This window comes from Salminus brasiliensis, chromosome 20, assembly GCF_030463535.1.
Source record: "Salminus brasiliensis chromosome 20, fSalBra1.hap2, whole genome shotgun sequence".
In the NCBI taxonomy this organism is placed as follows: domain Eukaryota; kingdom Metazoa; phylum Chordata; class Actinopteri; order Characiformes; family Bryconidae; genus Salminus; species Salminus brasiliensis.
The window spans coordinates 22,860,806-23,437,521 of NC_132897.1; the positions used below are offsets into that span (position 1 = coordinate 22,860,806).

Genomic DNA, 576,716 nt, shown 5'->3' on the forward strand with positions numbered 1-576,716 from the left:
GCGTTAGTGAGGTCAGGATGTTGGATGATCACCACCCCACCACCTCAACTATTAGATGGAGCACCACCATAATTCAGCTCAATGCTGGGTGGTTTTATACCCCTCTAACCCACGCCTGACATCAGGCATGGCGCAAGAAGGTTCATGTTTACTATCTGCTCCATAAAAAGAGCAACTTAACTGGTATCTGTCTGGCTGTCATCAGCTCACAAACAGTAGCTTCCACAGAGAACTGCTGTATGTGTGAACAGCCACTGTGGGTGAGCTGCTGCAATCACAATGTGGCCTGTGTGAATGTTGTACCAGTTTACAGCTACTGATACCAGTTCCTCTTCTTTTCCAGTGAATTTGCTGCAGCCCAACATCTCCTTCAGTGCTTCACCAGTGTTTCACTGGTGGCTTGAAGGGCCTGAAGTGACCAGGAGCTACAGCTCCATCATCTGCTCCGTTCAACCGCAGTATCCAGGAGGCTCCTTCCACCTGGAGTTCAGTGGTGAATCCAGCATCACCAAAACTCAGTCAGCTGTTAACCACTCCACCACCTTCTCCTTCCCTGAGGCTGATTATGTCCACCAGGGAAACTACAGCTGTGTTTATGAAGTAACTGTGTCTTCACGCTCTTTTAGATCCTCCAACACTGAACTCTTGGCCGTCACTGTGAAAGTTACAGTAATAAGATGAGCTCATCGTTTTTCTGGACTAGTTCTCCTGAAGTGTAAATGTTCTGACAGTTTTGGTTCCCATCATCAGTTTTTCAGCAGCAGCAGAAGGACTGTTACTCGTATCAGTGCCGATCATTGTTTTCCTCAAAGGGAGAAATAAGCAAAAACTGCAGAAAGCTGAGAAGACGTTTCGTAGACACAGTGAGTACTTTCTGTTCAGAGGACAGTTTACTGAGGTACATTGAAACTCACAGAAGGTAAACAGAGAGTAGATACATATGTCCAAATGTTTGTGGACACCTGCTCATTCATTATTTCTTCTGAAATCAAGGTATTAAAAAGTATCTTATTTTCTTCTCTGCAGAACGAGCATGGATGTGAGGATTACCACCCCACCTCATCCCAAACTCCCCAACTCATCCCAAAACTAATGGATGAAGCATCATCCATTATATTTTGAATACATTTTACAAAATCTATAAGAAATCACAAAAAGAAACATTCTTCTTGCAGACTACTTTGTTGAGTTGTTGTGGGTCTCTATATTGAGAAGAAACAATGAGCATGAGCAGGTGTCCCAATACTTTTGTCCATATAGTGTACCTAGGTACTGTGTAGAATGCCTTTTGGTAAAAATATACTGAAAAACTATAAAAAAAAAATAAAAAAAAAATAAAATAAAATAAAATAAATAAATAAATAAAAAAATTTAACCAGGCAAGGAACCATGTAAAATGGTGTCATGGTTTTATAAAGAGGCCTTTAAGAAAACCCTTGTTTAAAGTGTAGAGAAATGTGCTGCTGTAAAAGATGGTTAACCACTGAAAAGATGTATTTATTTATTTATTAATTTATCTCTCCACACAATTCTTCAGGTGCCAGAGCCCCGGCGGAAAATGAGGCGACTGAGGGGGAGGAGGATGATGATTATGAAAAAGCAGAAATCGCTCTTCAACAAAGAGAGGACTCTAATCTGGTGCATCCTGTTACACTTAGTAGTCTAATGCCTCTCTGGTTCGTCAGACTGGAATCTGATTGCTTAGTGGGACGAAATCTGCTAATTCACTCTTTTCCCAGTAAAGGGAGGGGATTTGGTTCTACTGGGAGGGACTTTGGATGTACGGAGAGGAGTTACGCTTGTACTGGTGGTGGTTTTGTTTGTACTCGCAAGACTTTTAATTGTACTGGGTACAGTTCTGATTGTACTGGAAGGAATTCTGGTTGTCCTGGGAGGAGTTTGGGTTGTACTGGGAGGAATTCTGGTTGTACTGGGAGGAGTTGGGGTTGTACTGAACCAGGTGTAAGAGAATTAAAGAACTCTGGAATTAGAGAAGGGTGGAATTCTGGTGGCTTTTGCTTTGTGGGAGAAGACCAGACCATCCTCTGAAAAGTGAAGCTAGGACTGAGAGATGTGGCAGAGTTTAAGGAAAGTGACGGGGTGGTAGTGGGTTGTGGAAACTGTCATGAACATGTAAATAATAGGGAGATGCCATTCTCCCAACATTATGCTGAAGCTGCTGTTTTAAGGTAGAATTGCTACATAAGGTGGTTTTAAGCTTTTTCATATTTCTCATATTTTAACTGTATTGTGATTCAATTATTCTGTAGGAGAACAAACACAGGATCAGGATCACCTGTTTGAGGAAGAAGATGGAGGTGAAGATGAAGTTGATAATAATGAAAGTGGAGAAACAATTCTTCCAGAGCAGGTGTCCCAATACTTTTGTACCTAGTTACATAGTGTACCTAGGTACTGTGTAGAATGCCTTTTGGTAAAAATGTACTGATATTAAAAAAAATTTAATTTAACCAGGCAAGGAACCATGTAAAATTCAGTAGTTCTTTGATGTGTCATGGTTTTATAAAGAGGCCTTTAAGAACCCCCTTGTTTAAAGTGTAGAGAAATGTGCTGCTGTAAAAGATGGTTAACCACTAAAAAGATGTATTTATTTATTTATTAATTTATCTATCCACACAATTCTTCAGGTGCCAGAGCCCCGGCGGGAAATGAAGAGACTGAGGGGGAGGAGGATGATGATTATGAAAAAGCAGAAATCGCTCTTCAACAAAGAGAGGACTCTAATCTGGTGCATCCTGTTACACTTAGTAGTCTAATGCCTCTCTGGTTCGTCAGACTGGAATCTGATTGCTTAGTGGGATGGAATCTGCTAATTCACTTATTTCCCAGTAAAGGGAGGGGATTTGGTTCTACTGGGAGGGACTTTGGATGTACTGAGAGGAGTTAAGGTGGTACTGGGAGGAGTTACGCTTGTACTGGTGGTGATTTTGTTTGTACTTGCAAGACTTTTAGTTGTACTGGGAAGAGTTCTGGTTGTACTGGAAGGAATTCTGGTTGCCCTGGGAGGAGTTTGGGTTGTACTGGGAGGAGTTGGGGTTGTATTGAACCAGGTGTAAGAGAATTAAAGAACTCTGGAATTAGAGAAGGGTGGAATTCTGGTGGCTTTTGCTTTGTGGGAGAAGACCAGACCCTCCTCTGAAAAGTGAAGCTAGGACTGAGAGATGTGGCAGAGTTAAGTTTTAACTGTATTGTGACTCAGTTATTCTGTAGGGGGAAAACACAGGATCAGGATCACCTGTTTGAGGAAGAAGATGGAGGATGAAGATGATAATGATGAAAGTGGAGAAACAGTTCTTCCAGAGAAAGAAGATTAGGTGACTCTGAAGATGACTACATCAATGTAGATGCTGATGTGGGAAAACCAGCATTGGAAAATCAGCAGCAGGTGAATGTTTATGTAAGCTGTGTAGATCATAGTCATTTGAGTCAGTACTGGTTATAATATTGGAAATGGACTTATTTTCCCATCTTTCAGGTTCCTGCCCACTTTGTAGTTCACATAACATTGACATTTTGTGGCTAAAATTGTGCCGTAAACCAGTTTTTCATTTGTGTGTTCTTATATGATCATCCTGTAGATGCCAAACACACACACACACGACTGCCCATGTGGAGATTGAGATGGATGATGAAGATTATTATGAGAACTCAGATGATTCAGAGTTCTCTGATGAGGACTACATTAATGTAAACTAGATAGTGGTGATGACGTACTCTGACCAGAAAAGTCAGGAGGCCTTCATACACATTCAGCCACTAAGCTCAGAGGAGCAGCAGAGTTGATTAGACCCTCTTCCTGTCCCTCTCCGGCTGAGTGCAGAAACCTTGAATGTTGCTGCTTCTTCCTACCCATCCAGCTCCTCTCCTGGAGACTGCTTTTATGACGCTATCTTTCTGGCTGTCCCAAAACCATCTCAACCAAAGGTGTTCCCCTGGATTCAGGTCTTGTGACGGGGAAGAACCAGTAGTGAAGAACAGAGAACCCATTGTCATGAAACCAATTTGAGAGACGTCTTGCTGGAGGTAGCCTTTAGAAGATGGGAAACTGTGGTCATGAAGGGATGCACATGGTCAACATGGGGATGCAACAACACATTCAAGAGAATATTGATTGGTATGAACGGCCCAAAGTCAACCAAAAAAACCTTCTCCACACCATTACACCTCCTCCACCAGCCTAGAATGTTCACACAAGGTAGGTTGGGTCTATGGATTCATCCTGTTTGTGCTAAATTCTGACCCTCCTATCTGTAGTGTTCCTCAGCAGAATTCCAGACTCCTCAGACTAGGCTACGTTACTCCAGTGGTGCAGTGTTGGTGAGCCTGTGCTGAGCCACTGCAGCCTCAGCTTTCTGTTCTTGGCTGACAGAAGAGGAACCTGACGTAATCTTCTGCTGTAGCTCCTCCAGCCACCTCACCTGAGACGCTGTTCTGCTCTCCACAGCTGTACAGAGTGATTCTCTGAGTCACTGTAGCCTTTCTGTCAGCTCCAACCAGTCTGACCATCCTCTGTTGACCCTCTCCTAGTAACAACGTGTTTCCGTCTGCTGAACTGGATGTGTTTTCTTTATTAAATCTCTGACTGTCTCAATTCCAGAAGAGGTGAGGAAAGCTTCTTCAAGCACCTGCTGAAACACTTTCTAGTGACAGATGTGAGTAACTAGGGCAGCGTCACTGCTCACACATTCAGACAGGGGGGACAGTGTGGAGGAGGCCGGCTGTGGTTTTCCTTCTGAGCTTTGTATGTGCTGCTATGTTGTTGATGCTCGGTGTAAAACATTAAGGAAAGGCCACACAAATACAAATCAGCTAACCCTCCAGTTGGCTACCTGGAGAACTAGGGGCATGTCTGCAAGTGATTGCTGTGATTGTCTGAGTTTATCAACAGTCAAAATCAGTTCTGATCTGAATCAGCTCCAATATCCCTGTTCAGTGCTTGTTCAGTCTTGTCCTCTCCTTCTCACCTCCACTATAGAAAGGAAGCAGTAGGAAGGAAGGGTGAGAACAGGAGCAGCGAGTGGGTAAAATAAGAGTTTTTAAAGTCGGCACAGACAGCAGTTTAACCTTAAGGCCACTATGTATTACTAATGCTGAGAGAATGGCAGTGGACACTAGTAATCTGTTTATTACGAGTGTCCACTGTAATACACTGTAATACACACACTCACGCCTAGGGGACACCATGGCCAATTTAGCATAGCCAATTCACTTACCATGTATTTTGGGAGGTGGGAGGAAACCAGAGCAACCGGAGGAAAACCACACAGAGATGGGGAGAACACACCAAATCCTCACAGAGACCAGAGCAGGAAAAGGTTCTACAGGGAGGTTCTATGGGGATGTTCTATAAGGTTCTATGGGGTGAGTTCTATAAGGTTTTAAGGGGAGGATCTATGGGGTAAGTTCTATGGGGAGGTTCTATGGAGTAAGTTCTATGGGGAGGTTCTATAAGGGGAGGTTCTATGGGGTAAGTCATCTCTTCGAATGTCCTCAATGTTAAGGGCATAAAAAAGGAATGAATGGCGGAATGTTCAGAGATGATGTCACAATGGGCAGCTCTCCCACACACAGCTGAGAGAACGGGAGCGGTGCCCTTTATCTCCACTGCTCTCCAGTCCTGTAGGTGCATGGAGGAGCTTCTGGACCAAGCATCAAGTGGACAAAAGTTTGTGGACAGAGATCTATTAGCCAGACATTTTGAATGAGCTAATGTACCAACTATATGCCATAGCAACACCTTAGCAACAAACACAGCAACATTACTGAGCCACAATCACTCTCTAATTAACGATGAATAAATGTATTGATGGTAAACACTGTATATTATAATTAGCTTAACGATGATCTTAATTACACATGTTGATCAATAGTGTTGTGTTTATGAGCTCTGAGCTCCACTCACATCTTTCTCCTTCTTCTCCTCCATTTCCAGTCTAACTGAAGAGGTGACGTCTGTCTCTCACGCTCTCCACGCTGAAAAAAGCACTGGAACATAGTGATGTCACAGTCAACCTGCCCCGCCCCTTAGTTACCATTGCTAACCAGCTCCATCAGAATTCTTTATTCGCCAAGGACCAGTGCAAGGAATTTCAAGTAATGAATAAAGGACATCATTATTATTACTGTTGTTGTTGTTCATTTATAATTAACAATAATGGCAATATAAATATATTCAAATATTTAAAACTGTAAACATAACCGTTATTATTAATAGTAAAATAAATGATATAAATAAATTAATACAGTGTAATACCTGTAACTGTCAGGCCCTTGGCACGCGCTCAGCAGCCGGCTTCCCTCATTAAGCCGATCAAGGTCAGCTGGGACTGGAGCTTCTTAAGCCGTGGCTTTGTTTTCTCTCGTTGTCGTGAATCAGCTCTGTTACAGCCTCTGTAGCACTGCGCTCTACGCTCTGCTCAAAGAGGAAGTGGACCGATCCTGTCGTTGCCTGTTTGGTCTTATGTCTGTTATCCTTGTTGCTCTGTCTGCTCTGCTGATCTAAGCCCTGATGCCTCCCTGTTTCACTGAAGTCTTTCTTCTCTGTTTTTCCTTCATTATTTTGGTTTGTTGGTTTTTCTGCTTCCAGGTTTCTGTTCATTGTTTTTTCAACACCTCACTTGTGTTCTTTCTCCTGGCCCGAGCTCCGTCTAGTGTTCTGCTTTTGGTTGATGTGTTTCTCGTTTTCCTGAATACTGCTCAGCTTCCTCCCAGTCCCAGCTGTGTTACTGTGTCCAGTTTGAGTTGTGAGGTTTTGATTTTGTTTCTGGTTCTGTGCATTAGATTGCTGTTCCCCCGGTTGTGCTTTGCTTTGTTGTATCTGTTTACTTTTGCCCAGGTTACATTAAAGTCCTGCATCGTCCATCCCTGCAAGTGTTTCCTTGTGTTCACTGCCACGTCTGACCAGGTATGACAGTAACTAATAAATTATTTATTATCATTATTATTTATTTATTATTATTATTGAAAACAACTGTATCATGAAAACATCACATCTGTAATACATAAAGGAAGTTATTATTGTGGTTGTCATTATTTATTAACAATAATAACAATGGTAATATTTACATATTTAATGTGCTGAAATGCCTTAAGATGAGACGATTAGCCTCGTTAATAAGTGAGGAAATGATCGTTGGCTTCTTCTTCTCAGTCTATGACTGGAGCTGCTGCTGCAGATATGATATCTGACCTGTAGGTGGCGCTACTGTGTCGCTTTTCATCCTGAATCAGTGTAATCTCTGTGAAACTGGACTGAATTGTCTTCTTATGTCTCTTTACCCTGAACTGTCTCCGTTTTGTTGTGCTAATAACCACAGTCTGAGGAGGCCTGGAAAAAATGACCTTAACGTGGTTTCAGACTGACCTTAAGTTCCATAATGAGTGTAAACAGTCCTTATTTCCCAACATGAACCCAGACCCAGATTCATTTTAGAAACTATGAACTGAAACTCCATGGCAGCATTTGAAAACCATTAATATGCAACATTATGGGCTGTTTAATTTAGACGTCTAATAGACTGTAGTGTCTAAACGATTAACTCTGGCATATATTAAATATAACAGCAGTTTATTAGTTCTTATCTCCTGCTCTCCGGGACCCTCACCTCACTTGGCCTTGGAGAGGCAATCTCCCCGCACCCTCCCACAAGCCTTTGCAAGGTCTAGGCCACAGAGACCAGCTACAGTTTGTTTCTTTAGTTCCAGTGCATTTAATCATTCAGTTCAAGTGAGGATTCTACAGATTTATCCATTCTTCTGTTTACAGACCGTCACTCTCCCTTTTCATGACGGTCATGAACTGAACTACATCCAGTTTTTTCACATATTTTTTTATTTTAAGATACGATTCTTCTCATCCCACCTACCACCTGGGAGTCCATGTTCAAGTATTTTCCAAGTATCGGTCGATAGATGCTCTAAATTCAGTTTAGGATGAGAAGATTACAGAGAGGACGTAATGTACACGAGATAAGGGGTAAAGATAAATTTACCATAACAGTGAAAGTAAATGTGTGTTCCCCTTTTACTCGCATACTGAATTTACATATATATATGGTCACCTGAAGTAATTCATAATTAATATACTGGCCTTTGGCCCGAGTAAGCTCTTCCTGACGTGAGTATTCAATCAGAAACCTCTAATCAGCATTAGTGAACAGTTCAGTTGTTTTTTGTATTGACTTTTACTGTTTTGACTTCTACATAGCCTGGTATACATAGAGACTAAATCTATAACCACTAGACTACTATAATAACACACAAAGTAAAGTAACAGCAAATGTTACATGTATTATGATTATTATTATTAGTAAAAAATAAGGGATTAAAGACTGCACACACTGCTTTCAGAATATAGAAGAGTATATATGATATACAAGCTGACAGCCCTAGTTTCTCTAAAGCAGGAAAGTACGAGCAGTTGGCGTCATCACTCGACTATATGTTCAAAGTGTCAACAAGTAATAAATAATAGGAAAAGGGAGTGGTATTGAAACATTGGCAAAAAACAAAATAGATAAAAGGGGAAAAGCCTTTTAAAATCAATTCAAGTTTATTTATAAAACAACGAATGTCATCACAAAGCATTTAACAGAGATCTGGGTATAAATACCTAGAATAAAACCCAGGAATAAAAACAATAAATCAATACTGAATTAAGAGAATATGGAAATGCGCCATCAAGCCATAAAAGATGAAAACGTGAGTGAAATGTTGAAGTCCAGGCAGGTATGCATGGTCATGCAGTGAGGTGAGGATGAATCAACACGAGGCGCTAGATCAGGACAGTGGGCTGTAGGATAGTCGAGAGCCAGGTCTGGTGGTACATGGATGGAATAGCTGGAACTGGGCATCTCAATACATGGTAGAGAGAGAGAGAGAGAGAGAGAGAGAGAGAGAGAGAGAGAGAGAGAGAAAAAACAGAAAGGAGGGGGAAAACAAGGGGTTAGGACATCCAATAGGTAGGGTGGGAGTCAGATCACGGCAAGCTTAAAACATCAACAACAACAAAAAAAAAAAAAACAAAAAAAAAAATAGTAAAGGTTTCAAGCACATCTTAGATAAAACAAGGCCTTGATTCACAGGGAAAGTCCTAACTACATAAACATACTCAAAGGATTGGATACAATAAAAATGTCCTTCCCTAAACTCAGGCCTCTTTTGCCACAGGACTTACTGTACAAATGACACGGGTAGAATTGATCAAGGTCATAACAGTAGAGACAGAATTGTGGCCAAAATACATTTGCAAAGAAACAGACATATCTACCACTCCGAGAAAAAGGACTTGAATGAACAGGATAATACAGCAGTCTCGAGCACAAGCACTGCAATCCATATGATCAGCTGAGTCCATAAACATTTTCCATTTACCAAACATGGATTTCTATCATCCCGTAAGACTGGTGTCCTCACCCCCTTATTTCAGTCCTGAAGCACTGTGGCTGTAAAAGCTACATAGGACAACCACATGCGGTCATTTCCTAAAGTAGTGTTGGTAAGAGTCTCAAACGCGAGAACAGCTCAGCCAGTTTGGATGAAACACTTTGTTTTGAACACAGAAACTCACAAGAGACATCGGTATGATTGACTAACTAAACATTAGGTGGTGCATTGTCCTTGTGTGTGAAAAAGGATAGGAACCAGATTCCTGGGGGCCTGAAAGGAGGTCAAGGGTGCACAATGTTCTGGGCCATTTTCAAGAAGAAAATTAAGAAAGGGATTTAGGAGTATGAGTAGACTGGTGTACGACCTGTAAACGTAGATTAGAAAGACAATAATAATCAGAACCTGTAATCAGATCAGGACAGAACAGTGTTAGTATGAAAACAGGCTACAGCAGCATGATTAGAATACCCCCAGAGTTGCTTCTTCTGAAGTGGGAAACTGATAGTAGTCCGGACACAGTTGCAGACAGTCAGAGTTGGAACCAGAGTCTAAACAGAATGAACTGCAGATTTATAACCAGAGAGGTATAGATTGACAGACAGACAGAGATGCAGAAGGACCGAAAGCCAAGGGACATACATACAGTCAAACAGAGTTGCAGATGCATAGTCGGAAAAACAGCCAGCCAGCCAGCCAGCCAGAACTGCAAATTGAAAGAAAATTAGCCACTAAATTGCCACACAGTTGCAGATAGACACAACCAGCCAGAGATGCAGATAGTCAGACAGTTTCACGTGGATACAGCGTTTCATATGGATAAACACAGCCAGAGTTGCTGCTAGAGCCTTAGCAGGATGAATTGCAGAGTTTTAGATGGAGACAGACAGAGATGCAGAACGGTAAGCAGCCAGCGAGCCAGCCAGAGTTGCACAAGGACAGCCAGTCCAGCCACAGAATCACACATGGAAAGAAAGCCAGCCAGCCACAAAGTTGCACATGGACATGCAAACGGCGCCACACACAGTTGCAGACAGACACAGTTTAAAATGGACAGCCACCCAGTTGTAGATGGACAAACAGCGAGAGTTGCGGAGCGAAATACACACTGCCAAACAGTCAGAAACAGTCACACAGTCAGAAAGACAGCCATCCATTGAACTGCACATGGATAGACAGCCAGCCATCAGAGTTTAAACAGAGCGCAACAAAATTGCAGATTCATAGACAGCCAAAGAGTGTTGATGGACATTCACACAGCCAAATATAGTTACAGACACACAGTCAGAAAGACAGCCAGCCAGAGTTGCACATGGATAAACAGTCAAAGCAGCACACAACAACAGAGACGCAGACACATAGTCAGAAAGAAAGCCATCACTGCACCTGACAGCCAGCCAAACAAAGTTGCAGAGGGATTATCATACATTTGCAGACGGATAGGGAGTTTCACATGCATAGACAGCCAGTCAGAGTAGCTGCCAGAATCTAAACAGAATGAACTGCAGCTTTATAGACAGTCAGAGAGAGGTGTAGATGGACAAAGGAACATACAGTCAAACATGGTTGCAAATGCATAGTCAGAAAGACTGCCAGAGTTGCACATTGACAGACAGACACTGAATTGCAAACAAATGGCCAAGCAGACAGCCACACAGGTGTAAATGAAAAGGCAACCAGAGTTTTAAATGGAGAGACAGCTTGAGATGCTAAAGAACAGGCAGCCAACCAGAGATACACATGAATAGCCAGGCAGCAAGCGTTGCACATGGACATGCAGACAGCCATACAGTTGCAGATGGAGTGACAGCCAACCAGCCTGCCAGAGTTGCAGATCCTAAGGGAATGAGGGCGCTGGTGAGTGGGTCTTCTAGGAGCCACAGTTAACCTATAAGGGGGGGGGGGGAGAAACACACCAATAGCATTAGGATAAAGCAATTAATTACATCTAGCTTAGCTTACCAGTATACATCAACAAGGCCATGTAAACAAGACATGTAAATAATGTCGTATTGTCATTTTAGGATGTGATGACCACCCCTATAGCAAGCACTTGGTTCACTCCAGGCTAAGCAAAGAACGAGCGCCTTATGTAAAGAGTGTGCGACTTGTCTCTTTTATGTTCCGTTTTGACTTTGTCTATACTTTCCATTGACTTTTTTGCACAAATTCAATAAACAATCACTGGATGTATTCAGCTGTGTACTTCTGGTAAAGCCACACTACCACAACACAGAGACAGCCAGCCAGAGCTGCAGATGGACAGACAGCAAGCTATCGTCTTGTAGACAGATAAAACAGAACAAGTTGCAGATGGACTGAAGAACAAATACAGAGCTACAGATTTATAGACAGACAGTTGCAGACTGAGAAGAGGGACATACATACAGTCAAACAGAGTTGCAGATGCATAGTCAGAAAAACAGCCAGCCAACCAGAACTGCACATTGAAAGAAAGTTAGCCACTGAATTGCCACACAGTTGCAGATGGATACAACCAGCCAGAGATGCAGATAGTCAGACAGTTTCATATGGATAGACACAGCCAGAGTTGCTGCCAGAGCCTTAGCAGGATGAATTGCAGAGTTTTAGATGGAGACAGACAGAGATGCAGAATGGTAAGCAGCCAGCGAGCCAGCCAGAGCTGCACACAGACAGCCAGTCCAGCCACAGAATCACATATGGAAAGAAAGCCAGCCAGCCAGCCACAAAGTTGCACATGGACATGCAAACAGCACCACACACAGTTGCAGACAGACACAGTTTAAAATGGACAGCCACCCAGTCAACCTGTTGCAGTTGGATATACAGCCAGTCAGAGTTGTAGCCAGAGTCTAAACAGAACCAATTGCAGATTTATAAACAGCCAGAGAGTTGTAGATGGACAAACAGCCAGAGTTGTGGATCGAAATACACACTGCCAAACAGTCAGAAACCGTCACACAGTCAGAAAGACAGCCAGCCATAGAGTTGCACATTGTTAGACAGCAAGCCATTGAACTGCACATGGACTGACAGCCAGCCATCAGAGTTTAAACAGAACGCAACAAAATTGCAGATTCATAGACAGAGCCAGAGAGTGCTGATGGACAGACAAGCCAGAAAGTGTTGATGGACATTCACACAGCCAAATATAGTTACAGACGCACAGTCAGGAAGACAGCCAGTCACAGAGTTGCACATGAATAGACAGACAGAGCCTAGGCAAAACCAGTTTTAAAAACTGTGATGGAACTATGCTAAACAAGTCCATTTCAGTAACTGAAGCAGGTCTGCTTTGGAGCTGGTGCACCATTTATTAACACAAAAAGCTGTGGTTAGAGAGTGATGTGCAGGCTAGATCATCTGTTACATGAATCAGATCTTTACGGTGAGTCGGTAGGGAGATTATATGCCTTATATGTAAAGTTGCAGATGGATGGACAACCAGCCAGAGTTACAGATGGACAAAGAGATAAAGATATACAGACAGTCACACACTGTTGCAGATGGAATAGATAAAAAGACTTAGCTTTTTATCATAAATATGCTGCCACGACCAGACCTGTAAAGAAAACTGTAATAGTTAAAACCTGGGGGAGTGGATTCATTCAGGGCCATGTATTCATTAGACATGGTGAACTAAGGTGGTTATCCCTAATAAAGTCATTGATAATGTTTGGTTACAATGTGTGGGACCAACACAGGTTAGATACTGCAGGGTTTGTCAGAAATATGAGCTAGAGGCAATTTTTAACACAAGCAGAGCAATGGCAGAATTAATGATTGGAATAAAGTAAATCATGTAAATCACTGGCCCTACCCAGTCACACCAGTCAGGTAAGTCAGTCCTAGCATAGTACCTTCTTGATGTTCCCGGAGAGATCAACAAACCCCAGGGAGCACAGATGAAGCCTTTCTTTGCAGAAGGGGACCGGACGTCAAACCTGCAGCCAGTGGTGGAGCATGAAGAGTTGGCTGAACGGCTTGCTCTCTCATCAGTAGATGGGCATGGGGCTAGAAATGACGATCCTGGCAGCGGTCTTCTTCCATATGTTGTCTGGGAGCCTGCAGTAGTGGTCCTCCAGGACACTGGCACCTTGGAGTTACCCTTTGGTCTGGTCACGCTGACTCTCCCAGGGCCTCTCCACCGCCACCGTATTCCTTGAGTAAACACAGGGGTTAGTAAGTTAGTAAAGCAAAATAATAAAGTAACACACTAGATAACACAAGGATTAAAACTGGCTAAGAAACAAGCCAATGCTAATATTAAAGAAAATAAAGAAATGCCTAGGAGTAACAAGCAACATGAGAGGTCTTGTGGACAAAATTGTGTGCTGCTCACTAGCACTTGGAGGGGGGTTAAATTGTCTGCAATCACTCCTTTATTTACATGTAGACCTATATGTAGACCATGGCTTTGTAGCTCATCCTCAGGTAAAAGAGAAAGAGTGAGAAGAGAACAATCCACTAAAAGTTATTTGGTTTACTACACCACAAACCCCCAAACCCAATCAAAAACCCTAACATTCAAACAAACACACAGTCATTACACCAATACACACTTTGACGCAGATGACAGCCAAGTACGACCTTCGGCTCCAGCAGATGGACGTTACAACAGCCTCCTTGAATGTTTTAATTAATTGTGAGATCTGTAAGAAGCAACCAGAGAGATTTAAGCGAAAATCAAACATGGTGAAAAGGTTTTCTGTAAAATGATTAAGTCATTGTATGCTCTCAAACAGTCTGGAAGGACCTAGGGGGTGCATTATTATCTAGATGAAAATGGCTTTACACAGAACCTAGATGAAACATTGAGTGACACTGATATTATTTTTTCTGCTTGTATCAAAAAGTAATATCGCACACACACACACACACACACACACACACACACACACACACACACCTGCCAACTGTCCAAATCACCAAGAATGAACGACGGACCCCAGTCGGCCTCTTCGATCCTTGAGTGTCTTTTTCGGAAAGGTGTCCAGAAGTGTGCGGCAGTGCTCCTTCAGGGCCTCGCTGAATCAGGTGGAGAACAGTGGAGAAAGATGATGCTGAAGGTGTCACACTGCCGAAGCACCAATGGAAGCCTGTTCAGGACACAGGCACCTAGAAAACAGGAGACAGCGGCATTACTCTTTGGGCCCAAAATTTAAGTGTTTCACAGTGGAATCTCCAACAATGAGAACACGACGACTCTCCCAGGCTGCCTCCGGCCTAGTCTTCCATCTGTGGAGTTTGGTCTGTCTTTACAACAGCAACTAGATCTGCGGTTTAAGCAGGACGAGCTCCATGAAGAGCGTCTGTTCCTCCGCGGTCGCCATGTTCCTCGAGTGTAAACACAAAGACAGAAATGCAAAAGTCAGTTAGTGAGAAAAAGTACTGTACAGTAACACAGGTAGCAGATAGCACAGGGATTACAAGATAAATAAGACAAAGCCAATATTAAGGCTATAAAGTAGGGATAGTTGCTCGACTCAGAGCCCAATTACGTCACAAGCTTTCAAAGCAGGACCGCATCGAAACAGCAATTTGGAGTCTTGCTCAAAATACTAGCTGGTCCTATAGATCCAGTGTGCAAAAGAGGGTTATAGATACACTCTGATGAGAGCTATCCAACTACTGTTTTTGGGTTGTTCCAATAGACAAAGTATAAAAGAACCATTAAAAGAACTGGTGGATGTTTGTATGTTTTGTTGTGTTTTCAGTGGGTTTGTGGTGCAGTAAGCAAAAAAAACACTTAGTGGATGGTTCGCTCTGCATTTTTTTCTTATTAGTTTGAAGACAACTTACAAAGCCGCAACCATTACAACATGTACAAGACCTGATCCAAGTTGGACAGTCACTAAATTGTCACAGTTCATTTGGGTCAGACAAGAACACTGGACTGCAGTCAAGCATGTAAGGAGGTACTTAAAGGCTCCAACTAATCATGGACTGTGTTACCAGAAGAGAGGAGAGAAACTGAAGCTTGAGGCACACAGTGATGCAGATTTGGCTTCAAATACAAAAGACAGGCGAAGCACAACAGACTCCGGTTTTAGTCCAACTAAAGATGGTCCTCTTACTCTCTGCTCGGTCTACATGTGAAGGAGAATATATGGCACTCGCTGTTACCATTCAGGAAAGCTTGTACCTCACACAGCTACTAAGTGCCATGAACAGTGATCACCAATATGCACCTGTGAAAATACCTGAAGACAATCAAGAAGCAATCACTCTTTCCATGAACCCTGTATGGTGACAAAGATGAAGACACGACCACATTAGACACCACTTCATTCGATCAGTGCTCCATGAGTGTTAAATAACTGAACACTGTCCCACAGCAGATATGGTTATGAAAAAGCCAAACCTTTTAAAGAGGAGAGTATTTGGATCAGTATACAACACTTACAAACATGACAGATAGAAGCTAGAGTCAAAATGAGAAAGGGAATCTTTGTAGGGTACAACAAGAACAGTCCATCATACCTAGTCTACTATCCAGACACAGGGAAAGTCCTCAAACACAGACTGGTGAAATTTCTTACAGTGTGTGTTACTGAACACCAAACCCAGACTGACCAGTCAATAGCAGATGACTTCCATGGGGAGAGATGTGTACCCCCATGCCAACAGCCAACCGTGTTCAGACTCCAGAAGAGGTAAAAGGGTTTCAAACTGACGCTTAAGATGGCGTTTAAACAAAGATTGACATAACAAACACTATTCAAAGAGAGACAGGAAAGCACCTCAGTATTTAAGCTGACTGTGTGTCAGATATTAAAGACCAGATACTGACCAATACTGACTACTGTTACAGGGTCTGTAATGTACCACAGAGCTTCAAAGAGGTGTTCAACAAAATCACAGTTTGAGTTGATGCAGATGACCTTGAGCTCCACCAGGTGGACATTACAACATCCTACTTGTATGCACAGATTGATGGAGAGATGTGTATGGAGCAACCAGAGGGATTTAAAGGAAAGACAAATACAGGTGAAAAGGTTTTCTGTAAACTGAATAAGTCACTGTATGCTCTCAAACCATCTGGAAGAACCTGAAACATGATTATTAAGATGAAAATGGCTTTACACAGAACCTAGATGACCATCGTGTCTTCAACAAACACCCTGAAAACAGCAGGATGATACTGATAATCTGGGTTGAGGATCTCATCATTGCTGCCAGAAACAATGACTTACTCATGGAGGTGAAAAAGAGATCAACAACATTCAAGATGAAGGAAAACTGAACTATTTTCTAGGTACTGATTTGGATCAAAGTCAAGGAGCAGTAAAGAGGAGTCAAAAGAAGTACACATCAAAAGTACTAGAACAATTTGGTATGTCTGCTAAGGTCAACCCCATGTAGACAAAAGTCACAGTGTAACAAGTAGTGATTCTGTTGATCCTACAAGATCTCACAAAGCAGCAGGTAGATTGATGTATGTGAAGAGCCAAAGGTGTGGGGGGGTATTAGGCAGCAAGGAAGCTTAGTAATGTGGACAAATTCAGGCCTCACTGTATTGAAGACCCTTATTTAAGGAACATAAGGTTCTAATACTCATTGCAAGTTTTTACATGGTTCCATTTTTTATATATTCATGTTGTGTGTAGGTTTTACTCCTTACAATTAACTTGCTCCCCATATGGCTATTGGGATAAACATTACACAGAGGACTCTGTGGGACAACGGCAGCATTCCTGAATGGAATCACAGAAACTCAAACCAAGGACTTCCCTGGTTTAGACTTTCCTTTCATAAGGAAACACCCAGGATTTATAAACTGTCTTCAGAGAGAAGGACATCTGAAGTAAAAAACACCTCGGTGAGAGCTACTGTTTTCAATTGTTCCAATGGACACCAAGTATGAAAGAACGGTTAAAAAAAAACTGGTGGATGTTTGTGTGTTTTGTGTTTTTACTGGGTTTGTGGTACAGAAAAAAAAAATACAAACACTTGGTGGATTCTTTTCTTTTTAATCTAAAGACGACTTAAAGCTGCAACAGTTACAATGTGTACAAGATCTGATCCAAGTTGGACCGTCAGTAAATTGTCGTAGTACGTGTCTGAGCCAAATGAACAACACTGGACTGCAGTCAAGCATGTATAAGGGAGGGTGGGGAGAAACTGACACTTGAGGCACACAGTGATGCAGATTCAGCATCAAATACAGAAGACAGACGAAGCACAACAGACTCCGGTTTTAGTCCAACTAAAGACAGTCCTCTTACTCTCTGTTCTCTACATGTGAAGGAGAATATATGGCACTGTCTGCAACCACTAAGGAAAGCTTGTACCTCACAGCTACTAAATGCCATGAACATGTGATCACCAATATGCACCTGTGAAAATATTGGAAGACAACCAAGAAGCAATCGCTCTTTCCATGAACCCTGTATGTTGATAAAGATGGAAAGATGTATGTAGACATTAGACGCCAGTATTTGATCAGTATACAACCATTACAAACGTGACAGATAGAAGTTAGACTCAAAATGTTAAAGGGAATCTTTGTTAGGTAGGACAAGAACAGTCCATCATACCTAGTCTACTATCCAGACACAGGGAAAGTCCTCAAACACAGGCTTGTGACATTTTTTTACAGAGTGTGTTACAGAACCCCAAACCCAGACTGACCAAGTAATAGCAGCTGATTATTTCCATGGGGAGAGATGCGTACCCCAATGCCAACAGCTAACCGTGTTCAGACTCCAGAAGAGGTAATGCCAACAGCTACCCATGTTAACCCACCCCAGAAGAGGTTCAAGCGTTTCAACCTCATGCTCAGGGATGGCGCTTAAATAGAAGGAGACAGACATAGTGCACGCCATCTAAAAAGAGAGAGGAAAGCACCTCAGTATTCAGCTGACTGTGTCAGATATTAAAGACCAGATCATCACAGATACTGACTTCTGTTACAGGGTCTGTTTTGGGTTCATGCAGATGACAGCACAGTATGACCCTCAGCTCCACCAGATGGACATTACAACAGCCACTTGCACAGACTGATTGTGAAATGCATATGGAGCAACCAGAGGAATTTGAAGGAAAATCAAGAGGTGAAAAGGTTTTCTGTAAACTGAATAAATCATTGTATGCTCTCTTGCCAGTGACTTCTTTAGAGTCTATAGATCATATATTTAACAGCCCACATTCAGTGTGGGAGCTGCTTGTACTCTGAAAGCCAAACCTTTTAAAGATGAGAGTATTTGGATCAGCAAACAACACTTACAAACATGACAGATAGAAGCGAGACTCAAAATGAGAAAGGGAATGATTATTTCCATGGGGAGAGATGTGTACCCCCTTGCAAACAGCTAACCGTGGTGATCAGATTCCTGAAGAAGTTCAAGAGTCTCAAACTGATGCTAAAGACATGGTACACACTATTCAAAGAGAGACAGGACAGCACCTCAGTATTTAGCTGACTGTGGGTCAGATATTAAAGACCAGATACTGACCAATACTGACTACTGTTACAGGGTCTGTAATATACCACAGATCTTCAAAGAGGTGTTCAACAAAATCACAGTATTGGGTTGAAGCAGATGACCTTGAGCTCCACCAGATGGACGTTACAACAGCCTACTAGCATGCACAGATTGATGGAGATGTATATGGAGCAAACAGAGGGAACACACATTTAAAGGAAACACAAATACAGGTGAAAAGGTTTTCTGTAAACTGAATAAGTCACTGAATGCTCTCAAACCATCTGGAGAAACCTGAAACAACATGACCATTTACACAGAACCCAGCTGACCATCGTGTCTACAACACACACCCTGAAAACAGGAGGATGATACTGATAATCTGGGTTGAGGATTTCATCATTGCTGCCAGAGACAATGACTTACTCATGGAGGTGAAAAAGAGATCAACAACATTCAAGATGAAGGATCTAGGAAATCAGAACCATTTTCTAGGTACTGATTTGGATCAAAGTCAAGGAGCAGTAAAGAGGAGTCAAAAGAAGTACACATCAAAAGTACTAGAACAATTTGGTATGTCTGCTAAGGTCAACCCCATGTGGACAAAAGTCACAGTGTAACAAGTAGTGATTCTGTTGATCCTACAAGATCTCACAAAGCAGCAGGTAGACTGACTTATGTGAAGAGACAAAAGGGGGGGGGTATTAGGTCATTAGGACATCTGAAGTATAAACACCTCAGTGAGAGCTATCTAACTCCTGTTTTTGGATTATTCCAATAGACAAAGTATGAAAGAACCATTAAAAGAACTGGTGGATGTTTGTATGTTTTGTTGTGTTTTCAGTGGGTTTTTGGTGCAGTAAACAAAATAACACTTAGTGGATGGTTCTCTCTGCATTTTTTTATTTTTGATTTCAAGACGACTTACAAAGCCGTAACCGTTACAACGTGTACAAGACCTGATCCAAGTTGGACCGTCAGTAAATTGTCGCTGTTCATTTGGCTCAGAAAAGAACAACACTGGACTGCAGTCAAGCATGAAAGGAGGTACTTATAGCCTTCAACTGATCATGGACTGTGTTACCAGAAGAGAGGAGAGGAACTGAAGCTTGAGGCACACAGTGATGCAGATTTGGCTTCAAATACAGAAGACAGGCGAAGCACAACAGACTCCAGCACTAAAGACGGTCCTCTAACTCTCTGCTCGGTCTACATGTGAAGGAGAATATATGGCACTCGCTGTTCCAACTTAGGAAAGCTTGTACCTCACAGCTACTAAATGCCGTGAACAGTGATCACCAAGATACATCTCTGATAATACCTGAAGACAACCAAGACGCAATTGCTCTTTCCATGAACCCTGTATGGTGACAAAGATGAAGACACGTCCACATTAGACACCACTTCATTAGATCAGCGCTTCATGAATGTAAAATAACTGAACCCTGTCCCACAGCAGATATGGTGGCAGATGTTATGACAATACCTGCAACTAAGCTGAAGCTGGAGTTAGTTAAGAGCTTTGTGTTTGGGATGTAAACAGGCAAGTGTTGTGCTGTGGAATGCCATGTACAGTGTGAGAGCAAGTGAGGCTCGAATCAACTGATGGGTTACACACTAACCATTTTACACAGCAATTTACCTAAAGAACTCTTCACAACAGGAGCTTAAACAGCAGTTTGAAACCACCTCCATACAACATGGTGACAGGGAGAAAGCCTAACCTAGACTCAAAGTGTTAAAGGGAATCTTTGTAGGGTAAGAACAGCCCATCATACCTAGTCTACTATCCAGACACAGAGAAAGTCCATAAACACAGACTGGTGAAATTTCTTACAGAGTGTGTTACTGAACACCAAACCCAGACTGACCAGTCAATAGCAGATGATTATTTTCATGGAGAGAGATGTGTAGCCCCTTGAAAACAGCTAACTGTGGTGATCAGATTCCTGAAGAGGTTCAAGAGTCTCAAACTGATGCTAAAGACAGACACACTATTCAAAGAGAGACAGGACTCAGTATTCAGCTGACCGTGTGTCAGATATTAAAGACCAGATACTGACCAATACTGACCACTGTTACAGGGTCTGTAATGTACCACAGAGCTTCAAAGAGGTGTTCAACAAAATCACAGTTTTGGGTTGATGCAGATGACCTTCAGCTCCACCAGGTTGACGCTACAACATCCTACTTCAATGCTTTAATTAATTGTGAGATGTATTTGGAGCAACCAGAGGAAAATACAGGTGAAAAGGTCTGCTGTATGCTGAAATAAGTCACTGAATAAGTCACTGTATGCTCTCAAACAGTCTGGAAGAACCTGTAACAACATGTCTGATTATCCAGATGAAAATAACTTTACACAGAAGCTAGATGATCACTGGGTCTACAACAAACCCCTGAACACAGGGTTAGATGTTCATCATGAAGTACAGTAAGCTAGCTGTGATGCTGTTGGTTATCATGATCACAGGAGTGTATTTATTGTCTCAGGAACAGACTGGCTCCTTTACGAGTGTGTTGCTACAGTATCTGTACATAAAGGCTCTATATAACATGACATTGAGGTCAGAAGTCCATCATGAACGCTAAAAGCCTCCACAAACTTCCAGAGGGGCTGATTCTATGTCCCCCACCAATGTGAAAACCACTCCTAGGCCTTGATTCAGAGCTCTGTATTCACTAGGTTTTGATCAAGGTTCACAGAGACATCGTGAACTAAGGAGCTGATCAGTCAGAACTTCACTGACCGTGACTTCTTTAGGGGCTAGAGATCGTATATTTAACAGCCCAGATTCAATACAGGAGCTGCTTGTACTCGGAAAGCTGAATGAATCTGGATCAATTCTAATAAAGTTGATAAAGACGATTTTCTGACGTTACGATTATAAATCATGCGGGGACACAGACACAGTCTCCATACTGCAGGGTTTGTCTGAAACACTATGAGTGACACTGATATATTACTTTTAATACAAGCAGATAAATCACAGAATTAATGCTGATAAAATCGAGGAAATCCTCTTAAACTAACCTGACTGGTGGGACTGGGAAGGGCCAGAAGCCGCGACGCTGCCGCTGAGGGAAGCCGCCTGCCGACATCCAGAACACGGACACCTGGAGAACAGGAGACCGTGGCGCTGCTCTTTGGGCTCCGATACTCTGAGGAGTTTTACAGTAGAGTCTCCAGCAATGAGAGCACCGCCCTGAGGAGCTGTACTCGGAGCCGGAGCAGGTGAAGGAGAAGTCGAAGAGCTGGTGGTGGAGGAGCCCTCGACTTTTTCGACCACGCCGACGCCCCCAGACCCTCTCCGGTGCGGGAGTGGATGTGACGATCCTCGGGGTCTTCCGCTCCGGTAGCGCTGGAACTGAGACCGCCGCGTTGGAGACGTCGCGGGCTGCCTCTGGCCTCGTCTTCCGTCGGTGGAACTCGGACTGCCGGTCCAGCTGGACGAGCTCCAAGCTGAGCGTCTGGAGAGCTCGTTCCTCCGCGGTCTCCATGTTCCTCCACAGTAAACAGACAGAAACACAGACGGTCAGCGAGACAGAGGACTGTACAGTAACACAGCCAGCTGCTGTAATCCTCGAGCTCTCTGCTCCCTAAGATCAGTAAGACAGAGCTGAGAGTAAAGACTATAAAGGAGAGTCGGTCGCTCGACGCTCTGAGTCGACTCACGTCTCGAACAGCGGTTCAGAGTCTCGCTCAAAATACCGGAAATCACGTGATCGCTGGAAGCGAAGCTTCGTTACGTCACTGAAACAAATCACGTGCCAACGCGCGTCTGAAATGTGTACTTAAATAAAATATAAATGTATAAAATTAATGAATTTGGTTGACTTTCATTTTAAGAGAAATATTTGAACATCAGGTGTTGTTTCCAAACCGACAAAAGAAATAAAAGTCCTTGACAAACCTCCGTATTCGAGGGTTTTAACTGGAGACGATGTGAAATAATAATAAATAATAAAACATCAAAAGGAACAATAAGGACTAAATGACAGCAATCGTTTAAAATGTCTACCGCAATCCAATTTCCAAACACTGGAGAGAGGGGTCTGCCCCGCCCCCTCAACCCCAGACCCGCAGCTCGAGCGGGTTGCCAGGTTGAGGACACTGAACCTGCAGGAACGAGCGCGAGACGAGTTCAATAACTTTTACAATGACAAGCGACGACGAGTCATATTCTGTAAGATGATCAGTAAATATACTCGCTTGATCTGTTTTTATTGTCTGTTCATTATAAACCAGCTCATGAGGATTTTATATAACTCTGTCAACTGTTAGCGAGCTGGATGCAGCGCTGCCGGCTTTATCCAGAGCCAAGCTCGTTCTCCTGAACACAAAAGCCCACTGCTCCTAAAATACACTCTGGAGCTGGAGTTACTAATTTACACATCCTGACAACATACTGCTCAGTTTAACAGATAATATACACACTTTTCTCCGAGTAGTAGCTGCTGTAGACCTCAGTTATGAAGGGCCCTCACTGGAGCTTCACCACACAAACCTTCTGGACGCAGGAAGATCATCAGGGCTTCCAGCTCTTCAGCTTTCATTCATCACCAGCTCCCTCCATTTCATGTAGTTACTGTTACACATCAGTTTATTTCAGACTGTCTTTACCCTGATTTACACTTCTAACATTGTTGTTTGTTGTTAAAATAAAGTCTAATTATTAATGAACAATGCTGTTGTAACAAAGTATGACTTATGAGTTGATGAAAAAGACAAGATGAAAATGAACAACTTTATTAAACAGTTCTATACATTATCTATTTACAGAGTAATAAGGGTTTATAAGGGTAAGTACGTAACAAAATGGTAATCACATTGTTTAAAATGGTTATGATGAACATGATTTACAGTATTGAAAAGTGAAAATTTCATAGTATATCATTAATAAAACCAGAAATGCTCAGATCAGTATACAAACTCCAATCAGTGCAACGACCCTATTGTAAAAATAATGCAAAACAAGGTATAGCAACAGATATGAATAAATATAATACAGAAAAATATGTAAAATAGACTTTAAAGGGACTTGAGAGATGTGCAGCTCTTCCTCCAGTGGGAACTGCTGCTCATTAGTCTGTCTGGAACGCTGCACTGTGGAGAATAACTGAAGTTATTACACAAAAATGTAGTTATTGTTTTGTGGGCTAGTTCTTCAGCACAGTGTGATGTAGAAAAGAAAGGATAGTTTATAGCTGTGGAGCATACGATCAAGCCTGGGTTTGCCTGAGTTCCTCTATGCTTGGTGCCGGGACGGGTAGAAGCAGGCCAAACCTTCTGGGGTCATCAGGGTGAAGCTACCTCAGTCTGGGTCTTCCCCTGCCAGTCATGAAGCAGCAGCTGTAAGAATCAAATTCTAACAAACTGTTTACAAAGACGAGGAACATATTCCTCATCTGGGCTGTCATCACCTTTTCCTTTTCTCCCTGATCATCTGTTCCCCAATCAAAACTGTCAAATGTGAGATGAGTAAATACTAGGAATCATACTACAAGTACATTTACTTCTACATTACTACTCAAAACAATAATCACAACTTCCTGAGGTCACTGATCTCATGTTCATTCATGTTCAGGTTTTCGTTGTCTTGGACTCTCCTATTCTGAAGACAATATGATAAAGAATTACACACTGTCAGCATAGGTGTGGACTGCAGCTACTATTTTCTCTGTGTCATGTTCAGTAATAAACTATAGTTACCTCTTCTCCAAAGCTTCAGAGACATCCACTTTAATTAAGGCTATTTTGCATTCTGCATGACTATGATGCCATTCAAGCCGTAGAGACTATGCGTATGGTCATTATACCAAGGCGCTAGCTTTTTCTCCATAATTAGTTTGATCTTAATTGGCACAACATTGTCAAGATTAGAGCGGAGCACGGACAGCAGATCATCTGTTTCATGCTCAAGATCTATATGATGAGATGGGCTGGAGATGGTTAAATCTGGAAGGTTATTAATAAATACACTAGCTGTAGACATTGTTACGGTACGTTTTTGCTCATAAAGCGAGGCGGCAGGCGGATATCCTGGTTTAAGACTACATGATTAGGTAATGGTCAGAAATGGAGTCAGGCTGAGAAGTGCTTACTAAATGTTCTGTTTCAATACCCAGGGTCAGAACTAGGTCTAGTGTATGGTTGGACCTATATTTATGAGTTGGACCTATAACATTTTAAATAAATCCCAAAGCATCAAGATTAATTTTAAACCCAGTTCTAAGGGGGTCCTGAGTCTTTTTTTTAAAGTGAATATTGAAATCTCCAACAATCAAAGCCTCATCAGTAGAGACAGCTACTTCTGAAAAGAAGTCAGCAATTTCACTAAGAAAATCTGTATACGGTCCAGGAGGACGATAGACTGTAATAAGCAGAACACAGTGCTGCTTTCTAGAAGCCGGAGAAAAGCCTCCCACTTTAAGAATAAGCACTTCAAGTGATTTAGCTTCATAACCTGAGTTTTGGATTAGGCCTAGAACTGAATCATAGATTGAGGCTACGCCGCCGCTACGACCTGACCTTAGTGGATAACTGCAGTAGTTAAAGCCTGGGGGAGTCGATTCATTCAGAGCAATAATTCATTAGGTTTAACCCACATTTCACAAAGACACAGTGAACTGAGGGGGTTTACAGTAATAATTTCATTGACAATGACTACTTTACATGCTAGAGAACGTATGTTTAACAGCCCAAACTTAATGTGGGAGTTGCTAGTACTCGGAAATCACGAAGCGCTAACGTTGATTCTAATCAGGTTGTTAAAATTGATTTTTGAACGTCTACAATTGCGGACTATATGAGGGACAGACACAGTCTCAATACTGCAGGGTTTATCTGATAAGCAATATGAGAGTGATACTGGTAAATTACTATTTTCCTCGGCCTGCTTCTCCAAAAGCCACTGGATCTTCTGGTCCAGCAGAGCAAGCTCCTTGCTGAGCGTCCGAAGAGCACGATCCTCTGCGGTCGCCATGTTCCTTGAGGTAAACAAACACACAGAAGCGCAATCGACAGATGGTAAGACAAAGTAACGTTAAGTAAGAGGTCGCAGTTGGCACAAAGATTACAATACCAACCAGCTGAAAAAAATAAGCAAATCAAAACAAGTCATTTTTCAAGTAATAAGAGAGCAAACAAACAAACAGCAGGTGAGCGAGCGTACGACCTGTCCACCGGAACCGCAAACATCTGCAGAGTTCATAGCTTTATGATGGGAGAGTCATATGTCTGCTGTAACTGGTGGGTCATCATTTTTCTATCTGTGGGGCTCTGGTAGGAATCTGCACCTAACATGTTGCACAGCTGGACTGTAATACCTTTATGTGTGTATTGGAGAATGTGGGGATGGGTCATTTATGCTTGATTTAAATATTAGAAATGTAAGAATAAATCACAGGTAATAACTTTTGACTGTGGTTCTACAGTTTATAGAAACATGAATTTCACTTACTGAAGAATTCAGTCTTTAAATGAATCAAATGCATCAATAAAGTCAAAGTTCAAATCTGTTCAAATATCATTTATACCGTCTCATAAAGTAGACAATCTTTGCTCACATATTTTCTAGCAGTTCTTATTTTTTAAATGCATTATTGACAGTATTTGATGTATTTGGCAGAGATATATCAGCATAACTAAAGTCTTTTTGTTAAATTGCAGAAGATTCTGCTATTTTTGTCAGTAAAGATTACTTTATTTTACAGGTAGTTTTGTTAAAAAGCCTCAACAGATTAAAAGCTGTTAAAACAGATTTTTTATGTATTCCATTTATTCAGATTTTGTCAATATGTGCTATCTATTTATAACTCTTGCAGTTTATCAGTTTGACCACACAGTGACATCCAAGCTCCATCCATGAGGTCAATTCCAAAGGGATTCCTTCTCACTATATAGAAGTGCACTCTTCTATTGGAGTGAACGGCTTCTGTGTCCTTAATAGTGAGTGATCGGAGGCTGAATATTAAAGACACTGTATTAGACTCTCGAGTGCAGAAGTCGTTGTGTGTTTTTGCTTTATAAAAGTGAACTCCATAAAGAGGGAGTGTCCTTTCCTTCACATTACTTCATGAACTAAACTAAAGTCCATCAGAACCCTAAACTACTGCCAATTTTCACAACAATAAACTAGCTTTATCTTATTATTTCATATTTTAATATTTAAAAAAAAAAACATATTGAACTTTAGCATTAACTGAAAGAGCAACAGAAATAGAAAAAAAAAATTAACAATGTTTATGGAGATTAAATTGAAAGAAATTGCACTCCATACCATTACAATATGGCATTAACAAGACAATGAAACTAAGTAAAAAGGTTTTATTAAACCAGCTAAAAAATCTTATTTTATCCTGACATGGCAAAATGTACATAATGTAGGTTTCACTTATATAAGAGAATATCAGCCTTATTAAAAAGACACCCACCAGAAACCACAAGCAACATTTTACCACACAGAACCCACACAGTGTCTATGTTTTTTATATACGTGACTTTCCAAAACAATGGAATCACTTCAGTATGCAGACGGCCCGTCACACCAACATCATCAAGGGAATACTTACATAATTCTCCCTCTGAGAGCATCACTGAATTTAAGAGTCTTCTGTAGGTCTGCTGGTGGAGATGAAAATGGTGTGCTTACACTTTTGCTAAGCATCTCTTGAAGATGACCTGGGAGTCCTTTAGAGGTAAACTTGCAGCCCTGTTTCAGCTAAAGCGGTGACAAATGTTCCTCATCACAGGATGGACGGCATCAACATCATCATACACTGTAAGACAAAAGCAGAAAATACACAAAAGCTTCATTATGATGTTGCAATAAAGTGTAGTGATGAAGGCAGTAGTGCAGAGTAAAAACCTAGAACAGTCATAAATTAAGTGCTTTGAGAGACTGGTTCTACAGCACTCAGTCTCCCACTCAGCTTTGACACACATCAGTTTGCCTATAAGGCAAACAGGTCCACTGAGGATGCCATCGCCACTGCCCTTCACACAGCACTCACACACCTGGATCACCAGGGGAGTTATGTGAGGATGCTGTTCATAGTCTTTAGCTCTGCCTTTAACACGGTCATCCCCAGCAGACTGGTGACCAAACTCACAGACCTTGGACTTTCCCAACCCACCTGCATCTGGATTAAGGACTTTTTAACAGACCACACCCAGTCTGTTAGATTTGGCCGCCGTCACTCCTCTAGGGTAACACTCAACACTGGAGTTTCACAAGGTTGCGTGCTGAGTCCTCTTCTCTACGCACTCTACACCCACAACTCCACCCCCACCCACTCCAGCAACACGTTTGCGGACGACACGACCGTGGTGGGACTCATATCTGGTGGAGACGAGACCGCCTACAGGGATGAAGTCCAGGGACTGGCTGAGTGGTGCGCAGAGAACAACTTGAACTCCTCTAAAACAAAGGAACTGGTTACAGACTTACGGAGGAGATGCATCGATCCCACACCACTCTTCATAAATGGGGACTGTGTGGAAAGAGTGCCTTCCTTCAGATTTCTGGGTACGCACATCTCTGAAGATCTCTCCTGGAACACCAACACCACAGCTGCGGTCAGGATGGCACAGCAGAGACTATTTCCTGAGAATTCTCAGGAAAAATAACCTCCATGAGAAGCTGCTGGTGTCCTACTACCGCTGTGCCATTGAGAGTGTGTTGACCTACTGCATCTCAACATGGTACGTCAGCTGCTCAGCGGCAGGAAGGAGAGCACTGCAGAGAGTGATCAACTCAGCCCAGAAGATCACCGGCTGTCCACTGCCCAGTCTGGAGGACCTGTTCAGCTCCCGCTGCCTCAGCAGGGCAGCCAACATCCTGAAGGACTCCTCCCACCCTGGACATCATCTGTTCCAACAGCTGCCTTCTGGAAAATGCTTCAGGTCCATCACATCCAGGACAAAAGACTGAAAAACAGTTTTTACCCCAGCGCTGTACGGGAACTGAACACAGCAAAACACACATACATTCACAGAGCACTACCAAGGAACTGAAAACTGAAAAGTAAAAAAAAGAAAAAAACAAAACAACAACAACAACACTGATAGCTGCACTTTCACCAGCCATGCGCACTTTCACTTTTCCATATTTATTTTGAAAAAATCTCTAAACTACTCAGGACTTGTGCAATAATCTGTTAATTATATTGTATATATTTTCATCATCCACTGTGTAAATTTGTGTGTCTATTTTTGTTTTTAGTCATGTTAATTATTGTATGCTTAAGCACCTTAAGGATTGCTGCTCAGTTTCGTTGTAAATTGTGCAATGACAATAAAAGTATCTTATCTTATCTTAAATATCTTATAATCGCCTCTAAAAGACACAATTATTCATATGAAGTTGGTTCATCACATTACATTTGATGGCTATACTGTTTCACCTCCCATTACTTTATTCCACTTACCCCTGAGAATCTTCCAAGAGTCTTCTTCTTTTGTTTTCTAAGTAAAAATAATGAAATATCCTCCACAGAGAAAATTCTGTATGATTTCATGCAAATGACTTTCTATTTACTGTGTATTTCTTTCTTTAGTTATTTGTGTTTCCAATAATAAAAATGCTGACCTTTCACTGAACACATGGTAGTTAGCTAGCTAATGATCAGGATTTGTCTCCAGATATTAAAGAAACACACAGGTTTCAGCTCCAGCGTTTCTTGACCGCAGTGCTTCTAGCTGTATGGTGGTCTTTGAGGGGTCAGGTACGGAGCGGATCTCTGGTTGTGCTGTAGCTTCCTATCCCGCCCAATATAAACAATAATATAATAATAAAATGAGGCCGATGTTTTTCTTGGGAGTTTAGACACATATTCCTTAAATAAACCCAGACTAATTCATTTCAGAAGGAACGTGGTTCTAGTTTAAGGAAAAGGAAAAGGAAGCTCAGTGGTGAATTGATTTGGTGGATTTAAGCAATCTTTCAGTACAATGATGAAAAAAAAATATTCTCACGTGTATAGACATTTTTTCTAAAAACTCCTGGGTAAAATAAATGAGCACGAATCGTGACTAGGGCTTATAAAATATTTTTGGAAGGCAGACGACCCGTCACTCTACAATCCGACAAAGGTAAGGAGTTTTTAAACAAATCTTTTTAAAACCCTTTGAAAAGATATAACATTAGAAATTTCACTACGGCTAGAGAACTGAAGGCCTCGTGGTGGAGCGTTTCAACAAAACTCTCACGGGTCGTATGTTTAGGTATTTTACGGGGTTAAACACTTACAGGTATTTAGATGTGTTGAAAGATCTGGTGCATTCATACAATCGTACGTTTCACAGATCTATCAGAATGAAACCCGTTGAGGTGACGCGCAGTAATCAAGTTCAAGTTTATCATTTATAAGGTAAACGGGTTGGTGGTTAAAATATCTGGCTCTCTACATTTAAAGTGAACGACGTGGTTCACATTTCCAAAGAAGGCAGGGCGTTCACCAAAGGTTACCGGCAAACATTTTCAGACGAATATTTCAGAAAGCGGGTCGAAGATTTACGGACAGTAAAGAGGGCACAGGTCTGTCCGCGCTCAGTCGAGTGCACATGCGCCCTCCGGGGCAACGCGTGTGTAATAAGATCATATTATATCAAAATATGTAATAAGATCTCGCAGGTACTCAGGAGTGAGGCCATGTAGGGCTTTGTATGTTAATAGAAGAATTTAATAATCAGTACAGAATTTATCTGGGAGTCAGTGCAGTGCTGATAGAACTGGACTGATATGGTCAAATGTTCTAGTTTTAGTAAGGACCCTGGCTACAGCATTTTAAACTAGTCGAAGTTTATTGAGGTTCCTGCTGGAACAACCTGATAAAAGTGCATTACAGTAATCTAGTCTTAAGGTAGACAGTGGCAGGGGACAAATGAACATTCTGAAATTGTACAATAGTACAGCTCATTTACACTCAGCTAAACGTCTCGCCATAGACGCTCTATTCTTAATGGGAAAGAAGGAGAGGAACAGTAGCATTAGCATAGCATTTACCCTGAACAGCTGATAAAGAGAACCTTTATGTTAAAAAAGTGACAAATTCCAGCAGATTTTAAAAGTATTGAGAAAAGAAGTTATTCAGTGAATCAAGAAGTGTGTCCACTATTCTTAAAAGGTCATGTATAGACCTTGGTGGTCAGGCATAGTTTTGAACTGCTTTAAGAGAAAATGCAGGAGCAGCGCTTGAGCAGTTCTCTACAAGCTACATGATCTATATACAAACAGAACTGCAGCAGAATCCACTCTGTGCATGAACTTGATGAGACTCCACTGAACTCTGCGTGCAAGACACCTTTTACCACCCTGTATCCTGTCATTATTTTAAATGTATTTTTTTGTTTAACATTTTTGATAATGTAATAGCAGTGATGTGTGAAGATTAAGACGCACCTAGGGCTGGGCCTAAATGTCCAAATATTATGTTAAAGGACCATAAACTCCATTTTTCCTCTTTTCTCTTCAGTCGTACTTAGTGTTTGTGGAGTATCGTGAACCAAAAATCTCGCTTTATCCCTTACAATTAAAACCGGCTGTTTTTGTTTATTACAGTGCCTTTAAGATATATGTAAATGATCTTTGTTTTGATTAGCTGTGTTTCTCTGAAGTTCAAGCTCTCAATATGGAGTGAATCATTTGTCAAGTTCTAGCAGATGTATGAAGTGGAGAATTTAGCATTTCATTTCAGGTCATTTCACCTGTGTGGGGTGAAACTTTTGGCGTTCTCGGTCAGGTACTTAAACTACAGGATGTGGGAAAATTAAAATTTTATTTTAGGTCTTTTCAACTGTGTGAAATTCTGTTTCAGGTACTTTAACCTAGATACAGTGGGGTATGAAATGTTTTATTTCTGATATTTACAGTATTTTTAGGATTACATTTCAGGGGGTGAATCATGTTATCTGAAAAATGGGCTACGCTAACCCTCTAATAGAATCCATAGGGGGCGCTCCAAGCTCTGTGTTGAATGTGAAGCGCAACACTGTATCCCGTATTCAGAGCTATGCTACTGAATTCTGTATGAAAAGTAGCAGAACTTTCCTACAGACCACAGTAACAGAACACTGTTCTACCAGAATAGAGTAGCGTAACGATGTCTTACAGAACACAGTAGCCTGAAACTGTTCATTCACAACAGAGTAGCATAACGCTTTCATTCAGAAGACATTAGAATAATTATTTTGATATAGAATACAGTACCAGTTCTCTTTCAACCAGAATACGGTAGCATAACACTACCCAACCAGCATAGAGGAGAATAACTCATACAGAATACAGGATTCAATTCAAATAAATTTTATTTATACAGCGCTTTCACAACAAATGTGGTCACAGCAGCTTTACAGAGATCCGGGTCAAAGCCTCTTTTGAGCAAGCCAGTGGCAACAGTGGCAAGGAAAAACTCCCTCAGATCGAGAGGAAGAAACCTTGAGAGGAACCAAGACTCAAAATGGGAACCCATCCTCCTCTGGTCGACACCGGATAGCACAATGAAAAGCAAAACAGCAATAAAACACGGAATTAAGGGAATATGGCCAATGTGCCGTCAAGATAAAAACAGGAGTGAAATGTTAAAGTCCATGCAGGTACACTGTCACAAGCACAGCCATGCAGTGAGGGGAGGATGACTCCATTAGAGGACCCAGAACCGGACTGCGGGCAGGAGAGTGGAGGAGAGAGCCAGGTCTGCCGATGGAATAGTTGAAACTGGGCATCTCAACACATGGGAAAGAGAGAAAAAACACAAAGGGTTAGGAAGGGGGGGGGCAAGACTTTTTAGAAGGGTTACAGCAGGACAGGGTAGGCAAGAGCAGCCAAACACAAATGCACTCGTGCCAGCAGACAGGAGGGGGCAACTCAGCACATGAGGGAGAGCGAAGAAATGAAGGAAAAAATAAAAATAATAATACTAATGAAGAAAAGGTTTAGGTTTATATATGAATATGAACAGCATTGTAACACCATGTAAGCACAACAAAGCAGCAAAACAAATGTATACAGAACACAGCAGCATAACCATTTTCATGCAAAACAAGTAAGGAACAAGGAAGTGGCACAGCAGCGAAATATCGTTCAAGCAGAACACAGCAGCAAAATTAATATACAGAACAAGGTTAAGTGACACTGTTCAAGCAGAACGGTCATGCAAAACACAAGCAGGATACAGCAGCCCAACAAGCAGGACACAAAAAAAAAGTGGCACAGCATCATAATTTTGATGCAGGACACAGCAGCAAAATTATTATTATACAGAACAAGGTTAAGTGACCCTGTTCAAGCAGGACACAGCAGCATAATTAAACAATTTTTAGGCAAAACACAAGCAGGACACAGCAGCCCAACACAGTTCAAGCAGGAAACCGCAGCGAAATACAAATTAAGGAGGACACAGCAGCGTAATTAAACAGGACACAGCAGCGTAACAATTTTCAGGCAGGACACAGCAGCCCAACACCCATCAAGCAGGACACAGCAGCATAATTATTATTATGAACAAGGTTAAGGGACACTGTTCAAGAAGGACACAGCAGCATAATTAAACAATTTTTAGGCAAAACACAAGCAGGACACAGCAGCCCAACACGGTTCAAGCAGAACACAAGCAAGTGGCACAGCTGCAGCCACCTTTAGCACTGTGCTTGCAAGGCAATTGGAGACTGTGGGTGCAAAAGCTTTACCGGTTTCTTACAGAGTGAGATTGTTGACGAGTCTGAAAAGTCCAATGCGCCATATTCTGGCCACTGCATGTCACCGTTGGGAAAGCTACCACTCACCTGTGAACACAAAAGCCAAAAATGCTAAACTGAATTTAACATATTGTTGATGGTGATGTACCAGCAATACTAGGACGTGAGACATGGGAGATGTAGGGTAGGAAAGAGCAGCCAAACACAAATGCACTCGCACCAGCAGACAGCAGCTCAGCACATGGGGGAGAGAGAAGAAATGAAGGAAAAAATAAAAATAATGAAGAAAAGGTTTAGGTTTATATATGAATATGAACAGCACCGTAACACCGCTCAAGCACAACAAAAACACAGCAGCATAATTTTCCATGCAGAACACAGCAGCTCAACATGGTTCAAGCAGGACACAGCAGCATAACCATTTTCATGCAAAACACAAGCAGGAAAGAGCAGCCCAGCACCGTTCAAGCAGGGCACAGCAGCATAACGTTGATGAAAAAACACAAGCAGGACAGCAGCGAAATTATTATATAGAACAAGTGACACTGTTCAAGCAGAACACAGCAGCGTAATTAAACAGAACACAGCAGCGTAACAAGTTTGATGCAAAATACAAGCAGGACACAGCAGCCCAATACGGTCCAAGCAGAACACAAGCAAGTGGCACAGCTGCAGCCACCTTCAGCACTGTGCTTCTCGTCAAAAATTGGATTTCCTTTCCGCACATCACTGGGGAAGATGCAGTGAAGGTCTACAACATGTTACAATTCAGTGAGGAAGAAACTGAAACAAGAAATGCGCTGAAAAACAAGTTCAGGGATTACTGAGAGTCAAGAAAGAACCTACCCCTATGTTTGCCATTTGCTCTTCATGAGAGCTCAGGGTCCAGCTGAAAGCATTGAGGCGTACGGGAGGAATTTGGGGACCAGAAACTGCAGAATTCAGCAAAGTACTCACATATTCTGGCCACCGCATGTCACCGTTGGGAAAGCTACCACTCACCTGTGAACACAAAAGCCAAAAATTCTAAATGAATTTCACATTATTGACAGTGAAATGACAGTGAAAGGTTGTTCAAGCGGAACACAGCAGTGAAATACCAATAAAGCAGAATACAAGCAAGTGGCACAGCAGCGTAACAATTTTGATGCAGAACACAAGCAGGACACAGCAGCCCAACACGGTTCAAGCAGAACACAGTAGTGAAATATCATTCAAGCAGGGCACAGCAGCATAACAATTTTTATGCAGAACACAAGCAGGACACAGCAGCCCAATCACAGCAAAAACTTTTTAGAGTGGTTACAGCAGGACAGGGCAGGCAAGAGCAGCCAAACGCACCCTCAGACAGCAGGGGGCAGCTCAGCACACGGGGAAGAGAGAACAAATTAAGAAAAAAATAATAATAATGATAATGAAGAAAAGGTTTAGGTTTATATACGAATATGAACAGCATTGTTACACCGCTCAAGCACAACAAAGCAGTCAAACAATTTATACAAAACACAGCAGTGTAACCACTCATGCAGAACACAAGCAGGAGAGAGCAGCAAAACACCGTTCAAGCAAAACACAAGCAAGTGCCACAGCAGCGAAATATTGTTCAAGCACAAGACAGCAGCGAAACAATTTTGATGCCGGACACAGCATCCCCACATGGTAAAAGCAGAACACAGTGGTGAAAGGTTGTTCAAGCAGAACACAGCAGTGAAATACCAATCAAGCAGAATACAAGCAAGTGGCACAGCAGCGAAATATCATTCAAGCAGGGCACAGCAGCGTAACAATTTTGATGCAGAACACAAGCAGGACACAGCAGCCCAACACGGTTCAAGCAGAACACAGTAGTGAAATATCATTCAAGCAGGGCACAGCAGCATAACGTTGATGAAAATCACAAGCAGGACAGCAGCGAAATTATTATACAGAACAAGTGACACTGTTCAAGCAGAACACAGCAGAGTAACAAATTTGATGCAAAACACAAGAAGGATACAGCAGCCCAACACGGTCGAAGCAGCACACAAGCAAGTGGCACAGCTGCAGCCACCTTTAGCACTGTGCTTGCAAGGCAATCTAATCAAAAATTGGATTTTTAAGTGCAAAAGTTTTACCTGTTTCTTACCGAGAGTGGGATTGTTGAGGAGTCTGAAATGGTACAATGCGCCACCTTTCCGCACGTCACAGGGAAAGATGCAGTGATGGTCTACAACATGTTACAATTCAGAGAGAAAGAAACTGAAACAAGAAATGTGCTGAAAAACAAGTTCAGGGATTACTGAGAGTCAAGAAAGAACCTACCCTATGTTCACCATTTGTTCTTCACGAGAGCTCAGGATCCAGCTGAAAGCGTACAGGAAGAATTCGGGGACCAAAAACTGCAGAATTCAGCACAGTACTCACATATTCTGGCCACTGCATGTCACCGTTGGGAAACACAAAAGCCAAAAATGCTAAACTGAATTTCACATATTGTTGACGGTGATGTACCAGCAATACTAGGACGTGAGACATGGGAGATGTTAGGTGTGGTTGAAAGAGTGCATGGAATCACAAAATAAAATGACATTCTGATAGACATTGATCTGTTCACTGTTCTTGGATTCCTACCAGGACATCACCACATTCAAGTAGATCCCATGGTCTCACCAGTGATACATCCACCAAGAAAAGTCCCGATTGCCCTGAAAGACAACAATCATTGATGAGCTACACAAAATGGAGAAAAGGGGTGTAATCACCAAACAGCATGAACCGAACGACTGGATAAGTAGCATGGTCACAGTGGTGAGGATTTTGGCAGATCAAACTTCATGATGAAAGTTCCAAGCTCTGCACACTGAACATACCCATTGAAAGAAACAGATTCCTTTCTTTGACTTTCTTTTGGAGTGTCCTCAGCTTCAGATGTATTCCAAAGGTCAATTGCAGACTATTAAAGGCCTGGAAGGTGTCGTCAACGTTACGAATGATATCTTACTCTGGGGTGAAACGGTCAAGGAAACATGACGGCAGACTCATCCAAGTGCTGAAAAGGGAAAGACAGTGGAACCTGAAACTCAACAAAAAGTGCAAGATCAGATCATCCCAAATGTGGTACATTGGCCATATGCTCGCTGCAGAAGGTCTCAATCCAGATCAAGATAAAGTGAGAACTGTAACACACATGCCTACACCAGAAAACTAACAGGCACTCATGAGATTAAGGGGCATGATTCAGTACCTTTCCAAGTTTATTCCCAACCTGTCTGAAGTCGGTGCACCTCTCAGAAAACTGCTCGAGCATGACACTCCGTGACAAGTCGAGCACAAAGCTATGAAAAACTGAAATCTCTGGTACTGGTAACACCATGGTACTGGTACACCATCTGTAGATGCAAGCTCAGAAGGCTTCGGAGCCGCAGTTCTGCAGGAGGGAAAGCCAGTGGCTAAATTACATTACGAAAGGCAACAGCAAATGATTCAGAGATGCAGCTACTACACACAAGGACCATGGAAGGATGGCCCAATGAGGAAAAATCCAAACATACTTGACATTCAAAGAAGAAAAGCAAAATGCAAATTTAAGATAAGCTGTAGAGAAAACAACAAGTAGAACAGCTATTATGACAGACAGAAAGAGCTCACCAAGCATATACATGTGGGACAAGGTGAAAATTCAGAGAGGGCAACCTGCTATCATGATCAGCCACGATTCTTCACAGTCCAGACGCCAGATGGAAGAACCTATAGAAGAAACAGAAAACAGAACACACATTCACAGGACACAGTTCAAGTTCCTGTTCTTCTCCAGATGTGGTTATGAACATAGACACATTTTTGGTAAAGTGATTTTGCTGTTACAGGATTTGCACACTTGTCCATAAGCAGGACATTGTTTCTGTTTAACAAAACAAATCAGAACAGAATGGCGGGGAAAAAAAAAATCATGCAGTTGAACAAAAAGGCAGAGCAGGCAGATTTCTTTATTGGAACAGTTGAAATAAGAAAAAAAAACAGGAGTATTAGATAAACATCAACACCGTAACAACAAAAGTCAATAGAATAACTGCCCTGAAAATAAAACAAGAACTTTGCATTCAGCACCAGTGTCCAACTTGAAGACAAATGTCATCGCAGCACAGATCTACAAATCAGGTTTGAAACAAAACTCAAATCAAAAATGCAAGATTGAATTTCACATTGTTGACAGAGATGTACCAGCAATACTAGGATGTGAGACGTTAGGTGTGGTTTAAAGATGGAAGAACCTATAGGAGAAACAGAAAACACCTCAGGACGACTGAAAAACAGTTCACATCAGCATCACCCAATGTTGTTGCAGATTCCTGTGTCGAGCCACAGGTCAGTGAATCCGGTCCATCTGCAGAAGCCGGTCAGACAATCAGACTTACCTGAGTCACATCCGAGAGAGGCATACAGAGAGGCTTCTTCCACAGATCTGAAAGAGGCGAAAGACCATGAATTCAGTGACTTGTTAATCAGAGACAGGACTGTTTGTGGTATTAGGAAAGACCTATTGTGGGCAAGGTTGCTGAGAGAAACAGATTGGACATAGACAAAGAATATCTGCTGTGCAAATGAAGGGACATCAAGTGAAGTGAAAAAAAAAAAAGAGCAGAATGAGGAAAAAAAAAAAAAAATCATGCAGTTGAACAAAAGACAGAGCAGGAAGATTTCTTCATTGGAAAATTGAAATCAGAAAAACTCAATACATCAGAAAAACATTGACAGTCACAACAAAAGTGAAAATAACAGAACTGAAAATCAAAATAAAAACAACAACTTTGTCTTCAGATTGGACACTGGTGCTGAATGCAATGTCATCACAGCACAGATCTACAAATCAGCTTTGAAACAAAATCCAGAATTCAGCTTGAAAACCGCTCCCATATTCTAGACACTGCAGGTCACCGCTGGGAAAGCTAACGCTCACCTGTGAACACAAAAGCCAAAAATGCAAGATTAAATTTCACATTGTTGACAGTGATGTACAAGCAACACTAGGACGTGAGACATGATGGAAGAACCTATAGGAGAAACAGAAAACACCTCCTCAGGATGGCTGAAAGAGTTTCCATCAGAATCACCTAATGTTGTTGCTGATTCCTGTTTCGAGCAGCAGGTCAGTGATTCCGGTCCACCTGCAGAAACTGGTACTGCAAAACAATCTGACTTACCTGAGTCACATCAGAGAGAGGCATACAGAGAGGCTTCTTCCACAGACCTGAAAAAGGCGAAAGACCATGAATTTGGTGAGTTACATGACTCGTTAATCAGAGACAGGAGTGTTTGTGGTATTAGGGAAGACTAATTGTGGGCAAGGTTGCTGAGAGAAACAGGTCGGACATAGACAAAGGCCATGAATACCTGCTGTGCAAATGAAGGGACATCAAGTGAAGTGAAAAAAGTGCTCAATGAAATACAAAACAGAACGACAGAAACAAAACAAACAGTTGGGTTTGAACAGAAGAGCAAATCCAAACAACTAAAACTGAACAAGCAACAGAAGCAAGCTGCTCCAGATGTGGTTATGAACATAAACAGAAACAATGTCCTGCCTATAGCCAAGTGTGTAAATCCTGCAACAGAAAAATCACTTTACCAAAAATGTGTAAAACAAAACAAATCAAAGCAAAATGAGGAAAAAAAATATCATGCAGTTGAACAAAAAGGCAGAGCAGGAAGATTTCTTCATTGGAACAGTTGAAATCAGAAAAACAGAATATTAGACAAACATCAACACTGTCACAACAAAAGTGAAAAGAATAACTGGACTGAAAATCTTTAAACAACAAGAACATTGTTTTCAAGTTGGACACTGGTGCTGAATGCAAGGTCATCTCAGGAAATGTCTACAAGTCACTCAGATTTAAAACAAAACTCCAGATTTCAGCTTGAAAACCGCTCACATATTCTAGACACTGCATGTCACCATTGGAAAAGCTAACGCTCACCTGTGAACACAAAAGCCACAAATGCAAGATTAAATTTCACATTGTTGACAGTGATGTACCAGCAATACCAGGACGTGAGACATGATGGAAGAACCTATAGGAGAAACAGAAAACACCTCAGGACGACTGAAAGAGTTCCCATCAGCATCACCCAATGTTGTTGCAGATTCCTGTGTCAAGCCGCAGGTCAGTGAATCTGGTCCACCTGCAGAAACTGAATCTGACTTACGTGAGACACATCCGAGAGAGACATTCTTCACAAGGTCAGGAAGACAAGTGAAAACACCAGCAAGATACAAGGACTGAATCTGGAACACACATACAGTACACATTTACAATATTCACACACACATTCAGAGGACACGGTTCAAGCTCCTGTCCATCTGCTGACTAAATTTAAAGTTACTGTCATTTATTGCATCTTAGATTTGTTTAGGTTATTCTGCAACGTCAAGCTATTCTAATAAATATGGTGTCAAATGTACAGTTCATGTAGTTCAGTTCAGAGACTTCATCTCATTTCCCTTGAGTTTTAAAGCATTATGGTCCGACAGAGTTTGTATGAACGTTGTTGAGAGTCCTGCACAGCCCAAATCATCCTCATTTATAGTTCTATTCATATTAAGAGAAACAAAAATATATGAATTCAAGTGTGGAGATTTCACATGTTCTGTAGCTAAGAGGCAGCCCTAGCTAAGAATCACGCAGCTCACCCAAAAGTAATAAAGTGTAAGTGTAGCACAGAGTCGTCCTTCCTCCATACTTTACACTGAGGAACTGAACCGGTTAGCAGAGGGAAAAACGGCCGTGGTGGTCGAGGAGCTCCTCGGCTTTTCCGGGGTCACGCAGACGCCGCCAGTCCCTCTCCGGTGCGGGAGTGGAGACGACGACTCTCGGTGTCCGTCGCGCCGGTAGTGCTGGAGCTCAGACGCCGCGTTGGAGGAGTCACGGGTCAAGCTGGACGACTTCCTTGCAGAGCGGCTGGAAAGCTCGTTTTTCCGCGGTCGCCATGTTTCTCGAGGGTAAAGGGAAAAACGCAAAGCGCGGTTAGTGAGACAGAGGACTGTACAGTAACACAGACAGCACAAGGATTCCAACAAGTGTCTAAGATGAAGAAGACAAAGCTCACATTACGGACTATAAAGTAGGATGGCCGGTCGAAGCTCTGTGCGGAATCACGGCTCGAGCTTTGAAAGCAGGGCCGCATCGAAACAGCAGCTCAGAGTCTCCTGAAAATACCTACGATCACGTGATCGCCGGAAACTAAGCTTCGTTACGTCACTGGAACGCAATCGCGGGTCAATGCGCGTGAGTTTCCGGTCCCGCTGTAGACGAGCTGCATATAATCTGAAATATGTACTTAAATAAAACGGAAATACAGAACATGTGTGAATTTGCTTCACTTTCATGATAAAATTATTGACATTCCTCAGCATTCAAGGGTTTTTACTGGAGACGATGTGAAATGACCTTGAATAAAAACATTTTACAGCTCTATTTCTGTGTTCAACAGATGTACAGTCTACATGCACATTCAACAGTGGTGTTTTTCCCTTAATCTAATAGTGTCAAACATGGCTGTTGTGTTTAGGAGGAGAGTAAAGGAATTACACACTCAGATGAAATTCATTCAGTTAAAGGAAGAAACGCAGTCCGACATCGCTGTATGGAGCAGTTTGGACAAAGCTTATGAACACAAGTGAATCAGGCAGTGGTGGTGTAGTATTGTATTTGTACAACAGGTGGCGCAGTAGAGCTGTGAAGCTGAGCAGCATCCAACCACTTTTCCCTCATTTCTGCATGAAAGGGTTGATTGATTACAGACTCATTTTTGTGATAAAGGATCTGCCCTGTTTTTAGACTTTTATAAAGCCTCAGTTCAGCAGAGCTTTATTTTATTAAGTAATTATTAGATATTTTCTTTATATTATCTGACGGTAACACACTAAATGTCCAAATGTTTTTGAACACCATTTTTTAATCAACGCATTCAGCAATCAGTTGCACCCATTGCTGACACTGTCCCTGTAATGCAGTATTGCCAATAGAATAGGACTCTCTGGAACAGATAAACACGAACCTATCGGCTCCATGCCTAATGCCAATCGTGGGCTAGAGAGGTATAAAGGAATGATAAACCTCTGGAATGATGGTGCTCATGATGCCCTTTACTTCTAGGGTGAGCTGGGGAAACTTTTAACTTTGAGTTGGAGATGAGGTTGGGTGATTATCCAATATTCTGACCTCACCAATGCTCTTCTTGCTAAATGCATTTCTCACAGCAATGCTCCAAAATCTAGCAGAAAGTCTTTCATGGCAGTAGAAACAGTTACTCCAACAAAAGCAGGCTAAACTCCTTTTTAATACTCTTGAGTTTAAAAGAAATAACAAATAAGCAGGTGTCCAAATACTTTTGTCATATAGTGTTTTTCTTAGAAATGCTGAATTATTTTGTTGAAGAGACTCTGGTCAGTTCAGAGAGCAGCAGGTCTAAACTTAAACCTGGACTAAATACAGAGAGAAGTTTTAAATTTTACTTTGAGTAGAAACAAATAAACATCCAGAACACATCAGTAATGCAGAACAGCTCTTCATTTAGGCTCTTTTCCTGAATGATATTAATAATATAAACTTTACAGCTGTTTGGAAAAGATGAAGCATTAAGGAGGAGTAGAAAGTGTAGAAATGAAGACGCTGCTCAGCACTGATGTGTGTATTAATGATAAACTGATTAGTCGTGTGCTTCTCTGTGGACGAGTTGTGATGAAAAGGAGGATCTCAGCCCGTTCTCTTCCTACAATGGAAAACACACACACACACACACACACACACACACACACGTTAAACACTGCATACACTTCCATCTCCAACTATGAGGGTTTATTTAGGGTGTATTCTACACACTGTACACTAACATGTTTCTATAAAACAACAATGGGGCAGAAATGAAAGTATTGCAGCACTGATATTAAAAAGTACCACAAGTGTTTGAGCAGCATGAGTGTAGAGCTTTTGCACTGACTGCATTTTAAACTGAAGGTCACACTGATGGTCAATAAGAGGAAATATCTCACATACTTTAAAAATGAATCTTAGTCTAGATACAGGAGAGGAAACCCTTAAAAACTGTATGTTGAGGAGTTTAGTCAGTTGTGGATAAATGCTGCATCAGCATGTTCAGAAACTTCAAACAGCAGGTTAGCGTGAGGGTTGTTGTGAAAAAGGTTTCTTGGATCTCAGGCTCTGATCGCTGTGGCCTCCCAGAGATCAAACTCCCTCTCTCTCAATGACAGTAGGCTATTAGCCCACTTCTTGTTCTGTGCACACCCTGCTATGGTGTTGTGCTCTTCCTTTGCCTAGAGAGGTGTAATGTAGAGCACAAAGACTCCTTTAGGGGGAGCTGCGAGGCGTCATACAGCCTCATGTCCTGTGTCTTCTCGCTCTCGAGAGAATATGCTTCCTGAAACACTCGGGGATTGAAAGGACGTGAGACGAATATGCAGCATGGCATCTCTCGACTCCAGCAGCACTGGACAGCTCCCTCTGGACAGCTCCCTCTGGGAGAGCAGAGGAGAAGGCTTGTTGAGTGTCTCCATCTAGTGGCTGAAGCCGGAAGTAGAAGAGGCTCTGGTGGACAGTGTTAGGTTAGGTGGAAGTGGTGTGTTCTGGTTTGGTGTCGGGTTTCTGTTATGGGGAAGACTGCTGTTTACCTTGTGTGGTTGTACTGGAAAGGATGAATGATCAACAATAACAGTCAAAAGTTTGGACACACCTGGTCGAATGTGTGCTGATCATTAACTGAAACGTTTGATGCTAGGATGACCGTATTTTTCTTTTTAAAAAAGAGGACACTTGGGACAAATGAGTACCCACCGCAGGACGCAATCAACCAGCTGTCTCTAAACTTTTGACTGGTACTTCGTTTAAGTTTAAGTTTAAGTACTTCTGTTTCTAATTTCTAATAAAGTACTTTGCTTGGTTCCTCCAGCATATTGTAGTTGTACTGTAAATATACAGTATAATGAGGTATGTCTCAACAGTCAGGGTTCCACAAAGATGTTCTAGCTAATCCAGATCAGTTTTATTTAAAAAAGCAAGCAGGAAATGTCTGATGAGCTGAGGGAATTAAGACTTCGCCGTACTGTGTGAGGTAAGATACAGTGTGTGAATGTGGTGGAGAGAGTTGAGGAGTGGTCCGATGACGTGGACAGATTTTTTAACTCTGCGCTGTCCTCTTTCTTCTGTACCACATAATGTGGGGGGTCTCTCTCTCTCTCTCTCTCTCTCTCTCTCTCTCTCTCTATTTATATCTCCTTTGCCTTCATTACCCTCCACCTCTCCTTCTCTGCCCTGTGGTAACGGATGAATGGGACTATGTTGTAGGTAAAGGCCCAGAGACCATCTTTGCGGGCCAGAACCTGAATGATAATGAATGAGCGATTAGACAGTGTTGTGTTGCTGCATATTTTCTAACTGAACTGACGGTTAGAATCAGTGTAGGTACCGAACCCAAGCACAGATTTTTACCTTTGAAGATTTTCTATTCTAAAATGATGAATCCTCCTGGGGTGGTGAAGCTGATCAACAACACATTTAGTTCTTATAAATGTCAGTAGGGGGATTTCTCTGAAGACTGTTCTCTGATGAGGGCTGGTAGCTGAATTGGTTCTTGAGAGGACCTGATGCTCCCTGAAACTGAAGTTCAAAATGGAAAGTTGTGTATTAGACATCTCTCCTGTTGTGAAAGACATTTGTGTCACGTAGAAGACATGAACCTTCTTAGGGCCTTTATTCCTTCACCTCTTAAACTCCCAGACTTTGACATTCTAAGGATTATTATTCAGCAAGGACATGGAATACAGCACACACTGCCCAAATCCTTCTAAAGGTAGAGGAGTGAGGAATGAGTTCCTGTGGAGTTTCAGAGGTTAAAAGGGTTCATGATGTTCACCACAGTTTAAACAAACACTGAAAGTTACCTGGAATCGTACTGGACATCTCTAACTGGCTACAAGAGGTATAGTGTTCCTTGTCTTCAGGATCTGCTTGAGAGACAACATGACAGATTATCTAGAACATGTCAAGTGATGTGGATAACATCAAATACCTCAGAGTTTGATGCTAGTTAATAATAATAATAATAATAATAATAATAATCTGAAGGGGAGTTGAAGCCTCGGTCTCCTGGTTTCCTGCATCACTGTGGGAGCAACGGTTCTAGCTCAACAACGACCCACGAAGCAGGACTTTCCTAATTGAACCCAGCCAGTAGGTCAACACTTAGATCCATGCTTGAGGGCTACAAGGGGTGTACCCTTGTTGACTTTGTCAGGATCTGTGGGAGGGACACAATAAAAAAAAAGATTAAACAACAAATATATTTATTTACTCACCACTCAGCTCACATACCTTAAACTTTAGCCTCCTGGTTCTTTGCTTCATGGTGGACTGTGTGAGTACAGCTTCTGCCTCCACCACTGCCCCACAGAGCACATCCTCACAAGCCTGCTGGGAACACGAAGAAGCAGAAACTTCTGCAGAGGAAGCAGAATGATGAGCATCCTGCTGGGAAAAAGAGAAGGTGTTGTGCACCACAGAGTTTGTCCTGAAAAACGTCTTCAGCTTTCTTCCAAGTGTCCTGGAGGCTCGGTTCTACAACATAATCCTTAGCTGCCCTTTCAACTGTAGCACAAAGTGGACATTACATGAAATGTATAAAAATATTTAGTTTAGTAACAATCTTTGATATTTAATATGCTGTAACTATAGTAATGGAGGACTTTGAGCTCACTGTGTGTACATCTGTTTTAAAGTTATAACAATGTTTTATAGGAATAATTGATTCTGTATTATTACCAAAACTGAAGTTTGACCTGGTCATCAGCAGTCAGCAGTACATTTTCACTTTTGTGGTCACGAGTGAGAAAGTCCTGCTGGTGCAGATAGATTGTGGCACTGAGGAGCTGGAAGAACCCGGTTTTGGCTGGTTGATGAGGATATTGAAATGTCATGGATGTGAATGATGTGAGAGAGGATCCCTACTAGAGAATATCAAGTTCCCGGGGCAGGAAATCAGAATCCTCATCCGAGTTCATCACCATATGCAATATTTTTAGAGTCACTTGGTTGGGGTACTGTTTGGACCACGTTTTGGCATCCATGGGGATGATGTGGCTGAGACGACATCAGCCTTGGACAGCCAAGCACCACGGCCAGACAGTTTAATCAAGGCGATGGCGTGGTCCACAGTGGCATAGCTGAGACGGAAATCCGACTCAGAAAGCGGGTTGTTTACCTCCTAAGGAGGAGAGATACAGCGTTAAAAAAATTCAGCCTTGGGAGCAGAGTGAGTGAAGGAGACCCTACGGTCTTGGAGAACCTTCTGGAGCTTGACAACGGTCTAATCCAAGATGCGAGGGGAACTGGACTTCAAAGAAGAGGCGCGTGGAAGCACCAGAGGCACGGGAGAAGCCGGCGTGGGTGCAGTACGTCTGGGATGCAGAGAGCAGCCGCGTGCAGTTGGGGAGGACGGCGAAGATCCGAGGCAACGCTGGGAACCAGAATGAGGGAGACGAGAGCGGCCGCATCAGGAAGAGCCGGATGAGACCCACTAGCAGGAGTGGCTAGAACAGAAACGAATCGACCTGAGCCGCAGAGCGGAATGAGGAGGGGCAGGAGAGAGACAACGCCGGTCGAGAGAGAAGAGTTGGTCATCCGAGGTAATGTCGAGATCCATGTCGGGAAAGGCGAAGGTGAGTGAGAAGGGAGAGGAACGGTTTTATAGTGTGAAGAAATGGAGGGGAGAAGTTTGGGCGTGGTCCTTCTCCCGAACTTCAGTTATTACATAACTCCATTTGTGGAGATCACATTCCCATTAGATCCGTTGCGGCAGACTCAATCACGATGAACACCTGCCCGTCTCGTTCAAGATTTCATGGACGTGAACAATGTGAGGGTGGTTCACTATTCTGAGAACGTCCACTTCCCGGCGCAGGAAATCAGGGCTGTTGTCTATTATTTTTACAGCCACTTAGTTGGGGTAACTTTTAAATGTGGCCACGACCTTGAAGCCCAAACCTCTCAGGACAAAACTGAAGAGTCTTCAACTGAACCTTAATGTTTACCAGTCCTTCAAATGTTGAAATGAACAGAATAACTGTACAAATCAAGAGAGACTCCCACATCAAGGATCCTATGAATCATTCCAGTTGTTGTGAGTGTCCGTTTACATCTGTCACAAGTGGAATTCAGTACTACTTCTTTACTTTTGGTTTTAGGTATATGAACTTGATACACAATCATAAACTGGATCAATCCATGTCTGCTACAAGGAGGGGAGACATGGAAAGAATCACTTTCCATACTTTACTTGAGAAAGAGGAGCTTGAGTACACTTATTAGGGTGGGAACAAACTAAGTGTCAAATTTCTAAACCAAATGTAGCCACTGAAAGGTGGAGCTCAAAGTAGGAGGGCGATGATTGGCAGTCAACAATCTTGTCCTTAGAATGACTGAAGTCCCAGAAATGTCCTAAAAAGCATGTAGATTTATTACTGCTGGCTGGAAGCTTCTGCTGATTATATGGACAAAGCATGTAGATACAAGAGGGAATTCATTAAGTGGTTGGTTGGTATAAACAGAGGTCTGATAAAAATAGTAAATAAACATACTTGCTGTAGACACTGGAAATGGCTCAGGTTTAGAAGTCTCACGTGGGAGACCTCCTACAGCACAGCTAGAAGTAAGGTTAAGGTTAAACCAAATGGTTTTAGTCAGAGAGGAAAACATGCTAATTAACTACATCAATTCAGAGTCTCTGCAAATACATTTCAGGATCTAATAAAACCCACAAATTCATTTTACCTTGTGTTGCCAAAGTATGAGCAGGACTACCAGGTTTAGCCCCTGCCTCCCAATATCTAGACAAACAGCAGCTTCTGGAGCTGTTTAATTCTGCTACTTAGAAGGAGGACTACTTTCAGATACTGTAAAGCAATCAGTACTTTTTCATTACGCTTCAGAGCTAAAATGTGACCCTGGAAGTTTTCAATTCACACTTAAATAAGAACTAATGAAATATGTGAGGTAAAGTTGAGTTAAACAGAGCTAATGCAGCTCAGCATCAGCTATTAACTCTAACTAATATTCCTACTGGAGGAAACAACAAGATTAGCTAAAACAGCTAACGGCAGAAAGCCTGTGTTGTCGGATGAAACAATATATAAAAGTTAGTCCGTTTTTATCAGGACCTTTTCCATCCAACAACGTGGAAAATAAGACCCCTCTTTTAGAAAGGTTAGAGCTCCCGAAGTTTCTAAGTTAACGCCGAACATCAGCAGCGCTAGCAAGTTATCTCCTACAGTCGTACAGCTAAAGTACAAACACACACGACACCAGAAAACCAAGCTTTCAAATATTCGCTGTACGTTTATGGTCACATATAAGGTAAAAGATCAGCTTAAAAGCAGCTAGTTCACATGAACTCACCTGCCTCTATCGGGAACGTCTGTCCTGGGTGCCTCCTTGAAGTAGACTGACAGACTGGAAGGGGCGATACCGGTGACTGCGCCTCGTCCCAACACAACTGGACTACAGCTTCATTTGGGCAAAGCTGGAGCGACGATGAGGATTGCAGATGGAAAATCTTCCATAAACTCAAAACTGCTAAAGCTCCTCATTTAGATAACGCTTTAAACACTGTACACTCATATGCAATTGTACACACACTGTTTAATTAGCATATTTGATTTCATTTAGAAAGTCCAGAATATGCTGCCATAGCATTTCTATGTTGTTTATTTGATGAACAATCCACATTTAGTACATCATACATATTTATAGTACTAAACTGTAAATCATACAGATTTAAACATTTGATATATTTTGTTATTTTATTAAATAGGTTAATTCTCAGCGTCTTTAAAGCTTGCAGATGAAAACACTGAGAGACAGAAAGTGTAAACTTCAGTACTGGAAATCATGATGTAATTGAATTTATTAAAAAATAAATGAAGTGAAATGAAAACTTTAACACTGTAGAAGAAATCTGTCTCTACTGGACAGACACGTCACTTCCGGCTGACAGGTCCAGCGCTTGCTCTCCTGCTGCCTTTTTCTCCCAGTCATATCTTTGTATTAGGGATGAGCAGAACGAGGCTTTTTAACCATTTGAAGCCGAAGTGGTTCATTTGAAGCTCTACTGCGCCACCTGTTGTACAAATACAATACTACACCACCACTGCCTGATTCACTTGTGTTCATAAGCTTTGTCCAAACTGCTCCATACAGCGATGTCGGACTGCGTTTCTTCCTTTAACTGAATGAATTTCATCTGAGTGTGTAATTCCTTTACTCTCCTCCTAAACAAAACAGCCATGTTTGACACTATTAGATTAAGGGAAAAACACCACTGTTGAATGTGCATGTAGACTGTACATCTGTTGAACACAGAAATAGAGCTGTAAAATGTTTTTATTCAAGGTCATTTCACATCGTCTCCAGTAAAAACCCTTGAATGCTGAGGAATGTCAATAATTTTATCATGAAAGTGAAGCAAATTCACACATGTTCTGTATTTCCGTTTTATTTAAGTACATATTTCAGATTATATGCAGCTCGTCTACAGCGGGACCGGAAACTCACGCGCATTGACCCGCGATTGCGTTCCAGTGACGTAAGGAAGCTTCGTTTCCGGCGGTCACGTGATCGTAGGTATTTTCAGGAGACTCTGAGCTGCTGTTTCGATGCGGCCCTGCTTTCAAAGCTCGAGCCGTGATTCCACACAGAGCTTCGACCGGCCATCCTACTTTATAGTCCGTAATGTGAGCTTTGTCTTCTTCATCTTAGGCACTTGTTGGAATCCTTGTGCTGTCTGTGTTACTGTACAGTCCTCTGTCTCACTAACCGCGCTTTGCGTTTTTCTCTTTACCCTCGAGAAACATGGCGACCGCGGAAAAACCAGCTTTCCAGCCGCTCTGCAAGGAAGTCGTCCAGCTTGACCCGTGACTCCTCCAACGCGGCGTCTGAGCTCCAGCACTACCGGCGCGACGGACACCGAGAGTCGTCGTCTCCACTCCCGCACCGGAGAGGGACTGGCGGCGTCTGCGTGACCCCGGAAAAGCCGAGGAGCTCCTCGACCACCACGGCCGTTTTTCCCTCTGCTAACCGGTTCAGTTCCTCAGTGGAAAGTATGGAGGAAGGACGACTCTGTGCTACACTTACACTTTATTACTTTTGGGTGAGCTGCGTGATTCTTAGCTAGGGCTGCCTCTTAGCTACAGAACATGTGAAATCTCCACACTTTAATTTATATATTTTTGTTTCTCTTAATATGAATAGAACTATAAATGAGGATGATTTGGGCTGTGCAGGACTCTCAACAACGTTCATACAAACACTGTCGAACCATAATGCTTTAAAACTCAAGGGAAATGAGATGAAGTCTCTGAACTGAACTACATGAACTGTACATTTGACACCATATTTATGAGAATAGCTTGATGTTGCAGAATAACCTAAACAAATCTAAGATGCAGTAAATGACAGTAACTTTAAATTCAGTCAGCAGATGGACAGGAGCTTGAACCGTGTCCTCTGAATGTGTGTGTGAATATTGTAAATGTGTACTGTATGTGTGTTCCAGATTCAGTCCTTGTGTTTTCTTGTCTTCCTGACCTTGTGAAGAATGTCTCTCTCGGATGTTTCTCAGGTAAGTCAGATTGTTTTGCAGTACCAGTTTCTGCAGGTGGACCAGATTCACTGACCTGCTGCTCGACACAGGAATCAGCAACAACATTGGGTGATGCTGATGGGAACTGTTTCAGTCGTCCTGAGGTGTTTTCTGTTTCTATAGGTTCTTCCATCTTTAAACCACACCTAATGTCTCACATGTCTCACGTCCTAGTGTTGCTGGTACATCACTGTCAACAACGTGAAATTCAATCTTGCATTTGTGGCCTTTGTGTTCACAGGTGAGCGTTAGCTTTCCCAACGGTGACATGCAGTGTCTAGAATATGTGAGCGGTTTTCAAGCTGAATTCTGTAGTTTTGTTTCAAATCTCAGTGACTTGTAGACATTTCCTGAGATGACCTTGCATTCAGCACCAGTGTCCAACTTGAAAACAATGTTCTTGTTTTATTTTCAGTGCAGTTATTCTATTGACTTTTGTTGTTACAGTGTTGATGTTTATCTAATACTCCTGTTTTTGTTTTTTATTTCAACTGTTCCAATGAAGAAATCTTCCTGCTCTGCCTTTTTGTTCAACTGCATGATTTTTTTTCCCCCGTCATTCTGTTCTGATTTGTTTTGTTAGACACATTTTTGGTGAAGTGATTTTGCTGTTACAGGATTTGCACACTTGTCCATAAGCAGGACATTGTGAACCACATGTGAAGAAGAACAGGAACTTGAACTGTGTCCTGTGAATGTGTGTTCTGTTTTCTGTTTCTTCTATAGGTTTCTCCATCTGGCGTCTGGACTGTGAAGAATCGTGGCTGATCATGATAGCAGGTTGCCCTCTCTGAATTCTCACCTTGTTCCACATGTATATGTTTGGGGGGCTCTTTGTCTGTCTGTCATAATAGCTGTTCTACTTGAGTTGTCTTCTCTACAGCTTGTCTTAAATCTGCATTTTGCTTTTTCTTCTTTGAATGTCCAGTATGTTTTGGATTTTTCCTCATTGGGCCATCCTTCCATGGTCCTTGTGTGTAGTAGCTGCATCTCTGGATCATTTGCTGTTGCCTTTCGGAATGTAATTTAGCCACTGGCTTTCCCTCCTGCAGAACTGCTGCTCCGAAGCCTTCTGAGCTTGCATCTACAGATGGTGTACCAGTACCATGGTGTTACCAGTACCAGAGATTTCAGTTTTTCATAGCTTTGTGCTCGACTTGCCACGGAGTGTCATGCTTGAGCAGTTTTCTGAGAGGTGCACCGACTTCAGACAGGTTGGGAATAAACTTGGTACTGAATCATGCCCATTAATCTCATGAGTGCCTGTTTGTTTTCTGGTGCAGGCATGTGTGTTACAGCTCTCACTTGATCTGGATTGAGACCTTCTGCAGCGAGCATATGGCCATGTACCGCATTTGTGATGATCTGATCTTGCACTTGTTTTTGTTGAGTTTCAGGTTCCACTGTCTTTCCGTTTTCAGCACTTGGATGAGCCTGCCCTCATGTTTCCTTAACCGTTTCACCCCAGACTAAGATATCGTTCGGAACGTTGACGACACCTTCCAGGCCTTTAATAGTCTGCAATTGACCTTTGGAATACCTCTGAAGCTGAGGACACTCCAAAAGAAAGTCAGAGGAATCTGTGTCTTTCAATGGGTATGTTCAGTGTTCAGAGCTTGGAACTTTCATCATGAAGGTTGATCTGCCTAAATCCTCACCACTGTGACCATGCTGTTTACCCAGTTATTCAGCTCATGCTGTTTGGTGATTACACCCCCTTTTCTCCATTTTGTGTAGCTCATCAATGATTGTTGTCTTTCAGGGCAATCGGGACTTTTCTTGGTGGATGAATCACTGGTGAGACCATGGGATCTACTTGAATGTGGTGATGTCCTGGTAGGAATCAAATAACAGTGAACAGATCAATGCCTTTCAGAATGTAATTTTAAGTTGGGATTCCATGCACTCTTTCAACCACACCTAACATCTCCCATGTTTCACGTCCTAGTATTGCTGGTACATCACCGTCAACAATATGTGAAATTCAGTTTAGCGTTTTTGGCTCTTGTGTTCACAGGTGAGTGGTAGCTTTCCCAACGGTGACATGCGGTGGCTAGAATATGTGAGTACTGTGCTGAATTCTGCAGTTTTTGGTCCCCGAATTCTTCCCGTACGCTTTCAGCTGGATCCTGAGCTCTCGTGAAGAACAAATGGTGAACATAGGGTAGGTTCTTTCTTGACTCACAGTAATCGCTGAACTTGTTTTTCAGCGCATTTCTTGTTTCAGTTTCTTTCTCTCTGAATTGTAATATGTTGTAGACAATCACTGCATCTTTTCCTGCGACGTGTGGAAAGGTGGCACATTGGACTTTTTCAGACTCCTCAACAATCCCACTCTCGGTAAGAAACAGGTAAAACTTTTGCACCTAAAAATCCAATTTTTGATGAGATTAGCACTGTGCTTGCAAGGCAAAGGTGGCTGCAGCTGTGCCACTTGCTTGTGTGCTGCTTCGACCGTGTTGGGCTGCTGTGTCCTGCTTGTGTTTTGCATCAAATTTGTTATGCTGCTGTGCCCTGCTTAAACGATATTTCGCTACTGTGTTCTGCTTGAACCATGTTGGGCTGCTGTGTCCTGCTTGTGTTCTGCATAAAAATTGTTACGCTGCTGTGTCCTGTTTGTTTTGCATGAAAATGATGATGCTGTGTTCTGTATAATTTGTTTTGTTGCTTTGTTGTGCTTGAGTGGTGTTACAGTGCTGTTCATATTCATACATAAACCTAAACCTTTTTTTCATTTTATTTTTTCCTTCATTTCTTCTCTCTCCCCCATGTGCTGAGCTGCCCCCTGCTGTCTGCTTGTGCGAGTGCATTTGTGTTTGGCTGCTCTTTACTACCCTGTCCTGCTGTAACATCTCCCATGTCTCACGCTCTAGTACTGCTGGTACATCACCATCAACAATATGTGAAATTCATTTTTGCATTTTTGGCTTTTGTGTTCACAGGTGAGCTGTAGCTTTCCCAGCAGTGACATGCGGTGGCCAGAATATGTGAGTACTCTGCAGTTTCTGGTCCCCAAATTCCTCCCGTATGCCTCAGTGCTTTCAGCTGGACCCTGAGCTCTCGTGAAGAACAAATGGTGAACATAGGGTAGGTTCTTTCTTGACTCTGCAATCCCTGAACTTGTTTTTCAGCACATTTCTTGTTTCAGTTTCTTCCTCACTGAATTGTAACATGTTGTAGACCTTCACTGCATCTTCCCCAGCGAAGTGCGGAAAGGTGGCGCATTCGACTTCTTCAGACTCCTCAACAATCCCAATTCTTTACAAGATTGCCTTGCAAGCACAGTGCTAAAGGTGGCTGCAGCTGTGCAACTTGCTTGTGTTCTGCTTGAACCGTGTTGGGCTGCTGTGTCCTGCTTGTGTTCTGCATCAAAATTGTTACGCTGCTGTGTCCTGCTTGATTGGTATTTCACTGCTGTGTTCTGCTTTTACCATGTGGGGCTGCTGTGTCCTGCATCAAAATTGTTACGCTGCTGTCTTGTGCTTGAACGATATTTCGCTGCTGTGCCACTTGCTTGAACGGTGTTGGGCTGCTCTGTCCTGCTTCTGTTCTGCATGAGAATGGTTACACTGCTGTGTTCTGTATAAATTGTTTGACTGCTTTGTGCTTGAGCGGTGTTACAATGCTGTTCATTTTCATATATAAATATAATCCTTCTTCATTATTATTGTTTATTATTATTTTTTTTTTCTTCATTTCTTCTCTCTTTTCCGTGTGCTGAGCTGCCCCCTGCTGTCTGCGGGTGCGAATGCGTTTGGCTGCTCTTGCCTACCCTGTCCTGCTGTAACCCTTCTAAAAAGTTTTTGCTATGGTTTTTGCCTTGTTCATCTGCATGATTTTATTTTATTTTTTATTTATTTATTTTTTTTCTTCTCCCCTCATTCTGCTCTGATTTTGTTTTTCACATTTTTGGTAAAGTGATTTCTGTTGCAGGATTTACACACTTGGCCATAGGCAGGACATGTTTTTGTTTGTGTTCATAACCACATTTGGAGCAGCTTGCTTCTGTTGCTTGTTCATTTTTCGCTAGTTTGGATTTGCTTTTGTGTTCAAACCCACTGGTGCTGAATGCAAAGTTATTGTTTTATTTTCAGTCCAGTTATTCTTTTCACTTTTGTTGTGACAGTGTTGAGGTTTCTCTAATATTCTGTTTTTCTGATTTCAACTGTTCCAATGAAGAAATCTTCCTGCTCTGCCTGTTGTTCAACTGCATGCTTTGTTTCTGTTTATGTTCATAACCACATCTGGAGCAGCTTGCTTCTGTTGCTTGTTCATTTTTAGCTATTTTGGATTTGCTCTTGTGTTCAAACCCAACTGTTTGTTTTGTTTCTGTCGTTCTGTTTTGTATGTCATTGAGCACTTTTTTTTCACTTTACTTGATGTTCCTTCATTTGTACAGCAGATATTCATGGCCTTTGTCCGTGTCCGATCTGTTTTTCTCAGCAACCTTGCCCACAATTAGTCTTCCCCAATACCATAAACAGTCCTGTCTCTGATTAACAAGTCATGCAACTCACTAAATTTGTGGTCTTTTGCCTTCTTCAGGTCTGTGGTGTACGCGTCAGTGCTTTCAATGGGCCCGAGAAAAGCTGAGGGCTCCTCGAACACCACTGCCGGTTTTCCCCTCTGCTTGTTTTCCTCTCTTCTTACCGGTTCCTCAGTGTAAAGTATGGACTAAGGACGACTCGGTGATATACTTTGTGTTTGGTTGCCTCTGGTACATAACATAGGTGACATCCCCACTTTTTTTTTTTTTTTGTTTATTTGTTTTTATTCATATATGAGAATAGCTTGACATTGCAGAATAACCTAAACAAATCTAAGATGCAATAAATGTCAGTAACTTTAAATTCAGTCAGCAGATGGACAGGAGCTTGAACAGTGTCCTCTGAATGTGTTTGTAAATATTCTAAATGTGCACTGTATGTGTGTTCCAGATTCAGTCCTTGTGTTTTCTTGTCTTCCTGACCTTGTGAAGAATGCCTCTCTCGGATGTGTCTCAGGTAAGTCTGGTTTGTTTTGCAATACCAGTTTCTGCAGGTGGACCGGATTCACTGACCTGCGGCTCGAAACGGGAATCGGCAACAACATTAGGTGATTCTGATGGAAACTCTCTTTCAGTCGTCCTGAGGATGTGTTTTCTGTTTCTCCTTTAGGTTCTTTCATCTTTAAACCACACCTAACATCTCGCATGTCTCACGTCCTAGTATTGCACTGTCAACAATGTAAAATTCAATCTTGCATTTTTGATTTGTAGATCTGTGCTGCGATGACATTGTTTTCAAGTTGGACACTGGTGCTGAATGCAAAGTTCTTGTAGTTTTATTTACAGTCCAGTTATTCTGTTCAATTTTGTTGTGACAGTGTTGATGTTTTTCTGATTTCAGCTTTTCCAATGAGTAAACCTCTGCATTTTGTTCAACTGCATGATTTCTTTTCTCCTTCTGCTTTGATTTGTTTTGTTAGACACATTTTTGGTAAAGTGACACACTTGTTCATAAGCAGGACATTTGTTTCTGTTTCTGTTCATAACCATATCTGGAGAAGGACAGGAACTTGAACTGTGTCCTGTGAATGTGTGTTCTGTTTTCTGTTTCTCCTATAGGTTCTTCCATCTGGCGTCTGGACTGTTAAGAATCGTGGCTGATCATGATAGCAGGTTGCACTCTCTGAATTCTCACCTTGTTCCACATGTATATGCTTGGTGGGCTCTTTTTCTGTCTGTCATAATAACTTTTCTGCTTGAGTTGTCTTCTCTGCAGCATGTCTTGAATCTGTATTTTGCTTTTCTGCTTTGAATGTCCAGTATGTTTGGATTTTTCTCATTGGGCCATCCTTCCATGGTCCTTGTGTGTAGTAGCTGCATCTCTGGATCAGTGCGCTGACTTCAGACGGGCTGGGAATAAACTTGGAAAGGTAATGAATCATGACCATGAATCTCATGAGTGCCTGCTTGTTTTCTGGTGTAGGCATGTGTGTTACAGCTCTCACTTTCTCTCGATCTAGATTGAGACCTTCTGCAGAGAGCACATGGCCATGTACCGGATTTGTGATGTGATCTGAAGGTGGATCTGCCAAAATCCTCACCACTGTGACCATGCTGCTTACCCAGTTGTTCGGTTCATGCTGTTTGGTGATTTACACCCCTTAATTTTGTGTAGCTCATCAATGATTGTTGTCTTTCAGGGCAATCAGGACTTTTCTTGGTGGATGAATCACTGGTGGGACCATGGGATCTACTGAATGTGGTGATGTCCTGGTAGGAATCCAAGAATAGTGAACAGATGACTGTCTATCAGAATGTCATTTTACGTTGTGATTCCATGCACTCTTTCAACCACACCTAACATCTCCCATGTCTCACGTCCTAGTATTGCTGGTACATCACAGTCAACAATATGTGAAATTCAATTTAACATTTTTGGCTTTTGTGTTCACAGGTGAGTGGTAGCTTTCCCAACAGTGACATGCGGTGGCTAGAATATGTGAGTACTGTGCTGAATTCTGCAGTTTTTGGTCCCCGAATTCTTCCCGTACGCTTTCACCTGGATCCTGAGCTCTCGTGAAGAACAAATGGCAAACATAGGGTAGGTTCTTTCTGAAACCTGAACTTGTTTTTCAGCGCATTTCTTGTTTCAGCTTCTTTCTCTCTGAATTGTAACATGTTGTAGACAATCACTGCATCTTCCCCAGCGACGTGCGGAAAGGTGGGGGCATTGGACTTTTTCAAACTCCTTAACAATCCCACTCTGTAACAAACAGGTAAACCTTTTGCACCCACAGTCTCCAATTTTCCAAGAGATTGCCTTGCCAGCACAGTGCTAAAGGTGGCTGCAGCTGTGCCACTTGCTTGTGTTCTGCTTGAACCATGTTGGGCTGCTGTGTCCTGCTTGTGTTTTGCATGATCGTTGGTACGCTGCTGTGTTCTGCTTGAATGATATTTTACTGCTGTGCCACTTGCTTGTGTTCTGCTTGAACGATGTCAATTAACTGTGTTGTGTATAATAATTTTGCTGCTGTGTTCTGCTTGATCCATGTTGCGTTGCTGTGTCCTGCTTGTGTTTTGCATAAAAATTATTCTGCTGCTGTGTCCTGCTTGAATAATATTTCCCTACCATTTCCTGCTTGAACGGTGTTGGGCATCTGTGTCTTGCTTGTGTTTTGCATGTAAATTGTTTTGCTGCTTTGTTGTGCTTGGACGGTGTTACAGTGCTGTTCATATTCATATATAAACCTAAATCTTTTCTTCGTTATTTTTATTTATTTATTTATTTATTTATTTTCCTCACTGAATTGTAACATGTTGTAGACCTTTACTGCATCTTCCCCAGCGACGTGCAGAAAGGTAGCGCATTGTACTTTTCCGACTCCTCAACAATCCCACTCGCCGTAAGAAACAAGTAAAAGTTTTGCACCCACAGTCTCCAATTGTTTTACAAGATTGCTTTGCCAGCACAGTGCTAAATGTGGCTGCAGCTGTGCCACTTGCTTGTGTTCTGCTTGATTGGTATTTCACTGCTGTGTTTTGCTTGAACAACATTTCACTAGTGTTCTGCTTTTACCATGAGGGGCTGCTGTGTCCTGCATCAAAATTGTTTCGCTGCTGTCTTGTGCTTGAACGATATTTCGCTGCTGTGCCCCTTGCTTGTGTTTTGCATGAAAATTACACTGCTGTGTTCTGTATAAATTGGTTTGCTGCTTTGTTGTGCTTGAGCGGTGTTAGTGCTGTTCATATTCATATATAAACCTAAACCTTTTCTTTCTCTCCCCCCCATGTGCTGAGTTGCCCCCTGCTGGTGCGAGTGCATTTGTGTTTGGCTGCTCTTGCCTACCCTGTCCTGCTGTAACCCTTCTAAAAAGTTTTTGCTGTGATACCCCCCTCCCTTCCCCTCCTAACCCTTTGTGTTTTCTCTCTCTTTCCCATGTGTTGAGATGCCCAGTTTCAACTGTTCCATCAGCAGACCTGGCTCTCTCCACCACCCTCCTGCCCGCTGTCCGGTTCTGGGGCCTCTAATGGAGTCATCCTCCCCTCACTGCATGGCTGTGCTTGTGACAGTGTACCTGCATGGACTTTAACATTTCACTCCTGTTCATCTTTTTATGGCTTGACGGCACCTTGGCCATATTCCCTTAATTCTGTGTTTTATTCCTGTTTTGCTTTTCATTGTGCTATCCGGTGTCGACCAGAGGAGGATGGGTTCCTCTTTTTCCTTGCCGCTGGCTTGCTCAAACGATCTCTGTAAAGCTGCTGTGTGACCACATTTGTTGTGAAAGCGCTGTATAAATAAAATGTATTTAAATTGAATACTGTATTCTGTATGAGTTATGCTCCTCTATGCTGGTTGTGTAGTGTTATGCTACCGTATTCTGGTTGAAAGAGTACTGGTACTGTATTCTATATCAAAATAATTATTCTAATGTTTTCTGTATGAAAGCATTATGCTACTCTGTGAATGAACAGTTTCAGGCTACTGTGTTCTGTAAGACATCGTTACGCTACTCTATTCTTGTAGAACAGTGTTCTGTTACTGTGGTCTGTAGGAAAGTTCTGCTACTTTTCATACAGAATTCAGTAGCATAGCTCTGAATACGGGATACAGTGTTGCTCTTCACATTCAACACAGAGCTTGTAGCGCCCCCTATGGATTCTATAAGAGGGTTAGCGTAGCCCATTTTTCAGATAACATGATTCACCCCCCTGAAATGTAATCCTAAAAATACTGTAAATATCAGAAATCAAACATTTCATACCCCACTGTATCTAGGTTAAAGTACCTGAAACAGAATTTCACACAGTTGAAAAGACCTAAAATAAAATGTTCATTTTCCCACATCCTGCAGTTTAAAGTACCTGACCGAGAACGGCAAAAGTTTCACCCCACACAGGTGAAATGAGTTGAAATGAAATGCTAAATTCTCCACTTCATACATCTGATAGAACAATCAGAACAAATCAAACTCTGCAGACTAAAAGACTGTGGGCTATGCTGCATGAAAGTAAGGCAGCACCCTCCCGCGTGGGGTGGACTCCACCATCCCTGCCTATAAAACCAGGCTTGTCCTCATACTTTATCCAATTGTCTATGAAGCCCACATGATTTTCTGAACACCACTTGGACATCCAGCAGTTTAGCGCTGTGAGTCTGCTGTAAGCCTGAGGGCAAGCAGCAGAGCATATTACGACATCGCCTGGGCCAGTGTAGTCTCCTCTTGAATATTATCCTTAGTCACTTTAGATATCCACAGGCCAATATTACTGGCCCCTACATGAATGACTATCTTTGACTATCCTTAATATATTAAATATCACACTGATAATAAAAATATTTATTACTTTTTTAAATATATCTACCAAATGTCATTCATTTATTATTAGAATAAACAAATGAAGCCATTTGTTCCTTAAAATGCGTAATTTTTCCAACACAAAGCCACAATGTGATTCTGAACAGTGACTGAAGAAAAGTATCAGGACCTCGTCTAATTTGAGCGGGAGAGATGGAACAAAGTGGGCAGGTAATTGGAGGGGAAGATCATGGGCAGAGGTAGGTTGGATCATGTTTGCTTCAAATGATTTAAACATAAACATGAGTAAATCTGTCTCACCCTTACTCTCATTTTATTGGTTGCCTCCTTAACAATGAGCGTCATGTTTAGCTGGAGTTGCAACATTTTTAAACATGGAGTGGAGACTTTCGTAATTGTGTTGCGTTGAATGATGGGTGTCTTTAGGAAAGGGCAGTAACTTCAGCCATTGCTAACCAAGAAGGACAAATTTGGGACATATCTTTTATGGGTATGTCCTTTATGTATACAGTGCCCTCCATAATTATTGACACCCCTGGTTAAGATGTGTTCTTTAGCTTCTAATAAATTGAGTTTTTTTCTAAATAATATAGGACCACAATGGAAAAAAGAGTAAAATCCAACCTTTAAAAATCCCACATTAAGAAATAATTGTTTAACATCAAATCATGTGTGCCACAATTATTGGTACCCCTGATGTTTATACTTTGTACAACCAATGTTTCACAAGATGGGAGAATACAGATAGAGGGATCTTTGACCATTCCTCTTTGCACAATCTCTCTAAGTCATCCAGCGACCTGGTTCCTCTCCTCTGCACTCTCCTCTTCAGCTTACCCCACAGGTTTTCAATGGGGTTGAGGTCTGGGGACTGAGATGGCCATGGGAGAAGCTTGATTCTGTGTGTGGTGAACCATTTCTGTGTAGATTTGGCCATATGTTTTGGGTCATTATCTTGCTGAAAAACCCAGTGACGACCCATCTTCAGCTTTTGGGCAGAAGCCACCAGATTTTGTTTTAAAATGTCCTGGTATTTCAAAGCATTCATGATGCCATGCACCCTAACAAGGTTCCCAGGGCCTTTGGAAGAGAAACAGGCCCACAGCATCACTGATCCTCCCCCATATTTCACAGTGGGCATGAGGTGCTTTTCTGCATACTCAGCTCTTGTGTTACGCCAGACCCACTTAGAGCATTTGTTGCCAAAAAGCTCTATCTTAGTTTCATCCGACCAAAGCACACGGTCCCAGTTGAAGTTCCAGTACTGCTTAGCAAACTCCAAACGTTTGCGTTTATGATTGTGAGTGAGAAAAGGTTTTTTCCGTGCATGCCTCCCAAACAGCTTCTTGGCATGCAGATAGCGCCTGATGGTTGTTTTGGAGACTTTGTGACCCCAAGAAGCTACCATTTGTTGCAATTCTGTAACAGTGAGCTTTGGAGACCTTTTTATTTCTCTTATCATCCTCCTCACTGTGCGTGGTGGCAAAATAAACTTGCGTCCTCGTCCAGGCTTGTTTACCACTGTTCCAGTTGTTTTAAACTTCTTAATAATTCCTCTGAAAGTAGATATGGACAGGTGTAGGTGAGTGGCTATTTTCTTGTAGCCATTGCCTGACTTGTGGAGGTCAACACACATCTGCCTTACTTAAATGGTATGTTCCTTTGTCTTTCCCATGTTGAAGAGAAATGGCCTCTGTGTCACGTCATATTTATACCCCAGGGAAACAGGAAGTTGTGAATTATAAATAAATGTTCCTACATACTCTGATCAACTTCGTAAACTACTGTAGAATTGACAGAAATACTTTAATTACATTTATTTCCTAAGAAATGTTAGGGGTGCCAATAATTGTGGAACAGGTGATTTTATGAGTTAAAGGTTGGATTTTACTATTTTTTCCATCGTGGTCCTATATTATTTAGAAAAAAACTCAATTTATTAGAAGCTAAAGAACACATCTTAACCAGGGGTGCCAATAATTATGGAGGACACTGTATATGCATTTGTAATGTATTTATCCTTTGTTCTGTATTCAAATATGAACAATGCAGAGACTGCCCAGGAGACCTACTAGAACCTTTGCTGTATGTGTAAAACATTTTAATTTGCCGTTTGATTTATAACACACACACACACACATAACTTTCAATATACTTTACATTTTTTTTCTTTTTACTGTATTTGTGTTTATTCTGCATTTAATAAAAATACATGTTTTTACTCTATTTGTGTTTGCAGTTATTCTTAAAGATTTGTTTTTTACTATATTTGTGTTTATTTTGCATTCTAATACAGCTTTTTTATTTTATTTGAAACATTTAAGGGATGTGTACATCTTCACATGTACATTAAACATGAATACACTGAATTTATACCCTTTTATGTCTTCATTTATTGAATGCAGGGATGTTCCCAGCATTTCACCTTCAACCAGGATCTAATTCTGACCACAGCTGTAGTCACTTAGACCCTTTTTACTCCTGGTCACTTCATGGGACTTGTATCTGGACTGTATTCCAAAATCGGATCTCTGTGTGGGACGCAATATGCAGATTCGCATATTTCAGCTCTTCGTCTTCGCCGTCACCTGCTCCGGCACCGCGGATGTCTCCTCAGCGCGGTGTTCTCATTGTTGGATATTCTACTCTAAAACACTTCAAAGTCCACTTGGGTCCCAAAGAGTAACACCACATAAGACTGCTGCCTGTACAGAGAGTTAGAAAACTAACAGTTCTAGTTACACAAGCATACATGATCATCACTGATTAAAAGAAATTAATAATGCCCTCTTACTGATTATGAATCACTTTAATAAACAAGTTCCATTACAACCTCCCCCTTTGATTCTAATCAATCATGTTTACAGATTACTTTCATCAAACAAAAGCCCCAGCCCCAGTTCTTTGTCTAATTCTTCAAGTTCAGGATCCTTCATAATCTGCAAGAGCTGATATCTCACCTGAACTCAGTGAAACAAAGTTTCAGTGATACAATTACACAGTAATGGTCCACAGCAAAGCAGAAGCACCAATAACATGAGAATGGGCAAGATCACGAAGAATACACTGCGTAAGCCAGCTAGAATAGATCCCCAACCCCAAGACCATGAATCAACCCCTCGTTCTGAGTTGGGCAGCTACAGTGCGCATTTGGCGCAAAACCATGCTGATGTTACCCTCCTGAGCATCAATGGGGGAATATAAGTACAGCAGTGTTTACCAAGCATGCTACAGACTCCCCCTTTCTTGGCTAAGAGCAAATCAAGGGCCATGCAGTTTTGGATGGTCATTAGTCGCAGTGCTGTCAACTCAGACCTTAAGCAAATCGTTCTCCTTCAGTGGTTAATTTGTGCTCGTTGGGTACAGATAAGGTCTTTAGTGCATTACGGCGAGTATGAGGATAAGGATGCATGGAATACAGGGTTATATGTGCACTCAGATGCACCAAGGCGCAGTGGCCCCTTTCCCTTTAAGGAACTGGTAGGTCTCAGTTGCACTCACATAGGTATGGTTAAGCCAAGTGCTATTCACTGTCTCGTATGAGTCTGGATGTATTTCAAAAACAAATGGATCAACTGAGGCGTGTGGCATTAAGAGTATTATTAAAAGTATTATTTACACCTGATGTATGGACTGTGAAATTAACACACTGCCAAAAGTCATTCTTCCCTGGGTGCCTGAAGTAAACTTCATCAGAGCCATCGGAATCATGTTTAGCAGTTAGGATATACAGTGTCCCTATAATGACCATCTCGGCTGGTTCCACCTTCATCTGCGGAGGTCCCGTATCAGCACCCGATCACCTGGCTTGTGGTCGTCAAAGGGCTGGTCAGCTGGTTGCGGCAGCACTGCTTTCACCTGCTTAGACACAGACGCAATACATCATGAGAGAGTGGTCAAGTAACTGGTTATCCAGTGATGGTGGACCTAATCCCGTATTGGGAGGCCTGCCAAACAAGGCGATCTCAATCTCAAAGGCACTGAGACCAGTTCTTTTTTGTGGCCTGGTTCTGCTTTGCCAGAGAACCACGGGGAGGCACTTAACCCACTTATCCCAGGCCTGTTTGTTGTGTAATTTTTGCATGCAAAATTCTCTCAACAAGCATATTTCGAAAGGGTACAGCTTCACTAAGTTGCCTAGTTAAGTAAATAAATAAAGTATTACATTCACTAAATGAATAACTGTGCTCGAATATCTCGTTTGATAGTCACTTAAGGTTGCTGCTAATGTCCGTTGCTCTGGCCTAGCTATCTAGCTACACTACAGGCCAAAAGTTTGGACACACCTTCTCATTCAATGCGTTTTGTGTATTTTCATGACTATTTACATTGTAGATTCTCACTGAAGGCATCAAAACTATGAATGAACACATGTGGAGTTATGTACTTAACAAAAAAAAGGTGAAATAACTGAAAACGTTTTATATTCTAGTGTCTTCAAAATAGCCACCCTTTGCTCTGATTACTGCTTTGCACACTCTTGGCATTCTCTCAATGAGCTTCAAGAGGTAGTAACCTGAAATGGTTTTCAGGTGTGCCTTATCAGGGCTAATTAGTGGAATTTCTTGCTTTATCAATGGGGTTGGGACCATCAGTTGTGTTGTGCAGAAGTCAGGTTACTACACAGTCAACAGCCCTGTTGAACAACTGTTAAAATTCATATTATGGCAAGAACCAATCAGCTAACTAAAGAAAAACGAGTGGCCATCATTACTTTAAGAAATAAAGGTCAGTCAGTCCGGAAAATTGCAAAAACTTTAAATGTGTCCCCAAGTGGAGTCAAAAAAACCATCAAGCGCTACAGCGAAACTGGCACACACGAGGACCGACCCAGGAAAGGAAGACCAAGAGTCACCTCTGCTTCTCAGGACAAGTTCATCCGAGTCACCAGCCTCAGAAATCGCAAGTTAACAGCAGCTCAGATCACAGACCAGTTGAATGCCACACAGAGTTCTAGCAGCAGACCCATCTCTAGAACAACTGTTAAGAGGAGTCAGGCCTTCATGGTCAAATAGCTGCTAGGAAAACACTGCTAAGGAGAGGCAACAAGCAGAAGAGATTTGTTTGGGCCAAAAAACACAAGGAATGGACATTAGACCAGTGGAAATCTGTGCTTTGGTCTGATGAGTCCAAATTTGAGATCTTTGGTTCCAACCGCCGTGTCTTTGTGAGACGCAGAAAAGGTGAACGGATGGATTCCACATACCTGGTTCCCACTGTGAAGCATGGAGGAGGAGCTGTCATGGTGTGGGGGTGTTTTGCTGGTGACACTGTTGGGGATTTATTCAAAATTGAAGGCACACTGCACCAGCATGGCTACCCCAGCATCCTGCAGTGACATGCCATCCCATCCCCCTGTTTAGTTGGACCATCATTTTTCAACAGGACAATGACCCCAAACACACCTCCAGGCTGTGTAAGGTGGGGGGGGGGGTGGCTGGGTTTGCTAGCTCTCCCTAAGGCATCCAGGGCTGCTACCAGTGACTCTTGCTCTCTATCCTTTAGTAAACCCATGATGCACACCTCTAACTGGTCTACTTTTTCCAAAGGATATAGCCTGTACATGCCACACTTCATACACTCAAAAAGCCCAGCAACAGCCATAATAAAGCAGGGACCTTACGCTTGCAATTGATTTGGGCACTGGTTGTTGTAGAGGTCAACTCAGAGCAGAACAGACCAGACCAGACCAAAACATTGTTGGAACAATCCATTTTCAGAACAGACGACTGTTATGACAGTTCAGTGTTAGAACAAACCAGTTTAAGAACCAGTGAGAACTGAGCAGTGTTGTGATCTCTGTGTTATGGAACTTTAAAGTGTTGGTTAGATCTGTATTATAATCACAGTCTATTTCTGTTCCTGCACTGGCCGTACCGGTTTCATCATTATTACAGGTCTGATCATTTTTACAGATCTCATCAATATTACATGTCTGATCAATATTACTGGTCTGTTTATTACACACCAGAGTAAAAACAGATCAGTACCAGAACTAACCAGTTTGAATAGACCAATGCTTTGACAGCATGGTCAAAACCATAGGCTATCACAGGTGTCCTGTCACACCAGAAAAGAAACTGGGTTTACTTGTAACTTGACAGAGTCATTACACAAAGCTCACTCTCGGGGATGCCACTGCACAAGTTCTATCTCGACTCTCCTGTACATTAACTGAAAAAATGGTAAATGTGACATCAAGCCATGAAAGATGAAAACGTAAGTGAGGTGATAAAGTCCTGCATTTTTAATGGTCCCATTAACCCTTTCGACTGCCCCAGCGCTCGCGGGGTGATAGTTACAATGTTTTCTCATGTCTATCCCTAAGTACTAGGTTAGACCGGTTAGGCCTGTGTGTACAAATGGTGTGCCATTGTCACTTGAGATGCATTGTGGCAGACCCCATCTGGGGATTATTTCTCTGAGGAATGTTTTTTGCCACTGCTTTCCCATCCTGAGTACCTGTGGGGAACGTTTCAACCCATTTACTGAACATACATACACAGACCAGGAGAAACCGTTTCCCTTCTGCCGGTGTTAATTCCACAAAGTCGATCTGCCAGTGCTGAAATGGCTCTGTCACTAGGGGGTGACCCACAGGCTGTTGTGACAGAGGTTGTGTGTGTCTGTGTGTGTTTTGTGCACATGTGAGACAGTTAGAACAAACATTTTGGGTGAGTGTGGAGAGTCCGGGTGCGTACCAGTGTCTTGCTATCATATCCATTATCCCCCCTTTGCTCATGTGACTCCTCCCATGAGCAATAGCAATTAACCCTTTAATGGATGCATTTGGGATACATGGTCTATTTGTTGCAATGTGTATTCACACATTGTTTTGTTTGACACACCCTGATTTGGTCCACTGAGCTTTTTCTGCTGCAGTGGCAGTAGATTGAATTTCTTGCAGGGTGGGTTTCTCTTGGTCCGTTACAGGAAGTTGAGCGGCGGCAACAGGTGCTGCATGAGCTGTGCATTTGGCCACATGGTCTGCAAAGGCGTTTCCCTTGATGACAGGATCATCTGCTGAGGTGTGCGCTGCGCATTTAACAACTGCAATCTGAGAAGGTACACCGAAGGATGCATTCGCTAAATCTACCACTGTGTAATGGGTGTGGTCTGTAGGAATTTGAGATAAGATAGTATGGGGTTTGGTACTTCAGGTACTTGAGCCTGAGCCGCAGCATTTACTGCCTGCAGGTCCTGAACAAACCTCCACTCATCCAGGCCGGGTTTGGTGTCCTAACTGGCGAATCTGGACATGGCACTATGACCCCTGCCTCAAGCAAAGCTTGAAACACGGGTCTAATACCATCAACTGCTTCAGGTTTCAAGGGGTACTGAGCTTGTCTGGGCCTATATGTGGATTTTGGTGTAATGGATACTGGTTCACAATCTTTAATCAATCCCACAGCTGAGGGGGAAGTGAAACAAGCTCCAGTTCCTACCCTTCTGTGAGTGTGGCAGCCTGAATCAGTGGAGGTTAGCCAAACAGCTACACTGTTTGCTCTGCTCTCAGCCTGTACTGAAGAGGACACTTCCACATTTTTGTGGAATATACACATTGGGGCGCTCGGCCCAATCATTAGCCCTGGCCACCCTCAAGGCCCATGGCCCAATATCTCGCCACGGGAGGGTGTGTTTAAATCTGGCCAGGGAGATGTGGGGGTAAGAATTTCCTATGAACAACGCCTCATGCTGTTTTGTTAGTGAGACTAGAGCAGCTGCCATCTTACCATTCCATATCAGTGCTGTGGTTTACAAAGGCTCTGTTCCTGATGTGAATTTGTTTTTCATAATCATTATCAGAGCCTTGGCTAATATGTGAAGTGCAATGTAAATCACTCTTCTTCCACTACAAAGGATTAGACACCACCCTCTCTGCCTCTGATAGAAAGTGTCTGACAATCTCCCCCTGCTCATCAACACTGCACCACATATAAGCATACCCCAGAACCCCTGACGCTACCTGTACCATGCATGGTTGTTCTGAAAAATCTACAGCTAATCCCCCCGGGGAGCTAATTAGAGTACACCCTAGTTTACACATCAAATCTCTGGCCAGTAAATTCACAGGACAAACAGAAGACATCAGGAAACAATGCGGAAAAGTTTTCCCATCTAGGGAACATTGGAAGGGCACAGACATCTTTTCTCTGACCACTTCTCCCTCTACCCCTATTAATGCTTGGGGTTTTCACAATGAAGCTCATTAGTCCTAATCACTGAGTGGCCCACCCCGCTATCCTCCCTTCTACAATCAAAGTAAATTTTGGCATACTTAATGAGCATGTTGTAAGCTGTTGCACTAATGAAAGATAGGGAGAAGAAGAAGGCACTTCCCTTTTTGCTGTGTCAGTTGCTGTGTCAGTCCCGTTCCACCGTCCTGCCCCTCCACCGCCCGTCACTGCTCCCAATGCGTTGCTGCTGGTTTTCCCTCCTCCTGGACATACTGCTCGAAACCCTGGTAAAATGTCCATACTGGCCACAATTATAGCATCGATTCACTCATGATTCACCCTGATCCGCATTTGGTTGGTTTGGCTGGAAAGCTGGCCCATTGCCTGCAAATCCTCTTCCTATGCCCCTGCCTCATCCTCGACCCCTCTGCCTCCCTTGTCCTCTTCCTCGGCCTCCCCCGCATGGAGCGTTAGAGGGGAGGGCTGCAACTTGCTGTACCATCATCAACATGGCTTGATCCAATGTGTCTGTCTGTTTTTTCTCTTTCTTCTTTGACTGAGCATTGAGAAGGTTCTCGTGATGCTTGGCATGGTCCTCTATGATGGCGATGGGCTGTCTGGTATACCCCATGCAATGCTGCTTGATAGCGTTGGAGAGGTCAGATCTCAGACCCATCAGGAAGTTGTTGCGCAGATGTGCTTCCCATGGGGTAACATCTTCTGGATTGTTTGCTCTCGCCGCAGGTACTTCCAGTCTGCTAAAGTCTGTGTGAACTCTCGTCAAGCGAACTAGATAATCTTGAACAGTCTCACCATCTTCCTGCTTGCATGCTGCTATTTTCCCTGTGTTCACATATAGGGGAAAGGCAGCTTCCAATCGAGTTCTCAAGTCTCTTATCATGTTTCGATAAGAAGCATTGGGGTCCGGATGAACGTTAGCTCCGGGGTTGTAGGTGGGATCAGCCAGGCGTACATCTCCATCCGGCCAGCCTCGATCAACCTTGCAGTAGCTGGAGCCCAATTTTCAGAACAGAATGCGTTTTATCTCATTCGAGGTCAGACGACATGATATAACAAAGTCCTCGAATTCTCCTCCAAACTTGCTTCATCCTACTTGTCGGGGGTCAGACAGGCCAGAGGCAGCTTCCATCATGTCCTTTTCAATCCAGTATCGATGTACTAAGAGGGGACCCTCTGGTCCAGCCACCCCTACCATAGGAAAAGAGCTGCAGTGCAGTGAAGACTTCCCCTGGTCAGGAAGTTAAGTCCTTTTCCTGTGTCATGGCTTCGGGTATGGGAAGCTACTGGCGATGCGAGTGGGCTGGCCTTCCCGTGTCTGGCGTCTAGTTCCTCAAGCGCCTGTTGCGCTGCGGCATAGGGACCTGCGATGCCGGGTCTGGTGGTAGGCCATATGGTGGAGGAGGTTGTTCCACTGCCGCTTGATCGGGTGCTGCTCCAGCCTAGTTCTGGTGTTCCTGCTGCTGCTGGTCTTCCTGCAGGTCAGGATCGGCAGCAACTGAGACACACTGAGACACTGGTTTAGTTTTACCCCCGCCCCTCTTTCCTCTCTCTGTCTGCCTGCGCTCTGCTTCTTCTATCCAAAACCCAATCGCCCATAACATACTTGCTTTATGTTTCGCACAATGTTTAAACACTGCTTGTGGGCACCCCACCGGTGCTTGTCCCACTCTATCCTTAAACTTATGCAGATATTTCACACTGTGAAATATGGCTCCCAGTAGTCGGGAATCCGAAATATTTTATCCACAATGGGACATACATTACACTATCAGTACCATAATCCTAGCTCATCTGACTTAAGAGAGCTGCAGTGTTAACCTTTGGGTTAAAACGTAATTCCTTAGCTAACTGGGATCCCATCTTGTTCTCTCACTTGATTTAGTGACTCAATTAGTAATTTAGCCCCAACAACCACGTCTCACCTCCCTTTGCCTACTTATTTTTATATTTGGTACCCTGTACCAAAACTATTAGCACTCTTTCCCACGGTCTGGACCTATTGCTCTAGTGATATGTCTATCAATAGAGGCCTCGCTATGATCAGGCTAGTCTTCACTTGTTACACCGTCATATAACTAAACTTCATTCAGGAGGAATGCTCAAGGAAAGGTGGAGGGGAATTAAATTTTCAGAAGTAATTATTCTGTCACTCACCACCACCAATGTTCGTAGATGAGGCTTGGATTGCAAGCGGAGGGATCAGTCACACTCACCCCACGGTACTTCTCCCTTGCTCTGTGGGATTTTCCCCTGCTTTTGGGTCCAGCCTCTGCCAGAGAGCATCCTCTGTGTGCGTGTTCACTTCTCTCCCCTCCGCTGCACTCCGTTGCTCATCCTGTTCGTGATGCCAGATTGTGATGAAAAACCGTGACAGAAATGAAAAGCTGAGTCTCTGAGTCAGGATCAAAGTGAGTAACAAATTTATTGGAGTAAGACAATGCAATGCATAAAATCTTCCTCAGTGCAGAACAGCTTCTCAGAGTCTTTATACCCTCAGCCCCACCTTGGTTATGCTACAATTATCAGTTCATTCCCTTATGTAGCTAGAAGCAAAATCATCACTGTATAACATTTACTCTTTTGCTACCTGTTAGCAGTGTTCGGGCACATTCCGTCCCCAGTGCACCCCCTTCACACCGGCCTTGACCGATTTTGGCCAGCATAAGTACCCAACTATGGTACAACTGTGTCCCCTTTCCAAAATGTGCTTTAAGAGGTACTATCCCAGTGACAAGCCATTCTTGGCCCTAATAGCCATTCTTGTACCTTGTACCTGAAATATCCACACATGTTCACAATGTCTTTCTATGCTGTTTATTTAGTGGTAAACATACACTCAACTTTAGCATTAATTGAAAGAGCTTTAGAAACAGAACTTTTTTATGGAGGTGAAAATATAAAAGACAAAAAACAAAAAAACAAACAAAAACAATTTGACTCAATAGCATTAAAATGTGGCTTTAACAGCAAACAAAACAATGAAATAAAGCAAAACATTATTTATTATACCAGCTTTTATTCTAACATGGCCAAATGTATGCCATACTCAAAGAATCCATATCAAAAGGTTACATTTATTCCTTTTGATCAGCCTTATTAAAAAGACAGATCCACAGAGTTTCTATGTTTAGGAAGTAAGATTTTCCAAAACAATGGAATCACTTTACTATGCAGATGGCCCATTACACAAACACCAAGAAAATACTAAACATCATTGTGTGCAATATTAGATACACACTGAAGCACCTTTTCTTGAAACTGTATACATCTGAGAGTATCAATGAATTTAAGAGTATTCTGTAGGTCTGCTGGTAGAGACAAAAATGGCATGCTTACACATGGCGAGCATCTCTTGAAGAGTACCTAGGAGTCCTTTAGTGGAAAACTCCCAGCATTGTTTCAGCTGAAGCAGTGACAAACATACATCATTAGGGAATGGATGGCATCGATCTCATCATACAACTGTAAGATAAAAGCAGAAAATACACACTCATTGTGATGTTGTAATAAAGTGCAGTGATGAAGGCAGTAGCAAAGAGTAAAAAACCTAGAACAGCCATAAATATCTTATAATAGACTATTAAAGACACAATTGACACATTTGATGGCTAACCTCCAGCAGAAGGTTTTTAATGGCCATTCCCTCAGCTAGTTCTCCATGCTGCCAATGCAAAGGTCTTCTTCATGTGGTCATTCACGATCATTAAATCAGGTTGTGTCGTCCTGTACTTTTCATGCAACACCTTAATGTGGGCCTCAGACGTAGCATCCTCTCCAACAATGCATGATTCCTTCAGCAAAGTTATCAGTCTCAAACAAAAAAGAGAAATTACGCAAATCTCTCCACCAATATTACACCAACTACTCTTCTGTGATCAACAATAATAAATTTATTCTAAAAAAAACAAACTTACATAACCGTCCTCCTTAACATCCCTCAGGAAACGGCTCTTCACAATTAATGCATCGTCAACCTGAACATACTCTGCATTGGTGGGATACCTGCATGCCAAGAGTAACAAAATGAATCAAATGTGTCAGTAATTCTGTTCATCTAACAAATCAGTTGAATCCTATGTAAACATGTAGCCACTCCTGGGGGTCATTTCACAAAGCAGGATTTCTCAGTTTAGTAACCTAAAGTAGGCCCAAAGTCAAGCCTATCCAGTAGGTAAGGATCTGAGGCACGTTTTGAAAGGGGGTTCAGTTCCTAATCAGCATCTGGCACTAGGAAGTGGCACTGCACCGTCCGAAAGTCAAGTTTGGTGGACATATGCCAAAAAGGGGAAGAGTAACTGTTTCACAGAGACCATAAATCCATACATCCTACAATTTTACATGCTTTACATGCTTAGCCTATTCTACAGTGAAAAGAAAAAGTATGTGAACCCTTTGCAATTCTATGGTTTTCTGCATTAATTTGTCATAAAATGAGATCTAATCCAGGTCAAGCGTATTAACATAATGTGCCTAAAATAAGAACAAAAAAATTCTGAATCTCAAAGAAAGCTAACTGGAGTCAGGTGTTCTCATACCTGAAGTCTTCTCTACTCTTCTGAGTTTCGCTCCACACAGGATGAATATGCATATGTGAGCCATGCCTCACCAAAAAGAGCTTTCAGAGGATCTACAGTCAAAATGACCCCAAGAGCAGAACGGAGACTCACCATTGAGGTAAAGAAACAGCTCTGAGTGAGAGCCAACGACCTGAAGACCAACCAACTCCAGAAAAGGCTGAAACTCTCGCAGCTCAACAGAACCGCTCAACAGTAAGTAGGTTGTAAATAAATTAAATAATAAAACCAGTCTCTCCTTTCTTTGGCTATGTTTCCTTTCGAGTTCAATCCACTTGAAAAGTCTAACTTTCTTTATTTTCCTCCCACACTGCTGAGTGTAGTCCCCCCAGAGAAGAAGAAAGGTCCGTCCACTGCTTCTGAACTCTCCAAGCTGTTCCTCTAGACGAGGGCTTGGTTCACCATCAAGTGTTCACGCAGGTGCAGCCAAACTGCAGAGAAGAGTCACAGAAGAGTCAGAAAATAACTGTCCTGTTAACAAAATACAAATAAATGTACAAAGTAAAGCTTTTTTTTCTTCCCTCTTTTCAATAATATTTCACATATGTTATATTTAGGGATGCACCAACCTTTTTCAGTTCCTAGACCAATGCATACACTTAACGATATATACGCAATACTGATCTGAAACCATTGTTAAATAAATAAACCGTATACCTCACCATGTGGGAGAGACTTAAAGCATCAGGATTGATGTAAATTTGACCTCACTAACTTTGTCAAATAAAATACAACAAATTAACACACAGATGTAAATGCATTAAATTACTATTTATTTGTCACTAAAATAAGAAACAATTGTGCAGGACCTTGGCCTGTTGGGCCTGTTGTGCTGATTCTTTGTCTCATTGGGCTTTAAGCCACTTGCCTATTGTCTGTTTTCTATATTGGCATAAAAGTCCTACAACTCAGGCCTCCTTAAAGCCATAGCTGACCTATGTGACTCCAGTGTTGTGATAGAGGGCAAGTTTTTTTTCATGGTTATTCCTACTCCATCCACTATGTGGCACTATAATGGAAGTAGGCCAGGTTACAAGCCAAAAGGAGAGACCATGCTGCAGCAAAAAGGTTTACATGTGGCTAACTTCAGGCCTTACTGTAATGAAGATCCTGTTCTGCTTTGACAGAAAGCTTCTCTTTTTCTTATTTGTTTATTTCTTTTGTTTACACTTCCTACAACTAACTTACTCTTAATATGGATATTTGAATACCTACACACAGAGGACAAAGGTAGGATAAAGGTATCACTCCTGAATCTACTCTCAGCAACTCCAACCAAGGACCAAGGTCCAGATACGGTTCAGGATAATAAAATTCCACAAAAATATGTGGAAGTAGTAACACCAGTAAAAGTGGTGAGATTGGGTATGGGGGTGAGATTAGGCATAGCCATGTTAACAGAGTTTAGTAAGTTTCTGTGGGTTGCTTTCCTTTCTGTTCCTTTAAAAAGCTCTCTCTCCATCCATCCACAATGCTCTTTCTGTCTGTTTATCTATCCTGGATGATAGGTCTTCATTTGCCTACTCGCTGTTTGCTAGTTCTCATGTTGTTTGTTACTCCAGAATAGTTTTTTTTAGCTGAAAATGCAGTAATTTTGATGATTAGTTGTGTGTATTTATTTGGAACTCATGTGTTCATCAGTGTTGCCTGGCTTTTATTCTGAAATATGAAGTCAGTGAGACCAAACATTGCATTGTTAATATCGGGATCAATATCCGATCGTAATATCTGAAAGATGCATCCCTAGTCTCATTGGGTTCTTTATGTCTCATTGGGCCTGCTTTGCTGGTTCTTTATGTCTCATTGGGCCTGCTTTGTTGGTTCTTTATGTCTCATTGGGCCTGTTTTGCCTGGTTCTTTATATCTCATTGGGCCTGTTGTGGTTGGGCCTTTAAGCCACTTGCCTATTGTCTATTTTTCTGTACTGGCATAAAAAAAATCCTACAACTTGGGCCTACTTGAAGCCATAGCTGACACCCATGTGACTCCAGTGTTGGGATAGATGGCATGTTTTGTTCATGCTTATTCCTACTTCATCCACTATGTGGCAGTATAATGGACGTATGCCAGGTTACAAGCCAAAAGAAGGAAACCATGCTGTAGCAAAGAGGTATACATCTGGCCAACTTCAGGCCTCACTGTAATGAAGATTGTTATTGGTGGAACTATAGGTTCTAATACTTACTGTAAGTTTTTTTAGCTGAAAATGCAGTAATTTTGATGATTAGTTGTGTGTATTTATTTGGAACTCATGTGTTCATCAGTGATGCCTGGATTTTATTCTGAAATATGAAGTCAGTGAGACCAAACATTGCATTGTTAATATCGGGATCAATATCCGATCGTAATATCTGAAAGATGCATCCCTAGTCTCATTGGGCCTGTTTTGCTGGTTGTTTATGTCTCATTTGGCCTGCTTTGCTGGTTCTTTATGTCTCATTGGGCCTGTTTTGCTGGTTCTTTATCTCATTGGGTCTGTTTTGCTGGTTCTTTATGTCTCATTGGGTCTGTTCTGCTGGTTCTTTATGTCTCATTGGGTCTGTTTTGCCTGGTTTTTTATGTCTCATTGGGCCTGCTTTGCCTGGTTCTTTATGTCTCATTGGGCCTGCTTTGCTGGTTCTTTATGTCTCATTGGGCCTGCTTTGCCTGGTTCTTTATGTCTCATTGGGCCTGCTTTGCCTGGTTCTTTATGTCTCATTGGGCCTGCTTTGCCTGGTTCTTTATGTCTCATTGGGCCTGTTGTGGTTGGGCATTTAAGCCACTTGCCAATTGTCTATTTTTCTATATTGGCATAAAAAAAAAAATCCTACAACTTGGGCCTACTTGAAGCCATAGCTGACACCCATGTGACTCCAGTGTTTGGATAGATGGCATGTTTTTTTTTTTCATGGTTATTCCTACTCCATCCACTATGTGGCACTATAATGGAAGTAGGCCAGGTTACAAGCCAAAAGGAGAGACCATGCTGTAGCAAAGATGTTTACATGTGGCTAATTTCAGGCCTCACTGTAATGAAGATCCTGTTCTGCTTTGACAAAGCTTCTCTTTTTTCTTATTTGTTTATTTCTTTTGTTTACACTTCCTACAACTAACTTACTCTTCATATGGATATTTGAATACCTACACACAGAGGACAAAGGTAGGATAAAGGTATCACTCCTGAATTGACTCTCAGCAACTCCAACCAAGGACCAAGGTTCAGATACGGTTCAGGATTATAAAATTCCACAAAAATATGTGGAAATAGTACCACCAGTGAAAGTGGTGAGATTGGGTATGGAGGGTGAGATTAGGCATAGCCCTGTTAATGGAGTTTAGTAAGTTTCTGTGGGTTGCTTTCTGTTCCTTTAAAAAGCTCTTCTCTCTCCATCCATCCACAATGCTCTTTCTGTCTGTTTATCTATCCTGGATGATAGGTCTTCAGTTGCCTACTCGCTGTTTGCTAGTTCTCATGTTGCTTGTTACTCCAGAACAGTGTTTTTTAGCTGAAATGCAGTAATTTTGATGATTGGTTGTGTTTTTTTTGGAACTCATGTGTTCATCAGTGTTGCCTGGCTTTTATTCTGAAATATGAAGTCAGTGAGACCAAACATTGCATTGTTAATATCGGGATCAATATCCGATCATAATATCTGAAAGATGCATCCCTAGTCTCATTGGGCCTGTTTTGCTGGTTGTTTATGTCTCATTGGGCCTGCTTTGCTGGTTCTTTGTCTCATTGGGCCTGTTTTGCTGGTTCTTTATGTCTCATCGGGCCTGTTTTGCTGGTTCTTTGTCTCATTGGGCCTGTTTTGCCTGGTTCTTTATGTCTCATTGGGCCTGTTGTGGTTGGGCCTTTAAGCCACTTGCCTATTGTCTGTTTTTCTATATTGGCATAAATTCCTACAACTTGGGCCTACTTGAAGCCATAGCTGACACCCATGTGACTCCAGTGTTGGGATAGATGGCATGTTTTTTTTCATGGTTATTCCTACTCCATCCACTATGTGACAGTATAATGGAAGTACGCCAGGTTACAAGCCAAAAGAAGGGACCCATGCTGTAGCAAAGAGGTTTACATGTGGCTAACTTGAGGTCTCACTGTAATGAAGATTGTTATTGGTGGAACTATAGGTTCTTTTACTCATTGTAAGTTTAATTATTTATATTTTAAGCCAAGCCTTGTGATTTCATGCAAAAAAAGTCTTAATAAAACTCTCCATCCTGTTTCACTTTAGCGTTTCTCTCTTTTTTTCTGATCCACAGCACATCTCTAGCAGAGGAGCTGAGGTAACACCCCCCTGAACGCTGATTGGCCGACTCTGACGCAGACCAGACCTTGGCAACAAGCTATTGGCTGTCATTTTAGGCTCGATTTATTTACTTTACTTATCAGTAAGTAATTTTCTATCTGCTTTAATGGCTGTTATATTATTTTAAAACAGAAATGATTGTTTTTATTCATTTATTATTTTTTGCTTTACCTTACATTCTACATATTGAAGTGCTTTATTGACAGTATTTGATGTGTTTGACAGTGATATATTGACAGTTTTTTTAAGATTCTGCTATTTTTTTTTCAATGTGTCAATATTATGTGAAATATTACAACATAAACAACACTGACAATCTCATCTCATTGGTCTCCTCCTGGACTAGATTAATTTATTAGAAAGTGCTTCCAGCAGTAAAACTACAGGTAGGATAATCTGATAGACTAGTTTAATTTATCAGAAAGCCGATTGCTTTGCTGTTGCAGCATGTGGTGTAAATGTCCATTAGTCTATTCTATAATATTGTCTGTCCAGAGGACTTGATATAAACATTCACCAATTAGGGTGAAAGATATAGGGATTTATCAATGTAGGCATATTCTGTTAACTAGTGAAGTCAAAAACGCACCACAACAGTGCTGTGATCTTCTGTTTCCTATATGTTATATTTAGGGATGCACCAACCTTTTATAGTTCCTAGACCAATGCATACACTTAATAATAGATACGCAATACTGATCTGAAACCATTGATAAATAAACTGTATACCTCACCATGTGGGAGAGACTTAAAGCATCAGGAATGATGTAAATTTGACCTCACTAACTTTGTCAAATAAAATACAACAAATTAACACCGATGTAAATGCATTAAATTACTGTTTATTTGTCACTAAAATATAGTGCCATCCACTATGTGGCACTATAATGGAAGTAGGCCAGGTTACAAGCCAAAAGGAGAGACCATGCTGCAGCAAAGAGGTTTACATGTGGCTAACTTCAGGCCTCACTGTAATGAAGATCCTGTTCTGTTTTGACAAAAAGCTTCTCTTTTTTCTTATTTGTTTATTTCTTTTGTTTACACTTCCTACAACTAACTTACTCTTCATGTAGATATTTGAATACCTACACACAGAGGACAAAGGTAGGATAAAGGTATCACTCCTGAATTGACTCTCAGCAACTCCAACCAAGGCCCAAGGTTCAGATAAGGTTCAGGATTATAAAATTTCACAAAAATATGTGGAAATAGTACCACCAGTGAAAGTGGTGAGATTGGGTATGGAGGGTGAGATTAGGCATAGCCATGTTAACAGAGTTTAGTAAGTTTCTGTGGGTTGCATTCCTTTCTGTTCCTTTAAAAAGCTCTTCTCTCTCCATCCATCCACAATGCTCTTTCTGTCTGTTTATCTATCCTGGATGATAGGTCTTCAGTTGCCTATTCGCTGTTTGCTAGTTCTCATGTTGTTAATTACTCCAGAATAGTGTGTTTTAGCTGAAAATGCAGTAATTGTGATGTTTAGTTGTGTGTATTTATTTGGAACTCATGTGCCCATCAGTGTTGCCTGGCTTTTATTCTGAAATATGAAGTCAGTGAGACCAAACATTGCATTGTTAATATCGGGATCAATATCCGACCCTAATATCTGAAAGATGCATCCCTAGTCTCATTGGGCCTGTTTTGCTGGTTCTTTGTCTCATTGGGCCTGTTTTGCTGGTTGTTTGTCTCATTGGGCCTGTTGTGGTTGGACTTTAAGCCACTTGCCTATTGTCTATTTTCTATGTTGGCATAAAAAAATTTCTACAACTTAGGCCTACTTGAAGCCATAGCTGACACCTATGTGACTCCAGTGTTGGGATAGATAGCATGTTTTTTTTTCATGGTTATTCCTACTCCATCCACTATGTGGCAGTATAATGGAAGTACGCCAGGTTACAAGCCAAAAGAAGGGAACCATGCTGTAGCAAAGAGGTTTACATGTGGCTAATTTCAGGCCTCACTGTAATGAATTGGTGGAACTATAGGTCCTAATACTCATTGTAAGTTTAATTCTTTATATATTCAGCCAAGCCTTGTGTGTTTTATTTGAGATTTTGAGCTGTTCTGCTTTTGCAGAAACCTTCTCTTTTTCTTGTTTGTTTGTTTCTTTGTTTGCATTGTGGACTGGTAATAAGAGGGTGAGTGCAGACCAAATTTTACCCCCCTTCAAGCACTAGTGAGTCAGTCCACATTATTTTGTCTTTCCTTCACTCTGATATAGGTTAATCTTAGTCTCATCTGTCTGCAAGACCTTTCTCCAGAATTCTGCTGGATCTCTTAAGTACTTGTTTGCAAATTGTCTATTCTAAGAGTAGTAATATATTTATCAGATGTTTCTCTGTATACTACAGCTGATTTTGGATTTGTATTTGATATGGATGTTTCACTGGAACAATATTACGTAAAACATGTTAAAATAGGCATATATTATGACTGTGTCAAAATAGTGATTTATTTGTTATAAAAATGCCCTACATGCATGTTTAGATTGTCTAAAGTGAGGAAGTTCATTACATCTCAGGTTAGAGGTTTGAAATACAGGTTTGATTGTCTTTATAACTAACCCCAGCAGCTCCTTATCTCTGTGAGAGTTGTAGGCTTCTGCACTTTTACCATGTACAGCACCTGCTGCATGAATTCAGTCTATTTTCATTAAATATCCTTGTTAAAATTAAAACTGGAAATGTTGAGGAAATTAGGTGATTGTAGTTTCTCTATTGTTTAAAAAGAAAGTCACGTCTGAGATTTTAGGACATTGTGAGTGAGAGGAGGGGTGAAGTAAATATCAGCAGATCCAACATCAAACTAACTTGACTGAGCTCCCCAAACTCCAGTGAAAATGTGCTTCAGTATACAAGCGAAGAACTGTTTTTTTTTTTTTTTTGGCTCCTTAGTAAGACAGCATGATTCACTCTGTTAAAGTCTGAATGACTAGCGTTTCTGAGGAGACCCTTAAAGCTGGTTGCAATGACCTGTACATGGGTTACTGTCATGGTCTTCTTTGGAGGACTTCTTTTGGAAAGGAGACTCGTGACCACAGTCTTTCAGTTGTAACAATGAAACATTTTATTCCAGTCAAAAGTACAGTGTGGAGAGAGTCTGCCAATTCAGGGTGCCCCTCTGCTCTCACTCCCAGACAAAGGAACACATTGTGTTTTATTCTCTACTACACGTCATATGTTGTTGTACTGTTCCCATATGCAGGATGTCTGCATTTCATCCAGGAATATTCATTAGCCCCCAAAATTACTTATGTGGTCTATGTGCTGCAGACACAGCTGGACCTTTTAACATCTCTGTCACGTAAATCCGAAAGTATGTCTAATCTAAACATTTTATGTTCGTTCTGTTCATGTTCAGTTTATCAAATTTGGTCTGGGAGCAGATCCCAATCTCCTTTCCCAAGTGTAACCCATGGGCCTCACTATATTATTTCTCAACTCCATACCATTCCTTTAGGCCTATGAACATCTGCATAGCCAATAAATATACTACATTATACTGTAATATGTGGTCTCTTGAATGATCTTTGTTCCTTTAAATGTGCAGTAGCAAGGAGGTTCAGTTCTGACTAATGTCAGGCTTCACTGTAATATAGATCCTTATTGGTGGAACTATAAGTTCTAATACTCATTGTAAGTTTAATTCTTTATATATTCAGCCAAGCCTTGTGCTGTTCTGCTATTGTAGAAAGCTTCTCATTTTTCTTGTTTATTTCTTTCTTTATTTGCATTCCTAACAACTAACTTGCTCTTCATATGGACTTTGGAATAGACTTACACACAGAGGACTCCGTAGGATAAAGGTATCACTCCTAAATTGACTCTCAGCAACTCAAACCAAGGACGTGCATGGTTGAGGCATGGATCAGGATTATAAAATGTCTTCAGAAAGAAGGATGTCCGAAGTACAAAGACCATTGTGAGAGCTTTTCAACTCCTATGTTTTGAATTGTTCTTAAGAACTCAAAGTATGTACTGTTAATTAGAGGGTGAGTGCAGACCAAGCACTTCAAGCACTATTGAGGCAGTCCACATTTTTTCTTTCCTTCAGTCTCATATAGGTTAATCTTAGTCTCATCTGTCCACAAGACCTTTCTGCAGACTTACATAAAAAAATGTTAAAATAGGCATATATTATGACAGTGTCAATATAGTGATTTATTCATTATTAAAAATGTGATACATGCATGATATGATTGACTGGCTTTAAATTAATCTGCAGATGATTAATGGGTAACTGAACATTCGGTTTCTATATGCATATTGACTTTCTTTTTTGTCTTTCTTATTTTCAAGATCTCATGACCCACCTGACATACCTTTTTATCTGAAAGTGGACCTGGCCAAAAAGGGGCAATCCATCTTCAGCTACGAGTGGTTGTCTGCATCTGGAACGGTGTCTGGCTGGCTTGCAATTGATCTGCAACTGTGTAACAGGTACGTGTTATTTCGGTTTTTATACACATATTGATTTTCTTTTTTTTTGTCACACAGGATCCCATCACGCACCTTTTTACCTGAAAGTGGATCCGGCCAACAAGGGGCTATCCATGTCCAGCTGTGAGAGGTTGCCTGCATCTGGAATGGTGTCTGACTGGCTTTCTTTTCACCTGCAACTGAGTTACAGGTAAGTGAACATTCAGTTTCTATACTTATATTGACTTTCTTTTTTGTCTTTCTTATTTTCAGGATGTCATGACCCACCTGACGCATCTTTTTACCTATCTTGCAATTAATCTGCAACTGTGTAACAGGTACGTGTTAATTTGCTTTTTATTCATATATTGATTTTCTTTTTTCTTGTCACACAGGATCCCATCACGCACCTTTTTACCTAAACGTGGATCTGGCCAACAAGGTGCATTCCATCTTCAGCTGTGATAGGTTGTCTGCATCTGGAACAGTGTCTGGCTGGCTTGCAATTAATCTGCAACTGTGTTGACTTTCTTTTTTGTTTTTCTTATTTAAAGGATCTCAAGACCCACCTGACGCATCTTTTTACCTGAAAGTGGATCTTACAATTATCCATCTTCAGCTGCGAGTGGTTGTATGCATCTGGAACGGTGTCTGGCTGGCTTGCAATTATTCTGCAACTGTGTAACAGGTACGTGTTAAATAAATTTTTATACATTTATTGATTTTCTTTTTTCTTGTCACACAGGATCTGATGATGCACCTTTTTACCTGTAAGTGGACCTGGCCAACTAGGGGCAATCCATCTTCAGCTACGAGTGGTTGTCTGCATCTGGAACGGTGTCTGGCTGGCTTGCAATTGATCTGCAACTGTGTAACAGGTACGTGTTAATTCGGTTTTTATACACATATTGATTTTCTTTTTTTTTTTCTCACACAGGATCCCATCACGCACCTTTTTACCTGAAAGTGGATCCGGCCAACAAGGTGCTATCCATGTCCAGCTGTGAGAGGTTGCCTGCATCTGGAATGATGTCTGACTGGCTTTCTTTTCATCTGCCACTGAGTTATAGGTAAGTGAATATTCAGTTTCTATACTTATATTGACTTTGTTTTTTGTCTTTCTAATTTTCAGGATGTCATGACCCACCTGACGCACCTTTTTACCTGAAAGTGGATCTGGCCAACAAGTGGCAATACATCTTCAGCTGTGAGTGGTTGTCTGCATCTGGAACGGTCTCTGGCTGGCTTGCAGTTAATCTGCAACTGTGTAAAAGATACGTGTTATTTCGTTTTATATACATATTGATTGATTTTTTCTGGATCAGTGTCTGGCTGGCTTGCAATTAATCTGCAACTGTGTTGACTTTCTTTTTTGTCTTTCTTATTTTCAGGATCTCATGACCCACCTGATGCATCTTTTTACCTGAAAGTGGATCTTGCAAATAATCTGCAACTGTGTAACAGGTACGTGTTAATTCGGTTTTTATACATATATTGATTTTCTTTTTTCTTGTCACACTGGATCTCATGACGCACCTTTTTACCTGAAAGTTGATCTGGCCAACAAGGGGCAATCCATCTCCAGCTGTGACAGGTTGTCTGCATCTGGAACGGTGTCTGGCTGTCTTGCAATTAATCTGCAACTGTGTAAAAGATACGTGTTATTTCGTTTTATATACATATTGATTGATTTTTTCTGGATCAGTGTCTGGCTGGCTTGCAATTAATCTGCAACTGTGTTGACTTTCTTTTTTGTCTTTCTTATTTTCAGGATCTCATGACCCACCTGACTCATCTTTTTACTTTAAAGTGGATCTTGCAATTAAACTGCAACTGTGTAACAGGTACGTGTTAATTCGGTTTTTATACATATATTGATTTTCTTTTTTCATGTCACAGAGGATGTCATGACGCACCTTTTTACCTGAAAGTGGATCCGGCCAACAAGGGGCTATCCATGTCCAGCTGTGAGAGGTTGCCTGCATCTTGAATGGTGTCTGACTGACTTTCTTTTCAACTGCAACTGAGTTACAAGTAAGTGAACATTCAGTTTCTATACCTATATTGAATTTCTTTTTTGTCTTTCTTATTTTCAGGATGTCATGACCCACCTGATGCACCTTTTTACCTGAAAGTGGATCTGGCCAACAAGGGGCAATCCATCTTTAGCTGTGAGTGGTTGTCTGCATCAGGAACGGTGTCTGGCTGGCTTGCAATTAATCTGCAACTGTGTAAAAGATACTTGTTAATTAGTTTTTTATACATTTTGGCTTCTTTTTTCTGGATCAGTGTCTGCCTGGCTTGCAATTAATCTGCAACTGTGTAACAGGTACGAGTTAATTCGGTTTTTATACATATATTGATTTTCTTTTTTCTTCTCACACAGGATCTCATGACGCACCTTTTTACCTGAAAGTGGATCTGGCCAACAAGGGGCAATCCATCTTCAGCTACGAGTGGTTGTCTGCATCTGGAACGGTGTCTGGCTGGCTTGCAATTAATCTGCAACTGTGTAAAAGATACGTGTTAATTCGGTTTTTATACATATATTGATTTTCTTTTTTCTTGTCACACAGGATCTCATGACGCACCTTTTCACGTGAAAGTGGATCTGGCCAACAAGGGGCATTCCTTCTTCAGCTGCGATTGGTTGTCTGCATCTGGAACGGTGTCTGGCTGGCTTGCAATTAATCTGCAACTGTGTAACAGGTACGTGTTAATTCGGTTTTTATACATATATTGATTTTCTTTTTTCTTGTCACACAGGATCTCATGACGCACCTTTTTACCTGAAAGTGGATCTGGCCAACAAGGGGCATTCCTTCTTCAGCTGCGAGTGGTTGTCTGCATCTGGAACGGTGTCTGGCTGGTTTGCAATTAATCTGCAACTTTGTAACAGGTACGTGTTAATTTGTTTTTTATACATATATTGATTTTCTTTTTTTTTTGTCACACAGGATCCCATCACGCACTTTTTTACATGAAAGTGGATCCGGCCAACAAGGGACTATCCATGTCCAGCTGTGAGAGGTTGCCTGCATCTGGAATGGTGTTTGACTGGCTTTCTTTTCATCTGCAACTGAGTTACAGGTAAGTGAACATTCAGTTTCTATACTTTTATTGACTTTCTTTTTTGTCTTTCTTATTTTCAGGATGTCATGACCCACCTGATGCACCTTTTTACCTGAAAGTGGATATGGCCAACAAGGGGCAAATCCATCTTCAGCTCTGAGTGGTTGTCTGCATCTGGAGCGTTGTCTGGCTGGCTTACAATTAATCTGCAACTGTGTAAAAGATACGTGTTAATTTGTTTTTTATACATATTGATTTCTTTTTTCTGGATCAGTGTCTGGCTGGCTTGCAATTAATCGGCAACTGTGTTGACTTTCTTTTTTGTTTTTCTTATTTTCAGGATCTCATGACCCACCTGACGCACTTTTTCCCTGAAAGTGGATCTTGCAATTAATCTGCAACTGTGTAAAAGGTATGTGTTAATTCGGTTTTTATACATATATTGATTTTCTATTTTCTTGTCACACAGGATCTCATGACACACCTTTTTTACCTGAAAGTGGATCTGGCCAACAAGGGGCAATCCATCTTCAGCTGTGATAGGTTGTCTGCATCTGGAACGGTGTCTGGCTGGCTTGCAATTATTCTGCAACTGTGTAACAGGTACGTGTTAATTTGGTTTTTATACATATATTGATTTTCATTTTTCTTGTCACACAGGATCTCATGATGCACCTTTTTACCTGAAAGTGGATCTTGCAATTAATCTGCAACTGTGTAACAGGTACGTGTTAATTCGGTTTTTATACATATATTGATTTTCTTTTTTGTCTTTCTTATTTTCAGGATCTCATGACCCACCTGACGCATCTTTTTACCTGAAAGTGGATCTTGCAATTAATCTGCAACTGTGTAACAGGTACGTGTTAATTCGGTTTTTATACATATATTGATTTTCTTTTTTGTCTTTCTTATTTTCAGGATCTCATGACCCACCTGACTCATCTTTTTACCTGAAAGTGGATCTTGCAATTAATCTGCAACTGTGTAACAGGTACGTGTTAATTCGGTTTTTATACATATATTGATTTTCTTTTTTGTCTTTCTTATTTTCAGGATGTCATGACCCACCTGATTCACCTTTTTACCTGAAAGTGGATCTTGCAATTAATCTGCAACTGTGTAATAGGTACGTGTTAATTCCTTTTTTATACATATATTGATTTTCTTTTTTTTTATCACACAGGATCCCATCACGCACCTCTTTACCTGAAAGTTGATCCGGCCAACAAGGGGCTATCCATGTCCAGCTGTGAGAGGTTGCCTGCATCTGATATGGTGTCTGACTGGCTTTCTTTTCATCTGCAACTGAGTTACAGGTAAGTGAACATTCAGTTTCTATACTTATATTGACTTTCTTTTTTGTCTTTCTTATTTTCAGAATGTCATGACCCACGTTACGCACCTTTTTACCTGAAAGTGGATCTGGCCAACAAGGGGCAATCCATCTTCAGCTGTGAGTGGTTGTCTGCATCTGGAACGGTGTCTGGCTGGCTTGCAATTAATCTGCAACTGTGTAAAAGATACGTGTTAATTCGTTTTTTATATATATTGATTTCTTTTTTCTGGATCAGTGTCTGGCTGGCTTGCAATTAATCTGCAACTGTGTTGACTTTCTTTTTTGTCTCTTATTTTCAGGATCTCATGACCCACCTGACGCATCTTTTGACCTGAAAGTGGATCTTGCAATTAATCTGCAACTGTGTAACAGGTACGTGTTAATTCGTTTTTTATACATATATTGATTTTCTTTTTTCTTGTCACACAGGATCTCATGACGCACCTTTTTACCTGAAAGTGGATCTGGCCAACAAGGGGCGATCCATCTTAAGCTGCGAGTGGTTGTCTGCATCTGGAACGGTGTCTGGCTGGCTTGCAATTAATCTGCAACTGTGTAAATGATACGTGTTAATTCGGTTTTTATACATATATTGATTTTCTTTTTTCTTGTCACACAGGATCTCATAACGCACCTTTTTACCTGAAAGTGGATCTGGCCAACAAGGGGCATTCCTTCTTCAGCTGCGATTGGTTGTCTACATCTGGAACAGTGTCTGGCTGGCTTGCAATTAATCTGCAACTGTGGTGACTTTCTTTTTTGTCTTTCTTATTTTCAGGATCTCATGACCCACCTGACACACCTTTTTACCTGAAAGTGGATCTTGCAATTAATCTGCAACTGTGTAACAGGTACGTGTTACTTCAGATTTTATACATATATTGATTATCTTTTTTCTTGTCACACAGGATCTCATGATGCACCTTTTTACCTGAAAGTGGACCTGGCCAAAAAGGGGCAATCCATCTTCAGCTACGAGTGGTTGTCTGCATCTGGAACGGTGTCTGGCTGGCTTGCAATTATTCTGCAACTGTGTAACAGGTACGTGTTAATTTGGTTTTTATACATATATTGATTTTCATTTTTCTTGTCACACAGGATCTCATGACGCACCTTTTTACCTGAAAGTGGATCTTGCAATTAATCTGCAACTCTGTAACAGGTATGTTTTAATTCGGTTTTTATACACATATTGATTTTCTTTTTTTTTGTCACACAGGATCCAATCACGCACCTTTTTACCTGAAAGTGGATCTGGCCAACAAGGGGATATCTATGTCCAGCTGTGAGAGGTTGAGTGCATCTGGAATGGTGTCTGACTGGCTTTCTTTTCATCTGCAACTGAGTTACAGGTAAGTGAACATTCAGTTTCTATACTTATATTGACTTTCTTTTTTGTCTTTCTTATTTTCAGGATGTCATGACCCACCTGACGCACCTTTTTACCTGAAAGTGGATCTGGCCAACAAGGGGCAATCCATCTTCAGCTGTGAGTGGTTGTCTGCATCTGGAACGGTGTCTGGCTGGCTTGCAATTAATCTGCAACTGTGTAAAAGATACATGTTAATTCGTTTTTAATACATATTGATTTCTTTTTTTCTGGATCAGTGTCTGGCTGGCTTGCAATTAATCTGCAACTGTGTTGACTTTCTTTTTTGTCTTGCTTATTTTCAGGATCTCATGACCCACCTGACGCATCTTTTTATCTGAAAGTGGATCTTGCAATTAATCTGCAACTGTGTAACAGGTACGTGTTAATTCGGTTTTTATACATATGTTGATTTTCTTTTTTGTCTTTCTTATTTTCAGGATGTCATGACCCACCTGACTCACCTTTTTACCTGAAAGTGGATCTTGCAATTAATCTGCAACTGTGTAACAGGTACGTGTTAATTCGTTTTTTATACATATATTGATTTTCTTTTTTCTTGTCACACAGGATCTCATGACGCACCTTTTTACCTGAAAGTGGATCTGGCCAACAAGGGGCAATCCATCTTCAGCTACGAGTGGTTGTCTGCATCTGGAACGGTGTCTGGCTGGCTTGCAATTAATCTGCAACTGTGTAAAAGATACGTGTTTATTCGGTTTTTATACATATATTGATTTTCTTTTTTCTTGTCACACAGGATCTCATGACGCACCTTTTTATCTGAAAGTGGACCTGGCCAAAAAGGGGCAATCCATCTTCAGCTACGAGTGGTTGTCTGCATCTGGAACGGTGTCTGGCTGTCTTGCAATTAATCTGCATCTGTGTAACAGGTACGTGTTAATTTGTTTTTTATACATATATTGATTTTCTTTTTTTTGTCACACAGGATCCCATCACGCACTTTTTTACATGAAAGTGGATCTGGCCAACAAAGGGCTATCCATGTCCAGCTGTGAGAGGCTGCCTGCATCTGGAATGGTGTCTGACTGGCTTTCGTTTCATCTGCAACTGAGTTACAGGTAAGTGAAAATTCAGTTTCTATACTTATATTGACTTTCTTTTTTGTTTTTCTTATTTTCAGGATGTCATGACCCACCTGATGCACCTTTTTACCTGAAAGTGGATCTGGCCAACAAGGGGCAATCCATCTTCAGCTGTGAGTGGTTGTCTGCATCTGGAACGGTGTCTGGCTGGCTTGCAATTAATCTGCAACTGTGTAAAAGATACATGTTAATTCGTTTTTAATACATATTGATTTCTTTTTTTCTGGATCAGTGTCTGGCTGGCTTGCAATTAATCTGCAACTGTGTTGACTTTCTTTTTTGTCTTGCTTATTTTCAGGATCTCATGACCCACCTGACGCATCTTTTTACCTGAAAGTGGATCTTGCAATTAATCTGCAACTGTGTAACAGGTACGTGTTAATTCGGTTTTTATACATATATTGATTTTCTTTTTTGTCTTTCTTATTTTCAGGATGTCATGACCCACCTGACTCACCTTTTGACCTGAAAGTGGATCTTGCAATTAATCTGCAACTGTGTAACAGGTACGTGTTAATTCGGTTTTTATACATATATTGATTTTCTTCTTTCTTGTCACACAGGATCTCATGACGCACCTTTTTACCTTAAAGTGGATCTGGCCAACAAGGGGCAATCCATCTTCAGCTACGAGTGGTTGTCTGCATCTGGAACGGTGTCTGGCTGGCTTGCAATTAATCTGCAACTGTGTAAAAGATACGTGTTTATTCGGTTTTTATACATATATTGATTTTCTTTTTTCTTGTCACACAGGATCTCATGACGCACCTTTTTACCTGAAAGTGGATCTGGCCAACAAGGGGCATTCCTTCTTCAGCTGCGATTGGTTGTCTGCATCTGGAACGGTGTCTGGCTGGCTTGCAATTAATCTGCAACTGTGTAACAGGTACGTGTTAATTCGGTTTTTATACATATATTGATTTTCTTTTTTCTTGTCACACAGGATCTCATGACGCACCTTTTTACCTGAAAGTGGATCTGGCCAACAAGGGGCATTCCTTCTTCAGCTGCGAGTGGTTGTCTGCATCTGGAACGGTGTCTGGCTGGCTTGCAATTAATCTGCAACATTGTAACAGATACGTGTTAATTTGTTTTTTATACATATATTGATTTTCTTTTTTTTTTATCACACAGGATCCCATCACGCACCTTTTTACCTGAAAGTGAATCCTGCCAACAAGGGGCTATCCATGTCCAGCTGTGAGAGGTTGCCTGCATCTGATATGTTGTCTGACTGGCTTTCTTTTCATCTGCAACTGAGTTACAGGTAAGTGAACATTCAGTTTCTATACTTATATTGACTTTCTTTTTTGTCTTTCTTATTTTCAGAATGTCATGACCCACGTGACTTACCTTTTTACCTGAAAGTGGATCTGGCCAACAAGGGGCAATCCATCTTCAGCTGTGAGTGGTTGTCTGCATCTGGAACACTGTCTGGCTGGCTTGCAATTAATCTGCAACTGTGTAAAAGATACGTGTTAATTCGTTTTTTATACATATTGATTTATTTTTTCTGGATCAGTGTCTGGCTGGCTTGCAATTAATCTGCAACTGTGTTGACTTTCTTTTTTGTCTTTCTTATTTTCAGGATCTCATGACCCACCTGACGCACCTTTTTCCCTGAAAGTGGACCTGGCCAAAAAGGGGCAATCCATCTTCAGCTACGAGTGGTTGTCTGCATCTGGAACGGTGTCTGGCTGGCTTGCAATTATTCTGCAACTGTGTAACAGCTACGTGTTAATTCGGTTTTTATACATATATTGATTTTCTTTTTTCTTGTCACACAGGATCTTATGACGCACCTTTTTACCTGAAAGTGGACCTGGCCAACAAGGGGCAATCCATCTTCAGCTATGAGTGGTTGTCTGCATCTTGAACGGTGTTTGGCTGGCTTGCAATTAATCTGCAACTGTGTAACAGGTACGTGTTAATTTGGTTTTTATACATATATTGATTTTCATTTTTCTTGTCACACAGGATCTCATGATGCACCTTTTTACCTGAAAGTGGATCTTGCAATTAATCTGCAACTCTGTAACAGGTATGTGTTAATTCGGTTTTTATACACATATTGATTTTCTTTTTTTTTGTCTCACAGGATCCAATCACGCACCTTTTTACCTGAAAGTGGATCTGGCCAACAAGGGGATATCCATGTCCAGCTGTGAGAGGTTGAGTGCATCTGGAATGGTGTCTGACTGGCTTTCTTTTCATCTGCAACTGAGTTACAGGTAAGTGAACATTCAGTTTCTATACTTATATTGACTTTCTTTTTTGTCTTTCTTATTTTCAGGATGTCATGACCCACCTGACGCACCTTTTTAACTGAAAGTGGATCTGGCCAACAAGGGGCAATCCATCTTCAGCTGTGAGTGGTTGTCTGCATCTGGAACGGTGTCTGGCTGGCTTGCAATTAATCTGCAACTGTGTAAAAGATACATGTTAATTCGTTTTTAATACATATTGATTTCTTTTTTTCTGGATCAGTGTCTGGCTGGCTTGCAATTAATCTGCAACTGTGTTGACTTTCTTTTTTGTCTTTCTTATTTTCAGGATCTCATGACCCACCTGACGCACCTTTTTACCTGAAAATGGATCTTGCAATTAATCTGCAACTATGTAACAGGTACGTGTTAATTCGGTTTTTATACATATATTGATTTTCTTTTTTCTTGTCACACAGGATCTCATGACGCACCTTTTTATCTGAAAGTGGACCTGGCCAAAAAGGGGCAATCCATCTTCAGCTACGAGTGGTTGTCTGCATCTGGAACGGTGTCTGGCTGTCTTGCAATTAATCTGCAACTGTGTAACAGGTACGTGTTAATTTGTTTTTTATACATATATTGATTTTCTTTTTTTTGTCACACAGGATCCCATCACGCACTTTTTTACCTGAAAGTGGATCTGGCCAACAAGGGGCATTCCTTCTTCAGCTGCGAGTCGTTGTCTGCATCTAGAACGGTGTCTGGCTGGCTTGCAATTAATCTGCAACTGTGTAAAAGATAAGTGTTAATTTCTTTTTTTATACATATTGATTTCTTTTTTCTGGATCAGTGTCTGGCTGGCTTGCAATTAATCTGCAACTGTTTTGACTTTCTTTTTTGTCTTTCTTATTTTTAGGATCTCATGACCCACCTGACGCACCTTTTTCCCTGAAAGTGGATCTTTCAATTAATCTGCAACTGTGTAACAGATACGTGTTAATTCGGTTTTTATACATATATTGATTTTCTTTTTTGTTGTCACACAGGATCTCATGACGCACCTTTTTACCTGAAAGTGGATCTGGCCAACAAGGGGCAATCCATCTTCAGCTGCGAGTGGTTGTCTGCATCTGGAACGGTGTCTGGCTGGCTTGCAATTAATCTGCAACTGTGTAACAGGTACGTGTTAATTCGGTTTTTATACATATATTGATTTTCTTTTTTCTTATCACACAGGATCTCATGACGCACCTTTTTACCTGAAAGTGGACCTGGCCAACAAGGGGCAATCCATCTTCAGCTATGAGTGGTTGTCTGCATCTGGAACGGTGTCTGGCTGGCTTGCAATTATTCTGCAACTGTGTAACAGGTACGTGTTAATTCGGTTTTTATACATATATTGATTTTCATTTTTCTTGTCACACAGGATCTCATGACGCACCTTTTTACCTGAAAGTGGATCTTGCAATTAATCTGCAACTCTGTAACAGGTACGTGTTAATTCGGTTTTTATACACATATTGATTTTCTTTCTTTTTTGTCACACAGGATCCCATCACGCACATTTTAACCTGAAAGTGGATCCGGCCAACAAGGGGATATCCATGTCCAGCTGTGAGAGGTTGCCTGCATCTGGAATGGTGTCTGACTGGCTTTCTTTTCATCTGCAACTGAGTTACAGGTAAGTGAAAATTCAGTTTCTATACTTATATTGACTTTCTTTTTTGTCTTTCTTATTTTCAGGATGTCATGACCCACCTGATGCACCTTTTTACCTAAAAGTGGATATGGCCAACAAGGGGCAAATCCATCTTCAGCTGTGAGTGGTTGTCTGCATCTGGAACGGTGTCTGGTTGGCTTGCAATTAATCTGCAACTGTGTAAAAGATACTTGTTAATTTGTTTTTTATACATATTGATTTCTTTTTTCTGGATCAGTGTCTGGCTGGCTTGCAATTAATCTGCAACTGTGTTGACTTTCTTTTTTGTTTTTCTTATTTTTAGGATGTCATGACCCACCTGACGCACCTTTTTACCTTAAAGTGGATTTGGCCAACAAGGGGCAGTCCATCTTCAGCTGTGAGTGGTTGTCTGCATCTGGAACAGTATCTGGCTGGCTTGCAATTAATCTGCAACTGTGTAAAAGATAAGTGTTAATTCGGTTTTTATACATATATTGATTTTCTTTTTTCTTGTCACACAGGATCTCATGACGCACCTTTTTACCTGAAAGTGGATATGGCCAATAAGGGGCAAATCCATCTTCAGCTCTGAGTGGTTGTCTGCATCTGGAACGGTGTCTGGCTGGCTTGCAATTAATCTGCAACTGTGTAAAAGATACGTGTTGATTTGTTTTTTATACATATTGATTTCTTTTTTCTGGATCAGTGTCTGGCTGGCTTGCAATTAATCTACAACTGTGTTGACTTTCTTTTTTGTCTTTCTTATTTTCAGGATCTCATGACCCACCTGACGCACCTTTTTCCCTGAAAGTGGATCTTGCAATTACTCTGCAACTGTGTAACAGGTACATGTTAATTCGGTTTTTATACATATATTGATTTTATTTTTTCTTGTCACACATGATCTCATGACGCACCTTTTTACCTGAAAGTGGATCTGGCCAACAAGGGGCAATCCATCTTCAGCTGCGAGTGGTTGTCTGCATCTGGAACGGTGTCTGGCTGTCTTGCAATTAATCTGCAACTGTGTAACAGGTAAGTGTTAATTTGTTTTTTATACATATATTGATTTTCTTTTTTTTTGTCACACAGGATCCCATCACGCACCTTTTTACCTGAAAGTGGATCTGGCCAACAAGGGGCAATCCATCTTCAGCTGCGAGTGGTTGTCTGCATCTGGAACGGTGTCTGGCTGGCTTGCAATTAATCTGCAACTGTGTAACAGGTACGTGTTAATTTGGTTTTTATACATATATTGATTTTCTTTTTTTTGTCACACAGGATCCCATCACGCACTTTTTTACATGAAAGTGGATCCGGCCAACAAGGGGCTATCCATGTACAGCTGTGAGAGGTTGCCTGCATCTGGAATGGTGTCTGACTGGCTTTCTTTTTATTTGCAACTGAGTTACAGGAATGTGAAAATTCAGTTTCTATACTTATATTGACTTTCTTTTTTGTTTTTCTTATTTTCAGGATGTCATGACCCACCTGACGCATCTTTTTACCTTAAAGTGGATTTGGCCAACAAGGGGCAGTCCATCTTCAGGTGTGAGTGGTTGTCTGCGTCTGGAACAGTATCTGGCTGGCTTGCAATTAAGCTGCAACTGTGTAAAAGATAAGTGTTAATTCGTTTTTTATACATATTGATTTCTTTTTTCTGGATCAGTGTCTGGCTGGCTTGCAATTAATCTGCAACTGTGTTGACTTTCTTTTTTGTCTTTCTTATTTTCAGGATCTCATGACCCACCTGACGCACCTTTTTCCCTGAAAGTGGATCTTGCAATTACTCTGCAACTGTGTAACAGGTACGTGTTAATTCGGTTTTTATACATATATTGATTTTCTTTTTTCTTGTCACACAGGATCTCATGACGCACCTTTTTACCTGAAAGTGGATCTGGCCAACAAGAGGCAATCCATATTCAGCTGTGAGTGGTTGTCTGCATCTGGAACGGTGCCTGGCTGGCTTGCAATTAATCTGCAACTGTGTAACAGGTACGTGTTAATTTGGTTTTTATACATATATTGATTTTCTGTTTTTTGTCACACAGGTTCCCATCACGCACTTTTTTACATGAAAGTGGATCTGGCCACCAAGGGGCTATCCATGTCCAGCTGTGAGAGGTTGCCTGCATCTGGAATGGTGTCTGACTGGCTTTCGTTTCATCTGCAACTGAGTTACAGGTAAGTGAAAATTCAGTTTCTATACTTATATTGACTTTCTTTTTTGTTTTTCTTATTTTCAGGATGTCATGACCCACCTGACGCACCTTTTTACCTTAAAGTGGATCTGGCCAACAAGGGGCAATCCATCTTCAGCTGTGAGTGGTTGTCTGCATCTGGAACAGTATCTGGCTGGCTAGCAAATAATCTGCAACTGTGTAAAAGATACGTGTTAATTCGTTTTTTTATACATATTGATTTCTTTTTTCAGGACAAGTGTCTGGCTGGCTTGACCTGAAAGTGGATCTTGCAATTAATCTGCAACCATGTAACAGGTACGTGTTAATTCGGTTTTTATACATATATTGATTTTCTTTTTTCTTGTCACACAGGATCTCATGACGCACCTTTTTACCTGAAAGTGGATCTGGCCAACAAGGGGCAATCCATCTTCAGCTGTGAGTGGTTGTCTGCATCTGGAACGGTGTCTGGCTGGCTTGCAATTAATCTGCAACTGTGTAACAGGTACGTGTTAATTTGGTTTTTATACATATATTGATTTTCATTTTTCTTGTCACACAGGATCTCATGACGCACCTTTTTACCTGAAAGTGGATCTTGCAATTAATCTGCAACTCTGTAACAGGTACGTGTTAATTCGGTTTTTATACACATATTGATTTTCTTTTTTTTTGTCACACAGGATCCCATCACGCACCTTTTTACATGAAAGTGGATCCGGCCAACAAGGGGATATCCATGTCCAGCTGTGAGAGGTTGCCTGCATCTGGAATGGTGTCTGACTGGCTTTCGTTTCATCTGCAACTGAGTTACAGGTAAGTGAAAATTCAGTTTCTATACTTATATTGACTTTCTTTTTTGTTTTTCTTATTTTCAGGATGTCATGACCCACTTGACGCACCTTTTTACCTTAAAGTGGATCTGGCCAACAAGGGGCAATCCATCTTCAGCTGCGAGTGGTTGTCTGCATCTGGAACGGTGTCTGGCTGGCTTGCAATTAATCTGCAACTGTGTAACAGGTACGTGTTAATTCGGTTTTTATACATATATTGATTTTCATTTTTCTTGTCACACAGGATCTCATGACGCACCTTTTTACCTGAAAGTGGATCTTGCAATTAATCTGCAACTCTGTAACAGGTACGTGTTAATTCGGTTTTTATACACATATTGATTTTCTTTTTTTTTGTCACACAGGATCCCATCACGCACCTTTTTACATGAAAGTGGATCCGGTCAACAAGGGGATATCCATGTCCAGCTGTGAGAGGTTGCCTGCATCTGGAATGGTGTCTGACTGGCTTTCGTTTCATCTGCAACTGAGTTACAGGTAAGTGAAAATTCAGTTTCTATACTTATATTGACTTTCTTTTTTGTTTTTCTTATTTTCAGGATGTCATGACCCACCTGACGCACCTTTTTACCTTAAAGTGGATCTGGCCAACAAGGGGCAATCCATCTTCAGCTGTGAGTGGTTGTCTGCATCTGGAACAGTATCTGGCTTGCTTGCAATTAATCTGCAACTGTGTAAAAGATACGTGTTAATTCGTTTTTTTATACATATTGATTTCTTTTTTCAGGACAAGTGTCTGGCTGGCTTGCAATTAATCTGCAACTGTGTTGACTTTCTTTTTTGTCTTTCTTATTTTCAGGATCTCATGACCCACCTGACGCACCTTTTTACCTGAAAGTGGATCTTGCAATTAATCTGCAACTATGTAACAGGTACGTGTTAATTCGGTTTTTATGCATATATTGATTTTCTTTTTTCTTGTCACACAGGATCTCATGACGCAACTTTTTACCTGAAAGTGGATCTGGCCAACAAGGGGCAATCCATCTTCAGCTGCGAGTGGTTGTCTGCATCTGGAACAGTGTCTGGCTGGCTTGCAATTATCTGCAACTGTGTAAAAGATACGTGTTAATTCGTTTTTCATACATATTGATTTTTTTTTTCTGGATCAGTGTCTGGTTGGCTTGCAATTAATCTGCAACTGTGTAGACTTTCTTTTTTGTCTTTCTTATTTTCAGGATCTCATGACCCACCTGACGCACCTTTTCCCCTGAAAGTAGATCTCGCAATTAATCTGCAACTGTGTAACAGGTACGTGTTAATACGGTTTTTATACATATATTGATTTTCTTTTTTCTTGTCACACAGGATCTCATGACGCACCTTTTTACCTGAAAGTGGATCTGGCCAACAAGGGGCAATCCATCTTCAGCTGCGAGTGGTTGTCTGCATCTGGAACGGTGTCTGGCTGGCTTGCAATTAATCTGCAGCTGTGTAACCGGTACGTGTTAATTCGGTTTTTATACATATATTGATTTTCTTTTTTCTTGTCACACAGGATCTCATGACGCACCTTTTTACCTGAAAGTGGATCTGGCCAACAAGGGGCATTCCTTCTTCAGCTGCGAGTCATTGTCTGCATCTAGAACGGTGTCTGGCTGGCTTGCAATTAATCTGCAACTGTGTAACAGGTACGTGTTAATTCGGTTGTTATACATATATTGATTTTCTTTTCTCTTATCACACAGGATCTCATGACGCACCTTTTTACCTGAAAGTGGACCTGGCCAACAAGGGGCAATCCATCTTCAGCTATGAGTGGTTGTTTGCATCTGGAACGGTGTCTGGCTGGCTTGCAATTAATCTGCAACTGTGTAAAAGATACGTGTTAATTTGTTTTTTATACATATTGATTTCTTTTTTCTGGATCAGTTTCTGGCTGGCTTGCAATTAATCTGCAACTGTGTTGACTTTCTTTTTTGTTTTTCTTATTTTCAGGATGTCATGACCCACCTGACGCACCTTTTTACCTTAAAGTGGATTTGGCCAACAAGGGGCAGTCCATCTTCAGCTGTGAGTGGTTTTCTGCATCTGGAACAGTATCTGGCTGGCTTGCAATTAATCTGCAACTGTGTAAAAGATAAGTGTTAATTCGGTTTTTATACATATATTGATTTTCTTTTTTCTTGTCACACAGGATCTCATGACGCACCTTTTTACCTGAAAGTGGATCTAGCCAACAAGGGGCAATCCATCTTCAGCTGCGAGTGGTTGTCTGCATCTGGAACGGTGTCTGGCTGGCTTGCAATTAATCTGCAACTGTGTAACAGGTACGTGTTAATTTGGTTTTTATACATATATTGATTTTCTTTTTTCTTGTCACACAGGATCTCATGACGCACCTTTTTACCTGAACGTGGATCTAGCCAACAAGGGGCAATCCATCTTCAGCTGCGAGTGGTTGTCTGCATCTGGAACGGTGTCTGGCTGGCTTGCAAATAATCTGCAACTGTGTAACAGGTACGTGTTAATTTGGTTTTTGTACATATATTGATTTTCTTTTTTTTTGTCACACAGGATCCCATAATGCACTTTTTTACATGAAAGTGGATCCGGCCAACAAGGGGCTATCCATGTCCAGCTGTGAGAGGTTGCCTGCATCTGGAATGGTGTCTGACTGGCTTTCTTTTCATCTGCAACTGAGTTACAGGTAAGTGAAAATTCAGTTTCTATACTTATATTGACTTTCTATTTTGTCTTTCTTATTTTCAGGATGTCATGACCCACCTGATGCACCTTTTTACCTGAAAGTTGTTATGGCCAATAAGGGGCAAATCCATCTTCAGCTCTGAGTGGTTGTCTGCATCTGGAACGGTGTCTGGCTGGCTTGCAATTAATCTGCAACTGTGTAAAAGATACGTGTTGATTTGTTTTTTATACATATTGATTTCTTTTTTCTGGATCAGTGTCTGGCTGGCTTGCAATTAATCTACAACTGTGTTGACTTTCTTTTTTGTCTTTCTTATTTTCAGGATCTCATGACTCACCTGACGCACCTTTTTCCCTGAAAGTGGATCTTGCAATTACTCTGCAACTGTGTAACAGGTACGTGTTAATTCGGTTTTTATACATATATTGATTTTCTTTTTTCTTGTCACACATGATCTCATGACGCACCTTTTTACCTGAAAGTGGATCTGGCCAACAAGGGGCAATCCATCTTCAGCTGCGAGTGGTTGTCTGCATCTGGAACGGTGTCTGGCTGTCTTGCAATTAATCTGCAACTGTGTAACAGGTACGTGTTAATTTGTTTTTTATACATATATTGATTTTCTTTTTTTTTGTCACACAGGATCCCATCACGCACCTTTTTACCTGAAAGTGGATCTGGCCAAAAAGGGGCAATCCATCTTCAGCTGCGAGTGGTTGTCTGCATCTGGAACGGTGTCTGGCTGGCTTGCAATTAATCTGCAACTGTGTAACAGGTACGTGTTAATTCGGATTTTATACATATATTGATTTTCTTTTTTCTTATCACACAGGATCTCATGACGCACCTTTTTACCTGAAAGTTGACCTGGCCAACAAAAGACAATCCATCTTCAGCTATGAGTGGTTGTCTGCATCTGGATCAGTGTCTGGCTGGTTTGCAATTAATCTGCAACTGTGTTGACTTTCTTTTTTGTTTTTCTTATTTTCAGGATGTCATGACCCACCTGACGCACCTTCTTCCCTGAAAGTGGATCTTGCAATTACTCTGCAACTGTGTAACAGGTACGTGTTAATTCGGTTTTTATACATATATTGATTTTCTTTTTTCTTGTCACACAGGATCTCATGACGCACCTTTTTACCTGAAAGTGGATCTGGCCAACAAGGGGCAATCCATCTTCAGCTGCGAGTGGTTGTCTGCATCTGGAACGGTGTCTGGCTGGCTTGCAATTAATCTGCAACTGTGTAACAGGTACGTGTTAATTTGGTTTTTATACATATATTGATTTTCTTTTTTTTGTCACACAGGATCCCATCACGCACTTTTTTACATGAAAGTGGATCCGGCCAACAAGGGGCTATCCATGTACAGAAGTGAGAGGTTGCCTGCATCTGGAATGGTGTCTGACTGGCTTTCTTTTCATTTGCAACTGAGTTACAGGAATGTGAAAATTCAGTTTCTATACTTATATTGACTTTCTTTTTTGTTTTTATTATTTTCAGGATGTCATGTCCCACCTGACGCACCTTTTTACCTTAAAGTGGATTTGGCCAACAAGGGGCAGTCCATCTTCAGCTGTGAGTGGTTGTCTGCGTCTGGAACAGTATCTGGCTGGCTTGCAATTAAGCTGCAACTGTGTAAAAGATAAGTGTTAATTCGTTTTTTATACATATTGATTTCTTTTTTCTGGATCAGTGTCTGGCTGGCTTGCAATTAATCTGCAACTGTGTTGACTTTCTTTTTTGTCTTTCTTATTTTCAGGATCTCATGACCCACCTGACGCACCTTTTTCCCTGAAAGTGGATCTTGCAATTACTCTGCAACTGTTTAACAGGTACGTGTTAATTCGGTTTTTATACATATATTGATTTTCTTTTTTCTTGTCACACAGGATCTCATGACGCACCTTTTTACCTGAAAGTGGATCTAGCCAACAAGGGGCAATCCATCTTCAGCTGCGAGTGGTTGTCTGCATCTGGAACGGTGTCTGGCTGGCTTGCAATTAATCTGCAACTGTGTAACAGGTACGTGTTAATTTGGTTTTTATACAAATATTGATTTTCTGTTTTTTGTCACACAGGATCCCATCACGCACTTTTTTACATGAAAGTGGATCTGGCCACCAAGGGGCTATCCATGTCCAGCTGTGAGAGGTTGCCTGCATCTGGAATGGTGTCTGACTGGCTTTCGTTTCATCTGCAACTGAGTTACAGGTAAGTGAAAATTCAGTTTCTATACTTATATTGACTTTCTTTTTTGTTTTTCTTATTTTCAGGATGTCATGACCCACCTGACGCACCTTTTTACCTGAAAGTGGATCTGGCCAACAAGGGGCAATCCATCTTCAGCTGTGAGTGGATGTCTGCATCTGGAACAGTATCTGGCTGGCTAGCAAATAATCTGCAACTGTGTAAAAGATACGTGTTAATTCGTTTTTTTATACATATTGATTTCTTTTTTCAGGACAAGTGTCTGGCTGGCTTGACCTGAAAGTGGATCTTGCAATTAATCTGCAACTATGTAACAGGTACGTGTTAATTCGGTTTTTATACATATATTGATTTTCTTTTTTCTTGTCACACAGGATCTCATGACGCACCTTTTTACCTGAAAGTGGATCTGGCCAACAAGGGGCAATCCATCTTCAGCTGCGAGTGGTTGTCTGCATCTGGAACGGTGTCTGGCTGGCTTGCAATTATTCTGCAACTGTGTAACAGGTACGTGTTAATTCGGTTTTTATACAAATATTGATTTTCATTTTTCTTGTCACACAGGATCTCATGACGCACCTTTTTACCTGAAAGTGGATCTTGCAATTAATCTGCAACTCTGTAACAGGTACGTGTTAATTCCGTTTTTATACACATATTGATTTTCTTTTTTTTTGTCACACAGGATCCCATCACGCACCTTTTTACCTGAAAGTGGATCCGGCCAACAAGGGGATATCCATGTCCAGCTGTGAGAGGTTGCCTGCATCTGGAATGGTGTCTGACTGGCTTTCTTTTCATCTGCAACTGAGTTACAGGTAAGTGAAAATTCAGTTTCTATACTTATATTGACTTTCTTTTTTGTCTTTCTTATTTTCAGGATGTCATGACCCACCTGATGCAACTTTTTACCTGAAAGTGGATATGGCCAACAAGGGGCAAATCCATCTTCAGCTGTGAGTGGTTGTCTGCATCTGGAACGGTGTCTGGTTGGCTTGCAATTAATCTGCAACTGTGTAAAAGATACGTGTTAATTTGTTTTTTATACATATTGATTTCTTTTTTCTGGATCAGTGTCTGGCTGGCTTGCAATTAGTCTGCAAGTGTGTTGACTTTCTTTTTTGTTTTTCTTATTTTCAGGACGTCATGACCCACCTGACGCACCTTTTTACCTTAAAGTGGATTTGGCCAACAAGGGGCAGTCCATCTTCAGCTGTGAGTGGTTGTCTGCATCTGGAACAGTATCTGGCTGGCTTGCAATTAATCTGCAACTGTGTAAAAGATAAGTGTTAATTCGTTTTTTATACATATTGATTTCTTTTTTCTGGATCAGTGTCTGGCTGGCTTGCAATTAATCTGCAACTGTGTTGACTTTCTTTTTTGTCTTTCTAATTTTCAGGATCTCATGACCCACCTGACGCACCTTTTTCCCTGAAAGTGGATCTTGCAATTACTCTGCAACTGTGTAACAGGTACGTGTTAATTCGGTTTTCATACATATATTGATTTTCTTTTCTCTTGTCACACAGGATCTCATGACGCACCTTTTTACCTGAAAGTGGATCTAGCCAACAAGGGGCAATCCATCTTCAGCTGCGAGTGGTTGTCTGCATCTGGAACGGTGTCTGGCTGGCTTGCAATTAATCTGCAACTGTGTAACAGGTACGTGTTAATTTGGTTTTTATACATATATTGATTTTCTTTTTTTTTGTCACACAGGATCCCATAATGCACTTTTTTACATGAAAGTGGATCCGGCCAACAAGGGGCTATCCATGTCCAGCTGTGAGAGGTTGCCTGCATCTGGAATGGTGTCTGACTGGCTTTCTTTTCATCTGCAACTGAGTAACAGGTAAGTGAACATTCAGTTTCTATACTTATATTGACTTTCTTTTTTGTCTTTCTTATTTTCAGGATGTCATGACCCACCTGATGCACCTTTTTACCTGAAAGTGGATATGGCCAACAAGGGGCAAATCCATCTTCAGCTCTGAGTGGTTGTCTGCATCTGGAACGGTGTCTGGCTGGCTTGCAATTAATCTGCAACTGTGTAAAAGATACGTGTTGATTTGTTTTTTATACATATTGATTTCTTTTTTCTGGATCAGTGTCTGGCTGGCTTGCAATTAATCTGCAACTGTGTTGACTTTCTTTTTTGTCTTTCTTATTTTCAGGATCTCATGACCCACCTGACGCACCTTTTTCCCTGAAAGTGGATCTTGCAATTACTCTGCAACTGTGTAACAGGTACGTGTTAATTCGGTTTTTATACATATATTGATTTTCTTTTTTCTTGTCACACATGATCTCATGACGCACCTTTTTACCTGAAAGTGGATCTGGCCAACAAGGGGCAATCCATCTTCAGCTGCGAGTGGTTGTCTGCATCTGGAACGGTGTCTGGCTGTCTTGCAATTAATCTGCAACTGTGTAACAGGTACGTGTTAATTTGTTTTTTATACATATATTGATTTTCTTTTTTTTTGTCACACAGGATCCCATCACGCACCTTTTTACCTGAAAGTGGATCTGGCCAAAAAGGGGCAATCCATCTTCAGCTGCGAGTGGTTGTCTGCATCTGGAACGGTGTCTGGCTGGCTTGCAATTAATCTGCAACTGTGTAACAGGTACGTGTTAATTCGGATTTTATACATATATTGATTTTCTTTTTTCTTATCACACAGGATCTCATGACGCACCTTTTTACCTGAAAGTTGACCTGGCCAACAAGAGGCAATCCATCTTCAGCTATGAGTGGTTGTCTGCATCTGGATCAGTGTCTGGCTGGCTTGCAATTAATCTGCAACTGTGTTGACTTTCTTTTTTGTTTTTCTTATTTTCAGGATGTCATGACCCACCTGACGCACCTTTTTCCCTGAAAGTGGATCTTGCAATTACTCTGCAACTGTGTAACAGGTACGTGTTAATTCAGTTTTTATACATACATTGATTTTCTTTTTTCTTGTCACACAGGATCTCATGACGCACCTTTTTACCTGAAAGTGGATCTGGCCAACAAGGGGCAATCCATCTTCAGCTGCGAGTGGTTGTCTGCATCTGGAACGGTGTCTGGCTGGCTTGCAATTAATTTGCAACTGTGTAACAGGTACGTGTTAATTTGGTTTTTATACATATATTGATTTTCTTTTTTTTTGTCACACAGGATCCCATCACGCACTATTTTACATGAAAGTGGATCCGGCCAACAAGGGGCTATCCATCTCCAGCTGTGAGAGGTTGTCTGCATCTGGAATGGTGTCTGACTGGCTTTCTTTTCATCTGCAACTGAGTTACAGGTAAGTGAAAATTCAGTTTCTATACTTATATTGACTTTCTTTTTTGTTTTTCTTATTTTCAGGATGTCATGACCCACCTGACGCACCTTTTTACCTTAAAGTGGATTTGGCCAACAAGGGGCAGTCCATCTTCAGTTGTGAGTGGTTGTCTGCATCTGGAACAGTATCTGGCTGGCTTGCAATTAATCTGCAACTGTGTAAAAGATAAGTGTTAATTCGTTTTTTAAACATATTGATTTCTTTTTTCTGGATCAGTGTCTGGCTGGCTTGCAATTAATCGGCAACTGTGTTGACTTTCTTTTTTGTTTTTCTTATTTTCAGGATCTCATGACCCACCTGACGCACCTTTTTCCCTGAAAGTGGATCTTGCAATTAATCTGCAACTGTGTAACAGATACGTGTTAATTCGGTTTTTATACATTTATTGATTTTCTTTTTTCTTGTCACACAGGAGCTCATGACGCACCTTTTTACCTGAAAGTGGATCTAGCCAACAAGGGGCAATCCATCTTCAGCTGCGAGTGGTTGTCTGCATCTGGAACGGTGTCTGGCTGGCTTGCAATTAATCTGCAACTGTGTAAAAGGTACGTGTTAATTCGGTTTTTATACATATATTGATTTTCATTTTTCTTGTCACACAGGATCTCATGACGCACCTTTTTACCTGAAAGTGGATCTTGCAATTAATCTGCAACTCTGTAACAGGTACGTGTTAATTCGGTTTTTATACACATATTGATTTTCTTTTTTTTTGTTACACAGGATCCCATCACGCACCTTTTTACCTGAAAGTGGATATGGCCAACAAGGGGATATCCATGTCCAGCTGTGAGAGTTTGCCTGCATCTGGAATGGTGTCTGACTGGCTTTCTTTTCATCTGCAACTGAGTTACAGGTAAGTGAAAATTCAGTTTCTATACTTATATTGACTTTCTTTTTTGTTTTTCTTATTTTCAGGATGTCATGACCCACCTGACGCACCTTTTTACCTTAAAGTGGATTTGGCCAACAAGGGGCAGTCCATCTTCAGCTGTGAGTGGTTGTCTGCATCTGGAACAGTATCTGGCTGGCTTGCAATTAATCTGCAACTGTGTAAAAGATAAGTGTTAATTCGTTTTTTAAACATATTGATTTATTTTTTCTGGATCAGTGTCTGGCTGGCTTGCAATTAATCGGCAACTGTGTTGACTTTCTTTTTTGTTTTTCTTATTTTCAGGATCTCATGACCCACCTGACGCACCTTTTTCCCTGAAAGTGGATCTTGCAATTAATCTGCAACTGTGTAACAGATACGTGTTAATTCGGTTTTTATACATTTATTGATTTTCTTTTTTCTTGTCACACAGGAGCTCATGACGCACCTTTTTACCTGAAAGTGGATCTAGCCAACAAGGGGCAATCCATCTTCAGCTGCGAGTGGTTGTCTGCATCTGGAACGGTGTCTGGCTGGCTTGCAATTAATCTGCAACTGTGTAACAGGTACTTGTTAATTCGGTTTTTAAACATATATTGATTTTCTTTTTTCTTATCACACAGGATCTCATGACGCACCTTTTTACCTGAAAGTGGACCTGGCCAACAAGGGGCAATCCATCTTCAGCTATGAGTGGTTGTCTGCATCTGGAACGGTGTCTGGCTGGCTTGCAATTATTCTGCAACTGTGTAACAGGTACGTGTTAATTCGGTTTTTATACATATATTGATTTTCATTTTTCTTGTCACACAGGATCTCATGATGCACCTTTTTACCTGAAAGTGGATCTTGCAATTAATCTGCAAATCTGTAACAGGTACGTGTTAATTCGGTTTTTATACACATATTGATTTTCTTTTTTTTTGTTACACAGGATCCCATCACTCACCTTTTTACCTGAAAGTGGATCCGGCCAACAAGGGGATATCCATGTCCAGCTGTGAGAGGTTGCCTGCATCTGGAATGGTGTCTGACTGGCTTTCTTTTCATCTGCAACTGAGTTACAGGTAAGTGAAAATTCAGTTTCTATACTTATATTGACTTTCTTTTTTGTTTTTCTTATTTTCAGGATGTCATGACCCACCTGACGCACCTTTTTACCTTAAAGTGGATTTGGCCAACAAGGGGCAGTCCATCTTCAGCTGTGAGTGGTTGTCTGCATCTGGAACAGTATCTGGCTGGCTTGCAATTAATCTGCAACTGTGTAAAAGATAAGTGTTAATTCGTTTTTTAAACATATTGATTTCTTTTTTCTGGATCAGTGTCTGGCTGGCTTGCAATTAATCTGCAACTGTGTTGACTTTCTTTTTTGTTTTTCTTATTTTCAGGATCTCATGACCCACCTGACGCACCTTTTTCCCTGAAAGTGGATCTTGCAATTAATCTGCAACTGTGTTACAGATACGTGTTAATTCGGTTTTTATACATATATTGATTTTCTTTTTTCTTGTCACACAGGATCTCATGACGCACCTTTTTACCTGAAAGTGGATCTGGCCAACAAGGGGCAATCCATCTTCAGCTGCGAGTGGTTGTCTGCATCTGGAACGGTGTCTGGCTGGCTTGCAATTAATCTGCAACTGTGTAACAGGTACGTGTTAATTCGGTTTTTATACATATATTGATTTTCTTTTTTCTTATCACACAGGATCTCATGACGCACCTTTTTACCTGAAAGTGGACCTGGCCAACAAGGGGCAATCCATCTTCAGCTACGAGTGGTTGTCTGCATCTGGAACGGTGTCTGGCTGGCTTGCAATTATTCTGCAACTGTGTAACAGGTACGTGTTAATTCGGTTTTTATACATATATTGATTTTCATTTTTCTTGTCACACAGGTTCTCATGACGCACCTTTTTACCTGAAACTGGATCTTGCAATTAATCTGCAACTGTGTAACAGATTCGTGTTAATTCGTTTTTTATACATATATTGATTTTCTTTTTTTTTTTGTCACACGGGATCCCATCACGCACCTTTTTACCTGAAAGTGGATCTGTCCAACAAGGGGCAATCCATCTTCAGCTATGAGTGGTTGTCTGCATCTGGAACGGTGTCTGGCTGTCTTGCAATTATTCTGCAACTGTGTAACAGGTACGTGTTAATTTGGTTTTTATACATTTATTGATTTTCATTTTTCTTGTCACACAGGATCTCATGACGCACCTTTTTACCTGAAAGTGGATCTTGCAATTAATCTGCAACTGTGTAACAGATACGTGTTAATTCGTTTTTTATACATATATTGATTTTCTTTTTTTATTTTGTCACACAGGATCCCATCACGCACCTTTTTACCTGAAAGTGGATCTAGCCAACAAGGGGCAATCCATCTTCAGCTGCGAGTGGTTGTCTGCATCTGGAACGGTGTCTGGCTGGCTTGCAATTAATCTGCAACTGTGTAATAGGTACGTGTTAATTTGGTTTTTATACATATATTGACTTTCTTTTTTTTTGTCACACAGGAACCCATCACGCACTTTTTTACATGAAAGTGGATCCGGCCAACAAGGGGCTATCCATGTCCAGCTGTGAGAGGTTGCCTACATCTGGAATGGTGTCTGACTGGCTTTCTTTTCATCTGCAACTGAATTACAGGTAAGTGAAAATTCAGTTTCTATACTTATATTGACTTTCTTTTTTGTTTTTCTTATTTTCAGGATGTCATGACCCACCTGACGCACCTTTTTACCTGAAAGAGGATCTGGCCAACAAGGGGCAATCCATCTTCAGCTGTGAGTGGTTGTCTGCATCTGGAACAGTATCTGGCTGGCTTGCAATTAATCTGCAACTGTGTAAAAGATACGTGTTAATTCATTTTTTATATATATTGATTTCTTTTTTCTGGATCAGTTTCTGGCTGGCTTGCAATTAATCTGCAACTGTGTTGACTTTCTTTTTTGTCTTTCTTATTTTCAGGATCTCATGACCCACCTGACGCACCTTTTTACCTGAAAGTGGATCTTGCAATTAATCTGCAACTATGTAACAGGTACGTGTTTATTCGGTTTTTATACATATATTGATTTTCTTTTTTCTTGTCACACAGGATCTCATGACACACCTTTTTACCTGAAAGTGGATCTGGCCAACAAGGGGCAATCCATCTTCAGCTGCGAGTGGTTGTCTGCATCTGGAACGGTGTCTGGCTGGCTTGCAATTATCTGCAACTGTGTATAAGATACGTGTTAATTCGTTTTTCATACATATTGATTTCTTTTTTCTGGATCAGAGTCTGGCTGGCTTGCAATTAATCTGCAACTGTGTAACAGGTACGTGTTAATTTGGTTTTTATACATATATTGATTTTCTTTTTTCTTGTCACACAGGATCTCATGACGCACCTTTTTACCTGAAAGTGGATCTGGCCAACAAGGGGCAATCCATCTTCAGCTGCGAGTGGTTGTCTGCATCTGGAACGGTGTCTGGCTGGCTTGCAATTATCTGCAACTGTGTAACAGATACGTGTTAATTCGTTTTTCATACATATTGATTTCTTTTTTCTGGATCAGTGTCTGGTTGGCTTGCAATTAATCTGCAACTGTGTTGACTTTCTTTTTTGTCTTTCTTATTTTCAGGATCTCATGACCCACCTGACGCACCTTTTTCCCTGAAAGTAGATCTTGCAATTAATCTGCAACTGTGTAACAGGTACGTGTTAATTCGGTTTTTATACATATATTGATTTTCTTTTTTCTTGTCACACAGGATCTCATGACGCACCTTTTTACCTGAAAGTGGATCTGGCCAACAAGGGGCAATCCATCTTCAGCTGCGAGTGGTTGTCTGCATCTGGAATGGTGTCTGGCTGGCTTGCAATTAATCTGCAACTGTGTAACAGGTACGTGTTAATTCGGTTTTTATACATATATTGATTTTCTTTTTTCTTGTCACACAGGATCTCATGACGCACCTTTTTACCTGAAAGTGGATCCGGCCAACAAGGGGATATCCATGTCCAGCTGTGAGAGGTTGCCTGCATGTGAAATGGTGTCTGACTGGCTTTCTTTTCATCTGCAACTGAGTTACAGGTAAGTGAAAATTCAGTTTCTATACTTATATTGACTTTCTTTTTTGTCTTTCTCATTTTCAGGATGTCATGACCCACCTGATGCACCTTTTTACCTGAAAGTGGATATGGCCTACAAGGGGCAAATCCATCTTCAGCTGTGAGTGGTTGTCTGCATCTGGAACGGTGTCTGGCTGGCTTGCAATTAATCTGCAACTGTGTAAAAGATACGTGTTAATTTGTTTTTTATACATATTTATTTCTTTTTTCTGGATCAGTGTCTGGCTGGCTTGCAATTAATCTGCAACTGTGTTGACTTTCTTTTTTGTTTTTCTTATTTTCAGGATGTCATGACCTACCTGACGCACCTTTTTCCCTGAAAGTGGATCTTGCAATTACTCTGCAACTGTGTAACAGGTACGTGTTAATTCGGTTTTTATACATATATTGATTTTCTTTTTTCTTGTCACACAGGATCTCATGACGCACCTTTTTACCTGAAAGTGGATCTGGCCAAAAAGGGGCAATCCATCTTCAGCTGCGAGTGGTTGTCTGCATCTGGAACGGTGTCTGGCTGGCTTGCAATTATCTGCAACTGTGTAAAAGATACGTGTTAATTCGTTTTTCATACATATTGATTTCTTTTTTCTGGATCAGTGTCTGGCTGGCTTGCAATTAATCTGCAACTGTGTAACAGGTACGTGTTAATTTGGTTTTTATACATATATTGATTTTCTTTTTTCTTGTCACACAGGATCTCATGACGCACCTTTTTACCTGAAAGTGGATCTGGCCAACAAGGGGCAATCCATCTTCAGCTGCGAGTGGTTGTCTGCATCTGGAACGGTGTCTGGCTGACTTGCAATTAATCTGCAACTGTGTAACAGGTACGTGTTAATTCGGTTTTTATACATATATTGATTTTCTTTTTTCTTTTCACACAGGATCTCATGACGCACCTTTTTACCTGAAAGTGGATCTGGCCAACAAGGGGCATTCCTTCTTCAGCTGCGAGTGGTTGACTGCATCTGGAACAGTGTCTGGCTGGCTTGCAGTTAATCTGCAACTGTGTAACAGGTACGTGTTAATTCGTTTTTTATACATATATTGATTTTATTTTTTTTTGTCACACAGGATCCCATCACGCACTTTTTTACATGAAAGTGGATCCGGCCAACAAGGGGCTATCCATGTCCAGCTTTGAGAGGTTGCCTGCATCTGGAATGGTGTCTGACTGGCTTTCTTTTCATCTGCAACTGAGTTACAGGTAAGTGAACATTCAGTTTCTATACTTATATTGACTTTCTTTTTTGTTTTTCTTATTTTCAGGATGTCATGACACACCTGACGCACCTTTTTACCTGAAAGTGGATCTGGCCAACAAGGGGCAGTGCATCTTCAGCTGTGAGTGGTTGTCTGCATCTGGAACAGTATCTGGCTGGCTTGCAATTAATCTGCAACTGTGTAAAAGATAAGTGTTAATTCGTTTTTTATACATATTGATTTCTTTTTTCTGGATCAGTGTCTGGCTGGCTTGCAATTAATCTGCAACCTTGTTGACTTTCTTTTTTGTCTTTCTTATTTTCAGGATCTCATGACCCACTTGACGCACCTTTTTTTCCTGAAAGTGGATCTTGCAATTAATCTGCAACTGTGTAACAGGTATGTGTTAATTCGGTTTTTATACATATATTGATTTTCTTTTTTCTTGTCACACAGGATCTCATGATGCACCTTTTTACCTGAAAGTGGATCTGGCCAACAAGGGGCAATCCATCTTCAGCTGCAATTGGTTGTCTGCTTCTGGAACGGTGTCTGGCTGGCTTGCAATTAATCTGCAACTGTGTAACAGGTACGTGTTAATTCGGTTTTTATACATATATTGATTTTCTTTTTTCTTATCACACAGCATCTCATGACGCACCTCTTTACCTGAAAGTGGATCTGGCCAACAAGGGGCATTCTTTCTTCAGCTGCGAGTGGTTGTCTGCATCTGGAACGGTGTCTGGCTGTCTTGCAATTAATCTGCAACTGTGTAACAGGTACGTGTTAATTTGTTTTTTATACATATATTGATTTTCTTTTTTTTTGTCACACAGGATCCCATCACGCACTTTTTTACATGAAAGTGGATCCGGCCAACAAGGGGCTATCCATGTCCAGCTGTGAGACGTTGCCTGCATCTGGAATGGTGTCTGACTGGCTTTCTTATCATCTGCAACTGGGTTACAGGTTAGTGAACATTAAGTTTCTATACTTATATTGACTTTCTTTTTTGTCTTTCTTATTTTCAGGATGTCATGACCCACCTGATGCACCTTTTTACCTGAAAGTGGATATGGCTAATAAGGGGCAAATCCATCTTCAGCTCTGAGTGGTTGTCTGCATCTGGAACGGTGTCTGGCTGGCTTGCAATTAATCTGCAACTGTGTAAAAGATACGTGTTAATTTGTTTTTTATACATATTGATTTATTTTTTCTGGATCAGTGTCTGGCTGGCTTGCAATTACTCTGCAACTGTGTAACAGGTACGTGTTAATTTGGTTTTTATACATATATTGATTTTCTTTTTTCTTGTCACACAGGATCTCATGACGCACCTTTTTACCTGAAAGTGGATCTGGCCAACAAGGGGCAATCCATCTTCAGCTGCGAGTGGTTCTCTGCATCTGGAACGGTGTCTGGCTGTCTTGCAATTAATCTGCAACTGTGTAACAGGTACGTGTTAATTTGGTTTTTATACATATATTGATTTTCTTTTTTTTTGTCACACAGGATCCCATCACGCACTTTTTTACATGAAAGTGGATCCGGCCAACAAGGGGCTATCCATGTACAGCTGTGAGAGGTTGCCTGCATGTGAAATGGTGTCTGACTGGCTTTCTTTTCATTTGCAACTGAGTTACAGGTAAGTGAAAATTCAGTTTCTATACTTATATTGACTTTCTTTTTTGTTTTTCTTATTTTCAGGATGTCATGACCCACCTGATGCACCTTTTTACCTGAAAGTGGATCTGGCCAACAAGGGGCAGTCCATCTTCAGCTGTGAGTGGTTGTCTGCATCTGGAACAGTATCTGGCTGGCTTGCAATTAATCTGCAACTGTGTAAAAGATACGTGTTAATTCGTTTTTCATACATATTGATTTCTTTTTTCTGGATCAGTGTCTGGTTGGTTTGCAATTAATCTGCAACTGTGTTGACTTTCTTTTTTGTCTTTCTTATTTTCAGGATCTCATGACCCACCTGATGCACCTTTTTACCTGAAAGTGGATCTTGCAATTAATCTGCAACTATGTAACAGGTACGTGTTTATTCGGTTTTTATACATATATTGATTTTCTTTTTTCTTGTCACACAGGATCTCATGACGCACCTTTTTACCTGAAAGTGGATCTGGCCAACAAGGGGCAATCCATCTTCAGCTGCGAGTGGTTGTCTGCATCTGGAACGGTGTCTGGCTGGCTTGCAATTATCTGCAACTGTGTAAAAGATACGTGTTAATTCGTTTTTCATACATATTGATTTCTTTTTTCTGGATCAGTGTCTGGTTGGTTTGCAATTAATCTGCAACTGTGTTGACTTTCTTTTTTGTCTTTCTTATTTTCAGGATCTCATGACCCACCTGATGCACCTTTTTACCTGAAAGTGGATCTTGCAATTAATCTGCAACTGTGTAACAGGTACGTGTTAATTCGGTTTTTATACATATATTGATTTTCTTTTTTCTTATCACACAGGATCTCATGACGCACCTTTTTACCTGAAAGTGGATCTGGCCAACAAGGGGCAATCCATCTTCAGCTGCGAGTGGTTGTCTGCATCTGGAACGGTGTCTGGCTGGCTTGCAATTAATCTGCAACTGTGTAACAGGTACGTGTTAATTCGTTTTTTATACATATATTGATTTTCTTTTTTTTTTGTCACACAGGATCCCATCACGCACCTTTTTACCTGAAAGTGGATCTTGCAATTAATCTGCAACTCTGTAACAGGTACGTGTTAATTCGGTTTTTATACACATATTGATTTTCTTTTTTTTTGTCACACAGGATCCCATCACGCACCTTTTTACCTGAAAGTGGATCCGGCCAACAAGGGGATATCCATGTCCAGCTGTGAGAGGTTGCCTGCATCTGGAATGGTGTCTGACTGGCTTTCTTTTCATCTGCAACTGAGTTAGAGGTAAGTGAAAATTCAGTTTCTATATTTATATTGACTTTATTTTTTGTCTTTCTTATTTTCAGGATGTCATGACCCACCTGGTGCACCTTTTTACCTGAAAGTGGATAATGCCAAAAAGGGGCAAATCCATATTCAGCTGTGAGTGGTTGTCTGCATCTGGAACGGTGTCTGGCTGGCTTGCAATTAATCTGCAACTGTGTAAAAGATAAGTGTTAATTCGGTTTTTATATATATTGATTTCTTTTTTTCTGGACCAGTGTCTGGCTGGCTTGCAATTAATCTGCAACTGTGTTGACTTTCTTTTTTGTCTTTCTTATTTTCAGGATCTCATGACCCACCTGACGCACCTTTTTACCTAAAAGTGGATCTTGCAATTAATCTGCAACTATGTAACAGGTACGTGTTTATTCGGTTTTTATACATATATTGATTTTCTTTTTTCTTGTCACACAGGATCTCATGACGCACCTTTTTACCTGAAAGTGGATCTGGCCAACAAGGGGCAATCCATCTTCAGCTGCGAGTGGTTGTCTGCATCTGGAACGGTGTCTGGCTGGCTTGCAATTATCTGCAACTGTGTAAAAGATACGTGTTAATTCGTTTTTCATACATATTGATTTCTTTTTTCTGGATCAGTGTCTGGCTGGCTTGCAGTTAATCTGCAACTGTGTAACAGGTACGTGTTAATTCGTTTTTTATACATATATTGATTTTATTTTTTTTTGTCACACAGGATCCCATCACGCACTTTTTTACATGAAAGTGGATCCGGCCAACAAGGGGCTATCCATGTCCAGCTTTGAGAGGTTGCCTGCATCTGGAATGGTGTCTGACTGGCTTTCTTTTCATCTGCAACTGAGTTACAGGTAAGTGAACATTCAGTTTCTATACTTATATTGACTTTCTTTTTTGTTTTTCTTATTTTCAGGATGTCATGACACACCTGACGCACCTTTTTACCTGAAAGTGGATCTGGCCAACAAGGGGCAGTGGATCTTCAGCTGTGAGTGATTGTCTGCATCTGGAACAGTATCTGGCTGGCTTGCAATTAATCTGCAACTGTGTAAAAGATAAGTGTTAATTCGTTTTTTATACATATTGATTTCTTTTTTCTGGATCAGTGTCTGGCTGGCTTGCAATTAATCTGCAACCTTGTTGACTTTCTTTTTTGTCTTTCTTATTTTCAGGCTCTCATGACCCACTTGACGCACCTTTTTTTCCTGAAAGTGGATCTTGCAATTAATCTGCAACTGTGTAACAGGTACGTGTTTATTCGGTTTTTATACATATATTGATTTTCTTTTTTCTTGTCACACAGGATCTCATGACGCACCTTTTTACCTGAAAGTGGATCTGGCCAACAAGGGGCAATCCATCTTCAGCTGCGAGTGGTTGTCTGCATCTGGAACGGTGTCTGGCTGGCTTGCAATTATCTGCAACTGTGTAAAAGATACGTGTTAATTCGTTTTTCATACATATTGATTTCTTTTTTCTGGATCAGTGTCTGGTTGGTTTGCAATTAATCTGCAACTGTGTTGACTTTCTTTTTTGTCTTTCTTATTTTCAGGATCTCATGACCCACCTGATGCACCTTTTTACCTGAAAGTGGATCTTGCAATTAATCTGCAACTGTGTAACAGGTACGTGTTAATTCGGTTTTTATACATATATTGATTTTCTTTTTTCTTATCACACAGGATCTCATGACGCACCTTTTTACCTGAAAGTGGATCTGGCCAACAAGGGGCAATCCATCTTCAGCTGCGAGTGGTTGCCTGCATCTGGAACGGTGTCTGGCTGGCTTGCAATTAATCTGCAACTGTGTAACAGGTACGTGTTAATTCGTTTTTTATACATATATTGATTTTCTTTTTTTTTTGTCACACAGGATCCCATCACGCACCTTTTTACCTGAAAGTGGATCTGGCCAACAAGGGGCAATCCATCTTCAGCTGCCAGTGGTTGTCTGCATCTGGAACGGTGTCTGGCTGTCTTGCAATTAATCTGCAACTGTGTAACAGGTACGTGTTAATTTGGTTTTTATACATATATTGATTTTCTTTTTTTTTGTCACACAGGATCCCATCACGCACTTTTTTACATGAAAGTGGATCCGGCCAACAAGGGGCTATCCATGTCCAGCTGTGAGAGGTTGCCTGCATCTGGAATGGTGTCTGACTGGCTTTCTTTTCATCTGCAACTGAGTTACAGGTAAGTGAAAATTCAGTTTCTATACTTATATTGACTTTCTTTTTTGTTTTTCTTATTTTCAGGATGTCATGACCCACCTGACGCACCTTTTTACCTGAAACTGGATCTGGCCAACAAGGGGCAATCCATCTTCAGCTGTGAGTGGTTGTCTGCATCTGGAACAGTATCTGGCTGGCTTGCAATTAATCTGCAACTGTGCAAAAGATACGTGTTAATTCGGTTTTTATATATATTGATTTCTTTTTTCTGGATCAGTGTCTGGCTGGCTTGCAATTAATCTGCAACTGTGTTGACTTTCTTTTTTGTCTTTCTTATTTTCAGGATCTCATGACCCACCTGACGCACCTTTTTACCTGAAAGTGGATCTTGCAATTAATCTGCATCTATGTAACAGGTACGTGTTTATTCGGTTTTTTTACATATATTGATTTTCTTTTTTCTTGTCACACAGGATCTCATGACGCACCTTTTTACCTGAAAGTGGATCTTGCAATTAATCTGCAACTCTGTAACAGGTACGTGTTAATTCTGTTTTTATACACATATTGATTTTCTTTTTTTTTGTCACACAGGATCCCATCACGCACCTTTTTACCTGAAAGTGGATCCGGCCAACAAGGGGATATCCATGTCCAGCTGTGAGAGGTTGCCTGCATCTGGAATGGTGTCTGACTGGCTTTCTTTTCATCTGCAACTGAGTTACAGGTAAGTGAAAATTCAGTTTCTATATTTATATTGACTTTATTTTTTGTCTTTCTTATTTTCAGGATGTCATGACCCACCTGGTGCACCTTTTTACCTGAAAGTGGATAATGCCAAAAAGGGGCAAATCCATCTTCAGCTGTGAGTGGTTGTCTGCATCTGGAACGGTGTCTGGCTGGCTTGCAATTAATCTGCAACTGTGTAAAAGATACGTGTTAATTTGTTTTTTATACATATTGATTTCTTTTTTCTGGATCAGTGTCTGGCTGTCTTGCAATTAATCTGCAACTGTGTAACAGGTACGTGTTAATTTGGTTTTTATACATATATTGATTTTCTTTTTTTTTGTCACACAGGATCCCATCACACACTTTTTTACATGAAAGTGGATCCGGCCAACAAGGGGCTATCCATGTACAGCTGTGAGAGGTTGCCTGCATCTGGAATGGTGTCTGACTGGCTTTCTTTTCATTTGCAACTGAGTTACAGGTAAGTGAAAATTCAGTTTCTATACTTATATTGACTTTCTTTTTTGTTTTTCTTATTTTCAGGATGTCATGACCCACCTGACGCACCTTTTTACGTTGAAGTGGATTTGGCCAACAAGGGGCAGTCCATCTTCAGCTGCGAGTGGTTGTCTGCATCTGGAACGGTGTCTGGCTGTCTCGCAATTAATCTGCAACTGTGTAAAAGAGAAGTGTTAATTCGTTTTTTATACATGTTGATTTCTTTTTTCTGGATCAGTGTCTGGCTGGCTTGCAATTAATCTGCAACTGTGTTGACTTTCTGTTTTGTCTTTCTTATTTTCAGGATCTCATGACCCACCTGACGCACCTTTTTACCTGAAAGTGGATCTTGCAATTAATCTGCAACTGTGTAACAGGTACGTGTTAATTTGTTTTTTATACGTATATTGATTTTCTTTTTTTTTTGTCACACAGGATCCCATGACGCACCTTTTTACCTGAAAGTTGACCTGGCCAACAAGGGGCAATCCATCTTCAGCTATGAGTGGTTGTCTGCATCTGGATCAGTGTCTGGCTGGCTTGCAATTAATCTGCAACTGTGTTGACTTTCTTTTTTGTTTTTCTTATTTTCAGGATGTCATGACCCACCTGACGCACCTTCTTCCCTGAAAGTGGATCTTGCAATTACTCTGCAACTGTGTAACAGGTACGTGTTAATTCGGTTTTTATACATATATTGATTTTCTTTTTTCTTGTCACACAGGATCTCATGACGCACCTTTTTACATGAAAGTGGATCTGGCCAACAAGGGGCATTCCATCTTCAGCTGCGAGTGGTTGTCTGCATCTGGAACGGTGTCTGGCTGGCTTGCAATTAATCTGCAACTGTGTAACAGGTACGTGTTAATTCGTTTTTTATACATATATTGATTTTCTTTTTTTTTTTGACACAGGATCCCATCACGCACCTTTTTACCTGAAAGTGGATCTGGCCAACAAGGGGCAATCCATCTTCAGCTGCGAATGGTTGTCTGCATCTGGAACGGTGTCTGGCTGTCTTGCAATTAATCTGCAACTGTGTAACAGGTACGTGTTAATTTGGTTTTTATACATATATTGATTTTCTTTTTTTTTGTCACACAGGATCCCATCACGCACTTTTTTACATGAAAGTGGATCCGGCCAACAAGGGGCTATCCATGTCCAGCTGTGAGAGGTTGCCTGCATCTGGAATGGTGTCTGACTGGCTTTCTTTTCATCTGCAACTGAGTTACAGGTAAGTGAAAATTCAGTTTCTATACTTATATTGACTTTTTTTTTTGTTTTTCTTATTTTCAGGATGTCATGACCCACCTGACGCACCTTTTTACCTGAAAGTGGATCTGGCCAACAAGGGACAATCCATCTTCAGCTTTGAGTGGTTGTCTGCATCTGGAACAGTATCTGGCTGGCTTGCAATTAATCTGCAACTGTGTAAAAGATACGTGTTAATTCGTTTTTTATATATATTGATTTATTTTTTCTGGATCAGTGTCTGGCTGGCTTGCAATTAATCTGCAACTGTGTTGACTTTGTTTTTTGTCTTTCTTATTTTCAGGATCTCATGACCCACCTGACGCACCTTTTTACCTGAAAGTGGATTTTGCAATTAATCTGCAACTATGTAACAGGTACGTGTTTATTCGGTTTTTATACATATATTGATTTTCTTTTTTCTCGTCACACAGGATCTCATGACGCACCTTTTTACCTGAAAGTGGATCTGGCCAACAAGGGGCAATCCATCTTCAGCTGCGAGTGGTTGTCTGCATCTGGAACGGTGTCTGGCTGGCTTGCAATTATCTGCAACTGTGTAAAAGATACGTGTTAATTCGTTTTTCATACATATTGATTTCTTTTTTCTGGATCAGTGTCTGGTTGGCTTGCAATTAATCTGCAACTGTGTTGACTTTCTTTTTTGTCTTTCTTAATTTCAGGATCTCATGACCCACCTGACGCACCTTTTTCCCTGAAAGTGGATCTTGCAATTAATCTGCAACTGCGTAACAGGTACGTATTTATTCGTTTTTTATACATATATTGATTTTCTTTTTTTATTTTGTCACACAGGATCCCATCACGCACCTTTTTACCTGAAAGTGGATCTAGCCAACAAGGGGCAATCCATCTTCAGCTGCGAGTGGTTGTCTGCATCTGGAACGGTGTCTGGCTGGCTTGCAATTAATCTGCAACTGTGTAATAGGTACGTGTTAATTTGGTTTTTATACATATATTGACTTTCTTTTTTTTTGTCACACAGGAACCCATCACGCACTTTTTTACATGAAAGTGGATCCGGCCAACAAGGGGCTATCCATGTCCAGCTGTGAGAGGTTGCCTGCATCTGGAATGGTGTCTGACTGGCTTTCTTTTCATCTGCAACTGAATTACAGGTAAGTGAAAATTCAGTTTCTATACTTATATTGACTTTCTTTTTTGTTTTTCTTATTTTCAGGATGTCATGACCCACCTGACGCACCTTTTTACCTGAAAGAGGATCTGGCCAACAAGGGGCAATCCATCTTCAGCTGTGAGTGGTTGTCTGCATCTGGAACAGTATCTGGCTGGCTTGCAATTAATCTGCAACTGTGTAAAAGATACGTGTTAATTCATTTTTTATATATATTGATTTCTTTTTTCTGGATCAGTTTCTGGCTGGCTTGCAATTAATCTGCAACTGTGTTGACTTTCTTTTTTGTCTTTCTTATTTTCAGGATCTCATGACCCACCTGACGCACCTTTTTACCTGAAAGTGGATCTTGCAATTAATCTGCAACTATGTAACAGGTACGTGTTTATTCGGTTTTTATACATATATTGATTTTCTTTTTTCTTGTCACACAGGATCTCATGACACACCTTTTTACCTGAAAGTGGATCTGGCCAACAAGGGGCAATCCATCTTCAGCTGCGAGTGGTTGTCTGCATCTGGAACGGTGTCTGGCTGGCTTGCAATTATCTGCAACTGTGTATAAGATACGTGTTAATTCGTTTTTCATACATATTGATTTCTTTTTTCTGGATCAGAGTCTGGCTGGCTTGCAATTAATCTGCAACTGTGTAACAGGTACGTGTTAATTTGGTTTTTATACATATATTGATTTTCTTTTTTCTTGTCACACAGGATCTCATGACGCACCTTTTTACCTGAAAGTGGATCTGGCCAACAAGGGGCAATCCATCTTCAGCTGCGAGTGGTTGTCTGCATCTGGAACGGTGTCTGGCTGGCTTGCAATTATCTGCAACTGTGTAACAGATACGTGTTAATTCGTTTTTCATACATATTGATTTCTTTTTTCTGGATCAGTGTCTGGTTGGCTTGCAATTAATCTGCAACTGTGTTGACTTTCTTTTTTGTCTTTCTTATTTTCAGGATCTCATGACCCACCTGACGCACCTTTTTCCCTGAAAGTAGATCTTGCAATTAATCTGCAACTGTGTAACAGGTACGTGTTAATTCGGTTTTTATACATATATTGATTTTCTTTTTTCTTGTCACACAGGATCTCATGACGCACCTTTTTACCTGAAAGTGGATCCGGCCAACAAGGGGATATCCATGTCCAGCTGTGAGAGGTTGCCTGCATGTGAAATGGTGTCTGACTGGCTTTCTTTTCATCTGCAACTGAGTTACAGGTAAGTGAAAATTCAGTTTCTATACTTATATTGACTTTCTTTTTTGTCTTTCTCATTTTCAGGATGTCATGACCCACCTGATGCACCTTTTTACCTGAAAGTGGATATGGCCTACAAGGGGCAAATCCATCTTCAGCTGTGAGTGGTTGTCTGCATCTGGAACGGTGTCTGGCTGGCTTGCAATTAATCTGCAACTGTGTAAAAGATACGTGTTAATTTGTTTTTTATACATATTTATTTCTTTTTTCTGGATCAGTGTCTGGCTGGCTTGCAATTAATCTGCAACTGTGTTGACTTTCTTTTTTGTTTTTCTTATTTTCAGGATGTCATGACCTACCTGACGCACCTTTTTCCCTGAAAGTGGATCTTGCAATTACTCTGCAACTGTGTAACAGGTACGTGTTAATTCGGTTTTTATACATATATTGATTTTCTTTTTTCTTGTCACACAGGATCTCATGACGCACCTTTTTACCTGAAAGTGGATCTGGCCAAAAAGGGGCAATCCATCTTCAGCTGCGAGTGGTTGTCTGCATCTGGAACGGTGTCTGGCTGGCTTGCAATTATCTGCAACTGTGTAAAAGATACGTGTTAATTCGTTTTTCATACATATTGATTTCTTTTTTCTGGATCAGTGTCTGGCTGGCTTGCAATTAATCTGCAACTGTGTAACAGGTACGTGTTAATTTGGTTTTTATACATATATTGATTTTCTTTTTTCTTGTCACACAGGATCTCATGACGCACCTTTTTACCTGAAAGTGGATCTGGCCAACAAGGGGCAATCCATCTTCAGCTGCGAGTGGTTGTCTGCATCTGGAACGGTGTCTGGCTGACTTGCAATTAATCTGCAACTGTGTAACAGGTACGTGTTAATTCGGTTTTTATACATATATTGATTTTCTTTTTTCTTTTCACACAGGATCTCATGACGCACCTTTTTACCTGAAAGTGGATCTGGCCAACAAGGGGCATTCCTTCTTCAGCTGCGAGTGGTTGTCTGCATCTGGAACAGTGTCTGGCTGGCTTGCAGTTAATCTGCAACTGTGTAACAGGTACGTGTTAATTCGTTTTTTATACATATATTGATTTTATTTTTTTTTGTCACACAGGATCCCATCACGCACTTTTTTACATGAAAGTGGATCCGGCCAACAAGGGGCTATCCATGTCCAGCTTTGAGAGGTTGCCTGCATCTGGAATGGTGTCTGACTGGCTTTCTTTTCATCTGCAACTGAGTTACAGGTAAGTGAACATTCAGTTTCTATACTTATATTGACTTTCTTTTTTGTTTTTCTTATTTTCAGGATGTCATGACACACCTGACGCACCTTTTTACCTGAAAGTGGATCTGGCCAACAAGGGGCAGTGCATCTTCAGCTGTGAGTGGTTGTCTGCATCTGGAACAGTATCTGGCTGGCTTGCAATTAATCTGCAACTGTGTAAAAGATAAGTGTTAATTCGTTTTTTATACATATTGATTTCTTTTTTCTGGATCAGTGTCTGGCTGGCTTGCAATTAATCTGCAACCTTGTTGACTTTCTTTTTTGTCTTTCTTATTTTCAGGATCTCATGACCCACTTGACGCACCTTTTTTTCCTGAAAGTGGATCTTGCAATTAATCTGCAACTGTGTAACAGGTATGTGTTAATTCGGTTTTTATACATATATTGATTTTCTTTTTTCTTGTCACACAGGATCTCATGATGCACCTTTTTACCTGAAAGTGGATCTGGCCAACAAGGGGCAATCCATCTTCAGCTGCAATTGGTTGTCTGCTTCTGGAACGGTGTCTGGCTGGCTTGCAATTAATCTGCAACTGTGTAACAGGTACGTGTTAATTCGGTTTTTATACATATATTGATTTTCTTTTTTCTTATCACACAGGATCTCATGACGCACCTCTTTACCTGAAAGTGGATCTGGCCAACAAGGGGCATTCTTTCTTCAGCTGCGAGTGGTTGTCTGCATCTGGAACGGTGTCTGGCTGTCTTGCAATTAATCTGCAACTGTGTAACAGGTACGTGTTAATTTGTTTTTTATACATATATTGATTTTCTTTTTTTTTGTCACACAGGATCCCATCACGCACTTTTTTACATGAAAGTGGATCCGGCCAACAAGGGGCTATCCATGTCCAGCTGTGAGACGTTGCCTGCATCAGGAATGGTGTCTGACTGGCTTTCTTATCATCTGCAACTGGGTTACAGGTTAGTGAACATTAAGTTTCTATACTTATATTGACTTTCTTTTTTGTCTTTCTTATTTTCAGGATGTCATGACCCACCTGATGCACCTTTTTACCTGAAAGTGGATATGGCTAATAAGGGGCAAATCCATCTTCAGCTCTGAGTGGTTGTCTGCATCTGGAACGGTGTCTGGCTGGCTTGCAATTAATCTGCAACTGTGTAAAAGATACGTGTTAATTTGTTTTTTATACATATTGATTTATTTTTTCTGGATCAGTGTCTGGCTGGCTTGCAATTACTCTGCAACTGTGTAACAGGTACGTGTTAATTTGGTTTTTATACATATATTGATTTTCTTTTTTCTTGTCACACAGGATCTCATGACGCACCTTTTTACCTGAAAGTGGATCTGGCCAACAAGGGGCAATCCATCTTCAGCTGCGAGTGGTTCTCTGCATCTGGAACGGTGTCTGGCTGTCTTGCAATTAATCTGCAACTGTGTAACAGGTACGTGTTAATTTGGTTTTTATACATATATTGATTTTCTTTTTTTTTGTCACACAGGATCCCATCACGCACTTTTTTACATGAAAGTGGATCCGGCCAACAAGGGGCTATCCATGTACAGCTGTGAGAGGTTGCCTGCATGTGAAATGGTGTCTGACTGGCTTTCTTTTCATTTGCAACTGAGTTACAGGTAAGTGAAAATTCAGTTTCTATACTTATATTGACTTTCTTTTTTGTTTTTCTTATTTTCAGGATGTCATGACCCACCTGATGCACCTTTTTACCTGAAAGTGGATCTGGCCAACAAGGGGCAGTCCATCTTCAGCTGTGAGTGGTTGTCTGCATCTGGAACAGTATCTGGCTGGCTTGCAATTAATCTGCAACTGTGTAAAAGATACGTGTTAATTCGTTTTTTATATATATTGATTTCTTTTTTCTGGACCAGTGTCTGGCTGGCTTGCAATTAATCTGCAACTGTGTTGACTTTCTTTTTTGTCTTTCTTATTTTCAGGATCTCATGACCCACCTGACGCACCTTTTTACCTGAAAGTGGATCTTGCAATTAATCTGCAACTATGTAACAGGTACGTGTTTATTCGGTTTTTATACATATATTGATTTTCTTTTTTCTTGTCACACAGGATCTCATGACGCACCTTTTTACCTGAAAGTGGATCTGGCCAACAAGGGGCAATCCATCTTCAGCTGCGAGTGGTTGTCTGCATCTGGAACGGTGTCTGGCTGGCTTGCAATTATCTGCAACTGTGTAAAAGATACGTGTTAATTCGTTTTTCATACATATTGATTTCTTTTTTCTGGATCAGTGTCTGGTTGGTTTGCAATTAATCTGCAACTGTGTTGACTTTCTTTTTTGTCTTTCTTATTTTCAGGATCTCATGACCCACCTGATGCACCTTTTTACCTGAAAGTGGATCTTGCAATTAATCTGCAACTGTGTAACAGGTACGTGTTAATTCGGTTTTTATACATATATTGATTTTCTTTTTTCTTATCACACAGGATCTCATGACGCACCTTTTTACCTGAAAGTGGATCTGGCCAACAAGGGGCAATCCATCTTCAGCTGCGAGTGGTTGTCTGCATCTGGAACGGTGTCTGGCTGGCTTGCAATTAATCTGCAACTGTGTAACAGGTACGTGTTAATTCGTTTTTTATACATATATTGATTTTCTTTTTTTTTTGTCACACAGGATCCCATCACGCACCTTTTTACCTGAAAGTGGATCTTGCAATTAATCTGCAACTCTGTAACAGGTACGTGTTAATTCGGTTTTTATACACATATTGATTTTCTTTTTTTTTGTCACACAGGATCCCATCACGCACCTTTTTACCTGAAAGTGGATCCGGCCAACAAGGGGATATCCATGTCCAGCTGTGAGAGGTTGCCTGCATCTGGAATGGTGTCTGACTGGCTTTCTTTTCATCTGCAACTGAGTTAGAGGTAAGTGAAAATTCAGTTTCTATATTTATATTGACTTTATTTTTTGTCTTTCTTATTTTCAGGATGTCATGACCCACCTGGTGCACCTTTTTACCTGAAAGTGGATAATGCCAAAAAGGGGCAAATCCATATTCAGCTGTGAGTGGTTGTCTGCATCTGGAACGGTGTCTGGCTGGCTTGCAATTAATCTGCAACTGTGTAAAAGATAAGTGTTAATTCGGTTTTTATATATATTGATTTCTTTTTTCTGGACCAGTGTCTGGCTGGCTTGCAATTAATCTGCAACTGTGTTGACTTTCTTTTTTGTCTTTCTTATTTTCAGGATCTCATGACCCACCTGACGCACCTTTTTACCTAAAAGTGGATCTTGCAATTAATCTGCAACTATGTAACAGGTACGTGTTTATTCGGTTTTTATACATATATTGATTTTCTTTTTTCTTGTCACACAGGATCTCATGACGCACCTTTTTACCTGAAAGTGGATCTGGCCAACAAGGGGCAATCCATCTTCAGCTGCGAGTGGTTGTCTGCATCTGGAACGGTGTCTGGCTGGCTTGCAATTATCTGCAACTGTGTAAAAGATACGTGTTAATTCGTTTTTCATACATATTGATTTCTTTTTTCTGGATCAGTGTCTGGCTGGCTTGCAGTTAATCTGCAACTGTGTAACAGGTACGTGTTAATTCGTTTTTTATACATATATTGATTTTATTTTTTTTTGTCACACAGGATCCCATCACGCACTTTTTTACATGAAAGTAGATCCGGCCAACAAGGGGCTATCCATGTCCAGCTTTGAGAGGTTGCCTGCATCTGGAATGGTGTCTGACTGGCTTTCTTTTCATCTGCAACTGAGTTACAGGTAAGTGAACATTCAGTTTCTATACTTATATTGACTTTCTTTTTTGTTTTTCTTATTTTCAGGATGTCATGACACACCTGACGCACCTTTTTACCTGAAAGTGGATCTGGCCAACAAGGGGCAGTGCATCTTCAGCTGTGAGTGATTGTCTGCATCTGGAACAGTATCTGGCTGGCTTGCAATTAATCTGCAACTGTGTAAAAGATAAGTGTTAATTCATTTTTTATACATATTGATTTCTTTTTTCTGGATCAGTGTCTGGCTGGCTTGCAATTAATCTGCAACCTTGTTGACTTTCTTTTTTGTCTTTCTTATTTTCAGGCTCTCATGACCCACTTGACGCACCTTTTTTTCCTGAAAGTGGATCTTGCAATTAATCTGCAACTGTGTAACAGGTATGTGTTAATTCGGTTTTTATACATATATTGATTTTCTTTTTTCTTGTCACACAGGATCTCATGATGCACCTTTTTACCTGAAAGTGGATCTGGCCAACAAGGGGCAATCCATCTTCAGCTGCAATTGGTTGTCTGCTTCTGGAACGGTGTCTGGCTGGCTTGCAATTAATCTGCAACTGTGTAACAGGTACGTGTTAATTCGGTTTTTATACATATATTGATTTTCTTTTTTCTTATCACACAGGATCTCATGACGCACCTCTTTACCTGAAAGTGGATCTGGCCAACAAGGGGCATTCCTTCTTCAGCTGCGAGTGGTTGTCTGCATCTGGAACGGTGTCTGGCTGTCTTGCAATTAATCTGCAACTGTGTAACAGGTACGTGTTAATTTGTTTTTTATACATATATTGATTTTCTTTTTTTTTGTCACACAGGATCCCATCACGCACTTTTTTACATGAAAGTGGATCCGGCCAAAAAGGGGCTATCCATGTCCAGCTGTGAGACGTTGCCTGCATCTGGAATGGTGTCTGACTGGCTTTCTTTTCATCTGCAACTGGGTTACAGGTAAGTGAACATTAAGTTTCTATACTTATATTGACTTTCTTTTTTGTCTTTCTTATTTTCAGGATGTCATGACCCACCTGATGCACCTTTTTACCTGAAAGTGGATATGGCTAATAAGGGGCAAATCCATCTTCAGCTCTGAGTGGTTGTCTGCATCTGGAACGGTGTCTGGCTGGCTTGCAATTAATCTGCAACTGTGTAAAAGATACGTGTTAATTTGTTTTTTATACATATTGATTTATTTTTTCTGGATCAGTGTCTGGCTGGCTTGCAATTACTCTGCAACTGTGTAACAGGTACGTGTTAATTTGGTTTTTATACATATATTGATTTTCTTTTTTCTTGTCACACAGGATCTCATGACGCACCTTTTTACCTGAAAGTGGATCTGGCCAACAAGGGGCAATCCATCTTCAGCTGCGAGTGGTTCTCTGCATCTGGAACGGTGTCTGGCTGTCTTGCAATTAATCTGCAACTGTGTAACAGGTACGTGTTAATTTGGTTTTTATACATATATTGATTTTCTTTTTTTTTGTCACACAGGATCCCATCACGCACTTTTTTACATGAAAGTGGATCCGGCCAACAAGGGGCTATCCATGTACAGCTGTGAGAGGTTGCCTGCATGTGAAATGGTGTCTGACTGGCTTTCTTTTCATTTGCAACTGAGTTACAGGTAAGTGAAAATTCAGTTTCTATACTTATATTGACTTTCTTTTTTGTTTTTCTTATTTTCAGGATGTCATGACCCACCTGACGCACCTTTTTACCTGAAAGTGGATCTGGCCAACAAGGGGCAGTCCATCTTCAGCTGTGAGTGGTTGTCTGCATCTGGAACAGTATCTGGCTGGCTTGCAATTAATCTGCAACTGTGTAAAAGATACGTGTTAATTCGTTTTTTATATATATTGATTTCTTTTTTCTGGACCAGTGTCTGGCTGGCTTGCAATTAATCTGCAACTGTGTTGACTTTCTTTTTTGTCTTTCTTATTTTCAGGATCTCATGACCCACCTGACGCACCTTTTTACCTGAAAGTGGATCTTGCAATTAATCTGCAACTATGTAACAGGTACGTGTTTATTCGGTTTTTATACATATATTGATTTTCTTTTTTCTTGTCACACAGGATCTCATGACGCACCTTTTTACCTGAAAGTGGATCTGGCCAACAAGGGGCAATCCATCTTCAGCTGCGAGTGGTTGTCTGCATCTGGAACGGTGTCTGGCTGGCTTGCAATTATCTGCAACTGTGTAAAAGATACGTGTTAATTCGTTTTTCATACATATTGATTTCTTTTTTCTGGATCAGTGTCTGGTTGGTTTGCAATTAATCTGCAACTGTGTTGACTTTCTTTTTTGTCTTTCTTATTTTCAGGATCTCATGACCCACCTGATGCACCTTTTTACCTGAAAGTGGATCTTGCAATTAATCTGCAACTGTGTAACAGGTACGTGTTAATTCGGTTTTTATACATATATTGATTTTCTTTTTTCTTATCACACAGGATCTCATGACGCACCTTTTTACCTGAAAGTGGATCTGGCCAACAAGGGGCAATCCATCTTCAGCTGCGAGTGGTTGTCTGCATCTGGAACGGTGTCTGGCTGGCTTGCAATTAATCTGCAACTGTGTAACAGGTACGTGTTAATTCGTTTTTTATACATATATTGATTTTCTTTTTTTTTTGTCACACAGGATCCCATCACGCACCTTTTTACCTGAAAGTGGATCTGGCCAACAAGGGGCAATCCATCTTCAGCTGCCAGTGGTTGTCTGCATCTGGAACGGTGTCTGGCTGTCTTGCAATTAATCTGCAACTGTGTAACAGGTACGTGTTAATTTGGTTTTTATACATATATTGATTTTCTTTTTTTTTGTCACACAGGATCCCATCACGCACTTTTTTACATGAAAGTGGATCCGGCCAACAAAGGGCTATCCATGTCCAGCTGTGAGAGGTTGCCTGCATCTGGAATGGTGTCTGACTGGCTTTCTTTTCATCTGCAACTGAGTTACAGGTAAGTGAAAATTCAGTTTCTATACTTATATTGACTTTCTTTTTTGTTTTTCTTATTTTCAGGATGTCATGACCCACCTGACGCACCTTTTTACCTGAAACTGGATCTGGCCAACAAGGGGCAATCCATCTTCAGCTGTGAGTGGTTGTCTGCATCTGGAACAGTATCTGGCTGGCTTGCAATTAATCTGCAACTGTGCAAAAGATACGTGTTAATTCGTTTTTTATATATATTGATTTCTTTTTTCTGGATCAGTGTCTGGCTGGCTTGCAATTAATCTGCAACTGTGTTGACTTTCTTTTTTGTCTTTCTTATTTTCAGGATCTCATGACCCACCTGACGCACCTTTTTACCTGAAAGTGGATCTTGCAATTAATCTGCATCTATGTAACAGGTACGTGTTTATTCGGTTTTTTTACATATATTGATTTTCTTTTTTCTTGTCACACAGGATCTCATGACGCACCTTTTTACCTGAAAGTGGATCTTGCAATTAATCTGCAACTCTGTAACAGGTACGTGTTAATTCTGTTTTTATACACATATTGATTTTCTTTTTTTTTGTCACACAGGATCCCATCACGCACCTTTTTACCTGAAAGTGGATCCGGCCAACAAGGGGATATCCATGTCCAGCTGTGAGAGGTTGCCTGCATCTGGAATGGTGTCTGACTGGCTTTCTTTTCATCTGCAACTGAGTTACAGGTAAGTGAAAATTCAGTTTCTATATTTATATTGACTTTATTTTTTGTCTTTCTTATTTTCAGGATGTCATGACCCACCTGGTGCACCTTTTTACCTGAAAGTGGATAATGCCAAAAAGGGGCAAATCCATCTTCAGCTGTGAGTGGTTGTCTGCATCTGGAACGGTGTCTGGCTGGCTTGCAATTAATCTGCAACTGTGTAAAAGATACGTGTTAATTTGTTTTTTATACATATTGATTTCTTTTTTCTGGATCAGTGTCTGGCTGTCTTGCAATTAATCTGCAACTGTGTAACAGGTACGTGTTAATTTGGTTTTTATACATATATTGATTTTCTTTTTTTTTGTCACACAGGATCCCATCACACACTTTTTTACATGAAAGTGGATCCGGCCAACAAGGGGCTATCCATGTACAGCTGTGAGAGGTTGCCTGCATCTGGAATGGTGTCTGACTGGCTTTCTTTTCATTTGCAACTGAGTTACAGGTAAGTGAAAATTCAGTTTCTATACTTATATTGACTTTCTTTTTTGTTTTTCTTATTTTCAGGATGTCATGACCCACCTGACGCACCTTTTTACGTTGAAGTGGATTTGGCCAACAAGGGGCAGTCCATCTTCAGCTGCGAGTGGTTGTCTGCATCTGGAACGGTGTCTGGCTGTCTCGCAATTAATCTGCAACTGTGTAAAAGAGAAGTGTTAATTCGTTTTTTATACATGTTGATTTCTTTTTTCTGGATCAGTGTCTGGCTGGCTTGCAATTAATCTGCAACTGTGTTGACTTTCTGTTTTGTCTTTCTTATTTTCAGGATCTCATGACCCACCTGACGCACCTTTTTACCTGAAAGTGGATCTTGCAATTAATCTGCAACTGTGTAACAGGTACGTGTTAATTTGTTTTTTATACGTATATTGATTTTCTTTTTTTTTTGTCACACAGGATCCCATGACGCACCTTTTTACCTGAAAGTTGACCTGGCCAACAAGGGGCAATCCATCTTCAGCTATGAGTGGTTGTCTGCATCTGGATCAGTGTCTGGCTGGCTTGCAATTAATCTGCAACTGTGTTGACTTTCTTTTTTGTTTTTCTTATTTTCAGGATGTCATGACCCACCTGACGCACCTTCTTCCCTGAAAGTGGATCTTGCAATTACTCTGCAACTGTGTAACAGGTACGTGTTAATTCGGTTTTTATACATATATTGATTTTCTTTTTTCTTGTCACACAGGATCTCATGACGCACCTTTTTACATGAAAGTGGATCTGGCCAACAAGGGGCATTCCATCTTCAGCTGCGAGTGGTTGTCTGCATCTGGAACGGTGTCTGGCTGGCTTGCAATTAATCTGCAACTGTGTAACAGGTACGTGTTAATTCGTTTTTTATACATATATTGATTTTCTTTTTTTTTTTGACACAGGATCCCATCACGCACCTTTTTACCTGAAAGTGGATCTGGCCAACAAGGGGCAATCCATCTTCAGCTGCGAATGGTTGTCTGCATCTGGAACGGTGTCTGGCTGTCTTGCAATTAATCTGCAACTGTGTAACAGGTACGTGTTAATTTGGTTTTTATACATATATTGATTTTCTTTTTTTTTGTCACACAGGATCCCATCACGCACTTTTTTACATGAAAGTGGATCCGGCCAACAAGGGGCTATCCATGTCCAGCTGTGAGAGGTTGCCTGCATCTGGAATGGTGTCTGACTGGCTTTCTTTTCATCTGCAACTGAGTTACAGGTAAGTGAAAATTCAGTTTCTATACTTATATTGACTTTTTTTTTTGTTTTTCTTATTTTCAGGATGTCATGACCCACCTGACGCACCTTTTTACCTGAAAGTGGATCTGGCCAACAAGGGACAATCCATCTTCAGCTTTGAGTGGTTGTCTGCATCTGGAACAGTATCTGGCTGGCTTGCAATTAATCTGCAACTGTGTAAAAGATACTTGTTAATTCGTTTTTTATATATATTGATTTATTTTTTCTGGATCAGTGTCTGGCTGGCTTGCAATTAATCTGCAACTGTGTTGACTTTGTTTTTTGTCTTTCTTATTTTCAGGATCTCATGACCCACCTGACGCACCTTTTTACCTGAAAGTGGATTTTGCAATTAATCTGCAACTATGTAACAGGTACGTGTTTATTCGGTTTTTATACATATATTGATTTTCTTTTTTCTCGTCACACAGGATCTCATGACGCACCTTTTTACCTGAAAGTGGATCTGGCCAACAAGGGGCAATCCATCTTCAGCTGCGAGTGGTTGTCTGCATCTGGAACGGTGTCTGGCTGGCTTGCAATTATCTGCAACTGTGTAAAAGATACGTGTTAATTCGTTTTTCATACATATTGATTTCTTTTTTCTGGATCAGTGTCTGGTTGGCTTGCAATTAATCTGCAACTGTGTTGACTTTCTTTTTTGTCTTTCTTATTTTCAGGATCTCATGACCCACCTGACGCACCTTTTTCCCTGAAAGTGGATCTTGCAATTAATCTGCAACTGCGTAACAGGTACGTATTTATTCGTTTTTTGTACGTATATTGATTTTCTTTTTTCTTGTCACACAGGATCTCATGACGCACCTTTTTACCTGAAAGTGGATCTGGCCAAAAGGGGCAATCCTTCCTCAGCTGCGAGTGGTTGTCTGCATCTGGAACGGTGTATGGCTGTCTTGCAATTAATCTGCAACTGTGTAACAGGTACGTGTTAATTTGGTTTTCAGACATATATTGATTTTCTTTTTTTTTGTCACACAGGATCCCATCACGCACCTTTTTACCTGAAAGTGGATCTGGCCAACAAGGGGCTATCCATGTCCAGCTGTGAGAGGTTGCCTGCATCTGGAATGGTGTCTGACTGGCTTTCTTTTCATCTGCAACTGAGTTACAGGTAAGTGAAAATTCAGTTTCTATACTTATATTGACTTTCTTTTTTGTTTTTCTTATTTTCAGGATGTCATGACCCACCTGACGCACCTTTTTACCTGAAAGTAGATCTGGCCAACAAGGGGCAATCCATCTTCAGCTGCGAGTGGTTGACTGCATCTGGAATGGTGTCTGGCTGGCTTGCAATTAATCTGCAACTGTGTAACAGGTACGTGTTAATTCGGTTTTTATACATATATTGATTTTCTTTTTTCTTGTCACACAGGATCTCATGACGCACCTTTTTACCTGAAAGTGGACCTGGCCAACAAGGGGCAATCCATCTTCAGCTATGAGTGGTTGTCTGCATCTGGAACGGTGTCTGGCTGGCTTGCAATTATTCTGCAACTGTGTAACAGGTACGTGTTAATTCGGTTTTTATACATATATTGATTTTCATTTTTCTTGTCACACAGGATCTCATGACGCACCTTTTTACCTGAAAGTGGATCTTGCAATTAATCTGCAACTGTGTAACAGGTACGTGTTAATTTGGTTTTTATACATATATTGATTTTCTTTTTTTTTGTCACACAGGATCCCATCACGCACTTTTTTACATGAAAGTGGATTCGGCCAACAAGAGGCTATCCATGTCCAGCTGTGAGAGGTTGCCTGCATCTGGAATGGTGTCTGACTGGCTTTCTTTTCATCTGCAACTGAGTTACAGGTAAGTGAAAATTCAGTTTCTATACTTATATTGACTTTCTTTTTTGTTTTTCTTATTTTCAGGATGTCATGACCCACCTGACGCACCTTTTTACCTTAAAGTGGATTTGGCCAACAAGGGGCAGTCCATCTTCAGCTGTGAGTGGTTGTCTGCATCTGGAACAGTATCTGGCTTGCTTGCAATTAATCTGCAACTGTGTAAAAGATAAGTGTTAATTAGTTTTTTATACATATTGATTTCTTTTTTTTGGATCAGTGTCTGGCTGGCTTGCAATTAATCTGCAACTGTGTTGACTTTCTTTTTTGTCTTTCTTATTTTCAGGATCTCATGACCCACCTGACGCACCTTTTTCCCTGAAAGTGGATCTTGCAATTAATCTGCAACTGTGTAACAGGTACGTGTTAAGTTGGTTTTTATACATATATTGATTTTCTTTTTTTTTGTCACACAGGATCCCATCACGCACTTTTTTACATGAAAGTGGATCCGGCCAACAAGGGGCTATCCATGTCCAGCTGTGAGAGGTTGCCTGCATCTGGAATGGTGTCTGACTGGCTTTCTTTTCATCTGCAACTGAGTTACAGGTAAGTGAACATTCAGTTTCTATACTTATATTGACTTTCTTTTTTGTCTTTCTTATTTTCAGGATGTCATGACCCACCTGATGCACCTTTTTACCTGAAAGTGGATATGGCCAACAAGGGGCAAATCCATCTTCAGCTCTGAGTGGTTGTCTGCATCTGGAACGGTGTCTGGCTGGCTTGCAATTAATCTGCAACTGTGTAAACGATACGTGTTAATTTGTTTTTTATACATATTGATTTCTTTTTTCTGGATCAGTGTCTGGCTGGCTTGCAATTAATCTGCAACTGTGTTGACTTTCTTTTTTGTCTTTCTTATTTTCAGGATCTCATGACCCACCTGATGCAAATTTTTACCTGAAAGTGGATCTTGCAATTAATCTGCAAATGTGTAACAGGTACGTGTTAATTCGTTTTTTGTACATATATTGATTTTCTTTTTTCTTGTCACACAGGATCTCATGACGCACCTTTTTACCTGAAAGTGGATCTGGCCAACAAGGGGCAATCCATCTTCAGCTGTGATAGGTTGTCTGCATCAGGAACAGTGTCTGGCTGACTTGCAATTAATCTACAACTGTGTTGACTTTCTTTTTTGTCTTTCTTATTTTCAGGATCTCATGACCCACCTGATGCACCTTTTTACATGAAAGTGGTTCTTGCAATTAATCTGCAACTGTGTAACAGGTACGTGTTAATTCGGTTTTTATACATATATTGATTTTTTTTTTCTTATCACACAGTATTTCATGACGCACCTTTTTACCTGAAAGTGGATCTGGCCAACAAGTGGCATTCCATCTTCAGCTGCGAGTGGTTGTCTGCATCTGAAATGATGTCTGGCTGGCTTGCAATTAATCTGCCACTGTGTTGACTTTCTTTTTTGTCTTTCTTTTCAGCATGTCATGACCCACCTGATGCACCTTTTTACCTGAAAGTGTATCTGGCCAACAAGTGCCTATCCATCTCCAGCTGAGAGAGGTTGTCTGCATCTGGAAGTCTGTCTGCCTGGCTTTCTTATTTGCAACTGAGTAACAGGTAAGTGAACATTCGGTTTCTATACAAATATTGACTTTCTTATTTTTCTTTCTTATTTTCAGGATCTCATGACCCAGCTTTTAACCTGAAAGTGGATTTGGCCAACAAGGGGCAATCCATCTTCAGCTGTGAGTGGTTGTCTGCATCTGGAACGGTGTCTGGCTGGCTTGCAATTAATCTGCAACTGTGTAACAGGAACGTGTTAATTCGGTTATTATACATATATTGATTTTCTTTTTACTGGAACAGTGTCTGGCTGGCTTGCAATTAATCTGCAACTGTGTTAACTTTCTTTTTTGTCTTTCTAATTTTCAGGATCTGATGACCCACCTGATGCACCTTTTTACTTGAAAGTGGATCTTGAGATTAATCTCCAACTGTGTAACAGGTACGTGTAAATTCGGTTTTACACATATTTTGATTTTCTTTTTTCTTGTCACACAGGATCCCATGAAGCACCTTTTTACCTGAAAGTGGATCCAGCCAACAAGGGGCTATCCATCTCCAGCTGTGAGAGGTTGTCTGCATCTGGAACGGTGTCTGACTGGCTTTCTTTTCATCTGCAACTGAGTAACAGGTAAGTGAACATTCGGTTTCTATACTTATAGACTTTCTTTTTTGTCTTTCTTATTTTCAGGATCTCATTACCCACCCGACGCACCTTTTTACCTGAAAGTGGATCTTGCAATTAATCTGCAACTGTGTAACAGGTACGTGTTAATTATTTTTTATACATATATTGATTTTCTTTTTTCTTGTCACACAGGATCCCATGACGCACCTTTTTACCTGAAAATGGATCCGGCCAACAAGGGGCTATCCATCTCCAGCTGTGAGAGGTTGTCTGCATCTGGAACGGTGTCTGACTGGCTTTCTTCTCATCTGCAACTGAGTAACAGGTAAGTGAACATTCAGTTTCTATACTTATATTGACTTTCTTTTTTGTCTTTCTTAGTTTCAGGATGTCATGACCCACCTGACGCACCTTTTTACCTGAAAGTGGATCTGGCCAACAAGTGCCTATCCATCTCCAGCTGAGAGGTTGTCTGCATCTGGAAGTCTGTCTGCCTGACTTTCTTATTTGCAACTGAGTAACAGGTAAGTGAACATTCGGTTTCTATACATATATTGACTATTTATCTTTCTTATTTTCAGGATCTAATGACCCAGCTTTTTACCTGAAAGTTGATCTGGCCAACAAGGGGCAATCCATCTTAAGCTGTGACTGGATGTCTGCATCTGGAACAGTGTCTGGCTGGCTTGCAATTAATCTGCAACTGTGTAACATGTATGTGTTAATTCGGTTTTTATACATATATTGATTTTCTTTTTTCTTGTCACACAGGATCCCATGATGCACCTTTTTACCTGAAAGTGGATCCGGCCAACAAGGGGCTATCCATCTCCAGCTGTGAGTTTGTCTGCATCTGGAACGGTGTCTGACTGACTTTCTTTTCATCTGAAACTGAGTAACAGGTAAGTGAACATTCAAGTTGTATACATATATTGACTTTATTTGTCTTTCTTATTTTCAGGATCTCATGACCCAGCTTTTTACCTGAAAGTGGATCTGGCCAACAAGGGGCTATCCATCTTCAGCTGTGAGTTGTTGTCTGCATCTGGAACAGTGTCTGGCTGGCTTGCAATTAATCTGCAACTGAGTAACAGGTAAGTGAACATTCGGTTTCTATACATATATTGACTTTCTTATTCGTATTTCTTATTTTCAGGATCTCATGACCCAGCTGTTTACCTGAAAGTGGTTCTGGCCAACAAGGGGCAATCCATCTTCAGCTGTGAGTGGTTGTCTGCATCTGGAATGGTGTCTGACTGGCTTGCCATTAATCTGCAACTGTGTAACAGGTACGTGTTAATTCAGTTTTTATACATATATTGATTTTCTTTTTTGTCACACAGGATCCCATGACCCACCTTTTTGCCTCAAGGTTGTTCCTATGCAGTTGCTAGGTAGTTGCTATGGTGTTCCAGGTTGTTACCATGGATTTTGTAGGTGGTTGCTATGGAGTTGCTACATGGTTGCTATGGTGTCACAGGTGATTGCTACGGTGTCAGAAGTGGTTGCTATGTTTTTGCTAGATGGTTTCTAAGATGTTGCCAGGCGGTTGCTAGGATGTCACAAGCAGTTTCTATTATGTCACTAGGTGGTTGCTATAGTGTCCCTAAGTGGTTGCTAGGTGGTTGCTATAGTGTTGCTAGGTGCTTGCTATGGTGTCCCAGGTGGTTGCTATGGATTTTGTTTGTGGTTGCTATGGTGTTGCAAGTGGTTGCAATGGTTTCCCTAAGTGATTGCAAGGTGGTTGCTACGCTGGCATTGGCTGGTTGCTATGGTGTCGCCAGATGGTTGATAGGGTGTTGCTAGGTGGTTGCAATGGTGTTGCTCTGGAGTCACTAGGTGGTTGCCTGGCCGGGACCCAGGCCGAAGCCTGGAACCAAGCCAGGACCCAGACCGAAGCCTGGAACCAAGCTGGGACCCAGACCGAAGCCTGGAACCAAGCCTTGACACAGGATGAAGTTAGGAACCAGGCAGGGACCCAAGCCGAAGCCAGGAACCAAGCCAGGACCGAAACAGAAGCCGGGACTGTGGGAAGAGCCGTGGAAGGGGCCGGGGCAGTGAGGCTGAAGCAATACAGCTCCGTGAACCAGGCAGATGCACCAGAGAAACCCACCTGCAACCGTGGTTCTGGGCAAAATTGTTGAGTAGTGCTTTGACCCCTTAAAATTGCACTGCTTCCCAAAATCTCGACGGTACAGCTGAGTATGAGTACAGCTCAGCTACAGCTCTGTTTACAGAAGACTCAGAGTCTCAGGTTAAGCTACTAAGAATAAGAGGAAGGTAGAAGAGACCACTGAAAAGGAATCGAGAGACAACTGTAAGGCAGACAGCAGTTCTCACCCTCTTGTTCATGAACAATTTCTGATGCTCAGCCAGCAGAGTTTTCCTCACTCCAAAGGTCATACTGCTCTCATACAGGGTCTGACAGCCAGCTTCAGTCAGACTCTCATCTCGCACTCGTAGAAGCAGCATCCCCCTCTCAGCACAGCTGACAGTGACCTGCCTGATCAGCTCATCTAAGAGAAAGACAATCAATGTGTAAGTGAGCAGTGTGTTCACATTGTATCTTACCAGGAGAATTCACCACTTATTTCAACATTTCTTTATTTCTGCACTTCAGTGGATTGATCAACTAAATCTGCTTTCAGTGAGCAGTGAGCTGGACTTCACTACAGGAAACACTAAAGCTCAGCTCACTGGAGTCACTCAATCATTTAACCTTTTCATTTCTAACCACCTCCACTCTGCCTGAATCTGATTTACAGGATTTTCATTAATAAAAATTTTAGTTCTTTATTATACAATATTCATTTATTTATTGGTCTTTATTGTTATTATAATTTTAGTGACATGTGTATGACTTTAATTATTATTATTGTTTAATATTTTTGTATATATATTAAAGTTACTTCAGTTAGTCTAGCTTAATGAAGGTTGATTGACTGACTGATCAATCACAGTTATTCACATTAGAAAGATGTTTCCTGCATTAGGTTCATGCTTTTAGCCTGTTTACATTCAGTTTAAACTAGATCAGTAAAAGCTTTTTTTAACCTGTTCATGGAGGAGAGGTGTATTCAGGGTGTTATCTGGCAGAACAATGACTAAAGAAAGCCGTTGTAGCATTATCAGTATTACATGTTCATAAAAGAAAAGATGGAGATGGTAACACTGGTAATTTCAGTAGCAGCTAAAACTGCTACATGGTGAGCAGGTGAGGAAGGTCATACCTTGGTGGCAGAATGGCATTAAGGATCTCCTGGGTTTCTCCTAAAGGTAGACTGTGGTTTCAGTGAAGGTGGGACGAGGCACTGCTGAGAATTTTAATATGAACACTTTTTAGATAAATTTCTGATTAGCACTACTGAGAAATTTTATAATAACACTGCTGAGGTAATTTTAATATTAACACTATTGAGATAAAAATATGATTAGCATTGCTGAGAAATTTAATATTAACACTGCTGAGGTAAATTTATGATTAGCACTGCTGAGATGCATTTCTTATTTACACTGCTGAATTTTTTTTTAGGATTAACACTGCTAAGGTACATTTAAGATTAGCACTGGTGAGAATTGTAATATTAACACTGCTGAGATACATTTATGATTAGCACTGCTGAGATACATTTAAGATTAGCACTGCTGAGATAAATGTAATATTAACACTGCTGAGATGAAAGCGATATCAACACTGCTGTGGTTAATGTATGATTAACACTGCTGAGAAAGTTATGATTATCACTGCTGACATAAAATTAAGATTAGCACTGCTATGGTACATGTATGAACATCACTGCTAAGATACATTTAATATTAACACTGCTTAAATAAATGTAATATTTTATAAATATTAACATTCATGATTAGCACTGCCGAGATAAATGTTAAATTAACATTGCTGAGATAAATTTAATACTAACACTGCTGAGAAATTTAAAACTAACGCTGCTGGGAAATTTAATATTAACAGAGATAAAATTAGGATTATCACTGATGAGATAAATTAAAAATTAACACTGCTTAAATAAATGTAATATTAACATTGATGAGATAAATTTATGATTAGCACTGCAAAGATGCATTTAATATTAACATTGCTGAAATACATTTGAGACCAACACTTCTGAGAAAAATGTAGGATTAGCACTGCTGAGGTAAATTTAATATTAACACTTGTGGTAAATGTATCATTAACACTGCTGAGATAAATGTAATATTAACACTGCTGAGATGAAAGCGATATCAACACTGCTGTGGTTAATGTATGATTAACACTGCTGAGAAAGTTATGATTATCACTGCTGACATAAAATTAAGATTAGCACTGCTATGGTACATGTATGAACATCACTGCTAAGTTAAATTTAAGATTAACACTGCTTAAATAAATTTAATATTTTATAAATATTAACATTCATGATTAGCACTGCTGAGATAAATGTTATATTAACATTGCTGAGATAAATTTAATACTAACACTGCTGAGAAATTTAATACTAACGCTGCTGAGAAATTTAATATTAACACTGCAGAGATAAATTTAGGATTATCACTGATGAGATAAATTTAAAATTAACACTGCTTAAATAAATGTAATATTAACATTGATGAGAAATTTAAAATGCACTTAAATGCATTTAATAACATTGCTGAAATACATTTAGGATGAACACTGCTGAGAAAAATTTTGGATTAGCACTGCTCAGATGAACTTAATATTAACACTGCTGAGAAATGTAATATTAACACTGTTGAGATTAATTTATGATTAGCACTGATGAGATGAATGTAATATTAACACTACTTAGAAATGTATAATTAACACTGCTAAGATAAATGTATTTTTATTAACACTATTGAGATAAAATTATGATTAGCATTGCTGAGAAAATTAATATGAACACTGCTGACAAATTTAAGATTAGGACTGCTGCGGTTAATGTATGATTTTTAAAATGTAATTTTCTGATGAACACTGCTGAGATTAATTTAATAATAACACTGCTGAGATTCATTTATGACTAACCCTGCTGAGACAAATTTAATATTAACACTGCTTAAATAAATGTCATATTAACATTGCTAAGATAAAATTAAGATTAGCTCTGCTTAAGTGAATTTCTGATTAGCACTGCTGAGATGAATTTAATATTAACACTGCTTAAATAAATGTAAGATTAATACCACTAAGGTACATTTAAGATTAGCACTGCTGAGATACATTTAATATTAACATTGCTGAGATACATTTCTTATTTACACTGCTGAGAAAGATTTAGGATTAACACTGCTGAGGTAAATTTATTTCTAACACTGCTTAAATAAATGTAATATTAACATTGCTGAGATAAATTCCAGATTAGTATTGCTGAGATAAATGTAATACTAACATTGCGGAGATAAATTTAAGATTAACTTCTGAGAAATTTATGATTGGCACCGCGGAGATAAATTTATGATTGGCACTGCTGAAATAAATTTAATTTTAGCACTGCTGAAGTAAATGTAAGATTAGCACTGATGAGATAAATGTATGATTAGCACTGCTGAGGTAAATTTAAGAGTAATACCGCTAAGGTAAATTTAAGATTAGCACTGGTGAGATAAATGTAATATTAACACTTTTGAAATAAATTTAATATTTAACACTGCTGAGATAAATTTAATAACACTGCTGAGATAAATTTCAGATTAATATCGCTAAGGTATATTTAAGATTAGCGCTGGTGAGAATTGCAATATTAACTCTTCTGAGATAAATTTATGATTAGCACTGCTGAGATAAATTTCTGATCAACATCGTTGAGATAAATTTATGATTAACACTGCTGAGAAATTCTGGATTATCACTGCTGACATAAATTTAATATTAACACTGCTGACATAAGTTTAGGATTAACTTCTGAGATAAATTTAAGATTAGCACTGCTGAGAAAATTATGATCACTGCTCAGATGAATTTATGATTAACACTGCTGAGATTAATTTATGATTAACATTGCTGAGATTAATTTATGATTAACATTGCTGAGATTAATTTATGATTAGCACTGCTGAGATCAATTTGATTAGCACTGCTGAGATCAATTTATGATTAGCACTGCTGAGATCTATTTATGATTAGCACCATTGAGATAAATTTAACATTAACACTACTGAGAATTTATGATTTACACTGCTGAGATAAATTTAGGATTAGCACTGCTGAGAAATTTAATATTAACACTGCTAAGAAATTTATTATTAACACTGCTGACAAAGTTATGATTATCACTTCTGAGATAAATTTAATAGCACTGCTTAAATAAATGTAATATTAACATTGCTGAGATACATTTAAGATTAACACTGCTCAGATAAATTTCTGATTAGCACTGTTGAGAGTAAATTTGGATTGGCACTGCTAAGAAAAATGTAATTAACACTGCTGAGGTAAACTTATGATTAGCACTGCTAAGATAAATTTAATATTAACACTGCTGAGAAATTTATGATTAGGGCTATTGAGATACATTTATTATTTGAACTGCTGAGATAAATTTAATATAAACATTGCTGAGATAAACTTATGATTAGCACTGCTGAGGTACATTTATGATCACTGCTTAGATTAATTTTATATTAACACTGCTGAGATAAATTTAGGATTATGATTAGCACTATTGAGACATTTATTATTTGAACTGCTGAGATAAAGTTATGAACACTGCTCAGATAAATGTAATATTAACACTGTTGAGATTAATTTAATATTAACACTGCTTAAATAAATGTCATATTAACATTGCTGAGATAAAATTATGATTAGCATTGCTGAGATAGATTTATGATTAGCACTGCTGAGATAAATTTAAGATTAACACTGCTGTGGTAAATGTATGATTAGCACTGCTGAGATAAATTTCATATTAATACTGCTTAAATAAATGTAAAATTAATACTGCTAAGGTACTTTTAAGATTAGCACTGGTGAGATAATTGTAATATTAAGTCTTCTGAGATAAATTTATGATAAGAACTGCTGAGATACATTTAATATTAACATTGCTGAGATAAATTTAAGATTAACACTGCTGAGAAAGATTTAGGATTAACACTGCTGAGGTAAATTTATTTCTAACATTGCTGAGATAAATTTCAGATTAGCACTGCTGAGGTAAATTTAAGATTAGCACTATTGAAATAAATGTAATATATAGCACTGCTGAGAAATTTATGATTAGCACTGCTGAGATAAATTTATGATTAGCACTGCTGAGATAAATTTATTATTAACACTGCTGAGATAAATTTAGGATTATGATTAGCACTATTGAGACATTTATTATTTGAACTGCTGAGATGGATTTAATATTAACACTGCTGAGATAAATGTAAGGTTAACACTGCTGTGGTAAATGTATGATTATCACTGCTGACATGAATTTAATATTAACACTGCTGAGAAATTTAATTTTAACACTCTTAAGAAATTTATGAGTGGCACTGCTGAGAAATTTTATATTAATACTGCTGAGGTAAATTTATGATCACTGCTGAGATAAATGTCATATTAACACTGTTGAGATTAATTTAATATTAACATTGCTTAAATAAATGTCATATTAACATTGCTGAGATAAAATTAAGATTAGTTCTGCTGAGGTGAATTTCTGATTAGCACTGCTGAGAGAAATTTAGGATTAGCGCTGCTGAGAAAGTTATGATCACTGCTCAGATAAATGTAATATTAACACTGTTGAGATTAATTTAATATTAACACTGCTTAAATAAATGTCATTAACATTGCTGAGATAAAATTATGATTAGCATTGCTGAGATAAATTTATGATTAGCATTGCTGAGATAAATTTATGATTAGCACTGCTGAGATAAATTTCATATTAATACTGCTTAAATAAATGTAAAATTAATACCTCTAAGGTACTTTTAAGATTAGCACTGGTGAGATAATTGTAATATTAAGTCTTCTGAGATAAATTTATGATAAAGAACTGCTGAGATACATTTAATATTAACATTGCTGAGATAAATTTAAGATTAACACTGCTGAGAAAGATTTAGGATTAACACTGCTGAGGTAAATTATTTCTAAAATTATAGAAATAATTTAAAGTAAATTATTTCTAAATTTAAGATTAGCACTATTGAAATAAATGTAATATATAGCACTGCTGAGATAAATTTATGATTAGCACTGCTGAGATGCATTTAATTTTAACACTGCTGAGGTAAATGTATGATTAGCACTGCTGAGGTAAATGTAAGATTAGCACTGCTGAGATAAATTTAAGATTAGCACTGCTGAGGTAAATGTAAGATTAGCACTGCAGAGATCATTTTATTATTAACACTGCTGAGGTAAATGTAAGATTAACACTGCTGAGGTAAATTTAACATTAACATTGCTGAGATAAATTTAAGATTAATCCTGCTGAGGTAAATTTAAGATTAACACTGCTGAGTGGAGGGTGGAAAAGGGGTAAATTTAAGATTAGCACTGCTGAGATTTATTTAATATTAACACTGCTTAAATAAATGTCATATTAACATTGCTGAGATAAAATTAAGATTAGCTCTGCTGAGGTGAATTTCTGATTAGCACTGCTGAGGTGAATTTAATATTAACACTGCTTAAATAAATGTAAGATTAATACCGCTAAGGTACATTTAAGATGGTGAGATGCATTTAATATTAACATTGCTGTGATAAATTTATGATTAGCACTGCTGAGAAAGTTATGATCACTGCTCAGATAAATTTAATATTAACACTGCTGAGATTAATTTATGATTAGCACTGCTAAGGTAAACTTATGATTAGCACTGCTGAGGTAAATTTATGATCACTGCTGAGATGAATTTAATATTAACACTGCTGAGATAAATTTCTGATTAGCACTGCTGAGATGAATTTATTTTTATTAACACTATTGAGATAAAATTATGATTAGCATTGCTGAGAAAATTAATAATTAAATTAATATTAACATGGCTGAGAAATTTCAGATAAATTTAGGATTAGCACTGCTGAGGTAAATTTCTGATCAACACTGCTGAGATAAATATAAGATTAGCGCTGCTGAGAAAGTTATGATCACTGCTCAGATGAATTTAATATTAACACTGATTAGATTAATTTCAGATTAGCACTGCTGGGATAAATTTAATATGAACACTGCTGAGATAATTTAATATTTAGCACTATTGAGAAATTTAACATTAACACTGCTGAGATAAATGCATGATTAGCACTTCTGAGAAATGTAATAATACTGCTGAGACAAATTTATTATTAACACTGCTGAGATCAATTTCTCAGCAGTGCTAATCCTACATTTCTCTCAGCAGTTCAAATAATAAATGTATCTCAATAGTGCTAATCATAATCCTAAAGGTATCTCAGCAGTGTTAATATTAAATTGATCTCAGCAGTGCTAATCCTAAATTTCTCAGCAGTGTTAATAATAAATTTCTCATAAGTTCAAATAATAAACGTATCTCAATAGTGCTAATCATAATCATAAATTTAGGATTAGCACTATTGAGATAAATTTATTATTTGAACTGCTGAGATTAATGTAAAATCAACACTGCTGAGATTAATGTAAGATTATTAACACTGCTGAGATTAATGTAAGATTATTAACACTGCTGGGTCAGGACTGGTTAGGACAATGACGAGTGAACACTCGCGGTGCGATGCAAGACTTTATTAAACCAAACAGGGGAAACAAGAATGCAGCAATAACAAGAAAGAATGAATAAACCGAACAAACGAGACAAACTAACATGAGCTAAACCTGAAAGCCACCTGAGGCTGGTTGGGAGTCAGGGTGTCAGGCGAGATAGTGAGATGTGTATATAATATAAAAGTCCTGGACCTTGAAGCCTGTGGACCTGACAAAGCACTGCTGAGATATATTTAATATTAATACTGCTGAGATAAATGTAATATTAACACAACTGAGATAAATTTAATATTAATATTGCTGAGATATATTTAATATTAACACTGCTGAGATAAAATTAATATTAACACTACTGAGATATATTTAATATTAACACTGCTGAGATAAATGTAATATTAACACTGCTGAGATAAATGTAATATTAAATGTAATATTAACACTGCTGAGATAATTTTAATATTAACACTGCTGAGATAAACGTAAGATTAAAGTCATTTTTCTGGAACGATCTTCTCCAGGAGGTCTATGAACTGATTAGCTTCCAGCAGATGGAGATGATGCTCCAGCAAGCGGAACTGAATTTCCGGTCTGAAGCAGACAGGACTTATTTAGTGAAGGTAAAGGGAGCAGGGGTAGACAGTGGGTGTAGAAGTTCTGATTTACAGCTCTGTAGTTTTTAAAGCGGGTTTTTTTCTGCTTCAGTGTTTAATCATCTCATTTTAGCTCCACTTTTTAGCTCTTCACCTCTCTCCTTCTCTTGAGTTTGTGTGAATTATTGTTTATTATTGTAAGTCCATTGTTAATCCTCCTCCTTCTACTAATAATAACAATAATAATAAAAGTGGAAATAAATAAGTATGAATTGCAGTTTGAAATCTAGAGGTGAAACATTAAGATGAAATATAATATAATATTTTTAATATAATAAAGTGCTGCTACTACTTTTTTGCTATAATTTTTACAGGGATAAGGACAGATATTTGAAAGAGATTTACATTGTAAACAGGTCTGTATGTGTTATGATCTATATTTATAATATATTTTATTTGAGATTTCAGAATCTTAAATTTTGGAGCATCACTGTAAAGATTTGATTGCATTTATCAACAAGGGCATTGGTGCGGTCAGAATATTGGATGATCATCACCCAACCAAGTTTCCCCAGCTCATCCCAGAAGTAATGGGCACCGTTTACCATTCACTGGCCACTGAATGTTATTAGTTGCACTTGTTTCTGAACCCATTTTCCATGTTTTCAACTCACACTAATCGTACAGGATACTTTACATAATAAAGTATGCAGAGAAACAGGAGGACTACAATCTGTAATTCTAGAACTACAAAGTTCTCCTACAGTGGGGAAAAAAAGTATTTAGTCAGTCACCAATTGTGCAAGTTCTCCCACTTAAAAAAAATGAGAGAGGCCTGTAATTGACATCATAGGTAGACCTCAACTATGAGAGACAAAATGAGAAAAAAAATTCTGAAAATCACATCACATAAAGAATTTATTAGACCCAGGGAATTGAAGTACACTGAGATGCTGGAGCTGTCGTCTCGCAGCTTACACGCGATCACTCAGGTTTGTTGACGGTGGAGCAGATGGGTGCTCCCGTGTCCGTGTTACCTTCTGGCTCTCTCCTTTTAATTAGGCTGTAATAGTCAGACCTGCCAGAGTCGTCAGACACAATCTGATACTGACCAACATTCTCTGCTCTCTGAATTAACCCTCTCTCTTTACCCTCTCCGAGTAAATGGCCACCCGGCCCGACCTGCTGGAAGATTGCCCGTTAAGGTCCCCTCTACCTTCGTCAAACCAGCTGCCACCTACCGGTCCAACCAGCAGGCCCCCGTCCCACCACCACCCATAGCAGACCAGCGGCTCACACGCCTACCACTGCTACCTGTTTAGCGACCATGTTAAAAACATTTTTAACTATCTGTTGTATCTGGTTTGGAAATTTTATTATTAATGTTTAAATAGTTCTGGCCAGAGGAGGATGGGTCCCCCTTGTGAGTCTTGGTTCCTCCCAAGGTTTCTTCCTCCAGCTCTGAGGGAGTTTTTCCTTGCCACTGTCGCCGTTGGCTTGCTCATTGGGGGTCTTTGATTCGTTATTTCTTCTTTGTCTCTCTTTTATTAATCACTATTTATGTAAAGCTGCTTTGTGACGACAACAGTTGTAAAAAGCGCAATACAAATAAATCTGACTTGACTCTTCTGCATTTTCTCTTTCATTAGTCCAACCAAGCCCGATTTTCCTCTACACATTGCAGGTGCGGCGTCTATGGTTAATCCAACCAATTTTTGCCAGGGCAATGCATTTTTACTTAAGGACTTCTCCACCGCATCAAAAATGTCCCGTACTGTTGTGGTCCCATGCATGGCAGCTATATCCAACAGCTCTTCAGTGACAGAGAGGTCCGACTTCACGCCTCTAATGAAAATGGATAGCTGCGCTGTATCCGTGCTGTCTGTGCTTTCATCAAGCGCTAATGAAAAGGTGATGTAGTTGCGCGTCTCTGCGGCCAGCTGTGTTGCCAGGTTTCCTGCAAGTTTCCTAATTCTCTGGTCGGGACACAGCTGCTCACAGACCTTCAGCATACACTGCTTCAAAAATGCAAATGAAAAAGACTTAGATGCGCGAGCGATTTCTTCAGCTACAAAAAAGCCAGCTTTCACAGCTGCGTTGTTTTGGGCCGTAGCTCTTGTGAACATATTCTGCTGCGATCGCAGTTTGCCTTTTAATTCTTGTACAATTTGTTGCTTTTCTTGAAGGCTAACTTTGGCATACTTAGCTCCGTGTTTGGGATCAAAGTGCAGACGTAAATTGTACTCCTTGACAACTGCCACCGCCTCATAACACAAAAGACATACCGGTTTTTTTCTCCTTGAAGCACAAACATGTATTCGCCTTCCCATCTCTCTTGAAACTGTCTTCCATCTGCATCAATTTTTCTTTTCCTGGACATTTTGGGATCAATATTTGTAGCTATTTCTTAATTCCACTTGTTGAAAAAAATCACATCAAAAAGGATACACTGTAATCTAGTGGTGGAATGCTGTCACTTGGCGGGCAACAGAGGAAAACAATTATAGGACTTCAGTGGTTAAAAATGTTTGAATGTTGTTTTCTGGTCTTTCAGGCAGGAATAATCTTTAATTAGCAGAAGAAATTGTTACATAAATGAATATGATGTATTGTGTCGAGAATGATGCACAATCAGGATTGTGGTGTGAATCTGAAGTGCTGCTTCAAAAATGGCACTTCCAAGATTTGGCTTTCCCTTTTTGGCGAAATTGATACACGGATTGGACCATGTATCAAAAGGGCCGATGGTAGCAACAGCGAACAAACACTGGTTGGCGCCAGGTTTTTCAACATTTGCAGAAAAGTTTTGCAAATCCTGAGTCATTTGTATGAACATAACATAGGGAAAATGACACGACAGCTCAATCGGCATATCCTACTCCAAATTTTTCCAATTGAACACATTATGATTGACTTCATTGAGCTAACACCATGCCAAAATTACTGGTATTGTCTGATAATCATTGACATGTTCAGCAAATGTCCAGAGTGCTTTCCATGTAGAAAACAAGACACACTCGCAGTAGCAAAATGCTTGCTTAGGGAAGTAATTACTAGAGTACTTCCTTTGGAGTTCCAGTAAAAATTTCATCAGACAATGGCAAGCACTTTTAGAACAAACTGATCCAACATCTTTCTGGTGCTTTGAAAATTGATTTGAAAACACATTGCGCTTATCATCCGCAGTCGGTTGGTGCATGGGAACGTCTAAACCAGACCATCAAATAATTCAAACCGCCAAACAGGACTGAGCCCAATGGAAGTATTCTGTGGTTTTCCTAACCTTTCTCTTTACAGGCCAGTTGAATGCTCTCTACAGCAGGTCGATGATCACATGATTGATTATATGAGTGCACTGTGCAAAACTCTTCAGTCTATTCATTCACAGGTGAAAGAGGTGTTGCCAGTGAGTGCTGAGGGTCCTCTACACTCTGTGAAAGTCGGTGACGGGGTGGTAGTGAAAGCCTATCGAAGGAAGGCTCATGGATCCACTGCTCACATTGCAAGAGAGAGACTGTTCCAGACAGCTTTGTGTCTAAAACTGAAGATCCAGGTGATCAGATGACGTGCTAGTAACCTCTCACTGTTATGCCCAACGTCTCCTATGTAGTGCAAAACTCCACTAGGCAGAAGACGGTTGTTTCCATGCCATGGAAACCAACGCTGGCCCGGAGTAGTGGCCCAGAAGCAGATGCTTGTCGACAAGTTTGCTGTTGTTTCCACTGTTTTCCGTCTAGTGTGTTAAAATTTTCTTTAGGGAAACAGACAGGACTTTGACCTTTGTGTTACACTTGTTCTTACTTATACTTCGTGCTCTCCTATCTTAATGAACAATTGTATTAGATTTTATGACATGTAGAGGTAATTGGAATCGTGGACATAGATCTAAATTCAAACTAATTCTGAACAGTTAGAATCTTTGTTTGACATTTTATGTTTAAAGGGAGGAAATGTGGTTTTGAGATCATAGTAGTACATAGTCAGATGATTATTATCTCTCACATATACCATATGTATTTCATTTCATCATCATTCTCTTAGTAAATTATATCCAGGCTAACATACTACTAGACTTACGCACTTAATCAAAACTTTCGGGTGGACTTTTACTGCTCCATATGAAGGAGACCACAAATCAGTTACTCCCCTTCAGCCGGAGTGGAACAAACTAGCTACTCCTCCGATCCCAAGTGTAGACCTTATCTGTTTTCTCTATGCTGGCCACAGTGAGTTATTGTTCAAGTGACCTCGAAGTTGCATACCAACTCGTTTGGGTATCTCCAGGTGTGAGGGTCTTCTAAAAAACATATTTGAGCTTCCTTCCTCTTCATTAATTATGCACGTATGTTAACGCCCTTATGTTTATTCATATCACAGTTAGGTGTAACCAATGCGCTTCAATAACTTCTTTGTCTTCTGTGAATCAGTGGAAAGTGACAACACCCCTTTGGGAAGATATATATGACCTTTTGTAACTTGGTCAACCTTCAGAGATCTCGGAGTATTTGCCAGGAGCTTCTCCCCGGCCGAAAGCTTTTCAATAAATATATTACTTTGGAGCATTTATAGTGATTTCTGCTTATTTAAAAAATGTCCACCATGGCTTAGTGTCAGTTTTAGGTTCAGCTGAGGTTTAGGCTGGATTTAAAGTTAGGCTTGACATCAGTTTTAGGTTCAGCTGAGGTTTAGAGTTGATTTAAAGTTAGGCTTAGTGTCAGTTTTAGATTCAGCTGAGGTTTAGGCTATTTTAAGCAGACCTTTGTAAGAAGATAAAGTAATGGGAGGTAAAATACTGGACAGATCAGGTGGTTGTAGGAGAAGACTTTATTGTAGTTCCAGACGACTCAGTTGACCATCTTCCCTCTAGAGGGCAGCAGCATCTTTTTGATTATATTTTCAATAACTTAGTCTCCAATACTAATCTGACAAACTGTTGGAGGACAAGAAACCCCAATTCCAGACAGTACACCTGGTTTAATGCTTATAATAATGCTTAGTGTTCAAGGCTACACTACTGGTTAATCTCTCACAATAAGATAAGATAGTCCTTTATTAGTCCCGCAGTGGGGAAATTCACAGTGTGACAGCAGAAAGGGATAGCAAGACACTCAGTTACAAAAATTTAGATAAATAATTTACACTATATACACAATATAAATAAGAATTAAAAAGCAATAAACAATATTATTTACAGCAAAAGACTCTTAATTGCACATGGGGGGGGGGGGGTATTGCACATAGTATCCCCTGAACATGAACATGTGTGTGTAGTTAAGTGTGTGTGTATGTGGTCCGCTGGGAGCAGTGCTGGTTGTGCAGTCTGACGGCAGCAGGAAGGAAGGACCTGCGATACCGCTCCTTCACACACTTGGGGTGAAGCAGCCTGTCGCTAAAGGAGCTGCCCAGTGATGCCAGAGTCTCATGCATGGGATGGGAGCTGTTCTCCAGCATGGATGCCAGCTTGGTTGTCATCCTCCTGTCTCCCACCACCTGCACTGGGTCTAAGAAGCACCCCAGGACAGAGTCGGCCCTCTTTATGAGTTTGTCCAGTCTCTTCTTATCTGCCATCGAGATGCTACTGCCCCAGCAGACCACTCCATAGAAGATGGCAGATGCCACCACTGTGTCGAAGAACGTCCTCAGGAGCGCTCCCTGCACTCCAAAGGACCTCAATCTCCTCAGCAGGTAGAGTCTGCTCTGGCCTTTCTTGTAGAGTGCAGCAGTGTTGACTGACCAGTCCAGTTTGTTGTTCAGATGAACACCCAGGTATTTATAAGAGTCCACACTCTCGATGTTCATACCCTGGATGTTCACTGATGGAGGGGGGTGTCTGCACCTGCGGAAATCCACTACCAGTTCTTTGGTTTTTCCAGCATTTATCTGCAGATGGTTCTGCAGACACCAGTCCACAAAGTCCTGAATAAGTTCTCTGTACTCGCTGTCCTCCTCATTGGATATGAGGCCGACGATCGCTGAGTCATCAGAGAACTTCTGGAGGTGACAGGTCGGTGAGCTGTACATGAAGTCAGCAGTGTACAGGGTGAAGAGGAACGGTGCCAAGACCGTTCCTTGAGGGGCTCCTGTGCTGCTGACCACCAAGTCAGAGACACAGTCCCGTGCCCTCACATACTGTGGTCGGTTGGTGAGGTAGTCCAGTATCCAGTTTGACAGGTGACTGTCCACTCCACAATGTCCCAACTTGTCCTTTAGAAGCTCTGGCTGTATGGTGTTAAAAGCACTGGAGAAATCGAAGAAGGTGATCCTCACAGTGCTGCCGGGCTTCTCCAGGTGAGAAAGAGCTCTGTGTAGAAGATAGATAGATGATATGACGAAAAGTATTTAAACTCCTTTAACTGATCACTGTTCAGTTCCCTTCTTCCTCTCTTTGAACAAATGTAAATCACCTTTGAATTCAATTAGGAAATTTAATAGTAACCTTTTGCTTAATTGAAGATATTTCACTACTGGAAATTTCACCTTTGAACAAATGGGAGTGGTTTAAATGCAATGTTGGAGCAGCAGCAATTAGGACAGTATGCTTCTAAACAGATGAGGGTCCAACACTCACAACAGACACACACAGATTCGTTCAGCATTGATTAGGAAGTGAATATGGGTTGAATGCAGTGTATTAAGCTTAGCCTGTAGCTCAGCTAGTCTGTGCTGCAGCATGACTGAGGAGACAGAGGCTGCTTCTCTTTAGTGAACTGCATCTCTTCATTTCATTTAGACGGGCTGGAGCACGGTCGAAGAGAAGAACCAGGCTGAACCAGGTTCTCTGTGCAGCTGGACACAACGCAGAGTCGTGGACGGGTATCCCGGATGTAAAGAGGACCGGCTACATTTATACACTGATCCATTAATAAAGACTTTTATCTTAGATTTTGTCTGAATAACTTAATACTTTTGTCTCAGTCCCTCTGACGCCTACTTTCCAGAATGTGTGAAAGTGTGTAAAAAAGAAAGAAGAGAGAGACATTTTTAGGTCAAATAAAGTTAATTTTATTATTTTTTTCGGTGGTTAATAAGAATGAGAATTATATCAGTTCAGTGGTATATTAATTTAATTTTGAAAATATCAAATTGACATTTGCGTTGTATGAAAGGTGTAGTTGTATTAGACAGAAACAGTCATTGTAGGAGATTAAACTAGACGCTAGGTGGCAGCATGGAGTCAGGAGTCAAATGCTTCAACAGCACTGAACTGTGTTAATACTCTGAAAAGCTTCTCAGTGAGCATCTCTGTACCAAAGCTGCTCAAGTACATCGCTGCGCTAATGGCGCCCCCTGTGGAGAGTCTTAAGCTCGCGGGAGCCATTACAGCACAGTGTGTAATAAAAACTGAATCCAAATTTCTATAGAATTTCATTTTTAAAGCATAAAGGAAAATGATGTCACTCTCCAGTGTAAATTAGACCTTCCAGCAGTAAATATTCACTCAGCTTCTAGTTAAAGAAATATTTGAAGGAAACAGTGGCGTAGGGTTCAGTTAAACTGCTCACACCACCCAACCTAACCCCTCATATGAGTCGTGTTTTATGTTAAATTAAATATAGGAAATGTTACACAAGGAACGACAACAAATATTTACCATCTCACCCTTAATGTCACGAGAAGCGCCGGGAAGCGAGTCTTTATACAAGGAAGCTGTTACTGACATATAATGATCGCTAGATGCCGATTCTTCCACGCATCATTCAGTTGGGTGTAGAGACTCTCGATATGCCCGGTGAGTTTAAACTGTTCACTGGATGTTCAAAAATAAAGTTGTTATAATTAAAAATATATTAAATAATCATATACATAAGAATAATCAGTGTAATTACAAATTACAAAAGTATATTTAAGTATTAAATAATTGTTTACCGTTGTCTGCAGAATATTGGTTCTGAAAGATGCCAATGCCCCCTACTGTTACCATAAAGCTATAACTGTCAAGCCCTCGTTATCGTGCCCTCCCCCGGGCCGCTGCCCACAGGCCCAAATAGGGACTTCCTGATCGTGTCTGTTTATTTGTGTTGATTTATTGTTCATGTGTTTCACCTGGGACTGGGAGTAAGGAGAAAGGAGTGTAGTTCCCTTTGCCGTGAATTGACTCGACTGGAATCCCTGTGACGCTCTGGGATTCATCACGCGTTACTGGCGTGTTCAGCTCAGCTCTAGTTTTGCGGTCCATGTTTAGGAGAGATTCTCCGTCTGACTCGGAGGCAAGCGAGGTACATTCGCTTCCTGCTCAGGTTCCAAGGCGACCTACATTTTAGGCAGTACTCTGCAGGTTCAGGTTAGGTCTGCCCTGCTTTCTAGTCTGGCAGCTGGCTCTCCAGCTACCCCTGTGTGTTTACGATACCATAGTCTGTTTCGAGAGGCAAGCGTGTTACATTCGCTTCCTGCTCAGGTTCCAAGGCGACCTACGTTTTAGTACTCTGCAGGTTCAGGTTAGGTTGGCCTTGCTCGCTGGTCTAGCGGCTAGTTCCCCAGCTACCTTCGTTTGTACACAGAGTTCAGCTCTGTCCTTAGTTTTGTATCTCCCCTCTCTGCCCAAGCGAGGCTTGTGGCTTTGTGTTTATCTCCCCTTCAGTTCTCCCCTCGTTTCACTCTCCCTGCTCCTCCCAGTCCCGGGTTTGTTTTGTTCGCCATCTGATTTGTGGTGTTTTGGTTCTGTTCATGGTTTTGCCCATGTTGCTGCACTTTGCTGTTCATATCTCTTTGTTTTGTATTTGGTTAATAAAGTACCATGCTTTGATTTCCATCTCTGCGAGTGTTCATCCCTTCAGGTCTGGCCGTACACGCCATGATAATAACATTAACAGGTGAACGTCATTCTTTTTTGAGGTTAATTTATTTAGATTTTCATTTGTTGTATTTAATAATCATTTAAGAAAGAGGAGAGAGGTCTGTAATTTTCATCATAGGTACACTTCAACTATAATCCAGGAAATGACATTGTAGGATTTGTAAAGAATTTATTTGTAAATTTTGGTGGAAAATAAGTATTTGGTCAATAACAAAAGTTCAACTCAAAACTTTGTAACATAACCTTTGTTGGCAATGACAGGTCAAACGTTTCCTGTCTTCACCAGGTTTGCACACACTGTAGCTGGTATATTAAGCATGATTAAAAAACCACATGTATCCAGGATGTACCTGGATGTCATGCAAGCTAGCAGACCAAGAAGCATTCTGGTCAATAAGACAAACAGATCTTCCATTAACTTCTGTTATTAGACTGTACTATTACACTGCATAGTGTTAGAAGGGTGAGCTGAACTGTATTGATTACTTAAGTGCTGATTTAACACTGGGAACTTTACTGTGCATGTAGTCTTTATAAGTCAGAAGTCAGAGGTTTCTTAATAACAAAAACTAACTGGCACCATTAATGATCAGAGACTAATCACATTCCTTCAACAGACGCCCTGGAGAGCCCAAAGCTCACCCTAAACACCTCAAACTCGTCTCACCTGGGGAAGCAGTCCAGTACAGCTGTGACCACTGTAACATCTTATACAAATCAGACAGGAGCAACTCCATCAGCATCACTGTGGGTAAGAGAACAGAGAATGACTTTATAATAAGCTCATCTGACTGCAGTAGTAGTAGCAGCATTCTGTAATCATATGTGAGCAGCACGGATTGCTACTGGCTGTCTAAAAACGTCCATAAAAAAAGTGTGCCACTACCGGATTCACACCCGGCCAGTTTTGTGCTTAGCATGTGCTGCTCTGTTTAGAGAACAGGTATGGACTATAAGAAGTTATAAGAACCAATGAAAATTAAAGAGAATATTATATTATACTAATTAGCGCTAAATCAAGAATTCTGTGATTTACACTATATGGACAAAAGTATTTGGACACCTGCTCATTCATTGTTTCTTCAAAATGAAGGATATAAAAAAAGTATTTATCCTGCTTTTGTTGGAGTAACTGTCTCTACTGTTCAGGGAAGAAGGCTTTCTACTAGAGTTTGGAGGAGCATTGCTGTGAGGATTTTATTGCATTCAGTGACAAGAGCGTTAGTGAGGTCAGGATGTTGGATGATCACCACCCCACCAACTCAACTATTAGATGGAGCACCACCATAATTCAGCTCAATGCTGGGTGGTTTTATACCCCTCTAACCCACGCCTGACATCAGGCATGGCGCAAGCAGGTTCATGTTTACTATCTGCTCCATAAAAAGTGTCCTATTCTAATGGCAGTACTTTTCTACAAGCACTAGACAAGCTGCGTGCTGTTTGCACATCTGTGTCAGAAATAGGTGCACCTTAAAGATGCTGAATTCAGTCCATTATCTATTTTTAGTAGAGCAACTTAACTGATTGGTATCTGTCTGGCTGTCATCAGCTCACAAACAGTAGCTGCCTTCCCCACAGAGAACTGCTGTATGTGTGAACAGCCACTGTGGGTGAGCTGCTGCAATCACAATGTGGCCTGTGTGAATGTTGTACCAGTTTACAGCTACTGATACCAGTTCCTCTTCTTTTCCAGTGAATTTGCTGCAGCCCAACATCTCCTTCAGTGCTTCACCAGTGTTTCACTGGTGGCTTGAAGGGCCTGAAGTGACCAGGAGCTACAGCTCCATCATCTGCTCCGTTCAACCGCAGTATCCAGGAGGCTCCTTCCACCTGGAGTTCAGTGGTGAATCCAGCATCACCAAAACTCAGTCAGCTGTTAACCACTCAACCACCTTCTCCTTCCCTGAGGCTGATTATGTCCACCAGGGAAACTACAGTTGTGTTTAGGAAGTAACTGTGTCTTCACACTCTATTAGATTCTCCAACACGGAATTCTTGGCCGTCACTGTGAAAGTTACAGTAATAAGATGAGCTCATCGTTTTTCTGGACTAGTTCTCCTGAAGTGTAAATGTTCTGACAGTTTTGGTTCCCATCATCAGTTTTTCAGCAGCAGCAGCAGGACTGTTACTCGTATCAGTGCCGATCATTGTTTTCCTCAAAGGGAGAAATAAGCAAAAACTGCAGAAAGCTGAGAAGACGTATCGTAGACACTGTGAGTACTTTCTGTTCAGAGGACAGTTTACTGAGGTACACTGAAACTCACAGAAGGTAGACAGAGAGTAGATACACATGTCCAAATGTTTGTGGACACCTGCTCATTCATTTCTTCTGAAATCAAGGGTATTAAAAAGTATCTTATTTTCTTCTCTGCAGAACGAACATGGATGTGAGGATTTCCACCCCACCTCATCCCAAACTCCCCAACTCATCCCAAAACTAATGGATGAAGCATCATCCATTATATTTTGAAGACATTTTATAAAATCTATAAGAAATCCCAAAAAGAAACATTCTTCTTGCAGACTACTTTGTTGAGTTGTTGTGGATCTCTATATTGAGAAGAAACAATGAGCATGAGCAGGTGTCCCAATACTTTTGTACCTAGTTACATAGTGTACCTAGGTACTGTGTAGAATGCCTTTTGGTAAAAATGTACTGATATTAAAAAAAAAATTATTTAACCAGGCAAGGAACCATGTAAAATTCAGTAGTTCTTTGATGTGTCATGGTTTTATAAAGAGGCCTTTAAGAAACCCCTTGTTTAAAGTGTAGAGAAATGTGCTGCTGTAAAAGATGGTTAACCACTAAAAAGATGTATTTATTTATTTATTAATTTATCTATCCACACAATTCTTCAGGTGCCAGAGCCCCGGCGGGAAATGAGGAGACTGAGGGGGAGGAGGAGGATGATTATGAAAAAGCAGAAATCGCTCTTCAACAAAGAGAGGACTCTAATCTGGTGCATCCTGTTACACTTAGTAGTCTAATGCCTCTCTGGTTCATCAGACTGGAATCTGATTGCTTAGTGGGATGGAATCTGCTAATTCACTTATTTCCCAGTAAAGGGAGGGGATTTGGTTCTACTGGGAGGGACTTTGGATGTACTGAGAGGAGTTAAGGTGGTACTGGGAGGAGTTACGCTTGTACTGGTGGTGATTTTGTTTGTACTCGCAAGACTTTTAGTTGTACTGGGAAGAGTTCTGGTTGTACTGGAAGGAATTCTGGTTGCCCTGGGAGGAGTTTGGGTTGTACTGGGAGGAGTTGGGGTTGTATTGAACCAGGTGTAAGAGAATTAAAGAACTCTGGAATTAGAGAAGGGTGGAATTCTGGTGGCTTTTGCTTTGTGGGAGAAGACCAGACCCTCCTCTGAAAAGTGAAGCTAGGACTGAGAGATGTGGCAGAGTTAAGTTTTAACTGTATTGTGACTCAGTTATTCTGTAGGGGGAAAACACAGGATCAGGATCACCTGTTTGAGGAAGAAGATGGAGGATGAAGATGATAATGATGAAAGTGGAGAAACAGTTCTTCCAGAGAAAGAAGATTCGGTGACTCTGATGATGACTACATCAATGTAGATGCTGATGTGGAAAAACCAGCGTTGGAAAATCAGCAGCAGGTGAATGTTTATGTAAACTGTGTAGAACATCATAGTCATTTCAGTCAGTACTGGTTATAATATTGGAAATTGACTTATTTTCCCATCTTTCAGGTTCCTGCCCACTTTGTAGTTCACATAACATTGACATTTTGTGGCTAAAATTGTGTCGTAAACCAGTTTTTCATTTGTGTGTTCTGATATGATCATCCTGTAGATGCCAAACACACACACACGACTGCCCATGAGGAGATTGAATCCTCTGAGTTCTCATAATAGTCTTCATCATCCATCTCAGAGTTCTCTGATGAGGACTACATTAATGTAAACTAGATAGTGGTGATGACGTACTCTGACCAGAAAAGTCAGGAGGTCTTTATACACATTCAGCCACTAAGCTCAGAGGAGCAGATGCTGTTCTGCTCTCCACAGCTGTACAGAGTGATTCTCTGAGTCACTGTAGCCTTTCTGTCAGCTCCAACCAGTCTGACCATCCTCTGTTGACCCTCTCCTAGTAACAACTAGGAACAACCAGTTTCTTTATTAAATCTCTGACTGTCTCAATTCCAGAAGAGGTGAGGAAAGCTTCTTCAAGCACCTGCTGAAACACTTTCTAGTGACAGATGTGAGTAACTGGGGCAGCGTCACTGCTCACACATTCAGACAGGAGGGACAGTGTGGAGGAGGCCGGCTGTGGTTTTCCTTCTGGGCTTTGCATGTGCTGCTATGTTGTTGATGCTCGGTGTAAAACATTAAGGAAAGGCCACACAAATACAAATCAGCTGGCCCTCCTGTTGGCTACCTGGAGAACTAGGGGCATGTCTGCAAGTGATTGCTGTGATTGTCTAAGTTCATCAACAGTCAAAATCAGTTCAGTTTCAAGTAATGAATAAAGGACATCATTATTATTACTGTTGTTGTTCATTTATAATTAACAATAATGGCAATATAAATATATTCAAATATTTAAAACTGTAAACATAACCGTTATTATTAATAGTAAAATAAATGATATAAATGAATTGTGTAAATACAGTGTAATACCTGTAACTGTCAGGCCCTCGGCACGCGCTCAGCAGCCGGCTTCCCTCATTAAGCGGATCAAGGTCAGCTGGGACTGGAGCTTCTTAAGCCGTCGCTTTGTTTTCTCTCGTTGTCGTGAATCAGCTCTGTTACAGCCTCTGTAGCACTGCGCTCTACGCTCTGCTCAAAGAGGAAGCAGACTGATCCTGTCGTTGCCTGTTTGGTCTTATGTCTGTTATCCTTGTTGCTCTGTCTGCTCTGCTGATCTAAGCCCTGATGCCTCCCTGTTTCACTGAAGTCTTTCTTCTCTGTTTTTCCTTCATTATTTTGGTTTGTTGGTTTTTCTGCTTCCAGGTTTCTGTTCATTGTTTTTTTCAACACCTCGCTTGTGTTCTTTCTCCTGGCCCGAGCTCCGTCTAGTGTTCTGCTTTTGTTTGATATGTTTCTCATTTTCCTGAATACTGCTCAGCTTCCTCCCAGTCCCAGCTGTGTTACTGTGTCCAGTTTGAGTTGTGAGGTTTTGATTTTGTTTCTGGTTCTGTGCATTAGATTGCTGTTCCCCCGGTTGTGCTTTGCTTTGTTGTGTCTGTTTACTTTTGCCCAGGTTACATTAAAGTCCTGCATCGTCCATCCCTGCAAGTGTTTCCTTGTGTTCACTGCCACGTCTGACCAGGTAACTAATAAACTAATAAATTATTTATTATCATTATTATTTATTATCATTATTATTATTATAATTGAAAACAACTGTATCATGAAAACATCACATCTGTAATACATAAAGGAAATTATTATTGTGGTTGTCATTATTTATTAACAATAATAACAATGGTAATATTTACATATTTAATGTGCTAAAATGCCTTAAGATGAGACGATTAGCCTCGTTAATAAGTGAGGAAATGATCGTTGGCTTCTTCTTCTCAGTCTATGACTGGAGCTGCTGCTGCAGATATGATATCTGACCTGTAGGTGGCGCTACTGTGTCGCTTTTCATCCTGAATCAGTGTAATCTCTGTGAAACTGGACTGAATTGTCTACTTATGTCTCTTTACCCTGAACTGTCTCCGTTTTGTTGTGCTAATAACCACAGTGTGAGGAGGCCTGGAAAAAATGACCTTAACGTGGTTTCAGACTGACCTAAAGTGACCTTCACCTTTAAGTTCCATAATGAGTGTAAACAGTCCTTATTTCCCAACATGAACCCAGACCCAGATTCATTTTAGAAACTATGAACTGAAACTCCATGGCAGCATTTGAAAACCATTAATATGCAACATTATGGGCTGTTTAATTTAGACGTCTAATAGACTGTAGCGTCTAAACGATTAACTCTGGCATATATTAAATATAACAGCAGTTTATTAGTTCTTATCTCCTGCTCTCCGGGACCCTCACCTCACTTGGCCTTGGAGAGGCAATCTCCCCGCACCCTCCCACAAGCCTTTGCAAGGTCTAGGCCACAGAGACCAGCTACAGTTTGTTTCTTTAGTTCCAGTGCATTTAAACATTCAGTTCAAGTGAGGATTCTACAGATTTATCAATTCTTCTGTTTACAGACCGTCACTCTCCCTTTTCATGATGGTCATGAACTGAACTACATCCAGTTTTTTCACATATTTTTTTATTTTAAGATACGATTCTTCTCATCCCACCTACCACCTGGGAGTCCATGTTCAAGTATTTTCCAAGTATCGGTCGATAGATGCTCTATTAATTCAGTTCAGGATGAGAAGATTACAGAGAGGACGTAATGTACACGGGATAAGGGGTAAAGATAAATTTACCATAACAGTGAAAGTAAATGTGTGTTCCCCTTTTACTCGCATACTGAATTTACATATATATGGTCACCTGAAGTAATTCATAATTAATATACTGGCCTTTGGCCCGAGTAAGCTCTTCCTGTCGTGAGTATTCAATCAGAAACCTCTAATCAGCATTAGTGAACAGTTCAGTTGTTTTTTGTATTGACTTTTACTGTTTTGACTTCTACATAGCCTGGTATACATAGAGACTAAATCTATAACCACTAGACCACTATAATAACACACAAAGTAAAGTAACAGCAAATGTTACATGTATTATGATTATTATTATTAGTAAAAAATAAGGGATTAAAGACTGCACACACTGCTTTCAGAATATAGAAGAGTATATATGATATACAAGCTGACAGCCCTAGTTTCTCTAAAGCAGGAAAGTACGAGCAGTTGGCGTCATCACTCGACTATATGTTCAAAGTGTCAACAAGTAATAAATGATAGGAAAAGGGAGTGGTATTGAAACATTGGCAAAAAACAAAATAGATAAAAGGGGAAAAGCCTTATAAAATCAATTCAAGTTTATTTATAAAACAACAAATGTCATCACAAAGCATTAAACAGAGATCTGGGTATAAATACCTAGAATAAAACCCAGGAATAAAAACAATAAATCAATACTGAATTAAAAGAGTATGGAAATGCGCCGTCAAGCCATAAAAGATGAAAACGTGAGTGAAATGTTGAAGTCCAGGCAGGTATACATGGTCATGCAGTGAGGTGAGGATGAATCAACACGAGGCTCTAGATCAGGACAGTGGGCTGTAGGATAGTCGAGAGCCAGGTCTGGTGGTACAAGGATGGAATAGCTGGAACTGGGCATCTCAATACATGGTAGAGGTAGAGAGGTAGAGAGAGAGAGAGAGAGAGAGAGAGAGAGAGAGAGAGAGAGAGAGAGAGAAGAAAGGAGGGGGGAAAACAAGGGGTTAGGAGATCCAATGGGTAGGGTGGGAGTCAGATCACGGCAAGCTTAAAACATCAACAACAACAAAAAAAAAAAAAAAAAAAAAACAGTAAAGGTTTCAAGCACATCTTAGATAAAACAAGGCCTTGATTCACAGGGAAAGTCCTAACTACATAAACATACTCAAAGGATTGGATACAATAAAAATGTCCTTCCCTAAACTCAGGCCTCTTTTGCCACAGGACTTACTGTACAAATGACACGGGTAGAATTGATCAAGGTCATAACAGTAGAGACAGAATTGTGGCCAAAATACATTTGCAAAGAAACAGACATATCTACCACTCCGAGAAAAAGGACTTGAATGAACAGGATAATACAGCAGTCTCGAGCACAAGCACTGCAATCCATATGATCAGCTGAGTCCATAAACATTTTCCATTTACCAAACATGGATTTCTATCATCCCGTAAGACTGGTGTCCTCACCCCCTTATTTCAGTCCTGAAGCACTGTGGCTGTAAAAGCTACATAGGACAACCACATGCGGTCATTTCCTAAAGTAGTGTTGGTAAGAGTCTCAAACGCGAGAACAGCTCAGCCAGTTTGGATGAAACACTTTGTTTTGAACACAGAAACTCACAAGAGACATCGGTATGATTGACTAACTAAACATTAGGTGGTGCATTGTCCTTGTGTGTGAAAAAGGATAGGAACCAGATTCCTGGGGGCCTGAAAGGAGGTCAAGGGTGCACAATGTTCTGGGCCATTTTCAAGAAGAAAATTAAGAAAGGGATTTAGGAGTATGAGTAGACTGGTGTACGACCTGTAAACGTAGATTAGAAAGACAATAATAATCAGAACCTGTAATCAGATCAGGACAGAACAGTGTTAGTATGAAAACAGGCTACAGCAGCATGATTAGAATACCCCCAGAGTTGCTTCTTCTGAAGTGGGAAACTGAATCCTGCAAAAGAAATGTACGTTACTGGTTGTAGGTTTTAAGAAGTTCTCCAAGATGCTGTGGGGACAAACAATCAAGAGACTCATTTCAGAAGAAGTATTTTATAATCAACATGGAATTTAACTGGAATCCAGTGCAGGGACGAGAGAATAGACACATGTGGTCACAATTTCAAGCAGATGAACAGAAAAACAACCACAGAGCTGCAGATTTAAAGACAAACACAGTTGCAGACAGTCAGAGTTGGAACCAGAGTCTAAACAGAATGAACTGCAGATTTATAACCAAAGAGGTATAGATTGACAGACAGACAGACAGACAGAGATGCAGAAGGACCGAAAGCCAAGGGACATACATACAGTCAAACAGAGTTGCAGACGCATAGTCGGAAAAACAGCCAGCCAGCCAGCCAGAACTGCACATTGAAAGAAAATTAGCCACTAAATTGCCACACAGTTGCAGATAGACACAACCAGCCAGAGATGCAGATAGACAGTTTCACATGGATACAGCGTTTCATATGGATAAACACAGCCAGAGTTGCTGCCAGAGCCTTAGCAGGATGAATTGCAGAGTTTTAGATGGAGACAGACAGAGATGCAGAACGGTAAGCAGCCAGCGAGCCAGCCAGAGTTGCACAAGGACAGCCAGTCCAGCCACAGAATCACACATGGAAAGAAAGCCAGCCAGCCACAAAGTTGCACATGGACATGCAAACGGCGCCACACACAGTTGCAGACAGACACAGTTTAAAATGGACAGCCACCCAGTCAACCAGTTGTAGATGGACAAACAGCCAGAGTTGCGGAGCGAAATACACACTGCCAAACAGTCAGAAACAGTCACACAGTCAGAAAGACAGCCATCCATTGAACTGCACATGGATAGACAGCCAGCCATCAGAGTTTAAACAGAACGCAACAAAATTGCAGATTCATAGACAGCCAAAGAGTGCTGATGGACAGACAAGCCAAAGAGTGTTGATGGACATTCACACAGCCAAATATAGTTACAGACGCACAGTCAGAAAGACAGCCAGCCAGAGTTGCACATGGATAAACAGTCAAAGCAGCACACAACAACAGAGACGCAGACACATAGTCAGAAAGAAAGCCATCACTGCACCTGACAGCCAGCCAAACAAAGTTGCAGAGGGATTATCATACATTTGCAGACGGATAGGGAGTTTCACATGCATAGACAGCCAGTCAGAGTAGCTGCCAGAATCTAAACAGAATGAACTGCAGCTTTATAGACAGCCAGCGAGAGGTGTAGATGGACAAAGGAACATACAGTCAAACATGGTTGCAAATGCATAGTCAGAAAGACTGCCAGAGTTGCACATTGACAGACAGACACTGAATTGCAAACAAATGGCCAAGCAGACAGCCACACAGGTGTAAATGAAAAGGCAACCAGAGAGTTGTAGATGGACAAACAGCCAGAGTTGTGGATCGAAATACACACTGCCAAACAGTCAGAAACCGTCACACAGTCAGAAAGACAGCTGCACATGAATAGACAGACAGAGCCTAGGCAAAACCAGTTTTAAAAACTGTGATGGAACTATGCTAAACAAGTCCTTTTCAGTAACTGAAGCAGGTCTCCTTTGGAGCTGGTGCACCATTTATTAACACAAAAAGCTGTGGTTAGAGAGTGATGTGCAGGCTAGATCATCTGTTGCATGAATCAGATCTTTACGGTGAGTCGGTAGGGAGATTATATGCCTTATATGTAAAGAGAGCTACCTCAGATTAAAAGTTGGACTGACACACAGACACTGAAAGTTGCAGATGGATGGACAACCAGCCAGAGTTACAGATGGACAAAGAGATAAAGATATACAGACAGTCACACACTGTTGCAGATGGAATAGATAAAAAGACTTAGCTTTTTATCATAAATATGCTGCCACGACCAGACCTGTAAAGAAAACTGTAATAGTTAAAACCTGGGGGAGTGGATTCATTCAGGGCCATGTATTCATTAGACATGGTGAACTAAGGTGGTTATCCCTAATAAAGTCATTGATAATGTTTGGTTACAATGTGTGGGACCAACACAGGTTAGATACTGCAGGGTTCGTCAGAAATATGAGCTAGAGACAATTTTTAACACAAGCAGAGCAATGGCAGAATTAATGATTGGAATAAAGTAAATCATGTAAATCACTGGCCCTACCCAGTCACACCAGTCAGGTAAGTCAGTCCTGGCATAGTACCTTCTTGATGTTCCCGGAGAGATCAACAAACCCCAGGGAGCACAGATGAAGCCTTTCTTTGCAGAAGGGGACCGGACGTCAAACCTGCAGCCAGTGGTGGAGCGTGAAGAGTTGGCTGAACGGCTTGCTCTCTCATCAGTAGATGGGCATAGGGCTAGAAATGACGATCCTGGCAGCGGTCTTCTTCCATATGTTGTCTGGGAGCCTGCAGTAGTGGTCCTCCAGGACACTGGCACCTTGGAGTTACCCTTTGTGACAGATATTAATTAGTGTTTTAGAAGAAGTCTCCAAAAACGAGAACACCACCCTGAGTAGTTGTCCTTCGCTGAAGACAAAGTGCCGAGGACATTTTACCGATTTCCCTGGTCACGCTGACTCTCCCAGGGCCTCTCCACCGCCACCGTATTCCTTGAGTAAACACAGGGGTTAGTAAGTTAGTAAAGCAAAATAATATAAAGTAACACACTAGATAACACAAGGATTAAAACTGGCTAAGAAACAAGCCAATGCTAATATTAAAGAAAATGTAGAAATGCCAAGGAGTAACAAGCAACATGAGAGGTCTTGTGGACAAAATTGTGTGCTGCTCACTAGCACTTTGAGGGGGGTAAAATTGTCTGCAATCACTCCTTTATTTACATGTAGACCTATATGTAGACCATGGCTTTGTAGCTCATCCTTAGGTAAAAGAGAGAGTGAGAAGAGAACAATCCACTAAAAGTTATTTGGTTTACTACACCACAAACCCCCAAACCCAATCAAAAACCCTAACATTCAAACAAACACACAGTCATTACACCAATACACACTTTGACGCAGATGACAGCAAAGTACGACCTTCGGCTCCAGCAGATGGACGTTACAACAGCCTCCTTGAATGCTTTAATTAATTGTGAGATCTGTAAGAAGCAACCAGAGAGATTTAAGCGAAAATCAAACATGGTGAAAAGGTTTTCTGTAAAATGATTAAGTCATTGTATGCTCTCAAACAGTCTGGAAGGACCTAGGGGGTGCATTATTATCTAGATGAAAATGGCTTTACACAGAACCTAGATGAAACATTGAGTGACACTGATATTATTTTTTCTGCTTGTATCAAAAAGTAATATCGCACACACACACACACACACACACACACACACACCTGCCAACTGTCCAAATCACCAAGAATGAACGACGGACCCCAGACTGCCTCTTCGATCCTTGAGTCTGTCTTTTTCGGAAAGGTGTCCAGAAGTGTGCGGCAGTGCTCCTTCAGGGCCTCGCTGAGTCAGGTGGAGAACAGTGGAGAAAGATGATGCTGAAGGTGTCACACTGCCGAAGCACCAATGGAAGCCTGTTCAGGACACAGGCACCTAGAAAACAGGAGACAGCGGCGTTACTCTTTGGGCCCAAAATGTAAGTGTTTCACAGTGGAATCTCCAACAATGAGAACACGACGACTCTCCCAGGCTGCCTCCGGCCTAGTCTTCCATCTGTGGAGTTTGGTCTGTCTCTACAACAGCAACTAGATCTGCGGTTCAAGCAGGACGAGCTCCATGAAGAGCGTCTGTTCCTCCGCGGTCGCCATGTTCCTCGAGTGTAAACACAAAGACAGAAATGCAAAAGTCAGTTAGTGAGAAAAAGTACTGTACAGTAACACAGGTAGCAGATAGCACAGGGATTACAAGATAAATAAGACAAAGCCAATATTAAGGCTATAAAGTAGGGATAGTTGCTCGACTCAGAGCCCAATTACGTCACAAGCTTTCAAAGCAGGACCGCATCGAAACAGCAATTTGGAGTCTTGCTCAAAATACTAGCTGGTCCTATAGATCCAGTGTGCAAAAGAGGGTTATAGATACACTCTGATTAGAGCTATCCAACTACTGTTTTTGGGTTGTTCCAATAGACAAAGTATAAAAGAACCATTAAAAGAATTGGTGGATGTTTGTATGTTTTGTTGTGTTTTCAGTGGGTTTGTGGTGCAGTAAGCAAAAAAACACTTAGTGGATGGTTCGCTCTGCATTTTTTTCTTATTAGTTTGAAGACAACTTACAAAGCCGCAACCATTACAACATGTACAAGACCTGAACCAAGTTGGACAGTCACCAAATTGTCACAGTTCATTTGGGTCAGACAAGAACACTGGACTGCAGTCAAGCATGTAAGGAGGTACTTAAAGGCTCCAACTAATCATGGACTGTGTTACCAGAAGAGAGGAGAGAAACTGAAGCTTGAGGCACACAGTGATGCAGATTTGGCTTCAAATACAAAAGACAGGCGAAGCACAACAGACTCCGGTTTTAGTCCAACTAAAGATGGTCCTCTTACTCTCTGCTCGGTCTACATGTGAAGGAGAATATATGGCACTCGCTGTTACCATTCAGGAAAGCTTGTACCTCACACAGCTACTAAGTGCCATGAACAGTGATCACCAATATGCACCTGTGAAAATACCTGAAGACAATCAAGAAGCAATCACTCTTTCCATGAACCCTGTATGGTGACAAAGATGAAGACACGACCACATTAGACACCACTTCATTCGATCAGTGCTCCATGAGTGTTAAATAACTGAACACTGTCCCACAGCAGATATGGTTATGAAAAAGCCAAACCTTTTAAAGAGGAGAGTATTTGGATCAGTATACAACACTTACAAACATGACAGATAGAAGCTAGAGTCAAAATGAGAAAGGGAATCTTTGTAGGGTACAACAAGAACAGTCCATCATACCTAGTCTACTATCCAGACACAGGGAAAGTCCTCAAACACAGACTGGTGAAATTTCTTACAGAGTGTGTTACTGAACACCAAACCCAGACTGACCAGTCAATAGCAGATGACTTCCATGGGGAGAGATGTGTACCCCCATGCCAACAGCCAACCGTGTTCAGACTCCAGAAGAGGTAAAAGGGTTTCAAACTGACGCTTAAGATGGCGTTTAAACAAAGATTGACATAACAAACACTATTCAAAGAGAGACAGGAAAGCACCTCAGTATTTAAGCTGACTGTGTGTCAGATATTAAAGACCAGATACTGACCAATACTGACTACTGTTACAGGGTCTGTAATGTACCACAGAGCTTCAAAGAGGTGTTCAACAAAATCACAGTTTGAGTTGATGCAGATGACCTTGAGCTCCACCAGGTGGACATTACAACATCCTACTTGTATGCACAGATTGATGGAGAGATGTGTATGGAGCAACCAGAGGGATTTAAAGGAAAGACAAATACAGGTGAAAAGGTTTTCTGTAAACTGAATAAGTCACTGTATGCTCTCAAACCATCTGGAAGAACCTGAAACATGATTATTAAGATGAAAATGGCTTTACACAGAACCTAGATGACCATCGTGTCTTCAACAAACACCCTGAAAACAGCAGGATGATACCGATAATCTGGGTTGAGGATCTCATCATTGCTGCCAGAAACAATGACTTACTCATGGAGGTGAAAAAAAGGCAAACAACATTCAAGATGAAGGAAAACTGAACTATTTTCTAGGTACTGATTTGGATCAAAGTCAAGGAGCAGTAAAGAGGAGTCAAAAGAAGTACACATCAAAAGTACTAGAACAATTTGGTATGTCTGCTAAGGTCAACCCCATGTAGACAAAAGTCACAGTGTAACAAGTAGTGATTCTGTTGATCCTACAAGATCTCACAAAGCAGCAGGTAGATTGATGTATGTGAAGAGCCAAAGGTGTGGGGGGGTATTAGGCAGCAAGGAAGCTTAGTAATGTGGACAAATTCAGGCCTCACTGTATTGAAGACCCTTATTTAAGGAACATAAGGTTCTAATACTCATTGCAAGTTTTTCCATGGTTCCATTTTTTATATATTCATGTTGTGTGTAGGTTTTACTCCTTACAATTAACTTGCTCCCCAAATGGCTATTGGGATAAACATTACACAGAGGACTCTGTGGGACAACGGCAGCATTCCTGAATGGAATCACAGAAACTCAAACCAAGGACTTCCCTGGTTTAGACTTTCCTTTCATAAGGAAACACCCAGGATTTATAAACTGTCTTCAGAGAGAAGGACATCTGAAGTAAAAAACACCTTGGTGAGAGCTACTGTTTTCAATTGTTCCAATGGACACCAAGTATAAAAGAACGGTTAAAAAAAAACTGGTGGATGTTTGTGTGTTTTGTGTTTTTACTGGGTTTGTGGTACAGAAAAAAAAAAATAAACACTTGGTGGATTCTTTTCTTTTTAATCTAAAGACGACTTAAAGCTGCAACAGTTACAATGTGTACAAGATCTGATCCAAGTTGGACCGTCAGTAAATTGTCGCAGTACGTGTCTGAGCCAAATGAACAACACTGGACTGCAGTCAAGCATGTATAAGGGAGGGTGGGGAGAAACTGACACTTGAGGCACACAGTGATGCAGATTCAGCATCAAATACAGAAGACAGACGAAGCACAACAGACTCCGGTTTTAGTCCAACTAAAGACAGTCCTCTTACTCTCTGTTCTCTACATGTGAAGGAGAATATATGGCACTGTCTGCAACCACTAAGGAAAGCTTGTACCTCACAGCTACTAAATGCCATGAACATGTGATCACCAATATGCACCTGTGAAAATATTGGAAGACAACCAAGAAGCAATCGCTCTTTCCATGAACCCTGTATGTTGATAAAGATGGAAAGATGTATGTAGACATTAGACGCCAGTATTTGATCAGTATACAACCATTACAAATGTGACAGATAGAAGTTAGACTCAAAATGTTAAAGGGAATCTTTGTTAGGTAGGACAAGAACAGTCCATCATACCTAGTCTACTATCCAGACACAGGGAAAGTCCTCAAACACAGGCTTGTGACATTTTTTTACAGAGTGTGTTACAGAACCCCAAACCCACACTGACCAAGTAATAGCAGCTGATTATTTCCATGGGGAGAGATGCGTACCCCAATGCCAACAGCTAACCGTGTTCAGACTCCAGAAGAGGTAATGCCAACAGCTAACCATGTTAACCCACCCCAGAAGAGGTTCAAGCGTTTCAACCTCATGCTCAGGGATGGCGCTTAAATAGAAGGAGACAGACATAGTGCACGCCATCTAAAAAGAGAGAGGAAAGCACCTCAGTATTCAGCTGACTGTGTCAGATATTAAAGACCAGATCATCACAGATACTGACTTCTGTTACAGGGTCTGTTTTGGGTTCATGCAGATGACAGCACAGTATGACCCTCAGCTCCACCAGATGGACATTACAACAGCCACTTGCACAGACTGATTGTGAAATGCATATGGAGCAACCAGAGGAATTTGAAGGAAAATCAAGAGATGAAAAGGTTTTCTGTAAACTGAATAAATCATTGTATGCTCTCTTGCCAGTGACTTCTTTAGAGTCTATAGATCATATATTTAACAGCCCACATTCAGTGTGGGAGCTGCTTGTACTCTGAAAGCCAAACCTTTTAAAGATGAGAGTATTTGGATCAGCAAACAACACTTACAAACATGACAGATAGAAGCGAGACTCAAAATGAGAAAGGGAATGATTATTTCCATGGGGAGAGATGTGTACCCCCTTGCAAACAGCTAACCGTGGTGATCAGATTCCTGAAGAAGTTCAAGAGTCTCAAACTGATGCTAAAGACATGGTACACACTATTCAAAGAGAGACAGGACAGCACCTCAGTATTTAGCTGACTGTGGGTCAGATATTAAAGACCAGATACTGACCAATACTGACTACTGTTACAGGGTCTGTAATATACCACAGATCTTCAAAGAGGTGTTCAACAAAATCACAGTATTGGGTTGAAGCAGATGACCTTGAGCTCCACCAGATGGACGTTACAACAGCCTACTAGCATGCACAGATTGATGGAGATGTATATGGAGCAAACAGAGGGAACACACATTTAAAGGAAACACAAATACAGGTGAAAAGGTTTTCTGTAAACTGAATAAGTCACTGAATGCTCTCAAACCATCTGGAGAAACCTGAAACAACATGACCATTTACACAGAACCCAGCTGACCATCGTGTCTACAACACACACCCTGAAAACAGGAGGATGATACTGATAATCTGGGTTGAGGATTTCATCATTGCTGCCAGAGACAATGACTTACTCATGGAGGTGAAAAAGAGATCAACAACATTCAAGATGAAGGATCTAGGAAATCAGAACCATTTTCTAGGTACTGATTTGGATCAAAGTCAAGGAGCAGTAAAGAGGAGTCAAAAGAAGTACACATCAAAAGTACTAGAACAATTTGGTATGTCTGCTAAGGTCAACCCCATGTGGACAAAAGTCAAAGTGTAACAAGTAGTGATTCTGTTGATCCTACAAGATCTCACAAAGCAGCAGGTATACTGACTTATGTGAAGAGACAAAAGGGGGGGGGGTATTAGGTCATTAGGACATCTGAAGTATAAACACCTCAGTGAGAGCTATCTAACTCCTGTTTTTGGATTATTCCAATAGACAAAGTATGAAAGAACCATTAAAATAACTGGTGGATGTTTGTATGTTTTGTTGTGTTTTCAGTGGGTTTTTGGTGCAGTAAACAAAATAACACTTAGTGGATGGTTCTCTCTGCATTTTTTTATTTTTGATTTCAAGACGACTTACAAAGCCGTAACCGTTACAACGTGTACAAGACCTGATCCAAGTTGGACCGTCAGTAAATTGTCACTGTTCATTTGGCTCAGACAAGAACAACACTGGACTGCAGTCAAGCATGAAAGGAGGTACTTATAGCCTTCAACTGATCATGGACTGTGTTACCAGAAGAGAGGAGAGGAACTGAAGCTTGAGGCACACAGTGATGCAGATTTGGCTTCAAATACAGAAGACAGGCGAAGCACAACAGACTCCAGCACTAAAGACGGTCCTCTAACTCTCTGCTCGGTCTACATGTGAAGGAGAACATATGGCACTCGCTGTTCCAACTTAGGAAAGCTTGTACCTCACAGCTACTAAATGCCGTGAACAGTGATCACCAAGATACATCTCTGATAATACCTGAAGACAACCAAGACGCAATTGCTCTTTCCATGAACCCTGTATGGTGACAAAGATGAAGACACGTCCACATTAGACACCACTTCATTAGATCAGAGCTTCATGAATGGAAAATAACTGAACCCTGTCCCACAGCAGATATGGTGGCAGATGTTATGACAATACCTGCAACTAAGCTGAAGCTGGAGTTAGTTAAGAGCTTTGTGTTTGGGATGTAAACAAGTGAGCAAGTGAGGCTCGAATCAACTGATGGGTTACACACTAACCATTTTACACAGCAATTTACCTAAAGAACTCTTCATAACAGGAGCTTAAACAGCAGTTTGAAACCACCTCCATACAACATGCTGACAGGGAGAAAGCCTAACCTAGACTCAAAGTGTTAAAGGGAATCTTTGTAGGGTAAGAACAGTCCATCATACCTAGTCTACTATCCAGACACAGAGAAAGTCCATAAACACAGACTGGTGAAATTTCTTACAGAGTGTGTTACTGAACACCAAACCCAGACTGACCAGTCAATAGCAGATGATTATTTTCATGGAGAGAGATGTGTAGCCCCTTGAAAACAGCTAACTGTGGTGATCAGATTCCTGAAGAGGTTCAAGAGTCTCAAACTGATGCTAAAGACAGACACACTATTCAAAGAGAGACAGGACTCAGTATTCAGCTGACCGTGTGTCAGATATTAAAGACCAGATACTGACCAATACTGACTACTGTTACAGGGTCTGTAATGTACCACAGAGCTTTAAAGAGGTGTTCTACAAAATCACAGTTTTGGGTTGATGCAGATGACCTTCAGCTCCACCAGGTTGCCGCTACAACATCCTACTTCAATGCTTTAATTAATTGTGAGATGTATATGGAGCAACCAGAGGAAAATACAGGTGAAAAGGTCTGCTGTATGCTGAAATAAGTCACTGAATAAGTCACTGTATGCTCTCAAACAGTCTGGAAGAACCTGTAACAACATGTTACCTGATTATCCAGATGAAAATAACTTTACACAGAAGCTAGATGATCACTGGGTCTACAACAAACCCCTGAACACAGGGTTAGATGTTCATCATGAAGTACAGTAAGCTAGCTGTGATGCTGTTGGTTATCATGATCACAGGTGTGTATTTATTGTCTCAGGAACAGACTGGCTCCTTTACGAGTGTGTTGCTACAGTATCTGTACATAAAGGCTCTATATAACATGACATTGAGGTCAGAAGTCCATCATGAACGCTAAAAGCCTCCACAAACTTCCAGAGGGGCTGATTCTATGTCCCCCACCAATGTGAAACCCACTCCTAGGCCTTGATTCAGAGCTCTGTATTCACTAGGTTTTGATCAAGTTTCACAGAGACATCGTGAACTAAGGAGCTGATCAGTCAGAACTTCACTGACCGTGACTTCTTTAGGGGCTAGAGATCGTATATTTAACAGCCCAGATTCAATACAGGAGCTGCTTGTACTCGGAAAGCTGAATGAATCTGGATCAATTCTAATAAAGTTGATAAAGACGATTTTCTGACGTTACGATTATAAATCATGCGGGGACACAGACACAGTCTCCATACTGCAGGGTTTGTCTGAAACACTGAGTGACACTGATATATTACTTTTAATACAAGCAGAGAAATCACAGAATTAATGCTGATAAAATCGAGGAAATCCTCTTAAACTAACCTGACTGGTGGGACTGGGAAGGGCCAGAAGCCGCGACGCTGCCGCTGAGGGAAGCCGCCTGCCGACGTCCAGAACACGGACACCTGGAGAACAGGAGACCGTGGCGCTGCTCTTTGGGCTCCGATACTCTGAGGAGTTTTACAGTAGAGTCTCCAGCAATGAGAGCACCGCCCTGAGGAGCTGTACTCGGAGCCGGAGCAGGTGAAGGAGAAGTCGAAGAGCTGTGGTGGTGGAGGAGCCCTCGACTTTTTCGACCACGCCGACGCCACCAGACCCTCTCCGGCGCGGGAGTGGATGTGACGATCCTCGGGGTCTTCCGCTCCGGTAGCGCTGGAACTGAGACCGCCGCGTTGGAGACGTCGCGGGCTGCCTCTGGCCTCGTCTTCCGTCGGTGGAACTCGGACTGCCGGTCCAGCTGGACGAGCTCCAAGCTGAGCGTCTGGAGAGCTCGTTCCTCCGCGGTCTCCATGTTCCTCCACAGTAAACAGACAGAAACACAGACGGTCAACGAGACAGAGGACTGTACAGTAACACAGCCAGCTGCTGTAATCCTCGAGCTCTCTGCTCCCTAAGATCAGTAAGACAGAGCTGAGAGTAAAGACTATAAAGGAGAGTCGGTCGCTCGACGCTCTGAGTCGACTCACGTCTCGAACAGCGGTTCAGAGTCTCGCTCAAAATACCGGAAATCACGTGATCGCTGGAAGCGAAGCTTCGTTACGTCACTGAAACAAATCACGTGCCAACGCGCATCAGTTCCCCGGTCCCGAGCACAAGGAGCCGAATATAAACTAAAATATGTACTTAAATAAAATATAAATGTATAAAATTAATGAATTTGGTTGACTTTCATTTTAAGAGAAATATTTGAACATCAGGTGTTGTTTCCAAACCGACAAAAGAGATAAAAGTCCTTGACAAACCTCCGTATTCGAGGGTTTTTAACTGGAGACGACGTGAAATGTCCTCTAATAAAACATCAAAAGGAACAATAAGGACTAAATGACAGCAATCGTTTAAAATGTCTACCGCAGTCCAATTTCCAAACACTGGAGAGAGGGGTCTGCCCCGCCCCCTCAACCCCAGACCCGCAGCTCGAGCGGGTTGCCAGGTTGAGGACACTGAACCTGCAGGAACGAGCGCGAGACGAGTTCAATAACTTTTACAATGACAAGCGACGACGAGTCATATTCTGTAAGATGATCAGTAAATATACTCGCTTGATCTGTTTTTATTGTCTGTTCATTATAAACCAGCTCATGAGGATTTTATATAACTCTGTCAACTGTTAGCGAGCTAGATGCAGCGCTGCCGGCTTTATCCAGAGCCAAGCTCGTTCTCCTGAACACAAAAGCCCACTGCTCCTAAAATACACTCTGGAGCTGGAGTTACTAATTTACACATCCTGACAACATACTGCTCAGTTTAACAGATAATATACACACTTTTCTCCGAGTAGTAGCTGCTGTAGACCTCAGTTATGAAGGGCCCTCACTGGAGCTTCACCACACAAACCTTCTGGACGCAGGAAGATCATCAGGGCTTCCAGCTCTTCAGCTTTCATTCATCACCAGCTCCCTCCATTTCATGTAGTTACTGTTACACATCAGTTTATTTCAGACTGTCTTTACCCTGATTTACACTTCTAACATTGTTGTTTGTTGTTAAAATAAAGTCTAATTATTAATGAACAATGCTGTTGTAACAAAGTATGACTTATGAGTTGATGAAAAAGACAAGATGAAAATGAACAACTTTATTAAACAGTTCTATACATTATCTATTTACAGAGTAACAAGGGTTTATAAGGGTAAGTACATAAAAAACAGTAATCACATTGTTTAAAATGGTTATGATGAACATGATTTACAGTATTGAAAAGTGAAAATTTTATAGTATATTATTAATAAAACCAGGAATGGTGAGATCAGTATACAAACTCCAATCAGTGCAACGACCTTATTATAAAAATAATGCAAAACAAGGTATAGCAACAGATATGAATAAATATAATACAGAAAAATATGTAAAATGGACTTTAAAGGGACTTGAGAGATGTGCAGCTCTTCCTCCAGTGGGAACTGCTGCTCATTAGTCTGTCTGGAACGCTGCACTGTGGAGAATAACTGAAGTTATTACACAAAAATGTAGTTATTGTTTTGTGGGCTAGTTCTTCAGCACAGTGTGATGTAGAAAAGAAAGGATAGTTTATAGCTGTGGAGCATACGATCAAGCCTGGGTTTGCTTGAGTTCCTCTATGGTTGGTGCCGGGACAGGCAGAAGCAGGCCAAACCTTCTGGGGTCATCAGGGTGAAGCTACCTTAGTCTGGGTCTTCCCCTGCCAGTCATGAAGCAGCAGCTGTAAGAATCAAATTCTAACAGACTGTTTACAAAGACGAGGAACATATTCCTCATCTGGGCTGTCATCACCTTTTCCTTTTCTCCCTGATCATCTGTTCCCCAATCAAAACTGTCAAATGTGAGATGAGTAAATACTAGGAATCATACTACAAGTACATTTACTTCTACATTACTACTCAAAACAATAATCACAACTTCCTGAGGTCACTGATCTCATGTTCATTCATGTTCAGGTTTTCGTTGTCTTGGACTCTCCTATTCTGAAGACAATATGATAAAGAATTACACACTGTCAGCATAGGTGTGGACTGCAGCTACTATTTTCTCTGTGTCATGTTCAGTAATAAACTATAGTTACCTCTTCTCCAAAGCTTCAGAGACATCCACTTTAATTAAGGCTATTTTGCATTCTGCATGACTATGATGCCATTCAAGCCGTAGAGACTATGCGTATGGTCATTATACCAAGGCGCTAGCTTTTTCTCCATAATTAGTTTGATCTTAATTGGCACAACTTTGTCAAGATTAGAGCGGAGCACAGACAGCAGATCATCTGTTTCATGCTCAAGATCTATATGATGAGATGGGCTGGAGATGGTTAAATCTGGAAGGTTATTAATAAATACACTAGCTGTAGACATTGTTACGGTACGTTTTTGCTCATAAAGCGAGGCGGCAGGCGGATATCCTGGTTTAAGACTACATGATTAGGTAATGGTCAGAAATGGAGTCAGGCTGAGAAGTGCTTACTAAATGTTCTGTTTCAATACCCAGGGTCAGAACTAGGTCTAGTGTATGGTTGGACCTATATTTATGAGTTGGACCTATAACATTTTAAATAAATCCCAAAGCATCAAGATTAATTTTAAACCCAGTTCTAAGGGGGTCCTGAGTCTTTTTTTAAAGTGAATATTGAAATCTCCAACAATCAAAGCCTCATCAGTAGAGACAGCTACTTCTGAAAAGAAGTCAGCAATTTCACTAAGAAAATCTGAATACGGTCCAGGAGGACGATAGACTGTAATAAGCAGAACACAGTGCTGCTTTCTAGAAGCCGGAGAAAAGCCTCCCACTTTAAGACTAAGCACTTCAAGTGATTTAGCTTCATAACCTGAGTTTTGGATTAGGCCTAGAACTGAATCATAGATTGAGGCTACGCCGCCTTAGTGGATAACTGCAGTAGTTAAAGCCTGGGGGAGTCGAAGACAAAGACAAAGACACAGTGAACTGAGGGGGTTTACAGTAATAATTTCATTGACAATGACTACTTTACATGCTAGAGAACCTATGTTTAACAGCCCAAACTTAATGTGGGAGTTGCTAGTACTCGGAAATCACGAAGCGCTAACATCGATTCTAATCAGGTTGTTAAAATTGATTTTTGAACGTCTACAATTGCGGACTATATGAGGGACAGACACAGTCTCAATACTGCAGGGTTTATCTGATAAGCAATATGAGAGTGATACTGGTAAATTACTATTTTCCTCGGCCTGCTTCTCCAAAAGCCACTGGATCTTCTGGTCCAGCAGAGCAAGCTCCTTGCTGAGCGTCCGAAGAGCACGATCCTCTGCGGTCGCCATGTTCCTTGAGGTAAACAAACACACAGAGGCGCAATCGACAGATGGTAAGACAAAGTAACGTTAAGTAAGAGGTCGCAGTTGGCACAAAGATTACAATACCAACCAGCTGAAAAAAATAAGCAAATCAAAACAAGTCATTTTTCAAGTAATAAGAGAGCAAACAAATAAACAGCAGGTGAGCGAGCGTACGACCTGTCCACCGGAACCGCAAACATCTGCAGTTCATAGCTTTATGATGGGAGAGTCATATGTCTGCTGTAACTGGTGGGTCATCATTTTCTATCTGTGGGGCTCTGGTAGGAATCTGCACCCAACATGTTGCACAGCTGGACTGTAATACCTTTATGTGTGTATTGGAGAATGTGGGGATGGGTCATTTATGCTTGATTTAAATATTAGAAATGTAAGAATAAATCACAGGTAATAACTTTTGACTGTGGTTCTACAGTTTATAGAAACATGAATTTCACTTACTGAAGAATTCAGTCTTTAAATGAATCAAATGCATCAATAAAGTCAAAGTTCAAATCTGTTCAAATATCATTTATACCGTCTCATAAGGTAGACAATCTTTGCTCACATATTTTCTAGCTGTTCTTAATTTTTAAATGCATTATTGACAGTATTTGATGTATTTGGCAGAGATATATCAGCATAACTAAAGTCTTTTTGTTAAATTGCAGAAGATTCTGCTATTTTTGTCAGTAAAGATTACTTTATTTTACAGGTAGTTTTGTTAAAAAGCCTCAACAGATTAAAAGCTGTTAAAACAGATTTTTAATGTATTCCATTTATTCAGATTTTGTCAATATGTGCATCTATTTATAACTCTTGCAGTTTATCAGTTTGACCACACGGTGACATCCAAGCTCCATCCATGAGGTCAATTCCAAAGGGATTCCTTCTCACTATATAGAAGTGCACTCTTCTATTGGAGTGAACGGCTTCTGTGTCCTTAATAGTGAGTGATCGGAGGCTGAATATTAAAGACACTGTATTAGACTCTCGAGTGCAGAAGTCGTTGTTGTGTGTTTTTGCTTTATAAAAGTGAACTCCATAGAGAGGGAGAGTGTCCTTTCCTTCACATTACTTCATGAACTAAACTAAAGTCCATCATAACCCTAAACTACTGCCAATTTTCACAACAATAAACTAGCTTTATCTTATTTTTTAATATTTTAATATTTAAAAAAAAAACATACTGAACTTTAGCATTAACTGAAAGAGCAACAGAAATAGAAAAAAAAAATTAACAATGTTTATGGAGATTAAATTGAAAGAAATTGCACTCCATACCATTACAATATGGCATTAACAAGACAATGAAACTAAGTAAAAAGGTTATTAAACCAGCTAAAAGAATCATATTTCATCCTGACATGGCAAAATGTACATAATGTAGGTTTCACTTATATAAGAGAATATCAGCCTTATTAAAAAGACACCCACCAGAAACCACAAGCAACATTTTACCACACAGAACCCACACAGTGTCTACGTTTTTTATATACGTGACTTTCCAAAACAATGGAATCACTTCAGTATGCAGACGGCCCGTCACACCAACATCATCAAGGGAATACTTACATAATTCTCCCTCTGAGAGCATCACTGAATTTAAGAGTCTTCTGTAGGTCTGCTGGAGGAGGTGAAAATGGTGTGCTTACACTTTTGCTGAGCATCTCTTGAAGATGACCTGGGAGTCCTTTAGAGGAAAACTTGCAGCCCTGTTTCAGCTAAAGCGGTGACAAATGTTCCTCATCACAGGATGGACGGCATCAACATCATCATACACTGTAAGACAAAAGCAGAAAATACACAAAAGCTTCATTATGATGTTGCAATAAAGTGTAGTGATGAAGGCAGTAGTGCAGAGTAAAAACATAGAACAGTCATAAATGAAGTGCTTTGAGAGACTGGTTCTACAGCACATCAGAGCCAGTCTCCCACTCAGCTTTGACACACATCAGTTTGCCTATAAGGCAAACAGGTCCACTGAGGATGCCATCGCCACTGCCCTTCACACAGCACTCACACACCTGGATCACCAGGGGAGTTATGTGAGGATGCTGTTCATAGACTTTAGCTCTGCCTTTAACACGGTCATCCCCAGCAGACTGGTGACCAAACTCACAGACCTTGGACTTTCCCAACCCACCTGCATCTGGATTAAGGACTTTTTAACAGACCGCACCCAGTCTGTTAGATTGGGCCGCCGTCACTCCTCTAGGGTAACACTCAACACTGGAGTTCCACAAGGTTGCGTGCTGAGTCCTCTTCTCTACGCACTCTACACCCACAACTCCACCCCCACCCACTCCAGCAACATGTTTGCGGACGACACGACCGTGGTGGGACTCATATCTGGTGGAGACGAGACCGCCTACAGGGATGAAGTCCAGGGACTGGCTGAGTGGTGTGCAGAGAACAACTTGAACTCCTCTAAAACAAAGGAACTGGTTATAGACTTACGGAGGAGATGCATCGATCCCACACCACTCTTCATAAATGGGGACTGTGTGGAAAGAGTGCCTTCCTTCAGATTTCTGGGTACGCACATCTCTGAAGATCTCTCCTGGAACACCAACACCACAGCTGCGGTCAGGAAGGCACAGCAGAGCCTCTATTTCCTGAGAATTCTCAGGAAAAATAACCTCCATGAGAAGCTGCTGGTGTCCTACTACCGCTGTGCCATTGAGAGTGTGTTGACCTATTGCATCTCAACATGGTACGTCAGCTGCTCAGCGGCAGGAAGGAGAGCACTGCAGAGAGTGATCAACTCAGCCCAGAAGATCACCGGCTGTCCACTGCCCAGTCTGGAGGACCTGTTCAGCTCCCGCTGCCTCAGCAGGGCAGCCAACATCCTGAAGGACTCCTCCCACCCTGGACATCATCTGTTCCAACAGCTGCCTTCTGGAAAATGCTTCAGGTCCATCACATCCAGGACAAACAGACTGAAAAACAGTTTTTACCCCAGCGCTGTACGGGAACTGAACACAGCAAAACACACATACATTCACAGAGCACTACCAAGGAACTGAAAACTGAAAAGTAAAAAAAAGAAAAAAACAAAACAACAACAACAACACTGAAAGCTGCACTTTCACCAGCCATGCGCACTTTCACTTTTCCATATTTATTTTGAAAAAATCTCTAAACTACTCAGGACTTGTGCAATAATCTGTTAATTGTATTGTATATATTTTCATCATCCACTGTGTAAATTTGTGTCTATTTTTGTTTTTAGTCGTGTTAATTATTGTATGCTTAAGCACCTTAAGGATTGCTGCTCAGTTTCGTTGTACATTGTGCAATGACAATAAAAGTATCTTATCTTATCTTAAATATCTTATAATCGACTATAAAAGACACAATTATTCATATGAAGTTGGTTCATCACATTACATTTGATGGCTATACTGTTTCACCTCCCATTACTTTATTCCACTTACCCCTGAGAATCTTCCAAGAGTCTTCTTCTTTTGTTTTCTAAGTAAAAATAATGAAATATCCTCCACAGAGAAAATTCTGTATGATTTCATGCAAATGACTTTTCTATTTACTAACTTTCTTTAATTATTTGTGTTCCCATTAATAAAAATGCTGACCTTTCACTGAACACATGGTAGTTAGCTAGCTAATGATCAGGATTTGTCTCCAGATATTAAAGAAACACACAGGTTTCAGCTCTAGCATTTCTTGACCGCAGTGCTTCTAGCTGTATGGTGGTCTTTGAGGGGTCAGGTACGGAGCGGATCTCTGGTTGTGCTGTAGCTTCCTATCCCGCCCATTGCCCCACTCCCCCACCCCCAGTCCTACTGCCACACCCCGGGTTGCCAGATAAGGAAAAACAACAGCAAGGAAACACAGCGAGCTGCAGCCGTGGAGGCGAGGAAGCGACCTGGACCTGGATCATAAGATGTTACACAACTAATCTACGTCCGACTATCTTTCCAAAAATCCCTTTGAGGCGTTGATTCGTTATTTTCACAATGAGGAGTTAAGTGATCAGTGTAAAGAGGCTGCTGCATCCCTGTATAACATTCTAATGAAGTCTGAGGTTGGTGAAAAAAATGCTGCTGCTACTGTTACCGCTTTGTTGTTCTGCACGCTGTCATTTCATTTATTAAACATGTTCCTCTTCTCATTTTCATGTATTTCATGTTATACACATATATATCCTGATGTAGACAAAAGAAATCCCCATAGTATTACTCCATATCCATATTTATCATGTTTTTGCCTTCAATGTATTTAACTACATTGATTAAACATATATAGCATGTTTTATATTATTAATACAACATATTATTACTTATGATGTTTAACAACTTTTTTTACTTATTCAGTTTTACTTCTTTTTTTATTTTTCAACAAAAAAAATATATATAAAAAATTGCATCCAAAAAAAACAAAAATCTACAATCTACAACTTTTTATTCAAATTTTTGTTGTTGATAAAAGGGTGGAGGAGGAACGGGTTCTTCTGGAGGTGGGTTTTTCCTTGACTTTAAATATATATATATATATATATATATATAGGTATAAAAATACACACACACAGTCTGTCATTTAAGGGTTTTTGGTTTGTTGGTTTGCTTGTTTTGTTTTGGGCTTTATTTCTAAACGTTATGGCAGCGAACGAACGTTTAGAAGAACTTTATTAGGACGGTGGGGAGTTTGAGCGGTAGACAGAGTTTTATCCGTAGTCTAAAGTACTCTGGTTCCTTCAATAATAATAATAATAATAATAATAATAATAATAATAATAAAATAAGGCTGATGTTTTTCTTGGGAGTTTAGACACATATTCCTTAAATAAACCCAGACTAATTAATTTCAGAAGGAACGTGGTTCTAGTTTAAGGAAAAGGAAAAGGAAGCTCAGTGGTGAATTGATTTGGTGGATTTAAGCAATCTTTCAGTACAATGATGAAAAAAAAATATTCTCACGTGTATAGACATTTTTTCTAAAAACTCCTGGGTAAAATAAATGAGCAGGAATCGTGACTAGGGCTTATAAAATATTTTTGGAAGGCAGACGACCCGTCACTCTACAATCCGACAAAGGTAAGGAGTTTTTAAACAAATCTTTTTAAAACCCTTTGAAAAGATATAACATTAGACATTTCACTACGGCTAGAGAACTGAAGGCCTCGTGGTGGAGCGTTTCAACACAACTCTCACGGGTCGTATGTTTAGGTATTTTACGGGGTTAAACACTTACAGGTATTTAGATGTGTTGAAAGATCTGGTGCATTCATACAATCGTACGTTTCACAGATCTATCAGAATGAAACCCGTTGAGGTGACGCGCCGTAATCAAGATCAAGTTTATCATTTATAAGGTAAACGGGTTGGTGGTTAAAATATCTGGTTATCTACATTTAAAGTGAACGACGTGGTTCACATTTCCAAAGAAGGCAGGGCGTTCACCAAAGGCAAACATTTTCAGTCGAATATTTCAGAAAGCGGGTCGAAGATTTACGGACAGTAAAGAGGGCACAGGTCTGTCCGCGCTCAGTCGAGTGCACATGCGCCCTCCGGGGCAACGCGTGTCTAATAAGATCATATTATATCATAATATGTAATAAGATCTCGCAGGTACTCAGGAGTGAGGCCATGTAGGGCTTTGTATGTTAATAGAAGAATTTAGTAATCAGTACAGAATTTAACTGGGAGTCAGTGCAGTGCTGATAGAACTGGACTGATATGGTCAAATGTTCTAGTTTTAGTAAGGACCCTGGCTGCAGCATTTTGAACTAGTCGAAGTTTATTGAGGTTCCTGCTGGAACAACCTGATAAAAGTGCATTACAGTAATCTAGTCTTAAGGTAGACAGTGGCGGGGGACAAATGAACATTCTGAAATTGTACAATAGTACAGCTCATTTACACTCAGCTAAACGTCTCGCCATAGATGCTCTATTCTTAATGGGAAAGAAGGAGAGGAACAGTAGCATTAGCACAGCATTTACCCTGAACAGCTGATAAAGAGAACCTTTACGTTAAAAAAGTGACAAATTCCAGCAGATTTTAAAAGTATTGAGAAAAGAAGTTATTCAGTGAATCAAGAAGTGTGTCCACTATTCTTAAAAGGTCATGTATAGACCTTGATGGTCAGGCATAATTTTTAACTGCTTTAAGTGAAAATACAGGAGCAGCGCTTGAGCAGTTCTCTACCAGCTACATGATCTATATATAAACAGAACTGCAGCAGAATCCACTCTGTGCATGAACTTGATGAAACTCCACTGAACTCTGCGTGCAAGACACCTTTTACCACCCTGTATCCTGTCATTATTTTAAATGTATTTTTTTGTTTAACATTTTTGATAATGTAATAGCAGTGATGTGTGAAGATTAAGACACACCTAGGGCTGGGCCTAAATGTCCAAATATTATGTTAAAGGACCATAAACTCCAATTTTTCTCTTTTCTCTTCAGTCCTACTTAGTGTTTGTGAATCACACTTTAGCCCTTACAATTAAAACCGGCTGTTTTTGTTAATTACAGTGCCTTTAAGATATATGTAAATGAGCTTTGTTCTGATTAGCTGTGTTTCTCTGAAGTTCAAGCTCTCAAGATGGAGTGAATCATTTGTCAAGTTCTAGCAGATGTATGAAGTGGAGAATTTAGCATTTAATTTCAGGTCATTTCTCCTGTGTGGGGTGAAACTTTTGGCGTTCTCAGTCAGGTACTTAAACTACAGGATGTGGGAAAATTAAAATTTTATTTTAGGTCTTTTCAACTGTGTGAAATTCTGTTTCAGGTACTTTAACCTAGATACAGTGGGGTATGAAATGTTTGATTTCTGATATTTACAGTATTTTTAGGATTACATTTCAGGGGGGTGAATCATGTTATCTGAAAAATGGGCTACGCTAACCCTCTTATAGAATCCATAAGGGGCGCTACAAGCTCTGTGTTGAATGTGAAGCGCAACACTGTTGTATCCCGTATTCAGAGCTATGCTACTGAATTCTGTATAAAAAGTAGCAGAACTTTCCTACAGACCACAGTAACAGAACACTGTTCTACCAGAATAGAGTAGCGTAACGATGTCTTACAGAACACAGTAGCCTGAAACTGTTCATTCACAACAGAGTAGCATAACGCTTTCATTCAGAAGACATTAGAATAATTATTTTAATACAGAATACAGTACCAGTTCTCTTTCAACCAGAATACAGTAGCATAACACTACCCAACCAGCATAGAGGAGAATAACTCATACAGAATACAGGATTCAATTCAAATAAATTTTATTTATACAGCACTTTCACAACAAATGTGGTCACAAAGCAGCTTTACAGAGATCCGGGTCAAAGCCTCTTTTGAGCAAGCCAGTGGCTACAGTGGCAAGGAAAAACTACCTCAGATCGAGAGGAAGAAACCTTGAGAGGAACCAAGACTCAAAATGGGAACCCATCCTCCTCTGGTCGACACCGGATAGCACAATGAAAAGCAAAACAGCAATAAAACACGGAATTAAGGGAATATGGCCAATGTGCCGTCAAGATGAAAACAGGAGTGAAACGTTACACAGCCATGCAGTGAGGGGAGGATGACTCCATTAGAGGACCCAGAACCGGACTGCGGGCAGGAGAGTGGAGGAGAGAGCCAGGTCTTCCGATGGAACAGTTGAAACTGGGCATCTCAACACATGGGAAAGAGAGAGAAAACACAAAGGGTTAGGAAGGGGGGGGGGGCAAGACTTTTTAGAAGGGTTACAGCAGGACAGGGTAGGCAAGAGCAGCCAAACACAAATGCACTCGTGCCAGCAGACAGGAGGGGGCAACTCAGCACATGAGGGAGAGCGAAGAAATGAACGAAAAAATAAAAATAATAATACTAATGAAGAAAAGGTTTAGGTTTATATATGAATATGAACAGCATTGTAACACCATGTAAGCACAACAAAGCAGCAAAACAATGTATACAGAACACAGCAGCATAACCATTTCCATGCAAAACACAAGGAAGTTGCACAGCAGCGAAATATCGTTCAAGCAGAACACAGCAGCAAAATTAATATACAGAACAAGGTTAAGTGACACTGTTCAAGCAGAACGGTCATGCAAAACACAAGCAGGACACAAAAAAAAGTGGCACAGCATCATAATTTTGATGCAGGACACAGCAGCAAAATTATTATTATACAGAACAAGGTTAAGTGACACTGTTCAAGCAGGACACAGCAGCATAATTAAACAATTTTTAGGCAAAACACAAGCAGGACACAGCAGCCCAACACAGTTCAAGCAGGAAACCGCAGCGAAATACAAATTAAGCAGGACACAGCAGCGTAATTAAACAGGACACAGCAGCGTAACCATTTTCAGGCAGGACACAGCAGCCCAACACCCATCAAGCAGGACACAGCAGCATAATTATTATAATGAACAAGGTTAAGGGACACTGTTCAAGCAGATCGGTCATGCAAAGCACAAGCAGGATACAGCAGCCCAACAAGCAGGACACAAAAAAAAGTGGCACAGCATCATAATTTTGATGCAGGACACAGCAGCAAAATTATTATTATACAGAACAAGGTTAAGTGACACTGTTCAAGCAGGACACAGCAGCATAATTAAACAATTTTTAGGCAAAACACAAGCAGGACACAGCAGCCCAACACGGTTCAAGCAGAACACAAGCAAGTGGCACAGCTGCAGCCACCTTTAGCACTGTGCTTGCAAGGCAATTGGAGACTGTGGGTGCAAAAGCTTTACCGGTTTCTTACAGAGTGAGATTGTTGACGAGTCTGAAAAAGTCCAATGCGCCACCTTTCAGCATGTCGCTGGGGAAGATGCAGTGAAGGTCTACAACATGTTACAATTCAGTGAGGAAGAAACTGAAACAAGAAAATGTGCTGAAAAACAAGTTCAGGGATTACTGAGAGTCAGCGTCCAGTTGAAAGCACTGAGGCGTACGGGAGGAATTCAGGGACCAAAAACTGCAGAAGTACTCACATATTCTGGCCACCGCATGTCACCGTTGGGAAAGCTACCACCTGTGAACACAAAAGCCAAAAATGCTAAACTGAATTTCACATATTGTTGATGGTGATGTACCAGCAATACTAGGATGTGAGACATGGGAGATGATACAGCAGGACAGGGTAGGAAAGAGCAGCCAAACACAAATGCACTCGCACCAGCAGACAGCAGCTCAGCACATGGGGGAGAGAGAAGAAATGAAGGAAAAAATAAAAATAATGAAGAAAAGGTTTAGGTTTATATATGAATATGAACAGCACTGTAACACCGCTCAAGCACAACAAAAACACAGCAGCATAATTTTCATGCAGAACACAGCAGCCCAACATGGTTCAAGCAGGACACAGCAGCGAAATACCAATCAAGCAGGACACAGCAGCATAACGTTGATGAAAAACACAAGCAGGACAGCAGCGAAATTATTATATAGAACAAGTGACACTGTTCAAGCAGAACACAGCAGCGTAATTAAACAGAACACAGCAGCGTAACAAGTTTGATGCAAAATACAAGCAGGACACAGCAGCCCAATACGGTCCAAGCAGAACACAAGCAAGTGGCACAGCTGCAGCCACCTTCAGCACTGTGCTTCTCGTCAAAAATTGGATTTCCTTTCCGCACATCACTGGGGAAGATGCAGTGAAGGTCTACAACATGTTACAATTCAGTGAGGAAGAAACTGAAACAAGAAATGTGCTGAAAAACAAGTTCAGGGATTACTGAGAGTCAAGAAAGAACCTACCCCTACCACCTGTTTGCCATTTGCTCTTCATGAGAGCTCAGGGTCCAGCTGAAAGCACTGAGGCGTACGGGAGGAATTCGGGGACCAGAAACTGCAGAATTCAGCGAAGTACTCACATATTCTGGCCACCGCATGTCACCATTGGGAAAGCTACCACTCACCTGTGAACACAAAAGCCAAAAATTCTAAATGCATTTCACATTATTGACAGTGATATATCAGCAAAACTAGAACGTGAGACATGGGAGATGTTAGGTGTGGTTTAAAGAGTGCATGGAATCACAACGTAAAATGACATTCTGATAGACGGTCATCTGTTCACTGTTCTTGGATTCCTACCAGGGCATCACCACATTCAGTAGATCCCATGGTCTCACCAGTGATTCATCCACCAAGAAAAGTCCCGATTGCCTGAAATACAACAATGATTGATGAGCTACACAAAATGGAGAAAAGGGGTGTAATCCCCAAACAGCATTAACTGAACAACTGAGTAAGCAGTATGGTCACAGTGGTGAGGATTTTGGCAGATCAAACTTCAGATCACATCACAAATCCGGTACATGGCCATGTGCTTTCTGCAGAAGGTCTCAATTTAGATTGAGAGAAAGTGAGAGCTGTAACACACATGCCTACACCAGAAAACAAGCAGGCACTCATGAGATTCATGGTCATGATTCATTACCTTTCCAAGTTTATTCCCAGCCTGTCTGAAGTCAGCGCACTGATCCAGAGATGCAGCTACTACACACAAGGTCCATAGAAGGATGGCCCAATGAGAAAAATCCAAACATACTGGACATTCAAAGCAGAAAAGCAAAATACAGATTCAAGACAAGCTGTAGATAAGACAACTCAAGCAGAACAGCTATTATGACAGACAGACAAAGAGCTCACCAAGCATATACATGTGGGACAAGGTGACAATTCAGAGAAAGGCAACCTGCTATCATGATTAGCAACGATTCTTCACAGTCCAGACACCAGATGGAAGAACCTATAGGAGAAACAGAAAACAGAACACACATTCACAGGACACAGTTCAAGTTCCTGTCCCTCTCCAGATGTGGTTATGAATATAAACAGAAACAATATCCTGCTTATGGACAAGTGTGCAAATCCTGTAACAGCAAAATCACTTTACCAAAAATGTGTCTAACAAAACAAATCAAAGCAGAAAGAGAAAAGAAATCAAGTAGTTGAACAAAATGCAGAGGTTTACTCATTGGAAAAGCTGAAATCAGAAAAACATTGACACTGTCACAACAGTGGACAACTGGACTGTAAATAAAACAAGAACTTTGTCTTCAAGTTGGACACTTGTTAGAAATCCGGCGTCCAGGAGACAGATTCAGGAGTCAGGAGACTGGATCTTCAGTGTTGATGAGTTTATTGGTACACACAGAGATGTACAACTCGATCGGTCACGGTCAACCCAGTCTGATTAGGGGTATTTTGAGAGGGCCTTATATACATTGGAAATTGTGGGAGGAGAAAGGTTGATGAAGAGGAGTTTAAGGAGGGGTAGGAGGGGGATGAAGGATAGGTCACTTGGAGTATCAACAATAGGGGGTGATAGTTATCACTTTAAAGAGGGGTAGGAGGTGGGTGAAGTTGAGGGGGGGTTGATGGTATACAAAGAGAAAGAGTGACCACTTTAGGCCGGCAGACGAAGGGTAACAAAAGGTGAGACAAAGGATTAAGATAACCATTTGATAAACCACATGAAAGTAATGCTAGAAAAGACCATATTTTCTCTCACACTGCTGTTGAATGCAATGTCATCGCAGCACAGATCTACAAATCAAAAATGCAAGATTGAATTTTACATTGTTGACAGTGCAATACTAGGACGTGAGACATGCGAGACGTTAGGTGTGGTTTAAAGATGGAAGAACCTATAGAAACAGAAAACACTTCCTCAGGACGACTGAAAAACAGTTCCCATCAGCATCACCCAATGTTGTTGCCGATTCCCATTTTGAGTCGCAGGTCAGTGAATCCGGTCCACCTGCAGAAACTGGTACTGCAAAACAATCAGTCTTACCTGAGGCACATCCGAGAGGCATTCTTCACAAGGTCAGGAAGACAAGTGAAAACGCCAGCAAGATACAAGGACTGAATCTGGAACACACATACAGTACACATTTAGAATATTCACACACACATTCAGAGGACACGGTTCAAGCTCCTGTCCATCTGCTGACTGAATTTAAAGTTACTGTCATTTACTGCATCTTAGATTTGTTTAGTTTATTCTGCAATGTCAAGCTATTCTCATATATATGGTGTCAAATGTACAGTTCATGTAGTTCAGTTCAGAGACTTCATCTCAGTTTTAAAGCATTATGGTCCGACAGTGTTTGTATGAACGTTGTTGAGAGTCCTGCACAGCCCAAATCATCCTCATTTATAGTTATATTCATATTAAGAGAAACAAAAATATATAAATTCAAGTGTGGGGATTTCACGTTATGTAGCTAAGAGGCAGCCCTAGCTAAGAATCACGCAGCTCACCCAAAAGTATAAGTGTACCACAGAGTCGTTCTTCCTCCATACTGCACAGCCATGCAGTGAGGTGAGGATGACTCCATTCGAGGCCCCAGAACCAGACAGCAGGCAGGAGGGTGGTGGAGAGAGCCAGGTCTGCCGATGGAACAGTTGAAACTGGGCATCTCAACACATGGGAAAGAGAAAAAACACAAAGGGTTAGGAGGGAGGGGGGGGGGAAAATCACAGCAAAAACTTTTTAGAGTGGTTACAGCAGGACAGGGTAGGCAAGAGCAGCCAAACGCACCCGCAGACAGCAGGGGGCAGCTCAGCACACGGGGAAGAGAGAAGAAATTAAGAAAAAAAAAAATAATAATAATGAAAAGGCTTAGGTTTATATATGAATATGAACAGCATTGTTACACCGCTCAAGCACAACAAAGCAGTCAAACAATTTATACAAAACACAGCAGTGTAACCACTCATGCAGAACAAGCAGGAGAGAGCAGCAAAACACCGTTCAAGCAGAACACAAGCAAGTGCCACAGCAGCGAAATATTGTTCAAGCACAAGACAGCAGCGAAACAATTTTGATGCAGGACACAGCAGCCCCACATGGTAAAAGCAGAACACAGTAGTGAAAGGTTGTTCAAGCAGAACACAGCAGTGAAATACCAATCAAGCAGAATACAAGCAAGTGGCACAGCAGCGAAATATCATTCAAGCAGGGCACAGCAGCGTAACAATTTTGATGCAGAACACAAGCAGGACACAGCAGCCCAACATGGTTCAAGCAGAACACAGTAGCGAAATATCGTTTAAGCAGGGCACAGCAGCATAACGTTGATGAAAAACACAAGCAAGACAGCAGCGAAATTATTATACAGAACAAGTGACACTGTTCAAGCAGAACACAGCAGAGTAACAAATTTGATGCAAAACACAAGCAGGATACAGCAGCCCAACACGGTCGAAGCAGCACACAAGCAAGTGGCACAGCTGCAGCCACCTTTAGCACTGTGCTTGCAAGGCAATCTCATCAAAAATTGGATTTTTAGGTGCAAAAGTTTTACCTGTTTCTTACAGAGAGTGGGATTGTTGAGGAGTCTGAAATGGTACAATGCGCCACCTTTCCGCACATCGCAGGGAAAGATGCAGTGATGGTCTACAACATGTTACAATTCAGAGAGAAAGAAACTGAAACAAGAAATGTGCTGAAAAACAAGTTCAGGGATTACTGAGAGTCAAGAAAGAACCTACCCTATGTTCACCATTTGTTCTTCACGAGAGCTCAGGATCCAGCTGAAAGCGTACGGGAAGAATTCGGGGACCAAAAACTGCAGAATTCAGCACAGTACTCACATATTCTGGCCACTGCATGTCACCGTTGGGAAAGCTTCCACTCACCTGTGAACACAAAAGCCAAAAATGCTAAACTGAATTTCACATATTGTTGACCGTGATGTACCAGCAGTACTAGGACGTGAGACATGGGAGATGTTAGGTGTGGTTGAAAGAGTGCATGGAATCACAAAGTAAAATGACATTCTGAAAGACATTGATCTGTTCACTGTTCTTGGATTCCTACCAGGACATCACCACATTCAAGTAGATCCCATGGTCTCACCAGTGATACATCCACCAAGAAAAGTCCCGATTGCCCTGAAAGACAACAATCATTGATGAGCTACACAAAATGGAGAAAAGGGGTGTAATCACCAAACAGCATGAACCGAACGACTGGATAAGTAGCATGGTCACAGTGGTGAGGATTTTGGCAGATCAAACTTCATGATGAAAGTTTCAAGCTCTGCACACTGAACATACCCATTGAAAGATACAGATTCCTTTGACTTTCTTTTGGAGTGTCCTCAGCTTCAGAGGTATTCCAAAGGTCAATTGCAGACTATTAAAGGCCTGGAAGGTGTCGTCAACGTTACGAACGATATCTTACTCTGGGGTGAAACGGTCAAGGAAACATGACGGCAGACTCATCCAAGTGCTGAAAAGGGAAAGACAGTGGAACCTAAAACTCAACAAAAAGTGCAAGATCAGATCATCACAAATGCGGTACATTGGCCATATGCTCGCTGCAGAAGGTCTCAATCCAGATCAAGATAAAGTGAGAACTGTAACACACATGCCTACACCAGAAAACAAACAGGCACTCATGAGATTAATGGGCATGATTCAGTACCTTTCCAAGTTTATTCCCAACCTGTCTGAAGTCGGTGCACCTCTCAGAAAACTGCTCGAGCATGACACTCCGTGGCAAGTCGAGCACAAAGCTATGAAAAACTGAAATCTCTGGTACTGGTAACACCATGGTACTGGTACACCATCTGTAGATGCAAGCTCAGAAGGCTTCGGAGCCGCAGTTCTGCAGGAGGGAAAGCCAGTGGCTAAATTACATTACGAAAGGCAACAGCAAATGATTCAGAGATGCAGCTACTACACACAAGGACCATGGAAGGATGGCCCAATGCGGAAAAATACAAACATACTGGACATTGAAAGAAGAAAAGCAAAATGCAAATTTAAGATAAGCTGTAGAGAAAACAAGTAGAACAGCTATTATGACAGACAGAAAGAGCTCACCAAGCATATACATGTGGGACAAGGTGAGAATTCAGAGAGGGCAACCTGCTATCATGATCAGCCACGATTCTTCATAGTCCAGACGCCAGATGGAAGAACCTATAGAAGAAACAGAAAACAGAACACACATTCACAGGACACAGTTCAAGTTCCTGTCCTTCTCCAGATGTGGTTATGAACATAGACACATTTTTGGTAAAGTGATTTTGCTGTTACAGGATTTGCACACTTGTCCATAAGCAGGACATTGTTTCTGTTTAACAAAACACATCAGAACAGAATGAGGGGGGGGGGAAATCATGCAGTTGAACAAAAAGGCAGAGCAGGAAGATTTCTTCATTGGAACAGTTGAAATAAGAAAAAAAAAACAGGAGTATTAGATAAACATCAACACCGTAACAACAAAAGTCAATAGAATAACTGCCCTGAAAATAAAACAAGAACTTTGCATTCAGCACCAGTGTCCAACTTGAAGACAGTCATCGCAGCACAGATCTACAAATCAGGTTTGAAACAAAACTCAAATCAAAAATGCAAGATTGAATTTCACATTGTTGACAGAGATGTACCAGCAATACTAGGATGTGAGACGTTAGGTGTGGTTTAAAGATGGAAGAACCTATAGGAGAAACAGAAAACACCTCAGGACGACTGAAAAACAGTTCACATCAGCATCACCCAATGTTGTTGCAGATTCCTGTGTCGAGCCGCAGGTCAGTGAATCCGGTCCATCTGCCGAAGCCGGTCAGACAATCAGACTTACCTGAGTCACATCCGAGAGAGGCATACAGAGAGGCTTCTTCCACAGACCTGAAAGAGGCGAAAGACCATGAATTCAGTGACTTGTTAATCAGAGACAGGACTGTTTGTGGTATTAGGAAAGACCTATTGTGGGCAAGGTTGCTGAGAGAAACAGGTCGGACATAGACAAAGGCCATGAATATCTGCTGTGCAAATGAAGGGACATCAAGTGAAGTGAAAAAAGTGCTCAATGAAATACAAAACAGAACGACAGAAACAAAAACAAACAGTTGGGTTTGAACAGAAGAGCAAATCCAAACAACTAAAACTGAACAAGCAACAGAAGCAAGCTGCTCCAGATGTGGTTATGAACATAAACAGAAACAATGTCCTGCCTATAGCCAAGTGTGTAAATCCTGCAACAGAAAAATCACTTTACCAAAAATGTGTAAAACAAATCAAAGCAAAATGAGGAAAAAAAAAAAATCATGCAGTTGAACAAAAAGGCAGAGCAGGAAGATTTCTTCATTGGAACAGTTGAAATCAGAAAAACAGAATATTAGACAAACATCAACACTGCCACAACAAAAGTGAAAAGAATAACTGGACTGAAAATCTTTAAACAACAAGAACATTGTTTTCAAGTTGGACACTGGTGCTGAATGCAAGGTCATCTCAGGAAATGTCTACAAGTCACTCAGATTTAAAACAAAACTCCAGAATTCAGCTTAAAAACCGCTCACATATTCTAGACACTGCAGGTCACCATTGGAAAAGCTAACGCTCACCTGTGAACACAAAAGCCACAAATGCAAGATTAAATTTCACATTGTTGACAGTGATGTACCAGCAATACCAGGACGCGAGACATGATGGAAGAACCTATAAGAGAAACAGAAAACATGTCCTCAGGACGACTGAAACAGTTCCCATCAGCATCACCCAATGTTGTTGCAGATTCCTGTGTCGAGCAGCAGGTCAGTGAATCTGGTCCACCTGCAGAAACTGGTACTGCAAAACAATCTGACTTACCTGAGACACATCCGAGAGAGACATTCTTCACAAGGTCAGGAAGACAAGTGAAAACACCAGCAAGATAAAAGGACTGAATCTGGAACACACATACAGTACACATTTACAATATTCACAAACACATTCAGAGGACACGGTTCAAGCTCCTGTCCATCTGCTGACTGAACTTAAAGTTACTGTCATTTACTGCATCTTAGATTTGTTTATGTTATTCTGCAACATCAAGCTATTCTCATAAATATGGTGTCAAATGTACAGTTCATGTAGTTCAGTTCAGAGACTTCATCTCATTTCCCTTGAGTTTTAAAGCATTATGGTTCGACAGTGTTTGTATGAACGTTGTTGAGAGTCCTGCACAGCCCAAATCATCCTCATTTATAGTTCTATTCATATTAAGAGAAATAAAAATATATGAATTAAAGTGTGGAGATTTCACATGTTCTGTAGCTAAGAGGCAGCCCTAGCTAAGAATCACGCAGCTCACCCAAAAGTAATAAAGTGTAAGTGTAGCACAGAGTCGTCCTTCCTCCATACTTTCCACTGAGGAACTGAACCGGTTAGCAGAGGGAAAAACGGCCGTGGTGGTCGAGGAGCTCCTCGGCTTTTCCGGGGTCACGCAGACGCCGCCAGTCCCTCTCCGGTGCGGGAGTGGAGACGACGACTCTCGGTGTCCGTCGCGCCGGTAGTGCTGGAGCTCAGACGCCGCGTTGGAGGAGTCACGGGTCAAGCTGGACGACTTCCTTGCAGAGCGGCTGGAAAGCTCGTTTTTCCGCGGTCGCCATGTTTCTCGAGGGTAAAGAGAAAAACGCAAAGCGCGGTTAGTGAGACAGAGGACTGTACAGTAACACAGACAGCACAAGGATTCCAACAAGTGCCTAAGATGAAGAAGACAAAGCTCACATTACGGACTATAAAGTAGGATGGCCGGTCGAAGCTCTGTGTGGAATCACGGCTCGAGCTTTGAAAGCAGGGCCGCATCAAAACAGCAGCTCCGAGTCTCCTGAAAATACCTACGATCACGTGACCGCCGGAAACGAAGCTTCCTTACGTCACTGGAACGCAATCGCGGGTCAATGCGCGTGAGTTTCCGGTCCCGCTGTAGACGAGCTGCATATAATCTGAAATATGTACTTAAATAAAACGGAAATACAGAACATGTGTGAATTTGCTTCACTTTCATGATAAAATTATTGACATTCCTCAGCATTCAAGGGTTTTTACTGGAGACGATGTGAAATGACCTTGAATAAAAACATTTTACAGCTCTATTTCTGTGTTCAACAGATGTACAGTCTACATGCACATTCAACAGTGGTGTTTTTCCCTTAATCTAATAGTGTCAAACATGGCTGTTTTGTTTAGGAGGAGAGTAAAGGAATTACACACTCAGATGAAATTCATTCAGTTAAAGGAAGAAACGCAGTCCGACATCGCTGTATGGAGCAGTTTGGACAAAGCTTATGAACACAAGTGAATCAGGCAGTGGTGGTGTAGTATTGTATTTGTACAACAGGTGGCGCAGTAGAGCTGTGAAGCTGAGCAGCATTCAACCACTTTTCCCTCATTTCTGCATGAAAGGGTTGATTGATTACAGACTCATTTTTGTGATAAAGGATCTGCCCTGGTTTTAGACTTTTATAAAGCCTCAGTTCAGCAGAGCTTTATTTTATTAAGTAATTATTAGATATTTTCTTTATATTATCTGACAGTAACACTAAATGTCCAAATGTTGGTGGACACTATTTTTTAATCAATGCATTCAGCAATCAGTTGCACCCATTGCTGACACAGTCCCTAAAGAAGTACTGCCAATAGAATAGGACTCTCTGGAACAGATAAACACGAACCTATCGGCTCCATGCCTAATGCCAATCGTGGGCTAGAGAGGTATAAAGGAATGATAAACCTCTGGAATGATGGTGCTCATGATGCCCTTTACTTCTAGGGTGAGCTGGGGAAACTTTTAGCTTTGAGTTGGAGATGAGGTTGGGTGATCATCCAATATTTTGACCTCACCAATGCTCTTCTTGCTAAATGCATTCCTCACAGCAATGCTCCAAAATCTAGCAGAAAGTCTTCCATGGTAGTAGAAACAGTTACTCCAACAAAAGCAGGCTAAACTCTTTTTTAATACTCTTGAGTTTAAAAGAAATAACAAATAAGCAGGTGTCCAAATACTTTTGTCATATAGTGTTTTTCTTAGAAATGCTGAATTCTTTTGTTGAAGAGACTCTGGTCAGTTCTGAGAGCAGCAGGTCTAAACTTAAACCTGGACTAAATACAGACAGAAGTTTTAAATTTTACTTTGAGTAGAAACAAATATACATCCAGAACACATCAGTAATGCAGAACAGCTCTTCATTCAGGCTCTTTTCCTGAACATGATATTAATAATATAAACTTTACAGCTGTTTGGAAAAGATGAAGCATTAAGGAGGAGTCTAAAGTAAGTGTAGAAATGAAGACGCTGCTCAGCACTGATGTGTGTATTAATGATAAACTGATTAGTCGTGTGCTTCTCTGTGGACGAGTTGTGATGAAAAGGAGGATCTCAGCCCGTTCTCTTCCTACAATGGAAAACACACACACACACACACACACACACACACACACACACACACACACACACGTTAAACACTGCATACACTTCCATCTCCAACTATGAGGGTTTATTTAGGGTGTATTCTACACACTGTACACTAACATGTTTCTATAAAACAACAATGGGGCAGAAATGAAAGTATTGCAGCACTGATATTAAAAAGTACCACAAGTGTTTGAGCAGCATGAGTGTAGAGCTTTTGCACTGACTGCATTTTAAACTGAAGGTCACACTGATGGTCAATAAGAGGAAATATCTCACATACTTTAAAGATGAATCTTAGTCTAGATACAGGAGAGGAAACCTCGGCTTCCTGGTTTAAAAACTGTATGTTGAGGAGTTTAGTCAGTTGTGGATAAATGCTGCATCAGCATGTTCAGAAACTTCAAACAGCAGGTTAGCGTGAGGGTTGTTGTGAAAAAGGTTTCTTGGATCTCAGGCTCTGATCGCTGTGGCCTCCCAGAGATCAAACTCCCTCTCTCTCAATGACAGTAGGCTATTAGCCCACTTCTTGTTCTGTGCACACCCTGCTATGGTGTTGTGCTCTTCCTTTGCCTAGAGAGGTGTAATGTAGAGCACAAAGACTCCTTTAGGGGGAGCTGCGAGGCGTCATACAGCCTCATGTCCTGTGTCTTCTCGCTCTCGAGAGAATATGCTTCCTGAAACACTCGGGGATTGAAAGGACGTGAGACGAATATGCAGCATGGCATCTCTCGACTCCAGCAGCACTGGACAGCTCCCTCTGGGAGAGCAGAGGAGAAGGCTTGTTGAGTGTCTCCATCTAGTGGCTGAAGCCGGAAGTAGAAGAGGCTCTGGTGGACAGTGTTGGGTTAGGTGGAAGTGGTGTGTTCTGGTTTGGTGTCGGGTTTCTGTTATGGGGAAGACTGCTGTTTACCTTGAGTGGTTGTACTGGAAAGGATGAATGATCAACAATAACAGTCAAAAGTTTGGACACACCTGGTCGAATGTGTGCTGATCATTAACTGAAACGTTTGATGCTAGGATGACCGTATTTTTCTTTTTAAAAAAGAGGACACTCGTACCCACCGCAGCTGTCTCTAAACTTTTGACTGGTACTTCGTTTAAGTTTTTTTTTCTGTTTCTAATTTCTAATAAAGTACTTTGCTTGGTTCCTTCAGCATATTGTAGTTGTACTGTAAATATACAGTATAATGAGGTATGTCTCAATAGTCAGGGTTCCACAAAGATGTTCTAGCTAATCCAGATCAGTTTTATTTAAAAAAGCAAGCAGGAAATGTCTGATGAGCTGAGGGAATTAAGACTTCGCCGTACAGTGTGAGGTAAGATACAGTGTGTGAATGTGGTGGAGAGAGTTGAGGAGTGGTCCGATGACGTGGACAGATTTTTTAACTCTGCGCTGTCTTCTTTCTTCTGTACCACATAATGTGGGGGGTATCTCTCTCTCTCTCTCTATTTATATCTCCTTTGCCTTCATTACCCTCCACCTCTCCTTCTCTGCCCTGTGGTAACGGATGTATGGGACTATGTTGTAGGTAAAGGCCCAGAGACCATCTTTGCGGGCCAGAACCTGAATGATAATGAATGAGCGATTAGACAGTGTTGTGTTGCTGCGTATTTTCTAACTGAACTGACGGTTAGAATCAGTGTAGGTACCGAACCCAAGCACAGATTTTTACCTTTGAAGATTTTCTATTCTAAAATGATGAATCCTCCTGGGGTGGTGAAGCTGATCAACAACACATTTAGTTCTTATAAATGTCAGTAGGGGGATTTCTCTGAAGATTGTTCTCTGATGAGGGCTGGTAGCTGAATTGGTTCTTGAGAGGACCTGATGCTCCCTGAAACTGAAGTTCAAAATGGAAAGTTGTGTATTAGACATCTCTCCTGTTGTGAAAGACATTTGTGTCACGTAGAAGACATGAACCTTCTTAGGGCCTTTATTCCTTCACCTCTTAAACTCCCAGACTTTGACATTCTAAGGATTATTATTCAGCAAGGACATGGAATACAGCACACACTGCCCAAATCCTTCTAAAGGTAGAGGAGTGAGGAATGAGTTCCTGTGGAGTTTCAGAGGTTAAAAGGGTTCATGATGTTCACCACAGTTTAAACAAACACTGAAAATTACCTGGAATCGTACTGGACATCTTCTCTAACTGGCTACAAGAGGTATAGTCTTCCTTGTCTTCAGGATCTGCTTGAGAGACAACATGACAGATTATCTAGAACATGTCAAGTGATGTGGATAACATCAAATACCTCAGAGTTTGATGCTAGTTAATAATAATAATAATAATAATAATAATCTGAAGGGGAGTTGAAGCCTCGGTCTCCTGGTTTCCTGCATCACTGTGGGAGCAACGGTTCTAGCTCAACAACGACCCACGGAGCAGGACTTTCCTAATTGAACCCAGCCAGTAGGTCAACACTTAGATCCATGCTTGAGGGCTACAAGGGGTGTACCCTTGTTGACTTTGTCAGGATCTGTGGGAGGGACACAATAAAAAAAAGATTAAACAACAAATATATTTATTTACTCACCACTCAGCTCACATACCTTAAACTTTAGCCTCCTGGTTCTTTGCTTCATGGTGGACTGTGTGAGTACAGCTTCTGCCTCCACCACTGCCCCACAGAGCACATCCTCACAAGCCTGCTGGGAACACGAAGAAGCAGAAACTTCTGCAGAGGAAGCAGAATGATGAGCATCCTGCTGGGAAAAAGAGAAGGTGTTGTGCACCACAGAGTTTGTCCTGAAAAACGTCTTCAGCTTTCTTCCAAGTGTCCTGGAGGCTCGGTTCTACAACATAATCCTTAGCTGCCCTTTCAACTGTAGCACAAAGTGGACATTACATGAAATGTATAAAAATATTTAGTTTAGTAACAATCTTTGATATTTAATATGCTGTAACTATAGTAATGGAGGACTTTGAGCTCACTGTGTGTACATCTGTTTTAAAGTTATAACAATGTTTTATAGGAATAATTGATTCTGTATTATTACCAAAACTGAAGTTTGACCTGGTCATCAGCAGTCAGCAGTACATTTTCACTTTTGTGGTCACGAGTGAGAAAGTCCTGCTGGTGCAGATAGATTGTGGCACTGAGGAGCTGGAAGGACCCGGTTTTGGCTGGTTGATGAGGATATTGAAATGTCATGGATGTGAATGATGTGAGAGAGGATCCCTACTAGAGAATATCAAGTTCCCGGGGCAGGAAATCAGAATCCTCATCCGAGTTCATCACCATATGCAATATTTTTAGAGTCACTTGGTTGGGGTACTGTTTGGACCACGTTTTGGCATCCATGGGGATGTTGTGGCTGAGACGACATCAGCCTTGGACAGCCAAGCACCACGGCCAGCCAGTTTAATCAAGGCGATGGCGTGGTCCACAGTGGCATAGCTGAGACGGAAATCCGACTCAGAAAGCGGGTTGTTTACCTCCTAAGGAGGAGAGATACAGAGTTACAAAATTCAGCCTTGGGAGCAGAGTGAGTGAAGGAGACCCTACGGTCTTGGAGAACCTTCTGGAGCTTGACAACGGTCTAATCCAAGATGCGAGGGGAACTGGACTTCAAAGAAGAGGCGCGTGGAAGCACCAGAGGCACGGGAGAAGCCGGCGTGGGTGCAGTACGTCTGGGACGCAGAGAGCAGCCGCGTGCAGTTGGGGAGGACGGCGAAGATCCGAGGCAACGCTGGGAACCAGAATGAGGGAGACGAGAGCGGCCGCATCAGGAAGAGCCGGATGAGACCCACTAGCAGGAGTGGCTAGAACAGAAACGAATCGACCTGAGCCGCAGAGCGGAATGAGGAGGGGCAGGAGAGAGACAACGCCGGTCGAGAGAGAAGAGCTGGTCATCCGAGGTAATGTCGAGATCCATGTCGGGAAAGGCGAAGGTGAGTGACGCACAGAATAGGCGGGTACAGCTTGGTCCGTGCAAGTTTTTGGCACGAGAACGAGAAGGGAGAGGAACGGTTTTATAGTGTGAAGAAATGGAGGGGAGAAGTTTGGGCGTGGTCCTTCTCCCAAACTTCAGTTATTACATAACTCCATTTGTGGAGATCACATTCCCATTAGATCCGTTGCGGCAGACTCAATCACGATGAACACCTGCCCGTCTCGTTCAAGATTTCATGGACGTGAACAATGTGAGGGTGGTTCGCAATTCTGAGAACGTCCACTTCCCGGCGCAGGAAATCAGGGCTGTTGTCTATTATTTTTACAGCCACTTAGTTGGGGTAACTTTTAAATGTGGCCACGACCTTGAAGCCCAAACCTCTCAGGACAAAACTGAAGAGTCTTCAACTGAACCTTAATGTTTACCAGTCCTTCAAATGTTGAAATGAACAGAATAACTGTACAAATCAAGAGAGACTCCCACATCAAGGATCCTATGAATCATTCCAGTTGTTGTGAGTGTCCGTTTACATCTGTCACAAGTGGAATTCAGTACTACTTCTTTACTTTTCGTTTTAGGTATATGAACTTGATACACAATCATAAACTGGATCAATCCATGTCTGCTACAAGGAGGGGAGACATGGAAAGAATCACTTTCCATACTTTACTTGAGAAAGAGGAGCTTGAGTACACTTATTAGGGTGGGAACAAACTAAGTGTCAAATTTCTAAACCAAATGTAGCCACTGAAAGGTGGAGCTCAAAGTAGGAGGGCGATGATTGGCAGTCAACAATCTTGTCCTTAGAATGACTGAAGTCCCAGAAATGTCCTAAAAAGCATGTAGATTTATTACTGCTGGCTGGAAGCTTCTGCTGATTATATGGACAAAGCATGTAGATACAAGAGGGAATTCATTAAGTGGTTGGTTGGTATAAACAGAGATCTGATAAAAATAGTAAATAAACATACTTGCTGTAGACACTGGAAATGGCTCAGGTTTAGAAGTCTCACGTGGGAGACCTCCTACAGCACAGCTAGAAGTAAGGTTAAGGTTAAACCAAATGGTTTTAGTCAGAGAGGAAGACATGCTAATTAACTACATCAATTCAGAGTCTCTGCAAATACATTTCAGGGTCTAACAAAACCCACAAATTCATTTTACCTTGTGTTGCCAAAGTATGAGCAGGACTACCAGATTTAGCCCCTGCCTCCCAATATCTAGACAAACAGCAGCTTCTGGAGCTGTTTAATTCTGCTACTTAGAAGGAGGACTACTTTCAGATACTGTAAAGCAATCAGTACTTTTTCATTACGCTTCAGAGCTAAAATGTGACCCTGGAAGTTTTCAATTCACACTTAAATAAGAACTAATGAAATATGTGAGGTAAAGTTGAGTTAAACAGAGCTAATGCAGCTCAGCATCAGCTATTAACTCTAACTAATATTCCTACTGGAGAAACAACAAGATTAGCTAAAACAGCTAACGGCAGAAAGCCTGTGTTGTCGGATGAAACAATATATAAAAGTTAGTCCGTTTTTATCAGGACCTTTTCCATCCAACAACGTGGAAAATAAGACCCCTCTTTTAGAAAGGTTAGAGCTCCCGAAGTTTCTAAGTTAACGCCGAACATCAGCAGCGCTAGCAAGTTAGCTCCTCCAGTCGTACAGCTGAAGTACAAACACACACGAAACCAGAAAACCAAGCTTTCAAATATTCGCTGTACGTTTATGGTCACATATAAGGTAAAAGATCAGCTTAAAAGCAGCTAGTTCACATGAACTCACCTGGCTCTATCGGGAACGTCTGTCCTGGGTGCCTCCTTGAAGTAGACTGACAGACTGGAAGGGGCGATACCGGTGACTGCGCCTCGTCCCAACACAACTGGACTACAGCTTCATTTGGGCAAAGCTGGAGCGACGATGAGGATTGCAGATGGAAAATCTTCCATAAACTCAAAACTGCTAAAGCTCCTCATTTAGATAACGCTTTAAACACTGTACTCTCATATGCAATTGTACACACACTGTTTAATTAGCATATTTGATTTCATTTAGAAAGTCCAGAATATGCTGCCATAGTATTTCTATGTTGTTTATTTGATGAACAATCCACATTTAGTACATCATACATATTTATAGTACTAAACTGTAAATCATACAGATTTAAACATTTGATATATTTTGTTATTTTATTAAATAGGTTAATTCTCAGCGTCTTTAAAGCTTGCAGATGAAAACACTGAGAGACAGAAAGTGTAAACTTCAGTACTGGAAATCATGATGTAATTGAATTTATTAAAAAATAAATGAAGTGAAATGAAAACTTTAACACTGTAGAAGAAATCTGTCTCTACTGGACAGACACGTCACTTCCGGCTGACAGGTCCAGCGCTTGCTCTCCTGCTGCTTGTTTCTCCCAGTCATATCTTTGTATTAGGGATGAGCAGAACGAGGCTTTTTAACCATTTGAAGCCGAAGTGGTTCATTTGAAGCTCTACTGCGCCACCTGTTGTACAAATACAATACTACACCACCACTGCCTGATTCACTTGTGTTCATAAGCTTTGTCCAAACTGCTCCATACAGCGATGTCGGACTGCGTTTCTTCCTTTAACTGAATGAATTTCATCTGAGTGTGTAATTCCTTTACTCTCCTCCTAAACAAAACAGCCATGTTTGACACTATTAGATTAAGGGAAAAACAGCACTGTTGAATGTGCATGTAGACTGTACATCTGTTGATCACAGAAATAGAGCTGTAAAATGTTTTTATTCAAGGTCATTTCACATCGTCTCCAGTAAAAACCCTTGAATGCTGAGGAATGTCAATAATTTGATCATGAAAGTGAAGCAAATTCACACATGTTCTGTATTTCCGTTTTATTTAAGTACATATTTCAGATTATATGCAGCTCGTCTACAGCGGGACCGGAAACTCACGCGCATTGACCCGCGATTGCGTTCCAGTGACGTAACGAAGCTTCGTTTCCGGCGGTCACGTGATCGTAGGTATTTTCAGGAGACTCTGAGCTGCTGTTTCGATGCGGCCCTGCTTTCAAAGCTCGAGCCGTGATTCCACACAGAGCTTCGACCGGCCATCCTACTTTATAGTCCGTAATGTGAGCTTTGTCTTCTTCATCTTAGGCACTTGTTGGAATCCTTGTGCTGTCTGTGTTACTGTACAGTCCTCTGTCTCACTAACCGCGCTTTGCGTTTTTCTCTTTACCCTCGAGAAACATGGCGACCGCGGAAAAACGAGCTTTCCAGCCGCTCTGCAAGGAAGTCGTCCAGCTTGACCCGTGACTCCTCCAACGCGGCGTCTGAGCTCCAGCACTACCGGCGCGACGGACACCGAGAGTCGTCGTCTCCACTCCCGCACCGGAGAGGGACTGGCGGCGTCTGCGTGACCCCGGAAAAGCCGAGGAGCTCCTCGACCACCACGGCCGTTTTTCCCTCTGCTAACCGGTTCAGTTCCTCAGTGGAAAGTATGGAGGAAGGACGACTCTGTGCTACACTTACACTTTATTACTTTTGGGTGATTCTTAGCTAGGGCTGCCTCTTAGCTACAGAACATGTGAAATCTCCACACTTTAATTTATATATTTTTATTTCTCTTAATATGAATAGAACTATAAATGAGGATGATTTGGGCTGTGCAGGACTCTCAACAACGTTCATACAAACACTGTCGAACCATAATGCTTTAAAACTCAAGGGAAATGAGATGAAGTCTCTGAACTGAACTACATGAACTGTACATTTGACACCATATTTATGAGAATAGCTTGACGTTGCAGAATAACCTAAACAAATCTAAGATGCAGTAAATGACAGTAACTTTAAATTCAGTCAGCAGATGGACAGGAGCTTGAACCGTGTCCTCTGAATGTGTGTGTGAATATTGTAAATGTGTACTGTATGTGTGTTCCAGATTCAGTCCTTGTATCTTGCTGGTGTTTTCACTTGTCTTCCTGACCTTGTGAAGAATGTCTCTCTCGGATGTGTCTCACGTAAGTCAGATTGTTTTGCAGTACCAGTTTCTGCAGGTGGTCCAGATTCACTGACCTGCTGCTCGACACAGGAATCAGCAACAACATTGGGTGATGCTGATGGGAACTGTTTCAGTCGTCCTGAGGTGTTTTCTGTTTCTATAGGTTCTTCCATCTTTAAACCACACCTAATGTCTCATGTCTCACGTCCTAGTGTTGCTGGTACATCACTGTCAACAATGTGAAATTCAATCTTGCATTTGTGGCCTTTGTGTTCACAGGTGAGCGTTAGCTTTCCCAACAGTGACATGCAGTGTCTAGAATATGTGAGCGGTTTTCAAGCTGAATTCTGGAGTTTTGTTTCAAATCTAAGTGACTTGTAGACATTTCCTGAGATGACCTTGCATTCAGCACCAGTGTCCAACTTGAAAACAATGTTCTTGTTTTATTTTCAGTGCAGTTATTCTATTGACTTTTGTTGTTACAGTGTTGATGTTTATCTAATACTCCTGTTTTTGTTTCTTATTTCAACTGTTCCAATGAAGAAATCTTCCTGCTCTGCCTTTTTGTTCAACTGCATGATTTTTTTCCCCCGTCATTCTGTTCTGATTTGTTTTGTTAGACACATTTTTGGTGAAGTGATTTTGCTGTTACAGGATTTGCACACTTGTCCATAAGCAGGACATTGTTTCTGTTAATGTTCATAACCACATGTGAAGAAGAACAGGAACTTGAACTGTGTCCTGTGAATGTGTGTTCTGTTTTCTGTTTCTTCTATAGGTTTCTCCATCTGGCGTCTGGACTGTGAAGAATCGTGGCTGATCATGATAGCAGGTTGCCCTCTCTGAATTCTCACCTTGTTCCACATGTATATGTTTGGGGGGCTCTTTGTCTGTCTGTCATAATAGCTGTTCTACTTGAGTTGTCTTCTCTACAGCTTGTCTTAAATCTGCATTTTGCTTTTCTTCTTTGAATGTCCAGTATGTTTTGGATTTTTCCTCATTGGGCCATCCTTCCATGGTCCTTGTGTGTAGTAGCTGCATCTCTGGATCATTTGCTGTTGCCTTTCGGAATGTAATTTAGCCACTGGCTTTCCCTCCTGCAGAACTGCTGCTCCGAAGCCTTCTGAGCTTGCATCTACAGATGGTGTACCAGTACCATGGTGTTACCAGTACCAGAGATTTCAGTTTTTCATAGCTTTGTGCTCGACTTGCCACGGAATGTCATGCTCAAGCAGTTTTCTGAGAGGTGCACCGACAGACAGGTTGGGAATAAACTTGGAAAGGTACTGAATCATGCCCATTAATCTCATGAGTGCCTGTTTGTTTTCTGGTGCAGGCATGTGTGTTACAGCTCTCACTTGATCTGGATTGAGACCTTCTGCAGCGAGCATATGGCCATGTACCGCATTTGTGATGATCTGATCTTGCACTTGTTTTTGTTGAGTTTCAGGTTCCACTGTCTTTCCGTTTTCAGCACTTGGATGAGCCTGCCCTCATGTTTCCTTAACCGTTTCACCCCAGACTAAGATATCGTTCGGAACGTTGACGTCACCTTCCAGGCCTTTAATAGTCTGCAATTGACCTTTGGAATACCTCTGAAGCTGAGGACACTCCAAAAGAAAGTCAGAGGAATCTGTGTCTTTCAATGGGTATGTTAAGTGTGCAGAGCTTGGAACTTTCATCATGAAGGTTGATCTGCCTAAATCCTCACCACTGTGACCATGCTGTTTACCCAGTTATTCAGCTCATGCTGTTTGGTGATTACACCCCTTTTCTCCATTTTGTGTAGCTCATCAATGATTGTTGTCTTTCAGGGCAATCGGGACTTTTCTTGGTGGATGAATCACTGGTGAGACCATGGGATCTACTTGAATGTGGTGATGTCCTGGTAGGAATCAAAGAACAGTGAACAGATCAATGCCTTTCAGAATGTAATTTTAAGTTGTGATTCCATGCACTCTTTCAACCACACCTAACATCTCCCATGTTTCACGTCCTAGTATTGCTGGTACATCACCGTCAACAATATGTGAAATTCAGTTTAGCGTTTTTGGCTCTTGTGTTCACAGGTGAGTGGTAGCTTTCCCAACGGTGACATGCGGTGGCTAGAATATGTGAGTACTGTGCTGAATTCTGCAGTTTTTGGTCCCCGAATTCTTCCCGTACGCTTTCAGCTGGATCCTGAGCTCTCGTGAAGAACAAATGGTGAACATAGGGTAGGTTCTTTCTTGACTCACAGTAATCGCTGAACTTGTTTTTCAGCGCATTTCTTGTTTCAGTTTCTTTCTCTCTGAATTGTAATATGTTGTAGACAATCACTGCATCTTTTCCTGCGACGTGTGGAAAGGTGGCACATTGGACTTTTTCAGACTCCTCAACAATCCCACTCTCGGTAAGAAACAGGTAAAACTTTTGCACCTAAAAATCCAATTTTTGATGAGATTGCCTTGCAAGCACAGTGCTAAAGGTGGCTGCAGCTGTGCCACTTGCTTGTGTGCTGCTTCGACCGTGTTGGGCTGCTGTGTCCTGCTTGTGTTTTGCATCAAATTTGTTACTCTGCTGTGTTCTGCTTGAACAGGGTCACTTGTTCTGTATAATAATTTCGCTGCTGTCCTGCGTGTTTTTCATCAACGTTATGCTGCTGTGCCCTGCTTAAACGATATTTCGCTACTGTGTTCTGCTTGAACCATGTTGGGCTGCTGTGTCCTGCTTGTGTTCTGCATAAAAATTGTTACGCTGCTGTGTCCTGTTTGTTTTGCATGAAAATGATGATGCTGTGTTCTGTATAATTTGTTTTGTTGCTTTGTTGTGCTTGAGTGGTGTTACAGTGCTGTTCATATTCATACATAAACCTAAACCTTTTTTTCATTTTATTTTTTCCTTCATTTCTTCTCTCTCCCCCATGTGCTGAGCTGCCCCCTGCTGTCTGCTTGTGCGAGTGCATTTGTGTTTGGCTGCTCTTTACTACCCTGTCCTGCTGTAACGTCTCCCATGTCTCACGCTCTAGTACTGCTGGTACATCACCATCAACAATATGTGAAATTCATTTTTGCATTTTTGGCTTTTGTGTTCACAGGTGAGCTGTAGCTTTCCCAGCAGTGACATGCGGTGGCCAGAATATGTGAGTACTTTGCTGAATTCTGCAGTTTCTGGTCCCCAAATTCCTCCCGTACGCCTCAGTGCTTTCAGCTGGACCCTGAGCTCTCGTGAAGAACAAATGGTGAACATGGGGTAGGTTCTTTCTTGACCCTGCAATCCCTGAACTTGTTTTTCAGCACATTTCTTGTTTCAGTTTCTTCCTCACTGAATTGTAACATGTTGTAGACCTTCACTGCATCTTCCCCAGCGAAGTGCGGAAAGGTGGCGCATTCGACTTCTCAATAATCCCAATTTTTTACAAGATTGCCTTGCAAGCACAGTGCTAAAGGTGGCTGCAGCTGTGCAACTTGCTTGTGTTCTGCTTGAACCGTGTTGGGCTGCTGTGTCCTGCTTGTGTTCTGCATCAAAATTGTTACGCTGCTGTGTCCTGCTTGATTGGTATTTCACTGCTGTGTTCTGCTTTTACCATGTGGGGCTGCTGTGTCCTGCATCAAAATTGTTACGCTGCTGTTTTGTGCTTGAACGATATTTCGCTGCTGTGCCACTTGCTTGAACGGTGTTGGGCTGCTGTGTCCTGCTTGTGTTCTGCATCAAAATTGTTACGCTGCTGTGTCCTGCTTGATTGGTATTTCACTGCTGTGTTCTGCTTTTACCATGTGGGGCTGCTGTGTCCTGCATCAAAATTGTTACGCTGCTGTTTTGTGCTTGAACGATATTTCGCTGCTGTGCCACTTGCTTGAACGGTGTTGGGCTGCTCTGTCCTGCTTCTGTTCTGCATGAGAATGGTTACACTGCTGTGTTCTGTATAAATTGTTTGACTGCTTTGTGCTTGAGCGGTGTTACAATGCTGTTCATTTTCATATATAAATATAATCCTTCTTCATTATTATTGTTTATTATTATTATTATTTTTTTTTTCTTCATTTCTTCTCTTTTCCGTGTGCTGAGCTGCCCCCTGCTGTCTGCGGGTGCGAATGCGTTTGGCTGCTCTTGCCTACCCTGTCCTGCTGTAACCCTTCTAAAAAGTTTTTGCTATGATTTTTGCCTTGTTCATCTGCATGATTTCTTTCTTTTTTTTTTTTCTCCCTTCATTCTGCTCTGATTTTGTTTTTCACATTTTTGGTAAAGTGATTTCTGTTGCAGGATTTACACACTTGGCCATAGGCAGGACATGTTTTTGTTTGTGTTCATAACCACATTTGGAGCAGCTTGCTTCTGTTGCTTGTTCATTTTTCGCTAGTTTGGATTTGCTTTTGTGTTCAAACCCAACTGTTTGTTTTGTTTCTGTCGTTCTGTTTTGTTTTTCATTGAACACTTTTTTTTTTTTTTTTTTTTTTTTTTTTTTTTTTCACTTCATTCGATGTCCCTTTATTTGCACAGCAGATATTCATGGCCTTTGTCCGTGTCCGATCTGTTTTTCTCAGCAACCTTGCCCACAATTAGTCTTCCCCAATACCACAAACAGTCCTGTCTCTGATTAACGAGTCATGCAACTCACTGAATTTGTGGTCTTTTGCCTTCTTCAGGTCTGTGGTGTACGCGTCAGTGCTTTCAACGGGCCCGAGAAAAGCTGAGGGCTCCTCGAACACCACTGCCGGTTTTCCCCTCTGCTTGATTTCCTCTCTTCTTACCGGTTCCTCAGTGTAAAGTATGGACTAAGGACGACTCGGTGATATACTTTGTGTTTGGTTGCCTCTTTGGTACATAACATAGGTGACATCCCCACTTTTTTTTTTGTTTTTGTTTTTGTTTTTTTTGTTTTTGTTTTTATTCATATATGAGACTAGCTTGACATTGCAGAATAACCTAAACAAATCTAAGATGCAATAAATGTCAGTAACTTTAAATTCAGTCAGCAGATGGACAGGAGCTTGAACCGTGTCCTCTGAATGTGTTTGTGAATATTCTAAATGTGCACTGTATGTGTGTTCCAGATTCAGTCCTTGTGTTTTCTTGTCTTCCTGACCTTGTGAAGAATGCCTCTCTCGGATGTGTCTCAGGTAAGTCTGGTTTGTTTTGCAATACCAGTTTCTGCAGGTGGACCGGATTCACTGACCTGCGGCTCGAAACGGGAATCGGCAACAACGTTAGGTGATTCTGATGGAAACTCTCTTTCAGTCGTCCTGAGGATGTGTTTTCTGTTTCTCCTTTAGGTTCTTCCATCTTTAAACCACACCTAACATCTCGCATGTCTCACGTCCTAGTATTGCACTGTCAACAATGTAAAATTCAATCTTGCATTTTTGATTTGTAGATCTGTGCTGCGATGACATTGTTTTCAAGTTGGACACTGGTGCTGAATGCAAAGTTCTTGTAGTTTTATTTACAGTCCAGTTATTCTGTTCACTTTTGTTGTGACAGTGTTGATGTTTTTCTGATTTCAGCTTTTCCAATGAGTAAACCTCTGCATTGTGTTCAACTGCATGATTTCTTTTCTCCTTCTGCTTTGATTTGTTTTGTTAGACACATTTTTGGTAAAGTGACACACTTGTTCATAAGCAGGACATTTGTTTCTGTTCATAACCATATCTGGAGAAGGACAGGAACTTGAACTGTGTCCTGTGAATGTGTGTTCTGTTTTCTGTTTCTCCTATAGGTTCTTCGCGTCTGGACTGTTAAGAATCGTGGCTGATCATGATAGCAGGTTGCACTCTCTGAATTCTCACCTTGTTCCACATGTATATGCTTGGTGGGCTCTTTTTCTGTCTGTCATAATAACTTTTCTGCTTGAGTTGTCTTCACTGCAGCATGTCTTGAATCTGTATTTTGCTTTTCTGCTTTGAATGTCCAGTATGTTTGGATTTTCTCATTGGGCCATCCTTCCATGGTCCTTGTGTGTAGTAGCTGCATCTCTGGATCAGTGCGCTAACTTCAGACGGGCTGGGAATAAACTTGGAAAGGTAATGAATCATGACCATGAATCTCATGAGTGCCTGCTTGTTTTCTGGTGTAGGCATGTGTGTTACAGCTCTCACTTTCTCTCGATCTAGATTGAGACCTTCTGCAGAGAGCACATGGCCATGTACCGGATTTGTGATGTGATCTGAAGGTGGATCTGATCCTCACCACTGTGACCCTACTGCTTACCCAGTTGTTCGGTTCATGCTGTTTAGTGATTTACACCCCTTAATTTTGTGTAGCTCTTCAATGATTGTTGTCTTTCAGGGCAATCAGGACTTTTCTTGGTGGATGAATCACTGGTGGGACCATGGGATCTACTGAATGTGGTGATGTCCTGGTAGGAATCCAAGAATAGTGAACAGATGACTGTCTATCAGAATGTCCTTTTACGTTGTGATTCCATGCACTCTTTCAACCACACCTAACATCTCCCATGTCTCACGTCCTAGTATTGCTGGTACATCACCGTCAACAATATGTGAAATTCAGTTTAGCATTTTTGGCTTTTGTGTTCACAGGTGAGTGGTAGCTTTCCCAACAGTGACATGCGGTGGCCAGAATATGTGAATACTTTGCTGAATTCTGCAGTTTCCGGTTCCCGAATTCCTCCCGTACGCCTCAGTGCTTTCACCTGGATCCTGAGCTCTCGTGAAGAACAAATGGTTAACATAGGGGTAGGTTCTTTCTTGACTCTCGGTAATCGCTGAACTTGTTTTTCAGCACATTTTTTGTTTCAGTTTCTTCCTCACTGAAGTTTAACATGTTGTAAACCTTCACTGCATCTTCCCCAGCGACGTGCGGAAAGGTGGGGGCATTGGACTTTTTCAAACTCCTTAACAATCCCACTCTGTAACAAACAGGTAAACCTTTTGCACCCACAGTCTCCAATTTTCCAAGAGATTGCCTTGCCAGCACAGTGCTAAAGGTGGCTACAGCTGTGCCACTTGCTTGTGTTCTGCTTGAACCGTGTTGGGCTGCTGTGTCCTGCTTGTGTTTTGCATGATCGTTGGTACGCTGCTGTGTTCTGCTTGAACCATGTTGGGCTGCTTGTGTTTTGCGTGATCGTTGGTACGCTGCTGTGTTCTGCTTGAACGATATTTTACTGCTGTGCCACTTGCTTGTGTTCTGCTTGAACGATGTCAATTAACTGTGTTGTGTATAATAATTTTGCTGCTGTGTTCTGCTTGATCCATGTTGCGTTGCTGTGGCCTGCTTGTGTTTTGCATAAAAATTATTCTGCTGCTGTGTCCTGCTTGAATAATATTTCTCTACCATTTCCTGCTTGAACGGTGTTGGGCAGCTGTGTCTTGCTTGTGTTTTGCATGTAAATTGTTTTGCTGCTTTGTTGTGCTTGGACGATGTTACAGTGCTGTTCATATTCATATATAAACCTAAACCTTTTCTTCATTATTTTTATTTATTTATTTATTTATTTATTTTCCTCACTGAATTGTAACATGTTGTAGACCTTTACTGCATCTTCCCCAGCGACGTGCAGAAAGGTGGCGCATTGTATTTTTCCGACTCCTCAACAATCCCACTCTCCGTAAGAAACAAGTAAAACTTTTGCACCCACAGTCTCCAATTGTTTTACAAGATTGCTTTGCCAGCACAGTGCTAAATGTGGCTGCAGCTGTGCCACTTGCTTGTGTTCTGCTTGATCCATGTTGGGTTGCTATGCCCTGCTTGTATTTTGTATGATCGTTGGTACGCTGCTGTGTTCTGCTTGAACGAGATTTCACTGCTGTGCCACTTGCTTGTGTTCTGCTTGATTGGTATTTCGCTGCTGTGTCCTGCTTGTGTTTTTCATTAAAATTGTTACGCTGCTGTGTTCTGCTTGAACGATGTCAATTAACTGTGTTCTGTATAATAATTATGCTGCTGTGTCTAAAAATCAAATTTTTCTCGAGATTGCCTTGCAAGCACAGTGCTAAAGGTGGCTGCAGCTGTGCCACTTGCTTGTGTTCAGCTTGAACCGTGTTGGGCTGCTGTGTCCTGCTTGTGTTTTGCATGAAAATTACACTGCTGTGTTCTGTATAAATTGGTTTGCTGCTTTGTTGTGCTTGAGCGGTGTTACAGTGCTGTTCATATTCATATATAAACCTAAACCTTTTCTTTCTCTCTCCCCCATGTGCTGAGTTGCCCCCTGCTGGTGCGAGTGCATTTGTGTTTGGCTGCTCTTGCCTACCCTGTCCTGCTGTAACCCTTCTAAAAAGTTTTTGCTGTGATACCCCCCTCCCTTCCCCTCCTAACCCTTTGTGTTTTCTCTCTCTTTCCCATGTGTTGAGATGCCCAGTTTCAACTGTTCCATCAGCAGACCTGGCTCTCTCCACCACCCTCCTGCCCGCTGTCCGGTTCTGGGGCCTCTAATGGAGTCATCCTCCCCTCACTGCATGGCTGTGCTTGTGACAGTGTACCTGCATGGACTTTAACATTTCACTCCTGTTCATCTTTTTATGGCTTGACGGCACCTTGGCCATATTCCCTTAATTCCGTGTTTTATTCCTGTTTTGCTTTTTATTGTGCTATCCGGTGTCGACCAGAGGAGGATGGGTTCCTCTTTTTCCTTGCCACTGGTTTGCTCAAACGATCTCTGTGAAGCTGTTGTATAAATAAAATGTATTTGAATTGAATACTGTATTCTGTATGAGTTCTGTATGAGTTATGCTCCTCTATGCTGGTTGTGTAGTGTTATGCTACCGTATTCTGGTTGAAAGAGTACTGGTACTGTATTCTATATCAAAATAATTATTCTAATGTTTTCTGTATGAAAGCGTTATGCTACTCTGTGAATGAACAGTTTCAGGCTACTGTGTTCTGTAAGACATCGTTACGCTACTCTATTCTTGTAGAACAGTGTTCTGTTACTGTGGTCTGTAGGAAAGTTCTGCTACTTTTCATACAGAATTCAGTAGCATAGCTCTGAATACAGGATACAGTGTTGCGCTTCACATTCAACACAGAGCTTGTAGCGCCCCCTATGGATTCTATAAGAGGGTTAGCGTAGCCCATTTTTCAGATAACATGCTTCACCCCCTGAAATGTACTCCTAAAAATACTGTAAATATCAGAAATCAAACATTTCATACCCCACTGTATCTAGGTTAAAGTACCTGAAACAGAATTTCACACAGTTGAAAAGACCTAAAATAAAATGTTCATTTTCCCACATCCTGCAGTTTAAAGTACCTGACCGAGAACGCCAAAAGTTTCACCCCACACAGGTGAAATGAGTTGAAATGAAATGCTAAATTCTCCACTTCATACATCTGATAGAACAATCAGAACAAATCAAACTCTGCAGACTAACTAAAAGACTGTGGGCTATGCTGCATGAAAGTAAGGCAGCACCCTCCCGCGTGGGGTGGACTCCACCATCCCTGCCTATAAAACCAGGCTTGTCCTCATACTTTATCCAATTGTCTATGAAGCCCACATGATTTTCTGAACACCGCTTGGACATCCAGCGGTTTAGCGCTGTGAGTCTGCTGTAAGCCTGAGGGCAAGCAGCAGAGCATATTATGACATCGCCTGGGCCAGTGTAGTCTCCTCTTGAATATTATCCTTAGTCACTTTAGATATCCACAGGCCAATATTACTGGCCCCTACGTGAATGACTATCTTTGACTATCCTTAATATATTAAATATCACACTGATAATAAAAAGATTTATTACTTTTTAAAATATATCTACCAAATGTCATTCATTTATTATTAGAATAAACAAATGAAGCCATTTGTTCCTTAAAATGCGTAATTTTTCCAACACAAAGCCACGATGTGATTCTGATCAGTGACTGAAGAAAAGTATCAGGACCTCGTCTAATTTGATCGGGAGAGATGGAACAAAGTGGGCAGGTAATTGGAGGGGAAGACGGTGCAGAGGTAGGTTGGGTCATGTTTGCTTCAAATGATTTAGACATAAACATGAGTAAATCTGTCTCACCCTTACTCTCATTTTATTGGTTGCCTCCTTAACAATGAGCGTCATGTTTAGCTGGAGTTGCAACATTTTTAAACATGGAGTGGAGAATTTCGTAATTGTGTTGCGTTGAATGATTGGTGTCTTCAGGAAAGGGCAGTAACTTCAGCCATTGCTAACCAAGAAGGACAAATTTGGGACATATCTTTTATGGGTATGTCCTTTATGTATACAGTGCCCTCCATAATTATTGACACCCCTGGTTAAGATGTGTTCTTTAGCTTCTAATAAATTTAGTTTTTTCTAAATAATATAGGACCACAATGGAAAAAAAGAGTAAAATCCAAGCTTTAAAAATCCCACATTAAGAAATAATTGTTTAACATCAAATCATGTGTGCCACAATTATTGGTACTCCTGATGTTTATACTTTGTACAACCCATTTTGTACAACCAATGTTTCACAAGATGGGAGAATACAGATAGAGGGATCTTTGACCATTTCTCTTTGCACAATCTCTCTAAGTCATCCAGCGACCTGGGTCCTCTCCTCTGCACTCTCCTCTTCAGCTTACCCCACAGGTTTTTAATGGGGTTGAGGTCTGGGGACTGAGATGGCCATGGGAGGAGCTTGATTCTGTGTGTGGTGAACCATTTCTGTGTAGATTTGGCCATATGTTTTGGGTCATTATCTTGCTGAAAAACCCAGTGACGACCCATCTTCAGCTTTTGGGCAGAAGCCACCAGATTTTGTTTTAAAATGTCCTGGTATTTCAAAGCATTCATGATGCCATGCACCCTAACAAGGTTCCCAGGGCCTTTGGAAGAGAAACAGGCCCACAGCATCACTGATCCTCCCCCATATTTCACAGTGGGCATGAGGTGCTTTTCTGCATACTCAGCTTGTGTTACGCCAGGCCCACTTAGAGCATTTGTTGCCAAAAAGCTCTATCTTAGTTTCATCTGACCAAAGCACACGGTCCCAGTTGAAGTTCCAGTACTGCTTAGCAAACTCCAAACGTTTGCGTTTATGATTGTGAGTGAGAAAAGGTTTTTTCCGTGCATGCCTCCCAAACAGCTTGTTGGCATGCAGATAGCGCCTGATGGTTGTTTTGGAGACTTTGTGACCCCAAGAAGCTACCATTTGTTGCAATTCTGTAACAGTGAGCTTTGGAGACCTTTTTATTTCTCTTATCATCCTCCTCACTGTGCGTGGTGGCAAAATAAACTTGCGTCCTCGTCCAGGCTTGTTTACCACTGTTCCAGTTGTTTTAAACTTCTTAATAATTCCTCTGACAGTAGATATGGACAGGTGTAGGTGAGTGGCTATTTTCTTGTAGCCATTGCCTGACTTGCGGAGGTCAACACACATCTGCCTTACTTGAATGGTATGTTCCTTTGTCTTTCCCATGTTGAAGAGAAATGGCCTCTGTGTCACGTCATATTTATACCCCAGGGAAACAGGAAGTTGTGATTTACAAATAAATGTTCCTACATACTCTGATCAACTTCGTAAACTACTGTAGAATTGACAGAAATACTTTAATTACATTTATTTCCTAAGAAATGTTAGGGGTGCCAATAATTGTGGAACAGGTGATTTTATGAATTAAAGGTTGGATTTTACTCTTTTTTCCATCGTGGTCCTATATTATTTAGAAAAAAACGTAATTTATTAGAAGCTAAAGAACACATCTTAACCAGGGGTGCCAATAATTATGGAGGGCACTGTATATGCATTTGTAATGTATTTATCCTTTGTTCTGTATTCAAATATGAACAATGCAGAGACTGCCCAGGAGACCTACTAGAACCTTTGCTGTATGTGTAAAACATTTTAATTTGCCGTTTGATTTATAACACACACACACACACATAACTTTCAATATACTTTAATTTTTTTTTCTTTTTACTGTATTTGTGTTTGCAGTTATTCTTAAAGATTTGTTTTTTTTTACTATATTTGTGTTTATTTTGCATTCTAATACAGCTTTTTTATTTTATTAGAAACATTTAAGGGATGTGTACATCTTCACATGTACATTAAACATGAATACACTGAATTTGTACCCTTTTATGTCTTCATTTATTGAATGCAGGGATGTTCCCAGCATTTTACCTTCAACCAGGATCTAATTCTGACCACAGCTGTAGTCACTTAGACCCCTTTTACTCCTGGTCACTTCATGGGACTTGTATCTGGACTGTATTCCAAAATCGGATCTCTGTGTGGGACGCAATATGCAGATTCGCAAATTTCAGCTCTTCGTCTTCGCCGTCACCTGCACCGGCACCGCGGATGTCTCCTCAGCGCGGTGTTCTCATTGTTGGATATTCTACTCTAAAACACTTCAAAGTCCACTTGGGTCCCAAAGAGTAACACCACATAAGACTGCTGCCTGTACAGAGAGTTAGAAAACTAAAAGTTCTAGTTACACAAGCATACATGATCATCACTGATTAAAAGAAATTAATAATGCCCTCTTACTGATTATGAATCACTTTAATAAACAAGTTTTATTACAACTTCCCCCTTTGATTCTAATCAATCATGTTTACAGATTACTTTCATCAAACAAAAGCCCCAGCCCCAGTTCTTTGTCTAATTCTTCAAGTTCAGGATCCTTCATAATCTGCAGGAGCTGATATCTCACCTGAACTCAGTGAAACAAAGTTTCAGTGATACAATTACACAGTAATGGTCCACAGCAAAGCAGAAGCACCAATAACATGAGAATGGGCAAGATCACGAAGAATATACTGCGTAAGTCAGCTAGAATAGATCCCCAACCCCAAGACCATGAATCAACCCCTCGTTCTGAGTTGAGCAGCTACAGTGCGCATTTGGCGCAAAACCATGCTGATGTTACCCTCCTGAGCATCGTTGGGGGAATATAAGTACAGCAGTGTTTACCAAGCATGCTACAGACTCCCCCTTTCTTGGCTAAGAGCAAATCAAGGGCCATGCAGTTTTGGATGGTCATTAGTCGCAGTGCTGTCAACTCAGACCTTAAGCAAATCGTTCTCCTTCAGTGGTTAATTTGTGCTCGTTGGGTACAGATAAGGTCTTCAGTGCATTACGGCAAGTATGAGGATAAGGATGCATGGAATACAGGGTTATATGTGCACTCAGATGCACCAAGGCGCAGTGGCCCCTTTCCCTTTAAGGAACTGGTAGGTCTCAGTTGCACTCACATAGGTATGGTTAAGCCAAGTGCTATTCACTGTCTCATATGAGTCTGGATGTATTTCAAAAACAAATGGATCAACTGAGGCGTGTGGCATTAAGAGTATTATTAAAAGTATTATTTACACCTGATGTATGGACTGTGAAATTAACATACTGCCAAAAGTCATTCTTCCCTGGGTGCCTGAAGTAAACTTCATCAAAGCCATCAGAATCATGTTTAGCAGTTAGGATATACAGCGTCCCTATAATGACCAGCTCGGCTGGTTCCACCTTCATCTGCGGAGGTCCCGTATCAGCACCCGATCACCTGGCTTGTGGTCGTCAAAGGGCTGGTCAGCTGGTTGCGGCAGCACTGTGCTAGACACAGACGCAATACATCATGAGAGAGTGGTCAAGTAACTGGTTATCCAGTGATGGTGGACCTAATCCCGTATTGGGAGGCCTGCCAAACACTATCTCAAAGGCACGGAGACCAGTTCTTTTTTGTGGCCTGGTTCTGCTTTGCCAGAGAACCACGGGGAGGCACTTAACCCACTTATCCCAGACCTGTTTGTTGTGTCATTTTTGCATGTAAAATTCTCTCAACAAGCATATTTCGAAAGGGTACAGCTTCACTAAGTTGCCTAGTTAAGTAAATAAATAAAGTATTACATTCACTAAATGAATAACTGTCCAATATCTCGTTTGATAGTCACTTAAGGTTGCTGCTAATGTCCGTTGCTCTGGCCTAGCTATCTAGCTACACTACAGGCCAAAAGTTTGGACACACCTTCTCATTCAATGCGTTTTGTGTATTTTCATGACTATTTACATTGTAGAGAAACATGTTTTATATTCTAGTGTCTTCAAAATAGCCACCCTTTGCTCTCATTACTGCTTTGCACACTCTTGGCATTCTCTCAATGAGCTTCAAGAGGTAGTCACCTGAAATGGTTTTCAGGTATGCCTTATCAGGGTTAATTAGTGGAATTTCTTGCTTTATCAATGGGGTTGGGACCATCAGTTGTGTTGTGCAGAAGTCAGGTTACTACATAGTCAACAGCCCTATTGGACAACTGTTAAAATTCATATTATGGCAAGAACCAATCAGCTAACTAAAAAAAAACAAGTGGCCATCATTACTTTAAGAAATAAAGGTCAGTCAGTCCGGAAAATTGCAAAAACTTTAAATGTGTCCCCAAGTGGAGTCAAAAAAACCATCAAGCGCTACAGCGAAACTGGCACACACGAGGACCGACCCAGGAAAGGAAGACCAAGAGTCATCTCTGCTTCCCAGGACAAGTTCATCCGAGTCACCAGCCTCAGAAATCGCAAGTTAACAGCAGCTCAGATCACAGACCAGTTGAATGCCACACAGAGTTCTAGCAGCAGACCCATCTCTAGAACAACTGTTAAGAGGAGACTGCGCAAATCAGGCCTTCATGGTCAAATAGCTGCTAGGAAAACACTGCTAAGGAGAGGCAACAAGCAGAAGAGATTTGTTTGGGCCAAAAAACACAAGGAATGGACATTAGACCAGTGGAAATCTGTGCTTGAAAAGGTGAACGGATGGATTCCACATGCCTGGTTCCCACTGTGAAGCATGGAGGAGGAGCTGTCATGGTGTGGGGGTGTTTTGCTGGTGACACAGTTGCCATCCCATCCCCCTGTTTAGTTGGACCATCATTTTTCAACAGGACAATGACCCCAAACACACCTCCAGGCTGTGTAAGGTGGGGGGGGGTATTATATTGATTAGATCTGTATTATAATCACAGTCTATTTCTGTTCCTGCACTGGCCGGACCGGTTTCATCATTATTACAGGGCTGATCATTTTTACAGATCTCGTCAATATTACATGTCTGATCAATATTACTGGTCTGTTTATTACACACCAGAGTAAAAACAGATCAGTACCAGAACTAACCAGTTTGCATAGACCAATGCTTTGACAGCATGGTCAAAACCATAGGATATCACAGGTTTCCTGTCACACCAGAAAAGAAACTGGGTTTACTTGTAACTTGACAGAGTCATTACACAAAGCTCACTCTCCGGGATGCCACTGCACAAGTTCTATCTCGACTCTCCTGTACATGAACTGAAAAAATGGTAAATGTGACATCAAGCCATGAAAGATGAAAACGTAAGTGAGGTGATAAAGTCCTGCATTTTTAATGGTCCCATTAACCCTTTCGACTGCCCCAGTGCTCGCGGGGTGATAGTTGCAATGTTTTCTCATGTCTATCCCCAAGTACTAGGTTAGACCGGTTAGGCCTGTGTGTACAAATGGTGTGCCATTGTCACTTGAGATGCGTTGTGGCAGACCCCATCTGGGGATTATTTCTCTGAGGAATGTTTTTTGCCACTGTTTTCCCATCCTGAGTACTTGTGGGGAAAGTTTCAACCCATTTACTGAACATACATACACAGATGAGGAGAAACCGTTTCCCTTCTGCCGGTGTTAATTCCACAAAGTCGATCTGCCAGTGCTGAAATGGCTCTGTCGCTGGGGGGTGACCCACAGGCTGTTGTGACAGAGGTTGTGTGTGTCTGTGTGTGTTTTGTGCACATGTGAGACAGTTAGAACAAACATTTTGGGTGAGTGTGGAGAGTCTGGGTGCATACCAGTGTCTTGCTATCATATCCATTATCCCCCCTTTGCTCATGTGACTCCTCCCATGAGCAATAGCAATTAACCCTTTAATGGATGCCTTTGGGATACATGGTCTATTTGCTGCAATGTGTATTCACACATTGTTTTGTTTGACACACCCTGATTTGGTCCACTGAGCTTTTTCTGCTGCAGTGGCAGTAGATTGAATTTCTTGCAGGGTGGGTTTCTCTTGGTCCGTTACAGGAAGTTGAGCGGCGGCAACAGGTGCTGCATGAGCTGTGCATTTGGCCACATGGTCTGCAAAGGCGTTTCCCTTGATGACAGGATCATCTGCTGAGGTGTGCGCTGCACATTTAACAACTGCAATCTGAGAAGGTACACCGAAGGATGCATTCGCTAAATCTACCACTGTGTAATGGGTGTGGTCTGTAGGAATTTGAGATAAGATAGTATGGGGGTTTGGTACTTCAGGTGCTCGAGCCTGAGCCGCAGCATTTACTGCCTGCAGGTCCTGAACAAACCTCCACTCATCCAGGCCGGGTTTGGTGTCCTAACTGGTGAATCTGGACATGGCACTATGACCCCTGCCTCAAGCAAAGCTTGAAACACGGGTCTAATACCATCAACTGCTTCAGGTTTCAAGGGGTACTGAGCTTGTCTGGGCCTATATGTGGATTTTGGTGTAATGGATACTGGTTCACAATCTTTAATCAATTCCACAGCTGAGGGAGAAGTGAAAAAAGCTCCAGTTCCTCCCCTTCTGTGAGTGTGGCAGCCTGAATCAGTGGAGGTTAGCCAAACAGCTCCACTGTTTGCTCTGCTCTCAGCCTGTACTGAAAGGGACACTTCCACATTTTTGTGGAATATACACATTGGGGCGCTCGGCCCAATCATTAGCCCTGGCCACCCTCAAGGCCCATGGCCCAATATCTCGCCACGGGAGGGTGTGTTTAAATCTGGCCAGGGAGATGTGGGGGTAAGAATTTCCTATGAACAACGCCTCATGCTGTTTTGTTAGTGAGACTAGAGCAGCTGCCATCTTACCATTCCATATCAGTGCTGTGGTTTACAAAGGCTCTGTTCCTGATGTGAATTTTCTTTTCATAATCATTATCAGAGCCTTGGCTAATATGTGAAGTGCAATGTAAATCACTCTTCTTCCACTACAAAGGATTAGACACCACCCTCTCTGCCTCTGATAGAAAGTGTCTGACAATCTCCCCCTGCTCATCAACACTGCACCACATATAAGCATACCCCAGAACCCCTGACGCTACCTGTACCATGCATGGTTGTTCTGAAAAATCTACAGCTAATCCCCCCGGGGAGCTAATTAGGGTACACCCTAGTTTACACATCAAATCTCTGGCCAGTAAATTCACAGGACAAACAGAAGACATCAGGAAACAATGCGGAAAAGTTTTCCCATCTAGGGAACATTGGAGGGGCACAGACATCTTTTCTCTGACCACTTCTCCCTCTACCCCTATTAATGCTTGGGGTTTTCACAATGAAGCTCATTAGTCCTAATCACTGAGTGGCCCACCCCGCTATCCTCCCTTCTACAATCAAAGTAAATTTTGGCATACTTAATGAGCATGTTGTAAGCTGTTGCACTAATGAAAGATAGGGAGAAGAAGAAGGCACTTCCCTTTTTGCTGTGTCAGTTGCTGTGTCAGTCCCGTTCCACCGTCCTGCCCCTCCACCGCCCGTCACTGCTCCTAATGCGTTGCTGCTGGTTTTCCCTCCTCCTGGACATACTGCTCGAAACCCTGGTAAAATGTCCATACTGGCCACAGTTATAGCATCGATTCACCCATGATTCACCCTGATTCGCATTTGGTTGGTTTGGCTGGAAAGCTGGCCCATTGCCTGCAAATCCTCTTCCTATGCTCCTGCCTCATCCTCGACCCCTCTGCCTCCCTTGTCCTCTTCCTCGGCCTCCCCCACATGGAGCGTTAGAGGGGAGGGCTGCAACTTGCTGTACCATCATCAACATGGCTTGATCCAATGTGTCTGTCTGCTTTTTCTCTTTCTTCTTTGACTGAGCGTTGAGAAGGTTCTCGTGATGCTTGGCATGGTCCTCTATGATGGCGATGGGCTGTCTGGTATACCCCATGCAATGCTGCTTGATAGCGTTGGAGAGGTCAGATCTCAGACCCATCAGGAAGTTGTTGCGCAGATGTGCTTCCCATGGGGTAACATCTTCTGGATTGTTTGCTCTCGCCGCAGGTACTTCCAGTCTGCTAAAGTCCGTGTGAACTCTCGTCAAGCGAACTAGATAATATAAAATATATATAAAATATATATAAAATAGCAGCATGCAAGCAGGAAGATGGAGAGACTGTTCAAGATACAGTCTCTCCATCTTCCTGCTTGCATGCTGCTATTTTCCCTGTGTTCACATGTAGGGGAAAGGCAGCTTCCAATCGAGTTCTCAAGTCTCTTATCATGTTTCGATAAGGGGCATTGGGGTCCGGATGAACGTTAGCTCCGGGGTTGTAGGTGGGATAAGCCAGGCGTACATCTCCATCTGGCCAGCCTCGATCAACCTTGCAGTAGCTGGAGCCCAATTTTCGGAACAGAATGCGTTTTATCTCATTCGAGGTCAGACGACATGATATAACAAAGTCCTCGAATTCTCCTAAAAACTTGCTTCATCCTACTTGTCGGGGGTCAGACAGGCCGGAGGCAGCTTCCATCATGTCCTTTTCAATCCAGTATCGATGTACTAAGAGGGGACCCTCTGGTCCAGCCACCTCTACCATAGGAAAAGAGCTGCAGTGCAGTGAAGACTTCCCCTGGTCAGGAAGTTAAGTCCTTTTCCTGTGTCATGGCTTCGGGTATGGGAAGCTACTGGCGATGCGAGTGGGCTGGCCTTCCCGTGTCTGGCGTCCAGTTCCTCAAGCGCCTGTTGCGCTGCGGCATAGGGACATGCGTTGCCGGGTCTGGTGGTAGGCCATATGGTGGAGGAGGTTGTTCCACTGCCGCTTGATCGGGTGCTGCTCCAGCCTAGTTCTGGTGTTCCTGCTGCTGCTGGTCTTCCTGCAGGTCAGGATCGGCAGCAACTGAGACACACTGAGACACTGGTTTAGTTTTACCCCCGCCCCTCTTTCCTCTCTCTGTCTGCCTGCGCTCTGCTTCTTCTATCCAAAACCCAATCGCCCATAACATACTTGCTTTATGTTTCGCACAATGTTTAAACACTGCTTGTGGGCACCCCACTGGTGCTTGTCCCACTCTATCCTTAAACTTATGCAGATATTTCACATTGTGAAATATGGCTCCCAGTAGTCGGGAATCCGAAATATTTTATCCACAATGGGACATACATTACACTATCAGTACCATAATCCTGGCTCATCTGACTTAAGAGAGCTGCAGTGTTAACCTTTGGGTTAAAACGTAATTCCTTAGCTAACTGGGATCCCATCTTGTTCTCTCACTTGATTTAGTGACTCAATTAGTAATTTAGCCCCAACAACCACGTCTCACCTCCCTTTGCCTACTTATTCTATATTTGGTACCCTGTACCAAAACTATTAGCACTCTTTCCCACGGTCTGGACCTATTGCTCTAGTGATATGTCTATCAATAGAGGCCTCGCTATGATCAGGCTAGTCTTCACTTGTTACACCGTCATGTAACTAAACTTTATTCAGGAGGAATGCTCAAGGAATGCTGTCCCTAAATTCAGCCATGTCACTCCACTGCTGCGTTCTCTCCACTGGCTTCCTGTAGCTGCCCGCATCAGATTTAAAACCCTGACGCTGGCCTACAAAGCCAAGAACGGACCAGCCCCTCCGTATCTAATGGCAATGGTCAAAAGCCGATCCGCACCAAGAGCCCTTCGAGCTTCAAGTACGGCTCGGCTCGACCCGCCATCCCTCAAAATCCGCGGAAGACAAGCGTCCAGGCTTTTTTCTGTCCTGGCACCAAAGTGGTGGAACGAGCTGCCCCTGGATGTCCGAACGGCCGAGTCGCTCGCTGTCTTCAAACGCAGACTGAAGACCCACCTCTTCAGAGAGTACTTGGACGAATAGTTCTATGGTCGCCTTATTGTATTGTGTTTAGCAATGTCTAAGCTTGGAGGTATCTTTTGTATTAGTCTATTCTAACTAGCTGAGGTTTTCTTGGGTAAATAGCAAAGCACTTTGTAAGTCGCTCTGGATAAGAGCGTCTGCTAAATGCCGTAAATGTAAATGTAAATGTAAGGAAAGGTGGAGGGGAATTAAATTTTCGGAAGTAATTATTCTGTCACTTACCACCACCAATGTTCGTAGATGAGGCTTGGATTGCAAGCGGAGGGATCAGTCACACTTTGGTTATGCTACACCTCACCCCACCTTGGTTATGCTACAATTATCAGTTCATTCCCTTATGTAGCTAGAAGCAAAATCATCACTGTATAACATTTACTATTTTGCTATCTGTTAGCAGTGTTCGGGCACATTCCGTCCCCAGTGCACCCCCTTCACACCGGCCTTGACCGATTTTGGCCAGCATAAGTACCCAACTATGGTACAACTGTGTCCCCTTTCCAAAATGTGCTTTAAGAGGCACTATCCCAGTGACAAGCCATTCTTGGCCCTAATAGCCATTCTTGTACCTTGTACCTGAAATATCCACACATATTCACAATGTCTTTCTATGCTGTTTATTTAGTGGTAAACATACACTCAACTTTAGCATTAATTGAAAGAGCTTTAGAAACAGAACTTTTTTATGGAGGTGAAAATATAAAAGATCAAAAAACAAAAAAACAAACAAAAACAATTTGACTCAATAGCATTAAAATGTGGCTTTAACAGCAAACAAAACAATGAAATAAAGCAAAACATTATTTATTATACCAGCTTTTATTCTAACATGGCCAAATGTATGCCATACTCAAAGAATCCATATCAAAAGGTTACATTTATTCCTTTTGATCAGCCTTATTAAAAAGAAAAGCACCCACCAGACACCAGAAACAACATTTTACCACACAGAACCCACAGAGTTTCTATGTTTAGGAAGTAAGATTTTCCAAAACAATGGAATCACTTTACTATGCAGATGGCCCATTACACAAACACCAAGAAAATACTAAACATCATTGTGTGCAATATTAGATACACACTGAAGCACCTTTTCTTGAAACTGTATACATCTGAGAGTATCAATGAATTTAAGAGTATTCTGTAGGTCTGCTGGTAGAGACAAAAATGGCATGCTTACACATGGCGAGCATCTCTTGAAGAGTACCTAGGAGTCCTTTAGTGGAAAACTCAGCATTGTTTCAGCTGAAGCAGTGACAAACATACATCATTAGGGAATGGATGGCATCGACCTCATCATACAACTGTAAGATAAAAGCAGAAAATACACACTCATTGTGATGTTGTAATAAAGTGCAGTGATGAAGGCAGTAGCAAAGAGTAAAAACCTAGAACAGCCATAAATATCTTATAATAGACTATTAAAGACACAATTGACACATTTGATGGCTAACCTCCAGCAGAAGGTTTTTAATGGCCATTCCCTCAGCTAGTTCTCCATGCTGCCAATGCAAAGGTCTTCTTCATGTGGTCATTCACGATCATTAAATCAGGTTGTGTCATCCTGTACTTTTCATGCAACACCTTAATGTGGGCCTCAGACGTAGCATCCTCTCCAACAATGCATGATTCCTTCAGCAAAGTTATCAGTCTCAAACAAAAAAGAGAAATTACGCAAATCTCTCCACCAATATTACACCAACTACTCTTCTGTGATCAACAATAATAAATTTATTCTAAAAAAAACAAACTTACATAACCGTCCTCCTCAACATCCCTCAGGAAACGGCTCTTCACAATTAATGCATCGTCAACCTGAACATACTCTGCATTGGTGGGATACCTGCATGCCAAGAGTAACAAAATGAATCAAATGTGTCAGTAATTCTGTTCATCTAACAAATCAGTTGAATCCTATGTAAACATGTAGCCACTCCTGGGGGTCATTTCACAAAGCAGGATTTCTCAGTTTAGTAACCTAAAGTAGGCCCAAAGTCAAGCCTATCCAGTAGGTAAGGATCTGAGGCACGTTTTGAAAGGGGTTCAGTTCCTAATCAGCATCTGGCACTAGGAAGTGGCACTGCACCATCCGAAAGTCAAGTTTGGTGGACATATGCCAAAAAGGGGAAGAGGCCTATGCTAAGTAACTGTTTCACAGAGACCATAAATCCATACATCCTACAATTTTACATGCTTTACATGCTTAGCCTATTCTACAGTGAAAAGAAAAAGTATGTGAACCCTTTGCAATTCTATGGTTTTCTGCATTAATTTGTCATAAAATGAGATCTAATCCAGGTCAAGCGTATTAACATAATGTGCCTAAAATAAGAACAAAAAAATTCTGAATCTCAAAGAAAGCTAACTGGAGTCAGGTGTTCTCATACCTGAAGTCTTCTCTACTCTTCTGAGTTTCACTCCACACAAGAAGAATATGCATATGTGAGCCATGCCTCACCAAAAAGAGCTTTCAGAGGATCTACGGTCAAAAACTGTTTTCTCAGGAAAGGGTTACAAAACAACCTACAAATGGAGACAATCTGGGACTTTTCAGTTGACCTTTTTCAGTTGACCTTTTTCAGTTCCTAGACCAATGCATACACTTAACGATATATACGCAATACTGATCTGAAACCATTGTTAAATAAATAAACCGTATACCTCACCATGTGGGAGAGACTTAAAGCATCAGGATTGATGTAAATTTGACCTCACTAACTTTGTCAAATAAAATACAACAAATTAACACACAGATGTAAATGCATTAAATTACTATTTATTTGTCACTAAAATAAGAAACAATTGTGCAGGACCTTGGCCTGTTGTGCTGATTCTTTGTCTCATTGGGCTTTAAGCCACTTGCCTATTGTCTGTTTTCTATATTGGCATAAAAGTCCTACAACTCAGGCCTCCTTAAAGCCATAGCTGACCTATGTGACTCCAGTGTTGTGATAGAGGGCAAGTTTTTTTTCATGGTTATTCCTACTCCATCCACTATGTGGCACTATAATGGAAGTAGGCCAGGTTACAAGCCAAAAGGAGAGACCATGCTGCAGCAAAGAGGTTTACATGTGGCTAACTTCAGGCCTTACTGTAATGAAGATCCTGTTCTGCTTTGACAGAAAGCTTCTCTTTTTTCTTATTTGTTTATTTCTTTTGTTTACACTTCCTACAACTAACTTACTCTTCATATGGATATTTGAATACCTACACACAGAGGACAAAGGTAGGATAAAGGTATCACTCCTGAATTGACTCTCAGCAACTCCAACCAAGGACCAAGGTCCAGATACGGTTCAGGATAATAAAATTCCACAAAAATATGTGGAAGTAGTAACACCAGTGAAAGTGGTGAGATTGGTTATGGGGGTGAGATTAGGCATAGCCATGTTAACAGAGTTTAGTAAGTTTCTGTGGGTTGCTTTCCTTTCTGTTCCTTTAAAAAGCTCTCTCTCCATCCATCCACAATGCTCTTTCTGTCTGTTTATCTATCCTGGATGATAGGTCTTCATTTGCCTACTCGCTGTTTGCTAGTTCTCATGTTGTTTGTTACTCCAGAATAGTGTTTTTTTAGCTGAAAATGCAGTAATTTTGATGATTAGTTGTGTGTATTTATTTGGAACTCATGTGTTCATCAGTGTTGCCTGGATTTTATTCTGAAATATGAAGTCAGTGAGACCAAACATTGCATTGTTAATATCGGGATCAATATCTGATCATAATATCTGAAAGATGCATCCCTAGTCTCATTGGGCCTGTTTTGCTGGTTGTTTATGTCTCATTGGGACTGTTTTGCTGGTTCTTTATGTCTCATGAGGCCCGTTTTGCCTGGTTCTTTATATTTCATTGGGCCTGCTTTGCTGGTTCTTTGTCTCATTGGGCCTGCTTTGCTGGTTCTTTATGTCTCATTGGGCCTGCTTTGCTGGTTCTTTATGTCTCATTGGGCCTGTTTTGCCTGGTTCTTTATGTCTCATTGGGCCTGTTGTGGTTGGGCCTTTAAGCCACTTGCCTATTGTCTATTTTTCTATATTGGCATAAATTCCTACAACTTGGGCCTACTTGAAGCCATGTCCATTAGTCTATTCTATAATATTGTCTGTCCAGAGGACTTGATATAAACATTCACCAATTAGGGTGAAAGATATAGGGATTTATCAATGTAGGCATATTCTGTTAACTAGTGAAGTCAAAAACGCACTACAACAGTGCTGTGATCTTCTGTTTCCTATATGTTATATTTAGGGATGCACCAACCTTTTTCAGTTCCTAGACCAATGCTGTTTTGCTGGTTCTTTATGTCTCATCGGGCCTGTATTGCTGGTTCTTTGTCTCATTGGGCCTGTTTTGCCTGATTCTTTATGTCTCATTGGGCCTGTTGTGGTTGGGCCTTTAAGCCACTTGCCTATTGTCTATTTTTCTATATTGGCATAAATTCCTACAACTTGGGCCTACTTGAAGCCATAGCTGACACCCATGTGACTCCAGTGTTGGGATAGATGGCATGTTTTTTTTCATGGTTATTCCTACTCCATCCACTATGTGACAGTATAATGGAAGTACGCCAGGTTACAAGCCAAAAGAAGGGACCCATGCTGTAGCAAAGAGGTTTACATGTGGCTAACTTGAGGTCTCACTGTAATGAAGATTGTTATTGGTGGAACTATAGGTTCTTTTACTCATTGTAAGTTTAATTATTTATATTTTAAGCCAACCCTTGTGATTTTATGCAAAAAAAGTCTTAATAAAACTCTCCATCCTGTTTCACTCCGGCGTTTCTCTCTTTCTCTGATCCACAGCACATCTCTAGCAGAGGAGCTGAGGTAACACCCCCCCCTGAGCGCTGATTGGCCGACTCTGACGCAGACCAGACCTTGGCAACAAGCTATTGGCTGTCATTTTAGGCTCGATTTATTTACTTTACTTATCAGTAAGTAATTTTCTATCTGCTTTAATGGCTGTTATATTATTTTTTTAAAAGAAATGATTGTTTTTGTTTATTTATTATTTTTTGCTTTTGTATTTTTTACCTTATATTACCTTATATTATAATGTATTTTTTACCTTATATTCTACATGTTGAAGTGCATTATTGACAGTATTTGATGTACTTGGCAGTAATATATTGACAAAGTTTTTTTTTAAGATTCTGCTATTTTTGTCAATGTGTCAATCTTATGTGAAATATTACAACATAAACAACACTGACAACCTCATCTCATTGGTCTCCTCCTGGACTAGATTAATTTATTAGAAAGTGCTTCCAGCAGTAAAACTACACATAAGATAATCTGATAGACTAGATTAATTTATTAGAAAGTGCTTCCAGCAGTAAAACCACAGGTACTAGTGAAGTAAAAAAAACACACCACAACAGTGCTGTGATCTTCTGTTTCCTATATGTTATATTTAGGGATGCACCAACCTTTTTCAGTTCCTAGACCAATGCATACACTTAACGATATATACGCAATACTGATCTGAAACCATTGTTAAATAAATAAACCGTATACCTCACCATGTGGGAGAGACTTAAAGCATCAGGATTGATGTAAATTTGACCTCACTAACTTTGTCAAATAAAATACAACAAATTAACACACAGATGTAAATGCATTAAATTACTATTTATTTGTCACTAAAATAAGAAACAATTGTGCAGGACCTTGGCCTGTTGTGCTGATTCTTTGTCTCATTGGGCTTTAAGCCACTTGCCTATTGTCTGTTTTCTATATTGGCATAAAAGTCCTACAACTCAGGCCTCCTTAAAGCCATAGCTGACCTATGTGACTCCAGTGTTGTGATAGAGGGCAAGTTTTTTTTCATGGTTATTCCTACTCCATCCACTATGTGGCACTATAATGGAAGTAGGCCAGGTTACAAGCCAAAAGGAGAGACCATGCTGCAGCAAAGAGGTTTACATGTGGCTAACTTCAGGCCTTACTGTAATGAAGATCCTGTTCTGCTTTGACAGAAAGCTTCTCTTTTTTCTTATTTGTTTATTTCTTTTGTTTACACTTCCTACAACTAACTTACTCTTCATATGGATATTTGAATACCTACACACAGAGGACAAAGGTAGGATAAAGGTATCACTCCTGAATTGACTCTCAGCAACTCCAACCAAGGACCAAGGTCCAGATACGGTTCAGGATAATAAAATTCCACAAAAATATGTGGAAGTAGTAACACCAGTGAAAGTGGTGAGATTGGTTATGGGGGTGAGATTAGGCATAGCCATGTTAACAGAGTTTAGTAAGTTTCTGTGGGTTGCTTTCCTTTCTGTTCCTTTAAAAAGCTCTCTCTCCATCCATCCACAATGCTCTTTCTGTCTGTTTATCTATCCTGGATGATAGGTCTTCATTTGCCTACTCGCTGTTTGCTAGTTCTCATGTTGTTTGTTACTCCAGAATAGTGTTTTTTTAGCTGAAAATGCAGTAATTTTGATGATTAGTTGTGTGTATTTATTTGGAACTCATGTGTTCATCAGTGTTGCCTGGATTTTATTCTGAAATATGAAGTCAGTGAGACCAAACATTGCATTGTTAATATCGGGATCAATATCTGATCATAATATCTGAAAGATGCATCCCTAGTCTCATTGGGCCTGTTTTGCTGGTTGTTTATGTCTCATTGGGACTGTTTTGCTGGTTCTTTATGTCTCATTAGGCCCGTTTTGCCTAGTTCTTTATATTTCATTGGGCCTGCTTTGCTGGTTCTTTGTCTCATTGGGCCTGCTTTGCTGGTTCTTTATGTCTCATTGGGCCTGCTTTGCTGGTTCTTTATGTCTCATTGGGCCTGTTTTGCTGGTTCTTTATCTCATTGGGTCTGTTTTGCTGGTTCTTTATGTCTCATTGGGTCTGTTCTGCTGGTTCTTTATGTCTCATTGGGTCTGTTCTGCTGGTTCTTTATGTCTCATTGGGCCTGTTTTGCCTGGTTCTTTATGTCTCATTGGGCCTGTTTTGCCTGGTTCTTTATGTCTCATTGGGCCTGCTTTGCTGGTTCTTTATGTCTCATTGGGCCTGCTTTGCTGGTTCTTTATGTCTCATTGGGCCTGTTGTGGTTGGGCATTTAAGCCACTTGCCTATTGTCTATTTTTCTATATTGGCATAAAAAAAAATCCTACAACTTGGGCCTACTTGAAGCCATAGCTGACACCCATGTGACTCCAGTGTTTGGATAGATGGCATGTGTTTTTTTTTTCATGGTTATTCCTACTCCATCCACTATGTGGCACTATAATGGAAGTAGGCCAGGTTACAAGCCAAAAGGAGAGACCATGCTGTAGCAAAGAGGTTTACATGTGGCTACCTTCAGGCCTCACTGTAATGAAGATCCTGTTCTGCTTTGACAAAGCTTCTCTTTTTTCTTATTTGTTTATTTCTTTTGTTTACACTTCCTACAACTAACTTACTCTTCATATGGATATTTGAATACCTACACACAGAGGACAAAGGTAGGGTATCACTCCTGAATTGACTCTCAGCAACTCCAACCAAGGCCCAAGGTTCAGATACGGTTCAGGATTATAAAATTCCACAAAAATATGTGGAAACCACCAGTGAAAGTGATGAGATTGGGTATGGAGGGTGAGATTAGGCATAGCCCTGTTAATGGAGTTTAGTAAGTTTCTGTGGGTTGCTTTCTGTTCCTTTAAAAAGCTCTTCTCTCTCCATCCATCCACAATGCTCTTTCTGTCTGTTTATCTATCCTGGATGATAGGTCTTCAGTTGCCTACTCGCTGTTTGCTAGTTCTCATGTTGCTTGTTACTCCAGAACAGTGTTTTTTAGCTGAAATGCAGTAATTTTGATGATTGGTTGTGTTTTTTTTTTGGAACTCATGTGTTCATCAGTGTTGCCTGGCTTTTATTCTGAAATATGAAGTCAGTGAGACCAAACATTGCATTGTTAATATCGGGATCAATATCCGATCATAATATCTGAAAGATGCATCCCTAGTCTCATTGGGCCTGTTTTGCTGGTTCTTTGTCTCATTGGGCCTGTTTTGCTGGTTCTTTGTCTCATTGGGCCTGCTTTGCTGGTTCTTTGTCTCATTGGGCCTGTTTTGCTGGTTCTTTATGTCTCATCGGGCCTGTTTTGCTGGTTCTTTGTCTCATTGGGCCTGTTTTGCTGGTTCTTTATGTCTCATTGGGCCTGTTTTGCCTGGTTCTTTATGTCTCATTGGGCCTGTTGTGGTTGGGCCCTTAAGCCACTTGCCTATTGTCTATTTTTCTATATTGGCATAAATTCCTACAACTTGGGCCTACTTGAAGCCATGTCCATTAGTCTATTCTATAATATTGTCTGTCCAGAGGACTTGATATAAACATTCACCAATTAGGGTGAAAGATATAGGGATTTATCAATGTAGGCATATTCTGTTAACTAGTGAAGTCAAAAACGCACTACAACAGTGCTGTGATCTTCTGTTTCCTATATGTTATATTTAGGGATGCACCAACCTTTTTCAGTTCCTAGACCAATGCTGTTTTGCTGGTTCTTTATGTCTCATCGGGCCTGTATTGCTGGTTCTTTGTCTCATTGGGCCTGTTTTGCCTGGTTCTTTATGTCTCATTGGGCCTGTTGTGGTTGGGCCTTTAAGCCACTTGCCTATTGTCTATTTTTCTATATTGGCATAAATTCCTACAACTTGGGCCTACTTGAAGCCATAGCTGACACCCATGTGACTCCAGTGTTGGGATAGATGGCATGTTTTTTTTCATGGTTATTCCTACTCCATCCACTATGTGACAGTATAATGGAAGTACGCCAGGTTACAAGCCAAAAGAAGGGACCCATGCTGTAGCAAAGAGGTTTACATGTGGCTAACTTGAGGTCTCACTGTAATGAAGATTGTTATTGGTGGAACTATAGGTTCTTTTACTCATTGTAAGTTTAATTATTTATATTTTAAGCCAACCCTTGTGATTTTATGCAAAAAAAGTCTTAATAAAACTCTCCATCCTGTTTCACTTTAGCGTTTCTCTCTTTTTTTCTGATCCACAGCACATCTCTAGCAGAGGAGCTGAGGTAACACCCCCCCGAACGCTGATTGGCCGACTCTGACGCAGACCAGACCTTGGCAACAAGCTATTGGCTGTCATTTTAGGCTCGATTTATTTACTTTACTTATCAGTAAGTAATTTTCTATCTGCTTTAATGGCTGTTATATTATTTTAAAACAGAAATGATTGTTTTTATTCATTTATTATTTTTTGCTTTACCTTACATTCTACATATTGAAGTGCTTTATTGACAGTATTTGATGTGTTTGATAGTGATATATTGACAGTTTTTTTAAGATTCTGCTATTTTTTTTTCAATGTGTCAATATTATGTGAAATATTACAACATAAACAACACTGACAATCTCATCTCATTGGTCTCCTCCTGGACTAGATTAATTTATTAGAAAGTGCTTCCAGCAGTAAAACTACAGGTAGGATAATCTGATAGACTAGATTAATTTAATAGAAAGTGCTTCCAGCAGTAAAACTACAGGTAGGATAATCTGATAGACTAGTTTAATTGATCAGAAAGCCGATTGCTTTGCTGTTGCAGCATGTGGTGTAAATGTCCATTATTCTATTCTATAATATTGTCTGTCCAGAGGACTTGATATAAACATTCACCACTTAGGGTGAAAGATATAGGGATTTATCAATGTAGGCATATTCTGTTAACTAGTGAAGTCAAAAATGCACCACAACAGTGCTGTGATCTTCTGTTTCCTATATGTTATATTTAGGGATGCACCAACCTTTTTCAGTTCCTAGACCAATGCATACACTTAATAATAGATACGCAATACTGATCTGAAACCATTGATAAATAAACTGTATACCTCACCATGTGGGAGAGACTTAAAGCATCAGGATTGATGTAAATTTGACCTCACTAACTTTGTCAAATAAAATACAACAAATTAACACACAGATGTAAATGCATTAAATTACTGTTTATTTGTCACTAAAATATAGTGCCATCCACTATGTGGCAATATAATGGAAGTAGGCCAGGTTACAAGCCAAAAGGAGAGACCATGCTGCAGCAAAGAGGTTTACATGTGGCTAACTTCAGGCCTTACTGTAATGAAGATCCTGTTCTGCTTTGACAGAAAGCTTCTCTTTTTTCTTATTTGTTTATTTCTTTTGTTTACACTTCCTACAACTAACTTACTCTTCATGTGGATATTTGAATACCATGTTGTTAATTACTCCAGAATAGTGTGTTTTAGCTGAAAATGCAGTAATTGTGATGTTTAGTTGTGTGTATTTATTTGGAACCCATGTGCCCATCAGTGTTGCCTGGCTTTTATTCTGAAATATGAAGTCAGTGAGACCAAACATTGCATTGTTAATATCGGGATCAATATCCGACCCTAATATCTGAAAGATGCATCCCTAGTCTCATTGGGCCTGTTTTGCTGGTTCTTTGTCTCATTGGGCCTGTTTTGCTGGTTGTTTATGTCTCATTGGGCCTGTTGTGGTTGGACTTTAAGCCACTTGCCTATTGTCTATTTTCTATATTGGCATAAAAAAATTTCTACAACTTAGGCCTACTTGAAGCCATAGCTGACACCTATGTGACTCCAGTGTTGGGATAGATAGCATGTTTTTTTTTCATGGTTATTCCTACTCCATCCACTATGTGGCAGTATAATGGAAGTACGCCAGGTTACAAGCCAAAAGAAGGGAACCATGCTGTAGCAAAGAGGTTTACATGTGGCTAATTTCAGGCCTCACTGTAATGAATTGGTGGAACTATAGGTCCTAATACTCATTGTAAGTTTAATTCTTTATATATTCAGCCAAGCCTTGTGTGTTTTATTTGAGATTTTGAGCTGTTCTGCTTTTGCAGAAAGCTTCTCTTTTTCTTGTTTGTTTGTTTCTTTGTTTGCATTGTGGACTGGTAATAAGAGTGCAGACCAAATTTTACCCCCCTTCAAGCACTAGTGAGTCAGTCCACATTATTTTGTCTTTCCTTCACTCTGATATAGGTTAATCTTAGTCTCATCTGTCTGCAAGACCTTTCTCCAGAATTCTGCTGGATCTCTTAAGTACTTGTTTGCAAATTGTCTATTCTAAGAGTAGTAATATATTTATCAGATGTTTCTGTGTATACTACAGCTGATTTTGGATTTGTATTTGATATGGATGTTTCACTGGAACAATATTACGTAAAACATGTTAAAATAGGCATATATTATGACTGTGTCAAAATAGTGATTTATTTGTTATAAAAATGCCCTACATGCATGTTTAGATTGTCTAAAGTGAGGAAGTTCATTACATCTCAGGTTAGAGGTTTGAAATACAGGTTTGATTGTCTTTATAACTAACCCCAGCAGCTCCTTATCTCTGTGAGAGTTGTAGGCTTCTGCACTTTGAATTCATGCAGCAGGTGCTGTACATGGTAAGTCTATTTTGATTAAATATCCTTGTTAAAATTAAAATGTTGAGGAAATTAGGTGATTGTAGTTTCTCTATAGTTTAAAAAAAAAAAAGCCAGGTCTGAGATTTTAGGACATTGTGAGTGAGAGGAGGGGTGAAGTAAATATCAGCAGATCCAACATCAAACTAACTTGACTGCGCTCCCCAAACTCCAGTGAAAATGTGCTTCGATATACAAGCGAAGAACTGTTTTTTTTTGTTTTTTTTTTGACTCCTTAGTAAGACAGCATGATTCACTCTGTTAAAGTCTGAATGACTAGCGTTTCTGAGGAGACCCTTAAAGCTGGTTGCAATGACCTGTACATGGGTTACTGTCGTGGTCTTCTTTGGAGGACTTCTTTTGGAAAGGAGACTCGTGACCACAGTCTTTCAGTTGTAACAATGAAACATTTTATTCCAGTCAAAAGTACAGTGTGGAGAGAGTCTGCCAATTCAGGGTGCCCCTCTGCTCTCACTCCCAGACAAAGGAACACATTGTGTTTTATTCTCTACTACACGTCATATGTTGTTGTACTGTTCCCATATGCAGGATGTCTGCATTTCATCCAGGAATATTCATTAGCCCCCAAAATTACTTATGTGGTCTATGTGCTGCAGACACAGCTGGACCTTTTAACATCTCTGTCACGTAAATCCGAAAGTATGTCTAATCTAAACATTTAGGCCTATGAACATCTGCATAGCCAATAAATATACTACATTATACTGTAATATGTGGTCTCTTGAATGATCTTTGTTCCTTTAAATGTGCAGTAGCAAGGAGGTTCAGTTGTGACTGAACGTCAGGCTTCACTGTAATATAGATCCTTATTGGTGGAACCAAGTTTTAGAAGTTCTAATACTCATTGTAAGTTTAATTCTTTATATATTCAGCCAAGCCTTGTGCTGTTCTGCTATTGTAGAAAGCTTCTCATTTTTCTTGTTTATTTCTTTCTTTATTTGCATTCCAACAACTAACTTGCTCTTTATATGGACTTTGGAATAGACTTACACACAGAGGACTCCGTAGGATAAAGGTATCACTCCTAAATTGACTCTCAGCAACTCAAACCAAGGACGTGCATGGTTGAGGCATGGATCAGGATTATAAAATGTCTTCAGAAAGAAGGATGTCCGAAGTACAAAGACCATTGTGAGAGCTTTTCAACTCCTATGTTTTGAATTGTTCTTAAGAACTCAAAGTATGTACTGTTAATTAGAGGGTGAGTGCAGACCAAGCACTTCAAGCACTATTGAGGCAGTCCACATTATTTCTTTCCTTCAGTCTCATATAAGTTAATCTTAGTCTCATCTGTCCACAAGACCTTTCTGCAGACTTACATAAAAAAAATGTTAAAATAGGCATATATTATGACAGTGTCAATATAGTGATTTATTCATTATTAAAAATGTGATACATGCATGTTATGATTGACTGGCTTTAAATTAATCTGCAGATGTTTAATAGGTAAGTGAACATTTGGTTTCTATACGCATATTGACTTTCTTTTTTGTCTTTCTTATTTTCAAGATCTCATGACCCACCTGACATACCTTTTTATCTGAAAGTGGATCTGGCCAACAAGGGGCAATCCATCTTCAGCTGTGAGTGGTTGTCTGCAAGCCAGCCAGACCCCGTTCCAGATGCAATTAGTCTGCAACTGTGGAACAGGTATGTGTTAATTCGGTTTTTATACATATATTGATTTTCTTTTTTCTTGTCACACAGGATCTCATCACGCACCTTTTTACCTGAAAGTGGACCTGGCCAACAAGGGGCAATCCATCTTCAGCTATGAGTGGTTGTCTGCATCTAGAACGGTGTCTGGCTGGCTTGCAATTAATCTGCAACTGTGTAACAGGTACGTGTTAATTCTGTTTTTATACATAAATTGAGTTTCTTTTTTCTTGTCACACAGGATCTCATGACACACCTTTTTACCTGAAAGTGGACCTGGCCAAAAAGGGGCAATCCATCTTCAGCTATGAGTGGTTGTCTGCATCTAGAACGGTGTCTGGCTGGCTTGCAATTAATCTGCAACTGTGTTGACATTCTTTTTTGTCTTTCTTATTTTCAGGATCTCATGACCTACCTGACGCATCTTTTTACCTGAAAGTGGATCTTGCAATTAATCTGCAACTGTGTAACAGGTTCGTGTTAAATAATTTTTTATACATATATTGATTTTCTTTTTTCTTGTTACACAGGATCTCATGACGCACCTTTTTACCTGAAAGTGGACCTGGTCAACAAGGGGCAGTCCATCTTCAGCTGCGAGTGGTTGTCTGCATCTGGAACGGTGTCTGGCTGGCTTGCAATTAATCTGCAACTGTGTAACAGGTACGTGTTAATTTGGTTTTTAAACATATATTGATTTTCTTTTTTCTTGTCACAGAGGATCTCAGGACGCACCTTTTTACCTGAAAGTGGACCTGGCCAACAAGGGGCAATCCATCTTCAGCAGAGAGTGGTTGTCTGCATCTGGAACGGTGTCTGGCTGGCTTGCAATTAATCTGCAACTGTATAACAGGTACGTGTTAATTCGGGTTTTATACATATATTTATTTTCTTTTTTTTGTCACACAGGATCCCATCACGCACCTTTTTACCTGAAAGTGGATCCGGCCAACAAGGGGCTATCCATTTCCAGCTGTGAGAGGTTGCCTGCATCTGGAATGGTGTCTGACTGGCTTTGTTTTCATCTGCAACTGAGTTACAGGTAAGTGAACATTCAGTTTCTATACTTATATTGACTTTCTTTTTTGTCTTTCTTATTTTCAGGATGTCATGACCCACCTGACGCATCTTTTTACCTGAAAGTGGATCTTGCAATTAATCTGCAACTGTGTAACAGCTACGTGTTAATTTGGTTTTTATACATATATTGATTTTCTTTTTTCTTGTCACACAGGATCTCATGACGCACCTTTTTACCTGAAAGTGGACCTGGCCAACAAGGGGCAATCCATCTTCAGCTGTGAGTGGTTGTCTGCATCTGGAACGGTGTCTGGCTGGCTTGCAATTAATGTGCAACTGTGTAAAAGATACGTGTTAATTCGTTTTTTATACATATTGATTTCTTTTTTCTGGATCAGTGTCTGGCTGGCTTGTAATTAATCTGCAACTGTGTTGACATTCTTTTTTGTCTTTCTTATTTTCAGGATCTCATGACCCACCTGACGCATCTTTTTACCTGAAAGTGGATCTTGCAATTAATCTGCAAATGTGTAAGAGGTACGTGTCAATTCGGTTTTTATACATATATTGATTTTCTTTTTTCATTTCACAGAGGATCTCATGACGCACCTTTTTACCTGAAAGTGGATCCGGCCAACAAGGGACTATCCATGTCCAGCTATGAGAGGTTGCCTGCATCTGGAATGGTGTCTGATTGGCTTTCTTTTCATCTGCAACTGAGTTACAGGTAAGTGAACATTCAGATTCTATACTTATATTGACTTTCTTTTTTGTCTTTCTTATTTTCAGGATGTCATGACCCACCTGACGCACCTTTTAACCTGAAAGTGGATCTGGCCAACAAGGGGCAATCCATCTTCAGCTGTGAGTGGTTGTCTGCATCTGGAACGGTGTCTGGCTGGCTTGCAATTAATCTACAACTGTGTAAAAGATACGTGTTAATTCATTTTATGTACATAATGATTTATTTGTTCTGGATCAGTGTCTGGCAGGCTTGCAATTAATCTGCAACTGTGTTGACTTTCTTTTTTGTCTTTCTTATTTTCAGGATCTCATGACCCACCTGATGCATCTTTTTACCTGAAAGTGGATCTTGCAATTAATCTGCAACTATGTAACAGGTACGTGTTAATTCGGTTTTTATACATATATTGATTTTCTTTTTTCTTGTCACAAAGGATCTAATGACGCACCTTTTTACCTGAAAGTGGACCTGGCCAACAAGGGGCAATCCATCTTCAGCTGCGAGTTGTTGTCTGCATCTGGAATGGTGTCTGGCTGGCTTGCAATTAATCTGCAACTGTGTAACAGGAACGTGTTAATTCGATTTTTATTCATATATTGATTTTCTTTTTTTGTCACGCAGGATCCCATCACGCACCTTTTTACCTGAAAGTGGATCCGGCCAACAAGTGCCTATCCAACTCCAGCTGAAAGAGGTTGTCTGCATCTGGAAGTCTTTGTGCCCGGTTTTCTTATTTGCAACTGAGTAACAGGTAAGTGAACATTCAGTTTCTATACTTTTATTGACTTTCTTTTTTGTCTTTCTTATTTTCAGGATGTCATGACCCACCTGACGCACCTTTTTACCTGAAAGTTTATCTGGCCAACAAGGGGCAATCCATCTTCAGCTATGAGTGGTTGTCTGCATCTAGAACGGTGTCTGGCTGGCTTGCAATTAATCTGCAACTGTGTAAAAGATACGTGTTAATTCGTTTTTTAGACATATTGATTTCTTATTTCTGGAACAGTGTCTGGCTGGCTTGCAATTAATCTGCAACTGTGTTGACTTTCTTTTTTGTCTTTCTTATTTTCAGGATCTCATGACCCACCTGATGCATCTTTTTACCTGAAAGTGGATCTTGCAATTAATCTGCAACTATGTAACAGGTACGTGTTAATTCGATTTTTATTCATATATTGATTTTCTTTTTTTTGTCACGCAGGATCCCATCACGCACCTTTTTACCTGAAAGTGGATCCGGCCAACAAGTGCCTATCCAACACCAGCTGAAAGAGGTTGTCTGCATCTGGAAGTCTTTGTGCCCGGCTTTATTATTTGCAACTGAGTAACAGGTAAGTGAACATTCAGTTTCTATACATATATTGACTTTTTTATTTGTCTTTCTTATTTTCAGGATCTCACCACCCAACTTTTTACTTGAAAGTGGATCTGTCAAACAATGGGCAATCCATCTTCAGCTTTGAATGGCTGTCTGCATCTGGAACGGTGTCTGAATGGCTTTCTTTTCATCTGCAACTGAGTAACAGGCAAGTGAACATTCAGTTTCTATACATATATTGACTTTCTTTTTTGTCTTTCTTATTTTCAGGATGTCATGACCCACCTGACGCACCTTTTAACCTGAAAGTGGATCTGGCCAACAAGGGGCAATCCATCTTTAGCTGTGAGTGGTTGTATGCATCTGGAACGTTGTCTGGCTGGCTTGCAATTAATCTGCAACTGTGTAAAAGATACGTGTTAATTCATTTTTTATACATATTGATTTCTTTTTTCTGGAACAGTATCTGGCTGGCTTGCAATTAATCTGCAACTATGTTGACTTTCTTTTTTGTCTTTCTTATTTTCAGGATCTCATGACCCACCTGACACACCTTTTTACCTGACAATGAATCTTGCAATTAATCTGCAACTGTGTAACAGGTACGTGTTAATTCAGTTTTTATACATATATTGATTTTCTTATTTCTTGTCACACAAGATCCCATGATGCACCTTTTTACCTGAAAGTGGATCTGGCCAACAAGGGGCTATCCATCTCCAGCTGTGACAGGTTGTCTGCATCTGGAACGGTGTCTGACTGGCTTTCTTCTCATCTGCAACTGAGTAACAGGTATGTGTTAATTCGGTTTTTATACATATATTGATTTTCTTTTTTCTTGTCACACAGGATCCCATGACCCAGCTGTTTACCTGAAAGTGGATCCGGCCAACAAGGGGTTATCCATCTCCAGCTGTGAGTTTGTTTGCATCTGGAACGGTGTCTGACTGGCTTTCTTTTCATCTGCAACTGAGTTACAGGTAAGTGAACATTCGGTTTCTATACTTATATTGACTTTCTTTTTTGTTTTTCTTATTTTCAGGATGTCATGACCCACCTGACGGACCTTTTTACCTGAAAGTTTATCTGGCCAACAAGGGGCAATCCATCTTCAGCTATGAGTGGTTGTCTGCATCTAGAACGGTGTCTGGCTGGCTTGCAATTAATCTGCAACTGTGTAAAAGATACGTGTTAATTCGTTTTTTAGACATATTGATTTCTTATTTCTGGAACAGTGTCTGGCTGGCTTGCAATTAATCTGCAACTGTGTTGACTTTCTTTTTTGTCTTTCTTATTTTCAGGATCTCATGACCCACCTGATGCATCTTTTTACCTGAAAGTGGATCTTGCAATTAATCTGCAACTATGTAACAGGTACGTGTTAATTCGATTTTTATTCATATATTGATTTTCTTTTTTTTGTCACGCAGGATCCCATCACGCACCTTTTTACCTGAAAGTGGATCCGGCCAACAAGTGCCTATCCAACACCAGCTGAAAGAGGTTGTCTGCATCTGGAAGTCTTTGTGCCCGGCTTTATTATTTGCAACTGAGTAACAGGTAAGTGAACATTCAGTTTCTATACATATATTGACTTTTTTATTTGTCTTTCTTATTTTCAGGATCTCACCACCCAACTTTTTACTTGAAAGTGGATCTGTCAAACAATGGGCAATCCATCTTCAGCTTTGAATGGCTGTCTGCATCTGGAACGGTGTCTGAATGGCTTTCTTTTCATCTGCAACTGAGTAACAGGCAAGTGAACATTCAGTTTCTATACATATATTGACTTTCTTTTTTGTCTTTCTTATTTTCAGGATGTCATGACCCACCTGACGCACCTTTTAACCTGAAAGTGGATCTGGCCAACAAGGGGCAATCCATCTTTAGCTGTGAGTGGTTGTATGCATCTGGAACGTTGTCTGGCTGGCTTGCAATTAATCTGCAACTGTGTAAAAGATACGTGTTAATTCATTTTTTATACATATTGATTTCTTTTTTCTGGAACAGTATCTGGCTGGCTTGCAATTAATCTGCAACTATGTTGACTTTCTTTTTTGTCTTTCTTATTTTCAGGATCTCATGACCCACCTGACACACCTTTTTACCTGACAATGAATCTTGCAATTAATCTGCAACTGTGTAACAGGTACGTGTTAATTCAGTTTTTATACATATATTGATTTTCTTATTTCTTGTCACACAAGATCCCATGATGCACCTTTTTACCTGAAAGTGGATCTGGCCAACAAGGGGCTATCCATCTCCAGCTGTGACAGGTTGTCTGCATCTGGAACGGTGTCTGACTGGCTTTCTTCTCATCTGCAACTGAGTAACAGGTATGTGTTAATTCGGTTTTTATACATATATTGATTTTCTTTTTTCTTGTCACACAGGATCCCATGACCCAGCTGTTTACCTGAAAGTGGATCCGGCCAACAAGGGGTTATCCATCTCCAGCTGTGAGTTTGTTTGCATCTGGAACGGTGTCTGACTGGCTTTCTTTTCATCTGCAACTGAGTTACAGGTAAGTGAACATTCGGTTTCTATACTTATATTGACTTTCTTTTTTGTTTTTCTTATTTTCAGGATGTCATGACCCACCTGACGGACCTTTTTACCTGAAAGTGGATCTGGCCAACAAGGGGCAATCCATCTTCAGCTGTGAGTGGTTGTCTGCATCTGGAACAGTGTCTGGCTGGCTTGCAATTAATCTGCGACTGTGTTACAGATATGTGTTAATTCGGTTTTTATACATATATTGATTTTCTTTTTTCTTATCACACAGGATCTCATGACGCACCTTTTTACCTGAAAGTGGATCTGGCCAACAAGGGGCAATCCATCTTCAGCTGTGAGTGGTTGTCGGCATCTGGAACGGTGTCTGGCTGGCTTGCAATTAATCTGCAACTGTGTAACAGGTATGTGTTAATTCGGTTTTTATACATATATTGACTTTCTTTTTTCTTATCACAAAGGATCTCATGAAGCACCTTATTACCTGAAAGTGGATCTGGCCAACAAGGGGCTATCAGTGTCCAGCTGTGAGAGGTTGTCTGCATCTGGAATGGTGTCTGAATGGCTTTCTTTTCATCTGCAACTTAGTTACAGGTAAGTGAACATTCAGTTTCTATACTTATATTGACTTTCTTTTTTGTCTTTCTTATTTTCAGGATGTCATGACCCACCTGACACACCCTTTTACCTGAAAGTGGATCTGGCCAACAAGGGGCAATCCATCTTCAACTGTGAGTGGTTGTCTGCATCTGGAGCGGTGTCTGGCTGGCTTGCATTTAATCTGCAACTGTGTAACAGGTACGTGTTAATTCGGTTTTTATACATATTGATTTCTTTTTTCTGGAACAGTATCTGGCTGGCTTGCAATTAATCTGCAACTGTGTTGACTTTCTTTTTTGTCTTTCTTATTTTCAGGATCTCATGACCCACCTGACACACCTTTTTACCTGACAATGAATCTTGCAATTAATCTGCAACTGTGTAACAGGTACATGTTAATTCAGTTTTTATACATATATTGATTTTCTTTTTTCTTGTCACACAAGATCCCATGATGCACCTTTTTACCTGAAAGTGGATCTGGCCAACAAGGGGCTATCCATCTCCAGCTGTGACAGGTTGTCTGCATCTGGAACGGTGTCTGACTGTCTTTCTTCTCATCTGCAACTGAGTAACAGGTACATGTTAATTCAGTTTTTATACATATATTGATTTTCTTTTTTCTTGTCACACAGGATGCCATGACCCAGCTTTTTACCTGAAAGTGGATCCGGCCAACAAGGGGTTATCCATCTCCAGCTGTGAGTTTGTTTGCATCTGGAACGGTGTCTGACAGGCTTTCTTTTCATCTGCAACTGAGTTACAGGTAAGTGAACATTTGGTTTCTATACTTATATTGACTTTCTTTTTTGTTTTTCTTATTTTCAGGATGTCATGACCCACCTGTCGCAACTTTTTTACCTGAAAGTGGATCTGGCCAACAAGGGGCAATCCATCTTCAGCTGTGAGTGGTTGTCTGCATCTGGAGCGGTGTCTGGCTGGCTTGCATTTAATCTGCAACTGTGTAACAGGTACGTGTTAATTCGGTTTTTATACATATTGATTTCTTTTTTCTGGAACAGTATCTGGCTGGCTTGCAATTAATCTGAAACTATGTTGACTTTCTTTTTTGTGTTTCTTATTTTCAGGATCTCATGACCCACCTGACATATCTTTTTACCTGAATGTGGATCTTGCAATTAATCTGCAACTGTGTAGCAGGTACGTGTTAATCCGGTTTTTATACATATATTGATTTTCTTTTTTCTTGTCACATAGGATCTCATGACGCACCTTTTTACCTGAAAGTGGATCTGACTAACAAGGCGCAATCCATCTTCAGCTGCGAGTGGTTGTCTGCATCTGGAACAGGGTCTGGCTGGCTTGCAATTAATCTGCAACTGTGTAACAGGTACGTGTTAATTCGGTTTTTATACATATATTGATTTTCTTTTTTTATCACACAGGATCCCATCACGCACCTTTTTACCTGAAAGTGGATCTGGCCAACAAGGGGCCATCCATGTCCAGCTGTGAGAGGTTGCCTGCATCTGAAATGGTGTCTGACTGGCTTTCTTTTCATCTTCAACTGAGTAACAGGTAAGTGAACATTCAGTTTCTATACATATATTGACTTTCTTTTTTGTCTTTCTTATTTTCAGGATGTCATGACCCACCTGACGCACCTTTTAACCTGAAAGTGGATCTGGCCAACAAGGGGCAATCCATCTTTAGCTGTGAGTGGTTGTATGCATCTGGAACGTTGTCTGGCTGGCTTGCAATTAATCTGCAACTGTGTAAAAGATACGTGTTAATTCATTTTTTATACATATTGATTTCTTTTTTCTGGAACAGTATCTGGCTGGCTTGCAATTAATCTGCAACTATGTTGACTTTCTTTTTTGTCTTTCTTATTTTCAGGATCTCATGACCCACCTGACGCACCTTTTAACCTGAAAGTGGTTCTGGCCAACAAGGGGCAATCCATCTTCAGCTGTGAGTGGTTGTCTGCATCTGGAATGGTGTCTGACTGGCTTGCCATTAATCTGCAACTGTGTAACAGGTACGTGTTAATTCAGTTTTTATACATATATTGATTTTCTTTTTTGTCACACAGGATCCCATGACCCACCTTTTTGCCTCAAGGTTGTTCCTATGCAGTTGCTAGGTAGTTGCTATTGTGTTCCAGGGTGTTACCATGGATTTTGTAGGTGGTTGCTATGGAGTTGCTACATGGTTGCTTTGGTGTCACAGGTGATTGCTAGGGTGTCAGAAGTGGTTGCTATGTTTTTGCTAGATGGTTACTAAGATGTTGCTAGGCAGTTGCTAGGATGTCACAAGCAGTTTCTATGATGTCACTAGGTGGTTGCTAGGTGGTTGCTAGGTGGTTGCTATAGTGTTGCTAGGTGGTTGATATACTGTTGCTAGGTGCTTGCTAGGGTGTCCCAGGTGGTTGCTATGGATTTTGTTGGTAGTTGCTATGGTGTTGCAAGGGGTTGCAATGGTGTCACTAAGTGATTGCAAGGTGGTTGCTACGCTGGCATCGGTTGGTTGCTATGGTGTCGCCAGATGGTTGCTAGGTGGTTGCAATGGTGTTGCTCTGGAGTCACTAGGTGGTTGCCTGGCCGGGACCCAGGCCGAAGTCTGGAACCAAGCCAGGACCCAGACCGAAGCCTGGAACCAAGCTGGGACCCAGACCGAAGCCTGGAACCAAGCCTTGACACAGGATGAAGTTAGGAACCAGGCAGGGACCCAAGCCGAAGCCAGGAACCAAGCCAGGACCGAAACAGAAGCCGGGACTGTGGGAAGAGCCGTGGAAGGGGCCAGGGCAGTGAGGCTGGAGCAATACAGCTCCGTGAACCAGGCGGATGCACCAGAGAAACCCACCTGCAACCGTGGTTCTGGGCAAAATTGTTGAGTAGTGCTTTGACCCCTTAAAATTGCACTGCTTCCCCAAAAACTCGACGGTACAGCTGAGTATGAGTACAGCTCAGCTACAGCTCTGTTTACAGAAGACTCAGAGTCTCAGGTTAAGCTACTAAGAATAAGAGGAAGGTAGAAGAGACCACTGAAAAGGAATCGAGAGACAACTGTAAGGCAGACAGCAGTTCTCACCCTCTTGTTCATGAACAATTTCTGATGCTCAGCCAGCAGAGTTTTCCTCACTCCAAAGGTCATACTGCTCTCATACAGGGTCTGACAGCCAGCTTCAGTCAGACTCTCATCTCGCAGTCGTAGAAGCAGCATCCCCCTCTCAGCACAGCTGACAGTGAGCTGCCTGATCAGCTCATCTAAGGGAAAGACAATCAATGTGTAAGTGAGCAGTGTGTTCACATTGTATCTTACCAGGAGAATTCACCACTTATTTCAACATTTCTTTATTTCTGCACTCCAGTGGATTGATCAACTAAATCTGCTTTCAGTGAGCAGTGAGCTGAACTTCACTACAGGAAACACTAAAGCTCAGCTCACTGGAGTCACTCAATCATTTAACCTTTTCATTTCTAACCACCTCCACTCTGCCTGAATCTGATTTACAGGATTTTCATTAATAAAAATTTTAGTTCTTTATTATACAATATTCATTTATTTATTGGTCTTTATTGTTATTATAATTTTATTGACATGTATGACTTTAATTATTATTATTGTTTAATATTTTTGTATATATATTAAAGTTACTTCAGTTAGTCTAGCTTAATGAAGGTTGATTGACTGACTGATCAATCACAGTTATTCACATTAGAAAGATGTTTCCTGCATTAGGTTCATGCTTTTAGCCTGTTTACATTCAGTTTAAACTAGATCAGTAAAAGCTTTTTTTAACCTGTTCATGGAGGAGAGGTGTATTCAGGGTGTTATCTGGCAGAACAGTGACTAAAGAAAGCCGTTGTAGCATTATCAGTATTACATGTTCATAAAAGAAAAGATGGAGATGGTAACACTGGTAATTTCAGTAGCAGCTAAAACTGCTACATGGTGAGCAGGTGAGGAAGGTCATACCTTGGTGGCAGAATGGCATTAAGGATCTTCTGGGTTTCTCCTAAAGGTAGACTGTGGTTTCAGTGAAGGTGGGACGAGGCACTGCTGAGAATTTTTGAGATAAATTTCTGATTAGCACTGCTGAGAAATTTTATAATAACACTGCTGAGGTAAATTTAATATTAACACTATTGAGATAAAAATATGATTAGCATTGCTGAGAAATTTAATATTAACACGGCTGAGGTAAATTTATGATTAGCACTGCTGAGATGCATTTCTTATTTACACTGCTGAATTTTTTTTTAGGATTAACACTGCTAAGGTACATTTAAGATTAGCACTGGTGAGAATTGTAATATTAACACTGCTGAGATACATTTATGATTAGCACTGCTGAGATACATTTAAGATTAGCACTGCTGAGATAAATGTAATATTAACACTGCTGAGATGAAAGCGATATCAACACTACTGTGGTTAATGTATGATTAACCACAGTGGTTAACTACTGTGGTTAATGTATGATTAATTTTTTATAAATATTAACATTCATGATTAGCACTGCCGAGATAAATGTTATATTAACATTGCTGAGATAAATTTAATACTAACACTGCTGAGAAATTTAATACTAACGCTGCTGAGAAATTTAATATTAACAGAGATAAATTTAGGATTATCACTGATGAGATAAATTAAAAATTAACACTGCTTAAATAAATGTAATATTAACATTGATGAGATAAATTTATGATTAGCACTGCAAAGATGCATTTAATATTAACATTGCTGAAATAAATTTGAGACCAACACTTCTGAGAAAAATGTAGGATTAGCACTGCTGAGGTAAATTTAATATTAACACTGTTGTGGTAAATGTATCATTAACACTGCTGAGATAAATGTAATATTAACACTGCTGAGATGAAAGCGATATCAACACTGCTGTGGTTAATGTATGATTAACACTGCTGAGAAAGTTATGATTATCACTGCTGACATAAAATTGAGATTAGCACTGCTATGGTACATGTATGAACATCACTGCTAATTTAAATTTAAGATTAACACTGCTTAAATAAATGTAATATTTTATAAATATTAACATTCATGATTAGCACTGCCGAGATAAATGTTATATTAACATTGCTGAGATAAATTTAATACTAACACTGCTGAGAAATTTAATACTAACGCTGCTGAGAAATTTAATATTAACACTGCAGAGATAAATTTAGGATTATCACTGATGAGATAAATTTAAAATTAACACTGCTTAAATAAATGTAATATTAACATTGATGAGATAAATTTAAAATGCACTTAAATGCATTTAATAACATTGCTGAAATACATTTAGGATGAACACTGCTGAGAAAAATTTTGGATTAGCACTGCTCAGATGAACTTAATATTAACACTGCTGAGAAATTTAATATTAACACTGTTGAGATTAATTTATGATTAGCACTGCTGAGATACATTTATGATTAGCACTGATGAGATGAATGTAATATTAACACTACTGAGAAATGTATAAACACTGCTAAGATAAATGTATTTTTATTAACACTATTGAGATAAAATTATGATTAGCATTGCTGAGAAAATTAATATGAACACTGCTGACAAATTTAAGATTAGGACTGCTGCGGTTAATGTATGATTTTTAAAATGTAATTTTCTGATGAACACTGCTGAGATTAATTTAATAATAACACTGCTGAGATTCATTTATGACTAACCCTGCTGAGACAAATTTAATATTAACACTGCTTAAATAAATGTCATATTAACATTGCTAAAATAAAATTAAGATTAGCTCTGCTTAAGTGAATTTCTGATTAGCACTGCTGAGATGAATTTAATATTAACACTGCTTAAATAAATGTAAGATTAATACCACTAAGGTACATTTAAGATTAGCACTGCTGAGATACATTTAATATTAACATTGCTGAGATACATTTCTTATTTACACTGCTGAGAAAGATTTAGGATTAACACTGCTGAGGTAAATTTATTTCTAACACTGCTTAAATAAATGTAATATTAACATTGCTGAGATAAATTCCAGATTAGCATTGCTGAGATAAATGTAATACTAACATTGTGGAGATAAATTTAAGATTAACTTCTGAGAAATTTATGATTGGCACCGCGGAGATAAATTTATGATTGGCACTGCTGAAATAAATTTAATTTTAGCACTGCTGAAGTAAATGTAAGATTAGCACTGATGAGATAAATGTATGATTAGCACTGCTGAGGTAAATTTAAGAGTAATACCGCTAAGGTAAATTTAAGATTAGCACTGGTGAGATAAATGTAATATTAACACTTTTGAAATAAATTTAATATTTAACACTGCTGAGAAATTTAATAACACTGCTGAGATAAATTTCAAATTAATATCGCTAAGGTATATTTAAGATTAGCGCTGGTGAGAATTGCAATATTAACTCTTCTGAGATAAATTTATGATTAGCACTGCTGAGATAAATTTCTGATCAACATCATTGAGATAAATTTATGATTAACACTGCTGAGAAATTCTGGATTATCACTGCTGACATAAATTTAATATTAACACTGCTGACAAAGTTATGAAAATCACTTCTGAGATAAATTTAATAGCACTGCTTAAATAAATGTAATATTAACATTGCTGAGATACATTTAAGATTAACACTGCTCAGATAAATTTCTGATTAGCACTGTTGAGAGAAAATTTGGATTGGCACTGCTAAGAAAAATGTAATTAACACTGCTGAGGTAAACTTATGATTAGCACTGCTAAGATAAATTTAATATTAACACTGCTGAGAAATTTATGATTAGCGCTATTGAGATACATTTATTATTTGAACTGCTGAGATAAATTTAATATAAACATTGCTGAGATAAACTTATGATTAGCACTGCTGAGGTAAATTTATGATCACTACTTAGATGAATTTAATATTAACGCTGCTGAGATAAATTTAGGATTATGATTAGCACTATTGAGACATTTATTATTTGAACTGCTGAGATAAAGTTATGAAAACTGCTCAGATAAATGTAATATTAACACTGTTGAGATTAATTTAATATTAACACTGCTTAAATAAATGTCATATTAACATTGCTGAGAAAATTATGATTAGCATTGCTGAGATAAATTTAAGATTAACACTGCTGTGGTAAATGTATGATTAGCACTGCTGAGATAAATTTCATATTAATACTGCTTAAATAAATGTAAAATTAATACCGCTAAGGTACTTTTACGATTAGCACTGGTGAGATAATTGTAATATTAAGTCTTCTGAGATAAATTTATGATAAGAACTGCTGAGATACATTTAATATTAACATTGCTGAGATAAATTTAAGATTAACACTGCTGAGAAAGATTTAGGATTAACACTGCTGAGATAAATTTAAGGTTAGCACTATTGAAATAAATGTAATATATAGCACTGCGGAGATATTTATGATTAGCACTGCTGAGATAAATTTATGATTAGCACTGCTGAGATAAAATTATTATTTACACTGCTGAGATAAATTTAGGATTATGATTAGCACTATTGAGACATTTATTATTTGAACTGCTGAGATGGATTTAATATTAACACTGCTGAGATAAATGTAAGGTTAACACTGCTGTGGTAAATGTATGATTATCACTGCTGACATGAATTTAATATTAACACTGCTGAGAAATTTAATTTTAACACTCTTAAGAAATTTTTGAGTGGCACTGCTGAGAAATTTTATATTAACACTGCTGAGGTAAATTTATGATCACTGTTGAGATAAATGTCATATTAACACTGTTGAGATAAATGTCATATTAACACTGTTGAGATTAATTTAATATTAACATTGCTTAAATAAATGTCATATTAACATTGCTGAGATAAAATTAAGATTAGTTCTGCTGAGGTGAATTTCTGATTAGCACTGCTGAGAGAAATTTAGGATTAGCGCTGCTGAGAAAGTTATGATCACTGCTCAGATAAATGTAATATTAACACTGTTGAGATTAATTTAATATTAACACTGCTTAAATAAATGTCATTAACATTGCTGAGATAAAATTATGATTAGCATTGCTGAGATAAATTTATTATTAGCACTGCTGAGATAAATTTCATATTAATACTGCTTAAATAAATGTAAAATTAATACCTCTAAGGTACTTTTAAGATTAGCACTGGTGAGATAATTGTAATATTAAGTCTTCTGAGATAAATTTATGATAAGAACTGCTGAGATACATTTAATATTAACATTGCTGAGATAAATTTAAGATTAACACTGCTGAGAAAGATTTAGGATTAACACTGCTGAGGTAAATTATTTCTAAAATTATAGAAATTATTTAAAGTAAATTATTTCTAAATTTAAGATTAGCACTATTGAAATAAATGTAATATATAACACTGCTGAGATAAATTTATGATTAGCACTGCTGAGATGCATTTAATTTTAACACTGCTGTGGTAAATGTATGATTAGCACTGCTGAGATCAATTTAAGATTAGCCCTGCTGAGATAAATTTAAGATTAGCACTGCTGAGGTAAATGTAAGATTAGCACTGCTGAGTGGAGGGTGGAAAAGGGGTAAATTTAAGATTAGCACTGCTGAGATTAATTTAATATTAACACTGCTTAAATAAATGTCATATTAACATTGCTGAGATAAAATTAAGATTAGCTCTGCTGAGGTGAATTTCTGATTAGCACTGCTGAGGTGAATTTAATATTAACACTGCTTAAATAAATGTAAGATTAATACCGCTAAGGTACATTTAAGATGGTGAGATGCATTTAATATTAACATTGCTGTGATAAATTTATGATTAGCACTGCTGAGAAAGTTATGATCACTGCTCAGATAAATTTAATATTAACACTGCTGAGATTAATTTATGATTAGCACTGCTAAGGTAAACTTATGATTAGCACTGCTGAGGTAAATTTATGATCACTGCTGAGATGAATTTAATATTAACACTGCTGAGATAAATTTCTGATTAGCACTGCTGAGATGAATTTATTTTTCTTAACACTATTGAGATAAAATTATGATTAGCATTGCTGAGAAAATTAATAATTAAATTAATATTAACATGGCTGAGAAATTTCAGATAAATTTAGGATTAGCACTGCTGAGGTAAATTTCTGATCAACACTGCTGAGATAAATATAAGATTAGCGCTGCTGAGAAAGTTATGATCACTGCTCAGATGAATTTAATATTAACACTGATTAGATTAATTTCAGATTAGCACTGCTGAGGTAAATTTATTATTAGCACTGCTGTGGTAAATGTATGATTAGCACTGCTAAGAAATTTCAGATCATCACTGCTGAGATAAATTTAAGATTAGCACTGCTGAGAAAGTTATGATCACTGCTCAGATGAATTTAATATTAACACTGCTGAGATCAACTTATGATTAGCACTGCTGGGATAAATTTAATATGAACACTGCTGAGATAATTTAATATTTAGCACTATTGAGAAATTTAACATTAACACTGCTGAGATAAATGCATGATTAGCACTTCTGAGAAATGTAATAATACTGCTGAGACAAATTTATTATTAACACTGCTGAGATCAATTTCTCAGCAGTGCTAATCCTACATTTCTCTCAGCAGTTCAAATAATAAATGTATCTCAATAGTGCTAATCATAATCCTAAAGGTATCTCAGCAGTGTTAATATTAAATTGATCTCAGCAGTGCTAATCCTAAATTTCTCAGCAGTGTTAATAGTAAATTTCTCATCAGTTCAAATAATAAACGTATCTCAATAGTGCTAATCATAATCATAAATTTCGGATTAGCACTATTGAGATAAATTTATTATTTGAACTGCTGAGAATAATGTAAAATCAACACTGCTGAGATTAATGTAAGATTATTAACACTGCTGAGATTAATGTAAGATTATTAACACTGCTGGGTCAGGACTGGTTAGGACAATGACGAGTGAACACTCGCGGTGCGATGCAAGACTTTATTAAACCAAACAGGGGAAACAAGAATGCAGCAATAACAAGAAAGAATGAATAAACCAAACAAACGAGACAAACTAACATGAGCTAAACCTGAAAGCCACCTGAGGCTGGTTGGGAGTCAGGGTGTCAGGCGAGATAGTGAGATGTGTATATAATATAAAAGTCCTGGACCTTGAAGCCTGTGGACCTGACAAAGCACTGCTGAGATATATTTAATATTAATACTGCTGAGATATATTTAATATTAACACTGCTGAGATAAATGTAATATTAACACTACTGAGATAAATTTTATATTAATATTGCTGAGATATATTTAATATTAACACTGCTGAGATAAAATTAATATTAACACTACTGAGATATATTTAATATTAACACTGCTGAGATAAATGTAATATTAACACTGCTGAGAATTTTAATATTAACACTGCTGAGATAAACGTAAGATTAAAGTCATTTTTCTGGAACGATCTTCTCCAGGAGGTCTATGAACTGATTAGCTTCCAGCAGATGGAGATGAAGCTCCAGCAAGCGGAACTGAATTTCCGGTCTGAAGCAGACAGGACTTATTTAGTGAAGGTAAAGGGAGCAGTGGTAGACAGTGGGTGTAGAAGTTCTGATTTACAGCTCTGTAGTTTTTAAAGCGGGTTTTTTTCTGCTTCACTGTTTAATCATCTCATTTTAGCTCCACTTTTTAGCTCTTCACCTCTCTCCTTCTCTTGAGTTTGTGTGAATTATTGTTTATTATTGTAAGTCCATTGTTAATCCTCCTCTTTCTACTACTAATAACAATAATAATAAAAGTGGAAATAAATAAGTATGAATTGCAGTTTGAAATCTAGAGGTGAAACATTAAGATGAAATATAATATAATATTTTTAATATAATAAAGTGCTGCTACTACTTTTTTGCTATAATTTTTACAGGGATAAGGACAGATATTTGAAAGAGATTTACATTGTAAACAGGTCTGTATGTGTTATGATCTATATTTATAATATATTTTATTTGAGATTTCAGAATCTTAAATTTTGGAGCATCACTGTAAAGATTTGATTGCATTTATCAACAAGGGCATTGGTGCGGTCAGAATATTGGATGATCATCACCCAACCTCATCCCCAACTGAAAGATTAAAGTTTCCCCAGCTCATCCCAGAAGTAATGGGCACCGTTTACCATTCACTGGCCACTGAATGTTATTAGTTGCACTTGTTTCTGAACCCATTTTCCATGTTTTCAACTCACACTAATCGTACAGGATACTTTACATAATAATGTATGCAGAGAAACAGGAGGACTACAATCTGTAATTCTAGAACTACAAAGTTCTCCTACAGTGGGGAAAAAAAGTATTTAGTCAGTCACCAATTGTGCAAGTTCTCCCACTTAAAAAAATGAGAGAGGCCTGTAATTGACATCATAGGTAGACCTCAACTATGAGAGACAAAATGAGAAAAATAATTCTGAAAATCACATCACATAAAGAATTTATTAGACCCAGGGAATTGAAGTACACTGAGATGCTGGAGCTGTCGTCTCGCAGCTTACACGCGATCACTCAGGTTTGTTGACGGTGCAGATGGGTGCTCCCGTGTCCGTGTTACCTTCTGGCTCTCTCCTTTTAATTAGGCTGTAATAGTCAGACCTGCCGGAGTCGTCAGACACAATCTGATACTGACCAACATTCTCTGCTCTCTGAATTAACCCTCTCTCTTTACCCTCTCCGAGTAAATGGCCACCCGGCCCGACCTGCTGGAAGATTACCCGTTAAGGTCCCCTCTACCTTCGTCAAACCAGCTGCCACCTACCGGTCCAACCAGCAGGCCCCCGACCCACCACCACCCATAGCAGACCAGCAGCTCACACGCCTACCACTGCTACCTGTTTAGCGACCATGTTAAAAACATTTTTAACTATCTGTTGTATCTGGTTTGGAAATTTTATTATTAATGTTTAAATAGTTCTGGCCAGAGGAGGATGGGTCCCCCTTGTGAGTCTTGGTTCCTCCCAAGGTGTCTTCCTCCAGCTCTGAGGGAGTTTTTCCTTGCCACTGTCGCCGTTGGCTTGCTCATTGGGGGTCTTTGATTCGTTATTTCTTCTTTGTCTCTCTTTTATTAATCACTATTTATGTAAAGCTGCTTTGTGATGACAACAGTTGTAAAAAGCGCAATACAAATAAATCTGACTTGACTTGACTCTTGCATTTTCTCTTTCATTAGTCCAACCAAGCCCGATTTTCCTCCACACATTGCAGGTGCGGCGTCTATGGTTAATCCAACCAATTTTTGCCAGGGCAATGCATTTTTACTTAAGGACTTCTCCACCGCATCAAAAATGTCCCATACTGTTGTGGTCCCATGCATGGCAGCTATATCCAACAGCTCTTCAGTGACAGAGAGGTCCGACTTCACGCCTCTAATGAAAATGGATAGCTGCGCTGTATCCGTGCTGTCTGTGCTTTCATCAAGCGCTAATGAAAAGGTGATGTAGTTGCGCGTCTCTGCGGCCAGCTGTGTTGCCAGGTTTCCTGCAAGTTCCCTAATTCTCTGGTCGGGACACAGCTGCTCACAGACCTTCAGCATACACTGCTTCAAAAATGCACCCTCTGAAAAAGACTTAGATGTGCGAGCGATTTCTTCAGCTACAATAAAGCCAGCTTTCATAGCTGCGTTGTTTTGGGCCGTAGCTCTTGTGAACATATTCTGCTGCGATCGCAGTTTGCCTTTTAATTCTTGTACAATTTGTTGCTTTTCTTGAAGGCTAACTTTGGCATACTTAGCTCCGTGTTTGGTATCAAAGTGCAGACGTAAATTGTACTCCTTGACAACTGCCACCGCCTCACAACACAAAAGACATACCGTTTTTTTCTCCTTGAAGCACAAACATGTATTCGCCTTCCCATCTCTCTTGAAACGGTCTTCCATCGGCATCAATTTTTCTTTTCCTGGACATTTTGGGATCAATATTTGTAGCTATTTCTTAATTCCACTTGTTGAAAAAAATCACATCAAAAAGGATACACTGTAATCTAGTGGTGGAATGCTGTCACTTGGCAGGCAACAGAGGAAAACAACTCAACACACTTTTAATCAACAATTATAGGACTTCAGTGGTTTCAGTGGTTAAAAATGTTTGAATGTTGTTTTCTGGTCTTTCAGGCAGGAATAATCTTTAATTAGCAGAAGAAATTGTTACATAAATGAATATGATGTATTGTGTCGAGAATGATGCACAATCAGGGTTGTGGTGTGAATCTGAAGGGGCCGCATGGCACTTCCAAGCTTTTGCTTTCCCTTTTTGGCGAAATTGATACACGGATTGGACCATGTATCAAAAGGGCCGATGGTAGCAACAGCGAACAAACACTGGTGGGCGCCAGGTTTTTCAACGTTTGCAGAAAAGTTTTGCAAATCCTGAGTCATTTGTACGAACATAACATAGGGAAAATGACACGACAGCTCAATCGGCACATCCTACTTCAAATTTTCCATTTGAACACATTATGATTGACTTCATTGAGCTAACACCATGCCAAAATTACTGGTATTGTCTGATAATCATTGACATGAGTGCTTTCCATGTAGAAAACAAGACACACTCGCAGTAGCAAAATGCTTGCTAAGGGAAGTAATTACTAGAGTACCTCCTTTGGAGTTCCAGTAAACATTTCATCAGACAATGGCAAGCACTTTTAGAACAAACTGATCCAACATCTTTCTGGTGCTTTGAAAATTGATTTGAAAACACATTGCGCTTATCATCCGCAGTCGGCTGGTGCATGGGAACGTCTAAACCAGACCATCAAATAATTCAAACCGCCAAACAGGACTGAGCCCAATGGAAGTATTATGTGGTTTTCCTAACCTTTCTCTTTACAGGCCAGTTGAATGCTCTCTACAGCAGGTCGATGATCACATGATTGATTATATGAGTGCACTGTGCAAAACTCTTCAGTCTATTCATTCACAGGTGAAAGAGGTGTTGCCAGTGAGTGATGAGGGTCATCTACACTCTGTGAAAGTCGGTGACTGGGTGGTAGTGAAAGCCTATCGAAGGAAGGCTCATGGATCCACTGCTCACATTGCAAGAGAGAGACTGTTCCAGACAGCTTTGTGTCTGAAGATCCAGGTGATCAGATGACGTGCTAGTAACCTCTCCCTTTTATGCCCAACGTCTCCTATGTAGTGCAAAGCTCCACTAGGCAGAAGACGGTTGTTTCCATGCCACAGATAAACCAATGCTGGCCCGGAGTAGTGGCCCAGAAGCAGATGCTTGTCGACAAGTTTGTTGTTGTTTCCACTGTTTTCCGTCTAGTGTGTTAGAATTTTCTTTAGGGAAACAGACAGGACTTTGACCTTTATGTTACACTTGTTCTTACTTATACTTCATGCTCTCCTATCTTTATGAACAATTGTATTAGATTTTATGACATGTAGAGGTCATTGGAATCGTGGACATAGATCTAAATTCAGATCAACTAGTTCTGAACAGTTAGAATCTTTGTTTGACATTTTATGTTTAAAGGGAGGAAATGTGGTTTTGAGATCATAGTAGTACATAGTCAGGTGATTATTATCTCTCACATATACCATATGTATTTCATTTCATCATCATTCTCTTAGTAAATTATATCCAGGCTAACATACTACTAGACTTACGCACTTAATCAAAACTTTCGGGTGGACTTTTACTGCTCCATATGAAGGAGACCACAAATCAGTTACTCCCCTTCAGCCGGAGTGGAACAAACTAGCTACTCCTCCGATCCCAAGTGTAGACCTTATCTGTTTTCTCTATGCTGGCCACAGTGAGTTATTGTTCAAGTGACCTCGAAGTTGCATACCAACTCGTTTGGGTATCTCCAGGTGTGAGGGGCTTCTAAAAAACATATTTGAGCTTCCTTCCTCTTCATTAATTATGCACGTATGTTAACACCCTTTTGTTTATTCATATCACAGTTAGGTGTAACCAATGCGCTTCAATAACTTCTTTGTCTTCTGTGAATCAATGGAAAGTGACAACACCCCTTTGGGAAGATATATATGACCTTTTGTAACTTGGTCAACCTTCAGAGATCTCGGAGTATTTGCCAGGAGCTTCTCCCCGGCCGAAAGCTTTTCAATAAATATATTACTTTGGAGCATTAATAGTGATTTCTGCTTATTTAGAAATGTCCACCATGGCTTAGTGTCAGTTTTAGGTTCAGCTCAGGTTTAGACTTGATTTAAAGTTAGGCTTGACATCAGTTTTAGGTTCAGCTGAGGTTTAGGCTTGATTTAAAGTTAGGCTTAGTGTCAGTTTTAGGTTCAGCTCAGGTTAGGCTTGATTAAAAGTTAGGCTTGACATCAGTTTTAGGTTCAGCTGAGGTTTAGGCTTGATTTAAAGTTAGGCTTAGTGTCAGTTTTAGGTTCAGCTCAGGTTAGGCTTGATTAAAAGTTAGGCTTGACATCAGTTTTAGGTTCAGCTGAGGTTTAGGCTGGATTTAAAGTTAGGCTTAGTGTCAGTTTTTTTAGGTTCAGCTGAGGTTTAGGCTATTTTAAGCAGACCTTTGTAGGAAGATAAAGTAATGGGAGGTAAAATACTGGACAGATCAGGTGGTTGTAGGAGAAGACTTTATTGTAGTTCCAGACGACTCAGTTGACCATCTTCCCTCTAGAGGGCAGCAGCATCTATTTTATTAAATTCTTAATAACTTAGTCTCCAATACTAATCTGACAAACTGTTGGAGGACAAGAAACCCCAATGCCAGACAGTACACCTGGTTTAATGCTTCTAATAATGCTCAGTGTTCAAGGCTACACTACTGGTTAATCTCTCACAATATGATGGATAGTATTTAAAGTTGCGAAATTTCAGCATCTCCTTTAACTGATCACTGTTCAGTTCCCTTCTTCCTCTCTTTGAACAAATGTAAATCACCTTTTAATTCAATTAGGAAATTTAATAGTAACCTTTTGCTTAATTGAAGATATTTCACTACTGGAAATTTCACCTTTGAACAAATGGGAGTGGTTTAAATGCAATGTTGGAGCAGCAGCAATTAGGACAGTATGCTTCTAAACAGATGAGGGTCCAACACTCACAACAGACACACACAGATTCGTTCAGCATTGATTAGGAAGTGAATATGGGTTGAATGCAGTGTATTAAGCTTAGCCTGTAGCTCAGCTAGTCTGTGCTGCAGCATGACTGAGGAGACAGAGGCTGCTTCTCTTTAGTGAACTGCATCTCTTCATTTCATTTAGACGGGCTGGAGCACGGTCGAAGAGAAGAACCAGGCTGAACCAGGTTCTCTGTGCAGCTGGACACAACGCAGAGTCGTGGACGGGTATCCCGGATGTAAAGAGGACCGGCTACATTTATACACTGATCCATTAATAAAGACTTTTATCTTAGATTTTGTCTGAATAACTTAATACTTTTGTCTCAGTCCCTCTGACGCCTACTTTCCAGAATGTGTGAAAGTGTGTAAAAAAGAAAGAAGAGAGAGACATTTTTAGGTCAAATAAAGTTAATTTTATTATTTTTTTCGGTGGTTAATAAGAATGAGAATTATATCAGTTCAGTGGTATATTAATTTAATTTTGAAAATATCAAATTGACATTTGCGTTGTATGAAAGGTGTAGTTGTATTAAACGACAGAAACAGTCATTGTAGGAGATTAAACTAGACGCTAGGTGGCAGCATGGAGCCAGGAGTCAAATGCTTCAACAGCACTGAACTGTGTTTAATACTCTGAAAAGCTTCTCAGTGAGCATCTCTACACCAAAGCTGCTCAAGTACTTCAAGTACATCGCGCTAATGGCGCCCCCTGTGGAGAGTCTTAAGCTCGCGGGAGCCATTACAGCACAGTGTGTAATAAAAACTGAATCCAAATTTCTAAAGAATTTAATTTTTAAAGCATAAAGGAAAATGATATCACTCTCCAGTGTAAATTAGACCTTCCAGCAGTAAATATTCACTCAGCTTCTAGTTAAAGAAATATTTAAAGGAAACAGTGGCGTAGGGTTCAGTTAAACTGCTCACACCACCCAACCTAACCCCTCATATGAGTCGTGTTTTATGTTAAATTAAATATAGAAAATGTTACACAAGGAACGACAACAAATATTTACCATGTCACCCTGAATGTCACGAGAAGCGCCGGGAAGCGAGTCTTTATACAAGGAAGCTGTTACTGACATATAATGATCGCTAGATGGCGATTCTTCCACGCATCATTCAGTTGGGTGTAGAGACTCTCGATATGCCCGGTGAGTTTAAACTGTTCACTGGATGTTCAAAAATAAAATTGTTATAATTAAAAATATATTAAATAATCATATACATAAGAATAATCAGTGTAATTACAAATGACAAAAGTATATTTAAGTATTAAATAATTGTTTACCGTTGTCTGCAGAATATTGGTTCTGAAAGATGCCAATGCCCCCTACTGTTACCATAAAGCTATAACTGTCAAGCCCTCGTTATCGTGCCCTCCCCCGGGCCGCTGCCCACAGGCCCAAATAGGGACTTCCTGATCGTGTCTGTTTATTTGTGTTGATTCATTGTTCATGTGTTTCACCTGGGACTGGGAGTAAGGAGAAAGGAGTGTAGTTCCCTTTGTTCTCTGCCGTGAATTGACTCGACTGGAATCCCTGTGACGCTCTGGGATTCATCACGCGTTACTGGCGTGTTCAGCTCAGCTCTAGTTTTGCCCATGTTGCTGCACTTTGCTGTTCATATCTCTTTGTTTTGTATTTGGTTAATAAAGTACCATGCTTTGATTTCCATCTCTGCGAGTGTTCATCCCTTCAGGTCTGGCCGTACACGCCATGATAATAACATTAACAGGTGAACGTCATTCTTTTTTGAGGTTAATTTATTTAGATTTTCATTTGTTGTATTTAATAATCATTTAAGAAAGAGGAGAGAGGTCTGTAATTTTCATCATAGGTACACTTCAACTATAATCCAGGAAATGACATTGTAGGATTTGTAAAGAATTTATTTGTAAATTTTGGTGGAAAATAAGTATTTGGTCAATAACAAAAGTTCAACTCAAAACTTTGTAACATAACCTTTGTTGGCAATGACAGGTCAAACGTTTCCTGTCTTCACCAGGTTTGCACACACTGTAGCTGGTATATTAAGCATGATTAAAAAACCACATGTATCCAGGATGTACTTGGATTACCTGGATGTCATGCAAGCTAGCAGACCAAGAAGCATTCTGGTCAATAGGACAAACAGATCTTCCATTAACTTCTGTTATTAGACTGTACTATTACACTGCATAGTGTTAGAAGGGTGAGCTGAACTGTATTGATTACTTAAGTGCTGATTTAACACTGGGAACTTTACTGTGCATGTAGTCTTTATAAGTCAGAAGTCAGAGGTTTCTTAATAACAAAAACTAACTGGCACCATTAATGATCAGAGACTAATCACATTCCTTCAACAGACGCCCTGGAGAGCCCAAAGCTCACCCTAAACACCTCAAACTCGTCTCACCTGGGGAAGCAGTCCAGTACAGCTGTGACCACTGTAACATCTTATACAAATCAGACAGGAGCAACTCCATCAGCATCACTGTGGGTAAGAGAACAGAGAAAGGCTTTATAATAAGCTCATCTGACTGCAGTAGTAGTAGCAGCATTCTGTAATCATATGTGAGCAGCACGGATTGCTACTGGCTGTCTAAAAACGTCCATAAAAAAAGTGTGCCACTACCGGATTCACACCCGGCCAGTTTTGTGCTTAGCATGTGCTGCTCTGTTTAGAGAACCGGTATGGACTATATGAAGTTATAAGAACCAATGAAAATTAAAGAGAATATTATATTATACTAATTAGCGCTAAATCAAGAATTCTGTGATTTACACTATATGGACAAAAGTATTTGGACACCTGCTCATTCATTGTTTGTTCAAAATGAAGGATATAAAAAAAAGTATTTATCCTGCTTTTGTTGGAGTAACTGTCTCTACTGTTCAGGGAAGAAGGCTTTCTACTAGAGTTTGGAGGAGCATTGCTGTGAGGATTTGATTGCATTCAGTGACAAGAGCGTTAGTGAGGTCAGGATGTTGGATGATCACCACCCCACCACCTCAACTATTAGATGGAGCACCACCATAATTCAGCTCAATGCTGGGTGGTTTTATACCCCTCTAACCCACGCCTGACATCAGGCATGGCGCAAGAAGGTTCATGTTTACTATCTGCTCCATAAAAAGTGTCCTATTCTAATGGCAGTACTTTTCTACAAGCACTAGACAAGCTGTGTGCTGTTTGCACATCTGTGTCAGAAATGGGTGCACCTTAAAGATGCTGAATTCAGTCATTAGAAGGTGTGTCAACAAACATTTGGTCATTGGCCATTATCTATTTTTAGTAGAGCAACTTAACTGGTATCTGTCTGGCTGTCATCAGCTCACAAACAGTAGCTTCCACAGACAACTGCTGTATGTGTGAACAGCCACTGTGGGTGAGCTGCTGCAATCACAATGTGGCCTGTGTGAATGTTGTACCAGTTTACAGCTACTGATACCAGTTCCTCTTTTCCAGTGAATTTGCTGCAGCCCAACATCTCCTTCAGTGTTTCACTGGCGGCTTGAAGGGCCTGAAGTGACCAGGAGCTACAGCTCCATCATCTGCTCCGTTCAACCGCAGTATCCAGGAGGCTCCTTCCACCTGGAGTTCAGTGGTGAATCCAGCATCACCAAAACTCAGTCAGCTGTTAACCACTCAACCACCTTCTCCTTCCCTGAGGCTGATTATGTCCACCAGGGAAACTACAGCTGTGTTTATGAAGTAACTGTGTCTTCACGCTCTTTTAGATCCTCCAACACGGAACTCTTGGCCGTCACTGTGAAAGTTACAGTAATAAGATGAGCTCATCGTTTTTCTGGACTAGTTCTCCTGAAGTGTAAATATTCTGACAGTAATTTCTCCCTCAGTATCGTTGGTTCCCATCATCAGTTTTTCAGCCGCAGCAGCAGGACTGTTACTCGTATCAGTGCCGATCATTGTTTTCCTCAAAGGGAGAAATAAGCAAAAGCTGCAGAAAGCTGAGAAGACGTATCGTAGACACTGTGAGTACTTTCTGTTCAGAGGACAGTTTACTGAGGTACATTGAAACTCACAGAAGGTAAACAGAGAGTAGATACACATGTCCAAATGTTTGTGGACACCTGCTCATTCATTATTTCTTCTGAAATCAAGGGTATTAAAAAGTATCTTATTTTCTTCTCTGCAGAACGAGCATGGATGTGAGGATTACCACCCCACCTCATCCCAAACTCCCCAACTCATCCCAAAACTAATGGATTTCTTCTCTGTTTTTCCTTCATTGTTTTGGTTTGTTGGTTTTTCTGCTTCCAGGTTTCTGTTCATTGTTTTTTCAACACCTCACTTGTGTTCTTTCTCCTGGCCCAAGCTCCGTCTAGTGTTCTGCTTTTGTTTGATGTGTTTCTCGTTTTCCTGAATACTGCTCAGCTTCCTCCCAGTCCCAGCTGTGTTACTGTGTCCAGTTTGAGTTGTGAGGTTTTGATTTTGTTTCTGGTTCTGTGCATTAGATTGCTGTTCCCCCGGTTGTGCTTTGCTTTGTTGTGTCTGTTTACTTTTGCCCAGGTTACATTAAAGTCCTGCATCGTCCATCCCTGCAAGTGTTTCCTTGTGTTCACTGTCACGTCTGACCAGGTATGACAGTAACTAATAAATTATTTATCATTATTTATTTATTTATTCTTCTTCTTATTATTATTATTATTGAAAACAACTGTATCATGAAAACATCACATCTGTAATACATAAAGGAAATTATTGTGGTTGTCATTATTTATTAACAATAATAACAATGGTAATATTTACATATTTAATGTGCTAAAATGCCTTAAGATGAGACGATTAGCCTCGTTAATAAGTGAGTCTATGACTGGAGCTGCTGCTGCAGGTATGATATCTGACCTGTAGGTGGCGCTGCTGAGTCGCTTTTCATCCTGAATCAGTGTAATCTCTGTGAAACTGGACTGAATTGTCTACTTATGTCTCTTTACCCTCAACTGTCTCCGTTTTGTTGTGCTAATAACCACAGTATGAGGAGGCCTGGAAAAAATGACCTTAATGTGGTTTCAGACTGACCTAAAGTGACCTTCACCTTTAAGTTCCATAATGAGTGTAAACAGTCCTTATTTCCCAACATGAACCCAGACCCAGATTCATTTTAGAAACTATGAACTGAAACTCCATGGCAGCATTTGAAAACCATTAATATTCAACATTATGGGCTGTTTAATTTAGACGTCTAAAAGACTGTAGTGTCTAAACGATTAACTCCGGCATATATTAAATATAACAGCAGTTTATTAGTTCTTATCTCCTGCTCTCCGGGACCCTCACCTCACTTGGCCTTGGAGAGGCAATCTCCCCGCACCCTCCCACAAGCCTTTGCAAAGTCTAGGCCACAGAGACCAGCTACAGTTTGTTTCTTTAGTTCCAGTGCATTTAAACATTCAGTTCAAGTGAGGATTCTACAGATTTATCAATTCTTCTGTTTACAAACCGTCACTCTCCCTTTTCATGACGGTCATGAACTGAACTACATCCAGTTTTTTCACATATTTTTTTATTTTAAGATATGATTCTTCTCATCCCACCTACCACCTGGGAGACCATGTTCAAGTATTTTCCAAGTATCGGTCGATAGATGCTCTAAATTCAGTTCAGGATGAGAAGATTACAGAGAGGACGTAATGTACACGAGATAAGGGGTAAAGATAAATTTACCATAACAGTGAAAGTAAATGTGTGTTCCCCTTTTACTCACATACTGAATTTACATATATATGGTCACCTGAAGTAATTCATAATTAATATACTGGCCTTTGGCCCGAGTAAGATCTTCCTGTCGTGAGTATTCAATCAGAAACCTCTAATCAGCATTAGTGAACAGTTCGGTTGTTTTTTGTATTGACTTTTACTGTTTTGACTTCTACATAGCTTGGACTACATAGAGACTAAATCTATAACCACTAGACTACTATAATAACACACAAAGTAAAGTAACAGCAAATGTTACATGTATTATGATTATTATTATTAGTGAAAAATAAGGGATTAAAGACTGCACACACTGCTTTCAGAATATAGAAGAGTATATATGATATACAAGCTGACAGCCCTAGTCTCTCTAAAGCAGGAAAGTACGAGCAGTTGGCGTCATCACTCGACTATATGTTCAAAGTGTCAACAAGTAAGGAAATGGGAGTGATATTGAAACATTGGCAAAAAACAAAATAGATAAAAGGGGAAAAAAGCCTTATAAAATCAATTCAAGTTTATTTATAAAACAACGAATGTCATCACAAAGCATTTAACAGAGATCTGGGTATAAATACCTAGAATAAAACCCAGGAATAAAAACAATAAATCAATACTGAATTAAGAGAATATGGAAATGCGCCGTCAAGCCATAAAAGATGAAAACGTGAGTGAAATGTTGAAGTCCAGGCAGGTATGCATGGTCATGCAGTGAGGTGAGGATGAATCAACACGAGGCTCTAGATCAGGACAGTGGGCTGTAGGATAGTCGAGAGCCAGGTCTGGTGGTACAAGGATGGAATAGCTGGAACTGGGCATCTCAATACATGGTAGAGAGAGAGAGAGAGAAAACAGAAAGGAGGGGGGAAAACAAGGGGTTAGGAGATCCAATGGGTAGGGTGGGAGTCAGATCACGGCAAGCTTAAAACCTCAACAAAAAAAAAGAAAAAAAAACAGTAAAGGTTTCAAGCACATCTTAGATAAAACAAGGCCTTGATTCACAGGGAAAGTCCTAACTACATAAACATACTCAAAGAATTGGATACAATAAAAATGTCCTTCCCTAAACTCAGGCCTCTTTTGCCACAGGACTTACTGTACAAATGACACGGGTAGAATTGATCAAGGTCATAACAGTAGAGACAGAATTGTGGCCAAAATACATTTGCAAAGAAACAGACATATCTACCACTCCGAGAAAAAGGCCTCGAATGAACAGGATAATGCAGCAGTCTCGAGCACAAGCACTGCAATCCATATGATCAGCTCAGAGTCCATAAACATTTTCCATTTACCAAACATTTTGGTAATTTGGATGATTTCTATCATCCCGTAAGACTGGTGTCCTCACCCCCTTATTTCAGTCCTGAAGCACTGTGGCTGTAAAAGCTACATAGGACAACCACATACGGTCATTTCCTAAAGTAGTGTTGGTAAGAGTCTCAAACGCGAGAACAGCTCAGCCAGTTTGGATGAAACACTTTGTTTTGAACACAGAAACTCACAAGAGACATCGGTATGATTGACTAACTAAACATTAGGTGGTGCATTGTCCTTGTGTGTGAAAAAGGATAGGAACCAGATTCCTGGGGGCCTGAAAGGAGGTCAAGGGTGCACAATGTTCTGGGCCATTTTCAAGAAGAAAATTAAGAAAGGGATTTAGGAGTATGAGTAGACTGGTGTACGACCTCTAAATGTAGATTAGAAAGACAATAATAATCAGAACCTGTAATCAGATCAGGACAGAACAGTGTTAGTATGAAAACAGGCTACAGCAGCATGATTAGAATACTTCAGAATAGTTGCTTCTTCTGAAGTGGGAAACTGATAGTAGTCCAGAATCCTGCAAAAGAAATGTACATTACTGGTTGTAGGGTTTAAGAAGTTCTCCAAGATGCTGTGGGGACCAACAATCGAGAGACTCATTTCAGAAGAAGTATTTTATAATCAACATGGAATTTAACTGGAATCCAGTGCAGGGACGAGAGAATAGACACATGTGGTCACAATTTCAAGCTCTAGTGAGCAGTCAAGCCGCTGCATTCTGAACTTATTTAATGACCCTGAGCTTATTTAAAGATTTACATAAACTTCCTACCATAGCAGCATTACAATAATCCAATCTTGAGGTTATAAATCTATATAAATTTAATAGAGTGCGCGACTGAGTGAGCTCATTTGTGTTCTGTTCTGTTTCATTTTTTATATACATTTTCCTTTGACTTGTTTCATAAATTCAATATCACTGTAACTTACCTGGAAGTATTCAGCTGTGTGCTTGTGGTGAAGCGTCCTTCACATCTGCTTGAAGCCACACTACCACATCACAGCCAGCCAGCCAGAGTTGCAGGTGGACAGACAGCGAGCTACAGATTTGTAGATGGGTAAAATAGAACGAGCTGCAGATGAACAGAAAAACAACCACAGAGCTGCAGATTTAAAGACAAACACAGTTGCAGACAGTCAGAGTTGGAACCAGAGTCTAAACAGAATGAACTGCAGATTTATAACCAGAGAGGTATAGATTGACAGACAGACAGAGATGCAGAAGGACCGAAAGCCAAGGGACATACATACAGTCAAACAGAGTTGCAGATGCATAGTCGGAAAAACAGCCAGCCAGCCAGAACTGCACATTGAAAGAAAATTAGCCACTAAATTGCCACACAGTTGCAGATAGACACAACCAGCCAGAGATGCAGATAGTCAGACAGTTTCACATGGATACAGCGTTTCATATGGATAAACACAGCCAGAGTTACTGCCAGAGCCTTAGCAGGATGAATTGCAGAGTTTTAGATGGAGACAGACAGAGATGCAGAACGGTAAGCAGCCAGCGAGCCAGCCAGAGTTGCACAAGGACAGCCAGTCCAGCCACTGAATCACACATGGAAAGAAAGCCAGCCAGCCACAAAGTTGCACATGGACATGCAAACGGCGCCACACACAGTTGCAGACAGACATAGTTTAAAATGGACAGCCACCCAGTCAACCAGTTGTAGATGGACAAACAGCCAGAGTTGCGGAGCGAAATACACACTGCCAAACAGTCAGAAACAGTCACACAGTCAGAAAGACAGCCATCCATTGAACTGCACATGGATAGACAGCCAGCCATCAGAGTTTAAACAGAACGCAACAAAATTGCAGATTCATAGACAGCCAAAGAGTGCTGATGGACAGACAAGCCAAAGAGTGTTGATGGACATTCACACAGCCAAATATAGTTACAGACGCACAGTCAGAAAGACAGGCAGCCAGAGTTGCACATGGATAAACAGTCAAAGCAGCACACAACAACAGAGACGCAGACACATAGTCAGAAAGAAAGCCATCACTGCACCTGACAGCCAGCCAAACAAAGTTGCAGAGGGATTATCATACATTTGCAGACGGATAGGGAGTTTCACATGCATAGACAGCCAGTCAGAGTAGCTGCCAGAATCAAACAGAATGAACTGCAGCTTTATAGACAGCCAGAGAGAGGTGTAGATGGACAAAGGAACATACAGTCAAACATGGTTGCAAATGCATAGTCAGAAAGACTGCCAGAGTTGCACATTGACAGACAGACACTGAATTGCAAACAAATGGCCAAGCAGACAGCCACACAGGTGTAAATGAAAAGGCAACCAGAGTTTTAAATGGAGAGACAGCTAGAGATGCTAAAGAACAGGCAGCCAACCAGAGATACACATGAATAGCCAGGCAGCAAGCGTTGCACATGGACATGCAGACAGCCATACAGTTGCAGATGGAGTGACAGCCAACCAGCCTGCCAGAGTTGCAGATCCTAAGGGAATGAGGGGGGGGAGGGGGGGGGGGGCGACACACCAATAGCATTAGGATAAAGCAATTAATTACATCTAGCTTAGCTTACCAGTATACATCAACAAGGCCATGTAAACAAGACATGTAAATAATGTCGTATTGTCATTTTAGGATGTGATGACCACCCCTATAGCAAGCACTTGGTTCATTTCAGGCTAAGCAAAGAACGAGCGCCTTATGTAAAGAGTGTGCGACTTGTCTCTTTCATGTTCCGTTTTGACTTTGTCTATACTTTCCATTGACTTTTTTGCACGAATTCAATAAACATCACTGGATGTATTCAGCTGTGTACTTCTGGTAAAGCCACACTACCACAACACAGAGACAGCCAGCCAGAGCTGCAGATGGACAGACAGCAAGCTATCGTCTTGTAGACAGATAAAACAAAAGTTGCAGATGGACTGAAGAACAAATACAGAGCTACAGATTTATAGACAGACAGTTGCAGACTGAGAAGAGGGACATACAGTCAAACAGAGTTGCAGATGCATAGTCGGAAAAACAGCCAGCCAACCAGAACTGCACATTGAAAGAAAGTTAGCCACTGAATTGCCACACAGTTGCAGATGGATACAACCAGCCAGAGATGCAGATAGTCAGACAGTTTCATATGGATAGACACAGCCAGAGTTGCACACAGACAGCCAGTCCAGCCACAGAATCACATATGGAAAGAAAGCCAGCCAGCCAGCCAGCCACAAAGTTGCACATGGACATGCAAACAGCGCCACACACAGTTGCAGATAGACAATTTAAAATGGACAGCCACCCAGTCAACCTGTTGCAGTTGGATATACAGCCAGTCAGAGTTGTAGCCAGAGTCTAAACAGAACCAATTGCAGATTTATAAACATCCAGAGAGTTGTAGATGAACAAACAGCCAGAGTTGTGGATCGAAATACACACTGCCAAACAGTCAGAAACCGTCACACAGTCAGAAAGACAGCCAGCCATAGAGTTGCACATTGTTAGACAGCAAGCCATTGAACTGCACATGGACTGACAGCTAGCCATCAGAGTTTAAACAGAACGCAACAAAATTGCAGATTCATAGACAGCCAGAGAGTGCTGATGGACAGACAAGCCAGAAAGTGTTGATGGACATTCACACAGCCAAATATAGTTACAGACGCACAGTCAGGAAGACAGCCAGTCACAGAGTTGCACATAAATAGACAGACCGAGCATAGGCAAAACCAGTTTTAAAAACTGTGATGGAACTATGCTAAACAAGTCCTTTTCAGTAACTGAAGCAGGTCTGCTTTGGAGCTGGTGCACCATTTATTAACACAAAAAGCTGTGGTTAGAGAGTGATGTGCAGGCTAGATCATCTGTTACATGAATCAGATCTTTACGGTGAGTCGGTAGGGAGATTATATGCCTTATATGTAAAGAGAGCTACCTCAGATTAAAAGTTGGACTGACACACAGACACTGAAAGTTGCAGATGGATGGACAACCAGCTAGAGTTACAGATGGACAAAGAGATATAGATATACAGACAGTCACACACTGTTGCAGATGGAATAGATAAAAAGACTTAGCCATGACCAGACCTGTAAAGAAAACTGTAATAGTTAAAACCTGGGGGAGTGGATTCATTCAGGGCCATGTATTCATTAGACATGGTGAACTAAGGTGGTTATCCCTAATAAAGTCATTGATAATGTTTGGTTACAATGTGTGGGACCAACACAGGTTAGATACTGCAGGGTTTGTCAGAAATATGAGCTAGAGCTTTTTAACACAAGCAGAGCAATGGCAGAATTAATGATTGGAATAAAATAAATCATGTAAATCACTGGCCCTACCCAGTCACACCAGTCAGGTAAGTCAGTCCTAGCATAGTACCTTCTTGATGTTCCCGGAGAGATCAACAAACCCCAGGGAGCACAGATGAAGCCTTTCTTTGCAGAAGGGGACCGGACGTCAAACCTGCAGCCAGTGGTGGAGCGTGAAGAGTTGGCTGAACGGCTTGCTCTCTCATCAGTAGATGGGCATGGGGCTAGAAATGATGATCCTGGCAGCGGTCTTCTTCCATATGTTGTCTGGGAGCCTGCAGTAGTGGTCCTCCAGGACACTGGCACCTTGGAGTTACCCTTTGTGACAGATATTAATTAGTGTTTTAGAAGAAGTCTCCAAAAACGAGAACACCACCCTGAGTAGTTGTCCTTCGCTGAAGACAAAGTGCCGAGGACATTTTACCGGTTTCCCTGGTCACGCTGACTCTCCCAGGGCCTCTCCACTGCCACCGTATTCCTTGAGTAAACACAGGGGTTAGTAAAGCAAAATAATATAAAGTAACACACTAGATTAAAGCTGGCTAAGAAACAAGCCAATGCTAATATTAAAGAAAATAAAGAAATGCCTAGGAGTAACAAGCAACATGAGAGGTCTTGTGGACAAAATTGTGTGCTGCTCACTAGCACTTGGAGGGGGGTTAAATTTTCTGCAATCACTCCTTTATTTACATGTAGACCTATATGTAGACCATGGCTTTGTAGCTCATCCTCAGGTAAAAGAGAAAGAGTGAGAAGAGAACAATCCACTAAAAGTTATTTGGTTTACTACACCACAAACCCCCAAACCCAATCAAAAACCCTAACATTCAAACAAACACACAGTCATTACACCAATACACACTTTGACGCAGATGACAGCAAAGTACGACCTTCGGCTCCAGCAGATGGACGTTACAACAGCCTCCTTGAATGCTTTAATTAATTGTGAGATCTGTAAGAAGCAACCAGAGAGATTTAAGCGAAAATCAAACATGGTGAAAAGGTTTTCTGTAAAATGATTAAGTCATTGTATGCTCTCAAACAGTCTGGAAGGACCTAGGGGGTGCATTATTATCTAGATGAAAATGGCTTTACACAGAACCTAGATGAAACATTGAGTGACACTGATATTATTTTTTCTGCTTGTAAAAATAATATCGCACACACACACACACACACACACACACACACACACACCTGCCAACTGTCCAAATCACCAAGAATGAACGACGGACCCCAGGCGGCCTCTTCGATCCTTGAGTCTGTCTTTTTCGGAAAGGTGTCCAGAAGTGTGCAGCAGTGCTCCTTCAGGGCCTCGCTGAGTCAGGTGGAGAACAGTGGAGAAAGATGATGCTGAAGGTGTCACACTGCCGAAGCACCAATGGAAGCCTGTTCAGGACACAGGCACCTAGAAAACAGGAGACAGCGGCGTTACTCTTTGGGCCCAAAATGTAAGTGTTTCACAGTGGAATCTCCAACAATGAGAACACGACGACTCTCCCAGGCTGCCTCCGGCCTAGTCTTCCATCTGTGGAGTTTGGTCTGTCTCTACAACAGCAACTAGATCTGCGGTTCAAGCAGGACGAGCTCCATGAAGAGCGTCTGTTCCTCCGCGGTCGCCATGTTCCTCGAGTGTAAACACAAAGACAGAAATGCAAAAGTCAGTTAGTGAGAAAAAGTACTGTACAGTAACACAGGTAGCAGATAGCACAGGGATTACAAGATAAATAAGACAAAGCCAATATTAAGGCTATAAAGTAGGGATAGTTGCTCGACTCAGAGCCCAATTACGTCACAAGCTTTCAAAGCAGGACCGCATCGAAACAGCAATTTGGAGTCTTGCTCAAAATACTAGCTGGTCCTATAGATCCAGTGTGCAAAAGAGGGTTATAGATACACTCTGATTAGAGCTATCCAACTACTGTTTTTGGGTTGTTCCAATAGACAAAGTATAAAAGAACCATTAAAAGAACTGGTGGATGTTTGTATGTTTTGTTGTGTTTTCAGTGGGTTTGTGGTGCAGTAAGCAAAAAAAACACTTAGTGGATGGTTCGCTCTGCATTTTTTTCTTATTAGTTTGAAGACAACTTACAAAGCCGCAACCATTACAACATGTACAAGACCTGATCCAAGTTGGACAGTCACTAAATTGTCACAGTTCATTTGGGTCAGACAAGAACACTGGACTGCAGTCAAGCATGTAAGGAGGTACTTAAAGGCTCCAACTGATCATGGACTGTGTTACCAGAAGAGAGGAGAGAAACTGAAGCTTGAGGCACACAGTGATGCAGATTTGGCTTCAAATACAAAAGACAGGCGAAGCACAACAGACTCCGGTTTTAGTCCAACTAAAGATGGTCCTCTTACTCTCTGCTCGGTCTACATGTGAAGGAGAATATATGGCACTCGCTGTTACCATTCAGGAAAGCTTGTACCTCACACAGCTACTAAGTGCCATGAACAGTGATCACCAATATGCACCTGTGAAAATACCTGAAGACAATCAAGAAGCAATCACTCTTTCCATGAACCCTGTATGGTGACAAAGATGAAGACACGACCACATTAGACACCACTTCATTCGATCAGTGCTCCATGAGTGTTAAATAACTGAACACTGTCCCACAGCAGATATGGTTATGGAAAAGCCAAACCTTTTAAAGAGGAGAGTATTTGGATCAGTATACAACACTTACAAACATGACAGATAGAAGCTAGAGTCAAAATGAGAAAGGGAATCTTTGTAGGGTACAACAAGAACAGTCCATCATACCTAGTCTACTATCCAGACACAGGGAAAGTCCTCAAACACAGACTGGTGAAATTTCTTACAGTGTGTGTTACTGAACACCAAACCCAGACTGACCAGTCAATAGCAGATGACTTCCATGGGGAGAGATGTGTACCCCCATGCCAACAGCCAACCGTGTTCAGACTCCAGAAGAGGTAAAAGGGTTTCAAACTGACACTTAAGATGGCGTTTAAACAAAGATTGACATAACAAACACTATTCAAAGAGAGACAGGAAAGCACCTCAGTATTTAAGCTGACTGTGTGTCAGATATTAAAGACCAGATACTGACCAATACTGACTACTGTTACAGGGTCTGTAATGTACCACAGAGCTTCAAAGAGGTGTTCAACAAAATCACAGTTTGAGTTGATGCAGATGACCTTGAGCTCCACCAGATGGACATTACAACATCCTACTTGTATGCACAGATTGATGGAGAGATGTGTATGGAGCAACCAGAGGGATTTAAAGGAAAGACAAATACAGGTGAAAAGGTTTTCTGTAAACTGAATAAGTCACTGTATGCTCTCAAACCATCTGGAAGAACCTGAAACATGATTATTAAGATGAAAATGGCTTTACACAGAACCTAGATGACCATCGTGTCTTCAACAAACACCCTGAAAACAGCAGTATGATACTGATAATCTGGGTTGAGGATCTCATCATTGCTGCCAGAAACAATGACTTACTCATGGAGGTGAAAAAAAGGCAAACAACATTCAAGATGAAGGAAAACTGAACTATTTTCTAGGTACTGATTTGGATCAAAGTCAAGGAGCAGTAAAGAGGAGTCAAAAGAAGTACACATCAGAAGTACTAGAACAATTTGGTATGTCTGCTAAGGTCAACCCCATGTAGACAAAAGTCACAGTGTAACAAGTAGTGATTCTGTTGATCCTACAAGATCTCACAAAGCAGCAGGTAGACTGACTTATGTGAAGAGACAAAGGTGTGGGGGGGTATTAGGCAGCAAGGAAGCTTAGTAATGTGGACAAATTCAGGCCTCACTGTATTGAAGACCCTTATTTAAGGAACATAAGGTTCTAATACTCATTGCAAGTTTTTACATGGTTCCATTTTTTATATATTCATGTTGTGTGTAGGTTTTACTCCTTACAATTAACTTGCTCCCCATATGGCTATTGGGATAAACATTACACAGAGGACTCTGTGGGACAACGGCAGCATTCCTGAATGGAATCACAGAAACTCAAACCAAGGACTTCCCTGGTTTAGACTTTCCTTTCATAAGGAAACACCCAGGATTTATAAACTGTCTTCAGAGAGAAGGACATCTGAAGTAAAAAACACCTCGGTGAGAGCTACTGTTTTCAATTGTTCCAATGGACACCAAGTATGAAAGAACGGTTAAAAAAAAAACTGGTGGATGTTTGTGTGTTTTGTGTTTTTACTGGGTTTGTGGTACAGAAAAAAAAATACAAACACTTGGTGGATTCTTTTCTTTTTAATCTAATGACGACTTAAAGCTGCAACAGTTACAATGTGTACAAGATCTGATCCAAGTTGGACCGTCAGTAAATTGTCGCAGTACGTGTCTGAGCCAAATGAACAACACTGGACTGCAGTCAAGCATGTATAAGGGAGGGTGGGGAGAAACTGACACTTGAGGCACACAGTGATGCAGATTCAGCATCAAATACAGAAGACAGACGAAGCACAACAGAACATGTGATCACCAATATGCACCTGTGAAAATATTGGAAGACAACCAAGAAGCAATCGCTCTTTCCATGAACCCTGTATGTTGATAAAGATGGAAAGATGTATGTAGACATTAGACGCCAGTATTTGATCAGTATACAACCATTACAAACGTGACAGATAGAAGTTAGACTCAAAATGTTAAAGGAAATCTTTATTAGGTAGGACAAGAACAGTCCATCATACCTAGTCTACTATCCAGACACAGGGAAAGTCCTCAAACACAGGCTTGTGACATTTTTTTACAGAGTGTGTTACAGAACCCCAAACCCAGACTGACCAGGTAATAGCAGCTGATTATTTCCATGGGGAGAGATGCGTACCCCAATGCCAACAGCTAACCGTGTTCAGACTCCAGAAGAGGTAATGCCAACAGCTAACCATGTTAACCCACCCCAGAAGAGGTTCAAGAGTTTCAACCTCATGCTCAGGGATGGCGCTTAAATAGAAGGAGACAGACATAGTGCACGCCATCTAAAAAGAGAGAGGAAAGCACCTCAGTATTCAGCTGACTGTGTCAGATATTAAAGACCAGATCATCACAGATACTGACTTCTGTTACAGGGTCTGTTTTGGGTTCATGCAGATGACAGCACAGTATGACCCTCAGCTCCACCAGATGGACATTACAACAGCCACTTGCACAGACTGATAGTGAAATGCATATGGAGCAACCAGAGGAATTTGAAGGAAAATCAAGAGGTGAAAAAGTTTTCTGTGAACTGAATAAATCATTGTATGCTCTCTTGCCAGTGACTTCTTTAGAGCCTATAGATCATATATTTAACAGCCCACATTCAGTGTGGGAGCTGCTTGTACTCTGAAAGCCAAACCTTTTAAAGATGAGAGTATTTGGATCAGCATACAACACTTACAAACATGACAGATAGAAGCGAGACTCAAAATGAGAAAGGGAATGATTATTTCCATGGGGAGAGATGTGTACCCCCTTGCAAACAGCTAACCGTGGTGATCAGATTCCTGAAGAAGTTCAAGAGTCTCAAACTGATGCTAAAGACATGGTACACACTATTCAAAGAGAGACAGGACAGCACCTCAGTATTTAGCTTACTGTGGGTCAGATATTAAAGACCAGATACTGACCAATACTGACTACTGTTACAGGGTCTGTAATGTACCACAGATCTTCAAAGAGGTGTTCAACAAAATCACAGTATTGGGTTGAAGCAGATGACCTTGAGCTCCACCAGATGGACGTTACAACAGCCTACTAGCATGCACAGATTGATGGAGATGTATATGGAGCAAACAGAGGGAACACACATTTAAAGGAAACACAAATACAGGTGAAAAGGTTTTCTGTAAACTGAATAAGTCACTGAATGCTCTCAAACCATCTGGAGAAACCTGAAACAACATGACCATTTACACAGAACCCAGCTGACCATCGTGTCTACAACACACACCCTGAAAACAGGAGGATGATACTGATAATCTGGGTTGAGGATTTCATCATTGCTGCCAGAGACAATGACTTACTCATGGAGGTGAAAAAGAGATCAACAACATTCAAGATGAAGGATCTAGGAAATCAGAACCATTTTCTAGGTACTGATTTGGATCAAAGTCAAGGAGCAGTAAAGAGGAGTCAAAAGAAGTACACATCAAACGTACTAGAACAATTTGGTATGTCTGCTAAGGTCAACCCCATGTGGACAAAAGTCACAGTGTAACAAGTAGTGATTCTGTTGATCCTACAAGATCTCACAAAGCAGCAGGTAGACTGACTTATGTGAAGAGACAAAAGGGGGGGGGGGTATTAGGTCATTAGGACATCTGAAGTATAAACACCTCAGTGAGAGCTATCTAACTCCTGTTTTTGGATTATTCCAATAGACAAAGTATGAAAGAACCATTAAAAGAACTGGTGGATGTTTGTATGTTTTGTTGTGTTTTCAGTGGGTTTTTGGTGCAGTAAACAAAATAACACTTAGTGGATGGTTCTCTCTGCATTTTTTCATATACTTATAGCCTTCAACTGATCATGGACTGTGTTACCAGAAGAGAGGAGAGGAACTGAAGCTTGAGGCACACAGTGATGCAGATTTGGCTTCAAATACAAAAGACAGGCGAAGCACAACAGACTCCAGCACTAAAGACGGTCCTTTAACTCTCTGCTCGGTCTACATGTGAAGGAGAATATATGGCACTCGCTGTTCCAACTTAGGAAAGCTTGTACCTCACAGCTACTAAATGCCGTGAACAGTGATCACCAAGATACATCTCTGATAATACCTGAAGACAACCAAGACGCAATTGCTCTTTCCATGAACCCTGTATGGTGACAAAGATGAAGACACGTCCACATTAGACACCACTTCATTAGATCAGCGCTCCATGAGTGTAAAATAACTGAACCCTGTCCCACAGCAGATATGGTGGCAGATGTTATGACAATACCTGCAACTAAGCTGAAGCTGGAGTTAGTTAAGAGCTTTGTGTTTGGGATGTAAACAAGTGAGCAAGTGAGGCTCGAATCAACTGATGGGTTACACACTAACCATTTTACACAGCAATTTACCTAAAGAACTCTTCACAACAGGAGCTTAAACAGCAGTTTGAAACCACCTCCATACAACATGCTGACAGGGAGAAAGCCTAACCTAGACTCAAAGTGTTAAAGGGAATCTTTGTAGGGTAAGAACAGTCCATCATACCTAGTCTACTATCCAGACACAGAGAAAGTCCATAAACACAGACTGGTGAAATTTCTTACAGTGTGTTACTGAACACCAAACCCAGACTGACCAGTCAATAGCAGATGATTACTTTCATGGAGAGAGATGTGTAGCCCCTTGAAAACAGCTAACTGTGGTGATCAGATTCCTGAAGAGGTTCAAGAGTCTCAAACTGATGCTAAAGACAGACACACTATTCAAAGAGAGACAGGACTCATTATTCAGCTGACCGTGTGTCAGATATTAAAGACCAGATACTGACCAATACTGACCACTGTTACAGGGTCTGTAATGTACCACAGAGCTTCAAAGAGGTGTTCAACAAAATCACAGTTTTGGGTTGATGCAGATGACCTTCAGCTCCACCAGGTTGACGCTACAACATCCTACTTCAATGCTTTAATTAATTGTGAGATGTATATGGAGCAACCAGAGGAAAATACAGGTGAAAAGGTCTGCTGTATGCTGAAATAAGTCACTGAATAAGTCACTGTATGCTCTCAAACAGTCTGGAAGAACCTGGAACAACATGTTGTCTGATTATCCAGATGAAAATAACTTTACACAGAAGCTAGATGATCACTGGGTCTACAACAAACCCCCTGAACACAGGGTTAGATGTTCATCATGAAGTACAGTAAGCTAGCTGTGATGCTGTTGGTTATCATGATCACAGGTGTGTATTTATGGTCTTAGGAACAGACTGGCTCCTTTACGAGTGTGTTGCTACAGTATCTGTACATAAAGGCTCTATATAACATGACATTGAGGTCAGAAGTCCATCATGAACGCTAAAAGCCTCCACAAACTTCCAGAGGGGCTGATTCTATGTCCCCCACCAATGTAAAAACCACTCCTAGGCCTTGATTCAGAGCTCTGTATTCACTAGGTTTTGATCAAGGTTCACAGAGACATCGTGAACTAAGGAGCTGATCAGTCAGAACTTCACTGACCGTGACTTCTTTAGGGGCTAGAGATCGTATATTTAACTGCCCAGATTCAATACAGGAGCTGCTTGTACTCGGAAAGCTGAATGAATCTGGATCAATTCTAATAAAGTTGATAAAGACGATTTTCTGACGTTACGATTATAAATCATGCGGGGACACAGACACAGTCTCCATACTGCAGGGTTTGTCTGAAACACTATGAGTGACACTGATATATTACTTTTAATACAAGCAGAGAAATCACAGAATTAATGCTGATAAAATCGAGGAAATCCTCTTAAACTAACCTGACTGGTGGGACTGGGAAGGGCCAGAAGCCGCGACGCTGCCGCTGAGGGAAGCCGCCTGCCGACGTCCAGAACACGAACACCTGGAGAACAGGAGACCGTGGCGCTGCTCTTTGGGCTCCGATACTCTGAGGAGTTTTACAGTAGAGTCTCCAGCAATGAGAGCACCGCCCTGAGGAGCTGTACTCGGAGCCGGAGCAGGTGAAGGAGAAGTCGAAGAGCTGGTGGTGGTGGAGGAGCCCTCGACTTTTTCGACCACGCCGACGCCCCCAGACCCTCTCCGGTGCGGGAGTGGATGTGACGATCCTCGGGGTCTTCCGCTCCGGTAGCGCTGGAACTGAGACCGCCGCGTTGGAGACGTCGCGGGCTGCCTCTGGCCTCGTCTTCCGTCGGTGGAACTCGGACTGCCGGTCCAGCTGGACGAGCTCCAAGCTGAGCGTCTGGAGAGCTCGTTCCTCCGCGGTCTCCATGTTCCTCCACAGTGAACAGACAGAAACACAGACGGTCAGCGAGACAGAGGACTGTACAGTAACACAGCCAGCTGCTGTAATCCTCGAGCTCTCTGCTCCCTAAGATCAGTAAGACAGAGCTGAGAGTAAAGACTATAAAGGAGAGTCGGTCGCTCGACGCTCTGAGTCGACTCACGTCTCGAACAGCGGTTCAGAGTCTCGCTCAAAATACCGGAAATCACGTGATCGCTGGAAGCGAAGCTTCGTTACGTCACTGAAACAAATCACGTGCCAACGCGCGTCTGAAATGTGTACTTAAATAAAATATAAATGTATAAAATTAATGAATTTGGTTGACTTTCATTTTAAGAGAAATATTTGAACATCAGGTGTCGTTTCCAAACCGATAAAAGAGATAAAAGTCCTTGACAAACCTCCGTATTCGAGGGTTTTAACTGGAGACGACGTGAAATGTCCTCTAATAAAACATTAAAAGGAACAATAAGGACTAAATGACAGCAATCGTTTAAAATGTCTACCGCAATCCAATTTCCAAACACTGGAGAGAGGGATCTGCCCCGCCCCCTCAACACCAGACCCGCAGCTCGAGCGGGTTGCCAGGTTGAGGACACTGAACCTGCAGGAACGAGCGCGAGACGAGTTCAATAACTTTTACAATGACAAGCGACGACGAGTCATATTCTGTAAGATGATCAGTAAATATACTCGCTTGATCTGTTTTTATTGTCTGTTCATTATAAACCAGCTCATGAGGATTTTATATAACTCTGTCAACTGTTAGCGAGCTGGATGCAGCGCTGCCGGCTTTATCCAGAGCCAAGCTCCTTCTCCTGAACACAAAAGCCCACTGCTCCTAAAATACACTCTGGAGCTGGAGTTACTAATTTACACATCCTGACAACATACTGCTCAGTTTAACAGATAATATACACACTTTTCTCCGAGTAGTAGCTGCTGTAGACCTCAGTTATGAAGGACCCTCACTGGAGCTTCACCACACAAACCTTCTGGACGCAGGAAGATCATCAGGGCTTCCAGCTCTTCAGCTTTTATTCATCACCAGCTCCCTCCATTTCATGTAGTTACTGTTACACATCAGTTTATTTCAGACTGTCTTTACCCTGATTTACACTTCTAACATTGTTGTTTGTTCATTAATAATTAGACTTTATTTTAACAACAATGCTGTTGTAACAAAGTATGACTTATGAGTTGATGAAAAAGACAAGATGAAAATGAACAACTTTATTAAACAGTTCTATACATTATCTATTTACAGAGTAACAAGGGTTTATAAGGGTAAGTACGTAACAAAATGGTAATCACATTGTTTAAAATGGTTATGATGAACATGATTTACAGTATTGAAAAGTGAAAATTTTATAGTATATTATTAATAAAACCAGGAATGGTGAGATCAGTATACAAAATCCAATCAGTGCAACAACCTTATTATAAAAATTGTGAGATTATAATTATAGTTATGGGTTTGAATCATGAGACTAGAGGGAACTTGCTTGCTCAATATAACCCTGAAACCAGACAAGCAGAACAGCGTATATTCTAAGAAATATAAGGAAGATAACAAAATGTACATGTTGGGTGTAACTGGATCAGCACATGGCAGTTGAAACTTGCTCACGAAAAGAGGAACCACAGCACAGGGCGTACATGTAGTTCAAAGTAATTAGATTAGCAGAAAGTGTTTGTGAAAATATAAAAAGCAGACATAAAATGCAGCCGATAAAGGCATCAATCAGAACACGCAAAACACAGGAGGCAGAAGTGAAACTAGCCAAGTTAGGACTAGACGACGCCCTGCTTTGTGAATATAAACAATGTAGCCTGAAGTGTCCTTCAGACTACACCGACATCTCTATGTTATGTAGTCTCCGTTCTCTGCAGACCAACGCAATAAAACTCTTCTACTCAAGGCGGACAGCTCTCTGTGTGATCTTTCCCTCATTCACGAGCATGCTGGGCATAGACTAAGAGCTATGTTCCCAACAAAATAATGCAAAACAAGGTATAGCAACAGATATGAATAAATATAATACAGAAAAATATGTAAAATGGACTTTAAAGGGACTTGAGAGATGTGCAGCTCTTCCTCCAGTGGGAACTGCTGCTCATTAGTCTGTCTGGAACGCTGCACTGTGGAGAATAACTGAAGTTATTACACAAAAATGTAGTCATTGTTTTGTGGGCTAGTTCTTCAGCACAGTGTGATGTAGAAAAGAAAGGATAGTTTATAGCTGTGGAGCATACGATCAAGCCTGGGTTTGCCTGAGTTCCTCTATGGTTGGTGCCGGGACAGGTAGAAGCAGGCCAAACCTTCTGGGGTCATCAGGGCGAAGCGACCTCAGTCTGGGTCTTCCCCTGCCAGTCATGAAGCAGCAGCTGTAAGAATCAAATTCTAACAGACTGTTTACAAAGACGAGGAACATATTCCTCATCTGGGCTGTCATCACCTTTTCCTTTTCTCCCTGATCATCTGTTCCCCAATCAAAACTGTCAAATGTGAGATGAGTAAATACTAGGAATCATACTACAAGTACATTTACTTCTACATTACCACTCAAAACAATAATCACTTCCTGAGGTCACTGATCTCATGTTCATTCATGTTCAGGTTTTCGTTGTCTTGGACTCTCCTATTCTGAAGACAATATGATAAAGAATTACACACTGTCAGCATAGGTGTGGACTGCAGCTACTATTTTCTCTGTGTCATGTTCAGTAATAAACTATAGTTACCTCTTCTCCAAAACTTCAGAGACATCCACTTTAATTAAGGCTATTTTGCATTCTGCATGACTATGATGCCATTCAAGCCGTAGAGACTATGCGTATGGTCATTATACCAAGGCGCTAGCTTTTTCTCCATAATTAGTTTGATCTTAATTGGCACAACATTGTCAAGATTAGAGCGGAGCACAGACAGCAGATCATCTGTTTCATGCTCAAGATCTATATGATGAGATGGGCTGGAGATGGTTAAATCTGGAAGGTTATTAATAAATACACTAGCTGTAGACATTGTTACGGTACGTTTTTGCTCATAAAGCGAGGCGGCAGGCGGATATCCTGGTTTAAGACTACATGATTAGGTAATGGTCAGAAATGGAGTCAGGCTGAGAAGTGCTTACTAAATGTTCTGTTTCAATACCCAGGGTCAGAACTAGGTCTAGTGTATGGTTGGACCTATATTTATGAGTTGGACCTATAACATTTTAAATAAATCCCAAAGCATCAAGATTAATTTTAAACCCAGTTCTAAGGGGGTCCTGAGTCTTTTTTTTAAAGTGAATATTGAAATCTCCAACAATCAAAGCCTCATCAGTAGAGACAGCTACTTCTGAAAAGAAGTCAGCAATTTCACTAAGAAAATCTGTATACGGTCCAGGAGGACGATAGACTGTAATAAGCAGAACACAGTGCTGCTTTCTAGAAGCCGGAGAAAAGCCTCCCACTTTAAGACTAAGCACTTCAAGTGATTTAGCTTCATAACCTGAGTTTTGGATTAGGCCTAGAACTGAATCATAGATTGAGGCTACGCCGCCGCTACGACCTGACCTTAGTGGATAACTGCAGTAGTTAAAGCCTGGGGGAGTCGATTCATTCAGAGCAATAATTCATTAGGTTTAACCCACATTTCACAAAGACACAGTGAACTGAGGGGGTTTACAGTAATAATTTCATTGACAATGACTACTTTACATGCTAGAGAACGTATGTTTAACAGCCCAAACTTAATGTGGGAGTTGCTAGTACTCGGAAATCACGAAGCGCTAACATTGATTCTAATCAGGTTGTTAAAATTGATTTTTGAACGTCTACAATTGCGGACTATATGAGGGACAGACACAGTCTCAATACTGCAGGGTTTATCTGATAAGCAATATGAGAGTGATACTGGTAAATTACTATTTTCCTCGGCCTGCTTCTCCAAAAGCCACTGGATCTTCTGGTCCAGCAGAGCAAGCTCCTTGCTGAGCGTCCGAAGAGCACGATCCTCTGCGGTCGCCATGTTCCTTGAGGTAAACAAACACACAGAAGCGCAATCGACAGATGGTAAGACAAAGTAACATTAAGTAAGAGGTCGCAGTTGGCACAAAGATTACAATACCAACCAGCTGAAAAAAATAAGCAAATCAAAACAATTTTACAAGTTTACAATTTTTCATTTTTCAAGTAATAAGAGAGCAAACAAACAAACAGCAGGTGAGCGAGCGTACGACCTGTCCACCGGAACCGCAAACATCTGCAGAGTTCATAGCTTTATGATGGGAGAGTCATATGTCTGCTGTAACTGGTGGGTCATCATTTTTCTATCTGTGGGGCTCTGGTAGGAATCTGCACCCAACATGTTGCACAGCTGGACTGTAATACCTTTATGTGTGTATTGGAGAATGTGGGGATGGGTCATTTATGCTTGATTTAAATATTAGAAATGTAAGAATAAATCACAGGTAATAACTTTTGACTGTGGTCCTACAGTTTATAGAAACATGAATTTCACTTACTGAAGAATTCAGTCTTTAAATGAATCAAATGCATCAATAAAGTCAAAGTTCAAATCTGTTCAAATATCATTTATACCGTCTCATAAGGTAGACAATCTTTGCTCACATATTTTCTAGCAGTTCTTATTTTTTAAATGCATTATTGACAGTATTTGATGTATTTGGCAGAGATATATCAGCATAACTAAAGTCTTTTTGTTAAATTGCAGAAGATTCTGCTATTTTTGTCAGTAAAGATTACTTTATTTTACAGGTAGTTTTGTTAAAAAGCCTCAACAGATTAAAAGCTGTTAAAACAGATTTTTAATGTATTCCATTTATTCAGATTTTGTCAATATGTGCTATCTATTTATAACTCTTGCAGTTTATCAGTTTGACCACACAGTGACATCCAAGCTCCATCCATGAGGTCAATTCCAAAGGGATTCCTTCTCACTATATAGAAGTGCACTCTTCTATTGGAGTGAACGGCTTCTGTGTCCTTAATAGTGAGTGATCGGAGGCTGAATATTAAAGACACTGTATTAGACTCTCGAGTGCAGAAGTCGTTGTGTGTTTTTGCTTTATAAAAGTGAACTCCATAGAGAGGGAGTGTCCTTTCCTTCACATTACTTCATGAACTAAACTAAAGTCCATCAGAACCCTAAACTACTGCCAATTTTCACAACAATAAACTAGCTTTATCTTATTATTTCATATTTTAATATTTAAAAAAAAAAAACATATTGAACTTTAGCATTAACTGAAAGAGCAACAGAAATAGAAAAAAAAAATTAACAATGTTTATGGAGATTAAATTGAAAGAAATTGCACTCCATACCATTACAATATGGCATTAACAAGACAATGAAACTAAGTAAAAAGGTTTTATTAAACCAGCTAAAAAATCTTATTTCATCCTGACATGGCAAAATGTACATAATGTAGGTTTCACTTATATAAGAGAATATCAGCCTTATTAAAAAGACACCCACCAGAAACCACAAGCAACATTTTACCACACAGAACCCACACAGTGTCTATGTTTTTTATATACGTGACTTTCCAAAACAATGGAATCACTTCAGTATGCAGACGGCCCGTCACACCAACATCATCAAGGGAATACTTACATAATTCTCCCTCTGAGAGCATCACTGAGTTTAAGAGTCTTCTGTAGGTCTGCTGGTCGAGATGAAAATGGTGTGCTTACACTTTTGCTAAGCATCTCTTGAAGATGACCTGGGAGTCCTTTAGAGGTAAACTTGCAGCCCTGTTTCAGCTAAAGCGGTGACAAATGTTCCTCATCACAGGATGGACGGCATCAACATCATCATACACTGTAAGACAAAAGCAGAAAATACACAAAAGCTTCATTATGATGTTGCAATAAAGTGTAGTGATGAAGGCAGTAGTGCAGAGTAAAAACCTAGAACAGTCATAAATGAAGTGCTTTGAGAGACTGGTTCTACAGCACATCAGAGCCAGTCTCCCACTCAGCTTTGACACACATCAGTTTGCCTATAAGGCAAACAGGTCCACTGAGGATGCCATCGCCACTGCCCTTCACACAGCACTCACACACCTGGATCACCAGGGGAGTTATGTGAGGATGCTGTTCATAGTCTTTAGCTCTGCCTTTAACACGGTCATTCCCAGCAGACTGGTGACCAAACTCACAGACCTTGGACTTTCCCAACCCACCTGCATCTGGACTAAGGACTTTTTAACAGACCACACCCAGTCTGTTAGATTTGGCCGCCGTCACTCCTCTAGGGTAACACTCAACACTGGAGTTTCACAAGGTTGCGTGCTGAGTCCTCTTCTCTACGCACTCTACACCCACAACTCCACCCCCACCCACTCCAGCAACACGTTTGCGGACGACACGACCGTGGAATATGTAAAATCTCATATCTGGTGGAGACGAGACCGCCTACAGGGATGAAGTCCAGGGACTGGCTGAGTGGTGTGCAGAGAACAACTTGAACTCCTCTAAAACAAAGGAACTGGTTACAGACTTACGGAGGAGATGCATCGATCCCACACCACTCTTCATAAATGGGGACTGTGTGGAAAGAGTGCCTTCCTTCAGATTTCTGGGTACGCACATCTCTGAAGATCTCTCCTGGAACACCAACACCACAGCTGCGGTCAGGAAGGCACAGCAGAGACTCTATTTCCTGAGAATTCTCAGGAAAAATAACCTCCATGAGAAGCTGCTGGTGTCCTACTACCGCTGTGCCATTGAGAGTGTGTTGACCTACTGCATCTCAACATGGTACGTCAGCTGCTCAGCGGCAGGAAGGAGAGCACTGCAGAGAGTGATCAACTCAGCCCAGAAGATCACCGGCTGTCCACTGCCCAGTCTGGTGGACTTGTTAAGCTCCCGCTGCCTCAGCAGGGCAGCCAACATCCTGAAGGACTCCTCCCACCCTGGACATCATCTGTTCCAACAGCTGCCTTCTGGAAAATGCTTCAGGTCCATCACATCCAGGACAAACAGATTGTTTTTGAAAAACAGTTTTTACCCCAGCGCTGTACGGGAACTGAACACAGCAAAACACACATACATTCACAGAGCACTACCAAGGAACTGAAAACTGAAAAGTAAAAAAAAGAAAAAAACAAAACAACAACAACACTGATAGCTGCACTTTCACCAGCCATGCGCACTTTCACTTTTCCATATTTATTTTGAAAAAATCTCTAAACTACTCAGGACTTGTGCAATAATCTGTTAATTATATTGTATATATTTTCATCATCCACTGTGTAAATTTGTGTGTCTATTTTTGTTTTTAGTCATGTTAATTATTGTATGCTTAAGCACCTTAAGGATTGCTGCTCAGTTTCGTTGTAAATTGTGCAGTGACAATAAAAGTATCTTATCTTATCTTAAATATCTTATAATCGACTATAAAAGACACAATTATTCATATGAAGTTGGTTCATCACATTACATTTGATGGCTATACTGTTTCACCTCCCATTACTTTATTCCACTTACCCCTGAGAATCTTCCAAGAGTCTTCTTCTTTTGTTTTCTAAGTAAAAATAATGAAATATCCTCCACAGAGAAAATTCTGTATGATTTCATGCAAATGACTTTCTATTTACTGTGTATTTCTTTCTTTAGTTATTTGTGTTTCCAATAATAAAAATGCTGACCTTTCACTGAACACATGGTAGTTAGCTAGCTAATGATCAGGATTTGTCTCCAGATATTAAAGAAACACACAGGTTTCAGCTCCAGCGTTTCTTGACCGCAGTGCTTCTAGCTGTATGGTGGTCTTTGAGGGGTCAGGTACGGAGCGGATCTCTGGTTGTGCTGTAGCTTCCTATCCCGCCCAATATAAACAATAATATAATAATAAAATGAGGCCGATGTTTTTCTTGGGAGTTTAGACACATATTCCTTAAATAAACCCAGACTAATTCATTTCAGAAGGAACGTGGTTCTAGTTTAAGGAAAAGGAAAAGGAAGCTCAGTGGTGAATTGATTTGGTGGATTTAAGCAATCTTTCAGTACAATGATGAAAAAAAAATATTCTCACGTGTATAGACATTTTTTCTAAAAACTCCTGGGTAAAATAAATGAGCACGAATCGTGACTAGGGCTTATAAAATATTTTTGGAAGGCAGACGACCCGTCACTCTACAATCCGACAAAGGTAAGGAGTTTTTAAACAAATCTTTTTAAAACCCTTTGAAAAGATATAACATTAGACATTTCACTACGGCTAGAGAACTGAAGGCCTCGTGGTGGAGCGTTTCAACAAAACTCTCACGGGTCGTATGTTTAGGTATTTTACGGGGTTAAACACTTACAGGTATTTAGATGTGTTGAAAGATCTGGTGCATTCATACAATCGTACGTTTCACAGATCTATCAGAATGAAACCCGTTGAGGTGACGTGCAGTAATCAAGTTCAAGTTTATCATTTATAAGGTAAACGGGTTGGTGGTTAAAATATCTGGCTCTCTACATTTAAAGTGAACGACGTGGTTCACATTTCCAAAGAAGGCAGGGCGTTCACCAAAGGTTACCGGCAAACATTTTCAGACGAATATTTCAGAAAGCGGGTTGAAGATTTACGGACAGTAAAGAGGGCACAGGTCTGTCCGCGCTCAGTCGAGTGCACATGCGCCCTCCGGGGCAACGCGTGTGTAATAAGATCATATTATATCAAAATATGTAATAAGATCTCGCAGGTACTCAGGAGTGAGGCCATGTAGGGCTTTGTATGTGAATAGAAGAATTTAATAATCAGTACAGAATTTATCTGGGAGTCAGTGCAGTGCTGATAGAACTGGACTGATATGGTCAAATGTTCTAGTTTTAGTAAGGACCCTGGCTACAGCATTTTAAACTAGTCGAAGTTTATTGAGGTTCCTGCTGGAACAACCTGATAAAAGTGCATTACAGTAATCTAGTCTTAAGGTAGACAGTGGCAGGGGACAAATGAACATTCTGAAATTGTACAATAGTACAGCTCATTTACACTCAGCTAAACGTCTCGCCATAGACGCTCTATTCTTAATGGGAAAGAAGGAGAGGAACAGTAGCATTAGCACAGCATTTACCCTGAACAGCTGATAAAGAGAACCTTTATGTTAAAAAAGTGACAATTTCCAGCAGATTTTAAAAGTATTGAGAAAAGAAGTTATTCAGTGAATCAAGAAGTGTGTCCACTATTCTTAAAAGGTCATGTATAGACCTTGGTGGTCAGGCATAGTTTTGAACTGCTTTAAGAGAAAATGCAGGAGCAGCGCTTGAGCAGTTCTCTACCAGCTACATGATCTATATACAAACAGAACTGCAGCAGAATCCACTCTGTGCATGAACTTGATGAGACTCCACTGAACTCTGCGTGCAAGACACCTTTTACCACCCTGTATCCTGTCATTATTTTAAATGTATTTTTTTGTTTAACATTTTTGATAATGTAATAGCAGTGATGTGTGAAGATTAAGACACACCTAGGGCTGGGCCTAAATGTCCAAATATTATGTTAAAGGACCATAAACTCCATTTTTCCTCTTTTCTCTTCAGTCCTACTTAGTGTTTGTGGAGTATCGTGAACCAAAAATCTCGCTTTATCCCTTACAATTAAAACCGGCTGTTTTTGTTTATTACAGTGCCTTTAAGATATATGTAAATGAGCTTTGTTTTGATTAGCTGTGTTTCTCTGAAGTTCAAGCTCTCAAGATGGAGTGAATCATTTGTCAAGTTCTAGCAGATGTATGAAGTGGAGAATTTAGCATTTCATTTCAGGTCATTTCACCTGTGTGGGGTGAAACTTTTGGCGTTCTCGGTCAGGTACTTTAAACTACAGGATGTGGGAAAATTAAAATTTTATTTTAGGTCTTTTCAACTGTGTGAAATTCTGTTTCAGGTACTTTAACCTAGATACAGTGGGGTATGAAATGTTTGATTTCTGATATTTACAGTATTTTTAGGATTACATTTCAGGGGGTGAATCATGTTATCTGAAAAATGGGCTACGCTAACCCTCTAATAGAGCTTGTAGCGCCCCCTATGGATTCTGTGTTGAATGTGAAGCGCAACACTGTATCCCGTATTCAGAGCTATGCTACTGAATTCTGTATGAAAAGTAGCAGAACTTTCCTACAGACCACAGTAACAGAACACTGTTCTACCAGAATAGAGTAGCGTAACGATGTCTTACAGAACACAGTAGCCTGAAACTGTTCATTCACAACAGAGTAGCATAACGCTTTCATTCAGAAGACATTAGAATAATTATTTTGATATAGAATACAGTACCAGTTCTCTTTCAACCAGAATACGGTAGCATAACACTACCCAACCAGCATAGAGGAGAATAACTCATACAGAATACAGGATTCAATTCAAATAAATTTTATTTATACAGCGCTTTCACAACAAATGTGGTCACAGCAGCTTTACAGAGATCCGGGTCAAAGCCTCTTTTGAGCAAGCCAGTGGCAACAGTGGCAAGGAAAAACTCCCTCAGATCGAGAGGAAGAAACCTTGAGAGGAACCAAGACTCAAAATGGGAACCCATCCTCCTCTGGTCGACACCGGATAGCACAATGAAAAGCAAAACAGCAATAAAACACGGAATTAAGGGAATATGGCCAATGTGCCGTCAAGATAAAAACAGGAGTGAAATGTTAAAGTCCATGCAGGTACACGGTCACAAGCACAGCCATGCAGTGAGGGGAGGATGACTCCATTAGAGGACCCAGAACCGGACTGCGGGCAGGAGAGTGGAGGAGAGAGCCAGGTCTGCCGATGGAATAGTTGAAACTGGGCATCTCAACACATGGGAAAGAGAGAAAAAACACAAAGGGTTAGGAAGGGGGGGGGCAAGACTTTTTAGAAGGGTTACAGCAGGACAGGGTAGGCAAGAGCAGCCAAACACAAATGCACTCGTGCCAGCAGACAGGAGGGGGCAACTCAGCACATGAGGGAGAGCGAAGAAATGAAGGAAAAAATAAAAATAATAATACTAATGAAGAAAAGGTTTAGGTTTATATATGAATATGAACAGCATTGTAACACCATGTAAGCACAACAAAGCAGCAAAACAAATGTATACAGAACACAGCAGCATAACCATTTTCATGCAAAACACAAGGAAGTGGCACAGCAGCGAAATATCGTTCAAGCAGAACACAGCAGCAAAATTAATATACAGAACAAGGTTAAGTGACACTGTTCAAGCAGAACGGTCATGCAAAACACAAGCAGGATACAGCAGCCCAACAAGCAGGACACAAAAAAAAAAAGTGGCACAGCATCATAATTTTGATGCAGGACACAGCAGCAAAATTATTATTATACAGAACAAGGTTAAGTGACCCTGTTCAAGCAGGACACAGCAGCATAATTAAACAATTTTTAGGCAAAACACAAGCAGGACACAGCAGCCCAACACAGTTCAAGCAGGAAACCGCAGCGAAATACAAATTAAGGAGGACACAGCAGCGTAATTAAACAGGACACAGCAGCGTAACAATTTTCAGGCAGGACACAGCAGCCCAACACCCATCAAGCAGGACACAGCAGCATAATTATTATTATGAACAAGGTTAAGGGACACTGTTCAAGAAGGACACAGCAGCATAATTAAACAATTTTTAGGCAAAACACAAGCAGGACACAGCAGCCCAACACGGTTCAAGCAGAACACAAGCAAGTGGCACAGCTGCAGCCACCTTTAGCACTGTGCTTGCAAGGCAATTGGAGACTGTGGGTGCAAAAGCTTTACCGGTTTCTTACAGAGTGAGATTGTTGACGAGTCTGAAAAGTCCAATGCGCCATATTCTGGCCACTGCATGTCACCGTTGGGAAAGCTACCACTCACCTGTGAACACAAAAGCCAAAAATGCTAAACTGAATTTAACATATTGTTGATGGTGATGTACCAGCAATACTAGGACGTGAGACATGGGAGATGTAGGGTAGGAAAGAGCAGCCAAACACAAATGCACTCGCACCAGCAGACAGCAGCTCAGCACATGGGGGAGAGAGAAGAAATGAAGGAAAAAATAAAAATAATGAAGAAAAGGTTTAGGTTTATATATGAATATGAACAGCACCGTAACACCGCTCAAGCACAACAAAAACACAGCAGCATAATTTTCCATGCAGAACACAGCAGCTCAACATGGTTCAAGCAGGACACAGCAGCGAAATACCAATCAAGCAGGACACAGCAGCATAACCATTTTCATGCAAAACACAAGCAGGAAAGAGCAGCCCAGCACCGTTCAAGCAGGGCACAGCAGCATAACGTTGATGAAAAAACACAAGCAGGACAGCAGCGAAATTATTATATAGAACAAGGGACACTGTTCAAGCAGAACACAGCAGCGTAATTAAACAGAACACAGCAGCGTAACAAGTTTGATGCAAAATACAAGCAGGACACAGCAGCCCAATACGGTCCAAGCAGAACACAAGCAAGTGGCACAGCTGCAGCCACCTTCAGCACTGTGCTTCTCGTCAAAAATTGGATTTCCTTTCCGCACATCACTGGGGAAGATGCAGTGAAGGTCTACAACATGTTACAATTCAGTGAGGAAGAAACTGAAACAAGAAATGCGCTGAAAAACAAGTTCAGGGATTACTGAGAGTCAAGAAAGAACCTACCCCTATGTTTGCCATTTGCTCTTCATGAGAGCTCAGGGTCCAGCTGAAAGCATTGAGGCATACGGGAGGAATTTGGGGACCAGAAACTGCAGAATTCAGCAAAGTACTCACATATTCTGGCCACCGCATGTCACCGTTGGGAAAGCTACCACTCACCTGTGAACACAAAAGCCAAAAATTCTAAATGAGTTTCACATTATTGACAGTGAAATGACAGTGAAAGGTTGTTCAAGCGGAACGCAGCAGTGAAATACCAATAAAGCAGAATACAAGCAAGTGGCACAGCAGCGTAACAATTTTGATGCAGAACACAAGCAGGACACAGCAGCCCAACACGGTTCAAGCAGAACACAGTAGTGAAATATCATTCAAGCAGGGCACAGCAGCATAATTTTTATGCAGAACACAAGCAGGACACAGCAGCCCAATCACAGCAAAAACTTTTTAGAGTGGTTACAGCAGGACAGGGCAGGCAAGAGCAGCCAAACGCACCCACAGACAGCAGGGGGCAGCTCAGCACACGGGGAAGAGAGAACAAATTAAGAAAAAAATAATAATAATGATAATGAAGAAAAGGTTTAGGTTTATATACGAATATGAACAGCATTGTTACACCGCTCAAGCACAACAAAGCAGTCAAACAATTTATACAAAACACAGCAGTGTAACCACTCATGCAGAACACAAGCAGGAGAGAGCAGCAAAACACCGTTCAAGCAAAACACAAGCAAGTGCCACAGCAGCGAAATATTGTTCAAGCACAAGACAGCAGCGAAACAATTTTGATGCCGGACACAGCATCCCCACATGGTAAAAGCAGAACACAGTAGTGAAAGGTTGTTCAAGCAGAACACAGCAGTGAAATACCAATCAAGCAGAATACAAGCAAGTGGCACAGCAGCGAAATATCATTCAAGCAGGGCACAGCAGCGTAACAATTTTGATGCAGAACACAAGCAGGACACAGCAGCCCAACACGGTTCAAGCAGAACACAGTAGTGAAATATCATTCAAGCAGGGCACAGCAGCATAACGTTGATGAAAATCACAAGCAGGACAGCAGCGAAATTATTATACAGAACAAGTGACACTGTTCAAGCAGAACACAGCAGAGTAACAAATTTGATGCAAAACACAAGAAGGATACAGCAGCCCAACACGGTCGAAGCAGCACACAAGCAAGTGGCACAGCTGCAGCCACCTTTAGCACTGTGCTTGCAAGGCAATCTAATCAAAAATTGGATTTTTAGGTGCAAAAGTTTTACCTGTTTCTTACCGAGAGTGGGATTGTTGAGGAGTCTGAAATGGTACAATGCGCCACCTTTCCGCACGTCACAGGGAAAGATGCAGTGATGGTCTACAACATGTTACAATTCAGAGAGAAAGAAACTGAAACAAGAAATGTGCTGAAAAACAAGTTCAGGGATTACTGAGAGTCAAGAAAGAACCTACCCTATGTTCACCATTTGTTCTTCACGAGAGCTCAGGATCCAGCTGAAAGCGTACAGGAAGAATTCGGGGACCAAAAACTGCAGAATTCAGCACAGTACTCACATATTCTGGCCACTGCATGTCACCGTTGGGAAACACAAAAGCCAAAAATGCTAAACTGAATTTCACATATTGTTGACGGTGATGTACCAGCAATACTAGGACGTGAGACATGGGAGATGTTAGGTGTGGTTGAAAGAGTGCATGGAATCACAAAATAAAATGACATTCTGATAGACATTGATCTGTTCACTGTTCTTGGATTCCTACCAGGACATCACCACATTCAAGTAGATCCCATGGTCTCACCAGTGATACATCCACCAAGAAAAGTCCCGATTGCCCTGAAAGACAACAATCATTGATGAGCTACACAAAATGGAGAAAAGGGGTGTAATCACCAAACAGCATGAACCAAACGACTGGATAAGTAGCATGGTCACAGTGGTGAGGATTTTGGCAGATCAAACTTCATGATGAAAGTTCCAAGCTCTGCACACTGAACATACCCATTGAAAGAAACAGATTCCTTTGACTTTCTTTTGGAGTGTCCTCAGCTTCAGATGTATTCCAAAGGTCAATTGCAGACTATTAAAGGCCTGGAAGGTGTCGTCAACGTTACGAACGATATCTTACTCTGGGGTGAAACGGTCAAGGAAACATGATGGCAGACTCATCCAAGTGCTGAAAAGGGAAAGACAGTGGAACCTGAAACTCAACAAAAAGTGCAAGATCAGATCATCCCAAATGTGGTACATTGGCCATATGCTCGCTGCAGAAGGTCTCAATCCAGATCAAGATAAAGTGAGAACTGTAACACACATGCCTACACCAGAAAACTAACAGGCACTCATGAGATTAATGGGCATGATTCAGTACCTTTCCAAGTTTATTCCCAACCTGTCTGAAGTCGGTGCACCTCTCAGAAAACTGCTCGAGCATGACACTCCGTGGCAAGTCGAGCACAAAGCTATGAAAAACTGAAATCTCTGGTACTGGTAACACCATGGTACTGGTACACCATCTGTAGATGCAAGCTCAGAAGGCTTCGGAGCCGCAGTTCTGCAGGAGGGAAAGCCAGTGGCTAAATTACATTACGAAAGGCAACAGCAAATGATTCAGAGATGCAGCTACTACACACAAGGACCATGGAAGGATGGCCCAATGAGGAAAAATCCAAACATACTGGACATTCAAAGAAGAAAAGCAAAATGCAGATTTAAGATAAGCTGTAGAGAAAACAACAAGTAGAACAGCTATTATGACAGACAGAAAGAGCTCACCAAGCATATACATGTGGGACAAGGTGAGAATTCAGTGAGGGCAACCTGCTATCATGATCAGCCACGATTCTTCACAGTCCAGACGCCAGATGGAAGAACCTATAGAAGAAACAGAAAACAGAACACACATTCACAGGACACAGTTCAAGTTCCTGTTCTTCTCCAGATGTGGTTATGAACATAGACACATTTTTGGTAAAGTGATTTTGCTGTTACAGGATTTGCACACTTGTCCATAAGCAGGACATTGTTTCTGTTTAACAAAACAAATCAGAACAGAATGGCGGGGAAAAAAAAATCATGCAGTTGAACAAAAAGGCAGAGCAGGAAGATTTCTTTATTGGAACAGTTGAAATAAGAAAAAAAAATAGGAGTATTAGATAAACATCAACACCGTAACAACAAAAGTCAATAGAATAACTGCCCTGAAAATAAAACAAGAACTTTGCATTCAGCACCAGTGTCCAACTTGAAGACAAATGTCATCGCAGCACAGATCTACAAATCAGGTTTGAAACAAAACTCAAATCAAAAATGCAAGATTGAATTTCACATTGTTGACAGATGTACCAGCAATACTAGGATGTGAGACGTTAGGTGTGGTTTAAAGATGGAAGAACCTATAGGAGAAACAGAAAACACCTCAGGACGACTGAAAAACAGTTCACATTAGCATCACCCAATGTTGTTGCAGATTCCTGTGTCGAGCCACAGGTCAGTGAATCCGGTCCATCTGCAGAAGCCGGTCAGACAATCAGACTTACCTGAGTCACATCCGAGAGAGACATACAGAGAGGCTTCTTCCACAGATCTGAAAGAGGCGAAAGACCATGAATTCAGTGACTTGTTAATCAGAGACAGGACTGTTTGTGGTATTAGGAAAGACCTATTGTGGGCAAGGTTGCTGAGAGAAACAGATTGGACATAGACAAAGAATATCTGCTGTGCAAATGAAGGGACATCAAGTGAAGTGAAAAAAAAAAGAGCAGAATGAGGAAAAAAAAAAAAATCATGCAGTTGAACAAAAGACAGAGCAGGAAGATTTCTTCATTGGAAAATTGAAATCAGAAAAACTCAATACATCAGAAAAACATTGACAGTCACAACAAAAGTGAAAATAACAGAACTGAAAATCAAAATAAAAACAACAACTTTGCATTCAGCACCAGTGTCCAATCTGAAGACAATGTCATCACAGCACAGATCTACAAATCAGCTTTGAAACAAAATCCAGAATTCAGCTTGAAAACCGCTCCCATATTCTAGACACTGCAGGTCACCGCTGGGAAAGCTAACGCTCACCTGTAAACACAAAAGCCAAAAATGCAAGATTAAATTTCACATTGCTGACAGTGATGTACAAGCAACACTAGGACGTGAGACATGATGGAAGAACCTATAGGAGAAACAGAAAACACCTCCTCAGGATGGCTGAAAGAGTTTCCATCAGAATCACCTAATGTTGTTGCCTATTCCTGTTTCGAGCAGCAGGTCAGTGATTCCGGTCCACCTGCAGAAACTGGTACTGCAAAACAATCTGACTTACCTGAGTCACATCCGAGAGAGGCATACAGAGAGGCTTCTTCCACAGACCTGAAAAAGGCGAAAGACCATGAATTTGGTGAGTTACATGACTCGTTAATCAGAGACAGGAGTGTTTGTGGTATTAGGGAAGACTAATTGTGGGCAAGGTTGCTGAGAGAAACAGGTCGGACATAGACAAAGGCCATGAATACCTGCTGTGCAAATGAAGGGACATCAAGTGAAGTGAAAAAAGTGCTCAATGAAATACAAAACAGAACGACAGAAACAAAACAAACAGTTGGGTTTGAACAGAAGAGCAAATCCAAACAACTAAAACTGAACAAGCAACAGAAGCAAGCTGCTCCAGATGTGGTTATGAACATAAACAGAAACAATGTCCTGCCTATAGCCAAGTGTGTAAATCCTGCAACAGAAAAATCACTTTACCAAAAATGTGTAAAACAAAACAAATCAAAGCAAAATGAGGAAAAAAAATATCATGCAGTTGAACAAAAAGGCAGAGCAGGAAGATTTCTTCATTGGAACAGTTGAAATCAGAAAAACAGAATATTAGACAAACATCAACACTGTCACAACAAAAGTGAAAAGAATAACTGGACTGAAAATCTTTAAACAACAAGAACATTGTTTTCAAGTTGGACACTGGTGCTGAATGCAAGGTCATCTCAGGAAATGTCTACAAGTCACTCAGATTTAAAACAAAACTCCAGATTTCAGCTTGAAAACCGCTCACATATTCTAGACACTGCATGTCACCATTGGAAAAGCTAACGCTCACCTGTGAACACAAAAGCCACAAATGCAAGATTAAATTTCACATTGTTGACAGTGATGTACCAGCAATACCAGGACGTGAGACACGATGGAAGAACCTATAGGAGAAACAGAAAACACGTCCTCAGGACGACTGAAAGCGTTCCCATCAGCATCACCCAATGTTGTTGCAGATTCCTGTGTCAAGCAGCAGGTAAGTGAATCCGGTCCACCTGCAGAAATTGGTACTGCAAAACAATCTGACTTACCTGAGACACATCCGAGAGAGACATTCTTCACAAGGTCAGGAAGACAAGTGAAAACACCAGCAAGATACAAGGACTGAATCTGGAACACACATACAGTACACATTTACAATATTCACACACACATTCAGAGGACACGGTTCAAGCTCCTGTCCATCTGCTGACTGAATTTAAAGTTACTGTCATTTACTGCATCTTAGATTTGTTTAGGTTATTCTGCAACGTCAAGCTATTCTCATAAATATGGTGTCAAATGTACAGTTCATGTAGTTCAGTTCAGAGACTTCATCTCATTTCCCTTGAGTTTTAAAGCATTATGGTCCGACAGTGTTTGTATGAACGTTGTTGAGAGTCCTGCACAGCCCAAATCATCCTCATTTATAGTTCTATTCATATTAAGAAAGAGAAATAAAAATATATGAATTCAAGTGTGGGGATTTCACATGTTCTGTAGCTAAGAGGCAGCCCTAGCTAAGAATCACGCAGCTCACCCAAAAGTAATAAAGTGTAAGTGTAGCACAGAGTCGTCCTTCCTCCATACTTTACACTGAGGAACTGAACCGGTTAGCAGAGGGAAAAACGGCCGTGGTGGTCGAGGAGCTCCTCGGCTTTTCCGGGGTCACGCAGACGCCGCCAGTCCCTCTCCGGTGCGGGAGTGGAGACGACGACTCTCGGTGTCCGTCGCGCCGGTAGTGCTGGAGCTCAGACGCCGCGTTGGAGGAGTCACGGGTCAAGCTGGACGACTTCCTTGCAGAGCGGCTGGAAAGCTCGTTTTTCCGCGGTCGCCATGTTTCTCGAGGGTAAAGAGAAAAACGCAAAGCGCGGTTAGTGAGACAGAGGACTGTACAGTAACACAGACAGCACAAGGATTCCAACAAGTGCCTAAGATGAAGAAGACAAAGCTCACATTACGGACTATAAAGTAGGATGGCCGGTCGAAGCTCTGTGTGGAATCACGGCTCGAGCTTTGAAAGCAGGGCCGCATCGAAACAGCAGCTCCGAGTCTCCTGAAAATACCTACGATCACGTGACCGCCGGAAACGAAGCTTCGTTACGTCACTGGAACGCAATCGCGGGTCAATGCGCGTGAGTTTCCGGTCCCGCTGTAGACGAGCTGCATATAATCTGAAATATGTACTTAAATAAAACGGAAATACAGAACATGTGTGAATTTGCTTCACTTTCATGATAAAATTATTGACATTCCTCAGCATTCAAGGGTTTTTACTGGAGACGATGTGAAATGACCTTGAATAAAAACATTTTACAGCTCTATTTCTGTGTTCAACAGATGTACAGTCTACATGCACATTCAACAGTGGTGTTTTTCCCTTAATCTAATAGTGTCAAACATGGCTGTTGTGTTTAGGAGGAGAGTAAAGGAATTACACACTCAGATGAAATTCATTCAGTTAAAGGAAGAAACGCAGTCCGACATCGCTGTATGGAGCAGTTTGGACAAAGCTTATGAACACAAGTGAATCAGGCAGTGGTGGTGTAGTATTGTATTTGTACAACAGGTGGCGCAGTAGAGCTGTGAAGCTGAGCAGCATCCAACCACTTTTCCCTCATTTCTGCATGAAAGGGTTGATTGATTACAGACTCATTTTTGGGATAAAGGATCTGCCCTGTTTTTAGACTTTTATAAAGCCTCAGTTCAGCAGAGCTTTATTTTATTAAGTAATTATTAGATGTTTTCTTTATATTATCTGACAGTAACACACTAAATGTCCAAATGTTGGTGGACACTATTTTTTAATCAATGCATTCAGCAATCAGTTGCACCCATTGCTGACACTGTCCCTGTAATGCAGTATTGCCAATAGAATAGGACTCTCTGGAACAGATAAACATGAACCTATCGGCTCCATGCCTAATGCCAATCGTGGGCTAGAGAGGTATAAAGGAATGATAAACCTCTGGAATGATGGTGCTCATGATGCCCTTTACTTCTAGGGTGAGCTGGGGAAACTTTTAGCTTTGAGTTGGAGATGAGGTTGGGTGATCATCCAATATTCTGACCTCACCAATGCTCTTCTTGCTAAATGCATTTCTCACAGCAATGCTCCAAAATCTAGCAGAAAGTCTTCCATGGCAGTAGAAACAGTTACTCCAACAAAAGCAGGCTAAACTCCTTTTTAATACTCTTGAGTTTAAAAGAAATAACAAATAAGCAGGTGTCCAAATACTTTTGTCATATAGTGTTTTTCTTAGAAATGCTGAATTCTTTTGTTGAAGAGACTCTGGGTCAGTTCTGAGAGCAGCAGGTCTAAACTTAAACCTGGACTAAATACAGAGAGAAGTTTTAAATTTTACTTTGAGTAGAAACAAATAAACATCCAGAACACATCAGTAATGCAAAACAGCTCTTCATTCAGGCTCTTTTCCTGAACATGATATTAATAATATAAACTTTACAGCTGTTTGGAAAAGATGAAGCATTAAGGAGGAGTCTAAAGAAAGTGTAGAAATGAAGACGCTGCTCAGCACTGATGTGTGTATTAATGATAAACTGATTAGTCGTGTGCTTCTCTGTGGACGAGTTGTGATGAAAAGGAGGATCTCAGCCCGTTCTCTTCCTACAATGGAAAACACACACACACACACACACACACACACACACACACACACGTTAAACACTGCATACACTTCCATCTCCAACTATGAGGGTTTATTTAGGGTGTATTCTACACACTGTACACTAACACGTTTCTATAAAACAACAATGGGGCAGAAATGAAAATATTGCAGCACTGATATTAAAAAGTACCACAAGTGTTTGAGCAGCATGAGTGTAGAGCTTTTGCACTGACTGCATTTTAAACTGAAGGTCACACTGATGATCAATAAGAGGAAATATCTCACATACTTTAAAAATGAATCTTAGTCTAGATACAGGAGAGGAAACCTCGGCCTCCTGGTTTAAAAACTGTATGTTGAGGAGTTTAGTCAGTTGTGGATAAATGCTGCATCAGCATGTTCAGAAACTTCAAACAGCAGGTTAGCATGTGGGTTGTTGTGAAAAAGGTTTCTTGGATCTCAGGCTCTGATCGCTGTGGCCTCCCAGAGATCAAACTCCCTCTCTCTCAATGACAGTAGGCTATTAGCCCACTTCTTGTTCTGTGCACACCCTGCTATGGTGTTGTGTTCTTCCTTTGCCTAGAGAGGTGTAATGTAGAGCACAAAGACTCCTTTAGGGGGAGCTGCGAGGCGTCATACAGCCTCATGTCCTGTGTCTTCTCGCTCTCGAGAGAATATGCTTCCTGAAACACTCAGGGATTGAAAGGACGTGAGACGAATATGCAGCATGGCATCTCTCGACTCCAGCAGCACTGGACAGCTCCCTCTGGGAGAGCAGAGGAGAAGGCTTGTTGAGTGTCTCCATCTAGTGGCTGAAGCCGGAAGTAGAAGAGGCTCTGGTGGACAGTGTTAGGTTAGGTGGAAGTGGTGTGTTCTGGTTTGGTGTCGGGTTTCTGTTATGGGGAAGACTGCTGTTTACCTTGTGTGGTTGTACTGGAAAGGATGAATGATCAACAATAACAGTCAAAAGTTTGGACACACCTGGTCGAATGTGTGCTGATCATTAACTGAAACGTTTGATGCTAGGATGACCGTATTTTTCTTTTCAAAAAAGAGGACACTCGGGACAAATGGGTACCCACCGCAGGACGCAATCAACCAGCTGTCTCTAAACTTTTGACTGGTACTTCGTTTAAGTTTTTTTTTCTGTTTCTAATTTCTAATAAAGTACTTTGCTTGGTTCCTCCAGCATATTGTAGTTGTACTGTAAATATACAGTATAATGAGGTATGTCTCAACAGTCAGGGTTCCCCAAAGATATTCTAGCTAATCCAGATCAGTTTTATTTAATAAAGCAAGCAGGAAATGTCTGATGAGCTGAGGGAATTAAGACTTCGCTGTACTGCGTGAGGTAAGATACAGTGTGTGAATGTGGTGGAGAGAGTTGAGGAGTGGTCCGATGACGTTGCCAGATTTTTTAACTCTGCGCTGTCTTCTTTCTTCTGTACCACATAATGTGGGGGGTCTCTCTCTCTCTCTCTCTCTCTCTCTCTCTCTCTCTCTCTCTCTATATTTATATCTCCTTTGCCTTCATTACCCTCCACCTCTCCTTCTCTGCCCTGTGGTAACGGATGTATGGGACTATGTTGTAGGTAAAGGCCCAGAGACCATCTCTGCGGGCCAGAACCTGAATGATAATGAATGAGCGATTAGACAGTGTTGTGTTGCTGCATATTTTCTAACTGAACTGACGGTTAGAATCAGTGTAGGTACCGAACCCAAGCACAGATTTTACCTTTGAAGATTTTCTATTCTAAAATGATGAATCCTCCTGGGGTGGTGAAGCTGATCAACAACACATTTAGTTCTTATAAATGTCAGTAGGGGGATTTCTCTGAAGACTGTTCTCTGATGAGGGCTGGTAGCTGAATTGGTTCTTGAGAGGACCTGATGCTCCCTGAAACTGAAGTTCAAAATGGAAAGTTGTGTATTAGACATCTCTCCTGTTGTGAAAGACATTTGTGTCACGTAGAAGACATGAACCTTCTTAGGGCCTTTATTCCTTCACCTCTTAAACTCCCAGACTTTGACATTCTAAGGATTATTATTCAGCAAGGACATGGAATACAGCACACACTGCCCAAATCCTTCTAAAGGTAGAGGAGTGAGGAATGAGTTCCTGTGGAGTTTCAGAGGTTAAAAGGGTTCATGATGTTCACCACAGTTTAAACAAACACTGAAAGTTACCTGGAATCGTACTGGACATCTTCTCTAACTGGCTACAAGAGGTATAGTCTTCCTTGTCTTCAGGATCTGCTTGAGAGACAACATGACAGATTATCTAGAACATGTCAAGTGATGTGGATAACATCAAATACCTCAGAGTTTGATGCTAGTTAATAATAATAATAATAATAATAATAATAATCTGAAGGGGAGTTGAAGCCTCGGTCTCCTGGTTTCCTGCATCACTGTGGGAGCAACGGTTCTAGCTCAACAACGACCCATGGAGCAGGACTTTCCTAATTGAACCCAGCCAGTAGGTCAACACTTAGATCCATGCTTGAGGGCTACAAGGGGTGTACCCTTGTTGACTTTGTCAGGATCTGTGGGAGGGACACAATAAAAAAAAGATTAAACAACAAATATATTTATTTACTCACCACTCAGCTCACATACCTTAAACTTTAGCCTCCTGGTTCTTTGCTTCATGGTGGACTGTGTGAGTACAGCTTCTGCCTCCACCACTGCCCCACAGAGCACATCCTCACAAGCCTGCTGGGAACACGAAAAAGCAGAAACTTCTGCAGAGGAAGCAGAATGATGAGCATCCTGCTGGGAAAAAGAGAAGGTGTTGTGCACCACAGAGTTTGTCCTGAAAAACGTCTTCAGCTTTCTTCCAAGTGTCCTGGAGGCTCGGTTCTACAACATAATCCTTAGCTGCCCTTTCAACTGTAACACAAAGTGGACATTACATGAAATGTATAAAAATATTTAGTTTAGTAACAATCTTTGATATTTAATATGCTGTAACTATAGTAATGGAGGACTTTGAGCTCACTGTGTGTACATCTGTTTTAAAGTTATAACAATGTTTTATAGGAATAATTGATTCTGTATTATTACCAAAACTGAAGTTTGACCTGGTCATCAGCAGTCAGCAGTACATTTTCACTTTTGTGGTCACGAGTGAGAAAGTCCTGCTGGTGCAGATAGATTGTGGCACTGAGGAGCTGGAAGAACCCGGTTTTGGCATCACCATATGCAATATTTTTAGAGTCACTTGGTTGGGGTACTGTTTGGACCACGTTTTGGCATCCATGGGGATGTTGTGGCTGAGACGACATCAGCCTTGGACAGCCAAGCACCACGGCCAGCCAGTTTAATCAAGGCGATGGCGTGGTCCACAGTGGCATAGCTGAGACGGAAATCCGACTCAGAAAGCGGGTTGTTTACCTCCTAAGGAGGAGAGATACAGAGTTACAAAATTCAGCCTTGGGAGCAGAGTGAGTGAAGGAGACCCTACGGTCTTGGAGAACCTTCTGGAGCTTGACAACGGTCTAATCCAAGATGCGAGGGGAACTGGACTTCAAAGAAGAGGCGCGTGGAAGCACCAGAGGCACGGGAGAAGCCGGCGTGGGTGCAGTACGTCTGGGACGCAGAGAGCAGCCGCGTGCAGTTGGGGAGGACGGCGAAGATCCGAGGCAACGCTGGGAACCAGAATGAGGGAGACGAGAGCGGCCGCATCAGGAAGAGCCGGATGAGACCCACTAGCAGGAGTGGCTAGAACAGAAACGAATCGACCTGAGCCGCAGAGCGGAATGAGGAGGGGCAGGAGAGAGACAACGCCGGTCGAGAGAGAAGAGCTGGTCATCCGAGGTAATGTCGAGATCCATGTCGGGAAAGGCGAAGGTGAGTGACGCACAGAATAGGCGGGTACAGCTTGGTCCGTGCAAGTTTTTGTCACGAGAACGAGAAGGGAGAGGAATGGTTTTATAGTGTGAAGAAATGGAGGGGAGAAGTTTGGGCGTGGTCCTTCTCCCAAACTTCAGTTATTACATAACTCCATTTGTGGAGATCACATTCCCATTAGATCCGTTGCGGCAGACTCAATCACGATGAACACCTGCCCGTCTCGTTCAAGATTTCATGGACGTGAACAATGTGAGGGTGGTTCACTATTCTGAGAACGTCCACTTCCCGGCGCAGGAAATCAGGGCTGTTGTCTATTATTTTAACAGCCACTTAGTTGGGGTAACTTTTGGATGTGGCCACGACCTTGAAGCCCAAACCTCTCAGGACAAAACTGAAGAGTCTTCAACTGAACCTTAATGTTTACCAGTCCTTCAAATGTTGAAATGAACAGAATAACTGTACAAATCAAGAGAGACTCCCACATCAAGGATCCTATGAATCATTCCAGTTGTTGTGAGTGTCCGTTTACATCGGTCACAAGTGGAATTCAGTACTACTTCTTTACTTTTGGTTTTAGGTATATGAACTTGATACACAATCATAAACTGGATCAATCCATGTCTGCTACAAGGAGGGGAGACATGGAAAGAATCACTTTCCATACTTTACTTGAGAAAGCTTGAGTACACTTATTAGGGTGGGAACAAACTAAGTGTCAAATTTCTAAACCAAATGTAGCCACTGAAAGGTGGAGCTCAAAGTAGGAGGGTGATGATTGGCAGTCAACAATCTTGTCCTTAGAATGACTGAAGTCCCAGAAATGTCCTAAAAAGCATGTAGATTTATTACTGCTGGCTGGAAGCTTCTGCTGATTATATGGACAAAGCATGTAGATACAAGAGGGAATTCATTAAGTGGCTGGTTGGTATAAACAGAGGTCTGATAAAAATAGTAAATAAACATACTTGCTGTAGACACTGGAAATGGCTCAGGTTTAGAAGTCTCACGTGGGAGACCTCCTACAGCACAGCTAGAAGTAAGGTTAAGGTTAAACCAAATGGTTTTAGTCAGAGAGGAAAACATGCTAATTAACTACATCAATTCAGTGTCTCTGCAAATACATTTCAGGATCTAACAAAACCCACAAATTCATTTTACCTTGTGTTGCCAAAGTATGAGCAGGACTACCAGATTTAGCCCCTGCCTCCCAATATCTAGACAAACAGCAGCTTCTGGAGCTGTTTAATTCTGCTACTTAGAAGGAGGACTACTTTCAGATACTGTAAAGCAATCAGTACTTTTTCATTACGCTTCAGAGCTAAAATGTGACCCTGGAAGTTTTCAATTCACACTTAAATAAGAACTAATGAAATATGTGAGGTAAAGTTGAGTTAAACAGAGCTAATGCAGCTCAGCATCAGCTATTAACTCTAACTAATATTCCTACTGGAGGAAACAACAAGATTAGCTAAAACAGCTAACGGCAGAAAGCCTGTGTTGTCGGATGAAACAGTATATAAAAGTTAGTCCGTTTTTATCAGGAGCTTTTCCAACAACGTGGAAAATAAGACCCCTCTTTTAGAAAGGTTAGAGCTCCCGAAGTTTCTAAGTTAACGCCGAACATCAGCAGCGCTAGCAAGTTATCTCCTACAGTCGTACAGCTAAAGTACAAACACACACGAAACCAGAAAACCAAGCTTTCAAATATTCGCTGTACGTTTATGGTCACATATAAGGTAAAAGATCAGCTTAAAAGCAGCTAGTTCACATGAACTCACCTGGCTCTATCGGGAACGTCTGTCCTGGGTGCCTCCTTGAAGTAGACTGACAGACTGGAAGGGGCGATACCGGTGACTGCGCCTCGTCCCAACACAACTGGACTACAGCTTCATTTGGGCAAAGCTGGAGCGACGATGAGGATTGCAGATGGAAAATCTTCCATAAACTCAAAACTGCTAAAGCTCCTCATTTAGATAACGCTTTAAACACTGTACACTCATATGCAATTGTACACACACTGTTTAATTAGCATATTTGATTTCATTTAGAAAGTCCAGAATATGCTGCCATAGTATTTCTATGTTGTTTATTTGATGAACAATCCACATTTAGTACATCATACATATTTATAGTACTAAACTGTAAATCATACAGATTTAAACATTTTATATATTTTGTTATTTTATTAAATAGGTTAATTCTCAGCGTCTTTAAAGCTTGCAGATGAAAACACTGAGAGACAGAAAGTGTAAACTTCAGTACTGGAAATCATGATGTAATTGAATTTATTAAAAAATAAATGAAGTGAAATGAAAACTTTAACACTGTAGAAGAAATCTGTCTCTACTGGACAGACACGTCACTTCCGGCTGACAGATCCAGCGCTTGCTCTCCTGCTGCTTGTTTCTCCCAGTCATATCTTTGTATTAGGGATGAGCAGAACGAGGCTTTTTAACCATTTGAAGCCGAAGTGGTTCATTTGAAGCTCTACTGCGCCACCTGTTGTACAAATACAATACTACACCACCACTGCCTGATTCACTTGTGTTCATAAGCTTTGTCCAAACTGCTCCATACAGCGATGTCGGACTGCGTTTCTTCCTTTAACTGAATGAATTTCATCTGAGTGTGTAATTCCTTTACTCTCCTCCTAAACACAACAGCCATGTTTGACACTATTAGATTAAGGGAAAAACACCACTGTTGAATGTGCATGTAGACTGTACATCTGTTGAACACAGAAATAGAGCTGTAAAATGTTTTTATTCAAGGTCATTTCACATCGTCTCCAGTAAAAACCCTTGAATGCTGAGGAATGTCAATAATTTTATCATGAAAGTGAAGCAAATTCACACATGTTCTGTATTTCCGTTTTATTTAAGTACATATTTCAGATTATGTGCAGCTCGTCTACAGCGGGACCGGAAACTCACGCGAATTGACCCGTGATTGCGTTCCAGTGACGTAACGAAGCTTTGTTTCCGGCGATCACGTGATCGTAGGTATTTTCAGGAGACTCGGAGCTGCTGTTTCGATGCGGCCCTGCTTTCAAAGCTCGAGCCGTGATTCCACACAGAGCTTCGACCGGCCATCCTACTTTATAGTCCGTAATGTGAGCTTTGTCTTCTTCATCTTAGGCACTTGTTGGAATCCTTGTGCTGTCTGTGTTACTGTACAGTCCTCTGTCTCACTAACCGCGCTTTGCGTTTTTCTCTTTACCCTCGAGAAACATGGCGACCGCGGAAAAACGAGCTTTCCAGCCGCTCTGCAAGGAAGTCGTCCAGCTTGACCCGTGACTCCTCCAACGCGGCGTCTGAGCTCCAGCACTACCGGCGCGACGGACACCGAGAGTCGTCGTCTCCACTCCCGCACCGGAGAGGGACTGGCGGCGTCTGCGTGACCCCGGAAAAGCCGAGGAGCTCCTCGACCACCACGGCCGTTTTTCCCTCTGCTAACCGGTTCAGTTCCTCAGTGTAAAGTATGGAGGAAGGACGACTCTGTGCTACACTTACACTTTATTACTTTTGGGTGAGCTGCGTGATTCTTAGCTAGGGCTGCCTCTTAGCTACAGAACATGTGAAATCCCCACACTTGAATTCATATATTTTTGTTTCTCTTAATATGAATATAACTATAAATGAGGATGATTTGGGCTGTGCAGGACTCTCAACAACGTTCATACAAACACTGTCGAACCATAATGCTTTAAAACTCAAGGGAAATGAGATGAAGTCTCTGAACTGAACTACATGAACTGTACATTTGACACCATATTTATGAGAATAGCTTGACGTTGCAGAATAACATAAACAAATCTAAGATGCAGTAAATGACAGTAACTTTAAATTCAGTCAGCAGATGGACAGCAGCTTGAACCGTGTCCTCTGAATGTGTGTGTGAATATTGTAAATGTGTACTGTATGTGTGTTCCAGATTCAGTCCTTGTATCTTGCTGGTGTTTTCACTTGTCTTCCTGACCTTGTGAAGAATGTCTCTCTCGGATGTGTCTCAGGTAAGTCAGATTGTTTTGCAGTCCCAGTTTCTGCAGGTGGACCAGATTCACTGACCTGCGGCTCGACACAGGAATCTGCAACAACATTGGGTGATGCTGATGGGAACGCTTTCAGTCGTCCTGAGGAGGTGTTTTCTGTTTCTCCTATAGGTTCTTCCATCATGTCTCATGTACATCACTGTCAGCAATGTGAAATTTAATCTTGCATTTTTGGCTTTTGTGTTCACAGGTGAGCGTTAGCTTTCCCAGCGGTGACCTGCAGTGTCTAGAATATGGGAGTGGTTTTCAAGCTGAATTCTGGATTTTGTTTCAAAGCTGATTTGTAGATCTGTGCTGTGATGACATTGTCTTCAGATTGGACACTGGTGCTGAATGCAAAGTTGTTTTTATTTTGATTTTCAGTTCTGTTATTTTCACTTTTGTTGTGACTGTCAATGTTTTTCTGATGTATTGAGTTTTTCTGATTTCAATTGTTCCAATGAAGAAATCTTCCTGCTCTGTCTTTTGTTCAACTGCATGATTTTTTTTTTTCCTCATTCTGCTCTTTTTTTTCACTTCACTTGATGTCCCTTCATTTGCACAGCAGATATTCTTTGTCTATGTCCAATCTGTTTCTCTCAGCAACCTTGCCCACAATAGGTCTTTCCTAATACCACAAACACTCCTGTCTCTGATTAACAAGTCACTGAATTCATGGTCTTTCGCCTCTTTCAGGTCTGTGGAAGAAGCCTCTCTGTATGCCTCTCTCGGATGTGACTCAGGTAAGTCTGATTGTCTGACCAGCTTCTGCAGATGGACCGGATTCACTGACCTGCGGCTCGACACAGGAATCTGCAATAACATTGGGTGATGCTGATGTGAACTGTTTTTCAGTCGTCCTGAGGTGTTTTCTGTTTCTCCTATAGGTTCTTCCATCTTTAAACCACACCTAACGTCTCACATCCTAGTATTGCTGGTACATCTCTGTCAACAATGTGAAATTCAATCTTGCATTTTTGATTTAAGTTTTGTTTCAAACCTGATTTGTAGATCTGTGCTGCGATGACATTGTCTTCAAGTTGGACACTGGTGCTGAATGCAAAGTTCTTGTTTTATTTTCGGTCCAGTTATTCTATTGACTTTTGTTGTTACGGTGTTGATGTTTATCTAATACTCCTGTTTTTGTTTCTTATTTAAACTGTTCCAATGAAGAAATCTTCCTGCTCTGCCTTTTTGTTCAACTGCATGATTTTTTTTCCCCCGTCATTCTGTTCTGATTTGTTTTGTTAAACAGAAACAATGTCCTGCTTATGGACAAGTTGCAAATCCTGTAACAGCAAAATCACTTTACCAAAAATGTGTCTACGTTCATAACCACATCTGGAGAAGAATAGGAACTTGAACTGTGTTCTGTGAATGTGTGTTCTGTTTTCTGTTTCTTCTATAGGTTCTTCCATCTGGTGTCTGTACTGTGAAGAATCGTGGCTGATCATGATAGCAAGTTGCCCTTACTGAATTCTCACCTTGTCCCACATGTATATGCTTGGTGAGCTCTTTCTGTCTGTCATAATAGCTGTTATACTTGTTGTTTTCTCTACAGCTTATCTTAAATCTGCATTTTGCTTTTCTTCTTTGAATGTCCAGTATGTTTGGATTTTTCCTCATCGGGCCATCCTTCCATGGTCCTTGTGTGTAGTAGCTGCATCTCTGAGTCATTTGCTGTTGCCTTTCGGAATGTAATTTAGCCACTGGCTTTCCCTCCTGCAGAACTGCGGCTCCGAAGCCTTCTGAGCTTGCATGTACAGATGGTGTACCAGTACCAGAGATTTCAGATTTTCATAGCTTTGTGCTTGACTTGCCACGGAGTGTCCTGCTCGAGCAGTTTTCTGAGAGGTGCAATGACTTGAGACAGGTTGGGAATAAACTTGGAAAGGTACTGAATCATGCCCGTTAATCTCATGAGTGCCTGTTTGTTTTCTGGTGTAGGCATGTGTGTTACAGTTCTCACTTTATCTTGGTCTGGATTGAGACCTTCTGCAGCGAGCATATGGCCAATGTACCACATTTGGGATGATCTGATCTTGCACTTGTTTTTGTTGAGTTTCAGGTTCCACTGTCTCTCCCTTTTCAGCACTTGGATGAGTCTGCAGTCATGTTTCCCTGACCGTTTCACCCCAGACTAAGATATCGTTCGTAACGTTGACGACACCTTCCAGGCCTTTAATAGTCTGCAATTGACCTTTGGAATACATCTGAAGCTGAGGACACTCCAAAAGAAAGTCAAAGGAATCTGTATCTTTCAATGGGTATGTTCAGTGTGCAGAGCTTGGAACTTTCATCATGAAGTTTGATCTGCCAAAATCCTCACCACTGTGACCATGCTACTTATCCAGTCGTTCGGTTCATGCTGTTTGGTGATTACACCCCTTTTCTCCATTTTGTGTAGCTCCTCAATGATTGTTGTCTTTCAGGGCAATCGGGACTTTTCTTGGTGGATGTATCACTGGTGAGACCATGGGATCTACTTGAATGTGGTGATGTCCTGGTAGGAATCCAAGAACAGTGAACAGATCAATGTCTATCAGAATGTCATTTTACGTTTTGATTCCATGCACTCTTTCAACCACACCTAACATCTCCCATGTCTCACGTCCTAGTATTGCTGGTACATCACCGTCAACAATATGTGAAATCAAGTTTAGCATTTTTGGCTTTTGTGTTCACAGGTGAGTGGTAGCTTTCCCAACGGTGACATGCGGTGGCCAGAATATGTGAGTACTGTGCTGAATTCTGCAGTTTTTGGTCCCCGAATTCTTCCCGTACGCTTTCAGCTGGATCCTGAGCTCTCGTGAAGAACAAATGGTGAACATAGGGTAGGTTCTTTCTTGACTCTCAGTAATCCCTGAACTTGTTTTTCAGCACATTTCTTGTTTCAGTTTCTTTCTCTCTGAATTGTAACATGTTGTAGACCATCACTGCATCTTTCCCTGCGACGTGCGGAAAGGTGGCGCATTGTACCGTTTCAGACTCCTCAACAGTCCCACTCTCGGTAAGAAACAGGTAAAACTTTTGCACCTAAAAATCCAATTTTTGATTAGATTGCCTTGCAAGCACAGTGCTAAAGGTGGCTGCAGCTGTGCCACTTGCTTGTGTGCTGCTTCGACCGTGTTGGGCTGCTGTATCCTTCTTGTGTTTTGCATCAAATTTGTTACTCTGCTGTGTTCTGCTTGAACAGTGATACTTGTTCTGTATAATAATTTCGCTGCTGTCCTGCTTGTGTTTTTCATCAACGTTATGCTGCTGTGCCCTGCTTAAACGATATTTCGCTACTGTGTTCTGCTTGAACCATGTTGGGCTGCTGTGTCCTGCTTGTGTTCTGCATAAAAATTGTTACGCTGCTGTGCCCTGCTTGAATGATATTTCGCTGCTGTGTTCTGCTTGAACCATGTTGGGCTGCTGTGTCCTGCTTGTGTTCTGCATAAAAATTGTTACGCTCCTGTGCCCTGCTTGAATGATATTTCACTACTGTGTTCTGCTTGAACCATGTTGGGCTGCTGTGTCCTGCTTGTGTTCTGCATCAAAATTTTTACGCTGCTGTGCCCTGCTTGAATGATATTTCGCTGCTGTGCCACTTGCTTGTATTCTGCTTGATTGGTATTTCACTGCTGTGTTCTGCTTTTACCATGTGGGGCTGCTGTGTCCTGCATCAAAATTGTTTCGCTGCTGTCTTGTGCTTGAATAATATTTCGCTGCTGTGGCACTTGCTTGTGTTCTGATTGAACGGTGTTTTGCTGCTCTCTCCTGCTTGTGTTCTGCATGAGTGGTTACACTGCTGTGTTTTGTATAAATTGTTTGACTGCTTTGTTGTGCTTGAGCGGTGTAACAATGCTGTTCATATTCATATATAAACCTAAACCTTTTCTTTATTATTATTATTTTTTTCTTAATTTCTTCTCTCTTCCCCGTGTGCTGAGCTGCCCCCTGCTGTCTGCGGGTGCGTTTGGCTGCTCTTGCCTACCCTGTCCTGCTGTAACCACTCTAAAAAGTTTTTGCTGTGATCCCCCCCCCCCCCCCCCCCTCCTAACCCTTTGTGTTTTTTCTCTCTTTCCCATGTGTTGAGATGCCCAGTTTCAACTGTTCCATCGGCAGACCTGGCTCTCTCCACCACCCTGCCTGCTGTCTGGTTCTGGGGCCTCGAATGGAGTCATCCTCACCTCACTGCATGGCTGTGCAGTATGGAGGAAGGACGACTCTGTGGTACACTTACACTTTATTACTTTTGGGTGACCTGCGTGATTCTTAGGTAGGGCTGCCTCTTAGCTACATAACATGTGAAATCCCCACACTTGAATTTATATATTTTTGTTTCTCTTAATATGAATATAACTATAAATGAGGATGATTTGGTCTGTGCAGGACTCTCAACAACGTTCATACAAACACTGTCGGACCATAATGCTTTAAAACTGAGATGAAGTCTCTGACCTGAACTACATGAACTGTACATTTGACACCATATTTATGAGAATAGCTTGACATTGCAGAATAAACTAAACAAATCTAAGATGCAGTAAATGACAGTAACTTTAAATTCAGTCAGCAGATGGACAGGAGCTTGAACCGTGTCCTCTGAATGTGTTTGTGAATATTCTAAATGTGTACTGTATGTGTGTGTTCCAGATTCAGTCCTTGTATCTTGCTGGTGTTTTCACTTGTCTTCCTGACCTTGTGAAGAATGCCTCTCGGATGTGTCTCAGGTAAGACTGATTGTTTTGCAGTACCAGTTTCTGCAGGTGGACCGGATTCACTGACCTGCGACTCAAAATGGGAATCGGCAACAACATTGGGTGATGCTGATGGGAACTGTTTTTCAGTCGTCCGGAAGTGTTTTCTGTTTCTCCTATAGGTTCTTCCATCTTTAAACCACACCTAACGTCTCGCATGTCTCACGTCCTAGTATTGCACTGTCAACAATGTAAAATTCAATCTTGCATTTTTGATTTGTAGATCTGTGCTGCGATGACATTGTCTTCAAGTTGGACACTGGTGTTGAATGCAAAGTTCTTGTAGTTTTATTTACAGTCCAGTTGTCCACTGTTGTGACAGTGTCAATGTTTTTCTGATGTCAGCTTTTCCAATGAGTAAACCTCTGCATTTTGTTCAACTACTTGATTTCTTTTCTCTTTCTGTTCTGATTTGTTTTGTTAGACACATTTTTGGTAAAGTGATTTTGCTGTTACAGGATTTGCACACTTGTCCATAAGCAGGATATTGTTTCTGTTTATGTTCATAACCACATCTGGAGAGGGACAGGAACTTGAACTGTGTCCTGTGAATGTGTGTTCTGTTTTCTGTTTCTCCTATAGGTTCTTCCATCTGGTGTCTGGACTGTGAAGAATCGTTGCTGATCATGATAGCAGGTTGCCTTTCTCTGAATTGTCACCTTGTCCCCCATGTATATGCTTGGTGGGCTCTTTGTCTGTCTGTCTGTCATAATAGCTGTTCTGCTTGAGTTGTCTTATCTACAGCTTGTCTTGAGTCTGTATTTTGCTTTTCTGCTTTGAATGTCCAGTATGTTTGGATTTTTCTCATTGGGCCATCCTTCCATGGTGATTGTGTGTAGTAGCTGCATCTCTGGATCAGTGCGCTGACTTCAGACAGGCTGGGAATAAACTTGGAAAGGTAATGAATCATGACCATGAATCTCATGAGTGCCTGCTTGTTTTTTGGTGTAGGCATGTGTGTTACAGCTCTCACTTTCTCTCAATCTAAATTGAGACCTTCTGCAGAAAGCACATGGCCATGTACCGGATTTGTGATGTGATCTGAAGTTTGATCTGCCAAAATCCTCACCACTGTGACCATACTGCTTACTCAGTCGTTCAGTTTATGCTGTTTGGGGATTACACCCCTTTTCTCCATTTTGTGTAGCTCATCAATGATTGTTGTATTTCAGGCAATCGGGACTTTTCTTGGTGGGACCATGGGATCTACTGAATGTGGTGATGCCCTGGTAGTAATCCAAGAACAGTGAACAGATGACCGTCTATCAGAATGTCATTTTACGTTGTGATTCCATGCACTCTTTAAACCACACCTAACATCTCCCATGTCTCACGTTCTAGTTTTGCTGATATATCACTGTCAATAATGTGAAATTCATTTAGAATTTTTGGCTTTTGTGTTCACAGGTGAGTGGTAGCTTTCCCAACGGTGACATGCGGTGGCCAGAATATGTGAGTACTTTGCTGAATTCTGCAGTTTCTGGTCCCCGAATTCCTCCCGTACGCCTCAGTGCTTTCAGCTGGACCCTGAGCTCTCATGAAGAGCAAATGGCAAACATAGGGGTAGGTTCTTTCTTGACTCTCAGTAATCCCTGAACTTGTTTTTCAGCACATTTCTTGTTTCAGTTTCTTCCTCACTGAATTGTAACATGTTGTAGACCTTCACTGCATCTTCCCCAGTGATGTGCGGAAAGGAAATCCAATTTTTGACGAGAAGCACAGTGCTGAAGGTGGCTGCAGCTGTGCCACTTGCTTGTGTTCTGCTTGGACCGTATTGGGCTGCTGTGTCCTGCTTGTATTTTGCATCAAACTTGTTATGCTGCTGTGTTCTGCTTGAACAGTGTCACTTGTTCTATATAATAATTTTGCTGCTGTCCTGCTTGTGTTTTTCATCAACGTTATGCTGCTGTGCCCTGCTTGAACGGTGCTGGGCTGCTCTTTCCTGCTTGTGTTTTGCATGAAAATGGTTATGCTGCTGTGTTCTGTTTAATTATGCTGCTGTGTCCTGCTTGATTGGTATTTCGCTGCTGTGTCCTGCTTGAACCATGTTGGGCTGCTGTGTTCTGCATGAAAATTATGCTGCTGTGTTTTTGTTGTGCTTGAGCGGTGTTACAGTGCTGTTGATATTCATATATAAACCTAAACCTTTTCTTCATTATTTTTATTTTTTCCTTCATTTATTCTCTCTCCCCCATGTGCTGAGCTGCTGTCTGCTGGTGCGAGTGCATTTGTGTTTGGCTGCTCTTTCCTACCCTGTCCTGCTGTAACATCTCCCATGTCTCACGTCCTAGTATTGCTGGTACATCACCATCAACAATATGTGAAATTCAGTTTAGCATTTTTGGCTTTTGTGTTCACAGGTGAGTGGTAGCTTTCCCAACGGTGACATGCGGTGGCCAGAATATGTGAGTTCTTTGCTGAATTCTGCAGTTTTTGGTCCCTGAATTCCTCCCGTACGCCTCAGTGCTTTCAACTGGACGCTGACTCTCAGTAATCCCTGAACTTGTTTTTCAGCACATTTTCTTGTTTCAGTTTCTTCCTCACTGAATTGTAACATGTTGTAGACCTTCACTGCATCTTCCCCAGCGACATGCTGAAAGGTGGCGCATTGGACTTTTTCAGACTCGTCAACAATCTCACTCTGTAAGAAACCGGTAAAGTTTTTGCACCCACAGTCTCCAATTGCCTTGCAAGCACAGTGCTAAAGGTGGCTGCAGCTGTGCCACTTGCTTGTGTTCTGCTTGAACCGTGTTGGGCTGCTGTGTCCTGCTTGTGTTTTGCCTAAAAATTGTTTAATTATGCTGCTGTGTCCTGCTTGAACAGTGTCCCTTAACCTTGTTCATAATAATAATTATGCTGCTGTGTCCTGCTTGATGGGTGTTGGGCTGCTGTGTCCTGCCTGAAAATTGTTACGCTGCTGTGTCCTGTTTAATTACGCTGCTGTGTCCTGCTTAATTTGTATTTCGCTGCGGTTTCCTGCTTGAACTGTGTTGGGCTGTTGTGTCCTGCTTGTATTTTGCCTAAAAATTGTTTAATTATGCTGCTGTGTCCTGCTTGAACAGTGTCACTTAACCTTGTTCTGTATAATAATAATTTTGCTGCGGTGTCCTGCATCAAAATTATGATGCTGTGCCACTTTTTTTTGTGTCCTGCTTGTTGGGCTGCTGTATCCTGCTTGTGTTTTGCATGACCGTTCTGCTTGAACAGTGTCACTTAACCTTGTTCTGTATATTAATTTTGCTGCTGTGTTCTGCTTGAACGATATTTCGCTGCTGTGCAACTTCCTTGTGTTTTGCATGAAAATGGTTACGCTGCTGTGTTCTGTATACATTGTTTTGCTGCTTTGTTGTGCTTACATGGTGTTACAATGCTGTTCATATTCATATATAAACCTAAACCTTTTCTTCATTAGTATTATTATTTTTATTTTTATTCTTCATTTCTTCGCTCTCCCTCATGTGCTGAGTTGCCCCCTACTGTCTGCTGGCACGAGTGCATTTGTTTTTGGCTGCTCTTGCCTACTCTGTCCTGCTGTGTAACCCTTCTAAAAAGTCTTGCCCCCCCCCCTTCCTAACCCTTTGTGTTTTCTCTCTTTCCCATGTGTTGAGATGCCCAGTTTCAACTGTTTCACCGGCAGACCTGGCTCTCTCCACCACTCTCCTGCCCGCAGTCCGGTTCTGGGTCCTCTAATGGAGTCATCCTCCCCTCACTGCATGGCTGTGCTTGTGACCGTGTACCTGCATGGACTTTAACATTTCACTCCTGTTTTTATCTTGACGGCACATTGGCCATATTCCCTTAATTCCGTGTTTTATTGCTGTTTTGCTATCCGGTGTCGACCAGAGGAAGATGGGTTCCCATTTTGAGTCTTGGTTCCTCTCAAGGTTTGTTCCTCTCGATCTGAGGGAGTTTTTCCTTGCCACTGTTGCCACTGGCTTGCTCAAAAGAGGCTTTGACCCGGATCTCTGTAAAGCTGCTGTGTGACCACATTTGTTGTGAAAGCGCTGTATAAATAAAATTTATTTGAATTGAATCCTGTATTCTGTATGAGTTATTCTCCTCTATGCTGGTTGGGTAGTGTTATGCTACCGTATTCTGGTTGAAAGAGAACTGGTACTGTATCCTATATCAAAATAATTATTGTCTAACTAATGACGAGTAACTATACCTAATAACTAATGTCTTCTGAATGAAAGCATTATGCTACTCTGTTGTGAATGAACAGTTTCAGGCTACTGTGTTCTGTAAGACATTGTTACGCTACTCTATTCTGGTAGAACAGTGTTCTGTTACTGTGGTCTGTAGGAAAGTTCTGCTACTTTTTATACAGAATTCAGTAGCATAGCTCTCAATACGGGATACAACAGTGTTGCGTTTCACATTCAACACAGAGCTTGTAGCGCCCCCTATGGATTCTATAAGAGGGTTAGCGTAGCCCATTTTTCAGATAACATGATTCACCCCCCTGAAATGTAATCCTAAAAATACTGTAAATATCAGAAATCAAACATTTCATACCCCACTGTATCTAGGTAAAAGTACCTGAAACAGAATTTCACACAGTTGAAAAGACCCAAAATAAAATTTTAATTTTCCCACATCCTGTAGTTTCAGTACCTGACTGAGAACGCCAAAAGTTTCACCCCACGCAGGAGAAATGACCTGAAATTAAATGCTAAATTCTCCACTTCATATGTCTGCTAGAACTTGACAAATGATTCACTCCATAGTTAAGAGCTTGAACTTCAGAGAAACACAGCTAATCAGAACAAAGCTCATTTACATATATCTTAAAGGCACTGTAATAAACAAAAACAGTTTTAATTGTAAGGGCTAAAGTGTGATTCACAAACACTAAGTAGGACTGAAGAGAAAAGAGGACAAATGGAGTTTATGGTCCTTTAACATAATATTTGGACATTTAGGCCCAGCCCTAGGTGTGTCTTAATCTTCACACATCACTGCTATTACATTATCAAAAATGTTAAATTCTATTGCATTATTAAAAATACATTTAAAATAATGACAGGATACAGGGAGGTAAAAGGTGTCTTGCACGCAGAGTTCAGTGGAGTTTCATCAAGTTCATGCACAGAGTGGATTCTGCTGGAGTTCTGTTTATATATAGATCATGTAGCTGGTAGAGAACTGCTCAAGCACTGTTCCTGCATTTTCACTTAAAGCAGTTCAAAACTATGCCTGACCACCAAGGTCTATACATGACCTTTTAAGAATAGTGGACACACTTCTTGATTCACTGAATAACTTCTTTGGTCAATACTTTTAAAATCTGCTGGAATTTGTCACTTTTTTAACGTAAAGGTTCTCTTTATCAGCTGTTCAGGGTAAATGCTGTGCTAATGCTACTGTTCCTCTCCTTCTTTCCCATTAAGAATAGAGCGTCTATGGCGAGACGTTTAGCTGAGTGTAAATGAGCTGTACTATTGTACAATTTCAGAATGTTCATTTGTCCCCCGCCACTGTCTACCTTAAGACTAGATTATTGTAATGCACTTTTATCAGGTTGTTCCAGCAGGAACCTCAATAAACTTCGACTAGTTCAAAATGCTGCAGCCAGGGTCCTTACTAAAACTAGAACATTTGACCATATCAGTCCAGTTCAGTTCTATCAGCACTGCACTGACTCCCAGATAAATTCTGTACTGATTATTAAATTCTTCTATTAACATACAAAGCCCTACATGGCCTCACTCCTGAGTACCTGCGAGATCTTATTACATATTATGATCCATCAAGAATACTTAAATCTCAGGCTGCTGACTTCTTAGTAGTTCCCAAAATTCTGAAAACCTCAGCAGGGAGAAGAGCCTTTTCTTATAAAGCCCCCCAACTCTGGAAATAAATAAAGTATAACCTCGGTGATAGTCTTCTCTGCTCATGGCCAAATGTTGATCCTTTAGGTACTGATCTGTGGCCTCGACCAGACTCAAATATTCTCTCAGACTTCTTTGACAGTTACAAACGGGGCGGAAAGGTGTAGCGGGGTAGGAAACGCCATCCACTGCCAAATGTTAAGATTCTACGTCATAGTGATGAAAATGAAAAGGGTTGCGAGTGTAAGAACCCTAAAGGCCTGGTTATGGACGAATCCCAACGCTATAAATTTAGGCACTTGTTTCAGAAACAAATGATCTTGACTGGATCCGCGGTGACCGGCGGGGACACTGATCAGTGCAGCGGTCACGCGCTCCAGCGGATACTTGGTGTTTGAGCTCATCAGAGCGGAGGTGTGAGCGAGGTTCACGCCCGTTGACTTTTCTGACGTACAGCAGAGCCGACAGGATGCGTAGTTTATAGCCGGGTTTTGATCAGAAGACATCAAAACTAATTCGTATTTATCACGCAGCAGTTTAACTCTCACGTCCACGGAATTTAAAAATGTCTGTGTCTGTGTCCCAGCAGTTCAAAAACCCGGCTCTGTTCGCTGAATTCGCTCCTCTATGACAGGCCCTGGTTCTCTCCAGTGGGGTCAGCGTCGTCCATATGTCCCGCAGTATCCCTTCTAAACATGCCGGTGGGAAATTGAGATGCAGGGTCTCCTCAGAATAATTCAGCAAACACTCCATGGCGGCTCGGTAGCCGTAGGTCGAACTGCTCTGGGAAATCAGTTTATCGCCCAGAGAAACTTCCACCTGGCTAAAAAGACTCGCGATGGGGTAGTTGATCAAACCGACCTTGGCGTCGCGCGCTAAATCAGAACGTCCGGATTCGTCATTTTGCAGGTCAGGTACAACAGCCAACGATTCAAATCCAGATGCTCGTCTCCCGAACCTGCTACGAAGAAATGTATGGGACCGGTGTCTGTGATGGATGTGATGGGTGGCGTTTCACATATTTGTAAGATTCGATGCTGGTTTGTGTGATAGGCAGAGTAAATAAGCCCAACTCTGATTTCAAACACTCGGTAGAAGCGGCGTGTATCAGAGACATGCTTGTTTTTGTTTTGTTGTTTTTTTCTTCTTCTTCTTCTTTTTAAAATTTATCGGGACTCTTTTCCTCTTCTTTGCGGTTTTGGTCTTTGTTTCTTTTGCTTTTTCTTCAAAGGATATCCAAAGGTCAGCGCCTCAGTCACTTTCTGCTTTGTAAGGAGATCCTCTGATTCTATGGGGGTCAGACACGCGTTGCCCCGGAGGGCGCATGTGCACGCGACTGAGCGCGGACAGACCTGTGCCCTCTTGACTGTCCGTAAATCTTCGACCCGCTTTGTCCGCCACAGCAGAAACAACATATTTAGCAATGTTCTGAACAGCCGTCTTGAGGTGTGGGTGGACTAGACTGAAAGCTTTTTGAAACAGCGACACGTCTGAATTTACGTACAGATAAAACCTCCACCCTTTATACAGGCCGGGTGCTCGCCCCTGTGCGCAGCGACCCACCGATGTTCTGTGAAACCCAGAATATCTGCAAAAGCTCCAGACGTTCTAACGTTAACGGGCTATTTATTTTCCCAGACCAAACGCTTCATTTCTTCTTTTTCAAGGTTAAGTTGGAGGCGTCTGGTCAGTGGGTCTAAAACAAAATTACACCACAGGTCTTTTACCTAAAAAACTTGTTTATTTTGAGCAAAAGTTCCTCGACGGTGGCATAAAAACCACCGTGTGCTTTTCTATATGAATCAGTTCCAAACCGAAATTAAACCAAATTTCAACCTCTTCTGTTTTCCCTCTGTGGTCTAGGCAGAGTGAACCACGTCGTCGGATAGATCATTTCTGAGAGACCCACCACTCAGCACCCTTTCAGACAAACAGTTTTAGACAACTTTACGCAATAACTAGAAATTTCGTTTTGCGGATACAGTTTGGGACATGTGTTCCTGAGAAGCCTGATGTAAAAATCGCTGTTCTCCTCCATGTCTTAGTACCACTGCGGGGGAGCGAGGTCATGAGCATCCCTTTCATCTATCCACCAATCAAATTTCAGATCCCAACCTTTCCATCTGACTTTTATTTAATTCTAGCCAATAATTTTTTTAATTGGATACATTCTGTTTTTCAGCACGACTATGTTCTGCATTTCTTCTTCGTAAAAAGAATCCTCTATTACCTCTCCTTCCAGATCCCTAAGTTTATACATGGGCGGGTCTCTTTTTAACACCTCCTTTATGAAAAAATATTCGTCTGAAAATGTTTGCCTTTGGTGAACGCCCTGCCTTCTTTGGAAATGTGAACCACGTCCTTCACTGTAAATGTAGAGAGCCAGATATTTTAACCACCAACCCGTTTACCTTATAAATGATAAACTTGAACTTGATTAAGGCGCGTCACCTCAACGGGTTTCATTCTGATAGATCTGTGAAACGTACGATTGTATGAATGCACCAGATCTTTCAACACATCTAAATACCTGTAAGTGTTTAACCCCGTAAAATACCTAAACATACGACCCGTGAGAGTTGTGTTGAAGCGCTCCACCACCGAGGCCTTCAGTTCTCTAGCCGTAGTGAAATGTCTAATGTTACATCTTTTCAAAGGGTTTTAAAAAGATTTGTTTAAAAACTCCTTACCTTTATCGGATTGTAGAGTGAGGGGTCATCTTTTTTTCATCATTGTACTGAAAGATTGCTTAAATCCACCAAATCAATTCGCCACTGAGCTTCCTTTTCCTTTTCCTTAAACTAGAACCACGTTCCTTCTAAAATTAATTAGTCTGGGTTTATTTAAGGAATATGTGTCTAAACTCCCAAGAAAAACATCGGCCTCATTTTATTATTATTATTATTATTATTATTATTATTATTATTGAAGGAACCAGAGAACTTAAGACTACGGATAAAACTCTGTCTACCGCTCAAACTCCCCACCGTCCTAATAAAGTTCTTCTAAACGTTCGTTCGCTGCCATAACGTTTAGAAATAAAGCCCCAAAACAAAACAAGCAAATTAACAAACAAACAAAAAAAAAACTCAAATGACAGACTGTGTGTATGTGTGTTTTTTTTTATACCAATATATATATTTAGGTATTATGGAAAAACCCACCTCCAGAAGAACCCGTTCCTCCTCCACCCTTTTATCAACAACAACAACAAAAAAAAAACTTGAATAAAAAGTTGTAGATTGTTTTTTTTGTTTTTTTTTTAATGGATGCAATTTTTTTATGTGTTATGTTTTTTTGTTGGTTTAGGAACACTGAATAAGTAAAAAAAAGTTGTTAAACATCATACGTAATAATATGTTGTATTAATAATATGAAACATGCTATATATGTTTAATCAATGTAGTTAAATACATTTAAGGCAAAAACATGATAAATATGGATATGGAGTAATACTATGGGGATTTCTTTTTTCTACATCAGGATATATATGTATAACATGAAATACATGAAAATGAGAAGAGGAACATGTTTAATAAATGAAATGACAGCGTGCAGAAAAACAAAGCGGTAACAGTAGCAGCAGCATTTTTTTTATCAACCTCAGACTTCATTAGAATGTTATACAGGGATGCAGCAGCCTCTTTACACTGATCACTAAACTCCTCATTGTGAAAATAACGAATCAACGCCTCAAAGGGATTTTTGGAAAGATAGTCGGACATAGATTCTTCAACCGTCAAATCATCTTGCAGCTGGTCGTGAAACTTTTTCAGGATCCTCATTACAAATCCATCCGGCTGGTCGGTAACTCCAAACTTCAGACGCATGGTTTGGTGAAGGAGGCTCTCGCTTTCGTCCAGAACGCTGAACCACTTTTGTTTGAACACATCTAGGAAACGCACCGGCACTCCTTCCTCACAGGTCTGTTGATTTTGTGATGGATGGTCAATTTTACACCCCTCACACTGTTGCTCATTCCATTCTCTGATCATATCTTTGAGAGCTCGTGTGCAGATCCTTTCCTAAAGCTTTGACATTTCTGTCATTTTATCATTTCTTGGTTTCCCGTTTCACATTTTCTTCCACTTCTTCTTCTTCGACCATTCTCCGATACCTTCACCTCATCATCGTCATCATCATCATCATCAACCTCCCATTCTTTAACACCCACAATTTCTACGTTCTCAGATTCGTCGCTCACCATGGTTTCATCATCATCATCATCATCATCATCATCGTTGTCGCTCCCGGAGGATGGCAGGTTTGTCATCATTATGTTTATCACATCTTCTTCTGAACTTTCCTCGTCTGTAAGAGGTGAACCGGGCCGACTTTCGATGCCGTTTTGCTTCTCGCTTAGCGAAGGTGAGGACAACCTTCACCCGTTTGTTATTTTTAAATTCATCGTCGTCGTCCTGGTCGTTTTGACTGGTCAGCAGGACTCTCATCCCAGGTATGTCGCAGTCGATACAGGTGCACTTGTCTCTCGCTGGTACAGAGAAAGAAAAGTGTTGAAAGGATCGTACGTGATTACTGTGATTTGAATGGTCAAACATAAGGCATCTCTTCCACATGATCTATGGAAGCTGATTAAGGTATAAAATAAATAAACAAACAAAAGAAAACGTTTTACTTATCTGTCAAAATGTGACGGGTCGTTTCATAGACGTCTAAAAGTTCAGATTCCAGCAGCGAACCTTCAATGATCTCCTCGGTCTCATTTTCGAGTGCAGTGAAAAAGTAAATCATTGCTCCTCGTCATTTTCACACAAACTTTCTTCACGTACGACCTCAGCCGTTCACACCTCCAGCTGAACTCTGCAGGCGTTATCGTGCTCCGTATAGCGTGAGATGATCAGAGTTATGCGTCGTTGTTGAAAGGCGGATCTCATCTTAACGCTCATCAGTCCACCTTTCCTTACAGACACAGAGGAGCCCGAATCGTGAACGGTGGGTCTCGTGTTTCGTGTCTGAACCAGCATAGAATGGATTTCTCCAACCTGTTCTGTTTTCGGGATGGTTTGATTGAGCATGTACAGCTCTCTCTCTCTCTCTCTCTCTCTCTCTCTCTCTCTCTCTCTCTCTCTCTCAGTCAGCGTCACATTGGTCAGGTTACAGTTCTTTTCCTTCTCAGAAAAGCTGGACTTGTGAAAAACAACGTAACGTTCTCTGTTTTTGTTCTTTTTCGGTGAAATGACCAGAGACCCTTTTCCCTCAAAGTCTTTAATCTGGCGCTGTTTGAACAGTCTATCAGAGCACCGGAAAACAAAGTCGCTCGGTCTTCTTTTCCCCAGCGTGACGTTTTGTTTCACATCATCCTTTTTATCACGTTTATCTCCCGGAGGTTTCACCCTCGAAACGACATTTTCAGACACCATTTCCTCTCTGATGACGGACGGCCAGTATTCCGGAGGAATGTTGCAATATCTTCGGCCGTAGGTGCGAGATCCTCTACGACCATTTGCTCCCGCAACTTTTGAAGCCACAGGGAAACGGTACGCTGTGCAAATGCAGGTTTTTCCGAAAGCTTTCTTCCTACGTTTCCTTGGTGAAAGTAGTCCGATCGATTCAAGATCCTCCTTGGGAAGTTGGCTGGAATCCATACTGAGTTTCCTCAAAGTGTGTGTGTGTGTGTGTGTGTGTGTGTGTTTGGGTCCCGCTCTTTCACTGGTGATGTGTGGAAGATCTACGGTCAGAGGTGGGGTTTTAACGTCACCCCGACCATTTACCATTATGTTTTAGTCACGTTTTACAGAGAGGAACTGTTTGATGAAAACACACGCCTTACTTTTCTCAAACCCAAACGCCAAACCATAAACATTTAAGACTTTGTTTCTCTCTGACTAAGGGTCTTTGGTGCAGCTGTGACACACACACACACACAGGAAAACTGTGGGAAAATTTCATTAAAAATTCCCAAGCTCCTACAGTGGGGACAATTCACGTGTGACAGAGAGCAACAGCTGGTTTATGGAAATCTATACTGCATTATGTTTCTTGCAAAACGTCAAAGCATAAAAAGTTAGGGTCTTGTTTTTGACTACACTGTGGGTCTTCAGTACAGCTGTCGTGTAGGAAATACCTAACATGAGAAAACAAAAAGCTGAAGTAGGACAGGATTGCCGTATGTTGCTTGGGGAGCTCCTTCAGACAGAGTCTAGTCTCAGACGATGGTATATATATTTAATGTTGTCTGTATATTCCTTAAAATATTAGATTTGTTGATGTGGGATTAATAAAGAATTATCTCGAATTTCACACAATCCTACATAATCCTAGGGTAGGAAAAAAAATGGGAAGCAAAAAAAAGTCCTACCGTGGACAAAGAATTAGAAACATTTCCCACACTTCTACCATTGGAAAAAAATGGGGAAATATTTGCACAAATTGACCTACTCAATGATGTCACGTGGGACAATCCGACCAAGTGACATCACATTCCCACTGTCCTAAATCTTTTTGGCATAAAGTGGTACTTATTACTACTGATATTTAAACAGATGTGTTAAAGCTTACAACCAACTTGGCGTACAGTCGCTTTATTGAGGGACAGAAACAGCGGGGTTACACCAGGACAACCCAAACACCAGTTATAATTACTGCTCCCAGAACGAATGTGCAAATTCCCTCCCACACAGAGATCAGATTTTAGGGGGGGGGGGGGGAGTTAAAATACAGTGGTGTAGTTTTAAATATGAAGAAATAATAAGTCTTCCTCACAATTACATATTCTTCTTAAAAGTAAGATCAATAGTTCAGGTTTAGTTGGAGTTTTACACTGTAAATATCATTTATTTATTTATTTATTTATTATTATTATTATTTATTTGAACACACAAGGTAACTGCAGTGCAAACACACAAAAAAACGCTCACCTCTCTCCCTGAGTCAGGTGTTCAACTTCTGGTGGGACTTCTTCCAAATGAAGAGTTTCCTCCTTGTACTGACTCAGAAAGTCTCTGATTTTCAGTGTTTTCTGAAAGAGTTGTCAGAGAGTTAGGAAATCACGGCTTTTGTAAATCCACGGTTCACAGTGTCTCCGTCTGACTTCAGCCAAGTCAGCTTCACTTCTACCAGTAAGGATAACGGTACCAGTACTGCAAATAGTACCAGTACGAAGGAGAAGAGGAAGACCATGATGACCAAGCTGTTTTCTAGTTCAGCCATTGTAAATGACATTCAATTACATCATGATTTCCAGTACTGAAGTTTACACTTTCTGTCTCTCAGTGTTTTCATCTGCAAGCTTTAAGGGCGCTGAGAATTAACATATTTAATAAAATAAAAATATAATAAAATGTTTAAATCTGTATGATTTACAGTTTAGTACTATAAATATGTATGATGTACTAAATGTGGATTGTTCATCAAATAAACAACATAGAAATACTATGGCAGCATATTCTGGACTTTCTAAATGAAATCAAATATGCTAATTAAACAGTGTGTGTACAATTGCATATGAGTGTACAGTGTTTAAAGCGTTATCTAAATGAGGAGCTTTAGCAGTTTTGAGTTTATGGAAGATTTTCCATCTGCAATCCTCATCGTCGCTCCAGCTTTGCCCAAATGAAGCTGTAGTCCAGTTGTGTTGGGACGAGGCGCAGTCACCGGTATCGCCCCTTCCAGTCTGTCAGTCTACTTCAAGGAGGCACCCAGGACAGACGTTCCCGATAGAGCCAGGTGAGTTCATGTGAACTAGCTGCTTTTAAGCTGATCTTTTACCTTATATGTGACCATAAACGTACAGCGAATATTTGAAAGCTTGGTTTTCTGGTTTCGTGTGTGTTTGTACTTTAGCTGTACGACTGTAGGAGATAACTTGCTAGCGCTGCTGATGTTCGGCGTTAACTTAGAAACTTCGGGAGCTCTAACCTTTCTAAAAGAGGGGTCTTATTTTCCACGTTGTTGGAAAAGGTCCTGATAAAAACGGACTAACTTTTATATACTGTTTCATCCGACAACACAGGCTTTCTGCCGTTAGCTGTTTTAGCTAATCTTGTTGTTTCCTCCAGTAGGAATATTAGTTAGAGTTAATAGCTGATGCTGAGCTGCATTAGCTCTGTTTAACTCAACTTTACCTCACATATTTCATTAGTTCTTATTTAAGTGTGAATTGAAAACTTCCAGGGTCACATTTTAGCTCTGAAGCGTAATGAAAAAGTACTGATTGCTTTACAGTATCTGAAAGTAGTCCTCCTTCTAAGTAGCAGAATTAAACAGCTCCAGAAGCTGCTGTTTGTCTAGATATTGGGAGGCAGGGGCTAAATCTGGTAGTCCTGCTCATACTTTGGCAACACAAGGTAAAATGAATTTGTGGGTTTTATTAGATCCTGAAATGTATTTGCAGAGACACTGAATTAACTGTAGCTAATGATATAATAATATATAGAAATATTAGGTTCAGAAGCTCACGGGACTTGGACAGGATTTGCTGTGCCACAACACACTGGCAGTGCTTAAACAGTAGAAACATTAAATTAGTAGGTATTATTGCAACCTCAGTTTAATTTAATGTTTAAATGTACGGTGGGTGCCTCCAGGACCAGGGTGGAGAAGCTGAATGGCTGAAGTGAACGCTTTAGCAACTGAACTGACAGCCCATATGCTAAATGAAGTTAATGAGGCTGTAACTGTGAAAATGAGAGCCAGTAGTAATCTAGATTTTCCAGACATAACCTGGAATTCTAGTAGCGTCTAGTAGAGTCTACAGACTATGGATATTGTGAAAATGTGGAGTAGACACAGATGCAGAACTTTTAAGCACAGTTGGTGATGGACCTGACCTCGCCTCAGCCATTAACTACAGAACTACAGAATGAAGGTGTTATCTTTCAGGGAGACACCGACAAAGTCAGACATGTCCATGTGATTAACCTGCTTGAGCTTTTTTAAAATGTACCAGACTTTGAAGCAAAGAACAGATAAAGAGGTCAGTCAGTTTGCACACCACGAGAACCACCAGTTTGACAAAAGCCCACTTATTACAGCTGGAAGACCTTGTCAGTAGTTTTGCATTAGACTACATTTATTGTGTTTAGGTGTGTGTGCTTGTGTTTTTGTGCATAGGACCCAATACCTGTCATTTGTCATTAGAAAAATGAAACTTCTGACTAACTTGTGAGGTTGAATGGAGCTATGCCTACTGAATTTGAACTTTTTCCCAGCAGGATGCTCATCATTCTGCTTCCTCTGCAGAAGTTTCTGCTTCTTCGTGTTCCCAGCAGGCTTGTGAGGTTGTGCTCTGTGGTCCAGTGGTGGAGGCAGAAGCTGTTCTCACACAGTCCACCATGAAGCAAAGAACCAGGAGGCTAAAGTTCCCAAGATTAAGGAATGTGAGTTGAGTGGTGAGTGAATAAATGAATAAAGTAAAGTAAACCCCTTGTAGCCCTCAAGCATGGCTCTAAGTCTTGACCTACTGGCTGGGTTTAATTCTGATAGGAAAGTCCTGCTTCGTGAGTCATGGTTGAGCTGGAACCTTTGCTCCCACAGTGATGCAGGAAACCAGGAGACTGAGGCTTCAACTCCCCTTCAATTTATTATTATTATTAACTACTATTAAACTCTGAGGTATTTGATGTTATCCAAATCACTTGACATGTTCTAGATAATCTGTCATGTTGTCTCTCAAGCAGATCCTGACGAAAAAAGAAGAAACCTTTTTCACAACAACCCTCACGCTAACATGCTGTTTGAAGTTTCTGAACATGCTGATGCAGCATTTATCCACAACTGACTAAACTCCTCAACATACAGTTTTTAAACCAGGAGACCGAGGTTTCCTCTCCTGTATCTAGACTAAGATTAATTTTTAAAGTATGTGAGATATTTCCTCTTATTGACCATCAGTGTGACCTTCAGTTCAAAATGCAGTCAGTGCAAAAGCTCTACACTCATGCTGCTCAAACACTTGTGGTACTTTTTAATATCAGTGCTGCAATATTTTCATTTCTGCCCCATTGTTGTTTTATAGAAACATGTTAGTGTGCAGTGTGTAGAATACACCCTAAATAAACCCTCATATTTGGCGATGGAAGTGTATGAAGTGTTTAACGTGTGTGTGTGTGTGTTTGTGTTTGTGTTTGTGTGTGTGTGTGTGTGTGTGTGTGTGTGTGTGTGTGTGTGTGTTTTCCATTGTAGGAAGAGAACGGGCTGAGATCCTCCTTTTCATCACAACTTGTCCACAGAGAAGCACACGACTAATCAGTTTATCATTAATACTTACATCAGTGCTGAGCAGCGTCTTCATTTCTACACTTACTTTAGACTCCTCCTTAATGCTTCATCTTTTCCAAACAGCTGTAAAGTTTATATTATTAATATCATGTTCAGGAAAAGAGCCTGAATGAAGAGCTGTTCTGCATTACTGATGTGTTCTGGATGTTTATTTGTTTCTACTCAAAGTAAAATCTAAAACGCCTCTCTTTATTTAGTCCAGGTTTAAGTTTAGACCTGCCGCTCTCAGAACTGACCAGAGTCTCTTCAACAAAAGAATTCAGCATTTCTAAGAAATACACTATATGACAAAAGTATTTGGACTTCAAGAGTCAAGAGTATTAAAAAGGAGTTTAGCCTGCTTTTGTTGGAGTAACTGTTTCTACTACTATGAAAGACTTTCTGCTAGATTTTGGAGCATTGCTGTGAGAAATGCATTTAGCAAGAAGAGCATTGGTGAGGTCAGAATATTGGATGATCACCCAACCTCATCTCCAACTCCAAGCTAAAAGTTTCCCCAGCTCACCCTAGAAGTAAAGGGCATCATGAGCACCATCATTCCAGAGGTTTATCATTCCTTTATACCTCTCTAGCCCACGATTGGCATTAGGCATGGAGCCGATGGGTTCATGTTTATCTGTTCCAGAGAGTCCTATTCTATTGGCAGTACTTCTTTAGGGACTGTGTCAGCAATGGATTCAACTGATTGCTGAATGCATTGATTAAAAAATGGTGTCCAAAAACATTTGGACATATAGTGTGTTACTGTCAGATAATATAAAGAAAATATCTAATAATTACTTAATAAAATAAAGCTCTGCTGAACTGAGGCTTTATAAAAGTCTAAAAACAGGGCAGATCCTTTATCACAAAAATGAGTCTGTAATCAATCAACCCTTTCATGCAGAAATGAGGGAAAAGTGGTTGGATGCTGCTCAGCTTCACAGCTCTACTGCGCCACCTGTTGTACAAATACAATACTACACCACCACTGCCTGATTCACTTGTGTTCATAAGCTTTGTCCAAACTGCTCCATACAGCCATGTCGGACTGCGTTTCTTCCTTTAACTGAATGAATTTCATCTGAGTGTGTAATTCCTTTACTCTCCTCCTAAACAAAACAGCCATGTTTGACACTATTAGATTAAGGGAAAAACACCACTGTTGAATGTGCATGTAGACTGTACATCTGTTGAACACAGAAATAGAGCTGTAAAATGTTTTTATTCAAGGTCATTTCACATCGTCTCCAGTAAAAACCCTTGAATGCTGAGGAATGTCAATAATTTTATCATGAAAGTGAAGCAAATTCACACATGTTCTGTATTTCCGTTTTATTTAAGTACATATTTCAGATTATATGCAGCTCGTCTACAGCGGGACCGGAAACTCACGCGCATTGACCCGCGATTGCGTTCCAGTGACGTAACGAAGCTTCGTTTCCGGCGGTCACGTGATCGTAGGTATTTTCAGGAGACTCTGAGCTGCTGTTTCGATGCGGCCCTGCTTTCAAAGCTCGAGCCGTGATTCCACACAGAGCTTCGACCGGCCATCCTACTTTATAGTCCGTAATGTGAGCTTTGTCTTCTTCATCTTAGGCACTTGTTGGAATCCTTGTGCTGTCTGTGTTACTGTACAGTCCTCTGTCTCACTAACCGCGCTTTGCGTTTTTCTCTTTACCCTCGAGAAACATGGCGACCGCGGAAAAACGAGCTTTCCAGCCGCTCTGCAAGGAAGTCGTCCAGCTTGACCCGTGACTCCTCCAACGCGGCGTCTGAGCTCCAGCACTACCGGCGCGACGGACACCGAGAGTCGTCGTCTCCACTCCCGCACCGGAGAGGGACTGGCGGCGTCTGCGTGACCCCGGAAAAGCCGAGGAGCTCCTCGACCACCACGGCCGTTTTTCCCTCTGCTAACCGGTTCAGTTCCTCAGTGTAAAGTATGGAGGAAGGACGACTCTGTGCTACACTCACACTTTATTACTTTTGGGTGAGCTGTGTGATTCTTAGCTAGGGCTGCCTCTTAGCTACAGAACATGTGAAATCTCCACACTTGAATTTATATATTTTTATTTCTCTTAATATGAATAGAACTATAAATGAGGATGATTTGGGCTGTGCAGGACTCTCAACAACGTTCATACAAACACTGTCGGACCATAATGCTTTAAAACTCAAGGGAAATGAGATGAAGTCTCTGAACTGAACTACATGAACTGTACATTTGACACCATATTTATGAGAATAGCTTGATGTTGCAGAATAAACTAAACAAATCTAAGATGCAGTAAATGACAGTAACTTTAAATTCAGTCAGCAGATGGACAGGAGCTTGAACCATGTCCTCTGAATGTGTTTGTGAATATTGTAAATGTGTACTGTATGTGTGTTCCAGATTCAGTGCTTGTATCTTGCTGGTGTTTTCACTTGTCTTCCTGACCTTGTGAAGAATGTCTCTCTCAGATGTGTCTCAGGTAAGTCAGATTGTTTTGCAGTACCAGTTTCTGCAGGTGGTCCAGATTCACTGACCTGCTGCTCGACACAGGAATCTGCAACAACATTGGGTGATGCTGATGGGAACTGTTTCAGTCGTCCTGAGGTGTTTTCTGTTTCTATAGGTTCTTCCATCTTTAAACCACACCTAATCTCTCACATGTCTCACGTCCTAGTGTTGCTGGTACATCACTGTCAACAATGTGAAATTCAATCTTGCATTTGTGGCCTTTGTGTTCACAGGTGAGCGTTAGCTTTCCCAACGGTGACATGCAGTGTCTAGAATATGTGAGCGGTTTTCAAGCTGAATTCTGGAGTTTTGTTTCAAATCTAAGTGACTTGTAGACATTTCCTGAGATGACCTTGCATTCAGCACCAGTGTCCAACTTGAAAACAATGTTCTTGTTTTATTTTCAGTGCAGTTATTCTATTGACTTTTGTTGTTACAGTGTTGATGTTTATCTAATACTCCTGTTTTTGTTTCTTATTTCAACTGTTCCAATGAAGAAATCTTCCTGCTCTGCCTTTTTGTTCAACTGCATGATTTTTTTCCCCCTGTCATTCTGTTCTGATATGTTTTGTTAGACACATTTTTGGTGAAGTGATTTTGCTGTTACAGGATTTGCACACTTGTCCATAAGCAGGACATTGTTTCTGTTAATGTTCATAACCACATGTGTGTCCACACGGAGTGTCATGCTCTAGCAGTTTTCTGAGAGGTGCACCGACTTCAGACAGGTTGGGAATAAACTTGGAAAGGTACTGAATCATGCCCATTAATCTCATGAGTGCCTGTTAGTTTTCTGGTGCAGGCATGTGTGTTACAGCTCTCACTTGATCTGGATTGAGACCTTCTGCAGCGAGCATATGGCCATGTACCGCATTTGTGATGATCTGATCTTGCACTTGTTTTTGTTGAGTTTCAGGTTCCACTGTCTTTCCGTTTTCAGCACTTGGATGAGCCTGCCCTCATGTTTCCTTAACCGTTTCACCCCAGACTAAGATATCGTTCGGAACGTTGACGACACCTTCCAGGCCTTTAATAGTCTGCAATTGACCTTTGGAATACCTCTGAAGCTGAGGACACTCCAAAAGAAAGTCAGAGGAATCTGTGTCTTTCAATGGGTATGTTCAGTGTGCAGAGCTTGGAACTTTCATCATGAAGGTTGATCTGCCTAAATCCTCACCACTGTGACCATGCTGTTTACCCAGTTATTCAGCTCATGCTGTTTGGTGATTACACCCCTTTTCTCCATTTTGTGTAGCTCATCAATGATTGTTGTCTTTCAGGGCAATCGGGACTTTTCTTGGTGGATGAATCACTGGTGAGACCATGGGATCTACTTGAATGTGGTGATGTCCTGGTAGGAATCAAAGAACAGTGAACAGATCAATGCCTTTCAGAATGTAATTTTAAGTTGTGATTCCATGCACTCTTTCAACCACACCTAACATCTCCCATGTTTCACGTCCTAGTGTTGCTGGTACATCACCGTCAACAATATGTGAAATTCAGTTTAGCGTTTTTGGCTCTTGTGTTCACAGGTGAGTGGTAGCTTTCCCAACGGTGACATGCGGTGGCCAGAATATGTGAGTACTGTGCTGAATTCTGCAGTTTTTGGTCCCCGAAGTCTTCCCGTACGCTTTCAGCTGGATCCTGAGCTCTCGTGAAGAACAAATGGTGAACATAGGGTAGGTTCTTTCTTGACTCTCGGTAATCGCTGAACTTGTTTTTTCAGCACATTTCTTGTTTCAGTTTCTTCCTCACTGAATTTAAACATGTTGTAAACCTTCACTGCATCTTCCCCAGCGACGTGCGGAAAGGTGGGGGCATTGGACTTTTTCAAACTCCTTAACAATCCCACTCTGTAACAAACAGGTAAACCTTTTGCACCCACAGTCTCCAATTTTCCAAGAGATTGCCTTGCCAGCACAGTGCTAAAGGTGGCTGCAGCTGTGCCACTTGCTTGTGTTCTGCTTGAACCGTGTTGGGCTGCTGTGTCCTGCTTGTGTTTTGCATGATCGTTGGTACGCTGCTGTGTTCTGCTTGAACGATATTTTACTGCTGTGCCACTTGCTTGTGTTCTGCTTGAACGATGTCAATTAACTGTGTTGTGTATAATAATTTTGCTGCTGTGTTCTGCTTGATCCATGTTGCGTTGCTATGGCCTGCTTGTGTTTTGCATAAAAATTATTCTGCTGCTGTGTCCTGCTTGAATAATATTTCTCTACCATTTCCTGCTTGAACGGTGTTGGGCATCTGTGTCTTGCTTGTGTTTTGCATGTAAATTGTTTTGCTGCTTTGTTGTGCTTGGACGATGTTACAGTGCTGTTCATATTCATATATAAACCTAAACCTTTTCTTCATTATTTTTATTTATTTATTTATTTTCCTCACTGAATTGTAACATGTTGTAGACCTTTACTGCATCTTCCCCAGCGACGTGCAGAAAGGTGGCGCATTGTACTTTTCCGACTTCTCAACAATCCCACTCTCCGTAAGAAACAAGTAAAACTTTTGCACCCACAGTCTCCAATTGTTTTACAAGATTGCTTTGCCAGCACAGTGCTAAATGTGGCTGCAGCTGTGTCACTTGCTTGTGTTCTGCTTGATCCATGTTGGGCTGCTATGCCCTGCTTGTATTTTGTATGATCGTTGGTACGCTGCTGTGTTCTGCTTGAACGAGATTTCACTGCTGTGCCACTTGCTTGTGTTCTGCTTGATTGGTATTTCGCTGCTGTGTCCTGCTTGTGTTTTTCATTAAAATTGTTACGCTGCTGTGTTCTGCTTGAACGATGTCAATTAACTGTGTTCTGTATAATAATTATGCTGCTGTGTCTAAAAATTTTTCTTGAGATTGCCTTGCAAGCACAGTGCTAAAGGTGGCTGCAGCTGTGCCACTTGCTTGTGTTCAGCTTGAACAGTGTTGGGCTGCTGTGTCCAGCTTGTGTTTTGCATGAAAATTACACTGCTGTGTTCTGTATAAACTGGTTTGCTGCTTTGTTGTGCTTGAGCGGTGTTACAGTGCTGTTCATATTCATATATAAACCTAAACCTTTTCTTTCTCTCTCCCCCATGTGCTGAGTTGCCCCCTGCTGGTGCGAGTGCATTTGTGTTTGGCTGCTCTTGCCTACCCTGTCCTGCTGTAACCCTTCTAAAAAGTCTTTTCTGTGATACCCCCCTCCCTTCCCCTCCTAACCCTTTGTGTTTTCTCTCTCTTTCCCATGTGTTGAGATGCCCAGTTTCAACTGTTCCATCAGCAGACCTGGCTCTCTCCACCACCCTCCTGCCCGCTGTCCGGTTCTGGGGCCTCTAATGGAGTCATCCTCACCTCACTGCATGGCTGTGCTTGTGACAGTGTACCTGCATGGACTTTAACATTTCACTCCTGTTCATCTTTTTATGGCTTGACGGCACATTGGCCATATTCCCTTAATTCCGTGTTTTATTCCTGTTTTGCTTTTCATTGTGCTATCCGGTGTCGACCAGAGGAGGATGGGTTCCTCTTTTTCCTTGCCACTGGCTTGCTCAAACGATCTCTGTAAAGCTGCTGTGTGACCACATTTGTTGTGAAAGCGCTGTATAAATAAAATGTATTTGAATTGAATCCTGTATTCTGTATAAGTTATTCTCCTCTATGCTGGTTGTGTAGTGTTATGCTACCGTATTCTGGTTGAAAGAGTACTGGTACTGTATTCTATATCAAAATAATTATTCTAATGTTTTCTGTATGAAAGCATTCTGCTACTCTGAATGAACAGTTTCAGGCTACTGTGTTCTGTAAGACATTGTTACGCTACTCTATTCTTGTAGAACAGTGTTCTGTTACTGTGGTCTGTAGGAAAGTTCTGCTACTTTTCATACAGAATTCAGTAGCATAGCTCTGAATACGGGATACAGTGTTGCGCTTCACATTCAACACAGAGCTTGTAGCGCCCCCTATGGATTCTATAAGAAGGTTAGCGTAGCCCATTTTTCAGATAACATGATTCACCCCCCTGAAATGTAATCCTAAAAATACTGTAAATATCAGAAATCAAACATTTCATACCCCACTGTATCTAGGTTAAAGTACCTGAAACAGAATTTCACACAGTTGAAAAGACCTAAAATAAAATGTTCATTTTCCCACATCCTGCAGTTTAAAGTACCTGACCGAGAACGCCAAAAGTTTCACCCCACACAGGTGAAATGAGTTGAAATGAAATGCTAAATTCTCCACTTCATACATCTGATAGAACAATCAGAACAAATCAAACTCTGCAGACTAACTAAAAGACTGTGGGCTATGCTGCATGAAAGTAAGGCAGCACCCTCCCGCGTGGGGTGGACTCCACCATCCCTGCCTATAAAACCAGGCTTGTCCTCATACTTTATCCAATTGTCTTTGAAGCCCACATGATTTTCTGAACACCACTTGGACATCCAGCGGTTTAGCGCTGTGAGTCTGCTGTAAGCCTGAGGGCAAGCAGCAGAGCATATTACGACATCACCTGGGCCAGTGTAGTCTCCTCTTGAATATTATCCTTAGTCACTTTAGATATCCACAGGCCAATATTACTGGCCCCTACGTGAATGACTATCTTTGACTATCCTTAATATATTAAATATCACACTGATAATAAAAAGATTTATTACTTTTTCAAATATATCTACCAAATGTCATTCATTTATTATTAGAATAAACAAATGAAGCCATTTGTTCCTTAAAATGCGTAATTTTTCCAACACAAAGCCACGATGTGATTCTGAACAGTGACTGAAGAAAAGTATCAGGACCTCGTCTAATTTGAGCGGGAGAGATGGAACAAAGTGGGCAGGTAATTGGAGGGGAAGACGGTGCAGAGGTAGGTTGGGTCATGTTTGCTTCAAATGATTTAGACATAAACATGAGTAAATCTGTCTCACCCTTACTCTCATTTTATTGGTTGCCTCCTTAACAATGAGCGTCATGTTTAGCTGGAGTTGCAACATTTTTAAACATGGAGTGGAGACTTTCGTAATTGTGTTGCGTTGAATGATGGGTGTCTTTAGGAAAGGGCAGTAACTTCAGCCATTGCTAACCAAGAAGGACAAATTTGGGACATATCTTTTATGGGTATGTCCTTTATGTATACAGTGCCCTCCATAATTATTGACACCCCTGGTTAAGATGTGTTCTTTAGCTTTTAATAAATTGAGTTTTTTTCTAAATAATATAGGACCACAATGGAAAAAAAAGAGTAAAATCCAAGCTTTAAAAATCCCACATTAAGAAATAATTGTTTAACATCAAATCATGTGTGCCACAATTATTGGTACCCCTGATGTTTATACTTTGTACAACCCATTTTGTACAACCAATGTTTCACAAGATGGGAGAATACAGATAGAGGGATCTTTGACCATTCCTCTTTGCACAATCTCTCTAAGTCATCCAGCGACCTGGGTCCTCTCCTCTGCACTCTCCTCTTTAGCTTACCCCACAGGTTTTCAATGGGGTTGAGGTCTGGGGACTGAGATGGCCATGGGAGGAGCTTGATTCTGTGTGTGGTGAACCATTTCTGTGTAGATTTGGCCATATGTTTTGGGTCATTATCTTGCTGAAAAACCCAGTGACGACCCATCTTCAGCTTTTGGGCAGAAGCCACCAGATTTTGTTTTAAAATGTCCTGCTATTTCAAAGCATTCATGATGCCATGCACCCTAACAAGGTTCCCAGAGCCTTTGGAAGAGAAACAGGCCCACAGCATCACTGATCCTCCCCCATATTTCACAGTGGGCATGAGGAGCTTTTCTGCATACTCAGCTTGTGTTACGCCAGACCCACTTAGAGCATTTGTTGCCAAAAAGCTCTATCTTAGTTTCATCTGACCAAAGCACACGGTCCCAGTTGAAGTTCCAGTACTGCTTAGCAAACTCCAAACGTTTGCGTTTATGATTGTGAGTGAGAAAAGGTTTTTTCCGTGCATGCCTCCCAAACAGCTTGTTGGCATGCAGATAGCGCCTGATGGTTGTTTTGGAGACTTTGTGACCCCAAGAAGCTACCATTTGTTGCAATTCTGTAACAGTGAGCTTTGGAGACCTTTTTATTTCTCTTATCATCCTCCTCACTGTGCGTGGTGGCAAAATAAACTTGCGTCCTCGTCCAGGCTTGTTTACCACTGTTCCAGTTGTTTTAAACTTCTTAATAATTCCTCTGACAGTAGATATGGACAGGTGTAGGTGAGTGGCTATTTTCTTGTAGCCATTGCCTGACTTGCGGAGGTCAACACACATCTGCCTTACTTGAATGGTATGTTCCTTTGTCTTTCCCATGTTGAAGAGAAATGGCCTCTGTGTCACGTCATATTTATACCCCAGGGAAACAGGAAGTTGTGATTTACAAATAAATGTTCCTACATACTCTGATCAACTTCGTAAACTACTGTAGAACAGCAGAAAATACTTTAATTACATTTATTTCCTAAGAAATGTTAGGGGTGCCAATAATTGTGGAACAGGTGATTTTATGAGTTAAAGTTTGGATTTGACTCTTTTTTCCATCGTGGTCCTATATTATTTAGAAAAAAACTTAATTTATTAGAAGCTAAAGAACACATCTTAACCAGGGGTGCCAATAATTATGGAGGGCACTGTATATGCATTTGTAATGTATTTATCCTTTGTTCTGTATTCAAATATGAACAATGCAGAGACTGCCCAGGAGACCTACTAGAACCTTTGCTGTATGTGTAAAACATTTTAATTTGCCATTTGATTTATAACACACACACACACACACATAACTTTCAATATACTTTAAAAAAAATTTCTTTTTACTGTATTTGTGTTTGCAGTTATTCTTAAAGATTTGTTTTTTACTATATTTGTGTTTATTTTGCATTCTAATACAGCTTTTTTATTTTATTAGAAACATTTAAGGGATGTGTACATCTTCACATGTACATTAAACATGAATACACTGAATTTGTACCCTTTTATGTCTTCATTTATTGAATGCAGGGATGTTCCCAGCATTTTACCTTCAACCAGGATCTAATTCTGACCACAGCTGTAGTCACTTAGACCCCTTTTACTCCTGGTCACTTCATGGGACTTGTATCTGGACTGTATTCCAAAATCGGATCTCTGTGTGGGACGCAATATGCAGATTCCCATATTTCAGCTCTTCGTCTTCGCCGTCACCTGCACCGGCACCGCGGATGTCTCCTCAGCGCGGTGTTCTCATTGTTGGATATTCTACTCTAAAACACTTCAAAGTCCACTTGGGTCCCAAAGAGTAACACCACATAAGACTGCTGCCTGTACAGAGAGTTAGAAAACTAACAGTTCTAGTTACACAAGCATACATGATCATCACTGAATAAAAGAAATTAATAATGCCCTCATACTGATTATGAATCACTTTAATAAACAAGTTCCATTACAACTTCCCCCTTTGATTCTAATCAATCATGTTTACAGATTACTTTCATCAAACAAAAGCCCCAGCCCCAGTTCTTTGTCTAATTCTTCAAGTTCAGGATCCTTCATAATCTGCAGGAGCTGATATCTCACCTGAACTCAGTGAAACAAAGTTTCAGTGATACAATTACACAGTAATGGTCCACAGCAAAGCAGAAGCACCAATAACATGAGAATGGGCAAGATTACGAAGAATATACTGCGTAAGCCAGCTAGAATAGATCCCCAACCCCAAGACCATGAATCAACCCCTCGTTCTGAGTTGAGCAGCTACAGTGCGCATTTGGTGCTGATGTTACCCTCCTGAGCATCGTTGGGGGAATATAAGTACAGCAGTGTTTACCAAGCATGCTACAGACTCCCCCTTTCTTGGCTAAGAGCAAATCAAGGGCCATGCAGTTTTGGATGGTCATTAGTCGCAGTGCTGTCAACTCAGACCTTAAGCAAATCGTTCTCCTTCAGTGGTTAATTTGTGCTCGTTGGGTACAGATAAGGTCTTCAGTGCATTACGGCGAGTATGAGGATAAGGATGCATGGAATACAGGGTTATATGTGCACTCAGATGCACCAAGGCGCAGTGGCCCCTTTCCCTTTAAGGAACTGGTAGGTCTCAGTTGCACTCACATAGGTATGGTTAAGCCAAGTGCTATTCACTGTCTCATATGAGTCTGGATGTATTTCAAAAACAAATGGATCAACTGAGGCGTGTGGCATTAAGAGTATTATTAAAAGTATTATTTACACCTGATGTATGGATTGTGAAATTAACATACTGCCAAAAGTCATTCTTCCCTGGGTGCCTGAAGTAAACTTCATCAAAGCCATCAGAATCATGTTTAGCAGTTATATACAGTGTCCCTATAATGACCAGCTCGGCTGGTTCCACCTTCATCTGCGGAGGTCCCGTATCAGCACCCGATCACCTGGCTTGTGGTCGTCAAAGGGCTGGTCAGCTGGTTGCGGCAGCACTGCTTTCACCTGCTTAGACACAGACGCAATACATCATGAGAGAGTGGTCAAGTAACTGGTTATCCAGTGATGGTGGACCTAATCCCGTATTGGGAGGCCTGCCAAACACTATCTCAAAGGCACGGAGACCAGTTCTTTTTTGTGGCCTGGTTCTGCTTTGCCAGAGAACCACGGGGAGGCACTTAACCCACTTATCCCAGACCTGTTTGTTGTGTCATTTTTGCATGCAAAATTCTCTCAACAAGCATATTTCGAAAGGGTACAGCTTCACTAAGTTGCCTAGTTAAGTAAATAAATAAAGTATTACATTCACTAAATGAATAACTGTCCAATATCTCGTTTGATAGTCACTTAAGGTTGCTGCTAATGTCCGTTGCTCTGGCCTAGCTATCTAGCTACACTACAGGCCAAAAGTTTGGACACACCTTCTCATTCAAATCAAATCAAATCAAATCAAATCAAATTTTATTTGTCACATACATAGTCATACACAGTATAACTTGCAGTGAAATGCTTTTTTGACAGTCTGCTCACATCAAGCTATACAATAAAAATCTACATTTAAACTTAACTAAACCTTAACTTAATGAAGTAAAGTGCAAAAGTGCAAAAGAAAAATAAAATAAAAATGAAGAAAATAAAAATAGAATAAGTTACATTTAAGTTAAAGAATAGAATATAAAAATGAAAATATAGAAATATAAGCAAAAAAAAGTACAGAATACAAATATACAAATATATATACAGAGATGAAATAGTGCGTGTCTGTGTGTGTGTGTGTGTGTGTATATATACATACATATACATATGTACATATTTATCTGTATGTGAGTGTATGTGTGAGTTAAAAGAAATATTTCCATTGTTGTCCGTAGTGTGTTTTCCGTGAGCCATGGTTGTGTATTGTAGTGAGTGAGGGTCCAGTTTGTGTATGTAGATACTTTGATTTAGTGTCCTAAGTCCCTGTCCCCATTCAAGGCACGGATGGCTTGTGGAAAGAAGCTCCTCCTCATTCTCTCTGTGTTAGCCTTCAGGGTTCTTAAGCGTTTCCCCGAGGGCAACAGAGAGAACAGTCCATTGTTGGGATGACTGGGGTCCTTCACAATCTTCTTGGCCTTGGTCCAACACCGCTTCTTGTAGATGGACTGCAGGTCAGGAAACTCCATCCTAGTGATTCGCTCTGCTGAACGTCTCACTCGTCGTAACGCTTGCCTGTCCTGCTTGGTGCTGTTCCCAAACCAGACTGTGATGTTCCCCGTGAGGATGCTCTCGATGGTGCAGGAGTAGAAGGATCGTAGTACCTTGGAGGGCAGTCTGAAGTCCCTCAGTCGTCTCAGGTGGTATAGGCGCTGACGAGCCTTCTTCGTTATGGTGTTGATGTGGCAACTCCATGACAGGTCCTGAGAGATGGTCACTCCAAGGTATTTGAAGCTTCCTACCCTATCCACCGCCGTTCCACTGATGTGGACAGGTTGGTAGCTCCTCTGCTGTTTCCTGCTAAAGTCCACAATCAGCTCCTTCATTTTGCTGGCATTTAGCTGGAGATTATTATCCTGGCACCAGTTCTCCAGGGTTCTAATCTCTTCCAGGTAGGCCTTTTCATTGTTTCCTGAGATCAGGCCCACCACAACTGTGTCGTCAGCAAACTTAATGATGTTGGTGGAGCTGGAAGTGGCTTTGCAGTCTGAGGTGTACAGCGAGTACAGCAGAGGGCTAAGGACACAGCCCTGAGGGGCTCCGGTACTGAGGGTGAGGGTGTGTGAGACATGCTTGCCTACCCGAACAGCTTGTGGTCTGTTAGTCAGGAAGTTGGAGATCCAGTCACAGATGGATGGGTGGAGACCTAGATCTTCCAGCTTTGTGGTGAGTCTTGAGGGAATAATAGTGTTAAATGCTGAACTGTAGTCCACAAACAGCATATTAACATAATTACCCCTCCCAGCATCCAGATGTGTCATCGATGTGTGGAGAAGGTGAGCGATGGCATCATCTGTGGAACGGTTTGGACGGTATGCAAACTGAAACGGGTCCAGGGTGTCGGGCAGCGTGGATGTGATGAAGTCTCTCACCAGCTTCTCGAAGCACTTCATCACGACTGATGTGAGGGCGACTGGGCGGTAGTCGTTGAGGCAGGCTGGCTGTGGTTTCTTCGGGACAGGAACGATGATGGACTGTTTGAAGCACGATGGAACAATCCCCTGCGTCAGTGAGACGCAGTTCAATGCGTTTTGTGTATTTTCATGACTATTTACATTGTAGATTCTCACTGAAGGCATCAAAACTATGAATGAACACATGTGGAGTTATGTACTTAACAAAAAAAAGGTGAAATAACTGAAAACATGTTTTATATTCTAGTGTCTTCAAAATAGCCACCCTTTGCTCTGATTACTGCCTTGCACACTCTTGGCATTCTCTCAATGAGCTTCAAGAGGTAGTCACCTGAAATGGTTTTCAGGTATGCCTTATCAGGGTTAATTAGTGGAATTTCTTGCTTTATCAATGGGGTTGGGACCATCAGTTGTGTTGTGCAGAAGTCAGGTTACTACATAGTCTACAGCCCTATTGGACAACTGTTAAAATTCATATTATGGCAAGAACCAATCAGCTAACTAAAAAGAAAAAGGTGGCCATCATTACTTTAAGAAATAAAGGTCAGTCAGTCCGGAAAATTGCAAAAACTTTAAATGTGTCCCCAAGTGGAGTCAAAAAAAACATCAAGCGCTACAGCGAAACTGGCACACACGAGGACCGACCCAGGAAAGGAAGACCAAGAGTCACCTCTGCTTCTCAGGACAAGTTCATCCGAGTCACCAGCCTCAGAAATCGCAAGTTAACAGCAGCTCAGATCACAGACCAGTTGAATGCCACACAGAGTTCTAGCAGCAGACCCATCTCTAGAACAACTGTTAAGAGGAGACTGCACAAATCAGGCCTTCATGGTCAAATAGCTGCTAGGAAAACACTGCTAAGGAGAGGCAACAAGCAGAAGAGATTTGTTTGGGCCAAAAAACACAAGGAATGGACATTAGACCAGTGGAAATCTGTGCTTTGTTCTGATGAGTCCAAATTTGAGATCTTTGGTTTCAACCGCCGTGTCTTTGTGAGACGCAGAAAAGGTGAACGGATGGATTCCACATGCCTGGTTCCCACTGTGAAGCATGGAGGAGGAGCTGTCATGGTGTGGGGGTGTTTTGCTGGTGACACTGTTGGGGATTTATTCAAAATTGAAGGCACACTGCACCAGCATGGCTACCCCAGCATCCTGCAGTGACATGCCATCCCATCCCCCTGTTTAGTTGGACCATCATTTTTCAACAGGACAATGACCCCAAACACACCTCCAGGCTGTGTAAGGTGGGGGGGGGGGGTGGCTGGGTTTGCTAGCTCTCCCTAAGGCATCCAGGGCTGCTACCAGTGACTCTTGCTCTCTATCCTTTAGTAAACCCATGATGCACACCTCTAACTGGTCTACTTTTTCCAAAGGATATAGCCTGTACATGCCACACTTCATACACTCAAAAAGCCCAGCAACAGCCATAATAAAGCAGGGACCTTACGCTTGCAATTGATTTGGGCACTGGTTGTTGTAGAGGTCAACTCAGAGCAGAACAGACCAGACCAGACCAGAGCATTGTTGGAACAATCCATTTTCAGAACAGACGACTGTTATGACAGTTCAGTGTTAGAACAAACCAGTTTAAGAACCAGTGAGAACTGAGCAGTGTTGTGATCTCTGTGTTATGGAAGTTTAAAGTGTTGGTTAGATCTGTATTATAATCACAGTCTATTTCTGTTCCTGCACTGGCCGGACCGGTTTCATCATTATTACAGGTCTGATCATTTTTACAGATCTCATCAATATTACATGTCTGATCAATATTACTGGTCTGTTTATTACACACCAGAGTAAAAACAGATCAGTACCAGAACTAACCAGTTTGAATAGACCAATGCTTTGACAGCATGGTCAAAACCATAGGATATCACAGGTGTCCTGTCACACCAGAAAAGAAACTGGGTTTACTTGTAACTTGACAGAGTCATTACACAAAGCTCACTCTCGGGGATGCCACTGCACAAGTTCTATCTCGACTCTCCTGTACATTAACTGAAAAAATGGTAAATGTGACATCAAGCCATGAAAGATGAAAACGTAAGTGAGGTGATAAAGTCCTGCATTTTTAATGGTCCCATTAACCCTTTCGACTGCCCCAGCGCTCGCGGGGTGATAGTTGCAATGTTTTCTCATGTCTATCCCTAAGTACTAGTTTAGACCGGTTAGGCCTGTGTGTACAAATGGTGTGCCATTGTCACTTGAGATGCGTTGTGGCAGACCCCATCTGGGGATTATTTCTCTGAGGAATGTTTTTTTGCCACTGCTTTCCCATCCTGAGTACCTGTGGGGAAAGTTTCAACCCATTTACTGAACATACATACACAGACCAGGAGAAATCTGCCAGTGCTGAAATGGCTCTGTCACTGGGGGGTGACCCACAGGCTGTTGTGACAGAGGTTGTGTGTGTCTGTGTGTGTTTTGTGCACATGTGAGACAGTTAGAACAAACATTTTGGGTGAGTGTGGAGAGTCCGGGTGCATACCAGTGTCTTGCTATTATATCCATTATCCCCCCTTTGCTCATGTGACTCCTCCCATGAGCAATAGCAATTAACCCTTTAATGGATGCCTTTGGGATACATGGTCTATTTGTTGCAATGTGTATTCACACATTGTTTTGTTTGACACACCCTGATTTGGTCCACTGAGCTTTTTCTGCTGCAGTGGCAGTAGATTGAATTTCTTGCAGGGTGGGTTTCTCTTGGTCCGTTACAGGAAGTTAAGCGGCGGCAACAGGCGCTGCATGAGCTGTGCATTTGGCCACATGGTCTGCAAAGGCGTTTCCCTTGATGACAGGATCATCTGCTGAGGTGTGCGCTGCGCATTTAACAACTGCAATCTGAGAAGGTACACCGAAGGATGCATTCGCTAAATCTACCACTGTGTAATGGGTGTGGTCTGTAGGAATTTGAGATAAGATAGTATGGGGGTTTGGTACTTCAGGTACTTGAGCCTGAGCCGCAGCATTTACTGCCTGCAGGTCCTGAACAAACCTCCACTCATCCAGGCCGGGTTTGGTGTCCTAACTGGTGAATCTGGACATGGCACTATGACCCCTGCCTCAAGCAAAGCTTGAAACACGGGTCTAATACCATCAACTGCTTCAGGTTTCAAGGGGTACTGAGCTTGTCTGGGCCTATATGTGGATTTTGGTGTAATGGATACTGGTTCACAATCTTTAATCAATCCCACAGCTGAGGGGGAAGTGAAACAAGCTCCAGTTCCTACCCTTCTGTGAGTGTGGCAGCCTGAATCAGTGGGGGTTAGCCAAACAGCTCCACTGTTTGCTCTGCTCTCAGCCTGTACTGAAAGGGACACTTCCACATTTTTGTGGAATATACACATTGGGGCGCTCGGCCCAATCATTAGCCCTGGCCACCCTCAACGCCCATGGCCCAATATCTCGCCACGGGAGGGTGTGTTTAAATCTGGCCAGGGAGATGTGGGGGTAAGAATTTCCTATGAACAACGCCTCATGCTGTTTTGTTAGTGAGACTAGAGCAGCTGCCATCTTACCATTCCATATCAGTGCTGTGGTTTACAAAGGCTCTGTTCCTGATGTGATTTTTTTTTCATAATCATTATCAGAGCCTTGGCTAATATGTGAAGTGCAATGTAAATCACTCTTCTTCCACTACAAAGGATTAGACACCACCCTCTCTGCCTCTGATAGAAAGTGTCTGACAATCTCCCCCTGCTCATCAACACTGCACCACATATAAGCATACCCCAGAACCCCTGACGCTACCTGTACCATGCATGGTTGTTCTGAAAAATCTACAGCTAATCCCCCCGGGGAGCTAATTAGGGTACACCCTAGTTTACACATCAAATCTCTGGCCAGTAAATTCACAGGACAAACAGAAGACATCAGGAAACAATGCGGAAAAGTTTTCCCATCTAGGGAACATTGGGGGGGCACAGACATCTTTTCTCTGACCACTTCTCCCTCTACCCCTATTAATGCTTGGGGTTTTCACAATGAAGCTCATTAGTCCTAATCACTGAGTGGCCCACCCCGCTATCCTCCCTTCTACAATCAAAGTAAATTTTGGCATACTTAATGAGCATGTTGTAAGCTGTAAGCTGATAGGGAGAAGAAGAAGGCACTTCCCTTTTTGCTGTGTCAGTTGCTGTGTCAGTCCCGTTCCACCGTCCTGCCCCTCCACCGGTTTTCCCTCCTCCTGGACATACTGCTCGAAACCCTGGTAAAATGTCCATACTGGCCACAATTATAGCATCGATTCACCCATGATTCACCCTGATCCGCATTTGGTTGGTTTGGCTGGAAAGCTGGCCCATTGCCTGCAAATCCTCTTCCTATGCCCCTGCCTCATCCTCGACCCCTCTGCCTCCCTTGTCCTCTTCCTCGGCCTCCCCCGCATGGAGCGTTAGAGGGGAGGGCTGCAACTTGCTGTACCATCATCAACATGGCTTGATCCAATGTGTCTGTCTGCTTTTTCTCTTTCTTCTTTGACTGAGCGTTGAGAAGGTTCTCGTGATGCTTGGCATGGTCCTCTATGATGGCGATGGGCTGTCTGGTATACCCCATGCAATGCTGCTTGATAGCGTTGGAGAGGTCAGATCTCAGACCCATCAGGAAGTTGTTGCGCAGATGTGCTTCCCATGGGGTAACATCTTCTGGATTGTTTGCTCTCGCCGCAGGTACTTCCAGTCTGCTAAAGTCCGTGTGAACTCTCGTCAAGCGAACTAGATAATCTTGAACAGTCTCTCCATCTTCCTGCTTGCATGCTGCTATTTTCCCTGTGTTCACATGTAGGGGAAAGGCAGCTTCCAATTGAGTTCTCAAGTCTCTTATCATGTTTCGATAAGGGGCATTGGGGTCCGGATGAACGTTAGCTCCGGGGTTGTAGGTGGGATCAGCCAGGCGTACATCTCCATCCGGCCAGCCTCGATCAACCTTGCAGTAGCTGGAGCCCAATTTTCGGAACAGAATGCGTTTTATCTCATTCGAGGTCAGACGACATGATATAACAAAGTCCTCGAATTCTCCTCCAAACTTGCTTCATCCTACTTGTCGGGGGTCAGACAGGCCGGAGGCAGCTTCCATCATGTCCTTTTCAATCCAGTATCGATGTACTAAGAGGGGACCCTCTGGTCCAGCCACCTCTACCATAGGAAAAGAGCTGCAGTGCAGTGAAGACTTCCCCTGGTCAGGAAGTTAAGTCCTTTTCCTGTGTCATGGCTTCGGGTATGGGAAGCTACTGGCGATGCGAGTGGGCTGGCCTTCCCATGTCTGGCGTCCAGTTCCTCAAGCGCCTGTTGCGCTGCGGCATAGGGACCTGCGATGCCGGGTCTGGTGGTAGGCCATATGGTGGAGGAGGTTGTTCCACTGCCGCTTGATCGGGTGCTGCTCCAGCCTAGTTCTGGTGTTCCTGCTGCTGCTGGTCTTCCTGCAGGTCAGGATCGGCAGCAACTGAGACACACTGAGACACTGGTTTAGTTTTACCCCCGCCCCTCTTTCCTCTCTCTGTCTGCCTGCGCTCTGCTTCTTCTATCCAAAACCCAATCGCCCATAACATACTTGCTTTATGTTTCGCACAATGTTTAAACACTGCTTGTGGGCACCCCACCGGTGCTTGTCCCACTCTATCCTTAAACTTATGCAGATATTTCACACTGTGAAATATGGCTCCCAGTAGTCGGGAATCCGAAATATTTTATCCACAATGGGACATACATTACACTATCAGTACCATAATCCTGGCTCATCTGACTTAAGAGAGCTGCAGTGTTAACCTTTGGTTTAAAATGTAATTCCTTAGCTAACTGGGATCCCATCTTGTTCTCTCACTTGATTTAGTGACTCAATTAGTAATTTAGCCCCAACAACCACGTCTCACCTCCCTTTGCCTACTTATTCTATATTTGGTACCCTGTACCAAAACTATTAGCACTCTTTCCCACGGTCTGGACCTATTGCTCTAGTGATATGTCTATCAATAGAGGCCTCGCTATGATCAGGCTAGTCTTCACTTGTTACACCGTCATGTAACTAAACTTCATTCAGGAGGAATGCTCAAGGAAAGGTGGAGGGGAATTACATTTTCGGAAGTAATTATTCTGTCACTCACCACCACCAATGTTCGTAGATGAGGCTTGGATTGCAAGCGGAGGGATCAGTCACACTCACCCCACGGTACTTCTCCCTTGCTATGTGGGATTTTCCCCTGCTTTTGGGTCCAGGCCCCTGCCAGAGAGCATCCTCTGTGTGTGTGTTCACTTCTCTCCCCTCCGCTGCACTCCGTTGCTCATCCTGTTCGTGATGCCAGATTGTGATGGAAAAACCGTGACAGAATCAAAGTGTCAGGATCAAAGTGAGTAACAAATTTATTGGAGTAAGACAATGCAATGCATAAAATCTTCCTCAGTGCAGAACAGTTTCTCAGAGTCTTTATACCCTCAGCCCCACCTTGGTTATGCTACAATTATCAGTTCATTCCCTTATGTAGCTAGAAGCAAAATCATCACTGTATAACATTTACTCTTTTGCTACCTGTTAGCAGTGTTCGGGCACATTCCGTCCCCAGTGCACCCCCTTCACACCAGCCTTGACCGATTTTGGCCAGCATAAGTACCCAACTATGGTACAACTGTGTCCCCTTTCCAAAATGTGCTTTAAGAGGCACTATCCCAGTGACAAGCCATTCTTGGCCCTAATAGCCATTCTTGTACCTTGTACCTGAAATATCCACACATGTTCACAATGTCTTTCTATGCTGTTTATTTAGTGGTAAACATACACTCAACTTTAGCATTAATTGAAAGAGCTTTAGAAACAGAACTTTTTTATGGAGGTGAAAATATAAAAGACAAAAAACAAAAAAACAAACAAAAACAATTTGACTCAATAGCATTAAAATGTGGCTTTAACAGCAAACAAAACAATGAAATAAAGCAAAAAATTATTTATTATACCAGCTTTTATTCTAACATGGCCAAATGTATGCCATACTCAAAGAATCCATATCAAAAGGTTACATTTATTCCTTTTGATCAGCCTTATTAAAAAGAAAAGCACCCACCAGACACCAGAAACAACATTTTACCACACAGAACCCACAGAGTTTCTATGTTTAGGAAGTAAGATTTTCCAAAACAATGGAATCACTTTACTATGCAGATGGCCCATTACACAAACACCAAGAAAATACTAAACATCATTGTGTGCAATATTAGATACACACTGAAGCACCTTTTCTTGAAACTGTATACATCTGAGAGTATCAATGAATTTAAGAGTATTCTGTAGGTCTGCTGGTAGAGACAAAAATGGCATGCTTACACATGGCGAGCATCTCTTGAAGAGTACCTAGGAGTCCTTTAGTGGAAAACTCCCAGCATTGTTTCAGCTGAAGCAGTGACAAACATACATCATTAGGGAATGGATGGCATCGATCTCATCATACAACTGTAAGATAAAAGCAGAAAATACACACTCATTGTGATGTTGTAATAAAGTGCAGTGATGAAGGCAGTAGCAAAGAGTAAAAAACCTAGAACAGCCATAAACATCTTATAATAGACTATTAAAGACACAATTGACACATTTGATGGCTAACCTCCAGCAGAAGGTTTTTAATGGCCATTCCCTCAGCTAGTTCTCCATGCTGCCAATGCAAAGGTCTTCTTCATGTGGTCATTCACGATCATTAAATCAGGTTGTGTCGTCCTGTACTTTTCATGCAACACCTTAATGTGGGCCTCAGACGTAGCATCCTCTCCAACAATGCATGATTCCTTCAGCAAAGTTATCAGTCTCAAACAAAAAAGAGAAATTACGCAAATCTCTCCACCAATATTACACCAACTACTCTTCTGTGATCAACAATAATAAATTTATTCTAAAAAAAACAAACTTACATAACCGTCCTCCTTAACATCCCTCAGGAAACGGCTCTTCACAATTAATGCATCGTCAACCTGAACATACTCTGCATTGGTGGGATACCTGCATGCCAAGAGTAACAAAATGAATCAAATGTGTCAGTAATTCTGTTCATCTAACAAATCAGTTGAATCCTATGTAAACATGTAGCCACTCCTGGGGGTCATTTCACAAAGCAGGATTTCTCAGTTTAGTAACCTAAAGTAGGCCCAAAGTCAAGCCTATCCAGTAGGTAAGGATCTGAGGCACGTTTTGAAAGGGGGTTCAGGTCCTAATCAGCATCTGGCACTAGGAAGTGGCACTGCACCTTTCGAAAGTCAAGTTTGGTGGACATATGCCAAAAAGGGGAAGAGGCCTATGCTAAGTAACTGTTTCACAGAGACCATAAATCCATACATCCTACAATTTTACATGCTTTACATGCTTAGCCTATTCTACAGTGAAAAGAAAAAGTATGTGAACCCTTTGCAATTCTATGGTTTTCTGCATTAATTTGTCATAAAATGAGATCTAATCCAGGTCAAGCGTATTAACATAATGTGCCTAAAATAAGAACAAAAACATTCTGAATCTCAAAGAAAGCTAACTGGAGTCAGGTGTTCTCATACCTGAAGTCTTCTCTACTCTTCTGAGTTTCGCTCCACACAAGAAGAATATGCATATGTGAGCCATGCCTCACCAAAAAGAGCTTTCAGAGGATCTACAGTCAAAATGACCCCAAGAGCAGAACGGAGACTCACCATTGAGGTAAAGAAACAGCTCTGAGTGAGAGCCAACGACCTGAAGACCAACCACCTCCAGAAAAGGCTGAAACTCTCACAGCTCAACAGAACCGCTCAACAGTAAGTAGGTTGTAAATAAATTAAATAATAAAACCAGTCTCTCCTTTCTTTGGCTATGTTTCCTTTCCTTCGAGTTCAATCCACTTGAAAAGTCTAACTTTCTTTATTTTCCTCCCACACTGCTGAGTGTAGTCCCCCCAGAGAAGAAGAAAGGTCCGTCCACTGCTTCTGAACTCTCCAAGCTGTTCCTCTAGACGAGGGCTTGGTTCACCATCAAGTGTTCACGCAGGTGCAGCCAAACTGCAGAGAAGAGTCACAGAAGAGTCAGAAAATAACTGTCCTGTTAACAAAATACAAATAAATGTACAAAGTAAAGCTTTTTTTTCTTCCCTCTTTTCAATAATATTTCACATATGTTATATTTAGGGATGCACCAACCTTTTTCAGTTCCTAGACCAATGCATACACTTAACGATATATACGCAATACTGATCTGAAACCATTGTTAAATAAATAAACCGTATACCTCACCATGTGGGAGAGACTTAAAGCATCAGGATTGATGTAAATTTGACCTCACTAACTTTGTCAAATAAAATACAACAAATTAACACACAGATGTAAATGCATTAAATTACTATTTATTTGTCACTAAAATAAGAAACAATTGTGCAGGACCTTGGCCTGTTGGGCCTGTTGTGCTGATTCTTTGTCTCATTGGGCTTTAAGCCACTTGCCTATTGTCTGTTTTCTATATTGGCATAAAAGTCCTACAACTCAGGCCTCCTTAAAGCCATAGCTGACCTATGTGACTCCAGTGTTGTGATAGAGGGCAAGTTTTTTTTCATGGTTATTCCTACTCCATCCACTATGTGGCACTATAATGGAAGTAGGCCAGGTTACAAGCCAAAAGGAGAGACCATGCTGCAGCAAAAAGGTTTACATGTGGCTAACTTCAGGCCTTACTGTAATGAAGATCCTGTTCTGCTTTGACAGAAAGCTTCTCTTTTTCTTATTTGTTTATTTCTTTTGTTTACACTTCCTACAACTAACTTACTCTTAATATGGATATTTGAATACCTACACACAGAGGACAAAGGTAGGATAAAGGTATCACTCCTGAATCTACTCTCAGCAACTCCAACCAAGGACCAAGGTCCAGATACGGTTCAGGATAATAAAATTCCACAAAAATATGTGGAAGTAGTAACACCAGTGAAAGTGGTGAGATTGGGTATGGGGGTGAGATTAGGCATAGCCATGTTAACAGAGTTTAGTAAGTTTCTGTGGGTTGCTTTCCTTTCTGTTTCTTTAAAAAGCTCTCTCTCCATCCATCCACAATGCTCTTTCTGTCTGTTTATCTATCCTGGATGATAGGTCTTCATTTGCCTACTCGCTGTTTGCTAGTTCTCATGTTGTTTGTTACTCCAGAATAGTGTTTTTTTAGCTGAAAATGCAGTAATTTTGATGATTAGTTGTGTGTATTTATTTGGAACTCATGTGTTCATCAGTGATGCCTGGATTTTATTCTGAAATATGAAGTCAGTGAGACCAAACATTGCATTGTTAATATCGGGATCAATATCCGATCGTAATATCTGAAAGATGCATCCCTAGTCTCATTGGGTTCTTTATGTCTCATTGGGCCTGCTTTGCTGGTTCTTTATGTCTCATTGGGCCTGCTTTGCTGGTTCTTTATGTCTCATTGGGCCTGCTTTGCTGGTTCTTTATGTCTCATTGGGCCTGCTTTGCCTGGTTCTTTATGTCTCATTGGGCCTGCTTTGCTGGTTCTTTATGTCTCATTGGGCCTGCTTTGTTGGTTCTTTATGTCTCATTGGGCCTGTTTTGCCTGGTTCTTTATATCTCATTGGGCCTGTTGTGGTTGGGCCTTTAAGCCACTTGCCTATTGTCTATTTTTCTGTCCTGGCATAAAAAAAATCCTACAACTTGGGCCTACTTGAAGCCATAGCTGACACCCATGTGACTCCAGTGTTGGGATAGATGGCATGTTTTGTTCATGGTTATTCCTACTTCATCCACTATGTGGCAGTATAATGGACGTATGCCAGGTTACAAGCCAAAAGAAGGAAACCATGCTGTAGCAAAGAGGTATACATCTGGCCAACTTCAGGCCTCACTGTAATGAAGATTGTTATTGGTGGAACTATAGGTTCTAATACTTACTGTAAGTTTTTTTAGCTGAAAATGCAGTAATTTTGATGATTAGTTGTGTGTATTTATTTGGAACTCATGTGTTCATCAGTGATGCCTGGATTTTATTCTGAAATATGAAGTCAGTGAGACCAAACATTGCATTGTTAATATCGGGATCAATATCCGATCGTAATATCTGAAAGATGCATCCCTAGTCTCATTGGGCCTGTTTTGCTGGTTGTTTATGTCTCATTGGGCCTGTTTTGCTGGTTCTTTATGTCTCATTGGGCCTGTTTTGCTGGTTCTTTATCTCATTAGGCCTGTTTTGCCTGGTTCTTTATATTTCATTGGGCCTGCTTTGTTGGTTCTTTATGTCTCATTGGGCCTGTTTTGCCTGGTTCTTTATATCTCATTGGGCCTGTTGTGGTTGGGCCTTTAAGCCACTTGCCTATTGTCTATTTTTCTGTCCTGGCATAAAAAAAATCCTACAACTTGGGCCTACTTGAAGCCATAGCTGACACCCATGTGACTCCAGTGTTGGGATAGATGGCATGTTTTGTTCATGGTTATTCCTACTTCATCCACTATGTGGCAGTATAATGGACGTATGCCAGGTTACAAGCCAAAAGAAGGAAACCATGCTGTAGCAAAGAGGTATACATCTGGCCAACTTCAGGCCTCACTGTAATGAAGATTGTTATTGGTGGAACTATAGGTTCTAATACTTACTGTAAGTTTTTTTAGCTGAAAATGCAGTAATTTTGATGATTAGTTGTGTGTATTTATTTGGAACTCATGTGTTCATCAGTGATGCCTGGATTTTATTCTGAAATATGAAGTCAGTGAGACCAAACATTGCATTGTTAATATCGGGATCAATATCCGATCGTAATATCTGAAAGATGCATCCCTAGTCTCATTGGGCCTGTTTTGCTGGTTGTTTATGTCTCATTGGGCCTGTTTTGCTGGTTCTTTATGTCTCATTGGGCCTGTTTTGCTGGTTCTTTATCTCATTAGGCCTGTTTTGCCTGGTTCTTTATATTTCATTGGGCCTGCTTTGCTGGTTCTTTGTCTCATTGGGCCTGCTTTGCCTGGTTCTTTATGTCTCATTGGGCCTGCTTTGCTGGTTCTTTATGTCTCATTGGGCCTGCTTTGCCTGGTTCTTTATGTCTCATTGGGCCTGCTTTGCCTGGTTCTATATGTCTCATTGGGCCTGTTTTGCTGGTTCTTTATGTCTCATTGGGCCTGTTGTGGTTGGGCATTTAAGCCACTTGCCAATTGTCTATTTTTCTATATTGGCATAAAAAAAAAATCCTACAACTTGGGCCTACTTGAAGCCATAGCTGACACCCATGTGACTCCAGTGTTTGGATAGATGGCATGTTTTTTTTTTCATGGTTATTCCTACTCCATCCACTATGTGGCACTATAATGGAAGTAGGCCAGGTTACAAGCCAAAAGGAGAGACCATGCTGTAGCAAAGATGTTTACATGTGGCTAATTTCAGGCCTCACTGTAATGAAGATCCTGTTCTGCTTTGACAAAGCTTCTCTTTTTTCTTATTTGTTTATTTCTTTTGTTTACACTTCCTACAACTAACTTACTCTTCATATGGATATTTGAATACCTACACACAGAGGGCAAAGGTAGGATAAAGGTATCACTCCTGAATTGACTCTTAGCAACTCCAACCAAGGACCAAGGTTCAGATACGGTTCAGGATTATAAAATTCCACAAAAATATGTGGAAATAGTACCACCAGTGAAAGTGGTGAGATTGGGTATGGAGGGTGAGATTAGGCATAGCCCTGTTAATGGAGTTTAGTAAGTTTCTGTGGGTTGCTTTCTGTTCCTTTAAAAAGCTCTTCTCTCTCCATCCATCCACAATGCTCTTTCTGTCTGTTTATCTATCCTGGATGATAGGTCTTCAGTTGCCTACTCGCTGTTTGCTAGTTCTCATGTTGCTTGTTACTCCAGAACAGTGTTTTTTAGCTGAAATGCAGTAATTTTGATGATTGGTTGTGTTTTTTTTGGAACTCATGTGTTCATCAGTGTTGCCTGGCTTTTATTCTGAAATATGAAGTCAGTGAGACCAAACATTGCATTGTTAATATCGGGATCAATATCCGATCATAATATCTGAAAGATGCATCCCTAGTCTCATTGGGCCTGTTTTGCTGGTTCTTTGTCTCATTGGGCCTGTTTTGCTGGTTGTTTGTCTCATTGGGCCTGTTGTGGTTGGACTTTAAGCCACTTGCCTATTGTCTATTTTCTATATTGGCATAAAAAAATTTCTACAACTTAGGCCTACTTGAAGCCATAGCTGACACCTATGTGACTCCAGTGTTGGGATAGATAGCATGTTTTTTTTTTCATGGTTATTCCTACTCCATCCACTATGTGGCAGTATAATGGAAGTACGCCAGGTTACAAGCCAAAAGAAGGGAACCATGCTGTAGCAAAGAGGTTTACATGTGGCTAATTTCAGGCCTCACTGTAATGAATTGGTGGAGCTATAGGTCCTAATACTCATTGTAAGTTTAATTCTTTATATATTCAGCCAAGCCTTGTGTGTTTTATTTGAGATTTTGAGCTGTTCTGCTTTTGCAGAAAGCTTCTCTTTTTCTTGTTTGTTTGTTTCTTTGTTTGCATTGTGGACTGGTAATAAGAGGGTGAGTGCAGACCAAATTTTACCCCCCTTCAAGCACTAGTGAGTCAGTCCACATTATTTTGTCGTTCCTTCACTCTGATATAGGTTAATCTTAGTCTCATCTGTCTGCAAGACCTTTCTCCAGAATTCTGCTGGATCTCTTAAGTACTTGTTTGCAAATTGTCTATTCTAAGAGTAGTAATATATTTATCAGATGTTTCTCTGTATACTACAGCTGATTTTGGATTTGTATTTGATATGGATGTTTCACTGGAACAATATTACGTAAAACATGTTAAAATAGGCATATATTATGACTGTGTCAAAATAGTGATTTATTTGTTATAAAAATGCCCTACATGCATGTTTAGATTGTCTAAAGTGAGGAAGTTCATTACATCTCAGGTTAGAGGTTTGAAATACAGGTTTGATTGTCTTTATAACTAACCCCAGCAGCTCCTTATCTCTGTGAGAGTTGTAGGCTTCTGCACTTTTACCATGTACAGCACCTGCTGCATGAATTCAGTCTATTTTCATTAAATATCCTTGTTAAAATTAAAACTGGAAATGTTGAGGAAATTAGGTGATTGTAGTTTCTCTATTGTTTAAAAAGAAAGTCACATCTGAGATTTTAGGACATTGTGAGTGAGAGGAGGGGTGAAGTAAATATCAGCAGATCCAACATCAAACTAACTTGACTGAGCTCCCCAAACTCCAGTGAAAATGTGCTTCGATATACAAGCGAAGAACTGTTTTTTTTTTTTTTTTTTGGCTCCTTAGTAAGACAGCATGATTCACTCTGTTAAAGTCTGAATGACTAGCGTTTCTGAGGAGACCCTTAAAGCTGGTCGCAATGACCTGTACATGGGTTACTGTCATGGTCTTCTTTGGAGGACTTCTTTTGGAAAGGAGACTCGTGACCACAGTCTTTCAGTTGTAACAATGAAACATTTTATTCCAGTCAAAAGTACAGTGTGGAGAGAGTCTGCCAATTCAGGGTGCCCCTCTGCTCTCACTCCCAGACAAAGGAACACATTGTGTTTTATTCTCTACTACACGTCATATGTTGTTGTACTGTTCCCATATGCAGGATGTCTGCATTTCATCCAGGAATATTCATTAGCCCCCAAAATTACTTATGTGGTCTATGTGCTGCAGACACAGCTGGACCTTTTAACATCTCTGTCACGTAAATCCGAAAGTATGTCTAATCTAAACATTTTATGTTCGTTCAGTTCATGTTCAGTTTATCAAATTTGGTCTGGGAGCAGATCCCAATCTCCTTTCCCAAGTGTAACCCATGGGCCTCACTATATTATTTCTCAACTCCATACCATTCCTTTAGGCCTATGAACATCTGCATAGCCAATAAATATACTACATTATACTGTAATATGTGGTCTCTTGAATGATCTTTGTTCCTTTAAATGTGCAGTAGCAAGGAGGTTCAGTTGTGACTAACGTCAGGCTTCACTGTAATATAGATCCTTATTGGTGGAACTATAAGTTCTAATACTCATTGTAAGTTTAATTCTTTATATATTCAGCCAAGCCTTGTGCTGTTCTGCTATTGTAGAAAGCTTCTCATTTTTATTGTTTATTTCTTTCTTTATTTGCATTCCTAACAACTAACTTGCTCTTCATATGGACTTTGGAATAGACTTACACACAGAGGACTCCGTAGGATAAAGGTATCACTCCTAAATTGACTCTCAGCAACTCAAACCAAGGACGTGCATGGTTGAGGCATGGATCAGGATTATAAAATGTCTTCAGAAAGAAGGATGTCCGAAGTACAAAGACCATTGTGAGAGCTTTTCAACTCCTATGTTTTGAATTGTTCTTAAGAACTCAAAGTATGTACTGTTAATTAGAGGGTGAGTGCAGACCAAGCACTTCAAGCACTATTGAGGCAGTCCACATTTTTTCTTTCCTTCAGTCTCATATAGGTTAATCTTAGTCTCATCTGTCCACAAGACCTTTCTGCAGACTTACATAAAAAAATGTTAAAATGGGCATATATTATGACAGTGTCAATATAGTGATTTATTCATTATTAAAAATGTGATACATGCATGTTATGATTGACTGGCTTTAAATTAATCTGCAGATGATTAATGGGTAACTGAACATTCGGTTTCTATATGCATATTGACTTTCTTTTTTGTCTTTCTTATTTTCAAGATCTCATGACCCACCTGACATACCTTTTTATCTGAAAGTGGACCTGGCCAAAAAGGGGCAATCCATCTTCAGCTACGAGTGGTTGTCTGCATCTGGAACGGTGTCTGGCTGGCTTGCAATTAATCTGCAACTGTGTAACAGGTACGTGTTAATTCGTTTTTTATACATATATTGATTTTCTTTTTTTTTGTCACACAGGATCCCATCACGCACCTTTTTACCTGAAAGTGGATCCGGCCAACAAGGGGCTATCCATGTCCAGCTGTGAGAGGTTGCCTGCATCTGGAATGGTGTCTGACTGGCTTTCTTTTCATCTGCAACTGAGTTACAGGTAAGTGAACATTCAGTTTCTATACTTATATTGACTTTCTTTTTTGTCTTTCTTATTTTCAGGATGTCATGACCCACCTGACGCATCTTTTTACCTATCTTGCAATTAATCTGCAACTGTGTAACAGGTACGTGTTAATTTGCTTTTTATTCATATATTGATTTTCTTTTTTCTTGTCACACAGGATCCCATCACGCACCTTTTTACCTAAACGTGGATCTGGCCAACAAGGTGCATTCCATCTTCAGCTGTGATAGGTTGTCTGCATCTGGAACAGTGTCTGGCTGGCTTGCAATTAATCTGCAACTGTGTTGACTTTCTTTTTTGTTTTTCTTATTTAAAGGATCTCATGACCCACCTGACGCATCTTTTTACCTGAAAGTGGATCTTACAATTATCCATCTTCAGCTGCGAGTGGTTGTATGCATCTGGAACGGTGTCTGGCTGGCTTGCAATTAATCTGCAACTGTGTAACAGGTACGTGTTAATTCGGTTTTTATACACATTGATTTTCTTTTTTTTTTGTCACACAGGATCCCATCACGCACTTTTTTTACATAAAAGTGGATCCGGAGAACAAGGGGCTATCCATGTCCAGCTGTGAGAGGTTGTCTGCATCTGGAATGGTGTCTGACTGGCTTTCTTTTCATCTGCAACTGAGTTACAGGTAAGTGAACATTCAGTTTCTATACTTATATTGACTTTCTTTTTTGTCTTTCTTATTTTCAGGATGTCATGACCCACCTGACGCACCTTTTTACCTGAAAGTGGATCTGGCCAACAAGGGGCAATCCATCTTCAGCTGTGAGTGGTTGTCTGCATCTGGAACGGTGTCTGGCTGTCTTGCAATTAATCTGCAACTGTGTAACAGGTACGTGTTAATTTGGTTTTTATATATATTGATTTCTTTTTTCTGGATCAGTGTCTGGCTGGCTTGCAATTAATCTGCAACTGTGTTGACTTTCTTTTCTGTCTCTTATTTTCAGGATCTCATGACCCACCTGACGCATCTTTTGACCTGAAAGTGGATCTTGCAATTAATCTGCAACTGTGTAACAGGTACGTGTTAATTCGGTTTTTATACATATATTGATTTTCTTTTTTCTTGTCACACAGGATCTCATGACGCACCTTTTTACCTGAAAGTGGATCTGGCCAACAAGGGGCAATCCATCTTCAGCTGCGAGTGGTTGTCTGCATCTGGAACGGTGTCTGGCTGGCTTGCAATTAATCTGCAACTGTGTAAAAGATACGTGTTAATTCGGTTTTTATACATATATTGATTTTCTTTTTTCTTGTCACACAGGATCTCATGACGCACCTTTTTACCTTAAAGTGGATCTGGCCAACAAGGGGCATTCCTTCTTCAGCTGCGATTGGTTGTCTGCATCTGGAACGGTGTCTGGCTGGCTTGCAATTAATCTGCAACTGTGTAAAAGATACGTGTTAATTCGTTTTTTATATATATTGATTTCTTTTTTCTGGATCAGTGTCTGGCTGGCTTGCAATTAATCTGCAACTGTGTTGACTTTCTTTTTTGTCTTTCTTATTTTCAGGATCTCATGACCCACCTGACGCACCTTTTTCCCTGAAAGTGGAACTTGCAATTAATCTGCAACTGTGTAACAGGTACGTGTTAATTCGGTTTTTATACATATATTGATTTTGTTTTTTCTTGTCACACGGGATCTCATGACGCACCTTTTTACCTGAAAGTGGATCTGGCCAACAAAGGGCAATCCATCTTCAGCTGCGAGTGGTTGTCTGCATCTGGAACGGTGTCTGGCTGTCTTGCAATTAATCTGCAACTGTGTAACAGGTACGTGTTAATTTGTTTTTTATACATATATTGATTTTCTTTTTTTGTCACACAGGATCCCATCACGCACTTTTTTACATGAAAGTGGATCTGGCCAACAAAGGGCTATCCATGTCCAGCTGTGAGAGGTTGCCTGCATCTGGAATGGTGTCTGACTGGCTTTCGTTTCATCTGCAACTGAGTTACAGGTAAGTGAAAATTCAGTTTCTATACTTATATTGACTTTCTTTTTTGTTTTTCTTATTTTCAGGATGTCATGACCCACCTGACGCACCTTTTTACCTTAAAGTGGATCTGGCCAACAAGGGGCAATCCATCTTCAGCTGTGAGTGGTTGTCTGCATCTGGAACAGTATCTGGCTGGCTTGCAATTAATCTGCAACTGTGTAAAAGATATGTGTTAATTCGTTTTTTCATACATATTGATTTCTTTTTCAGGACAAGTGTCTGGCTGGCTTGCAATTAATCTGCAACTGTGTTGACTTTCTTTTTTGTCTTTCTTATTTTCAGGATCTCATGACCCACCTGACGCACCTTTTTACCTGAAAGTGGATCTTGCAATTAATCTGCAACTATGTAACAGGTACGTGTTAATTCGGTTTTTATACATATATTGATTTTCTTTTTTCTTGTCACACAGGATCTCATGACGCACCTTTTTACCTGAAAGTGGACCTGGCCAAAAAGGGGCAATCCATCTTCAGCTACGAGTGGTTGTCTGCATCTGGAACGGTGTCTGGCTGGCTTGCAATTATTCTGCAACTGTGTAACAGGTATGTGTTAATTCAGTTTTTATACATATATTGATTTTCATTTTTCTTGTCACACAGGATCTCATGACGCACCTTTTTACCTGAAAGTGGGTCTTGCAATTAATCTGCAACTGTGTAACAGGTACGTGTTAATTTGGTTTTTTTACATATATTGATTTTCTTTTTTTTTGTCACACAGGATCCCATCACGCACTTTTTTATATGAAAGTGGATCCGGCCAACAAGGGGCTATCCATGTACAGCTGTGAGAGGTTGCCTGCATCTGGAATGGTGTCTGACTGGCTTTCTTTTCATTTGCAACTGAGTTACAGGTAAGTGAAAATTCAGTTTCTATACTTATATTGACTTTCTTTTTTGTTTTTCTTATTTTCAGGATGTCATGACCCACCTGACGCACCTTTTTACCTTAAAGTGGATTTGGCCAACAAGGGGCAGTCCATCTTCAGCTGTGAGTGGTTGTCTGCATCTGGAATGGTGTCTGGCTGGCTTGCAATTAATCTGCAACTGTGTAAAAGATACGTGTTAATTCGTTTTTTTATACATATTGATTTTCTTTTTTCAGGACAAGTGTCTGGCTGGCTTGACCTGAAAGTGGATCTTGCAATTAATCTGCAACTATGTAACAGGTACGTGTTAATTCGGTTTTTATACATATATTGATTTTCTTTTTTCTTGTCACACAGGATCTCATGACGCACCTTTTTACCTGAAAGTGGATCTGGCCAACAAGGGGCAATCCATCTTCAGCTGCGAGTGGTTGTCTGCATCTGGAACGGTGTCTGGCTGGCTTGCAATTAATCTGCAACTGTGTAACAGGTACGTGTTAATTCGGTTTTTATACATATATTGATTTTCTTTTTTCTTATCACACAGGATCTCATGACGCACCTTTTTACCTGAAAGTGGATCTTGCAATTAATCTGCAACTCTGTAACAGGTACGTGTTAATTCGGTTTTTATACACATATTGATTTTCTTTTTTTTTGTCACACAGGATCCCATCACGCACCTTTTTACCTGAAAGTGGATCCGGCCAACAAGGGGATATCCATGTCCAGCTGTGAGAGGTTGCCTGCATCTGGAATGGTGTCTGACTGGCTTTCTTTTCATCTGCAACTGAGTTACAGGTAAGTAAAAATTCAGTTTCTATACTTATATTGACTTTCTTTTTTGTCTTTCTTATTTTCAGGATGTCATGACCCACCTGATGCACCTTTTTACCTGAAAGTGGATATGGCCAACAAGGGGCAAATCCATCTTCAGCTGTGAGTGGTCGTCTGCATCTGGAACGGTGTCTGGTTGGCTTGCAATTAATCTGCAATTGTGTAAAAGATACGTGTTAATTTGTTTTTTATACATATTGATTTCTTTTTTCTGGATCAGTGTCTGGCTGGCTTGCAATTAATCTGCAACTGTGTTGACTTTCTTTTTTGTTTTTCTTATTTTCAGGATGTCATGACCCACCTGACGCACCTTTTTACCTTAAAGTGGATTTGGCCAACAAGTGGCAGTCCATCTTCAGCTGTGAGTGGTTGTCTGCATCTGGAACAGTATCTGGCTGGCTTGCAATTAATCTGCAACTGTGTAAAAGATAAGTGTTAATTCGTTTTTTATACATATTGATTTCTTTTTTCTGGATCAGTGTCTGGCTGGCTTGCAATTAATCTGCAACTGTGTTGACTTTCTTTTTTGTCTTTCTTATTTTCAGGATCTCATGACCCACCTGACGCACCTTTTTCCCTGAAAGTGGATCTTGCAATTAATCTGCAACTATGTAAAAGATACGTGTTAATTCGTTTTTTTATACATATTGATTTTTTTTTTTCAGGACAAGTGTCTGGCTGGCTTGACCTGAAAGTGGATCTTGCAATTAATCTGCAACTATGTAACAGGTACGTGTTAATTCGGTTTTTATAGATATATTGATTTTCTTTTTTCTTGTCACATAGGATCTCATGACGCACCTTTTTACCTGAAAGTGGATCTGGCCAACAAGGGGCAAATCCATCTTCAGCTGTGAGTGGTTGTCTGCATCTGGAACGGTGTCTGGCTGGCTTGCAATTAATCTACAACTGTGTAACAGGTATGTGTTAATTTGGTTTTTATACATATATTGATTTTCTTTTTTTTTGTCACACAGGATCCCATCACGCACTTTTTTACATGAAAGTGGATCCGGCCAACAAGGGGCTATCCATGTCCAGCTGTGAGAGGTTGCCTGCATCTGGAATGGTGTCTGACTGGCTTTCTTTTCATCTGCAACTGAGTTACAGGTAAGTGAACATTCAGTTTCTATACTTATATTGACTTTCTTTTTTGTCTTTCTTATTTTCAGGATGTCATGACTCACCTGATGCACCTTTTTCCCTGAAAGTGTATCTTGCAATTACTCTACAACTGTGTAACAGGTACGTGTTAATTCGGTTTTTATACATATATTGATTTTCTTTTTTTCTTGTCACACATGATCTCATGACGCACCTTTTTACCTGAAAGTGGATCTGGCCAACAAGGGGCAATCCATCTTCAGCTGCGAGTGGTTGTCTGCATCTGGAACGGTGTCTGGCTGTCTTGCAATTAATCTGCAACTGTGTAACAGGTACGTGTTAATTTGTTTTTTATACATATATTGATTTTCTTTTTTTTTGTCACACAGGATCCCATCACGCACCTTTTTACCTGAAAGTGGATCTGGCCAACAAGGGGCAATCCATCTTCAGCTGCGAGTGGTTGTCTGCATCTGGAACGGTGTCTGGCTGTCTTGCAATTAATCTGCAACTGTGTAACAGGTACGTGTTAATTTGTTTTTTATACATATATTGATTTTCTTTTTTTTTGTCACACAGGATCCCATCACGCACCTTTTTACCTGAAAGTGGATCTGGCCAACAAGGGGCAATCCATCTTCAGCTGCGAGTGGTTGTCTGCATCTGGAACGGTGTCTGGCTGGCTTGCAATTAATCTGCAACTGTGTAACAGGTACGTGTTAATTCGGTTTTTATACATATATTGATTTTCTTTTTTCTTATCACACAGGATCTCATGACGCACCTTTTTACCTGAAAGTGGACCTGGCCAACAAGGGGCAATCCATCTTCAGCTATGAGTGGTTGTCTGCATCTGGATCAGTGTCTGGCTGGCTTGCAATTAATCTGCAACTGTGTTGACTTTCTTTTTTGTTTTTCTTATTTTCAGGATGTCATGACCCACCTGACGCACCTTTTTCCCTGAAAGTGGATCTTGCAATTACTCTGCAACTGTGTAACAGGTACGTGTTAATTCGGTTTTTATACATATATTGATTTTCTTTTTTCTTGTCACACAGGATCTCATGACGCACCTTTTTACCTGAAAGTGGATCTGGCCAACAAGGGGCAATCCATCTTCAGCTGCGAGTGGTTGTCTGCATCTGGAACGGTGTCTGGCTGGCTTGCAATTAATCTGCAACTGTGTAACAGGTACGTGTTAATTTGGTTTTTATACATATATTGATTTTCTTTTTTTTTGTCACACAGGATCCCATCACGCACTTTTTTACATGAAAGTGGATCCGGCCAACAAGGGGCTATCCATATACAGCTGTGAGAGGTTGCCTGCATCTGGAATGGTGTCTGACTGGCTTTCTTTTCATTTGCAACTGAGTTACAGGTAAGTGAAAATTCAGTTTCTATACTTATATTGACTTTCTTTTTTGTCTTTCTTATTTTCAGGATGTCATGACCCACCTGATGCACCTTTTTACCTTAAAGTGGATTTGGCCAACAAGGGGCAGTCCATCTTCAGCTGTGAGTGGTTGTCTGCATCTGGAACAGTATCTGGCTGGCTTGCAATTAATCTGCAACTGTGTAAAAGATACGTGTTGATTTGTTTTTTATACATATTGATTTCTTTTTTCTGGATCAGTGTCTGGCTGGCTTGCAATTAATCTGCAACTGTGTTGACTTTCTTTTTTGTCTTTCTTATTTTCAGGATCTCATGACCCACCTGACGCACCTTTTTCCCTGAAAGTGGATCTTGCAATTACTCTGCAACTGTGTAACAGGTACGTGTTAATTCGGTTTTTATACATATATTGATTTTCTTTTTTTCTTGTCACACATGATCTCATGACGCACCTTTTTACCTGAAAGTGGATCTGGCCAACAAGGGGCAATCCATCTTCAGCTGCGAGTGGTTGTCTGCATCTGGAACGGTGTCTGGCTGTCTTGCAATTAATCTGCAACTGTGGAACAGGTACGTGTTAATTTGTTTTTTATACATATATTGATTTTCTTTTTTTTTGTCACACAGGATCCCATCACGCACCTTTTTACCTGAAAGTGGATCTCGCCAACAAGGGGCAATCCATCTTCAGCTGAGAGTGGTTGTCTGCATCTGGAACGGTGTCTGGCTGTCTTGCAATTAATCTGCAACTGTGTAACAGGTACGTGTTAATTTGTTTTTTATACATATATTGATTTTCTTTTTTTTTGTCACACAGGATCCCATCACGCACCTTTTTACCTGAAAGTGGATCTGGCCAACAAGGGGCAATCCATCTTCAGCTGCGAGTGGTTGTCTGCATCTGGAACGGTGTCTGGCTGTCTTGCAATTAATCTGCAACTGTGTAAAAGATATGTGTTAATTCGTTTTTTTATACATATTGATTTCTTTTTCAGGACAAGTGTCTGGCTGGCTTGCAATTAATCTGCAACTGTGTAAAAGATACGTGTTGATTTGTTTTTTATACATATTGATTTCTTTTTTCTGGATCAGTGTCTGGCTGGCTTGCAATTAATCTGCAACTGTGTTGACTTTCTTTTTTGTCTTTCTTATTTTCAGGATCTCATGACCCACCTGACGCACCTTTTTCCCTGAAAGTGGATCTTGCAATTACTCTGCAACTGTGTAACAGGTACGTGTTAATTCGGTTTTTATACATATATTGATTTTCTTTTTTTCTTGTCACACATGATCTCATGACGCACCTTTTTACCTGAAAGTGGATCTGGCCAACAAGGGGCAATCCATCTTCAGCTGCGAGTGGTTGTCTGCATCTGGAACGGTGTCTGGCTGTCTTGCAATTAATCTGCAACTGTGGAACAGGTACGTGTTAATTTGTTTTTTATACATATATTGATTTTCTTTTTTTTTGTCACACAGGATCCCATCACGCACCTTTTTACCTGAAAGTGGATCTCGCCAACAAGGGGCAATCCATCTTCAGCTGAGAGTGGTTGTCTGCATCTGGAACGGTGTCTGGCTGTCTTGCAATTAATCTGCAACTGTGTAACAGGTACGTGTTAATTTGTTTTTTATACATATATTGATTTTCTTTTTTTTTGTCACACAGGATCCCATCACGCACCTTTTTACCTGAAAGTGGATCTGGCCAACAAGGGGCAATCCATCTTCAGCTGCGAGTGGTTGTCTGCATCTGGAACGGTGTCTGGCTGTCTTGCAATTAATCTGCAACTGTGTAACAGGTACGTGTTAATTTGTTTTTTATACATATATTGATTTTCTTTTTTTTTGTCACACAGGGTCCCATCACGCACCTTTTTACCTGAAAGTGGATCTGGCCAACAAGGGGCAATCCATCTTAAGCTGCGAGTGGTTGTCTGCATCTGGAACGGTGTCTGGCTGGCTTGCAATTAATCTGCAACTGTGTAACAGGTACGTGTTAATTCGGTTTTTATACATATATTGATTTTCTTTTTTCTTATCACACAGGATCTCATGACGCACCTTTTTACCTGAAAGTGGATCTGGCCAACAAGGGGCAATCCATCTTCAGCTGTGAGAGTTTGCCTGCATCTGGAATGGTGTCTGACTGGCTTTCTTTTCATTTGCAACTGAGTTACAGGTAAGTGAAAATTCAGTTTCTATACTTATATTGACTTTCTTTTTTGTCTTTCTTATTTTCAGGATGTCATGACCCACCTGACGCACCTTTTTACCTTAAAGTGGATTTGGCCAACAAGGGGCAGTCCATCTTCAGCTGTGAGTGGTTGTCTGCATCTGGAACAGTATCTGGCTGGCTTGCAATTAATCTGCAACTGTGTAAAAGATAAGTGTTAATTCGTTTTTTATACATATTGATTTCTTTTTTCTGGATCAGTGTCTGGCTGGCTTGCAATTAATCTGCAACTGTGTTGACTTTCTTTTTTGTTTTTCTTATTTTCAGGATGTCATGACCCACCTGACGCACCTTTTTCCCTGAAAGTGGATCTTGCAATTACTCTGCAACCGTGTAACAGGTACGTGTTAATTCAGTTTTTATACATACATTGATTTTCTTTTTTCTTGTCACACAGGATCTCATGACGCACCTTTTTACCTGAAAGTGGATCTGGCCAACAAGGGGCAATCCATCTTCAGCTGCGAGTGGTTGTCTGCATCTGGAACGGTGTCTGGCTGGCTTGCAATTAATCTGCAACTGTGTAACAGGTACGTGTTAATTTGGTTTTTATACATATATTGATTTTCTTTTTTTTTGTCACACAGGATCCCATCACGCACTTTTTTATATGAAAGTGGATCCGGCCAACAAGGGGCTATCCATGTACAGCTGTGAGAGGTTGCCTGCATCTGGAATGGTTTCTGACTGGCTTTCTTTTCATTTGCAACTGAGTTACAGGTAAGTGAAAATTCAGTTTGTATACTTATATTGACTTTCTTTTTTGTTTTTCTTATTTTCAGGATGTCATGACCCACCTGACGCACCTTTTTACCTTAAAGTGGATTTGGCCAACAAGGGGCAGTCCATCTTCAGCTGTGAGTGGTTGTATGCATCTGGAACAGTATCTGGCTGGCTTGCAATTAATCTGCAACTGTGTAAAAGATAAGTGTTAATTCGTTTTTTATACATATTGATTTCTTTTTTCTGGATCAGTGTCTGGCTGGCTTGCAATTAATCTGCAACTGTGTTGACTTTCTTTTTTGTCTTTCTTATTTTCAGGATCCCATGACCCACCTGACGCACCTTTTTCCCTGAAAGTGGATCTTGCAATTACTCTGCAACTGTGTAACAGGTACGTGTTAATTCGGTTTTTATACATATATTGATTTTCTTTTTTCTTATCACACAGGATCTCATGACGCACCTTTTTACCTGAAAGTGGACCTGGCCAACAAGGGGCAATCCATCTTCAGCTATGAGTGGTTGTCTGCATCTGGATCAGTGTCTGGCTGGCTTGCAATTAATCTGCAACTGTGTTGACTTTCTTTTTTGTTTTTCTTATTTTCAGGATGTCATGACCCACCTGACGCACCTTTTTCCCTGAAAGTGGATCTTGCAATTACTCTGCAACTGTGTAACAGGTACGTGTTAATTCAGTTTTTATACATACATTGATTTTCTTTTTTCTTGTCACACAGGATCTCATGACGCACCTTTTTACCTGAAAGTGGATCTGGCCAACAAGGGGCAATCCATCTTCAGCTGCGAGTGGTTGTCTGCATCTGGAACGGTGTCTGGCTGGCTTGCAATTAATCTGCAACTGTGTAACAGGTACGTGTTAATTTGGTTTTCATACATATATTGATTTTCTTTTTTTTTGTCACACAGGATCCCATCACGCACTTTTTTATATGAAAGTGGATCCGGCCAACAAGGGACTATCCATGTACAGCTGTGAGAGGTTGCCTGCATCTGGAATGGTGTCTGACTGGCTTTCTTTTCATTTGCAACTGAGTTACAGGTAAGTGAAAATTCAGTTTGTATACTTATATTGACTTTCTTTTTTGTTTTTCTTATTTTCAGGATGTCATGACCCACCTGACGCACCTTTTTACCTTAAAGTGGATTTGGCCAACAAGGGGCAGTCCATCTTCAGCTGTGAGTGGTTGTATGCATCTGGAACAGTATCTGGCTGGCTTGCAATTAATCTGCAACTGTGTAAAAGATAAGTGTTAATTCGTTTTTTATACATATTGATTTCTTTTTTCTGGATCAGTGTCTGGCTGGCTTGCAATTAATCTGCAACTGTGTTGACTTTCTTTTTTGTCTTTCTTATTTTCAGGATCCCATGACCCACCTGACGCACCTTTTTCCCTGAAAGTGGATCTTGCAATTACTCTGCAACTGTGTAACAGGTACGTGTTAATTCGGTTTTTATACATATATTGATTTTCTTTTTTCTTGTCACATAGGATCCCATCACGCACCTTTTTACCTGAAAGTGGATCTGGCCAACAAGGGGCAATCCATCTTCAGCTGCGAGTGGTTGTCTGCATCTGGAACGGTGTCTGGCTGTCTTGCAATTAATCTGCAACTGTGTAACAGGTACGTGTTAATTTGTTTTTTATACATATATTGATTTTCTTTTTTTTTGTCACACAGGATCCCATCACGCACCTTTTTACCTGAAAGTGGATCTGGCCAACAAGGGGCAATCCATCTTCAGCTGCGAGTGGTTGTCTGCATCTGGAACGGTGTCTGGCTGGCTTGCAATTAATCTGCAACTGGGTAACAGGTACGTGTTCATTCGGTTTTTATACATATATTGATTTTCTTTTTTCTTATCACACAGGATCTCATGACGCACCTTTTTACCTGAAAGTGGACCTGGCCAACAAGGGGCAATCCATCTTCAGCTATGAGTGGTTGTCTGCATCTGGATCAGTGTCTGGCTGGCTTGCAATTAATCTGCAACTGTGTTGACTTTCTTTTTTGTCTTTCTTATTTTCAGGATCTCATGACCCACCTGACGCACCTTTTTCCCTGAAAGTGGATCTTGCAATCACTCTGCAACTATGTAACAGGTACGTGTTAATTCGGTTTTTATACATATATTGATTTTCTTTTTTCTTGTCACACAGGATCTCATGACGCACCTTTTTACCTGAAAGTGGATCTGGCCAAAAAGGGGCAATCCATCTTCAGCTGCGAGTGGTTGTCTGCATCTGGAACGGTGTCTGGCTGGCTTGCAATTAATCTGCAACTGTGTAACAGGTACGTGTTAATTCGTTTTTTATACATATATTGATTTTCTTTTTTTTTTGTCACACAGGATCCCATCATGCACTTTTTTTCATGAAAGTGGATCCGGCCAACAAGGGGCATTCCTTCTTCAGCTGCGAGTGGTTGTCTGCATCTGGAACGGTGTCTGGCTGGCTTGCAATTAATCTGCAACTGTGTAACAGGTACGTGTTAATTCGTTTTTTATACATATATTGATTTTCTTTTTTTTTTTTCACACAGGATCCCATCATGCACTTTTTTACATGAAAGTGGATCCGGCCAACAAGTGGCTATCCATGTCAAGCTGTGAGAGGTTGCCTGCATCTGGAATGGTGTCTGACTGGCTTTCTTTTCATCTGCAACTGAGTTACAGGTAAGTGAACATTCAGTTTCTATACTTATATTGACTTTCTTTTTTGTTTTTCTTATTTTCAGGATAGTCATGACCAACCAGACGCACCTTTTTACCTGAAAGTGGATCTGGCCAACAAGGGGCAATCCATCTTCAGCTATGAGTGGTTGTCTGCATCTGGAACGGTGTCTGGCTGGCTTGCAATTATTCTGCAACTGTGTAACAGGTACGTGTTAATTCGGTTTTTATACACATATTGATTTTCTTTTTTTTTTCTCACACAGGATCCCATCACGCACCTTTTTACATGAAAGTGGATCCGGCCAACAAGGGGATATCCATGTCCAGCTGTGAGAGGTTGCCTGCATCTGGAATGGTGTCTGACTGGCTTTCTTTTCATCTGCAACTGAGTTACAGGTAAGTGAAAATTCAGTTTCTATACTTATATTGACTTTCTTTTTTGTCTTTCTTATTTTCAGGATGTCATGACCCACCTGATGCACCTTTTTACCTGAAAGTGGATATGGCCAACAAGGGGCAAATCCATCTTCAGCTGTGAGTGGTTGTCTGCATCTGGAACGGTGTCTGGCTGGCTTGCAATTAATCTGCAACTGTGTAAAAGATACGTGTTAATTTGTTTTTTATACATATTGATTTCTTTTTTCTGGATCAGTGTCTGGCTGGCTTGCAATTAATCTGCAACTGTGTTGACTTTCTTTTTTGTTTTTCTTATTTTCAGGATGTCATGACCCACCTGACGCACCTTTTTCCCTGAAAGTGGATCTTGCAATTACTCTGCAACTGTGTAACAGGTACGTGTTATTTCGGTTTTTATACATATATTGATTTTCTTTTTTCTTGTCACACAGGATCTCATGACGCACCTTTTTACCTGAAAGTGGATCTGGCCAAAAAGGGGCAATCCATCTTCAGCTGCGAGTGGTTGTCTGCATCTGGAACGGTGTCTGGCTGGCTTGCAATTAATCTACAACTGTGTAACAGGTACGTGTTAATTCGGATTTTATACATATATTGATTTTCTTTTTTTTTTGTCATACAGGATCCCATCATGCACTTTTTTACATGAAAGTGGATCCGGCCAACAAGTGGCTATCCATGTCAAGCTGTGAGAGGTTGCCTGCATCTGGAATGGTGTCTGACTGGCTTTCTTTTCATCTGCAACTGAGTTACAGGTAAGTGAACATTCAGTTTCTATACTTATATTGACTTTCTTTTTTGTTTTTCTTATTTTCAGGATGTCATGACCAACCAGACGCACCTTTTTACCTGAAAGTGGATCTGGCCAACAAGGGGCAATCCATCTTCAGCTATGAGTGGTTGTCTGCATCTGGAACGGTATCTGGCTGGCTTGCAATTAATCTGCAACTGTGTAAAAGATAAGTGTTAATTCTTTTTTATACATATTGATTTCTTTTTTCTGGATCAGTGTCTGGCTGGCTTGCAATTAATCTGCAACTGTGTTGACTTTCTTTTTTGTCTTTCTTATTTTCAGGATCTCATGACCCACCTGACGCACCTTTTTCCCTGAAAGTGGATCTTGCAATTAATCTGCAACTGTGTAACAGGTACGTATTTATTCGGTTTTTGTACGTATATTGATTTTCTTTTTTCTTGTCACACAGGATCTCATGACGCACCTTTTTACCTGAAAGTGGATCTTGCAATTAATCTGCAACTCTGTAACAGGTACGTGTTAATTCGGTTTTTATACACATTGATTTTCTTTTTTTTTTGTCACACAGGATCCCATCACGCACCTTTTTACCTGAAAGTGGATCCGGCCAACAAGGGGCAATCCATCTTCAGCTATGAGTGGTTGTCTGCATCTTAAACGGTGTCTGGCTGGCTTGCAATTATTCTGCAACTGTGTAACAGGTACGTGTTAATTCGGTTTTTATACATATATTGATTTTCTTTTTTCTTGTCACACAGGATCTCATGACGCACCTTTTTACCTGAAAGTGGATCTTGCAATTAATCTGCAACTCTGTAACAGGTACGTGTTAATTCGGTTTTTATACACATATTGATTTTCTTTTTTTTTTGTCACACAGGATCCCATCATGCACCTTTTTACATGAAAGTGGATCCGGCCAACAAGGGGATATCCATGTCCAGCTGTGAGAGGTTGCCTGCATCTGGAATGGTGTCTGACTGGCTTTCTTTTCATCTGCAACTGAGTTACAGGTAAGTGAAAATTCAGTTTCTATACTTATATTGACTTTCTTTTTTGTCTTTCTTATTTTCAGGATGTCATGACCCACCTGACGCACCTTTTTACCTTAAAGTGGATTTGGCCAACAAGGGGCAGTCCATCTTCAGCTGTGAGTGGTTGTCTGCATCTGGAACAGTATCTGGCTGGCTTGCAATTAATCTGCAACTGTGTAAAAGATAAGTGTTAATTCGTTTTTTATACATATTGATTTCTTTTTTCTGGATCAGTGTCTGGCTGGCTTGCAATTAATCTGCAACTGTGTTGACTTTCTTTTTTGTTTTTCTTATTTTCAGGATGTCATGACCCACCTGACGCACCTTTTTCCCTGAAAGTGGATCTTGCAATTACTCTGCAACCGTGTAACAGGTACGTGTTAATTCAGTTTTTATACATACATTGATTTTCTTTTTTCTTGTCACACAGGATCTCATGACGCACCTTTTTACCTGAAAGTGGATCTGGCCAACAAGGGGCAATCCATCTTCAGCTGCGAGTGGTTGTCTGCATCTGGAACGGTGTCTGGCTGGCTTGCAATTAATCTGCAACTGTGTAACAGGTACGTGTTAATTTGGTTTTTATACATATATTGATTTTCTTTTTTTTTGTCACACAGGATCCCATCACGCACTTTTTTATATGAAAGTGGATCCGGCCAACAAGGGGCTATCCATGTACAGCTGTGAGAGGTTGCCTGCATCTGGAATGGTGTCTGACTGGCTTTCTTTTCATTTGCAACTGAGTTACAGGTAAGTGAAAATTCAGTTTGTATACTTATATTGACTTTCTTTTTTGTTTTTCGTATTTTCAGGATGTCATGACCCACCTGACGCACCTTTTTACCTTAAAGTGGATTTGGCCAACAAGGGGCAGTCCATCTTCAGCTGTGAGTGGTTGTATGCATCTGGAACAGTATCTGGCTGGCTTGCAATTAATCTGCAACTGTGTAAAAGATAAGTGTTAATTCGTTTTTTATACATATTGATTTCTTTTTTCTGGATCAGTGTCTGGCTGGCTTGCAATTAATCTGCAACTGTGTTGACTTTCTTTTTTGTCTTTCTTATTTTCAGGATCCCATGACCCACCTGACGCACCTTTTTCCCTGAAAGTGGATCTTGCAATTACTCTGCAACTGTGTAACAGGTACGTGTTAATTCGGTTTTTATACATATATTGATTTTCTTTTTTCTTATCACACAGGATCTCATGACGCACCTTTTTACCTGAAAGTGGACCTGGCCAACAAGGGGCAATCCATCTTCAGCTATGAGTGGTTGTCTGCATCTGGATCAGTGTCTGGCTGGCTTGCAATTAATCTGCAACTGTGTTGACTTTCTTTTTTGTTTTTCTTATTTTCAGGATGTCATGACCCACCTGACGCACCTTTTTCCCTGAAAGTGGATCTTGCAATTACTCTGCAACTGTGTAACAGGTACGTGTTAATTCAGTTTTTATACATACATTGATTTTCTTTTTTCTTGTCACACAGGATCTCATGACGCACCTTTTTACCTGAAAGTGGATCTGGCCAACAAGGGGCAATCCATCTTCAGCTGCGAGTGGTTGTCTGCATCTGGAACGGTGTCTGGCTGGCTTGCAATTAATCTGCAACTGTGTAACAGGTACGTGTTAATTTGGTTTTCATACATATATTGATTTTCTTTTTTTTTGTCACACAGGATCCCATCACGCACTTTTTTATATGAAAGTGGATCCGGCCAACAAGGGGCTATCCATGTACAGCTGTGAGAGGTTGCCTGCATCTGGAATGGTGTCTGACTGGCTTTCTTTTCATTTGCAACTGAGTTACAGGTAAGTGAAAATTCAGTTTGTATACTTATATTGACTTTCTTTTTTGTTTTTCTTATTTTCAGGATGTCATGACCCACCTGACGCACCTTTTTACCTTAAAGTGGATTTGGCCAACAAGGGGCAGTCCATCTTCAGCTGTGAGTGGTTGTATGCATCTGGAACAGTATCTGGCTGGCTTGCAATTAATCTGCAACTGTGTAAAAGATAAGTGTTAATTCGTTTTTTATACATATTGATTTCTTTTTTCTGGATCAGTGTCTGGCTGGCTTGCAATTAATCTGCAACTGTGTTGACTTTCTTTTTTGTCTTTCTTATTTTCAGGATCCCATGACCCACCTGACGCACCTTTTTCCCTGAAAGTGGATCTTGCAATTACTCTGCAACTGTGTAACAGGTACGTGTTAATTCGGTTTTTATACATATATTGATTTTCTTTTTTCTTGTCACATAGGATCCCATCACGCACCTTTTTACCTGAAAGTGGATCTGGCCAACAAGGGGCAATCCATCTTCAGCTGCGAGTGGTTGTCTGCATCTGGAACGGTGTCTGGCTGTCTTGCAATTAATCTGCAACTGTGTAACAGGTACGTGTTAATTTGTTTTTTATACATATATTGATTTTCTTTTTTTTTGTCACACAGGATCCCATCACGCACCTTTTTACCTGAAAGTGGATCTGGCCAACAAGGGGCAATCCATCTTCAGCTGCGAGTGGTTGTCTGCATCTGGAACGGTGTCTGGCTGGCTTGCAATTAATCTGCAACTGGGTAACAGGTACGTGTTAATTCGGTTTTTATACATATATTGATTTTCTTTTTTCTTATCACACAGGATCTCATGACGCACCTTTTTACCTGAAAGTGGACCTGGCCAACAAGGGGCAATCCATCTTCAGCTATGAGTGGTTGTCTGCATCTGGATCAGTGTCTGGCTGGCTTGCAATTAATCTGCAACTGTGTTGACTTTCTTTTTTGTTTTTCTTATTTTCAGGATGTCATGACCCACCTGACGCACCTTTTTTCCCTGAAAGTGGATCTTGCAATTACTCTGCAACTGTGTAACAGGTACGTGTTAATTCGGTTTTTATACATATATTGATTTTCTTTTTTCTTGTCACACAGGATCTCATGACGCACCTTTTTACCTGAAAGTGGATCTGGCCAACAAGGGGCAATCCATCTTCAGCTGCGAGTGGTTGTCTGCATCTGGAACGGTGTCTGGCTGGCTTGCAATTAATCTGCAACTGTGTAACAGGTACGTGTTAATTTGGTTTTTATACATATATTGATTTTCTTTTTTTTTGTCACACAGGATCCCATCACGCACTTTTTTACATGAAAGTGGATCCGGCCAACAAGGGGCTATCCATGTACAGCTGTGAGAGTTTGCCTGCATCTGGAATGGTGTCTGACTGGCTTTCTTTTCATTTGCAACTGAGTTACAGGTAAGTGAAAATTCAGTTTCTATACTTATATTGACTTTCTTTTTTGTCTTTCTTATTTTCAGGATGTCATGACCCACCTGACGCACCTTTTTACCTTAAAGTGGATTTGGCCAACAAGGGGCAGTCCATCTTCAGCTGTGAGTGGTTGTCTGCATCTGGAACAGTATCTGGCTGGCTTGCAATTAATCTGCAACTGTGTAAAAGATAAGTGTTAATTCGTTTTTTATACATATTGATTTCTTTTTTCTGGATCAGTGTCTGGCTGGCTTGCAATTAATCTGCAACTGTGTTGACTTTCTTTTTTGTTTTTCTTATTTTCAGGATGTCATGACCCACCTGACGCACCTTTTTCCCTGAAAGTGGATCTTGCAATTACTCTGCAACCGTGTAACAGGTACGTGTTAATTCAGTTTTTATACATACATTGATTTTCTTTTTTCTTGTCACACAGGATCTCATGACGCACCTTTTTACCTGAAAGTGGATCTGGCCAACAAGGGGCAATCCATCTTCAGCTGCGAGTGGTTGTCTGCATCTGGAACGGTGTCTGGCTGTCTTGCAATTAATCTGCAACTGTGTAACAGGTACGTGTTAATTTGGTTTTTATACATATATTGATTTTCTTTTTTTTTGTCACACAGGATCCCATCACGCACTTTTTTATATGAAAGTGGATCCGGCCAACAAGGGGCTATCCATGTACAGCTGTGAGAGGTTGCCTGCATCTGGAATGGTGTCTGACTGGCTTTCTTTTCATTTGCAACTGAGTTACAGGTAAGTGAAAATTCAGTTTGTATACTTATATTGACTTTCTTTTTTGTTTTTCTTATTTTCAGGATGTCATGACCCACCTGACGCACCTTTTTACCTTAAAGTGGATTTGGCCAACAAGGGGCAGTCCATCTTCAGCTGTGAGTGGTTGTATGCATCTGGAACAGTATCTGGCTGGCTTGCAATTAATCTGCAACTGTGTAAAAGATAAGTGTTAATTCGTTTTTTATACATATTGATTTCTTTTTTCTGGATCAGTGTCTGGCTGGCTTGCAATTAATCTGCAACTGTGTTGACTTTCTTTTTTGTCTTTCTTATTTTCAGGATCCCATGACCCACCTGACGCACCTTTTTCCCTGAAAGTGGATCTTGCAATTACTCTGCAACTGTGTAACAGGTACGTGTTAATTCGGTTTTTATACATATATTGATTTTCTTTTTTCTTATCACACAGGATCTCATGACGCACCTTTTTACCTGAAAGTGGACCTGGCCAACAAGGGGCAATCCATCTTCAGCTATGAGTGGTTGTCTGCATCTGGATCAGTGTCTGGCTGGCTTGCAATTAATCTGCAACTGTGTTGACTTTCTTTTTTGTTTTTCTTATTTTCAGGATGTCATGACCCACCTGACGCACCTTTTTCCCTGAAAGTGGATCTTGCAATTACTCTGCAACTGTGTAACAGGTACGTGTTAATTCAGTTTTTATACATACATTGATTTTCTTTTTTCTTGTCACACAGGATCTCATGACGCACCTTTTTACCTGAAAGTGGATCTGGCCAACAAGGGGCAATCCATCTTCAGCTGCGAGTGGTTGTCTGCATCTGGAACGGTGTCTGGCTGGCTTGCAATTAATCTGCAACTGTGTAACAGGTACGTGTTAATTTGGTTTTCATACATATATTGATTTTCTTTTTTTTTGTCACACAGGATCCCATCACGCACTTTTTTATATGAAAGTGGATCCGGCCAACAAGGGACTATCCATGTACAGCTGTGAGAGGTTGCCTGCATCTGGAATGGTGTCTGACTGGCTTTCTTTTCATTTGCAACTGAGTTACAGGTAAGTGAAAATTCAGTTTGTATACTTATATTGACTTTCTTTTTTGTTTTTCTTATTTTCAGGATGTCATGACCCACCTGACGCACCTTTTTACCTTAAGGTCCTTAAGATTAAGGTCCTTTTTTAAGATTTTTTAATTTTTTTAAGATTGAGGTCCTTTGGAGTGCAGGGAGCGCTCCTGAGGACGTTCTTCGACACAGTGGTGGCATCTGCCATCTTTTATGGAGTGGTCTGCTGGGGCAGTAGCATCTCGACGGCAGATAAGAAGAGACTGGACAAACTTATAAAGAGGGCCGGCTCTGTCCTGGGGTGCTTCTTAGACCCAGTGCAGGTGGTGGGAGACAGGAGGATGACAACCAAGCTGGCATCCATGCTGGAGAACAGCTCCCACCCCATGCATGAGACTCTGGCAGCACTGGGCAGCTCCTTTAGCGACAGGCTGCTTCACCCCAAGTGTGTGAAGGAGCGGTATCGCAGGTCCTTCCTTCCTGCTGCCGTCAGACTACACAACCAGCACTGCTCCCAGCGGACCACATACACACACACTTAACCACATACACACACACTTAACTACACACACATGTTCATGTTCAGGGTATACTATGTGCAATATCCCACCCCCATGTGCAATTAAGAGTCTTTTACTGTAAATAATATTGTTTATTGCTTTTTTAATTCTTATCTATATTGTGTGTATATAGTATAATTATTTATTTATCTAAATTTTTTGTAACTGAGTGTCCTGCTATCCCTTTCTGCTGTTACACTGTGAATTTCCCCACTGCGGGACTAATAAAGGACTATCTTATCTTATCTTATCTTATCTTATAAAGTGGATTTGGCCAACAAGGGGCAGTCCATCTTCAGCTGTGAGTGGTTGTATGCATCTGGAACAGTATCTGGCTGGCTTGCAATTAATCTGCAACTGTGTAAAAGATAAGTGTTAATTCGTTTTTTATACATATTGATTTCTTTTTTCTGGATCAGTGTCTGGCTGGCTTGCAATTAATCTGCAACTGTGTTGACTTTCTTTTTTGTCTTTCTTATTTTCAGGATCCCATGACCCACCTGACGCACCTTTTTCCCTGAAAGTGGATCTTGCAATTACTCTGCAACTGTGTAACAGGTACGTGTTAATTCGGTTTTTATACATATATTGATTTTCTTTTTTCTTGTCACATAGGATCCCATCACGCACCTTTTTACCTGAAAGTGGATCTGGCCAACAAGGGGCAATCCATCTTCAGCTGCGAGTGGTTGTCTGCATCTGGAACGGTGTCTGGCTGTCTTGCAATTAATCTGCAACTGTGTAACAGGTACGTGTTAATTTGTTTTTTATACATATATTGATTTTCTTTTTTTTTGTCACACAGGATCCCATCACGCACCTTTTTACCTGAAAGTGGATCTGGCCAACAAGGGGCAATCCATCTTCAGCTGCGAGCGGTTGTCTGCATCTGGAACGGTGTCTGGCTGGCTTGCAATTAATCTGCAACTGGGTAACAGGTACGTGTTCATTCGGTTTTTATACATATATTGATTTTCTTTTTTCTTATCACACAGGATCTCATGACGCACCTTTTTACCTGAAAGTGGACCTGGCCAACAAGGGGCAATCCATCTTCAGCTATGAGTGGTTGTCTGCATCTGGATCAGTGTCTGGCTGGCTTGCAATTAATCTGCAACTGTGTTGACTTTCTTTTTTGTCTTTCTTATTTTCAGGATCTCATGACCCACCTGACGCACCTTTTTCCCTGAAAGTGGATCTTGCAATCACTCTGCAACTATGTAACAGGTACGTGTTAATTCGGTTTTTATACATATATTGATTTTCTTTTTTCTTGTCACACAGGATCTCATGACGCACCTTTTTACCTGAAAGTGGATCTGGCCAAAAAGGGGCAATCCATCTTCAGCTGCGAGTGGTTGTCTGCATCTGGAACGGTGTCTGGCTGGCTTGCAATTAATCTGCAACTGTGTAACAGGTACGTGTTAATTCGTTTTTTATACATATATTGATTTTCTTTTTTTTTTGTCACACAGGATCCCATCATGCACTTTTTTTCATGAAAGTGGATCCGGCCAACAAGGGGCATTCCTTCTTCAGCTGCGAGTGGTTGTCTGCATCTGGAACGGTGTCTGGCTGGCTTGCAATTAATCTGCAACTGTGTAACAGGTACGTGTTAATTCGTTTTTTATACATATATTGATTTTCTTTTTTTTTTTTCACACAGGATCCCATCATGCACTTTTTTACATGAAAGTGGATCCGGCCAACAAGTGGCTATCCATGTCAAGCTGTGAGAGGTTGCCTGCATCTGGAATGGTGTCTGACTGGCTTTCTTTTCATCTGCAACTGAGTTACAGGTAAGTGAACATTCAGTTTCTATACTTATATTGACTTTCTTTTTTGTTTTTCTTATTTTCAGGATAGTCATGACCAACCAGACGCACCTTTTTACCTGAAAGTGGATCTGGCCAACAAGGGGCAATCCATCTTCAGCTATGAGTGGTTGTCTGCATCTGGAACGGTGTCTGGCTGGCTTGCAATTATTCTGCAACTGTGTAACAGGTACGTGTTAATTCGGTTTTTATACACATATTGATTTTCTTTTTTTTTTCTCACACAGGATCCCATCACGCACCTTTTTACATGAAAGTGGATCCGGCCAACAAGGGGATATCCATGTCCAGCTGTGAGAGGTTGCCTGCATCTGGAATGGTGTCTGACTGGCTTTCTTTTCATCTGCAACTGAGTTACAGGTAAGTGAAAATTCAGTTTCTATACTTATATTGACTTTCTTTTTTGTCTTTCTTATTTTCAGGATGTCATGACCCACCTGATGCACCTTTTTACCTGAAAGTGGATATGGCCAACAAGGGGCAAATCCATCTTCAGCTGTGAGTGGTTGTCTGCATCTGGAACGGTGTCTGGCTGGCTTGCAATTAATCTGCAACTGTGTAAAAGATACGTGTTAATTTGTTTTTTATACATATTGATTTCTTTTTTCTGGATCAGTGTCTGGCTGGCTTGCAATTAATCTGCAACTGTGTTGACTTTCTTTTTTGTTTTTCTTATTTTCAGGATGTCATGACCCACCTGACGCACCTTTTTCCCTGAAAGTGGATCTTGCAATTACTCTGCAACTGTGTAACAGGTACGTGTTATTTCGGTTTTTATACATATATTGATTTTCTTTTTTCTTGTCACACAGGATCTCATGACGCACCTTTTTACCTGAAAGTGGATCTGGCCAAAAAGGGGCAATCCATCTTCAGCTGCGAGTGGTTGTCTGCATCTGGAACGGTGTCTGGCTGGCTTGCAATTAATCTACAACTGTGTAACAGGTACGTGTTAATTCGGTTTTTATACATATATTGATTTTCTTTTTTTTTTGTCATACAGGATCCCATCATGCACTTTTTTACATGAAAGTGGATCCGGCCAACAAGTGGCTATCCATGTCAAGCTGTGAGAGGTTGCCTGCATCTGGAATGGTGTCTGACTGGCTTTCTTTTCATCTGCAACTGAGTTACAGGTAAGTGAACATTCAGTTTCTATACTTATATTGACTTTCTTTTTTGTTTTTCTTATTTTCAGGATGTCATGACCAACCAGACGCACCTTTTTACCTGAAAGTGGATCTGGCCAACAAGGGGCAATCCATCTTCAGCTATGAGTGGTTGTCTGCATCTGGAACGGTATCTGGCTGGCTTGCAATTAATCTGCAACTGTGTAAAAGATAAGTGTTAATTCTTTTTTATACATATTGATTTCTTTTTTCTGGATCAGTGTCTGGCTGGCTTGCAATTAATCTGCAACTGTGTTGACTTTCTTTTTTGTCTTTCTTATTTTCAGGATCTCATGACCCACCTGACGCACCTTTTTCCCTGAAAGTGGATCTTGCAATTAATCTGCAACTGTGTAACAGGTACGTATTTATTCGGTTTTTGTACGTATATTGATTTTCTTTTTTCTTGTCACACAGGATCTCATGACGCACCTTTTTACCTGAAAGTGGATCTTGCAATTAATCTGCAACTCTGTAACAGGTACGTGTTAATTCGGTTTTTATACACATTGATTTTCTTTTTTTTTTGTCACACAGGATCCCATCACGCACCTTTTTACCTGAAAGTGGATCCGGCCAACAAGGGGCAATCCATCTTCAGCTATGAGTGGTTGTCTGCATCTTAAACGGTGTCTGGCTGGCTTGCAATTATTCTGCAACTGTGTAACAGGTACGTGTTAATTCGGTTTTTATACATATATTGATTTTCTTTTTTCTTGTCACACAGGATCTCATGACGCACCTTTTTACCTGAAAGTGGATCTTGCAATTAATCTGCAACTGTGTAACAGGTACGTGTTAATTCGGTTTTTATACACATATTGATTTTCTTTTTTTTTGTCACACAGGATCCCATCACTCACCTTTTTACCTGAAAGTGGATCCGGCCAACAAGGGGATATCCATGTCCAGCTGTGAGAGGTTGCCTGCATCTGGAATGGTGTCTGACTGGCTTTCTTTTCATCTGCAACTGAGTTACAGGTAAGTGAAAATTCAGTTTCTATACTTATATTGACTTTCTTTTTTGTCTTTCTTATTTTCAGGATGTCATGACCCACCTGATGCACCTTTTTACCTGAAAGTGGATATGGCCAACAAGGGGCAAATCCATCTTCAGCTGTGAGTGGTTGTCTGCATCTGGAACGGTGTCTGGCTGGCTTGCAATTAATCTGCAACTGTGTAAAAGATACGTGTTAATTTGTTTTTTATACATATTGATTTCTTTTTTCTGGATCAGTGTCTGGCTGGCTTGCAATTAATCTGCAACTGTGTTGACTTTCTTTTTTGTTTTTCTTATTTTCAGGATGTCATGACCCACCTGACGCATCTTTTTCCCTGAAAGTGGATCTTGCAATTACTCTGCAACTGTGTAACAGGTACGTGTTAATTTGGTTTTTATACATATATTGATTTTCTTTTTTCTTGTCACACAGGATCTCATGACGCACCTTTTTACCTGAAAGTGGATCTGGCCAAAAAGGGGCAATCCATCTTCAGCTGCGAGTGGTTGTCTGCATCTGGAACGGTGTCTGGCTGGCTTGCAATTAATCTGCAACTGTGTAACAGTTACGTGTTAATTCGGTTTTTATACATATATTCATTTTCTTTTTTCTTATCACACAGGATCTCATGACGCACATTTTTACCTGAAAGTGGATCTGGCCAACAAGGGGCATTCCTTCTTCAGCTGCGAGTGGTTGTCTGCATCTGGAACGGTGTCTGGCTGGCTTGCAATTAATCTGCAACTGTGTAACAGGTACGTGTTAATTTGGTTTTTATACATATATTGATTTTCTTTTTTTTTGTCACACAGGATCCCATCACGCACTTTTTTACATGAAAGTGGATCCGGCCAACAAGGGGCTGTCCATGTCCAGCTGTGAGAGGTTGCCTGCATCTGGAATGGTGTCTGACTGGTTGTCTTTTCATCTGCAACTGAGTTACAGGTAAGTGAAAATTCAGTTTCTATACTTATATTGACTTTCTTTTTTGTTTTTCTTATTTTCAGGATGTCATGACCCACCTGATGAACCTTTTTACCTGAAAGTCGATCTGGCCAACAAGGGGCAATCCATCTTCAGCTGCGAGTGGTTGTCTGCATCTGGAACGGTGTCTAGCTGGCTTGCAATTATTCTGCAACTGTGTAACAGGTACGTGTTAATTCGGTTTTTATACATATATTGATTTTCATTTTTCTTGTCACACAGGATCTCATGACGCACCTTTTTACCTGAAAGTGGATCTTGCAATTAATCTGCAACTCTGTAACAGGTACGTGTTAAATCGGTTTTTATACACATATTGATTTTCTTTTTTTTTGTCACACAGGATCCCATCACGCACCTTTTTACCTGAAAGTGGATCCGGCCAACAAGGGGATATCCATGTACAGCTGTGAGAGGTTGCCTGCATCTGGAATGGTGTCTGACTGGCTTTCTTTTCATCTGCAACTGAGTTACAGGTAAGTGAAAATTCAGTTTCTATACTTATATTGACTTTCTTTTTTGTTTTTCTTATTTTCAGGATGTCATGACCCACCTGACGCACCTTTTTACCTGAAAATGGATCTGGCCAACAAGGGGCATTACTTCTTCAGTTGCGAGTGGTTGTCTGCATCTGGAACGGTGTCTGGCTGGCCTGCAATTAATCTGCAACTGTGTAACAGGTACGTGTTAATTCGGTTTTTATACATATATTGATTTTCTTTTTTCATGTCACACAGGATCTCATGACCCACCTTTTTACCTGAAAGTAGACCTGGCAAAAAAGGGGCAATCCATCTTCAGCTGCGAGTGGTTGTCTGCATCTGGAACGGTGTCTGGCTGGCTTGCAATTATTCTGCAACTGTGTTGACTTTCTTTTTTGTTTTTCTTATTTTCAGGATGTCATGACCCACCTGACGCACCTTTTTCCCTGAAAGTGGATCTTGCAATTAATCTGCAACTGTGTAACAGGTACGTGTTAATTCGGTTTTTATACATATATTGATTTTCTTTTTTCTTGTCACACAGGATCTCATGACGCACCTTTTTACCTGAAAGTGGATCTAGCCAACAAGGGGCAATCCATCTTCAGCTGCGAGTGGTTGTCTGCATCTGGAACGGTGTCTGGCTGGCTTGCAATTAATCTGCAACTGTGTAACAGGTACGTGTTAATTCGGTTTTTATACATATATTGATTTTCTTTTTTCTTATCACACAGGATCTCATGACGCACCTTTTTACCTGAAAGTGGACCTGGCCAACAAGGGGCAATCCATCTTCAGCTATGAGTGGTTGTCTGCATCTGGATCAGTGTCTGGCTGGCTTGCAATTAATCTGCAACTGTGTTGACTTTCTTTTTTGTTTTTCTTATTTTCAGGATGTCATGACCCACCTGACGCACCTTTTTCCCTGAAAGTGGATCTTGCAATTACTCTGCAACTGTGTAACAGGTACGTGTTAATTCGGTTTTTATACATATATTTTTTTTGTCTTTTTTCTTGTCACACAGGATCTCATGACGCACCTTTTTACCTGAAAGTGGATCTGGCCAACAAGGGGCAATCCATCTTCAGCTGCGAGTGGTTGTCTGCATCTGGAACGGTGTCTGGCTGGCTTGCAATTAATCTGCAACTCTGTAACAGGTACGTGTTAATTTGGTTTTTATACATATATTGATTTTCTTTTTTTTTGTCACACAGGATCCCATCACGCACTTTTTTACATGAAAGTGGATCCGGCCAACAAGGGGCTATCCATGTACAGCTGTGAGAGGTTGCCTGCATCTGGAATGGTGTCTGACTGGCTTTCTTTTCATTTGCAACTGAGTTACAGGTAAGTGAAAATTCAGTTTCTATACTTATATTGACTTTCTTTTTTGTCTTTCTTATTTTCAGGATGTCATGACACACCTGATGCACCTTTTTACCTTAAAGTGGATTTGGCCAACAAGGGGCAGTCCATCTTCAGCTGTGAGTGGTTGTCTGCATCTGGAACAGTATCTGGCTGGCTTGCAATTAATCTGCAACTGTGTAAAAGATATGTGTTGATTTGTTTTTTATACATATTGATTTCTTTTTTCTGGATCAGTGTCTGGCTGGCTTGCAATTAATCTGCAACTGTGTTGACTTTCTTTTTTGTCTTTCTTATTTTCAGGATCTCATGACCCACCTGACGCACCTTTTTCCCTGAAAGTGGATCTTGCAATTACTCTGCAACTGTGTAACAGGTACGTGTTAATTCGGTTTTTATACATATATTGATTTTCTTTTTTTCTTGTCACACATGATCTCATGACGCACCTTTTTACCTGAAAGTGGATCTGGCCAACAAGGGGCAATCCATCTTCAGCTGCGAGTGGTTGTCTGCATCTGGAACGGTGTCTGGCTGTCTTGCAATTAATCTGCAACTGTGTAACAGGTACGTGTTAATTTGTTTTTTATACATATATTGATTTTCTTTTTTTTTGTCACACAGGATCCCATCACGCACCTTTTTACCTGAAAGTGGATCTGGCCAACAAGGGGCAATCCATCTTCAGCTGCGAGTGGTTGTCTGCATCTGGAACGGTGTCTGGCTGTCTTGCAATTAATCTGCAACTGTGTAACAGGTACGTGTTAATTTGTTTTTTATACATATATTGATTTTCTTTTTTTTTGTCACACAGGGTCCCATCACGCACCTTTTTACCTGAAAGTGGATCTGGCCAACAAGGGGCAATCCATCTTCAGCTGCGAGTGGTTGTCTGCATCTGGAACGGTGTCTGGCTGGCTTGCAATTAATCTGCAACTGTGTAACAGGTACGTGTTAATTCGGTTTTTATACATATATTGATTTTCTTTTTTCTTATCACACAGGATCTCATGACGCACCTTTTTACCTGAAAGTGGACCTGGCCAACAAGGGGCAATCCATCTTCAGCTATGAGTGGTTGTCTGCATCTGGATCAGTGTCTGGCTGGCTTGCAATTAATCTGCAACTGTGTTGACTTTCTTTTTTGTCTTTCTTATTTTCAGGATCTCATGACCCACCTGACGCACCTTTTTCCCTGAAAGTGGATCTTGCAATTACTCTGCAACCGTGTAACAGGTACGTGTTAATTCAGTTTTTATACATACATTGATTTTCTTTTTTCTTGTCACACAGGATCTCATGACGCACCTTTTTACCTGAAAGTGGATCTGGCCAACAAGGGGCAATCCATCTTCAGCTGCGAGTGGTTGTCTGCATCTGGAACGGTGTCTGGCTGGCTTGCAATTAATCTGCAACTGTGTAACAGGTACGTGTTAATTTGGTTTTTATACATATATTGATTTTCTTTTTTTTTGTCACACAGGATCCCATCACGCACTTTTTTATATGAAAGTGGATCCGGCCAACAAGGGGCTATCCATGTACAGCTGTGAGAGGTTGCCTGCATCTGGAATGGTGTCTGACTGGCTTTCTTTTCATTTGCAACTGAGTTACAGGTAAGTGAAAATTCAGTTTGTATACTTATATTGACTTTCTTTTTTGTTTTTCTTATTTTCAGGATGTCATGACCCACCTGACGCACCTTTTTACCTTAAAGTGGATTTGGCCAACAAGGGGCAGTCCATCTTCAGCTGTGAGTGGTTGTATGCATCTGGAACAGTATCTGGCTGGCTTGCAATTAATCTGCAACTGTGTAAAAGATAAGTGTTAATTCGTTTTTTATACATATTGATTTCTTTTTTCTGGATCAGTGTCTGGCTGGCTTGCAATTAATCTGCAACTGTGTTGACTTTCTTTTTTGTCTTTCTTATTTTCAGGATCCCATGACCCACCTGACGCACCTTTTTCCCTGAAAGTGGATCTTGCAATTACTCTGCAACTGTGTAACAGGTACGTGTTAATTCGGTTTTTATACATATATTGATTTTCTTTTTTCTTATCACACAGGATCTCATGACGCACCTTTTTACCTGAAAGTGGACCTGGCCAACAAGGGGCAATCCATCTTCAGCTATGAGTGGTTGTCTGCATCTGGATCAGTGTCTGGCTGGCTTGCAATTAATCTGCAACTGTGTTGACTTTCTTTTTTGTTTTTCTTATTTTCAGGATGTCATGACCCACCTGACGCACCTTTTTCCCTGAAAGTGGATCTTGCAATTACTCTGCAACTGTGTAACAGGTACGTGTTAATTCAGTTTTTATACATACATTGATTTTCTTTTTTCTTGTCACACAGGATCTCATGACGCACCTTTTTACCTGAAAGTGGATCTGGCCAACAAGGGGCAATCCATCTTCAGCTGCGAGTGGTTGTCTGCATCTGGAACGGTGTCTGGCTGGCTTGCAATTAATCTGCAACTGTGTAACAGGTACGTGTTAATTTGGTTTTCATACATATATTGATTTTCTTTTTTTTTGTCACACAGGATCCCATCACGCACTTTTTTATATGAAAGTGGATCCGGCCAACAAGGGACTATCCATGTACAGCTGTGAGAGGTTGCCTGCATCTGGAATGGTGTCTGACTGGCTTTCTTTTCATTTGCAACTGAGTTACAGGTAAGTGAAAATTCAGTTTGTATACTTATATTGACTTTCTTTTTTGTTTTTCTTATTTTCAGGATGTCATGACCCACCTGACGCACCTTTTTACCTTAAAGTGGATTTGGCCAACAAGGGGCAATCCATCTTCAGCTGCGAGTGGTTGTCTGCATCTGGAACGGTGTCTGGCTGTCTTGCAATTAATCTGCAACTGTGTAACAGGTACGTGTTAATTTGTTTTTTATACATATATTGATTTTCTTTTTTTTTGTCACACAGGATCCCATCACGCACCTTTTTACCTGAAAGTGGATCTGGCCAACAAGGGGCAATCCATCTTCAGCTGCGAGTGGTTGTCTGCATCTGGAACGGTGTCTGGCTGGCTTGCAATTAATCTGCAACTGGGTAACAGGTACGTGTTCATTCGGTTTTTATACATATATTGATTTTCTTTTTTCTTATCACACAGGATCTCATGACGCACCTTTTTACCTGAAAGTGGACCTGGCCAACAAGGGGCAATCCATCTTCAGCTATGAGTGGTTGTCTGCATCTGGATCAGTGTCTGGCTGGCTTGCAATTAATCTGCAACTGTGTTGACTTTCTTTTTTGTCTTTCTTATTTTCAGGATCTCATGACCCACCTGACGCACCTTTTTCCCTGAAAGTGGATCTTGCAATCACTCTGCAACTATGTAACAGGTACGTGTTAATTCGGTTTTTATACATATATTGATTTTCTTTTTTCTTGTCACACAGGATCTCATGACGCACCTTTTTACCTGAAAGTGGATCTGGCCAAAAAGGGGCAATCCATCTTCAGCTGCGAGTGGTTGTCTGCATCTGGAACGGTGTCTGGCTGGCTTGCAATTAATCTGCAACTGTGTAACAGGTACGTGTTAATTCGTTTTTTATACATATATTGATTTTCTTTTTTTTTTGTCACACAGGATCCCATCATGCACTTTTTTTCATGAAAGTGGATCCGGCCAACAAGGGGCATTCCTTCTTCAGCTGCGAGTGGTTGTCTGCATCTGGAACGGTGTCTGGCTGGCTTGCAATTAATCTGCAACTGTGTAACAGGTACGTGTTAATTCGTTTTTTATACATATATTGATTTTCTTTTTTTTTTTTCACACAGGATCCCATCATGCACTTTTTTACATGAAAGTGGATCCGGCCAACAAGTGGCTATCCATGTCAAGCTGTGAGAGGTTGCCTGCATCTGGAATGGTGTCTGACTGGCTTTCTTTTCATCTGCAACTGAGTTACAGGTAAGTGAACATTCAGTTTCTATACTTATATTGACTTTCTTTTTTGTTTTTCTTATTTTCAGGATAGTCATGACCAACCAGATGCACCTTTTTACCTGAAAGTGGATCTGGCCAACAAGGGGCAATCCATCTTCAGCTATGAGTGGTTGTCTGCATCTGGAACGGTGTCTGGCTGGCTTGCAATTATTCTGCAACTGTGTAACAGGTACGTGTTAATTCGGTTTTTATACACATATTGATTTTCTTTTTTTTTTCTCACACAGGATCCCATCACGCACCTTTTTACATGAAAGTGGATCCGGCCAACAAGGGGATATCCATGTCCAGCTGTGAGAGGTTGCCTGCATCTGGAATGGTGTCTGACTGGCTTTCTTTTCATCTGCAACTGAGTTACAGGTAAGTGAAAATTCAGTTTCTATACTTATATTGACTTTCTTTTTTGTCTTTCTTATTTTCAGGATGTCATGACCCACCTGATGCACCTTTTTACCTGAAAGTGGATATGGCCAACAAGGGGCAAATCCATCTTCAGCTGTGAGTGGTTGTCTGCATCTGGAACGGTGTCTGGCTGGCTTGCAATTAATCTGCAACTGTGTAAAAGATACGTGTTAATTTGTTTTTTATACATATTGATTTCTTTTTTCTGGATCAGTGTCTGGCTGGCTTGCAATTAATCTGCAACTGTGTTGACTTTCTTTTTTGTTTTTCTTATTTTCAGGATGTCATGACCCACCTGACGCACCTTTTTCCCTGAAAGTGGATCTTGCAATTACTCTGCAACTGTGTAACAGGTACGTGTTATTTCGGTTTTTATACATATATTGATTTTCTTTTTTCTTGTCACACAGGATCTCATGACGCACCTTTTTACCTGAAAGTGGATCTGGCCAAAAAGGGGCAATCCATCTTCAGCTGCGAGTGGTTGTCTGCATCTGGAACGGTGTCTGGCTGGCTTGCAATTAATCTACAACTGTGTAACAGGTACGTGTTAATTCGGTTTTTATACATATATTGATTTTCTTTTTTTTTGTCATACAGGATCCCATCATGCACTTTTTTACATGAAAGTGGATCCGGCCAACAAGTGGCTATCCATGTCAAGCTGTGAGAGGTTGCCTGCATCTGGAATGGTGTCTGACTGGCTTTCTTTTCATCTGCAACTGAGTTACAGGTAAGTGAACATTCAGTTTCTATACTTATATTGACTTTCTTTTTTGTTTTTCTTATTTTCAGGATGTCATGACCAACCAGACGCACCTTTTTACCTGAAAGTGGATCTGGCCAACAAGGGGCAATCCATCTTCAGCTATGAGTGGTTGTCTGCATCTGGAACGGTATCTGGCTGGCTTGCAATTAATCTGCAACTGTGTAAAAGATAAGTGTTAATTCTTTTTTATACATATTGATTTCTTTTTTCTGGATCAGTGTCTGGCTGGCTTGCAATTAATCTGCAACTGTGTTGACTTTCTTTTTTGTCTTTCTTATTTTCAGGATCTCATGACCCACCTGACGCACCTTTTTCCCTGAAAGTGGATCTTGCAATTAATCTGCAACTGTGTAACAGGTACGTATTTATTCGGTTTTTGTACGTATATTGATTTTCTTTTTTCTTGTCACACAGGATCTCATGACGCACCTTTTTACCTGAAAGTGGATCTTGCAATTAATCTGCAACTCTGTAACAGGTACGTGTTAATTCGGTTTTTATACACATTGATTTTCTTTTTTTTTTGTCACACAGGATCCCATCACGCACCTTTTTACCTGAAAGTGGATCCGGCCAACAAGGGGCAATCCATCTTCAGCTATGAGTGGTTGTCTGCATCTTAAACGGTGTCTGGCTGGCTTGCAATTATTCTGCAACTGTGTAACAGGTACGTGTTAATTCGGTTTTTATACATATATTGATTTTCTTTTTTCTTGTCACACAGGATCTCATGACGCACCTTTTTACCTGAAAGTGGATCTTGCAATTAATCTGCAACTCTGTAACAGGTACGTGTTAATTCGGTTTTTATACACATATTGATTTTCTTTTTTTTTTGTCACACAGGATCCCATCATGCACCTTTTTACATGAAAGTGGATCCGGCCAACAAGGGGATATCCATGTCCAGCTGTGAGAGGTTGCCTGCATCTGGAATGGTGTCTGACTGGCTTTCTTTTCATCTGCAACTGAGTTACAGGTAAGTGAAAATTCAGTTTCTATACTTATATTGACTTTCTTTTTTGTCTTTCTTATTTTCAGGATGTCATGACCCACCTGATGCACCTTTTTACCTGAAAGTGGATATGGCCAACAAGAGGCAAATCCATCTTCAGCTGTGAGTGGTTGTCTGCATCTGGAACGGTGTCTGGCTGGCTTGCAATTAATCTGCAACTGTGTAAAAGATACGTGTTAATTTGTTTTTTATACATATTGATTTCTTTTTTCTGGATCAGTGTCTGGCTGGCTTGCAATTAATCTGCAACTGTGTTGACTTTCTTTTTTGTTTTTCTTATTTTCAGGATGTCATGACCCACCTGACGCACCTTTTTCCCTGAAAGTGGATCTTGCAATTACTCTGCAACTGTGTAACAGGTACGTGTTAATTTGGTTTTTATACATATATTGATTTTCTTTTTTCTTGTCACACAGGATCTCATGACGCACCTTTTTACCTGAAAGTGGATCTGGCCAAAAAGGGGCAATCCATCTTCAGCTGCGAGTGGTTGTCTGCATCTGGAACGGTGTCTGGCTGGCTTGCAATTAATCTGCAACTGTGTAACAGTTACGTGTTAATTCGGTTTTTATACATATATTCATTTTCTTTTTTCTTATCACACAGGATCTCATGACGCACATTTTTACCTGAAAGTGGATCTGGCCAACAAGGGGCATTCCTTCTTCAGCTGCGAGTGGTTGTCTGCATCTGGAACGGTGTCTGGCTGGCTTGCAATTAATCTGCAACTGTGTAACAGGTACGTGTTAATTTGGTTTTTATACATATATTGATTTTCTTTTTTTTTGTCACACAGGATCCCATCACGCACTTTTTTACATGAAAGTGGATCCGGCCAACAAGGGGCTGTCCATGTCCAGCTGTGAGAGGTTGCCTGCATCTGGAATGGTGTCTGACTGGTTGTCTTTTCATCTGCAACTGAGTTACAGGTAAGTGAAAATTCAGTTTCTATACTTATATTGACTTTCTTTTTTGTTTTTCTTATTTTCAGGATGTCATGACCCACCTGATGAACCTTTTTACCTGAAAGTCGATCTGGCCAACAAGGGGCAATCCATCTTCAGCTGCGAGTGGTTGTCTGCATCTGGAACGGTGTCTGGGTGGCTTGCAATTATTCTGCAACTGTGTAACAGGTACGTGTTAATTCGGTTTTTGTACATATATTGATTTTCTTTTTTCTTGTCACACAGGATCTCATGACGCACCTTTTTACCTGAAAGTGGACCTGGCCAACAAGGGGCAATCCATCTTCAGCCTTGAGTGGTTGTCTGCATCTGGAACGGTGTCTAGCTGGCTTGCAATTATTCTGCAACTGTGTAACAGGTACGTGTTAATTCGGTTTTTATACATATATTGATTTTCATTTTTCTTGTCACACAGGATCTCATGACGCACCTTTTTACCTGAAAGTGGATCTTGCAATTAATCTGCAACTCTGTAACAGGTACGTGTTAAATCGGTTTTTATACACATATTGATTTTCTTTTTTTTTGTCACACAGGATCCCATCACGCACCTTTTTACCTGAAAGTGGATCCGGCCAACAAGGGGATATCCATGTACAGCTGTGAGAGGTTGCCTGCATCTGGAATGGTGTCTGACTGGCTTTCTTTTCATCTGCAACTGAGTTACAGGTAAGTGAAAATTCAGTTTCTATACTTATATTGACTTTCTTTTTTGTCTTTCTTATTTTCAGGATGTCATGACACACCTGATGCACCTTTTTACCTTAAAGTGGATTTGGCCAACAAGGGGCAGTCCATCTTCAGCTGTGAGTGGTTGTCTGCATCTGGAACAGTATCTGGCTGGCTTGCAATTAATCTGCAACTGTGTAAAAGATATGTGTTGATTTGTTTTTTATACATATTGATTTCTTTTTTCTGGATCAGTGTCTGGCTGGCTTGCAATTAATCTGCAACTGTGTTGACTTTCTTTTTTGTCTTTCTTATTTTCAGGATCTCATGACCCACCTGACGCACCTTTTTCCCTGAAAGTGGATCTTGCAATTACTCTGCAACTGTGTAACAGGTACGTGTTAATTCGGTTTTTATACATATATTGATTTTCTTTTTTTCTTGTCACACATGATCTCATGACGCACCTTTTTACCTGAAAGTGGATCTGGCCAACAAGGGGCAATCCATCTTCAGCTGCGAGTGGTTGTCTGCATCTGGAACGGTGTCTGGCTGTCTTGCAATTAATCTGCAACTGTGTAACAGGTACGTGTTAATTTGTTTTTTATACATATATTGATTTTCTTTTTTTTTGTCACACAGGATCCCATCACGCACCTTTTTACCTGAAAGTGGATCTGGCCAACAAGGGGCAATCCATCTTCAGCTGCGAGTGGTTGTCTGCATCTGGAACGGTGTCTGGCTGTCTTGCAATTAATCTGCAACTGTGTAACAGGTACGTGTTAATTTGTTTTTTATACATATATTGATTTTCTTTTTTTTTGTCACACAGGGTCCCATCACGCACCTTTTTACCTGAAAGTGGATCTGGCCAACAAGGGGCAATCCATCTTCAGCTGCGAGTGGTTGTCTGCATCTGGAACGGTGTCTGGCTGGCTTGCAATTAATCTGCAACTGTGTAACAGGTACGTGTTAATTCGGTTTTTATACATATATTGATTTTCTTTTTTCTTATCACACAGGATCTCATGACGCACCTTTTTACCTGAAAGTGGACCTGGCCAACAAGGGGCAATCCATCTTCAGCTATGAGTGGTTGTCTGCATCTGGATCAGTGTCTGGCTGGCTTGCAATTAATCTGCAACTGTGTTGACTTTCTTTTTTGTTTTTCTTATTTTCAGGATGTCATGACCCACCTGACGCACCTTTTTCCCTGAAAGTGGATCTTGCAATTACTCTGCAACTGTGTAACAGGTACGTGTTAATTCGGTTTTTATACATATATTTTTTTTGTCTTTTTTCTTGTCACACAGGATCTCATGACGCACCTTTTTACCTGAAAGTGGATCTGGCCAACAAGGGGCAATCCATCTTCAGCTGCGAGTGGTTGTCTGCATCTGGAACGGTGTCTGGCTGGCTTGCAATTAATCTGCAACTGTGTAACAGGTACGTGTTAATTTGGTTTTTATACATATATTGATTTTCTTTTTTTTTGTCACACAGGATCCCATCACGCACTTTTTTACATGAAAGTGGATCCGGCCAACAAGGGGCTATCCATGTACAGCTGTGAGAGGTTGCCTGCATCTGGAATGGTGTCTGACTGGCTTTCTTTTCATTTGCAACTGAGTTACAGGTAAATGAAAATTCAGTTTCTATACTTATATTGACTTTCTTTTTTGTCTTTCTTATTTTCAGGATGTCATGACACACCTGATGCACCTTTTTACCTTAAAGTGGATTTGGCCAACAAGGGGCAGTCCATCTTCAGCTGTGAGTGGTTGTCTGCATCTGGAACAGTATCTGGCTGGCTTGCAATTAATCTGCAACTGTGTAAAAGATATGTGTTGATTTGTTTTTTATACATATTGATTTCTTTTTTCTGGATCAGTGTCTGGCTGGCTTGCAATTAATCTGCAACTGTGTTGACTTTCTTTTTTGTCTTTCTTATTTTCAGGATCTCATGACCCACCTGACGCACCTTTTTCCCTGAAAGTGGATCTTGCAATTACTCTGCAACTGTGTAACAGGTACGTGTTAATTCGGTTTTTATACATATATTGATTTTCTTTTTTTCTTGTCACACATGATCTCATGACGCACCTTTTTACCTGAAAGTGGATCTGGCCAACAAGGGGCAATCCATCTTCAGCTGCGAGTGGTTGTCTGCATCTGGAACGGTGTCTGGCTGTCTTGCAATTAATCTGCAACTGTGTAACAGGTACGTGTTAATTTGTTTTTTATACATATATTGATTTTCTTTTTTTTTGTCACACAGGATCCCATCACGCACCTTTTTACCTGAAAGTGGATCTGGCCAACAAGGGGCAATCCATCTTCAGCTGCGAGTGGTTGTCTGCATCTGGAACGGTGTCTGGCTGTCTTGCAATTAATCTGCAACTGTGTAACAGGTACGTGTTAATTTGTTTTTTATACATATATTGATTTTCTTTTTTTTTGTCACACAGGGTCCCATCACGCACCTTTTTACCTGAAAGTGGATCTGGCCAACAAGGGGCAATCCATCTTCAGCTGCGAGTGGTTGTCTGCATCTGGAACGGTGTCTGGCTGGCTTGCAATTAATCTGCAACTGTGTAACAGGTACGTGTTAATTCGGTTTTTATACATATATTGATTTTCTTTTTTCTTATCACACAGGATCTCATGACGCACCTTTTTACCTGAAAGTGGACCTGGCCAACAAGGGGCAATCCATCTTCAGCTATGAGTGGTTGTCTGCATCTGGATCAGTGTCTGGCTGGCTTGCAATTAATCTGCAACTGTGTTGACTTTCTTTTTTGTTTTTCTTATTTTCAGGATGTCATGACCCACCTGACGCACCTTTTTCCCTGAAAGTGGATCTTGCAATTACTCTGCAACTGTGTAACAGGTACGTGTTAATTCGGTTTTTATACATATATTGATTTTCTTTTTTCTTGTCACACAGGATCTCATGACGCACCTTTTTACCTGAAAGTGGATCTGGCCAACAAGGGGCAATCCATCTTCAGCTGCGAGTGGTTGTCTGCATCTGGAACGGTGTCTGGCTGGCTTGCAATTAATCTGCAACTGTGTAACAGGTACGTGTTAATTTGGTTTTTATACATATATTGATTTTCTTTTTTTTTGTCACACAGGATCCCATCACGCACTTTTTTACATGAAAGTGGATCCGGCCAACAAGGGGCTATCCATGTACAGCTGTGAGAGTTTGCCTGCATCTGGAATGGTGTCTGACTGGCTTTCTTTTCATTTGCAACTGAGTTACAGGTAAGTGAAAATTCAGTTTCTATACTTATATTGACTTTCTTTTTTGTCTTTCTTATTTTCAGGATGTCATGACCCACCTGACGCACCTTTTTACCTTAAAGTGGATTTGGCCAACAAGGGGCAGTCCATCTTCAGCTGTGAGTGGTTGTCTGCATCTGGAACAGTATCTGGCTGGCTTGCAATTAATCTGCAACTGTGTAAAAGATAAGTGTTAATTCGTTTTTTATACATATTGATTTCTTTTTTCTGGATCAGTGTCTGGCTGGCTTGCAATTAATCTGCAACTGTGTTGACTTTCTTTTTTGTTTTTCTTATTTTCAGGATGTCATGACCCACCTGACGCACCTTTTTCCCTGAAAGTGGATCTTGCAATTACTCTGCAACCGTGTAACAGGTACGTGTTAATTCAGTTTTTATACATACATTGATTTTCTTTTTTCTTATCACACAGGATCTCATGACGCACCTTTTTACCTGAAAGTGGATCTGGCCAACAAGGGGCAATCCATCTTCAGCTGCGAGTGGTTGTCTGCATCTGGAACGGTGTCTGGCTGGCTTGCAATTAATCTGCAACTGTGTAACAGGTACGTGTTAATTTGGTTTTTATACATATATTGATTTTCTTTTTTTTTGTCACACAGGATCCCATCACGCACTTTTTTATATGAAAGTGGATCCGGCCAACAAGGGGCTATCCATGTACAGCTGTGAGAGGTTGCCTGCGTCTGGAATGGTGTCTGACTGGCATTCTTTTCATTTGCAACTGAGTTACAGGTAAGTGAAAATTCAGTTTGTATACTTATATTGACTTTCTTTTTTGTTTTTCTTATTTTCAGGATGTCATGACCCACCTGACGCACCTTTTTACCTTAAAGTGGATTTGGCCAACAAGGGGCAGTCCATCTTCAGCTGTGAGTGGTTGTATGCATCTGGAACAGTATCTGGCTGGCTTGCAATTAATCTGCAACTGTGTAAAAGATAAGTGTTAATTCGTTTTTTATACATATTGATTTCTTTTTTCTGGATCAGTGTCTGGCTGGCTTGCAATTAATCTGCATCTGTGTTGACTTTCTTTTTTGTCTTTCTTATTTTCAGGATCCCATGACCCACCTGACGCACCTTTTTCCCTGAAAGTGGATCTTGCAATTACTCTGCAACTGTGTAACAGGTACGTGTTAATTCGGTTTTTATACATATATTGATTTTCTTTTTTCTTATCACACAGGATCTCATGACGCACCTTTTTACCTGAAAGTGGACCTGGCCAACAAGGGGCAATCCATCTTCAGCTATGAGTGGTTGTCTGCATCTGGAACGGTGTCTGGCTGGCTTGCAATTAATCTGCAACTGTGTAACAGGTACGTGTTAATTTGGTTTTTATACATATATTGATTTTCTTTTTTTTTGTCACACAGGATCCCATCACGCACTTTTTTATATGAAAGTGGATCCGGCCAACAAGGGGCTATCCATGTACAGCTGTGAGAGGTTGCCTGCGTCTGGAATGGTGTCTGACTGGCATTCTTTTCATTTGCAACTGAGTTACAGGTAAGTGAAAATTCAGTTTGTATACTTATATTGACTTTCTTTTTTGTTTTTCTTATTTTCAGGATGTCATGACCCACCTGACGCACCTTTTTACCTTAAAGTGGATTTGGCCAACAAGGGGCAGTCCATCTTCAGCTGTGAGTGGTTGTATGCATCTGGAACAGTATCTGGCTGGCTTGCAATTAATCTGCAACTGTGTAAAAGATAAGTGTTAATTCGTTTTTTATACATATTGATTTCTTTTTTCTGGATCAGTGTCTGGCTGGCTTGCAATTAATCTGCATCTGTGTTGACTTTCTTTTTTGTCTTTCTTATTTTCAGGATCCCATGACCCACCTGACGCACCTTTTTCCCTGAAAGTGGATCTTGCAATTACTCTGCAACTGTGTAACAGGTACGTGTTAATTCGGTTTTTATACATATATTGATTTTCTTTTTTCTTATCACACAGGATCTCATGACGCACCTTTTTACCTGAAAGTGGACCTGGCCAACAAGGGGCAATCCATCTTCAGCTATGAGTGGTTGTCTGCATCTGGATCAGTGTCTGGCTGGCTTGCAATTAATCTGCAACTGTGTTGACTTCCTTTTTTGTTTTTCTTATTTTCAGGATGTCATGACCCACCTGACGCACCTTTTTCCCTGAAAGTGGATCTTGCAATTACTCTGCAACTGTGTAACAGGTACGTGTTAATTCAGTTTTTATACATACATTGATTTTCTTTTTTCTTGTCACACAGGATCTCATGACGCACCTTTTTACCTGAAAGTGGATCTGGCCAACAAGGGGCAATCCATCTTCAGCTGCGAGTGGTTGTCTGCATCTGGAACGGTGTCTGGCTGGCTTGCAATTAATCTGCAACTGTGTAACAGGTACGTGTTAATTTGGTTTTTATACATATATTGATTTTCTTTTTTTTTGTCACACAGGATCCCATCACGCACTTTTTTATATGAAAGTGGATCCGGCCAACAAGGGGCTATCCATGTACAGCTGTGAGAGGTTGCCTGCATCTGGAATGGTGTCTGACTGGCTTTCTTTTCATTTGCAACTGAGTTACAGGTAAGTGAAAATTCAGTTTGTATACTTATATTGACTTTCTTTTTTGTTTTTCTTATTTTCAGGATGTCATGACCCACCTGACGCACCTTTTTACCTTAAAGTGGATTTGGCCAACAAGGGGCAGTCCATCTTCAGCTGTGAGTGGTTGTATGCATCTGGAACAGTATCTGGCTGGCTTGCAATTAATCTGCAACTGTGTAAAAGATAAGTGTTAATTCGTTTTTTATACATATTGATTTCTTTTTTCTGGATCAGTGTCTGGCTGGCTTGCAATTAATCTGCAACTGTGTTGACTTTCTTTTTTGTCTTTCTTATTTTCAGGATCCCATGACCCACCTGACGCACCTTTTTCCCTGAAAGTGGATCTTGCAATTACTCTGCAACTGTGTAACAGGTACGTGTTAATTCGGTTTTTATACATATATTGATTTTCTTTTTTCTTATCACACAGGATCTCATGACGCACCTTTTTACCTGAAAGTGGACCTGGCCAACAAGGGGCAATCCATCTTCAGCTATGAGTGGTTGTCTGCATCTGGATCAGTGTCTGGCTGGCTTGCAATTAATCTGCAACTGTGTTGACTTTCTTTTTTGTTTTTCTTATTTTCAGGATGTCATGACCCACCTGACGCACCTTTTTCCCTGAAAGTGGATCTTGCAATTACTCTGCAACTGTGTAACAGGTACGTGTTAATTCAGTTTTTATACATACATTGATTTTCTTTTTTCTTGTCACACAGGATCTCATGACGCACCTTTTTACCTGAAAGTGGATCTGGCCAACAAGGGGCAATCCATCTTCAGCTGCGAGTGGTTGTCTGCATCTGGAACGGTGTCTGGCTGGCTTGCAATTAATCTGCAACTCTGTAACAGGTACGTGTTAATTCGGTTTTTATACATATATTGATTTTCTTTTTTCTTGTCACATAGGATCCCATCACGCACCTTTTTACCTGAAAGTGGATCTGGCCAACAAGGGGCAATCCATCTTCAGCTGCGAGTGGTTGTCTGCATCTGGAACGGTGTCTGGCTGTCTTGCAATTAATCTGCAACTGTGTAACAGGTACGTGTTAATTTGTTTTTTATACATATATTGATTTTCTTTTTTTTTTGTCACACAGGATCCCATCACGCACCTTTTTACCTGAAAGTGGATCTGGCCAACAAGGGGCAATCCATCTTCAGCTGCGAGTGGTTGTCTGCATCTGGAACGGTGTCTGGCTGGCTTGCAATTAATCTGCAACTGGGTAACAGGTACGTGTTAATTCGGTTTTTATACATATATTGATTTTCTTTTTTCTTATCACACAGGATCTCATGACGCACCTTTTTACCTGAAAGTGGACCTGGCCAACAAGGGGCAATCCATCTTCAGCTATGAGTGGTTGTCTGCATCTGGATCAGTGTCTGGCTGGCTTGCAATTAATCTGCAACTGTGTTGACTTTCTTTTTTGTCTTTCTTATTTTCAGGATCTCATGACCCACCTGACGCACCTTTTTCCCTGAAAGTGGATCTTGCAATCACTCTGCAACTATGTAACAGGTACGTGTTAATTCGGTTTTTATACATATATTGATTTTCTTTTTTCTTGTCACACAGGATCTCATGACGCACCTTTTTACCTGAAAGTGGATCTGGCCAAAAAGGGGCAATCCATCTTCAGCTGCGAGTGGTTGTCTGCATCTGGAACGGTGTCTGGCTGGCTTGCAATTAATCTGCAACTGTGTAACAGGTACGTGTTAATTCATTTTTTATACATATATTGATTTTCTTTTTTTTTTGTCACACAGGATCCCATCATGCACTTTTTTTCATGAAAGTGGATCCGGCCAACAAGGGGCTATCCATGTACAGCTGTGAGAGTTTGCCTGCATCTGGAATGGTGTCTGACTGGCTTTCTTTTCATTTGCAACTGAGTTACAGGTAAGTGAAAATTCAGTTTCTATACTTATATTGACTTTCTTTTTTGTCTTTCTTATTTTCAGGATGTCATGACCCACCTGACGCACCTTTTTACCTTAAAGTGGATTTGGCCAACAAGGGGCAGTCCATCTTCAGCTGTGAGTGGTTGTCTGCATCTGGAACAGTATCTGGCTGGCTTGCAATTAATCTGCAACTGTGTAAAAGATAAGTGTTAATTCGTTTTTTATACATATTGATTTCTTTTTTCTGGATCAGTGTCTGGCTGGCTTGCAATTAATCTGCAACTGTGTTGACTTTCTTTTTTGTTTTTCTTATTTTCAGGATGTCATGACCCACCTGACGCACCTTTTTCCCTGAAAGTGGATCTTGCAATTACTCTGCAACCGTGTAACAGGTACGTGTTAATTCAGTTTTTATACATACATTGATTTTCTTTTTTCTTGTCACACAGGATCTCATGACGCACCTTTTTACCTGAAAGTGGATCTGGCCAACAAGGGGCAATCCATCTTCAGCTGCGAGTGGTTGTCTGCATCTGGAACGGTGTCTGGCTGGCTTGCAATTAATCTGCAACTGTGTAACAGGTACGTGTTAATTTGGTTTTTATACATATATTGATTTTCTTTTTTTTTGTCACACAGGATCCCATCACGCACTTTTTTATATGAAAGTGGATCCGGCCAACAAGGGGCTATCCATGTACAGCTGTGAGAGGTTGCCTGCTTCTGGAATGGTGTCTGACTGGCTTTCTTTTCATTTGCAACTGAGTTACAGGTAAGTGAAAATTCAGTTTGTATACTTATATTGACTTTCTTTTTTGTTTTTCTTATTTTCAGGATGTCATGACCCACCTGACGCACCTTTTTACCTTAAAGTGGATTTGGCCAACAAGGGGCAGTCCATCTTCAGCTGTGAGTGGTTGTATCCATCTGGAACAGTATCTGGCTGGCTTGCAATTAATCTGCAACTGTGTAAAAGATAAGTGTTAATTCGTTTTTTATACATATTGATTTCTTTTTTCTGGATCAGTGTCTGGCTGGCTTGCAATTAATCTGCAACTGTGTTGACTTTCTTTTTTGTCTTTCTTATTTTCAGGATCCCATGACCCACCTGACGCACCTTTTTCCCTGAAAGTGGATCTTGCAATTACTCTGCAACTGTGTAACAGGTACGTGTTAATTCGGTTTTTATACATATATTGATTTTCTTTTTTCTTATCACACAGGATCTCATGACGCACCTTTTTACCTGAAAGTGGACCTGGCCAACAAGGGGCAATCCATCTTCAGCTATGAGTGGTTGTCTGCATCTGGATCAGTGTCTGGCTGGCTTGCAATTAATCTGCAACTGTGTTGACTTTCTTTTTTGTTTTTCTTATTTTCAGGATGTCATGACCCACCTGACGCACCTTTTTCCCTGAAAGTGGATCTTGCAATTACTCTGCAACTGTGTAACAGGTACGTGTTAATTCAGTTTTTATACATACATTGATTTTCTTTTTTCTTGTCACACAGGATCTCATGACGCACCTTTTTACCTGAAAGTGGATCTGGCCAACAAGGGGCAATCCATCTTCAGCTGCGAGTGGTTGTCTGCATCTGGAACGGTGTCTGGCTGTCTTGCAATTAATCTGCAACTGTGTAACAGGTACGTGTTAATTTGTTTTTTATACATATATTGATTTTCTTTTTTTTTGTCACACAGGATCCCATCACGCACCTTTTTACCTGAAAGTGGATCTGGCCAACAAGGGGCAATCCATCTTCAGCTGCGAGTGGTTGTCTGCATCTGGAACGGTGTCTGGCTGTCTTGCAATTAATCTGCAACTGTGTAACAGGTACGTGTTAATTTGTTTTTTATACATATATTGATTTTCTTTTTTTTTGTCACACAGGGTCCCATCACGCACCTTTTTACCTGAAAGTGGATCTGGCCAACAAGGGGCAATCCATCTTCAGCTGCGAGTGGTTGTCTGCATCTGGATCAGTATCTGGCTGGCTTGCAATTAATCTGCAACTGTGTTGACTTTCTTTTTTGTTTTTCTTATTTTCAGGATGTCATGACCCACCTGACGCACCTTTTTCCCTGAAAGTGGATCTTGCAATTACTCTGCAACTGTGTAACAGGTACGTGTTAATTCGGTTTTTATACATATATTGATTTTCTTTTTTCTTGTCACACAGGATCTCATGACGCACCTTTTTACCTGAAAGTGGATCTGGCCAACAAGGGGCAATCCATCTTCAGCTGCGAGTGGTTGTCTGCATCTGGAACGGTGTCTGGCTGGCTTGCAATTAATCTGCAACTGTGTAACAGGTACGTGTTAATTTGGTTTTTATACATATATTGATTTTCTTTTTTTTTGTCACACAGGATCCCATCACGCACTTTTTTACATGAAAGTGGATCCGGCCAACAAGGGGCTATCCATGTACAGCTGTGAGAGTTTGCCTGCATCTGGAATGGTGTCTGACTGGCTTTCTTTTCATTTGCAACTGAGTTACAGGTAAGTGAAAATTCAGTTTCTATACTTATATTGACTTTCTTTTTTGTCTTTCTTATTTTCAGGATGTCATGACCCACCTGACGCACCTTTTTACCTTAAAGTGGATTTGGCCAACAAGGGGCAGTCCATCTTCAGCTGTGAGTGGTTGTCTGCATCTGGAACAGTATCTGGCTGGCTTGCAATTAATCTGCAACTGTGTAAAAGATAAGTGTTAATTCGTTTTTTATACATATTGATTTCTTTTTTCTGGATCAGTGTCTGGCTGGCTTGCAATTAATCTGCAACTGTGTTGACTTTCTTTTTTGTTTTTCTTATTTTCAGGATGTCATGACCCACCTGACGCACCTTTTTCCCTGAAAGTGGATCTTGCAATTACTCTGCAACCGTGTAACAGGTACGTGTTAATTCAGTTTTTATACATACATTGATTTTCTTTTTTCTTGTCACACAGGATCTCATGACGCACCTTTTTACCTGAAAGTGGATCTGGCCAACAAGGGGCAATCCATCTTCAGCTGCGAGTGGTTGTCTGCATCTGGAACGGTGTCTGGCTGGCTTGCAATTAATCTGCAACTGTGTAACAGGTACGTGTTAATTTGTTTTTTATACATATATTGATTTTCTTTTTTTTTGTCACACAGGATCCCATCACGCACTTTTTTATATGAAAGTGGATCCGGCCAACAAGGGGCTATCCATGTACAGCTGTGAGAGGTTGCCTGCATCTGGAATGGTGTCTGACTGGCTTTCTTTTCATTTGCAACTGAGTTACAGGTAAGTGAAAATTCAGTTTGTATACTTATATTGACTTTCTTTTTTGTTTTTCTTATTTTCAGGATGTCATGACCCACCTGACGCACCTTTTTACCTTAAAGTGGATTTGGCCAACAAGGGGCAGTCCATCTTCACCTGTGAGTGGTTGTATGCATCTGGAACAGTATCTGGCTGGCTTGCAATTAATCTGCAACTGTGTAAAAGATAAGTGTTAATTCGTTTTTTATACATATTGATTTCTTTTTTCTGGATCAGTGTCTGGCTGGCTTGCAATTAATCTGCAACTGTGTTGACTTTCTTTTTTGTCTTTCTTATTTTCAGGATCCCATGACCCACCTGACGCACCTTTTTCCCTGAAAGTGGATCTTGCAATTACTCTGCAACTGTGTAACAGGTACGTGTTAATTCGGTTTTTATACATATATTGATTTTCTTTTTTCTTATCACACAGGATCTCATGACGCACCTTTTTACCTGAAAGTGGACCTGGCCAACAAGGGGCAATCCATCTTCAGCTATGAGTGGTTGTCTGCATCTGGATCAGTGTCTGGCTGGCTTGCAATTAATCTGCAACTGTGTTGACTTTCTTTTTTGTTTTTCTTATTTTCAGGATGTCATGACCCACCTGACGCACCTTTTTCCCTGAAAGTGGATCTTGCAATTACTCTGCAACTGTGTAACAGGTACGTGTTAATTCAGTTTTTATACATACATTGATTTTCTTTTTTCTTGTCACACAGGATCTCATGACGCACCTTTTTACCTGAAAGTGGATCTGGCCAACAAGGGGCAATCCATCTTCAGCTGCGAGTGGTTGTCTGCATCTGGAACGGTGTCTGGCTGTCTTGCAATTAATCTGCAACTGTGTAACAGGTATGTGTTAATTTGTTTTTTATACATATATTGATTTTCTTTTTTTTTGTCACACAGGATCCCATCACGCACCTTTTTACCTGAAAGTGGATCTGGCCAACAAGGGGCAATCCATCTTCAGCTGCGAGTGGTTGTCTGCATCTGGAACGGTGTCTGGCTGTCTTGCAATTAATCTGCAACTGTGTAACAGGTACGTGTTAATTTGTTTTTTATACATATATTGATTTTCTTTTTTTTTGTCACACAGGGTCCCATCACGCACCTTTTTACCTGAAAGTGGATCTGGCCAACAAGGGGCAATCCATCTTCAGCTGCGAGTGGTTGTCTGCATCTGGAACGGTGTCTGGCTGGCTTGCAATTAATCTGCAACTGTGTAACAGGTACGTGTTAATTCGGTTTTTATACATATATTGATTTTCTTTTTTCTTATCACACAGGATCTCATGACGCACCTTTTTACCTGAAAGTGGACCTGGCCAACAAGGGGCAATCCATCTTCAGCTATGAGTGGTTGTCTGCATCTGGATCAGTGTCTGGCTGGCTTGCAATTAATCTGCAACTGTGTTGACTTTCTTTTTTGTTTTTCTTATTTTCAGGATGTCATGACCCACCTGACGCACCTTTTTCCCTGAAAGTGGATCTTGCAATTACTCTGCAACTGTGTAACAGGTACGTGTTAATTCGGTTTTTATACATATATTGATTTTCTTTTTTCTTGTCACACAGGATCTCATGACGCACCTTTTTACCTGAAAGTGGATCTGGCCAACAAGGGGCAATCCATCTTCAGCTGCGAGTGGTTGTCTGCATCTGGAACGGTGTCTGGCTGGCTTGCAATTAATCTGCAACTGTGTAACAGGTACGTGTTAATTTGGTTTTTATACATATATTGATTTTCTTTTTTTTTGTCACACAGGATCCCATCACGCACTTTTTTACATGAAAGTGGATCCGGCCAACAAGGGGCTATCCATGTACAGCTGTGAGAGTTTGCCTGCATCTGGAATGGTGTCTGACTGGCTTTCTTTTCATTTGCAACTGATTTACAGGTAAGTGAAAATTCAGTTTCTATACTTATATTGACTTTCTTTTTTGTCTTTCTTATTTTCAGGATGTCATGACCCACCTGACGCACCTTTTTACCTTAAAGTGGATTTGGCCAACAAGGGGCAGTCCATCTTCAGCTGTGAGTGGTTGTCTGCATCTGGAACAGTATCTGGCTGGCTTGCAATTAATCTGCAACTGTGTAAAAGATAAGTGTTAATTCGTTTTTTATACATATTGATTTCTTTTTTCTGGATCAGTGTCTGGCTGGCTTGCAATTAATCTGCAACTGTGTTGACTTTCTTTTTTGTTTTTCTTATTTTCAGGATGTCATGACCCACCTGACGCACCTTTTTCCCTGAAAGTGGATCTTGCAATTACTCTGCAACCGTGTAACAGGTACGTGTTAATTCAGTTTTTATACATACATTGATTTTCTTTTTTCTTGTCACACAGGATCTCATGACGCACCTTTTTACCTGAAAGTGGATCTGGCCAACAAGGGGCAATCCATCTTCAGCTGCGAGTGGTTGTCTGCATCTGGAACGGTGTCTGGCTGGCTTGCAATTAATCTGCAACTGTGTAACAGGTACGTGTTAATTTGTTTTTTATACATATATTGATTTTCTTTTTTTTTGTCACACAGGATCCCATCACGCACTTTTTTATATGAAAGTGGATCCGGCCAACAAGGGGCTATCCATGTACAGCTGTGAGAGGTTGCCTGCATCTGGAATGGTGTCTGACTGGCTTTCTTTTCATTTGCAACTGAGTTACAGGTAAGTGAAAATTCAGTTTGTATACTTATATTGACTTTCTTTTTTGTTTTTCTTATTTTCAGGATGTCATGACCCACCTGACGCACCTTTTTACCTTAAAGTGGATTTGGCCAACAAGGGGCAGTCCTTCTTCACCTGTGAGTGGTTGTATGCATCTGGAACAGTATCTGGCTGGCTTGCAATTAATCTGCAACTGTGTAAAAGATAAGTGTTAATTCGTTTTTTATACATATTGATTTCTTTTTTCTGGATCAGTGTCTGGCTGGCTTGCAATTAATCTGCAACTGTGTTGACTTTCTTTTTTGTCTTTCTTATTTTCAGGATCCCATGACCCACCTGACGCACCTTTTTCCCTGAAAGTGGATCTTGCAATTACTCTGCAACTGTGTAACAGGTACGTGTTAATTCGGTTTTTATACATATATTGATTTTCTTTTTTCTTATCACACAGGATCTCATGACGCACCTTTTTACCTGAAAGTGGACCTGGCCAACAAGGGGCAATCCATCTTCAGCTATGAGTGGTTGTCTGCATCTGGATCAGTGTCTGGCTGGCTTGCAATTAATCTGCAACTGTGTTGACTTTCTTTTTTGTTTTTCTTATTTTCAGGATGTCATGACCCACCTGACGCACCTTTTTCCCTGAAAGTGGATCTTGCAATTACTCTGCAACTGTGTAACAGGTACGTGTTAATTCAGTTTTTATACATACATTGATTTTCTTTTTTCTTGTCACACAGGATCTCATGACGCACCTTTTTACCTGAAAGTGGATCTGGCCAACAAGGGGCAATCCATCTTCAGCTGCGAGTGGTTGTCTGCATCTGGAACGGTGTCTGGCTGTCTTGCAATTAATCTGCAACTGTGTAACAGGTACGTGTTAATTCGGTTTTTATACATATATTGATTTTCTTTTTTCTTATCACACAGGATCTCATGACGCACCTTTTTACCTGAAAGTGGACCTGGCCAACAAGGGGCAATCCATCTTCAGCTGCGAGTGGTTGTCTGCATCTGGAACGGTGTCTGGCTGTCTTGCAATTAATCTGCAACTGTGTAACAGGTACGTGTTAATTTGTTTTTTATACATATATTGATTTTCTTTTTTTTTGTCACACAGGGTCCCATCACGCACCTTTTTACCTGAAAGTGGATCTGGCCAACAAGGGGCAATCCATCTTCAGCTGCGAGTGGTTGTCTGCATCTGGAACGGTGTCTGGCTGGCTTGCAATTAATCTGCAACTGTGTAACAGGTACGTGTTAATTCGGTTTTTATACATATATTGATTTTCTTTTTTCTTATCACACAGGATCTCATGACGCACCTTTTTACCTGAAAGTGGACCTGGCCAACAAGGGGCAATCCATCTTCAGCTATGAGTGGTTGTCTGCATCTGGATCAGTGTCTGGCTGGCTTGCAATTAATCTGCAACTGTGTTGACTTTCTTTTTTGTTTTTCTTATTTTCAGGATGTCATGACCCACCTGACGCACCTTTTTCCCTGAAAGTGGATCTTGCAATTACTCTGCAACTGTGTAACAGGTACGTGTTAATTCGGTTTTTATACATATATTGATTTTCTTTTTTCTTGTCACACAGGATCTCATGACGCACCTTTTTACCTGAAAGTGGATCTGGCCAACAAGGGGCAATCCATCTTCAGCTGCGAGTGGTTGTCTGCATCTGGAACGGTGTCTGGCTGGCTTGCAATTAATCTGCAACTGTGTAACAGGTACGTGTTAATTTGGTTTTTATACATATATTGATTTTCTTTTTTTTTGTCACACAGGATCCCATCACGCACTTTTTTACATGAAAGTGGATCCGGCCAACAAGGGGCTATCCATGTACAGCTGTGAGAGTTTGCCTGCATCTGGAATGGTGTCTGACTGGCTTTCTTTTCATTTGCAACTGAGTTACAGGTAAGTGAAAATTCAGTTTCTATACTTATATTGACTTTCTTTTTTGTCTTTCTTATTTTCAGGAATTCATGACCCACCTGACGCACCTTTTTACCTTAAAGTGGATTTGGCCAACAAGGGGCAGTCCATCTTCAGCTGTGAGTGGTTGTCTGCATCTGGAACAGTATCTGGCTGGCTTGCAATTAATCTGCAACTGTGTAAAAGATAAGTGTTAATTCGTTTTTTATACATATTGATTTCTTTTTTCTGGATCAGTGTCTGGCTGGCTTGCAATTAATCTGCAACTGTGTTGACTTTCTTTTTTGTCTTTCTTATTTTCAGGATCCCATGACCCACCTGACGCACCTTTTTCCCTGAAAGTGGATCTTGCAATTACTCTGCAACTGTGTAACAGGTACGTGTTAATTCGGTTTTTATACATATATTGATTTTCTTTTTTCTTGTCACATAGGATCCCATCACGCACCTTTTTACCTGAAAGTGGATCTGGCCAACAAGGGGCAATCCATCTTCAGCTGCGAGTGGTTGTCTGCATCTGGAACGGTGTCTGGCTGTCTTGCAATTAATCTGCAACTGTGTAACAGGTACGTGTTAATTTGTTTTTTATACATATATTGATTTTCTTTTTTTTTTGTCACACAGGATCCCATCACGCACCTTTTTACCTGAAAGTGGATCTGGCCAACAAGGGGCAATCCATCTTCAGCTGCGAGTGGTTGTCTGCATCTGGAACGGTGTCTGGCTGGCTTGCAATTAATCTGCAACTGGGTAACAGGTACGTGTTCATTCGGTTTTTATACATATATTGATTTTCTTTTTTCTTATCACACAGGATCTCATGACGCACCTTTTTACCTGAAAGTGGACCTGGCCAACAAGGGGCAATCCATCTTCAGCTATGAGTGGTTGTCTGCATCTGGATCAGTGTCTGGCTGGCTTGCAATTAATCTGCAACTGTGTTGACTTTCTTTTTTGTCTTTCTTATTTTCAGGATCTCATGACCCACCTGACGCACCTTTTTCCCTGAAAGTGGATCTTGCAATCACTCTGCAACTATGTAACAGGTACGTGTTAATTCGGTTTTTATACATATATTGATTTTCTTTTTTCTTGTCACACAGGATCTCATGACGCACCTTTTTACCTGAAAGTGGATCTGGCCAAAAAGGGGCAATCCATCTTCAGCTGCGAGTGGTTGTCTGCATCTGGAACGGTGTCTGGCTGGCTTGCAATTAATCTGCAACTGTGTAACAGGTACGTGTTAATTCGTTTTTTATACATATATTGATTTTCTTTTTTTTTTGTCACACAGGATCCCATCATGCACTTTTTTTCATGAAAGTGGATCCGGCCAACAAGGGGCATTCCTTCTTCAGCTGCGAGTGGTTGTCTGCATCTAGAACGGTGTCTGGCTGGCTTGCAATTAATCTGCAACTGTGTAACAGGTACGTGTTAATTCGTTTTTTATACATATATTGATTTTCTTTTTTTTTTTTCACACAGGATCCCATCATGCACTTTTTTACATGAAAGTGGATCCGGCCAACAAGTGGCTATCCATGTCAAGCTGTGAGAGGTTGCCTGCATCTGGAATGGTGTCTGACTGGCTTTCTTTTCATCTGCAACTGAGTTACAGGTAAGTGAACATTCAGTTTCTATACTTATATTGACTTTCTTTTTTGTTTTTCTTATTTTCAGGATAGTCATGACCAACCAGACGCACCTTTTTACCTGAAAGTGGATCTGGCCAACAAGGGGCAATCCATCTTCAGCTATGAGTGGTTGTCTGCATCTGGAACGGTGTCTGGCTGGCTTGCAATTATTCTGCAACTGTGTAACAGGTACGTGTTAATTCGGTTTTTATACACATATTGATTTTCTTTTTTTTTTCTCACACAGGATCCCATCACGCACCTTTTTACATGAAAGTGGATCCGGCCAACAAGGGGATATCCATGTCCAGCTGTGAGAGGTTGCCTGCATCTGGAATGGTGTCTGACTGGCTTTCTTTTCATCTGCAACTGAGTTACAGGTAAGTGAAAATTCAGTTTCTATACTTATATTGACTTTCTTTTTTGTCTTTCTTATTTTCAGGATGTCATGACCCACCTGATGCACCTTTTTACCTGAAAGTGGATATGGCCAACAAGGGGCAAATCCATCTTCAGCTGTGAGTGGTTTTCTGCATCTGGAACGGTGTCTGGCTGGCTTGCAATTAATCTGCAACTGTGTAAAAGATACGTGTTAATTTGTTTTTTATACATATTGATTTCTTTTTTCTGGATCAGTGTCTGGCTGGCTTGCAATTAATCTGCAACTGTGTTGACTTTCTTTTTTGTTTTTCTTATTTTCAGGATGTCATGACCCACCTGACGCACCTTTTTCCCTGAAAGTGGATCTTGCAATTACTCTGCAACTGTGTAACAGGTACGTGTTATTTCGGTTTTTATACATATATTGATTTTCTTTTTTCTTGTCACACAGGATCTCATGACGCACCTTTTTACCTGAAAGTGGATCTGGCCAACAAGGGGCAATCCATCTTCAGCTATGAGTGGTTGTCTGCATCTGGAACGGTATCTGGCTGGCATGCAATTAATCTGCAACTGTGTAAAAGATAAGTGTTAATTCTTTTTTATACATATTGATTTCTTTTTTCTGGATCAGTGTCTGGCTGGCTTGCAATTAATCTGCAACTGTGTTGACTTTCTTTTTTGTCTTTCTTATTTTCAGGATCTCATGACCCACCTGACGCACCTTTTTCCCTGAAAGTGGATCTTGCAATTAATCTGCAACTGTGTAACAGGTACGTATTTATTCGGTTTTTGTACGTATATTGATTTTCTTTTTTCTTGTCACACAGGATCTCATGACGCACCTTTTTACCTGAAAGTGGATCTTGCAATTAATCTGCAACTCTGTAACAGGTACGTGTTAATTCGGTTTTTATACACATTGATTTTCTTTTTTTTTTGTCACACAGGATCCCATCACGCACCTTTTTACCTGAAAGTGGATCCGGCCAACAAGGGGCAATCCATCTTCAGCTATGAGAGGTTGCCTGCATCTGGAATGGTGTCTGACTGGTTGTCTTTTCATCTGCAACTGAGTTACAGGTAAGTGAAAATTCAGTTTCTATACTTATATTGACTTTCTTTTTTGTTTTTCTTATTTTCAGGATGTCATGACCCACCTGATGAACCTTTTTACCTGAAAGTAGATCTGGCCAACAAGGGGCAATCCATCTTCAGCTGCGAGTGGTTGTCTGCATCTGGAACGGTGTCTGGGTGGCTTGCAATTATTCTGCAACTGTGTAACAGGTACGTGTTAATTCGGTTTTTGTACATATATTGATTTTCTTTTTTCTTGTCACACAGGATCTCATGACGCACCTTTTTACCTGAAAGTGGACCTGGCCAACAAGGGGCAATCCATCTTCAGCTATGAGTGGTTGTCTGCATCTGGAACGGTGTCTAGCTGGCTTGCAATTATTCTGCAACTGTGTAACAGGTACGTGTTAATTCGGTTTTTATACATATATTGATTTTCATTTTTCTTGTCACACAGGATCTCATGACGCACCTTTTTACCTGAAAGTGGATCTTGCAATTAATCTGCAACTCTGTAACAGGTACGTGTTAAATCGGTTTTTATACACATATTGATTTTCTTTTTTTTTGTCACACAGGATCCCATCACGCACCTTTTTACCTGAAAGTGGATCCGGCCAACAAGGGGATATCCATGTACAGCTGTGAGAGGTTGCCTGCATCTGGAATGGTGTCTGACTGGCTTTCTTTTCATCTGCAACTGAGTTACAGGTAAGTGAAAATTCAGTTTCTATACTTATATTGACTTTCTTTTTTGTTTTTCTTATTTTCAGGATGTCATGACCCACCTGACGCACCTTTTTACCTGAAAATGGATCTGGCCAACAAGGGGCATTACTTCTTCAGTTGCGAGTGGTTGTCTGCATCTGGAACGGTGTCTGGCTGGCTTGCAATTAATCTGCAACTGTGTAACAGGTATGTGTTAATTCGGTTTTTATACATATATTGATTTTCTTTTTTCATGTCACACAGGATCTCATGACCCACCTTTTTACCTGAAAGTAGACCTGGCAAAAAAGGGGCAATCCATCTTCAGCTACGAGTGGTTGTCTGCATCTGGAACGGTGTCTGGCTGGCTTGCAATTATTCTGCAACTGTGTTGACTTTCTTTTTTGTTTTTCTTATTTTCAGGATGTCATGACCCACCTGACGCACCTTTTTCCCTGAAAGTGGATCTTGCAATTAATCTGCAACTGTGTAACAGGTACGTGTTAATTCGGTTTTTATACATATATTGATTTTCTTTTTTCTTGTCACACAGGATCTCATGACGCACCTTTTTACCTGAAAGTGGATCTAGCCAACAAGGGGCAATCCATCTTCAGCTGCGAGTGGTTGTCTGCATCTGGAACGGTGTCTGGCTGGCTTGCAATTAATCTGCAACTGTGTAACAGGTACGTGTTAATTTGGTTTTTATACATATATTGATTTTCTTTTTTTTTGTCACACAGGATCCCATCACGCACTTTTTTACATGAAAGTGGATCCAGCCAACAAGGGGCTATCCATGTCCAGCTGTGAGAGGTTGCCTGCATCTGGAATGGTGTCTGACTGGCTTTCTTTTCATCTGCAACTGAGTTACAGGTAAGTGAAAATTCAGTTTCTATACTTATATTGACTTTCTTTTTTGTCTTTCTTATTTTCAGGATGTCATGACCCACCTGATGCACCTTTTTACCTGAAAGTGGATATGGCCAACAAGGGGCAAATCCATCTTCAGCTGTGAGTGGTTTTCTGCATCTGGAACGGTGTCTGGCTGGCTTGCAATTAATCTGCAACTGTGTAAAAGATACGTGTTAATTTGTTTTTTATACATATTGATTTCTTTTTTCTGGATCAGTGTCTGGCTGGCTTGCAATTAATCTGCAACTGTGTTGACTTTCTTTTTTGTTTTTCTTATTTTCAGGATGTCATGACCCACCTGACGCACCTTTTTCCCTGAAAGTGGATCTTGCAATTACTCTGCAACTGTGTAACAGGTACGTGTTATTTCGGTTTTTATACATATATTGATTTTCTTTTTTCTTGTCACACAGGATCTCATGACGCACCTTTTTACCTGAAAGTGGATCTGGCCAACAAGGGGCAATCCATCTTCAGCTATGAGTGGTTGTCTGCATCTGGAACGGTATCTGGCTGGCATGCAATTAATCTGCAACTGTGTAAAAGATAAGTGTTAATTCTTTTTTATACATATTGATTTCTTTTTTCTGGATCAGTGTCTGGCTGGCTTGCAATTAATCTGCAACTGTGTTGACTTTCTTTTTTGTCTTTCTTATTTTCAGGATCTCATGACCCACCTGACGCACCTTTTTCCCTGAAAGTGGATCTTGCAATTAATCTGCAACTGTGTAACAGGTACGTATTTATTCGGTTTTTGTACGTATATTGATTTTCTTTTTTCTTGTCACACAGGATCTCATGACGCACCTTTTTACCTGAAAGTGGATCTTGCAATTAATCTGCAACTCTGTAACAGGTACGTGTTAATTCGGTTTTTATACACATTGATTTTCTTTTTTTTTTGTCACACAGGATCCCATCACGCACCTTTTTACCTGAAAGTGGATCCGGCCAACAAGGGGCAATCCATCTTCAGCTATGAGAGGTTGCCTGCATCTGGAATGGTGTCTGACTGGTTGTCTTTTCATCTGCAACTGAGTTACAGGTAAGTGAAAATTCAGTTTCTATACTTATATTGACTTTCTTTTTTGTTTTTCTTATTTTCAGGATGTCATGACCCACCTGATGAACCTTTTTACCTGAAAGTAGATCTGGCCAACAAGGGGCAATCCATCTTCAGCTGCGAGTGGTTGTCTGCATCTGGAACGGTGTCTGGGTGGCTTGCAATTATTCTGCAACTGTGTAACAGGTACGTGTTAATTCGGTTTTTGTACATATATTGATTTTCTTTTTTCTTGTCACACAGGATCTCATGACGCACCTTTTTACCTGAAAGTGGACCTGGCCAACAAGGGGCAATCCATCTTCAGCTATGAGTGGTTGTCTGCATCTGGAACGGTGTCTAGCTGGCTTGCAATTATTCTGCAACTGTGTAACAGGTACGTGTTAATTCGGTTTTTATACATATATTGATTTTCATTTTTCTTGTCACACAGGATCTCATGACGCACCTTTTTACCTGAAAGTGGATCTTGCAATTAATCTGCAACTCTGTAACAGGTACGTGTTAAATCGGTTTTTATACACATATTGATTTTCTTTTTTTTTGTCACACAGGATCCCATCACGCACCTTTTTACCTGAAAGTGGATCCGGCCAACAAGGGGATATCCATGTACAGCTGTGAGAGGTTGCCTGCATCTGGAATGGTGTCTGACTGGCTTTCTTTTCATCTGCAACTGAGTTACAGGTAAGTGAAAATTCAGTTTCTATACTTATATTGACTTTCTTTTTTGTTTTTCTTATTTTCAGGATGTCATGACCCACCTGACGCACCTTTTTACCTGAAAATGGATCTGGCCAACAAGGGGCATTACTTCTTCAGTTGCGAGTGGTTGTCTGCATCTGGAACGGTGTCTGGCTGGCTTGCAATTAATCTGCAACTGTGTAACAGGTATGTGTTAATTCGGTTTTTATACATATATTGATTTTCTTTTTTCATGTCACACAGGATCTCATGACCCACCTTTTTACCTGAAAGTAGACCTGGCAAAAAAGGGGCAATCCATCTTCAGCTACGAGTGGTTGTCTGCATCTGGAACGGTGTCTGGCTGGCTTGCAATTATTCTGCAACTGTGTTGACTTTCTTTTTTGTTTTTCTTATTTTCAGGATGTCATGACCCACCTGACGCACCTTTTTCCCTGAAAGTGGATCTTGCAATTAATCTGCAACTGTGTAACAGGTACGTGTTAATTCGGTTTTTATACATATATTGATTTTCTTTTTTCTTGTCACACAGGATCTCATGACGCACCTTTTTACCTGAAAGTGGATCTAGCCAACAAGGGGCAATCCATCTTCAGCTGCGAGTGGTTGTCTGCATCTGGAACGGTGTCTGGCTGGCTTGCAATTAATCTGCAACTGTGTAACAGGTACGTGTTAATTTGGTTTTTATACATATATTGATTTTCTTTTTTTTTGTCACACAGGATCCCATCACGCACTTTTTTACATGAAAGTGGATCCAGCCAACAAGGGGCTATCCATGTCCAGCTGTGAGAGGTTGCCTGCATCTGGAATGGTGTCTGACTGGCTTTCTTTTCATCTGCAACTGAGTTACAGGTAAGTGAAAATTCAGTTTCTATACTTATATTGACTTTCTTTTTTGTTTTTTTTATTTTCAGGATGTCATGACCCACCTGACGCACCTTTTTACCTGAAAGTAGATCTGGCCAACAAGGGGCAATCCATCTTCAGCTGCGAGTGGTTGTCTGCATCTGGAACGGTGTCTGGCTGGCTTGCAATTAATCTGCAACTGTGTAACAGGTACGTGTTAATTCGGTTTTTATACATATATTGATTTTCTTTTTTCTTGTCACACAGGATCTCATGACGCACCTTTTTACCTGAAAGTGGACCTGGCCAAAAAGGGGCAATCCATCTTCAGCTACGAGTGGTTGTCTGCATCTGGAACGGTGTCTGGCTGGCTTGCAATTATTCTGCAACTGTGTAACAGGTTCGTGTTAATTAGGTTTTTATACATATATTGATTTTCTTTTTTCTTGTCACACAGGATCTCATGACGCACCTTTTTACCTGAAAGTGGACCTGGCCAACAAGGGGCAATCCATCTTCAGCTATGAGTGGATGTCTGCATCTGGAACGGTGTCTGGCTGGCTTGCAATTAATCTGCAACTGTGTAACAGGTACGTGTTAATTTGGTTTTTATACATATATTGATTTTCTTTTTTTTGTCACACAGGATCCAATCACGCACTTTTTTACATGAAAGTGGATCCGGCCAACAAGGGGCTATCCATGTCCAGCTGTGAGAGGTTGCCTGCATCTGGAACGGTGTCTGGCAGGCTTGCAATAATTCTGCAACTGTGTAACAGGTACGTGTTAATTAGGTTTTTATACATATATTGATTTTCTTTTTTCTTGTCACACAGGATCTCATGACGCACCTTTTTACCTGAAAGTGGATCTAGTCAACAAGGGGCAATCCATCTTCAGCTGCAAGTGGTTGTCTGCATCTGGAACGGTGTCTGGCTGGCTTGCAATTAATCTGCAACTGTGTAAAAGATATGTGTTAATTTGTTTTTTATACATATTGATTTCTTTTTTCTGGATCAGTGTCTGGCTGGCTTGCAATTAATCTGCAACTGTGTTGACTTTCTTTTTTGTTTTTCTTATTTTCAGGATGTCATGACCCACCTGACGCACCTTTTTACCTTAAAGTGGATTTGGCCAACAAGGGGCAGTCCATCTTCAGCTGTGAGTGGTTGTCTGCATCTGGAACAGTATCTGGCTGGCTTGCAATTAATCTGCAACTGTGTAAAAGATAGGTGTTAATTCGTTTTTTATACATATTGATTTCTTTTTTCTGGATCAGTGTCTGGCTGGCTTGCAATTAATCTGCAACTGTGTTGACTTTCTTTTTTGTCTTTCTTATTTTCAGGATCTCATGACCCACCTGACGCACCTTTTTCCCTGAAAGTGGATCTTGCAATTAATCTGCAACTGTGTAACAGGTACGTGTTAATTTGGTTTTTATACATATATTGATTTTCTTTTTTTTTGTCACACAGGATCCCATCACGCACTTTTTTACATGAAAGTGGATCCGGCCAACAAGGGGCTATCCATGTCCAGCTGTGAGAGGTTGCCTGCATCTGGAATGGTGTCTGACTGGCTTTCATTTCATCTGCAACTGAGTTAAAGGTAAGTGAACATTCAGTTTCTATACTTATATTGACTTTCTTTTTTGTCTTTCTTATTTTCAGGATGTCATGACCCACCTGATGCACCTTTTTACCTGAAAGTGGATATGGCCAACAAGGGGCAAATCCATCTTCAGCTCTAAGTGGTTGTCTGCATCTGGAACGGTGTCTGGCTGGCTTGCAATTAATCTGCAACTGTGTAAAAGATACGTTTAAATTTGTTTTTTATACATATTGATTTCTTTTTTCTGGATCAGTGTCTGGCTGGCTTGCAATTAATCTGCAACTGTGTTGACTTTCTTTTTTGTCTTTCTTATTTTCAGGATCTCATGACCCACCTGATGCAAATTTTTACCTGAAAGTGTATCTTGCAATTAATCTGCAACTGTGTAACAGGTACGTGTTAATTCGTTTTTTGTACATATATTGATTTTCTTTTTTCTTGTCACACAGGATCTCATGACGCACCTTTTTACCTGAAAGTGGATCTGGCCAACAAGGGGCAATCCATCTTCAGCTGTGATAGGTTGTCTGCATCTGGAACAGTGTCTGGCTGGCTTGCAATTAATCTACAACTGTGTTGACTTTCTTTTTTGTCTTTCTTATTTTCAGGATCTCATGACCCACCTGATGCACCTTTTTACATGAAAGTGGTTCTTGCAATTAATCTGCAACTGTGTAACAGGTATGTGTTAATTCGGTTTTTATACATATATTGATTTTTTTTTTCTTGTCACACAGTATCTCATGACGCACCTTTTTACCTGAAAGTGGATCTGGCCAACAAGTGGCATTCCATCTTCAGCTGCGAGTGGTTGTCTGCATCTGAAATGATGTCTGGCTGGCTTGCAATTAATCTGCCACTGTGTTGACTTTCTTTTTTTTCTTTCTTATTTTCAGCATGTCTTGACCCACCTGACGCACCTTTTTATCTGAAAGTGTATCTGGCCAACAAGTGCCTATCCATCTCCAGCTGAGAGAGGTTGTCTGCATCTGGAAGTCTGTCTGCCTGGCTTTCTTATTTGCAACTGAGTAACAGGTAAGTGAACATTCGGTTTCTATACAAATATTGACTTTCTTATTTTTCTTTCTTATTTTCAGGATCTCATGACCCAGCTTTTAACCTGAAAGTGGATTTGGCCAACAAGGGGCAATCCATCTTCAGCTGTGAGTGGTTGTCTGCATCTGGAACGGTGTCTGGCTGGCTTGCAATTAATCTGCAACTGTGTAACAGGAACGTGTTAATCCGGTTATTATACATATATTGATTTTCTTTTTACTGGAACAGTGTCTGGCTGGCTTGCAATTAATCTGCAACTGTGTTAACTTTCTTTTTTGTCTTTCTAATTTTCAGGATCTGATGACCCACCTGACGCACCTTTTTACTTGAAAGTGGATCTTGAAATTAATCTACAACTGTGTAACAGGTACGTGTAAATTCGGTTTTACACATATTTTGATTTTCTTTTTTCTTGTCACACAGGATCCCATGAAGCACCTTTTTACCTGAAAGTGGATCCAGCCAACAAGGGGCTATCCATCTCCAGCTGTGAGAGGTTGTCTGCATCTGGAACGGTGTCTGACTGGCTTTCTTTTCATCTGCAACTGAGTAACAGGTAAGTGAACATTCGGTTTCTATACTTATAGACTTTCTTTTTTGTCTTTCTTATTTTCAGGATCTCATTACCCACCCGATGCACCTTTTTACCTGAAAGTGGATCTTGCAATTAATCTGCAACTGTGTAACAGGTACGTGTTAATTATTTTTTATACATATATTGATTTTCTTTTTCTTGTCACACAGGATCCCATGACGCACCTTTTTACCTGAAAATGGATCCGGCCAACAAGGGGCTATCCATCTCCAGCTGTGAGAGGTTGTCTGCATCTGGAACGGTGTCTGACTGGCTTTCTTCTCATCTGCAACTGAGTAACAGGTAAGTGAACATTCAGTTTCTATACTTATATTGACTTTCTTTTTTGTCTTTCTTAGTTTCAGGATGTCATGACCCACCTGACGCACCTTTTTACCTGAAAGTGGATCTGGCCAACAAGTGCCTATCCATCTCCAGCTGAGAGGTTGTCTGCATCTGGAAGTCTGTCTGCCTGACTTTCTTATTTGCAACTGAGTAACAGGTAAGTGAACATTCGGTTTCTATACATATATTGACTATTTATCTTTCTTTTTCAGGATCTCATGACCCAGCTTTTTACCTGAAAGTTGATCTGGCCAACAAGGGGCAATCCATCTTAAGCTGTGACTGGATGTCTGCATCTGGAACAGTGTCTGGCTGGCTTGCAATTAATCTGCAACTGTGTAACATGTATGTGTTAATTCGGTTTTTATACATATATTGATTTTCTTTTTTCTTGTCACACAGGATCCCATGATGCACCTTTTTAGGATCTCATGACCCACCTGACGCACCTTTTTACCTGAAAGTGGATCTGGCCAACAAGGGGCAATCCATCTTCAGCTGTGAGTTGTTGTCTGCATCTGGAACAGTGCCTGGCTGGCTTGCAATTAATCTGCAACTGAGTAACGGGTAAGTGAACATTCGGTTTCTATACATATATTGACTTTCTTATTCGTATTTCTTATTTTCAGGATCTCATGACCCAGCTGTTTACCTGAAAGTGGTTCTGGCCAACAAGGGGCAATCCATCTTCAGCTGTGAGTGGTTGTCTGCATCTGGAATGGTGTCTGACTGGCTTGCCATTAATCTGCAACTGTGTAACAGGTACGTGTTAATTCAGTTTTTATACATATATTGATTTTCTTTTTTGTCACATAGGATCCCATGACCCACCTTTTTGCCTCAAGGTTGTTCCTATGCAGTTGCTAGGTAGTTGCTATGGTGTTCCAGGTTGTTACCATGGATTTTGTAGGTGGTTGCTATGGAGTTGCTACATGGTTGCTATGGTGTCACAGGTGATTGCTACGGTGTCAGAAGTGGTTGCTATGTTTTTGCTAGATGGTTTCTAAGATGTTGTCAGGCGGTTGCTAGGATGTCACAAGCAGTTTCTATGATGTCACTAGGTGGTTGCTATAGTGTCCCTAAGTGGTTGCTAGGTGGTTGCTATAGTGTTGCTAGGTGCTTGCTATGGTGTCCCAGGTGGTTGCTATGGATTTTGTTTGTGGTTGCTTTGGTGTTGCAAGTGGTTGCAATGGTTTCCCTAAGTGATTGCAAGGTGGTTGCTACGCTGGCATTGGCTGGTTGCTATGGTGTCGCCAGATGGTTGATAGGGTGTTGCTAGGTGGTTGCAATGGTGTTGCTCTGGAGTCACTAGGTGGTTGCCTGGCCGGGACCCAGGCCAAAGCCTGGAACCAAGCCAGGACCCAGACCGAAGCCTGGAACCAAGCTGGGACCCAGACCGAAGCCTGGAACCAAGCCTTGACACAGGATGAAGTTAGGAACCAGGCAGGGACCCAAGCCGAAGCCAGGAACCAAGCCAGGACCGAAACAGAAGCCGGGACTGTGGGAAGAGCCGTGGAAGGGGCCGGGGCAGTGAGGCTGGAGCAATACAGCTCCGTGAACCAGGCAGATGCACCAGAGAAACCCACCTGCAACCGTGGTTCTGGGCAAAATTGTTGAGTAGTGCTTTGACCCCTTAAAATTGCACTGCTTCCCAAAATCTCGACGGTACAGCTGAGTATGAGTACAGCTCAGCTACAGCTCTGTTTACAGAAGACTCAGAGTCTCAGGTTAAGCTACTAAGAATAAGAGGAAGGTAGAAGAGACCACTGAAAAGGAATCGAGAGACAACTGTAAGGCAGACAGCAGTTCTCACCCTCTTGTTCATGAACAATTTCTGATGCTCAGCCAGCAGAGTTTTCCTCACTCCAAAGGTCATACTGCTCTCATACAGGGTCTGACAGCCAGCTTCAGTCAGACTCTCATCTCGCACTCGTAGAAGCAGCATCCCCCTCTCAGCACAGCTGACAGTGACCTGCCTGATCAGTTCATCTAAGGGAAAGACAATCAATGTGTAAGTGAGCAGTGTGTTCACATTGTATCTTACCAGGAGAATTCACCACTTATTTCAACATTTCTTTATTTCTGCACTCCAGTGGATTGATCAACTAAATCTGCTTTCAGTGAGCAGTGAGCTGGACTTCACTACAGGAAACACTAAAGCTCAGCTCACTGGAGTCACTCAATCATTTAACCTTTTCATTTCTAACCACCTCCACTCTGCCTGAATCTGATTTACAGGATTTTCATTAATAAAAATTTTAGTTCTTTATTATACAATATTCATTTATTTATTGGTCTTTATTGTTATTATAATTTTAGTGACATGTGTATGACTTTAATTATTATTATTGTTTAATATTTTTGTATATATATTAAAGTTACTTCAGTTAGTCTAGCTTAATGAAGGTTGATTGACTGACTGATCAATCACAGTTATTCACATTAGAAAGATGTTTCCTGCATTAGGTTCATGCTTTTAGCCTGTTTACATTCAGTTTAAACTAGATCAGTAAAAGCTTTTTTTAACCTGTTCATGGAGGAGAGGTGTATTCAGGGTGTTATCTGGCAGAACAATGACTAAAGAAAGCCGTTGTAGCATTATCAGTATTACATGTTCATAAAAGAAAAGATGGAGATGGTAACACTGGTAATTTCAGTAGCAGCTAAAACTGCTACATGGTGAGCAGGTGAGGAAGGTCATACCTTGGTGGCAGAATGGCATTAAGGATCTTCTGGGTTTCTCCTAAAGGTAGACTGTGGTTTCAGTGAAGGTGGGACGAGGCACTGCTGAGAATTTTAATATGAACACTTTTGAGATAAATTTCTGATTAGCACTACTGAGAAATTTTATAATAACACTGCTGAGGTAATTTTAATATTAACACTATTGAGATAAAAATATGATTAGCATTGCTGAGAAATTTAATATTAACACTGCTGAGGTAAATTTATGATTAGCACTACTGAGATGCATTTCTTATTTACACTGCTGAATTTTTTTTTAGGATTAACACTGCTAAGGTACATTTAAGATTAGCACTGGTGAGAATTGTAATATTAACACTGCTGAGATACATTTATGATTAGCACTGCTGAGATACATTTAAGATTAGCACTGCTGAGATAAATGTAATATTAACACTGCTGAGATGAAAGCGATATCAACACTGCTGTGGTTAATGTATGATTAACACTGCTGAGAAAGTTATGATTATCACTGCTGACATAAAATTAAGATTAGCACTGCTATGGTACATGTATAAACATCACTGCTAAGATACATTTAATATTAACACTGCTTAAATAAATGTAATATTTTATAAATATTAACATTCATGATTAGCACTGCCGAGATAAATGTTATATTAACATTGCTGAGATAAATTTAATACTAACACTGCTGAGAAATTTAATACTAACGCTGCTGGGAAATTTAATATTAACAGAGATAAATTTAGGATTATCACTGATGAGATAAATTAAAAATTAACACTGCTTAAATAAATGTAATATTAACATTGATGAGATAAATTTATGATTAGCACTGCAAAGATGCATTTAATATTAACATTGCTGAAATAAATTTGAGACCAACACTTCTGAGAAAAATGTAGGATTAGCACTGCTGAGGTAAATTTAATATTAACACTTGTGGTAAATGTATCATTAACACTGCTGAGATAAATGTAATATTAACACTGCTGAGATGAAAGCGATATCAACACTGCTGTGGTTAATGTATGATTAACACTGCTGAGAAAGTTATGATTATCACTGCTGACATAAAATTAAGATTAGCACTGCCATGGTACATGTATGAACATCACTGCTAAGTTAAATTTAAGATTAACACTGCTTAAATAAATGTAATATTTTATAAATATTAACATTCATGATTAGCACTGCCGAGATAAATGTTATATTAACATTGCTGAGATAAATTTAATACTAACACTGCTGAGAAATTTAATACTAACGCTGCTGAGAAATTTAATATTAACACTGCAGAGATAAATTTAGGATTATCACTGATGAGATAAATTTAAAATTAACACTGCTTAAATAAATGTAATATTAACATTGATGAGATAAATTTAAAATGCACTTAAATGCATTTAATAACATTGCTGAAATACATTTAGGATGAACACTGCTGAGAAAAATTTTGGATTAGCACTGCTCAGATGAACTTAATATTAACACTGCTGAGAAATGTAATATTAACACTGTTGAGATTAATTTATGATTAGCACTGATGAGATGAATGTAATATTAACACTACTGAGAAATGTATAATTAACACTGCTAAGATAAATGTATTTTTATTAACACTATTGAGATAAAATTATGATTAGCATTGCTGAGAAAATTAATATGAACACTGCTGACAAATTTAAGATTAGGACTGCTGCGGTTAATGTATGATTTTTAAAATGTAATTTTCTGATGAACACTGCTGAGATTAATTTAATAATAACACTGCTGAGATTCATTTATGACTAACCCTGCTGAGACAAATTTAATATTAACACTGCTTAAATAAATGTCATATTAACATTGCTAAGATAAAATTAAGATTAGCTCTGCTTAAGTGAATTTCTGATTAGCACTGCTGAGATTAATTTAATAATAACACTGCTGAGATTCATTTATGACTAACCCTGCTGAGACAAATTTAATATTAACACTGCTTAAATAAATGTAAGATTAATACCACTAAGGTACATTTAAGATTAGCACTGCTGAGATACATTTAATATTAACATTGCTGAGATACATTTCTTATTTACACTGCTGAGAAAGATTTAGGATTAACACTGCTGAGGTAAATTTATTTCTAACACTGCTTAAATAAATGTAATTTTAACATTGCTGAGATAAATTCCAGATTAGCATTGCTGAGATAAATGTAATACTAACATTGCGGAGATAAATTTAAGATTAACTTCTGAGAAATTTATGATTGGCACCGCGGAGATAAATTTATGATTGGCACTGCTGAAATAAATTTAATTTTAGCACTGCTGAAGTAAATGTAAGATTAGCACTGATGAGATAAATGTATGATTAGCACTGCTGAGGTAAATTTAAGAGTAATACCGCTAAGGTAAATTTAAAATTAGCACTGGTGAGATAAATGTAATATTAACACTTTTGAAATAAATTTAATATTTAACACTGCTGAGATAAATTTAATAACACTGCTGAGATAAATTTCAGATTAATATCGCTAAGGTATATTTAAGATTAGCGCTGGTGAGAATTGCAATATTAACTCTTCTGAGATAAATTTATGATTAGCACTGCTGAGATAAATTTCTGATCAACATCGTTGAGATAAATTTATGATTAACACTGCTGAGAAATTCTGGATTATCACTGCTGACATAAATTTAATATTAACACTGCTGACATAAGTTTAGGATTAACTTCTGAGATAAATTTAAGATTAGCACTGCTGAGAAAATTACGATCACTGCTCAGATGAATTTATGATTAACACTGCTGAGATTAATTTATGATTAACATTGCTGAGATTAATTTATGATTAGCACTGCTGAGATCAATTTGATTAGCACTGCTGAGATCAATTTATGATTAGCACTGCTGAGATCTATTTATGATTAGCACCATTGAGATAAATTTAACATTAACACTACTGAGAATTTATGATTTACACTGCTGAGATAAATTTAGGATTAGCACTGCTGAGAAATTTAATGTTAACACTGCTAAGAAATTTATTATTAACACTGCTGACAAAGTTATGATTATCACTTCTGAGATAAATTTAATAGCACTGCTTAAATAAATGTAATATTAACATTGCAGAGATACATTTAAGATTAACACTGCTCAGATAAATTTCTGATTAGCACTGTTGAGAGAAAATTTGGATTGGCACTGCTAAGAAAAATGTAATTAACACTGCTGAGGTAAACTTATGATTAGCACTGCTAAGATAAATTTAATATTAACACTGCTGAGAAATTTATGATTAGCGCTATTGAGATACATTTATTATTTGAACTGCTGAGATAAATTTAATATAAACATTGCTGAGATAAACTTATGATTAGCACTGCTGAGGTAAATTTATGATCACTGCTTAGATTCATTTTATATTAACACTGCTGAGATAAATTTAGGATTATGATTAGCACTATTGAGACATTTATTATTTGAACTGCTGAGATAAAGTTATGAACACTGCTCAGATAAATGTAATATTAACACTGTTGAGATTAATTTAATAATTACACTGCTTAAATAAATGTCATATTAACATTGCTGAGATAAAATTATGATTAGCATTGCTGAGATAGATTTATGATTAGCACTGCTGAGATAAATTTAAGATTAACACTGCTGTGGTAAATGTATGATTAGCACTGCTGAGATAAATTTCATATTAATACTGCTTAAATAAATGTAAAATTAATACCGCTAAGGTACTTTTAAGATTAGCACTGGTGAGATAATTGTAATAAGTCTTCTGAGATAAATTTATGATAAGACCTGCTGAGATACATTTAATATTAACATTGCTGAGATAAATTTAAGATTAACACTGCTGAGAAAGATTTAGGATTAACACTGCTGAGGTAAATTTATTTCTAACATTGCTGAGATAAATTTCAGATTAGCACTGCTGAGGTAAATTTAAGATTAGCACTATTGAAATAAATGTAATATATAGCACTGCTGAGAAATTTATGATTAGCACTGCTGAGATAAATTTATGATTAGCACTGCTGAGATAAATTTAGGATTATGATTAGCACTATTGAGACATTTATTATTTGAACTGCTGAGATGGATTTAATATTAACACTGCTGAGATAAATGTAAGGTTAACACTGCTGTGGTAAATGTATGATTATCACTGCTGACATGAATTTAATATTAACACTGCTGAGAAATTTAATTTTAACACTCTTAAGAAATTTATGAGTGGCACTGCTGAGAAATTTTATATTAATACTGCTGAGGTAAATTTATGATCACTGTTGAGATAAATGTCATATTAACACTGTTGAGATTAATTTAATATTAACATTGCTTAAATAAATGTCATATTAACATTGCTGAGATAAAATTAAGATTAGTTCTGCTGAGGTGAATTTCTGATTAGCACTGCTGAGAGAAATTTAGGATTAGCGCTGCTGAGAAAGTTATGATCACTGCTCAGATAAATGTAATATTAACACTGTTGAGATTAATTTAATATTAACACTGCTTAAATAAATGTCATTAACATTGCTGAGATAAAATTATGATTAGCATTGCTGAGATAAATTTATGATTAGCATTGCTGAGATAAATTTATGATTAGCACTGCTGAGATAAATTTCATATTAATACTGCTTAAATAAATGTAAAATTAATACCTCTAAGGTACTTTTAAGATTAGCACTGGTGAGATAATTGTAATATTAAGTCTTCTGAGATAAATTTATGATAAAGAACTGCTGAGATACATTTAATATTAACATTGCTGAGATAAATTTAAGATTAACACTGCTGAGAAAGATTTAGGATTAACACTGCTGAGGTAAATTATTTCTAAAATTATAGAAATAATTTAAAGTAAATTATTTCTAAATTTAAGATTAGCACTATTGAAATAAATGTAATATATAGCACTGCTGAGATAAATTTATGATTAGCACTGCTGAGATAAATTTAAGATTAGCACTGCTGAGGTAAATGTATGATTAGCACTGCTGAGGTAAATTTAAGATTAGCACTGCTGAGATAAATTTAAGATTAGCACTGCTGAGGTAAATGTAAGATTAGCACTGCAGAGATCATTTTATTATTAACACTGCTGAGGTAAATGTAAGATTAACACTGCTGAGGTAAATTTAACATTAACATTGCTGAGATAAATTTAAGATTAATCCTGCTGAGGTAAATTTAAGATTAACACTGCTGAGTGGAGGGTGGAAAAGGGGTAAATTTAAGATTAGCACTGCTGAGATTTATTTAATATTAACACTGCTTAAATAAATGTCATATTAACATTGCTGAGATAAAATTAAGATTAGCTCTGCTGAGGTGAATTTCTGATTAGCACTGCTGAGGTGAATTTAATATTAACACTGCTTAAATAAATGTAAGATTAATACCGCTAAGGTACATTTAAGATGGTGAGATGCATTTAATATTAACATTGCTGTGATAAATTTATGATTAGCACTGCTGAGAAAGTTATGATCACTGCTCAGATAAATTTAATATTAACACTGCTGAGATTAATTTATGATTAGCACTGCTAAGGTAAACTTATGATTAGCACTGCTGAGGTAAATTTATGATCACTGCTGAGATGAATTTAATATTAACACTGCTGAGATAAATTTCTGATTAGCACTGCTGAGATGAATTTATTTTTATTAACACTATTGAGATAAAATTATGATTAGCATTGCTGAGAAAATTAATAATTAAATTAATATTAACATGGCTGAGAAATTTCAGATAAATTTAGGATTAGCACTGCTGAGGTAAATTTCTGATCAACACTGCTGAGATAAATATAAGATTAGCGCTGCTGAGAAAGTTATGATCACTGCTCAGATGAATTTAATATTAACACTGATTAGATTAATTTCAGATTAGCACTGCTGGGATAAATTTAATATGAACACTGCTGAGATAATTTAATATTTAGCACTATTGAGAAATTTAGCATTAACACTGCTGAGATAAATGCATGATTAGCACTTCTGAGAAATGTAATAATACTGCTGAGACAAATTTATTATTAACACTGCTGAGATCAATTTCTCAGCAGTGCTAATCCTACATTTCTCTCAGCAGTTCAAATAATAAATGTATCTCAATAGTGCTAATCATAATCCTAAAGTTCTCAGCAGTGTTAATATTAAATTGATCTCAGCAGTGCTAATCCTAAATTTCTCAGCAGTGTTAATAATAAATTTCTCATCAGTTCAAATAATAAACGTATCTCAATAGTGCTAATCATAATCATAAATTTAGGATTAGCACTATTGAGATAAATTTATTATTTGAACTGCTGAGATTAATGTAAAATCAACACTGCTGAGATTAATGTAAGATTATTAACACTGCTGAGATTAATGTAAGATTATTAACACTGCTGGGTCAGGACTGGTTAGGACAATGACGAGTGAACACTCGCGGTGCGATGCAAGACTTTATTAAACCAAACAGGGGAAACAAGAATGCAGCAATAACAAGAAAGAATGAATAAACCAAACAAACGAGACAAACTAACATGAGCTAAACCTGAAAGCCACCTGAGGCTGGTTGGGAGTCAGGGTGTCAGGCGAGATAGTGAGATGTGTATATAATATAAAAGTCCTGGACCTTGAAGCCTGTGGACCTGACAAAGCACTGCTGAGATATATTTAATATTAATACTGCTGAGATATATTTAATATTAACACTGCTGAGATAAATGTAATATTAACACTGCTGAGATAAATTTAATATTAATATTGCTGAGATATATTTAATATTAACACTGCTGAGATAAAATTAATATTAACACTGCTGAGATAAATGTAATATTAACACTGCTGAGATAATTTTAATATTAACACTGCTGAGATAAACGTAAGATTAAAGTCATTTTTCTGGAACGATCTTCTCCAGGAGGTCTATGAACTGATTAGCTTCCAGCAGATGGAGATGAAGCTCCAGCAAGCGGAACTGAATTTCCGGTCTGAAGCAGACAGGACTTATTTAGTGAAGGTAAAGGGAGCAGGGGTAGACAGTGGGTGTAGAAGTTCTGATTTACAGCTCTGTAGTTTTTAAAGCGGGTTTTTTTCTGCTTCACTGTTTAATCATCTCATTTTAGCTCCACTTTTTAGCTCTTCACCTCTCTCCTTCTCTTGAGTTTGTGTGAATTATTGTTTATTATTGTAAGTCCATTGTTAATCCTCCTCCTTCTACTAATAATAACAATAATAATAAAAGTGGAAATAAATAAGTATGAATTGCAGTTTGAAATCTAGAGGTGAAACATTAAGATGAAATATAATATAATATTTTTAATATAATAAAGTGCTGCTACTACTTTTTTGCTATAATTTTTACAGGGATAAGGACAGATATTTGAAAGGGATTTACATTGTAAACAGGTCTGTATGTGTTATGATCTATATTTATAATATATTTTATTTGAGATTTCAGAATCTTAAATTTTGGAGCATCACTGTAAAGATTTGATTGCATTTATCAACAAGGGCATTGGTGCGGTCAGAATATTGGATGATCATCACCCAACCTCATCCCCAACTGAAAGATTAAAGTTTCCCCAGCTCATCCCAGAAGTAATGGGCACCGTTTACCATTCACTGGCCACTGAATGTTATTAGTTGCACTTGTTTCTGAACCCATTTTCCATGTTTTCAACTCACACTAATCGTACAGGATACTTTACATAATAAAGTATGCAGAGAAACAGGAGGACTACAATCTGTAATTCTAGAACTACAAAGTTCTCCTACAGTGGGGAAAAAAAGTATTTAGTCAGTCACCAATTGTGCAAGTTCTCCCACTTAAAAAAATGAGAGAGGCCTGTAATTGACATCATAGGTAGACCTCAACTATGAGAGACAAAATGAGAAAAAAAATTCTGAAAATCACATCACATAAAGAATTTATTAGACCCAGGGAATTGAAGTACACTGAGATGCTGGAGCTGTTGTCTCGCAGCTTACACGCGATCACTCAGGTTTGTTGACGGTGGAGCAGATGGGTGCTCCCGTGTCCGTGTTACCTTCTGGCTCTCTCCTTTTAATTAGGCTGTAATAGTCAGACCTGCTGGAGTCGTCAGACACAATCTGATACTGACCAACATTCTCTGCTCTCCGAATTAACCCTCTCCCAGGAAATGGCCACCCGGCCCGACCAGCTGGAAGATTGCCCGTTAAGGTCCCCTCTACCTTCGTCAAACCAGCTGCCACCTACCGGTCCAACCAGCAGGCCCCCGACCCACCACCACCCATAGCAGACCAGCAGCTCACACGCCTACCACTGCTACCTGTTTAGCGACCATGTTAAAAACATTTTTAACTATCTGTTGTATCTGGTTCCTCCCAAGGTTTCTTCCTCCAGCTCTGAGGGAGTTTTTCCTTGCCACTGTCACCGTTGGCTTGCTCATTGGGGGTCTTTGATTCGTTATTTCTTCTTTGTCTCTCTTTTATTAATCACTATTTATGTAAAGCTGCTTTGTGACGACAACAGTTGTAAAAAGCGCAATACAAATAAATCTGACTTGACTCTTCTGCATTTTCTCTTTCATTAGTCCAACCAAGCCCGATTTTCCTCCACACATTGCAGGTGCGGCGTCTATGGTTAATCCAACCAATTTTTGCCAGGGCAATGCATTTTTACTTAAGGACTTCTCCACCGCATCAAAAATGTCCCGTACTGTTGTGGTCCCATGCATGGCAGCTATATCCAACAGCTCTTCAGTGACAGAGAGGTCCGACTTCACGCCTCTAATGAAAATGGATAGCTGCGCTGTATCCGTGCTGTCTGTGCTTTCATCAAGCGCTAATGAAAAGGTGATGTACTTGCGCGTCTCTGCGGCCAGCTGTGTTGCCAGGTTTCCTGCAAGTTTCCTAATTCTCTGGTCGGGACACAGCTGCTCACAGACCTTCAGCATACACTGCTTCAAAAATGCAAATGAAAAAGACTTAGATGCGCGAGCGATTTCTTCAGCTACAATAAAGCCAGCTTTCACAGCTGCGTTGTTTTGGGCCGTAGCTCTTGTGAACATATTCTGCTGCGATCGCAGTTTGCCTTTTAATTCTTGTACAATTTGTTGCTTTTCTTGAAGGCTAACTAAGACATACCGGTTTTTTCTCCTTGAAGCACAAACATGTATTCGCCTTCCCATCTCTCTTGAAACTGTCTTCCATCTGCATCAATTTTTCTTTTCCTGGACATTTTGGGATCAATATTTGTAGCTATTTCTTAATTCCACTTGTTGAAAAAAATCACATCAAAAAGGATACACTGTAATCTAGTGGTGGAATGCTGTCACTTGGCGGGCAACAGAGGAAAACAATTATAGGACATTAGTGGTTAAAAATGTTTGAATGTTGTTTTCTGGTCTTTCAGGCAGGAATAATCTTTAATTAGCAGAAGAAATTGTTACATAAATGAATATGATGTATTGTGTCGAGAATGATGCACAATCAGGATTGTGGTGTGAATCTGAAGTGCTGCTTCAAAAATGGCACTTCCAAGTTTTTGCTTTCCCTTTTTGGCGAAATTGATACACGGATTGGACCATGTATCAAAAGGGCCGATGGTAGCAACAGCGAACAAACACTGGTTGGCGCCAGGTTTTTCAACATTTGCAGAAAAGTTTTGCAAATCCTGAGTCATTTGTATGAACATAACATAGGGAAAATGACACGACAGCTCAATCGGCATATCCTACTCCAAATTTTTCCAATTGAACACATTATGATTGACTTCATTGAGCTAACACCATGCCAAAATTACTGGTATTGTCTGATAATCATTGACATGTTCAGCAAATGTCCAGAGTGCTTTCCATGTAGAAAACAAGACACACTCGCAGTAGCAAAATGCTTGCTTAGGGAAGTAATTACTAGAGTACTTCCTTTGGAGTTCCAGTAAAAATTTCATCAGACAATGGCAAGCACTTTTAGAACAAACTGATCCAACATCTTTCTGGTGCTTTGAAAATTGATTTGAAAACACATTGCGCTTATCATCCGCAGTCGGCTGGTGCATGGGAACGTCTAAACCAGACCATCAAATAATTCAAACCGCCAAACAGGACTGAGCCCAATGGAAGTATTCTGTGGTTTTCCTAACCTTTCTCTTTACAGGCCAGTTGAATGCTCTCTACAGCAGGTCGATGATCACATGATTGATTATATGAGTGCACTGTGCAAAACTCTTCAGTCTATTCATTCACAGGTGAAAGAGGTGTTGCCAGTGAGTGCTGAGGGTCCTCTACACTCTGTGAAAGTCGGTGACGGGGTGGTAGTGAAAGCCTATCGAAGGAAGGCTCATGGAGCCACTGCTCACATTGCAAGAGAGAGACTGTTCCAGACAGCTTTGTGTCTAAAACTGAAGATCCAGGTGATCAGATGACGTGCTAGTAACCTCTCACTGTTATGCCCAATGTCTCCTATGTAGTGCAAAACTCCACTAGGCAGAAGACGGTTGTTTCCATGCCATGGAAACCAACGCTGGCCCGGAGTAGTGGCCCAGAAGCAGATGCTTGTCGACAAGTTTGTTGTTGTTTCCACTGTTTTCCGTCTAGTGTGTTAAAATTTTCTTTAGGGAAACAGACAGGACTTTGACCTTTGTGTTACACTTGTTCTTACTTATACTTCGTGCTCTCCTATCTTTATGAACAATTGTATTAGATTTTATGACATGTAGAGGTAATTGGAATCGTGGACATAGATCTAAATTCAGATCAACTAATTCTGAACAGTTAGAATCTTTGTTTGACATTTTATGTTTAAAGGGAGGAAATGTGGTTTTGAGATCATAGTAGTACATAGTCAGATGATTATTATCTCTCACATATACCATATGTATTTCATTTCATCATCATTCTCTTAGTAAATTATATCCAGGCTAACATACTACTAGACTTACGCACTTAATCAAAACTTTTGGGTGGACTTTTACTGCTCCATATGAAGGAGACCACAAATCAGTTACTCCCCTTCAGCCGGAGTGGAACAAACTAGCTACTCCTCCGATCCCAAGTGTAGACCTTATCTGTTTTCTCTATGCTGGCCACAGTGAGTTATTGTTCAAGTGACCTCGAAGTTGCATACCAACTCGTTTGGGTATCTCCAGGTGTGAGGGGCTTCTAAAAAACATATTTGAGCTTCCTTCCTCTTCATTAATTATGCACGTATGTTAACGCCCTTTTGTTTATTCATATCACAGTTAGGTGTAACCAATGCGCTTCAATAACTTCTTTGTCTTCTGTGAATCAGTGGAAAGTGACAACACCCCTTTGGGAAGATATATATGACCTTTTGTAACTTGGTCAACCTTCAGAGATCTCGGAGTATTTGCCAGGAGCTTCTCCCCGGCCGAAAGCTTTTCAATAAATATATTACTTTGGAGAATTTATAGTGATTTCTGCTTATTTAAAAAATGTCCACCATGGCTTAGTGTCAGTTTTAGGTTCAGCTCAGGTTAGGCTTGATTAAAAGTTAGGCCTGACATCAGTTTTAGGTTCAGCTGAGGTTTAGGCTGGATTTAAAGTTAGGCTTGACATCGGTTTTAGGTTCAGTGCAGGTTAGGCTTGATTTAAAGTTAGGCTTAGTGTCAGTTTTAGGTTCAGCTGAGGTTTAGAGTTGATTTAAAGTTAGGCTTAGTGTCAGTTTTAGGTTCAGCTGAGGTTTAGAGTTGATTTAAAGTTAGGCTTAGTGTCAGTTTTAGGTTCAGCTGAGGTTTAGGCTATTTTAAGCAGACCTTTGTAAGAAGATAAAGTAATGGGAGGTAAAATACTGGACAGATCAGGTGGTTGTAGGAGAAGACTTTATTGTAGTTCCAGACGACTCAGTTGACCATCTTCCCTCTAGAGGGCAGCAGCATCTTTTTGATTATATTTTCAATAACTTAGTCTCCAATACTAATCTGACAAACTGTTGGAGGACAAGAAACCCCAATTCCAGACAGTACACCTGGTTTAATGCTTATAATAATGCTTAGTGTTCAAGGCTACACTACTGGTTAATCTCTCACAATAAGATAAGATAAGATAGTCCTTTATTAGTCCCGCAGTGGGGAAATTCACAGTGTGACAGCAGAAAGGGATAGCAAGACACTCAGTTACAAAAATTTAGATAAATAATTTACACTATATACACAATATAAATAAGAATTAAAAAGCAATAAACAATATTATTTACAGCAAAAGACTCTTAATTGCACATGGGGGGGGGGGGTATTGCACATAGTATCCCCTGAACATGAACATGTGTGTGTAGTTAAGTGTGTGTGTATGTGGTCCGCTGGGAGCAGTGCTGGTTGTGCAGTCTGACGGCAGCAGGAAGGAAGGACCTGCGATACCGCTCCTTCACACACTTGGGGTGAAGCAGCCTGTCGCTAAAGGAGCTGCCCAGTGATGCCAGAGTCTCATGCATGGTATGGGAGCTGTTCTCCAGCATGGATGCCAGCTTGGTTGTCATCCTCCTGTCTCCCACCACCTGCACTGGGTCTAAGAAGCACCCCAGGACAGAGTCGGCCCTCTTTATGAGTTTGTCCAGTCTCTTCTTATCTGCCGTCGAGATGCTACTGCCCCAGCAGACCACTCCATAGAAGATGGCAGATGCCACCACTGTGTCGAAGAACGTCCTCAGGAGCGCTCCCTGCACTCCAAAGGACCTCAATCTCCTCAGCAGGTAGAGTCTGCTCTGGCCTTTCTTGTAGAGTGCAGCAGTGTTGACTGACCAGTCCAGTTTGTTGTTCAGATGAACACCCAGGTATTTATAAGAGTCCACACTCTCGATGTTCATACCCTGGATGTTCACTGATGGAGGGGGGTGTCTGCACCTGCGGAAATCCACCACCAGTTCTTTGGTCTTTCCAGCGTTATTCTGCAGTCACCAGTCCACAAAGTCCTGAATAAGTTCTCTGTACTCGCTGTCCTCCTTATTGGATATGAGGCCGACGATCGCTGAGTCATCAGAGAACTTCTGGAGGTGACAGATCGGTGAGCTGTACATGAAGTCAGCAGTGTACAGGGTGAAGAGGAACGGTGCCAAGACCGTTCCTTGAGGGGCTCCTGTGCTGCTGACCACCAAGTCAGAGACACAGTCCCGTGCCCTCACATACTGTGGTCGGTTGGTGAGGTAGTCCAGTATCCAGTTTGACAGGTGACTGTCCACTCCACAATGTCCCAACTTGTCCTTTAGAAGCCCTGGCTGTATGGTGTTAAAAGCACTGGAGAAATCGAAGAAGGTGATCCTCACAGTGCTGCCGGGCTTCTCCAGGTGAGAAAGAGCTCTGTGTAGAAGATAGATAGATGATATGACGAAAAGTATTTAAAGTTGTGAAATTTCAGCATCTCCTTTAACTGATCACTGTTCAGTTCCCTTCTTCCTCTCTTTGAACAAATGTAAATCACCTTTGAATTCAATTAGGAAATTTAATAGTAACCTTTTGCTTAATTGAAGATATTTCACTACTGGAAATTTCACCTTTGAACAAATGGCAGTGGTTTAAATGCAATGTTGGAGCAGCAGCAATTAGGACAGTATGCTTCTAAACAGATGAGGGTCCAACACTCACAACAGACACACACAGATTCGTTCAGCATTGATTAGGAAGTGAATATGGGTTGAATGCAGTGTATTAAGCTTAGCCTGTAGCTCAGCTAGTCTGTGCTGCAGCATGACTGAGGAGACAGAGGCTGCTTCTCTTTAGTGAACTGCATCTCTTCATTTCATTTAGACGGGCTGGAGCACGGTCGAAGAGAAGAACCAGGCTGAACCAGCAGACGGAGTCCAGCCTGTTTCTCTGTGCAGCTGGACACAACGCAGAGTCGTGGACGGGTATCCCGGATGTAAAGAGGACCGGCTACATTTATACACTGATCCATTAATAAAGACTTTTATCTTAGATTTTGTCTGAATAACTTAATACTTTTGTCTCAGTCCCTCTGACGCCTACTTTCCAGAATGTGTGAAAGTGTGTAAAAAAGAAAGAAGAGAGAGACATTTTTAGGTCAAATAAAGTTAATTTTATTATTTTTTTCGGTGGTTAATAAGAATGAGAATTATATCAGTTCAGTGGTATATTAATTTAATTTTGAAAATATCAAATTGACATTTGCGTTGTATGAAAGGTGTAGTTGTATTAAACGACAGAAACAGTCATTGTAGGAGATTAAACTAGACGCTAGGTGGCAGCATGGAGTCGGGAGTCAAATGCTTCAACAGCACTGAACTGTGTTAATACTCTGAAAAGCTTCTCAGTGAGCATCTCTGTACCAAAGCTGCTCAAGTACTTCAAGTACATCGCTGCGCTAATGGCGCCCCCTGTGGAGAGTCTTAAGCTCGCGGGAGCCATTACAGCACAGTGTGTAATAAAAACTGAATCCAAATTTCTAAAGAATTGAATTTTTAAAGCATAAAGGAAAATGATGTCACTCTCCAGTGTAAATTAGACCTTCCAGCAGTAAATATTCACTCAGCTTCTAGTTAAAGAAATATTTGAAGGAAACAGTGGCGTAGGGTTCAGTTAAACTGCTCACACCACCCAACCTAACCCCTCATATGAGTCGTGTTTTATGTTAAATTAAATATAGGAAATGTTACACAAGGAACGACAACAAATATTTACCATGTCACCCTGAATGTCACGAGAAGCGCCGGGAAGCGAGTCTTTATACAAGGAAGCTGTTACTGACATATAATGATCGCTAGATGCCGATTCTTCCACGCATCATTCAGTTGGGTGTAGAGACTCTCGATATGCCCGGTGAGTTTAAACTGTTCACTGGATGTTCAAAAATAAAATTGTTATAATTAAAAATATATTAAATAATCATATACATAAGAATAATCAGTGTAATTACAAATTACAAAAGTATATTTAAGTATTAAATAATTGTTTACCGTTGTCTGCAGAATATTGGTTCTGAAAGATGCCAATGCCCCCTACTGTTACCATAAAGCTATAACTGTCAAGCCCTCGTTATCGTGCCCTCCCCCGGGCCGCTGCCCACAGGCCCAAATAGGGACTTCCTGATCGTGTCTGTTTATTTGTGTTGATTCATTGTTCATGTGTTTCACCTGGGACTGGGAGTAAGGAGAAAGGAGTGTAGTTCCCTTTGCCGTGAATTGACTCGACTGGAATCCCTGTGACGCTCTGGGATTCATCACGCGTTACTGGCGTGTTCAGCTCAGCTCTAGTTTTGCGGTCCATGTTTAGGAGAGATTCTCCGTCTGACTCGGAGGCAAGCGAGGTACATTCGCTTCCTGCTCAGGTTCCAAGGCGACCTACATTTTAGGCAGTACTCTGCAGGTTCAGGTTAGGTCTGCCCTGCTTTCTAGTCTGGCAGCTGGCTCTCCAGCTACCCCTGTGTGTTTACGATACCATAGTCTGTTTCGAGAGGCAAGCGTGTTACATTCGCTTCCTGCTCAGGTTCCAAGGCGACCTACGTTTTAGTACTCTGCAGGTTCAGGTTAGGTCGGCCTTGCTCGCTGGTCTAGCGGCTAGTTCCCCAGCTACCTTCGTTTGTACACAGAGTTCAGCTCTGTCCTTAGTTTTGTATCTCCCCTCTCTGCCCAAGCGAGGCTTGTGGCTTTGTGTTTATCTCCCCTTTAGTTCTCCCCTCGTTTCACTCTCCCTGCTCCTCCCAGTCCCGGGTTTGTTTTGTTCGCCATCTGATTTGTGGTGTTTTGGTTCTGTTCATGGTTTTGCCCATGTTGCTGCACTTTGCTGTTCATATCTCTTTGTTTTGTATTTGGTTAATAAAGTACCATGCTTTGATTTCCATCTCTGCGAGTGTTCATCCCTTCAGGTCTGGCCGTACACGCCATGATAATAACATTAACAGGTGAACGTCATTCTTTTTTGAGGTTAATTTATTTAGATTTTCATTTGTTGTATTTAATAATCATTTAAGAAAGAGGAGAGAGGTCTGTAATTTTCATCATAGGTACACTTCAACTATAATCCAGGAAATGACATTGTAGGATTTGTAAAGAATTTATTTGTAAATTTTGGTGGAAAATAAGTATTTGGTCAATAACAAAAGTTCAACTCAAAACTTTGTAACATAACCTTTGTTGGCAATGACAGGTCAAACGTTTCCTGTCTTCACCAGGTTTGCACACACTGTAGCTGGTATATTAAGCATGATTAAAAAACCACATGTATCCAGGATGTACTTGGATTACCTGGATGTCATGCAAGCTAGCAGACCAAGAAGCATTCTGGTCAATAGGACAAACAGATCTTCCATTAACTTCTGTTATTAGACTGTACTATTACACTGCATAGTGTTAGAAGGGTGAGCTGAACTGTATTGATTACTTAAGTGCTGATTTAACACTGGGAACTTTACTGTGCATGTAGTCTTTATAAGTCAGAAGTCAGAGGTTTCTTAATAACAAAAACTAACTGGCACCATTAATGATCAGAGACTAATCACATTCCTTCAACAGACGCCCTGGAGAGCCCAAAGCTCACCCTAAACACCTCAAACTCGTCTCACCTGGGGAAGCAGTCCAGTACAGCTGTGACCACTGTAACATCTTATACAAATCAGACAGGAGCAACTCCATCAGCATCACTGTGGGTAAGAGAACAGAGAAAGGCTTTATAATAAGCTCATCTGACTGCAGTAGTAGTAGCAGCATTCTGTAATCATATGTGAGCAGCACGGATTGCTACTGGCTGTCTAAAAACGTCCATAAAAAAAGTGTGCCACTACCGGATTCACACCCGGCCAGTTTTGTGCTTAGCATGTGCTGCTCTGTTTAGAGAACAGGTATGGACTATAAGAAGTTATAAGAACCAATGAAAATTAAAGAGAATATTATATTATACTAATTAGCGCTAAATCAAGAATTCTGTGATTTACACTATATGGACAAAAGTATTTGGACACCTGCTCATTCATTGTTTCTTCAAAATGAAGGATATAAAAAAAGTATTTATCCTGCTTTTGTTGGAGTAACTGTCTCTACTGTTCAGGGAAGAAGGCTTTCTACTAGAGTTTGGAGGAGCATTGCTGTGAGGATTTTATTGCATTCAGTGACAAGAGCGTTAGTGAGGTCAGGATGTTGGATGATCACCACCCCACCACCTCATCCCCAACTCCCCAACTCATCCCATCTAAAACTATTAGATGGAGCACCACCATAATTCAGCTCAATGTTGGGTGGTTTTATACCCCTCTAACCCACGCCTGACATCAGGCATGGCGCAAGCAGGTTCATGTTTACTATCTGCTCCATAAAAAGTGTCCTATTCTAATGGCAGTACTTTTCTACAAGCACTAGACAAGCTGCGTGCTGTTTGCACATCTGTGTCAGAAATAGGTGCACCTTAAAGATGCTGAATTCAGTCCATTATCTATTTTTAGTAGAGCAACTTAACTGATTGGTATCTGTCTGGCTGTCATCAGCTCACAAACAGTAGCTGCCTTCCCCACAGAGAACTGCTGTATGTGTGAACAGCCACTGTGGGTGAGCTGCTGCAATCACAATGTGGCCTGTGTGAATGTTGTACCAGTTTACAGCTACTGATACCAGTTCCTCTTCTTTTCCAGTGAATTTGCTGCAGCCCAACATCTCCTTCAGTGCTTCACCAGTGTTTCACTGGTGGCTTGAAGGGCCTGAAGTGACCAGGAGCTACAGCTCCATCATCTGCTCCGTTCAACCGCAGTATCCAGGAGGCTCCTTCCACCTGGAGTTCAGTGGTGAATCCAGCATCACCAAAACTCAGTCAGCTGTTAACCACTCAACCACCTTCTCCTTCCCTGAGGCTGATTATGTCCACCAGGGAAACTACAGTTGTGTTTAGGAAGTAACTGTGTCTTCACACTCTTTTAGATTCTCCAACACGGAACTCTTGGCCGTCACTGTGAAAGTTACAGTAATAAGATGAGCTCATCGTTTTTCTGGACTAGTTCTCCTGAAGTGTAAATGTTCTGACAGTTTTGGTTCCCATCATCAGTTTTTCAGCAGCAGCAGCAGGACTGTTACTCGTATCAGTGCCGATCATTGTTTTCCTCAAAGGGAGAAATAAGCAAAAACTGCAGAAAGCTGAGAAGACGTATTGTAGACACTGTGAGTACTTTCTGTTCAGAGGACAGTTTACTGAGGTACACTGAAACTCACAGAAGGTAAACAGAGAGTAGATACACATGTCCAAATGTTTGTGGACACCTGCTCATTCATTTCTTCTGAAATCAAGGGTATTAAAAAGTATCTTATTTTCTTCTCTGCAGAACGAACATGGATGTGAGGATTACCACCCCACCTCATCCCAAACTCCCCAACTCATCCCAAAACTAATGGATGAAGCATCATCCATTATATTTTGAAGACATTTTATAAAATCTATAAGAAATCCCAAAAAGAAACATTCTTCTTGCAGACTACTTTGTTGAGTTGTTGTGGATCTCTATATTGAGAAGAAACAATGAGCATGAGCAGGTGTCCCAATACTTTTGTACCTAGTTACATAGTGTACCTAGGTACTGTGTAGAATGCCTTTTGGTAAAAATGTACTGATATTAAAAAAAAAATTATTTAACCAGGCAAGGAACCATGTAAAATTCAGTAGTTCTTTGATGTGTCATGGTTTTATAAAGAGGCCTTTAAGAACCCCCTTGTTTAAAGTGTAGAGAAATGTGCTGCTGTAAAAGATGGTTAACCACTAAAAAGATGTATTTATTTATTTATTAATTTATCTATCCACACAATTCTTCAGGTGCCAGAGCCCCGGCGGGAAATGAGGAGACTGAGGGGGAGGAGGAGGATGATTATGAAAAAGCAGAAATCGCTCTTCAACAAAGAGAGGACTCTAATCTGGTGCATCCTGTTACACTTAGTAGTCTAATGCCTCTCTGGTTCGTCAGACTGGAATCTGATTGCTTAGTGGGATGGAATCTGCTAATTCACTTATTTCCCAGTAAAGGGAGGGGATTTGGTTCTACTGGGAGGGACTTTGGATGTACTGAGAGGAGTTAAGGTGGTACTGGGAGGAGTTACGCTTGTACTGGTGGTGATTTTGTTTGTACTCGCAAGACTTTTAGTTGTACTGGGAAGAGTTCTGGTTGTACTGGAAGGAATTCTGGTTGCCCTGGGAGGAGTTTGGGTTGTACTGGGAGGAGTTGGGGTTGTATTGAACCAGGTGTAAGAGAATTAAAGAACTCTGGAATTAGAGAAGGGTGGAATTCTGGTGGCTTTTGCTTTGTGGGAGAAGACCAGACCCTCCTCTGAAAAGTGAAGCTAGGACTGAGAGATGTGGCAGAGTTAAGTTTTAACTGTATTGTGACTCAGTTATTCTGTAGGGGGAAAACACAGGATCAGGATCACCTGTTTGAGGAAGAAGATGGAGGATGAAGATGATAATGATGAAAGTGGAGAAACAGTTCTTCCAGAGAAAGAAGATTCGGTGACTCTGATGATGACTACATCAATGTAGATGCTGATGTGGAAAAACCAGCGTTGGAAAATCAGCAGCAGGTGAATGTTTATGTAAACTGTGTAGAACATCATAGTCATTTCAGTCAGTACTGGTTATAATATTGGAAATTGACTTATTTTCCCATCTTTCAGGTTCCTGCCCACTTTGTAGTTCACATAACATTGACATTTTGTGGCTAAAATTGTGTCGTAAACCAGTTTTTCATTTGTGTGTTCTGATATGATCATCCTGTAGATGCCAAACACACACACACGACTGCCCATGAGGAGATTGAATCCTCTGAGTTCTCATAATAGTCTTCATCATCCATCTCAGAGTTCTCTGATGAGGACTACATTAATGTAAACTAGATAGTGGTGATGACGTACTCTGACCAGAAAAGTCAGGAGGTCTTTATACACATTCAGCCACTAAGCTCAGAGGAGCAGATGCTGTTCTGCTCTCCACAGCTGTACAGAGTGATTCTCTGAGTCACTGTAGCCTTTCTGTCAGCTCCAACCAGTCTGACCATCCTCTGTTGACCCTCTCCTAGTAACAACGTGTTTCCGTCTGCTGAACTGGATGTGTTTTCTTTATTAAATCTCTGACTGTCTCAATTCCAGAAGAGGTGAGGAAAGCTTCTTCAAGCACCTGCTGAAACACTTTCTAGTGACAGATGTGAGTAACTAGGGCAGCGTCACTGCTCACACATTCAGACAGGAGGGACAGTGTGGAGGAGGCCGGCTGTGGTTTTCCTTCTGGGCTTTGCATGTGCTGCTATGTTGTTGATGCTCGGTGTAAAACATTAAGGAAAGGCCACACAAATACAAATCAGCTGGCCCTCCTGTTGGCTACCTGGAGAACTAGGGGCATGTCTGCAAGTGATTGCTGTGATTGTCTAAGTTCATCAACAGTCAAAATCAGTTCAGTTTCAAGTAATGAATAGGACATCATTATTATTACTGTTGTTGTTCATTTATAATGAACAATAATGGCAATATAAATATATTCAAATATTTAAAACTGTAAACATAACCGTTATTATTAATAGTAAAATAAATGATATAAATGAATTGTGTAAATACAGTGTAATACCTGTAACTGTCAGGCCCTCGGCACGCGCTCAGCAGCCGGCTTCCCTCATTAAGCGGATCAAGGTCAGCTGGGACTGGAGCTTCTTAAGCCGTCGCTTTGTTTTCTCTCGTTGTCGTGAATCAGCTCTGTTACAGCCTCTGTAGCACTGCGCTCTACGCTCTGCTCAAAGAGGAAGCAGACTGATCCTGTCGTTGCCTGTTTGGTCTTATGTCTGTTATCCTTGTTGCTCTGTCTGCTCTGCTGATCTAAGCCCTGATGCCTCCCTGTTTCACTGAAGTCTTTCTTCTCTGTTTTTCCTTCATTATTTTGGTTTGTTGGTTTTTCTGCTTCCAGGTTTCTGTTCATTGTTTTTTTCAACACCTCGCTTGTGTTCTTTCTCCTGGCCCGAGCTCCGTCTAGTGTTCTGCTTTTGTTTGATATGTTTCTCATTTTCCTGAATACTGCTCAGCTTCCTCCCAGTCCCAGCTGTGTTACTGTGTCCAGTTTGAGTTGTGAGGTTTTGATTTTGTTTCTGGTTCTGTGCATTAGATTGCTGTTCCCCCGGTTGTGCTTTGCTTTGTTGTGTCTGTTTACTTTTGCCCAGGTTACATTAAAGTCCTGCATCGTCCATCCCTGCAAGTGTTTCCTTGTGTTCACTGCCACGTCTGACCAGGTATGACAGTAACTAATAAATTATTTATTATCATTATTATTTATTATTATTATTATTATTATTATTATTATTATTATTATTAATAAGTGGTGGCAGTGGCAGTGGTGGCTCAGCGGTTAGAGCGCCGGGATATCGATAACAGGGTTGTGGGTTCGATTCCCGGGCTCGGCAAGCTGCCACTGTTGGGCCCTTGAGCAAGGCCCTTTACCCTCTCTGCTCCCCGGGCGCTGGAGTTGGCTGCCCACCGCTCTGGGTGTGTGTGTGTACTCACTGCCCCTAACACGTGTGTGTGTGTGAGTGTGTTCACTACCAGATGGGTTAAATGCGGAGGACACATTTCGCTGTACAGTCCACACTGTACAGTGACGAATACGTGCACCTTTATCCTTTATCCTTTATTATTATTATTGAAAACAACTGTATCATGAAAACATCACATCTGTAATACATAAAGGAAATTATTATTGTGGTTGTCATTATTTATTAACAATAATAACAATGGTAATATTTACATATTTAATGTGCTAAAATGCCTTAAGATGAGACGATTAGCCTCGTTAATAAGTGAGGAAATGATCGTTGGCTTCTTCTTCTCAGTCTATGACTGGAGCTGCTGCTGCAGATATGATATCTGACCTGTAGGTGGCGCTACTGTGTCGCTTTTCATCCTGAATCAGTGTAATCTCTGTGAAACTGGACTGAATTGTCTACTTATGTCTCTTTACCCTGAACTGTCTCCGTTTTGTTGTGCTAATAACCACAGTCTGAGGAGGCCTGGAAAAAATGACCTTAACGTGGTTTCAGACTGACCTTAAGTTCCATAATGAGTGTAAACAGTCCTTATTTCCCAACATGAACCCAGACCCAGATTCATTTTAGAAACTATGAACTGAAACTCCATGGCAGCATTTGAAAACCATTAATATGCAACATTATGGGCTGTTTAATTTAGACGCCTAATAGACTGTAGCATCTAAACGATTAACTCTGGCATATATTAAATATAACAGCAGTTTATTAGTTCTTATCTCCTGCTCTCCGGGACCCTCACCTCACTTGGCCTTGGAGAGGCAATCTCCCCGCACCCTCCCACAAGCCTTTGCAAGGTCTAGGCCACAGAGACCAGCTACAGTTTGTTTCTTTAGTTCCAGTGCATTTAAACATTCAGTTCAAGTGAGGATTCTACAGATTTATCAATTCTTCTGTTTACAGACCGTCACTCTCCCTTTTCATGATGGTCATGAACTGAACTACATCCAGTTTTTTCACATATTTTTTTATTTTAAGATACGATTCTTCTCATCCCACCTACCACCTGGGAGTCCATGTTCAAGTATTTTCCAAGTATCGGTCGATAGATGCTCTAAATTCAGTTCAGGATGAGAAGATTACAGAGAGGACGTAATGTACACGAGATAAGGGGTAAAGATAAATTTACCATAACAGTGAAAGTAAATGTGTGTTCCCCTTTTACTCGCATACTGAATTTACATATATATGGTCACCTGAAGTAATTCATAATTAATATACTGGCCTTTGGCCCGAGTAAGCTCTTCCTGTCGTGAGTATTCAATCAGAAACCTCTAATCAGCATTAGTGAACAGTTCAGTTGTTTTTTGTATTGACTTTTACTGTTTTGACTTCTACATAGCCTGGTATACATAGAGACTAAATCTATAACCACTAGACCACTATAATAACACACAAAGTAAAGTAACAGCAAATGTTACATGTATTATGATTATTATTATTAGTAAAAAATAGGAAATAGGAAATAGGAAAGTACGAGCAGTTGGCGTCATCACTCGACTATATGTTCAAAGTGTCAACAAGTAATAAATTATAGGAAAAGGGAGTGGTATTGAAACATTGGCAAAAAACAAAATAGATAAAAGGGGAAAAGCCTTATAAAATCAATTCAAGTTTATTTATAAAACAACAAATGTCATCACAAAGCATTAAACAGAGATCTGGGTATAAATACCTAGAATAAAACCCAGGAATAAAAACAATAAATCAATACTGAATTAAAAGAGTATGGAAATGCGCCGTCAAGCCATAAAAGATGAAAACGTGAGTGAAATGTTGAAGTCCAGGCAGGTATACATGGTCATGCAGTGAGGTGAGGATGAATCAACACGAGGCTCTAGATCAGGACAGTGGGCTGTAGGATAGTCGAGAGCCAGGTCTGGTGGTACAAGGATGGAATAGCTGGAACTGGGCATCTCAATACATGGTAGAGGTAGAGAGGTAGAGAGGTAGAGAGAGAGAGAGAGAGAGAGAGAGAGAGAGAGAGAGAGAGAGAGAGAGAGAGAGAGAGAGAAGAAAGGAGGGGGGAAAACAAGGGGTTAGGAGATCCAATGGGTAGGGTGGGAGTCAGATCACGGCAAGCTTAAAACATCAACAACAACAAAAAAAAACAAACAAAAAAAAAAAAAACAGTAAAGGTTTCAAGCACATCTTAGATAAAACAAGGCCTTGATTCACAGGGAAAGTCCTAACTACATAAACATACTCAAAGGATTGGATACAATAAAAATGTCCTTCCCTAAACTCAGGCCTCTTTTGCCACAGGACTTACTGTACAAATGACACGGGTAGAATTGATCAAGGTCATAACAGTAGAGACAGAATTGTGGCCAAAATACATTTGCTAAGAAACAGACATATCTACCACTCCGAGAAAAAGGACTTGAATGAACAGGATAATACAGCAGTCTCGAGCACAAGCACTGCAATCCATATGATCAGCTCAGAGTCCATAAACATTTTCCATTTACCAAACATGGATTTCTATCATCCCGTAAGACTGGTGTCCTCACCCCCTTATTTCAGTCCTGAAGCACTGTGGCTGTAAAAGCTACATAGGACAACCACATGCGGTCATTTCCTAAAGTAGTGTTGGTAAGAGTCTCAAACGCGAGAACAGCTCAGCCAGTTTGGATGAAACACTTTGTTTTGAACACAGAAACTCACAAGAGACATCGGTATGATTGACTAACTAAACATTAGGTGGTGCATTGTCCTTGTGTGTGAAAAAGGATAGGAACCAGATTCCTGGGGGCCTGAAAGGAGGTCAAGGGTGCACAATGTTCTGGGCCATTTTCAAGAAGAAAATTAAGAAAGGGATTTAGGAGTATGAGTAGACTGGTGTACGACCTGTAAACGTAGATTAGAAAGACAATAATAATCAGAACCTGTAATCAGATCAGGACAGAACAGTGTTAGTATGAAAACAGGCTACAGCAGCATGATTAGAATACCCCCAGAGTTGCTTCTTCTGAAGTGGGAAACTGATAGTAGTCCAGAATCCTGCAAAAGAAATGTACGTTACTGGTTGTAGGTTTTAAGAAGTTCTCCAAGATGCTGTGGGGACAAACAATCAAGAGACTCATTTCAGAAGAAGTATTTTATAATCAACATGGAATTTAACTGGAATCCAGTGCAGGGACGAGAGAATAGACACGTGGTCACAATTTCAAGCAGATGAACAGAAAAACAACCACAGAGCTGCAGATTTAAAGACAAACACAGTTGCAGACAGTCAGAGTTGGAACCAGAGTCTAAACAGAATGAACTGCAGATTTATAACCAGAGAGGTATAGATTGACAGACAGACAGACAGACAGACAGAGATGCAGAAGGACCGAAAGCCAAGGGACATACATACAGTCAAACAGAGTTGCAGATGCATAGTCGGAAAAACAGCCAGCCAGCCAGAACTGCACATTGAAAGAAAATTAGCCACTAAATTGCCACACAGTTGCAGATAGACACAACCAGCCAGAGATGCAGATAGTCAGACAGTTTCACATGGATACAGCGTTTCATATGGATAAACACAGCCAGAGTTGCTGCCAGAGCCTTAGCAGGATGAATTGCAGAGTTTTAGATGGAGACAGACAGAGATGCAGAACGGTAAGCAGCCAGCGAGCCAGCCAGAGTTGCACAAGGACAGCCAGTCCAGCCACAGAATCACACATGGAAAGAAAGCCAGCCAGCCACAAAGTTGCACATGGACATGCAAACGGCGCCACACACAGTTGCAGACAGACACAGTTTAAAATGGACAGCCACCCAGTCAACCAGTTGTAGATGGACAAACAGCCAGAGTTGCGGAGCGAAATACACACTGCCAAACAGTCAGAAACAGTCACACAGTCAGAAAGACAGCCATCCATTGAACTGCACATGGATAGACAGCCAGCCATCAGAGTTTAAACAGAACGCAACAAAATTGCAGATTCATAGACAGCCAAAGAGTGCTGATGGACAGACAAGCCAAAGAGTGTTGATGGACATTCACACAGCCAAATATAGTTACTGACGCACAGTCAGAAAGACAGCCAGCCAGAGTTGCACATGGATAAACAGTCAAAGCAGCACACAACAACAGAGACGCAGACACATAGTCAGAAAGAAAGCCATCACTGCACCTGACAGCCAGCCAAACAAAGTTGCAGAGGGATTATCATACATTTGCAGACGGATAGGGAGTTTCACATGCATAGACAGCCAGTCAGAGTAGCTGCCAGAATCTAAACAGAATGAACTGCAGCTTTATAGACAGCCAGCGAGAGGTGTAGATGGACAAAGGAACATACAGTCAAACATGGTTGCAAATGCATAGTCAGAAAGACTGCCAGAGTTGCACATTGACAGACAGACACTGAATTGCAAACAAATGGCCAAGCAGACAGCCACACAGGTGTAAATGAAAAGGCAACCAGAGTTTTAAATGGAGAGACAGCTAGAGATGCTAAAGAACAGGCAGCCAACCAGAGATACACATGAATAGCCAGGCAGCAAGCGTTGCACATGGACATGCAGACAGCCATACAGTTGCAGATGGAGTGACAGCCAACCAGCCTGCCAGAGTTGCAGATCCTAAGGGAATGAGGGCGCTGGTGAGTGGGTCTTCTAGGAGCCACAGTTAACCTATAAGGGGGGGGGGGGAGAAACACACCAATAGCATTAGGATAAAGCAATTAATTACATCTAGCTTAGCTTACCAGTTTACATCAACAAGGCCATGTAAACAAGACATGTAAATAATGTCGTATTGTCATTTTAGGATGTGATGACCACCCCTATAGCAAGCACTTGGTTCACTCCAGGCTAAGCAAAGAACGAGCGCCTTATGTATAGAGTGTGCGACTTGTCTCTTTCATGTTCCGTTTTGACTTTGTCTATACTTTCCATTGACTTTTTTGCACGAATTCAATAAACATCACTGGATGTATTCAGCTGTGTACTTCTGGTAAAGCCACACTACCACAACACAGAGACAGCCAGCCAGAGCTGCAGATGGACAGACAGCAAGCTATCGTCTTGTAGACAGATAAAACAGAACAAGTTGCAGATGGACTGAAGAACAAATACAGAGCTACAGATTTATAGACAGACAGTTGCGGACTGAGAAGAGGGACATACATACAGTCAAACAGAGTTGCAGATGCATAGTCGGAAAAACAGCCAGCCAACCAGAACTGCACATTGAAAGAAAGTTAGCCACTGAATTGCCACACAGTTGCAGATGGATACAACCAGCCAGAGATGCAGATAGTCAGACAGTTTCATATGGATAGACACAGCCGGAGTTGCTGCCAGAGCCTTAGCAGGATGAATTGCAGAGTTTTAGATGGAGACAGACAGAGATGCAGAACGGTAAGCAGCCAGCGAGCCAGCCAGAGCTGCACACAGACAGCCAGTCCAGCCACAGAATCACATATGGAAAGAAAGCCAGCCAGCCAGCCACAAAGTTGCACATGGACATGCAAACAGCACCACACACAGTTTAAAATGGACAGCCACCCAGTCAACCTGTTGCAGTTGGATATACAGCCAGTCAGAGTTGTAGCCAGAGTCTAAACAGAACCAATTGCAGATTTATAAACAGCCAGAGAGTTGTAGATGGACAAACAGCCAGAGTTGTGGATCGAAATACACACTGCCAAACAGTCAGAAACCGTCACACAGTCAGAAAGACAGCTGCACATGAATAGACAGACAGAGCCTAGGCAAAACCAGTTTTAAAAACTGTGATGGAACTATGCTAAACAAGTCCTTTTCAGTAACTGAAGCAGGTCTGCTTTGGAGCTGGTGCACCATTTATTAACACAAAAAGCTGTGGTAAGAGAGTGATGTGCAGGCTAGATCATCTGTTACATGAATCAGATCTTTACGGTGAGTCGGTAGGGAGATTATATGTCTTATATGTAAAGAGAGCTACCTCAGATTAAAAGTTGGACTGACACACAGACACTGAAAGTTGCAGATGGATGGACAACCAGCCAGAGTTACAGATGGACAAAGAGATAAAGATATACAGACAGTCACACACTGTTGCAGATGGAATAGATAAAAAGACTTAGCTTTTATCATAAATATGCTGCCACGACCAGACCTGTAAAGAAAACTGTAATAGTTAAAACCTGGGGGAGTGGATTTATTCAGGGCCATGTATTCATTAGACATGGTGAACTAAGGTGGTTATCCCTAATAAAGTCATTGATAATGTTTGGTTACAATGTGTGGGACCAACACAGGTTAGATACTGCAGGGTTCGTCAGAAATATGAGCTAGAGACAATTTTTAACACAAGCAGAGCAATGACAGAATTAATGATTGGAATAAAGTAAATCATGTAAATCACTGGCCCTACCCAGTCACACCAGTCAGGTAAGTCAGTCCTGGCATAGTACCTTCTTGATGTTCCCGGAAAGATCAACAAACCCCAGGGAGCACAGATGAAGCCTTTCTTTGCAGAAGGGGACCGGACGTCAAACCTGCAGCCAGTGGTGGAGCGTGAAGAGTTGGCTGAACGGCTTGCTCTCTCATCAGTAGATGGGCATAGGGCTAGAAATGACGATCCTGGCAGCGGTCTTCTTCCATATGTTGTCTGGGAGCCTGCAGTAGTGGTCCTCCAGGACACTGGCACCTTGGAGTTACCCTTTGTGACAGATATTAATTAGTGTTTTAGAAGAAGTCTCCAAAAACGAGAACACCACCCTGAGTAGTTGTCCTTCGCTGAAGACAAAGTGCCGAGGACATTTTACCGGTTTCCCTGGTCACGCTGACTCTCCCAGGGCCTCTCCACCGCCACCGTATTCCTTGAGTAAACACAGGGGTTAGTAAGTTAGTAAAGCAAAATAATATAAAGTAACACACTAGATAACACAAGGATTAAAACTGGCTAAGAAACAAGCCAATGCTAATATTAAAGAAAATGAAGAAATGCCTAGGAGTAACAAGCAACATGAGAGGTCTTGTGGACAAAATTGTGTGCTGCTCACTAGCACTTTGAGGGGGGTTAAATTGTCTGCAATCACTCCTTTATTTACATGTAGACCTATATGTAGACCATGGCTTTGTAGCTCATCCTCAGGTAAAAGAGAGAGTGAGAAGAGAACAATCCACTAAAAGTTATTTGGTTTACTACACCACAAACCCCCAAACCCAATCAAAAACCCTAACATTCAAACAAACACACAGTCATTACACCAATACACACTTTGACGCAGATGACAGCAAAGTACGACCTTCGGCTCCAGCAGATGGACGTTACAACAGCCTCCTTGAATGCTTTAATTAATTGTGAGATCTGTAAGAAGCAACCAGAGAGATTTAAGCGAAAATCAAACATGGTGAAAAGGTTTTCTGTAAAATGATTAAGTCATTGTATGCTCTCAAACAGTCTGGAAGAACCTAGGGGGTGCATTATTATCTAAATGAAAATGGCTTTACACAGAACCTAGATGAAACATTGAGTGACACTGATATTATTTTTTCTGCTTGTATCAAAAAGTAATATCGCACACACACACACACACACACACACACACACACACACACACACACACACACACCTGCCAACTGTCCAAATCACCAAGAATGAACGACGGACCCCAGGCGGCCTCTTCGATCCTTGAGTCTGTCTTTTTCGGAAAGGTGTCCAGAAGTGTGCAGCAGTGCTCCTTCAGGGCCTCGCTGAGTCAGGTGGAGAACAGTGGAGAAAGATGATGCTGAAGGTGTCACACTGCCGAAGCACCAATGGAAGCCTGTTCAGGACACAGGCACCTAGAAAACAGGAGACAGCGGCGTTACTCTTTGGGCCCAAAATGTAAGTGTTTCACAGTGGAATCTCCAACAATGAGAACACGACGACTCTCCCAGGCTGCCTCCGGCCTAGTCTTCCATCTGTGGAGTTTGGTCTGTCTCTACAACAGCAACTAGATCTGCGGTTCAAGCAGGACGAGCTCCATGAAGAGCGTCTGTTCCTCCGCGGTCGCCATGTTCCTCGAGTGTAAACACAAAGACAGAAATGCAAAAGTCAGTTAGTGAGAAAAAGTACTGTACAGTAACACAGGTAGCAGATAGCACAGGGATTACAAGATAAATAAGACAAAGCCAATATTAAGGCTATAAAGTAGGGATAGTTGCTCGACTCAGAGCCCAATTACGTCACAAGCTTTCAAAGCAGGACCGCATCGAAACAGCAATTTGGAGTCTTGCTCAAAATACTAGCTGGTCCTATAGATCCAGTGTGCAAAAGAGGGTTATAGATACACTCTGATTAGAGCTATCCAACTACTGTTTTTGGGTTGTTCCAATAGACAAAGTATAAAAGAACCATTAAAAGAATTGGTGGATGTTTGTATGTTTTGTTGTGTTTTCAGTGGGTTTGTGGTGCAGTAAGCAAAAAAACACTTAGTGGATGGTTCGCTCTGCATTTTTTTCTTATTAGTTTGAAGACAACTTACAAAGCCGCAACCATTACAACATGTACAAGACCTGAACCAAGTTGGACAGTCACCAAATTGTCACAGTTCATTTGGGTCAGACAAGAACACTGGACTGCAGTCAAGCATGTAAGGAGGTACTTAAAGGCTCCAACTAATCATGAACTGAAGCTTGAGGCACACAGTGATGCAGATTTGGCTTCAAATACAAAAGACAAGCGAAGCACAACAGACTCCGGTTTTAGTCCAACTAAAGATGGTCCTCTTACTCTCTGCTCGGTCTACATGTGAAGGAGAATATATGGCACTCGCTGTTACCATTCAGGAAAGCTTGTACCTCTCACAGCTACTAAGTGCCATGAACAGTGATCACCAATATGCACCTGTGAAAATACCTGAAGACAATCAAGAAGCAATCACTCTTTCCATGAACCCTGTATGGTGACAAAGATGAAGACACGACCACATTAGACACCACTTCATTCGATCAGTGCTCCATGAGTGTTAAATAACTGAACACTGTCCCACAGCAGATATGGTTATGAAAAAGCCAAACCTTTTAAAGAGGAGAGTATTTGGATCAGTATACAACACTTACAAACATGACAGATAGAAGCTAGAGTCAAAATGAGAAAGGGAATCTTTGTAGGGTACAACAAGAACAGTCCATCATACCTAGTCTACTATCCAGACACAGGGAAAGTCCTCAAACACAGACTGGTGAAATTTCTTACAGAGTGTGTTACTGAACACCAAACCCAGACTGACCAGTCAATAGCAGATGACTTCCATGGGGAGAGATGTGTACCCCCATGCCAACAGCCAACCGTGTTCAGACTCCAGAAGAGGTAAAAGGGTTTCAAACTGACGCTTAAGATGGCGTTTAAACAAAGATTGACATAACAAACACTATTCAAAGAGAGACAGGAAAGCACCTCAGTATTTAAGCTGACTGTGTGTCAGATATTAAAGACCAGATACTGACCAATACTGACTACTGTTACAGGGTCTGTAATGTACCACAGAGCTTCAAAGAGGTGTTCAACAAAATCACAGTTTGAGTTGATGCAGATGACCTTGAGCTCCACCAGGTGGACATTACAACATCCTACTTGTATGCACAGATTGATGGAGAGATGTGTATGGAGCAACCAGAGGGATTTAAAGGAAAGACAAATACAGGTGAAAAGGTTTTCTGTAAACTGAATAAGTCACTGTATGCTCTCAAACCATCTGGAAGAACCTGAAACATGATTATTAAGATGAAAATGGCTTTACACAGAACCTAGATGACCATCGTGTCTTCAACAAACACCCTGAAAACAGCAGGATGATACTGATAATCTGGGTTGAGGATCTCATCATTGCTGCCAGAAACAATGACTTACACATGGAGGTGAAAAAAAGGCAAACAACATTCAAGATGAAGGAAAACTGAACTATTTTCTAGGTACTGATTGGGATCAAAGTCAAGGAGCAGTAAAGAGGAGTCAAAAGAAGTACACATCAAAAGTACTAGAACAATTTGGTATGTCTGCTAAGGTCAACCCCATGTAGACAAAAGTCACAGTGTAACAAGTAGTGATTCTGTTGATCCTACAAGATCTCACAAAGCAGCAGGTAGATTGATGTATGTGAAGAGCCAAAGGTGTGGGGGGGTATTAGGCAGCAAGGAAGCTTAGTAATGTGGACAAATTCAGGCCTCACTGTATTGAAGACCCTTATTTAAGGAACATAAGGTTCTAATACTCATTGCAAGTTTTTCCATGGTTCCATTTTTTATATATTCATGTTGTGTGTAGGTTTTACTCCTCACAATTAACTTGCTCCCCATATGGCTATTGGGATAAACATTACACAGAGGACTCTGTGGGACAACGGCAGCATTCCTGAATGGAATCACAGAAACTCAAACCAAGGACTTCCCTGGTTTAGACTTTCCTTTCATAAGGAAACACCCAGGATATATAAACTGTCTTCAGAGAGAAGGACATCTGAAGTAAAAAACACCTCGGTGAGAGCTACTGTTTTCAATTGTTCCAATGGACACCAAGTATGAAAGAACGGTTAAAAAAAAACTGGTGGATGTTTGTGTGTTTTGTGTTTTTACTGGGTTTGTGGTACAGAAAAAAAAAATACAAACACTTGGTGGATTCTTTTCTTTTTAATCTAAAGACGACTTAAAGCTGCAACAGTTACAATGTGTACAAGATCTGATCCAAGTTGGACCGTCAGTAAATTGTCGCAGTACGTGTCTGAGCCAAATGAACAACACTGGACTGCAGTCAAGCATGTATAAGGGAGGGTGGGGAGAAACTGACACTTGAGGCACACAGTGATGCAGATTCAGCATCAAATACAGAAGACAGACGAAGCACAACAGACTCCGGTTTTAGTCCAACTAAAGACAGTCCTCTTACTCTCTGTTCTCTACATGTGAAGGAGAATATATGGCACTGTCTGCAACCACTAAGGAAAGCTTGTACCTCACAGCTACTAAATGCCATGAACATGTGATCACCAATATGCACCTGTGAAAATATTGGAAGACAACCAAGAAGCAATCGCTCTTTCCATGAACCCTGTATGTTGATAAAGATGGAAAGATGTATGTAGACATTAGACGCCAGTATTTGATCAGTATACAACCATTACAAACGTGACAGATAGAAGTTAGACTCAAAATGTTAAAGGGAATCTTTGTTAGGTAGGACAAGAACAGTCCATCATACCTAGTCTACTATCCAGACACAGGGAAAGTCCTCAAACACAGGCTTGTGACATTTTTTTACAGAGTGTGTTACAGAACCCCAAACCCACACTGACCAAGTAATAGCAGCTGATTATTTCCATGGGGAGAGATGCGTACCCCAATGCCAACAGCTAACCGTGTTCAGACTCCAGAAGAGGTAATGCCAACAGCTAACCATGTTAACCCACCCCAGAAGAGGTTCAAGCGTTTCAACCTCATGCTCAGGGATGGCGCTTAAATAGAAGGAGACAGACATAGTGCACGCCATCTAAAAAGAGAGAGGAAAGCACCTCAGTATTCAGCTGACTGTGTCAGATATTAAAGACCAGATCATCACAGATACTGACTTCTGTTACAGGGTCTGTTTTGGGTTCATGCAGATGACAGCACAGTATGACCCTCAGCTCCACCAGATGGACATTACAACAGCCACTTGCACAGACTGATTGTGAAATGCATATGGAGCAACCAGAGGAATTTGAAGGAAAATCAAGAGGTGAAAAGGTTTTCTGTAAACTGAATAAATCATTGTATGCTCTCTTGCCAGTGACTTCTTTAGAGTCTATAGATCATATATTTAACAGCCCACATTCAGTGTGGGAGCTGCTTGTACTCTGAAAGCCAAACCTTTTAAAGATGAGAGTATTTGGATCAGCAAACAACACTTACAAACATGACAGATAGAAGCGAGACTCAAAATGAGAAAGGGAATGATTATTTCCATGGGGAGAGATGTGTACCCCCTTGCAAACAGCTAACCGTGGTGATCAGATTCCTGAAGAAGTTCAAGAGTCCCAAACTGATGCTAAAGACATGGTACACACTATTCAAAGAGAGACAGGACAGCACCTCAGTATTTAGCTGACTGTGGGTCAGATATTAAAGACCAGATACTGACCAATACTGACTACTGTTACAGGGTCTGTAATGTACCACAGATCTTCAAAGAGGTGTTCAACAAAATCACAGTATTGGGTTGAAGCAGATGACCTTGAGCTCCACCAGATGGACGTTACAACAGCCTACTAGCATGCACAGATTGATGGAGATGTATATGGAGCAAACAGAGGGAACACACATTTAAAGGAAACACAAATACAGGTGAAAAGGTTTTCTGTAAACTGAATAAGTCACTGAATGCTCTCAAACCATCTGGAGAAACCTGAAACAACATGACCATTTACACAGAACCCAGCTGACCATCGTGTCTACAACACACACCCTGAAAACAGGAGGATGATACTGATAATCTGGGTTGAGGATTTCATCATTGCTGCCAGAGACAATGACTTACTCATGGAGGTGAAAAAGAGATCAACAACATTCAAGATGAAGGATCTAGGAAATCAGAACCATTTTCTAGGTACTGATTTGGATCAAAGTCAAGGAGCAGTAAAGAGGAGTCAAAAGAAGTACACATCAAAAGTACTAGAACAATTTGGTATGTCTGCTAAGGTCAACCCCATGTGGACAAAAGTCACAGTGTAACAAGTAGTGATTCTGTTGATCCTACAAGATCTCACAAAGCAGCAGGTAGACTGACTTATGTGAAGAGACAAAAGGGGGGGGGGGTATTAGGTCATTAGGACATCTGAAGTATAAACACCTCAGTGAGAGCTATCTAACTCCTGTTTTTGGATTATTCCAATAGACAAAGTATGAAAGAACCATTAAAATAACTGGTGGATGTTTGTATGTTTTGTTGTGTTTTCAGTGGGTTTTTGGTGCAGTAAACAAAATAACACTTAGTGGATGGTTCTCTCTGCATTTTTTTATTTTTGATTTCAAGACGACTTACAAAGCCGTAACCGTTACAACGTGTACAAGACCTGATCCAAGTTGGACCGTCAGTAAATTGTCGCTGTTCATTTGGCTCAGACAAGAACAACACTGGACTGCAGTCAAGCATGAAAGGAGGTACTTATAGCCTTCAACTGATCATGGACTGTGTTACCAGAAGAGAGGAGAGGAACTGAAGCTTGAGGCACACAGTGATGCAGATTTGGCTTCAAATACAGAAGACAGGCGAAGCACAACAGACTCCAGCACTAAAGACGGTCCTCTAACTCTCTGCTCGGTCTACATGTGAAGGAGAATATATGGCACTCGCTGTTCCAACTTAGGAAAGCTTGTACCTCACAGCTACTAAATGCCGTGAACAGTGATCACCAAGATACATCTCTGATAATACCTGAAGACAACCAAGACGCAATTGCTCTTTCCACAAACCCTGTATGGTGACAAAGATGAAGACACGTCCACATTAGACACCACTTCATTAGATCAGCGCTCCATGAGTGTAAAATAACTGAACCCTGTCCCACAGCAGATATGGTGGCAGATGTTATGACAATACCTGCAACTAAGCTAAAGCTGGAGTTAGTTAAGAGCTTTGTGTTTGGGATGTAAACAAGTGAGCAAGTGAGGCTCGAATCAACTGATGGGCTACACACTAACCATTTTACACAGCAATTTACCTAAAGAACTCTTCATAACAGGAGCTTAAACAGCAGTTTGAAACCACCTCCATACAACATGCTGACAGGGAGAAAGCCTAACCTAGACTCAAAGTGTTAAAGGGAATCTTTGTAGGGTAAGAACAGTCCATCATACCTAGTCTACTATCCAGACACAGAGAAAGTCCATAAACACAGACTGGTGAAATTTCTTACAGAGTGTGTTACTGAACACCAAACCCAGACTGACCAGTCAATAGCAGATGATTATTTTCATGGAGCGAGATGTGTAGCCCCTTGAAAACAGCTAACTGTGGTGATCAGATTCCTGAAGAGGTTCAAGAGTCTCAAACTGATGCTAAAGACAGACACACTATTCAAAGAGAGACAGGACTCAGTATTCAGCTGACCGTGTGTCAGATATTAAAGACCAGATACTGAACAATACTGACCACTGTTACAGGGTCTGTAATGTACCACAGAGCTTTAAAGAGGTGTTCAACAAAATCACAGTTTTGGGTTGATGCAGATGACCTTCAGCTCCACCAGGTTGCCGCTACAACATCCTACTTCAATGCTTTAATTAATTGTGAGATGTATATGGAGCAACCAGAGGAAAATACAGGTGAAAAGGTCTGCTGTATGCTGAAATAAGTCACTGAATAAGTCACTGTATGCTCTCAAACAGTCTGGAAGAACCTGTAACAACATGTTGTCTGATTATCCAGATGAAAATAACTTTACACAGAAGCTAGATGATCACTGGGTCTACAACAAACCCCCTGAACACAGGGTTAGATGTTCATCATGAAGTACAGTAAGCTAGCTGTGATGCTGTTGGTTATCATGATCACAGGTGTGTATTTATTGTCTCAGGAACAGACTGGCTCCTTTACGAGTGTGTTGCTACAGTATCTGTACATAAAGGCTCTTTATAACATGACATTGAGGTCAGAAGTCCATCATGAACGCTAAAAGCCTCAACAAACTTCCAGAGGGGCTGATTCTATGTCCCCCACCAATGTGAAAACCACTCCTAGGCCTTGATTCAGAGCTCTGTATTCACTAGGTTTTGATCAAGTTTCACAGAGACATCGTGAACTAAGGAGCTGATCAGTCAGAACTTCACTGACCGTGACTTCTTTAGGGGCTAGAGATCGTATATTTAACAGCCCAGATTCAATACAGGAGCTGCTTGTACTCGGAAAGCTGAATGAATCTGGATCAATTCTAATAAAGTTGATAAAGACGATTTTCTGACGTTACGATTATAAATCATGCGGGGACACAGACACAGTTTCCATACTGCAGGGTTTGTCTGAAACACTATGAGTGACACTGATATATTACTTTTAATACAAGCAGAGAAATCACAGAATTAATGCTGATAAAATCGAGGAAATCCTCTTAAACTAACCTGACTGGTGGGACTGGGAAGGGCCAGAAGCCGCGACGCTGCCGCTGAGGGAAGCCGCCTGCCGACGTCCAGAACACGAACACCTGGAGAACAGGAGACCGTGGCGCTGCTCTTTGGGCTCCGATACTCTGAGGAGTTTTACAGTAGAGTCTCCAGCAATGAGAGCACCGCCCTGAGGAGCTGTACTCGGAGCCGGAGCAGGTGAAGGAGAAGTCGAAGAGCTGTGGTGGTGGAGGAGCCCTCGACTTTTTCGACCACGCCGACGCCCCCAGACCCTCTCCGGTGCGGGAGTGGATGTGACGATCCTCGGGGTCTTCCGCTCCGGTAGCGCTGGAACTGAGACCGCCGCGTTGGAGACGTCGCGGGCTGCCTCTGGCCTCGTCTTCCGTCGGTGGAACTCGGACTGCCGGTCCAGCTGGACGAGCTCCAAGCTGAGCGTCTGGAGAGCTCGTTCCTCCGCGGTCTCCATGTTCCTCCACAGTAAACAGACAGAAACACAGACGGTCAGCGAGACAGAGGACTGTACAGTAACACAGCCAGCTGCTGTAATCCTCGAGCTCTCTGCTCCCTAAGATCAGTAAGACAGAGCTGAGAGTAAAGACTATAAAGGAGAGTCGGTCGCTCGACGCTCTGAGTCGACTCACGTCTCGAACAGCGGTTCAGAGTCTCGCTCAAAATACCGGAAATCACGTGATCGCTGGAAGCGAAGCTTCGTTACGTCACTGAAACAAATCACGTGCCAACGCGCGTCTGAAATATGTACTTAAATAAAATATAAATGTATAAAATTAATGAATTTGGTTGACTTTCATTTTAAGAGAAATATTTGAACATCAGGTGTTGTTTCCAAACCGATAAAAGAGATAAAAGTCCTTGACAAACCTCCGTATTCGAGTGTTTTAACTAGAGACGACGTGAAATGTCCTCTAATAAAACATTAAAAGGAACAATAAGGACTAAATGACAGCAATCGTTTAAAATGTCTACCGCAGTCCAATTTCCAAACACTGGAGAGAGGGGTCTGCCCCGCCCCCTCAACACCAGACCCGCAGCTCGAGCGGGTTGCCAGGTTGAGGACACTGAACCTGCAGGAACGAGCGCGAGACGAGTTCAATAACTTTTACAATGACAAGCGACGACGAGTCATATTCTGTAAGATGATCAGTAAATATACTCGCTTGATCTGTTTTTATTGTCTGTTCATTATAAACCAGCTCATGAGGATTTTATATAACTCTGTCAACTGTTAGCGAGCTGGATGCAGCGCTGCCGGCTTTATCCAGAGACAAGTTCCTTCTCCTGAACACAAAAGCCCACTGCTCCTAAAATACACTCTGGAGCTGGAGTTACTAATTTACACATCCTGACAACATACTGCTCAGTTTAACAGATAATATACACACTTTTCTCCGAGTAGTAGCTGCTGTAGACCTCAGTTATGAAGGGCCCTCACTGGAGCTTCACCACACAAACCTTCTGGACGCAGGAAGATCATCAGGGCTTCCAGCTCTTCAGCTTTCATTCATCACCAGCTCCCTCCATTTCATGTAGTTACTGTTACACATCAGTTTATTTCAGACTGTCTTTACCCTGATTTACACTTCTAACATTGTTGTTTGTTCATTAATAATTAGACTTTATTTTAACAACAATGCTGTTGTAACAAAGTATGACTTATGAGTTGATGAAAAAGACAAGATGAAAATGAACAACTTTATTAAACAGTTCTATACATTATCTATTTACAGAGTAACAAGGGTTTATAAGGGTAAGTAATCACATTGTTTAAAATGGTTATGATGAACATGATTTACAGTATTGAAAAGTGAAAATTTTATAGTATATCATTAATAAAACCAGGAATGGTGAGATCAGTATACAAACTCCAATCAGTGCAACAACCTTATTATAAAAATAATGCAAAACAAGGTATAGCAACAGATATGAATAAATATAATACAGAAAAATATGTAAAATGGACTTTAAAGGGACTTGAGAGATGTGCAGCTCTTCCTCCAGTGGGAACTGCTGCTCATTAGTCTGTCTGGAACGCTGCACTGTGGAGAATAACTGAAGTTATTACACAAAAATGTAGTTATTGTTTTGTGGGCTAGTTCTTCAGCACAGTGTGATGTAGAAAAGAAAGGATAGTTTATAGCTGTGGAGCATACGATCAAGCCTGGGTTTGCTTGAGTTCCTCTATGGTTGGTGCCGGGACAGGCAGAAGCAGGCCAAACCTTCTGGGGTCATCAGGGTGAAGCTACCTTAGTCTGGGTCTTCCCCTGCCAGTCATGAAGCAGCAGCGGTAAGAATCAAATTCTAACAAACTGTTTACAAAGACCAGGAACATATTCCTCATCTGGGCTGTCATCACCTTTTCCTTTTCTCCCTGATCATCTGTTCCCCAATCAAAACTGTCAAATGTGAGATGAGTAAATACTAGGAATCATACTACAAGTACATTTACTTCTACATTACTACTCAAAACAATAATCACAACTTCCTGAGGTCACTGATCTCATGTTCATTCATGTTCAGGTTTTCGTTGTCTTGGACTCTCCTATTCTGAAGACAATATGATAAAGAATTACACACTGTCAGCATAGGTGTGGACTGCAGCTACTATTTTCTCTGTGTCATGTTCAGTAATAAACTATAGTTACCTCTTCTCCAAAGCTTCAGAGACATCCACTTTAATTAAGGCTATTTTGCATTCTGCATGACTATGATGCCATTCAAGCCGTAGAGACTATGCGTATGGTCATTATACCAAGGCGCTAGCTTTTTCTCCATAATTAGTTTGATCTTAATTGGCACAACATTGTCAAGATTAGAGCGGAGCACAGACAGCAGATCATCTGTTTCATGCTCAAGATCTATATGATGAGATGGGCTGGAGATGGTTAAATCTGGAAGGTTATTAATAAATACACTAGCTGTAGACATTGTTACGGTACGTTTTTGCTCATAAAGCGAGGCGGCAGGCGGATATCCTGGTTTAAGACTACATGATTAGGTAATGGTCAGAAATGGAGTCAGGCTGAGAAGTGCTTACTAAATGTTCTGTTTCAATACCCAGGGTCAGAACTAGGTCTAGTGTATGGTTGGACCTATATTTATGAGTTGGACCTATAACATTTTAAATAAATCCCAAAGCATCAAGATTAATTTTAAACCCAGTTCTAAGAGGGTCCTGAGTCTTTTTTTAAAGTGAATATTGAAATCTCCAACAATCAAAGCCTCATCAGTAGAGACAGCTACTTCTGAAAAGAAGTCAGCAATTTCACTAAGAAAATCTGTATACGGTCCAGGAGGACGATAGACTGTAATAAGCAGAACACAGTGCTGCTTTCTAGAAGCCGGAGAAAAGCCTGCCACTTTAAGACTAAGCACTTCAAGTGATTTAGCTTCATAACCTGAGTTTTGGATTAGGCCTAGAACTGAATCATAGATTGAGGCTACGCCGCCGCTACGACCTGACCTTAGTGGATAACTGCAGTAGTTAAAGCCTGGGGGAGTCGAAGACAAAGACAAAGACACAGTGAACTGAGGGGGTTTACAGTAATAATTTCATTGACAATGACTACTTTACATGCTAGAGAACGTATGTTTAACAGCCCAAACTTAATGTGGGAGTTGCTAGTACTCGGAAATCACGAAGCGCTAACATCGATTCTAATCAGGTTGTTAAAATTGATTTTTGAACGTCTACAATTGCGGACTATATGAGGGACAGACACAGTCTCACTACTGCAGGGTTTATCTGATAAGCAATATTAGAGTGATACTGGTAAATTACTATTTTCCTCGGCCTGCTTCTCCAAAAGCCACTGGATCTTCTGGTCCAGCAGAGCAAGCTCCTTGCTGAGCGTCGGAAGAGCACGATCCTCTGCGGTCGCCATGTTCCTTGAGGTAAACAAACACACAGAAGCGCAATCGACAGATGGTAAGACAAAGTAACTTTAAGTAAGAGGTCGCAGTTGGCACAAAGATTACAATACCAACCAGCTGAAAAAAATAAGCAAATCAAAACAAGTCATTTTTCAAGTAATAAGAGAGCAAACAAACAAACAGCAGGTGAGCGAGCGTACGACCTGTCCACCGGAACCGCAAACATCTGCAGTTCATAGCTTTATGATGGGAGAGTCATATGTCTGCTGTAACTGGTGGGTCATCATTTTCTATCTGTGGGGCTCTGGTAGGAATCTGCACCCAACATGTTGCACAGCTGGACTGTAATACCTTTATGTGTGTATTGGAGAATGTGGGGATGGGTCATTTATGCTTGATTTAAATATTAGAAATGTAAGAATAAATCACAGGTAATAACTTTTGACTGTGGTTCTACAGTTTATAGAAACATGAATTTCACTTACTGAAGAATTCAGTCTTTAAATGAATCAAATGCATCAATAAAGTCAAAGTTCAAATCTGTTCAAATATCATTTATACCATCTCATAAGGTAGACAATCTTTGCTCACATATTTTCTAGCTGTTCTTAATTTTTAAATGCATTATTGACAGTATTTGATGTATTTGGCAGAGATATATCAGCATAACTAAAGTCTTTTTGTTAAATTGCAGAAGATTCTGCTATTTTTGTCAGTAAATATTACTTTATTTTACAGGTAGTTTTGTTAAAAAGCCTCAACAGATTAAAAGCTGTTAAAACAGATTTTTAATGTATTCCATTTATTCAGATTTTGTCAATATGTGCATCTATTTATAACTCTTGCAGTTTATCAGTTTGACCACAAGGTGACATCCAAGCTCCATCCATGAGGTCAATGCCAAAGGGATTCCTTCTCACTATATAGAAGTGCACTCTTCTATTGGAGTGAACGGCTTTTGTGTCCTTAATAGTGAGTGATCGGAGGCTGAATATTAAAGACACTGTATTAGACTCTCGAGTGCAGAAGTCGTTGTTGTGTGTTTTTGCTTTATAAAAGTGAACTCCATAGAGAGGGAGAGTGTCCTTTCCTTCACATTACTTCATGAACTAAACTAAAGTCCATCAGAACCCTAAACTACTGCCAATTTTCACAACAATAAACTAGCTTTATCTTATTTTTTAATATTTTAATATTAAAAAAAAACATATTGAACTTTAGCATTAACTGAAAGAGCAACAGAAATAGAAAAAAAAATTAAAAACAATGTTTATGGAGATTAAATTGAAAGAAATTGCACTCCATACCATTACAATATGGCATTAACAGCAAACAGACAATGAAACTAAGGAAAAAGGTTTTATTAAACCAGCTAAAAGAATCATATTTCATCCTGACATGGCAAAATGTACATAATGTAGGTTTCACTTATATAAGAGAATATCAGCCTTATTAAAAAGACACCCACCAGAAACCACAAGCAACATTTTACCACACAGAACCCACACAGTGTCTACGTTTTTTATATACGTGACTTTCCAAAACAATGGAATCACTTCAGTATGCAGACGGCCCGTCACACCAACATCATCAAGGGAATACTTACATAATTCTCCCTCTGAGAGCATCACTGAATTTAAGAGTCTTCTGTAGGTCTGCTGGAGGAGGTGAAAATGGTGTGCTTACACTTTTGCTGAGCATCTCTTGAAGATGACCTGGGAGTCCTTTAGAGGAAAACTTGCAGCCCTGTTTCAGCTAAAGCGGTGACAAATGTTCCTCATCACAGGATGGACGGCATCAACATCATCATACACTGTAAGACAAAAGCAGAAAATACACAAAAGCTTCATTATGATGTTGCAATAAAGTGTAGTGATGAAGGCAGTAGTGCAGAGTTAAAACATAGAACAGTCATAAATGAAGTGCTTTGAGAGACTGGTTCTACAGCACATCAGAGCCAGTCTCCCACTCAGCTTTGACACACATCAGTTTGCCTATAAGGCAGACAGGTCCACTGAGGATGCCATCGCCACTGCCCTTCACACAGCACTCACACACCTGGATCACCAGGGGAGTTATGTGAGGATGCTGTTCATAGACTTTAGCTCTGCCTTTAACACGGTCATCCCCAGCAGACTGGTGACCAAACTCACAGACCTTGGACTTTCCCAACCCACCTGCATCTGGATTAAGGACTTTTTAACAGACCGCACCCAGTCTGTTAGATTGGGCCGCCGTCACTCCTCTAGGGTAACACTCAACACTGGAGTTCCACAAGGTTGCGTGCTGAGTCCTCTTCTCTACGCACTCTACACCCACGACTGCACCCCCACCCACTCCAGCAACACAATCATCAAGTTTGCGGACGACACGACCGTGGTGGGACTCATATCTGGTGGAGACGAGACCGCCTACAGGGATGAAGTCCAGGGACTGGCTGAGTGGTGTGCAGAGAACAACTTGAACTCCTCTAAAACAAAGGAACTGGTTACAGACTTACGGAGGAGATGCATCGATCCCACACCACTCTTCATAAATGGGGACTGTGTGGAAAGAGTGCCTTCCTTCAAATTTCTGGGTACGCACATCTCTGAAGATCTCTCCTGGAACACCAACACCACAGCTGCGGTCAGGATGGCACAGCAGAGACTCTATTTCCTGAGAATTCTCAGGAAAAATAACCTCCATGAGAAGCTGCTGGTGTCCTACTACCGCTGTGCCATTGAGAGTGTGTTGACCTATTGCATCTCAACATGGTACGTCAGCTGCTCAGCGGCAGGAAGGAGAGCACTGCAGAGAGTGATCAACTCTATTTTTCCTGATCAACTCAGCCCAGAAGATCACCGGCTGTCCACTGCCCAGTCTGGAGGACCTGTTCAGCTCCCACTGCCTCAGCAGGGCAGCCAACATCCTGAAGGACTCCTCCCACCCTGGACATCATCTGTTCCAACAGCTGCCTTCTGGAAAACGCTTCAGGTCCATCACATCCAGGACAAACAGACTGAAAAACAGTTTTTACCCCAGCGCTGTACGGGAACTGAACAAAGCAAAACACACATACATTCACAGAGCACTACCAAGGAACTGAAAACTGAAAAGTAAAAAAAAGAAAAAAACAAAACAAAACAACAACAACAACAACAACACTGATAGCTGCACTTTCACCAGCCATGCGCACTTTCACTTTTCCATATTTATTTTGAAAAAATCTCTTAACTACTCAGGACTTCAATAATCTGTTAATTATATTGTATATATTTTCATCATCCACTGTGTAAATTTGTGTGTCTATTTTTGTTTTTAGTCGTGTTAATTATTGTATGCTTAAGCACCTTAAGGATTGCTGCTCAGTTTCGTTGTACATTGTGCAATGACAATAAAAGTATCTTATCTTTTCTTAAATATCTTATAATCGACTATAAAAGACACAATTATTCATATGAAGTTGGTTCATCACATTACATTTGATGGCTATACTGTTTCACCTCCCATTACTTTATTCCACTTACCCCTGAGAATCTTCCAAGAGTCTTCTTCTTTTGTTTTCTAAGTAAAAATAATGAAATATCCTCCACAGAGAAAATTCTGTATGATTTCATGCAAATGACTTTTCTATTTACTAACTTTCTTTAATTATTTGTGTTCCCATTAATAAAAATGCTGACCTTTCACTGAACACATGGTAGTTAGCTAGCTAATGATCAGGATTTGTCTCCAGATATTAAAGAAACACACAGGTTTCAGCTCTAGCATTTCTTGACCGCAGTGCTTCTAACTGTATGGTGGTCTTTGAGGGGTCAGGTACGGAGCGGATCTCTGGTTGTGCTGTAGCTTCCTATCCCGCCCATTGCCCCACTCCCCCACCCCCCAGTCCTACTGCCACACCCCGGGTTGCCAGATAAGGAAAAACAACAGCAAGGAAACACAGCGAGCTGCAGCCGTGGAGGCGAGGAAGCGACCTGGACCTGGATCATAAGATGTTACACAACTAATCTACGTCCGACTATCTTTCCAAAAATCCCTTTGAGGCGTTGATTCGTTATTTTCACAATGAGGAGTTTAGTGATCAGTGTAAAGAGGCTGCTGCATCCCTGTATAACATTCTAATGAAGTCTGAGGTTGGTGAAAAAAATGCTGCTGCTACTGTTACCGCTTTGTTTTTCTGCACGCTGTCATTTCATTTATTAAACATGTTCCTCTTCTCATTTTCATGTATTTCATGTTATACACATATATCCTGATGTAGAAAAAAGAAATCCCCATAGTATTACTCCATATCCATATTTATCATGTTTTTGCCTTAAATGTATTTAACTACACTGATTAAACATATATAGCATGTTTCATATTATTAATACAACATATTATTACTTATGATGTTTAACAACTTTTTTTTACTTATTCAGTTTTACTTCTTTTTTTATTTTTCAACAAAAAAAAAATATATAAAAAATTGCATCTAAAAAAACCAAAAATCTACAACTTTTTATTCAAATTTTTGTTGTTGATAAAAAGGTGGTGGAGGAACGGGTTCTTCTGGAGGTGGGTTTTTCCTTGACTTTAAATATATATATATATAGGTATAAAAATACACACACACACACACACACACAGTCTGTCATTTGAGTTTTTTTTTGGTTTGTTAATTTGCTTGTTTTGTTTTGGGCTTTATTTCTAAACGTTATGGCAGCGAACGAACGTTTAGAAGAACTTTATTAGGACGGTGGGGAGTTTGAGCGGTAGACAGAGTTTTATCCGTAGTCTTAAGTTCTCTGGTTCCTTCAATAATAATAATAATAATAATAATAATAATAATATAAACAATAATATAATAATAAAATGAGGCCGATGTTTTTCTTGGGAGTTTAGACACATATTCCTTACATAAACCCAGACTAATTAATTTCAGAAGGAACGTGGTTCTAGTTTTGGAAAAGGAAAAGGAAGCTCAGTGGTGAATTGATTTGGTGGATTTAAGCAATCTTTCAGTACAGTGATGGGAAAAAAATATTCTCACGTGTATAGACATTTTTTCTAAAAACTCCTGGGTAAAATAAATGAGCACGAATCGTGACTAGGGCTTATAAAATATTTTTGGAAGGCAGACGACCCCTCACTCTACAATCCGACAAAGGTAAGGAGTTTTTAAACAAATCTTTTTAAAACCCTTTGAAAAGATATAACATTAGACATTTCACTACGGCTAGAGAACTGAAGGCCTCGTGGTGGAGCGTTTCAACACAACTCTCACGGGTCGTATGTTTAGGTATTTTACGGGGTTAAACACTTACAGGTATTTAGATGTGTTGAAAGATCTGGTGCATTCATACAATCGTACGTTTCACAGATCTATCAGAATGAAACCCGTTGAGGTGACGCGCCGTAATCAAGTTCAAGTTTATCATTTATAAGGTAAACGGGTTGGTGGTTAAAATATCTGGCTCTCTACATTTACAGTGAACGACGTGGTTCACATTTCCAAAGAAGGCAGGGCGTTCACCAAAGGCAAACATTTTCAGTCGAATATTTTTTCATAAAGGAGGTGTTAAAAAGAGACCCGCCCATGTATAAACTTAGGGATCTGGAAGGAGAGGTAATAGAGGATTCTTTTTACGAAGAAGAAATGCAGAACAAAGTCGTGCTGAAAAACAGAATGTATCCAATTAAAAAAAATATTGGCTAGAATTAAATAAAAGTCAGATGGAAAGGTTGGGATTGGTGGATAGATGAAAGGGATGCTCATGAACTCGCTCCCCCGCAGTGGTACTAAGACATGGAGGAGAACAGCGATTTTTACACCAGGCTTCTCAGGAACACATGTCCCAAACTGTATCCGCAAAACGAAATTTCTAGTTATTGCGTAAAGTTGTCTAAAACTGTTTGTCTGAAAGGGTGCTGAGTGGTGGGTCTCTCAGAAATGAACTATCCGACGACGTGGTGCACTCTGCCTAGACCACAGAGGGAAAACAGAAGAGGTTGAAATTTGGTTTAATTTCGGTTTGGAACTGATTCATATAGAAAAGCACACGGTGGTTTTTATGCCACCGTCGAGGAACTTTTGCTCAAAATAAACAAGTTTTTTAGGTAAAAGACCTGTGGTGTAATTTTGTTTTAGACCCACTGACCAGACGCCTCCAACTTAACCTTGAAAAAGAAGAAATGAAGCGTTTGGTCTGGGAAAATAAATAGCCCGTTAACGTTAGAACGTCTGGAGCTTTTGCAGATATTCTGGGTTTCACAGAACATCGGTGGGTCGCTGCGCACAGGGGCGAGCACCCGGCCTGTATAAAGGGTGGAGGTTTTATCTGTACGTAAATTCAGACGTGTCGCTGTTTCAAAAAGCTTTCAGTCTAGTCCACCCACACCTCAAGACGGCTGTTCAGAACATTGCTAAATATGTTGTTTCTGCTGTGGCGGACAAAGCGGGTCGAAGATTTACGGACAGTCAAGAGGGCACAGGTCTGTCCGCGCTCAGTCGCGTGCACATGCGCCCTCCGGGGCAACGCGTGTCTAACCCCCATAAAATCAGAGGATCTCCTTACAAAGCAGAAAGTGACTGAGGCGCTGACCTTTGGACATTCTTTGAAGAAAAAGCAAAAGAAACAAAGACCAAAACCGCAAAGAAGAGGAAAAGAGTTTGACTGAGTCCCGATAAATTTTAAAAAGAAGAAGAAGAAGAAGAAAAAAACAACAAAACAAAAACAAGCATGTCTCTGATACACGCCGCTTCTACCGAGTGTTTGAAATCAGAGTTGGGCTTATTTACTCTGCCTATCACACAAACCAGCATCGAATCTTACAAATATGTGAAACGCCACCCATCACATCCATCACAGACACCGGTCCCATACATTTCTTCGTAGCAGGTTCGGGAGACGAGCATCTGGATTTGAATCGTTGGCTGTTGTACCTGACCTGCAAAATGACGAATCCGGACGGTTCTGATTTAGCGCGCGACGCCAAGGTCGGTTTGATCAACTACCCCATCGCGAGTCTTTTTAGCCAGGTGGAAGTTTCTCTGGGCGATAAACTGATTTCCCAGAGCAGTTCGACCTACGGCTACCGAGCCGCCATGGAGTGTTTGCTGAATTATTCTGAGGAGACCCTGCATCTCAATTTCCCACCGGCATGTTTAGAAGGGATACTGCGGGACATATGGACGACGCTGACCCCACTGGAGAGAACCAGGGCCTGTCATAGAGGAGCGAGTTCAGCGAACAGAGCCGGGTTTTTGAACTGCTGGGACACAGACACAGACATTTTTAAATTCCGTGGACGTGAGAGTTAAACTGCTGCGTGATAAATACGAATTAGTTTTGATGTCTTCTGATCAAAACCCGGCTATAATCTACGCATCCTGTCGGCTCTGCTGTACGTCAGAAAAGTCAACGGGCGTGAACCTCGCTCACACCTCCGCTCTGATGAGCTCAAACACCAAGTATCCGCTGGAGCGCGTGACCGCTGCACTGATCAGTGTCCCCGCCGGTCACCGCGGATCCAGTCAAGATCATTTGTTTCTGAAACAAGTGCCTAAATTTATAGCGTTGGGATTCGTCCATAACCAGGCCTTTAGCGGTTCTTACACTCGCAACCCTTTTCATTTTCATCACTATGACGTAGAATCTTAACATTTGGCAGTGGATGGCGTTTCCTACCCCACTACACCTTTCCGCCCTGTTTGTAACTGTCAAAGAAGTCTGAGAGAATATTTGAGTCTGGTCGAGGCCACAGATCAGTACCTAAAGGATCAACATTTGGCCATGAGCAGAGAAGACTATCACTGAGGTTATACTTTATTTATTTCCAGAGTTGGGGGGCTTTATAAGAAAAGGCTCTTCTCCCTGCTGAGGTTTTCAGAATTTTGGGAACTACTAAGAAGTCAGCAGCCTGAGATTTAAGTATTCTTGATGGATCATAATATGTAATAAGATCTCGCAGGTACTCAGGAGTGAGGCCATGTAGGGCTTTGTATGTTAATAGAAGAATTTAATAATCAGTACAGAATTTAACTGGGAGTCAGTGCAGTGCTGATAGAACTGGACTGATATGGTCAAATGTTCTAGTTTTAGTAAGGACCCTGGCTGCAGCATTTTGAACTAGTCGAAGTTTATTGAGGTTCCTGCAGGAACAACCTGATAAAAGTGCATTACAGTAATCTAGTCTTAAGGTAGACAGTGGCAGGGGACAAATGAACATTCTGAAATTGTACAATAGTACAGCTCATTTACACTCAGCTAAACGTCTCGCCATAGACGCTCTATTCTTAATGGGAAAGAAGGAGAGGAACAGCAGCATTAGCACAGCATTTACCCTGAGCAGCTGATAAAGAGAACCTTTATGTTAAAAAAGTGACAAATTCCAGCAGATTTTAAAAGTATTGAGAAAAAAAGTTATTCAGTGAATCAAGAAGTGTGTCCACTATTCTTAAAAGGTCATGTATAGACCTTGATGGTCAGGCATAGTTTTGAACTGCTTTAAGAGAAAATACAGGAGCAGCGCTTGAGCAGTTCTCTACCAGCTACATGATCTATATATAAACAGAACTGCAGCAGAATCCACTCTGTGCATGAACTTGATGAAACTCCACTGAACTCTGCGTGCAAGATACCTTTTACCACCCTGTATCCTGTCATTATTTTAAATGTATTTTTTTGTTTTTTAACATTTTTGATAATGTAATAGCAGTGATGTGTGAAGATTAAGACACACCTAGGGCTGGGTCTAAATGTCCAAATATTATGTTAAAGGACCATAAACTCCATTTGTCCTCTTTTCTCTTCAGTCCTACTTAGTGTTTGTGGAGTATCGTGAACCAAAAATCTCGCTTTATCCCTTACAATTAAAACCGGCTGTTTTTGTTAATTACAGTGCCTTTAAGATATATGTAAATGAGCTTTGTTCTGATTAGCTGTGTTTCTCTGAAGTCTCTCAAGCTCTCAAGATGGAGTGAATCATTTGTCAAGTTCTAGCAGACATATGAAGTGGAGAATTTAGCATTTAATTTCAGGTCATTTCACCTGTGTGGGGTGAAACTTTTGCCGTTCTCGGTCAGGCACTTAAACTACAGGATGTGGGAAAATTAAAATTTTATTTTAGGTCTTTTCAACTGCGTGAAATTCTGTTTCAGGTACTTTAACCTAGATACAGTGGGGTATGAAATGTTTGATTTCTGATATTTACAGTATTTTTAGGATTACATGTCAGGGGGGGTGAATCATGTTATCTGAAAAATGGGCTACGCTAACCCTCTTATAGAATCCATAGGGGGCGCTACAAGCTCTGTGTTGAATGTGAAGCACAACACTGTTGTATCCCGTATTCAGAGCTATGCTACTGAATTCTGTATAAAAAGTAGCAGAACTTTCCTACAGACCACAGTAACAGAACACTGTTCTACCAGAATAGAGTAGCGTAACGATGTCTTACAGAACACAGTAGCCTGAAACTGTTCATTCACAGAGTAGCATAATGCTTTCATTCAGAAGACATTAGAATAATTATTTTAATACAGAATACAGTACCAGTTCTCTTTCAACCAGAATACGGTAGCATAACACTACACAACCAGCATAGAGGAGAATAACTCACACAGAATACAGGATTCAATTCAAATAAATTTTATTTATACAGCGCTTTCACAACAAATGTGGTCATACAGCAGCTTTACAGAGATCGTTTGAGCAAGCCAGTGGCAACAGTGGCAAGGAAAAAGGAGGAACCAAGACTCAAAAAGGGAACCCTTTTTGAGGTCTGTCGATGGAACAGTTGAAACTGTTCATCTCAACACATGGAAACGAGAGAAAAAACACAAAAGGGTTAGGATGGGAGGGGTGGAATCACAGCAAAAACTTTTTAGAAATGGTTGCAGCAGGACATTGTAGGCAAAAGCAGCCAAACACAAATGCACTCGGACCCGCAGACAGCAGGGGGCAGCTTAGCACATGGAGACCAGAGATGAAATGAAGAAAAAGTAACAATGAAGAAAAGGTTTAGGTTTATATGAATATGAACAACACTAACACCGCTCAAGCACAACAATTTATACAGAACACAGCAGCGTAATTTTCATGCAAAACACAAGCAGGACACAGCAGGCCAACATGGATCAAACCGAACACAAGCAAGTGGCACAGCTGCAGCCACCTTTAGCACTGTGCTTGCAAGGCAATCTCGAGAAATTGGATTTTTAGACACAGCAGCATAATTATTATATAGAACACAGTTAATTGACATCGATCAAGCAGAACACAGCAGCGTAACAATTATAATGAAAAACACAAGTAGGACACAGCAGCGAAATACCAAATCAAGCAGAACACAAGCAAGTGGCACAGCAGTAAAATCTCGTTCAAGCAGAACACAGCAGCGTACCAACGATCATACAAAATACAAGCAGGGCATAGCAGCCCAATATGGATCAAGCAGAGCACAAGCAAGTGGCACAGCTGCAGCCACTTTTAGCACTGCGCTGGCAAAGCAATCTCGTGGAAAATTGGAGACTGTGGGTGTAAAAGTTTTACCTGTTTCTTACTGAGAGGGAGATTGTGGAGGAGTCTGAAAAGTACAATGCGCCACCTTTCTGCACGTCGCTGGGGAAGATGCAATAAAGGTCTACAACATGTTACAATTCAGTGAGGAAAATAAATAAATAAATAAAAATAATGAAGAAAAGGTTTAGGTTTATATATAAATATGAAGAGCACTGTAACAACGCTCAAGCACAACAAAGCAGCAAAACAATTTACATGCAAAACACAAGCAAGACACAGCAGCCCAACACCGTTCAAGCAGGACAGAGTAGCGAAATATTATTCAAGCAAGACACTAGCAGAGCAATTTTGATGCAAAACAAGCAGGACACAGCAACGCAACATGGATCAAGCAGAACTTAGAGAAACATTATTCAAGCAGAACACAGCAGCGAAATACCAAATCAAGCAGAACACAGCAGTGGAACAATTTTGATGCAGAACACAAGCAAGACACAAGCAGGACACAGCAGCAAAATTATTATACACAACACAAATCATTGACATCGTTCAAGCAGGACACAAGCAAGTGGCACAGCAGTAAAATATCGTTCAAGCAGAACACAGCAGCGTACCAACGATCATGCAAAACACAAGCAGGACACAGCAGCCCAACACGGTTCAAGTAGAACACAAGCAAATGGCACAGCTGCATCCACCTTTAGCACTGTGCCGGCAAGGCAATCTCTTCGAAAATTGAGACTGTGGGTGCAAAAGTTTTACCTGTTTCTTACAGAGAGTGGGATCGTTAAGGAGTTTAAAAAAGTTGAATGCGCCACCTTTCCGCACATCGCTGGGGAAGATGCAGTGAAGGCCTACAACATGTTACAATTCAGTAAGGAAGAAACTGAAACAAGAAATGTGCTGAAAAACAAGTTCAGCGATTACCGAGAGTCAAGAAAGAACCTACCCTATGTTTGCCATTTGTTCTTCACGAGAGCTCAGGATCCAGTTGAAAGCGTACGGGAAGAATTCGGGAACCGGAAACTGTAGAATTCAGCAAAATACTCACATATTCTGGTCACCGCATGTCACTGTTGGGAAAGCTACCACTCACCTGTGAACACAAAAGCCAAAAATGCTAAACTGAATTTCACATATTGTTGACGGTGATGTACCAGCAATACTAGGACGTTAGACATGGGAGAGGTTAGGTGTGGTTTAAAGAGTGCATGGAATCGCAATGTAAAATGACATTCTGAAAGACATTGATCTGTTCACTGTTCTTGGATTCCTACCAGGGCATCACCACATTCAAGTAGATCCCATGGTCTTACCAGTGATTAATCCACCAAGAAAAGTCCTAATTGCCCTGAAAGACAACAATCATTGATGAGCTACACAAAATTAAGGGGTGTAAATCACCAAACAGCATGAACCGAACGACTGGGTAAGCAGCACAGTGGTGAGAATTTTGGCAGATCAAACTTCAGATCACATTACAAATCCGGTACATGGCCATGTGCTCTCTGCAGCACTCAATCTAGATAGAGATAAAGTGAGAGCTGTAACACACATGCCTACACCAGAAAACAAGCAGGCACTCATGAGATTCATGGTCATGATTCATTACCTTTCAAAGTTTATTCCCAGCCTGTCTGAAGTCAGCGCACTGATCCAGAGATGCAGCTACTACACACAAGGACCATGGAAGGATGGCCCAATGAGAAAAATCCAAACATACTGGACATTCAAAGCAGAAAAGCAAAATATAGATTAAAGACAAGCTGTAGAGAAGACAACTCAAGCAGAACAGCTATTATGACAGACAGACAAAGAGCCCACCAAGCATAAACATGTGAGACAAGGTGAAAATTCAGAGAAGGGCAACCTGCTATCACGATCAGCCACAGTCCAGACGCCAGATGAAAGAACCTATAGGAGAAACAGAAAACAGAACACACATTCACAGGACACAGTTCAAGTTCCTGTCCTTCTCCAGATGTGGTAATGAACAGAAACAGAAACAAATGCCCTGCCTATGGCCAAGTGTGCAAATTCTGCAACAGAAAATCACTTTACCAAAAATGTGTCTAACAAAACAAACCAAAGCAGAAGGAGAAAAGAAATCATGTAGTTGAACAAAATGCAGAGGTTTACTCATTGGAAAAGCTGAAATCAGAAAAACATTGACACAGTCACAACAAAAGTGGAAAACTGGACAACTGGACTGTAAATAAAACTACAAGAACTTTGTCTTCAAGTTGGACACTGGTGCTGTTGTGTGGTTTAAAGATGGGAGAACCTATAGGAGAAACAGAAAACACCTCAGGACGACTGAAAAACAGTTCCCATCAGCATCACCCAATGTTGTTGCCGGTTGCCGATTCCCGTTTCGAGTCGCAGGTCAGTGAATCCGGTCCACCTGCAGAAACTGGTACTGCAAAACAATCAGACTTACCTGAGACATCAGAGAGAGACATTCTTCACAAGGTCAGGAAGACAAGTGAAAACACCAGCAAGATACAAGGACTGAATCTGGAACACACATACAGTACACATTTACAATATTCACAAACACATTCAGAGGACACGGTTCAAGCTCCTGTCCATCTGCTGACTGAATTTAAAGTTACTGTCATTTATTGCATCTTAGATTTGTTTAGGTTATTCTGCAATGTCAAGCTATTCTCATATATGAATAAAAAAAAACAAAAAAATTGTGGGCATGTCACCTATGTTATGTACCAAAGAGGCAACCAAACACAAAAGTATATCACAGAGTCATCCTTAGTCCATACTTTACACTGAGGTACCGGTAAGAAAAAAGGAACACCGGCAGTGGTGTTCGAGGAGCCCTTAGCTTTTCTCGGGCCCGTTGAAAGCACTGACCACAGACCTGAAGAAGGCAAAAGACCACAAATTCACTGAGTTACATGACTCGTTAATCAGAGACAGGACTGTTTGTTGTTGACAGTGATGTACAAGCAATACTAGGACGTGAGACATGATGGAAGAACCTGTAGGAGAAACAGAAGACACCTCCTCAGGGCGGCTAAAAGAGTCTCAATCAGTATCACCCAATGTTGTTGCAGATTCCTGTGTCGAGCCGCAGGTCAGTGAATCCGGTCCACCTGTAGAAGCCGGTATTGCAAAACAATTTGACTTACCTGAGTCACATCAGAGAGAGGCTTCTTCCACAGACATGAAAAAGGCAAAAGACCATGAATTCGGTGAGGTGCATGACTCGTTAATCAGAGACAGGACTGTTTGTGGTATTAGGGAAGACTAATTGTGGGCAAGGTTGCTGAAAGAAACAGATCAGACATAGACAAAGGCCATGAATATCTGCTGTGCAAATAAAGGGACATCAAATGAAGTGAAAAAAAAAAAGTGCTCAATGAAATACAAAACAGAACAACAGAAACAAAAACAGTTGGGTTTGAACAGAATAGCAAATCCAAACTAGCTAAAAATGAACAAGCAACAGAAGCAAGCTGCTCCAGATGTGGTTATGAACATAAACAGAAACAATGTCCTGCCTATGGCCAAGTGTGTAAATCCTGCAACAGAAAAATCACTTTACTAAAAATGTGTAAAACAAAACAATCAGAGCAGAATGAGGAAAAAAAAAAAAATCATGCAGATGAACAAAGGACCGAGCAGGAAGATTTCTTCATTGGAACAGTTGAAATCAGAAAAACAGAATATTAGACAAACAAACACTGTCACAACAAAAGTGAAAAGTGAAATCTTGAAATAAACAAGAACATTGTTTTCAAGTTGGACACTGGTGCTGAATGCAAGGTCATCTCAGGAAATGTCTACAAGTCACTCAGATTTAAAACAAAACTCCAGAATTCAGCTTGAAAACCGCTCACATATTCTAGACACTGCAGGTCACCGTTGGAAAAGCTAACGCTCACCTGTGAACACAAAAGCCAAAAATGCAAGATTGAATTTCACATTGTTGACAGAGTTTGTATGAACGTTGTTGAGAGTCCTGCACAGCCCAAATCATCCTAATTTGTAGTTATATTCATATTAAGAGAAACAAAAATATATAAATTCAAGTGTGGAGATTTTACATGTTATGTAGCTAAGAGGCAGCCCTAGCTAAGAATCACGCAGGTCACCCAAAAGTAATAAAGTGTAAGTGTAGCACAGAGGCCTCCTTCCTCCATACTGCACAGCCATGCAGTGAGGGGAGGATGACTCCATTCGAGGCCCCAGAACCAGACAGTAGGCAGGAGGGTGGTGGAGAGAGCCAGGTCTGCCGATGGAACAGTTGAAACGGGGCATCTCAACACATGGGAAAGAGAGAGAAAACACAAAGGGTTAGGAGGGGGGAAAATCACAGCAAAAACTTTTTAGAAGGGTTACAGCAGGACAGGGTAGGCAAGAGCAGCCAAACGCACTCGCACCCGCAGACAGCAGGGGGCAGCTCAGCACACAGGGAAGAGAGAAGAAATTAAGAAAAAAAAAAATTAATAAAATAAAAATAATAATAATGAAGAAAAGGTTTAGGTTTATATATGAATATGAACAGCATCGTTACACCGCTCAAGCACAACAAAGCAGTCAAACAATTTATACAAAACACAGCACTATAACCATTCTCATGCAGAACACAAGCAAGTGGCACAGCAGCGAAACAACTTTGATGCAGGACACAGCAGCCCCACATGGTAAAAGCAGAACACAGTAGTGAAATGTTGTTCAAGCAGGACACAGCAGTAAAATACCAATCAAGCAGATACAAGCAAGTGGAACAGCAGCGAAATACAAATCAAGCAGGACACAGCAGCGTAACAATTTTGATGCAGAACAAGCAGGACACAGCAGCCCAACACGGTTCAAGCAGAACACAAGCAAGTTGCACAGCTGCAGCAACCTTTAGCACTGTGCTTGCAAGGCAATCTCGTTGAAAATTGGAGACTGTGGGTGCAAAAGTTTTACCGGTTTCTTACAGAAAGTGGGATTGTTGAGTCTGAAAAAGTCCAATGCGCCACCTTTCCGCACATCGCTGGGGAAAATGCAGTGAAGGTCTACAACATGTTACTATTCAGTCAGGAAGAAACTGAAACAAGAAAATGTGCTGAAAAACAAGTTCAGGGATTACTGAGAGTCAAGAAAGAACCTACCCCTATGTTCACCATTTGTTCTTCATGAGAGCTCAGGGTCCACCTGAAAGCACTGAAGCGTACGGGAGGAATTTGGGGACCAGAAACTGCAGAATTCAGCAAAAGTACTCACATATTCTGGCCACTGCATGTCACCGTTGGGAAAGCTACCGCTCACCTGTGAACACAAAAGCCAAAAATGCTAAACTGAATTTCACATATTGTTGATGGTGATGTACCAGCAGTACTAGGGCGTGAGACATGGGAGATGATACAGCAGGACAGGGTAGGAAAGAGCAGCCAAACACAAATGCACTCACACCAGCAGACAGCAGGGGGCAGCTCAGCACATTGGGGAGAGAAGAAATGAAGGAAAAAATAAAAATGAAGAAAAGGTTTATTTATATATATATATATATATATGAACAGCACTGTAAACACCACTCAAGCACAACAAAGCAACAAAAAAAAAATTATACAGAACACAGCATCATTTTCATGCAAAACAAGCAGGACACAGCAGCCCAACATGGTTCAAGCAGAACACAGTAGCGAAATATCGTTTAAGCAGGGCACAGCAGCATAACATGGATGAAAAACACAAGCAGGACAGCAGCGAAATTATTATACAGAACAAGTGACGCTGTTCAAGCAGAACACAGCAGAGTAACAAATTTGATGCAAAACACAAGCAGGATACAGCAGCCCAACATGGTCGAAGCAGCACACAAGCAAGTGGCACAGCTGCAGCCACCTTTAAGCACTGTGCTTGCAAGGCAATCTCATCAAAAATTGGATTTTTAGGTGCAAAAGTTTTACCTGTTTCATACAGAGTGGGATTGTTGAGGAGTCTGAAAAAGTCCAATGTGCCACCTTTCTGCACGTCGCAGGGAAAGATGCAGTGATGGTCTACAACATGTTTCAGTTTCTTTCTCTCTGAATTGTAACAAGAAATGCGCTGAAAAACAAGTTCAGCGATTACTGAGAGTCAAGAAAGAACCTACCCTATGTTCACCATTTGTTCTTCATGAGAGCTCTGGATCCAGCTGAAAGCGTACGGGAAGACTTCGGGGACCAGAAACTGCAGAATTCAGCACAGTACTCACATATTCTGGCCACCGCATGTCACCGTTGGGAAAGCTACCACTCACCTGTGAACACAAAAGCCAAAAATGCTAAACTGAATTTCACATATTGTTGACGGTGATGTACCAGCAATACTAGGACGTGAGACATGGGAGATGTTAGGTGTGGTTGAAAGAGTGCATGGAATCACAAAGTAAAATGACATTCTGATAGACATTGATCTGTTCACTGTTCTTGGATTCCTACCAGGACATCACCACATTCAAGTAAATCCCATGGTCTCACCAGTGATTCATCCACCAAGAAAAGTCCCGATTGCCCTGAAAGACAACAATCATTGATGAGCTACACAAAATGGAGAAAAGGGGTGTAATCACCAAACAGCATGAACCGAACGACTGGGTAAGCAGCATGGTCACAGTGGTGAGGATTTTGGCAGATCAAACTTCATGATGAAAGTTCCAAGCTCTGCACACTGAACATACCCATTGAAAGATACAGATTCCTTTGACTTTCTTTTGGAGTGTCCTCAGCTTCAGATGTATTCCAAAGGTCAATTGCAGACTACTAAAGGCCTGGAAGGTGTTGTCAACGTTACGAACGATATCTTAGCCTGGGGTGAAACGGTCAAGGAAACATGACGGCAGGCTCATCCAAGTGCTGAAAAGGGAAAGACCGTGGAACCTGAAACTCAACAAAAACAACTGCAAGATCAGATCATCCCAAATCAGTTACCTTCTGCAGCGAGCATATGGCCAATGTAACTGATTTGGGATGATCTGATCTTGCACTTGTTTTTGTTGAGTTTCAGGTTCCACTGTCTTTCCCTTTTCAGCACTTGGATGAGCCTGCCGTCATGTTTCCTTGTCTGGATTGAGATACCTTCTGCAGCGAGCATATGGCCAATGTATCTCAATCCAGATCGAGATAAAGTGAGAACTGTAACACACATGCCTACACCAGAAAACAAACAGGCACTCATGAGATTAATGGGCATGATTTAGTACCTTTCCAAGTTTATTCCCAACCTGTCTCAAGTCAGTGCACCTCTCAGAAAACTGCTCGAGCATGACACTCCGTGGCAAGTCGAGCACAAAGCTATGAAAAACTGAAACCTGTGGTACTGGTAACACCATGGTACTGGTACACCATCTGTAGATGCGAGCTCAGAAGGCTTCGGAGCAGCAGTTCTGCAGGAGGGAAAGCCAGTGGCTAAATTACATTCCGAAAGGCAACAGCAAATGATCCAGAGATGCAGCTACTACACACAAGGACCATGGAAGGATGGCCCAATGAGAAAAATCCAAACATACTAGACATTCAAAGAAGAAAAGCAAAATGCAGATTTAAGACAAGCTGCAGAGAAGACAACTCAAGTAGAACAGCTATTATGACAGACAGACAAAGAGCCCCCCAAGGATATACATGTGGGACAAGGTGAGAATTCAGAGAGGGCAACCTGCTATCATGATCAGCCACGATTCTTCACAGTCCAGACGCCAGATGGAAGAACCTATAGAAGAAACAGAAAACAGAACACACATTCACAGGACACAGTTCAAGTTCCTGTCCTTCTCCAGATGTGGTTATGAACATAGACACATTTTTGGTAAAGTGATTTTGCTGTTACAGGATTTGCACACTTGTCCATGAGCAGGACATTGTTTCTGTTAAACAAAACAAATCAGACCAGAATGAGGGGGAAAATAATCATGCAGTTGAACAAAAAGGCAGAGCAGAAAGATTTCTTCATTGGAACAGTTGAAATAAGAAACAAAAACAGGAGTATTAGATAAACATCAACACTGTAACAACAAAAGTCAATAGAATAACTGGACTGAAAATAAAACAAGAACTTTGCATTCAGCACCAGTGTCCAACTTGAAGACAATGTCATCGCAGCACAGATCTACAAATCAGGTTTGAAACAAAACTCAAATCAAAAATGCAAGATTGAATTTCACATTGTTGACAGAGATGTACCAGCAATACTAGGATGTGAGACATGAGACGTTAGGTGTGGTTTAAAGATGGAAGAACCTATAGGAGAAACAGAAAACACCTCAGGACGACTGAAAAACAGTTCCCATCAGCATCACCCAATGTTGTTGCAGATTCCTGTGTCGAGCCGCAGGTCAGTGAATCCGGTCCATCTGCAGAAGCCGGTCAGACAATCAGACTTACCTGAGTCACATCCGAGAGAGGCATACAGAGAGGCTTCTTCCACAGATCTGAAAGAGGCGAAAGACCATGAATTCAGTGACTTGTTAATCAGAGACAGGACTGTTTGTGGTATTAGGAAAGACCTATTGTGGGCAAGGTTGCTGAGAGAAACAGATTGGACATAGACAAAGAATATCTGCTGTGCAAATGAAGGGACATCAAGTGAAGTGAAAAAAAAGAGCAGAATGAGGAAAAAAAAAAAATCATGCAGTTGAACAAAAGACAGAGCAGGAAGATTTCTTCATTGGAACAATTGAAATCAGAAAAACTCAATACATCAGAAAAACATTGACAGTCACAACAAAAGTGAAATTAACAGAACTGAAAATCAAAATAAAAACAACAACTTTGTCTTCAGATTGGACACTGGGGCTGAATGCAATGTCATCACAGCACAGATCTACAAATCAGCTTTGAAACAAAATCCAGAATTCAGCTTGAAAACCGATCCCATATTGTAGACACTGCAGGTCACCGCTGGGAAAGCTAACGCTCACCTGTGAACACAAAAGCCAAAAATGCAAGATTAAATTTCACATTGCTGACAGTGATGTACAAGCAACACTAGGACGTGAGAGATGATGGAAGAACCTATAGGAGAAACAGAAAACACCTCCTCAGGATGGCTGAAAGAGTTTCCATCAGAATCACCTAATGTTGTTGCTGATTCCTGTTTCGAGCAGCAGGTCAGTGATTCCGGTCCACCTGCAGAAACTGGTACTGCAAAACAATCTGACTTACCTGAGTCACATCCGAGAGAGGCATACAGAGAGGCTTCTTCCACAGACCTGAAAAAGGCGAAAGACCATGAATTTGGTGAGTTACATGACTCGTTAATCAGAGACAGGAGTGTTTGTGGTATTAGGGAAGACTAATTGTGGGCAAGGTTGCTGAGAGAAACAGGTCGGACATAGACAAAGGCCATGAATACCTGCTGTGCAAATAAAGGGACATCAAGTGAAGTGAAAAAGTGCTCAATGAAATACAAAACAGAACGACAGAAACAAAACAAACAGTTGGGTTTGAACAGAAGAGCAAATCTAAACAACTAAAACTGAACAAGCAACAGAAGCAAGCTGCTCCAGATGTGGTTATGAACATAAACAGAAACAATGTCCTGCCTATAGCCAAGTGTGTAAATCCTGCAACAGAAAAATCACTTTACCAAAAATGTGTAAAACAAAACAAATCAAAGCAAAATGAGGAAAAAAAAAAATCATGCAGTTGAACAAAAAGGCAGAGCAGGAAGATTTCTTCATTGGAACAGTTGAAATCAGAAAAACAGAATATTAGACAAACATCAACACTGTCACAACAAAAGTGAAAAGAATAACTGGACTGAAAATCTTTAAACAACAAGAACATTGTTTTCAAGTTGGACACTGGTGCTGAATGCAAGGTCATCTCAGGAAATGTCTACAAGTCACTCAGATTTAAAACAAAACTCCAGAATTCAGCTTAAAAACCGCTCACATATTCTAGACACTGCATGTCACCATTGGAAAAGCTAACGCTCACCTGTGAACACAAAAGCCACAAATGCAAGATTAAATTTCACATTGTTGACAGTGATGTACCAGCAATACCAGGACGCGAGACATGATGGAAGAACCTATAAGAGAAACAGAAAACACGTCCTCAGGACGACTGAAACAGTTCCCATCAGCATCACCCAATGTTGTTGCAGATTCCTGTGTCGAGCCGCAGGTCAGTGAATCTGGTCCACCTGCAGAAACTGGTACTGCAAAACAATCTGACTTACCTGAGACACATCCGAGAGAGACATTCTTCACAAGGTCAGGAAGACAAGTGAAAACACCAGCAAGATACAAGGACTGAATCTGGAACACACATACAGTACACATTTACAATATTCACAAACACATTCAGAGGACACGGTTCAAGCTCCTGTCCATCTGCTGACTGAATTTAAAGTTACTGTCATTTACTGCATCTTAGATTTGTTTAGGTTATTCTGCAACATCAAGCTATTCTCATAAATATGGTGTCAAATGTACAGTTCATGTAGTTCAGTTCAGAGACTTCATCTCATTTCCCTTGAGTTTTAAAGCATTATGGTTCGACAGTGTTTGTATGAACGTTGTTGAGAGTCCTGCACAGCCCAAATCCTCCTCATTTATAGTTCCATTCATATTAAGAGAAACAAAAATATATAAATTCAAGTGTGGAGATTTCACATGTTATGTAGCTAAGAGGCAGCCCTAGCTAAGAATCACGCAGCTCACCCAAAAGTAATAAAGTGTAAGTGTAGCACAGAGTCGTCCTTCCTCCATACTTTACACTGAGGAACTGAACCGGTTAGCAGAGGGAAAAACGGCCGTGGTGGTCGAGGAGCTCCTCGGCTTTTCCGGAGTCACGCAGACGCCGCCAGTCCCTCTCCGGTGCGGGAGTGGAGACGACGACTCTCGGTGTCCGTCGCGCCGGTAGTGCTGGAGCTCAGACGCCGCGTTGGAGGAGTCACGGGTCAAGCTGGACGACTTCCTTGCAGAGCGGCTGGAAAGCTCGTTTTTCCGCGGTCGCCATGTTTCTCGAGGGTAAAGAGAAAAACGCAAAGCGCGGTTAGTGAGACAGAGGACTGTACAGTAACACAGACAGCACAAGGATTCCAACAAGTGCCTAAGATGAAGAAGACAAAGCTCACATTACGGACTATAAAGTAGGATGGCCGGTCGAAGCTCTGTGTGGAATCACGGCTCGAGCTTTGAAAGCAGGGCCGCATCGAAACAGCAGCTCCGAGTCTCCTGAAAATACCTACGATCACGTGACCGCCGGAAACGAAGCTTCGTTACGTCACTGGAACGCAATCGCGGGTCAATGCGCGTGAGTTTCCGGTCCCGCTGTAGACGAGCTGCATATAATCTGAAATATGTACTTAAATAAAACGGAAATACAGAACATGTGTGAATTTGCTTCACTTTCATGATAAAATTATTGACATTCCTCAGCATTCAAGGGTTTTTACTGGAGACGATGTGAAATGACCTTGAATAAAAACATTTTACAGCTCTATTTCTGTGTTCAACAGATGTACAGTCTACATGCACATTCAACAGTGGTGTTTTTCCCTTAATCTAATAGTGTCAAACATGGCTGTTTTGTTTAGGAGGAGAGTAAAGGAATTACACACTCAGATGAAATTCATTCAGTTAAAGGAAGAAACGCAGTCCGACATCGCTGTATGGAGCAGTTTGGACAAAGCTTATGAACACAAGTGAATCAGGCAGTGGTGGTGTAGTATTGTATTTGTACAACAGGTGGCGCAGTAGAGCTGTGAAGCTGAGCAGCATTCAACCACTTTTCCCTCATTTCTGCATGAAAGGGTTGATTGATTACAGACTCATTTTTGTGATAAAGGATCTGCCCTGTTTTTAGACTTTTATAAAGCCTCAGTTCAGCAGAGCTTTATTTTATTAAGTAATTATTAGATATGTTCTTTATATTATCTGACAGTAACACACTATATGTCCAAATGTTTTTGGACACCATTTTTTAATCAATGCATTCAGCAATCAGTTGCACCCATTGCTGACACTGTCCCTGTAATGCAGTATTGCCAATAGAATAGGACTCTCTGAGACAGATAAACATGAACCTATCGGCTCCATGCCTAATGCCAATCGTGGGCTAGAGGGGTATAAAGCCTCCAGCATTGAGCTGAGGAGAGGTGGAACTGTGTTCTCTGGAATGATGGTGCTCATGATGCCCTTTACTTCTAGGGTGAGCTGGGGAAACTTTTAACTTTGAGTTGGAGATGAGGTTGGGTGATTATCCAATATTCTGACCTCACCAATGCTCTTCTTGCTAAATGTATTCCTCACAGCAATGCTCCAAAATCTAGCAGAAAGTCTTCCATGGTAGTAGAAACAGTTACTCCAACAAAAGCAGGCTAAACTCCTTTTTAATACTCTTGAGTTTAAAAGAAATAACAAATAAGCAGGTGTCCAAATACTTTTGTCATATAGTGTTTTTCTTAGAAATGCTGAATTCTTTTGTTGAAGAGACTCTGGTCAGTTCTGAGATCAGCAGGTCTAAACTTAAACCTGGACTAAATACAGAGAGAAGTTTTAAATTTTACTTTGAGTAGAAACAAATAAACATCCAGAACACATCAGTAATGCAGAACAGCTCTTCATTCAGGCTCTTTTCCTGAACATGATATTAATAATATAAACTTTACAGCTGTTTGGAAAAGATGAAGCATTAAGGAGGAGTCTAAAGAAAGTGTAGAAATGAAGACGCTGCTCAGCACTGATGTGTGTATTAATGATAAACTGATTAGTCGTGTGCTTCTCTGTGGACGAGTTGTGATGAAAAGGAGGATCTCAGCCCGTTCTCTTCCTACAATGGAAAACACACACACACACACACACACACACACACACACACACACACACGTTAAACACTGCATACACTTCCATCTCCAACTATGAGGGTTTATTTAGGGTGTATTCTACACACTGTACACTAACATGTTTCTATAAAACAACAATGGGGCAGAAATGAAAGTATTGCAGCACTGATATTAAAAAGTACCACAAGTGTTTGAGCAGCATGAGTGTAGAGCTTTTGCACTGACTGCATGTTAAACTGAAGGTCACACTGATGGTCAATAAGAGGAAATATCTCACATACTTTAAAAATGAATCTTAGTTTAGATACAGGAGAGGAAACCTCGGCTTCCTGGTTTAAAAACTGTATGTTGAGGAGCTTAGTCAGTTGTGGATAAATGCTGCGTCAGCATGTTCAGAAACTTCAAACAGCATGTTAGCGTGAGGGTTGTTGTGAAAAAGGTCCCTTGGATCTTAGACTCTGATCGCTGTGGCCTCCCGGGGATCAAACTCCCTCTCTCTCAATGACAGGAGCAGCGATTAGACAGTGTTGTGTTGCTGTGTATTTTCTAATTAAACTGACGGTTAGAATCAGTGTAGGTACCGAACCCAAGCACAGATTTTACCTTTGAAGATATTCTATTCTAAAATAATGAAACCTCCTGGGATGGTGAAGCTGATCAACAACACATGTGTCACGTAGAAGACATGAACCTCCTTAGGGCCTTTCACCTCTTAAACTCCCAGACTTTGACATCCTAAGGATTATTATTCAGCAAGGACATGGAATACAGCACACACTGCCCAAATCCTTCTAAAGTTAGAGGAGTGAGGAATGAGTTCCTGTGGAGTTTCAGAGGTTAAAAGGGTTCATGATGTTCACCACAGTTTAAACAAACACTGAAAGTTACCTGGAATCGTGCTGGACATCTTCTCTAACTGGCTACAAGAGGTATAGTCTTCCTTTTCTTCAGGATCTGCTTGAGAGACAACATGACAGATTATCTAGAACATGTCAAGTGATTTGGATAACGTCAAATACCTCAGAGCTGAATACTAGTTAATAATAATAATAATAAATTGAAGGGGAGTTGAAGCCTCGGTCTCCTGGTTTCCTGCATCACTGTGGGAGCAAAGGTTCCAGCTCAACCATGACTCAGGAAGCAGGACTTTCCTATCAGAATTAAACCCAGCCAGTAGGTCAAGACTTAGAGCCATGCTTGAGGGCTACAAGGGGTTTACTTTACTTTATTCATTTATTCACTCAACTCACATACCTTAATCTTGGGAACTTTAGCCTCCTAGTTCTTTGCTTCATGGTGGACTGTGTGAGAACAGCTTCTGCCTCCACCACTGGACCACAGAGCACATCCTCACAAGCCTGCTGGGAACACGAAGAAGCAGAAACTTCTGCAGAGGAAGCAGAATGATGAGCATCCTGCTGGGAAAAAGTTCAAATTCAGTAGGCATAGCTCCATTCAACCTCACAAGTTAGTCAGAAATTTCATTTTTCTAATGACAAATGACAGGTATTGGGTCCTATGCACAAAAACACAAGCACACACACCTAAACACAATAAATGCATGTAGTCTAATGCAAAACTACTGACAAGGTCTTCCAGCTGTAATAAGAGAGCTTATTTAATTCTGCTACTTAGAAGGAGGACTACTTTCAGATACTGTAAAGCAATCAGTACTTTTTCATTACGCTTCAGAGCTAAAATGTGACCCTGGAAGTTTTCAATTCACACTTAAATAAGAACTAATGAAATATGTGAGGTAAAGTTGAGTTAAACAGAGCTAATGCAGCTCAGCATCAGCTATTAACTCTAACTAATATTCCTACTGGAGAAACAACAAGATTAGCTAAAACAGCTAACGGCAGAAAGCCTGTGTTGTCGGATAAAACAATATATAAAAGTTAGTCCGTTTTTATCAGGACCTTTTCCAACAACGTGGAAAATAAGACCCCTCTTTTAGAAAGGTTAGAGCTCCCGAAGTTTCTAAGTTAACGCCGAACATCAGCAGCGCTAGCAAGTTATCTCCTACAGTCGTACAGCTAAAGTACAAACACACACGAAACCAGAAAACCAAGCTTTCAAATATTCGCTGTACGTTTATGGTCACATATAAGGTAAAAGATCAGCTTAAAAGCAGCTAGTTCACATGAACTCACCTGGCTCTATCGGGAACGTCTGTCCTGGGTGCCTCCTTGAAGTAGACTGACAGACTGGAAGGGGCGATACCGGTGACTGCGCCTCGTCCCAACACAACTGGACTACAGCTTCATTTGGGCAAAGCTGGAGCGACGATGAGGATTGCAGATGGAAAATCTTCCATAAACTCAAAACTGCTAAAGCTCCTCATTTAGATAACGCTTTAAACACTGTACACTCATATGCAATTGTACACACACTGTTTAATTAGCATATTTGATTTCATTTAGAAAGTCCAGAATATGCTGCCATAGTATTTCTATGTTGTTTATTTGATGAACAATCCACATTTAGTACATCATACATATTTATAGTACTAAACTGTAAATCATACATATTTAAACATTTGATAAATTTTTGTTATTTTATTAAATAGGTTAATTCTCAGCGTCTTTAAAGCTTGCAGATGAAAACACTGAGAGACAGAAAGTGTAAACTTCAGTACTGGAAATCATGATGTAATTGAATTTATTAAAAAATAAATGAAGTGAAATGAAAACTTTAACACTGTAGAAGAAATCTGTCTCTACTGGACAGACACGTCACTTCCGGCTGACAGGTCCAGCGCTTGCTCTCCTGCTGCTTGTTTCTCCCAGTCATATCTTTGTATTAGGGATGAGCAGAACGAGGCTTTTAACCATTTGAAGCCGAAGTGGTTCATTTAAAGCTCTACTGCGCCACCTGTTGTACAAATACAATACTACACCACCACTGCCTGATTCACTTGTGTTCATAAGCTTTGTCCAAACTGCTCCATACAGCGATGTCGGACTGCGTTTCTTCCTTTAACTGAATGAATTTCATCTGAGTGTGTAATTCCTTTACTCTCCTCCTAAACACAACAGCCATGTTTGACACTATTAGATTAAGGGAAAAACACCACTGTTGAATGTGCATGTAGACTGTACATCTGTTGAACACAGAAATAGAGCTGTAAAATGTTTTTATTCAAGGTCATTTCACATCGTCTCCAGTAAAAACCCTTGAATGCTGAGGAATGTCAATAATTTTATCATGAAAGTGAAGCAAATTCACACATGTTCTGTATTTCCGTTTTATTTAAGTACATATTTCAGATTATATGCAGCTCGTCTACAGCGGGACCGGAAACTCACGCGCATTGACCCGCGATTGCGTTCCAGTGACGTAACGAAGCTTCGTTTCCGGCGGTCACGTGATCGTAGGTATTTTCAGGAGACTCGGAGCTGCTGTTTCGATGCGGCCCTGCTTTCAAAGCTCGAGCCGTGATTCCACACAGAGCTTCGACCGGCCATCCTACTTTATAGTCCGTAATGTGAGCTTTGTCTTCTTCATCTTAGGCACTTGTTGGAATCCTTGTGCTGTCTGTGTTACTGTACAGTCCTCTGTCTCACTAACCGCGCTTTGCGTTTTTCTCTTTACCCTCGAGAAACATGGCGACCGCGGAAAAACGAGCTTTCCAGCCGCTCTGCAAGGAAGTCGTCCAGCTTGACCCGTGACTCCTCCAACGCGGCGTCTGAGCTCCAGCACTACCGGCGCGACGGACACCGAGAGTCGTCGTCTCCACTCCCGCACCGGAGAGGGACTGGCGGCGTCTGCGTGACTCCGGAAAAGCCGAGGAGCTCCTCGACCACCACGGCCGTTTTTCCCTCTGCTAACCGGTTCAGTTCCTCAGTGTAAAGTATGGAGGAAGGACGACTCTGTGCTACACTTACACTTTATTACTTTTGGGTGAGCTGCGTGATTCTTAGCTAGGGCTGCCTCTTAGCTACATAACATGTGAAATCTCCACACTTGAATTTATATATTTTTGTTTCTCTTAATATGAATAGAACTATAAATGAGGAGGATTTGGGCTGTGCAGGACTCTCAACAACGTTCATACAAACACTGTCGAACCATAATGCTTTAAAACTCAAGGGAAATGAGATGAAGTCTCTGAACTGAACTACATGAACTGTACATTTGACACCATATTTATGAGAATAGCTTGAAGTTGCAGAATAACCTAAACAAATCTAAGATGCAGTAAATGACAGTAACTTTAAATTCAGTCAGCAGATGGACAGGAGCTTGAACCGTGTCCTCTGAATGTGTTTGTGAATATTGTAAATGTGTACTGTATGTGTGTTCCAGATTCAGTCCTTGTATCTTGCTGGTGTTTTCACTTGTCTTCCTGACCTTGTGAAGAATGTCTCTCTCGGATGTTTCTCACGTAAGTCAGATTGTTTTGCAGTACCAGTTTCTGCAGGTGGTCCAGATTCACTGACCTGCGGCTCGACACAGGAATCTGCAACAACATTGGGTGATGCTGATGGGAACGCTTTCAGTCGTCCTGAGGTGTTTTCTGTTTCTATAGGTTCTTCCATCTTTAAACCACACCTCACATCTCACATGTCTCACATCCTAGTGTTGCTGGTACATCTCTGTCAACAATGTGAAATTCAATCTTGCATTTGTGGCCTTTGTGTTCACAGGTGAGCGTTAGCTTTCCCAACGGTGACATGCAGTGTCTAGAATATGTGAGCGGTTTTCAAGCTGAATTCTGGAGTTTTGTTTCAAATCTAAGTGACTTGTAGACATTTCCTGAGATGACCTTGCATTCAGCACCAGTGTCCAACTTGAAAACAATGTTCTTGTTTTATTTTCAGTCCAGTTATTCTATTGACTTTTGTTGTTACAGTGTTGATGTTTATCTAATACTCCTGTTTTTGTTTCTTATTTCAACTGTTCCAATGAAGAAATCTTCCTGCTCTGCCTTTTTGTTCAACTGCATGATTTTTTCCCCCCGTCATTCTGTTCTGATTTGTTTTGTTGAAGATTTTTGGTGAAGTGATTTTGCTGTTACAGGATTTGCACACTTGTCCATAAGCAGGACATTGTTTCTGTTAATGTTCATAACCACATGTGAAGAAGAACAGGAACTTGAACTGTGTCCTGTGAATGTGTGTTCTGTTCTCTTTTTTCTCTATAGGTTTCTCCATCTGGCGTCTGGACTGTGAAGAATCGTGGCTGATCATGATAGCAGGTTGCCCTCTCTGAATTCTCACCTTGTTCCACATGTATATGTTTGGGGGTTCTTTGTCTGTCTGTCATAATAGCTGTTCTACTTGAGTTGTCTTCTCTACAGCTTGTCTTAAATCTGCATTTTGCTTTTCTTTTTTGAATGTCCAGTATGTTTTGGATTTTTCCTCATTGGGCCATCCTTCCATGGTCCTTGTGTGTAGTAGCTGCATCTCTGGATCATTTGCTGTTGCCTTTCGGAATGTAATTTAGCCACTGGCTTTCCCTCCTGCAGAACTGCTGCTCCGAAGCCTTCTGAGCTCGCATCTACAGATGGTGTACCAGTACCATGGTGTTACCAGTACCAGAGATTTCAGTTTTTCATAGCTTTGTGCTCGACTTGCCACGGAGTGTCATGCTCAAGCAGTTTTCTGAGAGGTGCACCGACTTCAGACAGGTTGGGAATAAACTTGGAAAGGTACTGAATCATGCCCATTAATCTCATGAGTGCCTGTTAGTTTTCTGGTGCAGCATATGCGAGCATATGGCCATGTACCGCATTTGTGATGATCTGATCTTGCAGTTGTTTTTGTTGAGTTTCAGGTTCCACTGTCTTTCCGTTTTCAGCACTTGGATGAGCCTGCCCTCATGTTTCCTTAACCGTTTCACCCCAGACTAAGATATCGTTCGGAACGTTGACGACACCTTCCAGGCCTTTAATAGTCTGCAATTGACCTTTGGAATACCTCTGAAGCTGAGGACACTCCAAAAGAAAGTCAGAGGAATCTCTGTCTTTCAATGGGTATGTTCAGTGTGCAGAGCTTGGAACTTTCATCATGAAGGTTGATCTGCCTAAATCCTCACCACTGTGACCATGCTGTTTACCCAGTTATTCAGCTCATGCTGTTTGGTGATTACACCCCTTTTCTCCATTTTGTGTAGCTCATCAATGATTGTTGTCTTTCAGGGCAATCGGGACTTTTCTTGGTGGATGAATCACTGGTGAGACCATGGGATCTACTTGAATGTGGTGATGTCCTGGTAGGAATCAAAGAACAGTGAACAGATCAATGCCTTTCAGAATGTAATTTTACGTTGTGATTCCATGCACTCTTTCAACCACACCTAACATCTCCCATGTTTCACGTCCTAGTATTGCTGGTACATTACCGTCAACAATATGTGAAATTCAGTTTAGCGTTTTTGGCTCTTGTGTTCACAGGTGAGTGGTAGCTTTCCCAACGGTGACATGCCAGAATATGTGAGTACTGTGCTGAATTCTGCAGTTTTTGGTCCCCGAAGTCTTCCTGTACGCATTCAGCTGGATCCTGAGCTCTCGTGAAGAACAAATGGTGAACATAGGGTAGGTTCTTTCTTGACTCTGCAATCCCTGAACTTGTTTTTCAGCACATTTCTTGTTTCAGTTTCTTCCTCACTGAATTGTAACATGTTGTAGACCTTCACTGCATCTTCCCCAGCGAAGTGCGGAAAGGTGGCGCATTCAACTTCTTCAGACTCCTCAATAATCCCAATTTTTTACAAGATTGCCTTGCAAGCACAGTGCTAAAGGTGGCTGCAGCTGTGCAACTTGCTTGTGTTCTGCTTGAACCGTGTTGGGCTGCTTTGTCCTGCTTGTGTTCTGCATCAAAATTGTTACGCTGCTGTGTCCTGCTTGATTGGTATTTCACTGCTGTGTTCTGCTTTTACCATGTGGGGCTGCTGTGTCCTGCATCAAAATTGTTACGCTGCTGTCTTGTGCTTGAACGATATTTCGCTGCTGTGCCACTTGCTTGAACGGTGTTGGGCTGCTCTGTCCTGCTTCTGTTCTGCATGAGAATGGTTACACTGCTGTGTTCTGTATAAATTGTTTGACTGCTTTGTGCTTGAGCGGTGTTACAATGCTAATCCTTCTTCTTCATTATTATTGTTTATTATTATTTTTTTTTATTTCTTCTCTCTTTTCCGTGTGCTGAGCTGCCCCCTGCTGTCTGCGGGTGCGAATGCGTTTGGCTGCTCTTGCCTACCCTGTCCTGCTGTAACCCTTCTAAAAAGTTTTTGCTATGATTTTTGCCTTGTTCATCTGCATGATTTTTTTCTTTTTTTTTTCTCCCTTCATTCTGCTCTGATTTTGTTTTTCACATTTTTGGTAAAGTGATTTCTGTTGCAGGATTTACACACTTGGCCATAGGCAGGACATGTTTTTGTTTGTGTTCATAACCACATTTGGAGCAGCTTGCTTCTGTTGCTTGTTCATTTTTCGCTAGTTTGGATTTGCTTTTGTGTTCAAACCCAACTGTTTGTTTTGTTTCTGTTTTGTTTTTCATTGAACACATTTTTTTTTTTTTTTTTTTTTTTTTCCCACTTCATTCGATGTCCCTTTATTTGCACAGCAGATATTCATGGCCTTTGTCCGTGTCCGATCTGTTTTTCTCAGCAACCTTGCCCACAATTAGTCTTCCCCAATACCACAAACAGTCCTGTCTCTGATTAACGAGTCATGCAACTCACTGAATTTGTGGTCTTTTGCCTTCTTCAGGTCTGTGGTGTACGCGTCAGTGCTTTCAACGGGCCCGAGAAAAGCTGAGGGCTCCTCGAACACCACTGCCGGTTTTCCCCTCTGCTTGATTTCCTCTCTTCTTACCGGTTCCTCAGTGTAAAGTATGGACTAAGGACGACTCGGTGATATACTTTGTGTTTGGTTGCCTCTTTGGTACATAACATAGGTGACATCCCCACTTTTTTTTTTGTTTGTTTATTTGTTTTTATTCATATATGAGAATAGCTTGACATTGCAGAATAACCTAAACAAATCTAAGATGCAATAAATGTCAGTAACTTTAAATTCAGTCAGCAGATGGACAGGAGCTTGAACCGTGTCCTCTGAATGTGTTTGTGAATATTCTAAATGTGCACTGTATGTGTGTTCCACATTCAGTCCTTGTGTTTTCTTGTCTTCCTGACCTTGTGAAGAATGCCTCTCTCGGATGTGTCTCAGGTAAGTCTGGTTTGTTTTGCAATACCAGTTTCTGCAGGTGGACCGGATTCACTGACCTGCGGCTCGAAACGGGAATCGGCAACAACATTAGGTGATTCTGATGGAAACTCTCTTTCAGTCGTCCTGAGGATGTGTTTTCTGTTTCTCCTTTAGGTTCTTCCATCTTTAAACCACACCTAACATCTCGCATGTCTCACGTCCTAGTATTGCACTGTCAACAATGTAAAATTCAATCTTGCATTTTTGATTTGTAGATCTGTGCTGCGATGACATTGTTTTCAAGTTGGACACTGGTGCTGAATGCAAAGTTCTTGTAGTTTTATTTACAGTCCAGTTATTCTGTTCACTTTTGTTGTGACAGTGTCGATGTTTTTCTGATTTCAGCTTTTCCAATGAGTAAACCTCTGCATTGTGTTCAACTGCATGATTTCTTTTCTCCTTCTGCTTTGATTTGTTTTGTTAGACACATTTTTGGTAAAGTGACACACTTGTTCATAAGCAGGACATTTGTTTCTGTTCATAACCATATCTGGAGAAGGACAGGAACTTGAACTGTGTCCTGTGAATGTGTGTTCTGTTTTCTGTTTCTCCTATAGGTTCTTCCATCTGACGTCTGGACTGTTAAGAATCGTGGCTGATCATGATAGCAGGTTGCACTCTCTGAATTCTCACCTTGTTCCACATGTATATGCTTGGTGGGCTCTTTTTCTGTCTGTCATAATAACTTTTCTGCTTGAGTTGTCTTCTCTGCAGCATGTCTTGAATCTGTATTTTGCTTTTCTGCTTTGAATGTCCAGTATGTTTGGATTTTCTCATTGGGCCATCCTTCCATGGTCCTTGTGTGTAGTAGCTGCATCTGTGGATCAGTGCGCTAACTTCAGACGGGCTGGGAATAAACTTGGAAAGGTAATGAATCATGACCATGAATCTCATGAGTGCCAGCTTGTTTTCTGGTGTAGGCATGTGTGTTACAGCTCTCACTTTCTCTCGATCTAGATTGAGACCTTCTGCAGAGAGCACATGGCCATGTACCGGATTTGTGATGTGATCTGAAGGTGGATCTGATCCTCACCACTGTGACCCTACTGCTTACCCAGTTGTTCGGTTCATGCTGTTTAGTGATTTTATACCCCTTAATTTTGTGTAGCTCATCAATGATTGTTGTCTTTCAGGGCAATCAGGACTTTTCTTGGTGGATGAATCACTGGTGGGACCATGGGATCTACTGAATGTGGTGATGTCCGGGTAGGAATCCAAGAATAGTGAACAGATGACTGTCTATCAGAATGTCATTTTACGTTGTGATTCCATGCACTCTTCCAACCACACCTAACATCTCCCATGTCTCACGTCCTAGTATTGCTGGTACATCACAGTCAACAATGTGAAATTCAATTTAGCATTTTTGGCTTTTGTGTTCACAGGTGAGTGGTAGCTTTCCCAACAGTGACATGCGGTGGCCAGAATATGTGAATACTTTGCTGAATTCTGCAGTTTCCGGTTCCCGAATTCCTCCCGTACGCCTCAGTGCTTTCACCTGGATCCTGAGCTCTCGTGAAGAACAAATGGTGAACATAGGGTGGGTTCTTTCTTGACTCTCGGTAATCGCTGAACTTGTTTTTCAGCACATTTCTTGTTTCAGTTTCTTTCTCACTGAATTTTAACATGTTGTAAACCTTCACTGCATCTTCCCCAGCGACGTGCGGAAAGGTGGGGGCATTGGACTTTTTCAAACTCCTTAACAATCCCACTCTGTAACAAACAGGTAAACCTTTTGCACCCACAGTCTCCAATTTTCCAAGAGATTGCCTTGCCAGCACAGTGCTAAAGGTGGCTGCAGCTGTGCCACTTGCTTGTGTTCTGCTTGAACCGTGTTGGGCTGCTGTGTCCTGCTTGTGTTTTGCATGATCGTTGGTACGCTGCTGTGTTCTGCTTGAACGATATTTTACTGCTGTGCCACTTGCTTGTGTTCTGCTTGAACGATGTCAATTAACTGTGTTGTGTATAATAATTTTGCTGCTGTGTTCTGCTTGATCCATGTTGCGTTGCTGTGGCCTGCTTGTGTTTTGCATAAAAATTATTCTGCTGCTGTGTCCTGCTTGAATAATATTTCTCTACCATTTCCTGCTTGAACGGTGTTGGGCAGCTGTGTCTTGCTTGTGTTTTGCATGTAAATTGTTTTGCTGCTTTGTTGTGCTTGGACGATGTTACAGTGCTGTTCATGTTCATGTTCATATATAAACCTAAACCTTTTCTTCATTATTTTTATTTATTTATTTATTTATTTATTTTCCTCACTGAATTGTAACATGTTGTAGACCTTTACTGCATCTTCCCCAGCGACGTGCAGAAAGGTGGCGCATTGTACTTTTCCGACTCCTCAACAATCCCACTCTCCGTAAGAAACAAGTAAAACTTTTGCACCCACAGTCTCCAATTGTTTTACAAGATTGCTTTGCCAGCACAGTGCTAAATGTGGCTGCAGCTGTGCCACTTGCTTGTGTTCTGCTTGATCCATGTTGGGCTGCTATGCCCTGCTTGTATTTTGTATGATCGTTGGTACGCTGCTGTGTTCTGCTTGAACGAGATTTCACCGCTGTGCCACTTGCTTGTGTTCTGCTTGATTGGTATTTCGCTGCTGTGTCCTGCTTGAACGATGTCAATTAACTGTGTTCTGTATAATAATTATGCTGCTGTGTCTAAAGATTTTTCTCGAGATTGCCTTGCAAGCACAGTGCTAAAGGTGGCTGCAGCTGTGCCACTTGCTTGTGTTCAGCTTGAACCGTGTTGGGCTGCTGTGTCCTGCTTGTGTTTTGCATGAAAATTACACTGCTGTGTTTTGTATAAATTGGTTTGCTGCTTTGTTGTGCTTGAGCGGTGTTACAGTGCTGTTCATATTCATATATAAACCTAAACCTTTTCTTTCTCTCTCCCCCATGTGCTGAGTTGCCCCCTGCTGGTGCGAGTGCAATTGTGTTTGGCTGCTCTTGCCTACCCTGTCCTGCTGTAACCCTTCTAAAAAGTTTTTGCTGTGATACCCCCCTCCCTTCCCCTCCTAACCCTTTGTGTTTTCTCTCTCTTTCCCATGTGTTGAGATGCCCAGTTTCAACTGTTCCATCAGCAGACCTGGCTCTCTCCACCACCCTCCTGCCCGCTGTCCGGTTCTGGGGCCTCTAATGGAGTCATCCTCCCCTCACTGCATGGCTGTGCTTGTGACAGTGTACCTGCATGGACTTTAACATTTCACTCCTGTTCATCTTTTTATGGCTTGACGGCACCTTGGCCATATTCCCTTAATTCCGTGTTTTATTCCTGTTTTGCTTTTCATTGTGCTATCCGGTGTCGACCAGAGGAGGATGGGTTCCTCTTTTTCCTTGCCACTGGCTTGATCAAACGATCTCTGTAAAGCTGCTGTGTGACCACATTTGTTGTGAAAGCGCTGTATAAATAAAATGTATTTAAATTGAATACTGTATTCTGTATGAGTTATGCTCCTCTATGCTGGTTGTGTAGTGTTATGCTACCGTATTCTGGTTGAAAGAGTACTGGTATTGTATTCTATATCAAAATAATTATTCTAATGTTTTCTGTATGAAAGCATTATGCTACTCTGTGAATGAACAGTTTCAGGCTACTGTGTTCTGTAAGACATCGTTACGCTACTCTATTCTTGTAGAACAGTGTTCTGTTACTGTGGTCTGTAGGAAAGTTCTGCTACTTTTCATACAGAATTCAGTAGCATAGCTCTGAATACGGGATACAACAGTGTTGCGCTTCACATTCAACACAGAGCTTGTAGCGCCCCCTATGGATTCTATAAGAGGGTTAGCGTAGCCCATTTTTCAGATAACATGATTCACCCCCCTGAAATGTAATTCTAAAAATACTGTAAATATCAGAAATCAAACATTTCATACCCCACTGTATCTAGGTTAAAGTACCTGAAACAGAATTTCACACAGTTGAAAAGACCTAAAATAAAATGTTCATTTTCCCACATCCTGCAGTTTAAAGTACCTGACCGAGAACGCCAAAAGTTTCACCCCACACAGGTGAAATGAGTTGAAATGAAATGCTAAATTCTCCACTTCATACATCTGATAGAACAATCAGAACAAATCAAACTCTGCAGACTAACTAAAAGACTGTGGGCTATGCTGCATGAAAGTAAGGCAGCACCCTCCAGCGTAGGGTGGACTCCACCATCCCTGCCTATAAAACCAGGCTTGTCCTCATACTTTATCCAATTGTCTATGAAGCCCACATGATTTTCTGAACACCACTTGGACATCCAGCGGTTTAGCGCTGCGAGTCTGCTGTAAGCCTGAGGGCAAGCAGCAGAGCATATTACGACATCGCCTGGGCCAGTGTAGTCTCCTCTTGAATATTATTCTTAGTCACTTTAGATATCCACAGGCCAATATTACTGGCCCCTACATGAATGACTATCTTTGACTATCATTAATATATTAAATATCATACTGATAATAAAAAGATTTATTACTTTTTAAAATATATCTACCAAATGTCATTCATTTATTATTAGAATAAACAAATGAAGCCATTTGTTCCTTAAAATGCGTAATTTTTCCAACACACAGCCACGATGTGATTCTGAACAGTGACTGAAGAAAAGTATCAGGACCTCGTCTAATTTGAGCGGGAGAGATGGAACAAAGTGGGCAGGTAATTGGAGGGGAAGACGGTGCAGAAGTAGGTTGGGTCATGTTTGCTTCAAATGATTTAGACATAAACATGAGTAAATCTGTCTCACCCTTACTCTCATTTTATTGGTTGCCTCCTTAACAATGAGCGTCATGTTTAGCTGGAGTTGCAACATTTTTAAACATGGAGTGGAGACTTTCGTAATTGTGTTGCGTTGAATGATGGATGTCTTTAGGAAAGGGCAGTAACTTCAGCCATTGCTAACCAAGAAGGACAAATTTGGGACATATCTTTTATGGGTATGTCCTTTATGTATACAGTGCCCTCCATAATTATTGACACCCCTGGTTAAGATGTGTTCTTTAGCTTCTAATAAATTAGAATAAATTAGTTAGTTTTTTTCTAAATAATATAGGACCACAATGGAAAAAAAGAGTAAAATCCAAGCTTTAAAAATCCCACATTAAGAAATAATTGTTTAACATCAAATCATGTGTGCCACAATTATTGGTACCCCTGATGTTTATACTTTGTACAACCCATTTTGTACAACCAATGTTTCACAAGATGGGAGAATACAGATAGAGGGATCTTTGACCATTCCTCTTTGCACAATCTCTCTAAGTCATCCAGCGACCTGGGTCCTCTCCTCTGCACTCTCCTCTTCAGCTTACCCCACAGGTTTTCAATGGGGTTGAGGTCTGGGGACTGAGATGGCCATGGGAGGAGCTTGATTCTGTGTGTGGTGAACCATTTCTGTGTAGATTTGGCCATATGTTTTGGGTCATTATCTTGCTGAAAAACCCAGTGATGACCCATCTTCAGCTTTTGGGCAGAAGCCACCAGATTTTGTTTTAAAATGTCCTGGTATTTCAAAGCATTCATGATGCCATGCACCCTAACAAGGTTCCCAGGGCCTTTGGAAGAGAAACAGGCCCACAGCATCACTGATCCTCCCCCATATTTCACAGTGGGCATGAGGTGCTTTTCTGCATACTCAGCTCTTGTGTTACGCCAGACCCACTTAGAGCATTTGTTGCCAAAAAGCTCTATCTTAGTTTCATCCGACCAAAGCACACGGTCCCAGTTGAAGTTCCAGTACTGCTTAGCAAACTCCAAACATTTGCGTTTATGATTGTGAGTGAGAAAATGTTTTTTCCGTGCATGCCTCCCAAACAGCTTGTTGGCATGCAGATAGCGCCTGATGGTTGTTTTGGAGACTTTGTGACCCCAAGAAGCTACCATTTGTTGCAATTCTGTAACAGTGAGCTTTGGAGACCTTTTTATTTCTCTTATCATCCTCCTCACTGTGCGTGGTGGCAAAATAAACTTGCATCCTCGTCCAGGCTTGTTTACCACTGTTCCAGTTGTTTTAAACTTCTTAATAATTCCTCTGACAGTAGATATGGACAGGTGTAGGTGAGTGGCTATTTTCTTGTAGCCATTGCCTGACTTGCGGAGGTCAACACACATCTGCCTTACTTAAATGGTATGTTCCTTTGTCTTTCCCATGTTGAAGAGAAATGGCCTCTGTGTCACGTCATATTTATACCCCAGGGAAACAGGAAGTTGTGATTTACAAATAAATGTTCCTACATACTCTGATCAACTTCGTAAACTACTGTAGAATTGACAGAAATACTTTAATTACATTTATTTCCTAAGAAATGTTAGGGGTGCCAATAATTGTGGAACAGGTGATTTTATGAGTTAAAGGTTGGATTTTACTCTTTTTTCCATCGTGGTCCTATATTATTTAGAAAAAAACTTAATTTATTAGAAGCTAAAGAACACATCTTAACCAGGGGTGCCAATAATTATGGAGGGCACTGTATATGCATTTGTAATGTATTTATCCTTTGTTCTGTATTCAAATATGAACAATGCAGAGACTGCCCAGGAGACCTACTAGAACTTTTGCTGTATGTGTAAAACATTTTAATTTGCCGTTTGATTTATAACACACACACACACACACACACACACACACACACACACACACACACATAACTTTCAATATACTTTAATTTTTTTTTCTTTTTACTGTATTTGTGTTTGCAGTTACTCTTAAAGATTTGTTTTTTTTTACTATATTTGTGTTTATTTTGCATTCTAATACAGCTTTTTTATTTTATTAGAAACATTTAAGGGATGTGTACATCTTCACATGTACATTAAACATGAATACACTGAATTTGTACCCTTTTATGTCTTCATTTATTGAATGCAGGGATGTTCCCAGCATTTTACCTTCAACCAGGATCTAATTCTGACCAGCTGTAGTCACTTAGACCCCTTTTACTCCTGGTCACTTCATGGGACTTGTATCTGGACTGTATTCCAAAATCGGATCTCTGTGTGGGACGCAATATGCAGATTCGCATATTTCAGCTCTTCTTCTTCGCCGTCACCTGCACCGGCACCGCGGATGTCTCCTCAGCGCGGTGTTCTCATTGTTGGATATTCTACTCTAAAACACTTCAAAGTCCACTTGGGTCCCAAAGAGTAACACCACATAAGACTGCTGCCTGTACAGAGAGTTAGAAAACTAACAGTTCTAGTTACACAAGCATACATGATCATCACTGATTAAAAGAAATTAATAATGCCCTCTTACTGATTATGAATCACTTTAATAAACAAGTTCCATTACAACTTCCCCCTTTGATTCTAATCAATCATGTTTACAGATTACTTTCATCAAACAAAAGCCCCAGCCCCAGTTCTTTGTCTAATTCTTCAAGTTCAGGATCCTTCATAATCTGCAGGAGCTGATATCTCACCTGAACTCAGTGAAACAAAGTTTCAGTGATACAATTACACAGTAATGGTCCACAGCAAAGCAGAAGCACCAATAACATGAGAATGGGCAAGATCACGAAGAATATACTGCGTAAGCCAGCTAGAATAGATCCCCAACCCCAAGACCATGAATCAATCCCTCGTTCTGAGTTGAGCAGCTACAGTGCGCATTTGGCGCAAAACCATGCTGATGTTACCCTCCTGAGCATCGTTGGGGGAATATAAGTACAGCAGTGTTTACCAAGCATGCTACAGACTCCCCCTTTCTTGGCTAAGAGCAAATCAAGGGCCATGCAGTTTTGGATGGTCATTAGTCGCAGTGCTGTCAACTCAGACCTTAAGCAAATCGTTCTCCTTCAGTGGTTAATTTGTGCTCGTTGGGTACAGATAAGGTCTTCAGTGCATTACGGCGAGTATGAGGATAAGGATGCATGGAATACAGGGTTATATGTGCACTCAGATGCACCAAGGCGCAGTGGCCCCTTTCCCTTTAAGGAACTGGTAGGTCTCAGTTGCACTCACCATAGGTATGGTTAAGCCAAGTGCTATTCACTGTCTCATATGAGTCTGGATGTATTTCAAAAACAAATGGATCAACTGAGGCGTGTGGCATTAAGAGTATTATTAAAAGTATTATTTACACCTGATGTATGGACTGTGAAATTAACATACTGCCAAAAGTCATTCTTCCCTGGGTGCCTGAAGTAAACTTCATCAAAGCCATCAGAATCATGTTTAGCAGTTAGGATAAACAGTGTCCCTATAATGACCAGCTCGGCTGGTTCCACCTTCATCTGCGGAGGTCCCGTATCAGCACCCGATCACCTGGCTTGTGGTCGTCAAAGGGCTGGTCAGCTGGTTGCGGCAGCACTGCTTTCACCTGCTTAGACACAGACGCAATACATCATGAGAGAGTGGTCAAGTAACTGGTTATCCAGTGATGGTGGACCTAATCCCGTATTGGGAGGCCTGCCAAACACTATCTCAAAGGCACAGAGACCAGTTCTTTTTTGTGGCCTGGTTCTGCTTTGCCAGAGAACCACGGGGAGGCACTTAACCCACTTATCCCAGACCTGTCTGTTGTGTCATTTTTGCATGCAAAATTCTCTCAACAAGCATATTTCGAAAGGGTACAGCTTCACTAAGTTGCCTAGTTAAGTAAATAAATAAAGTATTACATTCACTAAATGAATAACTGTCCAATATCTCGTTTGATAGTCACTTAAGGTTGCTGCTAATGTCCGTTGCTCTGGCCTAGCTATCTAGCTACACTACAGGCCAAAAGTTTGGACACACCTTCTCATTCAAATCAAATCAAATCAAATCAAATCAAATTTTATTTGTCACATACATAGTCATACACAGTATAACTTGCAGTGAAATGCTTTTTTGACAGTCTGCTCACATCAAGCTATACAATAAAAATCTACATTTAAACTTAACTAAACCTTAACTTAATGAAGTAAAGTGCAAAAGAAAAATAAAATAAAAATGAAGAAAATAAAAATAGAATAAGTTACATTTAAGTTAAAGAATAGAATATAAAAATGAAAATATAGAAATATAAGCAAAAAAAAGTACAGAATACAAATATACAAATATATATACAGAGATGAAATAGTGCGTGTCTGTGTGTGTGTGTGTGTGTGTATATATACATACATATACATATGTACATATTTATCTGTATGTGAGTGTATGTGTGAGTTAAAAGAAATATTTCCATTGTTGTCCGTAGTGTGTTTTCCGTGAGCCATGGTTGTGTATTGTAGTGAGTGAGGGTCCAGTTTGTGTATGTAGATACTTTGATTTAGTGTCCTAAGTCCCTGTCCCCATTCAAGGCACGGATGGCTTGTGGAAAGAAGCTCCTCCTCATTCTCTCTGTGTTAGCCTTCAGGGTTCTTAAGCGTTTCCCCGAGGGCAACAGAGAGAACAGTCCATTGTTGGGATGACTGGGGTCCTTCACAATCTTCTTGGCCTTGGTCCAACACCGCTTCTTGTAGATGGACTGCAGGTCAGGAAACTCCATCCTAGTGATTCGCTCTGCTGAACGTCTCACTCGTCGTAGCGCTTGCCTGTCCTGCTTGGTGCTGTTCCCAAACCAGACTGTGATGTTCCCCGTGAGGATGCTCTCGATGGTGCAGGAGTAGAAGGATCGTAGTACCTTGGAGGGCAGTCTGAAGTCCCTCAGTCGTCTCAGGTGGTATAGGCGCTGACGAGCCTTCTTCGTTATGGTGTTGATGTGGCAACTCCATGACAGGTCCTGAGAGATGGTCACTCCAAGGTATTTGAAGCTTCCTACCCTATCCACCGCCGTTCCACTGATGTGGACAGGTTGGTAGCTCCTCTGCTGTTTCCTGCTAAAGTTCACAATCAGCTCCTTCGTTTTGCTGGCATTTAGCTGGAGATTATTATCCTGGCACCAGTTCTCCAGGGTTCTAATCTCTTCCAGGTAGGCCTTCTCGTTGTTTCCTGAGATCAGGCCCACCACAACTGTGTCGTCAGCAAACTTAATGATGTTGGTGGAGCTGGAAGTGGCTTTGCAGTCTGAGGTGTACAGCGAGTACAGCAGAGGGCTAAGGACACAGCCCTGAGGGGCTCCGGTACTGAGGGTGAGGGTGGGTGAGACATGCTTGCCTACCCGAACAGCTTGTGGTCTGTTAGTCAGGAAGTTGGAGATCCAGTCACAGATGGATGGGTGGAGACCTAGATCTTCCAGCTTTGTGGTGAGTCTTGAGGGAATAATAGTGTTAAATGCTGAACTGTAGTCCACAAACAGCATTTTAACATAATTACCCCTCCCAGCATCCAGATGTGTCATCGATGTGTGAAGAAGGTGAGCGATGGCATCATCTGTGGAATGGTTTGGACGGTATGCAAACTGAAACGGGTCCAGGGTGTCGGGCAGCGTGGATGTGATGAAGTCTCTCACCAGCTTCTCGAAGCACTTCATCACGACTGATGTGAGGGCGACTGGGCGGTAGTCGTTGAGGCAGGCTGGCTGTGGTTTCTTCGGGACAGGAACGATGATGGACTGTTTGAAGCACGATGGAACAATCCCCTGCGTCAGTGAGACGCAGTTCAATGCGTTTTGTGTATTTTCATGACTATTTACATTGTAGATTCTCACTGAAGGCATCAAAACTATGAATGAACACATGTGGAGTTATGTACTTAACAAAAAAAAGGTGAAATAACTGAAAACATGTTTTATATTCTAGTGTCTTCAAAATAGCCACCCTTTGCTCTGATTACTGCCTTGCACACTCTTGGCATTCTCTCAATGAGCTTCAAGAGGTAGTCACCTGAAATGGTTTTCAGGTATGCCTTATCAGGGTTAATTAGTGGAATTTCTTGCTTTATCAATGGGGTTGGGACCATCAGTTGTGTTGTGCAGAAGTCAGGTTACTACATAGTCAACAGCCCTATTGGACAACTGTTAAAATTCATATTATGGCAAGAACCAATCAGCTAACTAAAAAGAAAAAGGTGGCCATCATTACTTTAAGAAATAAAGGTCAGTCAGTCCGGAAAATTGCAAAAACTTTAAATGTGTCCCCAAGTGGAGTCAAAAAAACCATCAAGCGCTACAGCGAAACTGGCACACACGAGGACCGACCCAGGAAAGGAAGACCAAGAGTCACCTCTGCTTCTCAGGACAAGTTCATCCGAGTCACCAGCCTCAGAAATCGCAAGTTAACAGCAGCTCAGATCACAGACCAGTTGAATGCCACACAGAGTTCTAGCAGCAGACCCATCTCTAGAACAACTGTTAAGAGGAGACTGCACAAATCAGGCCTTCATGGTCAAATAGCTGCTAGGAAAACACTGCTAAGGAGAGGCAACAAGCAGAAGAGATTTGTTTGGGCCAAAAAACACAAGGAATGGACATTAGACCAGTGGAAATCTGTGCTTTGGTCTGATGAGTCCAAATTTGAGATCTTTGGTTCCAACCGCCGTGTCTTTGTGAGACGCAGAAAAGGTGAACGGATGGATTCCACATACCTGGTTCCCACTGTGAAGCATGGAGGAGGAGCTGTCATGGTGTGGGGGTGTTTTGCTGGTGACACTGTTGGGGATTTATTCAAAACTGAAGGCACACTGCACCAGCATGGCTACCCCAGCATCCTGCAGTGACATGCCATCCCATCCCCCTGTTTAGTTGGACCATAATTTTTCAACAGGACAATGACCCCAAACACACCTCCAGGCTGTGTAAGGTGGAGAGGTGGGGGGGGTGGCTGGGTTTGCTAGCTCTCCCTAAGGCATCCAGGGCTGCTACCAGTGACTCTTGCTCTCTATCCTTTAGTAAACCCATGATGCACACCTCTAACTGGTCTACTTTTTCCAAAGGATATAGCCTGTACATGCCACACTTCATACACTCAAAAAGCCCAGCAACAGCCATAATAAAGCAGGGACCTTATGCTTGCAATTGATTTGGGCACTGGTTGTTGTAGAGGTCAACTCAGAGCAGAACAGACCAGACCAGACCAGAGCATTGTTGGAACAATCCATTTTCAGAACAGACGACTGTTATGACAGTTCAGTGTTAGAACAAACCAGTTTAAGAACCAGTGAGAACTGAGCAGTGTTGTGATCTCTGTGTTATGGAAGTTTAAAGTGTTGGTTAGATCTGTATTATAATCACAGTCTATTTCTGTTCCTGCGCTGGCCGGACCGGTTTCATCATTATTACAGGTCTGATCATTTTTACAGATCTCATCAATATTACATGTCTGATCAATATTACTGGTCTGTTTATTACACACCAGAGTAAAAACAGATCAGTACCAGAACTAACCAGTTTGAATAGACCAATGCTTTGACAGCATGGTCAAAACCATAGGATATCACAGGTGTCCTGTCACACCAGAAAAGAAACTGGGTTTACTTGTAACTTGACAGAGTCATTACACAAAGCTCACTCTCGGGGATGCCACTGCACAAGTTCTATCTCGACTCTTCTGTACATTAACTGAAAAAATGGTAAATGTGACATCAAGCCATGAAAGATGAAAATGTAAGTGAGGTGATAAAGTCCTGCATTTTTAATGGTCGCATTAACCTTTTCGACTGCCCCAGCGCTCGCGGGGTGATAGTTGCAATGTTTTCTCATGTCTATCCCTAAGTACTAGGTTAGACCGGTTAGGCCTGTGTGTACAAATGGTGTGCCATTGTCACTTGAGATGCGTTGTGGCAGACCCCATCTGGGGATTATTTCTCTGAGGAATGTTTTTTTGCCACTGCTTTCCCATCCTGAGTACCTGTGGGGAAAGTTTCAACCCATTTACTGAACATACATACACAGACCAGGAGAAACCGTTTCCCTTCTGCCGGTGTTAATTCCACAAAGTCGATCTGCCAGTGCTGAAATGGCTCTGTCACTGGGGGGTGACCCACAGGCTGTTGTGACAGAGGTTGTGTGTGTCTGTGTGTGTTTTGTGCACATGTGAGACAGTTAGAACAAACATTTTGGGTGAGTGTGGAGAGTCCGGGTGCATACCAGTGTCTTGCTATCATATCCATTATCCCCCCTTTGCTCATGTGACTCCTCCCATGAGCTATAGCAATTAACCCTTTAATGGATGCCTTTGGGATACATGGTCTATTTGTTGCAATGTGTATTCACACATTGTTTTGTTTGACACACCCTGATTTGGTCCACTGAGCTTTTTCTGCTGCAGTGGCAGTAGATTGAATTTCTTGCAGGGTGGGTTTCTCTTGGTCCATTCCAGGAAGTTGAGCGGCGGCAACAGGCGCTGCATGAGCTGTGCATTTGGCCACATGGTCTGCAAAGGCGTTTCCCTTGATGACAGGATCATCTGCTGAGGTGTGCGCTGTGCATTTAACAACTGCAATCTGAGAAGGTACACCGAAGGATGCATTCGCTAAATCTACCACTGTGTAATGGGTGTGGTCTGTAGGAATTTGAGATAAGATAGTATGGGGGTTTGGTACTTCAGGTACTTGAGCCTGAGCCGCAGCATTTACTGCCTGCAGGTCCTGAACAAACCTCCACTCATCCAGGCCGGGTTTGGTGTCCTAACTGGTGAATCTGGACATGGCACTATGACCCCTGCCTCAAGCAAAGCTTGAAACACGGGTCTAATACCATCAACTGCTTCAGGTTTCAAGGGGTACTGAGCTTGTCTGGGCCTATATGTGGATTTTGGTGTAATGGATACTGGTTCACAATCTTTAATCAATCCCACAGCTGAGGGGGAAGTGAAACAAGCTCCAGTTCCTACCCTTCTGTGAGTGTGGCAGCCTGAATCAGTGGAGGTTAGCCAAACAGCTCCACTGTTTGCTCTGCTCTCAGCCTGTACTGAAAGGGACACTTCCACATTTTTGTGGAATATACACATTGGGGCGCTCGGCCCAATCATTAGCCCTGGCCACCCTCAAGGCCCATGGCCCAATATCTCGCCACGGGAGGGTGTGTTTAAATCTGGCCAGGGAGATGTGGGGGTAAGAATTTCCTATGAACAACGCCTCATGCTGTTTTGTTAGTGAGACTAGAGCAGCTGCCATCTTTTTTTGCCATTTTTTTTCATAATCATTATCAGAGCCTTGGCTAATATGTGAAGTGCAATGTAAATCACTCTTCTTCCACTACAAAGGATTAGACACCACCCTCTCTGCCTCTGATAGAAAGTGTCTGACAATCTCCCCCTGCTCATCAACACTGCACCACATATAAGCATACCCCAGAACCCCTGACGCTACCTGTACCATGCATGGTTGTTCTGAAAAATCTACAGCTAATCCCCCCGGGGAGCTAATTAGGGTACACCCTAGTTTACACATCAAATCTCTGGCCAGTAAATTCACAGGACAAACAGAAGACATCAGGAAACAATGCGGAAAAGTTTTCCCATCTAGGGAACATTGGAGGGGCACAGACATCTTTTCTCTGACCACTTCTCCCTCTACCCCTATTAATGCTTGGGGTTTTCACAATGAAGCTCATTAGTCCTAATCACTGAGTGGCCCACCCCGCTATCCTCCCTTCTACAATCAAAGTAAATTTTGGCATACTTAATGAGCATGTTGTAAGCTGTTGCACTAATGAAAGATAGGGAGAAGAAGAAGGCACTTCCCTTTTTGCTGTGTCAGTTGCTGTGTCAGTCCCGTTCCACCGTCCTGCCCCTCCACCGCCCGTCACTGCTCCTAATGCGTTGCTGCTGGTTTTCCCTCCTCCTGGACATGCTGCTCGAAACCCTGGTAAAATGTCCATACTGGCCACAATTATAGCATCGATTCACCCATGATTCACCCTGATCCGCATTTGGTTGGTTTGGCTGGAAAGCTGGCCCATTGCCTGCAAATCCTCTTCCTATGCCCCTGCCTCATCCTCGACCCCTCTGCCTCCCTTGTCCTCTTCCTCGGCCTCCCCCGCATGGAGCGTTAGAGGGGAGGGCTGCAACTTGCTGTACCATCATCAACATGACTTGATCCAATGTGTCTGTCTGCTTTTTCTCTTTCTTCTTTGACTGAGCGTTGAGAAGGTTCTCGTGCTGCTTGGCATGGTCCTCTATGATGGCGATGGGCTGTCTGGTATACCCCATGCAATGCTGCTTGATAGCGTTGGAGAGGTCAGATCTCAGACCCATCAGGAAGTTGTTGCGCAGATGTGCTTCCCATGGGGTAACATCTTCTGGATTGTTTGCTCTCGCCGCAGGTACTTCCAGTCTGCTAAAGTCCGTGTGAACTCTCGTCAAGCGAACTAGATAATCTTGAACAGTCTCTCCATCTTCCTGCTTGCATGCTGCTATTTTCCCTGTGTTCACATGTAGGGGAAGGCAGCTTCCAATCGAGTTCTCAAGTCTCTTATCATGTTTCGATAAGGGGCATTGGGGTCCGGATGAACGTTAGCTCCGGGGTTGTAGGTGGGATCAGCCAGGCGTACATCTCCATCCGGCCAGCCTCGATCAACCTTGCAGTAGCTGGAGCCCAATTTTCGGAACAGAATGCGTTTTATCTCATTCAAGGTCAGACGACATGATATAACAAAGTCCTCGAATTCTCCTCCAAACTTGCTTCATCCTACTTGTCGGGGGTCAGACAGGCCGGAGGCAGCTTCCATCATGTCCTTTTCAATCCAGTATCGATGTACTAAGAGGGGACCCTCTGGTCCAGCCACCTCTACCATAGGAAAAGAGCTGCAGTGCAGTGAAGACTTCCCCTGGTCAGGAAGTTAAGTCCTTTTCCTGTGTCATGGCTTCGGGTATGGGAAGCTACTGGCGATGCGAGTGGGCTGGCCTTCCCGTGTCTGGCGTCCAGTTCCTCAAGCGCCTGTTGCGCTGCGGCATAGGGACCTGCGATGCCGGGTCTGGTGGTAGGCCATATGGTGGAGGAGGTTGTTCCACTGCCGCTTGATCGGGTGCTGCTCCAGCCTAGTTCTGGTGTTCCTGCTGCTGCTGGTCTTCCTGCAGGTCAGGATCGGCAGCAACTGAGACACACTGAGACACTGGTTTAGTTTTACCCCCGCCCCTCTTTCCTCTCTCTGTCTGCCTGCGCTCTGCTTCTTCTATCCAAAACCCAATCGCCCATAACATACTTGCTTTATGTTTCGCACAATGTTTAAACACTGCTTGTGGGCACCCCACCGGTGCTTGTCCCACTCTATCCTTAAACTTATGCAGATATTTCACACTGTGAAATATGGCTCCCAGTAGTCGGGAATCCGAAATATTTTATCCACAATGGGACATACATTACACTATCAGTACCATAATCCTGGCTCATCTGACTTAAGAGAGCTGCAGTGTTAACCTTTGGTTTAAAACGTAATTCCTTAGCTAACTGGGATCCCATCTTGTTCTCTCACTTGATTTAGTGACTCAATTAGTAATTTAGCCCCAACAACCACGTCTCACCTCCCTTTGCCTACTTATTCTATATTTGGTACCCTGTACCAAAACTATTAGCACTCTTTCCCACGGTCTGGACCTATTGCTCTAGTGATATGTCTATCAATAGAGGCCTCGCTATGATCAGGCTAGTCTTCACTTGTTACACCGTCATGTAACTAAACTTCATTCAGGAGGAATGCTCAAGGAAAGGTGGAGGGGAATTACATTTTCGGAAGTAATTATTCTGTCACTCACCACCACCAATGTTCGTAGATGAGGTTTGGATTGCAAGCGGAGGGATCAGTCACACTCACCCCACGGTACTTCTCCCTTGCTATGTGGGATTTTCCCCTGCTTTTGGGTCCAGCCTCTGCCAGAGAGCATCCTCTGTGTGTGTGTTCACTTCTCTCCCCTCCGCTGCACTCCGTTGCTCATCCTGTTCGTGATGCCAGATTGTGATGGAAAAACCGTGACAGAAATGAAAAGCTGAGTCTCTGAGTCAGGATCAAAGTGAGTAACAAATTTATTGGAGTAAGACAATGCAATGCATAAAATCTTCCTCAGTGCAGAACAGTTTCTCAGAGTCTTTATACCCTCAGCCCCACCTTGGTTATGCTACAATTATCAGTTCATTCCCTTATGTAGCTAGAAGCAAAATCATCACTGTATAACATTTACTCTTTTGCTACCTGTTAGCAGTGTTCGGGCACATTCCGTCCCCAGTGCACCCCCTTCACACCGGCCTTGACCGATTTTGGCCAGCATAAGTACCCAACTATGGTACAACTGTGTCCCCTTTCCAAAATGTGCTTTAAGAGGCACTATCCCAGTGACAAGCCATTCTTGGCCCTAATAGCCATTCTTGTACCTTGTACCTGAAATATCCACACATGTTCACAATGTCTTTCTATGCTGTTTATTTAGTGGTAAACATACACTCAACTTTAGCATTAATTGAAAGAGCTTTAGAAACAGAACTTTTTGATGGAGGTGAAAATATAAAAGACAAAAAACAAAAAAACAAACAAAAACAATTTGACTCAATAGCATTAAAATGTGGCTTTAACAGCAAACAAAACAATGAAATAAAGCAAAAAATTATTTATTATACCAGCTTTTATTCTAACATGGCCAAATGTATGCCATACTCAAAGAATCCATATCAAAAGGTTACATTTATTCCTTTTGATCAGCCTTATTAAAAAGAAAAGCACCCACCAGACACCAGAAACAACATTTTACCACACAGAACCCACAGAGTTTCTATGTTTAGGAAGTAAGATTTTCCAAAACAATGGAATCACTTTACTATGCAGATGGCCCATTACACAAACACCAAGAAAATACTAAACATCATTGTGTGCAATATTAGATACACACTGAAGCACCTTTTCTTGAAACTGTATACATCTGAGAGTATCAATGAATTTAAGAGTATTCTGTAGGTCTGCTGGTAGAGACAAAAATGGCATGCTTACACATGGCGAGCATCTCTTGAAGAGTACCTAGGAGTCCTTTAGTGGAAAACTCCCAGCATTGTTTCAGCTGAAGCAGTGACAAACATACATCATTAGGGAATGGATGGCATCGATCTCATCATACAACTGTAAGATAAAAGCAGAAAATACACACTCATTGTGATGTTGTAATAAAGTGCAGTGATGAAGGCAGTAGCAAAGAGTAAAAAACCTAGAACAGCCATAAATATCTTATAATAGACTATTAAAGACACAATTGACACATTTGATGGCTAACCTCCAGCAGAAGGTTTTTAATGGCCATTCCCTCAGCTAGTTCTCCATGCTGCCAATGCAAAGGTCTTCTTCATGTGGTCATTCACGATCATTAAATCAGGTTGTGTCGTCCTGTACTTTTCATGCAACACCTTAATGTGGGCCTCAGACGTAGCATCCTCTCCAACAATGCATGATTCCTTCAGCAAAGTTATCAGTCTCAAACAAAAAAGAGAAATTACGCAAATCTCTCCACCAATATTACACCAACTACTCCTCTGTGATCAACAATAATAAATTTATTCTAAAAAAACCAAACTTACATAACCGTCCTCCTTAACATCCCTCAGGAAACGGCTCTTCACAATTAATGCATCGTCAACCTGAACATACTCTGCATTGGTGGGATACCTGCATGCCAAGAGTAACAAAATGAATCAAATGTGTCAGTAATTCTGTTCATCTAACAAATCAGTTGAATCCTATGTAAACATGTAGCCACTCCTGGGGGTCATTTCACAAAGCAGGATTTCTCAGTTTAGTAACCTAAAGTAGGCCCAAAGTCAAGCCTATCCAGTAGGTAAGGATCTGAGGCACGTTTTGAAAGGGGGTTCAGTTCCTAATCAGCATCTGGCACTAGGAAGTGGCACTGCACCGTCCGAAAGTCAAGTTTGGTGGACATATGCCAAAAAGGGGAAGAGGCCTATGCTAAGTAACTGTTTCACAGAGACCATAAATCCATACATCCTACAATGTTACATGCTTTACATGCTTAGCCTATTTTACAGTGAAAAGAAAAAGTATGTGAACCCTTTGCAATTCTATGGTTTTCTGCATTAATTTGTCATAAAATGAGATCTAATCCAGGTCAAGCGTATTAACATAATGTGCCTAAAATAAGAACAAAAAAATTCTGAATCTCAAAGAAAGCTAACTGGAGTCAGGTGTTCTCATACCTGAAGTCTTCTCTACTCTTCTGAGTTTCGCTCCACACAAGAAGAATATGCATATGTGAGCCATGCCTCACCAAAAAGAGCTTTCAGAGGATCTACGGTCAAAAACTGTTTTATCAGGAAAGGGTTACAAAACAACCTACAAATGGAGACAATCTGGGACTATGGCTACTCTGCCAGGAAGTGGGCACCCAGTCAAAATGACCCCAAGAGCAGAACGGAGACTCACCATTGAGGTAAAGAAACAGCCCTGAGTGAGAGCCAACGACCTGAAGACCAACCAACTCCAGAAAAGGCTGAAACTCTCGCAGCTCAACAGAACCGCTCAACAGTAAGTAGGTTGTAAATAAATTAAATAATAAAACCAGTCTCTCCTTTCTTTGGCTATGTTTCCTTTCCTTCGAGTTCAATCCACTTGAAAAGTCTAACTTTCTTTATTTTCCTCCCACACTGCTGAGTGTAGTCCCCCCAGAGAAGAAGAAAGGTCCGTCCACTGCTTCTGAACTCTCCAAGCTGTTCCTCTAGACGAGGGCTTGGTTCACCATCAAGTGTTCACGCAGGTGCAGCCAAACTGCAGAGAAGAGTCACAGAAGAGTCAGAAAATAACTGTCCTGTTAACAAAATGCAAATAAATGTACATGTTCTTCCCTCTTTTCAATAATATTTCACATATGTTATATTTAGGGATGCACCAACCTTTTTCAGTTCCTAGACCAATGCATACACTTAACGATATATACGCAATACTGATCTGAAACCATTGTTAAATAAATAAACCGTATACCTCACCATGTGGGAGAGACTTAAAGCATCAGGATTGATGTAAATTTGACCTCACTAACTTTGTCAAAAAAAATACAACAAATTAACACACAGATGTAAATGCATTAAATTACTATTTATTTGTCACTAAAATAAGAAACAATTGTGCAGGACCTTGGCCTGTTCGGCCTGTTGTGCTGATTCTTTGTCTCATTGGGCTTTAAGCCACTTGCCTATTGTCTGTTTTCTATATTGGCATAAACGTCCTACAACTCAGGCCTCCTTAAAGCCATAGCTGACCTATGTGACTCCAGTGTTGTGATAGAGGGCAAGTTTTTTTTCATGGTTATTCCTACTCCATCCACTATGTGGCACTATAATGGAAGTAGGCCAGGTTACAAGCCAAAAGGAGAGACCATGCTGCAGCAAAGAGGTTTACATGTGGCTAACTTCAGGCCTTACTGTAATGAAGATCCTGTTCTGCTTTGACAGAAAGCTTCTCTTTTTTCTTATTTGTTTATTTCTTTTGTTTACACTTCCTACAACTAACTTACTCTTCATATGGATATTTGAATACCTACCCACAGAGGACAAAGGTAGGATAAAGGTATCACTCTTGAATTTACTCTCAGCAACTCCAACCAAGGACCAAGGTCCAGATACGGTTCAGGATAATAAAATTCCACAAAAATATGTGGAAGTAGTAACACCAGTGAAAGTGGTGAGATTGGGTATGGGGGTGAGATTAGGCATAGCCATGTTAACAGAGTTTAGTAAGTTTCTGTGGGTTGCTTTCCTTTCTGTTCCTTTAAAAAGCTCTCTCTCCATCCATCCACAATGCTCTTTCTGTCTGTTTATCTATCCTGGATGATAGGTCTTCATTTGCCTACTCGCTGTTTGCTAGTTCTCATGTTGTTTGTTACTCCAGAATAGTGTTTTGTTTAGCTGAAAATGCAGTAATTTTGATGATTAGTTGTGTGTATTTATTTGGAACTCATGTGTTCATCAGTGTTGCCTGGCTTTTATTCTGAAATATGAAGTCAGTGAGACCAAACATTGCATTGTTAATATCGGGATCAATATCCGATCGTAATATCTGAAAGATGCATCCCTAGTCTCATTGGGTTCTTTAGGTCTCATTGGGCCTGCTTTGCTGGTTCTTTGTGTCTCATTGGGCCTGCTTTGTTGGTTCTTTATGTCTCATTGGGCCTGTTTTGCCTGGTTCTTTATATCTCATTGGGCCTGTTGTGGTTGGGCCTTTAAGCCACTTGCCTATTGTCTATTTTTCTGTATTGGCATAAAAAAAAAATCCTACAACTTGGGCCTACTTGAAGCCATAGCTGACACCCATGTGACTCCAGTATTGGGATAGATGGCATGTTTTGTTCATGGTTATTCCTACTTCATCCACTATGTGGCAGTGTAATGGATGTATGCCAGGTTACAAGCCAAAAGAAGGAAACCATGCTGTAGCAAAGAGGTATACATCTGGCCAACTTCAGGCCTCACTGTAATGAAGATTGTTATTGGTGGAACTATAGGTTCTAATACTTATTGTAAGTTTTTTTTAGCTGAAAATGCAGTAATTTTGATGATTAGTTGTGTGTATTTATTTGTGGAAAATATGTGGAAATAGTACCACCAGTGAAAGTGGTGAGATTGGGTATGGAGGGTGAGATTAGGCATAGCCCTGTTAATGGAGTTTAGCAAGTTTCTGTGGGTTGCTTTCTGTTTCTTTAAAAAGCTCTTCTCTCTCCATCCATCCACAATGCTCTTTCTGTCTGTTTATCTATCCTGGATGATAGGTCTTCAGTTGCCTACTCGCTGTTTGCTAGTTCTCATGTTGCTTGTTACTCCAGAACAGTGTTTTTTAGCTGAAATGCAGTAATTTTGATGATTGGTTGTGGTTTTTTTTTGGAACTTATGTGTTCATCAGTGTTGCCTGGCTTTTATTCTGAAATATGAAGTCAGTGAGACCAAACATTGCATTGTTAATATTGGGATCAATATCCGATCATAATATCTGAAAGATGCATCCCTAGTCTCATTGGGCCTGTTTTGCTGGTTCTTTGTCTCATTGGGCATGCTTTGCTGGTTCTTTGTCTCATTGGGCCTGTTTTGCTGGTTCTTTATGTCTCATCGGGCCTGTTTTGCTGGTTCTTTGTCTCATTGGGCCTGTTTTGCCTGGTTCTTTATGTCTCATTGGGCCTGTTGTGGTTGGGCCTTTAAGCCACTTGCCTATTGTCTATTTTTCTATATTGGCATAAATTCCTACAACTTGGGCCTACTTGAAGCCATAGCTGACACCCATGTGACTCCAGTGTTGGGATAGATGGCATGTTTTTTTTCATGGTTATTCCTACTCCATCCACTATGTGACAGTATAATGGAAGTACGCCAGGTTACAAGCCAAAAGAAGGGACCCATGCTGTAGCAAAGAGGTTTACATGTGGCTAACTTGAGGTCTCACTGTAATGAAGATTGTTATTGGTGGAACTATAGGTTCTTTTACTCATTGTAAGTTTAATTATTTATATTTTAAGCCAAGCCTTGTGATTTTATGCAAAAAAAGTCTTAATAAAACTCTCCATCCTGTTTCACTTTAGCGTTTCTCTCTTTTTTTCTGATCCACAGCACATCTCTAGCAGAGGAGCTGAGGTAACACCCCCCCGAACGCTGATTGGCCGACTCTGACGCAGACCAGACCTTGGCAACCAGCTATTGGCTGTCATTTTAGGCTCGATTTATTTACTTTACTTATCAGTAAGTAATTTTCTATCTGCTTTAATGGCTGTTATATTATTTTAAAACAGAAATGATTGTTTTTATTCATTTATTATTTTTTGCTTTACCTTACATTCTACATATTGAAGTGCTTTATTGACAGTATTTGATGTGTTTGACAGTGATATATTGACAGTTTTTTTAAGATTCTGCTATTTTTTTTTCAATGTGTCAATATTATGTGAAATATTACAGCATAAACAACACTGACAATCTCATCTCATTGGTCTCCTCCTGGACTAGATTAATTTATTAGAAAGTGCTTCCAGCAGTAAAACTACAGGTAGGATAATCTGATAGACTAGATTAATTTAATAGAAAGTGCTTCCAGCAGTAAAACTACAGGTAGGATAATCTGATAGACTAGTTTAATTTATCAGAAAGCCGATTGCTTTGCTGTTGCAGCATGTGGTGTAAATGTTCATTAGTCTATTCTATAATATTGTCTGTCCAGAGGACTTGATATAAACATTCACCAATTAGGGTGAAAGATATAGGGATTTATCAATGTAGGCATATTCTGTTAACTAGTGAAGTCAAAAACGCACCACAACAGTGCTGTGATCTTCTGTTTCCTATATGTTATATTTAGGGATGCACCAACCTTTTTCAGTTCCTAGACCAATGCATACACTTAATAATAGATACGCAATACTGATCTGAAACCATTGATAAATAAACTGTATACCTCACCATGTGGGAGAGACTTAAAGCATCAGGATTGATGTAAATTTGATCTCACTAACTTTGTCAAATAAAATACAACAAATTAACACAGATGTAAATGCATTAAATTACTGTTTATTTGTCACTAAAATATAGTGCCATCCACTATGTGGCACTATAATGGAAGTAGGCCAGGTTACAAGCCAAAAGGAGAGACCATGCTGCAGCAAAGAGGTTTACATGTGGCTAACTTCAGGCCTCACTGTAATGAAGATCCTGTTCTGCTTTGACAAAAAGCTTCTCTTTTTTCTTATTTGTTTATTTCTTTTGTTTACACTTCCTACAACTAACTTACTCTTCATGTGGATATTTGAATACCTACACACAGAGGACAAAGGTAGGATAAAGGTATCACTCCTGAATTGACTCTCAGCAACTCCAACCAAGGCCCAAGGTTCAGATACGGTTCAGGATTATAAAATTTCACAAAAATATGTGAAAATAGTACCACCAGTGAAAGTGGTGAGATTGGGTATGGGGGTGAGATTAGGCATAGCCATGTTAACAGAGTTTAGTAAGTTTCTGTGGGTTGCATTCCTTTCTGTTCCTTTAAAAAGCTCTTCTCTCTCCATCCATCCACAATGCTCTTTCTGTCTGTTTATCTATCCTGGATGATAGGTCTTCAGTTGCCTATTCGCTGTTTGCTAGTTCTCATGTTGTTAATTACTCCAGAATAGTGTGGTTTAGCTGAAAATGCAGTAATTGTGATGTTTAGTTGTGTGTATTTATTTGGAACTCATGTGCCCATCAGTGTTGCCTGGCTTTTATTCTGAAATATGAAGTCAGTGAGACCAAACATTGCATTGTTAATATCAGGATCAATATCCGACCCTAATATCTGAAAGATGCATCCCTAGTCTCATTGGGCCTGTTTTGCTGGTTCTTTGTCTCATTGGGCCTGTTTTGCTGGTTGTTTATGTCTCATTGGGCCTGTTGTGGTTGGACTTTAAGCCACTTGCCTATTGTCTATTTTCTATATTGGCATAAAAAAATTTCTACAACTTAGGCCTACTTGAAGCCATAGCTGACACCTATGTGACTCCAGTGTTGGGATAGATAGCATGTTTTTTTTTCATGGTTATTCCTACTCCATCCACTATGTGGCAGTATAATGGAAGTACGCCAGGTTACAAGCCAAAAGAAGGGAACCATGCTGTAGCAAAGAGGTTTACATGTGGCTAATTTCAGGCCTCACTGTAATGAATTGGTGGAACTATAGGTCCTAATACTCATTGTAAGTTTAATTCTTTATATATTCAGCCAAGCCTTGTGTGTTTTATTTGAGATTATGAGCTGTTCTGCTTTTGCAGAAAGCTTCTCTTTTTCTTGTTTGTTTGTTTCTTTGTTTGCATTGTGGACTGGTAATAAGAGGGTGAGTGCAGACCAAATTTTACCCCCCTTCAAGCACTAGCGAGTCAGTCCACATTATTTTGTCTTTCCTTCACTCTGATATAGGTTAATCTTAGTCTCATCTGTCTGCAAGACCTTTCTCCAGAATTCTGCTGGATCTCTTAAGTATTTGTTTGCAAATTGTCTATTCTAAGAGTAGTAATATATTTATCAGATGTTTCTCTGTATACTACAGCTGATTTTGGATTTGTATTTGATATGGATGTTTCACTGGGACAATATTACGTAAAACATGTTAAAATAGGCATATATTATGACTGTGTCAAAATAGTGATTTATTTGTTATAAAAATGCCCTACATGCATGTTTAGATTGTCTAAAGTGAGGAAGTTCATTACATCTCAGGTTAGAGGTTTGAAATACAGGTTTGATTGTCTTTATAACTAACCCCAGCAGCTCCTTATCTCTGTGAGAGTTGTAGGCTTCTGCACTTTTACCATGTACAGCACCTGCTGCATGAATTCAGTCTATTTTGATTAAATATCCTTGTTAAAATTAAAACTGAAATGTTGAGGAAATTAGGTGATTGTAGTTTCTCTATTGTTTAAAAAAAAAAGTCACGTCTGAGATTTTAGGACATTGTGAGTGAGAGGAGGGGTGAAGTAAATATCAGCAGATCCAACATCAAACTAACTTGACTGAGCTCCCCAAACTCCAGTGAAAATTTGCTTCGATATACAAGCGAAGAACTGTTTTGTTTTGTTTTTGGCTCCTTAGTAAGACAGCATGATTCACTCTGTTAAAGTCTGAATGACTAGCGTTTCTGAGGAGACCCTTAAAGCTGGTTGCAATGACCTGTACATGGGTTACTGTCGTGGTCTTCTTTGGAGGACTTCTTTTGGAAAGGAGACTCGTGACCACAGTCTTTCAGTTGTAACAATGAAACATTTTATTCCAGTCAAAAGTACAGTGTGGAGAGAGTCTGCCAATTCAGGGTGCCCCTCTGCTCTCACTCCCAGACAAAGGAACACATTGTGTTTTATTCTCTACTACACGTCATATGTTGTTGTACTGTTCCCATATGCAGGATGTCTGCATTTCATCCAGGAATATTCATTAGCCCCCAAAATTACTTATGTGGTCTATGTGCTGCAGACACAGCTGGACCTTTTAACATCTCTGTCACGTAAATCCGAAAGTATGTCTAATCTAAACATTTTATGTTCGTTCAGTTCATGTTCAGTTTATCAAATTTGGTCTGGGAGCAGATCCCAATCTCCTTTCCCAAGTGTAACCCATGGGCCTCACTATATTATTTCTCAACTCCATACCATTCCTTTAGGCTTATGAACATCTGCATAGCCAATAAATATACTACATTATACTGTAATATGTGGTCTCTTGAATGATCTTTGTTCCTTTAAATGTGCAGTAGCAAGGAGGTTCAGTTGTGACTAACGTCAGGCTTCACTGTAATATAGATCCTTATTGGTGGAACTATAAGTTCTAATACTCATTGTAAGTTTAATTCTTTATATATTCAGCCAAGCCTTGTGCTGTTCTGCTATTGTGGAAAGCTTCTCATTTTTCTTGTTTATTTCTTTCTTTATTTGCATTCCTAACAACTAACTTGCTCTTCATATGGACTTTGGAATAGACTTACACACAGAGGACTCCGTAGGATAAAGGTATCACTCCTAAATTGACTCTCAGCAAGTCAAACCAAGGACGTGCATGGTTGAGGCATGGATCAGGATTATAAAATGTCTTCAGAAAGAAGGATGTCCGAAGTACAAAGACCATTGTGAGAGCTTTTCAACTCCTATGTTTTGAATTGTTCTTAAGAACTCAAAGTATGTACTGTTAATTAGAGGGTGAGTGCAGACCAAGCACTTCAAGCACTATTGAGGCAGTCCACATTATTTCTTTCCTTCAGTCTCATATAGGTTAATCTTAGTCTCATCTGCAGTCTTACATAAAAAAAATGTTAAAATAGGCATATATTATGACAGTGTCAATATAGTGATTTATTCATTATTAAAAAAATGTGATACATGCATGTTATGATTGACTGGCTTTAAATTAATCTGCAGATGTTTAATGGGTAAGTGAACATTCGGTTTCAATACGCATATTGAATTTCTTTTTTGTCTTTCTTATTTTCAAGATCTCATGACCCACCTGACATACCTTTTTATCTGAAAGTGGATCTGGCCAACAAGGGGCAATCCATCTTCAGCTGTGAGTGGTTGTCTGCAAGCCAGCCAGACCCCGTTCCAGATGCAATTAGTCTGCAACTGTGGAACAGGTACGTGTTAATTCGGTTTTTATACATATATTGATTTTCTTTTTTTTTGTCACACAGGATCCCATCACGCACCTTTTTACCTGAAAGTGGATCCGGCCAACAAGGGGCTATCCATGTCCAGCTGTGAGAGGTTGCCTGCATCTGGAATGGTGTCTGACTGGCTTTCTTTTCATCTGCAGCTGAGTTACAGGTGAGTGAACATTCAGTTTCTATACTTATATTGACTTTCTTTTTTGTCTTTCTTATTTTCAGGATGTCATGACTCACCTGATGCACCCTTTTACCTGAAAGTGGATCTGGCCAAGAAGGGGCAATCCATCTTCAGCTGTGAGTGGTTGTCTGCAAGCCAGCCAGACCCCGTTCCAGATGCAATTAGTCTGCAACTGTGGAACAGGTACGTGTTAATTCGGTTTTTATACATATATTGATTGATGGCCAACAAGGGGCAATCCATCTTCAGCTATGACTGGTTGTCTGCATCTAGAACGGTGTCTGGCTGGCTTGCAATTAATCTGCAACTGTGTAAAAGGTATGTGTTAATTCGGTTTTTATACATATAATGATTTTCTTTTTTTTTTGTCTCACAGGATCCCATCACGCACCTTTTTACCTGAAAGTGGATCCGGCCAACAAGGGGCTATCCATGTCCAGCTGTGAGAGGTTGCCTGCATCTGGAATGGTGTCTGACTGGCTTTCTTTTCATCTGCAACTGAGTTACAGGTGAGTGAACATTCAGTTTCTATACTTATATTGACTTTCTTTTTTGTCTTTCTTATTTTCAGGATGTAATGACTCACCTGATGCACCCTTTTACCTGAAAGTGGATCTGGCCAAGAAGGGGGAATCCATCTTCAGCTGTGAGTGGTTGTCTGCATCTGGAACGTTGTCTGGCTGGCTTGCAATTAATCTGCAACTGTGTAAAAGATACGTGTTAATTCGTTTTTTATACATATTGATTTCTTTTTTCTGGATCAGTGTCTGGCTGGCTTGCAATTAATCTGCAACTGTGTTGACATTCTTTTTTTGTCTTTCTTATTTTCAGGATCTCATGACCCACCTGACTCATCTTTTTACCTGAAAGTGGATCTTGCAATTAATCTGCAACTGTGTAACAGGTACGTGTTAATTCGGTTTTTATACATATATTGATTTTTGTTTTTTTTTGTCACACAGGATCCCATCACGCACCTTTTTACCTGAAAGTGGACCTGGCCAACAAGGGGCAATCCATCTTCAGTTATGAGTGGTTGTCTGCATCTAGAGCGGTGTCTGGCTGGCTTGCAATTAATCTGCAACTGTGTAACAGGTACGTGTTAATTCGGTTTTTATACATATATTGATTTTTTTTTTTTTTTTTCACACAGGATCCCATCACGCACCTTTTTACCTGAAAGTGGATCTGGCCAACAAGGTGCAATCCATCTTCAGCTGTGATAGTTGCAGATTAATTGCAAGCCTGTCAGACACTGTTCCAGATGCAGACAACCTGTGTTGACTTTCTTTTTTGTATTTCTTATTTTCAGGATCTCATGACCCACCTGACGCATATTTTTACCTGAAAGTGGATCTTGCAATTAATCTGCAACTGTGTAACAGGTACGTGTTAAATCGTTTTTTATACATATATTGATTTTCTTTTTTCTTGTCACACAGGATCTCATGACGCACCTTTTTACCTGAAAGTGGGCCTGGCCAACAAGGGGCAATCCATCTTCAGCTATGAGTGGTTGTCTGCATCTAGAACGGTGTCTGGCTGGCTTGCAATTAATCTGCAACTGTGTAACAGGTACGTGTTAATTCATTTTTTATACATATTGATTTCTTTTTTCTGGATCAGTGTCTGGCTGGCTTGCAATTAATCTGCAACTGTGTTGACATTCTTTTTTGTTTTTCTTATTTTCAGGATCTCATGACCCACCTGACTCATCTTTTTACCTGAAAGTGGATCTTGCAATTAATCTGCAACTGTGTAACAGGTACGTGTTAATTCGGGTTTTATACATATATTGATTTTCTTTTTTCATGTCACAGAGGATCTCATGACGCACCTTTTTACCTGAAAGTGGACCTGGCCAACAAGGGGCAATCCATCTTCAGCTACGAGTGGTTGTCTGCATCTGGAACGGTGTCTGGCTGGCTTGCAATTAATCTGCAACTGTGTAACAGGTACGTGTTAATTCAGTTTTTATACATATATTGTTTTTCTATTTTTTTGTCACACAGGATCCCATCACGCACCTTTTTACCTGAAAGTGGATCTGGCCAACAAGGGGCAATCGATCTTCAGCTGTGAGTGGTTGTCTGCATCTGGAAGTCTGTCTGCCTGGCTTTCTTATTTACAACTGAGTAACAGGTAAGTTAACATTCGGTTTCTATACATATATTGACTTTATTTATCTTTCTTATTTTCAGGATCTCATTACGCACCTTTCTACCTGAAAGTGGACCTTGCCAAGAAGGGGCAATCCATCTTCAACTATGACTGGTTGTCTGCATCTAGAACGGTGTCTGGCTGGCTTGCAATTAATCTGCAACTGTGTAACAGGTACGTGTTAATATGTTTTTTATACATATATTGATTTTCTTTTTTCTTGTCACACAGGATCTCATGACGCACCTTTTTACCTGAAAGTGGACCTGGCCAACAAGGGGCAATCCATCTTCAGCTATGAGTGGTTGTCTGCATCTAAAACGGTGTCTGGCTGGCTTGCAATTAATCTGCAACTGTGTAACAGGTAGGTGTTAATTCGGGTTTTATACATATATTGATTTTATTTTTCATGTCACAGAGGATCTCATGACGCACCTTTTTACCTGAAAGTGGACCTGGCCAAAAAGGGGTAATCCATCTTCAGCTATGAGTGGTTGTCTGCATCTGGAATGGTGTCTGGCTGGCTTGCAATTAATCTGCAACTGTGTAACAGGTACGTGTTAATTTGTTTTTTATACATATATTGATTTTTGTTTTTTTTTGTCACACAGGATCCCATCACGCACCTTTTTACCTGAAAGTGGATCCGGCCAACAAGGGGCTATCCATGTCCAGCTGTGAGAGGTTGCCTGCATCTGGAATGGTGTCTGACTGGCTTTCTTTTCATCTGCAACTGAGTTACAGGTGAGTGAACATTCAGTTTCTATACTTATATTGACTTTCTTTTTTGTCTTTCTTATTTTCAGGATGTCATGACTCACCTGATGCACCCTTTTACTTGAAAGTGGATCTGGCCAAGAAGGGGCAATCCATCTTCAGCTGTGAGTGGTTGTCTGCAAGCCAGCCAGACCCCGTTCCAGATGCAATTAGTCTGCAACTGTGGAACAGGTACGTGTTAATTCGGTTTTTATACATATATTGATTGATGGCCAACAAGGGGCAATCCATCTTCAGCTATGACTGGTTGTCTGCATCTAGAACGGTGTCTGGCTGGCTTGCAATTAATCTGCAACTGTGTAAAAGGTATGTGTTAATTCGGTTTTTATACATATAATGATTTTCTTTTTTTTTTGTCTCACAGGATCCCATCACGCACCTTTTTACCTGAAAGTGGATCCGGCCAACAAGGGGCTATCCATGTCCAGCTGTGAGAGGTTGCCTGCATCTGGAATGGTGTCTGACTGGCTTTCTTTTCATCTGCAACTGAGTTACAGGTGAGTGAACATTCAGTTTCTATACTTATATTGACTTTCTTTTTTGTCTTTCTTATTTTCAGGATGTAATGACTCACCTGATGCACCCTTTTACCTGAAAGTGGATCTGGCCAAGAAGGGGGAATCCATCTTCAGCTGTGAGTGGTTGTCTGCATCTGGAACGTTGTCTGGCTGGCTTGCAATTAATCTGCAACTGTGTAAAAGATACGTGTTAATTCGTTTTTTATACATATTGATTTCTTTTTTCTGGATCAGTGTCTGGCTGGCTTGCAATTAATCTGCAACTGTGTTGACATTCTTTTTTTGTCTTTCTTATTTTCAGGATCTCATGACCCACCTGACTCATCTTTTTACCTGAAAGTGGATCTTGCAATTAATCTGCAACTGTGTAACAGGTACGTGTTAATTCGGTTTTTATACATATATTGATTTTTGTTTTTTTTTGTCACACAGGATCCCATCACGCACCTTTTTACCTGAAAGTGGACCTGGCCAACAAGGGGCAATCCATCTTCAGTTATGAGTGGTTGTCTGCATCTAGAGCGGTGTCTGGCTGGCTTGCAATTAATCTGCAACTGTGTAACAGGTACGTGTTAATTCGGTTTTTATACATATATTGATTTTTTTTTTTTTTTTTCACACAGGATCCCATCACGCACCTTTTTACCTGAAAGTGGATCTGGCCAACAAGGTGCAATCCATCTTCAGCTGTGATAGTTGCAGATTAATTGCAAGCCTGTCAGACACTGTTCCAGATGCAGACAACCTGTGTTGACTTTCTTTTTTGTATTTCTTATTTTCAGGATCTCATGACCCACCTGACGCATATTTTTACCTGAAAGTGGATCTTGCAATTAATCTGCAACTGTGTAACAGGTACGTGTTAAATCGTTTTTTATACATATATTGATTTTCTTTTTTCTTGTCACACAGGATCTCATGACGCACCTTTTTACCTGAAAGTGGGCCTGGCCAACAAGGGGCAATCCATCTTCAGCTATGAGTGGTTGTCTGCATCTAGAACGGTGTCTGGCTGGCTTGCAATTAATCTGCAACTGTGTAACAGGTACGTGTTAATTCATTTTTTATACATATTGATTTCTTTTTTCTGGATCAGTGTCTGGCTGGCTTGCAATTAATCTGCAACTGTGTTGACATTCTTTTTTGTTTTTCTTATTTTCAGGATCTCATGACCCACCTGACTCATCTTTTTACCTGAAAGTGGATCTTGCAATTAATCTGCAACTGTGTAACAGGTACGTGTTAATTCGGGTTTTATACATATATTGATTTTCTTTTTTCATGTCACAGAGGATCTCATGACGCACCTTTTTACCTGAAAGTGGACCTGGCCAACAAGGGGCAATCCATCTTCAGCTACGAGTGGTTGTCTGCATCTGGAACGGTGTCTGGCTGGCTTGCAATTAATCTGCAACTGTGTAACAGGTACGTGTTAATTCAGTTTTTATACATATATTGTTTTTCTATTTTTTTGTCACACAGGATCCCATCACGCACCTTTTTACCTGAAAGTGGATCTGGCCAACAAGGGGCAATCGATCTTCAGCTGTGAGTGGTTGTCTGCATCTGGAAGTCTGTCTGCCTGGCTTTCTTATTTACAACTGAGTAACAGGTAAGTTAACATTCGGTTTCTATACATATATTGACTTTATTTATCTTTCTTATTTTCAGGATCTCATTACGCACCTTTCTACCTGAAAGTGGACCTTGCCAAGAAGGGGCAATCCATCTTCAACTATGACTGGTTGTCTGCATCTAGAACGGTGTCTGGCTGGCTTGCAATTAATCTGCAACTGTGTAACAGGTACGTGTTAATATGTTTTTTATACATATATTGATTTTCTTTTTTCTTGTCACACAGGATCTCATGACGCACCTTTTTACCTGAAAGTGGACCTGGCCAACAAGGGGCAATCCATCTTCAGCTATGAGTGGTTGTCTGCATCTAAAACGGTGTCTGGCTGGCTTGCAATTAATCTGCAACTGTGTAACAGGTAGGTGTTAATTCGGGTTTTATACATATATTGATTTTATTTTTCATGTCACAGAGGATCTCATGACGCACCTTTTTACCTGAAAGTGGACCTGGCCAAAAAGGGGTAATCCATCTTCAGCTATGAGTGGTTGTCTGCATCTGGAATGGTGTCTGGCTGGCTTGCAATTAATCTGCAACTGTGTAACAGGTACGTGTTAATTCGGTTTTTATACATATATTGATTTTTGTTTTTTTTTGTCACACAGGATCCCATCACGCACCTTTTTACCTGAAAGTGGATCCGGCCAACAAGGGGCTATCCATGTCCAGCTGTGAGAGGTTGCCTGCATCTGGAATGGTGTCTGACTGGCTTTCTTTTCATCTGCAACTGAGTTACAGGTGAGTGAACATTCAGTTTCTATACTTATATTGACTTTCTTTTTTGTCTTTCTTATTTTCAGGATGTCATGACTCACCTGATGCACCCTTTTACTTGAAAGTGGATCTGGCCAAGAAGGGGCAATCCATCTTCAGCTGTGAGTGGTTGTCTGCAAGCCAGCCAGACCCCGTTCCAGATGCAATTAGTCTGCAACTGTGGAACAGGTACGTGTTAATTCGGTTTTTATACATATATTGATTGATGGCCAACAAGGGGCAATCCATCTTCAGCTATGACTGGTTGTCTGCATCTAGAACGGTGTCTGGCTGGCTTGCAATTAATCTGCAACTGTGTAAAAGGTATGTGTTAATTCGGTTTTTATACATATAATGATTTTCTTTTTTTTTTGTCTCACAGGATCCCATCACGCACCTTTTTACCTGAAAGTGGATCCGGCCAACAAGGGGCTATCCATGTCCAGCTGTGAGAGGTTGCCTGCATCTGGAATGGTGTCTGACTGGCTTTCTTTTCATCTGCAACTGAGTTACAGGTGAGTGAACATTCAGTTTCTATACTTATATTGACTTTCTTTTTTGTCTTTCTTATTTTCAGGATGTAATGACTCACCTGATGCACCCTTTTACCTGAAAGTGGATCTGGCCAAGAAGGGGGAATCCATCTTCAGCTGTGAGTGGTTGTCTGCATCTGGAACGTTGTCTGGCTGGCTTGCAATTAATCTGCAACTGTGTAAAAGATACGTGTTAATTCGTTTTTTATACATATTGATTTCTTTTTTCTGGATCAGTGTCTGGCTGGCTTGCAATTAATCTGCAACTGTGTTGACATTCTTTTTTTGTCTTTCTTATTTTCAGGATCTCATGACCCACCTGACTCATCTTTTTACCTGAAAGTGGATCTTGCAATTAATCTGCAACTGTGTAACAGGTACGTGTTAATTCGGTTTTTATACATATATTGATTTTTGTTTTTTTTTGTCACACAGGATCCCATCACGCACCTTTTTACCTGAAAGTGGACCTGGCCAACAAGGGGCAATCCATCTTCAGTTATGAGTGGTTGTCTGCATCTAGAGCGGTGTCTGGCTGGCTTGCAATTAATCTGCAACTGTGTAACAGGTACGTGTTAATTCGGTTTTTATACATATATTGATTTTTTTTTTTTTTTTTCACACAGGATCCCATCACGCACCTTTTTACCTGAAAGTGGATCTGGCCAACAAGGTGCAATCCATCTTCAGCTGTGATAGTTGCAGATTAATTGCAAGCCTGTCAGACACTGTTCCAGATGCAGACAACCTGTGTTGACTTTCTTTTTTGTATTTCTTATTTTCAGGATCTCATGACCCACCTGACGCATATTTTTACCTGAAAGTGGATCTTGCAATTAATCTGCAACTGTGTAACAGGTACGTGTTAAATCGTTTTTTATACATATATTGATTTTCTTTTTTCTTGTCACACAGGATCTCATGACGCACCTTTTTACCTGAAAGTGGGCCTGGCCAACAAGGGGCAATCCATCTTCAGCTATGAGTGGTTGTCTGCATCTAGAACGGTGTCTGGCTGGCTTGCAATTAATCTGCAACTGTGTAACAGGTACGTGTTAATTCATTTTTTATACATATTGATTTCTTTTTTCTGGATCAGTGTCTGGCTGGCTTGCAATTAATCTGCAACTGTGTTGACATTCTTTTTTGTTTTTCTTATTTTCAGGATCTCATGACCCACCTGACTCATCTTTTTACCTGAAAGTGGATCTTGCAATTAATCTGCAACTGTGTAACAGGTACGTGTTAATTCGGGTTTTATACATATATTGATTTTCTTTTTTCATGTCACAGAGGATCTCATGACGCACCTTTTTACCTGAAAGTGGACCTGGCCAACAAGGGGCAATCCATCTTCAGCTACGAGTGGTTGTCTGCATCTGGAACGGTGTCTGGCTGGCTTGCAATTAATCTGCAACTGTGTAACAGGTACGTGTTAATTCAGTTTTTATACATATATTGTTTTTCTATTTTTTTGTCACACAGGATCCCATCACGCACCTTTTTACCTGAAAGTGGATCTGGCCAACAAGGGGCAATCGATCTTCAGCTGTGAGTGGTTGTCTGCATCTGGAAGTCTGTCTGCCTGGCTTTCTTATTTACAACTGAGTAACAGGTAAGTTAACATTCGGTTTCTATACATATATTGACTTTATTTATCTTTCTTATTTTCAGGATCTCATTACGCACCTTTCTACCTGAAAGTGGACCTTGCCAAGAAGGGGCAATCCATCTTCAACTATGACTGGTTGTCTGCATCTAGAACGGTGTCTGGCTGGCTTGCAATTAATCTGCAACTGTGTAACAGGTACGTGTTAATATGTTTTTTATACATATATTGATTTTCTTTTTTCTTGTCACACAGGATCTCATGACGCACCTTTTTACCTGAAAGTGGACCTGGCCAACAAGGGGCAATCCATCTTCAGCTATGAGTGGTTGTCTGCATCTAAAACGGTGTCTGGCTGGCTTGCAATTAATCTGCAACTGTGTAACAGGTAGGTGTTAATTCGGGTTTTATACATATATTGATTTTATTTTTCATGTCACAGAGGATCTCATGACGCACCTTTTTACCTGAAAGTGGACCTGGCCAAAAAGGGGTAATCCATCTTCAGCTATGAGTGGTTGTCTGCATCTGGAATGGTGTCTGGCTGGCTTGCAATTAATCTGCAACTGTGTAACAGGTACGTGTTAATTTGTTTTTTATACATATATTGATTTTTGTTTTTTTTTGTCACACAGGATCCCATCACGCACCTTTTTACCTGAAAGTGGATCCGGCCAACAAGGGGCTATCCATGTCCAGCTGTGAGAGGTTGCCTGCATCTGGAATGGTGTCTGACTGGCTTTCTTTTCATCTGCAACTGAGTTACAGGTGAGTGAACATTCAGTTTCTATACTTATATTGACTTTCTTTTTTGTCTTTCTTATTTTCAGGATGTCATGACTCACCTGATGCACCCTTTTACTTGAAAGTGGATCTGGCCAAGAAGGGGCAATCCATCTTCAGCTGTGAGTGGTTGTCTGCATCTGGAACGTTGTCTGGCTGGCTTGCAATTAATCTGCAACTGTGTAAAAGATACGTGTTAATTCGTTTTTTATACATATTGATTTCTTTTTTCTGGATCAGTGTCTGGCTGGCTTGCAATTAATCTGCAACTGTGTTGACATTCTTTTTTGTCTTTCTTATTTTCAGGATCTCATGACCCACCTGACTCATCTTTTTACCTGAAAGTGGATCTTGCAATTAATCTGCAACTGTGTAACAGGTACGTGTTAATTCGGTTTTTATACATATATTGATTTTTGTTTTTTTTTGTCACACAGGATCCCATCACGCACCTTTTCACCTGAAAGTGAACCTGGCCAACAAGGGGCAATCCATCTTCAGCTATGAGTGGTTGTCTGCATCTAGAGCGGTGTCTGGCTGGCTTGCAATTAATCTGCAACTGTGTAACAGGTACGTGTTAATTCGGTTTTTATACATATATTGATTTTCTTTTTTCTTGTCACACAGGATCCCATCACGCACCTTTTTACCTGAAAGTGGATCCGGCCAACAAGGGGCTATCCATGTCCAGCTGTGAGAGGTTGCCTGCATCTGGAATGGTGTCTGACTGGCTTTCTTTTCATCTGCAACTGAGTTACAGGTGAGTGAACATTCAGTTTCTATACTTATATTGACTTTCTTTTTTGTCTTTCTTATTTTCAGGATGTCATGACTCACCTGATGCACCCTTTTACCTGAAAGTGGATCTGGCCAACAAGGTGGAATTCATCTTCAGCTGTGATAGGTTGTCTGCATCTGGAACAGTGTCTGGCTGGCTTGCAATTAATCTGCAACTGTGTTGACTTTCTTTTTTGTTTTTCTTATTTTCAGGATCTCATGACCCACCTGACGCATCTTTTTACCTGAAAGTGGATCTTGCAATTAATCTGCAACTGTGTTGACTTTCTTTTTTGTCTCTTATTTTCAGGATCTCATGACCCACCTAACGCACCTTTTAACCTGAAAGTGGATCTGGCCAACAAGGGGCAATCCATCTTCAGCTGAGAGTGGTTGTCTGCATCTGGAACGGTGTCTGGCTGGCTTGCAATTAATCTGCAACTGTGTAACAGGTACGTGTTAATTCGTTTTTTATACATATATTGTTTTTCTATTTTTTTGTCACACAGGATCCCATCACGCACCTTTTTACCTGAAAGTGGATCTGGCCAAAAAGGGGCAATCGATCTTCAGCTGTGAGTGGTTGTCTGCATCTGGAAGTCTGTCTGCCTGGCTTTCTTATTTACAACTGAGTAACAGGTAAGTTAACATTCGGTTTCTATACATATATTGACTTTATTTATCCTTCTTATTTTCAGGATATCATGACGCACCTTTTTACCTGAAAGTGGACCTGGCCAACAAGGGGCAATCCATCTTCAGCTATGAGTGGTTGTCTGCATCTGGAATGGTGTCTGGCTGGCTTGCAATTAATCTGCAACTGTGTAACAGGTACGTGTTAATTTGTTTTTTATACATATATTGATTTTTGTTTTTTTTTGTCACACAGGATCCCATCACGCACCTTTTTACCTGAAAGTGGATCTGGCCAACAAGGTGCAATCCATCTTCAGCTATGACTGGTTGTCTGCATCTAGAACGATGTCTGGCTGGCTTGCAATTAATCTGCAACTGTGTAACAGGTACGTGTTAATTCGTTTTTTATACATATATTGATTTTTGTTTTTTTTTGTCACACAGGATCCCATCACGCACCTTTTTACCTGAAAGTGGATCCGGCCAACAAGGGGCTATCCATGTCCAGCTGTGAGAGGTTGCCTGCATCTGGAATGGTGTCTGACTGGCTTTCTTTTCATCTGCAACTGAGTTACAGGTGAGTGAACATTCAGTTTCTATACTTATATTGACTTTCTTTTTTGTCTTTCTTATTTTCAGGATGTCATGACTCACCTGATGCACCCTTTTACCTGAAAGTGGATCTGGCCAAGAAGGGGCAATCCATCTTCAGCTGTGAGTGGTTGTCTGCATCTGGAACGTTGTCTGGCTGGCTTGCAATTAATCTGCAACTGTGTAAAAGATACGTGTTAATTCGTTTTTTATACATATTGATTTCTTTTTTCTGGATCAGTGTCTGGCTGGCTTGCAATTAATCTGCAACTGTGTTGACATTCTTTTTTTGTCTTTCTTATTTTCAGGATCTCATGACCCACCTGACTCATCTTTTTACCTGAAAGTGGATCTTGCAATTAATCTGCAACTGTGTAACAGGTACGTGTTAATTCGGTTTTTATACATATATTGATTTTTGTTTTTTTTTGTCACACAGGATCCCATCACGCACCTTTTTACCTGAAAGTGGACCTGGCCAACAAGGGGCAATCCATCTTCAGCTATGAGTGGTTGTCTGCATCTAGAGCGGTGTCTGGCTGGCTTGCAATTAATCTGCAACTGTGTAACAGGTACGTGTTAATTCGGTTTTTATACATATATTGATTTTCTTTTTTCTTGTCACACAGGATCTCATGACGCACCTTTTTACCTGAAAGTGGACCTGGCCAACAAGGGGCAATCCATCTTCAGCTATGAGTGGTTGTCTGCATCTAAAACGGTGTCTGGCTGGCTTGCAATTAATCTGCAACTGTGTAACAGGTAGGTGTTAATTCGGGTTTTATACATATATTGATTTTCTTTTTTCATGTCACAGAGGATCTCATGACGCACCTTTTTACCTGAAAGTGGACCTGGCCAACAAGGGGCAATCCATCTTCAGCTATGAGTGGTTGTCTGCATCTAGAACGGAGTCTGGCTGGCTTGCAATTAATCTGCAACTGTGTAACAGGTACGTGTTAATTCGTTTTTTATACATATATTGATTTTTGGTTTTTTCTGTCACACAGGATCCCATCACGCACCTTTTTACCTGAAAGTGGATCCGGCCAACAAGGGGCTATCCATGTCCAGCTGTGAGAGGTTGCCTGCATCTGGAATGGTGTCTGACTGGCTTTCTTTTCCTCTGCAACTGAGTTACAGGTGAGTGAACATTCAGTTTCTATACTTATATTGACTTTCTTTTTTGTGTTTCTTATTTTCAGGATGTCATGACTCACCTGATGCACCCTTTTACCTGAAAGTGGATCTGGCCAAAAAGGGGCAAACCTTCTTCAGCTGTGAGTGGTTGTCTGCATCTGGAACGTTGTCTGGCTGGCTTGCAATTAATCTGCAACTGTGTAAAAGATACGTGTTAATTAGTTTTTTATACATATTGATTTCTTTTTTCTGGATCAGTGTCTGGCTGGCTTGCAATTAATCTGCAACTGTGTTGACATTCTTTTTTGTTTTTCTTATTTTCAGGATCTCATGACCCACCTGACTCATCTTTTTACCTGAAAGTGGATCTTGCAATTAATCTGCAACTGTGTAACAGGTACGTGTTAATTCGGGTTTTATACATATATTGATTTTCTTTTTTCATGTCACAGAGGATCTCATGACGCACCTTTTTACCTGAAAGTGGACCTGGCCAACAAGGGGCAATCCATCTTCAGCTACGAGTGGTTGTCTGCATCTGGAACGGTGTCTGGCTGGCTTGCAATTAATCTGCAACTGTGTAACAGGTACGTGTTAATTCAGTTTTTATACATATATTGATTTTCTATTTTTTTGTCACACAGGATCCCATCACGCACCTTTTTACCTGAAAGTGGATCTGGCCAACAAGGGGCAATCCATCTTCAGCTGTGAGTGGTTGTCTGCATCTGGAAGTCTGTCTGCCTGGCTTTCTTATTTGCAACTGAGTAACAGGTAAGTTAACATTCGGTTTCTATACATATATTGACTTTATTTATCCTTCTTATTTTCAGGATCTCATGACGCACCTTTTTACCTGAAAGTGGACCTGGCCAACAAGGGGCAATCCATCTTCAGCTATGAGTGGTTGTCTGCATCTGGAATGGTGTCTGGCTGGCTTGCAATTAATCTGCAACTGTGTAACAGGTACGTGTTAATTTGTTTTTTATACATATATTGATTTTTGTTTTTTTTTGTCACACAGGATCCCATCACGCACCTTTTTACCTGAAAGTGGATCTGGCCAACAAGGTGCAATCCATCTTCAGCTATGACTGGTTGTCTGCATCTAGAACGGTGTCTGGCTGGCTTGCAATTAATCTGTAACTGAGTTACAGGTAAGTGAATATTCAGTTTCTATACTTATATTGACTTTCTTTTTTGTCTTTCTTATTTTCAGGATGTCATGACTCACCTGATGCACCCTTTTACCTGAAAGTGGATCTGGCCAAGAAGGGGGAATCCATCTTCAGCTGTGAGTGGTTGTCTGCATCTGGAACGTTGTCTGGCTGGCTTGCAATTAATCTGCAACTGTGTAAAAGATACGTGTTAATTCGTTTTTTATACATATTGATTTCTTTTTTCTGGATCAGTGTCTGGCTGGCTTGCAATTAATCTGCAACTGTGTTGACATTCTTTTTTTGTCTTTCTTATTTTCAGGATCTCATGACCCACCTGACTCATCTTTTTACCTGAAAGTGGATCTTGCAATTAATCTGCAACTGTGTAACAGGTACGTGTTAATTCGGTTTTTATACATATATTGATTTTTGTTTTTTTTTGTCACACAGGATCCCATCACGCACCTTTTTACCTGAAAGTGGATCTGGCCAACAAGGTGCAATCCATCTTCAGCTATGACTGGTTGTCTGCATCTAGAACGGTGTCTGGCTGGTTTGCAATTAATCTGTAACTGAGTTACAGGTAAGTGAATATTCAGTTTCTATACTTATATTGACTTTCTTTTTTGTCTTTCTTATTTTCAGGATGTCATGACTCACCTGATGCACCCTTTTACCTGAAAGTGGATCTGGCCAAGAAGGGGGAATCCATCTTCAGCTGTGAGTGGTTGTCTGCATCTAGAACGATGTCTGGCTGGCTTGCAATTAATCTGCAACTGTGTAACAGGTACGTGTTAATTCGTTTTTTATACATATATTGATTTTTGTTTTTTTTTGTCACACAGGATCCCATCACGCACCTTTTTACCTGAAAGTGGATCCGGCCAACAAGGGGCTATCCATGTCCAGCTGTGAGAGGTTGCCTGCATCTGGAATGGTGTCTGACTGGCTTTCTTTTCATCTGCAACTGAGTTACAGGTGAGTGAACATTCAGTTTCTATACTTATATTGACTTTCTTTTTTGTCTTTCTTATTTTCAGGATGTCATGACTCACCTGATGCACCCTTTTACCTGAAAGTGGATCTGGCCAAGAAGGGGCAATCCATCTTCAGCTGTGAGTGGTTGTCTGCATCTGGAACGTTGTCTGGCTGGCTTGCAATTAATCTGCAACTGTGTAAAAGATACGTGTTAATTCGTTTTTTATACATATTGATTTCTTTTTTCTGGATCAGTGTCTGGCTGGCTTGCAATTAATCTGCAACTGTGTTGACATTCTTTTTTTGTCTTTCTTATTTTCAGGATCTCATGACCCACCTGACTCATCTTTTTACCTGAAAGTGGATCTTGCAATTAATCTGCAACTGTGTAACAGGTACGTGTTAATTCGGTTTTTATACATATATTGATTTTTGTTTTTTTTTGTCACACAGGATCCCATCACGCACCTTTTTACCTGAAAGTGGACCTGGCCAACAAGGGGCAATCCATCTTCAGCTATGAGTGGTTGTCTGCATCTAGAGCGGTGTCTGGCTGGCTTGCAATTAATCTGCAACTGTGTAACAGGTACGTGTTAATTCGGTTTTTATACATATATTGATTTTCTTTTTTCTTGTCACACAGGATCTCATGACGCACCTTTTTACCTGAAAGTGGACCTGGCCAACAAGGGGCAATCCATCTTCAGCTATGAGTGGTTGTCTGCATCTAAAACGGTGTCTGGCTGGCTTGCAATTAATCTGCAACTGTGTAACAGGTAGGTGTTAATTCGGGTTTTATACATATATTGATTTTCTTTTTTCACGTCACAGAGGATCTCATGACGCACCTTTTTACCTGAAAGTGGACCTGGCCAACAAGGGGCAATCCATCTTCAGCTATGAGTGGTTGTCTGCATCTAGAACGGTGTCTGGCTGGCTTGCAATTAATCTGCAACTCTGTAACAGGTACGTGTTAATTCGGTTTTTATACACATATTGATTTTTGGTTTTTTCTGTCACACAGGATCCCATCACGCACCTTTTTACCTGAAAGTGGATCCGGCCAACAAGGGGCTATCCATGTCCAGCTGTGAGAGGTTGCCTGCATCTGGAATGGTGTCTGACTGGCTTTCTTTTCCTCTGCAACTGAGTTACAGGTGAGTGAACATTCAGTTTCTATACTTATATTGACTTTCTTTTTTGTCTTTCTTATTTTCAGGATGTCATGACTCACCTGATGCACCCTTTTACCTGAAAGTGGATCTGGCCAAAAAGGGGCAAACCTTCTTCAGCTGTGAGTGGTTGTCTGCATCTGGAACGTTGTCTGGCTGGCTTGCAATTAATCTGCAACTGTGTAAAAGATACGTGTTAATTAGTTTTTTATACATATTGATTTCTTTTTTCTGGATCAGTGTCTGGCTGGCTTGCAATTAATCTGCAACTGTGTTGACATTCTTTTTTGTTTTTCTTATTTTCAGGATCTCATGACCCACCTGACTCATCTTTTTACCTGAAAGTGGATCTTGCAATTAATCTGCAACTGTGTAACAGGTACGTGTTAATTCGGGTTTTATACATATATTGATTTTCTTTTTTCATGTCACAGAGGATCTCATGACGCACCTTTTTACCTGAAAGTGGACCTGGCCAACAAGGGGCAATCCATCTTCAGCTACGAGTGGTTGTCTGCATCTGGAACGGTGTCTGGCTGGCTTGCAATTAATCTGCAACTGTGTAACAGGTACGTGTTAATTCAGTTTTTATACATATATTGATTTTCTATTTTTTTGTCACACAGGATCCCATCACGCACCTTTTTACCTGAAAGTGGATCTGGCCAACAAGGGGCAATCCATCTTCAGCTGTGAGTGGTTGTCTGCATCTGGAAGTCTGTCTGCCTGGCTTTCTTATTTGCAACTGAGTAACAGGTAAGTTAACATTCGGTTTCTATACATATATTGACTTTATTTATCCTTCTTATTTTCAGGATCTCATGACGCACCTTTTTACCTGAAAGTGGACCTGGCCAACAAGGGGCAATCCATCTTCAGCTATGAGTGGTTGTCTGCATCTGGAATGGTGTCTGGCTGGCTTGCAATTAATCTGCAACTGTGTAACAGGTATGTGTTAATTTGTTTTTTATACATATATTGATTTTTGTTTTTTTTTGTCACACAGGATCCCATCACGCACCTTTTTACCTGAAAGTGGATCTGGCCAACAAGGTGCAATCCATCTTCAGCTATGACTGGTTGTCTGCATCTAGAACGGTGTCTGGCTGGCTTGCAATTAATCTGTAACTGAGTTACAGGTAAGTGAATATTCAGTTTCTATACTTATATTGACTTTCTTTTTTGTCTTTCTTATTTTCAGGATGTCATGACTCACCTGATGCACCCTTTTACCTGAAAGTGGATCTGGCCAAGAAGGGGGAATCCATCTTCAGCTGTGAGTGGTTGTCTGCATCTGGAACGTTGTCTGGCTGGCTTGCAATTAATCTGCAACTGTGTAAAAGATACGTGTTAATTCGTTTTTTATACATATTGATTTCTTTTTTCTGGATCAGTGTCTGGCTGGCTTGCAATTAATCTGCAACTGTGTTGACATTCTTTTTTTGTCTTTCTTATTTTCAGGATCTCATGACCCACCTGACTCATCTTTTTACCTGAAAGTGGATCTTGCAATTAATCTGCAACTGTGTAACAGGTACGTGTTAATTCGGTTTTTATACATATATTGATTTTTGTTTTTTTTTGTCACACAGGATCCCATCACGCACCTTTTTACCTGAAAGTGGATCTGGCCAACAAGGTGCAATCCATCTTCAGCTATGACTGGTTGTCTGCATCTAGAACGGTGTCTGGCTGGCTTGCAATTAATCTGTAACTGAGTTACAGGTAAGTGAATATTCAGTTTCTATACTTATATTGACTTTCTTTTTTGTCTTTCTTATTTTCAGGATGTCATGACTCACCTGATGCACCCTTTTACCTGAAAGTGGATCTGGCCAAGAAGGGGGAATCCATCTTCAGCTGTGAGTGGTTGTCTGCATCTGGAACGTTGTCTGGCTGGCTTGCAATTAATCTGCAACTGTGTAAAAGATACGTGTTAATTCGTTTTTTATACATATTGATTTCTTTTTTCTGGATCAGTGTCTGGCTGGCTTGCAATTAATCTGCAACTGTGTTGACATTCTTTTTTGTCTTTCTTATTTTCAGGATCTCATGACCCACCTGACTCATCTTTTTACCTGAAAGTGGATCATGCAATTAATCTGCAACTGTGTAACAGGTACGTGTTAATTCGGTTTTTATACATATATTGATTTTTGTTTTTTTTTGTCACACAGGATCCCATCACGCACCTTTTTACCTGAAAGTGGACCTGGCCAACAAGGGGCAATCCATCTTCAGCTATGAGTGGTTGTCTGCATCTGGAATGGTGTCTGGCTGGCTTGCAATTAATCTGCAACCATGTAACAGGTACGTGTTAATTTGTTTTTTATACATATATTGATTTTTGTTTTTTTTTTGTCACACAGGATCCCATCATGCACCTTTTTACCTGAAAGTGGACTTGGCCAACAAGGTGCAATCCATCTTCAGCTGTGATAGGTTGTCTGCATTTGGAACAGTGTCTGGCTGGCTTGCAATTACTCTGTAACTGTGTTGACTTTCTTTTTTGTCTTTCTTATTTTCAGGATGTCATGACCCACCTGACGCATCTTTTTACCTGAAAGTGGATCTTGCAATTAATCTGCAACTGTGTAACAGGTACGTGTTAATTCAGTTTTTATACATATATTGATTTTCTTTTTTCTTGTCACACAGGATCTCATGACGCACCTTTTTACCTGAAAGTGGACCTGGCCAACAAGGGGCAATCCATCTTCAGCTATGAGTGGTTGTCTGCATCTGGAACGGTGTCTGGCTGGCTTGCAATTAATCTGCAACTGTGTAACAGGTACGTGTTAATTCAGTTTTTATACATATATTGATTTTCTATTTTTTTGTCACACAGGATCCCATCACGCACCTTTTTACCTGAAAGTGGATCTGGCCAACAAGGGGCAATCCATCTTCAGCTGTGAGTGGTTGTCTGCATCTGGAAGTCTGTCTGCCTGGCTTTCTTATTTGCAACTGAGTAACAGGTAAGTTAACATTCGGTTTCTATACATATATTGACTTTATTTATCCTTCTTATTTTCAGGATCTCATGACGCACCTTTTTACCTGAAAGTGGACCTGGCCAACAAGGGGCAATCCATCTTCAGCTATGAGTGGTTGTCTGCATCTGGAATGGTGTCTGGCTGGCTTGCAATTAATCTGCAACTGTGTAACAGGTATGTGTTAATTTGTTTTTTATACATATATTGATTTTTGTTTTTTTTTGTCACACAGGATCCCATCACGCACCTTTTTACCTGAAAGTGGATCTGGCCAACAAGGTGCAATCCATCTTCAGCTATGACTGGTTGTCTGCATCTAGAACGGTGTCTGGCTGGCTTGCAATTAATCTGTAACTGAGTTACAGGTAAGTGAATATTCAGTTTCTATACTTATATTGACTTTCTTTTTTGTCTTTCTTATTTTCAGGATGTCATGACTCACCTGATGCACCCTTTTACCTGAAAGTGGATCTGGCCAAGAAGGGGGAATCCATCTTCAGCTGTGAGTGGTTGTCTGCATCTGGAACGTTGTCTGGCTGGCTTGCAATTAATCTGCAACTGTGTAAAAGATACGTGTTAATTCGTTTTTTATACATATTGATTTCTTTTTTCTGGATCAGTGTCTGGCTGGCTTGCAATTAATCTGCAACTGTGTTGACATTCTTTTTTTGTCTTTCTTATTTTCAGGATCTCATGACCCACCTGACTCATCTTTTTACCTGAAAGTGGATCTTGCAATTAATCTGCAACTGTGTAACAGGTACGTGTTAATTCGGTTTTTATACATATATTGATTTTTGTTTTTTTTTGTCACACAGGATCCCATCACGCACCTTTTTACCTGAAAGTGGATCTGGCCAACAAGGTGCAATCCATCTTCAGCTATGACTGGTTGTCTGCATCTAGAACGGTGTCTGGCTGGCTTGCAATTAATCTGTAACTGAGTTACAGGTAAGTGAATATTCAGTTTCTATACTTATATTGACTTTCTTTTTTGTCTTTCTTATTTTCAGGATGTCATGACTCACCTGATGCACCCTTTTACCTGAAAGTGCATCTGGCCAAGAAGGGGGAATCCATCTTCAGCTGTGAGTGGTTGTCTGCATCTGGAACGTTGTCTGGCTGGCTTGCAATTAATCTGCAACTGTGTAAAAGATACGTGTTAATTCGTTTTTTATACATATTGATTTCTTTTTTCTGGATCAGTGTCTGGCTGGCTTGCAATTAATCTGCAACTGTGTTGACATTCTTTTTTGTCTTTCTTATTTTCAGGATCTCATGACCCACCTGACTCATCTTTTTACCTGAAAGTGGATCATGCAATTAATCTGCAACTGTGTAACAGGTACGTGTTAATTCGGTTTTTATACATATATTGATTTTTGTTTTTTTTTTGTCACACAGGATCCCATCACGCACCTTTTTACCTGAAAGTGGACCTGGCCAACAAGGGGCAATCCATCTTCAGCTATGAGTGGTTGTCTGCATCTGGAATGGTGTCTGGCTGGCTTGCAATTAATCTGCAACCATGTAACAGGTACGTGTTAATTTGTTTTTTATACATATATTGATTTTTGTTTTTTTTTTGTCACACAGGATCCCATCATGCACCTTTTTACCTGAAAGTGGACTTGGCCAACAAGGTGCAATCCATCTTCAGCTGTGATAGGTTGTCTGCATTTGGAACAGTGTCTGGCTGGCTTGCAATTACTCTGTAACTGTGTTGACTTTCTTTTTTGTCTTTCTTATTTTCAGGATGTCATGACCCACCTGACGCATCTTTTTACCTGAAAGTGGATCTTGCAATTAATCTGCAACTGTGTAACAGGTACGTGTTAATTCAGTTTTTATACATATATTGATTTTCTGTTTTCTTGTCACACAGGATCTCATGACGCACCTTTTTACCTGAAAGTGGACCTGGCCAACAAGGGGCAATCCATCTTCAGCTATGAGTGGTTGTCTGCATCTAGAACGGTGTCTGGCTGGCTTGCAATTAATCTGCAACTGTGTAACAGGTACGTGTTAATTCGTTTTTTATACATATATTGATTTTCTTTTTTCTTGTCACACAGGATCTCATGACGCACCTTTTTACCCGAAAGTGGATCTGGCCAAAAAGGGGCAATCCATCTTCAGCTGTGAGTGGTTGTCTGCATCTGGAAGTCTGTCTGCCTGGCTTTCTTATTTGCAACTGAGTAACAGGTAAGTTAACATTCGGTTTCTATACATATATTGACTTTATTTATCCTTCTTATTTTCAGGATATCATGACGCACCTTTTTACCTGAAAGTGGACCTGGCCAACAAGGGGCAATCCATCTTCAGCTATAAGTGGTTGTCTGCATCTGGAATGGTGTCTGGCTGGCTTGCAATTAATCTGCAACTGTGTAACAGGTACGTGTTAATTTGTTTTTTATACATATATTGATTTTTGTTTTTTTTTGTCACACAGGATCCCATCACGCACCTTTTTACCTGAAAGTGGATCTGGCCAACAAGGTGCAATCCATCTTCAGCTGTGATAGGTTGTCTGCATTTGGAACAGTGTCTGGCTGGCTTGCAATTACTCTGTAACTGTGTTGACTTTCTTTTTTGTCTTTCTTATTTTCAGGATCTCATGACCCACCTGACGCATCTTTTTACCTGAAAGTGGATCTTGCAATTAATCTACAACTGTGTAAAAGGTACGTGTTAATTCGGTTTTTATACATATATTGATTTTCTTTTTTTTTTGTCACACAGGATCCCATCACGCACCTGTTTACCTGAAAGTGGATCCGGCCAACAAGGGGCTATCCATGTCCAGCTGTGAGAGGTTGCCTACATCTGGAATGGTGTCTGACTGGCTTTCTTTTCATCTGCAACTGAGTTACAGGTAAGTGAACATTCAGTTTCTATACCTATATTGAACTTCTTTTTTGTCTTTCTTATTTTCAGGATGTCATGACCCACCTGACGCATCTTTTTACCTGAAAGTGGATCTTGCAATTAATCTGCAACTGTGTAACAGGTACGTGTTAATTCAGTTTTTATACATATATTGATTTTCTTTTTTCTTGTCACACAGGATCTCATGACGCACCTTTTTACCTGAAAGTGGACCTGGCCAACAAGGAGCAATCCATCTTCAGCTATGACTGGTTGTATGCATCTAGAACGGTGTCTGGCTGGCTTGCAATTAATCTGCAACTGTGTAACAGGTACGTGTTAATTCATTTTTTATACATATATTGATTTTTGTTTTTTTTTGTCTCACTGGATCCCATCACGCACCTTTTTACCTGAAAGTGGATCCGGCCAACAAGGGGCTATCCATGTCCAGCTGTGAGAGGTTGCCTGCATCTGGAATGGTGTCTGACTGGCTTTCTTTTCATCTGCAACTGAGTTACAGGTGAGTGAACATTCAGTTTCTATACTTATATTGACTTTCTTTTTTGTCTTTCTTATTTTCAGGATGTCATGACTCACCTGATGCACCCTTTTATCTGAAAGTGGATCTGGCCAACAAGGGGCAATCCATCTTCAGCTGTGAGTGGTTGTCTGCATCTGGAACGTTGTCTGGCTGGCTTGCAATTAATCTGCAACTGTGTAACAGGTACGTGTTAATTCGTTTTTTATACATATATTGATTTTCTTTTTTCTTGTCACACAGGATCTCATGACGCACCTTTTTACCCGAAAGTGGATCTGGCCAAAAAGGGGCAATCCATCTTCAGCTGTGAGTGGTTGTCTGCATCTGGAAGTCTGTCTGCCTGGCTTTCTTATTTGCAACTGAGTAACAGGTAAGTTAACATTCGGTTTCTATACATATATTGACTTTATTTATCCTTCTTATTTTCAGGATATCATGACGCATCTTTTTACCTGAAAGTGGACCTGGCCAACAAGGGGCAATCCATCTTCAGCTATGAGTGGTTGTCTGCATCTGGAATGGTGTCTGGCTGGCTTGCAATTAATCTGCAACTGTGTAACACGTACAAGTTAAATTGTTTTTTATACATATATTGATTTTTGTTTTTTTTTGTCACACAGGATCCCATCACGCACCTTTTTACCTGAAAGTGGATCTGGCCAAAAAGGGGCAAACCTTCTTCAGCTGTGAGTGGTTGTCTGCATCTGGAACGTTGTCTGGCTGGCTTGCAATTAATCTGCAACTGTGTAAAAGATACGTGTTAATTAGTTTTTTATACATATTGATTTCTTTTTTCTGTATCAGTGTCTGGCTGGCTTGCAATTAATCTGCAACTGTGTTGACATTCTTTTTTGTTTTTCTTATTTTCAGGATCTCATGACCCACCTGACTCATCTTTTTACCTGAAAGTGGATCTTGCAATTAATCTGCAACTGTGTAACAGGTACGTGTTAATTCGGGTTTTATACATATATTGATTTTCTTTTTTCATGTCACAGAGGATCTCATGACGCACCTTTTTACCTGAAAGTGGACCTGGCCAACAAGGGGCAATCCATCTTCAGCTACGGGTGGTTGTCTGCATCTGGAACGGTGTCTGGCTGGCTTGCAATTAATCTGCAACTGTGTAACAGGTACGTGTTAATTCAGTTTTTATACATATATTGATTTTCTATTTTTTTGTCACACAGGATCCCATCACGCACCTTTTTACCTGAAAGTGGATCTGGCCAACAAGGGGCAATCCATCTTCAGCTGTGAGTGGTTGTCTGCATCTGGAAGTCTGTCTGCCTGGCTTTCTTATTTGCAACTGAGTAACAGGTAAGTTAACATTCGGTTTCTATACATATATTGACTTTATTTATCCTTCTTATTTTCAGGATCTCATGACGCACCTTTTTACCTGAAAGTGGACCTGGCCAACAAGGGGCAATCCATCTTCAGCTATGAGTGGTTGTCTGCATCTGGAATGGTGTCTGGCTGGCTTGCAATTAATCTGCAACTGTGTAACAGGTACGTGTTAATTTGTTTTTTATACATATATTGATTTTTGTTTTTTTTTGTCACACAGGATCCCATCACGCACCTTTTTACCTGAAAGTGGATCTGGCCAACAAGGTGCAATCCATCTTCAGCTATGACTGGTTGTCTGCATCTAGAACGGTGTCTGGCTGGCTTGCAATTAATCTGTAACTGAGTTACAGGTAAGTGAATATTCAGTTTCTATACTTATATTGACTTTCTTTTTTGTCTTTCTTATTTTCAGGATGTCATGACTCACCTGATGCACCCTTTTACCTGAAAGTGGATCTGGCCAAGAAGGGGGAATCCATCTTCAGCTGTGAGTGGTTGTCTGCATCTGGAACGTTGTCTGGCTGGCTTGCAATTAATCTGCAACTGTGTAAAAGATACGTGTTAATTCGTTTTTTATACATATTGATTTCTTTTTTCTGGATCAGTGTCTGGCTGGCTTGCAATTAATCTGCAACTGTGTTGACATTCTTTTTTTGTCTTTCTTATTTTTAGGATCTCATGACCCACCTGACTCATCTTTTTACCTGAAAGTGGATCTTGCAATTAATCTGCAACTGTGTAACAGGTACGTGTTAATTCGGTTTTTATACATATATTGATTTTTGTTTTTTTTTGTCACACAGGATCCCATCACGCACCTTTTTACCTGAAAGTGGACCTGGCCAACAAGGGGCAATCCATCTTCAGCTATGAGTGGTTGTCTGCATCTGGAACGGTGTCTGGCTGGCTTGCAATTAATCTGCAACCATGTAACAGGTACGTGTTAATTTGTTTTTTATACATATATTGATTTTTGTTTTTTTTTGTCTCACTGGATCCCATCACGCACCTTTTTACCTGAAAGTGGATCCGGCCAACAAGGGGCTATCCATGTCCAGCTGTGAGAGGTTGCCTGCATCTGGAATGGTGTCTGACTGGCTTTCTTTTCATCTGCAACTGAGTTACAGGTGAGTGAACATTCAGTTTCTATACTTATATTGACTTTCTTTTTTGTCTTTCTTATTTTCAGGATGTCATGACCCACCTGACGCATCTTTTTACCTGAAAGTGGATCTTGCAATTAATCTGCAACTGTGTAACAGGTACGTGTTAATTCAGTTTTTATACATATATTGATTTTCTTTTTTCTTGTCACACAGGATCTCATGACGCACCTTTTTACCTGAAAGTGGACCTGGCCAACAAGGAGCAATCCATCTTCAGCTATGACTGGTTGTATGCATCTAGAACGGTGTCTGGCTGGCTTGCAATTAATCTGCAACTGTGTAACAGGTACGTGTTAATTCATTTTTTATACATATATTGATTTTTGTTTTTTTTTGTCTCACTGGATCCCATCACGCACCTTTTTACCTGAAAGTGGATCCGGCCAACAAGGGGCTATCCATGTCCAGCTGTGAGAGGTTGCCTGCATCTGGAATGGTGTCTGACTGGCTTTCTTTTCATCTGCAACTGAGTTACAGGTGAGTGAACATTCAGTTTCTATACTTATATTGACTTTCTTTTTTGTCTTTCTTATTTTCAGGATGTCATGACTCACCTGATGCACCCTTTTATCTGAAAGTGGATCTGGCCAACAAGGGGCAATCCATCTTCAGCTGTGAGTGGTTGTCTGCATCTGGAACGTTGTCTGGCTGGCTTGCAATTAATCTGCAACTGTGTAACAGGTACGTGTTAATTTGTTTTTTATACATATATTGATTTTCTTTTTTCTTGTCACACAGGATCTCATGACGCACCTTTTTACCCGAAAGTGGATCTGGCCAAAAAGGGGCAATCCATCTTCAGCTGTGAGTGGTTGTCTGCATCTGGAAGTCTGTCTGCCTGGCTTTCTTATTTGCAACTGAGTAACAGGTAAGTTAACATTCGGTTTCTATACATATATTGACTTTATTTATCCTTCTTATTTTCAGGATATCATGACGCACCTTTTTACCTGAAAGTGGACCTGGCCAACAAGGGGCAATCCATCTTCAGCTATGAGTGGTTGTCTGCATCTGGAATGGTGTCTGGCTGGCTTGCAATTAATCTGCAACTGTGTAACACGTACGTGTTAATTTGTTTTTTATACATATATTGATTTTTGTTTTTTTTTGTCACACAGGATCCCATCACGCACCTTTTTACCTGAAAGTGGATCTGGCCAAAAAGGGGCAAACCTTCTTCAGCTGTGAGTGGTTGTCTGCATCTGGAACGTTGTCTGGCTGGCTTGCAATTAATCTGCAACTGTGTAAAAGATACGTGTTAATTAGTTTTTTATACATATTGATTTCTTTTTTCTGTATCAGTGTCTGGCTGGCTTGCAATTAATCTGCAACTGTGTTGACATTCTTTTTTGTTTTTCTTATTTTCAGGATCTCATGACCCACCTGACTCATCTTTTTACCTGAAAGTGGATCTTGCAATTAATCTGCAACTGTGTAACAGGTACGTGATAATTCGGGTTTTATACATATATTGATTTTCTTTTTTCATGTCACAGAGGATCTCATGACGCACCTTTTTACCTGAAAGTGGACCTGGCCAACAAGGGGCAATCCATCTTCAGCTACGAGTGGTTGTCTGCATCTGGAACGGTGTCTGGCTGGCTTGCAATTAATCTGCAACTGTGTAACAGGTACGTGTTAATTCAGTTTTTATACATATATTGATTTTCTATTTTTTTGTCACACAGGATCCCATCACGCACCTTTTTACCTGAAAGTGGATCTGGCCAACAAGGGGCAATCCATCTTCAGCTGTGAGTGGTTGTCTGCATCTGGAAGTCTGTCTGCCTGGCTTTCTTATTTGCAACTGAGTAACAGGTAAGTTAACATTCAGTTTCTATACATATATTGACTTTATTTATCCTTCTTATTTTCAGGATCTCATGACGCACCTTTTTACCTGAAAGTGGACCTGGCCAACAAGGGGCAATCCATCTTCAGCTATGAGTGGTTGTCTGCATCTGGAATGGTGTCTGGCTGGCTTGCAATTAATCTGCAACTGTGTAACAGGTACGTGTTAATTTGTTTTTTATACATATATTGATTTTTGTTTTTTTTTGTCACACAGGATCCCATCACGCACCTTTTTACCTGAAAGTGGATCTGGCCAACAAGGTGCAATCCATCTTCAGCTATGACTGGTTGTCTGCATCTAGAACGGTGTCTGGCTGGCTTGCAATTAATCTGTAACTGAGTTACAGGTAAGTGAATATTCAGTTTCTATACTTATATTGACTTTCTTTTTTGTCTTTCTTATTTTCAGGATCTCATGACCCACCTGACGCATCTTTTTACCTGAAAGTGTATCTTGCAATTAATCTACAACTGTGTAAAAGGTACGTGTTAATTCGGTTTTTATACATATATTGATTTTCTTTTTTTTTTTGTCACACAGGATCCCATCACGCACCTGTTTACCTGAAAGTGGATCCGGCCAACAAGGGGCTATCCATGTCCAGCTGTGAGAGGTTGCCTACATCTGGAATGGTGTCTGACTGGCTTTCTTTTCATCTGCAACTGAGTTACAGGTAAGTGAACATTCAGTTTCTATACCTATATTGAACTTCTTTTTTGTCTTTCTTATTTTCAGGATGTCATGACCCACCTGACGCATCTTTTTACCTGAAAGTGGATCTGGCCAAGAAGGGGGAATCCATCTTCAGCTGTAAGTGGTTGTCTGCATCTGGAACGTTGTCTGGCTGGCTTGCAATTAATCTGCAACTGTGTAAAAGATACGTGTTAATTCGTTTTTTATACATATTGATTTCTTTTTTCTGGATCAGTGTCTGGCTGGCTTGCAATTAATCTGCAACTGTGTTGACATTCTTTTTTTGTCTTTCTTATTTTCAGGATCTCATGACCCACCTGACTCATCTTTTTACCTGAAAGTGGATCTTGCAATTAATCTGCAACTGTGTAACAGGTACGTGTTAATTCGGGTTTTATACATATATTGATTTTCTTTTTTCATGTCACAGAGGATCTCATGACGCACCTTTTTACCTGAAAGTGGACCTGGCCAACAAGGGGCAATCCATCTTCAGCTACGAGTGGTTGTCTGCATCTGGAACGGTGTCTGGCTGGCTTGCAATTAATCTGCAACTGTGTAACAGGTACGTGTTAATTCAGATTTTCTATTTTTTTGTCACACAGGATCCCATCACGCACCTTTTTACCTGAAAGTGGATCTGGCCAACAAGGAGCAATCCTTCTTCAGCTGTGAGTGGTTGTCTGCATCTGGAAGTCTGTCTGCCTGGCTTTCTTATTTGCAACTGAGTAACAGGTAAGTTAACATTCGGTTTCTATACATATATTGACTTTATTTATCTTTCTTATTTTCAGGATCTCATGACGCACCTTTTTACCTGAAAGTGGACCTGGCCAACAAGGGGCGATCCATCTTCAGCTATGAGTGGTTGTCTGCATCTGGAATGGTGTCTGGCTGGCTTGCAATTAATCTGCAACTGTGTAACAGGTACGTGTTAATTTGTTTTTTATACATATATTGATTTTTGTTTTTTTTTGTCACACAGGATCCCATCACGCACCTTTTTACCTGAAAGTGGATCTGGCCAACAAGGTGCAATCCATCTTCAGCTGTGATAGGTTGTCTGCATTTGGAACAGTGTCTGGCTGGCTTGCAATTACTCTGTAACTGTGTTGACTTTCTTTTTTGTCTTTCTTATTTTCAGGATCTCATGACCCACCTGACGCATCTTTTTACCTGAAAGTGGATCTTGCAATTAATCTACAACTGTGTAAAAGGTACGTGTTAATTCGGTTTTTATACATATATTGATTTTCTTTTTTTTTTGTCACACAGGATCCCATCACGCACCTGTTTACCTGAAAGTGGATCCAGCCAACAAGGGGCTATCCATGTCCAGCTGTGAGAGGTTGCCTACATCTGGAATGGTGTCTGACTGGCTTTCTTTTCATCTGCAACTGAGTTACAGGTAAGTGAACATTCAGTTTCTATACCTATATTGAACTTCTTTTTTGTCTTTCTTATTTTCAGGATGTCATGACCCACCTGACGCATCTTTTTACCTGAAAGTGGATCTTGCAATTAATCTGCAACTGTGTAACAGGTACATGTTAATTCAGTTTTTATACATATATTGATTTTCTTTTTTCTTGTCACACAGGATCTCATGACGCACCTTTTTACCTGAAAGTGGACCTGGCCAACAAGGGGCAATCCATCTTCAGCTATGAGTGGTTGTCTGCATCTAGAACGGTGTCTGGCTGGCTTGCAATTAATCTGCAACTGTGTAACAGGTACGTGTTAATTCGGTTTTTATACATATATTGATTTTCTTTTTTCTTGTCACAGAGGATCTCATGACGCACCTTTTTTACCTGAAAGTGGACTTGGCCAACAAGGGGCAATCCATCTTCAGCTGTGATAGGTTGTCTGCATCTGGAACGGTGTCTGGCTGGCTTGCAATTAATCTGCAACTGTGTATCAGGTACGTGTTAATTCAGTTTTTATACATATATTGATTTTCTATTTTTTTGTCACACAGGATCCCATCACGCACCTTTTTACCTGAAAGTGGATCCGGCCAACAAAAGGCTATCCATGTCCAGCTGTGAGAGGTTGCCTGCATCTGGAATGGTGTCTGACTGGCTTTCTTTTCATCTGCAACTGAGTTACAGGTAAGTGAACATTCAGTTTCTATACTTATATTGACTTTCTTTTTTGTCTTTCTTATTTTCAGGATGTCATGACCCACCTAACGTATCTTTTTACCTGAAAGTGGATCTTGCAATTAATCTGCAACTGTGTAACAGGTACGTGTTAATTCGGTTTTATACATATATTGATTTTCTTTTTTCTTGTCGCACATGATCTCATGACGCACCTTTTTACCTGAAAGTGGACCTGGCTAACAAAGGGCAATCCATCTTCAGCTATGAGTGGTTGTCTGCATCTGGAACGGTGTCTGGCTGGCTTGCAATTAATCTGCAACTGTGTAACAGGTACGTGTTAATTCGGTTTTTATACATATATTGATTTTCTTTTTTTGTCACACAGGATCCCATCACGCACCTTTTTACCTGAAAGTGGATCTGGCCAACAAGGAGCAATCCATCTTCAGCTGTGAGTGGTTGTCTGCATCTGGAAGTCTGTCTGCCTGGCTTTCTTATTTGCAACTGAGTAACAGGTAAGTAAACATTCGGTTTCTATACATATATTGACTTTATTTATCTTTCTTATTTTCAGGATCTCATGATGCACCTTTTTACCTGAAAGTGGACCTGGCCAACAAGGGGCAATCAATCTTCAGCTATGAGTGGTTGTCTGCATCTGGAACGGTGTCTGGCTGGCTTGCAATTAATCTGCAAATGTGTAACAGGTACGTGTTAATTTGTTTTTTATACATATATTGATTTTTGTTTTTTTTTTGTCACACAGGATCCCATCACGCACCTTTTTACCTGAAAGTGGATCTGGCCAACAACGTGCAATCCATCTTCAGCTGTGAGAGGTTGCCTGCATCTGGAATGGTGTCTGACTGGCTTTCTTTTCATCTGCAACTGAGTTACAGGTGAGTGAACATTCAGTTTCTATACTTATATTGACTTTCTTTTTTGTCTTTTTTATTTTCAGGATGTCATGACTCACCTGATGCACCCTTTTACCTGAAAGTGGATCTGGCCAACAAGGGGCAATCCATCTTCAGCTGTGAGTGGTTGTCTGCATCTGGAACGTTGTCTGGCTGGCTTGCAATTAATCTGCAACTGTGTAAAAAATACGTGTTAATTCGTTTTTTATACATATTGATTTCTTTTTTCTGGATCAGTGTCTGGCTGGTTTGCAATTAATCTGCAACTGTGTAAAAGATACGTGTTAATTCGTTTTTTATACATAATGATTTCTTTTTTTGGATCAGTGTCTGGCTGGCTTGCAATTAATCTGCAACTGTGTTGACTTTCTTTTTTGTCTTTCTTATTTTCAGGATCTCATCACCCACCTGACGCATCTTTTTACCTGAAAGTGGATCTTGCAATTAATCTGCAACTATGTAACAGGTACGTGTTAATTCGGTTTTTATACATATATTGATTTTCTTTTTTTTGTCACACAGGATCCCATCACGAACCTTTTTGCCTGAAAGTGGATCCGGCCAACAAGGGGCTATCCATGTGCACCTGTGAGAGGTTGCCTGCATCTTGAACAGTGTCTGGCTGGTTTGCAATAAATCTGCAACTGCGCTGACTTTCTTTTTTTGTCTTTCTTATTTTCAGGATCTCATGACCCACCTGACGCATCTTTTTACCTGAAAGTGGATCTTGCAATTAATCTGCAACTGTGTAACAGTTACGTGTTAATTAGGTTTTTATACATATATTGACTTTCTTTTTTCTTGTCACACAGGATCTCATGACGCACCTTTTTACCTGAAAGTGGATCTGGCCAACAAGGTGGAATTCATCTTCAGCTGTGATAGGTTGTCTGCATCTGGAACGGTGTCTGGCTGGCTTACAATTAATCTGCAACTGTGTTGACTTTCTTTTATGTCTTTCTTATTTTCAGGATCTCATGACCCACCTGATGCACCTTTTTACCTGAAAGTGTATCTTGCAATTAATCTGCAACTGTGTAACAGGTACGTGTTAATTCGGTTTTTATACATATATTGATTTTTTTTTTTCTTGTCACACATGATCTCATGACGCACCTTTTTACCTGAAAGTGGACCTGGCCAACAAGGGGCAATCGATCTTTAGCTGTGAGTGGTTGTCTGCATCTGGAAGTCTGTCTGCCTGGCTTTCTTATTTGCAACTGAGTAACAGGTAAGTTAACATTCGGTTTCTATACATATATTGACTTTATTTATCTTTCTTATTTTCAGGATCTCATCACGCACCTTTTTACCTGAAAGTGGACCTTGCCAAGAAGGGGCAATCCATCTTCAGCTATGACTGGTTGTCTGCATCTAGAACGGTGTATGGCTGGCTTGTAATTACTCTGCAACTGTGTAACAGGTACGTGTTAATTCGTTTTTTATACATATATTGATTTTTGGTTTTTTTTGTCACACAGGATCCCATCACGCACCTTTTTACCTGAAAGTGGATCCGGCCAACAAGGGGCTATCCATGTCCAGCTGTGAGAGGTTGCCTGCATCTGGAATGGTGTCTGACTGGCTTTCTTTTCATCTGCAACTGAGTTACAGGTAAGTGAATATTCAGTTTCTATACTTATATTGACTTTCTTTTTTGTCTTTCTTATTTTCAGGATGTCATGACTCACCTGATGCACCTTCTTACCTGAAAGTGGATCTGGCCAACAAGGGGCAATCCATCTTCAGCTGTGAGTGGTTGTCTGCATCTGGAACGGTGTCTGGCTGGCTTGTAATTAATCTGCAACTGTGTAAAAGATACGTGTTAATTCGTTTTTTATACATATTGATTTCTTTTTCCTGGATCAGTGTCTGGCTGGCTTGCAATTAATCTGCAACTGTGTTGACATTCTTTTTTGTCTTTCTTATTTTCAGGATCTCATGACCCACCTGACTCATCTTTTTACCTGAAAGTGGATCTTGCAATTAATCTGCAACTGTGCAACAGGTACGTGTTAATTCGGGTTTTATACATATATTGATTTTCTTTTTTCATGTCAAAGAGGATCTCATGACGCACCTTTTTACCTGAAAGTGGACCTGGCCAACAAGGGGCAATCCATCTTCAGCTACGAGTGGTTGTCTGCATCTGGAACGGTGTCTGGCTGGCTTGCAATTAATCTGCAACTGTGTAACAGGTACGTGTTAATTCGGTTTTTATACATATATTGACTTTCTTTTTTCTTGTCACACAGGATCTCATGATGCACCTTTTTACCTGAAAGTGGACCTGGCCAACAAGGGGCAATCCATCTTCAGCTATGACTGGTTGTCTGCATCTAGAACGGTGTCTGGCTGGCTTGCAATTAATCTGCAACTGTGTAACAGGTACGTGTTAATTCGTTTTTTTATACATATATTGATTTTTGTTTTTTTTTGTCACACAGGATCCCATCACGCACCTTCTTACCTGAAAGTGGATCTGGCCAACAAGGGGCAATCCATCTTCAGCTGTGAGTGGTTGTCTGCATCTGGAAGTCTGTCTGCCTGGCTTTCTTATTTGCAACTGAGTAACAGGTAAGTTAACATTCGGTTTCTATACATATTTTGACTTTATTTATCTTTCTTATTTTCAGGATCTCATGACGCACCTTTTTACCTGAAAGTGGACCTGGCCAAAGAGGGGCAATCCATCTTCAGCTATGAGTGGTTGTCTGCATCTGGAATGGTGTCTGGCTGGCTTGCAATTAATCTGCAACTGTGTAACAGGTACGCGTTAATTTGTTAATTATACATATATTGATTTTTGTTTTTTTTGTCACACAAGATCCCATCATGCACCTTTTTACCTGAAAGTGGATCTGGCCAACAAGGTGCAATCGATCTTCAGCTGTGAGAGGTTGTCTGCATTTGGAACAGTGTCTGGCTGGCTTGCAATTACTCTGTAACTGTGTTGACTTTCTTTTTTGTCTTTCTTATTTTCAGGATCTCATGACCGACCTGACGCATCTTTTTACCTGAAAGTGGATCTTGCAATTAATCTGCAACTGTGTATCAGGTACGCGTTAATTTGTTTATTATACATATATTGATTTTCTTTTTTTTATCAGACAGGATCCCATCACGAACCTTTTTAACTGAAAGTGGATCCGGCCAACAAGGGGCTATCCATGTCCAGCTGTGAGAGGTTGCCTGCATCTGGAACGGTGTCTGGCTGTCTTGCAATTAATCTGCAACTGTGTTGATTTCTTTTTTGTTTTTCTTATTTTCAGGATCTCATGACCCACCTGACGCATCTTTTTACCTGAAAGTGGATCTTGCAATTAATCTGCAACTGTGTAACAGGTACGTGTTAATTCGTTTTTTATACATTTATTGATTTTCTTTTTTCTTGTCACACAGGATCTCATGATGCACCTTTTTACCTGAAAGTGGACCTGGCCAACAAGGGGCAATCCATCTTCAGCTATGAGTGGTTGTCTGCATCTAGAACGGTGTCTGTCTGGCTTGCAATTAATCTGTAACTGTGTAAAAGATACGTGTTAATTCGTTTTTTATACATATTGATTTCTTTTTTCTGGATCAGTGTCTGGCTGGCTTGCAATCAATATGCAACTGTGTTGACTTTCTTTTTTGTCTTTCTTATTTTCAGGATGTCATGACTTACCTAACGTATCTTTTTATCTGAAAGTGTATCTTGCAATTAATCTGCAACTGTGTAACAGGTACGTGTTAATTCGGTTTTTATACATATATTGATTGATGGCCAACAAGGGGCAATCCATCTTCAGCTATGACTGGTTGTCTGCATCTAGAACGGTGTCTGGCTGGCTTGCAATTAATCTGCAACTGTGTAACAGGTACGTGTTAATTCGGTTTTTATACATATATTGATTGATGGCCAACAAGGGGCAATCCATCTTCAGCTATGACTGGTTGTCTGCATCTAGAACGGTGTCTGGCTGGCTTGCAATTAATCTGCAACTGTGTAACAGGTACGTGTTAATTCGGTTTTTATACATATATTGATTTTCTTTTTTGTCTTTCTTATTTTCAGGATGTCATGACCCACCTGACGCACCTTTTTACCTGAAAGTGGATCTGGCCAACAAGGGGCAATCCATCTTCAGCTATGACTGGTTGTCTGCATCTAGAACGGTGTCTGGCTGGCTTGCAATTAATCTGCAACTGTGTAACAGGTACGTGTTAATTCGGTTTTTATACATATATTGATTGATGGCCAACAAGGGGCAATCCATCTTCAGCTATGACTGGTTGTCTGCATCTAGAACGGTGTCTGGCTGGCTTGCAATTAATTTGCAACTGTGTAACAGGTACGTGTTAATTCGGTTTTTATACATATATTGATTTTCTTTTTTTTGTCACACAGGATCCCATCACACACCTTTTTACCTGAAAGTGGATCTGGCCAACAAGGGGCAATCTATCTTCAGCTATGAGTGGTTGTCCGCATCTGGAAGTCTGTCTGCCTGGCTTTCTAATTTGCAACTGAGTAACAGGTAAGTTAACATTCGGTTTCTATACATATATTGACTTTATTTATCTTTCTTATTTTCAGGATCTCATTACGCACCTTTTTACCTGAAAGTGGACCTTGCCAAGAAGGGGCAATCCATCTTCAGCTATGACTGGTTGTCTGCATCTAGAACGGTGTCTGGCTGGCTTGCAATTAATCTGCAACTGTGTAACAGGTACGTGTTAATTTGTTTTTTATACATATATTGATTTTTGTTTTTTTTTGTCACACAGGATCCCATCACGCACTTTTTTACCTGAAAGTGGATCCGGCCAACAAGGGGCTATCCATGTCCAGCTGTGAGAGGTTGCCTGCATCTGGAATGGTGTCTGACTGGCTTTCTTTTCATCTGCAACTGAGTTACAGGTAAGTGAATATTCAGTTTCTATACTTATATTGACTTTCTTTTTTGTCTTTCTCATTTTCAGGATGTCATGACTCACCTGATGCACCTTTTTACCTTAAAGTGGATCTGGCCAACAAGGGGCAATCCATCTTCAGCTGTGAGTGGTTGTCTGCATCTGGAACGGTGTCTGGCTGGCTTGTAATTAATCTGCAACTGTGTAAAAGATACGTGTTAATTCGTTTTTTATACATATTGATTTCTTTTTTCTGGATCAGTGTCTGGCTGGCTTGCAATTAATCTGCAACTGTGTTGACATTCTTTTTTGTCTTTCTTATTTTCAGGATCTCATGACCCACCTGACGCACCTTTTTACCTGAAAGTGGATCTTGCAATTAATCTGCAACTGTGTAACAGGTACGTGTTAATTCGTTTTTTATACATATATTGATTTTTTTTTCTTGTCACACAGGATCTCATGATGCATCTTTTTACATGAAAGTGGATCTGGCCAACAAGGGGCAATCCATCTTCAGCTGCGAGGGGTTGTCTGCATCTGGAACGGTGTCTGGCTGGCTTGCAATTAATCTGCAACTGTGTAAAAGATACGTGTTAATTCATTTTTTATACATATTGATTTCTTTTTTCTGGATCAGTGTCTGGCTGGCTTGCAATTAATCTGCACCTGTGTTGACTTTCTTTTTTGTCTTTCTTATTTTCAGAATCTCATGACCCACCCGACGCACCTTTTTACCTGAAAGTGGATATTGCAATTAATCTGCAACTGTGTAACAGGTACGTGTTTATTCGGTTTTTATACATATATTGATTTTCTTTTTTCTTGTCATACAAGATCTCATGATGCACCTTTTTCCCTGAAAGTGGATCTGGCCAACAAGTGGCAATCCATCTTCAGCTGCGAGTGGTTGTCTGCATCTGGAACGGTGTCTGGCTGGCTTGCAATTAATCTGCAACTGTGTAACAGGTATGTGTTAATTCGGTTTTTATTCATATATTGATTTTCCCTTTTTTTTTGTCATACAAGATCCCATCACACACATTTTTACCTGAAAGTGGATCCGGCCAAAAAGGGACTAACCATGTCCGGCTCTGACAGGTTGCCTGACTCTGGAATGGTGTCTGACTGGCTTTCTTTTCATCTGCAACTAAGTTACAGGTAAGTGAACATTCAGTTTCTATACTTATATTGACTTTCTTTTTTGTCTTTCTTATTTTCAGGATGTCATGACCCACCTGTTGCATCTTTTTACCTGAAAGTGGATCTTGCAATTAATCTGCAACTGTGTAACAGGTACATGTTAATTTGCTTTTTATTCATATATTGATTTTCTTTTTTCTTGTCACACAGGATCTCATGAAGTACCTTTTTTTTAACTGAAAGTGGACTTGGCCAACAAGGTGCAATCCATCTTCAGCTGTGATAGGTTGTCTGCATCTGGAACAGTTTCTGGGTGGCTTGCCATTAATCTGCAACTGTGTAACAGGTACGTGTTAATTCGTTTTTTATACATATATTGATTTTTTTTTCTTGTCACACAGGATCTCATGACGCATCTTTTTACATGAAAATGGATCTGGCCAACAAGGGGCAATCCATCTTCAGCTGCAAGTGGTTGTCTGCATCTGAAATGGTGTCTGGCTGGCTTGCAATTAATCTGCAACTGTGTAACAGGTACGTGTTAATTCGGTTTTTATACATATATTGACTTTCTTTTTTCTTGTCACACAGGATCTCATGATGCACCTTTTTACCTGAAAGTGGATCTGGTCAACAAGGGGCAATCCATCTTCAGCTACGAGTGGTTGTCTGCATCTGGAACGGTGTCTGGCTGGCTTGCAATTAATCTGCAACTGTGTAAAAGATACGTGTTAATTCGTTTTTTATACATATTGATTTCTTTTTTCTGGATCTGTGTCTGGCTGGCTTGCAATTAATCTGCAACTGTGCTGACATTCTTTTTTTTCTTTCTTATTTTCAGGATCTCATGACCCACCTGACGCACCTTTTTCCCTGAAAGTGGATCTTGCAATTAATCTGCAACTATGTAACAGGTACGTGTTAATTAGTTTTTTATACATATATTGATTTTCTTTTTTCTTGTCACACAGGATCTCATGACGCACCTTTTTACCTGAAAGTGGATCTGGCCAACAAGGGGCAATCCATCTTCAGCTGCGAGTGGTTGTCTGCATCTGGAACGGTGTCTGGCTGGCTTGCAATTATCTGCAACTGTGTAAAAAATAAGTGTTAATTTGTTTTTCATACATATTGATTTCTTTTTTCTGGATCAGTGTCTGGCTGGCTAGCAATTAATCTGCAACTGTGTTGACTTTCTTTTTTGTCTTTCTTATTTTCAGGATCTCATGACCCACCTGACGCACCTTTTCCCTGAAAGTGGATCTTGCAATTAATCTGCAACTGTGTAACAGGTACGTGTTAATTCGGTTTTTATACATATATTGATTGATGGCCAACAAGGGGCAATCCATCTTCAGCTATGACTGGTTGTCTGCATCTAGAACGGTGTCTGGCTGGCTTGCAATTAATCTGCAACTGTGTAACAGGTACGTGTTAATTCGGTTTTTATACATATATTGATTTTCTTTTTTGTCTTTCTTATTTTCAGGATGTCATGACCCACCTGACGCACCTTTTTACCTGAAAGTGGATCTGGCCAACAAGGGGCAATCCATCTTCAGCTATGACTGGTTGTCTGCATCTAGAACGGTGTCTGGCTGGCTTGCAATTAATCTGCAACTGTGTAACAGGTACGTGTTAATTCGGTTTTTATACATATATTGATTGATGGCCAACAAGGGGCAATCCATCTTCAGCTATGACTGGTTGTCTGCATCTAGAACGGTGTCTGGCTGGCTTGCAATTAATTTGCAACTGTGTAACAGGTACGTGTTAATTCGGTTTTTATACATATATTGATTTTCTTTTTTTTGTCACACAGGATCCCATCACACACCTTTTTACCTGAAAGTGGATCTGGCCAACAAGGGGCAATCTATCTTCAGCTATGAGTGGTTGTCCGCATCTGGAAGTCTGTCTGCCTGGCTTTCTAATTTGCAACTGAGTAACAGGTAAGTTAACATTCGGTTTCTATACATATATTGACTTTATTTATCTTTCTTATTTTCAGGATCTCATTACGCACCTTTTTACCTGAAAGTGGACCTTGCCAAGAAGGGGCAATCCATCTTCAGCTATGACTGGTTGTCTGCATCTAGAACGGTGTCTGGCTGGCTTGCAATTAATCTGCAACTGTGTAACAGGTACGTGTTAATTTGTTTTTTATACATATATTGATTTTTGTTTTTTTTTGTCACACAGGATCCCATCACGCACTTTTTTACCTGAAAGTGGATCCGGCCAACAAGGGGCTATCCATGTCCAGCTGTGAGAGGTTGCCTGCATCTGGAATGGTGTCTGACTGGCTTTCTTTTCATCTGCAACTGAGTTACAGGTAAGTGAATATTCAGTTTCTATACTTATATTGACTTTCTTTTTTGTCTTTCTCATTTTCAGGATGTCATGACTCACCTGATGCACCTTTTTACCTTAAAGTGGATCTGGCCAACAAGGGGCAATCCATCTTCAGCTGTGAGTGGTTGTCTGCATCTGGAACGGTGTCTGGCTGGCTTGTAATTAATCTGCAACTGTGTAAAAGATACGTGTTAATTCGTTTTTTATACATATTGATTTCTTTTTTCTGGATCAGTGTCTGGCTGGCTTGCAATTAATCTGCAACTGTGTTGACATTCTTTTTTGTCTTTCTTATTTTCAGGATCTCATGACCCACCTGACGCACCTTTTTACCTGAAAGTGGATCTTGCAATTAATCTGCAACTGTGTAACAGGTACGTGTTAATTCGTTTTTTATACATATATTGATTTTTTTTTCTTGTCACACAGGATCTCATGATGCATCTTTTTACATGAAAGTGGATCTGGCCAACAAGGGGCAATCCATCTTCAGCTGCGAGGGGTTGTCTGCATCTGGAACGGTGTCTGGCTGGCTTGCAATTAATCTGCAACTGTGTAAAAGATACGTGTTAATTCATTTTTTATACATATTGATTTCTTTTTTCTGGATCAGTGTCTGGCTGGCTTGCAATTAATCTGCACCTGTGTTGACTTTCTTTTTTGTCTTTCTTATTTTCAGAATCTCATGACCCACCCGACGCACCTTTTTACCTGAAAGTGGATATTGCAATTAATCTGCAACTGTGTAACAGGTACGTGTTTATTCGGTTTTTATACATATATTGATTTTCTTTTTTCTTGTCATACAAGATCTCATGATGCACCTTTTTCCCTGAAAGTGGATCTGGCCAACAAGTGGCAATCCATCTTCAGCTGCGAGTGGTTGTCTGCATCTGGAACGGTGTCTGGCTGGCTTGCAATTAATCTGCAACTGTGTAACAGGTATGTGTTAATTCGGTTTTTATTCATATATTGATTTTCCCTTTTTTTTTGTCATACAAGATCCCATCACACACATTTTTACCTGAAAGTGGATCCGGCCAAAAAGGGACTAACCATGTCCGGCTCTGACAGGTTGCCTGACTCTGGAATGGTGTCTGACTGGCTTTCTTTTCATCTGCAACTAAGTTACAGGTAAGTGAACATTCAGTTTCTATACTTATATTGACTTTCTTTTTTGTCTTTCTTATTTTCAGGATGTCATGACCCACCTGTTGCATCTTTTTACCTGAAAGTGGATCTTGCAATTAATCTGCAACTGTGTAACAGGTACATGTTAATTTGCTTTTTATTCATATATTGATTTTCTTTTTTCTTGTCACACAGGATCTCATGAAGTACCTTTTTTTTAACTGAAAGTGGACTTGGCCAACAAGGTGCAATCCATCTTCAGCTGTGATAGGTTGTCTGCATCTGGAACAGTTTCTGGGTGGCTTGCCATTAATCTGCAACTGTGTAACAGGTACGTGTTAATTCGTTTTTTATACATATATTGATTTTTTTTTCTTGTCACACAGGATCTCATGACGCATCTTTTTACATGAAAATGGATCTGGCCAACAAGGGGCAATCCATCTTCAGCTGCAAGTGGTTGTCTGCATCTGAAATGGTGTCTGGCTGGCTTGCAATTAATCTGCAACTGTGTAACAGGTACGTGTTAATTTGGTTTTTATACATATATTGACTTTCTTTTTTCTTGTCACACAGGATCTCATGATGCACCTTTTTACCTGAAAGTGGATCTGGTCAACAAGGGGCAATCCATCTTCAGCTACGAGTGGTTGTCTGCATCTGGAACGGTGTCTGGCTGGCTTGCAATTAATCTGCAACTGTGTAAAAGATACGTGTTAATTCGTTTTTTATACATATTGATTTCTTTTTTCTGGATCTGTGTCTGGCTGGCTTGCAATTAATCTGCAACTGTGCTGACATTCTTTTTTTTCTTTCTTATTTTCAGGATCTCATGACCCACCTGACGCACCTTTTTCCCTGAAAGTGGATCTTGCAATTAATCTGCAACTATGTAACAGGTACGTGTTAATTAGTTTTTTATACATATATTGATTTTCTTTTTTCTTGTCACACAGGATCTCATGACGCACCTTTTTACCTGAAAGTGGATCTGGCCAACAAGGGGCAATCCATCTTCAGCTGCGAGTGGTTGTCTGCATCTGGAACGGTGTCTGGCTGGCTTGCAATTATCTGCAACTGTGTAAAAAATAAGTGTTAATTTGTTTTTCATACATATTGATTTCTTTTTTCTGGATCAGTGTCTGGCTGGCTAGCAATTAATCTGCAACTGTGTTGACTTTCTTTTTTGTCTTTCTTATTTTCAGGATCTCATGACCCACCTGACGCACCTTTTCCCTGAAAGTGGATCTTGCAATTAATCTGCAACTGTGTAACAGGTACGTGTTAATTCGGTTTTTATACATATATTGATTTTCTTTTTTTTTTTGTCACACAGGATCCCATCACGCACTTTTTTACATGAAAGTGGATCTGGCCAACAAGGGGCAATCCATCTTCAGCTGCAAGTGGTTGTCTGCATCTGGAACGGTGTCTGGCTGGCTTACAATTAATCTGCAACTGTGTAACAGATACGTGTTAATTCGGTTTTTATACATATATTGATTTTCTTTTTTCTTATCACACAGGATCTCATGACGCACCTTTTTACCTGAAAGTGGACCTGGCCAACAAGGGGCAATCCATCTTCAGCTACGAGTGGTTGTTTGCATCTAGAATGGTGTCTGGCTGGCTTGCAATTAATCTGCAACTGTGTAACAGGTACGTGTTAATTCGGTTTTTATACATATATTGATTTTCTTTTTTCTTATCACACAGGATCTCATGACGCACCTTTTTACCTGAAAGTGGATCTGGCCAACAAGGGGCAATCCATCTTCAGCTACGAGTGGTTGTCTGCATCTGGAACGGTGTCTGGCTGGCTTGCAATTAATCTGCAACTGTGTAACAGGTACGTGTTAATTCGGTTTTTATACATATATCGATTTTCTTTTTTTTGTCACACAAGATCCCATCACACACCTTTTTACCTGAAAGTGGATCTGGCCAACAAGGTGCAATCTATGTTCAGCTGTGATAGGTTGTCTGCATCTGGAACAGTTTCTGGCTGGCTTGCAATTAATCTGCAACTGTGTAACAGGTACGTGTTAATTCGGTTTTTATACATATATTGATTTTCTTTTTTTTTGTCATATAGGATCCCATCACGCACCTTTTTACCTGAAAGTGGATCTTGCAATTAATCTGCAACTGTGTAACAGGTACGTGTTAATTAGTTTTTTATACATATATTGATTTTTTTTTCTTGTCACACAGGATCTCATGACGCATCTGTTTACATGAAAGTGGATCTGGCCAACAAGGGGCAATCCATCTTCAGCTGCAAGTGGTTGTCTGCATCTGGAACGGTGTCTGGCTGGCTTGCAATTAATCTGCAACTGTGTAACATATACATGTTAATTCGGTTTTTATACATATATTGATTTTCTTTTTTCTTATCACACAGGATCTCATGACGCACCTTTTTACCTGAAAGTGGATCTGGCAAACAAGGGGCAATCCATCTTCAGCTGCGAGTGGTTGTCTGCATCTGGAACGGTGTCTGGCTGGCTTGCAATTAATCTGCAACTGTGTAACAGGTACGTGTTAATTCGGTTTTTATACATATATTGACTTTCTTTTTTCTTGTCACACAGGATCTCATGATGCACCTTTTTACCTGAAAGTGGATCTGGTCAACAAGGGGCAATCCATCTTCAGCTACGAGTGGTTGTCTGCATCTGGAACGGTGTCTGGCTGGCTTGCAATTAATCTGCAACTGTGTAAAAGATACGTGTTAATTCGTTTTTTATACATATTGATTTCTTTTTTCTGGATCAGTGTCTGGCTGGCTTGCAATTAATCTGCAACTGTGTTGACTTTCTTTTTTGTCTTTCTTATTTTCAGGATCTCATGACCCACCTGACACACCTTTTTACCTGAAAGTGGATCTTGCAATTAATCTGCAACTGTGTAACAGGTACGTGTTAATTCGTTTTTTATACATATATTGATTTTCTTTTTTCTTGTCACACAGGATCTCATGACACACCTTTTTACCTGAAAGTGGATCTTGCAATTAATCTGCAACTGTGTAACAGGTACGTGTTAATTCGTTTTTTATACATATATTGATTTTCTTTTTTCTTGTCACACAGGATCTCATGACGCACCTTTTTACCTGAAAGTGGACCTGGCCAACAAGGGGCAATCCATCTTCAGCTACGAGTGGTTGTTTGCATCTAGAACGGTGTCTGGCTGGCTTGCAATTAATCTGCAACTGTGTAACAGGTACGTGTTAATTCGGTTTTTATACATATATTGATTTTCTTTTTTTTGTCACACAGGATCCCATCACGCACCTTTTTACCTGAAAGTGGATCTGGCCAACAAGGTGCAATCTATGTTCAGCTGTGATAGGTTGTCTGCATCTGGAACAGTTTCTGGCTGGCTTGCAATTAATCTGCAACTGTGTAACAGGTACGTGTTAATTCGGTTTTTATACATATATTGATTTTCTTTTTTTTTGTCATATAGGATCCCATCACGCACCTTTTTACCTGAAAGTGGATCTTGCAATTAATCTGCAACTGTGTAACAGGTACGTGTTAATTCATTTTTATACATATATTGATTTTTTTTTCTTGTCACACAGGATCTCATGACGCATCTTTTTACATGAAAGTGGATCTGGCCAACAAGGGGCAATCCATCTTCAGCTGCGAGGGGTTGTCTGCATCTGGAACGGTGTCTGGCTGGCTTGCAATTAATCTGCAACTGTGTAAAAGATACGTGTTAATTCATTTTTTATACATATTGATTTCTTTTTTCTGGATCAGTGTCTGGCTGGCTTGCAATTAATCTGCAACTGTGTAACAGGTACGTGTTAATTTGGTTTTTATACATATATTGATTTTCTTTTTTTTGTCACACAGGATCCCATCACGTACCTTTTTACCTGAAAGTGGATCTGGCCAACAAGGTGCAATTCATCTTCAGCTGTGATAGGTTGTCTGCATCTGGAACAGTTTCTGGCTGGCTTGCAATTAATCTGCAACTGTGTAACAGGTACGTGTTAATTCGGTTTTTATACATATATTGATTTTCTTTTTTCTTATCACACAGGATCTCATGACGCACCTTTTTACCTGAAAGTGGATCTGGCCAACAAGGGGCAATCCATCTTCAGCTGCAAGTGGTTGTCTGCATCTGGAACGGTGTCTGGCTGGCTTGCAATTAATCTGCAACTGTGTAACATATACATGTTAATTCGGTTTTTATACATATATTGATTTTCTTTTTTCTTATCACACAGGATCTCATGACGCACCTTTTTACCTGAAAGTGGATCTGGCAAACAAGGGGCAATCCATCTTCAGCTGCGAGTGGTTGTCTGCATCTGGAACGGTGTCTGGCTGGCTTGCAATTAATCTGCAACTGTGTAACAGGTATGTGTTAATTCGGTTTTTATACATATATTGATTTTCTTTTTTCTTTTCACACAGGATCTCATGACGCACCTTTTTACCTGAAAGTGGACCTGGCCAACAAGGGGCAATCCATCTTCAGCTACGAGTGGTTGTTTGCATCTAGAACGGTGTCTGGCTGGCTTGCAATTAATCTGCAACTGTGTAACAGGTACGTGTTAATTCGGTTTTTATACATATATTGATTTTATTTTTTTTTTGTCACACAGGATCCCATCACGCACCTTTTTACCTGAAAGTGGATCTGGCCAACAAGGTGCAATTCATCTTCAGCTGTGATAGGTTGTCTGCATCTGGAATAGTGTCTGGCTGGCTTGCAATTAATCTGCAACTGTGTTGACATTCTTTTTTGTCTTTCTTATTTTCAGGATGTCATGACCCACCTGACGCACCTTTTTACCTGAAAGTGGATCTGGCCAACAAGTGCCTATCCATCTCCAGCTGAGAGGTTGTCTGCATCTGGAAGTCTGTCTGCCTGACTTTCTTATTTGCAACTGAGTAACAGGTAAGTGAACATTCGGTTTCTATACATATATTGACTATTTATCTTTCTTATTTTCAGGATCTCATGACCCAGCTTTTTACCTGAAAGTGGATCTGGCCAACAACGGGCAATCCATCGTCACCTGTGAGTGGCTGTCTGCATCTGCAATGGTGTCTGACGCATCTTTTTACATGAAAGTGGATCTGGCCAACAAGGGGCAATCCATCTTCAGCTGCAAGTGGTTGTCTGCATCTGGAACGGTGTCTGGCTGGCTTGCAATTAATCTGCAACTGTGTAACATATACGTGTTAATTCGGTTTTTATACATATATTGATTTTCTTTTTTCTTATCACACAGGATCTCATGACGCACCTTTTTACCTGAAAGTGGATCTGGCAAACAAGGGGCAATCCATCTTCAGCTGCGAGTGGTTGTCTGCATCTGGAACGGTGTCTGGCTGGCTTGCAATTAATCTGCAACTGTGTAACAGGTACGTGTTAATTCGGTTTTTATACATATATTGATTTTCTTTTTTTTTGTCATATAGGATCCCATCACGCACCTTTTTACCTGAAAGTGGATCTTGCAATTAATCTGCAACTGTGTAACAGGTACGTGTTAATTAGTTTTTTATACATATATTGATTTTTTTTTCTTGTCACACAGGATCTCATGACGCATCTGTTTACATGAAAGTGGATCTGGCCAACAAGGGGCAATCCATCTTCAGCTGCAAGTGGTTGTCTGCATCTGGAACGGTGTCTGGCTGGCTTGCAATTAATCTGCAACTGTGTAACATATACATGTTAATTCGGTTTTTATACATATATTGATTTTCTTTTTTCTTATCACACAGGATCTCATGACGCACCTTTTTACCTGAAAGTGGATCTGGCAAACAAGGGGCAATCCATCTTCAGCTGCGAGTGGTTGTCTGCATCTGGAACGGTGTCTGGCTGGCTTGCAATTAATCTGCAACTGTGTAACAGGTACGTGTTAATTCGGTTTTTATACATATATTGACTTTCTTTTTTCTTGTCACACAGGATCTCATGATGCACCTTTTTACCTGAAAGTGGATCTGGTCAACAAGGGGCAATCCATCTTCAGCTACGAGTGGTTGTCTGCATCTGGAACGGTGTCTGGCTGGCTTGCAATTAATCTGCAACTGTGTAAAAGATACGTGTTAATTCGTTTTTTATACATATTGATTTCTTTTTTCTGGATCAGTGTCTGGCTGGCTTGCAATTAATCTGCAACTGTGTTGACTTTCTTTTTTGTCTTTCTTATTTTCAGGATCTCATGACCCACCTGACGCACCTTTTTACCTGAAAGTGGATCTTGCAATTAATCTGCAACTGTGTAACAGGTACGTGTTAATTCGTTTTTTATACATATATTGATTTTCTTTTTTCTTGTCACACAGGATCTCATGACGCACCTTTTTACCTGAAAGTGGACCTGGCCAACAAGGGGCAATCCATCTTCAGCTACGAGTGGTTGTTTGCATCTAGAACGGTGTCTGGCTGGCTTGCAATTAATCTGCAACTGTGTAACAGGTACGTGTTAATTCGGTTTTTATACATATATTGATTTTCTTTTTTTTTGTCACACAGGATCCCATCACGCACCTTTTTACCTGAAAGTGGATCTGGCCAACAAGGTGCAATCTATGTTCAGCTGTGATAGGTTGTCTGCATCTGGAACAGTTTCTGGCTGGCTTGCAATTAATCTGCAACTGTGTAACAGGTACGTGTTAATTCGGTTTTTATACATATATTGATTTTCTTTTTTTTTGTCATATAGGATCCCATCACGCACCTTTTTACCTGAAAGTGGATCTTGCAATTAATCTGCAACTGTGTAACAGGTACGTGTTAATTCATTTTTATACATATATTGATTTTTTTTTCTTGTCACACAGGATCTCATGACGCATCTTTTTACATGAAAGTGGATCTGGCCAACAAGGGGCAATCCATCTTCAGCTGCGAGGGGTTGTCTGCATCTGGAACGGTGTCTGGCTGGCTTGCAATTAATCTGCAACTGTGTAAAAGATACGTGTTAATTCATTTTTTATACATATTGATTTCTTTTTTCTGGATCAGTGTCTGGCTGGCTTGCAATTAATCTGCAACTGTGTAACAGGTACGTGTTAATTTGGTTTTTATACATATATTGATTTTCTTTTTTTTGTCACACAGGATCCCATCACGTACCTTTTTACCTGAAAGTGGATCTGGCCAACAAGGTGCAATTCATCTTCAGCTGTGATAGGTTGTCTGCATCTGGAACAGTTTCTGGCTGGCTTGCAATTAATCTGCAACTGTGTAACAGGTACGTGTTAATTCGGTTTTTATACATATATTGATTTTCTTTTTTCTTATCACACAGGATCTCATGACGCACCTTTTTACCTGAAAGTGGATCTGGCCAACAAGGGGCAATCCATCTTCAGCTGCAAGTGGTTGTCTGCATCTGGAACGGTGTCTGGCTGGCTTGCAATTAATCTGCAACTGTGTAACATATACATGTTAATTCGGTTTTTATACATATATTGATTTTCTTTTTTCTTATCACACAGGATCTCATGACGCACCTTTTTACCTGAAAGTGGATCTGGCAAACAAGGGGCAATCCATCTTCAGCTGCGAGTGGTTGTCTGCATCTGGAACGGTGTCTGGCTGGCTTGCAATTAATCTGCAACTGTGTAACAGGTATGTGTTAATTCGGTTTTTATACATATATTGATTTTCTTTTTTCTTTTCACACAGGATCTCATGACGCACCTTTTTACCTGAAAGTGGACCTGGCCAACAAGGGGCAATCCATCTTCAGCTACGAGTGGTTGTTTGCATCTAGAACGGTGTCTGGCTGGCTTGCAATTAATCTGCAACTGTGTAACAGGTACGTGTTAATTCGGTTTTTATACATATATTGATTTTATTTTTTTTTGTCACACAGGATCCCATCACGCACCTTTTTACCTGAAAGTGGATCTGGCCAACAAGGTGCAATTCATCTTCAGCTGTGATAGGTTGTCTGCATCTGGAATAGTGTCTGGCTGGCTTGCAATTAATCTGCAACTGTGTTGACTTTCTTTTTTGTCTTTCTTATTTTCAGGATGTCATGACCCACCTGACGCACCTTTTTACCTGAAAGTGGATCTGGCCAACAAGTGCCTATCCATCTCCAGCTGAGAGGTTGTCTGCATCTGGAAGTCTGTCTGCCTGACTTTCTTATTTGCAACTGAGTAACAGGTAAGTGAACATTCGGTTTCTATACATATATTGACTATTTATCTTTCTTATTTTCAGGATCTCATGACCCAGCTTTTTACCTGAAAGTGGATCTGGCCAACAACGGGCAATCCATCGTCACCTGTGAGTGGCTGTCTGCATCTGCAATGGTGTCTGACGCATCTTTTTACATGAAAGTGGATCTGGCCAACAAGGGGCAATCCATCTTCAGCTGCAAGTGGTTGTCTGCATCTGGAACGGTGTCTGGCTGGCTTGCAATTAATCTGCAACTGTGTAACATATACGTGTTAATTCGGTTTTTATACATATATTGATTTTCTTTTTTCTTATCACACAGGATCTCATGACGCACCTTTTTACCTGAAAGTGGATCTGGCAAACAAGGGGCAATCCATCTTCAGCTGCGAGTGGTTGTCTGCATCTGGAACGGTGTCTGGCTGGCTTGCAATTAATCTGCAACTGTGTAACAGGTACGTGTTAATTCGGTTTTTATACATATATTGATTTTCTTTTTTTTTGTCATATAGGATCCCATCACGCACCTTTTTACCTGAAAGTGGATCTTGCAATTAATCTGCAACTGTGTAACAGGTACGTGTTAATTAGTTTTTTATACATATATTGATTTTTTTTTCTTGTCACACAGGATCTCATGACGCATCTGTTTACATGAAAGTGGATCTGGCCAACAAGGGGCAATCCATCTTCAGCTGCAAGTGGTTGTCTGCATCTGGAACGGTGTCTGGCTGGCTTGCAATTAATCTGCAACTGTGTAACATATACATGTTAATTCGGTTTTTATACATATATTGATTTTCTTTTTTCTTATCACACAGGATCTCATGACGCACCTTTTTACCTGAAAGTGGATCTGGCAAACAAGGGGCAATCCATCTTCAGCTGCGAGTGGTTGTCTGCATCTGGAACGGTGTCTGGCTGGCTTGCAATTAATCTGCAACTGTGTAACAGGTACGTGTTAATTCGGTTTTTATACATATATTGACTTTCTTTTTTCTTGTCACACAGGATCTCATGATGCACCTTTTTACCTGAAAGTGGATCTGGTCAACAAGGGGCAATCCATCTTCAGCTACGAGTGGTTGTCTGCATCTGGAACGGTGTCTGGCTGGCTTGCAATTAATCTGCAACTGTGTAAAAGATACGTGTTAATTCGTTTTTTATACATATTGATTTCTTTTTTCTGGATCAGTGTCTGGCTGGCTTGCAATTAATCTGCAACTGTGTTGACTTTCTTTTTTGTCTTTCTTATTTTCAGGATCTCATGACCCACCTGACGCACCTTTTTACCTGAAAGTGGATCTTGCAATTAATCTGCAACTGTGTAACAGGTACGTGTTAATTCGTTTTTTATACATATATTGATTTTCTTTTTTCTTGTCACAAAGGATCTCATGACGCACCTTTTTACCTGAAAGTGGACCTGGCCAACAAGGGGCAATCCATCTTCAGCTACGAGTGGTTGTTTGCATCTAGAACGGTGTCTGGCTGGCTTGCAATTAATCTGCAACTGTGTAACAGGTACGTGTTAATTCGGTTTTTATACATATATTGATTTTCTTTTTTTTTGTCACACAGGATCCCATCACGCACCTTTTTACCTGAAAGTGGATCTGGCCAACAAGGTGCAATCTATGTTCAGCTGTGATAGGTTGTCTGCATCTGGAACAGTTTCTGGCTGGCTTGCAATTAATCTGCAACTGTGTAACAGGTACGTGTTAATTCGGTTTTTATACATATATTGATTTTCTTTTTTTTTGTCATATAGGATCCCATCACGCACCTTTTTACCTGAAAGTGGATCTTGCAATTAATCTGCAACTGTGTAACAGGTACGTGTTAATTCATTTTTATACATATATTGATTTTTTTTTCTTGTCACACAGGATCTCATGACGCATCTTTTTACATGAAAGTGGATCTGGCCAACAAGGGGCAATCCATCTTCAGCTGCGAGGGGTTGTCTGCATCTGGAACGGTGTCTGGCTGGCTTGCAATTAATCTGCAACTGTGTAAAAGATACGTGTTAATTCATTTTTTATACATATTGATTTCTTTTTTCTGGATCAGTGTCTGGCTGGCTTGCAATTAATCTGCAACTGTGTAACAGGTACGTGTTAATTTGGTTTTTATACATATATTGATTTTCTTTTTTTTGTCACACAGGATCCCATCACGTACCTTTTTACCTGAAAGTGGATCTGGCCAACAAGGTGCAATTCATCTTCAGCTGTGATAGGTTGTCTGTATCTGGAACAGTTTCTGGCTGGCTTGCAATTAATCTGCAACTGTGTAACAGGTACGTGTTAATTCGGTTTTTATACATATATTGATTTTCTTTTTTCTTATCACACAGGATCTCATGACGCACCTTTTTACCTGAAAGTGGATCTGGCCAACAAGGGGCAATCCATCTTCAGCTGCAAGTGGTTGTCTGCATCTGGAACGGTGTCTGGCTGGCTTACAATTAATCTGCAACTGTGTAACATATACGTGTTAATTCGGTTTTTATACATATATCGATTTTCTTTTTTTTGTCACACAAGATCCCATCACACACCTTTTTACCTGAAAGTGGATCTGGCCAACAAGGTGCAATCTATGTTCAGCTGTGATAGGTTGTCTGCATCTGGAACAGTTTCTGGCTGGCTTGCAATTAATCTGCAACTGTGTAACAGGTACGTGTTAATTCGGTTTTTATACATATATTGATTTTCTTTTTTTTTGTCATATAGGATCCCATCACGCACCTTTTTACCTGAAAGTGGATCTTGCAATTAATCTGCAACTGTGTAACAGGTACGTGTTAATTAGTTTTTTATACATATATTGATTTTTTTTTCTTGTCACACAGGATCTCATGACGCATCTGTTTACATGAAAGTGGATCTGGCCAACAAGGGGCAATCCATCTTCAGCTGCAAGTGGTTGTCTGCATCTGGAACGGTGTCTGGCTGGCTTGCAATTAATCTGCAACTGTGTAACATATACATGTTAATTCGGTTTTTATACATATATTGATTTTCTTTTTTCTTATCACACAGGATCTCATGACGCACCTTTTTACCTGAAAGTGGATCTGGCAAACAAGGGGCAATCCATCTTCAGCTGCGAGTGGTTGTCTGCATCTGGAACGGTGTCTGGCTGGCTTGCAATTAATCTGCAACTGTGTAAAAGGTATGTGTTAATTCGGTTTTTATACATATATTGATTTTCTTTTTTCTTTTCACACAGGATCTCATGACGCACCTTTTTACCTGAAAGTGGACCTGGCCAACAAGGGGCAATCCATCTTCAGCTACGAGTGGTTGTTTGCATCTAGAACGGTGTCTGGCTGGCTTGCAATTAATCTGCAACTGTGTAACAGGTACGTGTTAATTCGGTTTTTATACATATATTGATTTTATTTTTTTTTGTCACACAGGATCCCATCACGCACCTTTTTACCTGAAAGTGGATCTGGCCAACAAGGTGCAATTCATCTTCAGCTGTGATAGGTTGTCTGCATCTGGAATAGTGTCTGGCTGGCTTGCAATTAATCTGCAACTGTGTTGACTTTCTTTTTTGTCTTTCTTATTTTCAGGATGTCATGACCCACCTGACGCACCTTTTTACCTGAAAGTGGATCTGGCCAACAAGTGCCTATCCATCTCCAGCTGAGAGGTTGTCTGCATCTGGAAGTCTGTCTGCCTGACTTTCTTATTTGCAACTGAGTAACAGGTAAGTGAACATTCGGTTTCTATACATATATTGACTATTTATCTTTCTTATTTTCAGGATCTCATGACCCAGCTTTTTACCTGAAAGTGGATCTGGCCAACAACGGGCAATCCATCGTCACCTGTGAGTGGCTGTCTGCATCTGCAATGGTGTCTGACGCATCTTTTTACATGAAAGTGGATCTGGCCAACAAGGGGCAATCCATCTTCAGCTGCAAGTGGTTGTCTGCATCTGGAACGGTGTCTGGCTGGCTTGCAATTAATCTGCAACTGTGTAACATATACGTGTTAATTCGGTTTTTATACATATATTGATTTTCTTTTTTCTTATCACACAGGATCTCATGACGCACCTTTTTACCTGAAAGTGGATCTGGCAAACAAGGGGCAATCCATCTTCAGCTGCGAGTGGTTGTCTGCATCTGGAACGGTGTCTGGCTGGCTTGCAATTAATCTGCAACTGTGTAACAGGTACGTGTTAATTCGGTTTTTATACATATATTGACTTTCTTTTTTCTTGTCACACAGGATCTCATGATGCACCTTTTTACCTGAAAGTGGATCTGGTCAACAAGGGGCAATCCATCTTCAGCTACGAGTGGTTGTCTGCATCTGGAACGGTGTCTGGCTGGCTTGCAATTAATCTGCAACTGTGTAACAGGTACGTGTTAATTCGGTTTTTATACATATATTGATTTTCTTTTTTTTTGTCACACAGGATCCCATCACGCACCTTTTTACCTGAAAGTGGATCTGGCCAACAAGGTGCAATTCATCTTCAGCTGTGATAGGTTGTCTGCATCTGGAATAGTGTCTGGCTGGCTTGCAATTAATCTGCAACTGTGTTGACTTTCTTTTTTGTCTTTCTTATTTTCAGGATGTCATGACCCACCTGACGCACCTTTTTACCTGAAAGTGGATCTGGCCAACAAGTGCCTATCCATCTCCAGCTGAGAGGTTGTCTGCATCTGGAAGTCTGTCTGCCTGACTTTCTTATTTGCAACTGAGTAACAGGTAAGTGAACATTCAGGTTTCTATACATATATTGACTATTTATCTTTCTTATTTTCAGGATCTCATGACCCAGCTTTTTACCTGAAAGTGGATCTGGCCAACAACGGGCAATCCATCGTCACCTGTGAGTGGCTGTCTGCATCTGCAATGGTGTCTGACTGTCTTTCTTTTCAACTGCAACTGAGTAACAGGTAAGTGAACATTCAGTTTCTATACATATATAGATTTTCTTTTTTGTCTATCTTATTTTAAGGATGTCATGAACCACCTGACGCATCTTTTTACCTGAAAGTGGATCTGGCCAACAAGGGGCAATCCATCTTCAGCTGCGAGTGGTTGTCTGCATCTGGAACGGTGTCTGGCTGGCTTGCAATTAATCTGCAACTGTGTAACAGGTACGTGTTAATTCGGTTTTTATACATATATTGATTTTCTTTTTTTTGTCACACAGGATCCCATCACGTACCTTTTTACCTGAAAGTGGATCTGGCCAACAAGGTGCAATTCATCTTCAGCTGTGATAGGTTGTCTGTATCTGGAACAGTTTCTGGCTGGCTTGCAATTAATCTGCAACTGTGTAACAGGTACGTGTTAATTCGGTTTTTATACATATATTGATTTTCTTATTTCTTATCACACATGATCTCATGACGCACCTTTTTACCTGAAAGTGGATGTGGCCAACAAGGGGCAATCCATCTTCAGCTGCAAGTGGTTGTCTGCATCTGGAACGGTGTCTGGCTGGCTTACAATTAATCTGCAACTGTGTAACATATACGTGTTAATTCGGTTTTTATACATATATCGATTTTCTTTTTTTTGTCACACAAGATCCCATCACACACCTTTTTACCTGAAAGTGGATCTGGCCAACAAGGTGCAATCTATGTTCAGCTGTGATAGGTTGTCTGCATCTGGAACAGTTTCTGGCTGGCTTGCAATTAATCTGCAACTGTGTAACAGGTACGTGTTAATTCGGTTTTTATACATATATTGATTTTCTTTTTTTTTGTCATATAGGATCCCATCACGCACCTTTTTACCTGAAAGTGGATCTTGCAATTAATCTGCAACTGTGTAACAGGTACGTGTTAATTAGTTTTTTATACATATATTGATTTTTTTTTCTTGTCACACAGGATCTCATGACGCATCTGTTTACATGAAAGTGGATCTGGCCAACAAGGGGCAATCCATCTTCAGCTGCAAGTGGTTGTCTGCATCTGGAACGGTGTCTGGCTGGCTTGCAATTAATCTGCAACTGTGTAACATATACATGTTAATTCGGTTTTTATACATATATTGATTTTCTTTTTTCTTATCACACAGGATCTCATGACGCACCTTTTTACCTGAAAGTGGATCTGGCAAACAAGGGGCAATCCATCTTCAGCTGCGAGTGGTTGTCTGCATCTGGAACGGTGTCTGGCTGGCTTGCAATTAATCTGCAACTGTGTAACAGGTATGTGTTAATTCGGTTTTTATACATATATTGATTTTCTTTTTTCTTTTCACACAGGATCTCATGACGCACCTTTTTACCTGAAAGTGGACCTGGCCAACAAGGGGCAATCCATCTTCAGCTACGAGTGGTTGTTTGCATCTAGAACGGTGTCTGGCTGGCTTGCAATTAATCTGCAACTGTGTAACAGGTACGTGTTAATTCGGTTTTTATACATATATTGATTTTATTTTTTTTTGTCACACAGGATCCCATCACGCACCTTTTTACCTGAAAGTGGATCTGGCCAACAAGGTGCAATTCATCTTCAGCTGTGATAGGTTGTCTGCATCTGGAATAGTGTCTGGCTGGCTTGCAATTAATCTGCAACTGTGTTGACTTTCTTTTTTGTCTTTCTTATTTTCAGGATGTCATGACCCACCTGACGCACCTTTTTACCTGAAAGTGGATCTGGCCAACAAGTGCCTATCCATCTCCAGCTGAGAGGTTGTCTGCATCTGGAAGTCTGTCTGCCTGACTTTCTTATTTGCAACTGAGTAACAGGTAAGTGAACATTCGGTTTCTATACATATATTGACTATTTATCTTTCTTATTTTCAGGATCTCATGACCCAGCTTTTTACCTGAAAGTGGATCTGGCCAACAACGGGCAATCCATCGTCACCTGTGAGTGGCTGTCTGCATCTGCAATGGTGTCTGACGCATCTTTTTACATGAAAGTGGATCTGGCCAACAAGGGGCAATCCATCTTCAGCTGCAAGTGGTTGTCTGCATCTGGAACGGTGTCTGGCTGGCTTGCAATTAATCTGCAACTGTGTAACATATACGTGTTAATTCGGTTTTTATACATATATTGATTTTCTTTTTTCTTATCACACAGGATCTCATGACGCACCTTTTTACCTGAAAGTGGATCTGGCAAACAAGGGGCAATCCATCTTCAGCTGCGAGTGGTTGTCTGCATCTGGAACGGTGTCTGGCTGGCTTGCAATTAATCTGCAACTGTGTAACAGGTACGTGTTAATTCGGTTTTTATACATATATTGACTTTCTTTTTTCTTGTCACACAGGATCTCATGATGCACCTTTTTACCTGAAAGTGGATCTGGTCAACAAGGGGCAATCCATCTTCAGCTACGAGTGGTTGTCTGCATCTGGAACGGTGTCTGGCTGGCTTGCAATTAATCTGCAACTGTGTAACAGGTACGTGTTAATTCGGTTTTTATACATATATTGATTTTCTTTTTTTTTGTCACACAGGATCCCATCACGCACCTTTTTACCTGAAAGTGGATCTGGCCAACAAGGTGCAATTCATCTTCAGCTGTGATAGGTTGTCTGCATCTGGAATAGTGTCTGGCTGGCTTGCAATTAATCTGCAACTGTGTTGACTTTCTTTTTTGTCTTTCTTATTTTCAGGATGTCATGACCCACCTGACGCACCTTTTTACCTGAAAGTGGATCTGGCCAACAAGTGCCTATCCATCTCCAGCTGAGAGGTTGTCTGCATCTGGAAGTCTGTCTGCCTGACTTTCTTATTTGCAACTGAGTAACAGGTAAGTGAACATTCAGGTTTCTATACATATATTGACTATTTATCTTTCTTATTTTCAGGATCTCATGACCCAGCTTTTTACCTGAAAGTGGATCTGGCCAACAACGGGCAATCCATCGTCACCTGTGAGTGGCTGTCTGCATCTGCAATGGTGTCTGACTGTCTTTCTTTTCAACTGCAACTGAGTAACAGGTAAGTGAACATTCAGTTTCTATACATATATAGATTTTCTTTTTTGTCTATCTTATTTTAAGGATGTCATGAACCACCTGTTAATTCGTTTTTTTATACATATATTGATTTTCTTTTTTCTTGTCACACAGGATCTCATGACGCATCTTTTTACCTGAAAGTGGATCTGGCCAACAAGGGGCAATCCATCTTCAGCTGCGAGTGGTTGTCTGCATCTGGAACGGTGTCTGGCTGGCTTGCAATTAATCTGCAACTGTGTAACAGGTACGTGTTAATTCGGTTTTTATACATATATTGATTTTCTTTTTTCTTGTCACACAGGATCTCATGACGCACCTTTTTACCTGAAAGTGGATCTGGCCAACAAGGGGCAATCCATCTTCAGCTGCGAGTGGTTGTCTGCATCTGGAACGGTGTCTGGCTCGCTTGCAATTAATCTGCAACTGTGTAACAGGTAGGTGTTAATTCGGTTTTTATACATTTATTGATTTTCTTTTCTCTTTGTCACAAAAGATCCCATCACGCACTTTTTTACATAAAAGTGGATCCGGCCAACAAGGGGCTATCCATGTCCAGCTGTGAGAGGTTGCCTGAATCTGGAATGGTGTCTGACTGGCTTTCTTTTCATCTGCAACTGAGTTACAGGTAAGTGAACATTCAGTTTCTATACTTATATTGACTTTCTTTTTTGTCTTTCATATTTTCAGGATGTCATGACCCACCTCATGCACCTTTTTACCTGAAAGTGGATATGGCCAACAAGAGGCAAATCCATCTTCAGCTCTGAGTGGTTGTCTGCATCTGGAACGGTGTCTGGCTGGCTTGCAAATAATCTGCAACTGTGTAAAAGATACGTGTTAATTAGTTTTTTATACATATTGATTTCTTTTTTCTGGATCAGTGTCTGGCTGGCTTGCAATTAATCTGCAACTGTGTTGACTTTCTTTTTTGTCTTTCTTATTTTCAGGATCTCATGACCCACCTGACGCAACTTTTTACCTGAAAGTGGATCTTGCAATTAATCTGCAACTGTGTAACAGGTACGTGTTAATTCGTTTTTTTATACATATATTGATTTTCTTTTTTCTTGTCACACAGGATCTCATGACGCACCTTTTTACCTGAAAGTGGATCTGGCCAACAAGGGGCAATCCATCTTCAGCTGCAAGTGGTTGTCTGCATCTGGAACGGTGTCTGGCTGGCTTACAATTAATCTGCAACTGTGTAACAGATACGTGTTAATTCGGTTTTTATACATATATTGATTTTCTTTTTTCTTATCACACAGGATCTCATGACGCACCTTTTTACCTGAAAGTGGATCTGGAAAACAAGGGGCAAACCATCTTCAGCTACGAGTGGTTGTCTGCATCTGGAACGGTGTCTGGCTGGCTTGCAATTAATCTGCAACTGTGTAACAGGTACGTGTTAATTCGGTTTTTATACATATATCGATTTTCTTTTTTTTGTCACACAAGATCCCATCACACACCTTTTTACCTGAAAGTGGATCTGGCCAACAAGGTGCAATCTATGTTCAGCTGTGATAGGTTGTCTGCATCTGGAACAGTTTCTGGCTGGCTTGCAATTAATCTGCAACTGTGTAACAGGTACGTGTTAATTCGGTTTTTATACATATATTGATTTTCTTTTTTTTTGTCATATAGGATCCCATCACGCACCTTTTTACCTGAAAGTGGATCTTGCAATTAATCCGCAACTGTGTAACAGGTACGTGTTAATTAGTTTTTTATACATATATTGATTTTTTTTTCTTGTCACACAGGATCTCATGACGCATCTGTTTACATGAAAGTGGATCTGGCCAACAAGGGGCAATCCATCTTCAGCTGCAAGTGGTTGTCTGCATCTGGAACGGTGTCTGGCTGGCTTGCAATTAATCTGCAACTGT

The 576,716-nt window shown here is 40.8% G+C and overlaps 2 pseudogenes; both read left to right on the plus strand.

The window, feature by feature from the left end:
* The first annotated feature begins 294 nt into the window (after positions 1 to 294).
* Positions 295 to 157,591, plus strand: LOC140542386 (uncharacterized; annotated as a pseudogene).
* A 41,306-nt stretch (positions 157,592 to 198,897) lies between these two features.
* Positions 198,898 to 438,298, plus strand: LOC140542387 (uncharacterized; annotated as a pseudogene).
* Positions 438,299 to 576,716: the final 138,418 nt, after the last annotated feature.